The 568203-nt window shown below is 40.7% G+C and overlaps 12 protein-coding genes, 3 long non-coding RNA genes and 1 other non-coding gene across 43 annotated transcripts; 5 read left to right on the forward strand and 11 right to left on the reverse strand.

Moving 5' to 3' along the window:
* Window positions 1-4424: 4424 nt before the first annotated feature.
* Window positions 4425-12305, reverse strand: KPNA2 (karyopherin subunit alpha 2). Of its 3 annotated transcripts, none has more exons than XM_013178877.3 (11): window positions 11910-12305; window positions 9827-9946; window positions 9592-9729; window positions 9064-9152; window positions 7964-8232; window positions 6715-6809; window positions 6356-6619; window positions 5535-5768; window positions 5268-5450; window positions 5016-5165; window positions 4425-4911 (listed from the first exon to the last, which is right to left on the reverse strand). In XM_013178877.3, the coding sequence occupies exons 2-11, from the start codon at window positions 9899-9901 to the stop codon at window positions 4819-4821; spliced, it is 1590 nt and encodes a 529-aa protein (XP_013034331.2). In that variant the 5' UTR covers window positions 9902-9946; window positions 11910-12305; the 3' UTR covers window positions 4425-4818. The 3 variants fall into 3 exon arrangements, with proteins under 3 accessions (XP_013034331.2, XP_013034330.2, XP_047920552.2); XM_013178876.3 differs by lacking the exon at window positions 11910-12305 and adding an exon at window positions 11822-11850; XM_048064595.2 differs by lacking the exon at window positions 11910-12305 and adding an exon at window positions 10518-10632.
* Window positions 12306-12519: 214 nt separating this feature from the next.
* On the forward strand, window positions 12520-12592 carry TRNAR-CCG (transfer RNA arginine (anticodon CCG)). The gene has a single exon. It is a non-coding gene; the product is annotated as a tRNA-Arg (tRNA).
* Window positions 12593-13288: 696 nt separating this feature from the next.
* On the forward strand, window positions 13289-24375 carry C19H17orf58 (chromosome 19 C17orf58 homolog). Its single transcript, XM_013178878.3, has 5 exons — window positions 13289-15093; window positions 16997-17623; window positions 17743-17823; window positions 19339-19530; window positions 20015-24375. The coding sequence occupies exons 1-5, from the start codon at window positions 15030-15032 to the stop codon at window positions 20200-20202; spliced, it is 1152 nt and encodes a 383-aa protein (XP_013034332.2). The 5' UTR covers window positions 13289-15029; the 3' UTR covers window positions 20203-24375.
* BPTF (bromodomain PHD finger transcription factor) lies at window positions 23868-81362 on the reverse strand. 11 transcript variants are annotated; one of them, XM_048064570.2, is made up of 32 exons: window positions 79908-81362; window positions 67392-68214; window positions 60486-60709; window positions 59086-59286; window positions 58383-58496; window positions 55593-55763; window positions 55282-55457; window positions 53717-54072; window positions 53309-53440; window positions 52583-52712; window positions 51715-51850; window positions 50378-50593; window positions 47665-50086; window positions 46572-46696; window positions 46187-46315; window positions 45747-45897; window positions 44853-44976; window positions 43276-43528; window positions 42679-42840; window positions 41575-41723; window positions 41029-41152; window positions 40291-40514; window positions 38684-38906; window positions 37568-38451; window positions 36713-36795; window positions 34842-35067; window positions 34065-34420; window positions 30595-30768; window positions 29537-29729; window positions 28544-28628; window positions 26835-27021; window positions 23868-24793 (listed from the first exon to the last, which is right to left on the reverse strand). In XM_048064570.2, the coding sequence occupies exons 1-32, from the start codon at window positions 80887-80889 to the stop codon at window positions 24757-24759; spliced, it is 9972 nt and encodes a 3323-aa protein (XP_047920527.2). In that variant the 5' UTR covers window positions 80890-81362; the 3' UTR covers window positions 23868-24756. The 11 variants fall into 11 exon arrangements, with proteins under 11 accessions (XP_047920527.2, XP_047920525.2, XP_013034325.3 ...); XM_048064568.2 differs by having other exon boundaries at window positions 41044-41152; window positions 58383-58571; XM_013178871.3 differs by having other exon boundaries at window positions 58383-58571; window positions 79908-81361.
* A 3510-nt stretch (window positions 81363-84872) lies between these two features.
* Window positions 84873-97557, reverse strand: NOL11 (nucleolar protein 11). The gene is made up of 18 exons (XM_048064592.2): window positions 97327-97557; window positions 95983-96096; window positions 95076-95132; window positions 94537-94682; window positions 94214-94271; window positions 93610-93748; window positions 93023-93220; window positions 92191-92267; window positions 91350-91473; window positions 90594-90697; window positions 90243-90320; window positions 88989-89173; window positions 88600-88725; window positions 87570-87791; window positions 87004-87082; window positions 85841-85933; window positions 85448-85555; window positions 84873-85147 (listed from the first exon to the last, which is right to left on the reverse strand). The coding sequence occupies exons 1-18, from the start codon at window positions 97540-97542 to the stop codon at window positions 85034-85036; spliced, it is 2238 nt and encodes a 745-aa protein (XP_047920549.2). The 5' UTR covers window positions 97543-97557; the 3' UTR covers window positions 84873-85033.
* Window positions 97558-103931: 6374 nt separating this feature from the next.
* On the reverse strand, window positions 103932-191404 carry PITPNC1 (phosphatidylinositol transfer protein cytoplasmic 1). Its single transcript, XM_013179098.3, has 11 exons — window positions 191182-191404; window positions 190341-190397; window positions 147911-148059; window positions 142056-142144; window positions 141666-141673; window positions 130709-130780; window positions 120469-120564; window positions 111818-111973; window positions 111017-111080; window positions 107490-107608; window positions 103932-104123 (listed from the first exon to the last, which is right to left on the reverse strand). Exons 1-11 carry the CDS (start codon window positions 191233-191235, stop codon window positions 104118-104120), a joined length of 870 nt encoding a protein of 289 aa, XP_013034552.3. The 5' UTR covers window positions 191236-191404; the 3' UTR covers window positions 103932-104117.
* Window positions 191405-191511: 107 nt separating this feature from the next.
* On the forward strand, window positions 191512-200139 carry PSMD12 (proteasome 26S subunit, non-ATPase 12). 2 transcript variants are annotated; one of them, XM_048064596.2, is made up of 11 exons: window positions 191513-191689; window positions 193806-193865; window positions 194082-194210; window positions 194789-194896; window positions 195803-195907; window positions 196323-196472; window positions 196629-196763; window positions 197318-197430; window positions 197808-197982; window positions 198508-198585; window positions 199713-200139. In XM_048064596.2, exons 1-11 carry the CDS (start codon window positions 191582-191584, stop codon window positions 199920-199922), a joined length of 1371 nt encoding a protein of 456 aa, XP_047920553.1. In that variant the 5' UTR covers window positions 191513-191581; the 3' UTR covers window positions 199923-200139. The 2 variants fall into 2 exon arrangements, with proteins under 2 accessions (XP_047920554.1, XP_047920553.1); XM_048064597.2 differs by lacking the exon at window positions 199713-200139 and having other exon boundaries at window positions 191512-191689; window positions 198453-198578.
* Window positions 200140-200972: 833 nt separating this feature from the next.
* LOC106034797 (basic proline-rich protein-like) lies at window positions 200973-208059 on the reverse strand. Its single transcript, XM_066980357.1, has 4 exons — window positions 208029-208059; window positions 204635-205543; window positions 203603-203795; window positions 200973-203104 (listed from the first exon to the last, which is right to left on the reverse strand). Exons 1-4 carry the CDS (start codon window positions 208057-208059, stop codon window positions 202951-202953), a joined length of 1287 nt encoding a protein of 428 aa, XP_066836458.1. The 3' UTR covers window positions 200973-202950.
* HELZ (helicase with zinc finger) lies at window positions 204913-288576 on the forward strand. 4 transcript variants are annotated; one of them, XM_048064579.2, is made up of 31 exons: window positions 204913-205040; window positions 221494-221721; window positions 223521-223557; window positions 226851-226975; window positions 229827-229883; window positions 230523-230571; window positions 231000-231075; window positions 234076-234274; window positions 235353-235460; window positions 235777-236074; window positions 237857-238124; window positions 241918-242251; window positions 246845-246975; window positions 249414-249593; window positions 250125-250229; window positions 257070-257248; window positions 258818-258936; window positions 260778-260923; window positions 262254-262401; window positions 264923-265106; window positions 266102-266330; window positions 270611-270815; window positions 274745-274796; window positions 275599-275792; window positions 278150-278360; window positions 278845-278921; window positions 279401-279968; window positions 280338-280578; window positions 281721-282234; window positions 284524-284776; window positions 287000-288576. In XM_048064579.2, exons 2-31 carry the CDS (start codon window positions 221512-221514, stop codon window positions 287329-287331), a joined length of 5829 nt encoding a protein of 1942 aa, XP_047920536.2. In that variant the 5' UTR covers window positions 204913-205040; window positions 221494-221511; the 3' UTR covers window positions 287332-288576. The 4 variants fall into 4 exon arrangements, with proteins under 4 accessions (XP_047920536.2, XP_047920539.2, XP_047920538.2 ...); XM_048064582.2 differs by having other exon boundaries at window positions 278243-278360; XM_048064581.2 differs by having other exon boundaries at window positions 250128-250229.
* A 7107-nt stretch (window positions 288577-295683) lies between these two features.
* Window positions 295684-306729, reverse strand: CACNG1 (calcium voltage-gated channel auxiliary subunit gamma 1). Its single transcript, XM_013178897.3, has 4 exons — window positions 306315-306729; window positions 299569-299643; window positions 297423-297560; window positions 295684-296667 (listed from the first exon to the last, which is right to left on the reverse strand). The coding sequence occupies exons 1-4, from the start codon at window positions 306553-306555 to the stop codon at window positions 296441-296443; spliced, it is 681 nt and encodes a 226-aa protein (XP_013034351.1). The 5' UTR covers window positions 306556-306729; the 3' UTR covers window positions 295684-296440.
* A 4598-nt stretch (window positions 306730-311327) lies between these two features.
* Window positions 311328-352654, reverse strand: CACNG4 (calcium voltage-gated channel auxiliary subunit gamma 4). The gene is made up of 4 exons (XM_048064602.2): window positions 352202-352654; window positions 321271-321354; window positions 316606-316746; window positions 311328-315354 (listed from the first exon to the last, which is right to left on the reverse strand). The coding sequence occupies exons 1-4, from the start codon at window positions 352422-352424 to the stop codon at window positions 314816-314818; spliced, it is 987 nt and encodes a 328-aa protein (XP_047920559.1). The 5' UTR covers window positions 352425-352654; the 3' UTR covers window positions 311328-314815.
* On the forward strand, window positions 333443-339504 carry LOC106034737 (uncharacterized). 2 transcript variants are annotated; one of them, XR_001206277.3, is made up of 4 exons: window positions 333443-333519; window positions 335414-335750; window positions 336048-336197; window positions 337360-339504. It is a non-coding gene; the product is annotated as an uncharacterized lncRNA (long non-coding RNA). The 2 variants fall into 2 exon arrangements; XR_010825838.1 differs by having other exon boundaries at window positions 335414-336197.
* A 4845-nt stretch (window positions 352655-357499) lies between the features above and the next one.
* LOC125182862 (uncharacterized) lies at window positions 357500-365743 on the reverse strand. Its single transcript, XR_007163520.2, has 5 exons — window positions 365168-365743; window positions 362873-364781; window positions 362380-362495; window positions 359183-359234; window positions 357500-357678 (listed from the first exon to the last, which is right to left on the reverse strand). It is a non-coding gene; the product is annotated as an uncharacterized lncRNA (long non-coding RNA).
* A 1380-nt stretch (window positions 365744-367123) lies between these two features.
* LOC106034736 (uncharacterized) lies at window positions 367124-371312 on the reverse strand. The gene is made up of 4 exons (XR_010825837.1): window positions 370974-371312; window positions 367804-368000; window positions 367594-367709; window positions 367124-367480 (listed from the first exon to the last, which is right to left on the reverse strand). It is a non-coding gene; the product is annotated as an uncharacterized lncRNA (long non-coding RNA).
* Window positions 371313-382865: 11553 nt separating this feature from the next.
* CACNG5 (calcium voltage-gated channel auxiliary subunit gamma 5) lies at window positions 382866-401587 on the reverse strand. 7 transcript variants are annotated; one of them, XM_066980343.1, is made up of 8 exons: window positions 399751-399874; window positions 394219-394510; window positions 390352-390507; window positions 388219-388479; window positions 387257-387343; window positions 386938-387078; window positions 386358-386503; window positions 382866-386016 (listed from the first exon to the last, which is right to left on the reverse strand). In XM_066980343.1, exons 4-8 carry the CDS (start codon window positions 388424-388426, stop codon window positions 385759-385761), a joined length of 840 nt encoding a protein of 279 aa, XP_066836444.1. In that variant the 5' UTR covers window positions 388427-388479; window positions 390352-390507; window positions 394219-394510; window positions 399751-399874; the 3' UTR covers window positions 382866-385758. The 7 variants fall into 7 exon arrangements, with proteins under 7 accessions (XP_066836444.1, XP_066836443.1, XP_066836442.1 ...); XM_066980342.1 differs by lacking the exons at window positions 390352-390507; window positions 399751-399874 and adding an exon at window positions 400991-401587; XM_066980341.1 differs by lacking the exon at window positions 390352-390507.
* A 9207-nt stretch (window positions 401588-410794) lies between these two features.
* PRKCA (protein kinase C alpha) lies at window positions 410795-561243 on the reverse strand. 5 transcript variants are annotated; one of them, XM_066980336.1, is made up of 18 exons: window positions 560962-561243; window positions 558145-558176; window positions 502863-502945; window positions 467241-467352; window positions 466390-466518; window positions 455252-455408; window positions 455023-455157; window positions 454215-454311; window positions 440314-440337; window positions 435106-435249; window positions 434446-434619; window positions 431542-431633; window positions 429906-429968; window positions 429259-429397; window positions 423147-423227; window positions 421543-421650; window positions 418924-419064; window positions 410795-414294 (listed from the first exon to the last, which is right to left on the reverse strand). In XM_066980336.1, the coding sequence occupies exons 1-18, from the start codon at window positions 561132-561134 to the stop codon at window positions 414130-414132; spliced, it is 2049 nt and encodes a 682-aa protein (XP_066836437.1). In that variant the 5' UTR covers window positions 561135-561243; the 3' UTR covers window positions 410795-414129. The 5 variants fall into 5 exon arrangements, with proteins under 5 accessions (XP_066836437.1, XP_066836438.1, XP_066836441.1 ...); XM_066980337.1 differs by lacking the exon at window positions 440314-440337 and having other exon boundaries at window positions 560962-561240; XM_066980340.1 differs by lacking the exons at window positions 558145-558176; window positions 560962-561243 and adding an exon at window positions 518900-518906.
* Window positions 561244-568203: the final 6960 nt, after the last annotated feature.

Raw genomic sequence — 568203 nt, forward strand, 5'->3', positions numbered from 1 at the left:
CAAGATTTTCTGATAACTTTGTACATCCATTCTTCCACATGCCCACAGAGCACAGCTACATACTCCTGGTATTATAACAATTCTACCACCATGAACCCGTACACAATCCAATCTGTTACAGATAACAAATTAAGCAGCTTTCTACTACTTATATAAATAAGAAAACACACGTTCGAAAGCTGATTCCATAATTGTCGTTTAGTATTGCAATGCAAATTGAGAAAGATATGAAATAAAGTAGAACACTTTCCTAGTATACTGACTCTTTCACTGCGCTCAGGGGTGTAATCCAACCTCTTCCCCAGTGAAATCAGTGCCCTTGATTTTGCTTTAGTATGTCAGTCAATTGAAACTCCCTTCCTGGCGTATGATTTATACATCATTTCTGGATTTGGCCCATTGTTTTGTTTAAATGATAAGCACAACATTTTAATGTGGTCACGTTCTGCTTAGTAAGAATTAACAGGATTTTTCTCCACCCTGCTTTAATTTTTCTCTCCTTTCCTCATCACTTTAAATCCCAACTTTACTTTCCTCCCACTAATGACACTCCCTAGGGTAGTGGGTGAACTGCAACCTGGAAACAGGCCATGGCTCTTCCACGAAATATTCTGGCTTCAGCGGAAGAGTGTCCATTTCCTGGAGCCAGTCTGAGACAGACAGTGCTCTGCAGTCAGAAACAGGACTGGAATCCAGTGACCCTTATTCCACATGAAGTGCTGTGAAACTGAAGACACATCAGTTCTTTCTTAGCCGTCTATATGTTGAGTTCCTGCCTGACTTGTATCAGTGCCATGTTATGGATCAGAAAGAAGGAAGTGTTTTCCAAACACAATGAACAACGTTACACACTTCCAGGTTGAATATTCTTAAGTCTGCAATAGGGTTAGGTACACCCTTCCCAACCTTAGGATGGCTCTCCTGAATTCCCTCTTAGACTTCTCTAACACGTTTCCTAACATTATTAACATTATATATCTAACATTATTTCCTCTGAAGGTGAGTTGAGCTTAATTATTTTGCTCAGGCCAAAGAGTTAATGCATTTCCTATTAGGTTTTAAGTGAGAGTGTCAATGTTTTCCTCCCTAGGCCATATATGACCAGTCACAATTAATCTTCATTAATTACTTCTGTTTTGAATAACAGTACTTTTTCCACAAATTGCACACATTCCCAAGATTTAATCCTATTCTCAAACATTATTTCATTACCTTATCACAGATGAGATTCAATACTCCTGGGATAATGCTATATTCAGCAAAAGGCTAATTATAACCAGAGGTCCCATGGGTTGGCTAGAGGAATGGACATGAGGATTCCCAGGCTCCAGGTTAATTCTACCTGCTACTTTCTGGATGTCTGTGGATAACTTTCTTGTATCACAGTTTGCTCTGCTGCAAAATAGAAGAGACCTGTGAAATATCATTGATTAGTGAATTCCTTTTCCCACAAATCTACAGCTGTTCCTTTTTGCTGATATACCATCACGTATTTCTGTACAATTTAAATTATTTTGTATGGAGCAGCAGGAAGCAGCTTCACTTAAGAGAATATTTTACAGTTTAAATCACACGAAAACAAGAATAGATTTCTGCTAATTTAAACACTTCTGGCTTTTCCACGCATTAAACCCTTCTTCCTGTATTGGAAAGTGAACGGATACCCTACTGAAAATCAGGACCACAAAGCCTCTGCTCTTCCTTCAGAGCCTCACATCTTAGGAAACAGCAAGTGAAAGCAATCCCACAAGCAGAATTTCCTAGCATCAGAATTTCAGAGGTGGTTGTGTTTTCTGGGATCTTGGACTGAAATCCTGCCACCAGTCCACAGGTAAAATAGCACTAGCAACAACTGCATTCAAGGCCAGTTGATGTCAGCAGGGGTCTGTTACTGTTGCTTTCAGCACAGCAGAGCAGACAGACTGGCACATAGGCCACCAGTCATTTATTCCAGCCCTTACCCTGAATTAGGCATTTACCAAATAAATAATGCTGGCTCTTAAATCTGGCTAGGTAACATACACGTACAAATAAGCACCTCTCGCCTTTTGCTCCTACCATTTTTTAAAGCTAGAAACACAGCCTAATGGGTGACTAGGAGCCTAACCTCAGAAATAGTTTGCATTTTCTTAGAATAAGGGAGTGACTCACCCCAGTCACTTACTCATAATCACTGTAGTTTGTTGCTTGTGGAAACACATACTGCCAAGAGCAGGACTTATTGGTGGATAGGCTGAATACACTTTTCGTGGATAAAAACAAAGTCTTGGTCCCCAGAAAGTTAATTATTAAGCCACTGAGCTGTCAGGCATCTAGAGAAGAATTTGCAGTGTTCTATTATTAACTTAGTATATTAGATAATTCTGAAACCGGTATATCAGGAAAGAAAAGTAGAGATAACACTATTCAACAAGCATTCTGCATTCTCATCTCCTTTTCTACATAAAGAGAAGTCAATTTGACTTCATATATGCTAAAATGCAATTAAAGTAAGTTGTGTGTTTTAAAGTAACAGTACCTGATATAACACTTTTAAAAGATTATGCCTTACATTAAATATTTAGTCTGGTTAAATACTCAGGAATTAGCACATAGTTGTTTCCTGTAAGTACAAGAGGTTGCCTGAGGGATTTTATCTCAGTATTTTCTTAAAAGGAAAATCAAGTGTGTCATACCTGAGTGCCCCACGCTGGATGAAACTTCACAACAACCTCTTAAAAGCAAAGAAGAAACTGCAGTGCTGTCTGTAGCACCCTCTACCGGAAGATGCATTATTTTACAGAATTGGATATCTAAAACTACTCCAGAATCCTGAATTACATTTCACAATCCACAAACATAATTATGTGGTATCAATGGCTTTATACTGACTTCGCATAACTGTTTTCCTATAGATTAATTTCTTCAACTCTTTACAGACTATTTCGTACCTTACGTTTTCATGTTGAAGTTGGAGGTTTGACAACAAAGCAAAGGACACAACAAGGCTTCACTGCTGAGGTAATAAGAGCCCTTTCTGCTTGTTGTTTTTTGTTGTTTTCCCAGAACATTAAAGGCTTCAGCACTGCAAGGTCAATGGTTCCTTCCACTTTTTATGGCTTCCACCACTGTGATAACAGCGGAACAACATCCCAAGTGTGTTGCGGCATCTATGATGCTAGACATGTGTTCTGCCCTCAGTCCAGCATTGTGCTGCTTCACTATTGCCCTCCCTACAGCTTCCTGTAGTCTGTCACTAGTGCAGACGATGGGTAGGACTAGGAACAAGCCGTAGGCATTTTAACTTGCACCTATTTATTGAGCATCACCCCCCTATCTCAGAACAGGCAAAGAGATTAACAATACCGAGACATCAACTTCTTAAGCAAAAGATACAATCGAATTACAAAACATACTGGTCTTAAAAATTCCTACAATAAAGCTTCTTACCTGCTCTAGCATTGTTTGTGTTTAAAGAAAAGCAGCTAACAGTGCATTCAAAAGTATGAAGTCAGCATTAGTCAGTTCAGGATACTGTGATTTCTGCAAGACATCTTTTGTGATGAGAGAATTGCTAGGCCCTGTTGACATACCAGTGACAGCAGTGTGTAGATATGGCCACCTTCTAAGCTGCATTGAGGAACTAGCATGGCTTACAGAGTTCTGATCCACTATTGTCACAGAAGTGATTGCTCTACAAGAAATAGTGCTAACCATAAAAATAGATACAAATGTTACAAGAAGTAGCCAGTTTCCTGTACATTATCATCAAAGAGTATATAAGATGTAAGTGGCTTTATCAACACCTACAAGAATTACCCACATAGTAAGTTAAAACAATTTAAAAATGTGAAAGACTTGTACTGCAGGCTTGGCTCCCTTATTTCTGTACTGTAAGAAGTGTCTAGTTCAATAATTATCCACTTTCTTCTTTGGGTATAACACCATATTTATGAGAACAGAGGTGGAAAAGACTTGTAGAAGCAAGCTTATGTACAATGTCAGTCTCCAGGGAGGGGGTTACCACTTTTGAACATGTATAATAGTAATGGAAGTGAGACTGGTATCTCCCACTCCAAGTAAGTCATTGCTAAAGAAGTGTTTGGTAACAGTACGAGAGTAAGGGTAAACTAGGTATAGAAATGGCTGTCCTTTTAAGAAAGGATAACAACCTTAACATATTTCTTCAAAATATAGGAGGTAGTTTTAACTCAGTTATAAACAAGGTAGAACTAATCGGATTTCTGTAAAATATCTGGAGAGAAGCAGCAATTCATTTGTTCTGCAGTAATAGAAGGCTACTGTACACAGAATTTAGAGCTTGAAATAACCAAGCTGTTTAAAAACATTTAGAATCAAGTCTCACAGCATTCTTAGCATTATATATTGATTAATGATATTTACCATATCAACTTCCTTTCAAGAGAGCAATTGACACAGCTCAATTTGATGTATTGATACCACTTTATTGAACTTTAGACAAATTCTCTTTAAAAGCCTACTCAGTGTTTTGAACGTAGTAGTTTAAGGAGGTTACACAGAGCAAAGATACACAGAGCAACGGCTCATGCTGTGAGAGAAACTTATATTGCCTACCTGCATTCTTATGCAAGACAGGGACAGTAAGAGACAGAAATGAGAACAGAACGTGTATTTACAAGCATCTCAAAGAATGAGGTTTACAGTTAAAAATTCACATATGTACAGTTTCAAACTGTTCAAGTATGGTTCAGTTGGACAAAGTGCTACAGGTCACAAAAAACAGAGGGGCTATTAAGACATAGAAATGGCAGACACTTGTATACCAAATAACTTGTACATTGTTAGTATATGCAGTGTCTAGAAGTTGAAAGTATTTGGAGTATTGCCCTGAATTTGGAAAGTGTAACTAGCAGCAGTAGATTCTGGTACAACATTTTGGTCTTCCTCCTCCTAGAAGAAAAAGAAAAAAAAATGAAAGAGCAGTAGCATTTCAATCTAGTAAGGTGGTGCCAGAATACAAAATCAGAGTGAAGAGTTGTCCTGCAGCCACTTACTTCTGCTGAGAAATATTTCTCAATGAGGGTAGATGAGGCTTTGTACACTTGTTCATTTTCATGTGACTGAAGAGCCTCAATTTTGTCTAGACCTCCACACTCCTCAATCATGAGGCAAAGTTTTTCAGTCTCATTAATCTTCTCAGCAGCCTGCAAGGGATAAGCATAACCTCAGGAAAGATGTATGGCACTAGATACTGGAGAACCATTGCAGCAACCCAGACAATGATCAAATATACCACATCTACATACCAGGAAGATATTAGAAATAGCATCCAGAATTACTAGTACAGTCTTGCTGTCTTTAGCAGAGAGAAGATTCAGAAGAGGTTCAACAACACCAGCCTGAACGAGATAGACGACCTGGTCAATTGTTCCACCACTTGTATAGTTAGTCACAGCCCACACAGCTTCTTTTTGAGATTTGAAATCCCCCTACGAAGGTAAAAGCAAAATATTTGAACACAGACAGTAACAGTAACAGTGAAAGTGCTAACAGAAGATGTGTTTTTTGTTTACCTTCCTCAGAATACCAATGAGATAAGGCACAAGACCATGATCTACAACTCGCTGAATCTGGTCCTGACGTCCTGCAGTGATGTTTGACATTGTCCATGCTGCTTCTTTCTGAATGTTGTTTTTATGATGAGAAAGGAGACTTGGAAAGACAGATAGTGCTCCTGAATCAATAACAATCTGGGTCTGCTCATCAGTACCAGTAACAATATTTCCTATGGCTCTTAAAGAAGGAGTCTGAAATAGATGTGAAAATAGTACTTCAGAAAAACTGAGTTATCTAAGCTGTGCTTCAACAAATACAGCCATAATTGATGTCCCTCTGCTCTAGCCTTCCAGTCAACAGCAGGATATGCTATCATAACTATTACATATGCAGACATTAAGCATCCTTAGACCACACCCCTTCAAAACCAATGCTCAAACAACTGCAAAAAGGAAGCTATTTTCTAAGCTCTGCCAAAGTACAATAATTTTGTTTCACTGTAGTTACTGTGCAGAGGTCACTTCTAAACGCTATTCCTGGAACTTGAACTTCCAACTACAGTATAGAGTTAAACCCAAGCTTTAAAGTGGGTAGATGATTGTGTTGGGCTGGGTGCTAAATATATTGTTTTAAAGAAGCTTGATAGCCATTGACAGTACTCTATGCCTCATTTAGGACAGTCTTCAGTCAAGACAGAAGCTCAAGGCTCATCTACACAAAACCTGGAACAAGCAGATTACTGTCTCATAAAAACCTTTCACTTACATGGACACTATTTTAACTAGTTTTTCCCATGCGTTCAGTCAAGCAATGGCAGTTCGCATGCCTGATAGCTTACCACTATTGGCAGTTCACTACATCCCAGAAGTTTTACAAGTTGTGGCACCAATCCAGTTTTCACAACAACTTCTATCCTGTCATTGGAGCCATCTGTTAGATAGGAGATCGCCCAGCACGTGTCTGCTAAAACTTCACGATCATCATGGTGCAAGAGTCGAACAAGAGTTGGAAGAATCTGCTCAATAGCTTCTATGGGTGGTGCAGGATTCTTATTACGACACAAGTTTGAGAGGGTCCAGGTAACATTGCGTAAATATCCAGACTGCAAGAGTTGAAATAAGCCATCAATAACTGTTTAAGCTACTTGAGCCCTTTTACTTATTAGCAACTGTAACTTCAGTCATACTATGAACTTACAGCCAGAGAAGAGAGATCAGGAACAGCCAGTAGAGTCAGCAGTGGTCCAATTGCACCAAATTTAATAACCAAATCCCTATACATAGAACCATCCCCTAAGAAAAGCAAGAAAAATAACCAGTTAAGGGATAGAATAGAGGTATGTGTGCATACAAAATCAATTCTTGTTATATTGTGAATGCTACCTCTGCCTAATGGCTAGATAGAAAGTAGTAACAAGAGTTGAAAAGGATTACTACCATGGGTAAGTCCTATGCCAAGGATGTGTTTCTCTAATCAAACCAGTGAGGTTCCATATTTGATTTCTGAAGGAAAGAGTTTAAGAAAAGCTCTACAGAAAACATTAGCTTATAACTAAGCAGGGACTTGCACGTCTGTGAAGACATATTTAAGTCCTACCAGAAAAACACAGCTTTTCCTATAACAAGGAACCCCAGATCTATCATAATTATTGGCTGATGGGGTTCTATATTATAATACTGAAGGATTTTCAAAAATTATTTGAATTATTCTATTGCTCTCCCTAAAGGATACCTTAAAACCAAGTTTAAAAAAAAAGAGAAACCACCCTCTAAATAGAAGCTATAAGAAACTCTAATCCAAGAAGCATTTTATTGAGCTGACTTTCTCTGCATGAAAATTCACTATTCTCTGCAAGTCACAGCTGTTGCAAATCATAATATTACAGCTAATAAGGAAACCAATGAAAATAATGTAGTTATAATATTGTTTTGAAGAACAGAATCTAACACTGGCAGATCAAGCAATCCTGACAGATGCACAAGAGCTTTCAGTATACTTAGCTACTAAAATGCTCATATCCATGTTTCAAAGCAAGTAGTTGTGGGTGTGATGACCAATGTGCCATGAGCCTTCTGCTTCCTTCCCCTCCTCCCCTCTTCTAGTAAAGAGACAGAGTAGAGCTCACTGAGTCAAAAACCTCTAGTGAAATGTGAAATAAGGGACAGTCCTATGCTGTAACATGCTTATATAGCTATTTGAAAAAGGAATTGAAATACAGAAGCAATACATTTAATAGAACACACAGGTTGCCAGGTTATACATGAGATTAAACCAAGTCCGAAGGTAAAGACTTGTCCATAGCATGTTCTACATGGCAGAGCACATCTGTACTCACAAAGCATTAGAGTTCCAACAAGCTCAGCATGCTACACATGATGTCATTTGTAGTAGGAGGACATTACTACTAAGGGATTAGGTTTGAAAGTTGCGTATTACATTGACATACCTGCAATATTTCCTAATGCCCACACAGCTTGCTCACTGATGTGAGTATGAGGAGAGGCCAGTAGTGATATAAAGGCTGGAATAGCTCCACCATCTACTACTGCCTTTGTTTGTTCTGATGTGCCCGAAGCAATGTTGGTAAGTGCCCAGGCAGATTCAAACTGAATAGGACTACAGTCTGCTCTACCCAAGAAGGAGACAAACTTCGGAATTAAACCAGCCTGAATTATGTTGTCTATGGGGGGCTGCTTCTCTCTTGAAAGGAGTTTCCTAAGGAGGAACAAAGAGGAAGCATTATTTTTGCCTGCAGAGATCTAAACAACAGATTCCATTAAGTCATTCTAAAGAAATTCATGTTTAAAAGAAGAAAAAAATGGATTACGGTCTTCAGAGTGGGCAAATAAACAACACAAGAGAAAATTCAGCCAACCTAGACATCATGAACACTAGATTCCTAAACCTGTAACGTTGTTTTGGCATGTTTTCACTTTATGAGTGGTTCTTTTCTGACCCCAGAAGTGAAGTAGACCCTGCAAGAATTATAACACAAATGAGTTGCTAGATATTTCTCAACAGACAGAAGGGTAGTGCTGGAGTGCTGCTTCTGGCAGTCAGAGTAAAAGCTTGCAAAATTTTAGCAATTTAAATTTTATATCTGAAAGGTGAAAGGAAGTTAAGCATATTTTGAATTCTGGTCCTACTATTGAGCACATTATTCTAAGGTAGATTGTTGCATTCAAATATTGTGGTTAAATGTTAACATAGTTTAAAGATATCTTATTCTGATATAAGGGGTTTACTGCTACTACTCCTAGAACTCTGAAACTATCTATTGTTTATTTTGCTACCACCAAATCACTAGAACTACTATTTAGGGAAGTGTTCAAGCACACTAAACAATCAAAAGCCACATGGCTTCCATAAAATTCTGACTAAATTAAACACAGCTAAACATTCCATATAAAGCCAACTCAGCTGTTTATTGAACTACTGTCTGATAAGAGCCATATTTGCTGCCGTAAGAAGACATTTACTCACAAGCCAAGCCTTTGACCTTGCCTAGGCTTACACAGCTGAATCAGTTACCTCTGAACTCCTTACCTGGCAGCTTGAGTAGCCTGTAGCTGAAGCTCCATGTTATTGCTATTAACTCCTTTGACAATTTCTTCAACAGACCAGTGTGCTGTAACCTGTACAAGAAAAGTCCCTTGAGTGCTTTGCTAGGAGATCATGCAGTTTCACGACCACAGAGGCCTTTACACAGTACTATGAGGAGGCCATAACTTACAACCATTTGCTTTAATAGAAGTTATACCCCTATGTGATATTCCAAAAACTTAGCCACAGCTTTATCTACAGTTATCTGAACAGATGAAAACATTGTTTCATACTGCTACACAGAGACAGTAGGTTTAAACACAACTGCCCAAACCCTCTTAAAAGGCAGCTTAGCAGCACAGAGAACACTTGCATGCTACTTGGAAAAGGACCTACAACGGAGTCTATTAAAGCTGATAATGCATACATAGCTGTGCTATGTCCCACATGAGAAAGGATTCAAACTGGTGCGGCTACCTTGATTGTACAATGCAAAACCTTTACGCACATTTGTTCTGGGGACCTATTTACCTGGTTGTTCCTGTTTTCCTGAAGGGGAGAAGTGGCATCATCTGGTAAAGTGCTAACATTTCTTCTTTTAAGCATTTGGTCATCTTTCTTAGCTTTCCTCAGCTCTACATTGACTTCAATACGCCGCCTCCTCATTTCCTGGAGAACATACATTCACCATAAGTTCTTGGCTTTTACAACTCTCGCTTAAAGATACAATGGCTAACTAAAATACTTACTACATAAGAATACTCACTGTAGTATCTTTTCCTTTGTTTTTGAACCTGTTCAAGCGAGCTGCTGCTGCATTGGCATTCTCATTAGTAGACATCTTGGTTATTAGTTAGATTTCAAGAAGCACAAAAAAAATACAAGCCTAAAAATAGAGTAAAAGGTAAACACCACAAGTTTACTCCACAAGAACGCAAGTTAAAATACTGGGATCAATGCTCAAGAGCAAGAGACAGTAGTTCATATTAGATACATTAGCCTCCTCCAACTTGTTTAAAGATACCAATAACATAACAAACTGTCTCTTTAAAGACTTAATTGTTACGGCAACTTCAAACATTAACAACAAACCAGTAAACACATCCTTCTAAAACCCCTTCAGACAGAAACATCAGAATCATTGTTTTTAAGGAGCAAGATGCGTATTCTTTCCCATAGACAGCGCCTGCATATTTTAAAGCGCTACTCCCACTGCGCCCCACAGCTATACTGCACGGGCATTCAGCCCACCCCCACCCCTTTAACAAGCAGAAGGCAGCGACACGGAACCCCAGAAAGCTCCAGAGGCAGAGAAATGCCGGCCGGCCCCACCGCCGCGAAGCCCCGTCCCGTGTGACAGCGCTGAACACGCCGTCCACGCTCCGCGCCCCTGCCGCACGCCACCACAGCCGGCTCCTCAGGGCCACAGGCTGCTCCCCCCCGCCCTGCCCCCGCACCTCAGCCGCAGGCCCCGCTGCCTCCTGCCTCTCGCAGCACGCTGCCACTGCGCCGGGCCGCGCCGGGCGGGATTTAAATTTCCCGCTGCCCCGCTCTGCCATTGGCCAGTTCGAGCCATAGCAACACCCTGATTGGCTAGTTTGAAATACTGCTCGTCTCGCGATGAGACGGGGCGAATCTCCGCCGTGCTCCCGGAAGAGCGGCCCAGACGTCACGTATTCAAAGAGCCTTTCACGCCTTGGTACTACAGCTCCCGGCATCCACCGCGCTACCCGCCGGGATAGTGCCCATAGGACTAACAGCTGCCAGGCCTCGACAGGCCGGCGAAGGCGGCGCATGGCATGCTGGGATTTGTAGTTTCCTAGGGACCAACTTCAGGGAACGAGATTGGGATGTACTGCGCCCTGGGTGGGCTGGGAGCAGGGAGTTACTCACGCTCAGGCCCCCCGCTCTGAGCATAGAATCATTCAGGTTGGAAAAGCCCTCCAAGATCATCTGGTCCAACCGTCCCCCTACCACCAACATCACCCACTAACCCATGTCCCTCAGCACCACATCCAACCTTTCCTCAAACACCCCCAGGGGCGATGACACCACCACCTCCCTGGGCAACCCATCCCAATTCCTGACTGCTCTTTCTGAGAAGAAATGTCTCCTCATTTCCAACCTGAACCTCCCCTGGCACAACTTGAGGCCATTCCCTCTAGTCCTGTCGCTAGTTATCTGCGAGAAGAGGCTGACCCCCATCTCCCCACACCTTCCTTTCAGGCACTTTGCATCAGTCACACATTTCCTCACACACAGACTAATTTTTTGGGTAGATCTGTGCGGTTCCAGGAGTTGGACTCGATGACCCCTTCCAACTTGACATATTCTCTGATTCTATGATTCTGTACCACTATCAGATCACTGATAGCTTTTCCCGAGATCCCGTGTGATCCCATGCTAGAAACGTGTATGGGAATCTAAAGAAAATGGAGAGGGAGACTGCAATTTAAAACAATTCAATAGCAATTAGGACAGACCAAAATTAAATCATACAAATAATAAGAAAGTAATCCTTGCACGCAGCAGTTAACAAGAATGTATCCAGAGGAGGATTTACCAGAGACATTTTACATGGCTTGTTTTAGCCTTACCATTAAGATCTTTGTAAAATAAAAACATCACAAAACATTTTAGCAAGAGTAATGAAGTTAAAAGAAGAAAAGCACATCAGTCGCAAACGCAGATACCGAACAGGACTAGAATTTTCCAGATGGAAAAAAATAGCAGCTTAAAAATTGAAATTGAACTAAAACACCTGGTATTCCAAAGGATCGAAGAAGTGCTGTGAAGAAAGTCTGCCGGGTCATAACTTGTTGGAGCGCGAGCAGTCCAGAGCCACATACCTTGGCCAAAGGAGCCTCGAAGACTGCAGGGCTGGGTGTTACAGATCAGGGAAAGGGCTGGGGAAAACAGCTGAGGCTGCGTGCTGGGGACCTACATGGGGCAAGCGTGCCTCGGGACGGCAGCAGGGTATCGCAGCTGGAAGGCCTCCTAGAAATACAGGAGAGCAGCAAACAGAAGGGCGGGCTGCTGAGGTGAGCTAACATGGCACTCCAGAACAGTAACAGGGCACGAGGACAGGCTTAGCTGGGGCTGAGCTAATCCCGTGAGGGGAAAAGTTGTGAGGCGAGGACCGGGGAACGGGCGGCGATGCCCGGGGCGCTCCCCTCAGGCAGCCCCGCTCGTGAGGGGGCGACGGCCGCGTCCTCGCGCCGAGCTGAGGGAGCCAACGGCCGCCGCGCGCGACGGGCCGCGAGCCCTTACCCGGGGGGAGGGGCCGGTGCGCGCGGTGGGCGGGGCCTCGGGGCCGGCGGGGAGCCCCGAGCCGTGGCGGGCGGGGCCCTGGGGGGCGGTGGGAGGAGCGGGAGGGCGGGGCCTTCTGGCAGCTGGGGGCGGAGCCAGCGGCAGCCGGGCGGGGCTCTTACAGCACGCCGCTCGCAGCTTTTGCTGGGTGACCCAGTGGCCTAATGGATAAGGCATCAGCCTCCGGAGCTGGGGATTGTGGGTTCGAGTCCCATCTGGGTCGTACCGCAGTCGTTTTGTAGCCCCGCGGTACGTTCCGTGCGGGGCTCTCCCGGCCTTCCCTGGCAGCTACGGACGCGGCGTGAAGCCCGTTATTATCAGATCCCCGGAGCCGAAAACACTTTTAACGGCACCGCCCTCTGCTGGGACCGGCGGGAGGGAGGGCTCCGAAAGGAGCCAGCAGCTCGGTGCGGCGATGGCCGCCCCCTTAGCAGCGCCCTGTCACGGGGGAACCCGCCCGCCCTGCCCGATGTCCCGTCCCGGAGCGCGGAGCCGTTCCCTTCCTTTCCATCCCCTCAGGTACACGCGGGGCCTGCGGCGGGAGAGAAGCGGCCCCAGCCCGGGGCCTCCCCGGCACGGAGGGGCGGCCGTGAGGCGCTGGGGGCGGGTTGGCCCCGGGTTGGTGGCGAAGCCTGGGGCTGGCGAGAGGCTCCTGGAGGTCCCGGCCGGGTGGTCCCGGCGCTGGGGGGGTCCGGGCCCGTCTCGGTCCGGTGAGGCGGGCTCTCTCTTGCTGCCGATTTATCTGCTCAAATCCCCGTTTCTGAAAGCTCGGATATGTCGGGTCCTTTGTGCGCTGGACTCTGATGCCATCTAAATCGTAATTTAGCCCCGTGTAGTGAAGGCGTGCGGTGGGAGGCAGGTGGAGGCGGGTGGGACGGCTGTCTGGAGAGGTAAAACCCAAACCCGTGTGCTGCTGCTGTGGTAGGCACGCAGGGGAAACAGCCCGTGGTGCGACTGCTGCCACTGCCACAAGAGCCAGCCCACAGTCTCTTTGACGAGGCTGTGGCTATTAATTATGCTGAAGTCCCAAATTTGTCCAAGAACACGGAGTCCTGCTTTGAAAGCTTTCTTCCCTTCCACTGCCGATATCATGTGTTAGCTTCTCGAACAGCGGAAATACTCAAAACACTCCTGCCCTTTTAAGCAAGATACTGCCCAGCTGAAGGTTCCAGAGAAACTCATTAACACAGGTGTAGTCGTACATTTGTACAGGGTGAATTACACTACCAGCTAATTTAAACAGAAAACCCCGCAGAGCGCAGAGGGCCTGCGGGACACTCGCGTGCAGCCATCCTAACCGTGAGGTAGGGGAGCAGACACGTCGTGCTCGTGGCTTCTCTCGCCTGCTGCGGGTCCACACGCAGGTAGGGCAGGGAATGAGGTGCACGAAGGACATAGATGTCACCTCTGCCCCCTCCTAAAGTGCAGCTCTGCTGTCAGGTACAATGCTGGTCGTTCCTTAAATTCTTATTTCCATAACAAATATTTTGGGATACTTTCAGAATTTAAATAACAGAAGAAAAGAGGATTTATAAATGCTGCAGTAGGAACATAACACACTGAATAACGTGTGTTAAAATTTGATTAGTTTCGCATACTGTTTTGGTTTATTTTCTGCATCTTCATATATAGCTGCTTGATGAAGCCCTGTACTTCTAAGAATTTTATTAAAATACTTAGTTGCGATAGTACAAAACAAACTGTTTAAACTAGGCAATAGCTGCACTATACGATACCGGCATTACTACTGGTTAGGTTTTATCAGGGGAGGAGGTTTCCAGAACTGGGATATAGTGTTTTTGTAGGGTTTCCAAGTTGTTTGTTGCACTTCTAGCGGCGTGACTAAGTCCACAAACTTTCACAACATCCAGTAGCAGCTAGTAAGGTAAACTGCTACAATGGAAATCTTGTCTAGTAACAAGGTCAGCTGTTTCAGCTGCGAACATAGGAATAAGCCTACTTAATTCAATAATCCAAATCAGGGTTGGCTTAGTGTGTACAAATTTACAGAGTTCTGCATTTATTAGCAAATACAGATTTAAAAAATAAAGCAGTGTCTGGGGTCAGTGGGACTTTCCCTTGGACTAGACAATAACCTGCATTTTTCACTGGGACAAGAAGCATTGAAAGGGGTTCTTAAACTAAAAGAGAATGGTATCAGCTACGTAATTGGAGCTGACTAGAGATACCTAACTACTTGTCATTGTGATGCATGTTCTTTGCAGATGCTGAATTGCAGAGGTGATATATATACTATTGCAGAGGTGATAAACGTGGTACATCATGCTTTAATGTAGCTTCCCATGTCTAGTAAAACTGTATTTATTCTGTGTGATTTTCTCTGAAAAACTCCATAGGAAGCAAGACTCTCCCTCCAAATAAAAATCTGTTGCTAAAAATGTTTATCCATACAGTATCACAGAAACACAGGTGGCTGCAGGCAGCATAGGCTCGTGTGTAAGTGGGAAGGGGGTGTCCATGCACCCCCTGAGGCAGGGGTGGTGGGAGGCCAGCAGGGAGGCAGCAGCTTGGTCTTGCTCCAGTGGGTTGTCCACTGAGTGGTTCCTGTTTCCCCTAAGGCTGCCCCTCATTAGCATGAATCGGGGGAAGGGCATAAAAGACTCCAGTTCATTTTGAGTCTGGAAAAACTTTACTTCAGAATGACAACCAAAGTGTTCTGGCTCCTCTGCTTTGTCATTAGATCATCTTCCAGCTCGGTGGCCGGTAAGTTTGTTAACGTTCAAAGCGGTGCTGGGGCGTATTTGCCTTTGCTATTAGGGGAGGTGAAGCACATTACTACAAATTCTTGCCCGAGCAGTCCTCTTAAACTGTAATCTTTTCAGCAAGCTGTAGCAGTAATCACGTAAGGGCTCAAGAAGGAAACATTTCAACATGTTTGTGGGTTGGGAATGTAAATTGCAATATTTGATTTGTCAGCATGTGAAAGAACTAAGAGCACCTGCCAAAAGCAGGCAGCTAGCTTGCGCCATGGATCCTGCTAGCCATCACTCAGCAACTGAAGTTTGACTTGCTTCTGCATCTGGGATTTCTTTATTTGCATGTGGCCGTTCCCTTTTAGTCTCCTTCCCAGCACCTGTTAACTACGTATTTCCAATTTATTTCATCTTGCTCTACCCTGTCTTGTGTGCATGCAGCAAGCTGTCCAAACCAGATTTTCTTTAGTTACAGAAGATATACCTCTGTTCCGTAAGGAAGGAGAAGTCCAGGACCTAATTATGGTGCAGTTGTGTTTCTTAGATTGCAAGAGCTAGACAGGAATATGCTGGTGTAGGGGAACGAGCCTCAAGGTCCCGAACAAACTGAGTAGAGAAAAATGGATGGTTTCTTGTTACAATCCATGACTGAGAAGAAATGATAAGCTGGTAGAAAAGTGTATGTATAAAACCAAGTCCAAAACACCTGTTCAGAGTTCACAGCTTCATATTGAAACATCTCCAAAATACCCTTGCCTATTGCTTTCTTTAACTTGGACTTCTTCCACCCCTTTCTTCATGGGCATTCTTTTGACTTTACATGCGGCCAGCCCTAGTATCAGGGAATCTTTCCCATGACAGCAGCTGGTGAGAGCAGAGGGGGAGAAATGGCAAGGTCAGCAGATGAGACGCAGTTATGGCAGATAAACCAGGATGTTGTTCATCTGTGTGTGTCAAATATCTCTTTTCACATAAGGAGTCAGGATCAGCCTCCTACACAATGCTAACCACAGACAGAGAACACCCAGACAGCGGCTGTGTGTGGGTGAACTGTTTTAAAACTGTGCTGGCTAGCTGAAGGCATACAAGGGAGGGCTAAAGCAAAGGGAGAATGAACTGCAAGAGACAATTTCTCTGTTCCCAGACAAAATGGGAAGTTATTTTGCTTTGTGAGGTCCAAGTGATCAAGGTGAAGGCATAAACTTAGGCCTAGGTAACTCTCTGACTTGCACAAACAGTGCCATTAAGCCTTCCCATTTTTCACTAGAGTCCCAGACGCTTCCTGTCTTTTTCAACCCTTGTTCTCTCAACTTAAGAAAAGGCTTGAAATAATTGTCACTCAGCAGCAATAGCCTAGCTACCAGACAGTGTCTTCGTGGACTCCCATACAACTCTGTAGTGCAGAAGTCAGAGATCCAAAACTGCGGATAAAGATCTTTTCAGTAGCGTTCAAAGCTGAAAGCCGCTGAAAAGTCCAGATGACATTGTCAATACGGCATCCCAGGGATGGGAAAACCAAATAGTTCTGTTGTCATGGTCTTTTAAATAAGCATCCCAAATGGCAATGTGAACCTTGTTTCCACAGATGCTCCCTGGAGATTGAGGCTTTTGAGAAAAGGGTTTGTTTATAAGTCATGTTTTTAATTTACAACAATAATAAAGTAAAAATGCAAATCTCCTGTTTTGCTCACACAGCTGCATTCTCTGTACTGGACCTTCCATGTTTGAGTACAGAGGAATGAAGAGCTCTATTTTATTTCATCTATTGGACTGTTCATCTGTTATATTGTCATATTGTTGAAGTCCTCAGTTATGGAGCAGAGCCTCAAATCTGCCAGGTACTTCCCATTCAGACATACGTGAAATGAAAAAAATAAAATTCTGATTTGCTCTCTTATTTTTCTTGTATGTAGGATCCCTGCCCTATGCCGAGAAACCCAGTGAGACTCGCAGCAAAGATGCGTATAATTCAGCAGACTCTGCACCTGGCCAAGTCAAACTGCCAGCCTGGGGCACCACCAGTGCTAGAGAGAATCACACCGAACACTGGCTTTTGTCTCCCACCAACCTGCAGCACCCAAAACCTCCCGAAGTCATCTCCCGCTCATCGGACAAAAAGAAACAAACCAGGCCTTCTCTAGAAAACAGCACGGGGCTAAGGAAACACCTCTTGCAGTATGGAGGGGCCCTGCCTCTGGAGAGCGCGACTGAGGGGCCGTCTCCTGCCTCCTTTGACTTCAGCCACGCAAACAGAATGCCCGCGGACAGACGGCTGGCTGAGGCTGCTAACAGTGTGTCGGCTCACTTCCACCACGCAGCGTCTTCCTATCAGAAGATCACAGCCTTAGCAGAGGCTCATCCTTTCCTACACTCTGGAACAATAGAGTCAGATGATGCTAACACGCTGGATCATTTCAACCGACCAGGAAAGATAAATCCCTATAAAAGTGCTGATCCCTGGAAAAAGATCGTCAAACCCTCCTGGGTGACTAACCGCCAGTCATCCAGCCTGCCATACCATTTCAGCATGCTGAAAAAAGGTAAGAGAGCAAACTACTCTGGCAAGCATTGTGAGCTTTCCAAAGGTTGGGTGGCATAATTTGAGTAACACATCCCCAGAGGGCATACTGCTATCCCTCAGCCTATGTGCCTGTTCCAGATGCTGATAAGGAGAAGGCATGTCTGACCGAGTGCAGGAAAGAGAGAGATGAAGTGGAGGCCTACTGCACGAGTGAATTCGGTAAGCTATCCTCCATGAACCACACAGACAACGCTGAGGCCGTCTTTGTTCAAGTATTACTGACACTTGACTTCTGCTTTTAAGATACTGTTTCACTAAGTTTATTAAGTACTAAGTACATTAAAGGGACCCATTACAGCTATTTATAATTGTACTATGACAAACAATTCTAAGTCTTATATTACTCTTTCCCTACCGTGGGCTCTTTTTCCCGTTTCCTCCCTTACCACTCCAGGGAAGAACACAGTGTTCTTCCTGTTGATCAACAGAACCGAAGACCACCAGCTTTAGATACTCTAAGGTTAAACGGTGTAGCTGTTACTTACCTCTTACTATTTAGAGTGAGTTCCTGATTTCTGGGAATAAAGATGCAAATGAAAATAAAATGGCAACCCAGACAGCAGTCTGTCTGTATGGAGGATTCTTCGTGAAGTTCCTCAGTGTCTTTAGTCCAAGTTGATGTAGCTAAAGGTGGTAGAAAATAACCTGGGAATTTTGTACTGAATGTTTATGAGCAAGCACTTTCGGACTGAAATTCTTCCTTACACTTCAGAAGTTGTGAAATAGATACCAACTTTTTCTCACAGTATTTTAAGAGATAAGCAAAATACATGCCTACTGGTAACAGATGTTTCCATTTGCAGAATATAAACACGTTATGAGACATCTGTTTTCTCTAAATGGAGAAGTCAGGAAGTGCTTCTACAAATGATATATTCTTTATTTTTTTACAACTCTCATGCATTCCTGTCAAATGTAGGTCTTACAGTGACACGACCTTTGTACATTTCAGTGTTTAACAAATACTGGTCTCTTTCTGCTCTTAAATTGAAAAAATCAGGTACGAAAAAAGTAGTGTGAGCAACAGCTCAGGCAAAGTTCCATTGCAGTGACACAGAGAGTGCTTCTCCCTTCTCTACATTTACAACTGCAGACTAAAGATAAATGGCTGAATCAGAGTTCTCAGCGAGACAGGTGGAATACCAATTATAAAAGTCCTATTTGCCTAACTTAATACATTCGTTGTTTTCCAATTCCACTTGTCAAAAACAGAAAATGGGTGAACAGCATGAAGCGATTATCTGATAGTACAACATGACCTACTTGGTGCCTGTGCTGCATGATAAGATGAGGGCCTTTTCTTTCACATCTGAAGTGTTTTATTAGCAGATTAGCTTTGGACCTCGCTATGATGTTTTACATTTGAACATTTTGTCAGGTAAGTATGTCCACTTTTTAAATAGCAGGGTAGAGAACAGTACTAGAAACATCGTTTCCTTTTGAAATATTTTATAAATTTCACTCAGAAGCATCTCAGAGCTGTAAAGGATAGAAAGGTTAGTAACTCATTAAATGTGATGATTTGAACTGTTGCTTTCAAACCTGCCCACTACTGGGTCAAAGAATTGCTGCTGATACTTCACAGTATTTTAAATGAAAGCCTTCACGTTTACTTTGAGTTGCCACTGAGATATGTAATCTGATGCTATTTTCTTCTTCCCCTCCTTAAAACAGCAGTGAATGGAATTGTTTATAACATGGAGAGACTGGGGAGTGGAGTCCACTTGATTACGTTTTTGGTAAACAGCGATGGATTATACAAGATGAATCGTCTGTATATTACTCCTGATGGCTTCTTCTTCCGAATTCACGTTCTAGTTGTGGATTCTTTAAACTGCAGTAAACCGTGTCCAGACTTTAAACTTGGTAAACAATCCCAGCTAAATCCATTCCCCTCTTTTTCCTGCATGCAGTGTAATTTTAGCCTGCCCTAGTTTAGTAAGCTTAATCCAGGTTGGAATATTTTGAAAAAAAATGTTTACTCTTAAACTGGAGGGTTCTTTCCCCTCCTCAGCTTTTCTAATTTTTTAAGAAACCCAAGTATGTGTAGAAGTCAGGTAGCAGTACAGTCCTTTAGAAGGAAAAAAAAAAAACCAGGAGTGAAAGCTCATGTCTTTGTAAATAGTTTAGTTTTCCTTCTAAATGCCAGTTTATCAAATACTAGTTAGTACTTGATTCTACTTGCAATGCAACACAATAAATCATCATTTACATGCAAGCACAACCCCCAAGTCCCAGGATATATTTCTGTAGGGTTTAACTTCACATCCATTCATAAATGTATTGTCCTTAGAGTGGGTGTAAAATAAAACCATGCTTTCTTCATAACACAGGAATCTTTATTTTGTAGGCAGTAGATACATTGTGATGGGTCAGATCTACCACAAGAGACGGCAGATCCCTGCAAACCTACTGCAGTTCCTGCGAGGGCGCCTGAGGCCTGGGGATGGACTGCTTGGAAGCAGCAGCAGCTACGTGAAGAGATTCAACAGGAAGAGGAACCGCAAAGTGCAAGGGGCTCACGCTAAATGTAGATAAGGCCATAGTAACTGCTACAGGCAGCAGTAGAATTCATCTACAAGAATAAGCGTGATGACTGAGCAACAGTAGGAGGTAATTCTACTTATGCCTGAAATTGGTTGTGAATAGGATGCTTGCTTTTGTGCTTTGGCAAACACTAGCTGAATGTTTTGAGTAGGTACCTACATATTGTGAAATACAGCACAAAAGTCAGTTCACAATAACCGGTCATGAATTTGCTGTAGCTGTTTCCAGAGCTACAGGCTATCGCCTCCTCTGCTATAACGTACACCTAATAATTTGTAGTAATTGTAAAGTAAAATTCTGAAGGCTTGTTCAAGGTACACAAGTAGCTGCACTTTGAAGCCCTTCACCTTGAACAAGTACTAGATAATACCATAGCATTACCTACAGAGGCTGTCAATGGTATTTTCACACAACTCTGCTTTATCTGATTCAAAAGATACCAACAAAACCAAGTATCTTGCATATCATTTTTGTTTCCTCAACTACCATTATTCTTCAGTGTTAGGTTTTCATATAAAGCTTATGAACTAGCTATTAATTATTTAAGTATATGAATACACTAACTGAAAGCAAATCAAATAATTGCACACCAGTGCCCAATTAAGCTTACAAACAATGTCACAAGTTCGTGCCAAGGAATGCAAAATAAGCATGCAATTGCATGCACATTTTGTATGCCTGGTTACACTGTCAGTTCTTTAAAAGTTCAATCCTAGAACTGTGAACTGGATGTCATCTTCCCATGAGAATTATCCAGTTTGTACTTGCACATCAGTAAAGTTATTGTGAATCAAAAATACAACCTTTTAGTACCCTTAATGTGGTGGAAATACAAGAACTTAATTATATGAAAACTCTGCAAAGACGATCTTAATGTTTACTACTCCCAAGAGCCAGTATTCACAAATTCTGGGTCTTCTAAGTGTTCACAGGGGGTCTGGATTCACTGTTTCCTGGGTTCCAAAAGATCCAAAAAAATATGTAATGAGTATTAAAAGAAGGCAGCTCCTTGTTTGAAGCATCGCCTAGTGATTTTAAGATAGGGTTCAAATGTGTCTAGTTCACGCAGTGGTGCAGAAAAGTAACTGCCCATTAGTACTGCTATTAAGACAAAATGTTCTTCTAAAAGCAGTAGCTCTGAATACTTGCAGAGATATCCCTATAAGTAAGATCTAGCTTTTGAGCCAGTAGAATCTTAATAGCAATGAGAACTTAAAACTGTTTATATGTATATAAAAAAGGGAATATGTATATATGTAATGTGTATGTGGGGAACTTGCCATCTCAATTAAATATGTATACAGTGATATATATGATATAATCTGGAACAGGAACATCCTATAAACATTTTCTGTTTTGAAGCAAAGGTAATTCTAACACAATTTTACATTGTAAAAAGCTGCAGCTTTGTTTAGTGTCACTGAAGGCTACGGAGCAGAGGATGGGGGATAAGTCACACCGTACAAAGTACTTCTTGGTCTGGAATAGGAGACAAAATACCCACTGCAAGCATCATACATTTTAGGACCCAAAAGACTTGCACAGAAATTTACTAATAGCTTGTGTCCATCTAAAAAAAATATATTGTCTCACTTCTGTTATGGGAATGAAGAACTAACATGGAACATAGCATATATAGATGGAATTTTCCTGAGGGACTTTGAGGGGGCTTTTGATTTGGCAAAATGACCATTCCTGGCAACAAATGCAAGCACTGGAGTTGACTGGATAGGGCAGGGGAAGGAAGGAAAAAGGGTTACATGTGCATCTTAAGTTTCTTTATTTCTATGTTCAACTGCAGTTCAGGGACTAATGAGCAAGTCCCAGAGTCACCCATTTGCCCAGAATAGCAATTAAGCACCCGTCCTCACCCCCAAGACATTATTGTAATCTAAAATAGGCAAAGTGTGGGTACAAAAACAACACCTATGACCGTATCTCATTTTGATTGTCTCAGAGACAAGTAACAGTATATTGTGCTAATGACATCCAAATCCCAAGTAAAATGCCAGCAAGTGACACAATATCTCTGCCACTATCAGATACAAGCACTGCTCTACAACTAGTTTCAAAGTAAATCTAGATCATAGGCAATGTTTTGAGGAAAAAAAAAATCAAGCTAGGATAGCTCACCGTATCAAAATTGTTAGAATACATTATTATTTTAAAACATAATATTTATAAAAACATGAAAAAGATGACGACTGAACAGATCACAGGTCTTACGAACTTACCATGCTTTTAGGAAGGTGGGTATTAATTACTTTTATAGAACTGTTATTTTCCAGAAACACCATTTAACTATAAAAGTTCACCACTAATCAAGAAAAATGCCTCAACATACTCAATGACAATTGAAAACACTATACCTCTCAGCAAAATTAAGTCATATGTATGGATTATTTCCCTAAGCAAACTGATTGACTAGCAATTATAATCTGGAAAAGCCAAGACCTATATACCATTGCATCATCATATGTTTCATTAGAAACACCACCAAATCAATGTCAAACACATTACTTTATTTGTCTAGGATGATGTGTCCTATTAGGTACAAAAAAGTACTCTTCAATTTGCCACAATTTCTTAAAAACATAGCAGTCTATTGCCTACAGGTAAGAAAGTTTTAAATGTCATATATGTGTTTATATATGAATAAATAGTACAGAAATATTGTGAAGTTTTGAAGAGATGCAGGATATGTTAAAATGCTGTTTTAAGTTGAGATTTTTTTTCCTTTCTGCATTAAAAACACAATGCATACAATATGCAGCATTTTTTTGTTTTTTAAAACGTCAAGGACAGCATAACCTAAACGCAACTATTCTTTTTTAACTTTAAGAAGCATAATGGATAATTGTTTTCACATTGAACTATTATTTTTAATTTTCACATATAGGTTAATTGACAACATTTGTATGTACAAAAAAACGTGTTTTGTTAGATAAAGTTATCCCAGAAGTACCTGTACACCTGAGCCTGTAAGTATAAGAAAGTGTGGTCAGTAGCAACATCTTTAAGAAAAGTAACAGAAAAGGTTCTTGCATAGCAAGGTGTGAGGTTAAACCCAAAAGGAGCTTATCCATAGATCAGGTAAATCCCAGATCACTGTAGAACAGAAGTTAACTGTGAGTTAGTGCAAAAGCTAGTCAAATGGTTGAAGAGCTGCATATAAATCATGGCTGATAACTGTAGACAGGTAATACGAGATTCATTTTTGCAATACCAAAGTCATGGAAAGAAAAACATCTGCAAATCGTATCCTCTTTTGACTTCAACTTATACCCCCTACTAGCACTCCTCATACAGGAAACAATGAAGCCATCCAGAATGCCTTTCAAGGGTATAATTACACTCGGTACTTTACATTCTTAGGGTTCTTGGCAAAATATCAATTCAGCAGTGGGCAGTGACATTTCACAAAATACTTCCTACCATGTTATCAGTATTACAGTAATTTTGGCACCACTGTAGAAATTTTATAAAGGGATAACAGCTGCTTAAGAGTGAAAAGTTATAAATGCTACCTTTGGAGCAAAATAAAGTCAGATCTCCCTGGCCACTTCCCCCCCAATTACTTGAAATACCTATACTTGTTAACAGATCCCCAAAGTGTTACAAACATATTAGCGCACACTCAAAGACACCTACATGTGTGGGGAGAACAATTATCTCCATTTATTTTGTTTCATATACATCCATATTTTGAATTTTAATACAAAAGAAAAAAATTAGAATCTGACAAATGTTTACAAACAAGATACCTTCAAATAGATTTTACTCATTTCAGTCTGGTGCAGAGTAAATGACAAATTGTACTGTTATATTCAAGGCAACAGAGTCTGTAGTCCATGACCACTTAGCCCAACCTTTATGCAAGCTTAATTGTTTTTTTTGTTATTTTTTTTTGATCTACCATGAATGATAAACTCATTGTTGATTCCCAGTTCTGTGTGTGTGCACATGTGTACATAGCAGCTCCTTTCATAGAAAGAAAAGACATCTAGAGGTCTTCTTGTACTTTTACCTACAGGAATCATGTTAAGATACAGAATGGATTACATGTAACCGGGGCTGGATTTTATAAGAAAAAATAATTAGCTGACAAATGAGGGCAGCAATAAAAAAGCGTCTTTTTTGCAACAATAAATAAATACAGTCAAAGTTTTCTGTGTGGACTTTAAACCAGCTTCTTCACTGAAGAACAGACGTGGCATTTCCATGGAGTTAAACTTGACCCCATTTACTGTATCTTTTTTTTTCTTGCTCTCTTTCTCTCTCTCCTTCAACAAAACAAAAGGTTTTCCTGCTTCTGCCACAATAGTACAACAATTTGATCTTGACAAGAAAGTGGTGCTGCTGATTTTTATTTCTTTGTCCTTTGGACAAAATAAGCCAAGAATATAATTTGACTGTTGTGACCAATAAAAACGCAGTTTACATCAAGTCTTGTCAGGATAACCTGACTAAAAACATCTGGCTTCTTAATTAAAAATTTTCAGACAACCAGATTCTTGCTCGTGTGTTAGGTTAACACGCTGAACTCTAAGAAGCTGTAGACTGCAGTTTGTTGTTATGGGACCTGCAGAATACAGAAGAAAGCGAAGAATTAAGCACCCTTCATTTTGGAAGAACACAGTTGCTGCAAGGTGTTGCCAAGGGTAAATCACTAGGAGGGAATTACCACCATGTTGCTTCCATATTTTTTCTAACCCTTCAGAAAAAAACATTTAAAATATTTCTGAATTCTATGTGCATTTTCACCTACTGTATACCACTACCATATATCTTACTACTTGTAAAATGCAGTGTGTCGCTGGAATATTCCAAAATGCCTGAAGTTAGTTTTACTCTTATTTACATAACAGTAGTCTATCAAAAGGAAAGCAAAAAGACAGTAAGTGTGAATATTTATAATAAGGTGTATTTAGCTTAAATTTATTCAAGAAATCTTTGGATTAACTTAATAGAAAAAACTGAACCAGGCATATTAAGATCACATTTTTGCTAATCAGAGTTCAGCAAAACTCTTTGACGTTCACATTTTTATTAGTGACTGAAAATAAAACAATAAAATACATGTTTTCAAAGATTAATTTTTCATTTCTATCAATACAGTATTCCAGCAACGGGACAATTTTTTTCTGTTGATACATTTGTGTTTACCAGCAGGACTGCTGGTAACAAAAAATAAAAAACAACATTTACTTGTTAGACAAATGATCTGGATTTTAGGGCAGTTTAATGTCATTGAATTGTACAATAAAAGAAAGTGACCCCAACATCCAGTTCTGATTCCAGTTAAAAAGTTCAGACTAAAGATATCACAATCTGCAAGAAAAGAAAGGACATGGATGGTATAAATGAAAAACGGTAACAAAAAAGATGCAGCAATGAAATTAAGAGCAAGCAGTGGATGCTGGATAATCAGCTAATGCAAGATGAAAGAAACAATAGTCGAGAACTACCTGGTAAAAACATTACTATAATATTAAATGGGAGAGGAAAATGCTGGACTAATCACTTTTGTCTCACCCTTTCTTATCAATCCTACCCTCGCTAGATCAGAGCGCTTCCACAACGAGTATAAATTGAATCTTTCAACTTAGTTAATTAGAAATCTTCATGTTAATCCTGTATTAACATATTAGACTGGCAGTCTGTTACAGTTTTGACTGTTACAGTCAGATGGACAAAGTTAACTACCATGCACATACAGATTTCTGAGTAATGCTGAAAAGCATTCAACATTTGTAACTCAGTTACAGTTGGCTTACGCTGGAGTTCAAAAGTGATATAGGAGAAATCTGTACAGTCCACTAGTGTTTTGACTAAGCCAGTTTTAGGAACAGCTGTACTAAATACCACATTATAATTTGACTAGCGCAGTACAGCTCCCATGTACATGCTACTAGACAGAATTGGCAAGCAATAGAAAAATCCGCCAAAGAGTAGCCTATTCATTTTCAGGAATGTCTATATTAGGAAAATATCCTACACATCAGTCTACAGAAAAGCATTCAAAAAGAAAGTCTGATCTTAAATAGCCAAATCTGAATTGTATTTAGCTTTCCATATCTCACTTTAAAGACTATTTATTCCCTCTGTTTCAAATATGGTAACATAATGGTACATATGGTAAAATGAGAGGAGATATTAAAAAACAAAAGCTATTTTAAATTATTTCACTGGATTAAAAGCCTCACAAGATTGTCTCTTCTTAGCATCTGAAAAGGACTTAGAGCAGAGTAGAACGTAATCAAAACTCATTACAGCACAGTATATGCCCTGCTGAGAAATGGTTCTCATTTTAAGTTTTCTGCAGCAATGACTTAGTGTCATTCAATTTTTCTACACTGTACTTTATTTGTGTCTAACAGCTTATTTTGAACAAACATTATCTCAAGTTACCGCATCAAAACGATATTTAAGCCTTAATTTTGACTGAGAATAACAGTTGGCTATTATAGAAGAATTTTTTCTTCTTTCAAAAGAAAAGTAGTTGTCCAGGCAAGTGCATGGAGAGGCAAATCCCTGTGTGAATGTAGAGGTAAGCTTATAAAGGTATTAAGGAAGTTTTAGGGGACAAGAGAACATCTATGATTAGGAACACTTTAGCTTACCTGCTTGCCTTAAATCCTTTTAGTTTCTGTACAAAGAATGACTCAAGAACTTCTGCACATTGGTAAAAAGGGGAGTCACTTGGATTGTAGTAACGACAGTTATCAAAAATTTTGGTCATATCTGCCACAAACTCTGTGACCTTTTTGTAGTAACGTTTCAGTATTCTTTCTTCCATGGTGGCAAGGTCTTTAAAGAAACCAAAGATTATTAAAATGAGACATTTTCACCTTCAAGAGAAGTTTACATTACCAGAAAACAAAGCCTATATAGGTTAGTTGTATTTCCAGGAGTTCTAGTTCTGACATAGTAACACCAGTAAATCTTCAGAATAAGCACTTATGCGTGAATACGTCATGTGCAGCTAAATTAAAATCCACATATCAAAGTGACCTTGGAGAACCTGGGCTCTTTACAGGAAGCTATTTATTATTTCTGAAGAAATTAAGGAAAAAAAATCCAGATTGTCTGACTCTTGTACTTTATTTTCCTTACAGCCTTCACTGAGAGACATTTGTACATGCAATAGCTACCTATCTAATTGTTCTGATCATTTTTTATTCGAATTCATGACTTGCTTTGAATCAATTATCAATTTTCACAGGAATATGCACATTACCACATGGGACAAATGAAACAGATTTCAAGTGCAGGATCATGCAAAATGCTAGTACTTTCACTCTTACCAACTAGACGCATTAACGTGACAGGAATAGCAAAGTGAGCAGTAATTATTCTATTTTAATGGAAATGTCAATTAAAAAGAGGAAGAGGAATGAGAGCTGAATTATAAATATAGCTGTCCAAACGTATAGTTGCACTTGTAGCTGGAAAAACCATAACTTGCCTTTGGAAAATGCCCTTAAAATGCTTACTTTCAAATGTCAGTTATGTCAGAACACATGAAAACAGGTGGACTAGATTACCTAGTGTATTTTATGTGTGCATATTTACTTGTAATACTTAGAAGTGTACTTTCCTGCCAGATAAATGTGAAAGGGCTAAAAGCACTTTTGTTTACTTCATTCAGCCATCATATGCTTAATTGTATTACAATTTCAGCTTTCCTTATAAAACTTTAACCCATCAATTATGTAATTCAAGTTGGTTAGCAGTTTCATAATAGCACGGCCTAAAACTCTGAAACAGAAAATGACAGTTACTAAGCAAAATATTTTCAGTCAATTTACTACAGCTCTGCCAGGATACCAAATTTAACTTCCCTATTTCTGTGGTTAGTCAGGAGTAGGTGAGAAAACTCAAATGATGCACCAGCTCTCATCTAAAAAAATGAAAAGTTACTGGTTCTGTAACTGGAAGGAAAGGAACAGCTAGTAACATCATTTCTTGCATGAGACAGATTTTCCTATGAGGTTTCACATTCAAGCGTCCATCTGGCTAACTGGTGGGCTAACTGATGAGGTCTGATGAGACCAGAATAAAAGCCCTAAGGCTACAACATCTCTTCCACTTCTTCCACATATGCAACATTTAAACCAATTTTTGTTCATATAGCTTTAAATTACAAATAATAAAAAATTTAGTATGTCAATGGGACATCACACTCTCTCAGTTCGCCTGACTGAAAAGAACTGTATCCTGCAAAACATATCTTCAAGATCCCCACATGGAAACTGCCAGTGGGTAATGAACTTGATATTCAGAATCCCAAGTCTACTCACTCATCACGGTATTATTCAGAAACACTTACCCATTGGTTCTTTAATAACACCATAATAATCTGGTGCATCATTGGGATCTACTGGTTCTAAGAATGGCCATGCCATCTTGTGAGCCTGTCAGGAAAACAAGATGGAATTACAAAAAGATTAAGTTAAATTAGTACCATTTAGCAGCTAAGCATTTTCATTAAACTTTTATCTGTCGGGGTCTACAGTTGAATTTAAGGAAGAAATGCAGCATTGCATGAAAAGGTATACAGCCTTCCAGACAAGAACCAGCTAATGTTTTAAAGCTCAGTGTGGGAGACTGAGAGGTTGGTCTTCACAACAGGAAATAATGTGAAATTCAGAGGTGACAGAATACTGTACAGAACAGGCTGCCTACAGAAGTATGTTACGAATCTACTGACAGAGCTTAGCACTTCACACCTAGAAACAGGCCATGATTTACACTTTCAAGTACTCTAGAATTAGTTTGTTTTCATACATGTCTGTAAAATATAGGACAATGCAAAATATTACTCAAGATTTTAAAGCATTTTAATAAAAGAATTGTGTAGTAATATAAATTCTTTATAGTAATAGCTGAAAAGACGTATTTGGTAGTGGTGGATAAGCCAAAATATAATGTAACAGACTCATACAGGTCTTATCAATTAGTATGCCATCACTTACATGCTGATAACTAATTTGAGAACAGAAGTTGGCACCTTCTGTATCTGCTAGTGGCAGCTAGGCTACCACTCTGCCTTTTCATATTCTAAACCTATTTCCTTTGAAAGCCTTCCACCGTAGAGATTGCTCACTGACTCAGAAGCAGTGATACCCTAATTACAAATATTCTTCAGCAGAGTAATGCCAAGTCAAGTTTCCGGCTGACACAGCATTGCTCGAAAAATAAAGGCCTTGCTGTTTCCTTTAAAAAAAATCCAACAGGAAGAGAAATCAAAACATACTCTGAGATTCACTAGCTATGTCTTACACAGTAAAGCATTCCACTTCGCTGCTATTTTTACTCTCACCTGTAAAGAACGTAACACTCTTCTTAAACCTTCATAATCTTTATCGGTTAGCGGACTGAGCACAGTCATGGCATCTTCTGTGGACTGACATTGTGGGCACACATATTCATCAATGAGATCTGCCTCACTTTGTAAAATGCCAACACAGCGCCCATGATACCAGTTCTGACATCGGTCACAGCCAATGTAAAATCTGCAAGATCCAAAAAAAAAAGTTAGTGACTTGATTTACTTAATTTAAAGGGTACACTTAAAAACATAAACCTGCAATCTCTTGCACACAAGCAGATACTTGGCACGATCAAACAGAACAGCATAACACGTGACATTTTATATTGACAAACTCTAATTACGCTATTCAAACTGCTTTTGTATTTACAAACAGGCTAAGCTATAGACCATTTCAAAATTAGTTACTAAATTTTATACTAGGCACTTTCAAGCATTCAAGGTTTCAAAAACCACTCGTCTGCTTTAGAGGTGAAAGGAACAGTGTAATGCCAGAAGCCTCACCCAACCAGTATTCCAAAACAATTCAAGGTACATATTGTGCAAACTGGACTACAACTAGGGCTCCTGTTTCACTCTGTACAAACATTTTTCATAGGGAAGCATCAGTCGTGTAGTTGAATACTGAAGGGGGAATTTATGACCCAAAACCTTACAAAAAAAGAGATACCAACCATATATCCCCACACAAAAATTATGCTTTCTATCCAGATCAGACTATAGCACAAAAAAATCCACTGTATACTATGTTTGTCTTTTAATCTAATTCTCCCTTAAAAAAAAAAGAAAAATAAATAAATCAATCCCAATTTAAAGCACATTGCGTTTTTAAGAGAAACATTTTGACCACCTTGAAAACGTCACTTTTCCTACATATTTACCGCATAAAAACATTTTGGAAAGGAAGACAATTACTGCAAAGGAATTTCTATTATGAATGAATACAATATATGCAGAATAACTTCTTTTTGCTTTGTAAGGAACAGGTAACCAAAGTCAGAGCAGTTTGCTACCTAAACATTAAATAAGAGGTTCTTATCAGAACTCACTGTGACTCATCATAAGGTGTTCTGCAGATACAGTACAATTCCTCACTGCTGCCCTCTTGTGCCCGTTTACAATCATTACAGATGTACACATCCATTTTCTTAGCCTCCTTTTCTGTGATGCCAACACATTCTCCATGATACCAGTTAGTACAAAGATCACAGCCAATATAGAACCTAAAAGTATTCACAATGAAAATGACAATGTAATTGTCATTTCAAATGGCATGGCACTTTTCCCTGCATTTCTCTCTGTTGCACTTTCTTGCTGGCCTACTTTGTCTCATTTTCCCTGCTTCCTACATTCTATCCTTACAAGCTAACATCTCATGCTGCAGCTATACTGTCAATAAGGTCACTTGGGTCAATTTTAAACTGTCAGTTCATTAAAATTCACAGCAATATGTAACCAGACTTTGACAAAGCTGGGCTAAAAACGTGTCTCCAATGTGCGTGTGAAAAACTGTAAAAGGCACAAAAAGACAAGGCCAAAGAAAAGGATTTACATTTTCAAAACTGTAGCTCAAAAGCCACTTAAACATTTCTTTAACATTTGAAAATGTAGGTCTCAGTTAATTTAAAAAACAAAAGCAAAGCGCAAACACCAACTAGGAGTTACAAGTATACTACAAAGAACATGCATACCAGCCATGTGTAGGATACATATTGGTATAACATGATACGAAAGAAAATTGTGTCAGGACATGGTTGTCATAATCGTAATTGGGGGAGGGGAGTGGGGGGGATGGCTGAAAAAGAGATATTCAGCTACTCAGAACTGCAGCAAATTGGTATGTTGACCGTTCTTCAGAGAATGACGTCTACTCTCAGACAGCTACGTGACGGAACCAGATATGGTATGACACAAAGTGAAGGGAACCAGGTACAGAATCATGTGAATGGGACCTTGCACAGAATGATGTGACAAAACTGTAAAATATTATGCAAGGATGTTTGACATTTTGTGTATGGATACCTCAAAACATACCTGTGACTCATGACAATCAACCGGATGGGCAAAGTTACACATTCATCCTCTCTGCCTAAGCAAAAGCAAGCTGACTCAAACTCCACCTTCGTAAATTTGAAAGACCATCAAGCTCCTGCAATATGTTGATTTATCAGTTACTGTGCCCCTAGCCTGTCAGTCTATAAACACCAACCACCAGACAGCATGCAACAGTAACAGGACAGCAGCTAGAAACTGTTCCACAAAGCAAGCACCTCTGATTTCTTGGATGTCTGCCCCGGACACTCCAAAACTGTCCCTGCTCTTACTTTTCAGTCAGACAAATCCTAAAAACTGAACAAACCAACCTTCCATAAAGGACAGCTAGATACAGCTCCTTCTAATTACTCAACAACAACTCAGTCTAGGTCCTTTTCCCAAAAGGGACCAGGCCTAGTTGCTCCTGTCTAGAGACAGATGCTAAACCTTGCCACTAGAACACTGAGCAGGCTTCACATTAACGAATTGGTTGGAATATAAATAGGAATCTTCAAAGCATACCCTTATTGACCATCCTCAGAAACAATACGAGCAAAACTCTACAACCCTGGTATGGAACGAGTGAGAGCTAAATATAAGAATTATAATAAAATAAACAACATGCAGAATGACCTTTGTGGATTTACTACATCCTAATGAACAGATAGGGCATCTGTAACATACTACAAATTATCTTTTCAAGCTGCACATCTGTCTTCTTTAAGGTAGAAAGTAGACACCAGCACAAAGAGGAGTATCTGATGCCTACAAGCGTGTGTAGGCACCTACACACATATAAAAATGTTTACCAGGATATTGTTTTAAAATTTGCCTAATCATTTTCCAAATAGGAAAATGATAATTTAGTTTAACAAAACAGTCACCATTTGTAAGAACGTAACATTTGGAATTTACGAGATGAGCAGCAGAACTGAATCATATTGCTAAGGATACTGCTGAGTTATTAACATTTCCTTGTCTTGAAATTTTATTCCCTGCATTTAAGCATAATTCTTAAGCCACCAAAATTCACTCTGACCACATTTTTCATTGGCCTACTCAAAAGCCCACTGAGGTCAAATGACAATCCAATTTTTTTGCTCATAAGATGAGGTGAACGAATTCTATTTTTCTGACAATTCTATTGCTTACTAACAACAAAGTGCTAATACAGACCTGCGCTCAGCATCACAACAAAATGAGAACGCGTATCCTCCTAGGTTTTCTGTCATTTAGTAAACTTAACACAACACTTCAAGTGAGATAGGTGAGATTCACATCCCTTAGAAATCAAGGATTATGAACCAGGGTACCAGAAGTCTGCCACTTACAGAGTGACAGCAGCACAGATAGTCTGCAATTTCTCACACTGATATAATACTGTAATGGTCAGAGTTATTGAACACCACCGAAGGTAGAGAAAAAAAGGCCTCAACTTTATTTAAAAATAACAGTAATTAAAAAAACCAGGCAAAACAGAAGGAACTTCAGGAGATCCTCTAGTCCTCACCCTAAATTTGGGATGAAGAACCATTCCCGGAGTGAAAACACTACTCCACCCCTACAGTTCATTTGTGTTAGCAGGATTTAAACCACCACCAAAGGGTATCAACTAATATCTTTTGGTATTGTCACTCGTTGAGCAGATGGAACTGAAGTCAAATTTATTTCACATAAATCTGTACACAGCTATCAGACGTTACCATTACTAACTAACAATGTTAGTCACTTCTAGCTTAAGCAGGAACGCATAACACTATCCCACTGCAATCCACTCAATCTTCTACAACTACTTACTAAGTTTCTTTGCAAACTTTGCAAGTAGCAATTCCTCTTTCAGAGGAATATTCTTCCTCGCGCGTGGCCAGAATCAAACCACAGAGAACCGCAGTTTTCACTTTGTCAAATGCTCGCGTGTTCAATTTTTGACCAAACCTGGGACACATGCAGTAACACATGAAAACCATTTCTACCTGCAACACTGTCCAAAGTGAAGCACAGTCCAGTAACTTGGAAACCCCTTTACTGGGGTAAATTTACCAAAAAATTTACCAAAAAACCACAACCCACCACTTATTGGAAGACGGTACCAAAGCTATTTCTAATGAACATCAGACACCTGTTCATAGGAAATTGCTCAAACCAAATTGTCACTTGCTTCCGAGGCAGAGGCAAACGGCAAAAGAAAGAATAACAGAGCGGAGGAAAAGAAAATAAAAAAAGAGTATGTGCATGTCAGACAGAAAGGTCATACAATGGAAACATGCAAACAAGTAAAAATATAAATCACGTACGTTAATAGTATAAATCAAGTATGTTAATAGTTTTGTAACTGCTAGCGGAAAAGAGAAACTTTATACCTTAGTGATCACTGCAATAACACCTGATACTCTATCTCCAGTTCTAGAACTAACTCACACTACCAGCTAAATACTAATCTAAATCTAACAATCCACAGTAAAAGCCCAAGGCGTTCACTACTCACTTAGACTCATCGTAAGGCGTTTTACAGATGCAGTAAAGCTTTGTGTCCTTCTTTGTTTCCTTTGAGGTAGTAGAAATCATTTTCTTTTTCTTGGACTTGGAAGCTGACGAGTCTCTCTCCTCATCTCGCTTTCTCTTCTGGGAGGATACTGGCATTGGGACTGTGGTGGAGGAGGAGGAGGTGACGCTGGCTGCATGTTGCTGCGGTGGTGGTGGCAGTGGTGGCGGTGGTGGTGGTGGGGTGGCAGCGGCTGCAGCTGCAGCTGCCGCTGCTGCGGCTGCTGCCGCTGCGGCAGCAGCTGCCTGGGCTTTTTCTTTTTCTTTCTTAATTTTAGTCAAGTCTCTCTTTAGCTCCTCCTGAAGTACATTAAATGGATAAATAGAGAGGGTGGCACTTCATATGATTATTCCAGGACAGAATTTAAAATCTAGACATAAATCCCCGTGAATAATCAAAAGAAAATAATATAAACCATTTAAATATACACGTTTTTAAAATATACACAACCTACAATTCATACAACATTAACAGGTGACACTCTTGGCTTACTATGACCCATTGGCTGCAATATATCAGAATCTGTTTCAGGAAACAAGTTAATTTCATCACAGATGAGAAACAAAAAGCATGAAACAGACATCTACCACCTCTGCAGAGATCCACGCGTACAAAACCAGAACTTCCTCCTATGTTTCCTTAAAAGCACACTGAGAAAACATGAAGTTAACACGTGTCCCCGCCTTAAAATCAAATTAGTTTGAGAACAACTGTCCTTACCTGCACTTCAATTTGTAGTTCTTTGTCCAGAAGTGCTCTCTTTTTCAATATTTCAGCTTTCAGCTGTTCTTTATGCTTGAAAAGTAGAGCTGACAACTTGGAAGCATTCTGTTTACTACGCTTCTGTTCCACACTCTCTTCTCGCTTTCGTTTCTTAGCTGCCTGCTTTTCTTCTTTATCTATCTTATCCAGAATATATTTCATCACTTGGTTGCATACAATCATTCTGGTGATGAAGGAAAGAAAAAGTACGTTATGCTGAGCTGCCTATTAATTTCCAGTTGAGAATGCAGAATAATATTTTGTCTAGTCTCTGCAAGTTGCAGGCTAAATTATTACATTTCTTAAAACATAAATGGTAAGTTTAATAACACGTTATTCCCACTCATTCTTATTTACTAGATCACCCCTCTGAGAGATCAAGTCAACAGTTTGATTAAAGAGGGCTGGTCCCAGTTTCATTTAACTGATTTGAGTCCTAATCATTCCGCCCCTTACCCTGTAAAACCCCAAACAAGGCTTAGATTTCAGAATGATCAGAGATATTTTCACTGAGTTCATTTTCCACAAACACATTTGAAAGAGCTTTTATTTATTTATATATATTAAATTCTGATGTAGGATAAAAGCAAGTTGGAAACTTATAACCTGTTTGAAAACATAAATTTTTACCCTCTACTGAGCACCAAATATTACAAAGTTTTTGTGTTTTGGCATAAGGATTGACAAATATTTTTCAGCTTATAGAACTGAATATAAAACAGTTCCAAATTTCCTCACTGCTGACGACTCACGGTTCCTTCTTGATGTTTGTTGTACACCCAACTACAAATCTCATTTCCTGCTCGCTTGTTCTGTACATTTCACTTTTGCTTTATATTTCAAGCATATGAAAGTGTTTTGATTTCCCTTTCTGTTCTATTTTAAACTTTCTAGAAAACTAGAAAAAAAAAGTAAGATACCCAAAGTAAATTTCTGGAAGAGAAAAACTCAGTGAGAAGGAAAGACAACTGTATAATGGACCAAGCTGGTTAGCACTTTTTTTTTTTAAAGACTGACAGAAATCCAAGTCAAAATATCAACTTGGCTATCTGACACCATTAAATGAAAAGTATATGACAACACTTTTTTATTTTTTTATGAAATTGTGAAGCAAGTAGCACTTAGTGGTACTGTTGTAATCAACTAAAAGTTTGTACTCTGATTTGATGATCAAAATTATATAAAAATGCTACTTTTTTCTTACTAGCTGACAACACATACTTGCAGTTATCCAACTGAAACAACTACACGAGTAAGGCGATGTCAAAATAACCTTAAGACTATTGGCATACACTTCAATTTTGTGTTTTAACAGCTTCAGGTGTGAAATCTCTTAGCTTATTGATTAGTACTACCTTCTAACTCTTCAATTCCTTCTGCAGAGTGGGATGTGGGATGTACAAAATTAAAATAATACAAAGTAACGCCAAAGGACAAAAATGGAAATAAACCACTACAATAAAGGACAGACAAAAAACAGGATTTTCTGCAACAGAATGGTTCATTCTCCATTCCATGATCTTTAAGGATAGTTTTTACCTTGAATTTAAAAATTGCAGTCAGCTTCAGACACAAGCATGCAACACAACTTTAAAAACACATAATTAAAGTGAAATTGAGAATATAGAGGATTAAATTATTCCAAGTTAAGAACATCATTTTGAGTTACAGCTCTCACCAACTACTATCAAGTGTTACTTTAACCAACTTTTAAATAGCAAAGTCTCTTCAAGAAAGTTTTTACAAATCAGTGTCTTATTATACACCATTAAACGATGTTCTAAATGAAAAACTTCCACATCTAAAGTTGCACCATGATCAATATTCACCTCTGATTTTCTTCTCTCTCAGCTGGAGTCAGGGTCTTCTTTTGTTTCAAGTGTTCTATGACAGCATTCTGTTTCATAACCACCTGTAGAATGATAAAAGAATCCAAAATAAAAAATGAAAACTTTGGCCAGTGTTTCACAATACTACTGGGAGAACCAGGACATTTCCTAAGATAAAGGAAAAAACTGAAGTATTATTTATTTCAGTAAGTGACAACATGAAATGAATTTTATCAGGGCAGTACTTGTTTAAAGCAATTATTTGAAATTTTAAAGTTTTAAAAATGAAATTAAAAATTAATGCCACCTCCACCCCACAGAGTAGGATACTTTCCTTATGCAGAGTTTAAACCTAGGGACTAAATGTAATTTGACAATATTTCTTCAGTGACTGTTTTTTTTTTTTTTAAGGTAAGAATCTATTATATACATATATATACACACACATATATGTTGTTTTTTGTTTGTTTTTAAAGCCCCGCAGCCATCCAACAGCATTACATTTCAGATACCTCTTTGAAACCTCAGTTCCCTAGAAGTACTGTACTTGTGTTCTGGACATCAGCTCTCCTGTCTATAACCTATCTTTCCTGAACTGAGAATAAAGACATATTGTCCCAGCAGCTAGTGTTAAGTTGAATCAAGGTGCCAGAAGACTGCAAATATCATACAATTGACTTGATGTGCTGAATTAACTTAGAATATTTAATTAAATTGCCAAAACCAATCGTGCACTAACTTTGAAAGAACCAAATTAACTGCCTATCAAATGTATTAACATCGGTAACAAGAACAGGCATTTAAAATGAGATTTCTTTCATTAATTAAGTTTTAATTTCCTTCTGTTAACTTTACCTGTTTCTGGATAATGTCACTTTGATTAGAAGCCTGAAGGGTGTGCTCACGTTTAATTTCTATCTGTTGCTGCTTTTTCTTCTGTTGCTGCTCTCTGAGCTGCTGAACTCTCTGCAGCTGCTCCTGAACACTAGCTGCTTGTACTGTTACCACATTCTGAATCTGGTGAGCCTGTACTGGGCTAGTTTGTTGAATCTGAATAGGTAACTGAAGCTTGATCTGCTGGGGCACACTGCCTTGTTGGGCTTGTATCTGAGCCACAACATGTGACTGAAGCTGAGAGAGAACTTGGACTTGTTGCTGAAGCTGAGGCACTGTAATAACTTTTGTTGGAGGCTGCTGAAGTTGCAGCTGAGGACGAGTTGGGGATTGCACAGGAACCTGATTTAAACTTTGAGTAGTTGGAAGGGTTGAGACCGAAGTCTGAACCTGAGGTTGTGATTGCTGCAGCTGAGCTTGAATTTGTATGGGAGCATGGGGCTGCATCTGAATCTGTTGTTGGGTTGTAGTCTGCACCTGAGCTGGTTGCTGAGGCTGGCCTTGGGACTGGCCTTGTGGAAGGATTGCAGTCTGCGGCTGACTCGGGACTTGCGCTGGAGATTGCCCTTGAGCCTGGGTCTGTGCTGGCGACTGAACTGGAGATTTAGACGATTGTGCTTCAGGCGTGACTGGAGAGTCAACAGATGCTGGAGTTTGAGATTCAGGCTGGGTCTGAGTTTCAGGCTGAAGCGGTGGCTGTGGTGCCTGCGGCTGGGCTGGGGTCACAGTCTGAGCGCTCTGATTCTGCGCTTGAGGCTGGGCTTGCTGCTGACTCTGAGGCTGTGGCTGAACTGGCGGCAGCACTGATGTTGGCTGTGTCTGTGGAGCTTGTTTCTGTTCTGTAGCTGTTCAGGATTAAAACAAATATTTCGCTCACTTCAAATGACAAGTCTATGAGCCTTACTAAGGTGAACACTTTAAAAGTACTGTATATTTCTATGCAGAAAGAGCAAAATATTTCTTGGCTTTTAATATTTCTAACAAATTTACTTTTATAAGATACCTTCTCCAACTGCACAAAAACTCCGGTGTAACCTAAATGGAAGGTTTTTTTCTGCTGAACAGAACAATGCTTACCTGAGGTTGAAGTGGAAACTGTTGTTGTGGTTGTGCTAGCTGTAGTAGCAGCTGCTGGTAGTGGGGTGAAAAGGAATCTCTGAATTGTACCATTTGGCATAGCTGCTTGCATAAGCTGTTGTCCTGGACCAGGTATTACAGTCACACCCTGAGGGATTAATTGTAATTGACCAGTAGTTTGACCTTGTCCCTGAATTACCACAGTTAATCCTTGACTGCCACCCTGAAAAAAAAGTTAATATTGATGTATTAGTGGTACAATTCTTAGAAAGACCTTCCTCAAAATCAGAAGAATTAGGGTTTTAGATCTCAGAGGTCAATACTTTTACAAAAAAAATTACTGCATAACATTTTCCTAAAATCCAAAAGAAGCATCTGAGATCATGAAATAGTAAAATATTCTTCCAACAGTTCTATCAACAGATTACTGGGCTGGGGTTAGTAACAAATATTTTTACCCAAATATTAACAAGAGTCCTAGCCAGAAAGCAGCTAAAATGGAAAATCTTTGTTCCTAGAATTTAAAAGCAAGGCAGAGCATGGATAATTTTAGACATTAATCGCTTCCTCAAGAATCCCAACGATTTTATGTAAAAATTCTCTGCAGTGCAAAGGTTTTCTCAGTGCCTATCAGATCCTGCCCAACCGTGAGCTTCCATGACTGACTGTTCAGTTTGTAATGTGTTGTAAATTTCTGTTGCTTAAGCTGACACTCTGGATACCAACTTTCCAGATATTACTAGCGTATACAGAAATAGCTAGGCTTTCATAAAGATCAGATAAAATTTAATCATTACAATGATTTTAAGAAGATATGAATGGTCCACCTCAGGACAGTGCTCTCAGTTGAAATAGATAAGGCAGGGTATCACCACAACACCTAGGTGCTTATTTACACATTTTGTGATCCCATAGAACAGAATGAGGTCCCTACAGAAATTCTTCCGAGTCTTGCAGAATGAAAATGAACTCTCTGACTCTTGTACGTAGAAAAATCTAAACTGACCACAAGCAGCCCGTACACTACAAAGACATACATTCTAGAAATATTTTTTAAGAATAGTTATTATGGTAATTCACAGAAGCCTATATTTACCCTGTGCATGATTCTAAATTTTTTTTTTTGCCTAAATTTATTTTTCTGCTTCATGATTTGAGCAGAAGCTCTAAGAATTTCCTCCTCCAGTTCCAGAGACTTTTTCTTCTGAGACTCTTTCTTCTGAGACTGAGGACAACACAAATCAAAACCAAATCTTCATACGACATCAAAAGACAAGGAACAAACAATATGTTCTGAATGTTTAAAAAATAGGCCATAAAAAGAATAATTACATCCCTTACTGCTGTTAAGGGAAAGATATTTTTCTATACTGCTAATTTTTCCTAATGCTAGTTATACTACTAAGGAATACAATATGAAGAGATGCACTATGTATGCTTCTTTCAGTCTGTAATTATGCTATCAGTTATCCTAAATGAAGGCTGAAGCATAACCAAGAATGTAAAATTATGAGCAGATACACTACGCTGCTGAAATCAAGAGATCTGAGAAAATGTATTGAAAGCATTAGCACATTTTCATGCCCAGAGGATCTAAAATATTTTACCTGTCCTTGTGTTAGTTGTGTGAGTTGGGCCATAGTAAGTTTCACTTGTCCCTGCTGAGGTCGAGGGGGCTGTGATGTGGTTTGTGGCTGTATTTGCTGAGGTGGTGTTCCAGGACTTGTTACTGTCTTCTGTCCAGAACTGGAAGAAGCTGTGCTGGTACTAGAAACTGCTGTTGAGACAGGCTGACCTCTGATTATCTGAGTCACCACCTGCTGTGTCTGACCTGTAAGAGAGCAATTTGTGATAAAAAAAAGTGTTTCCAATATTTCAACCATTAGCACTGCAAACCTCTGAACCACAACTTCTTGCAATAGTGTATTATCAAACAAGTGAAACAAGCATTCCAGTTTGCACATAAATTTCCATTAGAAACCATTTCTGTGACTGAAAAAAGTCTACAAAATGTTTCCATTTTCATTCAAGTAATGTACTTACGAGGAACTTCAAACACAGCTTTCTTTTTTAAAAAATTAAAAGGTTCTCTCAATACAAAGTTGTTCTAAACTTTTTTCTTCCAAACAAATGGACTTAATTTTAACCTGTACATTTCCCAATATTGACGGTTAAAACTTACAAAGCCTGCAACCAACATATTTAAAAGCCAAAAAAAAGCACTTGCTAGAAGTCAAGCATTGAAATGAAATATTTTTGCATTGTGACATATGATGCAGAAAGTATTTATAAAGAAACAAACCATGGATTTTGCACTGGAAATTTAAATATCAAAATGAACCTACTGGCTGGAAGAATACCTTGTTGCACCACTAGAGGTGTTCGAATGATGGTCTTTCCAAGTGTTGACTGCTGAAGTGGTGTTCGTATTACTGTCATACCAGGACGGAGTGGTGTCCCTTGCATTACCTATATACATCAAAATGGAGCGCATACGTAAACTTATAGGGATGTATCCCCCCCGGTTCTTTTAAGTAGTTTTTTTTTCCTTCTTCTCATTTCTTATTATGTTAAAAGAAGATGCAAGTAGATCCAGTATTTTTTTCACTTATGCCCACACTGCATAGGCTTACCAAGTTCTAACATATTAATTTTTCAAATCAGAGAGAACTGAGGTACCTCCTGGGAATAAAGAATCCATTAACGTTATTTCTGATTATTTCTATTTATTTTTCTTCACAAAAAATAATATATATACATGTTGAAATAATAATAATGTATGTTGAAAAGTGACTATAAATAACTATTATATATTAGTTATAACATCTGCCACTAACTTAAAATATACACATCCTAAATTTTTGCATTAAATAATCAGAAAAACATCTTACTTGTGAAGTGCTTGTTGTTCCTAAAGTCCCTGTGGTATTTGGCCTAATTGTTACAGTCGCTGTCCTTGGCTGGAATGAAGTGAATGTTTGACTTGCACCTGTTGTTGATGGAATGATGCCCAATACCTTTTGCTGAACTTGAACAACACCTAAATAAAGTAAAATTGAGAATTCATTAGTAACATAATTGCCAGCAAAAGTAGTAAATACAACTCCAGGGTGGCATTTAGAAACCAGTCTCCAGGTTTCTAGAACACCTTTGAGTCTTTTAACACTTCCTGGGAGAAGCTTTGACACATTGTAAACAGAAGCAGCACTATACTTTCAGCTACATTTGGAGTTAGGCAACAGGTATTTTAGAAAAGATTAAGGAAAGAGTGAATCTTCATAAAGATCAGTTTGATGGTAACTGCAAACAAGTCCTTGCATGACATGGTGCCACAAAGTTAGTATTATACAACCATTAAGCAAAAGTTACAGTCTGATTCATTTAAAAAGGAGGAGACCAGTTTAAGCTTTTCACCTACAAGCTCATGGTGCCAAAGAAAATTGGTATTGCTTTTCCTGTCACCTAAGAAACTTCAATACAAAACTGGTAGCCTTCATGACTTCCTCAGACACTAAGGAGAATGGAGACAGAGAATCAAGCTTTTCTATTTAATATACATTCATAAAATCTCAAAATATGAAGCTCTCTTCCCAAGTCAAGAAGGAAAATGCTGATCTTAATTTGGAACCAAACTCTTGCTCACCAATGAAGAGCAGATGCAGGTATTAATAACTAAGAACAGCAGCAGTTTTTTTTTTTAGAAAGTTATTTTGTTGGTAATATAACATAGATAATGAAAAAAGCATGCTTCATTCCACATTGTTAAAAATAGAGCTTCTAATTTTGTACTATGAAATGTAGAATAATTTACAGGCAAAATACTTGCATTTTTCCCCTAGACACACAAATACGCAGTACAGGGGAAACAAGCTCTAAAAACTCTTATATAATTTTTTCCCCCTTCAAGACACAGTTTACTTCACTGGGAAAATAGTGTCAATGGAGAACTAAACAGCAAGCTGGAATACATTTCAATTCAGTTCCCTTTCCCCTACCTCCTTGAGTTGATGGCACATTGACGGCAACAATCTTGCTGTTTGCAGGGAGTGGCAGCTTAGTTATCACTTTCCCTGCCATCGTTACTGGACTGCCTGAGATCTGGAAGGTCTGCCCTGTGCTGGCAATGGTTGTGGCTGAAGTGGCAGCTGTGCTAGTGGCTATTGAGGTACACAGAACAGTCAATTTTAGAGCAGAAAAATTAGTCAAGAATATGACTATTTTCAAGTATGAAACAGCAAACTTCAGGATTATTTTTACAATATTTTCAAATGCGTCATTCTTGCTTTCGTAAAGGCTTTTTTGGAAACAGTACGTTACAGCACAGAATGCTTTAATCATCAGTGATTACTGGTAAAACAGCTGTCAGTAATGAGACAGGTCAGAAATACAACTACCTAGCAAGTCTGAACAAAGAAAAATTAGACAGGTATTATTTCAGAAGTGTCCTGCTGATATAGCAGAAGAGTTAAGAGCAAAGATGACACAAAATGCAGTAATGCTAGATTCTGGAGATGTAGGTGTTCGATGTAGGTAGGATGTGTGCTGGAATTCATCCTAGTTACACGTTCTTTCCATGATGAACAGCTACTTACCTGTTGAAGACTGGCCTTGTTTAACCCAAGTAGCAAAAGTCTGATGGAAATTCTTGTTCTGTTGGAATGTTACTGTAGCTGGAGAACCCACTTTTGTAGTAAGTACTACTTTCGTTCCAGTGGGAACTGGGCCCGTTAAAGGGCCTACCACAACCTTCTGTGGAGTTGAGACAGTAGTTGCGGTACTGCTGGCAGTAGTGACTGTGGGGACCACGCCTGCTACAGGTATCTGCTTCTGCTGTTCCAGACGTTTCTACAGAATTTAGAAAAAAATTAAATGAAGAATTTTCAGGTTTTGTAAAAATAAGTGCTGTCTTGTCAGTACTGAAAAATAAAGGACCCTAGTAGGATTTTAGTTCAAGTTTAAAGGAGTGAAGAGTAAGCTGCCTGAATATCCCAGAGCACTACAAGCACAGGCTCCTTGACCTGCACAACTACAACTCTGCTTACAGTACGCAACCAGAAATTTTCCTTTATAGCATCTTTAAAAGCCTCAGTTTATGTTAATTTCAATACACATTTTAAAGAGAACATATTAATTAGCCTCAGATTAACCAAAAAGATTAAAAAAACTAATTCAAAAGTATTTATTTATACTTGGCTTCGACAGTGTGCATACAGCCTCTATGTACTTTAGTAAGCGATACACCATCAGAGCTCATTACTGGCACTTTGAAGTTCAGAGCTGCCCATACTAAGATCCTGCCACAGTTGGAGAAAAAAAGACTATCATTCTACTTCACCAAATGAAACATCAAGATTATAATTTTAAAAATTATTCTAACTGTAAATTCAGTTTGTAGCCTGCTTAAAAAAACAGGTTTTAAATCCTTCACCTCATCCAGCAACATACTGTGCTGTGACCGTCAAAAAGGTACTTTGAATTTAGAGAGCCACATTACAGAGAGGCAGTATCAGTCAAATCTATTACAATGCCAACTATTTAATTCCACTAAGATAGGGAAGATCATCATCTCTATATTAAATTTTGGTGATTAGTTATCAGTACATTGAGGTTGTTACTGTGAGTCGGAAAAAAAATTCACTAGTGATGTATTTGGTTAGGGAAGATGTAATGAAAACATGCAGGATGGAAAAAACACTACTCTAGTTACACACACATGTAAATGTACATATACATATGTGTAACTAAATTTTATAACAATTTCTTTGTGGGCTTCATTCGGCCAACTTTGGGTAAGATAAAAATCAAAAGATTCAATGCGATTAGAGCATGGAAATAAATTCAGCTGTATTCCCAAGTCAGCTATGTACCAAGACAGCTTTCTATTAAACCACAAAACACAGTTGATCTTACCTGGAGACTAGTGTTTCTCAGTTTTCTTTTAAAATTGGAAAAAAAATAATTATTTTTTTAAAGTGTTCTGTGTTAGGCAGAAAAAAATGGGAATCCAATTATTAAACAAATGTTTGCCTTAATGTTGTTTCAAAATAATGAATGCATACAGGGGGAGCAGCACTGTTTGATGACTAAGAGAAGCTGGCTTCCCAGAACTTTGAGTTTGTAACACTGAAAAATGGTGCAAGACAGGTGGGACTACCAATAGCTCCCCCACCTGCTGGGCAGCCAATCGTTGCTGTTTTAGTTGAGCCTCCAATTGGGCCTTGAATTCGCCTGCCTTCTTCTGTTCACTAACCTTAGCCTGTAGTTCAACTGCCTGTGCCTTTTCCTTCTCCACCCTGCCAAAGACACACAACCAAAGAGAAGAGTTAAACCATCACATAAAATCCATCCATCAACCTAGGTTCATTTAAGAACAACTGTCACGTCTGAAGATCACTGAGAACTGGTCACGGTTTTAAAGGTATTTTGAAATAAGCTACTGAAAGTGCATGCAACATTCCTGAAATACTCTGATGCAAAACTACTACAGCACCTTACATGAAGCTATTATCCGAAACTGGACTTCATAATTACATCTGAGACTGAAAATATGATCTATGTAACACCATTAATTTAAAACAATTCTTCTCAAGGGACTCAAAATTGTTCCAACACTAAGTATGAAATATTGAAAATACTTTTTTTGACTTGAGTATCCTCAGACTGAATTTACCTCTACTTAAAATACTTGTATACAACAGTTTTATTTGTATTATAGAAGTATTTAAACACAATATTTGAAGTCATGCAAAAAGTAGCCTAAAACCTTTCTTTCCATGCTTTGTAGTAATAGCCTTTTAGCAATACAACACTGATTACCTCATAAGAACGGAATAATTAATAAAAAATAGTTCTAACAAATCTAATATATCTGCATAAATTCAGTTTTGGTATTAGCATATAATTGTTTTACAACTTTAAGCTTCAGTATAACAAAAGGCACAGAAAAAACGCAATACTGATAGCTACAACAAGGTGATCTAGTTTGTGCTCTCTAGTGGGAACTTTTATTTAACATACACACAAAAATAAGAACTGTTTTTTTTAAAAGTTTGAGTTGGTTTACCTTTCAGCAAATGCCCTGATCTCCCATAATTCCAATTCCTCTTCTGCCACCCAACTTTCAATTATGACAGGGCCTGTTTGCTTGGGTGTTTCTGGCCTTTTTGGCCTTAGAGCACTTGATCGCAGCCCCTTCCTCTGGGGTGTTGGAGTTTCTTTAGAGAACAGTCAAAACACACACATTAAGCTCAATCATAAAACAAAACTGAAGTGTAAACCAAGATTTAGCATCTTTCTCCATCTCATTTTAGAAACAGAAATGCCTTCCAGCTTCAGAGAGATCAAGTCAGTTTGTTACATGCATCATTTGCTTTACATAGGAGAATGAATAGTTCATGTCAAGCTATATTTGCTCCTATGATTGTCTGAATTAACATAAAGGTCCAGTTACCTTAATTTCTGTAGGAGCTTATGGGGAGGGGAAAAATGTATAAACAAAGGTACCTTTTGGAGCTTCTGGCACACCAATGGGACAAATAATTTTTCTTATACAGTACTCTGACCGGATTCCATATGGGCCAACGTCTCTTCGCTTGATTATTTCTGTTGTTGTAATTTCTGTTTCAGATGTTTCTACAACAGATTAGTCCTAACACGTTAATAACAGAAAACAAATAAAAGCTGAATCTCCTATCAATCCAATACACTCAAGGTAAAGAAAGAACAACTACAGTGCAAACTGTTGGCTATTAAAATCTCTATCTATATATCTATCAAGCGCCGTAGCTAACATCAAACCTTTACAGAAAGGCTTGGAATGAAAGTAATAATCAAAATTAACAGCAAGAGCTGTTACATTAGGAAACACAGAAATTTAAAGAAATGATACCTGTACGTGTAGTTCCTCCCCCAGGTGGAGCTTTTGCAGCCATATCATCCCATTTGAGACATGCCCACAGTAACCGCAACATAAGGCTCACTCCAGCCAATGATTTTACTGTTTGAAGTCGGTATCTAACAACAGAGCATTAATTATATTTTAAAATAAAAATGTATTTAATAAACCTAACGAAACCAATGAGACAGGTTTTCCATTCTACTTTTACTGAACAATATATACCAGTTTTTAAAATAATAGCAAAATTTACAACAGCTCCACTCCAGCCAACCATACAAGAGGTTTTGATTTTGTAACTCAAGAAGTGCTCTTTGAAAATTCTAAGAAGGAAGTTCAGAATTAAAAAGTAGGTAAAGGGTTTGAACAACAGCAAAAAAAACCCCATATGTATGGTTATTCAACCCTGGATGTAAAACTCGTGTCATTTCACAAACCCCAAATTTATTATGGACAAGGGCATCAATACCCAAGCTTATTCATATCAATCCAGAGTCCGAACAAAAAAATACAATGAATGTGAACCCCATTTAATTATGGCTATTTGAAGACTCAGTGGAAACAGTATTCTTTAAAATACTCCACCAGCTTGATGGCCACAGGTAAGACAACGCTCCATTTCCACTCACTACTGTGAGAGTTTATGAACTGGAAACTTTCTGCCGTTTTCTTCTCATAGCTTCAAAGAGCACAATCAAATAACTGTTTGATACTAGAAGAGTATTACAGTGACAATGTTTTATAGTCTGCTATGTGGCTTGGATATTTGACATTTTCTAGAACAAAATGTGAAGCAAAACTGAAAAATGGAGTGCCACAGAATATCTCATGGTTCTGGTACACAAATTAACTTAACTGGCCCTTAGATTTCTGTATTACTTTACCTACACTATCAACAAACTCAACTTGTCCTTGTAAAAATCTTTCCAACAGAAGTTTCTAGTGCCAAAACCAGATCAGGTTTCTCTATTAGATTCGGTAGTGCTGGCTTTCCTAAACTGTAATTTAACTATGTTTATTTTTGTGGAACAGGGCTGCTCAATAACTTCTTTCAAAGCCAAAAATTTGAACGTAACTAAGTACATACCTCCAAGTGATCCCAAAAGTTGGTCTTGGGGATGGATATGGCCAGATATCCAAGGCAGGTTTTGCATTATAATTGAAATAGGGAACTTCTCTGATCCCTCCTCTTCTGGCCAGCTTTTTTAAGTCATCATTAGGTAAAACAAATATGCTTTTTTTACTGCTTTTGGTTACAAATTTTCTGTAAGATGGCAAGGCAGTTCCAGAACGAGTTTTTTTGGGTCTTGCAAATTTCATTAACTTCACTTTGTCTTTTGTAGAATACTCTTTGCTGACAGTCATGGAAGTCACCAATGTGCCTTCTGGGGTGGTCAGTGAATCAGTTACTGTTGTTGTAATCACTGTTTTACTATGCTCTTGTACAGAAATGACATCAACATTACTGTCTGTAGCTGGAGTGGTAAGCTTAGTTACAGTGGTAGTGGTAGTTACAGTGGATATGGCACAATTTTCTGTTGATGATACTACTGTTGTTTTCTCATCGTTAGATGCTAGGGTCTCCGCAACTTTAAAGACAGTCTTGGATTCTGTAGAAACAGTTGATGTGGTAGTCACTTCAGTAATAACAGTTTTTGTTTTATTCTCTCCATTAACATTTTCCACTTTGTATGTCTGTAGACCATTCTGATCAGCGAAGTCACTACTCAAACTAGATTCCTCACATGACGTTACAGGCGATGGAGCAACTTTCTTCTCCTCACTAAGTTCAGTTTCCATAGATTCTGTTTCACTACTCAGGTTATTTTCTTTACAGAAAGTATTTGTTGGTGTGGAAGCAGCACCAATGAAGGCAGCTCTTTGAGGAGAAAGCTGTTTTTCTTCAGTTTTCTGCACATACTTCAGAACTTCATCTGATGGCTGAAGACTCTCTCCAGCTTCAAACTCACGTGAATTCTGCGGAGATGACTTCAGGTCCATGATATTTTTGTTAATTGTGTCCTCTGTCGTGATATCACCATTCATGAATGGTTTTATCGAAGATTCCCTAAAAGGCAATGCTTTTATTTCATGCTCTTGAATTGATTTATTAATATTATTAATTTTTGGTTCGGTATCATCTCCTGCCGTAGCTTCACAGGTATCTTTAACTAAACATTCATCATTTGGTAATACTTTAACGTCATTGTCTTTTCCATTCATTTGGAGTGCAGATTTATCTTTTTCTAAGTCCATCTCAGTTACATCATCTTTATTATTCTTTTTGTCAGTAACAAAATTTAGATTTGTTTGATCAAGGTATTTGTTTATGGTACTTGCCTCCACTTTCAGTTCCTGACATTTCTTTTGACCATTAGCCTCTGTTAGTTTAGAGCTCAGTAGTTCCTCATCAACTTCTGTCCTATCCACATGTTCCCGAGTTTGACCTTCAAGGTTTCTTTCAGAATTCAGTTCTGTCTTAAGTGATTCTAAATCTTTACTCGCCAATTTTTGTTGAAATCTAATCTTATTTTCAGATTTACTTTCAGTCTTTCTTGGAGTAACATCTTCCCCCATTTCACCTTCTTGTAAGGATGTTGGTTCATAATGGCTTTTTATCATACAATTGTTTTCTGGATCTTTGCTCTGTTCAGAATTCCCTTCTGAGTCTGTTTTTTCCAAAATGGCCAGAGCATCTTTTCTACAGCTGCTTTCAGTTATCACTGGCTCTGAGTTTTCACATTCACTCTGAGATACTCTGGCAATAGGTAGTTTTTGTTTCAAAGGTCTTTCATTTGTTTCTAAAACATCCCATTTGACTTTACCATCTGCATTTGTTTGTTTCAAGCCATCCACAAAGGAAGTCTCACACTCTCTAAGAGCCTCTTGTCCTTGACATTTATCAGCAGTCACAGGTTTGGAGTTGTTCTCTTTGCTATCATTCTGAACAGAGCTTTCACCTTCAGAGGACTGAGGTGAGTCTTCATCCAGTAGCTGCCCTTCTCTTTTTGATAGCCTATTTGTTGAAGGCAAAGAAGGCTCATCTAGCTCACCAGTTTTTGTACAAGAGATGCTGCTGACTGGCAAGCAGTCCTGTCTTGTATCTTCAGTTTGGATTTTATCAGAAAGATAGGTTTGATTTTGGGAAGACGTGTCAAATTGGCTTCCTTCTTTTACTTTTCTCATTTGTAGTTCATCTATTTTTTTCTGAGGGCTTATAGATTGAATGCCTCCATTTTTAGCATTAGCCTCCAGTTTCATCCTTTCTAGACGTTGTTTTTCTTCCAGTGTAAACTGTTTTATTCGCCTCTCAAGTAGTCCATCTAATTTTGATGATTTTACTTTCCTTTTGTAGCAAGTCCTTAAATGAAATCCTTCGCTGACATTGATTATATCAAGCTTACAATGACTATCCTCGTCTCTCATTGGGGATTCAATTTTCACATCATCTATATCCATAGGTTCTTCCTTGATGACTTTATCATTTTCACCATCAATTTCTTTTTCCACTGTGAAGAATAATTCTGAATCAGTAAACTCCCCTAACAACGAGTAGCAAAAACATGTTCTTACATTAAGTACTAAGAAATAAATGCACCTTTTAGCACATTAATACATTTCATGAAAAGGGAACGAACACTTTAGACATTTCTACAAGGGATAATTATCACTTAACTGAGACATTTTAAATGTCCGGACAAAATCTGTTACATGCTTTTTCAATAGTTATGAGGTAATATGCTTTTACGCATACAGTGTTGCGATGAATAACTAGTTTTGTAATAATTTATGTATATCACCTTTGTCTTTTGCATGATCTGAGTTTTCAGAATTTGTATCTATTTCTACTTTTTCTTCACGTGACTTTTCTTCTTTCACTTTCTCCAAGGTTTCTGAAGCAGCTGCTTTGTCCTTTGCTTGCAGATCATGAGAATCCTTCGTTCTATCTTTCTCTGCTTTTACCCTTATTGAACCTTTTCGTTTATCCAAGTTGCATTTTTCATCTTCATTTTTTGCTATTAACAGGTTAATTAAATGGTTTCAGTTATTCAGAAAAAAAATCATCTGCTACATTTTAATGTATTTTGGTTTACCCACTTATATCATTTGCACATTACTGAAACTCAGAAATACAGTGCAGTATATAATTCTAATGTTACAGATTAAGCTTACTGCAATACTGAATAAAAGATATCTAAAAGCCCACCAGGGATAAAATACTTTATTTCCACTATTGTTTCAAGAGTTCATGTTCAGCTTTTCTGAAACAAGTTTTCCGGGAAATTAAATATCACTTTCTGAAAAAACAGCCTATTAAAAGCATTCATTCACACACTGAAAATTCACAAGTAGTTTTTAATAATTTTGATTTCTACAGATAAACCAAGAGTGAATACTAGTACTCAAGTGACTTTATGCTTAACACTGCAGTGTCCATTGATAGCAACTGAGAAAAAATAAATCTAATTTAACAATCACACAGATAACATGAAAAGCAGCAGCATCCATTTTGTGTTTGACCCATTTAGAAACAATGTGGGAAGTTTTACTTCAACATGTGACAAAATAAGTAATTTTGATATGTAATATAATGAGGACCACCATTTTCTGAAATTTAAAAGGAAACTCAAGAATTACAAGACTTAAGCAGTTCAGGATTCATTCCAGAAGTTAACTGTGCAACATACTTATTTATCTCAAGGTTTTATTTTAAAAGACATCAGGTGTTTTGAACTTGCTAGAAAAATTCATTTTTTCCCCCTTATAATACTGTTATGTACAGATGAAATTGGTTAATAGTTTTCTACATTGACAGAATAAGAGATGAATATGTGCACCAATGTTTTAGATATTTTTTGCTTGTGATGATATATTTATCTAATTTACATAAATCTAAAGGTGTACAATATTATACACAACTTCGTAACTGAAACAATTTAATGTAGCTAAAAAATTGTCTCTGACAACTGAAGCAACTATACTGACAATAATGAGAAGAGATCCATGAAAACTTCTCTGGAACACTACTTGGAACAAAGTCTACACAAGAAACATTACATATACACAATTAACTGCAAAAGCAACAAAAGGTAGTATGTTAGTAATTAAAAAGATTCTAAGTGATGCAGACACTTACTTGGTAGCAACTTTCTGTAATTTGCATTGGTATTTCCAGGCAGCTTGGGCATAAACCTATGGACATGTGTTTTACTGATCCAGCTCCAACCACCATATCCTGTTACTCTATACTCCTCTCCTTTTTGTTTCCAAACCTGTTAAATATTTTTAAAACATTAGTTTTAATGGTGCTATTTGCTGTTAATGTATACATTAATTTAAAAACCTCATGTGTCTTTGGTTCTTTAACCTTCTAATTTACGTACTTTCTCAAGTAAACTGAATTTGCGAAATAATATGCTATCTACATTTCAATATGTATCTGCTGATAATTAAATCAATTCTATCACAGAAACAGCTAAACCATATTTTCTTCATTTAACAGTAAGCAGATATTTACCTAAAAGCTGAAGGATTATGTAAGTTTTTGAACCAACCTGTATGTTTATTACCGGAAATAAATTTAGAGCAAAGAACCACTACAACAGAAGTATTCAGTATCTACTGTAGGAGAATATAAATGGATTTCTATTTATATAACCTTCTGAAGTAAAGGTAGCTGGTTTGGGGGGCAGGGTGGCAAGGAAAATGCTGGAAACAGACACATAGACAAGATTCCAATATCCAACTAAAACTCTTCCATTAGGAAGGACTGCATTTTGCAAATAATCATCTGCCAAATTAGGAAGGGTAGCTAAGAGAGTAATGAATCTCAAATTTTGCTCAGGCCAAGACTCTGTGCTTGAATATGTGGGCATAGGTTCCTACTCCAATTACAGGGAGTAATGTAGTAATTGACATTTATGTAAATCCAAGAAAATGGAAGAAAAATAAGAAATTGACCATTTCTGTACTTTGCGTGATCTTCATGCAAAATAAAACCTTACCTGATGTTTAACAGGGAATGTGTATTTCACCCATGTAGCTTGCTGCATTGTTTCTTCTTCTTCTTGTTTTCTCTCTTTTTTTTTCACTTTTTCCTTTTCTTCTCTTTCTATTGCTGTCATTCTGCGTAATCTAATAAACACAGTTTAAGTACTTTTATATATATTTAAGCACAGGATCTTGTAAACAAATGTAAGAAGTCTAACAACAGTAAATACTCCTCCTTGAATAATTTTAAATACCTGAAGTAAAGAGGAAAGTCTAGTATCACCTTGTATGTACTACTTGCAATATGAACACTACTTTTTTTTGGCTATTTCAATAAGGCAAACAGCTGCCTGCAACCGTTTCTACATCAGACATTTCATTTCTTCTTCTACGGAGCAATGAAAAACAAAAGACAGACTCTACTGAACTCAGCGTGTTGAAAGTTGCTTTTCTAGTCTTCCACAGTGCTATCACTTGGAGACTATAGCTCGGAAAGAAAAAATACTTGCTTTGTAGGAGCAGCGACGCTATGGAAATCTTTACATACATTTTCAGTTTTTCTGCTTGAGAAAAAACACTTTGTTTTTCAGTGAATACGACAAACTGAAATTCAACGTAATTCTTACAGGTATAGAAAAACTAGTAACTGTAAAACTGTAAAGTTCTCACATTCAAAAAGATATATGTATAAAGCATATACATATATCTCATATATAAAAAAAAATATTTTCATTTTTTACCTAGTGTGCCCCAAGGATTCCCGCCAGATTGGCAGCATGACAACTGGTTTAATTGCGCATTCCAATATAGCCAGAGCTAGTGCAAATTCTCTAGGTTTGCTGCACATCTGAACAGCCTTAATCCAGTTAGACCTAAATTGGAAAAAAGATAAAAACCTGAAATATATACATGTACTAATATAGCATGCTATGTTAATGAGATTTAATGGGATAAAATCTCCTATATTCTAATACTTCACTCAAATGTGCAATTCTTTTAGTCATTCATCACAACACACAAACGCATTATATTTCAATCTACTGAAGCATGGTGCTTGGAAACCACCAATTTCAAAAAGCAAAAACCACTGCTCATTAAGGCTGTTAGCAAAAATACAAGAGAATATATTTTTTCATTTATTAATTTACCTGTGGGAAGCCCAGTTAGGGTGAAGGAATGATGCCGGGATATTGTTTTCTAGCTGGATAATAGTTAGCCTCAAAGTGGATATGGTAAGAACTTTGGACCCATGTACAGACCCATTCCATTTGAACTCTCCAGCTGGAGTCAGACAGAATTTATGCGAGAGATGTCGTCTCTTGTCATGGTCCTCCCTGTGCTGGTGCTTGTTCAATGCAAATGAATTCGTGGCATACTGATTATGATAAACACGATACTTCCCCTCTTGCCCTAATTTGAAATAGTTGTTGATATTTCCTTTCATCACAATTTCCTTCTTTGCGTTCATTCGGGAGACTTCACCTTGAGAGTTGACCACCAGAACCTTGTTAAAGAAAGAAACATTTGGAACCTTTTAAAATCATTCTATTTGATTATTCATGGTATAAGGTCTCAACTGCCTATATGTAAGTTCATAAAAATATCTTGCATTAGTTTGTAGAAGCAAATAATTTTTAACCAATATATTAAATATAAGTACTTCATCACAGATTGCATATAGAGCTATGAAGATCAACTTCAACAATTGAAAAAAAAAAAAAAGCCGCCCACGCTCTTCAGGAAGTCAAACAGCAACCTGTTTGGCTGCCCTGAACTCTGTCTATTGAGGGAGATGGCTTTGGGAAAATAGCCTCACTAAACTGAAGTAAGCTTTCTGTGAAACACCTCCTGGGTAAATCACGGAATTCCTACGCGTAGCTAAGCCAACAAATATTTCTGAATTTGAAAACGTGGCATGGATAACAACACTGCTCTAGCTACTCATAAAGGAGTTCCAAATCAGAGATGTTTGTGATCAAATAGGCTCACAAACACAATTTTAAGTGTTAACTTACAATGATAACCAGCTGACAAAAATAAAATTAATACACCAAACAATATGACAACAAATAAGTGCAGCTAACTCTTAACATTTAAGCATTCCTTTTCTGGAGAAGCTGAGCTATCTCATAGCACAAACTTAAAGCCACACCAAAAGATCTATACCAAGTAAGAGTCATCTGTGAGCTTTCACTTCAGCCTGCATCAATCGGTGCTACAATTTTGCAATGATTGCTTTTAAATTAACATAATCTGCCAGTACAGACTTGTGGTGAACTGGAAACTTGGCTATTACCCACGTTTTGAAACAATAATCAAATATAAAACACTAGAAAGTTACAGTTTTGGCACATCAGATCTGAAAGACCTGAAGACAAAAGTGGGAGAAAACATATGTAACTTACTACTGGCTATACAGTAAACAATTCTGTAACTTATGACCAGTATGTTAAAGGAAAGTATGCACACTGAGTCACTGGCATATCACTGTATACATTCAGAGTGCAAGAACAAAGGAAAAGGGGGAAAAAAGCTTCTGATACAACATTTTCAGCATTTGCTAATTTATTATTATAACTTTTTTAAAATGACCTTTACAGTCTGCCAAAATCACTTTAAAAGAGTTTAAACACAGTTGTTTTTCTTTAAAAAAGATTATTGGTTTTCTATAACACTTTTACTACTACTTTGAATTTTCTCTAAGTATACAAACCTCTCTGCCTTCTTTATATAACTTATTTGCTTCATGTGCTGCAGCAGCAACCTGTTGGCTTTTCATCTGGCTCAACTTGCTATCTGGATTTCGTAATCTTGTGAGCATTCGTGTCGAACCTGGCGTGCCTTTTCCTGTGCCTGGAGAATCACTTCTTTCACCATTAGACTTATCTCCTGCGCAGGAAAAAAAAGCTTTTAAAACGAACTTAAAAACTGAAAGTTTTCTGTTGACGTATGGAAATTATAAAGTAAAAAGATACATAACATGAAAATTATAGAACAAGCATATATTTTTTTTTTCCTCTTTACCTATGTCGTCTGAAGTCTGGGATCCCCCCTCTGCATTTTCAGCATCATCAGGCGTCTTAATGGAGTCATTCTGCACAGAGCTGAGCTCACTACTGTTGCTGTTTTCAACATCTGACTGTAGAGCTGCAGCAGACGCATTGCTGTTGCTGGGGATCATCTGACCAGTTTCTTCTACAAAAGAACAACTTCATTTTTAGTTTTCCTTTAAAATGTATAGATGCAAATTTCATTTTATATTTTGGATGAAACATTTAAAGTCAGATGAACATCTTTTGCTAGACTGGAGAGAAATACCCACAAAATATAAATTCCCTCCAGAGCACTGAATCCATAAAGAGATATTTTATCTTTTTGTTCTGTTTCAAGCAGTTTCAACTTTTACAGCTCTGAAGAACTGAAATCCGTATTTGGATGAATGGATTTGAAATACAAAGTGTATTTTTTTCCTCCTATAGATGCACACACTGCAAGCCCTCTACTGAGACTTTGTTTTGCTTTTAAGATGCAAATTTCATGAAATTTGGTCTTCCTGCAGCTTCTTTGATTCTCTCTTGATTGTATCATGCATCAGCTGTTCCTCCAACCATGACCTTTTCACTTCCCCTTCCATTTTCCACTGTCTTTGATCATCTCAGCACATTAATGCTGAGGAATTCTGATTTCCTTTCCATTGGCAGCACTCTATATCTAAACTCTTCTACAAACTTAAGATATCAGCTTTTCTTACAACCTGACAGGCCTAGATAGTGCTTCAAGCTCAGTAAGACAAATGCATTCTCAAGTCCTCAGTTGTCCTTGTTACTGTCTTTCTGGACAGCTGCGGATGTTACTGCCACCTCACCTGTCAACACAGCACACTGCCCGAGCACAATCTTTCAACCAAAGCATCAGTGAATTGCAACTATCTAGAAATACCACTCTCTTCCCTGTAAGAAGGCACCACCCTTTCCAATAGCAATATCTTCTGAATTTCGTGCAACGACACTGCTTAGATGTTTAAAAAAAACACACAAGATTTTTCTGTTTTTAGAACTCTTTCAAAACATCAAGGGATTCTGTTATCATTAGAAGAAAACAGACCAAAGCCTTCCCTCTATGAAATATTCACTCCTAGGAGAAAGATCATAAGATCCGAGAATCATTCCCAGATTCTCAGAAGATCCCTAACCTGAAAACAACTTGATTTCTGGCTTTGCCAAGTGGGTGACTGGCATTATTCGGTCTATCTCCCTTTTTAGTAAGAGAAAAATGGAACCATTTGGTGCCTGCTGTTTGGAGGAGAAAGGAAGCATCCAAACTAGACTCAAAATTAAAAGATTAATACCCACATTACATTTAACAAGGATTGCGATAGACATTTTTGTTTAGGTTTGCAGTTTAATCTTATTTTCCTCTTTTTGGGGCCAGCTATTTTACTAATACCAGTTCAGTATCTCTCCCTTCCTCTGAGATAAGGGTGTCAAATTGAACCCTTCGTAACAGGAACACAAGCGTCACTACAAATGTAGTAATTTAGACCTGAGGAACAATCCCCTTCACATGAGACACATGCATGCTTTCCTACAGACGAAGCCCACTAATTTAAAATTAGCTTAGCAGCTTTGGAAGGAGAAAAGTAACAGCAAAAGTGTAACAACAAATACCTTTGCATAAAGTGATTTTTTTAAAAGGAAGTATGAACCCATACATGTGTCTGGAACAGAGTTATAGGATGCAAATGTTCTCCACTAAACCTCTATCAATTATTTAAACTTCAAAATGGAATAAAAATATGAGTACAGGCAAAAGTATTTGATCAAATATCTAAAGTATATGCTTTTAGTCCATGCAGTAGCACATTTTCTGTATTTAAAAAGCATACTAAAAAGCTTCCAGATTATGGTTTCATATGAACTTTCATTTTCATCGGTTGAGATGCATTCGTATTTACAAGTTCAAGAAGTGAAATCTGTACCTGAACAGAAAACTACTTCTGTAGGAGAGAAAACATTTACTACCACTTTTTCAAACATCACACACCGGCTACATTACAGATTTGATTGTTTTTATATTTGTAACAACTGAAAATATGAGGATAAAGCCCTGCTCATTTTCATGGTAATCAGCTGTTTAGAATAACTTTTGGTTACATAGTAAAGTTTGTAATAGAGTATTATTCTAAAATAGTACTGTGATAATTTACATTACACCAAATCAAGTCCCATTCATTCCTAAAGATTTTTTTCTTTAAATACAGTATATTATCACTTTACAATCACTGACATGGCAGAAGAAAACACGGTAAAATACAAGAGCCTCTATGCATACAATTCTGAAATGTGTTTAAAATTCCCAGCAAGCTTCACAATTTTATCTTGAGATCTCAGTGCAATGGTTTACTTATGTGAGTGAAAATACTTTGTTAGTAATTTATACAGTAAATGAGAGGTTAAAATAAGAGTCAGCAGCAAATTAGAATTTGAAATAAACTTTGATAGGATGCCAACAACCATTATGGATCACTGTGCAAAAACAAAATATAGAGAAAAAAGAAAATAAAAAGCTTAGCCATAGTCATCTTTGGAAGGCATGGAAACAAATGCTGATGTCATGGAGGACCACAAATTTCCAGCACTAGTTGCAAGAAAATTAACTTTGAAATGTTAATGACAACGTAGCAGTAAAGGATGGCACTGCAAGCAAACAGCATGAGTGATATTCGCTGTGAATGGTTTTAGTGAACAAACCAGATAGGAAAAACTGAACAGATTACCCAAATTACAGAGGCATTGGTAACAGTGCCTTCTGTACCTGAGAGTTCCTGAGGGAGCTCTGATGCCACCTTCTTCTCTGCCATGTTGTTGCTATCAGGGGTTTCTGACTGACACCCCATTGCGTTCTTCCCTTCAGAGCAACTAGTCTCTCCTGCAGAAGGATTTGTGTTGTTGTCGTCAGTGCTTGATGTCACAGAGTTACTTTTATCCCCAACGACTGTTGCCTCTATAGTAAAACGCACAACAAAACTTTAGGGATATTCTTTATTATGTCTAAGGATGTCATTTGGGGTCACCCATAGAAAGTAACTTCAGTAAATTTGTCCGTTTGATACTGCTGAGCTTTTTTTTTTTTCCTCTCCCCCCTGTATGGTAAAGTCTTGTCTAACACTCAAATTACTTAATTCTGATGAGGAAAGCAATGTTAAAAAGTTTTGTGTAATACTGCTTACTATAGACTTGTTGATCACACCCTGTCAACATCAACTGTACCTCAAGCCGAGGTATTGACAAGCTAGCTGTATTTAACTTGAAAAGAAGGAAAACTGGTGAAATTACTTAACAAAAAAAAAAACAATTATAATATACAACCACAAAGAAATTAACTAATATTTCTTATTGCTTAAAAATAACTTCAAGAATCAGATAAAAATATGTTAACTTTAAGAAATGTGAGGATCTTAACTGGAGAATCACTCTACTTAAATGAAGTTGTAAAAGCATAGTGATAGTTCCTTTACCTTCGGTTTTCACTTTTTCCACATCTTGCTCAGTGGGTGTTTCCTCGGTTTTATCCTGATCTCCAGATTCTTCCTTGCCTTTGTCTGTATCTGTCTGGTCATTCTCACCATCACTTTTGGCTTTCTCTGCCTCATCAGCTGGTGTGTTTCTATCTTCCCCTATCTCTCCTCTTCTTGCTCTGATAACCTCCAAAATTTCATCTACAATAAAATGCATGTCATCAATATACAACAAACCACCACCTACAATGCCAAGGAGGAAAAAATAACATGGCATAAATACCGCTTCATTTAATTTAAAAGACAAAAAGGTAACATCCAACTTATCACTTCTTCCTCCTTAAAAGCAACAATTCCAAAGGTCTTATAATCGATTTCTCAAATTATACATCTACATAATGATGACAAACCCATTTCTAAATCAGAATATCAAACCTTCACGCCTTCCCCAGAACCAAAGTTCAAACCTTTCCAAGTTTATATAGCTATTTATTGTTCCAAGGTACATTGATTAGCTTCTGGCAGGGAAAGATGTGTGTTCCTCCACACTTGACATAATATTGGAGCAAATATTTGAGCTTCAATATTTTTGCCATTCCAACTCCTATTCAGTTGTTAAATGTCTATGAGGATGTACGTACATGTGTATAAGACAGCATATCAACAAACATTTGACAGTTAACAGCCCTACTCCAACACTTGGAATGATCACAATCTGACACACCCTAAGCAAATCAAAACTCTGAATCATTCAGGACATCCTGGAGCAAACGATGTGGACACAGGCCTACAAGAAGTCATCACTACATATCCATGCTGGTACACCAGCATGATGCTTCTTCGCAGCTCCATACTCACTATCCAACTGTGGATAGTGGGAACAGTCCTGAGCTACAAGCACTGACCTGGCTCCGAGCATTTGTGTTACGTTCATGAAGTGGGATGTAAAAGCATTTCCTGCCACACATCCATTCATTTAGTCATATGTTTTTCCCAAACAAATCCAGCTAACAAGATACTTAATGTTTTGCTAAAAAACACTTCACTCAAGGTCAAGTCACTCACTATAAAATGAGTTTTAAGTCAAAATCCATGCTAAATCAGGATAAAGGAAATGCAGTTTGATACAAACAGGCTATCAGAAATAAACAATTAAACTGTTAAACAGGACAGCGAACATCAAAAAACAGTTATTCTGGCAAACTGACGTAAAAATCTTTTTTCTGTAAGTCCAGAAGTGTACCTAACTTTTTTTTTTTTAAACACAAGAACTTTAATAACACACTGAAAATAACTGGTAGTGTCACTTTAGCCCAATACGCACCTTACAATAAAATAAATAGAAGCTAGCATTAGATTCAAAGTGCAACATTTATTCCTGTTAGACTGAATATGCTTACCATTTGCTGCAGAAAGGAACGACTTGTTGCTGCCCCTTGCTTTATTAGTAAGGTCCTCTGTAACATCCATGTGCCGATGAATTTCTTCACGCATTTCTTCCAGAGTTTTGCATAGGTCAGCTTCCCAGTAATCTTTGTCTAGGCATTCAATTAACTCTGCCAGCTGTATCTTTGTGCTATAGTACCAGATTTTCTTATCTTTCTCACTTTCTGAATCTTCCTCTCTATAAGAGTATTTTTAAAATATTAATTTTTAAGTATCTGGATAAATGACAAAAATGATTATCACCCTACTTTTTGTAGAGAAATATTAATGCCAACACCTGAACGTGAATAAACAAACAGAAACAAAGCACATGAGTACACTCATATATACCCCCTTAAGTACCCAAATAATTTCTCGCTTCCCTTCCCTTTTTCATCAGAAGTTCTCATGACAACTTGCTCAGGAAAGCTTTTGAAGAGTCTCCTGAAAACTGGTTTGTCGAATCTGGCAACAAGGTTCGTTCTCATTATATTTAATACTACTGTAACCAGTAATCTACTAAGTTTCGAATAATCTGCAATGAAAGAGTACATGTCTCCAGAATCCAGAAAAGGTAGAGTTTCTGGCTGCAAATTCAGGAACTTCAGGAACTTCATATTCATAAAATATTTTATATTAGCATCTCTACAGCATTCGCCTGTGAAAGCATCACAAAGCACATAAAATAAACGTAATATGATCCTCTGAGGTGATGAAGGAATTCCCACATTTATTATCTGGGGTACTTCATGACAGCATAAAGAAAATTACTAGAGGAACACAGTGTCAAGAGCATCTTGACCAGGCCACTGGACCCAAGTGAGCTCCATACGTATCTTGCCTAGCAGGCTCCCCCAGAGTGCTGGAGAGCTTAAGGAGGACACTGCACGTGGTTCTGTGGGAGGCTGCTTCATTCCAGCCCGCCTCATCAGCTCCCGGTCAGCAGCCCAGGCTGCCCGTGGGCAGGACCACTCACTTCTGCAACACAGCCCTAGCACTCCCCATACTGCGAAGGATATATGAGGCAACACTGTGATTTATAAGCTTGGCCTTCATCACATGTAAAAGAGGAGCTAAGCTATTGCTACACTTGCCCTACCTATTATTAGCCCGTGGCTCACTAATAATCCTAAACCAAGTTGTCAATGGGGATGGAAAGCTGATTGTAGCTTAAAAGATCTAACTTAGTAATTTTTCTTCTGTATTCTTCTCTACTGGCTGCCTCCACATGGCTTACACATTAAAGATGGGAAAAATGGGCCTCAGAGAGTCAGAAATCTGAACATTCATAAGGCAACTTGTCATCTACCAGAGGATTTGCCACATCATATTTACGAAACTGTAATATGTGCAGAATGCAATTAGAATATCACTAAAATAAGATGGCCATGAACTTGATCATAACGACAATACAACTCAAAATTAAAATACTGATTTGCCACAACCATTGTTACAAAACAGACTAGTTTTGTCTTGCTCATGTAACTTGGTATATTGCAAAGAAATGCTATGATTTCTCTCATAATGGCCTTTGCTCATGAAAAGCAACTAATTTTTCTACCTTAGTCATTTACTCATCTAGGCTACTGTTAACTTTTAGTTTTAACAGGTTAGCATGGTAAATTTGAAGAGTTTCTGAGAAAACAACCCATCTCAGAAAGACTGCCCACATACCACACATCAGAAAGTCAGCTCAACACTGACAATCATTTGAGCCTACGAATATTCTGCAGTTTCACATTAAAGAAAAATTGACTTTTGAACTGTTTCCTCTAAGCCAAGAAAGTTATTTCCTAACACTAACAGGAATGGAAGCACTTTTATTATAGTTAGTGGACAAAAGCCACAGAAAGAGAAGAGAAAAACATGCTCAAAAACTAAGATGGAAGGAGAGAGGGGAACGCACACAGCTTACAGAGCAATAAGAAAGAAAAAGGTGAAACAAAACCCTCAACAGAAAAGAGAACCGAAACAAAACAAGCCAAATAAAAATGAAGGGGAAAGTCACACCTTCTGAATTGTGTTGCTATCTTCCCTGGCAAATGCCTGACGAAAGTGGCGAGAGCAAGGTGTTGGCAGAGCAAGGGTAAGGTTGCAGCTTATGAACATGACTGCTGAGCAGTGCTGTTGATAAACTTATATTTTAATTACTTAACTCACCAAAAGGCACCTTTACCTTCCCATTTTGAACCCCTACCTTGTCACGCAATTATTAGCTGTATTCATATGCCATTTATACCTCTTCTACAACCTAGTCGTGTAATAATTTGAACACTTCATACAAATAGTCCCATATCCCTTCGGGAAATGAGGCTGCGCTAGCACCCACTGAGCACTCCTGGCACTTCTCTGAGGAGCGAGGCACCGCCAGCTTGGTGCTGCTTCGCCTCCAGGGGACTCGGCTCAGTCCCATACATTGTGAGGGAGGGAGTAAAAAGAATCACATGAGTATTTCCTACCTTTTCAGTCTCCTTCACTGCCTGAAGCTATTCACTAGCAGGCCTTACAGGCAACTTTTAACACTGATAAAAATGAGAACATGGAAGATACTAGAAAATTGTAATTGTAATTTGTACGGTAGATACACCCCTTCCTGAATCCCATACCGATACAATTAAAAATTGCAGAATTAAGAAAATTGTTTAAACTAAGCTTCTATTAAAATGAAGATTTCTTTTTTATTTTTATTTTTTTAAGTGGAGAAAATAGAGGAAGACCCACTAAGAACAGGAATAGCGCAACAGATCTAGCAGAAAAAAAATCTGAAACTGTTTTTGATGGTTGAGGCAGGTACAAACAGCACAGGAATAGCAATTTTGTGTTTTGTTGCTGCTATCAAAATGAGGGCCAAACACCCTGTCATCACCTCCCTTCACAGACATTTGGCAAACAATGCATCTCAATATTTCCAATTTGTTACGTCCACAGTTTTCTGAACTTACAAATCTTCCATTTGTTTATAAGGAGACAAAAAAGAGAAAATTACCACATTTACCAGTAAAATAATAAGTTGTTCTCTACCAACAAAATATTAAGATACTGTTACTTAAAATGCAAATTGGAAAGCAGTAAAGTAACTTTATATCTGAAAGTAATTTGATTGTCTTGATTTTCTTGATTTATTCCTTATTCTTCCTTCAGAAACATCATCCTAAATTTGTAAACACTGAAAAAAAACACTCAGGAATTTTCTCTCGCTTTTTCATCCTGCTGAGATTTGCTCCAGGGTATGTATGGGAAGAGAACCTCCTCACAATGCCCACTTTTCTCTATTTGTAAAACAGAAGAGGAGGAAACGGGGAAACAAAACCACAATGATGGGCTTAAACAAGTGATGAACATGGAAGTTAGAGGCTCATTGAACAACAATAACAACGTAGGAAACTCTTTAAATATGAGAAAAACGTTGGTGTGATGGTAACATAACTATCAAAAAGGGAAGTGGAACAGGGAAGTAACATGCCCGAAAAAACTTCTCTGGAGGAAAAAAAAAAAAGGATTTCAGTTCTCTACCCACAGGCAAGACTTCAAATCATTGTTTATACAAATTGGTTTTAGATCTATTAGTTTCCTTTGATATATTTGATCACATGGCATTAATTCAATTTCTCTATTCTTTTTAATAATGTCATGGATCTCAGGTTTTAACATTTGGCAGTTATTCTACGAATTATCCTTCAGTTAGTCAAGACGTAAGGTGTGGTTTGAACTTTTTTAATACACATATATGCAAAATGGTTGCTTTTGCAATACAGCCTGGCTACTGATCTGAAGGATATTAAAAACTGACAGTACAGAGTTTAATATCTATGTGAATTAAAGTTGCATTTCCCTGGAACTTAGTTATATAGTAAATGCTTTTGTTCCATTATGAATTGGCTTTAGCGTGAAGTTAAAAGGCACATTAGGAGTAACTTCAATTATGTTTATGCTCTGTGAAAAGTGTAGTGGTTGATCCTGTACATCCCACATTGTACTCTTAAAGAGTGCCACTGCTGCAGGTGTACCAGAATGTCTGTGTATGTGTTTCTTATTCTCATTCCATCAGGATGATTTGGAAAATTTTTAATCCAAACCACATACTTCTGAAAATCTGTTTTGGAAGCACGTGCAGGTACATTTACACTAGCAGAAGGCATGGTATCTAATTGCAACAGGAAGGATAGATAACGTCAACTCAAATAACCTGCGTGAGAATATAAAAGAAAAAATAATTAATGGATGAACTGCATATACTCTAGTCTTTGTAAGCAAAAATATTTTTCTATTTATGTTTTGAAACATTTTATCACTAACAAAAAATCAGTAAAATAAAAAAGCCAATAAAATTTTCCTTTTGCTGTGTTGCTTTATTCTTATCTATTTTGATTTTTAATGGAATAGTGATGTGTTTTCTCATTAAATAAACCCCCACTAGGGCATAAAACTTCCATTAATAACACCTGATTTACCATTTCCGAAACAAATCACTTGCCCACTAAACTCTCAACAGGAATGCAAAATTATTTTTAAAAAAGTTCAATACATGCAACCTTTGAGGATGCCTCTGCTATTGCAATATAAGTTATTACCAACGGTAAGCATAAATTGAAACAACTTTCACATGCATAGATTTACAAAAATACAGAACCACCTGAATGATTTATTTCAGTTTAAAGTATCTTGAATATATCAAAACCTTCCAAACATCAAATACTCCACTCCATTGGGGAAAAAAACATTGTTTCACAAGTTTAGTTGAAGATAATTACAAACCTACCTACATACTGGGGTTAGGGGGAAGCCTGCCTATTTATCTTAAAATCACCTCCAGAGTAAGTGATTCTGGGTTTTTTGTTGTTCATGTTGTTAGTTCCCAGATCTGTAATGGTGAGAAGAATAAAATCATTCTGCCAGTGCAGTAGAGCATTAAGGCAAGCTTATTGTTAGAGCAACTTTTTCCTTCAGAGTTTGAGATGAAAGATATGAAAGCCATGCACAGAGGAGCATATCTATAAGCTGTTCAACTAGAGCAAAAAAGAGTATCAACTGCATGGTGGTTCACAACCAGGCTTTTTTCCCTTTCTTTAAAAAAAAGAAAATTGATTCTCAAAGACCTGAGGAGTTTGTCCTTCATGTATAATTCTCCTATTTTCTTTTCCTCTTCTGTGGTAACCAGAAGAGACCCCTTTTTCCTTGTCCTTTGGAAGTGAGAAAGACTTTCATTACACTTGCAACAATCTCATTCAGATTTTATGCTGAAAATAATTAGTTTTTACTAGATTTTCAACTCACAAAGATTGTTCTTGGGTTAGAAGATTCAACAAACAGGACACCAGTGAGCAACATTTCATCAAGACAAGAGAATCGTCCAAATAAATTCCAGTGTAATATATGCAACTGTCTGCTCCGTGGAACAAAAGCAGACTAATAGCACACTGTTACAGATCAGTTACTTTACTGCTTCCAGACTCACTTTGACTCATGAAAACCATCTAGGAATGTTCCACAAATACAATGCTAGGTCCAGAGGCAGTACAGCTACATTCATTAGTTTAGTTACAATCCTATACAAGTTCACCGACGATACCAGCAACTTCAGATGCACCATCACATCCCCCTGATCCATCTGAACGACAGCACACAGTACTAAAAAGTGGCAAGAGTATAAAAAATTCCCTGCATCTTTTAAAAGACTACCTGACAACACTACAACATTTATGACCTCGAGAAACTTTAAAAAAACATTTTTTTTTAAAGAAGTGAAATAAGAACTTATAGAAAAAAAAAGTAATAATTAATGCTTAGAGCATCAGCTAACAATATATCAGAGAAAGGACATTATTTTTAAAGGACAAAAATTAGTACTTGGAAGTGTATGGTTTGAAAGATGTCATCTCATATACAGCCCTTATGATCCCTTTCAAAGACACTGGCTAATAACTTAACATCCTATGTAGTTTGTTTAGTATGAAATTCTGTTAAGGTATCCAGCCCTACCTTATTTTCTCTATAGTACTGAAAATTGTATTTCAAGAAATCCAGAAAAACCTCTATTTTTCCTAAACTAACAATACCATTAATTTCATTTCGTTTCTCCTCCATTATCAAAATGATTATGTTACAATAGTCTTTTATAAGAAAACCGCGTCTTGAGCTATTTTCCTGTCAAAAAAAAAAAAAGAATTTGTATAGTCTTAAATTTAACTTTTCAGGTACGTAATAGGGCACAATGCCCATACTAATGAGAGTTTGATAATTTTTGGTGTTTATTACATTAGTATCTCAAAATCAACCACTAACAGGAAATTGTTTTAAATGGTAGAAGACATCTTGAAGGCAGGCACATCCTGCCATTTCAACTTTGTTTACATCTACAGAAGAATTTACACACAGTATTTTCTGCATTTCTGGTTAATAGATCTGGTTAATACCTTTTCTCAAGTGACTCTGAGAGTCTTAGCTTCAAAGGCAGACCATCAAAACAGTGCAAGTATCCAAAAGCCAAATACTATATGAGCAGGTGACAGTCTTCTAGACACCGTGCATTCACAAAGACAGTTAAACGACGTTTCAGTAACTTTTACAGAAAACCGGAGAGTTCTTGTTAAAATTTGCTTTCTTTTCCTCACATTCATGTGTTTTAGACACATTAAAATTAAGCCATGGTCCTTGTTTTTTTCCCCTTTTTTCCTCTTTAAAGTTACGAGAATATTTAGTTTGTAGAAAATAACGGAATAATTATTTGGTCTTTAGAGTTCTATTTACTAAGAAGTAAGTAATGGTCTTATCTAAAGGAAGAATAATTTTAAGACAACAGCAACTTACAGGACAGCCATTTGTAAATGTACATTCAATACCATACTATTCTTCAGAAAACACTAAATAATTACTTTACTTACATAATGATTCTTCTGTTCAGGAACCAATATTTCCGTCTATGCCTGTCATATCCAATTGGTTCATGTCGAATGTATGGTTTATTTTTTTGGATTTCAGCAACACAGTCAGTTACTCCAGGCACCTTATGTGCTACGCAGACTTCACACTGCCATTCATCTTCCGGTACCTCTTCAAGCGGTGGTTTCACACACTCTAAATGGTACACAGCTGAACAAGTTTCACAGCAAAGCAAATCCCCAAGTTTGTGACAAACCCTACAATGATCATCATATTGAATAACACCTTCTGACATTAACTCTTCACGTGCAATGTTTGTTGTAAGAAACTGATCCACTAAGAACTGCAGAACTTTGATTTTATTCTCTACTGGTCCATAAGGATAGTCCTCTGTCTCTTGATAAGGAAGAACATGATGATATTCCTTGTCACTCTCACAATATACCCGCAGAACCTCTGGCCACGTCATTCCATCTATGAAATACAAAGTGGAATTAACGCTATCTTTGAGGTCAGCAGGTCCAAAGGTAGTATTTGAAGTGTCTTCTTCACGTAAAACTGCTTTTAAAAGCACTATATGCATCTCTGCCATAAGTGTGCACTGCTCTTGACTTACCAGAGCAGCACAGAAGTCCTCAAAACGAAAAGGAGAGAGGCGTAAAACAGTGCCAAAGTTCCTTAGTACCTCATAGATGGCAATAACATTCATTATATGCTCACTAGGCACCATTAAGTCCTCTGAGGATTTTGGAAACTCCAAAGGTGGGATATCTTTTTCTTCCAATATTGGAGAACGAGGGCGATGCACTCTTTGTCTTCTCCTACCTGGAATTAAAAACAACAATAAGAATTTTGCCATTCACAAATCAACATGTTTAAATATCTATCATCAGTGACTGTGTCAAACTTTCTAAACAATTGCAAATTAAGTATTCACGCCTTCACAGCCAGTGATAATCACCTAACAATCCCGTAATTTACAAGTATAAAAAAAAACACAAGATACATATCTGAAGTTTTGTTTTAAAAAGTACTTCTATTTCCCATACAACATATACCTATTAAATCTTTAAAATGACATCTAGAATTTCACTTATTCAAATTAGTTAAAAAGACACTTCCCTCAGCCAAAGTATCACACTAGGAATTTTCTCATTTTCATCCAGCATGACTAGTTCATCATTCCTTCTTGGAATTCTAACTTTCATCTTGAAGAATCAAGCTTCAGACAACAGGTATTCTGTATAAAAATTATGCTAGCTATTTTCCTATTCAGCAGTAGTATGCAAGAAAGATTATGTCAAGCAGATGTCTTAGGACATCAATTCAGTTCAACTGAAACACAAAAGAGAACCTAAATCACTATCCACTGCTTTCTAACTAGAATATTCCTCCTCAATATCAATAAGCCAGAAACAACTCAGATGTGACACTAATGAAATGGCTTCAGAAATCCCAAGTTTTTCAAAAAAACACCAAAGACCCTCAATAAAACAATAGAGAGATCCACTAACTGAAAGAAAAGGCAGTAGGCATAATTAATTCAGTTTGTCAGATGAGATGCTACACTTTCCCATCTTTACTTCCACTATCCTAGATGCCAAGCACAAGGAAAAATTCAGACAATCTCAAATTAATTAAACCATCATCTTGGTTTAAAACCAAGAACTAAGATGAAAAACATTTTAGGTCCTCTGATAAACATACCATGAATCTAGTCAACAGGTAAATTTCATATTTGTCAATTCTACACAGAGAAGTGATCTACATTTGATTCACAGCATTTCACGTAGCATTTGATTCACAGAGAAATATCCAAAGGGAAAATGAAGCTGTCCATAGCAGGAATTTCACATGCACACTTCGATAAAAAGTGACATATGTTATATGCTGTACAATCTGAGACTGAAGAGTGATACAACCATTATTTTGGAATTTCAAAATTACTGCTAATTTCTTGATCAAAGTCTGCGAACAACAGATCTCCCCAAAACTAGCTCAAAGAAATTAATGGAGAATTCAGTTCCGGTCATCTTAGATGTTACCATTAATAGGTAATGGTTCACCTTGGCATTTGTTCAACCTGCCCTACTCCCTCCTACGCTTCTCCCATAAATATAGGAAATAACTCTAATGGGGTGGAGAGGAAAAGATGCTCTGCTAATGCATACATACACCCAAATAAAGATCTTGCTGAACTTGAAAATATTATTAAAACTTTACTGCACTGAAAAAAAAAAAAAGGAAAGATAAATTTAAGAAATATCTCGATGTAAAAAATAATTTGCCAAATGATTCAAAAAAAAAATCAATAATTGAACAAGTATAGCAAGACAGACCAGGTACAGCTTTCCCCCTCAGACTTTAAAGATGGGAATGAATCTTATGCAACAAACTAGGCACTCTGAAACAATATAGAAGATGAACTGCCAGATGTTTCCATTACAGAAGTAATGGGTCAACATCTTTGCATATAAAAATAAATGTCCAAGTTCAGTTGAGTTCTGTGGAAAATGAAAGAATGCTTGTATGACTGTGTTCCAGTATGCGGCTGCACAAATCAGTGGAAAAAGTTTAATCATGGCAAACACACGAAAACACAGGAGTTTCACAGCCAGCCATAAAGCAAGCTTCTTACAGCAAGAAATATCTACATTAAGCCTGACTTCTGTATCATCATGATGCTTAGCTGTATATGTACAAAACAAAGTTGGTTTAATTAAAACAGAACACACGCGCGCACATACAAAGATAAAATTACTTTAGGGTCCCAAACTTCCTTCAATATTGTGTGATAGTACAGGGCCAGTCCTAGCAGGTGGTCTTGCAAGACATCACAGATATTCCAAAAATTACTTATGGTCTTCCCAATGTCCAAATGTCACAAAAAGCTGGCAGAGCTATAAACTAGGATTCTTTCCAGGGTTTGCAGTTTTAGCAGAAAAATATTTTGTCTCTCACACGGTAAAGTCATAAAAGAATCAGCCCTTGAATAAAGGAAGCAAAGAACGATGACTGGCTTAAATGAATCAGAAGCAACGAAACAAAAAACAACAGTTTCAGGCAAAGATAAACTAGAATGAACGAACATTGCTGAAAGCAGCAAAGACTACTTATTTCCTCTCGTTCCTAGAGATTTTTCTACTCCATGAACAACATTACAATTCCTTCTTACAGATTGTTTTCATCCTTCAGTGAAAAAACAGACTAACCATATACTGTCTTTCTGACGTCTCTTTCACAAGAGGTAAAAACTGGTATATTCATGTTACATCAAACAACAGGAGAAGCAAAAAATCAAACCTTAAAACACTGCATTGCTAATATTTTCTGAAAACATTAAAAAAAGTTCTCTTAACACTTCCTTTTGAAAAGGAGGTGTATTGATCCAATTACAGCTATAGAACAAAAACGTTATCAGGACACAAAGTACATCAGTAAACACCATAACAAAGTATTGTACTTTGGTTCAAGAACAATGTAATCAGCTGACTGTATTATTCACACCACTCTTCACCTTCTATTTAAATCACCTTACATATTTTCATGTTTGTTTTGGCACAAAGCACAGAAGTTTCAAAAATAATTATAGTATCTAATAGGTTAGACAATAAGGAAAAATATTGCATTATAAAATGTATGCTTCATTTGAGAAGTTGATGTTATGCCCCATGGTATACAGCATGGTTATTATATCCTATCACTCAACACTCCCAATCCATACCATAAATCACAGACCATATCTCAACAGCTCAAACTAATTTCTCTTTTCAGACACTGAGCTGCTTTGAACAACTCTGGACTGCATATAATCTGGTTTTCAGAGCTAAACAAGGAAAGTATTCAAAGATGCAAAATATTTTAGAAAGAAATAGTACCCAGACATATTTCTCTTGAATGGTTTTGGCTGCATGGTATTTCAGATCTTTTTGTGCTTCCCTCCCTCCCCAATTTCACTTTCAATTCATTATTGATACTTGCTGTATCTAGTTTAAACAGAACTTGGAGTCAAGTAGAGAATCACAACATGTCATCTGGAAATTAGGAAATTCCAAACAGTTTGCGCTTAAATATCTTATTGTTTGATGCGTAAACTGTAATCTCAAGAAACCACCCCCGACACCTTTTACAACAAACAAAGCCTAATCTCCAGTTGAAAACGGTAAGATGTCCTTTGGCAAGGGGCTCATAAATCTTAATGCACTTTAAATGGCTGTTGAACTTCAATTAAACATGTAGGCCAACTAAATATACTAATAGCAAGTGCTACCGTCTGTTTTGTATTGAAATTGTCTAATTTTACAGGTTGAGTGTATTCCCTTATTCTCTTGCTACTAGCATAAGCAACTGAAGAGGGGAGAAAAAATTACAACTTTTGGCAGTTTGGAATTAAGAACTGCAGTTTGGGACTCCAATTAAGGACTTCAGGCTTGTTTGTACTTCTGATAACAATTACTTCAGTGCTCTTTCTCTGTAGGCTGCTGATAATCCATACAGTTCACACTACTCAAATGAAGTATCAGCCTCTGTGAAGGTTTCTGAAGCTCACAGTTCACATTTAGCAAACTGTTCTTCACAGACACTAAAGAAAAATTCCCCAAATTTTGAGAGAGTTTTTTTACTACAATAAACTCATTCAACTTTTCTAGCTCTTTTCTAAGATGGTATGATAATGCAAAATGTGCCTAAAAATAAGTCATTTTCAAACATAAAATATTCTCTGAAAAAGCCATCCACTACCTGAATTTGACAGTCATTATCAGACAAAAAAAATGCTTTGGTCTCTTCAAATATGGTACGGTCAGAATAAATAAATAAATAAATAAATAAATAAATAAGAGTCTGGGATTTGACAATTTTTGTAATCGTCAATTGTCATGGATTTTTGCCTTCCATATGGAAGCATGAACACTTTCTGTAAGAAAAGATGTTAAGTGAAATTTAATTAAATTGATTAAAAACTAATTAGTTTAATGACTTCAATTTAAGTATTTGAGACAGGTGCAAACTTGTATAGGCTATACAATGGAAGATTACATACTATTAAACATGCATTTTGATTCGGGATACTACATATGTGCATCACATTAATATATTTTAAATAGTATATGAAAGTAAAACAGCATAATGCAAATTCAGTGCAATGATTACACTGAGCAGTCAAAAAATAGAGCTGACTTTTCTTAAGTGTGTATTACCATATCACCTACTGCCATTAATATTTCTCAGTTCAGCTTGGTATAGTTTGAATAGATTTGGATAAATAACTTATTATTTGCCTGAAAGATTTACCAGCTTTAGAATTCCCTTCTCATAGCTTTAAGTTTTTTTGTTTGTTTTACGTAGAAAATGTAATATATACTACTTCGTCTGAAATAAGAAAAATCAAGAGGATTCCAGAGCAGGTGTACAAGCATCAAGTTGCTTCTCCTTTAAACACCACCACCACCTGACTAGACATTACACTGCATCTAGGTATATCTGACCTTAATTAAAGAAAGTCAATCTACTCACACTGAAGTTTCCCAAAGTAGACTCAAGTTTTTTTAATGTAAACTCTATACTTCTAAATTAGTTTCTACATATTAACCAGATCCCTGAATCAAATTCCACCCTTGTGTTTGAGCCAGAACAAAGTAAGAAAACGTCCACTTCGACTCCATTCAAATTCCATAGCTTAATTGGAAAGATGAATTTATCTGCCAATAGCCTCCTGCTGCCGTGACTGTACTATTTATAGCACCCAGACCATTTTGAGTGTCTCAGAATTATACTTTTTATCTAGCATATACTTCTCTTAAATCACATTCCTTCACTAGTTGTCTCCAAAAGTGATGAAGTAGCCTGCAATACTTGCCTCTCCCTATTTTGAATTCTCTAGTTGAAGAGCTGCCTGTAATTAAGATTAAAGAGTAAACAATTTTATTCATATGGCATATTTAATTATAGATATTGATAATTACAGTCTACACTTCCCATAATCTATTAAAATAATTTATATTACAAATATTCAAGCAAAACACACTAATGATATTTGAAATACAATGAAGTCACTGAACTGGGGAAGTAACAGGCTGAGCACCCAAAATCAGGATTTAAAATTCAAAATTATTTCAAAAATTATTTCAAATTTATTTCAAAAAATAAGGACTTTTTTTTTAAAAAAAACTCTTGCTGTAGTTTATTATTATTTCAGTCTATTCAACTTGTTTGGTTTAAATGCTGACTTGTTTTGAAATTTAGAAATCAGTAGGAGTTGAAAAGGACTTAAAAATCATCTCCGTTCTCATTCACAGACTGAAAGTTGTATCTACTCATTAACTCTTTACCAAAGGAGGATACGGAACTTAAAAAAAATACTCTCACTGTCTTTAACAAGTCTTCTATTTTATGTCGCCAGTTTTAAAACAGGATTTGAATGAACTATTTGCATCCATGTCCAGAATATTGAAAGCTTATACTGACTAAATATGATTTTGATGCTTTGTACCTTAGTTGTATGCTGACTGCCATACACACATAGCCTAACAAAAATCACAACAATCCGATTTTGCCGTGTCTCACTTATATATCCTTTCACTCCAGATGTACACTGGTAGTAAACACAGCTTTTCAGCCCCAACATATTTCAAGTAATGGACAGGGGAATGGAGGTTCTATACAGGAAATATTCTGCCAGAGCCACTGTCTTGTTTAAACAGGGAGAGTGGTAGCTGCACTAGTGTGACCTTAAAAATAAACACTGGCTCCAGCACTTCTTGCCCAGAAAGCTCACATCTAGTGTCATTTCTTTTCTCTTAAAATTCTCCCCTCCTCACGATTTCTCAGCACTTCAAAACCAAGACTCCTGCTTAGAGCTTGTGTTCATGGTTGCAATGGAGAGGATAAACTTGGTAGAGTAAAAAGGAAAGAAAAGGCAGGCTGCAGAGTTTCAAATACTTCGCTTATCTGTCACAGAAAGGGGGAAAAAAAGAACAAGAGAAAAAAAACTCAAAGGCACACTCCACAAAATTAATGCCAGCAAGTAGAAAGGTTTTCAATTTGTTCCCAGTAAGAAGAAAAAATAAATTCTGGCTTCAAGTTCCACGATTTAAGTCAAACTGTGCTACTACTATATAAAAGTCCTCCATGAGTAAAATAGAACTGGGTTAGTTTTGTGTCTCAGTGCCTGAGTCACTACAGAAACCTCCCAACATAAAGACCAACACATTGGCAATTATATGATGTCCTGGAAGCATGAGTAGTCTACTTCCTCCTAGAAACTTTGGCTTTTGACCATTCTCCTAAACCCAACGTCTTATTTATGTTAGGTTTTAATAAACCTACAAGAATTGGACATTTCCTACCCTGTACACTACTCTGCACCATTCGAGCTTCAAATGAGAATGTGCAGCAACACACAAGGACTTGCCAGACATCACTGAAAACATTTGACAAAAATGCTAAGAAAACTTTTTTTTTCCTCCCTCCCCGCGTGGCAGAATGCAAAAACTGAGTATAGCTAAAGGTTTGTCACAGCAATATCCAAACCGGTCCCTTAATTAAAAGTCGACCTCTTGGGAAAGCTTTTGCTCAGCTGACACCAGAGAGGAAAAAAACAGTATGATGAAAAGGAATTAGTTTAAGATGAGAACAATTTATGAAAAGCACTACCAGAAACAGAAGAACCAAAATTTTCTTAGGATAGGTCAAAATTTTCAAAACACTTTTCAAAACTCCTTTAGAAAATGCCTACAGGACAATCAGCATGTTTCTAATATTCATAAGTTAACCAGTTCCAGATTTTTTTTCTGAAAAAAATAAGATGCATATGTAACTCTATTTTAAAGTGCAGCTCCAATTTGAATTTTGCTCCCCAACAATCATACCTGAGTTATTTATTTTGCCAGGAAAAAGGAAAAATCCAAACAGCTTAAACTTAACAATCTAAGCCAGCATTAAAAATGAGACATACCAAGCACCATAAAAGCTTAGCAAGTTGAATCACAAAGGAGAAAATAACCAGTTACTAGACTAGATCCCGAGAGCACTCATGTCACAGAAATTCTCAACATGTGCTCCTGAGTTAAGGATGACTACTGCCTTGTTTTGTACAGAACTAGGTCTTTTTATTCTTTAAAAACCTAGTTGGATGCTTCTTTGATTATTTTTTCATTTTGTACACATCAGTATACTTCTAAATCAAACAGGAGCTCTCTACTGATTGTACATTAAAGTGGACTTTTTCTACTGATTGTACATTGGAAATGTCATTTTTCAACATTAATCATCAGTGCCATCTCAGTAGGAACCAAGAATATACAACCTCTATATCCTAAAGCACCATTTTAGCATTTGGATAACTAGTGCAAGACATGTAGCAAATGAAATTCCACACTGCCATTCTCAGAAGTACTCAGTCACAGTTCTTTTGTGCCTAGAATCCAGGCAAATAATAATAATATATTTTTTAAAAGTACTATTGTACCCATTTTCAGGAACATTTTGACAGACAATTTCTTAGCTGGGACACACTCTGGATATGCTATAACCAATTTCAGAAGTTAGTAGCCCCAAGAGCTCCTCCCCGAATCCACTAAAATCCAGTTACTCAGTGTGTGATAGTTTTACACAACACAAAGGTCAGTTAGGAAATTTTACTGCAGACCTACAAAGGAGTTTGTACCACAGATTCACCTGCAGTGCATCAAGTTATTTTACTTTTTTAACCTTTAAAAATGTACATACTTTGATAATGTGCGGTATTTGCTGCACAGAATTGCTTACAAAAACGTTGACAAATACTCTCTTCAGATAAAATGCAAATTTGCATGTCTATACAACAGAATGAGCCACCAGCTTGGCCTTTTAAACTACTTTTTTTGCCAGGACTTGAACTTGTCTTCCACATTTTTCATGATTAGCTGGATGAACTACCGATAGATTACCAATGAAAGTTTAGGTTCTTAAACTGTAAAGTAAGAGCATGCCAGATTTAGGAACCCGATAAGATGTTTGGGAGGCTGGCAAATCTTCTCCGACAATAAACAAAAGAGGCTGCATATCTTACTACTGTATCTCAACGTCTCCACTTAACTCTTCAGGAGACTGAAGGTATAAAGATATTTAAAATATAAAATTACTACAGACACACCAAATACTGCACCTAGTTTCCACTTAAATTCTTTCATCCTCGAGATCAAAGCACTCTTGTGAAGTAACTGGTTAACAACAGTGATGGTCAATCACTGTAATGCTCAGGGACAGTAACATCCATCCAAAAAAAAAAAAAAGCGTATCTGAAACGACAAATCCTTTCACTCAACTCTACTGTTAAACCCTTCTTTCAAAATCCTTCAACGTGTGAAAAATGCAACTGAGACAAGCTTAAATGAGAAGTTACAGCAAACAGGTAACTGCAAAAATGTTCAGTGACAAGGTATATGGGATACCTATCCTAAAAGTGCATCTACCTTCTGGGGATACAAAGGGATAACCGAGAAAGAACATGCCATGCAAAATCCTTCTACCAAAGGTCTGTCCAGCAGAAGGGAAAGCAATCAAACATTATACCCATTCACACAAACTTCAGCTACACCACTATCAAGCTTTACATCGAAGGCATTTTATCCTTTTGAAGATTTTGTTTCTCTAAATGCTTGAATAATACTAGAGTAATAGTTATTCAAGTTTGAGATGTATCATAAGCATCAAAGCGGGAGCACAAGAATCCACCCTTACTTGGCCAGAGACATTGCACTGTGCTCTTTTAATCCATTGTTAAGAAGGTAAGTTTGAAAAAAAAAAGTAAGTATTCCAATACTTAAATTGGATGTGATTTAAATGAAAAATCTTGGTTGGTAGGACAGTTTGGTACTGCAATTTTTCAATACCCTGCTTTAAAAAAAATGAACTCCTCAGCCCCCAAAACTGCATCCTGATGGTTGCAGTAATTCAGGCTGCAAGTGATCTACAGGAGATAAGTAGAGAACAATCGCTCGTCGCCTCTTCTGGCAGAAAAAAAAACAAACTAGTGTGCACAGCACGATTCTGTTGGGGCAGTTTAAAACAAAGGAGATGGTCCTTCAAGCTTCACCATTAACTACAGGAACTTTGGTGCTGTATGTTACAATTTATCTCCTTTGAAGACAAATATATGAAAGGAAAAAAAATATATATGAAAACCAATTCTGGCTTTGAATGCACCTGGGTCAAAGAGCACTGGAGCCTGGGAAGGTACTCTGGAGGTGTATTGCTGTGTGCTTGCCCTACTTGTAATGCTTTTCTCTGCGCTGGCCACTGTCAGATAAAAAGATACATAGGTTATGTGGATCTTTTTCTTGCCTATTAAACTTGTTCTAATGTCAAGTGTCTCTTCTTGGATTATGGTAAGACCAAGATTTCAGTCAGTGCCAAAATCACAATGTAGGCATTTGTTCAGCAGAAACAAGACAGACTGAGCTTAGCAAGTGAGAAGTTTGCACCTTCCTCCTTGCAAAAGTGAGGAGAAAGAGAGAGGTCTTTAGGCCATCACTGATCTAATGAGAACTGCCAGCAAATGCCAAAACAACAACATTGATATTTTAACTATCAACACTCAGTTTAAAAAAAGCACATAAGGATGAAAATGCTTACACTTACACTTATTCCTAAAGTTAACTGTAGTCACCTCGATGAAGTAAAAAATAACCACATAAATTATCAAAATGGTTTCTGATATACTTAAATACCATATAAAACCTGTCTATGCTTGCACAACAATGAACACAGAGCTATCTTATTTGCCAAAACTCTTAAGTACATTTCAAAAAATTGAATACACCCATACTTCGCAGAACTCATTTTAAACCTGGATGTTCGTGTCAAAAATACTTTCCTGACCTAGCCAATTAAAATCATAAAATATTCTTTCCCTGACAAAAGCATTCTCAAAAAAGTTACCAAGTAACCAAAAAAGTAAATGAAAGTTACCAGAACAGAAAATAAGGAGCAAAAAGTCAAGAAAGCAGAGCTTTTTCTTCTGTAAAGCTACACCTCAAACTTAAGTAACAAATATTAAAAAAATATATAAATTACTTGTTAGACTTGTCCTACAACCAAATTAAACTAATATTAACCCCTAATTTCTAAATTAAATACACAATTACTAAATTTTAAAAAATTAATCTAAATTCCTGTGTATAGGTATACAGACTGAAAAACAACTGCATTCACACAGTTTTTTAAAGAACTGTTATAAAGTCACATAATGGGCTGATACCACTAACTCACTAAAATAAAACCAAATGACACATTTAGTAGTCAGTATTTCCCCCTTTAAAAAAAAATTGGCTGCTAGCTACGCTTTTTTTTTTTAAGATGCAATGCATTTACACAAACAACCTGTTCCTGCCCCCTTCCAAATTGGCCGAATACTTGTACAACAGCAGTGCTTGTTATCCTGTAGTCCAATTCAGAAACACTCCTAGGCTAAGCCTAAATTTAACTACACTCCTGGTTCAGAGACTTTAAAAAAATCCTAAGCTTGAACTCCATCCTGGAATGAATTCAAATGAACCCAACGTGCTTAAGTTTAGATAAAGAATTTTTGAAACTTGAAAACCACATAGCTAGCGCACTAATTATGGACAAACAGAAGTATAGGCCTTAAAAAAAATGAGCCCAAATTTCCTACTAGAGGTTAAAAAAAAATTAAGTATAATCCCAATGATGTTTAAAAAGCTTTAACCCAAACGTGAGTTTTAAAGGCTGCCACGTCTTGAAATAAATGAAGAATGTAATGCCAAGACTTTTGACTCAACCTCCAGCTTTTAATCTTTGTGTTTAAGAATGCCTTATTAACTAAAACTAGGTTTACACCCCTGCAATGAGGCCCTGTGCACTTTTCCCCAAACTATAACAATGCAATCTCCATTTTGAACAATGCACCTCATTTCCCTCCTTGGTAAGCTAGTTTTGTCTTAAAGCCAGTAAACGCTGATTCCAGTTACACCTCTGATTGCAAAAGCCTGCAAATTATCAGTGCTTATGGTTTTTTTTAGGCCACTTCAAGTTGCATGTGCTTCCTTTCAGCAGCAAGTTATATTCACAAGCACAAGCCATCCTTTCCTGCAAAATTTTGAAACGACCTCTTTGCAAGGCATGCATCCCGTTTCCCTTGTTTTTAAGTATTAAGTGAATGCTCCATACACTTTTGATACTGTTTGCAACACGTTCTGGTGTACCAGGCATTTCTGCAGTGAGCAGAATCACCATGCATATTTGCAAAGCATCCCCTTGTTACAGCATGTACTGCCCTCCCTCCTTCCCTCCCACCCTCCCTCCCCTCGCTGCATGTGTTTGTAAGCACCTTCTAATGTTCCCTGCATCCGTGGGGTTGCGAGTGGTTAATTTGCATGCCCCTCTCTCCCTGTGAGTGCTTCAGGCATCCCTCCCGTACAGGCATGGGAGGAAGAATACACGCGGATTGTATTTGCAAACCTAGAGGGAGCGTGTGGGGTGCCCTCGACTTGTTTCCGTTTATCCCCCTGCCTCTCTACCTGGGGTGCTGCTGTAGGTGCTGTGGCTCCTGAAGCTGCTCTCAGTGCAATAACTGGCATCGTCTTCGTCCTCCATCTCTTCAGGGTAGTCAGAGTCGTCGTCGTCCTCCTCCTCCATGATCTCTTCCTCCTCCTCCTCGTCGGAGTCCTGGTTATCCTCGGGGTCTCCCTCCTCTTCCTCCTCGGACACCATGCTCTCCTCCTCCTCTTCGCTCTCATGATCGTCGTACACCACTTTGCTGATGCTCCTCCTGGACGAGGCAGCCCTGCCTTGGCTGTTGCAGCTGCCTCCTCCGCCTCCTCCCCCTGCTCCTCCAGCCCCAGCCCTGCCCCTACCCTTACCGCTGCTGCCTCCCCCACCAGGGGTGCTGCCGCCGCCGCCGCCTCCCTTCCTCTTGCTGCCCCCCCTGGGGGAGACGCCGGCGGAGGAAGAGGCCTGGGCAGCCCCGGCCCCCTTCTGCTTGGGCCCCGCCGTCTCCGCCTGGGCCGAGGCCGCCCACCTGCCGCGGCTGCTGCCCCGCTGCCGGGACCTCAGCCCCCCGATGGGGCCCGCGGGGGCGGGCGGAGCCGGGGAGCTCGCCTGAGCGCCGGCCGCCGCCGGCTGCTGCTGCTGCTTGGGCGGCCTGCCTCGCCGGCCCCGCATCTCTGGGCGCTGGCCGAGGGGGGAAGGGAGGGGGAAGCAAGGCTCGGGAGGGCGCTCCGAGTCCGGACGGGCGGCTACGGGGAAGCTCCCCCCCCTGCGAGGGCTCCGGGCCGGGGAGGGGGGCCGCCGAGCTGGGAGGGCCGAGGGCTCAATCCGAATTGCCGGCGTCCCGCTCCGGATCGCCGCCGGCCGCCATCTTGTTTCTTCGTCTCTGCCTCGGCTCGCTCCGCTCTGACTGGGGGAAGCGGCGGCGGCAGCAGGCCCCGAGCGCCTCACGTGACCGGCCGCGCCCGCCGCCCGCCGCCAGGGGGCGCCGCCGCCGCCGCCCGCGAGAGCCATGTTGGGGCCGGCGAGCTCGGGCGGCTCCGTGGCCCCGGCCGCCCCTGGCCGTTCGAGAGCACCCTCAGCACCCTCTCCGCCGCCTTCCCCTCACGGCGGGACGGAGCACCCCGCTTCCCCGGCCGCCCCACACCGCCACCTGGCACGAGCTCCCCTCGGCCCCGCCGTCCGCCGCCCCCTCCCGTCAGCCCCGCTCCCCTCAGTTCCACCGCCCGGCTCCCCTCAGCCCGGCTCCCCTCAGCCCCGCCGCCCGGCTGAAGCCGCCTCGTTCCCCCCCTCAGCCCCCTCCGCACCGTAGCCCCCCTCGGACTCCCGTCGCCCCACACCTGCACCACGCCGCCCGTCAGCGGTCCTCTCTCCCCGAGCTCGACCCGCGCCCTCAGCGGAGGCGCCCCCTCGGCTCCGCGTCCCCCCGGCTTCAGCCGACGGCGCATCCCTCAGGGGGCGGCTGCCCGCGCAGGTAGGTGGGCAGCGGGGCTCTCTCCCCGCCGCTCCGGCCCGAGCCGGGGCTCTGCCCCTTCCCGCAGCGCCCGCTGAAAGCGGAGCCACCGGGGCTCCCCTCAGGACCGGCTTCCCTCGCCTGCACCGCCCTGAAGGGACGGCCAACTTCTCCCCCAGCCCTAACACCCCTGACGGCTGCCACGTTCAGGTCCTGTGCTTTAAATCTTCTGCCTTCATGAAGAAAGTGTAGAGCTTAGCGATATGGTTTAGTGGAGGACTTGTTAGTGTTAGGTCAGAGGTTGGACTAGATGATCTTGGAGGTCTCTTCCAATCTAGATGATTCTGTGAAATTAAAACCCTATTGCAGCTCACCGCGATCGCTAAAAACTGAAATAGACAGGGAAGATCACACAGGGCCCCGCCCTTTGCTTAATCTACTTTCTCTGAAAAAGTGTCCGTGGTTCACTGGAACACTACGAGACAGAGATGGGCTTCGTCTATTTTGTATTCCCCCATTTTCCAATTTGTCAGAGCCCCCAGAGGGTTACAAGTCTACACAAACCACTTGCCCTATTGGGTTTCTAATACCAGCACTTGAATTTGATGGTATGTTTCCTGAGCAAAAGCAGTATAAAATGAAAGCCAGCCTATGGCACACAAACATCTTACATTTCTTACTACCAGCCTTTTTTTCGCACACAAATCTCCACAAGTTTAGTATCCCAGAAACTCCAAACTCTTGTCTTTAGCAAATAAACACGTTCACACTCCCATTTTCTCTCAGCACTTTGCTTACATTTCTGTGTGATGCACAACCCAATACTGGTCATGCCATAAGCATGCCAGTTATATATCCAATATGTAATTTTATTTGTGTTCTATAGTAATTTTTGAAGTGCTTTTTGTTCATTAACTTGTTGCTCAGGCTGAGAACCTCATTAAACCCACAAACCTGCTGCAGCATCAGGCATGCAACACTGTCACAAGGGCACCAGGCAGCAGGGTTTAACCCAATTTGCACTTTTCTATCCAGCTTTTTATCTTCATCTCTTTTGTATTCAGTTACACTGTTACATTCAGTAGTGCAGCTGCACAGGCTGAGCCATGTCTTACACACAGTACCATCCAGGCACAGCAAAAGCAGTAGACAACATTGCCTAACCCCATTTACACATTTGTACCCAATTTATAGTCTGAATCTTTCAAATTTATACTTCGATTGCTTCTGTTGAGCTAATTTTAAGCTCTTACAAGGTTGCAAAATATTGTGGCAACTCTTTAAATCTATGAATACAGAGATATAGGTTGTGTATATTTCACTATTTCTGTGATCTTGAAAAAACCCCACCTCTGAGTTCTGCCACCTATACACTGCAAATCAAGCAAGACTACGTTGCGTATCTACTACACTAATACTCAGAGCCTGTAGCATTATGAGTCTTAACATCTATAAAATACTGAGGGTTTTGCATACCTGTGGTAGATCTAAGGCGTTAAGAATCATTTGCTTTCAAATACTGTAAGACAGAATGCCCTCCCTCTTAAGTGCCTTGCATTTATCAGTTGTGATCTGGAAGTGTTTTACTAAATAGAACACAAAGAATGGTAATTCTATAGCTAGAAAAATGGATGCATGGAGAGGTACGTTAACTTCCAGAATTAGGACTATATATTAGTCCATTCTAGTGTATAGCTTACAGAGAAATCAACCCTAACCCCTTAAGTTACCTGCCTACATGTGTCTACTCACAAGACAAAACATCTGCAAAAAAAAGTTCCCTTTTTTGAGTCTGCTGATATAGTTAAGTGAGCATATTTGTAAGTGAATTGAATACAGCAGGAAGAGGAATTTTAGGTAGGAGGCTCTACACTGCCTCTATACTTGAGACAGATGGAAAGACTTCTTTCAAAAGGCATTTTGGAGAAGATAATAGCCTAGTTGTGTTCCAAACTGTTGTCTGGATGGGTTCCTTTCTCCAAGAGTAATGGAAAGAACTTAACTTACAGCTGGATGACATTAATAACCAAGTCAGCATAGGCTCTCATTTAAATTATTGAGCTGCTTTTGTCCAGTCTCTCCCTCTAAATTATCTCATAACTTGTGATCGGTACTGAAGTTAAATATTCTTTTCTAGAGCCAGTTACACATGCATTTATAAGACACCAAGGTTTTGCTAAGTAATGATAAGACTAGAGCTCAGCTGTAGACTAAGTAAAATCAGCATGAGGAAGCAGGGGCTTATGCAGTTTGCTGATGTTAATTCAATATACAACCAACTACCATTTTATTTAGTATAATGAAAATACGAAGTTTATCGATATGCTGAGAGTTACACTGATATCTATCTGCTATTCTGGACATGTATGTATTTACGTACCTGTCCTCTCTCTGGGGGCTTCTGCTCTCATCTATTTTATATTAAACCTCAAGAAATCTACCATTACACTTATCTGCTCCATTTTGTTTAGATAAACGTTCAGTCCCACAGGTAGCTTATAACGAATCAATTTTAAGTGAATGGTGATTCAGAAGATCAATTCAGTATCTGTCTACACCTGTAATACTCTCCCCAAACATTAGATGCATAAAACTTAAAGCACTTTTCTTTTTAGATAGTCAAAATATAAGCTTGAACCTATGATACATTTTGGAATACTAAAATTCAAGCTGAATAGAGCAAGTAGTATAAATGAGGTTAACTCAAGCTGTTTACTCTATCAAGTATTTAGAGAAAACAGATACCGATGTAGGTAAGAATATTCTAGTTTAGTATGGTGGTAAGTTTTATTGTTCAGGAAACTCAAAGCAACTACTACCAGTCCCAAGAAGCACCACTTTCTATGGTACTTCAGCTGCCCTGTGTAGTGCTTTTTCAATTTTAAATGCATTATGTACTGACGTCCCGTAATAGTTTATACAACCAGAAAGTCTTAACTTTCAAAGTCTTAAGGCTTTTAACTATGTGCAGTTGTTCCAAAGATGCACAGCCAAAGTTCAGTAAATAATGGGTCTAGCACTTCCCCTATTACAGTCTTCAGCTAGTGGCGGAATACAAGAAACGATGAAAATGCAAAGCAAGTGCTATTGTTCATTCTCAGGCAAGTTTAACCTTGCAAAGATTGGAAATCATTGCTTAAATAAAAATACTTCCCAACATTCTGCTCCAAATCAAACTGGCCATCTCCCCTCTGTGCACAGCGTTGTACACTTGAGTCAGCACTATCAGAGAAGAAACATAAAAAGCTATTTTCTGCTAGGTTAGTGCTCTGCTCCGATCTATCAGGTGAGATGCCATTCATGTTCTGAGATGTGGTGGCAGAAGCACAGCTTTTATCTGTAAAATGGATAAAGACAGTTCAGACTGACTCAAAAGTCCACAGCATGGAGTTTTACCTATAAGTGTTTTTTTTTATGCTTCTCTTCCCTTCCCTCACAGCTCCATATAAGTATCCTCCAATGTCTTTGCCAAGAATCAGATGGCATTTAGGATGTTCTTGTAGTCACATATCATAACTACATATGAAAACATAAGAAAGTCTCATCCAGTCAAAAAAGAGCTTTTAATACACAACTCCCCACATAGCTAGAGTAACCGTGTTTTCCCTACATAGAAAACTTCTCACATCCCCAATATGGAGTGCTAATACATCCTTGTCACAAAAGGAATCAATATAAAATAAATGTTGAGAATTCATTTCATATTCAAATAAGTTCCAGCACTTCAATAGAATATGCCTGAGAGTCTTTCTGGCGTTTAATTCTCTGTAGTTCTCGCAAAGTTCCTTCAATTTTATTAAGTTCGGAGTAGAATCGTACCTAAAAAGAAAAAACAGACATTTACAATAAAATTGGTCTTAATGCTTCTCATATGTAGTTATACTGTGCATCTATCTGCTGTTTTACATAGTTTCAGATATTCAACCCAAGTAAATATAGCAGCTTTTGAGATCAAAATGAGGAAGATCGGTAACTCAGGAATAAGCATACAGCAGAGAATAAACTTTTTGATTTATTATGTATTTGTTGTTCCGCTCCCACCCTGCCCAGCATAAACTTAACAGCCTTATTTTGAAACCACACTAAAATGAAATCATTATCCTAGAAGATGCAACTTACTTGGGCTCTCACAAACTTATGCAGGCTTGAAAGCAATCCTTTTGCTTCTGGTAGCATCACCATAACTGTGAAGTGAGCATCAAGTAACAGGCACATCCAATCCATAATCTGTAGACAAGCAAGACGAGCAGAGTGACACAGGTTTTGCTTTACAAACTGAACTTCAAATTATTAACTTCTTATACAAAAGGCACCATTTCAGACTTGAAGGCAGTATATTTATTTTCAGATAGAGAAATGCATCTCACATCTGACTCCATACAGGCTGTACTAACAGACAATACCTTACAGAATGAACGGAGGTCTCAGCTGATTTTAGATAGCCACAGCTACTCAGTCCGTTACACACTACAGAAACTGAAGGAGGTACAAATCTTAGAAGTAGTTTCTCACCTGATTTATAGTTGGGGAGAGCATTCCAGGAAGAGTGGTATTAATTTTTTCACTGCATTTCACATACAGGTAGCGTAAATACCTGAGGAACAGCTAGAAGAAGAAAAGTCAGAATGGTTTTCAAAAACAAACATACAAGACCTAGGAGTTTTTATGCTGCACACAGCAGTATTCTTTTAAGGCTGTTCTTTTAACACCCCCCACGCCCATCCAAAACGCCTCTAACCCAAGCATTAAAAATCAATTTTATGGATCTTTTCAACCATCTATATGCTTGGGAGTTTGAAAACTCAGCAATACTCAGTATAAAGTGACATTCAGTTGTAATCATTGTTCCAGCATTTGTGCAAGTGTAATTTAATTCAGATGCAGAATTTTCTATGAGTTTTGCTCAAAATTACCAACATTAACAATTTTAATCCCAGTTTCACTTTCAGCAGCCAACAAATTGTTAATGGTCAGAATCAGCTCAACATCATCTTGTGCTGAGCACAAGGCAAAATGATTTCGTTTTATCTCCCAAAAAAGAATCAAGGAGATTGGTCAGTGTTAATTACGATACATATTGTTCTGATGAATGGTGTTTTTTGCTTGTTTGTTTTCTACTTACTGTAAAATAACATCTCCAGTAAGGTACTATGGTACATACAGTTCTTGAAATTATACCTTCAGGTTTGGGGAATGGGGCAGGTTTGTTTTGGTTTGGTTTTAACTGAGAAGACCTGAGATTGAACATTCCATTTGCATTACATTTGTCATTTCATATTATGTACAGTTTCTTATTTTCTAAACTTATGCCTCTGATAGAACTGACTAAACTAACTTCTCATTATTTTAAAAGCATCCACATCCAGAAAAGTTACTATATTTTCCTGATACTAATCAAAATATTTTCGAGTAGGCTTGGTCAGAAATCGGGTTTTTCTTACATTTTTAAAATTAAGACTATAAAAATAGTAAAAGTTCTTTTTTTCCATGTGTATATGGAAAAAAAATAAATCTTATTAGTCACCATATTTTCATCCTCACATACTAGTTTATATGATTCAGATGCCAGTAAGAGCAGCAAGTTTCTGATACATAATTAAAAAAATAAGAACTCTTCCCTTTTGTTCCCACCAAACAATAAGGGTATTTAAACTTCTTAGTTTTAACATACTTACAACAGCTTGCTGAGCTGAAAGGTCTTTCAGATGAGGCAAGAGAAACGTTTCACTGTACGCTGAATGGAGAACAGCATTTCTATGCAGTATTATTGAGAAAATATAATTGCAGGAAAAAAAAAATACTATTTTCTGCAAACTGAAATCAACTCTAGTTAAAGTATTTCTTTGCGTTATGAGATCCTATTATAGCTGTTTATACCTCCTGTGTTTCTATCATGAAATAAATATAACATGAAACTTCAAAATACAGTCAGCATGAACGCAGTTCTGTTTACTGCAAGTAAGTGACTAGTATGTTTCAATAGGGAAACATCAAAACCATTGTCTTAAAGTTTTAGGCTATACTTTTATATTAAAGTAAATTTAAATTGGTATACTTTCTAGAAGTTTATATTATATTCTAAGTTTTTGGTTTTTTTTTTTAACCACATACAAACATTCCTTACAAGAGTTGCTTAGAAATTTTTGGCAGTAACAGAAGATAACTATTTTAAGCAACGTTAAACAGACATTTACATCATGTATACTGCACTGACTTTCTATCATTTAAATGCAGAGGATACAATAATGCTGCCTTTCGTGGTCCAACAGGGCAGAATTCACCATCATTTGTCGTATGCGTTTCCTTTAAGACTGTATTATCACAACTGTCTTCTTCCAGCTCAGTATTGAAACCATTTTCTACAACTTCAGTCTTAAGTTCTTTATTCTTGGGTTCAATATCAATGTAACAGATTACAGATTCTAGATTCACATCGGTTCTTTCAAGATAGTCGTCGCTAATGCTGTAGAAGAGAAATTCCACACACATTTAATACTTTTATTATTAGCTTTAAAAACAGTGATGCCATCAGCCCCACAATAACACACATTAACTCTGAAGTTTACTAGAAAAGAACAAATACCAAAATATAAGAGTCTTGCAGAATGGATAAAGGCAGTAAGAGAATAGCTAGTATTTTGTTATTATTAACCTTTAACAATACGTGTTCTGTTCATGTATTCCAACAATATAAGTTATTAAGAAACATTTGACATTTCTAAGACATGCGATGAACAAGATCTGATGTTTTGAATAAGAAAATTTCCTTTTTGCTGTGAAAGCCCAGAGGAACAGTTTAGACTGTCTTTTCTTTTGGTTACAGTGCCTAAAGATTAATTTATCTTTGTTGTGGATCAATTCATCCTTGTTGTGATAGGAGAACCTTTTTTTGTGGACATTATGGTGAACTTGAAAGAGTTAAACTTTTTATGGACTTCTTAACCAGAGCTCACAATTAAGTATGTTAAGCAGCGAAAGCACAGCTGTAACAATGTGTGTAAAAGGATGTGCCATTTAAGCCAGCAATGTTACCAAAAGGCATGTTCATTTAATTACCGCTTACATAGTTTTTAGAATTAATGCGTGCAACAGGCATCTTGTAAAAAGCTTGTCAGTCTGCAAGACTTCATACACTGTACTTAGAATTACTAATTTTGCGCATAGTATTGCTCATCTATAAATTAAAGCTTTTTTTTTTTTCCCTTAAATACAGGTCCTGGTTTGGTGAAGAATTAAAAAAAAAAAGGAGCGAAGGAGTGATTTCAACTTACCTTAAGAATACTTTCAAGCAAGCATAAGTGATTTCTTCAGGAATATCTGGGAACCGTTGCAAGCAGATTTGTAAGAGATGTACATCTTTTTTCTCCAAAGCAACAGCCATCAAGTCTGGACACAAACTGTAAAAATATGAAAAGAATAGGCTGCACAGTTCACACCCACTGAAAGCTACATTAACAACTAAGGTAGAACTATTAACCTTGTTTTACACTAAAAAGAACATCTGGGAAGCGTCAGCCTCTTCAGAAAACAAGCAATAGACTTGCAAATAAACAGTGTATAAGCACCTGATAATTCAAGGAGTGCTTTATAAAGAACCAAATGTCTACTTTTTAAAGATTTTGCCTTACAATTGAATTAAAAAAATAATCAGAATTGTCACCTGTAAGACAGCTCTCGTTTCTGGACCATCTGTAACAGGAAGTTTCGAGGGTAGAACACTGGATCTGTTTTACACCTGTTTATAAGAGCAGTTATTACACATCCAATGGTGGCTTGGAAATCTGGAATCTGTGCTTTCAACAACAATTGTCTTAATTCATCTTCAATTACAGCTGCAGAAGTATCCTGAAAATAAGAAATACCATGCAATTCCAGTGTGCAAGGCACAGGTTTGAGAACTGTTACTAATTACACCAAGTAGAAAGACACTGGAATTCAAGCATAAAAGAGGAAAAAAGCCTCCCCACTCTTCATTTTGATAGTCTATTTCAATCATGAGCACCAAAAGTGATTACTCGCTCTGAAGTTAGGTAAGTAGTATCTTTCAATAATAGCTCTTTTTTTTGTCTGCTATTATTTCAGTAATATTACCAAGATGCCCAGCCAAAGCTGAGCTTTAGGTATGTTCACACAGTAAGGGACATAGATTGAAGTAACAAAACAACTGCAGTGAGATTTAGAAAGGAAGTAGGCCAGAATATGCAGCTACCATACCTTGCGTATTAACCAGTGAAGGGCAGGGTGGTTGGAACTAGATGATCTTTAGAGATCCCTTCCAACTCAAAGGATTTTATGATTTAAGGCTCAGCAGCATCGTGGGACTCAACTTCAATACTAATACATCAAATGGTACGTTGAACCAAGTTTGATAACATGTATTAAAGTATGTTCTCCTACTTGTTTTGGATACAAGTTAGAATGTTGTCTTCTGAACGCATTAAAACGTTCCATTATTTTATGCAATACTCTAGAGACAAATACTCTACAATTTCATTGACGGATTGTTGCTAGATTTATAGTGGAATTCCTAGCATTGTGACTTTCTAGGTCCAAAATATCTTCAGAGTTAAAAATACAAAAATTAATCTAAAAAAGAGGTTAGGTGGAGTTCAGGTAAAACATCCTCTCACTTTATTTACTGCAAGAGCATATTCATTCAGGTTTCACAACTCAGACAGCTATTATGAGCCTTGTACTGCACTGTTCTATAACATACTCCCACAACAAGATTTTAATTTCATCATGCCCAAATAGTATTCTTGCACAATAATAATGCAATCCTCCAACACAACTGTTTAAGGCATCTTCTTCAGCTTGATATGCAGGAGGATATGGATAAAGATAATAGCATAAGAGACACCTGGAACGTTCTCAGTGTGCCTGAAAACTAATTAAGGATATTTGGTATACTTACTTTTATATTTAGTAAGATCTGTCCAACTTTGAAGGCATCTGGCTGTGCTTTAGCAACACTGTTCCTTCTTGATCTTAACTATAATAAAGAAAAACAAGTTTTTATTCAGCTCCAAAAAGACAGTACATATTCAAGGATTTCAATCGAGATAACCAGGAACATCATGTGTCAACTTACTGCAGAGATTAAATTTAGTAACTAGCCAGTTCAGTTCCAGAAAGTGTTAGAAACAGTAAATGACAAATACAGAGTTAAATTCCCTTGTGCAATATTACCAAAAAGTAAGAGTAGTAATGTTGGGAAGAAACTAATACAAGCCAAAAACCTCACATACTCCTTGTATTAACTTACAGTCATTTTGGATTCAGATTTTAGAGCTGCAGACTGTTGTGGCTGAAAGGAAACCACACGCTCTTCATCTTCAAGGGTATTCCAGTTTACAAATGAAGAAATATCTGTGAACACAAAAATGGAACTACATGAAGTTAACACTTAAAGCACATTTATTAAAATATAAATATATTAACTTCTAATATTAGCAGGCATTTTCTTAAGTGTAATACAAGTAGTTTTCTGCCAAGCAAACATCCTGTTTTATCTCAGCAGTGAGTAATTTTATGAGACTTGTTACATACTGTTTTCCCATATACCTTTTGGTAGGAGAAGAAATGTTATTACACAATTTATTGTGAACATTACTTGCATCATTTTCAGTGCAATACTAAGTTAAGCGTACTTCTGTAGTTTCTTTAACTTAAAGTTTACAAATTTATGTTTGTCATTGTCCTATTCGGTCACAAGTGCTTTAAAAACACAATTTATAAAGAAAGAGACACTCTTTATTCTGTTTTCAGTGCTCATAGCTGGCATATCAGTATTTTCAATAATTCCAGTATTTGAATTACGCTTAGTTTAAGTGAAGCCACAATAAATTCAAACATCTGTATTCTTCAATATTCTCAATGACAGAATTTAAACAGGTGGGAACAGGATACACTGTTAAGATTTAACTGATTTTATAGCAGTGTATTAAAATAACAATTTTCAGACAGGTTCTGAAGTTTTCCTATTAAAAGATCTTCTCACTGTAATTACAAAAATTCTTACCAGAAGCTTGACTGTCCTTGAGCTTTCCCACAGCAGCTGCCAGGGATGAAGTTTCACACTTGTATATAACTACTGTTAGCACTTTTCCATGAGTAAAAAAAAATTTTTCCCCATAACACCACAACTACAAAATATTAAACACAGTTAATGAGGAGAGGAGTAAAGAGGCACATTTCTGCACAAGCTGATGTTTAACTTCTCATTGCAAAATTCAACTGAAAAGTCAGTGATCAGATGATTTTAGCAGTTATTTTTGGTAGTTTTAACATTTTTTAGCACATTTATTAACAACTGCTTCTAAACACAGAAGTTGAGTATTTTCCAGGGATGCCTTACAGTGACTGCTCCAAGGCACTGAGTCCACTTGATATACATTTTTTAAATGCTCTCTTTTGTGCAATTTTGACAAAATGACAACAACAGTCAGCTGTTCTATTTTACTAGTGCATTTATTAATTGTTAGTTTACTTATTATCAATTGACACCTGAACATTCTGAAACACTGTTTAGGAAGGCCCTAGAATTATTCAGACAGTCATTTTCAAATTGTCTGAACACAACAGATACTGACTAGGTATTTTATTCTCACCAAACAATCAAGGCCAGCAGAAGTGAGAAGGTACTGAATTACCAGAGATATTGCCAAAGGCCACCACTCTCCTGTTTAGAGATTATGACAAAAATAGCTGATCAGCTGGGCAATACTAATTTTGTTTCAGAAGTTGCCATTTACTGCTCTTCCAGACAGAACTGCAACTCTGAAGCCCACTTGTCTTAGTTACTATTATGCCAAATGCATCAAATTAAAGCTTTAGGACAACAAATAGAAGATTGAACTCACTTGTCCACTGGTTCCCAGGGGCAGTTCCTTTGAAGTTTGTAACGTCTGAAATTTTGTATTCCATATTGTTAGGCACTCTAGGAAAAATCAGAGATGTTAGAAACCCAAAAGCAACACAAATGCTACATTTGCTTTTGCTGCTTTCTGTTATTTACACTTCAGAAAATAGAAATAACTTTCAAAAATAGCTCAGCTTAGTAAGCATTCAACCTTAGGAAATGTGTCACTCCAGTTAGCTCTCTTAACAAAAAGATTTGAAGACTACTTAGTTTTCCATTGAGGAGCTTCAAACAAGAAGCTGTAATGAGAATGATACCAGTCAGTGTAGCTTCCAGTCACAAAATGCTATGTTCAGTGGCCTGACTTTCAGTGATCCCACACTTCAGAAGTTTAGCCATGAAACTGAAGTATTGTTTCACTTATTTTAGATACTAATTTCTTATGGGACATCAGTTTTATTTCCCCCTGCATACATCACGTAAAAAGCCTCCTTTTTCTTCCCCTCACTGCTTATTCTCAGTTGTTTCGCTAACAGTAAAATACTTTTGTGAAAGCAAATACTGAAACAGCAAGTTTAATCTCACAAACCACCATCGCATTTACTGAAGGTAAACATTATCTTTCGGCTAGTGCTCTCAATTGCTCAACTATAAATTAGTTTTAAGAGTAAACTATTTCATTTAAAATGCAGTATTTATAGCATTCACTAAAGAATCGAGACCACCACTATTTCCTGCTCTGCCTGGTTAAAAACAAACAAACACACAAACACCCATTGCTTTGTTTAAGAATGTCTTAGAACTTAAGACATCCGTATGTTTTTTCTAGTTACCTTTGGATTCTTCACCAGATGCTGCTAGACTTCCTAATACTGCAACATGGTCTTTATCAATAACAACCAAAGAAGTTCCTTTTACAACACTTCCAGATATTGAAAGGTTTAGCAGTAGCGACTTGGACAGAATTTGCTCTTCCCCTTCACCATTTTGCTGCAGAGGTATCAGAACCTTATATACAGAGTCATTGGAATCTGTCAAAGAAAAGAAATGACATTTTTACGTCTGTCACTAAGGAAAAGCAATTTGATATGGTATGGCTAGAAGACACCCAAAGAGAACAAAATCCAACAAGCACCAGAAGAAATACATATTTAAAGGACATGTTATGATGCAAAGCAAAAAAATAATAGCACAGCTATCAGGAAATCTTTAAGGTACAAGCCATAACATTTAAGAACATAAGTCTATTCAACCATTAAAATTCCATGAAAGTTTAATTACTTGTTCTATCACTTGCTGGTTTAGAACATTTAATAGAGAAGAGCAAGAATATGAAACAGTAATTCACAGACATCAGAACTTTGTCTTTCCATGTAATTTCTTGTTTTATCATCACATCCCATTAGAAAATATAACTTACACAAACACAGAAGTGTGATAATTTGCTTTCTTATATATGCCGTGAAACTCAGTGGACTAGAAGATTCCTGTTGTTCAAGCTTATATTTGTGCAGACTGTTCATCTTAAGTTTCTGTACATAGACAAAAAAATCCCCATCCTAAAACCAAAAGAAAGTTTTTAATTTATAGAAGGAAGAAAAAGACCAGTTCAGATATTAGTACTGATTATACTTTGAGTCTTATACGCAATTAGGAATTCGTGTTTGCTATGGAACATACAGCCTAATTTAGAAGTGTTTACTGACTCAGGTACATACAGCAAATTCTGATTTGATGCAACAAATGAATTCACAGGAACAAACATCTGAATAAAGAGTGAAGTAAAAAGTCACATGATTGTATATAGTGTTTAAACTTAATTGATTTTTGAAGTTCTAAGAGACAGGCTCCCCGGCCCTGGAAACAACACGACTTCAACTTAACTGTTGTATCAGAGATGATACACAATGATTGGATAATGATTTCCATTACAGCTCTTAAAATCCAGTGAAACAAGTAATGTTTTTTAGAAAGAGAACATAGATTTGCTGCTACAAAAGTTTAAAAAAATAAGAACGACTCACCTTCTCAGTAATGAAAATTAAGACAGGTTGTTGACCTTCCAGGAAAGCTTCACTCCACCTAAGAAATGAAAGCTGTATGAACTCTTCTAAATTCTGGGACTACACCTACGTCATATCATATTACTTAGGCAGCCTCATATTTTTATATCTCTATTTTAAAAAATTAAAGGTTGTAAAACAAACGCATTAAAAAGGAAAATCAACAAACCAACCCCAGTATCTTGATCTTCAGATTACTTCTCTTCCTGTCACATAAAAAGGGTACAACTTTCAACATCATCAATTCTTCTGATCAAGAAGATTCCTGAGTTTGTATCACTTACTTTATAACTTCATCTGAAATAATGTTTTCAATTTCTTGTTGTGGGGCTTCCAAAAGAACATCTAAAGTTCGAACACCACCTCCTTTGAATAATACCAATGGATCCCCATGGGGCAGTGAATGAATTCTGTACACATCAGCTGAAAGCTGTATAGAAAAAAGGAAAAACTTCAGTTCTATGTTCTTCAGTACAGTACCTTGAAAGCCAAGTGTTGAGCATGGGATTTTTTTTAAGAGTTCCTTCGATAGAAGAGTAATGTAAGGATGGTGAACCTGCAAGATCCCCAGTAATGCCAATTTTGTGAAACGCTATTAATAATGCAGATCACTACCAACAGAGTCATGAAAATATCCTAATGAACAGCACATTTCTGAATGGTATCAGAAAAAGCATAATTAAGGGTAAGGAGTTCGAACAACCATTTATACACCTTTAATCCCAATGTGATTACACTTTAATCACAGTGATTTTACCAGTACTATGAAAGTAAGCAAGATTCAGGATGTTAACATAAAAGTGAGTATCTGTAAGAAACTTACCGTTGCTTTAAATACTTTGTCCAAATTAACATCTTCATCCTTCCATATCCTTAAAACCTTAAAGAGAAGCAACATCTTTTAAGCACAATAAAGCAGTCATATATAGACTTTTCATCATACAAAATAACAGCAATTGCATGTTACTGAAACACAAGAGGAAAGTATACAGTTAAGTATTCACAGTAGCCTTAGTAAAAACAGACTTAGAAAGTTTGCATGGGAAGATGCTGACACAAACAACAGGAATACAAATACAGCTTGAGATCTTGAACTTGAAACAAAAGGATAGGAAAGAATGAGGCTAAGAAAAAGATACAACAGAATTCTAAATGAAAGTAGATCAAAGTGTTGGAGACAGATTGAAGTACAGATGACCTGATCTGGAGGAGGATGTTTTAGGGAGAACAATAAAAGGTCAGGAAGAGCATTTCACTAACAACAACAACAAAAGACAAATGTTCAGCATGTGCTGAGTAAACGCTACCAGAAGTACGCAAACAGGAAATGTTTAACTGTAAGACAAGGATGCAGGTCTGAACTTTTTCAACACAATGATCATGCAGTTCTAAACAGTTCATGCAACATGTAACTTATTCTTAGAGAACATATGCCTGAGGCATTCTTCATTGGCAATGCTTCAGTATCTAAAAGGCCACTGCATAACTGGTGCTCAGTCATGTCACCAAGCAGACTATGCAGACTTAGCATTGCACATCCTCATCCACTCAGAGAGCAGAGATGGCCTGAACTAGGATAGCATCAGACCATCACTACCAGCTTTGAGATCTTGCAATAGGGTGCAGAGAGTTCCATGCATTTCCAGTTAGCAGAACACCGACTTCTTCCCTACCTACATTCACTCAGAAGTCTCACTACATTTTTTTTTCCTTTAAGAAAAGAATCTCACCTTGTCATCATGAACAGCTATATATTCATGAGTTTCAAAGTTGCATACGACTGGACTTGTGATAATCTGCCCATGTTTAACTGACCAACAACCTAACGGCTTCTGATCTGAAACCTAGAAAAAAATCAGGACAAAGACACGCAATTAAAGTAGAACATGGTACACGCTCGGGATTTCTCTCATGACAGCAAGAAAACACAACCTAGCCACACTGGATATGAATGAGAACATTAAAATACGGAAACTGGTATGCTAACAGGACTCAGAACTTCTGCCTGAGCATTTCTAACTTCAGTACTAGAAATTTCAAGGTAACATCAAAGAGCTCTATATTAATTAAAAACTTCTTTTCATGTGAGAAATAACTTTGACCTGTAACAGTTATATGGGCTTCTGCCATGAAGCATAGGTAGGATACATGGCATGAGTATTACTTTTAGCCATGCATGTAAGTTGCTTTTACTCACCAATATAATTAGGCACAGGAAAGTACTTCTTCTATTCCTGTTTCAATATGTTGAGATCAAGAATGATGACTGTTACTGTCTAAGCTCACGTTATGTATGAGTTAGATTTTGCTGCTCTGAGGGTGCTCAACTCTCTCTTCTCAGGCTAGGGCTATGTTGGACATATTTACCAATACATTTATATTTTCATATGCGTTCTAGGCAGTGGCACTAAATATCTGAAAAGAGACTACATCATGAGTTTGCTAAGATACAACCCCTAGCGCCATGACCACGACAGCCAAACAAGAAGATACAAATAAATGTTTTTATGAAGTTTCATGCTACAGTCCAATGAAATAGATGCATGCACTAAAAAAAAAAAAAAGAAAAGCCAGTGTAACAACACTTTTTCAGTTTATGCACTCTAAATCTTTGATTCTGCCCCCAGCAGGCCGGCAGCTGACACCCGGACACAACACATGTCACCCTGCACATCGGGAGGCGTGACATCCGCTGCTGCTTCGGGATGCGAGCATTGGGAACGGAGAGAGAGAAAATGAGCAAAAGAGCCCGCCAAACAACCGCCCAGGGCCAGCGCAGCACCGGTGCGCGGAGCAGGCCCTGGGGGAGCGCAGGTGAGCGGGGCCGGGCCGGAGCCGAGGCGAGGCCCCCTCTGGGCCCACGACCACACACGCCGAGCCCACGGGGCCCCCACACTCCCGGCTCCAGCCGCGGGAGGGCAGCGGGCGGCTGGGCCGGCCGGGCACGGGCAGCGCGGGCGGGTCAGGGCTCCCCGGGGCACCCCTGAGGTGCTGCGCGGAGCCCCCGGCCCAGGCCTGAGCGGCGGCAGCCTCCGCAAAGCAAGCAGCCGGGGCTGTGCCGTGCCGGGCGTTACCTTAAAGAGCGTGGCCGTCCTGCCGCGGTCCGTGAGCAGGACGTGGTCGGGGCCGGGGCCCGGCTCCAGCGCCAGGACGCCGCCGCCCTGCCCGACGCCGCCGCTGGGCCCCAGGCCGCAGAGCGTGAAGGCCTCGCACAACGCCGCCATCTTAGCGCGCCGCCGGCTCTCGCGGGACTCCCCGCGGCTGGGGGGCGGTGGGGGCACACGGCGCATGCGCGGTGTGGCACGGCCCCACGGGGCGGGGGGAAATGGCCGAAGGCGGTCGGAAAGGTCCGGGCGGGGAGCGGAGTCCGGCGGCGGCGGGGCACGCGGGGGTTTGTCGTTTTTTTAAGCCGAAATCCGCAAAAATGGGGGGCTGCGGGTCCTGCTTCCTCCGCTGCGAGGTCTGGGGAGGCGCTGCCAGGGGACATTGCCAGAGAGCACAAAAGCACAGCGCGTTCTGCACGTTTTCAGTGTTACAAGCCTAAAGAACCGTTCGTTTTTCAGAGCACCGTTACAAAGCTGAGCAATAAACCACATTTAGGGGCTTATTTATTCGGGTGTTTCCAGTGTATTTCGTGCGCGTATTAATCAGATTATTTCCACAGACTTGTAGGGTTGTATGAGTGCCTAATTGCGCAGAAAAATGCATCATTTTATGCAGATTAGTAAAGGACATCAGATAACAGGCGTTGGTAGTCTGCATCTACACAATAAAGTGCTGCTGGCTTTAAGATCAGGTTACTGAAATGCATTTCTGCCCAATGAAATGTCTCATTACACAGGAATTTTGTAAAGAATTAGCAGTAGAATTTGTTCCCTCTGCAAGAGTACAAACAATCAGAGTACACTGATCTTAATAGCAGAAGGATCGGGTCCAGATTTTTATCCACTTTGTAATGTGTGTGCATGCATTAGCATTTTGTATCTGTGTAAATTTTGGAGAAGTCTTAGTAATACAAGCTCCAAATATAAAAACAAAAAAGCCAACAAAAAGCACCCAAACCCATGAGCAACAAAAAACACATCAGGCCCAATTATTAGAAATGTTATCATCCTAGTTGTCTGCTGTCAGAGGACACGTGGTGAGCATTGCAGTTTTGGGACCCTTGCTGCAGGCACAGCTCTCTGCCAGAGAATCCAGGTCTAACTTGGTCACTGGAAGGACAGTCACAAATGCGCTTGGGTGGTGAAGGCTCAGTGAGAGCCTTGGATGTCTGCAAGGTACAGCCCCAGCACACTCATCCCAACACGATCTTAATACACCAAAGCCACCAAGAAGTCATTACCACAGCACTGTGTGGTTTCTAGCTCGTTTGTGCGGTTACCAACGCCATTAAGTGTTGGATTGCGCCTGGATGTCCCCGTCCCATCCCACCACATAGGCACTGCCTCACCCTGTACATCACAGCTGTTTCTCATGCCAGGTGCATTGCATTGGTTGCTTTTTGGCAGGACTTTACATCCTGCACTGTCTCCTGATGTCACTATAGCTTTCATGTGTCAGCATTTCTTTAGCTGGTCATGGGAATCTGCTCTGGTGACTCCTTCAGCCCGTTCTGGACGTGGTACCGATCACCTCTGCAGCCAGAGCTGCAAAACGCCCTGCATCTGGCAACGTCACATCACCCACTGCTGCGTGCTTTTAGCTGGCTGTGATTCGTCTTGCAAAGCAGCTATAGCAACCCGATAGTTTACAGGGTAAATCCTGACATTTCTACCTGAAGTATTTTCAATATGTATGTTTGTTTCTTATTTCCAGTCCTACGCTGTTGTGAAGCATTTCTATACCGAGTAAGCAACTAGCAATTTTCTGGGGCACAGAAAGCTTTATGCGTATGGAGTAAGCCCTTGCTTAAAAACTTAAAGAATCATTGTACACATGAAATTTCCGTTGGCTGAAATGAAATGACTTGAGGTATGAAGGATTCTTGTCTTTTGAGAGGTTTCCAGTGTTCTCTTTTCCAGTATTTACTACATCACTGCGCTGTAAAACTCTGCATGGAGAATTAGAAATGGCTCCCTACTGAAAAAATTCCTTATCAACCAAATGGTCATTTACAAATGAATGGGCTAACATGAGACCGAGGGGGCAGCTACCCTGATAAAATCTTTAAAAGCTGAGGAGCAACAAGACCTAGCATGTTAAGTGGTTTAAATTTCCCTTACAATGCCAATTCTTTGTGCTACTTAATTTTGAGGAACTGACTTGCAGAGCTGGTGGTAGAAATGTTAATGGCCATGTGCCTTGCCAGAGAAGACCGAGTAGAAGAAAACAGCCACACTTGTAAAGAATACTTGTTGGTAGTTTATTTACAACAAAATGCAAGGGAAAATACAATATTAAAAATAATAAATAACTAGCAAAAATCAAAAATTAACTGAAATGGATGAAAAATATGACAATCAAATTCTCCTGCTTAGCTTTGCATTGTTTAACATGCAGAGCAGTTCAAAACTTGGTCCTTCTTTGATGGTAGTAATGGATTGCCTAATGTAGCCATCAGAGCTCTAAATAAAAGAAATGAATTACTGGACATTCAGAGTCATGTGGAATTATCACAGAAATGAAATAAAACAATGAAATCTGTTTAAGTGACACCACAAAACTACAGGAGATTGTAATTCAATGACCATGCTGTTCATTTAAAGCAAAACATTGTTAGACGTATTTAGCAATTTTAACTTACACATATAAAACCAAGTCCAAACAATGGAAACAAAAAAGCTCCTATTGACAAGATCATGAGTTCTCTCTTACTGCACTAACTCATAAAAAGCATACACATTTGGCTTATTTCAAATGATAACACATTGTTTGGAAGTTATAGTGCAGCAAGCTTCAAAGCAGTTTTAACACAATGTAGCGGTCTTGTTACAAAATAAAGAACAAATATTTCCATTTCAAAATCTCTACAGCAGCAGTTAATGCAAATTGGCTACTAGATGTCACACAATCACCTTCCAGAATAATAGTAATAATAATAAAAAAGTCAAAGAATAAGGTCAAATACTTTCTTTCCACAGGATTTATCCAGTCATTTACAAAATCAGCAATTACATTCATAAGAAATCCCATAAAGTGTGTCTTTCAGGAATGTGCTGCTTCTCAAAGTCTTTCCAGGCACCTCCTTTTTAAATTTATGAAGAGGTCTGCCCTTCTAAAGATTGCAATTGCCAGTTATTTTGTTACAATTGTTCTACAAGAAATATATAAAAATATGAGCAAAGCTGGGAAAAGGTTTTAATAGAAGCCCAAACAAAGTAATCACATTTGTCTACTCTGAACTGTATTCTCCTTGGTGAAAAATTCCTTGTGAAATCCTAACAGGATTATATTGTGTAATTCTTCTGTCACTGTGGCAGAGAATAGGAATACGCAGCTGCTGTGCCCATTCACCTTTGCTGGGTACCACCATACCCTCTACAGATGTATTCACTAATTACATCATTTATTTTTGCAAAAGAAGTGATGAATACCTGCAAAATACCTGCATTCTGACAAAATCAGTAATGAAAACAACCTCTTAGCCTCAAGATGTTACCCAGGTATTCCGACGTTCCTTTCCATTTCACGTTGTGTGATTTTGTGTTTGCTGGGAATATTCCAGAAGTTATCCTGCATAAAATTAAAAATCAAAACAAACCAACCAAAAAAAAACAACCCACAAGAACAGAAATGTTATTTAAACTTCATATGGACAAATTGGTTAATTACTGACTGGTGGGGAAAACAAAGTAGAACATGGCGGAGGTTACTAACATAGATGATGAAAAGCATGGCATATTTCTTATCCAAACCAATGAAGAAATCTAGATTTTTTTTTTATTTGCCTTCATTAGTAAGCAACATGGAGGCAATGTGGATAAGCGTGAACCTTATTTTGGCCAGCAGTGAATTCAGGCTGTTTGGTCAATAAATCTGGTACTTCTCAAGACCAGCACTGCCTGGTGGAAGGACTATGGCAGCAGCACATGCCGATGGAGACACAGCATTAATGAGTCTGGCATTTTTTCCATGACACGATCAGTGTCTTTCTCCTACATATCTGTCACACAGCTATAAGATGTATCCTGTTCAGGAGTGTTAATAATTTTCATACATGCTTTACCTCCCAAACCTACATGGTATGATAATCACCCTATCCACACGGGATTTGAAATGAATCAGTTAAACATGAGTAAAGGTATAACTGCTTTGGTCTAGTAATCTGTAACAAACCCAGATGCCAAAACCTCTACAGAAACAGTAACATGTAAGCACAAGGAAATTATGACTAACTAGAGCTGGGCAATTTTTTCGTTGACAAAAAACAAATTAATTGAAAAACAGACTTCCATCAGTGAAGCAGACCTAAACTATTTCTACATAGTTAAATTCAGGAAATAAAAAACAACCAACAACAGTTTATCTTTTAAAAGATTTCCCTTCTCTACCAATGTCTCAATCTTGCTACTAAATAAATAATAAGGATTAGACCAGTTATAATCATTATTACATAATTTGCACACTCTTAAAGCTGAAATTATAAACTAATGCAAGAAAGTTTTGTTTGCAGCATCACAGCGGCTTTTTTTTTTTTCAAACAAAAAATCATCACCTGTCAGTTTACTAGCTACACAGAATTACAAACTCTGGGAAGAAATGCAAAGCAAAACATGGACAGTAAGTGGGAGGAAGCATGAAGTCAGACCATAGCTAACCTACAAAGAGCTTCTGGATTTTGCTAGCTACAGGGTTTTAACTATCAATCAAATATACACTTGTTCTCAGTGCAGGTTGACAGTGGAATTACCTCTCCTGCTACTAAAACAACACTATAAATACCACACATTCAACATAACTTCTACTGGATCTACAGCCATTGAGAAGTTCAGTGCATTTAAGCCAGTCCAATCATTACATTGTGCTGAGAAGATGGCACAAACGTCCTGTACAGGTAAAAGGCCATCCCCAAACTGATTGTTCAATATTCCATGATAGTTCAGCTCTGGAGGACTCTCTTCTTTTTATCCATGTACCATGTCACCAGTGGTACAAAGTATCACCCACTTTGATCGTATCATTCATGTAACAGCTATCATTCACTGGGAATTGAACAGCAGCTTATTTAATGTCTACTACAGCTACCCATCCTGATAGATGCTGACAATATTGATTAAATAGCTATTTGTATGAAAGAGAACAAAGTACCCCAAATGGGGGTCAGAGGGAAAGTTTCTCACTGAGTTTACATTTTGAAAAGTAAAGAAGGAAGGAAGAGAACACTTTTGCAATTCATTTTTCTCTTCCCCCCTCAATCTACACTTCCCTTCCGGGAAGCATCCATTCTACGTTTTAATTCCTGAGATTGAAGAGTGATTTCACGTGCAGACCAGGAGGAGCACTTCTGTTTCCTTATTGTCACCCTACATGTGACAGAGCAGCCCCACGATTCATTCGCTTTTCCAAGTGACTGATTTTATTCACTCCTTCTCTAGAGGCGGTGGTAAAGCCTGAAACTAGCTTTCTGTTAGTAGAGATTGTGCTCTTTAGGAATGGTGAGAGCCAGGAAAGAAAAAGTAGTCTCATATTTTCTTTCCTTTACATTCAAGGTCTTACAGGGTAACTACCACTCTTCTTTCAGTGAGGACAAGACAAAATTCATTGGTTTTCCCTCTCAACTGGCTCAATTTAGCTGCTTTTTTTTTTTTTCAATCTTGTATATGGAACATCATTGGAACACCAATATGAACTTAAGAGATCACAAAAAGAAAGCTATTAAAATACATTATCTACAAGAAATAGGTGGTTTCTTTTACAAATTCTGTGCAAGATAGAAATAGTTCAATGGCCTCAAAGTCAGTATAATTAATTACAATTGGGGCTTCAATACAATGATATTTTAGGTTTGAAAAGTTTCATGTTTGTTAGCTAGGCCCCAAATCCTGAGTCATATTAAGCAAAATATGAATCTGAGTGATTGCTGTTGGTGTTCAAGTACAATGAGTTGCAGGTCAAAGGTTTATGAACATACATGAAAAGCCTGAGAGTAGGATGGATTTTAAAATCAGTTATAAAAGAAGACGATTGGAGCTTTTTTATCCAGTTAACCCTGCATTCTGCTTGGCACAAATTTGCCTCAGAAGTCCTTGGCAGCTTTACTGAATATCTATTCCTAATTATAAATGCTATGACCTAGATGTGGATTTCCAAGTAGAGATACTGCTAGAGAAAGATTTATTTTCTTTTATAGGGTTCTCCTCAGACTATTTCATTGTAGGTCAGTAAGACGCACCATATGGCTTGGAACACTGCTTTAGGAATATATAAATTACATTCTCTTGCATGCACTTCTCTGAAGGTTTTAAGGATCAAGCCTGAGGAAAGAAGCAATCTTTCCACAACAGTGAGATTATCCGAAGCAAAAAAAAAAAAAAACAAAAAACAAAACAAAACGAACAAAAAGAAATCCAAGAAACACCAACCAACCACCATGACCTTTCTAGAAACTGTATTATGTTACTCTTGCTGTGGTAGACATGGCTTATCAGGAGGAATCACGCTGGGTTAATTTAAAGTTTTTTTTTCTCTGGATCTGGAAGAGTGAGGGTTTCTGGAGCAGACTTTTTTCGAGGCCGGTCTTTGGGAACTGTTAGGAATTCGGGAGCATCTGTGGAGAGAGGAGTTGATGGAGCACTAGATGGAGCACTGCGGGTTGAAGAAGGCATGGAAATGTTAGAGATAGCTATTGCAGGTGGAAAAATCCCAATTTTCTTGTTGGTAGCTTCCTGAGTTGCTCGTTCAAACTCTCGGACTTCATCCATTGTCATGTCTTCAATAAGAAGAAAAGAAAGATAAATGACATGTTAGAATAATTTCAAATGATGATTTCATTAACTCAGTTAAACTACTTCCATCCAAATTTCAAATCAGAGAGTGACTGCTTATCATGCATATCATTAAATGATTCTCCATATGAATTCTATCTTATTTTAATGCATTGACTGGAGTACAATAAAAGGCCAATGTAAAGAAAATGAAGTACATTAAGCACATACTAATGGTTCTTCTATCTGGGTCTGGGTCTGAACTGGATAATGAGTGCTACCTCAGTAACTGCTGGAAAAATCAAGCTATTTCACAGGCAATTAAAGAATATATTTAGATACATAGTCAGCAAGTAGAATTTTTCAGAACTTCAAAGAAAACAAAACTGACATTACTTTCATTAAGATTATGAGCACAAACTGATAAATGACTGTCACTGGTTTGTTTCCCTACTGCAATTATCAAGGGATGAAAACTTCTCTCTCCCCATACGGAGCTTCCAGTGACTTCTAGTAACCATTGCTTGCACAGAACTATTATGCTTTTCTACTAAGAATGCCTAAAGCATTCCCTCAGACTTGATAGTCATGACACACTTTCCAACATCCCTGGAAAACAGAGGCAAAATGAGATGAGACGTCAAAGCCACTTTGCTATGGAAAATCAGGTCCACAGGATGTTTCAGAAGTCGTGAAAGGCTTCTCATGCAGGTGACAAATGTGTCACAGTGCTGTAGAAACCCACAAGAGGGCAGAGCAATCCCAGCATAATGTTTTCTAAACTGAGCTGTCCAAAACTTTTTTTGATAAAATCCTAAATGAATGACATCTGCTGCAAATGGGTAACATGAGAAAAAACATAATCTGCATGGCATTCTGAAACCTGCTGCTTCATGCCTATATTGCCTGCAAGACGTCCACTAAACCAACTGAAATAAATTGTATGGTTTTCACTGAACACCACAGTAAATCTGTGTGTTTGAAGGAATCACAGAATGAAACTCAAAATATTCAAACTACCCCAAGTAGAACAGAGCAAAATCCAATATCTGAAAAATACTAATTGAAAGAGGTGACTACTACCAAAGACAAAACAAAAATCAACAACCCCATCTTCCCCACCTCAAACCAACGCATGAGAAGACGCCCTGTAAAATCTCTTCTGAGTTCTCTCTGGGTAATTATTTTATAAATCATAATAAATCTTTGGAAGATGTGATTAAAACCCTGTGGGAGTGTGGTAAAATATGGATAATTTATGCTTCACATTCAAATAATAAAGAACCAAGTTCTGCAGATGATAAAGACATTACAGCTATCATTCTCTACTCTTTCTCATCCATTGTTGTCAGTTTTTGTGACATCTTTGTAAATCTTGTGGTATATGGCATTCCTTTTCAAGACTAAAATTTAGCAATTTCATTCAAGTATCATTAATAGATTCTCCGAGTTCTCAGAACTCAAAAAGGAACCCAAGCAAACAAACAAACAAAAAAACCAACCCAGAAGTATAAACACTGGCATTTTAATCAACACAAAATTCTGGCATATATGAGTGTCTGAGACATGGGACTGGCAATAGTGCTTACCATATGAACGGCAAAATGATATATTTTCAGTACATCTATACTTTTTAATATTAGCCAGCTGCACGCATCTGTAGCCTTGGCTGCAGATGTTAGGTAGAAGAAGCTTTATGTTATATTACAACATCATGTTAAATAAACAAAACCAAAGAAGTTGCCAGCTGCCTTCTCTCCTCACTGCAGATTACATTCCAGGGGCCTTTTCAGCCTACAGAGCTGTGCCAGTTATTAGGAGGGAGGACCAAGTTCTTTTCAAATCTGAGATAAGTGGTGGAAATAAACAGGTGGTCTGTTAAATAAACAGGAGGAACTGCACCTACTTGTGTTGGAGGTAGATTTGAACCCGATTTGCTGATTTACACTTTCTTTTGCTCTGTAACAGCGCGTGTAGTCTCTGAATTCAAACTGTTTGAAAACACCCCCAACATCAAAGGGAGACCATGAATTTATCTCAGCTATTTTTGATTGAGGACCTCCATATAAAATAAAATAAAGCTTGTCTTAAATGAGTCAGAGTGAAATGGGACAGGATGATTTCTCAGCTTACTGGCCATTTACGTGAAAATTGATTGAAGTCTTACTACAAGGTGTCCTCCAAGACTGTAAATTTTAAATTCAGACATGAAATACTCATTATCTCTTCAGCTGAATTTTGCTTTTTAGCTTACATTCACCTTAAATTCACTTCTGTTCTGATATACTCTCAAGTAAAACAAGTCCTTGCCCTGAGCTTATAAGGCTCAGACTGTGAAATATGTCCGTGCTCTTTCTTTTTTTCATAAATGACAAATTCTGTCCTGACCTCAATGGTAATTTTGCCACATGGGAACTCAGGATGGCAAACTTCATACAAAGCCAAATCCTGAAGTGTAGAGCCAAAGTCAAAACTGATTCTCAATTCACTGAACAGGTAAGGAGTAACCTTGATGCCAAGGAACTGCAGCAAAACAAACACATGAATTGTCCTGTTTATCCTGTAGATAACATCTCATACTGGTGGGAATTTTTACTAAGGACAAAGGACTTAGAACTTCAGGCCTTGCCCCACACCTGTTCCTTGAGTAAAACCATCACTGCTCTGTTCACAGAAACAAAGGAACAATAACATTTTTAGAAGCAAATACCATTGCATCTTTTCTATTTGCAGATACTAATAATTTCCAATGTTAGGCATCCACTTGAGGTGCCTAAGTTAGGAACCTGAATTCTTACGGTTTCCAGAATCTGAATCAGAGCACCTACACATCAATGTGCCCTTTTCCACAGATTGCTGGTATATACTTCTGAAAGTACTTCTTCTCACCTTGTTGGTAGCTAATCAATGATGACATTAAAATTAGTTTGAAACAAGTGAGTAAGTCATTAGCTTTCTTTCCTGATGAAGCAAAGAATTTTATTAGTCCCACAGAAATTTTCCACTCTCCATGTTCCTGGCTTTTTGACTGAAAAAGTCTAAACTCTTGCATTTTTTAAAAACTATTCAAATAATAGAAAGTAGAACTGACATTTAACTACTACTTTATGCATCCAACTGAAATTAGGGAATTTTGTTTTCCCCAAAGACAGGGACTTGTATGTGAGCCCAACCCCACCCTTTCTTACATTAGTGGCAGTTTACAGTGTAAAAGAAAGGATTGCACTTCATGGAGAAAGATTCTGTTCCTGTTGAGGCAAAATTGCTCAAAAATTCCACTGACTGATCAGCAAGATCAGTTGGTTGCTCTTCTCTGATCTGTGCAGGTATACTACCTGAGGATGGGCAATATGTTTTAAAAATTGACATACTCTTGCTTTGGCATGGCTCTCTATTTCATCCACAGTAGATGAATGTTGGTTGCAAACTTTAATGTTGGTTTTTTCATGCATATTTTTCTCGTATTCTCGAACATCATCCATAGTCATATCTGTAAAAAGTTCAAAATTGTTGGCATTTTCCATTGATTCAATGCAAACTTAATTTTTTAAGAAGGTTCTAGGAATATATAGTCTTTCAGCAGAAGCCAAAAAGGATTTAAAAAAAGCATGGAGCAACTAGCTTTATGAAATTTGACTCATAAAGGTAGTTATATCAGCCAAGGAAGGTGTAAGAAGGTTAAGTCAAAGGGAGTCAGAGAACAGGAAGGAGTGGAAATTGTTTGGGAGAATCTGTGTAACAAGGTAGGCAAAAAAGTGTTGAAGTGCAGGCCTTGGCAAAAGCCAAGATCTTCTAAAAAGATTTTAGAAGATCCCTTAGAATAAAGGACAGATACAGAAATATTGTAAAGATTTACTTACCTTTGCAGGAACTTTCTAAAAGATTTTATATTATCTTTGCATAGTATGTCTTAAAACCAGCAAACAGTCTTACTGTTAAAACACACATCAGCTCACATGATCAGCACAAGCTAACACTTAATTACACCAGAAAGTGGATTAATAGTGAATATGTTAATAGCTTTGTAGCCTCAAGCCATTTAATGCATTATAAAAATTACACATACTTTACAAATAAGGCTAATTCTACTGGTAGGATCATTTATCATTGTCTAGGCATGCCTGATGTTGTCCAACTTGCAAGTAGTATGTTAAATGCTTGCTATGTAACTCAAAGCAATCGTTAAGGATTTAAAGAAGTTTTTGTCGTAAATCATACTTCTAGTAAAAACATTCAGAATCCAATTAGCTGACTTGTGACCTTACTCTTCTGAGTATTTTACTTGTGAGTAAGGTGTAGGTGAACATGATGGCTGTCAGAATATTGGTCCATTCTTTGCAGTTATTTCATAATTTCGGAGCTTCATGAAAATAGACATCAACCTTTTATACATACAATTTAAATACCACTTTACTAGTACAGTACACTTGGAAATGCGTACCATTTTTGGTAATGTACACCAGGGTTCTGTTCTTGAGGCTATTGTTTTTGTTAAGTTTATTATGTGCCATTTGGATTTGTGCAATTTATATCACAGCACTTCTTGTTATGTGATACGTGGGTCTTGATGCATTTTATGAGACAGCTCTTAAGGAGAGATACAACTTTAGCTGTTATATTAGTAGCATGCTGTAATACTTCATCAGTGAAAATGAAGTGCAATCTAAAATTTTGACCAATATAAAACAAGGAATACCACTAATATACTCTTTCAACCTGTTTTGTTTGTTTTTTGTTTGTTTTTTTTTTCTGTTGTCTGGAATGAAAGACGAGCTGATAAGCCATGTAGATAACATGCTAAGATGCATTTTGCCAAGCAAAGAACATGCTCTTTATTAGTAACTAACATTCTGAAAGTAGACTTTTCTTAATAAAGCTAAATACAGTTTAGTAAACAAGACACATTCATACTTACAGTAACATTAAGAGTAATCAATCAGTAATATCAGTAACACAGTATGCTTGATAACTGATTTTAATACACTGGTTACCTGATTCAGTTTAGCTGACTTGCATCATCTCAGTCTTTCTCAAACTTTAATTTGAAAAGGTAATAATTTACGGCAAACAGACTCTTTAAAAAGATAATGAAATACTCGGTTTGTAGTCAGCAGGTCTTACCACCTGTTATTCTCAGAACACTGCAGAGCTATAAAGGCAGCAGAGAGCACAGAGAGTTACCTAAATTAACTTTCTGCACTTTCTTTTCTTTTTCTTTTGTAAGCCTTGCTATATATTTAGTCTTTATTCATATCTGTTTTAGAAAGCCTAGATTTTTTAGGCTTTGTAATTCACCTGACAAGTAAGTACTAAAATTACAATATATTATTTAATGAGAAGACACATCATGACAGTAAAAATCCACAGATAATTGTGTACTGAGTTATTTCATTTGTGGAAAGAGTGTTTTTCACAGGGTATATTAAGAGTTAAGAATCTGTGGCTAAATGATTTTGGGCCAAAACTATTCCATGTGTTTAATTTCATGATTACTCAGTTGTCATTTTTATCAAAAGCTCTGCTAAAGTGCAGATCACTCTTGGCTTCCCAGTACTGTTTCTTTGACTTGTCTTTAAGAGGTATTTTTTGGGCAAATTTCTGGGCTCAATTATTGTGTGAAGTCAGGCTTCTTTATTTAAAGTCATCAGTTTAAATTTCTTTGTTTTGATTATTGCATACATAAAGTCAGAACAGTAAGTATTAAAATCAGTCATGGTTCTAATGTTATAGAAACTATTACATTTTGTAAGAAAAGTCAACACAACTGCATCTGTTCTGAAAAATAACTGAGTCAATTTAAATCAACTGTCAAAAAGTCAATTTAGAAAACATCTTAAGTGATCTACCCTGGGAAATAATCTCTAATTTTTTTTCTGTTTTGGGGAATAAACAGCAGAAGTATAGTCTAGTCAGATAAAAAGAACTATTCTCAAAAGTCTTTATCCTTATGAATGCACACACACAGGTGACTTCATTTTGTACAGGAAAATAGTAGATCACTATATTGCAGGTAAGAAATTAAAAAAATATATCTAAACTTAAAAAAAAGCTCTTGGAAGTCTTCCTTACTGGACATAAAATTATTGTATTAGTTTATGGCTACACAATACAAGTAATATATATATTAGTAGATTTCAGTATTTTATAATCATTACAGCACAAGCTTTTTCATGCACTATTCAATTTATAAGATATTCTCAAAGATATTTATATTCCCAAATAACTATTATATGCTAGATGGATATTTTATCTTCTACAAGTATCTATGATTATGGTTACATCTTACTGAAAATATACGTACAAAGGACAAACCCTGTGAACTTATGCCCAATACTACAGCTGGTGCATGGATTCAGTACAGTTTTTGCATGCAGCTGCTGTTCAATCAGACCCAGAGGGTTTTATATTTATATTCATTTTTCAGAAAGGACATTAGAGTTCTATCTTTTTGTTATTGCAATCCATATTATCACTTTAAAACCTTCATAAACAGCTGAAAATGTGTTGGATCAGAGGCCCTAGGAGTTTGCAGTATGGAAATTATTAATAAGAAGCTTTAATAAAACCTGCATGCAGCTCTCCATATACATGACTCTTGGCAGAGACAAGAGCTTCTATCTGCCTACAGTGCAGGATGACTGGATGTATACTCTGAGATGCATGGGATATAGAGGCATCCCTGTATGATGCCTACCAGCTGCCAAAAATACAGTCTATCCTTGCTAGCAAAGAACCTGCCATAAATGAAGTCCGTATGTTCCACAGAAACTGAACGTAGTTCTGCCTCTTTCATGAACAACTTATGCTAGGATCTGATGGTCTATGAAAGCAAATTGAAAATTGTTGTTAATTGCGACATGCTTTTCATCTCAATGAGCTCAATTTGGAGAACACTTACCATACCACTCATCAACCCAGGCAAAAGCCTGCCGGTGACCGATCAATAGTATATCTCTGACCACCTGTGAAACAAGGAAAAGGTTAAATATCTTTGCAGCAACAAAACATTTTAGAAAAGTGACAGTGTTGACTTTCAACAAGATTTAATGTGAAAAATATTCTGTCAGTTTTATCTCTAAAAAGGCATACCCTAGAGAATCAGACATCCTGGCTCTGAAGGTCTTGTAGTCCAACCTCCCACTCACAACAGAACGACTGCCAACGCTGGATGGATCACATCAGCGTGGCTTTGACTAGCATGAGAAGCCATTTGGGAATATGTGCTGAATCTCATAATCTTTGGGAAAACAGACTGGAACTCTTTTCCTTTTCCTTATTAATTCTTTGGAAGAGTAGAAAGTCAACACTCTAAAAAGTATTATCATTTGGCTGTTGTGCCATTCAGTAATTCATTTTTTACTAGACTGACTGGAAAGCTCTCCCATTATCTGTTTGTAACAAACACTGTACTGTCTACTTGTACATTACTCATTTATACTCACAAATCCTTTAGCTCATATATTTATCACAGCACTGAAAATATTACTGATATTTTTTTCTTAGCCTTAGACCCAAGTAACTCCAGGCTTTGTCAAGTTTACACCCAGAGATGGACTCTTTGGATTTGCTCCAGACCTCTCAGACCTTGAGAGAGATTCAGCTAAGCCTCCTACCTCCAACATAGAGTTACATTCCTGTGCAGGATAGTACTCAAGTTCTGCTTACGTGAAGGATAAGAAACAGCTCTTGTTTCACTGACCTTATGTACAAATTGTTCTACTCTGGTTTGAAGTCCCCAGACTTCAAATTTCACAGTCACAAGTTTGTAGGAACACATAATTGGCTGATGGGTCTCTCTCCAGCCTTCTTTTAATTGGCCTCTCCCAGTCTTCTGTGACTTGAAATATTTAGGATCCTGCAAAACAAAGCAAATGTACTCAGAAATCCTGGAGAATTCCTGTTTGTTTGTCTGCTAAAGTAAATGTTTTGGTAAGATATAAAATATGAAAACACTCTAATAAACATTATGAAAAAGTAAAATGAAATGGGCTTAAGTGAGCGCCAGGCTATAATAAAGTCCAATCCTGTCTTTATGCAACAGCCAGTGAATTGGTGGCATTCTTGGAAGCTACTTTGAAGCTCATTTGATCTAGGACATTTTCTACTATAGGAAAATATGTGATTGCAAGTCATTCCAATGCAATGCACTCCAAGTGTTACTTATGGCCTTTGGAAGCAATGAAGCAATGTTGTTTCTTTAGGACTTGTTTTTACACTCCTCCAGTGTGACTTACAGGTGCTTTCTACCCATGCCTGTCTTCATGAGATCATGTTCAGTTTAAGCTTTGATGCATCAACACTGATGTGACCCTGGCTGATATTTTGCAATTTTAAGTGAACTTGTATATCTAGATTACCAGCTAAATATGAAACTCCAGTTTGGCTATTTCTATTTACAACTGAGTTATGGTGTTTTTGGGCAAAACAATGAAGCACTGATTTCAACACTGGCTTTCTTTAACTAACTGCAAAATCCACTAGTGTTCACCTGTGTTGCCTTGCCCAAAGCTGAGAACTGGGAAGCCCTTTTAAATTCATCCTTTATTAAAAAAGCTGTTAAACATTTATCTAAGTATATGCTTTAATTACGTGCTCAGTGGAAGATGATCAGAAAAAAAAAACTAACAAATCAGTAAGACTACTGTGATTTTAATTTTCTTCTTTCCATTGTGATCTTACATACCATTCAGCACTATTCCTTTTTTCTAGTATGTGCAGTTATCTCCTGACTTGGCTTCTGTTTTTTTTCCATAAACTGAAGCTCTGTCATTAAAGTTTATTTACAAAGTTCTAATGAGGTGACAGGCTTCCTTCTCTGTGAAAGTCATTGCTTTTATTGCTGACACGTTCTTTTCTAAATAGAAACTTTAAACTTGCAGTATAATAAGGTTTCAATGTTAAATCACCATAAAAAAACAATTCAGCATCATCATATATCATAGCAACATACCGCTGTATATCACAACTCATAGTCACATGCTGTTGCCATTCTTCTCACTCAATAAAGCTTGACCTCAGGTTGATCTAGATATTTTCTGGTTGAAAGAGCTGTTTTATAGCTGATTACTGCCTGAAGCAAGCAATATAATAATAATAAAAATGAAATAAAAAGGGAAGAACTAAGATGCAAAATTCTAGAAGATGGTTCCATGAGTAAAGAAATAGATTACAGAAAGTATCATTTTAAATATTCCTGCAAAATACTGCAATATAAAATAAGTAAGTATTTCTAAAAAGGAAAATCAAAAAGAAATAGTAATTTTATGTAAGAATGGTCTGCTGCTTCTTACACACACAGACAGTACTGGTGGGATGAAGCCATTGTCTTGATTAAGCACTCTGGATACACCCTTTAATAATACTGAGTGTTATGCAGGGATACTTTTATGTCAGTTCAGTGATAATCAGATCCATAATGGAATAACTTCAATACAGTCCAAAGAGATTAATGTAATGAATTTGAGTTGATACCAAATGTTCAAAATCCTTAAATAAAAATTAAGTAATGAACAGCTACCCTGCAGGACTGCTCAGTCATAAATAAGACTTCTGTCTTGTTCAAACTGCAACAACCCTTGGTTTTAGTTTGTTTGCTTATTTATTTATTAATTTAATGAAGTTAACCCAGCAGACAAGTGGATTCATAATGGCAATCCTTTTTAAACTGGTGGCCCCCGAACAACCCATTTACTGCAATGCAGTTCACCCATGACATCACTCCTAGTTCCAAACGCTTTTAAGAGTGCCCAGAGATGGCACTTTCACTTCCCTTAATCACGTCCATTTTTCTTGAAGGACATGCTGTGTAGTCACAAATTGGCTGGACAGCTTCAAGCAGAGCCAGGCAATGATGGACAGTATAGGCAACTTGTATCTAATAGCTTTAATGGGACTGCCTGCCTTTCTGAAAACATTAACATATTGGTACCACAAAATTGTAAACTGATGAATGGAAGCCAGGAGAAAGAAAGGAATCAGAGAAACATTTCCAGAGTGCTGTATGAAAGTTCAGTATGTTAAAGACTTTACTGTGTGCTTGCTCAGGTGAGTTAAAACCCAGTTCACTGGGAGCTGTATGTGAAGACTGTGTATAAGCTGAGAAGTGCAACGTGAGATACACAGCCACATTAAGCAAAGTGAACGTGAGAATTTAATCTCTTCGTCATCAATTCAAAGGGCATAAATGTTTTACAGAGGTGAGTTGCCACAAGTAAAATTAATATCACTGGCTGTTTTACCAAGATGCTAAAAAAAATTAGGTACTTTAAAAAGTCTCAGATTATTTTAGAAGGACACTAATTCTTGCTCAGGAGTTGCTTGTGCTATGGTTCAAGTATTTAGAGGAAGAATTTCCATACGTTTCCTTATATTTAAACCTTTCTTTGGCCTCTTCTGTTGGTCACAGCCACAGGGAGCATCCCAAGCCAGAAAGACCTTTGGTGTGACCAGGACTGCTAATGTTACGCTCTTCAGCATCTGATCCCACTGAAATCAATGAGAACATTGACGTGAATGCCACAACCCAGAAGGATTTTATATGCCTAACTCATTGCTTTGAAATCTCAGATTAAGATTCACAGCATGGAAACCTTTCTGCAATTAGGCACATCAGGTTCTTCTAAAAAAAATGAAGCAGTGATGATAATTTTTTATTAAATGCAAGTAGAAAAAAGTATCAGTACACAGCACTGCTCCTCCTCCTGGCTTTCATGTTGCAGCTGATTAGATTAGTCAGGTAGGACAAATTAGATTCCTGTATCATGCCCCCATCTCTCCAAGTCCCGCGAGGAAGCACTGAGCACTCCCCATACCAGATCATGGATTTTCCTTTCTTTGCCTGTGAAAGGTACAGCAATTTGCCTAACACATACCAGAGGCATCAGGCTGGAGTGAAGGAGCATATTCTCTAGGCCATGAATCATGACAAACAGAGCTTGAAAAACTTCTATCAGTGACTGGAAAACAGGCAAGCTGATCCTACATCTGAAACCATATTCATGTTATTATTTAGGTCACCTATTTTATGTGTACCTTATTTTTGCCACCCATGCCTTCCTTTCTATAGAACCCATCATCCAAAGAACACTGCCTCTGTTCGGTATTTTCCTCTTAATTTGTCTACTGGCAAAATCCTCAATCTGTTTTAAATGTAATGGCATAGCAAAAATCTTTTTGTTTAAATAACCTTCCTGTGCTTTTATCAGACCCAATTTATTAGGAAAGCCCATCTGGCAAATCCTTTTGCTAAAGAGGAGTAAAACCTACTCTGTATTTGTAACACATTATTGCCAGGTGCAGAGTGATTTAAAAATAGCACTTCTGCTAACATAGCAGAAGCATCATTACCTGTGAGCTGGGCTTATTTGAGAATAAAACACAAAACTACAGTGAAATAAAGTAAAAGCCACAGTGGGATGGGTATGCTTCCAAACATGGCACTCTCCCCGTGTTTCTGACTTAGGCCACGTCTGTCAGTTCCCAACTCAGCACACTTACAGTCGGAGATCCCATTATTTTGTATTTATTTACTTAGCATTTACTTAGCATTTATTTACTTAGTGTACCTCACGGACTGCAGACATCGTTGTCATCAGATGTGGAACTGTAACCCCTGTTCCAGGAGGCAAGCACTGACGTGAAAATACAGCACTGGCTTGTTCTAAGGCTTTTTCAGATTTAATTCTGAAATGTTATTTTTTACTTGAAGTGAAATAATTAAACACTGTTGTTGCTTATAGGAATATAACTTCCAAATCTTAATGTGTATACTTTCCCTTAACTATGCCATGGTATCAGGCATGATTTGAAGATCCCATACTATTCTGCTGCTAATAGGACCCCCCTCCCTTTGTCTGTATGGTGGAAGCCTGCATGAGACACCTTGCTCATCTCATCACTGGTCTGTCTCAAAAATGACTTGCTGGTTGTATGGTCATTTTAGCACTGAAAAGATCCTCAAGCTGTGTATGGTCTCCACAGGTGAAAGTGCATTGCACTTACGCCACACATCCTATTCTCTTACTGGATGCTGTCCAAATGCCCCCAGAAAAAGATTCTTCCTGCCTTCCTTCTAATGCATAGGTTCATTTTTTTCAGACTCCTATTGCAATATATTCCACCAGTATGCTTTTGAAGCTGTCTTTTTTTCTTCTTCTTCCCTGTTTAAGCTGAAAACCAATTTGTTTGATCTTGAATTTCAGAACCAATCCTTCATGGTTTTAATACAGGGGATCTGGCATTTCACCGTCAACTCTAGTTGCTAGGTTTTGGATTTTAGCTTACTTAGCCTAGTGCTCTGGAAAGATTTGTTGATATTAAGACGCTACTATAGAGATTTATTTGGAGTAATTTTTTACATACTTTTTTTTTCTCTTTTTGAATTTCCATAAAAATGTGTTTTCTGGAAGAGCCAGCTAAATACTTAAAGAATTATAAACACTGGGACAGTTCTGAGGTGTTAAAATATGATAATCCAGTCAGCCTTTATGTGAGCTCACAGCTGACTTTAGTAAGTAAAAGGGTATTTTCATTTGTTTTTATGTCCTGTACTGAACTATGGTACTGAAAGCTACATGCACTCACTGTGGGAGCTGAGGCAGCTGTATTATTTCAACCATCATAGTTTTCTGGATAAGTCATGTGATGGATTCAGAATGTGACAGATTCAACCTGGACAGTAGAAAGCTGGACCTACTACGGTGCAGCTGTGATAAAGTCAAAAAAAGGCAGCAGTTGAAGACGAAAACTGCACCAGCTGCACAAAATCTTTCTATTTGGAGGTAACTTAAAAAGTTTATTCCATGTGTCCAACTCAACTGCTTTGTTATAAACAGGAAATGAAACACTGCTAATTCTGAGAACTTGAATATAGTGGCAAAGAACATTTTGCTCAGTATCTCATATCTACAGTAAATGTTTCATTTCAGTGAATGATTCACTTGAGGCCCTCACCCTTCAGCACAGCTCAGTTTTGTTCTCTTCCATAATTCAGATAAATATACATGCCTATATGGGGAATATGTGATGGCTGGCTATACTTATTCGTTGATGGTAAAGTCACACAGAAATACGACAGATCCTCTTACCTGTAGGATTGTACTTTATTTATAAAGATATAATTCTGTTTTCAATGTAACATGTACATTCAGATTTGGAAACATGTGACTCGTTATAGAAAAACAGGCACACCTATTAGCTTGGATCTAGATTTAAGCTTTCTCTCTTTAGAACCCTATTTTTAAACATCCTAAAACATTAAGGTTTTAGTTCCGTGTTTATAAAAAAGCTACATTTACGGTGTATGAGTACTGGTAAGGACTCTGGTGGTCACTCAACAATGAGATTTATAGATGGTCATTAGGTTAAAATTAACAAGCATTATCTGCTTTGGGACATCCAGAATTCCTGCAGTTATACCTCCTGCAGTCTTCTAAAAATGCTTCCATAGAGGACAGAGCTGGACTCTGTGCGTGTCTGTAATAGCTTACAAAACTGTCTTCTGAATCACTATCCACCTTGTGATTTAAGTCCTTTGTGCATGCAGACAGATAAACCCTCCATTCTTCAGGGTGTTCAAATCACATGATTCTGGTCAAGAGATCACTCAGTATTATTGGCAGAGGTTCCTTTAAAATGTTATTTAATGCAACAACAACCCTTCTTAAGCCTCCAGCTAACTATATTTTGACTTTTCAATGTCTGATGCTTTGGGTCCCTTGGATATCTCATGAAGCCTTCAGTGGTAACTCCAATATTATTGCTTCTATTAATGATATCTGTGTAATATATACATGATATCTGTGTAATATATACACAACCATATCATTTGATTATATAAATAAAACACTAAAATGGCTGTGGTTAATTGTGTTATAATCAGTGAATAATTTGATGCACAAGTGCAAAGAAAGGTTGCAGTCAAAATGTAGAAAGGAATGAAAAATTTAAGATTTTGACACAAACAGCTTACCAAGGACAAGTGAACACTCTAAAGCTAAAAATAACCGAAATCACAAATACTAGCTTAATTGCAACTATGTAATTAGTACCGTCTGATCATATCAGAAAACCACCTCTATATGCAGGCTTATAAGCATTAACAAAACCCAAGCAGGTTAAGTAGTATACAAAAGGTTTGAATTATTTAAGCTACTTCTCTAAAATACAGTAATACAGTTAAACAATGAAAATTGCCATTAAAAGCAAGTATATTTTCAATTGAAGAGGGATGCATTTTAATCAGGATATAAAAGAAATTTAAAGATTATTTCTAGAAGTATGCTGACCCTGATACAGAACTTGTTTAATTTTAAGCATGTGAAAGAGCCATTGAAATAAAGAGATTACTAACATGCCTGAATTTAAATCATTCTCATTGCTCTTTCTGGATCAGAGTCAGAACACTTATCCAGTCGGATCTATTTCTTAATCCTGAGGATTGTACTTCACTTTTAATCTTTAAACTTAGTATCAATTCAGATTAAGTGATGTAAAACCGGCCAGATTATTGTTATTAGTGTAATTAAAATACCTTTTAGTTATCTCTGAAACTGTTATTTGGAAAACACAGACCATTTCTCATTTATATAGAGTTACTTTTTTAATACTGTTCTGATTGAAAGCAGACAGAAATTACATTTACAAACATTAAAAATATTTTTATAGTTCCTAAATTATGTAAGAGACCTCAGCAGAAATGGGAACTTGGCTTCATGTTCATCATATGGTAGCATAAAATGCAGAGTTTGTAAACTTTGGAATTCACTGAATTCAGCTATTATTAATTCAATTATCAATTACAGTATGTGCACAGTTAAATGCTAAGGTGTTCTCATTTTGTATGATTTCTGAAACAGAATTTGGAAGCCAACATATAAATCATCCATCGGTACAGAAAAAACAACAGATGCTGGTCTATTTTTGTTGTTTAAAACCATAAAAAAGATTCCATTTTGCTTGGAATAAGGTCTCTAGATTTCTCTTTGAAATACAATACAGATTTGTGTTCTTTTCTCACCTAAGATGAAGCCGGTTTTCTATATCATGAGATTAATCATATGAAAATTATGTTTAATAGTTGGCTACAAAAAATAGAAAGCTTAAAAACTAGATGTTACCTTCATGTTTACAATTTGTGGAAGTGCACATACCAAAATGAAAAATCTTACATGATTTCTTCAAAACATGGTCAAATACTGATGTGTTCAATAGCAGCAATCATTCCTAAATGGAACCGGATGACCATGAAGTTCAGATAAGGTGATGGGACCAATAAGCTGCTTCATGAGGTGTTACATAATTTTTGGTATGTAACAGACTGGTTTTATTACCCAAGGAAACTAATAAAATTACTTTTCATTCTACCGTAGACCCGATTTTATTTTATGACCAGGACATAAAATTTCAAATAGGATCTATAAATAGAAGACAACAAGTACCTGACTTTTTAAGTCTGAAAAGCATGTCTCCTATGGTATAAAAATATATTCATTGGCAAGTCTTCATTTTCTATCCTAAAAATGACTGTGTAGTCTCACTTTGTATAGTCAAACAGCTGCCATACTCATTGCCAGCTATGAATATATACTTGGCTCCAGAGGCAAATCATATCTCCAAAATGAAATGCAAGCATACATCTGATCACTTCTCTCTAGTTACTCATTCTGAACCATCGCTTTTTAAGTCTGATGTCAAAACATTAAGACCACATCTTCATTTGCATGGTTGTTACTGATTTCAGAATAGTTAATTGCATTGACCCAAAAGGAACAGTCAAACAATCAAATATACATGGGAGCAATTTTCAGGGGAATTTTAGGACAGTGAATGTGTCTGCTTGCCATTGATGCTTTTTAGCAGATTTATTATATTATGTAGTACGCTTCAGTCCCTCTTGGTCTCACGTCATGATTGCCCCTGAGCAACTGTGCATCAGCCCTATTCTCACTGCAGCATATTTGTCCTTTGCCTCAGGCTTAGACACTTCACATGACTTCTTTCTTGGGGTGGGATGCGGATAAAGAAACCAGTAACTGCTCAGATCTGCAAACAATTAAATGAACTTCCTGATTCAAAGAAAAATCTTTTCTAATTTGAATGAAAAGGTCTGGTATAGGACACAAACTGATAAGGATATAAAAGCATTTCAAAAAGTTGAAGTAATCTGTAAAAGAAAGTGCCAGGCAATCTAGATAGAGAGGCTGCTATCAGCTTCCCATTTAATCAAAAGCTTTTAAAATTCTAGTGACCACCATAATTTCATATCAAAGTAAAATTGTTTTGATTCCTATCAAGGCTTTACTGCAGCCTCTTACATTCCCTTCATCATTTCACAATCAAGTTGTCTCTTACCTCTGATTCTTTGTAATAGCGCTCAGGAATTTCATCACTGGCAATATCAATAAAGCAGACTTCTCGTTCCAGATCTTTAGCTTCATTGTCAAAAATCTGCAAGAGTTAAAGAAACATAACACTAACAGGACAATGTACTTACAAACCACACCTGGAATGAGGGCTACAAGCCATTTTTAATAACTCGTGCAATGGAACGTATTCAGACTTCCACTTGCACTGCTTCTGCTGTAGGATACCAACATGCCTGTGGGACACAGTCACATCTCTAGCCTACGGCAGGTGCCAAAGTGTATGCAAGCAGGCAAAGGGAAGAAAATGGATGCTATCAAGATCATACGTAAGTAATGTGTTCCTGTTAATCCTTTAGGACCTGGCTTTAAACAGCAAGTCTCTTGTTCGATGCAAGGCAAATGATGGGTATATATTGAAAATACTCGCTCTGCAGCATAGTATACTTCTGTGACTCTATGCATAATTTAATCATTTAGGTATCTGAGTGACCCACGGGACTTAGGCTTTGTCTGCAATAAATTTTCACGCATGATTTTGGAACTTGGAAATAAAAGGTTATCATGAATTGGTGCCATAAAATTCAGGGAAGTTGTGCATGCACTGTCAGGATCAGTAACAAGCTAATAACATGTGTTGGTGGTTTTTTTTTCTTTTTTTTTTCCTTTGGGGCACAATGTTCTACAGCTAACATTTCTAGGAAGCATAAATATTGTTCGTTTGTTTTTTAAATACATGTAGTGAACACTGTTCATTTCATTTCATCCTACAGAAACAGTTAAATATACAAAATGCCAACAGCTATTCAATAACCAGAATGCTACTTCGGTATTTCTGAAAGAAATGTAGCCTCCCATATAAAGCATTCAAACTGAGCAATGGAGTGCAGTGCACTAGCATACCAGCTGGTAAGAAGAACATTGCTCAGGAAAACATAATTCAAATAAATTAAAAGCTAAAGTTTGACTACAACTCTAATTTATCTTGGAGTTAAATTGACTTCACCTTTCTCTACTGGAATATAAAAGGCAACAATGAATGCTTACTGGACTGGGTATAAAATGTTAACATCTGAAACTGCAGAAGAACAGAATGAAGGGAAACTCAGGACTGTTTCTATGTGTATGCTTACTTTGTTTCCCCAATCCTTGTTTTGCAAAAAAAATTATGTTGATTACTTGAAAAAAAAATGAGCTCCTCTCCCTGTAACGTTCTTTCTTAATAATGGGATTTTTTTTTTATAACTTTAACATCTTACGTTTATAAGTTGGGTTTTGATAAGCTTCTTTGCTTTCTCTTCCCCCTACTCTCCCTTCCAAGAAAATCCAGGTATACAGTGCAGCACCTTGACAAAATCAGTTGAACTATTTCTGGAACAAGATGCATTTCACTATATACTCTGAGCTTTAAGTAAAATAATGGAAATTTCTCTTAAATGGGCATTACCAGGTCAACTTAAGCCCTGAATCAGCACCTGGTTTAAATATAAGCCTAATACCGTTAAGCAGATGCATAACTTTGCATGTTTGCAAGGATCGTAATTTGGACTGTTTCCCAATAACTCACCTGAAGATGTGCCCTGCTCCATCACAGGCTTGATCTACATACTGCACCTCTAAGTAATATAGTTTTGCAGTCTTTTTCTCTCTTTAAAATGCTTTGCTAGAAGTGCAGATGGCAGATGCCATTGCCAATCTGTCGAAACCAGGATGAATTTTTCAGCTATTTCAGCTATGCCTTATTTGCTACTTAGGCACTCTCTGACCATTTCCTCCATTCCAAAAGTTTGCTGAATGACATTCTCACTTCTCTTTGCTAGCAGAAGTTTTTGTCTAATCACTTATACTTCTCCCCTTCTTAGATTGTCCTCATAAGATTTGCAGACAGAGGTTTAATCTTCTCATGCTATCAGCACTAGAAAGTAAGAAGTCATTAGAGAACAAGACTGATTTCTTTCTTAGCTCTAATTCTCTTATTGCCTCTCCTAGCCGCATAATCTGGGATTCTCTTAAAACCTGTAGGGAGGATGGGTTTATTGTGTTTGTGATCACAGAGACTAGAGAAATTTAAAAGTTTTAAGGGAAGAGATTAAAGGCCATGGAAAGAAGCATAAGGCTCCCAATCTGTGCAACTGTATTTGCAAATGTGCAGAAAATGAATGGTGAGAACAATCTGTGTCCTTAAGATGATGAAGAAAGGCAGAATGTTAAATATTATATTGGAAAGAATTGGACATGCTTTGCATTTGGAAGCCAGATAATTAGCGGAGATTGAAATACACAATCAAATGAAAAACAGGGTAACATTCAGGCTGAAGTGTCTTTTATGGCTGGTTTTCTTTTTTATCTTTTTTTTCTTTTTTTTTTTGGTGACAGCTTCTTTAAAACAGACAAACATTTACACACCTCCACTTTCTAAGAGTAATGAAAACTCATGAAGAACATTATTTAGAATAATTCATCTATAGAATGACAAAAAGTGGAAGAGAGGCTTTAATTGGGTCATTTTTACAATTGTCAAGTTGTTCCTTTTGGGGAAAAATGTCAAAAAAGCGCCTTGGCATATGATCCTAAGAAAGATTGCTCAGGAGGCTGCAACAAAACAAGTGCTGGTACATTTAAATTTCTCTCCTTTGTTTCCTTCATGGCCTGTAATGACATGTCCTAGCACATACTTTGCTGGTGACTTCTCTTTTCCCTGTAGCCGAAGCCAGAACATTAAGATAGGGTATGGGATTATGGTAAGAAAATAAAGAAATATTCCACCCCTCCCAAGCTCCTTTCCCATTTTTCTTCTTTTTCTTTTATCTTCAGGCTAAATTGCTGGCTTCATTCTCATTCAGACGTAGTTAATCCTGAAGTTAACTCTTATGGACAATCCCCAGAGCTAACCTGGTGTGGCTATAAATAGTAAAAAGCCAGACACAGCCGAATCCATTGATTACATTCACTCTGGCCAGCTCCTCACTCATCTGCACTGCTACAACTCCCAGGGTCAACTGTGTGCTTGTTTGCCTTGGCTTTGTGCCACAATATATGATTCTCTCTTGTGATGGTTTGTTTACTGTCACTGAGAGGAGAGAAGGGAACTGCATCTTTTTTCTTTTTTTTTTTAATAGCAAGGATTACTACATAGGATTACTTTACTATACAAGGAGTTTGTGGTCAGAAGATGGTAATAACGCCGGTAATTTGCATTTTAAACACCAGTACAAACAAGACAGGAAACTTCCTGTGGAAACAGTTAAATAACAGGTCGACTCTGAAGTAAAGGCAAGTTGTCAGAGGTGAAAGTGCTGAAGCAGCCTGTATAGAAAATTCAGTATTCTAAGGCAGTAAGCTTGAAAATGGCTGTGTCTTTCTCTGGAAGCAATTTTTCCATCCCCTCTTCGGCTTTGGGTGAAAGATCTCTGTGTTATTCTTACTTGTTATGTTAGATCCAGATAGTCAGCCACTCGTCAGCAGAGAAATGAAATGGGTAATAGCTAAAAGATTCTCTTCTAAAACAGCAGAACACTTCTAAATGAATTACAGGCAGGTAATATGGGAGCAAACACGATTATCAGCCCGTGTGCTAAGTCATCAGACACCCATGCCTGTCTACACCCAAACTTAAGGCAAAATGACTACACTGTTCAATATACAGCATGTAAATGTAATTTATTGAAATGACAATTTCTATTATAAATCAGATTTCCTCTTCTGTTAAATCCTTCTTTGAATCAATATCTCTGCCTGAAAGCATTACTCCTCCCTCTCTGCCTCCCCATCTCCGCTGCCCTGCTAACAATGCCAACAGCCAGCCCAACAACCTTAAATCTCTTGCCAATATTTGGACATTAAAAGGTAACAGCTTAGTGGGATAGGCAGGCTATGACATGAATAGCATGACAAAAATATCTTTATACATTAGAATTTGAAATTATATTAGATTTATATCTGATTTTTTGACTACTACATTGATTCACTCAGTGTCATCTAGCTCTAAAAAAAAAAAGGAAAAAAATCAGTATGTGTCTAGGAGAATCCCCAAGCTTAGATGCATATATGCAACAACATATGCTCATTTTTTCATGCAAATATTGATATTTCACTGGAACTTTCAAGTTTTCTTTGTATTTTTGCCCATCCCTGAAATGTAGTCAAACTATGCAACTTGCAGTTATTGAGAAATTTGTAAGATGACAAGTGCTTTCTATGCCTAGAAAACATATATATACATCATTAATTGGATGGTTTAAATCTAGTTTTCATAGTTAATGAATAGGCAGAAGTATAACTGCAGTAAGGACTGCAAGAATAAGCTATTTTTTTCTCTTAAAAACAGGAAAATCTGGCACAAAGCCTACTCTCCAACTTGAAATTCTAATCTCCTTAAATTGCCATCATCGGAACTGCCGGCTAGTCTCCAATTTATTACAACAGCATCCTTTAGCAAGTATTGTCGCCTGGTCCACTTTAACTCTCATTTTTCTTAAGCAAAATTTGGTCCAAACTAAAAAAAAAACACCTACTCTGAACTTGTTCTATGGAGTTTTATTCAGTGTGTAACTTCTCTGTAAGTCATCTTTGAAGCCCAGTACCCCTAAAATCCAATAATTTGCTTTTGAGATTTACTTTGGCAAGGATTACAGGAACTGACCAATTTCAACCTCATCACTGGCTAAAACTATTGATGTGGGCACACATAATTGGGAGCAATTCTTCTATGGAAAAAGATTGAATCCCTCCCTGACAGCAGTAAATTTAGCTCACGGAATGACAATGTCACTGTCTGCCACAGCGAGGAACTCACAAAGGCAGTTACATATTTATAAGCAGCCATGCTCCCTGCTCCTATTTGTCTCCATGTCACGACTCCTCTATGATTCCATTTCTCATAAAATATCCATCTCTTATAAAATATCTCATTTAGATCTGTATTTTCTGAACAGAGAAATGTAGTTTTACATAATTACACCAAAGTAGCTATACCCAAAGACCATAAAACACTGTCAATAATATTTACTGGCATTAGCTTTTTAAAGTCACATCTATTTCAAGTGCTGGATTTACTGAATAACTTCGGTAGTTCACAAAAATCAGGCACCTGTTTGCATTCTTTGACAGTAGGGGCCTTAGGTTGTGTTTCATTTTCACTGCAAATTATACAGGAGATACACAAATACTCAATACCATCACACAGAAAAAGTTTAGGAACAAATAAAATTATCCCCCCAAATGAGCCTAGCTTCGATTTTGATTTGTTTTGCAGTGATGCCTAAAAGGTCCCTGAGGATATTTGAAGAGTGATGACCTGTAGTTCAGCGGAAATCAGTGTTTCATGGCAGATTCCTTAAATAGTGAATTTACTGAAGTTTGTTATCACCTAGTTGCATGACAATAAAACAGGAAACAAAAATGGAAAAAAAATACCCTAAAAAGAGCAAAACTAGATACAGCTTTTCTTCTTAGTTAAAGAACTGTAGTTAAAATTTAAAAAAATATATATTTTTTTTACTTTAGCCAAATGTTTTACAACCAGCACTTTAAAAATACATCTTAAAGATAAAGCATGATGAATGCCCAGTACCGTACACTGGGTCACTTCCAGGACTGTAGACTCTGAACTCATTGATGTCAGTGAGGGCGCTGCAATTTACAGGGGCTGCATATCATACGTCAGCTATTAGCTAGCTGGTTGTAGCATGTTCAAGCTATTAATGTGTCAGACGATACTGATGTTAATTTACGACTATCTGGAATACAGAACTCTCTCTTGTTTTCATTTGACAAATGGTCATTTCGAGACATGCATTTTCAACGCTTATTTTTGAAAGGCAAGAAACAAATTGATAATTTATTTTTCTTTTCATCAACACAGAATTATCACTGCAGCTGATGACTTTATCAGCATTACTGAGAAATATACTTACCAAAACTTGGCCCATTAATACCCATACTTTGTCATCTTGAAATATAACTGCCTCAAAATCTTCACTCCACAAGTTCATTACTCTTAAGAATGTAATTCTTGCTAACACAGATCATGTCCCTTTTTAACAAAAGGACTATGCTATTTTAAGATCTTGCATGTTATTCTTCAATAATGAGCCAGCCATTGAGTTTTTCAGAGCAAAATGTCATGCTACAAAATGCAAGGTACTGTAAGTTTTACCATCATTTATAACTATTGGATCATTTTTACAAGCTGTACTTTTTTGCTTTCCCCCGACACTATCAGATGGTAAAATTCATTGCCCAAGTATCAGCAGAAATAATTGCATTACTAAAAAAAATGCAAACAAACAATCGAGCATAATGAACCTTCTGCAACAAACAGGAAAACTGAAATGTCTCTGATTCAGTGACTTGCTTGAACAATATCTGCCTTCACTTTACAATCCATGAAAACCACAGACTAATCATTTAGTCACTAATGAGCAGTAACTCATACAACTCCTGCCCGTGATTTCTGACCATTTCATTAATTAGATAACCCTAACAATTCTCTGCTGTTGAATTTACGGTTTTAATATTCAACACGGAGACTTCACATATCCGTATTCAAATACCCTAACTTCTCCTGTGGGCAGAAAAGTGTGCACAGAGTGATTAACGCACACTGGTACAGCTCGTCCCTGTTCACTGAGGCTGTCGTAGGCACTTGCACTCCCCTCTCCCCGGCACTCCCCACTGCCACCTTGACTTAGGTAAGCAGCTGAAGCAGCCTGTGTTGCGTTTAAGGGGAAGATGCAACAGTGAAGCAATGTTCTCAGGTACTCTACAGATGCTACCTACAGTGTCACTTATATTTCACAAAACATTCTAATTTTTAAGAAATTCCATTATTTAATCTAGAATAATAGTACAATAAAAATAAACTCTCTCTTTAAACTAAGATGTTTACTTTTGAAAGACCCCTAAGAGGAAACACTGAACAGCCTAATTCATTGGTCTAGTTTCTAACACTACTAATGAAGTAGTGTTACACTACACTGCTATCCTGCTACCTGTAAAGCGAGGTGGCAGTAATGTACTAACGTGTTCATAAAACACTGCCTATTTATTTATTTATTTATTTATTTTAAGGAGGGACTTGCCATGCAAACACCTAAATGTGATACTGCAAAATCAGATTTGCTCTGGCACTAGAAATCACATGTGGATGGATTTATGGAACTGCACTACTGCCATCAACATGAAGTTCATTAGTATTTTATCTAAATACAAGGTTTTATTGTCCATTGCTCTTTTTGGCAATGTTCATACTTGTGCAAATCAAGTGCAATCTTTAACAGATCATAATAACAATGCTTTAAGCACATTTAAAATAACTTAAAATTATGGCAAAGTCTAAGACAGAAAAATTAAGTTCCAAAGCAGGAATCATTCTCTTTCACTAGTTTCTTCTATCAACATAGTTGGGAAGAAAAATCGGGAGGACTTTTGCATCAAGATGTATTGCAGTAATTAGGTAGAATCTTACCAGACAATGCAACATATTAAGTAGAATAATAATAATACACTAGCCTCCTAAATGACAACAGGAAACTGAGAACATTTATATGGCTTTCTTCTACTAATCAATGTAATTAGCTTTGGTATCCTTATATCTAATTATTGCTTTCTACAATCAATATGTGCTTTATTAGATAGCATGGAAATGACAAATAGATCAGAGTTCAGAAAACTTTACGATCTCAAAATCTGGAAATAGTTTACTGAAAATCTGACATGCATTATTACCCTCATTACTGTAATATTAAAGTTCATTCACTATATTTTGCATTACAACTGCAAATTTTACAGAAGTATTTTTTGGATAAATTCTTTTTCAGCCAAAGACAATAGCTGCAATGAAGAAAAATACAGCATATCTACGGAGATCTATAGAAATAGATGCTGTTTCCCTGTTGTTTTCTGCCTTTGAAAACACAGTGACACTTAATCTAAACTTGTCTGTTAAGAAGGAAAAATACACTTTGCATTTTCTTAAGCGAGTCCCAGTTCTGACGTGTTCAGTTTAACACAAGTCTCCCCATGGGCTCCAGCGGGCTCTCAGGTCTCTCCACATTTATTAACCTTCCTGCATCTCAGTGCTGTACCAGCCACATCTGTGTCATCAGATAAATATCACTGGATCAACAGAAAAATACATAGATATTCCATTGGTTTACCCTGTTTGCACTAACACATAACTCTCAGAATTACAATTCTTCTAATTCAGCTTCTTTTTCTCCTCCTCACTTCAAATAAGGGTCAATTAAATATGTTAATCTTGGCAAATATTTGCCTGGACTATGACTCAGGTGCTTTATATAAAGGTCATAAAACATAACTCCACTGGTCCTCCAGTTAAAATTACATTTTGAAGACCTGGATTCAAGAAGCGTTGATATTCTGATTCACATAATCTGAGTGTCCTACCTCTGTGTTACTTTCATCTCAAATTCTCTGGTTGGGACTATTCAGGGCTTGATTCATAGTATTTTAGCTACAAAGCTGACAAACAGAAAAAAATAAAATAAAATTTACTGGTTAAATAGCTTCAGTTCTTCCTGTCAGGCATCAGTACAGAACGTGTCTTCTCACTGCCGATATTATAACGCACCAGAAGACTAATCTACACCCTTCTGAAACCAAAGGTGTGGGCTTGCTTTGAATTAAAGTGCTGCCAAAAAGTAGAAGTGAACATCAAAAAGTGCATAAATTACATAATGCAGAGCTCAGTTGGTAATATAATACACTATTTTTTCCCCTCTCACTGATCTAAATCTGTCTTAGTCTTGCAGTGACTGAAAGTTGTTGGTGTCTGGTGGCTAATACTCGATCTCTGTCACGTTACCATTGGGAAAGTGTCTGTATGCCAAGAACATTATTCAACTAGAAGTCAAGCTAGGTTCAGACTAGATATTAGAAAAAAAAAATCTTTACCGTGAGGGTGGTCAAACACCAGAACAGGCCTCCCAGCAAGGTGGCTGATGTCCCATGCCTGCCAGTGGGCATTTAGAGATTCCCTTGATAATGTTGTAACTTTGGGTTAGTTCTGGAGCGGTCAGGCAGTTGGACTCGATCGTCTTTGTAGGTTCCTGCTAACTGAACTATTCTATTCTATTCTAAAATTATACCTTGTTCTTTTACATGTAATTATTCTGCCATAAGCAGTGCAACAGCCGTCAGCCTCATCAACACAGGCCCAAGGCAGTAAGGGACATGTACCTCCCGTCTTAACCTTCATAAGGTTGCTACAGGGACATCTCTGGGAACTAAGACTGCGTCTCAGATCCCTTTAAAATCTGCTTTACTGCCTTATTCTTTCTCATGGAAGAGTTTAAACACTCCTTCGTTAGGTCTCTGTATTACAGATCAATTTTCCAGACGTTTTAACCTGCATTTCACACCTATAAGGAACTTCCTCCCGTAAGTCTGCAACAAATGGCAATTTAAAGCATGCCACAATCAAACATACAGAAACAGATTTGTGTATTCATCCAAGGGAGGTATCTTCACGTGCCTGGCTTTATCTAACATAATTCCTTTCTTGCAGTTTGACTCTGCTTTGCTCCCTGTGAGGGCAACAAGGTGTGAGTGACCTCCTACCTTCTCCTCCTGATCAGCATTTCCACCCAGCAGCTGCTGGCTACTCACTCCCCCCCTTCCTCCACGGAGGATTTCACATGGTTAATTACCTGTTTCATCTCTAAGCTCTCACTCTGGGAACTTTGTAATTTTTGGTAAGTGATTGCCAACAGCATCACCTCAACAGCCCAGCTGTTGCTCCCTTGAAGTTGTTTACAGAGATCTCATCTCTGACCATTGTTTAGTTTCCTGCTTGCTCTAGCAAACAGCTCCTTTGATTTCAACCCCCTTTACTCAGAGAGAATCATGCAAAACAAATAAAGTAGAATACAATTAAAAACAAAATAAAACAAAACAAAAAAAAGTCTTTACTTCATTCTCCATAAACGTTCATCAGTACTAAATTCACATACATAAACTGTGTTGTGTTTAGAGAAGGAAGAGGTAGAATGTGAGATGCAGAAAGGAAGTTGGGTACATGAATCTTTCATCTCCTCGTACTTTAGGTAACTACTTTCCAAGCTGACAAGCTGCTTGTGAATAGGATGTCCAGGCAGGTGCGAAAATACAAACCTGATAAGGCCTTTTTGTCAGACTGAAGGATTCAGAGATAGATTGTGATTAATTAAAATAATTAAATTAACTTTTGCAAAAGTCATCGTACTTACGCTGTCATTGCTTCCTTTGTTGTCCTCATATTTTGTCTCTATATGAATGGAGAATTTAGGCAAAAACGAGCACTGCAATAAAAGAAAAATATGTTTGATGTGATAAAAAATATGCCTGCATCATCAGCTGACATATTCAGTACATCCTGTTTGGTATTGGCTATCTTATTTTTTTATTTTATTTTTTTTCAGATTACTTCCAGAAAAAGTGTCAAATTTTATACAACATAAAAGTAAAGGGATTTATGATTCTAGAAGGCTACAGAGGTTATATCTGAAAGTTGAATACTAAAATGAAGGTATAAAAAAATTCCTATGAGTACTCTGGAACAACTAGATACAACAACTTTCATGCACACTATACATAGGAATACAAATGTCCTGAATGTCTTGTTGTGAGTGCAATACCCGACCATCTCAAGAGCAACTAGATACTCACCATCACAGATTAGTCTATCTGCCATAAAAAAATAATCCAAGGACTTTTCAGTAGCTGCAGCAGGTTCTAACCAAATAGTTACAATATTTTGACATGAAAGGTTTCTTTTTCTTTCTTTTTTTTTTTTTTTAGTGGTAAAGGAATTTGAGCATAATTTCCTGTTAATTAAATGAAGATGGATTATGAGTTGCCATGGAAAGACTTTTATACTAGACCCAAATTCGTCTTTGGATAATAATGCGAGAAAATTAGGAATGCACAAATGTTTTTTCTGTCAAAATAGTATTTCTGTATTTTATATTGGATTTTTTTTTTCCTGTGGATTACTTAATTTTTTTGGGTTATCAAGACTAGGGTTTATAATACTAGGCAACATAATTCCAGTGGAGGAAATATTTCAAATATCTTTAGCATTTCACAGTTCTTTCAATTCAACATTTCAGATAGGCAGATAGAGTTGGTATCTAAAAAACTCCAGAGGATGTTGGTTGAACAACGTCTTTACTGTTAGTCAAGTCTTTTCTTGCATTAACTGCCAGTGAAATCGAAGTGCCACTTCCTTGTATGATGCATCAGTAATATCCTATGGCAAAGCCTCTTTGCAAAGACTGACTACTTCACGCCTCGTACATACAGATTATACAACGAGGACATTACGATGCCTCAGTGTTCACACTGCTCTTAGTCCAAGTTAGGACTTGATAAAATTTGCAGAATTCTTTTAAGGGATGGACAGATGACTAAGAAAGGAGGTAATTTAGAAGGCAATTTACAGTGCAACCAAATTGAAATGAGAAGCCACCTCCTTTGAGACTAGAGAAAATATGTTCCCGATTCCATGGATCTCATCTAAAAAGCCCTTGTTCAATCTCATTTGATCACAGGATATCCAGTATTCATGAGCACATCTACAGTTAATCCTAGGTGCAAAAAAGCATGAGAGTTTTACCAGAACAGGCTTCTGGTGCCATGGACTACATGGACAACAGATTCCTTTGGGGGAGGAAGGAAGGCTCCTGGTCAAATTGTCTCCCCATTAACATAATGAAATATTCCCATGTAACATGTTGCTGCTGCAGATGCACAGACCACACAGGCTTCTCTTCAGATCATATAAATCTGAAAATCAATCCCATCTGAACTGTGACTGGCTCTCAGCTATGCAACTTGTTCATTGAGTAAATACATGGGGTGCCAAAAATAAAATATAAAAAAAATTAACAACTACAAGATGGGGCAAGTTCAATGACAGATCTGTTAGTTCCTTATTACTCATATTTAGTGGGCAATTAAACATTTCCCGTATATACATCTCAAAGTGCCAGTGGAAAATATACCATATTTATAAGCACTTGGACAAAAGACTCCAGATATTCTCCAAATTGAAGTTTCACCATGTATCTCAGTATTTTGCTCCTATTCTGGCAGACAGCTAAATGCCTCAGAAAACAGCAGGACTCACATGGAAATAAATAAGTAATAATAATAATAATAATAATAATAATAATAATCGAGTTTTGTCATAAGGAAGGGGGGGGATGAAGATCCTTCAATTATATTAATGTTGTTTGGAAGCAGAGATGAATAAAAGGGATTGATTAGAAAAATTCTATAATAAAATGCTCTAGAGTAAGAAAAAGTTATAAATGTGATGCTACAGGAGATATGGAGTGACCCAGCATACACAGAGATACCAACGTCATCTAAACCACCATTCATTGCCACTCAGAGGGTTCATATTCAAAAAGTATAAAGCAACATTCAAGCTGTTTTCTGTGTTTGCAGGAGAACATGGAAGGTTGAAAAGGTAAATTACGACTGGAGGTGGATTATAAAACGCGGATCTTTGAAAAAAGAAGATATATAATATATAACCTAACCACAGACATCTACTGCACAGCTTTTAGAGCATTTGGAAAATAACTCCATCAGTGCTTGGATGATAAAAACATGGGCTATGAATTTCAAAAACTCCGCATACGTCAGCCTTGTATTTTACAAAGATCTCTAACTACTGGGATCACAGTCCAGGCAATACAGAGCTCCTGCTGACAATAACCTGAAGCTCTGCATATGGGCATCCCGTGGGAAAGCATCCTTGAGGAAATGAGAGGAGCCTGCCAGTGAATACAGTTTGATTTTATCTGCAGTTACCTGTTACTGTTACTGAATGCAATAAGTGGTACTGCACTACTACAGACTCAATACCTAGGTCAGAATAACAGCTTTTAGGAACATTTTCACCAAAAATAGTAGAGACGTATGCCATAATGTTACAAAGTACTAACAGTTTACTAGCATAGCATCTGCATATCTCAAAGTTGCTGCTGTAGGCCATGTTTTAGTTACACGTCAGTGTCTGTCAAGTATCTGCCCTCTTGATTTGAGGAATAAAGTATAATTTTCTTTGTGAAATAAGCAAAATCAACACACCCAAAACAAAATCCAGTCACTGATAAAATGGAAGCAGTGGATGCACTAGTGGAAGGGCCATCAAGACTATAATGCTTAAGCAGATTGTGTATCTAGGTTGGAGCTTTGGGAGTGTGCAAACTTTTAGGTAATACAGTCTGAGTCTAGTAGTTTGTCCAAAACCTCGGTGGCTATGGAAATTGCTCCGAGTATGCCCCCCTTAGTGGCTGTGGGTTGCAGAGTTTTCTCAGCTCTCGTTCAAGAAGCAGCAGGGTCCACCACAAGACCTGGTGCTGCATTTATGGCCCCATTGTCAGATTTGAAAACTCTACAGCATCTTTCACGTTTACGGCTCATCAAAGCTAACATCCTTGCTGAGGGAATTCCTCATCCCTGGTCCTGACTGAAGTATCTTTGCTTATGATCTAACTCTAGAAATTCAGTTGTTGAACAGAGTACATTTTTCAACACTCACACACATTGTTCTTTATAGAAATAGTTGCTTTTGCTCTTAAGTCACACAGTTTCAGGCACAGTGATGGATGAAACGCAAAACGTGAAAAACCTTTGTGCTGTTGATCCAAAGCATGGGAAATTTTGAGTAAAGCCAAGTGACAGATTTCTCTTTTACCTTGCAATCTAAAAACCAAACCAACCAAACAAAAAGAACCCTACTATTTTCAACCACTGTCTACAGTTTACCAGCACTGAGTCAGATCACAATACTTTGAAATGCAGCCATTTTATATATTGAACTTAAGGCTGTATTAGGCTGCCTGTAGCAGTTCAGCAAGCCACTGCTTGAATCTAGTTGTTGTTTCCTGTAACCCTGAATCTAAACTGTCGAAAAAGATCTTCTAGTCTGGTATTTCAAAAGAAAAACGTGAAGAAAACACTAAGGATCCTCAGAGTACCACAGAAAAATTAAGTGCCATTCACCTCAAGCCACCTCATTAGAAAGCAGAAAGCCATTTTTTTGCACAAAGCTATCAAAAGTCAACCTTCCTGTTTGTTAGTAGAAAGGTGAGGACTATAACAATCTAATTTGAGATTGTAGATGGTAACTTGAATTTACCTCCAAATGAAAGCTAAAATTCAACAAAAAGTACTGGATTGCAAATATAGCTCTTGAAAAGTGAACTGACTGGCAACCACTGCTTCAGCAGCTGTGGGGGGTCTCACTGGCTTTCAAGAACACTTAGCAGGGTCCAAATTTCTGAGCATTTCACAGAATGTGTCTCATGATTCATCAGCTGCACTCTGACTAATTGGCAGAGGGCTCTGGCAGAACCAGAAAACTGTTTATGCATCATTCAAAAGACTTTATTACTCATGCAAAAAGTACTTTTTTTTTCTACTTGAGTGGCTGCATATTTACTTAGCCAGGGATTAAAAGTGTTATGCAACAGTCAGAATCAAACTTGGGAGCGAGTGGTAGGTAATAAACCTGTTAGTAGGTTTTTTTTCAGAGCACCACTCCCTTTCTGCTGCGCCTCCCCGGGGCGTGTGTTCTTCCAGCACAAACCTGGCAGCGATCGATACGCTGAGCATGCACTGGAACGCACACGACACCGTTTCTAATTTTCCATTTCATTATCTCTACAGCTTGCAAGGTGCCTCTTTGGAAAAAACAAACAGCGGCAAATTGAAACTTTAATTTAAAATTAGGCTTGAATTCTAGAGAGTAGTCCTAGTGCCTTCAAGGTCCCAGGGTCTTCAATAAGGTTGCTTTGAGTAACACTTTCAAAGGAGGCGTCTTGTATTGTCACCTCCAGATGTTTTTAGATGTGTTATAAACTCCTTGAAAAATATTACAATCCAGTACACCTGTGACACTCAGAAAACAAATAAGAAAAATATCTTGGGTGCTTTTTTCCTCTTCGTGTGTGTGGGTGTGTGTGTCTGTTTGTTTTAAACTTTCTGCATTTGGCATCCTTGTTGGAAGCACCAGGAGAGGATTAAAGCTCAGGAGAGTAAGCAGTGAAACAACCCTGAGTCTGTACTTGTAATTACCACACACAAGCAGGGGTATTTCCAGATTAAAATAAAGTCAAATGAAAGCAGCATACGGCAAACACATACTGCAATTGGATTTTCAATTCACTACAGATAGCCTCTTGAAAAATGAAAGGCCTATTTTTAGGTGGCGATTGATTAGCGTTGCCATAGCAATAAGAAACTCTTACAAGAACAGGGTGCAACCTAAGTGTGCCAAAACACTTGCCAAAGCCTTAAAGAGACAGTCAAACACATATGGTGTTTTGCAAGCAGTTCAGGCAGAAGACTGTAAAAATAACCCTCGCATAGTAACTACATCCGAGGTGGCTGAAGGAATTCCTGTGGTTGCCAGCGAATACACTGGACAACAGGGAACTCAGAAAGGTTTCTTTGTCCTCTCTAACCTGCTTTGTGTGAGAGCTATTTCACTATTTCACCATTTTTGCTGGTTTCATTTTCCATTCGGTTTCTGTTCCTAGAACTGAGCTGCAAGGTACCTCAGCACTGCATTTCACTTCTCCTGCTCCTGGTGAATATTAACCCACAATCCTTGGAAGATATTTTTATACTGTAAAAATTAATGCTTTTTTTTTTTTTTTTTAAAGCTGCAGAAGTATATCCCTCTAAATCTTAACATAAAAGCCTGGGGAAGCAGACATCGCAATGTTAAGGGTTCTCTCTGATCTCCCACCACTTTTCAGGCTGTTTTTTTATGGTCACATTTACATTAGGCTGGACCACACAACAGCGCCTTACGGTGCCATCTCCTTGGAGCAGTCTGAAGCACACAGTAAGTGAAGAGCTAAAGAACACAGTGACTGCTACAATGAGGTGGGACTGGCCAAGCAGAAGTAATTAGTATTTTTTAAATACGAGATCTTTTAGATACCACATCCTTTGAATTCAAAAATTTTGTGTGCTGTTTTGGAAGTCAGTTGGTAACAGCATTTCTTCGTTGAAGATCAAAAACTAGGAAAGCTGAACAGAGTCTCTGCTGCTTAACAGCTGGAGGGGAAGCGGGGACTGACGGGGAGTGGAGGGTGCCCCGCAGGAATGCCCAGCGCTGCAAGGGCCAAGGCAGGAAAGCAGGCAGTCATGCACACAACAACCTCAGAGGAACAGGAGGCCTTCATAAATGAGAAGCATGGACGGAAGGGGAGCAATGGTGTCACATGGAGGTTGCCAGTGCCTCTAGCATCTCCTTCATACATGGCCACAGTAACCTGTTTCCTGAGAACGAATGGAAGTGAGAAACAGTGTGTGCAAGTGAAAACGGCAGTCCCCTGAACCAGAGAGGGGTTTGGATTGCTTTATAATAAGCCAGTGGTGGAAAAAAGGAATTGTTCCAGGCAGTTTGATTTATTCTGTGAAGAAATGGATGATTTAATGGGCTTAAACTATTAAATAAGAATACAAGATTGTTGCTTTCTAAAAATATATTATTTAATTATTGTAATACTGCAGAGTTCCTTCCCTTTGCTAGAATCTCTCAAGCAACCAAATCTGTGTTTTACTAGAATAATGTCACCGGTTAGCCTGTAGTCTCAGTTTTCGAGGGGATGGTGGGTTAGGTAAGGGAGAAAGGAGAAGGAATCGTGGTAATAGCTTTGCATTAGGCTCCAATCCTGTAATCCAGACCCTGCTGCATTTTTGATGCACATCCTTCATACACTCAGCTGGAGAAAAGTTTGTGCACTGGAGACAAGCCTGATGTGCTGCATCCAGATTTCAAGCAGTGGTAATCAGATAAAGAGAACACAGGAAAAAAAAAAACAAAAAACACCAACAACCAACCAACCCTTCAAATTCTTTGCAGTGTTTATCTGAGGCGTTTTTTTTTCTTTCCCCCAAGTCATTTGATTATAAAAATAACAATTACAAAAACATTCCTTCCAGATAATTTACTTCATGGATAAACTGGCAGCTAAGTGAAGCACATAACATGCCTGTTCTCAAAAGTAATCAGAAAACAGCAGGTCAATAATGGAGCATTTAGCAACTATCACTCTGGGGCCGTGACACATAGCAGTCAAAATGATTATATTTGCCTCAGTCATTTGCTGTAGGAGAATTAATGTCACTTTGATATATCATCAAAGGAATCATTGTCTCCTGTTTTCTGTTCCATAACTGTTTTTCATAAATATTCTGAATTTATGTCCTATTCGTAACTCGATTTGAACCATAGGCAGGTTGAAAGAACTCTCTTCCTGCAGAGAGTAAAACATGCCATCTTTAGTCTCCATCTTGTTTTGTATATTCACAATTCTGAAACTAATAGTTGTCATGGATTATGCATAACCTTAATAGGATAAAATTATCCAGCTGTTTTTAAATTTCAGCCCAGAATTGAAATATTGCTAACAACACTGGAACTGTTTAGATCAGGCAGCAAAACTATTTGAAGTTATCCAAAGCAAACACTCAAACTGCATCGTCTTAAATTCTGTTGGTATTTTCCCTTTCTCTGTTCTCCTTCCTCTCTTTGTTCAGAATCTCAACTGTCACTTGAAGAGGTCAAATGGATACGTGCTGCTTATTGTCTAACAACAGACAATTGTTATTAACAATAATAATTATTAACAATATAAATTAACAGTAACAATAGATGTAGGTACTGAAACTTAGTTCTATGCAATCCCTTTTCATTTAGTTTGCAACAGAGACAGGTTTGCTTTCTAGTTAATTATTTCTAATCTAGCTGGACAACCTCAGAAAGAAATGAGTCTCCTGAGAGTTCAGTCATTCTTGTCCACACATCTAAAAATAGCATAAATATTTTGCACATTTGTAAAAGATACATATTTGCAAATGCAATAATTGGCACGTAAGGGTTTGTTGAGAGCAGCAAGGCATCTTTTCTCCATCCTCCAAGTGGAAAAGCTTCCAGTCGGAAACTAGCAAAGGAATTCTTTCTAAAAGCCAGCAGCTAGGAGCACCCAATCCCCCAAAGCATGTATAGCTTGACAGTAGGCACCCACCAGGGCCCAAATTTCCTGATTGCTCATTGGGCAGAGCCTTAGAGGTTACTTCTGTAGCTCTTCCTTTCAGCTGTATCTCAAATACAGCGTCACAAATTTATGAACTTAGCATCAACCTAATTACAACATTAAATTAACTTGTAAGTAAAAATTAAACATTTGTTTTAGCAAGCTTTCTAATCAGGTTTCTAATTACAAGATCAAAACCAAAGTGACTCCCCTTCTAAGTTTAAGAGTCAGATTCATAATTAGACTTTCTCATTTAAAGTCCCAGCCACTAAAACAAGACTTTGAACATTAAAGCAGTATTTTATTCTCTAAATGGTACCCCCACCTCTGGATGACTTCTTTTGGCTTCAGCTTTGAAAGGAATTGTTCTCCTACTTCCTCCTCCTTTTCAACATCAGCAGGAAGCCAGCAACGATTAGCTCAAGGTTTGATGCAGCATTTTGTGGGACATTACCCGTGTCTCACCTTCCTGATAGGAAGTCTTTTGTATTGCAGTTTTAATGAGATCGTCCTCCGCAAACAGCACAGTATTCATTTTTAAATGCTCTCCTTGCATTAGAATATTTCACATACTACACACCAGAAAGCATCACTTGTACAATCATTCTGTTAAGTTCATTATCTTAAGTGTGTCATTTGCTTTACACATTATTAACACAGCTGTAGACCAAGCAGTCATATCCTGCTGTTTGCTGTCAAATTTAGGGGCTTGATGTGTAGCGGATACCATTCTTTAAAGCAGATGTAATAGCTGGACCCAGATTTTAGACAACAAACATCACAACACTCTAATTTCCATTTGTTTTCATGCATCCAATCACTCCTGGCTTTTCACACTACCATTCCAGAGAAAAGTATTCCAGAAATTATTCTCAATGCCTGCTGAACTTTTTTTCTTAAAACGTCATGCAATTTCAGGCCCTTGACAAGGCCAAATTTATGAAATCTGTACTATTTCACAGGCAAAACAGATTTGTGAAACTAGCCTATATTGAACCACCCTTGAAGTCTAGTGCATGTGTTTGCATCCAATTTCTCAACAGCCTTCATATTTTACAACTGAAAGCCCTTAAGCCTTTCAGCAAGCTTCAGTCTGTCATTCACATCCTCTTCTAAATCACTAATGCACGTTGAAATAACACTACTGAGCCTTTAAGATCCTTGCTCTTTATTTAGAGTGGAACTTCAGACATCAGGAAAGGTATGATTTTTCCTTTCCAGCAGTATCGAGTACTTGACTTGATAAGATTGTTTTATTTATCCAATTGTTGGCCGACCTTCAGAATCAGTTTTCCTTGAAATGAGGCTCAACTTAATTCTTTGGATGTCCCGCAGACCCTCTAGAGAGGATTTACTATTTTAGGAAAAGGGTTTCCGAACTATCTTGCATATTCTGGGGAATATCTCAGCTGGCTTACGCTTTCTTTCAGAATTCTCTAATAAATATAGATCAAAATTTAGATAAATATTCCAGACAAGCATTGGAATTATTCCCAATGGTATATTTAACATGTTTGTTCTAGATTCAGCGGTTTGAGGCAAAGACACTATCTCTATTTTCCCTTGAATACTATTTCATAGTCTACCAGCTCCATTAAAATATACTTTAAGGAAACTGCATTTCGGTCAGAAATCTAATCTCATCCCAGTATTTCCAGTTCTGTTTCGTAGTACCCCAACTCCCATAGGCAGTTACAATGTCACTAAGAGACTGTTTTGCCTACATTCTGCATTTGTAGACCAATTTTTCTTTACAAGTCTACTTAATCCTGCTCTTGAACATCTCTTTAGGTGCATCCCTTCTACACACTTTTACTGGAATGTGTTCCAGACGTTGTTTCATCGGTTTAGGTAAAGATCACCTCCCGATTCAAATTCTTTGAGAATCACTCTTTGGTTTCGATAATGTATTGCATTTCAACTTCAGACAGAAATTTTTAACTGCTACCACTCCCACTTGTCTCTTTAAGTTAAAGAAAAAAATTCGCATTCAAAAATTGTCTCTATCACCTAAAGAAAAAAAAAAGTACAACAGAGTAACAGTCATCAGTGTGACATAGTACAACATCTTCCAGTCTAAAATTAAACTTGCTACCATAGGTTTAAACTCGTAATTACTATAAGCTCGGATAGGCCTTACTGAAGACATCTGACAAAAATAGTTGAGAATCTGTCCCCTAACTACTACGGTCTGTGATTGCATGTGGGTTTTTTTTTCTGATTATCAAATTAATTTTACACATGAAACAAGGCAGAATATGTAATAAGTATCTGCAGTACATATTGAAAGCCAAAGTTCAGTACTTTGGGTTTTCAAACTTGTCATCACATTTTTAACTCTAAGCCTTCAGCTTTTGGATCTGAACCTTCAAATCCCTTTGTTTTGTCTCTTTCGCATTTATCACACAAAATCTTTCTCCTGTCCTTATTCTTTACTGGTTTTAAAAAACTGCACAAACATTTTGAACACTGCAGAGCTAACAAAAACAATGGATTACGTTTTATCTGTAACCAGAAACTCAATCTAAATCAAGGCAGAAGTCCTTTCGCCTGGAATTTCCTTACCATCTCCGCCTCATCTTCTAAAGGCTGCTGAAAATTTACTGTATATTATTGAGGCCAGTACATTTAAAACAATTTTTCTCATGATTTATGTGCTATATTTTGCCTTAGCTCTGCTACAGGGAATCGCTGATTTTTCTGGGCACCAGGCCCAGATTATGTTTAATTTTGTCTACGGATCATACAGTTTCCCAGATACTATACCAGAGATGAACATTTTATAAGTTAATAAAACAATAAATAAAATAAAGCATGTTCTCATGTCTCCAAGTAGTAACTGGAACCTTAAAAGCCTTCCTCTGTTTTATAGAAGCTTTTCTATATTACGGTTAGTGACTAAAAATATATCAAATTATTCTCAAATGATAAAAAGTAAGGTAAATAATTTATAGGAAACAGTTCAGATTTAACCTTTGATTTCTTAAACAAATAGCTAAAATAAGTTCCACTATCAAAGGCATTATGTATTAGTTGTATTACTGAGGATTTAGTTTGGCTTCCAGTACTATAGTTCTTATAATCATATTGTATTTTTAGAATAAAAAGAAAAACTTACTGTGTATTCTGATTTCCAATTGTTTCCAATCGTCCATTTGTAAAAAAAAAGAATGGTGAGGGAAAAGAAAAAAAAAAGAAATGTCAGTAAAACAACGACGCAAGATTCTTACAGTAAACATACATTAATCAACAGAAGAACTTCTGTCAGATAATCTGCTGAATTTTATTTGATTAATGTCTATGGAACAATAGAGGGTACAAGTCCGCACAGAATCTAAGTATCTGATGTTTTCTTTGCAAGAAAGAAATCACACAGATAGAAGATTCCAGTTTTTAACTAGCCATAGTCTATAATCTTTGTATCCGTCACTCAATATGTAACTTAGAGCTTCTGAAGGTAAGCTGAACTACCCAAAAAGTACATGTTATTAATCATGTTATTCCTTACCTGTGATTGTATAAGGATAATAATTCCATGCCTTCTCTGTAACATAAAATATTTTGGGAACAACTGCTCTAGCCCAGCTGGGTAGTTTGCTGAAAATAAAAAGAAAATAAGATTAGAATATGTTGTAACGTACGCGTACTGTAGAAAAGAAGACACTTCCAAACATGCTTATAATCTGTGTTTCACAGGGCACAGTAATACCTAGACTTCACATTTTCATCAGATATTCATTCTTTCTCTACGAGCCTGGATTTCTCCACGAGCCTACATGACACTACGACAGTTTGCTCCCCTCTCAGAACAAGCAATATGGTGCCAGCATAATGACCCCTGATCAGATCTAACTTGAGGTACCAATGCAGGTTTCAAGAATTTTCCTGCAGCCTTTGGTCACGGAGGACTCAGCAGGTTAGACCTTGCGAGGTGTGTCCGTGTCACAGTACCCTTAGCCACAGGGAGGCACTCTTTAATAAGAGTGACTAATGGTGCCGGTCCATTTCCATCTTGACTCCATTATTTGTTCTTACAGACTGTTTCTTCTTCCTCCACAGTCTTTGCTGGCACACAAACCCTTATGTTCAACTCACCTCGTGTACACTTTTTCCCCACGCTGCCAACACCAAGTCTCAACTATGAAGCTTTTATGTTAAAATTAACAAATCACTCAGAACACCTCTGTGACGCTGGCAGGTGGTATCAGTCCCGTTTTGCTGATGGGGAACGCAAACCACAAGAGTGAAGAGAATTAATGGAACTGATGTCATAACTCAGAGCTCAATCTGTCAAGAGATCTTATCAATGCAGTGGTACTACAGCAGCAGGATAAGAAATGAAAGACATGGAGATGGATGCAGCACATAGAAAGATCATTAAAGGGTAATTAAATAATACTCTGGAAATTCAGGACCATTTTATTTACCACGCATCTTGGGTGTCTCATTTCCAGAACTCTGGTCACTTAGGGTACCCAGTAACTGATGAACAAACATGCACTTTAAGGAGAAGGAAAGTTCAAGCAAATACACCGTCGAAACCTTTCCTAATGACATCAATTACGATCACTTAACCTGTCAGTAACAAAGATCCAGCACTAGCCACTCAAAGAAAGGCAGACCACTGGAGACCGCAAATCTCATTTTACTTCAGGGACTCAATTAAAATTGCGTTAGTCTGGCGACGTGTCGAGAGATCACCCAGGCTAACACTGAACCTTTACTGAACTAAAGCAGACGCTTTCAAACCTCAGTTTTCCATCTGTAAATATTTCAAACAGTTATGCTCAGATGACCGTGCGTGCTGAAAGTAAAATAACTTTCCATGTTAGCAAACTTCTGGGGAAAATACAGAGTTCGGATCATTAAGGTTTATTTAACCATGATCTAGCTACGCATAAATATTGTATTTGTCCAGAGGCGATATGCAGACGTTAGCACATTATCTAAAGATTCAAAGTCAAGTGCATTGACTTTTGCTCTTTGATGACATTGCTCAAAACCACATTTTCTTTCTTCTCTACAGTCTTTTCAGCAGCATTTTAAATACTGCATAATAGGCTTCATTGTACCAGGTCTTTTGGTTATTTTGTCAGTCTTTTGTCAGTATTTTTTTATGACCATCACTCTGCTAACTCCCTTACCCCTGCTAAACTTCACTTTAATTCCTAAATAATAAATTCAGACTTTCAACTTTCTGGAAACAATGCTCCAGCAGGAATGCAGAGGCAGTAAACAATTCTGAATAGAACTAAGGCAGACACTGACACTAGACAATTTTATTAGTAAGGTCTTTGTTAATATACAGCCACTCATTTTGTACTTCTAATTTTTTTACTTTATTTTGGTGGCACAGGTATCCATAGATCACATTCTCATTGTTTATTTCTTCCTTCCCCAGATGAAGTGCAGTCTTTCAGCACATAGAAAGTCCTTCTTAAAGGCATTCCAGACAAACACATTGTAAGAATTAAAATATTAGCAGGCACGAAAAGATAAATGAAAATAATGCATAAATCTTTCCAAGAAACCATCACTGAAATATAAAAGTACAGATTTCCTCATTGGAAATCAAAAAAACACTAGGAGCATTATGGCTACAGAAGCTTTTGGCTGTGAAATTGTGGTGCTTTTAACTCTGAAACTGCAGCTTGCTGCTTGTCTTGAACAATAATTGAGGCATAAATACCACAAATATTGCTAAACCTATGTAGGCACGGAAGATAGTATCTCATTTATTGTTCATGAGCATGTTGCAAAGCACAGAGGACAACAACTATGATCGTGTGAAGCTGCCCAAACCCCTGTGTTGCTGGTCTCTTCGGAGGGATACTCCTTCACAACTTAGGGCAGACTGGTGTGAGAAGGTGTCCTGTGCTGAATGGCTGTAAAAATAAATCAGACCACCTGAAAAATACGGAGGCAAAACTTTAAAGACTAATTGCTTGCAAATCATTTAAGATGTGCAGCAGTATAAGAATGGGATATTTGAGCCAAGATCAGCTGTGCAAGCAGAAAAGGATGCCCGTTCCTGCCAATTCAAAGCTGAAACCACCAAGCCAATATGCAGTTTGTGCATCTTTTCATCCCTGAATTTAACCATGACGTGAAAAGTAATTTAATTTACACTAATGACTGGAAAAGAAAAGTAGGGAATAAAGGAAATCAAAGATTATTAACACCAGAAGGAAAGACGGAGGGAAAATTGTACATTCTGATACCTAATATCTATGCTACTTTTCTCAGTGGGGCTGGGGTAGATTTGGCAAAGCGTTGCAGAACTGCCGGTTCTCCAGTTCTGCATTCTCTGAGTCCTCCTTGCCTTATTGACCTTGATAGTGTTCTGGGGTTCTTTCATGAAAGCATCATGCAGTGTTCAATATCTCTTGTGGGAAAGGCTGTTATCCAGTCCGATGAAGTAGCAGGAAAGCTACAACAACTCATATTTTCCATTGGACTTGTTTCCCAGAAAGCACTTTTGGTTGGACTTCTGTAGCACAAGGGCAACTGCAGCAGGAAGGGCAGGTAACACCTTATCTTTGAATGCATTGTGTTATTGTGTTAGCCTTGTAAAAACAAAGATTTTTTTTTTTTTTTAGCTAGGGATCCCCAAAACGGCTATTTAAATAGCGTAGTTCCATGCTGTAACCATGATGGATACTGCTTCAAGAAGCAGCAGTGTGGCTATTTGTAGCTGTACACGTAGCTCTCATCTACAGAGGCATTATAGCAATGGTAATACAGTGAAATAAGTGCTTGACAGAAGCTCCTATACAGTGGTACAGGAAGCGGTTTAACTCAAATACCATAAACTCACGCTTAACAAAGGCTCTTGTAAGGTAGTCCCTTATGAAGGGACTGAGTTTGGAGTCAAGCAATGAGGTGTTACAAGGTCTTATATGTAAATCATCACCAACTGGATCAATCCTAGTCCCTCCAAAATCAAGGGCCATTCTACCAGTCTGAAAACAATTAAAGCATCCCTCTAAACACAGAGGAAACCCACTGGATTTCCTCATTAAAAAAAAATAAAACCGAAACCACAACCGTTGTAAATTCAGACTTAAGTTTCTGCTAAACCACAGGGTCATAGAAGCATATAGAGGTTTCTATTTTACTAATACAGACCTGAAATAAATGGAAAAATCAAGACTTTCCAAAACAAGTTTTAATTTTAAACTCTTTTACAGTTATCTGATGGGGGGGGGGGAGGGGAGTGAGCTTTATGAAGCTTGTTTATATGTAGTTGCATAGAAGTTATTAGAAGTTATTACTTTTGATTGTTCATTTAATAACACATTTTTAAAATCATAAATAGACTATGCTTAGATCTCATACAAGTGTGCAGTAAGGAGAAAACACAGACTGTCCTTGAAAGATATGCATAATGACGACACATAATTGCATTTGCTATCTTGGGACACAGAGAGTCTCAAAGAGGGTGCGCGAGGGACAGAGTTGCCTATCTCTACATTCAGCTACTGAACAGGACTGGTGCAGGAGGAAGAGGTGCCTAACTGTCATTAAACCTGACTTCAAACATCCATAGTAGCTTTAGGTGAATTTCCCAAGTTTCTGAAGGCACATGAATCGTCTTTGTCTATGTTCAGACCCATCTTTGGGTCTGAGATCCTTTGGTCCATTGCCTGCCCTACCAGAAGCAGTACGCTTCCCAGGTACGTCTTCTTCTGACTTACTCTAAAGTGATGATTCTGAGCATGATCTTCAGTGCCTAATGCCTTACTTCTTCATAATAGGAAGGAAAGAAATATCCAGAAACATAAACAAAATTTCTGGGAGCTCTACGACAAGAACAAATTTATTGATTTTTACTGTCTTATACATAGCCTGTGAGAAAAAAAGAATTACAATCACAGTAATATTGAATGCTGGCAAAATATATTATCAGACTGTATGTGTGTAAGAGCGCAATGTTACTGGTGATTCAATTTAGCCAGAGTTAAGGTTAGATATGTCAGGATTGCAATGGAGGAGTAACTTGCAATGTAGAAGCAAGAGCTATAGTGTTCCTGTGCCCACAATGAAAGGCTGCAGAGCATAAAAAGCGTAATAAAAATGAGGCAGGCCAAGGGGAATAAAAGAACATCAGAAAAGCAGCAATATTCAATTAGATCAGCAGTAATAAAAGTGGCAACAGATTGAGCAATATATTTCACAGGATGCAGACATATATATTTAAATAAATATAAATATAAAAAAATCTCAGTCCTTTGAGTGTGGAGACATTGATCCTCAGCAGTATAATTTCACCATAGGAAGAGACACATATTTCACTTTAAGAAATGATGGAACTTCTGTGGAAACAAAAGCAATTTTTTTTTCCCCATCATGTCTTCAGGCCTGTCATTTTAGTACAGAAGTTCATCATTGTGCAAGACTAATGCTAATTCATAATGTCAAATCACTTTGCTGTGGCAAATCTTTTGTCACCAAAAATGGGGTTCTGGCTTTGCAAAAATATTATAAAGTGAGAAACTGACTATATCAAGACCCAAAAGGTTAATTGCTACCCTAAGACATTACGTTAATTATCAGCTAAAAAGAGCTGTTTAGAGTTTCCTTAATTTTAATGCACCTCTTCTATGTTCAACCTACATGCAGCAGATGATGAGCTAGGAATTCTGTAAAAAAAAACATTTTTTTTCCTTTTGAAAGAAAGTAAGTCTTCTTTAAAAAGAAAAATCCTAGTACTTTAGAGCGTTTCATGTTAATGCCTTCAAAGGCTCTCACGATGTGCCATAAAAATTAATGTATTACTTTTTGAATGCTTAAAACCATTCTGATTTTAGTGTCAAGATAAAAATAGAATCCCCATATGATTAAGGGATGCAAGCCTGACTAACCGTTTAAGTCTTAAATGGGATGTAGGTATGGCAATGATTCAGGTTAAGTGAAATTTAATGAAATCAACATTAGTAGTGTTTACTCTGGAAATTAGAGAGTATTATGCTCACTTAAAGTCAAGTAGCAAATATGTAATAAAGTAAGAGGGGAAGCCAGATCCATGGTCGCGTAAAACCCTTAAACCATTTTAGTTTTTTGTTTGTTTGGGGTTGGTAATTTTGGAAAACAGAATGACAGTTAAGCGGAAGAAAACTGAAGTTCTGATTTTCAGTATATACCAAACTTCAAGTTAGAATTCTTTCTCTTTGAAAAGGTACTCTAGAAGAAAGAACGTCTGATCTCAATTTCAAACCATGGGTCTGTCCTGAATCTGCTAGAAGTGGCACTTGTTCATGAGAACCTGTTCTGCTTGAAACAGAAAGGCTACGGCCTGAAAGGGATATTCATCACAAATTTTTATTACTGCCCATGCTAAGAGAAGCAGTTCTATGCACTTGCCTGTTGAGATAGACCCGTTTTTCTGTTAGCTGGCCATTGCCATGATTTGGATCTTCATAGGGCTCATTCTGCACCACTTCCACACCTTCGCCTCGGTCACTCTGCTCATGGCTGTGCTTGCTTATCATGTACAACTGTCCAATTCTGTACTGCAAAGCAAAATCAAGAACAATGTGTTAGTTTTATCTAATACATGAGTATTCATAAATCAATGTCATACAATGATATATCAGTATGTGCAAATAAAAGGTACTTCAAGGGATGAAAAGCAGTTTTTTGAAGCCTCATTCAGACTGATGAGCCAGGGTCCTCCCATTATCTAATCAAGTCCAGGGTACCACTTGTAGAAAAAATAAGAAAAGCCATGTGTATACAAATGTAAGGAATCAAGACAGAACTTTATTTTTAGACTATATTTTAAGTAGTTAAGAATAAATAAGCAATCTACTGCTTCCACAGGCTGACATTCAAGGGGGTTTTAACTGGCAGGTGAACTCTATGGGACCCAGACTTCTCCTGTCTACCAATATGATGCCAAACACTGAAGTCACACCAACAGATTCAAGATAACTTGCTGATACAGATACAGGGGTGTCAGCTCTTCAGAAAAACAAACAAACAAACAAACAAAAACCAACTTGTAGACTCTAAGTACTTAGAAAAAGAAGTTTTAGAAGAGTGATTTGGCAGTATTATTAACATAAGTTTGAGCACATAAATGATCTTTTTTATATAGATTTTCCAAGTTACTTCAGAAGCCAAAACCCAGGAGCTGCAATTACAGAGAAATAAAATGTTGCAATGTCAATTAACTTTTTTTTTTCCCCAGTATGTCTGCATCTACACTAGGGCTTTTGTCTCCAGAGCAATGTAACAAAAAATAATCTCTAAATCTTCATTAGCAAAGTTTTTAGAGTAAAATTGTACTTTCCCATACATTTTCTGTTTTCATATTTTACTCTTATTGAAGTTCCTTCCACATTCTTCAACATAACATGGTTCTTACAACAAACCGTCTTTGGACCTAACCAGTTTTCTCCATTTGGATCCATCTCTCTCACAAAGTAATTTATTTAGGCATATGCATGCCAATCACTTCAATTACATCAATCACTTTAAACACGAAGGATAGCCTGTGAATTTAGAGAATGGCTCAGCTGCTACACAAAGTTGCCATGTACTAGCTCAGCATAGACAAACAAAAATGCAGTGACGGTCTGACCTCAGAAAATGATGAGATTCTTATGATTATCACGTATTATAAACAGCAATTCTACCATGTACTTTACGCTAAAACCCCAAGTGAAAAGAGATAAAAAAAAAAGAGATGAACAAAACAGCCAAACCATGAGACCTTATTAACAGCTATCAACAAGGTGGCCTTGCTAAACAAATCAATAAGGAGTAGGGATGGGATTTCCTACATAGCACTCGATGGGCGGAGTGGCATAGAGTTCCTGCTCCTTCCTGGCCAGCCACACACTACAACAGTGAAGCAAATGATTTACATCAACCAAGTGCCTTTCAGCTGATAATTCTGAGGCACTAAAAATGCCTCAAGTTTATAGAAAGTTCTTTAAGGATAAAAGGGTGCCGTAGGGTAGGAGTGATACACCTTGGATCTCTAGGCTAATTCGGTAATTTCAGTGGATTTCTTTTTCATTACTTTTCCTCAAAAACCTCCTCTCACTGAAGAACACAACCCACTCTTAAAACTTGTTAGAACTAGTAAAGATGAAAAAACAGCAAAGAAGAAAAATAAAGATACCGTTGTCATAAAACTGGTGAGTGTCATACCAGTCAAGCCAATTACTTGTGAAATTGTGACCCTTGCAACGTTTGAAAATCAGTAAATCTCAGCATTACTGCTGGCTATGCAACAGAAATTTCAGTTATGCATATAATGTTTCTTCCTCTCCTTTCTCCTCATAATTGGAGAGAATTGATGACTTTTTGTTATTTGAATGATTGTTCTTTCTCTTTATATCCTACATAACTCTGGAAAACCTACTCTAGATAAATCACTGTATAGAAACATTCCTAAGACATCCACTAAAACAGCAGGCAGAATAATGCTATTTAAACAATTTGATCTCCTGCCTATAACTTCAGCTTCTTCATCTCTGGTATCTCTTTCAAACAAGATGTACCCATTCAATAGATGAGCCCTAAAATATTTTTTCTTGCTTATCTAGTTATCTTCCTCAGTCTCTACTGAATCCCTTGCTTCTCTATCTCATCATATTTTAAACATTTTGTTCTAAGCTTCAAGGCTCTGAAGAGCTGTCACCCTCAAACACACACTTGAACCAGTTTCATGAAAATCTGCCTTCTCCACTTAACTAATAATAAATGAACGCACTGGTACACAGCCAAGGCAAAGTTTGTAGACATAGCAAATACATTTTATTTGACCAGCTAGTACTGTTGGAAAAGGGTGAACTTTCAGGCACTTGAAGCTGTTCTTCAGTTCCAAAATCAAAGCAACACACTTCAAAGCTGAATAAAAGCTGAGGAAAAAATGCCCTGCTTTTAATTAGATATGTATCAATTGGACCACCTGAGAGTAAAGATACTGCCTGAGGAGTGATAAGGATGTCAGAAAAGAGGAGAGGTGATAAGGTGCTTATCTTCTAATGGAAAGAAAGAGATCAGTAATTTATAGCCTGTGGAACATGAAAAGGTTAGCTGAGGAAAGGGGGAGAGCAATTAAAATTTGCCATAAAGCCAACATCACTATTGAGATCTCTATTGAGATATTTTTTTCCCTTTCCACTTTTAGTCCCCATGGACATATGGACATCTCACAGGAAACTCTGGAAAGCACTTCACAATTGCATGCATCACTGCGTGCTTCAATTTTCTACTTCCATGCAGTCCTTTGCAATTTTACTCTCAGTTTTAATGGTCAAATACAGCTATCTCACATGGGGTTGTACTAAGGCATTTACTTGCTCCAGAGTCATGAATCAGATACCCACCTATAACAACATGTCTTGCTAGTAGAGAGATTGTTGTTCTTTCATGGGCCCATACTACGGTAAACTGCAAGCAAAATATCAAATCACAACGCCTGTAAATCACTCTGAGCATGTGGTTAAGAATGGCTAAGCTACATACCTGCTGCACTGTTCAGAAGATAATCAGCAGTATCACGTAGAAATTACCTTACAGATGCTGCACAGTCAGTGCTTATAGAAAAGTTCTACTTGATGAGACTCAGAATTGCATACGTTCCAGTTATCCCTCAGATCTCACAGGATGTATCAAAGGCAGCTCAGCTTGGCACTTGGGATATGCTGAAGAGAACTGAAGGCACCGTAACTGGTGCTGGACAGCTCTTTGGCAGCAATCTTACAGCTACTCGCCTCTCCCCAGGGGATAACTTTGGATTTGACACCAGTCAAGTGAAAATATCTTCCTTTCAGTACTATTGAAATAACTGTGCAGTCCTGCCAGTAGCAAGTAGCTGCATTCTGCGAAAGAAGCACACTTTCACATTCACTTTAAGCTAACTTAGCTCTTCTGTGTGCCATTTATTTTTTATCTGGTTTGTAACATTTTAATATAATTCTAGAGCAAGATCAAAAAAGATTAGACCTAGTACTAATTCTAGTATTTTACCAAGCCAAAGAGTATGCAAGTATAATTTCATATAAAATCTCCTGTTAAAAAGCGTATATTTATATTTACATGAATAAAAACCAAAGCAAAGACGTGTATTTTAGAACTTGCTAAAGTTTAAAGGCCTGAAAATGCCTTCACAGCTTTTTCTATGTTCCTATCAATATTGTGGAGAAATAAACACTTAAGAAACATTTTATAGCAGTAATCAAGAGTCACCATCCCTGCAAGGATAAACTGATACGCCACTATTATTTATGTTGCCCCAGTCACTATGTGAATTTCGATGTGCCTAGCTGCAAAAGAGTCTTCCAGGGCCACATACAGTGTCAGGGAAGTCAGTACAACTTCATGCGGTGGCACCTGATCTGTATTTGGCTTGGGAGAAAAGCTCTTCATCTGAGAGCCCTTCAGTTTAATAGAGGAAAATTTCTTCAGTGTCAGAGGTAGGGCTTCAACAAACAAATGCACTGAAGGGGGAGTTGGAGTTTTCTAAGGATATTGCTATGTAGCATTTGTACTATACTCGGTGTTTAACTCCTAACGAGGTAGACGTTCGCTAACCAGTGACTTCTCTTTTTCTTCAGCTGGCAGATGGTGTTTGCCTACTGGGAGTTTAATCATACGAGAAACAAGGCTTATGTCAACAACAGCGTAATGATGGTCAATGGGATTTTGTTTAAACTTACAAGTTAGACCAGAATCACTTTTGTGGTGTGCATGAGAAAGAAGAAATAAGAGGTCCACTCTACACATCTTTCATTTGTAGAACTTCCATTGTTTTCAGCAGAAGATGAATGAGAAATCCCTGTACAAACATGGCCATTTTTTCCTTTCTTTTTCCACAGCACAGCCATTAGTTTTGTTAGGCTGTCTTGTTAGCAGCCGAACAAGAAGAACAAATTAGGCTATAAATGAAACTTGCTCTCAGCGTTTATTATGATGTGTTTTAGCTCTATGACAGGTCTTGTGTGAAATCAAGTAAATTCTTCAAAGCTCAAGCTAGTCTCCCTTAATGTATTTGGGAGAATACTTTCACCATTTCTAATTTAATGGGGCTCCTCCCCTGTAGGTTTGCCAAGGAAAACTGACTGACCATTACTCAGGTTTTGATCTAATGCTAGTCTTTCAACAGAGTCTTTGATATAGCCTTTCAAATGTCATGTGGAAGACAGAAAGTAACATTCTCTCAAAGGATAAATTACTACAAAGCTACTCATAATCTGATTTTTTATACTATTCCTTGAAGTTCTTAACTGAATGCTCACAGAAAACGTAGCAGATGTAACACTGGCTTCATCTTATATGGCAATTATCATATTCAAAAGAATCGTTGAACTCTTTCATCTGCACTTTTCTATAACTAGACTAAAGCATCAGGGATGGTGCTGCCAATTCAATTTATGCGACTTATTGTTCCAAGCCAGGAGGAAGATCCCTCCCTGTAGTTAAAAACCAGAGCCCAGGAGATACAGAGTGTCTTTTATACTTATTAAAGGTAATGATTGTTCAGAGCACTGTATTTTGACAATGGAAAGTATTTCTCAGTGATTCATGCTAAAACACACCAGTGGCTTCCTGGCCTGTCCTCTGAAAACTACAAAGGTAAAACAGAAAAAAGTGAGAACAGCAGTAACAGCTAAACTGAAAGAGACGTGTTCGTGCACACGTATGCTCCTTTCAGAGGCAGCTGTCAATGGCAGAATCATGCCTCCATTGATAGCAACAGGCGTTTTGTCATTCAACTTAATTCAGCAAAGATTTACATCTTGCAAGAAAATATAACGAACCACTTTCATCCTCAGTTGTACCTATCTGGGTACACTGAATCTAAGGGCAGTGATGATGGTAAAAAAGTAGGAATTTGCTTAAGGAATTCTGATTTAGGGAATGCTGTCTCACTCACAGGAAACAATGGTTAAAACTGACTGATATGCCTGGGATTTCCTCTCATGTCACAGTCTCTGCAGGACTGTGTGCTCCTCAGTGAATGCATTGCAAGACTTCATTTAAGGATGATTTTTTTGCTAAAAAGAATAACAGAAATATTACTCAGTATAATCATTTCCATGTTTAGGATTATTTAAAACAAGTACTGATTATTCCTCAAAGTACCACCATGAGATAAGCATGGTGATCCCCAGAGAAGTTCCTTTTGCAAACGTGCACAACCTGTCACTCCATACCATCTCTTAACAGCAACTTTCTTAACAGAGATAACTTACGTCTGGAATAATTTGCGTGAATATGTATTTGCTTGAGTACGTATCTTTGTTTAGGTTCCTGTTGTGTGCTTTGGTTTGGTTTTAGAAAGTCTTGTTTTTAGGTCTCAGTGAAGATCTAAGCCCCACGCTGCCAGATTTTCTGCCTCAGAAAATGAAAGAATGATCATATATGAAGAGTTTACAGTTAGATATTGGAAATAGGCAAGGGAAGCATTATCCTCATTTGATAAGAGGAATAGATACAGAGATTAAATTAATACCTCAACCTTAAATAAAAAAAAATGTCTGTGATAGAAGAGGGAATTTTGCCTCAATCTAGTGATCCCCAGCTCAGTGCTTTTACCACAAGACACACCTGTAAATTTTTTCAATTCTAAAAAGTAATTACTTAAGTAAAAGTGGTTTGTCTTATCTCACTCACTGACTGTAAATCCTTCACATTATTGTTATTAGACATCATTCTGTCTGCCTTCTGAAACGGGAAATACCTAATGCATCCTCAGGTTAACGCAGAGCCCTCACATGTGGGCAATTATAACAGCGGCTGATCGAGCACCCAGATTGTGCCTTCCCATCCCTGCACTTGTGTAGATGATGATTCAGAGCTATTAAGAATAATTTAAGAAAATCTTTTCCATGACACAAGCTCCAGGTTCTGACAAGGTGATTTGTCTTCCTTGTTATTAACATTCCTAGATTAGTTTTAACTAGCAGAGACGAATGCACGATGTGTTAGTATTTGATATTTCACGCACTGGAGGATCTGCATCAGCTCCTACTGGGCCTACTTTTTGTGTTACTTTTCCTTTCAAACTGCCAGTCTCCCTGCTAGACTTCTGGCTTTCAGGCTAATACTTTGCAGGGTGAAGAAGCGAACACCTTGCCTTATAGCATACATTAACTGCCACCTCAAGGTTGTGCTGAAGGACATTGCTAGGGAAGGAAATCACTGCAGCTGGACAGCTTTCTGCCACTGCCATCACCGCTCTCTTTGCCCAGACAGCAACAAGCAGGAAGAAGATGGACTGTCACTGTCAACAGGAACTTTTAAGTCTCTCTCAAGTAGTACAACTTACCAGTGTGAAAGTAGCAGCTTGTATTTCTAAAATAGTGGTTTTCCTGCTAGAATAACTACGTTGTAGGCTAGGGTCATGTGAAAAGAGTCCTGCTGGTTTTGACTCCTGGGAAACTCTGCAAGGAAAGCAGGAATAGTAAACAGAGAGCGCAGAAGGGGGTTGTTTTGATAGCTCTGTGTAATGCCTTGCAGAGATACCCTGGCTGCTGCTGAATTGGTATTAAATCTCATTTAGCCTTCCTGAAAAGCTCTGTATGTTGCTCCATGTGGAGTCTACACTAATACATTATTTGACCTCTTGTATCTAAGCTACGGTGTTTGGAGCAAACCAGGCACCTTTGTGGTGTGTTCACTTTGCCATGTAGAAATACCCTAAGTGCCAAGAAGTTTTTATGAGCTGTTGTTTTAAAATGGCTGTCCTGAGGCACAAATACAAGAAAGTAGTTTCAGAAGCAACAGCAGCTTTCTAAAATATTAGCTCCAAAAGCAAATCTATGTTGCCTATGCAAGAGAGGGATCTTCTGAAAGAACAGAAGAATTAACTTGTTACAAGAAGGAGTAAGAGCAAAAAGCTACCTGAGTGACTTGATCTAGTTACAGACTGAGTGAGCTGCCGCAGTTAAGCAAGGGCCGTACTCCCAAGTGTGCTGTGATTGAACCCATCAGAGGTGTACCCTGCCTTGAGGAACAGTTACAGCAGCATCTGAACCAAACGTGGCAATACAGAAAAACAAAACAAAACAGCAATGAGAAAAAACATGCATTTAAGAAAAAGAAGCCACGAGAGACAAAGGCAATGCTCATTAACTATCAGCAGGAGAAATCACATTTCAAAGGGTTATTTTATATATTTATGGGATTGATGCATTCCTGCTCAGGACAGAAACCTGCGTAAAGCTTCCGACACCAATTGACAAGTACAGAATGTATTTCTGGCAAAATGCTGTCCCTATTACAGGACGTCCACTGCTTCACCACTGTAGAAAGGAGGGAACTGACCTTGCCTGTCTAATAATTTGCCTGTTTCATAGTGTAAATTAGAGCTATGAGTGGAAAACACAGAATGAGTTGTCAGGAAGGCCACGGCACTGGGCTGAACTAGGATACAAAAAATGGTTTAAAGTAAAATTTTCGCTTTAAAAAATGCAGCCAGATGACCAAGCTTTGTAGAAAGGTTTAGCAGTAAGGCTGTAATAACCACTCTAAATGCCTCAGTCGTGAGATTTGAATGTAAATATGATGCAGTGTACAGTTTGAGAGCCTTGAACCAAAGTTATTTAGTGGTGTATATGTTACTTACACTAGTAATATATAAAGAATCAGACTAGTTAAAGTTTAATGTTGAGCTTGAAATTTTTCTTTCAATTAATTCCTGCATGCATCAGTGATTCATGATGCACTACACATCTGCTGACTTGCATCAGCAGCGTTTTTTAGCATTGCCCACATTCATGGGAACATGTTTTTGTAGCCTCACAAATAAACAATTGCAGCAGGAACAGTTGACTTTTGCATGCTATGAAGTGCAGTTCTTATTGCTTTCATGTTTGCTTTCCCTTTCTCAAGGAAGAAATTACATTTTTAAACTACCTTATCTGTTAAAATTCCTGTGAATGGAAGTTCAGCAGCAACTAACAAATAGGATGTTCAGTAAACAGTACCCTTTCCCCAGTATTTTCAACTAAAGGCATGGTCTCTTCTAAATTTGAAGCATCCTGGCACATAAATGGCTTATATCCTAAATGAATGATACTGCCATTAATAGGACCAGGTTCACATCTGTGATTAATACATGTACAACTCTGCTCATTTCAATTTCCACTGAAATGAAAATTAAGTTGCAAATTTTCAGCTTACACGCAAATATGTTTTGCTAAATATAGCTCATGTCCTGTTCAAATGCTAGTAATTTTGCATTTCTACACCAGCTGTGCTATTGAAAAAAAAGCAGCTGTTTATCCTGAATGTACAAGCTCATACGTTTTTTAAGAATCAGTTTTTATTAACAATATTCTGCAGCGAGTCAGCTGTTTAAATTTTTCAACTGTTTACACTATGTGCTTTTTACATAATTAGCAATAATACTTCATTATTTAGGTTTATAAGTATAAATATATTTCCTACAAAGGTTGCATATAATTTTTTGAGACTGTCCAAAATATCCTCTGCTCACAAAAACAGAAAGAGAAGCTGAAAGGGACTTACTGTGTAGCTTGACCACTTACAATCAATCTGTCAGTAATGCATACTGAAACACTCTTCACATCTGTTGTTCTCTATGAGTACCTGCTTCTGATTAAGCCACAAATATGTCGTGTTTTTAATTGCAGCTTATTCCTTTTCAGGCAAAATTCACTTTGGCTTAGAGCACACAACTGGTTTGATAACTATCAAATACTATTGATGTATTTTCTAAGTCAATACAAAAGCGTGCTTTATTTCATCATAATTCATTCATGAGATTGTAGTTAATCTGAAGACTGAAGCTCAAAGAGCTGTTCATTAAACTTCTTTAAATTTTAACTCAGAATACAGTAAAATGAAGTAAAACTTGCAACATAGTTTTGGAGAGTTTACGACATTTCTTTTAGTAACCAAAGCCCACTTCCTGATATTCCAGGAAAATACTATTCCCATTTTGGATATTCCACGAAACGTCAGAATGGAAGGGCACGGACTTCCTCCCTGATCCCGTCACTGATTCCTTTCCAGCAGCATGCACTAGCCCTGCGTACAGGGTGACACAGCAAGCTGGTTTTCTTGCAGTGAGAAGTCACATTCTCCAAGGATTAGTGGCAGTGAGCAAGCAGCTTGCTTTATTAAACCAGACAGCAAGAACTCTATGTGCTATTTCATTGAAATAAGAAAGACTTTGGGGAAAAAAAGGAGAAGAAAATAAACTTATGTGCCATGCATATTAAATGCATTTTTGTTGGCTAGAGAAAGGAAGTGCTGCAGAGGACAACAGCAGCTAGACAATGCAATGCACCGGGAAGCTTGAGCCACAAAGCTGAGTTTGGACACAAAGAGCAACTCCTCCAAACTGCAGGATTTATTTATGTATTTATTTAAATTCAGCCCAGTTTAAGAAGGGAGTATTCAGAGTTGCACAAGTACTTTGACCCTTTGAAAATTTGATAGTGTACAGAACCAGGCTTGGGAGCTAGGTTTATCTTTAACTACGAATGGACCAAACACGTGTGCATCTATTCATATTTGTTAGAAATCATTTTTCTCTTTTTGCATGGCTAATGGTACTTGATTAATGTTTAAGTAGAACTTATTTCCCCTCAGGTTACTTTTCTCTAATTACTCTTCAGTAATTACTAATTTTTGTGACTTACAAAATCCGTCTCATGCTGAAAATATCAACTTTCAACTACAGAGAATTTGATGCTTTCATGAAAAAAATCCATGTAAACTTTGAGTTTAGAAGCACTGAAGAAACTACAAAGGATTCCATAAGCTTTGTCACAATCAGAGGGGAATAATTCTGCAGTTATGTTTTTTTGGCAAGCAAGTTCGTGATGATGCATTCTAGCCAATGGAATTCTGCTTATAAATATGGACAAGGGAAAACTTTCTTAGGACACCCAACACAAATGAAAAAAACCTCAGTATCAGAATATAGGACTTAGCACTTACAGGCTAAAGAATCGGATAGATTCAACCTGCCTTCTAAAATCTTATTCAGAAGAAAATGAAGCAGACAATTTTTGTTTGCACCTTTCAATGAAACAGAAGTATGTTCAAATGAAACGTTCTGGACTATCACAAATGCTTCACCTTACTTTCTGATCTTCTGAAACGAAACTGAGATCAATTTGATTTTTAAAATGCACCTCTTTCATGCCTGCATCCTGAAGATAAAAAAAAATAACAATTGATAGAATTGTGTCTTCAAATAGCTGAGTGTTCTGTACAGGTCACTCCTGCATCTCTGAACTTAACCTATAGATCAGGGTGATGAGGATATTGAAATTATCTAAAATCATCTGAGGAAAGGAAGTACATAAAAGCAAGACTTGAATTATATAAGAAGGAAATGAAGACATACTTTCCTCTCCATTCCCAGATTTATAAAATACAATGAAATCTCAAAGTTAATACCAAAAGCAGGCAAAATTTTGCCACTTCAGTTCATTATGACAAACATTTGCAAGCCAAATACCTGCTCTATAAATCTGCAAGTGACAGAAAGCTTTTGTTGAAATAAGTTGCCACCGTGGCAACTTACTACTCCTGCACTGATTTCTTTTGTACACTTATGATGCCAATTACATAGTAAGTAAATTTTGTGTAGAAACCTGTTTGCTTGCTTTTGACTCACAGAATAATCCAACTCACAGCTGCATAACTCTCAGGCAGGCAACCTGAAGCTTGCAGCAGGAGGCAATACAACTGTTTGTGATGCCTGGGGAGGGCACGTGCTGGAGAAGTGAGGATGCTCGGGACAACGTGCCTGCCATCTATCATCTTTGTCTAGGCTAATGACAGAACACAGCATTTGAAACTTTCCCCCCCTGAAGCTGCAAGTGCTTTTACAATATATGGATCAGTAAAATTGCCTCTTTCTAGCACAACAGATATCAGAAGCTCTTTTATATAAGCACAAACAAAATTTCCAGGAAGGACCAGATTCCTGACTAACTGACAGACCCCAAAGCTGCCAGATCAGACATTCTTTCAATACTACATAAAGGGAGGAGGAAGGCAAAGGACGACTGCCAATGGGCTCTATAGATGTAATTCAACTTTATCATAATACAGAAATGTGGAGCTATATTATGGCCTCCAGATGTTTGTAACAGATGGTGTCACAACATTCAGCATTCCAGCAGTGCTCATCGCTTTTTGCTGTCCAGTGTCAGACCCCAAATGAGTCCTGTAGGGAAAGTCAAGAACATTACAAACACAACCAGCACCTCCTCTGGAAAAGAACTTGCAAAGACTACAGTGCGAGGTACAGAAAATTACCACAAAGTAGCAGATGTTAACTGGTACAGAAGAATTACACAGGTTCACCCTACTTATGAAGATTAGAGAAATAAGATCTTGTAAAAGATCTTGTATCTGTATAGCACATGAATTTTAAATATCCTGCTCCAAAATGTGAAATACAGTTTTTGTTTTTTTTTCACAAGTGCTTTTAAACATCATCTGCAAAATGCCCATGAAAACTTTAACTGATAACAAAATAATGCATACTGTCATCCATAATGTATTATAAATAACACACGATTATTTTAACTTATGAATCTAGTAAAATGAAGGACTGCAAACCAACTTATTTAATTAAGAACTCAAACACTTATAAGGGTGAAATATCATCCCCCCAAACATTGTATGGCCAAAACATGTAATTATAAGGATACACAGAAAGATAAATACCTTTTTCTACGGAATTTAGCAGAATTAAAGTGATAATGCTTGGGATTAAATGGGATATAATTTCTGGAGCTATACAGCACATAAATACATCTATATTCCACAGAGATACCTGCTTTCCTATTATACAGGAGCTGTGAATTGTAGCTGGCAATTTATCAGTGAAGACATGCAATGTGTCAGAGAATCCACTGCTAAAATGGAGCCACAGAAAGATACCAGAGAACTAAAATACTGTTCTAGGACAGGTATTGCTGCCCTGCCCCGCTGGATATCAGCACCAGCTGTAACGATCACCGGGGACAGCAGAAGACTGAGTAACTCCTGCTTCTGTGCCAGGCTGCACACTCTTCTAAGTGGCTTGTGTAGCCCAAGTAACAGATAAGGCAGTTCCTCGGTACGTGTAACTGGGAATATCTTTCTTTCCGTCACAAAAAAAGAGGTCTTTGGTATTCAGACTTCTGCTACAGAGAAGTTTCCATAACACCACTTCAGCTGGAACAGATCCTGCTGGACTCAACGGGAAGACTCTCCCGTTGACTCCAGCAGCTTTGGACGTAAGCGAACAAGCAGCTTTCTGCACTTCTACTCCAAGTTAACCACTTCCTCATTAGTTAGAGCCAGCTGCGTCATTTGGAACGGGTCCTTTGGGTATAACAGTTCGGGCGTACAGTAGCACCAGGGAATAAAGCTGAAAACCATAACAACGAAATGTATAAATAGATAAGATCTCTTTATAGCGAACCTGGTTTTCTTGCTACAGTCCTTCAGACCGCAGCACTGCTCAGCAATAGTCATGTGATGGCAGCTTATGCAAGCACTCTGGGCTGTGATCCGCTATCAAAGCCACATGGTTAAAATGGAAAACACACAGCTCAAAGACTTCACAGGCACACACTTTAGAAAACACTGGTTTTGCACAAAAGTCAGAAGATTAATCTGGAGTGTTTCGCTGTAGACCTTAATCATTAACAAAGCAAACAAACAAAGTACAAAGAAAAAAAACCAACAAAAAAACAACAACAGCAGGCTTAGTCTAAAAATACAATTTAAAAGATATCATTGCTTCCTCTCCTGCTACCCAAACAACAAACTCTCAACAAGTCATTGGTTCAAACTCGCAGGGAGGAAGTGGTTGCTGTAGCAATGGCAACCCAACGAAAGCTCTTTGTCTGATGCGTTTGGGTTTTTAATAGCATGCAGAAAGAGCTGGCAGCAAGAACACAAACTTGTTGCATGCCGACACAGCTCGACCTTTCACTAATTTGCAGTCTGCTTCTTCAACAAGCTTAGTACTTTTCATAAAAATAAAGAATTCAGAAGTGTATAGGTTTTGTTTATTTTTTTATTTTATTTTTTTTTTTAAATGTATGCTATGTGGCTGTAAATTATTTCTTAGGAAACACAAAAAAGTAATTGATGAAAAGGAGGGGAGAAAACGTGAATGAGTCTCACTAAAAATTAGTCCAAGCTCAAACTGATCTCACAGAACAGTAATGAAATTTTAGTCTAACATACATAAATGCATGTGGTTCGGTTAAACACCCATAACACAGCACGTAGCAGTACGGCTGTAAAGTCCAAACATTGCTCTTCTAGTGTTTTAGATTCTGTTTCTGGTATTTCTACGTGCATGCGACTGTGAAAAATTACTATGAAAGAATTTTTTATTCTAAAAACTTCATGAACTACCAGTTTTGTTAATCAAATAACACTAACCTTTGATGTGAATACTCAGTGCTTTATTTTATGGCTCACAAGCTGGGCAAAAGTACGTTGAAGAATTTCCTGCCTAGCAGACCTACGCGGTCTAGTGCACTGGTTCTCAGATTTGTTTTAATTTTCTACGTTTGAAAACTCTTGAGGTGGGGAGGGAGAGAGGGGTTGTCAACAATACCTTCTAGGTGTTCCCAAAATGGGGAATACTCTAGAACGAGGTATTTGAAGTGGGCTTGTGGTCTGCAGTTCGCCTAGGAAGGTTTTAGCCGGGTGGCCCAGAGCGGAGACACAGGGGGAGCCCATGGCAGACTGCTGCGGCAGGATCCGCGCTGCTGCTTCCCAGCCGCTCGTTCATCTGTGGGATATCCTGTTCTTCCCTCCCTCACAGTCACTGCGTAGAATGAATGGAATGAATACTTGGAAGGCATGGTGATGGTTAATTATCCAACTCTGAAGCCTCAATTCTCTATTCTGCTCCCCCCCTCGTGCTCAGTGTGGACTGCACAATTCTCCTGAGAAGCAGATAACCATCTGGGCAGGCAGCAGACTTGGAATTCCTCGCTGCCACGGCTGAACTGCTACCCAGCACCTCGGAAAGACAAATTAAAGCTACACGGTGTCACAGCAGGGTGGGCTTATTCTTCGGCTGCATCTTCCTTGATCCTCAGGATCTGCTCTACCCGCTCCCCATCTCGGCTTATCAAAGCCCGTCCCCTGCCACTGCAGCCAGGCTGACAGTACCGTGAATCCTGCCTTCCGTGCAGGCTGCACACAATTAGTTAAAAATGAATTAATGCAGAGAATCCTACTCGCTGATTGAAAGGATAGGAACAAGACATTTGCTGGCTTAACTGGCCACAACTGTCACTGAGAGCCAGCTCTCAGCTTGGCTCTGTGGGAAGCTCAGCAGTGTGACTTCTGTCGGAGCCAAACGGCTGTCTTGCTGTGAGCACAAACGCTGACAAGTAGGGCAATACGTGAAAGGAAGTCTGGCATTTCCAGTGGGACGCATGCATGCATACAAGTTAGGGGTTTCTATACTGAAGGCACACACTCGGTGAGTGTGCGAAGGCTGCCACGTGCCCTTTCTCTTACTGTGATTCTGCACAGTTCCCTGACATAATCTGCATGTCAAACAGCTCACACCAGATAAGCATCTGTGACATATAAACAAAGATTTTCTTTACTATACAAAGAAAAAACAGAACACAACACTCCAGGTATTACAATAAAACAGAATAGGTACTGCAGGGTTCTTGAAAATAATCCTTAATGCCAAAGAAGGTGAGTGTGTTGGGGGGGAGGGAATCAAACCAAACTTGGACTGCAGCTTATTTGAATTGCAAAATCAGTAGATACCATTTTAAAATATTTAAGATGTTTAAAGTGAAGCCTGGAACTAAACTGGGCACAGAAGAACTGAGCGTTGTAAAACAAAGTTCATTTAAGGAAAGGAAAGATGCAAGGCTGCGTTTAGGGCTGCCAGATGACAATACAGTGTCTTCATGTCATTTTCCCATGACACTCAGTGATGTTAAAGCTACAGTCTGGGAAGCATGACTGATTTATTGCTTTATTTTCTTATTCTTTCAATAATTTCTAACACACAAACACACAATGAACATCAGCATGGAATACAAAACCTTAGATCTGACAACCAAATAAGCCTTCCAAAAAGAGCAAAGTAATCCAATTTAACTCAGAGGATTTTTTACAACCTTTTTTTTTTTTTTTAATAAAACTTTTACAATTCAGAGGATTCTCGTTGCCTAGTTCTTTCCAAGCTACTGAGAACAAATACAATGTTTTTTTGTATAGTACCTGAATTATAACAGGTGGAAGAGAGGAACTGAAGTGAGAGTTTCAGCTCTGGATTTTCCTTTGCTAGTTTTTCCTGTATTGCCTGCCTGCCAATTCTGCCTTAAACACCTGGGAATCCCACAGACACCAAATATAAGCATTACCCGGTTCCCTGCTATTGGTACAAATCCAGCAGACCCAGTATCATATCGGACGTATCACACCTTCCTCAAATTCTTTTTTATCTCCAAAACACGTCAGGGAGAAAAAGGAAGATTATACAGCATTATAGATCTGATGGCCTCTTGGTGGCCTCCTAAACATAATTTCGAAAGCTTTCGGAGCTGTACTGACAAGAGGCCTGGGTTCAGAATCAGATAACTGCAGCTGGCTCCCTGAAGGTCACTGAGCTTTCTGCGCCAGACAGATCAACGCACCAAGCCTTCCGTACGCTGCCTTAATTTGGTAAGACTGTTTTCTTAAGAAGCCCTTATGTTTTATTCTGTAAGCCATCACTTATGCTACAGAAAGAGAGACAACATATATAAAATTTCCTCTTCTGTGGCTGGAAGACCTAGCTTCAAATTAGAGGCTTGCTATTTATGCTGTCATTCTAGTGCGTTATGCTTCCACGTACAACTGTATGTGGAAGCTGTGACAACCCCAACTATTTCACAAAAGATTTCCCTGCCACAAAGTGAGCCACAACGACCAAAGATCAGGTTTCCTAATATATATATTCTATATTATATATATATATATACACACATAAACCTGTGGAAATTAAAGGATAATACAGCATTTCATTACACCAGGAAGATAAAACTAACGTTGGTTTTCCACTTACTACTAAAAGAGATCATGCAGGGCTGAAATACTGTACTGTTCTTTGCCATTCCATTTCTAGATTATTTTATTTCCCTTTTTATCTATTGGTGAGATTTACGTCACAAAATTATCAACCTATACAAAATGGATCCTTTTAACTTCGCAGCTAAGGTGTTTGTGAAGGCAGCATGATTTGAAACACTTTTCCACGTTCCAGTGCGTTCGCCACGTGACGAACTGGAATGTGCCACTATGGCATTACCAGTTCGTCTTCACGAAGACATGTTCAGGGCAGCAACAGAGCACAATATGCGCTTTCACAAGTGTAGCAATGCAAGCAATCCCAATGGAAAACTTGCAGAGACATGCCTGCCTCTCCACTCATCCATAGATCAGATGTTTCATTAAAGCCATCTGACTGACTTTTCTCCTCCCAATGACATCAGAAAGAAAAAGTGCCATTAAGTGAATTCTCACATGCCTGTCTTGATTTATGCGAACACTAGATATTGATCTCAAAATAGCTTTCTACATGCCATGATTACCCTGTGTATATTCCTAAAACTGTAATTGTGCCTGCAAGAAGATAAAAAAAATGAACAAAAATGTTATATTTCATCCTTCCAGAAATTCACTAAAATATAGATGAAATTCCTCTGAAATTGATAGCTCTCACCATCAGCATAAAGATCTGTTTGATTAACTATTAAGCAAGAATCTCTAAGAAGAGGAACAATCTTAAATTTTCTTGAAATGGAAGGTTAAATGTGTTTTTAGAAAGTTACATGAAGAGGATGCTAAAGGAAAAGATTTAAGGGCTAATATTTCATTTATGAAAGAACTTGAAAGTAATAATAAAAAAAATGATCCAGACATTTACTGCAGTGCATGGGCTGATTTGTTTGAATGTCTCTGTGCTACCATGGCTAGAGCGTTTCCAACAACCAAGCTAATGTTTGCTGGTAACTAAATGCAGTATTGCACTCAGAAGCGTACCTATACACTCAGTTCCTTCTTAACTTGACTTTTGTTTAGTTATTATTTTTTGGAACCAAAGATAAGGCAGCTTATAACTGAAGCTAAAGAGCCACGCTGAGCTCCTAGTGATCGGTATTGCACTGGAATATGGTCACTGTCTTGCTGAATCTGGCCTAAAATATCATTAGCAACTGGCAGTTTCCACTTAAAACTGCTCCAGCAGTAACTCCGAAGAAGCTGCGTTAGTGACTGTGTTGTGTATTGGCGAGCTGCACTGTTTATATTGCTAGCAATGATGTTGATACTGTAGCAGGTCATTGCCAGTTAAGTAAAACACAAGTTTATGTTACCATCAACTATTTACTTTATCGTTGACATTGGCAGTATATCGGGTAAATAAGTAGCAGTATTTTTCTGTTATTAGATCGTATTTTAAATTTACGCCATCAGTAATGGTAATATGAAAGCGAACCACTTACATTGAGCAGATACCTGGTTAAAGTATAAGCAGAGGAAGTAGCAGATAACCGATCATTAAGCTTGCTGACAACTTCCATTCGAAGAGATTGTTCTCCTGGTGGTAACAACTGCGAAATTTTAGTTGCATGGATGTTTTACTGCATCTGCTTTAGGCTCAGAAAACCACAACCAAAACAACTCAAGAATGCTTCCATTGCTTGTATGGATAATGGTAACTATTAAATTAAAAAATAAAAATAAATAAAACAAGAAAATATCAATGTATTAAAAGTAGATGATGTATTTTTTCCCCTCTGGAAAGCCCTTGTGCCTACAGTAGTCTAGGAAGGGGATGGGGAAGCTGAATCTTATGCTGTTTGTGTGAAAATCTATTAATATTTAGCCCCTTTAAGTTTAAGCCTTTGCAAATACAGCTTCATATACTCAACAAAAGCTTTTCACAGCTTTCCAGGTGAATTATCAAAATACTATGTTCTTACTGCACAATCACAAGCCTCTCAGAGATCCTACTATATCTAGGATATGTTTTCCTTGTACGTTATCATGTTTTTTTCTATTGCTTATTCTCTTCTATCATATGTTATCATGTACGTTTTAAATGATTATTTTATCCATTACCCTCCATTATCTCAAGAGCAGAAGTCTGCACAGTGCATCCAGCTCAAGGTTCCAACACTGATAATACAAAGGCTCACATGAGGCCACATGGAGCTTGCTTTCTCAGAATGGTTTAAAAACAACCAAAATAATTACAAAAAAAAAAAAAATCTATGCTTAAGGAAATCTTATCAAGATTGTAAAGCCACACACTCAATAGTTAGAAAAAAAATGATGGATAACGTTGAATATTAATGCACTTGTGTTCATAAGCACTGTGGCACAGTTAAATTATCGGGTTCCGCTTTTTCTCCCTATTCAAGGTAGTTGTGTACTGATGTAGATGACTGTACATAGGGCTTCTGCTCCATTTGCTGATGAGCTTAGAAACACTTGGAAAGGAAAACTGTGCCAGCTCAAGGTCATACGACTTGCAGAATCCACATCAGTGCATATCCTCTGGGCATCAACAGTACTACAGGACTCAGTTGTGATGAATGGGGATGAGAAATTGCAGAGATCAAGAAATACAGGTAAAACAAGGCAAATTGCTTAAACTCAAATTCCTGACTGCTTGTTCCTCATAATCTAGGTAGCACTTTTGACACAAGAGGTCTGATTCAAAGAAGTGCTAAAGCATTTAACTAAAATACTAATGCTAAAGTAACTAAAGTCAGTGAGAGCTGTGATTTGAACAGGCTATGTAATTCCACTTTGAAAAATCAAGTTCCATTAAAAATCAAAATCAGTGAATATTTCTGACTCTAATGTCTCAATAAAGATGTTCATCGTCTGTAAAACTGGAAAAATTTGAAAAGAATAATGAAAATAAATTGATTAACGTTTTGTAAAACATTCAGACACTTTTCTGATCACTCAAAGCCATGATAGATAGTGGTTCCAACTTCAGATATGGGTAGTAAGTTACTGGAAAAAAGACAAATAATTATATTATAAAAAATGGTGTTCATTTGAGCACCACCCAGCCTTTCCAAGAACCAGTTTTATGAAGAACACATTCAGAAAGCAAGCAAACTAAAATTCTGCACGCAATATTAATTTAGGCACAACTTAATTTTAAGTGCTTGCCCTTGGATCCTGATTTTTAAACCAGGGTATATTGATAAAAAAAAATAAAAAAAATATAATTTAATTTTTGTTTTGGAATCTGTGAAAAAGGACAGAAGCTGGTTGAAAGTGAAGTGGGTATGAACTTGGAGTGGCAGCTTGCTGATGTGCTTTTTCTGATTGTGTTGCCTTTTTTGTGTGTGTGTGGTTAAATAATAGCTTTCAGTTTTCAACTCTTATCTTTTGGATGTGTTACATTCATGTTACAGAAAATAAGTATCAGTATTTTGACCCTCTGATACTTTTCCCCCTGAAACAGATTAATACAGAGTAGGGTAAGCAACTGCAAAACTTCATTTTCTAAATGGGAGAAGCAGCAAAATTAATTTTGAAAGCCACTTCTTTCAAGGCTGAAAGCCTTTGTACAAAACTTCATCCTGGAGTGATATTTTCAGCTGTAATATAGGGGTTTGTAATGGAAATGCTGACAGGCCCATAATTATGGCAGCACTAGCGGGCACCACTATAATAGTATATCAGATAGGCATACTAGTTAAATTCAATACAAGGTATCAAAAGATGTTAGTGTCTGTCCTCATTAAAGCAGCACTTAAAATTCCTTTTAACCTCCACGACTCAAACTACTAATTTGATGTTCAGAAGGACATATACACTGGTGCTAATACTTGCAACGAATATATCCCCTTAGTACTTCAAATTGAATTGGTGGATCATCCTAAATGTTCAAGATAATAGAAACTGCTAAAAATAAATGATAAGAATAATGAACATTTTATTTTACAGGACAAACTGAAGCCATATAAAGTAATATAAAAATGACACATTAGTTCCTGTGTTCTGTAATGTTTTAAAGCTTCTTTTTATAACCAAATATGCAATTATATATCTGTGACATGGTTACATCTTGAACACTGAGGGGAGAAAAGTTTTCTCACCTGTATGCACTGTATTGTTTGGTAGTTATTGCTAGATATTAGTATGAAATTCCCGATACCTACAAATTCCATGAATGCAGAGAAAAGAAGATAAAGACTGAAGATCCAGGAGAGTAGCTGGTGCAATAATATGTTTATCGCCTATATGGATTTTAATTTTGTTAATCCCACCAAAATCAATCAATAAATTGGTAGTATAACACACAGTAAATTCTATTTCCCTAATGTAGCAATTCAGAAATTTCATCTGTGTCCTATAATAATGTTCTGTTTTTCAATAGATGCAGAAATACTAGCAAGAGGTTCCTTTGAATTATGCCCGGCCATGTACTCTACTACTTCATGATTCCCACAGCCTCATACCTATTTCTGTCCCTGCAATAAAGTGCTGAAAAACAATAGAGTGAATTTACCTTTCCTACATCTAGCCAGAAGAATCAATTTTTTGAGCAATGTTCTTCTGAAACAAGCCCTTTTTTCAAGCATAAAAATTTCAATACAACATATATATTAAAAGCGTGTGTTACAGACTGTACAAATCTAGGTAGACGGCTCTTATCAGGTAAAGGAAAGAACAAACGTCACATTCCACAGAAGCTTGCCTCGCTGGAAATGGGATTGATGGTGTTTTTGATGACAAGGTAGAGAAAGAAAACATCTCACTGAACAGAAAGTACTTTCCCATGGAAAGCTGGAATTGTACTATTTTGAGTAATGCCCTATTTAAACACAGGGACACCCTCACTCTGTCACTCACACAAATGTGATTTGCATGTTTTGATGGCTTGCAAATCTGTCTCAGACTACAGTAACATCTTACAGAAGATGATTCAGAAGATTGTTATATTTGCATATTTTTCCATTACTGACACTGAAGGCTTCCAAGGGCTATCGGTTCCAAGACTACAGCCTGTACAGAGAGCCTGATCAGCAAAAGGAAAAGGTCCCAACATCTATTGTTGTCATTCTTATTTGAATGCAGAGCATAACTGAGTCTGCCAGAACGTGCACTTGTGGCCATGGAATTTTTTAATTTTCTTATAAGGAAAATATTTTTTCTCCTGAAGAGGATAGGCTTTAAGATTTTATATCAACAGAAGATAATGAAATGGTTTATGCTCTGAACATGGGTCCACCTGAAGAATTCTTTCATGACTACCAACTCACTTGCTGAAGAAGACAAAGCAGTAAAGTAATAAGTGACAGAAAGGAAAAATATGATAGTGCTTACCAAGCTATGCTGACCTCTCACAGAAATCTACTGACTGGAGAAAAATTCAGTTGGTCTTGTGCCATTTTATCCATATGTGTATCTTTTTTTTTTTCAGATTATCTATTCCACAATTTCATTAAAAGTCCCTAAGAAACACTTTGAATTTTCTAGCATAACTTGGCCCTCTAACAGACCAGATTTAAAGAACACAACCACGGTAATCACATGCAAAAATGACTTGTAGTACTTTGTGGGAGAGTAAGACGAAGAGCACTCACTTGAATCACGAAACCAGGTGTGCTTTTTTTCTGGCATTGTGCTATACAAATGGTAATAGGGAGTTCTTCAGCATTCCAGGAACAGAACATAAATATATAACCTGAAAGTACATCTTCCTAATGAAATCTCATGCTCTGTTCAAATGCTGTTCAACTATAATGCTGCTATCAGCATTTGATTATGCACTTTTATTTGCCTTGCCCCTGCTTCCTTCTGAGCAGTATATCCAACCAAGACACCTCCCATGTAAGTGTGAAAAATGGAAATGTGTCAGACAACGGACTGCAGTGGCATATTTGTATTTGTCTTGCAGTGGCATATTTGTTTTTTTTTTCAACATATTGACATCACTATAGTAAGTAGTCCACAGAAAAAATACTTCCTTTATGTTTGATCTTCCCTTAGGTTTGATTTGGTTTCTAGCTTGTCTTCTTATTACAACATGACCCATCTTAATTATCATTTTTAACACAGCTGGCAAGAACTTGGTTCATTGATCATATTGCAAACTGATTTAATATATTATTACAAACAGAAAACACTGCTATTAAGGTAAATCTTCAATTCAAAATTAATAAGCCTCCGGACATAACCTCATTTCCCACTTACAGATAAATTACTAGGTTGCCTTCAACTGTACTTCAAGTCAATGGGTTTGTACAGCGCGTGGTTCAGTACAGAATTTGTCCACACACAGATCTTCATTCAATCAGTTTTCTCTTAGGAACATATTTTTGCATTCTTAAGAGAAGGAAAACTCCCACCGACTTCTCTGTGAATAGAAGGAGGCCTGAGAAGGGCACTATTCTTGCTTATCAGCATACTATAGGAATGCTGTCAATTAATTACACCATATCAACTGCTTGGCTGTAGATAGCGTACATGGTGTGCTTTTCACTTACTGATTTACAGTCAGTGGGAGGAGGTTATAGCAACAGAATAGGAACAAATCAAAGTTAAACGTGGACACAAATTTCTCTGTTTTAACGACTGCCAATTCTGTGTGCATTGGGCATGAACTAGGACTGTGGGGATGAAACAACAGCAGAACAATGTTTGCTACTGGCAATGACAAAGCCTGGATAAACAAAAGAATCATGCCTCGTAACACAGTATCCTATTAAGTTTAAATGATATGCATCCTGGAAGAGCTAGTATCTAAAATAAAGCAAATGTTGTTAATTCATTTCAGAGATAAAACTGACAGAAGAGTGCTCAACTCCAAATGGAAACTAAGGAACATGACATACTGCCAACCAGCACTTGGCAAAACAACTTATATTATAAAATGGAAATACTGTTGCACGCCACTAATAAACATTGCTTGCCAAAATAATATTAATAAAAACTCTGTGATTCTAATTGTTATCATTGATATATCTCGGATTCTCTTTACGAATCAGCCCCCAAATAGAAAGTGATTTCACTGAATAAATAAAAAAAATCATGAATCTTCTACAAAGGTTGTGTGCTTGTATGCAGTAAAGCAGGTAGCCATGCACACACATATATATATATATATATATTTTCGGCACGCTAATGGGAACTCTGTCTCTTTGCACTAACAATTAATTCAATACATTGTGTTGACATTAAATTCAGATTATACATTCACTAAGTAGGACAGGAGCTGTATTAATTTGCTTTTCCTTTGCTTTCATTATTTCAACATACTGAACAGAAAACCGTTAGACAGTATGGGGGTGATTTAGGCTACGGAAGCAAAGAAATTAAAACTTGGTGAACAGCACAGCGTGGATGAATAAATATTGAGGGAAAAGTTCACTCTTCAGCAAAGAAAAGTCATGTTGTTATCAGTTCTCTGAATAGGTCAACAGGTATGTAGACAAAGGGGACCTAGCTGATATGAGCTCATTTGATTTCAAAGGCCTGTTTTTCCAAGGTCACTCCCCAGATGTTCTAAAGAAACTGATTTGCCACAAGATAAGAAAGGTCCTTATTCGGATAAATTATTGCTTAAAATATACAATACAGAAGTAAAATAGACAAATAGTTTTGAATCACTGGAGAGACGACACCAGTGAGGTCCCAGAGGGATTTGTGCTAGGTTTTAAAGTGCTCAACATGCTCATTAGCAATGGTAGCATACTCATCCACAACTTACCCAAAAATCCCCAACGAACAATATATAAAAAGAACAAGCAATAACTTGAACCCAACAGCCATGGAAAGCTACATTTTTGTAATTAACCTCCTACAACAAGGATTTAAAAGATGGAGTGGGAGGCATATTATAGAGAGTACAAAGTGGAAAAAAAGGAGAGAACACAGAGCAGAGAGGATACAGAGTTACTGTGATCACTTGCAGCCCCTAAGCATGGAGAGAAAGTCCTGATGAGATGAAAAGCTGAGTAACACTATCTCCTTCACCCTAAGGGCAATGGACACCTGGAACATCCACTTAAAGTCCAAATGCACCACTAGGTCACCCCCACTGCATGACTGATGGAAGAATTCAGGGAGGAAAATGTAGGCTACACCATGGTGTTCTACAGACAGGAACCAATCGATCCCCTGTTCACCACCAGTCAGTTCATATCACGCAGCCGTAATTATTGTTTCTACTTCAGAAAACATATAAATATACTACTAGGAACACAACACTTAGGTGAAATTAGAGAAACATCTCTAAAGACCTACAGAGATGAAACAACACCTACTCGTTTTACCAATGCATGGTTTCTTGGGAATACAGGGAATACAGATAAAAAGCCTTCAGTCTTGGGCTAGTTAGTTCTCATTCTTCTAAAATGCAATATGCACTACAGTGCCGTGCTACCTTAAGGTAATAACTGGCTTTTAAAGTTGTTCAGAATCTGCCTGAAAAGGATCCCACACTCAGTACGGTAGGATGGCTTTACGGCACACCCAAGTCTTAACATTTTCATGACAGCAACTCCCTAACGTCAACTTCCTCAGCAGCTTTATTAGACAGATCAACTTAAGCATTGATTTTCAGCAAGAAGTGATACACAAAAGAGTTTATATAACTGTTGGGTTTACCAAAAAACACTAAAGATTTAACAGGAACAAAACCAACAACTTGAATTCATCAGTCTTGAGCCTTTCATGATGTCACTCTAAATGTGAAGGATTATTTGACGTTTGAAGGCTAAGAAAACACTCTTTAACTTCTATCAATATGCAGGTATGGGAAATTGTCAAAAATGTTCACTGATGCTTTATATCTTTTAAGCTTTGATAATGTTTTTCTTTCCCAGTTTTCTAGAATATCATCAGTAGATACAGTGCACTAATTTCCTCTGGAAAGGACCACTGGGACCAACTTTTCAGCTAACCTTACATGTCAACTTGCAAAGTTTACTCTGCCTTCAAAATTGTATATGTGTAAACCTGACATACGCTAATAACTTGCACACATCAATCAGCTGCGTAATGAACTGCTATGTAGACAAAATGGAGTGAAAGTCCTTTTCCTTTGAAACCTTTGAATTAAAGCTATCAGAAATGCAAAAGAAAAATAAGGGTTTGCAAAAATAAAAAAGCCAAAAATGTACCCCAAGTGCTCTGTAATTAGCTTTATGGCAGTGATAACATGACAAAATATTTAAAGAATGGTAAAGCTTTCATTAATCGGCAAGTCTATTTCTTTTCCTACGTAGCTTTCTTATACTTCCAGTAAAAAGAAAAAAGGAAAATGGTTTTAACTGTCACCTGATGGAGCACATGAATTCTGTCTATTGCTATACAATCTACCTACCGTGTTTAATTACTACTTAAATTCCTTCCTCTGAAAAATGTTATCTCTGTATTTCCTTGTTCTCTTCCCTTTCACTGCATTTTCTTTTAGCTGACAGAATAGGTTAAAATCCTGTTTTGAACCAAGAGATAAGAAGCCAGGGAGTGTTTGCACTGTGCTGCCTAACTTGGAGTTAAGAAGCAACATGCCAGAGAAATGAATACTCCGGGGAAAAAAATGTATCGGGAACCACCTACCAACACTAACATAAAACTTCACACTAGAATTTCACGCAGAGAATTGTGACTGGTAAGAAGAAATATTAAAAGATAACTGTCTAAGAAAAGCACAGAATAACCAGGTATGAACTCGACAAAATGAAACCTGGTAGACACAATGGCAAACTTTTCATATGCATCAAGACAAAATTCTGATCTGCAACCTATGAAGACTTTGCTAAAACAGCATTCTGACTCAAGACTTTTTCTCTAGTACCCACATGGACTACAGTGATTAGAAATGCTAGTTATTTATTTCCCAGGTCAACAGCCTAAATCAGACAAGATTCAAGCAAGGATTCTGTGACTTTCAGACTCCATGCCTGCACCAAAAGAAGGCAGAGGTTCTACATCTACACAAAGACCAGGCTAAGGGGCAGCTGAACAGGGATAACTCATCAGGACAGGTCAAATCCCAAGCTTGATGGTGAACATCCACGTGGATGTATTGATCTAGGACACAAATGATACCAGACAGGATCTACTATTTTATAATAATTGCCTTCATTACAGCATTTTTATTGATGTCATTTGACCAAAAATGTTTTGCAAATTCAATTCTTAACTCGCTGTTCTTGTCAAAGGTTTGGATTAGCTACATACAATGCTGAATTCCTTACCATTAAATATGCATGAATACGTCAAAGACTAATGCTTCAGTGCATACTCACTGTTACATGGAAGTTTGTTAGTGGCCCTAGGGAATGTCCACTTTTCTGTACCAGCGAAGTCAATCAGCTGCTACCTATAAGGTTAAGCCTCAAAAGCTGAAGTAGCTGTCTTAATTTGCAAGCCTAACTTCCCAATTTGTTACACGTAGAAAAGACCTGCAGACAAAGATGTTAAGTGTAACGACCTGTGGAAAGGAATGCAGTAGCTAGAAGCTTGTAAGAGGGCTTAAGGACCTCCTTGTAAAGCCTTGAGATGTAAACTTCAGCCTTGTGTATACAGGAAGTGATACTAGTTTAAATAATATTACCATTTCAAGCCAATGTAAACCAGCTTAAAATCAAAGTATGACAAATCATACCACTTTCTGAACCTTTCTTTTTTTTTTTTTTTTTGGCTTTGCTTTACTCATTGGGCAAAATGCAAAAGGAAAACTGAGGAAAAACCTTGAACTGAGTTCATGAGAAAAGCTATATATGCATACAACATCTCTTGATAATGAAAATCCATTTTTTATCCTATAGCTATATTCAAAATCGGAGGACTAAGCTTTTGCTGGATACAAAATTTAAGAGTAAAGATGGAAGTCTGACCACTACTTCTAAAAAGAGCCACAAAAGACCTCAACAGGAGGCTGCTGTGCAGAACTCATATGAGAATCTCTGCTCTGTGCTTTACTGTTGACGGTTACACGAGTCAGTTGCCTTTTGTATGGTTTTAATAAAATGTATTTTTGAAATGCCTTTCATAATAACCATCCTATCCTGACTAAAGTGTTCTTACTTGGTTAGTTAATAGTCTAAAGCATATGACTCTTTGCAGCAAGTAGAGAGTGTGAAACAACACTGCCATTTTGAATTATTTTTCACATTTTGGATTATTTCTGACAGAAAAATCTACAATTATTTTTGTTTTCGTGCCTGAATAGTTTTAGGAGAAAACAGGATGATGCCCATATGTTTCTATTCTTTTACTCTGAAGAATTCCCAAGGCCCAAATTACTGATCTGACTTAGGCTGACTTTCAAACCACTTTCTCCCCACGGAACCCTGCCACATGCAACATGGGTAAGGCTCTCAATGACAACTCCCAAGTTTTCCAACAGCTGCTGTCCTTGTACAGACAAACGGTTGATAAAGAAAACATCATTATATAGTTTTAAAGCAACATGTGAGATTAATTATGTGATTCCTACTAAGTTATACAGCTCGAGCGCTCCATATTGTGATGATAACTAAGAACTCTTAAATCAAAATTAATTTACTACTTCAATTCCAAAGTATGCAGATGAAAAGTTCTAGAGTAGAGAGAAACATTCACACAAGTTACTCATGCACTTTATGCTGTAGTGAAATTAAAGTTTCTACACTTAATTTGATAAAAGTACTCCAATAGTTGTAGCCGCAAAATACAGCTATATGGAATGACAAATAATTTTTCTTCCAAGTTTGGTCAGGACAGCATGAAACAAGTACGACACTTTTGAACCTTATTGGTTTCTCCAGTTTCTGCTGCTGTGACAGATGAGAAGGAATCTAGGGCTGACAACAAGAACTAGATCATCAAAGCTGACCGAACATAGTATAAATCATTAGAATACCCTCAAATGCTCTTATCAGCAAAGAATTTTAAAATATTACAGCAAAAGTTGGCTAATTCTCTTCCCCATGATTGAAATATAAATTGTACTATTTATTATGTAAATATTGTAAAATAAGGGCTGAACTATGGCCTTTGCATATATATTCAACTTCGATGCATTCCAGGTGGATTAGCATACAGGTGGACCATGAAGAAATGTATTCTGGGCTATGCTGTCTCTAATGTCAATGAGATTCAAGCCAGAACTTGACCAAGTTGAGTCATCAGGGTAAAACAAAAGAACAACAAAAGAACTACAGGTTAGGAAAACCAAATGACAGGAGGAAATGGAGAGAGATGCCAGTGTACAGAAAGAAAAATCTAGCAAGAAAAGGCAATTCTGAAAGATTGTGAAATATATTTAGTGACCAAAACCATAACAATGCATAGTATACAAATTTAAAAAAACATCTTTCCTCTGCAGACAGATCTGTATACGCAGTTACACTTTTTGTGGTATGAAATGATAGGAAAAAGGATTTGTTAAGGGACTTAACCCAGTGCAGATGCAAAATTGCATAGGAATCTTCCTGAGCAGACTTGTTCTGATCAGGTTCTATTTTAACCCAGCAAACATTGAGTTGCTAAAAAGCGTTTAGATTCCTGTCAAACATTTTTATAAGCACTGCTCGAGAACTTAAAGAAGTGCTGGAATAATGCACGAAGGCCCTCTTATGCCTCGCCTCAGCTCTCATGTTTGGTATTTGTTATTTTAGGATATCAGTTTTTTGTGAGGTAAGGCATTAATTTTCTGTTCCATTTGTAACATCCTTTCAGTTCTTCGAGTTTTTAGGTAAGACATGTATTACACATTTTACTGATTTTATGGGAGTTGATAAAATTTAATACGAAGATATTCTTGCTATTCTTACAGCTTTTGACAGTGAGAGAGATGGTTTGAATAGTTTTGCCTTTGCAGGATGTGTGCTGCCAGCACCAGGAAGGTGGGTGTAAGCTTACAGCAATCTAAGCCGCATTATATTAAGGTAGGGCAGACCTCAAAACAGAGGTACAATTCCTTATGGTGGACAAGAGGGAAAAGAAGAGATGGGATGAGGTCGGAAGGCTAATATGAGGAAATCATATGGAAACAGCAGCCACTGCTCCTCAAACGTTCTTCAGGAATTCAAGGTTTATTCAGGCTGTGGTCCCCAGAAGAAGGATGAGCTATAGACACCCCCTAAATGAGAGCATCTGCTTTTCTTCCCCATAAGAATATTTGTTTTCTGGAGTCTGCAGTGGAGGAGACTCATTGATTACCACTGGCATTCCTCAGACTGCCACAGAACAAGTCACTAATGTTATTTACTCTAGTTATGACCACTAAAGACAAATTGACATGCCTGAAACAAATCTTTGCGAAAAGGCAGGATTAGAGGTATGCACATTTAACTGGCATTATGCTTGCTGCACGATTAAATAAAAACATAACCACCTGTTACACTTATTTCTGTGGGAGTATCTATTTTCAATTATAGCATTTACTATCCGCCCTCAAGTATGGCAAGTAACACCATGGTAACATAAACACAGTCGTGGCTGCTTGAGAAAGTTAAATTATAAATAGCAATGTATAGCCCATGCAGTCCTGGAAATAAACTAACTAATCCATAGGCATTTGTTACTATGACATAACATTTCCACTAAAATGTTGTTTGCCTCATCTCAAACCCACTCGAGATAGATTTAGAAGTTTGGCATCACTTGACTGAGTGAGTTCATGTTCATACAACAAAAGAGCAGAGATAGTGGAGAAAATAAGTAATAGCAAAACAGTGGAAAAAAATGAATAAAAAAAAATTAATAGTGGGCTGTATTCTGCTTCCACTGAAGTTAATAGAAAGAACTTTCTATCCAAATGTGTAACAGAGTCCCTTTAATATAGGAAAACATGTTTTTATACTGAATCACTCCTGGAAAAAAAATAAAAAAGCCAAAAACCCATGGGCTTGGCTGAGCAGCAATCAGTTTACAAATGCAAACAAACTCAGCAACCCTCTCAGATCCTCGAGAGATTTCTGACCTCAGCGCTCTCTTTAGCTTCAGCCTGGGTGCAAGGATCCGTGATAACCGACGGAGTGCTGAGATTCGGGCCCCGGCTCGGTACCCCGAGGGGTGCTGAATTACCGACTGCTGGAGCCTGGAGCCCGCCGTGCAGCTCCTGGTGCCCGGGCCGGCCGGCTGCTGTTGTGCGCGGCGCCTCGCTGCCAGCTGGCCGGCCGCCCGCCGCGTTGGCCGGGCTGCCTTACTCGGGAGCGTGACCAAGGACTCAGCACTGGGATAAAGAAAGGAGAATTGGAGATGCTAAGAAGTTAGGGCTGAAAGTTGAGGGAGAAGAGGTTCCTGCTAAGTTTCGTGGCGTGAGGACAGCAGCCATTTTATTCTGCGTAGGCCCCAAGACATTGTCATAGGTTATACACAAATCCGAGGCCTTAATCTGGCTGTGTGAAAACGTCTTTCAGGTTAGGCAAGAATCCTAAAGATTTAGAGATGTCAGCTTGATTTCTGGTTGAGAACCACAGATTTGAGACATCTACAAGCTTTCTTTTGATTTACAGCCACTGGTTAAAGTCTACTTTCAACGAGACTGGTATAAAGCTGGAATAGATCAACTGCAGTCAGGGGAATTATTTCAGATTTACACCATGCAACTAAAACTGAACTTAAATTCTCAGCATTTCTATTCTAGAAATGTGCTGTGTTTTCTCACGCATGTTTGGTGAAATCTTGGCCTGTCTGACATCAGGGAGGGATCTCGCAGTGGTATCACTGAGGGCAGAATTCAGCTCAATGGCTTTCCTTTCACACAGAGTGAAGCAAAACAAAAGCTCATCCAGTGACGAAAGTAAGTTTTATATCAAGTCTATATGATAAAAGAAGCAGCCTGGTTACTTAAGACTAATCTTGTATACATTTCTTACATTTCTGTATGTCCTTCATTTGGCTTATGTCAAGTCACTGTACAATTAATTTATTAAATAATTTATTGCTCCAAGGTCAGCTAACTTGCAATTTCAAAGAAAACCTGAAAAAACTCAGATAAATAGCTGCATAAATTTGTCAAGCATCTTTGAGAAAATCAGATTATTGCTGCTAGGACTAGTACCTTCAGATGGTCTACCAAGTGAGACTACTTAAAAGAACCTTCTACGTACAACCAGGAAAAACACCAGCTTGGCTTGTCTAATAACTTCAAGCTTAATAGTAGAATTATTACTGCCTTTTTCTTTCTGACAAATACAAATGTTTGATCCACAGCACACGTTGATAGCCTTTCAAGTAACATGGTGACACTACCACAAAAGGTTATTTTTATATTTTTAAGTAACTTTTATATAAAACGAGAGCAAAAAGCTGAAAACATATTCCACAATTAGTTGTTTTTCTGACATCAGTGAATGACTGTTAATCAAGCAATTGAGCAACAGTATGTGTTATACTGGAGTGTCATTATCACATAATTATTTTGTCATGCATTGTAATAACATTTTTACTGAAAAAAAAGTTAAACAGTGTCATTAATCGGGCAGCACATTAAACCTAATATGACATTTAGTGTGATGAAATGGAAAATAAAGCATACTCAGCATGCTCACAGAAAACAATTCCCACAGAGTCTAAGTATTCCTTAATCACTTAGGCAAGACTAATCTTAGAACAGACACGTAGATGCTCCTAAATAGCAACCATGAATTTTCTGGTGAGCATACGAACAATTTTTTCATAAACCCAATCTACAAACATTTATGCATGTGACTCAGGACATGACTATTTTTGCTCTAAATTAAGTATTTGCACAAGTATATGCAAAAGCTAAGAATGTGCACTGTAAAGCCAGCATTAGAACCATACAAATACAATACGAATAGAATCCAAAACTGCTTCAGCATTTTCTGACCACAGACAGGAAAAGATGGGAGATAGAGAAATTTTTCCAAGAAAAGCCATTAAAATGTCATTCCTACAATTCAGCACTCTGCATTATACATTACAAAAACAAAAATAGTATTTTAATACATATCCAAGGATTCAAAATTGGCTGATCACTTATAACCAAAATTGGGAATAGAAGATGAACTGAGAAGGAGATAAACAAGACTAAGGCTAGACTAAAAGCATTATATATAAAAGCAAGTTAAGTTCCAGTCTAGTTTCTCCCACCTACAGACTATAAATCCATCAGCTAAGCCAACATGAAATCTAAATTACCTCTACTTCACTGCTTTTCAGACCTAGTCAGCAATCCTCGGGAGCACCTTTCTCCTTATTTTCTAGACATATGCAGACTTTGCACAGTATGTCTATGCAAAGTTGGTAAGACTTCACTTCACCGTGAGGGTTTTCATAGCAAATTTGTGTGAAATGCCACTTTGCTTCATTTTGGGATCAAGGCATCAAGTGTTACAAAATAAATTGCTGGTCATGACAGATGCTCTATGAACCAAAGAAGAAAAGGATGAAATATATGAAAAATTGTTTTAAAAAATGTAAATAATAAAGAAGTTTTCTGTAAGCAAGGATACATAGAATTATTCGTCACCCACAGTTATTGAGTATATTTCGAGATCGATCATATATTATCTCCCTCCATCCTTACAGTATTTAATGGTTGATTGTACGTTAGACATTCAGGATGGAAAGCCTGCATACATTTCAGCATCCACACTGAGTCGGTTCTGTGAGGACAGCCTGGGGAACATACTTGTCAGTCTACTAGGCACAAAGCAGAATACTGTGAATGAATCATCCTTATATGCTATGGGTTTTTCGTTACCTGACTAGGCAGTCTTTCGTTCAAAGGAACATGATCTCTAGCAGATTTAAACCATATAAATGCCTATCAGATCAAACTGAATACTCATGAAGGAAAATAGAATTTTTCACCTTTCCTGCTAATTACAGAGATCTTTCTCTTCCTATAATCTAGAGGGCTTTATACATTTTAAGGGCTATAAATCTCCTAACATTTTTAACATGTGCAGTCAGTCAAAAAGCACGTGAAGATTGGTATAAATATGATTTCTAAACTTACATTTACACAGATGAGGAAGTTAAACACGCTGGACTAAGGGAAGATGTATTTGACATACCAGAGTTATCAAACTTCAAGATGCTAATACAAGTATCTATGTTCATTATTAGGTACACAAACAAAAGTGGCCTCAAAAGTGCTAATCCTTTAAAGTTTGCAGCAACTCTTACAAGAACTCCATGCCCTCAGCAACGGGAAGTTCATCCCAGAAAACAAAGAATAATTAAAAAAAACAGAAAGCACTGAGTTTTAAAAGTCAGTATTGATGTTCTGTGCCTTTCTCTCCCTGTTCCTTAGTTTCCAAATCTACATTATGGTTCAAAGACAAAGACACTTCATGGAAGTTCTTGATAACATCATAGTGCTTTAGCTAGAAAAAGCCCTAAAACACTATCGAGCTGCATTTTCTTTTAAGAGAATTGCAAAACTTGGCCCTATATTTTGCCAACAAAGCCACCAAATCAAACATGCAGCATTATTTGATATATATATATATATGTATATATATATATGTATATATATATACACACACACACACCCTGTGGAGAAAACAAGTGTTGACAAGGAGAGACAGAGAGAGCAACAGAGATGAAGAGAGATGTATGTCAGAGTTTGGAGTTCCTTGAGGAATATCTGATCCTTTCCACTGAAGGAGTTTGTAATGATTTACACTGAAACTTTAAGAACAAAGGTTTTCTTGTTTCTTTTCACAGAGTTGTACTGCAATGTGCAAACGTGAGTGAAGGAGAAAACTTGTTATTTTCAGTCTCCTATTTTGCAGCAGAGCTCAGTGCAGATTTGACACCTGCCCTGCCCTGCCCTGCTCTGAAGGTGACTACAGCTGGAAGAGGAAGGCCAAGCAAAAGCAAGGTACTTGTTTTTTCCCACGTCAAAACACAATTCTCACTTTCAACTGTTCATTCTTGCAACTTGACTGTGTCAAAAGAAAATGAAACAGCTGGTCTTGTTTGGTACTAGAAGCTCGCTACTGATGCTTTCTTCTTCCCGTATCATCTGTTATGCTGTTGGGATGATCCCCCCCAACCCCTACGTTTTTGGGTCAGTTTAAGGTCACATGAAGGCCTGACGATGTGAGGAGCCGTGGCTGCCCAAAGCAGATCTGTTTGCTGCAGAGAGCCTTACACAAGGTTTCCTTTTGAAGAGTGAGAGATGTTCACAGTGGGGTTGAGAGCTTTTCTAGATCAATAATTAACCCTAGTCCTCAGACAAATGTACTGGTGCACCCCCACTATTAATCGTGAAGAGAAGGTAAAAAATCTGGTGTTCTTGTAAGGCACATCCAGAACGAATGATTAACTAGAGTAGAAAGTCCTTTGCTTCTCATAGCACTTCGATTATCTTTTAAAGGAACCAGCGTAAGACTATAGATGTATTCTAGCTGTTTATAATTTAAATTAGAATGAAATTGCACAATAAGCCTTCGTTTTTGCTGGACAACATTGGCTCAATATTGCCAGATTAACCTTTTAGGCAGAAGCCATGGTCACGTCATGGTCCAACTATTTGATTTGCAAGTAATTAAAAGTGAACCATGTTTGAAAAGCTGCTTCACCTCATGCTTGTTCGTAGTTCTCTTCCTTACAACCAACATACTGCTTTTTCAGATGTTCCACACATTTGCATATTCCTGAAAATACGTTCTTTGGTTATAGCAGGAAAAAAAATTAAAAAATGCATGATTGACCAATATTTAATCTGTCTGTATTAACTGCAGGATGAGTATACGTAGTTTGTCCTGCAGTAGATAACTAGTTTGAGAAAATGTTTTACACTTTATACTGTACTTAGGGTTTTTCTATTATACATACATATAGTTACATCTAAATATCATAGCACCTGCAACTCTCAGGGCATAAAAATACTTTCTCAAATGCTTTCATTGAGCTTTAAATCTCTGAATAAAGCATGCTCTAACAAGCACCATTTGTGCACAGAACAGTAGACTATGAAATCTCTCAAAGAAGAAACGTACACAAGATTGAGAGAATACAAATAGTGTTTACACACATGTTGCTGAAATACTTTTATGTAAATAATCCACACTGGGAAAATTCATAATGTTTGAAATTTTGAAACGAGCTAAAACATTGGATATGTTTGTTAAAGGAGTAATCACAACACCTCTAAGGCCAGAATTTGTTAATGTTGAAAGGCTTTTTGTTGTAAATCATGATGTACATTTAAGAACCCTTTGCAGGTCTCTGCTTGTTTGTATTTATGACAATACAGCTGTTCCTGCATAGCTCATTCAGGCAGTGCTCCCCCACAGATCAGCCTTAGCTTTTATTTAAAGCATAGAATGGGAGCAATTCCACCAGCTTCAGCAGAGATAATCTTGGTTGAGATAAAGAACAAAGGAAAGGAGAACCTTTCTGGGTGTTTTTGTTTGTTTGTTTTGATCTTAGTTTAGATACTAGTCATACATACATAGCGCTGAACTAACAGAAACATTGATAGTCATCCCCATTTTCAAGCAAAAAACCTTATGACTACCGTTTATTTTATATTCAGCTTTAAAATACATGCAAGCTAGCTTTGCATCTTTATTAGCATTTTACAGCAGTAGCAACTCCATTTTCAACAGCATCCAGCAAAAATGTCTTTCCACCTACTCCTCTAAAGAATATCACTTTCCACACACATCATCAACTCAACTGTACTTCATCTCTTCTAAAATAAAAGTTCAGTAAGATGCTAACCTCTCAGATTTGTTCTACATTTTCACATAAAAGTAGCTCTAAAGCACAAAAAAAACCCCCACATATAATCCTTCCCGTGAAGAAAAGTACGATGGAATTACGACTTGCAATGAGACATGAGACTGAGAATTTTTTGGCATCTCAGCTCTTTTCAATTGCTTGGCGCTCTCTTCACTTGCTTAAGAATGTGTTTTCAACAGATGATATTTTAGAAAAACACAATGTAGCCTATTATAAGATTCTCTCGTATGATGGAACTATTTGTAAGAATGAACTAATAAATAAAAATGTAAGAAGAAAAATAATCAACAGGCAGGCTCATTTATTAATTGCAGCTGGGCTGAAGATTGCAACATATCCTAAGCAATTAGTGCAATAGATTTTACTTGCTTTATGTATGATGAAAATACATAATACATACTTGCTTTATGTATTTATGAAAATGAATATCTTTTTGTAATTTATGAGGTCTCAGTTTTAACAAAAAGGACTGAATTTGCACACATGCCTCCCAGAAATACCACAAATGAGGTACAGTGTGACTTCTAATTGGCAATCTTATTGGTTTATTCAAGCAACAGCTATATTCTGACCTAATTTGCAAAGTTCTTCCAGCAGTTGTTATTATTTTGCTTAGAAGTTAACATGACATTTCCTTTCTCAAATTATTTCAAGGCTAATTGGGCAGCTTGTAACAATATATATATGTAACAGCCCTAAAGAACTGTCAATAAAAAATGCAGTTTAATGAGTATACCTCAGCCTTGAATAAGTACTATAGTGTGGTGCCACAGCATCTCAGCAAGCGCTCTTGAAGCAACCTGTCCTTGATGCTCATGGATGAGGAACAAAATAAAATCATAGACTCTAAGATGCACTGCTGCCTCCTGTATCCTAGCATAAAATACACAGGAAGAGTTAAGTCAGCGATCAACATTTCTTAGGAAATATTTTATTATCAAGAAAGCACTTGACATCCAAGCTGAAAGGTAAACAAACAAGGCTTCCATTAATATTTGAGCATCTTATCTAATAGGGGAATCGATGAAAGAACGCCCCAAGAAGTCTCTGCAGTAGCTAAGGAAAACCAGCTGTACAGAAATTCCTGTCTACATCATCTGATGATTTTCGCAGAAATGGCACAGGAAACCACTCCAGTTTTGGTGACAACATAACGCTACCAACTAAAGAAGGAATACCTTCTATTTATGGATAACCAGTAAGTCAGTGCTAAAAAAGAACGCTGTTTAAAGAAGTGCTTTTAAACACATGTGTAAGGTGCACAGGCCAAAAGCCAGAATTTTCAAACAGAAGAAAAAACAGAGTTGTAAAGCCCAAGTAAGGAAGGCAGCACAAGGAGGGAAGCCAAGCAGCTGCGTAAGTAACAACTGCATTTTTTACATACCTGTTGAAACCTACAACCTCAAGAATACTTAGGTGCTTGACTCCGCTACAAGCTAGGTACCTAGGTGCCACTGCAGATCAGGGCCTAACTTGCCAATCCTGTGAGAAAAAGCATAACCTCTATTTCCACCAAATCTCACTTAACTTCAGAGTGACTTAGTACCTTGCAGAAGGCAGTTTGGGCCTCTCAGAACCAAAATGGCTTCTGAAGGGCAAGCACTGCCCCTAGATGCTCTCCTGAGGACTGCATAACGCTTCACCTGCACAGTCCCAAAAATATATATTATTGGCAATCAGTATGAAACTAGAGGTCAAATAAGGTAACACCTTCAGAGACTGTAGGAGACGTCACAAAAATGCACCACTGGGAGAAATACAGTGCAGGACAGTTTTAGTACATAAATAATACCAAAAAAAGTCTGACAATTTTAAAGTTTTGTCACTGTTTGTTTTACAATTAATAATGAAATTCATGCTAAATACCAGACACGTCCTAGGTTCCTCAAAGTCATCTCAGCTGCAGCTCTTAGATTAGATGGATGATTCAACATAAAAGAACCTACAAGATACATGAGCATCTTTGCTAATTCTGTAAACGTTTTCAAGAATGAGAGGCTTCCAACACCTTCTGCCTCACTGCACATCAGCCATTCCTGTGTAGGGAGATTTTTCAACTTTTCTCTATCTAGAAATCTTGTTTAACAAGAATTTTTCAAAATAAATTAGATCTGTTCACTTCTGATGACATAATTAAATGCTATTAACTAAGTGTGGTAGCCTGAGGGCATCGGGAACCGGCTTGGATAAAGTATTGTCTATGCTACAGTAACACCAAACCCAAGTAAAACTATGTATTGAACAAACACCATCCAGCATTGCATTGTGTTTTATAACTTGGTTGGACAAACGCTGGAATTCAGAATGTTGCCTATTTACCTACACGTAAGTGGTGCTTTTGGGTCCTGCTCCCAGGAGAAGCACAAGCAGGCTGGTCACAATTTGGGGTTTAAATTCTCAGTTTTAAGGAGCTGTTAATTCACCCCATCTGAAGACAGGGACAGTCAGAGGGTCCAAACAACCGCCGTGCAGCACTAGCGAGGAGCCCTCCGCGCACACCGAGAGGAGGAAAACCACACCACGCAGCGACGCCCTTGCTCGTGGGCATTTAAACAAAACCCAGGAGCTAGTTTGCAAAATAAATGCATTTGGTTATAAATACGGGGTCGGGGGGCTGTGCCTGTGCTAACCACCGCCACCCGCTCCAACCACCGCGGCTTTCCCGCGCCCGCGCGAAGCAGCGCGAGGGGCGTGGCCAGGACCGAGGGGGCGGGGCCATCGCAGAGGGGGCGGGGCCAGGGCGCCCCCTGGCGGCGGCGCGCTCGGGGGGCTCCGGGAGCGCGGCGCTGCCCCGCCAAGCGCCTGCCCTCGGGGGCCGCTGCCCGGCACCGTGTCGGCGACAGGCGACAGAGCACGGCCGGGCCTTCCGCCGCCCGTCGCGCCCGCGGGCCCCGCTGTCTGTGGGCACAAGCGAGTAGGCGGCACGGGCATCGCGGGGGGGTGCTGCTGTCCTAAGGCAGCAAGCTGGCAGGTCACACGCCTAACCCCTAACGCGGGCGTTAGGATGGGGACAAAAAGCGGTTTGACTTTCAGTTGTTTCTTTACACGACAAAAAAAAGTTTGACTAGGAAATTACCGCTAGCTAGCCTACCTGTGCCAGAGTTTCAGGCCAGTCCCATCTGCGAGGATATTTTAAGCAAAGGTGAAGATATTTTTAGAATCTGGGTTTTGGACAAACGCTTTACGAGGCACGGGATTTCAGCACGAAGCGTTCCCTTGCCAATATGCTTAAGGTTCTTCTTAAAGGTCTGGCTGCAAGATCTTTCAAACACCTGGGCGCCACAAAGCTTTCGATACGCTTCACTTACCTTCGTTCCTGCGGGATTCCTTTATTTTGCAATAACAACACGCCTCTCCCGCCAATCCTACGACCAAGTTTGTTACGCGAAGGAAAACCACTCGGTAAAACAGACGCGACCTCAACTCGCCTTGGAAGAGCAAAGCCCGGGTGGGTGAGAGCCTGGCCGCCAGCAGCGGCGGAGCTTACCTCCTCAACTGTCAGAGGCATGCAGATCCGGTACTCCTTCATGAGCATATTCCTGCTGCCTCGGTGCGCACCGGCAAACTGGGAGAAAAGTGGTTATTTCTGCACGGTGATCACGCCAAAAAAAAAAATAATAATAAAAAAAAAAAATAATCAAGCCTCTTTTCTCTGGGCGCGCTTGGCAGTGTGTCCGCAGGAGAGTAAGGCGACCATCCAGGAGGGCTGACCGGGCGAGAAGCAAAAGCGGCAGAAGCAAAACCGACAGGAGCGCTCCTCTCTCGCAGCCCTTCCTCCTTCAGGCTGCGATCATGTGAATTTCCCACACGCACGCAGGGCTGTGTACAAAGAACCCCAACCCCGGGCGCCGCCGCGCACTCAGAGCCATCCGTCGGAAGCGTGCGAGAGCGGCAGCCCCTGGCGGCTCCGCCAACACACGCCCGGGGCTCCGAAAAGCCCGGAGGAGCCCCGAAAGGCGGCGGGGAGGCTGCGGTGCCAGACAAAGGCTCTTTATAACGCTTCCGAAGGCGGCTCCCCGCTGCTCACCGCTGGGCCGAGGGAAGGGGAGGGATGCTGGAGGGGGGAGGCGGTGCGGTGCGAGCCGATCCGATGCGACCCGGCGGCGAGGAGCGGCTGGGGCTGGGGCTGGGGCTGGAGCCGGGGCTGGAGCCGGGGGCACGGAGCGGCTGCAGCGGCGGCCCCGGCGGGGCTGACATCACGGCGCGGCAGGAAGGAGGGCGGGGGGACCGGGGGGAGTAAGGAGGGGGGGGGACCGGGGGAGAACAGGGGAGGACCGGGGGAGAACAGGGGAGGACCGGGGAGAACCGGAGAGAAGCGGGGGGGGCTGTCCGGGGAGAATCGGGGGGGTCTGGGGAGAACCGGCGGGGGGGAGCGGGGAGAACTGGGGGGGACCGAGGAGAAGCGGGGGGGGGGGACCGAGGAGAACCGGGGGGGAACCAGGGGGGTTCCGGGCAGCAGCCGCCTCTCGGGAGGCTTTAAACAACGCGGAGGGGCCGGGCTGGACCCCGCGGGGGTCTCCCGGCGGTGCCCCCCCGGGGTACGGCAGCGGTGCCCCCTTTGGGGCGCTCCGTGGCACGGCGCAGAGCCGCAGCCCCCCCCCCGGCCGCCTCCCCGTTACGAGGGGACCGCCGGCTGCAGGGCACGGCGAGAGGCGAGCGCAGGATGTGGAGGCCTCACCCATTTCCCCTCTGGTCAGCGCCTCGCTCTCGGGCGGCGGATTTTGCAACGCAAATAAAAGTGGGTTTCGTGTCGGCTGCTTGCTTTCAAACGCCACGCACGGAGTTCGGCGAAAACCCACCTCCTTCCTCGCTGAGTAACAACGCCAGGACCATCGGGGGGCCTTTCTTTCCCTTCCCAAATTAGTTACGTCTTTTTTGGTTTTGACGTGCTTGCTTTTCATTGTATTTCTTTCAGAGAAATGTAAGAATTATAAAATTTCAACCTGATATGCACGCAAACCAAATTCGGAAACTAGCTGAGAAACCTGAACTCTTACATAACCGTGTGTAAATCATGAAACATTTGTATCGCTGTTTCTCCTATAAGCAAACGGCTATAGAGCACGCACTGCAGAGCAGCGCTGTGACTGCAATATTAAAACATAAAGCGCTGTATAGATAACGGTAGAAGACACCAGCATTTAGAACTCATTTATTTGCAAAGACAGAAGTGATGAAATACCATATTTGGGACAGTTAAACATGAATTTGGGTCTACAATGAAATGTGTTTCATAACAAGAAAGAGCAAAACCCCTCATTGGTTCCAAATGTACATTTCAAAGCGATGTACACAATTTTTAGCCCAGAGAGGACACAGTGCCATCTCCTGGAGCTAACAATATCGCTTTTCCGTTCCATCCCATTAACGGCACAATATTTCACACACCCTGACTTTCTGGTGAAGTACAAACACCTACACAAAGAAAGAGAAAATCTGGGAGCTCTGCTAATAGCCCGGATTTTCAACTGAGGTATGAACAATGCAGTTAATGAGTCTTCTATTTCAAATCTGACAACAGCCATTTATATATATCTAACCTGTAGCTGTAATTCATAGTGTTGGCAGTAATATTCATGAAACTTCTATGAAAAATAGCCAAAACAAGGCAGTAACTGCAATATTACCTACAAATGAGAGAGATCCAAATTCAGATCCAAAACAATTACTGCAATTTTAAGTGATTTGTTACTGGCTACATTAATTGGGAAAAAAAGTCACCTGGATTTCTGCTGAAAAACACTGTAAAAATTTGAACTGCTTTGCATACGACCTAGATGCTACTCGATTGCTAAATAAAATGGAAATGAAAATTACTTTCCATACCCACTGCAAAACATTCTTAAATCACCCCAGACTTACTGCCACAAACACAGCTCGTTCTTGTGCTGTCTGCACATACACATAGGGAAAAAAACTGACCCTAGCAATAACCTTTACAACTCCGAAATATGACTGCTGTCCCGGGCCTGTGTAAAAAGCATGCTCATCGAATGCTTTCTAGGGGACGTGCTGAGAGAGGAAACTTCTAGCTCTAGCTAGCCAGGAAGCTTTTGCTATGCATGCTTGCCTGAATTTTGGTTATTTTCTGTGAATCGTCAGAAATTATCGCTCTTACCTCTGCAGCATGCTTTCTGTGATCAGTTGGAAAAATCACCCATCTTTCATTTCTGACCTAGGGGGAAAAAAACAATGCAAGCATATTAATGCATGCTGAACACTAATTCCAGGTGGACTTGTGTCACTAAAATGTCAATTCCTAATAAGAGTCTGTAAAAGTCAAACTAGTTCTTCATGTATTTTACTAAGACCTTTTAATTTAAAATATATATATATATTTGAGCCATTCAGGAAGTCTACACTGGATGAAAAGCTGCATCCTCACCTTCCATCACACCCATGCAGTTACGAGAAGATAACAGCCATGGTATGCATTACTTCTATTCATCTTTTACTCACTCTCTGAACCAGAACTACTGCGTCTGGATGTTCAATGAGATTAGCATCTGCCTTTTAACTTCCCTGAAAGCCATTGCTCCCTATCCATCAACTACAAAATCATACTCATGTTACAAAGAACTGAAAGAATGACATTTTACAATTCTAAATGAACGGCCAAAGCTCTGTAAAAATTCTAAATGGTTTGATTTAGTAAATAACAAAGTCTGTGATACATGCACATATTTTCGATACTTAGGTCAAGTAATAACTAAAAATGATTAAGGACAATGGATAAAATGTTTGAATTCTAACAGAAAGTGATGCAAAGTCCACAGCCTGTGCTGTAGCTTCATTTTCCCCTTGCTAATTGGAAAGCATGTATCAAGTTCTCTCACAAAACATGGTATCCTGGCTCTGAATTTCTCAACTGAGTTACCCTGACCTTACACCAGTACAGCTGATATAGTAACCAAGCCTTAATTCTTTAGATAAAAGGTTCAAGCTGTTATCCTCGATACCTCTTTGCCACATGAAGGTTTTGTTACAGCACGCAACACCGACTGCGATTTCATGACAACTTATGCTTTTTTCTGGGAGCTTTAAGCAATGCTCGGAGACACAGTGCTTTCACTGACGAGCATTTCCCTTGCAGTAATTTATTAACAACCGCTTAGAAGTTTGCGGAGACGCCGACAGCGACAACACCCCACTCAACCCCCGAGCCCCACCTGGGGCACTGAGGCGCCGGGGGGCCTCACGCCAGGGGGCCTGCGGCGGCCGGGGCTGTCCGCGGCGCTGCCTGCGCGGCGCAGCACGGGGAGCGGGGGCCTTCCGCCGGGCTGCCCCGGCCGTGCCTGCGCGCGGCGCCCGCCCGCTTCCGGTGAGTGTTGGCGGGGGCCGCGCAGCGGGGCCGGGGCCATGGCGGAGGGCGGCGCGGAGCGGGCCGACGGCCGCATCGTCAAAATGGAGGTGGATTACAGCGCGACGGTGGACCAGCGGCTGCCCGAGTGCGAGCGGCTGGCGCAGGTGCGCGAGGGGAGCGGGAGGAAGGCGGCCGGTGAAGATGGGCTGAGTCATGGCGCGGGGCGGGCTAGGCCGCGCTCGGGCTGCGGCCCGGCGGGGCCACGGGGACAGGGACAGGGACGGGGACGGGGACGGGGACAGGGGCAGGGGCAGAGGCAGGGACAGAAACAGGGACGGGCAGGGGCAGGCAGGGCAGGGGGTGCAGCCGCAGCAGCCGCCTCTCGCCCCCCGGCCCTGTGCTGAGGGGTCCGGCGATCCTTGGGGCAGGGGAGAATCCGAGGACCCTAAAGTCTGGGAGACATCAGGGTTGGCAGAGAGCTCCCAGGTCGTGTGGACCAAGCATCCCCCTACCACCAATGTCACCCGCTGAGCCGTGTCCCCAAGCACCACGTCCAGGCTTTCCTTGAACACCCCCCGGGATGGTGACGCCACCACCTCCCTGGGCAACCCAATGCCTGACCGCTCTTCTGAGAAGAAACGTCTCCTAATTCCAACCTCAGCCTCCCCTGGCACAACCTGAGGCTGTTTCCTCTAGTCTTGCCGCTGGTTATCTGCGAGAAGCAGGCACCACTTCAGCACTTGGCTGTCAACGTGCAGCAGGGGGAGATGAGGGCAGATGTCTGGCTGAAGCCTCATCAGTGAGGCAAAGGGGTGGCGCTGGGATGGGGCTGGTCCGCCGCAGGCTTTTCCCCGCTGCCACTTTCCGCCTGCAGCGTGGCGTGGCAGGCGCATGGCAGCTGCTTGCTCATCCTGCTGTGCGCCAGCGATGTCTTGGTGTAATTGGGCCAGTGTCAGGTTGGGCAGGCAGCTCTTCGCACCCACGTCACTCAGTTACGTCCGTGCCCCAAAAGACTGGAGTGGGGGGCCAGAGCCATGGCAGGGTGCTGAGGGACAGCCCGCTGAGCGCACATGGATGCGCACACAGCCACAGTGTGTTGCTGATGGGGTCTCAGAGGGAATCGTGCATGTGGTCTATTCTATCTTGAGGTTTCTTTGCGGCCCTGCTAGGTAGGCTAGAGATTTACATGTCTCAAACCTCAGAACAGTCAGGTGGGACTTGCTGTTGTGTCCTGTTCCAGTAGGGTGGCATCGGATTCTTTACACGCTGCCAATGCTCTGCGAGATCCATGTGTGTTGTCAGAGACATGTTGGAGTGTAAAGTGTTGTAGGATTTTAAAGGCAGTAGCCTGAAGATAGGTAAACTGCATCTTATGCTGTCTGACAGAATTGCATGGAGAGTAGGCCCAGCTGTTTTATCCCACCAGCAGAGCTGTGCATAACTATGGGCACCATGGCTGCGTTTCACTGCCACAGAATTCTGTGGCAGTCTGACCACATTCCTGACAAACCACTGTAGAGTTTGAAAGAATTTCAGTAGCATTAGGTACGCTTTAGAAGCAAATTTTCCCTTTCTCTCTTTTGTCATTAATCTCCTAGTTTCTAAACATTTTGCTGTCCCAAAGTTGCCATGGGCTGTTATAAATATTCCCATATAAACATTTTTTCGTGAGATACTTGCTAGAAATTACAGCTTAGGACTAAGAGAACTTTATGGTAGCTAATTCTCTCTGAAAAAGGCCAATATAGTTCTCAAAAGCAGGACTATGGTAATTCCATGCCTGGACTGTAAGGCGTGTAGTCCATGTTTTCTGTAATACGCTGTTACTAAGTAATGAATATGGATTACAGTAACAGGGTTTTTTTTTGCAAAGGTATCTGCTTGCATATCTGTTCTCACCTAGAGCTTTGTTTTGGTTAGGAAAGAAATCAGTCTTACATCTAGCTTAGTGGGCATGAGCTAACCAAACCTGTCTGCAACTTGCTAGGTTTCTTCCTCTAGACAGACAACTTCTAGCTTGTGTTAGGCAAAACCGGTACCTTTCTGGTTTCTAATCTCTGCATTTAGCCACGTATTTAATGTTAGGGCTGTGCATGTGTCTTTTTTTTTTCATTTTTTTTTAAACAAACAAAAAAAACCACAAAATACATAAAAATCAGTGCACAAGCTAGTCTGTGGTTTTTTTACTTATATAAGAATTGGAGCTACTCGCAATTTAAGCTGACCTGTATTCTTCAGTCGTGGTGATAATTCTTTTACTCTTTTATTCTGTTGTATTAGGAGGGGAGACTGCAAGAAGTAATCGAAAACCTGCTCTCGTTGGAGAAACAAACACGAACGGTAAGTAGCATGTGGCGTGCAGCATGTCTGCTGGGTTGGCCTACGGCCCTTGTCCCACTGCATTAAAGTCGTGAAGGGGGTTGGGGTGTCAGTCTTTCTCTTTTGTTGTTCTTACCAGTGAGGCTAGATGTGATAGATTTTTATTCTTTGTATCATGGAAGTGCAAGTGATAGAGGCTGTTCATCCCATCACTAACGTGCTGTTTGTTTGTTACAGGCATCTGACATGGTTTCCACATCACGGATCTTAGTGGCTATAGTGAAAATGTGTTATGAAGCTAAAGACTGGGATGCTCTTAATGAAAATATTATTCTTCTGTCAAAGAGAAGAAGTCAGTTAAAACAGGTGAATAAAATTGTATTCGGAGCTACGTTATATATATCTGATTCCTCCTTGCGTGCAGAGACTTTTCTGACTTTCCAGCACCTGCCTGAATACACTGTAATTAGCTTCTGCTGACATATTTTTCTAGACATATGAATACCAATAATGAAACTCATGTCTGGAATTAATCTGTCTTCACTTTGTACCTGAGCTCCATGTGGTCCATCTTGCCATTCTTGACAACACAGCTGTGGCTTTTTTGCATGACAGTGCTTTCAGACAGTAGCTCATCTTTACAGTCTTAGTCTAAGTCATAGACATATTCTTAATTTTTCATGTTCACATGTGGTATACATTAATAGTTACTGTGATTTATTGTGATGAAATAAGGGGTATATTTTACATGCTTTTGAAACTGTCATACTCTGGAATTCAGTTCTGTCTGAGAAATCAGCTATCAAGATAGCTGGAAGCACTTGCATTTGAGAAGTTACAAAGTGTATTGTGCTTTGTGTTTATTTAGTACTTATCTTTGAGTGTTATTATTTGAATGCCTTTGAGAAACCTAAAAATATTCTTCCTGTCTGTTACTGTACTAGGCAGTTGCTAAAATGGTCCAGCAGTGCTGCACTTACGTTGAAGACATCACAGACTTACCAGTCAAACTGCGCTTAATTGACACGTTGCGTATGGTTACAGAAGGAAAAGTAAGATTTTGTTTTAAGACTGAATGTCTAAAAGGTAGAATAAAAATGCTCACCTTCTTTACAAGCATAGCTTCTTAACATTATTTTTAATCTTGTTCAAATACGAGCAAAAGTATATTTTTAACGTGGGAATGAAAATAGTGCATTTTCTTTCCCAGAAAGACTGCAGATATTTTCCAGATTTCGTATTTAAATGACTTGCCGAAACAATGCTTGTATTTCTACGAAGTAGATATTTGGATCTATTATTAATACAAAGTGCCATTTATTTTTCACTTTTTAAAGTGTTATATATTCAAATTTGTTAGAGAAATGGGCAGTTTAAATTAATTTCTTTGGCATTTAGCAAAGTGTTACATACAGTTACAGTAACTCAAGGTGATATCAAAGCAGTATACCAAGTTAATTATTTTCTGAAATAATACTTTTGTTTAAAAAAAAAAATCTGGATTAAAGCACATTTGAATTAGTGTTCCATTATTTGCCTGTTCAAAGTTAGTCTAAATTGTTAGTGATCAAATATTCTTGTCTTATAGATGGTTAGGAGTGCATGAAATAATGCAAATTATTGCATTAATACTCAGTACGTATTAACCATTACTGTCTTCACGTCATACCTCTTTCAATATATTTTGCCAGACATATTATTTAATTTGCATTGCAGATCCTTTTATGTTTATGTAAAGAATGGTGGAGATATTTAGACATTTTTTATATTAATTTGGTACAAATACTTCCAGTGTGTAACCCATCCGTTATACTTCATCTGTATTTTGTGGACAGTATCAATATAGTAATGTCCACACGTGAAATTAATTACTTGTATGCAAACATCAACTATATGTCTTAGAGTTTACGCTCTTCTTTAGAAAATTCCAATATTTAAATTGCTAATTCTGATTTCAGATATATGTGGAAATTGAACGTGCTCGTCTGACAAAGACACTTGCAACAATAAAGGAGCAGAACGGTGAAGTGAAAGAGGCTGCCTCTATTCTGCAAGAATTGCAGGTAACTTGCTGTGCAACTCAAAATTGCATTGGTTATAAAAATTAATACTGACAGATCATAGATTATTGTTTAGAAATATAATCAGGTACATCTGCAGAAATGTCTGGAATGAGATTAACTGTTACGAGTGAAAGTGTAATTCCGTTTTAACTGCTTTTGTTAGTCTAGTGGTTAAATTGCATGGACTATTTCCCATTTGGAAGACAAATTTAAATTCGCTAAGTATTGCAGTGAGTTTAGTGTTAGTGAATTTTTCTCATGTGAGTAGGGGCTATAATTCAAAATTGAGTAAGCTTTTCTCCATTTTCACTTGCTGTGGAATAGCTGTTTTTTTGTGTGTGTGTGTGAATCATATGCTTCTCTATTGTACGCGATTTGACTTTGAGAGTACTAAACAGTTAAACTTTAATTTTAGGTGGAAACCTATGGCTCAATGGAAAAGAAAGAACGTGTAGAATTTATCTTGGAGCAGATGAGGCTCTGTCTAGCTGTAAAAGACTATATCAGGACTCAAATTATCAGCAAAAAAATTAATACTAAATTTTTTCAAGAGGAAAACACGGAAGTAAGTTGTTGGAGGATTTGTTTTCCCCTGTTTTAATCTAACATGCTTCTCTTCAGGTCCAAGTATATTTGAATCTTCTGTTTTCTGGAATCCATTTGGATTTCATTTACATGATTCATAGAGCTGTTTTAATTTTACTGTTTGATACTGTTTCAGAAACTAAAATTAAAATACTACAACCTAATGATCCAGCTGGATCAACATGAAGGCTCCTACCTCTCCATCTGTAAGCACTACAGAGCCATTTATGATACTCCATGTATTCAAGCTGAGAGTGAAAAGTGGCAGCAGGTAAAAAAAAAACAAAACAAAACAAAACCACTACATACAAAATGTCTGTATTTTCCTGTGACAAATATGCATTTCATTACCAGATGAATTTACAACAGATTAAATAGCTCTTAAGTCTGTTGTTGTTTTTAATGGCTATCTTAGCAAATTGCGTAGTTGAAAACGAGTATAATGAAGTTGGTTTCTAAAGAATATTTATAACTAACATTTTTACTATATTGTCTTTGAAATCTGGAGATTATCTGTTTTGTTTTGCGGAAGTGCAGAAATTAAAAACAGCTTTGCAAGTAGTCTAAGTGATACCGTTGTGTATGCAATATAAATGTTTGGTATTAAATTATTTTTAAGGTATTTATTTGAAATGTTCAAATTTCAGTTAACCTGTATCAATTTAAATCTATCACTATGAAGGAAGGTTCATTTCTACAAGATTACATCAATTTAACTTTTAATATGCTTAGCTTAACCCTTTTACATGTTAAATTCTAAGCTCTGGGAGTAGTTTTCAACCCTTCTGTTTAATTAAAAAAACCTCACTGTTTTCTACTGAACAGGCACTGAAGAGCGTTGTTCTTTATGTTATTCTTTCACCTTATGACAATGAGCAATCTGATTTGGTGCACAGAATTAGTAGTGACAAAAAGCTAGAAGAAATCCCAAAGTATAAGTAAGTGCCCTTTCTAATATACAATTCTTAGGCAAAAAGCATTTCTTACAGTAGCTGTGCAAGTGAAATCTGTTTATGCTGAGTCTACTGTAAACACTTCAGAATTTAATGCTGTATGAAAAATACTGCAAATTTTTCATGATTATGCAAGTTATAAGTTAAAATAAATGTTTCTGTAAGAGAAAAATCATTACTAGAAACACTGTCTGACATTAGCTGCCCCCTGATAGTGTGAAGTATGAGATCGTACTTGTGAAAAACAATGAATGTTAATGGTAATAAAATGAAAACATTTAAAGATAATTCGCTCATCTACTTAAGCATGAAATAAGCCTTATTGGTAAAGGATTATAAATCAACTTTACTAAACCATTTAGAGACCTCCTCAAACTATTTACCACCATGGAATTGATGCGATGGACTGCCCTAGTTGAAGAATATGGGAAGGAATTGAGAGAAGGATCCCTTGACAGTCCTGCAACAGATGTTTTTGGCTGTACAGAGGAAGGTGAAAAGAGATGGAAAGATTTAAAGAATAGAGTTGTGGAGCATGTAAGTATGGCAGATTCTTTAAGAATTAGCTATGTATGCTATGCCTGAACTAAAATTACTTTTTGCTTGACATACTTTGTTTACAAAGGTATTTTCTTCTAATGTAGGAAAGCAGCAGATAAGTTGCATTTTCATTATGTTACATTTTTCAATGTTTTATTTGTTCATACCTGCATATTATAGATAGGTACTTGGCACAACGGCCAGAAAAAAAGAGCACATTGTGCTGAAATTGTGAGATTTAGCATTCAAATGTCAGTAGAGCAAAAACTTAAGTCTTGTTTTGTATCAAGTTAATAATTGGTTGATTTCATTACTTAGTAATTTGTCACACAGAGACTATTACAAGCACCTATACCTATTACAAGCACCTGTTGGTCCACAGCTCATTTACATACTTTATGCTGGACTGCCATTAGAGCACTACAGCTCCTAATCTGCTTTTAACATTGACTTTTATATTTTTGCAGCCTGCTTCAATTATTTTTTGCACATAACCCTCTACTCTGAACACTTTTATTCCAGAATATTAGAATAATGGCTAAATATTATACCAGAATTACAATGAAGAGAATGGCACAGCTCCTTGATCTGTCCGTTGATGTAAGTGTTGCCTTGCTTATACTCCTTTCATAAAGGGAATAGAAATGTGTGTGTGTTTGCCTGTGGCAAAAGTATAAGTATTCAGCAGAGTAACATTCTCTTTTAATTTCAATTTTTGGTTTCTCTTTTTAGCTTAAAAAGCTTTGAAAGTAGTGCCATAGAGCACCGTTGCATTGTTTTACAGACAATGCAGAAAGACCATTGTAGAAATACTCTGCTTGGAACAAAATTCTCAGGATTTATACTCATGCGTTTATGAATGTTCATGGATATAGTATCTGTTGCTACTTGTGCATATATCTGCCTTTGTATCATCTTTCCAGCTCTCCTGGCATCATCCTTAGTTTTATTCCCCTGTTTGTGCTACCAGTGCATTTCAGCTTTTACCAGGAAGAACACAGTGTGCTGTAGTGATTTACACAGAGCGTTAAATGAACTTTAGTTATGAGAGAAGCAGTGGAAAAGCCTGTTGGGAATAGCAGTATGTTAGCCCAAATATTTATTAATTTGTCCCTACTACTCAATGCAACACCCTGAGTGTATTTTCATGCCTTTATGGGAGTTGAAAAACAGTTATTCAATCCAGACAGAACTGAATGTCATGATGCATGTGCCCATATGGCAAAAGCTGATGCTCAAAATTCATTTATGCTCAAGGTCATATTTAAATGTTGGAGCTTCTTATCTTATATTTCAGTGGGAAAAAGCTCTTGTCAATGAGTGATTAAATTTGATTGAAGATACAAGGTTTCTCACCTGTAATTCACAGGGATTTTCCTGTCTTACTTGTCAGAAGGGTTGGTCTGATAACTGCGTTGCCAAGTAATCCAAAGTGTAAAAGTCTGTTGGTGTAGTACATTAAACTTTTAATTTCATGAAAGGTAATCAGATATAGATCAAATGAGGGAAAAAAAAGTTTGGGAATAGATGGTGCTAGTAGCTTGCTGTGCCCATGTGTAATATTAAAGTATTGTGTTGTTCTTTTAAATACATTATTACTACAGATGGATTTCTTTTAAGTATAATGACAACCTTGTTCCTTGTGCTTTAATGCTGTTTGGGAGGAATTCTGATGCTTTGAAGATGAAAATGCTATTTTCTTGACTTAGTGCTGTTTGTCTTTGCAGGAATCGGAGGAGTTTCTGTCTAACCTAGTAGTTAATAAGACCATCTTTGCTAAAGTAGACAGGCTTGCAGGAATTATCAATTTTCAGAGGCCTAAGGATCCAAACAATATACTGAATGACTGGTCTCACAAGCTGAACTCACTAATGGCCCTAGTTAACAAAACCACGCATCTCATTGCCAAAGAGGAGATGATACATAACTTGCAGTAAGGTGCCTCAATAATCTCAGTGCTTTTACAGAAGGCATTAAATCTTCATAATAGAGACTATTATTACAGTGTGTATATGTTTTTTTTCTCCATGTCAAACCTTCCTGGACTAAAATTTAGAACATAATTTCTGTTGACAGTTAAGTTCCCTTGATTGTTCAGTTGGTTTTTTTGCTACATTGGTGAAAGAACATAATAAAACTGTATTGCCTGTATAATAGCAGTCTTGTGATTTATTCTTTTCCATTTATACCTGTATCTGTCTAATGCATGATTCTGTGGTTATTTTCATTTTTGAGACTGTGATTGAGAACACATACTGTAAATAAAACAAAAGCCTAGGGTTTAACGGTAGCATGCACTGAGGTAACTGATGTTAATATTACAACGTTATGTCAGAGGTCAAAATGAAGGCCTGCCAGCTTCTTTAAAAATGCATTGGATATGTTTGATCATGACAATATGGGATTAAACCATTGCATTCATCTGAACTTTGTAATTCATCTCTCCTCAATGTACCCTCAACACCCCCTTAGTGCTGTTTGCTTCTTAAGACTCTCATTTTGTGGATCAAAGGCAAAAATGAATTAGTTTGATAACCTTACCGTAGAAATTGTATGTGTTTAAGGAGTCTGTGTTGAAGAAATATTATCCTTGGATAATTATGTAGTAAGATTAAAGTTGAGATCATTTGTTCATTAGAGGACACTGGAGGAATTCCAGGGGAATTTTCATGCTGGAGAATCAAAACTCGCTACTCTTCAGTTTAACAATCAGACATTAATGACTGCCTAGAAACAGATTACTTTATTGTTTAATAAGCTGAAGCATTGCTGTTGCTATCTAACCTAAGGTCTACCACTGACTTGTTTGTGGCAGAGGGTAAACCACGTAACTTCTGATAGTTTCCCATGGTTGGTGCTTCTGAGGGAGTTAAAGAAAAATATAAAGATCTCGTATGCTGGGACAATAAAAACGTTGCATCTCTTACTGCAATCAGTCTGGAACTTCTATTGAGAAAGACCTCCTGTTGTTTTCTTTTCCAGAGGTGAAAGATGCCTGCTGGCATGTTAGGCTGCAGGGTCAGTGAGGCAATTCTGTGCTGAATGTACTATGTGTTTATTAATTGTACATGTTAATTGTAATGATGTTTCCTGTATTCTGAAGTTAGACATCACAAGTGAAACTGATTGAAAAATGAGTTTTCTGTATTGGAATTCAAGAAGTGCCATTTCCCAGAAACAGGAGCGAACTCTATCATAGAATGGAAATCGGTTTTCTGAATTTCCTGGGAAAGCAAAAGTCCGAGGAGAAAGGGGAAAAAAAAAAGCAGCAGCGTAAGTTTGAAATAATTAAAATAGTTTTGTTTTGAAAATGTAGAAACTAAACTATAGCTATGATTCCAAGTGTGCAGCTCATGGGAGAGCCAGAACTCTAGGGCTTTTTGGCTAGCAGCTTCCCATTAGCCCTGAAGCAAGTGGGGGTTTCTAAGTTTCCAACTCTTCCAGAATTTGTGCCACACCTTTCAGAGCTCTGCTCAGATCTTCGCTTCATGGCAGGGAGCCTAGTAGCCCTAAGTGGCCCCAGGTTTTCAAACTCATGCTTTTTGGCAAAGAGCCTAGATTCTCCAAGGTCCTTGGCATGGCTCCTAGCTTCACAGAACAGGGAGAAGTCCTGTGCGCAGTCATGATTTACAGAATTCTGACTTAAGGGTAGGGAGACTAGATGTATTAGTACCTTCTGTACAGGGCTTCCTTGCAGTCCTCTGGAGGTTGAGCTCTAAATTTCCATCAAGAAGCTGTAGTTTTCAGATCTGAAGATATTTCAGAATCTTAAAATGTGTAAAAATAGAATTGAACTTGGTTTTGTTGCATTTGTTGGATTTTTTTTAAATCCTAGTGTTATAATTAGTCCCTAGAAATATCACTTGCTGCACTTCTGAGGATTTGAGTCCTGTCAAGTCTCATGATGCTCAGCAGAGATTCATTGTTTCTGTCCTTCTCAGTGCCTCCCCCTTGTGACTGTGGCATTTCTGATATTTCCAACTGCTACTGTTGCTTTTCTTCTGCTCCCAGACTCATGTGATCCACCGTTCCTGGTCTTCTTGGGCAGAAGAACGTGCTGCAACCAGTACAAAAACTCACATTCCTCAGCAGAAGCCCAGTACTCTCCTCTTGTCATGAAATGCCATTAGTGAGCATTGCACAGGGGGATTCCAGGAACTTAGGACAGTTCTGGAAACATGAGTAGTCAGCACATAACGTCTGTTTCTGTGTCTAGCCTGCACTGAGGGAAGACCTGGTTTCTCAACTCAGCCTGTAGAGTTGTAATGGTGTGTTTGATTGCAGAGGTTGCAAGTCAAAATGGCAACTTCCCCATAATACCCACTAAGGAGAGAAATCTACAATAGCAGTTAATATTATAAGCTTATTTCCTTAAGTTATCCTTTAATATTGGCATTATTCTCTAATATTGTATTGAAACGTCAATAAAAGCCACATGAAGTCTCTTTCCTCCCATGTATTGTGTGACTGCTTGCTAGTGGCATACTCTGCCTCCTGTGCTGTTATAACAGAAGTGGCTCTGAAACCAAAGTTTAGTTATATTATGGTCCTGTGGATACAAGATCTCATCCATCAGGCTAGTTGCTCTATGATTTGTACCTTGAGCAAAATTTCCAAGGTTAGTGAATGCTTGGAGCCCTAAATTTGTTTTGGATCAACAGTCCTCATCTTTCTATCTTGTAAAAAGACTAGGGAAGAGCTTAGAGGGGGTACCATGTGGAAACAATGCAGGTACCACACGGAAACAATGCAGTTACTCCAATCTTGCAGGCTCTGTGGTAGTACTTGAACAAAATAGTGCTTGGCAGCCAACCCCACCTCAGAGCTTTTGGCTCTCTCTGTAGCCTCTGGCATGTCCACTTAGGGTTTCTGCAATTAACCAGTCCACAAAACAGAGTAAAACCTACTTTTTATGGGGGCTAAGAGGTTTAAGTAACAAGATCCTAACAAGCAGTGGGTGTAGGGTCACAGTCTCCACGCTGTTTTATACGCGGCACTTTTTCTGAGTTTGGGGATTCCCCTGCTGCCATCATCTTTTCCCAGCTCCTTTATGGGCTGTTGTGGCAGTGCTGAGTTGCCATTGTTTTTCCAGCAGTCTTTGCCTTTCAGTGCTTTCAATCTGAGAAGTTCAATACAACAGAGATAGCAAAAAGCAGGAAAAATGATGTCCATCACTGAACAAATCTTTCCCCCTGCAACTCAGTCACTAGCTACGCTTTTTTTTTTCTAATACTGTATAAAGAGACGCTTTCTGAAAAGGGATTCAGAAGTTAATCATAGCTTATGTGAAAAATAAACCCAGCATCCTTCTGTGTCACCCCAAACTGAACTCCAGAAGGTATATGGAAGTTTTTATATAAGTCATTCTATTTTCCACTTTTTTTTTTTAAGGAAACCTTCGTTGCGTTTTCTAACAGAAAAAAAAAATCTATAATTCAAAAGTACACTAGCAACTTGAACACAACCAACCTCCAAAATAAAAGCACTAATTCCACTTCAACAGCCTAGTCAAAGTTATGTGGTTTCACCTTTATCTGTTTCACCATAACTACCCTCTTCCTCGCTGCAGGGCACTGCCTGGCCTGCACAGCACCCACGGAAAAAATGTTTAACTCACTGCATGCCATCTAGGCTCGCTGGGGCCGGTGTCTGAGGCAGGCAGCTGCTGCAGACCAGCAGAGATGGCTCAGGGCAGGTTCCGCAGGAGAGGTTTTGTCCTCCTGAAATGGCGTCTGCTGGGTCGAGGCTGGGACCAACAATGCTCCCCTCCGGCACAGCCTTCAGTAGGGCACTGAAACAGTCAACGATATCTGTAAAGTCGAATTGAAAAGTGGATTGATTTAAGTCTGGAGCTGCAAATGCAAAGGATTTCTTCTTCAAATTTATTTCCTCCTGTATTTACATTTTTGCAAGGAGCTCTCTCTTTATAAATGTATTGCTGATGAATATTGAAAATACTCTTGGGCGCAAGTATCTTCTTGCAGTGGCAATGCATCAGAGGCTCGGCTGGTGGTTATTCTTCAAAGAGCTAGGAGGCGTTAAATGTAAATTTAAATATAAATGTATTTAGGAAAATCCAATACCAAAATGATCTGAATCTTCTAATTATTTTAATTAAAGTAGAAGGAAGAGCTTTTTAAAAAACACCGGGTTGCTGTTTTTTTTGATGACCTTTCTGAACACGCTGAAGAAAGCTGCTTTCCCCCACCTCTTCACCATTTGTCCTAACTCCTGATGGCCAAGGCAATGCGAGGGGCACCCATCTGCGGCCTCCAGGCCAGGAACGCCCTGAAAAACCCAGTTTGCAACCCAGCGTAGGTATGAAGAACTGATTGCCAAACGTTTTGAAAACCCAGCTACCAGGGAAGATTACTCTGTGAAAATAAAACTGTTACGCAAAGCAGTTTTGGGGATTCACACGCAGCCAGCGACGCGCTGCCACCGGTCCTTCAGCAAAACCAGACGGAGGTTTCCAACCACGACGCTATGTGCGGGGCGCTCGGGCACCGAACTGTGGCCTGTGCAAGTTTAAGAGCCAAAATTAAAATTAAATTATAATAATTTAAAGCCGAAACCCGGGGAGTGCCCCGCTGTTCTCCCCCCCGGGGACGTGGTGTCGCAGCTGACCGGCAGGCCCCGGTACCCTTACCTGAGGGCCGGGACCCGCCGGGCCTGGCAGCTGCTGCGTGTGGAGGCAGCGAGGCAGGACTCCGGGGAGGGGGCAAAAAAATAAAAGGAAGGGGACGCAAAAATAAAAGGAAAGGGGGGATAAAAACAAAATACGGCGCTCGCCCGGCTTCCAGCTCGGCGGTGCCCCCTCGCTCCAGCGGCCGGCTGAGGGGAGAGCCGTGGGCGGCGGCCCCAGGCCTCGCTGCGGGCGGCGGAGGCCCCGGCGCTAATCCCGGTCCCGGTGGCGGCCCTAATCCCGGCCCCAATCCCGGTCCTAGTCCCGGTCCCAGTCCCGGCCCGGCCCCGCCGCCGGGGGAGGGCTTTCCCACAATGCTTTGTGGGGCCGTTGACAAGTGGATCCAAGATGGCGTAGAAAGTAATGACAGGTAAGTCCGGACTTCCCCAGCCGCCCCCCGCGGGGGCCGGGACCGGCGGGGCCGGGCCTCGAGGTGCCGCCGGGAGCCCCCGGGAGCTGCGTGAGGGGAGATCCCCCCCCCGCCGCCCCTCTGCCGGGCCGGGGCGCCGAGCGGGGGCTGCGGGCGGGCCGGGGGCTGAGCGGTGCCGGCTGGCGAGGGCCCTGCGGCTGCGGAGGGGCCTGCGGCGGCCGCTCGGGGGCTGTAGCCGGCGGGGCCCGGCCGGAGCCCCCCCGGGGGTGCCGCGCTCGGCCGGGGGCCCTCAGCCGGCGGCGGGCGCGGCCCTGAGGCCGGCCAGCCCCGAGGGCCGGGGGGGGGGGGGGGGGGGGGGGGAGCTCGCAGGGAGCGGGCTCCGGGGGGGGCTCCGGCAGGATGGGAGGGCTGCGGAGGGGTGGGGGGCCCGGCGGCGGTTGGAGCGAGGGGGTGGGGAGGGAACGGCGAGGGGAGGCCGGGAAACGAGGTGAAAAATAAATAAACTTTTTTTTTTATTTATTTTTTTTTTTCTTAAAGGCTTACGTAGGGTTTGCTGAAGGATGGAGGAGTAAATTGTGAGGATTTTAGCAGCTGGTTTAAAACGAGCCCTCAGAGCGGTGGAGGCTTGGCTTATGAGCTTGTGGGTCTGTTTTCTTCGGGGAGGCTTTGTCAGGGCCGTGTGGCTCCAAGCTGGGAGGGCCACGGGGATCCTGAGGCTGCCTTTGGTACAATGCAACTGTTGTGAAACTGAAAACAGGAAAGTTTGTACCACAGGTTGAAATACCGTCCTTTTTTTTTTTTTTTTTGGAGGGGGGCAGATCCCCAAGTAGGACTGCATGTAACGTTACCCCTCGTGAGGCATTTGATGGGTCGTGTCCTTTTATTAATTTCCAAGTGATTGAAGTTGTTTGGCTGCAATGCAGTGATAGTCGAGCTGTTGTTTGATTATAGTAAAGTGATTAAACATATCTTTGATGGAAATGAAGAAATAACTGCAGGGAGACAGTTGCAAGGTTGTTTTCCAATTAATGACAAAGTGAGTAAGAGTTAACAAGGTAGTAGGATGCTTGTTTTATCACAGGCGCGATGAGCTTGAGTTGGGGTTATAAAATCACATATTTCATTTTCCATTTAAAAAATTAAATGATTCCGTTGTAAGACCAAAAATATCCTGAAAATGCAAATCCTTATTGACAGATTCAATGTATCATGGCTAGTCTTGTTGGGATGGCTTGATTTGTTGGGGTCTTCTGATGCTAGTCTTCCTAATAAATATTGTAATCGAAACAAAGGAAAGGATAAAATATTCCCCCTTTAAATTTTTTTCTCAAGTACACATTCTTTTGTAAAATTGAAAATATAACCAAATTAAACGAGATGATATTTGGCAAGTTTGTGGCATTTTCCAAGACATCAGTAGAACAGAGAAGGTTTACAAAAATGTGTTTTAAATTCAATTGTTTCAATATTTTTAAGTTCGATTTATTTTTTTGATGGCAAAGCGTGGTTGATTGGGACAGCCCGGGGATGTGGGGCCGCTTGCTGGTGCACCGTGGCGAGGAGCTGGTTTGGCACGTGCAGTTGGATCTTAGATGCGGGCAGAGCATTGGAGTGACCGTCACCATCCCTGCCTCTCCTCGGGGTGCAGACCGAGGGATTCGGGCTTGGTAGGCTTGGCTCTTACGGCATGGAAGTTGTGAGTGGCGGAGGCTACGTTCAGCTTTCTTTGTTGGGCTTTAATTAGCAGAGCAGTTTTTCTTTATTGGTAAGTGAAGGGACGTTTTGTGTGTTACTACTGATAAAACTGAATTCTCTTTGTAATACATTATGAAAGCACAAATTACATTTTTCTTGAGCTGAAATCAAAGTTCTCTTATCACTCCTCACCTATGTGAATTTCTTACTTACGCTACAGAGCGTGTATTTCCTCTCCTTTAATTTCTGTGGACACTGTGCCTTTGGATGTTTGGAGTTTGTGAGTTTGGATGTACCTTTATGTGAAAGAGAGAAAGAGGCATGTAAAACGATGGCTCAAGGACTTGGAAGTTTGGAATAGCAGAGTGTTATTTTTTTTTGGTTGTTTTTGTCTCTCCCCAGCAGACTAGAAATTGAAGGGAGATTTGGAAGCTGCATGTTAATCTGTATTTTGGCCTGGTTCTGCTGCTTGATGCCTTGTAGAGGATCCTTTTGCTCTGGGGAATCTCACTGGTTTCAGAGAAGGTGCTCCTGGGCTTTGGGATCTGTATTTGTAGATCTGGTTGCAGGGTAAGGGCTGCAGCTCAGGGACAGCTTGTGCTCAGGGGTTAGACTCATGGAGGAATACTCATCTCCAAGAAAAATGTAAGTAGCAGTGGCCAGAAGGGTTGAAGAGCTAATATTTCAAATTGACAAGGTACAGGCCTAGTGCTTGAGGGATCTGGACAGTGTGACGCAAATCACTTCACCTGTTTATGCCTCCTTTTGAAAGAATTTAAAATAGGAATAGTGAATCTTACCGACTTGTAGAGTTGACGCCTGAGGATGAAAGAGGCCATATAAGAGCCAGGCAATATTATTACTAATGTTTTCCAACTCTGTTAATTTAATAGTCTGATGAAATATTTTCTCCAATGCATGCAATTATATTTGTTACTAAAATTGGCTTGGAATTATAGCTGGATATTCTTTCTGACATTCAGTGTTTTCTTTTTAATTGTTGTTTGGTACCATTTTTGTTTGCTGCTGCACTTCGTTCTGGGTGTTCTCGTTCTGGCAATGCAGCAGCAGTTACTGGAGCAATTCAGATTACTAGTCGAAAGCCCTTGAATCTTTCACCTCACTGGTATTCCCTCTTGAGGTCAGTGGTACCTAGTAGCGGGAGTGAAATCTCAATTAGAAAAGTGTTTTATGATAATTTAAATCCTGTCCCCTGCGTGCAGCCTGAATAACTTGGGACAGCCGTGGGAGCTGGCTTGGAGAACGAGGAGGGATGGTGTCGTTCTGCCATACCGGAGGGGTGCAGGAGCTGGACAGCCGGCATTCCCTCGGCCTTGGGGACCAGTAGGCCAAGGATTTTAGCAGGTGTAAATCCTGGCCTTCCATTTGGCTGCCCTTGTGTCTGGGGAAGGGGATCCTCAGTGCTCCTCTGTGCCCAAGGTTGCTAGTAGCCAATTGTAGGGGAGAAAATGGCAAATTCGGTGTTCACAGTCCTCCTTTCTGCTCACCTATTGTTGTTTTGAATTATTTCTCACTTCTGTTGATGTAGTCCTAAGGCAAGACCCCCTTATCACTACGTGGCATTTATATTTTTGTCCCTTTAAATGAATGTATTATGGATCAGATTATCAGAACAAACAAGGCCTTCCTTTTTTTGTTCTTGTTTGTCTTGCTGTTTCTTCTGTGGCCTTTGGCAGTAATCATCACTTCTCTTTATGTATATCAATGACATATTTAAAATATCATACTTTATATGTTTAGTTTTGTAATTCCTTTGTAGACTACTGCAATTGTCTTTTCTTTTTTTTTTTTTTGTCCCACAAGGAAGGAAAGAGAGAATACCGAAAAAGTAAACACTTGTTTTCTTCTAGTGTTTGGGGGGTGGTGGTGGAAAATAACTAAACTTTATAGATAGTGAAATTAGGAGTCTGCAAGGTCAGGCTGCTCTACAGAAACAGGCCTGCTTCTGGTGATTGTATTATGGTGGTATTGATATGTAGCTCAAGTTCCGTATTCCAAAACAGTCTCGCTCGCTGAGCTTTCATCTCCTCTTCACACAAATGTTTACAACATGAGGTTTCAACCAGCGGCAATCACTCATGTGAAACTCGGAAAAGTGAATATTACTGTAGGAAAAGGAGTCCTTAGAAATGTAAGCAGGCAGATTTTAACTACCCATGGGTGCGATTTTTTTGTTGTTCTTGCATTTCCGTTGCACTGATTTTTAGAGTTCAAAGATGCTTAAAGTGGCTGTAACATAATATCCAAATATTTCTCTACATTTTTATAAGCAAGCTCATGGTCATCAATCTGATATCTAACTGGTTATTTACCCAGTCTTTTCTCAGAATCCTCCAAAATAGTAAACAGCAGATTCATGATAGGAAAGCCAGGTTAAAAAAAAAAAAAAGTTTCAGTCTTATTTCTTCGTAAATGTAATCTTACTACACTGAGAGGTTCAATTTCGTGACTGAAACATTTGAGTGGTTGCTATTGCCCCATCGGTGTCCTGAAGGAGCACCAAACTGTCACATTTTCTAAGCTGCGTGGAATCTTCGTCGGATGTTGGGAGGCTCCTTCCAGTCTATCCACGCAGTCCCCAGCATTTCCAAGAAGCGGTAGGTACGCAGTGCTGCTGAGTCGGTAGGAAGAGTTTTTGTAAGTGATTTTATGTAAAGAGATGTTGACGAGTTGTTACTGTAAACTGCTGGGTGTTTGTTTCTGTTAGTCTCAGGAAGTACCACTTGTGCTAAGAATGGCATGGCTGAAGTGGATGGGTTTTAGTCTTTGGGTTATATGTGGTCTGGGGAAATACATTTCATCATCTGTTCTGCTTGTAAGCAGTAGGAAGGCTAACGATTCGCAGAGTGCTGATGACGAAACGCTGGAAGCAAAGGAATTGTAGAATGATGTTACATAAAGAATTCTAAGTGTTGGAGGGGCAGGAATGTGAGCAGTGCTTGGGTTGGCCTAGGCTGGGCCTGTTAGGGTAAGTGTTATTTAGAAACAGCCCTTCAGTCTGTGAATTGCACTTTTTTTCCCATAATTATATATTGCAAAAATACTGTATTCATCAAAACACTAAAAATTACACTGCCTAAATGTGCTTAGAAAGATTTTTCAGAGCCCATCAGACCCCACAGCAAAAGGGAAATAAGTAAAAACAAGAGTTGTTTTTGAGAATCTGTTGTTAGCAATGCGGCACAAGTGTTTAATTTGCTGGAAAATATTTAGTGGTTCAGCAAAATAAGAAAGTAGCAAATCTTTGTGGACATAATAAATGGAGAATGCCACAAATGAAAAGCATGGTGGTTTTGGCAGCATATAAAATAATGCTTCTTCCTTATATATATCTTCTCGCTTAAGATAATCTATATATTTTTTTAAATGATAATTTCATTATGTCCTGGGATAATGTGTGTGTGTGGGGGGGAAACGGGCAGTGTACTTCTGGTCCCAAGCATCCCATCTTGGAGCCAGAATTTGCTGGGCTTTTCTCATCCTCTCTGCAGGGAGGTTGTGGAGGGAAAGGTTTTTGTACCGTACTTCTGCATCTGCACTAGTGCAGTGTTATAGCTGGGTGCTGTGGGTATATCATACAAATTACAGTTCTGATTATAGTTGTTGGGGCTAATGGTTTTGAGGTAACTGTACTTTGGCCATACTTAAGACACTCACACATTGGGAATGGTGCAGGGCACTTGTTTTGATGTTTGAACTGACTGATATTACTGTATGGCTCTATTTTTGTGTATATTTGTTTGGCTAGGCTAGACACTGTTTTGTGTTTTTGTTTTTTTCCCCTTCCCAAAGCTTTGTCAGAATTATTCTATTAACCACAGTAGGATCGTTACTCACTGCTGCTGCTGTCTGTTCTTCGAGTGGAGTTTAAAATACGTGGCTGAATCTCTAATGCTCGCTTCAGAAGGAGTGAGTAGGTTGAACACCATTGGGGAGCTTGTGTCGGTTTGGATACCAGTTACGGGGTTTGCTGTGCAAGGAGAAGTTGGGAATCCATGTCCTATTCTCAGGAGAGTTCTAAAATTGAATGTCTTTGTAGTATCATGTTCCTGCATTTTAGGAGAGGAAACAGGGAAGTTATAAAAGCATTATCTGGATGCAGGAGGGTAATGTCATTAAAATATGGAGTTAGAAGACCATTTCCCAAACCAGGCTTAGCTATATTATGCCTTATTATTTGAAGCACGGTCGTGTAGAGATGGATTTCAAAGGTTATTTACAATGAAGATAGTGATTTTTAACGGTGAAGGTTAGTAACTGCTCTGTACTCCCCAAATAGCACAACAGAAGTGTCACACACAGTTACACAATGGGTACGGCTTGGGGAAAGACGTTTGGAGTATCTGTGGGTGGCATCCTTGTGCTATTAAATCTGGTATGGTGCGACCCTTTTGTGTGAAGCATTGTATAAACGTGTATCAGAAAGCTCAGTCCCAGGATTATTCAGTCCTGCAATAATGTGAGTTCATTGTAATGCCGCGAGGAGCACTTAAGTGTACTGAAAGGAAACTTCCATGTTCTGTGTCACAACCTTCTGGCATATTTCTGTGTTCAGTTTGTGCACCGTGCATTGTTAACTGATATTCAGCGTGAAGATTTTTGCATTCTTTTGCCTCTTGAATGGATTGAAAGAGTTTTGCTTCTCAAACAGAAAATGAACTTAGTGTTGTAATTTTTTTTTTTAATTCATCCAACCGTACAATATAAACCTGTAGCAGCTGCATTCACACCAACAAACTAAGCTGTGATTTTCAGGTAGATTTCTTAGGCACGGATGTGGTGCTTTGCAGTACTGGGACGTGTTGAGACTGGAGAAAGTCCTTGTTTGAAAATTTAAGTTTGACACTTGAGAAAAGACTCTTTCGGCATCACTACAAAATCGTTATTAAGCACAGAAGACTTGGATTGAGCCACTGAGCTTTGGAGCTATTTCTCTGCCGGGGAAAAACCAGAAAGCTTGTATGGGGTTTTCCAGAAAGGGAAGGATTTACTGCAGTAAATCATTTCCTAATTTTAAAAATACTTTTATTGCTGAAATCCAAATATAGGTTTATTAGTGAAAGTTGAAACTTGAACACAGGACCAAGTTAGGAACTGCTAATTCTAATTCTGCTTCCGTCTCTAAGACTGAATTTGTGAGCTTTGGCAAATGAAGTGTGTAAGACTGTGCTGAGTGAGTGGCAAGTTCAGTGAGCATCCTGGAAAAACTTCTGTGACATACATTGTTGCCTTTAAGCTTCTGAAGTACATTCATAAATATGGTATGTGTTGCATGTTGAAATGATGCTTGGGAATCTTCTTTGACTCCCCCTTGCATTCATTGGTGGTAGAGTTTTGTACTCACTTGGCATTTTGAAAATTAATTGACGTGTTTAGTCATATGTGCACAGATGTAGCTATATGTCATACAGCAGGCATATTTCAAAAAGTACTTTTGGCAGTCTTATGACTCAGTGGAGAAGAGTATTGGTAACTGCATGACTGTAAATCCTTCAGATCAATGGCATTCACTTTTTTGGTCAAAATTATTAAACGTTGCATTGTGAAATGTACAGACACTTAGGAACAAGGCCTCGTTTTGTTCAAGTGTTTAAGAAGAAAGAGGTTCTGCCACAAGCAGGTTGTAGTTTGAAAAGCTGCGGATTGTGATCTTTTAAACAGCTTTTAGAATATGAATGCTGTATTCTCCTGCAAAATGTGTTTGAGTTTGGGAGTTGTAGGTTGGTCCCGCTCCATGGAGAGTTAGCTGGCTCTGCTGTACTGATTTTTTCCCTTTGTTTTTCTCTGGTAAATTTCATTAAGAGAAGCAAAGATTAAATTACTTTTCAAATGCATTTTTTTATAGTAAGTAATTGGTGATGTTGTTATGGGGATAAAATGGTAACCACGAGACAATATTTCAATTAAAATGCCCTCATCTTGGATAAGTGTGAGAAACTATAACCTGAAAAAGCAGTAAGAACATATATGGAAAAAAATAATATATGGAATACAAACTGCTGCTGTTAACCGGTTATTATGAAAGATTGTTTACGTGAGGATTTTCTATGAAGGAGCCAAAAGAACTTTAGGTGGGGCAGAAGCACCGCCTATTACAGGTTACCTGATGTACTATTACATGCTCACTCATTTCAGTTGGTTGTTACTTGCCAAATTCTAGTTATTTGCGTTGCGATTTCCCATGGTAGGTGTCTATCTCTAGCTAAGTTTCTGGACGTTGTGAAGGGCTCTGCCAAGGTAACTGAGTCTTTTCGAAAATTTAGGCAAAAGTAAAATATTCTTCGGTTCACAGTAAAAAACAAAATCCCAACTCCTCTTCCCCCTCCAAAAAAACACAAAAAAACTTATGTCTATAGCTCTGCTTTGCAGAAAGATGAGTTGTGCTGTGGTAAGACGTTTCTGCCAAGGATATACTGCTTACCAACCCTGCGAAAATCTGCTCAGCATTGGTTAAATTAGTTATTTGTGCAAATCTAAAAGATCATCCTTGCAGTGAATATACATCAGCCTGAGCTAAGCGGGATTTCCGTACAATTTGAAGGCTAGGGTTTTGCATTCCCCCAGATCGCTCCCCGGTACGATTTTGGACACAAATGAGAGCACAGAGAACTCCCCATCTGTATTCCCCGTAGCCAGTTCCTCTTTCCTGCCGCTCTATCTTCATGCAGCACCAGAGGAGGCAGTGACTTGATTTAGACAGCGCAAATTGTAGGTATCTGCAGGATATGTAGAATAAATGTGAAGACGGGCATGGCTGAACAAGGAGATTGAGGTTGGAAAACACTGGTGTTAGAAAGAGAGAAATGGAGGGGAGGCTCCTTTGCATGGACACGTATGAATTACTTTATCATGCCAATACAGCTGTTGGGTAGAACAAAGTTTTGTTGTTTGCATAGATTGGGAAGTTTTTAATAAATGGAGTAGGAAATAGGGAGGGAAAAAAAGAGACGGCTCACATTTAAGCTATATCTTTGCTATATTTCATTTTCGGTTTTTATAACGAATGGCACCATGTTGTGATGCAGAGAAATGCTGAATGCTGCAGAGATTCCCCTAAGTCGCTGCAGACACCAGGTGTTTGGTCATGAAGGGCTCTACAGTCTGTGGCAGACGTAATGGGGAAAGAGCACTTCTAGTTGTCTTAATCTGAATGTAAGAAATTCACAGAAACTTTTGGCTTTAATATTTTTGAATATCTCAATTACTTGTAAAAATGGGAATGATGTCAGAAGGGTAGAGATGTTTTAACGCTCGTACTTGGTCGCAGTATTTGTGAGCATTATTGAAAAGCTGATGAGAACATGAAAATGCAGTTCTGAGAACCAGGTTTGAGTAGCATGGAGTAAATCAGGCCTTAGGCCGTGTGCCGAAGTATTTAACTACACGTTCATTAAGCAGCAGCCTCTGCTCTGCCTGCTCGTGGAGCCACTGGAAGATGTAGTGTGTGAGTAGTGTCTTTCAGGGCTGTAGCGTAACGCAGACACATGGGAGGGCCGACGCGAGCTTGTGCAGAGAATTTTGTTATTACACAACTTTTGAGTATTGAAGTATTTGTAACGTAATTTTAATGTATGCGATATTTTCTGGGTTGGCTGTGTGTAAATAGGACTCTTGTCTCTGTCAGTTAGGGATGGCTTTCAGACAAGATAAAGACATGCCGGGTAGGTGATGATGTGCTTTGACTTGCCGTGTCTTTTGCTTAGTTCCGTCAAGATAGGTAATGCTTTTAGACAACGGTGTTTAAAAAATAAACAAAAAATGCAGGAGGTGAGGCTATTCAGGATCTTCACGTGGCGGATAGGGTGGTTATAAATGCAGAGGCCAGGAGTTATTTTCAGATATTGAGCCAAAGATAGCCAGGTTGTCCGCGTGTAGATGCTGCTTCCATTCGCCTATGTATAGTTTGTCCTTTTTGCTGCTACTTCTGAAGTGAAAACAGATTAGTAGAGATAATAAGGTGTTAATAATCACTTAATGAAATGTCTGTTCTGAAATGGTAACTGGCATGCTATAAAATCTAACTTGTTACCATCTGTGATGTATGTAAAGTGATTTAAAGAGCACAGAGGGTTCAGATGCAGAACTCATTTGCTCTTAATCTCAGTTGCTGCTATATTTGTGGTGCTGTTGTTACGTGAATGGTAAACCACCCACAGACGCTTGTTCCTTTTCCAATAACTGTGGAGGTGTTTGTTCTGTGCATTAAGTTTAGAGGATCATGCTCAAGGCTCCAGTTATATGGCCAGAGATCCCTTGTCCTCCTAACTTACAGTCCTGTCTTAGTGGATTTGTTTTGGATGTGTTTTAAGGGGAAGGACAAACTAAGTAATTAATAGTAGGGGGCATCACGAACATCTTAATCATCTTAATTTTTTTTTTCCTACCTGATCTCAAGCATACCATGTTCTTTAAAGGCAAAGTAGCAGGAGTTCTTGCTGCTGTTACGCTATATAATAAAACCTTGAAAGAAGCTTTCCTTGTTCTCCATGCTCCATTTCAGATTTAGCATCATTTTTGGCATGTAAAGTAGGGTCATTTTGCCTGGAGTTGTACAACATTAACCAGAGTAATTCAGTTTCTTTAGAAAACTGATTAGATAGTCCTCTCTCAAGGGTGGAGACATTGTATTTGTTCTGTAAGGTGTGCAGTACATTTCTGAGCGCTGTGTAGAACTAATATTGCTGGCTTCAGCCGTAACTGCAAGAAATGGGTGCATAACAGCTCTGCAATTATGTTTTTTTTTTTTTAAAGGCAAAAGCACCTTTTCTATTATTCTTTTCTGCATGAAAGAGGCATCGTCCTTTCTCTGTGTTCCGTTAAGTCTTTCTTATTGACGTAGTGCACCATCATTCCCTACTCATTTTGTTAAATGATTTCTGAGTGTGGGATTATTTATGCTGTCTATGCCATGACATTAGGGAAGTGCATTTTTTCTGTGTGTGTCTGTAAGTGGCTTCTGTGCTTTATTTCTTCTTGTAGGCTTGAATAAAATGTTTTTTGTCTTAAGGCAAAGTAAGTTTATTCTATATTTTTATGTAAGGAGAGTAAATACATAACTTTATTTTACCTTTCTGAAGGCAGTTGAGTGGTATTTCAGTATACTACAAAAACAATTACATAATGTTGTGTAGAGGTACGGGCATGTCTTAAGCAGGGATCACTAGAGATGCCAGAGCAGCTATATAATGTGGTTTAGCAGTAGATAGGTTTAGTATTCCCTGCTTTATTATGTGGACTGACGCACGCAGTATGTTTGCTGAGTCTCAATAGATCAACTTCAGTGACCCATCTTTATTTAACTATAGAGTTGTCACAATCACAGGTAAGGTAGCCAGCATTTTTGCTGTGCAGTATACTTAATGTATTTTAGTTAATCCAGATTATACAATGAACCCAGATCTTTCCGTGCCTGTGTAAATTTAAGCATGTAGTCAGTCTTTTCCTGATAATTTTGCGGGAGAGGAGAAGACTTCAGTCACAGGCTTGTGTCCTTACCAGCTATATGACTTCTCAAATATTACTTCTTTGGATTACGGAAATAATTTGCACATTTTTGAGGCATTCGTATGTGAATTGCTTTCATCTCAATTCTACCTGAAACAAATTTCAAAAAGTTGTGCAAAGTTTACTGCTTGTCTAAAATATTTGGAAACTCTGCTTTAGTGAAAGCTGGAAACTAATGGGTGGGTTCTTCAGCTAAACTAATGAATGCAGTTTTAGGGTTTTATAATTACAAGCAAGAAAAATAGGACTTTTCTTTTACTAGCGAACAATATTTTGGAACAGCACTCTGTCGGGGTAAATGGCAGCGCATGGCAAGAATTGTTGGGGTAACTGATCTCTTTATATCAATAAGAAACCGAATAGTAAATTTTCCTTTCTCTCAGTGGACCTAATATCCTGGGTCTCCTGTTACATATTTTTCCTGAAGCTTGCAGCTTCTTTGAGACCCTTTGGACTTCTGTGAAATCCACGTTGGCCTTGAAGTTCAAAAGTTATTGGGAAAGGGCAGAGCAACTAGCCTCCAAAATAAATCTAGCAGACCTCTAGCTTCTTGAAAGCAGTTGCTGGGATACAGTGATAAAACAGCTGGCTCTTCTTTACGAATTACCTGAATGTATTATGCGTTCAAAACTTCCATCCAGTTTATGGGAAGGGCTGACAAATGACACGCTAGGAAGCAGCGTGGTCACCGTATGCATTTCCTGAGCTGAATTCCCACTCCGCTTTCTCGGAGCCTGTGTCAGCCTGACTGCAGCAGGCGATGGAGCAGGATGCCCTCCTTCTCTCCTGCACTGGGGTGCCAACAGGATTCCTTTGGCAGGGAATATCGGGGTGCTCGTTTCTCCCAGCAGAACTCTTTGAAGGTTTGGTGTTGCAATGGGAGGCAGGTGGAGAGGCTCTTGCCCCTCTGTGTTCCCCACGGCCGCGGGGCCCGTTCAGTGCGCAAGTCCCAGGATGCGGCGCTGGAAGCGGAATTCGGCTCCCTGTGAGCTCCCACCCCTCGCTCGGTGGGACTGCAAGTTGAACATCATCGCTTTAGCATAAATCTTTACAAGAGATGTTAATGTCTGGTTAAAATATGCAAATATTTACTGACTTGTCTACTGTTTGTCAGCTTGGCATGCGAGACCTTGGATCTGATCCTTCTGTCTTGGCAGACATTGGGAATTTTGCCAATAACATTAATAGGAACAGCATTGTGCCCTCTAATCTGTTTGTTTATGAAGTACAGCAGGAGTTATCTGGCTAGATGCTTTACAGTGAATTGAAAAAGCATCTGTTTGAATTTTTTTTTAGGAACTGGCACTCACTTTAACTTACCATTATCTTCGTGTACGGATCCTTTGGTTCCATCAGTTAACTGTGGGGTAAAAGTGCAGAGTCACGAGTTAAAATGCTCTGAAATACTAAAATCTTAATTCGTGATTTTCTCTTCTCCTACACTGATTTTTAGTTTGCTCTTGGACTAATCAGGCTGTGGAGTAATTCTTGAAAAGCATCCTGTGCCCCAAGCAGGCGCAGGGTTTGCTTAGCACTGACTGGCCGTGTGGATCACGCTGTTCACAGCTCATCCTCTGAGCCGGCCCTTCAGCCTTCCCAGGCCCCCTCTGCGTATTTGGAGGGGAAATGTGCAGTTTTACTTGGGGATTAGCGTTTAGTTACTCTGTCTGTATTTGTTTTCAAAATCTCATTGGAAAGAAGGAGAAATAGTTATTATGAATATTGCCCCCAAAAATCATTAGTAGGGGAAAAAATCCCTCTCAAATCTCAGCAAAAACAAAACAAACACCAGGGGTTGAGTTGTACCTGTTGGAATCAACCAGGTCTTCTAAATGATAGGGACAACAGATCCTTTGTGGAAGTTAAGCTGGACAGGACTTGGCCTTCAAAGAAACGTAGATCAGTCAGTTTCCTCCTGCTGAAGGAGTTTTTGGAAGGCACAAGGTATGAAGCCAGGGTTCGATCTCTGGATTAGCTCATGGGGAAGCATTGTGTCACCTCCCATATGGCTCTAGTCAACACGAGGCTGACAGGTGGAATTCGCAGGTGCTATGCTTAATGTTACTTAAATATCTTATTAAATGCCTAAATCAGGAGCCTTCCTTTAGGCAGTGGGACTGCTGTGAGATGATTCAAAACTGAGAAATGCTTTGAATCGATTGCTGATGATAATGGCGCTGTTGATAACACATTGTGGCTGTAATTCTAAGGTAGGTCCACCTGTCTGAGACGTGTAGCTTCAGATAGTGGGAATATGTATGCCTGTTTGCTGCTTCCACAAAATTCGGAAGACGCATTAAAATTTGCTATTAGAATAAATTATTACTCTAATTTGAATTGCAACTCTTTTGGCATGCAGTTCTCCAGCTGCTTTGAGAAAATGAATAATCCTGACATTTATTCTGCTACATGCTTAGTATTTTAATCTCAGTTTTACAGGCGGAAAAACTGAAGTGCATAAGTAATTAGCTCAGTTTTGCGAAGAGTTGGGAATACAGCACAGACCTTGTAACACTTCTGCTTTCAAATCTAATCTGCAATCATTTCTGCTCTTGGAGCGAGTGTAGAAATTCCAGTTTTACATTTGAAATTTTAAAACAAGAAACACTTGTAGAATTCCAAATGATTTTTCCTTAATAAGTGTCTCCTTTCCTTGGATGTTAAAATGTTAAATGTTCTGAAATAATTTTAAGCATGGGTAGATCAGGTACTATAACGGACTAGATTTTAAAATGGCATGTTTTTAATTCACATTCACACGATTTAAGTCTCAGTAACTATATTAGACACAGCTCAGGGGACACAAGCCAGGAGGATGGGTTTTCAGAGAGTCAGCGGGAAGAGGCGAGCGCCCCCAAGGAAAAGTTCAGAGCAGCCGGACTGGATCTGAAGTAGACGGTGCAAATACCCAATAAACGTGCGTGTTTGTGTCTGTATGGATATTTATGGAATCGAAATGAAATCTGAGAGCATGAATTTATCATTTCCGCTACGTTGTCTGCATACCATTTTTTTGTTATGATTAATTTTTTTTAAACAAGTTATGCTGCAGTGACTCCCTGCCTGTTATGTCCCATGCTCTGTGACTTCAGTGTCCCTGAAGTTTCCCTGAAGTTACTCTGAAATACTGATGGTGTGACTCAGTTTAGCGCGGTTATCCAAACAGCCTGGTCCCGACTGCTCTGAACTCCACTTAAGCAGCAACCTGTGGATCATGTTAAGGTCGGTTACGTCCCTTAAAGTGCCCTCTAAGTCTACAAATTGACCAAAGAGGTCGTGTGGCCTCTGCAGTACAGTAGGCTACTGCTGGGGGTGTAAAACCTGGTTTCTCCTTGAACTACTTCAATATTTGGTGAAACAGCCAGCATGGGACAACTGATAAATATCATGTTTTCCTTTTCTTAACATGGTGCCATGCTGGGGAAGAAGGGCTGGGTAGCACAGTGTCCAAACGCCTGTTGGTTATGCTGGCCAGGTCCGTTAGGGTAGGATGTGTGTATAAATACTTCTGCTCGAATAAACACACAGAAGCTCTGCGGAGACTTCTGGTCAAAGGAATTTTGGTTCGATGTCAGCCGGGAAGTGAGGAAATCAAAAATACAGCAGAGTTCATGAAATCCTCTCTTTTCAGTCCCCTAGGAGGAAAACAAAGCATGTGAGAAAAACGTCAATTAACTGTTGTGTTACTGGGAAGCAAACCCTAGATCTGTAAAATTCCGTGGCATCAAATTTTACTAAAATTTTTAGTCATATGTAGAAAGGATCCTTTCATAAACAGTGTAACAATACCTAACATTTGCATAATTAAAAATATGTGCTCGTTTAAGTGATCCAACTAAATGCTTTTAATGTTAATATAATTACTTCATAAATGACTTTTCTCCCATGCACAGAAATGCAAAACCTACTTCATGCTTGTGTTCCTTCACCTTTGGGAAGATTTTTATAAATTTCTCATCAATGTAAATGTTATAAAAGAGAACATGGTTTAAGTCAAAATAGTCTGCAGAGATCAGTGTTCCTTTGCATGTTTGTGTTGCGATGCTGAAAATCAAGTTTTAGGAATGGTGTCAAGCACATAGAACACTGCCATAGAATAAATTAAACTTTTTGTGTATGTTTCTACTGTATATTGGCTTAGTTATGTATCAATGAGAAAAGTGGGATAACGAAGAGTTTTTCTTGTATGGAACTTGTGTTTATTTGACTATCAGATTGACTTCTTAAAGTTACTTGATCTTAGATTGCTTAAAAATATACAAGTATGAAGTAAAAAGGAAGTCTTTAGCAACGGACTTTTGAAGGGAGAGTTATTTTAGTTATTTTCAGTGACTGTAACAGTTGATGGATCATCATGAAGATTGATAGTATGCTGCTTCTTAGCAGACCACGTGGAAACTCTTGAATTTTCCTCTTTCAGATACCAGAACACATTTTTGTCAAGTCAGCTCTGAAGTCAAGTGTCCCTAGAGACAACAACATTTATTTAAACATATCAATGAAGGGATAAAGTAGACGGGGATCATAGAAAGGTTTTGCTTTTCTGCTGGTGGTTCAGGCTGTGGATAACCACTTGTCGCAGTTTATTGGTGGATGCTCTTGTCTGTCTTCCGTACAAATTTGTATCACAATTGCTTCACTCCCTCCTCATCCTCCCCAATATTAACTTTAAAATTATTCAAGAAATTCTGTTGGCAAGGGGCGCGAAGGTGGTGGCGTGGCAGGGGTGTCCACGTTTGCTCAGACACGAAAACGAAGCCCCCGACGGACGTTTGCTGTTGACCTCCTGTCTGTGCTCATCCATCCTGTGCCTCGGCTCGTCCTCGGTGTGGGAGAGCGATGCTGTGGGAGCGGAGGTGGCTGCCAGAGCAGGACTGCGGGCGCAGGGAAGGGGTGGATGAGGTGTTTCCAAAATAGCGGTCCTGTTCGTGGTGAAGACCCACCAGCAAAGCGCGTAAAGCTGTAAAACCACTGCTTCCTTTCCTATAGTCAGTCACGGGCTTAACTGTGGTCTTGAATTAGACTCAGAACTGAGAGCCAGGAGGGGTGGAAGTATGAACACGGAGAAGAGAGTGGGAAGAGGTCAGGTAGAGGGGGATAGGGAGCGGAGGTGGCATACACCGGCGGGGATGTGCCGCAGCACCTTGAGGTGGGATCGGAAGTTGGTTGGCGACTTGTCCCTGCCATCATGCAGCTAACCAACATTTTGTCATCCCCTCTGCCCCCACTCTAGGATTTCTGTCCCTGAGTCATGGCAGACAGAAGACCAGAGAAGTCATGTGAACAAGCATGTGAATCCCTTAAGCAGCAGGATTATGAAGTGGCAGTGAAGCATTGCACAGAGGCACTCCTTTCCCTCAGCCAGTACCCCCCAGCTCACCTCCCGGAGGCATGCCAGGCAGAAATCGACCGCATCAAAATCGAGACTCTTCTGTATAGAATTGCTTCCTTTTTACAACTTGTGAGTGTGACTCTTTCATAGTATCTAGCGAACTGGAAAGAACAATCGAGTATCTTGTGCCATCAAGACTTAAGTAAAATTCAGCATTTGCCTGTAGTTGGCATGTTCGTTTGCCACAGAATTCTTCTTGCTAAAACATGTTTGAGGATTCTGTCGTGTAGTTTTCTCCGATCTGTTTATTTTTCAAGATTGGGACCTCTAAATAGTTTGGGTCTGAATCACAGTTCCCTAAAAGAAGGGGGGAAAAAAAATTATATATATAAAAACACAACAAAAACCCAACACCCCTAAATGTATTCCAGGAAGGAAAAATAACTGGTTTTAGAGTATTACTTTATGTTCATATAATTATGCTGAATTACATACCAAATTACCTTATCTTTAAAGAGCACTAAATTCAGGTTACAACTCTAGATGCTCAAAAAAACATTAAGAAACACCAGAATTCAGGCAACCAGTTCATACTCAATTCAGCTGCCTTTGCATAGCCTAACAGCAGTCTTTTAATATTTGATCACATACTAGCTTTCCATTGCTAGGCTAGAGCATGTCTGGTGAAAGACGTAACTTTTAGTCTCTGGCAGGTTTTTAATAGAAATGTGAGAACTGTGAGCTTTGTAAAGATTTGTAAATTCAAGGCAAGAAGCATATCCCTGAATTGCAGGTGATCCCGTTAACCAAAAATATGACCTTCCTTGAACGCTCCAGAGTGCTACAGTTTCTTAAAGGAAAGGACCATAGAGTGATTAATATGATTTAACCTACATTTTTCCTTATCCTTCTGTTTTGAGAATGTTATTACAGATTTACAGGGGCTTTCTCTACCCTGAATCTTCACGTACTATGGGTATGAACAATTCCATCCCATCCCATATGGTGAAGTGTGGCCAAGTTGTAAGACCTTGCTGGGCAGCTTTAAATTAAGTCATGCCCATCTGATTAAGAAGCTTTTTAAAACTTTCTTTAAATAGATAGCTGAATTTGACTATTCTGTGTGCAAAACAAGAATCGGAAAACTTCTTAAATTAAAATGTGACTTAGAGTATAGCTCCTCAGGGGGAAGAGATTCAGTAATAACTAAGGTGTTTTGTTAAATTGGAAGCTGTGTTACTACAGATTGACTTCTCAAAATTATTTACATAGGGTAATATACAGTTAGAGGCTTAACAGTATTAAATGCATTCCTGACCTGGATGCCTCTGAAAATGAAATGAGGCACCTCTCTGAATGTTCAACATAGTGAAATTTGTTGCAGTAAGCTGTTAGGGGCTTTGGAAAATTCTTGTAATCAAAACCTTTTCATTAAAGACTTGGATTACATAGATACTTAAAGATTTTTATTTTTTTCTTTAAAAATCTTAATTTTCCTTCTTTTTTTTTCACTAAAAGAAGTATTGTTTTAAATCACCACTGATAAGACAGTAAAATAAAGTACACCTTACAAATTCCAACAGTGTATTAGTGCAAGTTTAAAAAACAGTGTCTAGAAAGAAAATTTTTATATTTTTTCCTAGGTGTTGTGAGCCACCTACAAAATACATACATAAGCATATACCTTTGCACATTCATGTACCTCTTTTAGAATGTCCATTTGCTGAGAATTTGAGGAAAAGGTCAGTTTTCTAAGAATTCATTATATTATATTTGACATGTGACTGATGTTCTTTACATGTTCTACCCTGGAAAAAATCGAGGTAATGGGTTCTTAAAAGTTTTAAGAAACTTCTAGTTGAAGCATGTAGTTGTTTATGCTAACTGGAATAATGCTATTTTTAAACTTTTCGTGTTTTACCTTTCAGAAAAAGTATGGGCAAGCAGATGAAGACTGTAGGCATGGTATGCTTCTTTCTTTCTTTTATTCCTTAGTGTTATAAATTGCAGTCAGTTGTCTGAATTTTAAAATCTGGTGCCCAGATTTGTTAGTTTGCTAACAATGGATGTTCTGCTAGTTTAAAATTATGTATCTGTTTTATAATACTTTTTTCTACTTTATTTTTTTAAGGAGATCTCACAATTTTGTAACTCATGTTCAAGTACCAGAAGTAAAATACAGCTGCCTTTGGCATAAGGGTACTGTTTGGCTAATATCTATTTTAGTGTACAGATATAGGACAGGTTGATAGTGTTTGGATTTTTATGGTGGGAAAGGCAGCTGCTTGTTCTATCTTCCTTCCTAGGGGCATTGGTTGATATTTAGGTTTGTATTTTAGGTTCTGATTTGGGGGGGAGGAGGAGAAGGAATGATGTGCTTACATTCATCCCTATTTGTTAAAGGTTCCAAATGTGTGGCAATGGCACGCTTTAAGTTGTGTCTTCCATTTATGATGCCTTGTTTAATTGGGGTTAACCTTGCTAATATTTTGTAACTGATTTATAGTGAAAGTGACTCAATACTTAGTGAGGACTCTGCTGAGTTTGGTAAACATTGGATCAGAATTTGGAAGATCAGATTTGGAAGGAAAAGCAGGGCAGATCCCACCTTTCAGTTTTTATTTCCTTAAGTATTGACAAATTTTAAAGGAAATTTCCCGAAGCCACAATTCTGTTGCATGGACGGTGTGATTACTCTTGTGACATTCCTGCACTAGCAATGAAAACCTTTACACTGTGGTGGTTTTTTGTTTTTAAGTGCATTCTTCTTCACTGATGCTCAAGTCATAGGCTGGGGAGTTTGTGGGGTTCTGCAGACTGCTTGTGAGGGTTCACAAAGCATAACTAGGAAAAGTAAATGTAATTTCAGTAGGTGTAGTTTTCCCCCTTAGAAAACGTTTAAACAAATTTTAAAGGGCTGAACATCGCTTAATCAATGCCATTCTTAAAATAGGTTTGTTGTCTTTAAGGCTGCTTCTTGTTCTAACTCTTGAAACGTGCCAAGGGTGCAATATCCTGACAAACCTCACAGTTGTCTTTTATGGTGGCAAATAAAAGTCACAGAGAGACGTATGGCAAGATGAATGGTGGTTAAAGGAGGTAGGAAGTGGGATTCTGTTTAATGAATAGTGTTCTCATTGATGAGATCTGATGGGTTTGTCATAAGGGTAGCTGACATTCATCCGTGGAGCCTTTTTCTTCTCTTGGCATGTGTGTCAGAAGTCAGTATCTCAAAGGAACAGTAGCATTAACTGTATTTTTTCTTTCTCTCGCTGGATGCACATAGAAGTGAGAAGAATAGGAACACCAATCTCTACTTTTTTTAATTTGAAAAAAGTAGAGAAATTGGCTTTCAAATGTATATAAGCAACAAAGAATTGTTACCAGTGTGATGTTAATTTCCTTAATTCATCCCAGCATGTCCTGCACTTATTTTTGCCAGACCTAAAACTGAAGACATTTGTCAACTTCACACCATATTATTTCCTTATAAAAAGTGTGCTTGTGTATATATGTACTGATTAAATAAAAATTAACAATTTGTTTGGGGTTTTCTGTGTTGTGCTGTTATTGATTGTAGCCCAGTATTAGACGGTTCAGAGTATCTGTATCATTTATGATCCTGAAAGTTCTTGGGTTTAGTTTTCTTTGAAATATCCTTGGGAAGAAAGAACCTTAATATGGACTAACTGTATTTCCTTGATGCTCACAATTTTTTTTAAAGAGAATGTTTTTATTTAAGCTGCTGTTCCATCTTCTTACAAGCCTTGATGTGTTGCATTCCTGTGACTATTTTATTTTAACCTTGAACGATAAATATATTTTGGAATAAATTGAGAAATACATGTTCCTTAGTGCTTGCACTGTTGTAAGGAGTCATGATAACTTAGAATCTGTTAAATTATTCCACAAATCTCTAACAAAATAAATTAGTTCATGTGCTGTGACTTTTTATATGCAACTGCATGTTTTAGCTTGGTAATACTGGGTGGTTAATGCTACAAAATATCATAATTGGACATCTAGTCTTTGAGGTTAAAATAGCAAACTGCCTGACATGCTAAAGCTATTTCTGGTGCTGCTGCTTCTGATTTGGGAAGTAAGCTCTATTTTTGGAACTGTGGTCAGTATCATCAGAGTGGTGAATTCAGAGTAATCTTTGTGGCGCTTTGTAAACAGCATTTAGTTACCATTTCGTTTTGAAGGGATGTCTGGTTGTTTTTATGTAAATGCTTTTGTGTTTGTTCTGTTGTTTCATGAGATTTTTTTGTTAATGACACGAATGTCTGTTGAGTGAGGAGTTTTGATTTATTCTAAAATGTAATCCTGAAGTTGTGGTGATTGTAAGATTCCTGTTAGTACTAATAGAAGCTGCTTGCATCGAAGGTCTGCATGAGTAGCAGTGTAAACACAGATGTTGATGTTGCCTGCAATAACACTAATACATATTTTAATTCCGTAATTTTAAACAACTGTCCCAGACTCCTTTTCAACTCACGTGCATAGCTTTACTAGCCTTTTAGTCGCTCAGAAAGGCACTGCTTTTTCTGGACAGTTAATATACATGATTAAGTGTTATGCCTCCTTGTCTGAAGCCCAACTGTATCATGAAATAAATCCTTTCACTATTGGAAGTGTCAATGAAAGTGTCTGTTTGGCTAGCTATCTGATCCAGTGCTAGAAAACATTAGGAAAGTTTTCTGTTACATGGAGCTTGTAAACTTCTGGACTCAGACAATCGTTCCTATATCCTGCACTTTACTGCATAAGTGAATAAAAGCCCTTTTAAAGTAACAGGAATTGACCACGAGGAGGTTAGCTATATTTGGAAACTACAGAGCATGCTTTTTGTGAGCATGAATGGATCTTCCTGAGCATGTTTGTGTTACTGAAAGGTTGTTGATTGCTGTTTGGTTTTTTTGTACCCTTTCTGTGAAGAGGAGGTCCTTTGTGTCTGCGTCAGATATTTGAATTTATCCTTCCCGTATTTAATTTTTGTCTATTTTAGCATGTAAACCTTTCAACCTTTTTTTTTGAGCTCATGTACAACGTTTCTTAGATGGTGTGAGACAAGTTCCAAGTTAATACTAGGCATGAGCTAGTAATACTTCCTTTCCATTCAAGCTGTGTCTTTCACAGAAGCCACGGACTTAACTCAAGTTTCAGACATTATTTTCATGTTAAAGGTGAAGGAAAACTGTAGGCTTTATTCAAGTGCATGCTGTGATGAAGCTAATACTTGCTGATTTGTGTTGCAGTGCTGGGAGAGGGGCTGGCCAAGGGAGATGGATCTTTCCGTGCAGTGCTCTGCTGCATGCATCTTAAAGGGAAGCTGCAAATTGTGTCTAATGTTCTTTCCAAATCACTGATGGGTGAATCACTGGTAAGTGTGTTTGCTGTAAGCTATGTAACTTAGAAAGCAGTTTTCTATTTCCTTTTTTGTTTTGGATGTATTTAATAGCAAACTTCTGAACATGAGTTTGACGGACAGGTTGCAACAAATGTTTTTTATTGAAAAGACAAAGATAAGTCTATGGGCATGCATATTTAATAAGGATACCGTTGTTGCATTGCCAGTGTTTTGGTTTGGTACAAATTTTGTAAAGTTTTTTTTGGTTGTTGGCTCTGAATCATGAAGAAATGCAAAATAATTTATGTATTTGGGCAATGTAATAAAGTAATGTAAACTTCAAACTTTTTTTTGTTTGGATTGCACCTGACACCATTTTGTGTGCACTTAATAAGTTTAGTCTTTGAAGCAGAAAGAATATTGATAGGACTATTAAATACGTAGCTCACAATAAGTTGTAAGAAAAATAAAAGCTTATCAGGGATAAAAACAAACAAAGAAAACAAGAAAGTCTTGCATTTCAAGACAAGATGAAGGTTGGAGTTTAAAGCTTCTATTTTACCCTTGAACTGTCAAAGTTTTTAAAGGTGTTCTTAACCCCATACATGTAATTAACAGTTTTGACTCCTATGTGACTACTCACTTGGGGAAAAGTAAGCACATATGTAAGTCTCCAAAGGACGATATCATATTAGTTTCTGTAATCTAGGTTAAATAATAAGCAGTTCTTCACCATGAACTGCTGGTGGTGCTAAATCCAGAAAAATGGTCATAGCACAGCCAAGAGCAGCTCCTGTCAGACTGAGGAATGTGGAAGTGACATCAGAAATTGTACGAGAGCCCATTACCTTGAAATGGGATGTTGGGAAGTAAAAGCAGGGAGAATGAGTTTGCTTTAGAGGTGTATCGATGCATAAGTGTTGCCTTGTAATTACACATTGCTAAGTGATTAAAGATCATGTTCAGTATTATTTAAATGTAACTTGTAATTTTTTCTGTATGTTATAGGAGTTGCGTTGCTACTTTATTAGTTATACAGGGTCAATTTCCTGACAAGATACTTATGAATTATCTTTTTTTCCTGAAAAAAGTATGGATTGAGCCAAAAGATACACGTACACACTGAATGATTGTGCAGTTCAGTAATTAGACATTCACCTAGGGAGGGACCTGAAATGAGCTGAAGTTATGTCTTGGTGCTTAAGTTAATCAGTGGGGTGATTCTGAGGGAGCCTTCTGTTTGTCTGTCCAGAATACATCCTGAATTTTCTTCTTCTCTTTCTCCATCCCCTGCCGTTAGTTATTTTTATGTAAATAAAAGATTTTCCTCTGCCTGGCTGCCGTTTTCTAATGGGAAAAAAGTTTCATTGAAAAATTGCTGGCAAGATCAAAGGAAACTTGCTTTCAGGAAAAAAAAAAAAAAGTAAAATAGCCAAAAGCTCCTTATCGTAGGAAACGAACGGTGTTGTACAGGCTTGTTTTGAGCTATTGTTGTGTAAAGAAAGGTATCTTCGTATGTAATTCCAGAGTTTTTTCCCAAAGCAGAACTTAAGAAGTTTTTACAACCTTCAGGTCATTAGACGCTGTTTTCAGTGGGAATATTAAAATCAGAAACTAACTTACTTCTGTCAGTGTGTGAGAGGAGAAATGAAATGAAGTTTTGGAATGAATTTACTGAAGAGCTGGAATCCATCCAGTTTCCTCCCCAGTGACTTAAGAGAATGATTCTTGGTAACTTTTTTTATGCATTAATACATTTAAGCTCAGCACGTTCAGTTTGCAACCTTTCTGCTGAAGAAGTGAAAAATCTCTGTGGAAAAAAAACCTGGGTGTGTGAATTTTTGAGTGTATAAATTTTCAGTAATTTCTGCTGCTCAGTAGCACCACAATCAAAACGTGGAAAAATATAGCACATGCAGTGTGACTTGATTAAAGTCCTGCAAGAGTTTTTGAAATAAAAATACAGATCTAGGTTCCTTTTTTCAAAGTTTTGCCTTATGTGAGTGTGAAATTGTTGCACACTAGCTATCTACTTCAGCTAAATTGAATTTTGAAAGAACTTAATTCAGATGTAGCTTGGGTCTGCAGTTATTTTTCATTACATGGCTTATCTTTGCTTTTTAGTAAAAGCTCTGAAAACGACGTATTCTACATCAGAGCAGAAAGAGTTATGAAACAGTAGAAATCAGTAATCTGTGAAATACATCCTTAAGAAGAAATGAATCCATTGCTGCAACAGCAGTGACAGTTCATTTTATCGATTCCTTCAGAGATGAAGTGTTTCAGTAACCGCAGCACATGGCTGATGTATAGTGCTTTTTGTCAGTAGCTTATAAAGTGCTGTGTAAAGGCAGGCAGTATTACTATCAACGTTTTGCAGATGGGAAACCAAGGCATGGAGATTTGAAGTGACTTGCCTAAGGTCACCCAGCAGGCTGGCAGCTAAGAGCATAGATCTAGAGCATAGAGTCCCTGTCCATCAGGCTATCGTGCCTCCAGGGCCACCTCACATGTAGAGTATTGCTCTGGAGGATAGCATTTAATAAGTATTGTGGCTATTAATACTTGTTTTGGGTGGCAGACAAACTTGTAAGAGTTTTTTTTTCCAAGTTGTTCCACATATGCTTGTCCTATATTGATATTCGCTGCAAATCTGGCGCTGTGTTTGGCCCGGGTAAAATTTACCTTTTCACTGTAATGTTTGCTCAGTGTTATGTAGTAGTACGTCATTTAAAATTGTGTACTGTAAGTCAAATTCATGTTTCCTTGTTGCCCTTCTCCTTGGTGGTGGTGGTAGAAATGAACTTTCTTGCTGTTGTTTAATGTACGTGAAAGTTTGAGGTTGATAAATTAATATTCTTTCTTGTTCCCCTTCTCCCCCTAGAACGGGATGGTAACTAAAGATCTGACACGACTGAAAACACTTCTTGCAGAAACAGAGGTAATAATGAGCACTTTACTGGAAAATAATGAGTAGTAGCAGATGCAGCTGAAAAGTTTGTTTTGATGTGTCCTGGGAGATGGGGGCTCACTGTGAACATACTGGTTCAGATCTGTAGTTTCCACTGGTGTCTTGGTCTTTATCACCTATCTTTTCAGCAGCCTTTCATCCCAGTTTTGCATGATATATGAGAAAATAGTGAAACGTGCTGATAGGCTGAAGTAGCGTGTAGAAAGAGTTCAAAGCATTTAAATTATATTATTTAGTTATTGTCTTTTTCTCATTGATTTGGGTTTTACTTTTAATGTAAATTGAAAGATGAAAGACATCTCAGTACCGCTTAAACTTCTGACCTTTTAAATTTTGATTGCAGTCCATGTTAAAATGATCACAGAGTGGAACCCTCTAAAATTTTCTTTTAAAGATGAGTGGACTCAGTGTTCCTGTCAGAATCTTTTTATCAATGGTAGCAATTTAGTAGTTAGGAAATATTTTTGTAACTAGAAGTGATGTCAGACTTCTGAATGTTTTTTTATTGATTGTTCTGAAACACATTTTTAAAAGCAAAGAAGCCAAAGTAGTTCTTATTGATGAAATTGTTTTGTGTTTCTTTACAATTGTTTTTTTTAATAATTGTAGGCAGCTGGTAAAGTACCATCAGGATATCATGTAGAAGATTTAGAAGAAGGTATGTAAATCATTTCTATAGCTACTTCATTTTGTGGTGAGAAGACTTGAAGATTCTGCTGAATGTTTAGCACTAGATAGCAGTCAAAAAGGAGAAAACAGGCCTGACTTGATGAACTCTGGGGTCTGAGGTTGAATTTGTTGTCATTGGTTGAATTTGAAGGCAAAAGTTTCCATTTATTGGTCAAAGCATTGTAACAGAGCTTGCTCCATTCTGCAAGTTGTTTAAAACTTGCCTTCATACCCTTTAAAACTTTGTTCTAAATGAATTTGTTAGGGAGTAGAAATTATTATTTTTTTTTGGATGATTTTTTTGCTTGTGAATACAATTTGGTTGATGTTTAAAGACATGGTTCCCTGGACAGTTACCATCAGACTCGTAAATACTTGGCCATTAGACAATTAACCTGACTTTTGACTACCCCGCAGGGTCCCGGGATGGCTGGCAGTTCCGCCCTCCACCCAGAGGAGTCACAAGCAGTGAAGAATATACACTATGTAAAAGGTAAACTGAATGCTTTATACCAACATTCTCTAAGGCATCATAACACTTCCTCTTTTATTAAGCTGCTAACAGAATGATTAGGAAGTTAAGAACGTGAAGGTACTTGTTAGAACAGGAGTTGATTAATTCACAGGTTTTTGGATGGGTCAGTAGATGCAGAGGCACCTCGTTTTTTCTGTAAAATGAAATCACTAGCTCTGTTGTCATAAGAGTAGTTTGAGCAACATTTTTCTAGTGACAGGGCAGCATCTGTCTTTTTCCCCTCCCTTTTCTAATTTGTATAATTTCAGAGATGTGACAAGTTCACTTCTGCAGACAGCACTGTTAGCGGGCTGAAGCACAGTGAAGTGTACTTTGACAGCAGATAGGGTGCGTGCCTTTGGATAAGTGGGCTTTGCTGTTAGATGAGGTTTATCTTCAGATAAAATAATGTTTGCAGTTTCCCTCTGGATCTCATTATGTCCATTTTGCCTAAATTCATATACACAGAGGTGAATTGCCTTGCTGAAAGTCCAAGTGCTTGTGCTTATATTGAAGTTTCTTCTCCTTGTCTCTTTCAGTCCACTAGTCAAATTTTCCCGTGGTTTATATTGATAACACAGTATTACATATGTAGTTAGAATTAATAAATATGGTGAAAAACAATTATTGTGCACTTCATTCTGCCATATCTGTAACTTATACATTATTATCAACATAGGTAGAAATCGGACTTGCTTTTTAGTTGATACAACTGAATCTGCTGAAATTGGCTGTGATTTTCTAGAGCTGCTAAATTCTGCCAACTGTTGACTCTTAGCAGATCTTATGCATAAATGACATTTAAAAAAAAATAATAATTAATGATGACTGTCTGAGCAGCATCCATACCATGTTTCTAACCTCTGCTCTGAAAGATTTTTCCACGAAAGCTGTAGTTAGCTTTACTGGTTACCTTCTTATGCACGCTATTAACGTTTACAGTGAGAAGGATGTGCTTTTACTCAGCAAATCCATATGAACAGTGGCATTCCAACCATGGATAAAATATTTTAGCTTCCTTGTAAGGGGGTGGTTACAAGTACTGAATATGGATTTTTGAAGTTGTGGTTTATTTTTCCCCTGTGTGCCATAAAGCAGTAGGAGTACATCATATTTATTCTGGATAATGAAGTTACGGAATTGCAGCTGTACTAGCTAAGAAACTAAGCATTTAGGGGAAAACAAATTGTCTATTAACACTGAAAATTTGGAAAACTTGCATAATGATGACAATTTTTTAAGGTAATATGCTTTCTTATTAAATAATGAAAAGGAAAACACTTTAAAGTCTGCTGGATAGCTAATAAGAACAGGTCAACAATTTATTTTATGCTTGTGCTCCATTTACTTTGGGGCATGAAAATCATAATTGTACTTCAGCATTTTAATACATCAGTGCAGTGCTGAATTTGAAAATGTGCAATTCAACGTTGAAACTGACTACCAAGAAAAATATTTTAATTTAAAAGATATTAAGCAACATAGCTTGAGAACACCTCTAGTAATAACATAGTATATATCATGCTTATTTTATTTGCCATTTGGGCACTTAAACCTTTAAATAGTTATACCATTCCTTTAAGAAATGTGTATGCTAAATCAAATTACAATCAGTGATGCGAGTGTGTCCTGGATATCCAAGTACTTTTGCTGCAAGGTTTTCATGTCATAGTCAGGTATTACTTGTTTTTGTCAGATAGGTCAAAGTCACGTTCTAATTCACATTATATTTTACATTACATAATATGTTTACTGCGGAAAGGTTATTCAGTCACTGATGTTCAGCTAGTTCTTTGATGTGGGGTGCTCACTTCTGTATTCATTTAGTCTTGGAGTCTTGGTGCATCCTTTTTCTTTCGCAGTAACTCATCAGTGTAGGACGAGGTTCTTAATATAAATATATACGTTGGTATCTATGTGAAATTCAAATACAGTTATGTTTACAGACTTCCTATCAAATCAATATCTTGACAGAGATCAGCATTCCTGACTTTATTTATGATAAATGTGATGCTTACATTAACACACGAACCAAAACCCCACTGGCCTGGTCTGTATCTCCAATGCTTTCTGAGTACCTTTACATAAAACAAAGCAAAAACACAGAAGAAAACAAACAAAAAACATTTTATATTTTGTTTTGCAATGTTTTTTAAGGGCTTCACTTTTGAAGAATGATGAAAGTGCAGATGCTGCCTTGTGTTTTTTAAATTTCATACAACATTTAATTGTAAAAAGTAGTTCATAAGTTATACAGACATTTAAGTAATAGTTGGCCCACATTTGCAATAAATTCTGAGAACTAGAATGCTTAAATTGCGCATAGACATTAGGAATATTGTTAATTTTGATGCAACAGCATGTGTTATTACATGAAAAATGGACTTCTTTAACAAATCCATAACCTCTGTAAGGAGTAGATCCTTTTAGACTCATGCACTCTTTACCAAGAGGATTAAACCTTTTCCTTGAGAGATCATTTCTGTGTAGGTGTATTTAATAGAAAAGACCACGTGATGTCACTGTTGCTCTGGGAAAAACTGCTGAATGAGCACTTAACAGCTAATAGCATTAACTATTGGAGGCAATTATGCTATATCTTCCCTTATTACACCATTTTATTCATGTTAATACAGTGCCTAACAATTTCAGGGATGGTCCGTGATCTCATCATGTTAATTGCTGTACAAACACTTGATTCTTCTTCTTTGAAGCTGGAAATTTCGTGAGAAGACTTGTGTTTCAAAGAAATTTGATATACTTTACTTAGAAGTAAGAGAGGCTGCCGCCTCTCTTACAAAAGGCTGTGTACATTTATATATTTCCAAATTAGTTCCCATGGACTAGAACTGCCTTTAGTTCAGAGAGCGACTTTAAGAATGTCCTTCTGGCTTTAAAAGTAAAATTTTGATAAATTTCATTTTTTAATTGGAGACCAAAACATTCAAGGCATAATCGTTTTTCCTATTTTATATGTAGATTTTTAGAGCAAGGGATCTGCAGGTACGGTGCACAGTGTACTTCAGCACATTCCCAGGAAGAGCTAACAGAATGGCAAAAACGATATGCTTCCCGCTTGATCAGATTAAAACAGCAGAAGGAAAACAAACAGTGTTCGGGCAGTTATATGGAAACCTTGATTGAGAAATGGATGAATTCGTTATCTCCTGAGAAAGTGGTAAGAAAATATACTACTTCCCTATGTGCTCATATTTAAAACTAACAGATGAGCCTGTTTTTGGCCCTTACTATCAGAGCTGGTCGAATTACTCATTACCAAGAAATTGTCAAACCAATTTGCTCCCCTTAGCATCCTGCCCTTTGTCTTCTTGCAAAGATACCAGAGACTTGGTCTGATTTCTGCAAATGTACTCATTCTTTTCAGGAATTCAAGGAAGAGTTTGTGAATTACAGCTTGTGGGTTAATCAGCGTTCATTTTGCATATGTATTATTCCCAGTGCAGGATGAGTCAGCCAAGTCTCATGGTATTGTTTCTGTTCTTTGACTGGATAGCAAAACTTTTTAAACTGGAGAACAATAAATGGTGAAGCTTTCATGACTTACTGGACAATACTGTTTGTGCATGGCTCCTTTTTCGTTGCCTGTAGCTGCAGGCACTTTTGTGAAGAACAGCAAATCCCCAATGTTCAAAAAAGTTTGAATCCTGAAGAGCGAGGGGTATGGATATGATCAAACTCAGCAGCTGTTGGGAATTCCAAAGAATGTTTTTGCAACATTCGACCAGCTCTACTTACCACTGACCCTAAGGAGTTTTCGGTCCATCTATTGTTGATTAAAGTCTGGGAAGAGTGGACTTTCTGCAAAATGGATTAATGAGTAGAAAGCTTCATTATAGTTTCCTGGTGTCTCTAGAATTCTCATTGATGTCATTGAGATCTGGGGTCTTCTGGAAATACAGTCATTGGGCCTCATTGTATCAGATCCTTCTTTCCAAATTAAATCATGTTCTACTTTAAACATCTACAACTAAGTTGGATTTTGAAAATTAAGTCCTGTGGTTAATTGCCCATAAATGGTTGTACTCTTTCCTTACATGGTATGATCTAGTGGATTTGTCTTGCTTATCTCTGAAGTAGCACGTTTTATTTAATTCGTACACAGGACTTGCATCAATCCTGCACAGTCTGGGAGGCCATTCTTTTCACTTTTTGTTCAAAAATACCTTTTCCTAAATGCTTTTATTTTGGTATTGTCTGTTGAAATTTAATATGATCTTCTTTTTCTTTTAATCTAGCTTAGTGAAAGTATAGAAGGAGTGAGAGTAGAACATAATCCTGAGCTATCAGTAACTGTTACCACCAAAAAGTCTCATCAGACGTGGACATTTGCTCTCACTTGTAAGGTAGGATAACTTATCTTTTAACATTGAGTCGATAATAAAAATTAGAATGTGGTCCATAGGCTTTTGTGATTAAAATTTCAATTGCATAATACTTCTTTTGAAAACAAAGCAATTCCCTAGCACCATTCCTTCTCCAGCAGCCCTGGTGATTATGTATTGAGTGCCCTGATTTCTGGAAAGCAGGCAGTTCTTGTACCTGTTTTATCAAGTTGAGAATTCTTATAAGCTCTTATTGTCTGATTGCAAATGAACGTATTCCTGAAATAATTTTGGTTTTCCAACATGCTTCATTTCAACCCTTGCATTTTTTTTATAGCCTGCAAGAATGCTGTATCGAGTGGCATTGCTTTATGATGCCCATCGTCCACATTTCAGTATCGTTGCAATATCTGCTGGAGACAGCACTACCCAGGTATCACAAGAAGTTCCAGAAAACTGTCAGGAATGGATAGGAGGAAAGATGGTCCAGAATGGAATAGATCATTATATATACAAAGTCAGTATAGCCTTTAACACAGAAATCTTTGGAACTTTTCGCCAAACTGTTGTGTTTGATTTTGGATTAGAACCAGTCCTCATGCAACGAGTAATGATTGATGCTGCTTCAACTGAAGGTAATGTATGAAAAAAATTTTTTTCAATAATAGAAACTTTTAATACAATCTCTTTTTTCATGTTGCTGGGCAGATCAGCATCTGTATTAACAGCTGTTGAACATCTATTACTATATGCTTTGTTCATCCTCACAGTTAGGAATATTAGGCAGTGGACAGAAGCTTCAGAATGTGCAAATTGGCTTGGGCTCAGGGGAGTTAGCTGCCTTATGACTGTTACACCATGTATCAGGATTAATCTTGTCAAAATGCTAGGAATTTCTAGTTCAGTATGTGTCTGAAGGGCAGCACAGGAAGTTAAAGTATGTTTATGTTTTTATATGCATTCTTGGATTGATGAAAATGTTAAGCATGTAGAAGGTCAGTAGAAAGATGAAGCATTTCTGTGGTAATTCATTGTTAATTAAAGACTATCTGAGAGGTGTCTTTTTTTTTTTTTTCTTGTGATGTCTGACTGGAGTTGTCAAAGGCAAGAGGCAAAGTTTAGGCTTGTAAATCAACTTGCTGTAACACCAATTTTGAAAATGCAAAGAAAATGTAACTTCTTTGTGTGTATTCAGGTTAAAAAAAACCAACACGTTACTTTGTAAGTATTGTATTGTTTATGAAATTGAGCTGTGCCTCTCATGAAGTAACTTCTTTGTCAACTCCTGAAATAACTGTTATCAGAAAGATGTCAACGAATTGAAAGATGGTGAAGAAGTACAGAAAAGAAGGAAGCAATTTGACATACGGCAAAAGATTAAGGGAGCTAAACATAAGTCACTATGTCACTTGGCAACAGGCAAGAAAGTGGGATAGAGTATGGTAATTTTCTATGAAGATTTCAGAAAGAAAAACACCAAAGGAACAGAATTCTAGCACTAGGATGTAAGCAGGAAGAAGGAAAAAGTGAAAGGAGGAAAAAGATAAAGCAACAGATTTTTATTCCAGGCATTTATTTACATATAAGAGGTTAATGTTTCCAACACTAATTAAAAGAAACTGAATAGCAAATGCCAAACTCATGAACTGACGTGACATGGTATAACGTTGGTGTCACAGTGTTTTTGTTGTGTTAGTGGATGTATTTTGGGTGGCTGTAGACAATGTTTGGTCTTCTGTTTCTTGTTTAACCTACAAGGTCCCTGAAATGAGTGTGTACTGAAAAAATAATTTCCTAACTTAAGTTTTCTAACCTAATATCATGTTAGGTTATATTTCCAAAGTTGTTCCTAGCAAACTAATTTTACACATATAATACAACTATCTGCAGAATGCACATGTGGTACTATCGATTTTTTATTTTTGAAGGCTTTCAAAACGCTGCAAATGCAAAGATTTCTTGCTGCCTATTTCATTGACTTGTTTTTGTTACCTTCTAAATTTCATATTACATTTTGTAAAGTTCTTCATTACCTTATATTTTTGAAAAGAGATGATGTTGCAGTTAGGGTTTACAAGCACATTGTGATGGCAAATCCTTCAAAGTTGCTTGCAACTTTCTATTAAATAAAAGTGCTTTCCTTGTTTATCTGTATGCTTTCTATTTACTAGCTATAGAATATTTTATTTTCTGGTTATTTATTTTCTCTATTTTGTTTGAGAGCCTGCTTGTTCTCTGTGTACACCTGAAAAGTAGGGGTCGTAAGTTTAGCAATGAATTTACTAAAACTGTTGTAGGCAAAGGAGAGACTTATACACAGTTCATTCTCTCTAATGGGATTATTTTTAGTAGTGTGTGTTTTTAAAACAGAGAGAGCTTGAACTGACTTCCTTTCCCTGTTACGTCTCTATATCCAGATCTTGAATACTTGATGCATGCACGGCAACAGCTACTAACCACAGCTAAGCGTTGGGATTCTACTTCTAAGACTATTGTAGAATTTGAGCCTAATGAAACTACTGAATTGGAGAAGAGCCTTCTTACCAGATACCAAATCCCTCTCTCTGCTGACCAGCTATTTACACAATCTGTCCTGGACAAATCATTGACCAAGACCAACTATCAGTCACGGTTGCATGACCTCCTTTATATTGAGGAAATAGCACAGTATAAGGAAGTTAGCAAGTAAGTAATACATTTACAAAATTATATCTTAGATATTTGTTACTGTCCTATTGAAATGATGATGATAATGACGATTTTTTTGATTAAACTTACATGGTAAGTTAAAATATTAAGTTTTCTTGTTTCTTAGAGATAAAGTTGAATATGAGTGTGAAAGTAGAAACTTTAGATGAAGGAGACTAGCAGTTAATGAATATAATTTAATGATGCTCACTTAAAGCAAGTTTACATATCAGTCTGCTTACAGCTGTAGTCACTGAACAGCTGTTGCACAATGTTTTGCTGGTACCTGTACAATAATTTTTGCTTGTAGGTTTTTTTGGCTCTCTATGAAAAAGAAATGCATCAATTTTTTTATTCCTTGGTAAAATCATTTATAGCAAAATAATATATAAAATCTTTGTGTGCAAGTCATTCAGGGAGGTTTCTTTCTTTTTTCCTTTTTAAAATTCTTTTTAGGAAAAAAAGGTTGAATTGTGTTTGGCTCAAACTCTGGTCTTACGGTGAGGTGGCAGCTAACGTTTTATTCTCTAAACAAGCTGAAAGCTAGCTTATGAATAAAAGTTCCTAGTAAAAGGCATATAGTATACGTTTCTTGTTTGTGTAATACAGCCATTAGCAGTTGTATTTCTAATGTTAAGGCAGAAAAATGGTTCCATTTCTTTTTTGTATCTCAAATGAAGCGCAGTACATTTGAACTCTTCTTCTTTGTATCTTTCATCTCTGCTGTGTTCTGCTTTTGAGCTGGAATCTAACATAGAGAGGAATAATGCTTGAAGATTCCTCAGCATGCAGAAATGTTCTCCATCATACATATTTATAATCACTTTTCTAAGGCTTTTTAAAACAAAAGTGGGTTTAAAGTAAACATTATGAAACATGATACAAAAGTAGACAGTATTTTTACTGAGCGAATTTTCACATAAAGTATTACGCTTCTGTTCCTCGTAGGAAAGCACACAGCAGCATGCCTGTAGAAATGAAAGAATGAGGAGTGCATTCTGTGTAATGCTTCCCTTTTGGTGCACTGATAAGTTTTTGCTGCTCTTTTTCAATTGGTAGATTAGTAAAAGCAAGTTTTAATAATGTTCTTGAAATCTTCTGTTTTGATACTGCTGATGACAGAAATATTCTTTTGATCTTGTAGCTGACCCACTTTATTACAGCAAGGCTCGAACTAACACACTTTTCTGATCTTCTGTGGCTGAGATCACACACATGCTATTCTCTCGTGAAGTGCCAGGGTTACAAGCCTAGAAGAGGGCCCAGAAATACAAATGCAAGTGGGTTGTAATACCTCTGAAGTGGTGTCATGAGTCAAAATGTTGATGAGCTGCTACTCTCTAATGGGTTTGTGTATGCATCTCATAAAAACAGTGGAGCTGTCAACACGGTCTCTTCTGGCAGGACTGGAATAACATGAGTGTCTGCAGTTCACATTGGAGTGGATTGTTGTGTTTTAACAGTGCTGCTAATGACTTCTTGGTTTCTGGGATAACGTTGTTTCAGACTTCGGGTCATCACCTGTGTGGACATTAGTGAGTGTGTGATAATATGTAGCAATATAGAGCTCCTTCCACGCTTTCTGCTACCAGACTTGCAGAACAGATTTATCTTAAAGGCTGTACAGTCTTAAAATACTGGCTTTAATGGAAAATAAATTTGTTTTTATCATTACTATGTCTTATAGTTTATCAATGCATAGGTAAATGTCATACTGCACACCTTGTCTGAATTCTGCGGATATAAATGTAAAATGAAATATGTTCGATTTACTGTTAAGAAAATGTTATATGGGGCTTTGTTCAAAATGGCTTTACTTGCCATTTAGGAATTTATTGTCTGCATTGCCACTGGATGGATTCATGATATATCAAATATTTCTTAGATTTAATTTTGCAGTGCTTGGAGGAAACAAATTTCTCCCAATAAAAATAAAATCTCCTCAGTATAAAGGCTATTGGTTTTGTATAAACCTCACTGAAAACTTTTTTTTTAATGAGCCTTCAGAGCAAAGATGAGGAATGGATGGAAGAAGCAAATGTTGACTTTAAAATAAAATCCTTAGACGATTTTGTAGTTTAACAGCTTGCCAGAAGGTGTCAGCTTACTCACTGGAAATTGTTTGATAATCTGTAAACTTTTTATCTCCTTTAGCACAATAGAATCAGTTTAGTCATTTATAAAGACAATAATTTGTCTCAGCATGGCAGTACTACTCCAGCAGGTTTCTACAAATCAGAATTTGAGAATGAGCTGGTACATTTTTAGCAGCCTGGGGATTCAGTTTTAGGAAGTTTTTACGAGTTTTTATAAAATAAATTCACAACGGCACATGATTGTATCTTAGTAACAATGCAGAGCTCTTGTTTATTCTGTGAAATCTAATCTATACAGTATGGTAACAATTATCTGAATGTGATTTGAGCTGTTTTAGGTGTTGCTCATTTGCTGATAAGTGCTTCAGAATATTCTAGCACATTAATACACAGAAGTTTTTTTGTTTGTTTTTAGCACATGTAGAAATCGGAAGGATTACACTTAATTCTCACATGTTCCCATAAGCGCATGCTTTTGAGTGGCTGCTCTAACTGTAGCTCATGGAGCAACCTTCGCAGTTACTGTTGAACAGAAGGAATTCATGTTCAGTAGGATGACATCTGTTGCTTTTTCAGGGTGGAGGAATGTGAAATGTGCATCTGACTTAATTGCTTGTATTATGTAAAGAAGCAACTATTTCCACAAGGGGGCAAACTTGCAGTTGTTTTTTCTTCTGGAAGACTTATGATTTGGCAAATATGGCAAAATATATTCAATGTTTAAATTCCAAGAGAGATGAAATGTTGGATTTCATTGTTACGGGCTTATGGTCCCTGATAGTACAGGTCTTAAACTATAACCATGCGTTCATTAGTTTAAAATATGAGTTTTAAGATGAACAGATCAAATAAAACAGGGTGAGTATCATAAGAAAACTATTTTTTTCCAAGAAATTTTGTTTGCGAAAACCTTTGTTTTCTACTTATTTCTGTAACTTTTCAGGAAAAAGTTGCTGATGATAGAACGTTAACAGGAGTGACAGATTTCTTTTCTTTTTTATTTTTAAAATCAGGTTGAAAAAATATTTTTAAAAACAAGCTAGACACTCTAGAAGGAGATTACTGTGTATTGGTGAGAGGTCAATAAAATGTGCTACTGTGTCACTTTCACGTGTTACGTATGTGACTTTTTGAAAGTAGTAACTGTTAGGAATGATTTTTTTTAAATCTCTGGTTATAGGAGGAATTTGCTATTAAGAGGAATTCTTTGGATAGATGGTTTATGTGGCTGAGCCTGCAATGCCATTCCTTCATTTTAAATAAAAATGTCTCATTTTTATGCCCACATTGTGATTTTAAGGAAGCGTTTTAATCAATCCATCTCAATTGTAGATATAATACTATTTCCCTTTGTCAAGATGTAGATAACCTTTTCTGGTGTGCAGCCTGGAAGAGATACATGGAATAAACAGGAATCTTATTCTGTTCTTATTCTGCTGTCTGTCCCTGAATACCTAATATCAGGGAATATAACATAACCTTACAAACTATTTAAATACAAAGCTTTACTTCTTTGGGACATGCATAGCATTTTTTTAAAGCTTTGTTGATGTTGATTCTTTTAACTTTGGCTATCCTTGTTTGTTTAACAGTTATATGCTCAGAGTCTAAGGCGGTGAATCTTTGGTCTGAATTCATGAAATCTCCAGATCTGAGAGCGTTTTTCTGCACTGACCAGATGCTTTCTTATTTAGGTTCAACATAAAAGTGCAATTGCAGATTGTAGCAAGCTTCATGCTCACTGGGGTTTCTGGAGGTGCAAAATATGCCCAAAATGGACAACTTTTTGGACGCTTTAAGCTCACTGAAACGCTTTCAGAAGACACTTTGGCTGGACGGCTGGTGATGACCAAAGTCAATGCTGTTTATTTATTGCCTGTCACTAAAGAGAAATCAGCACAGACCCAAGGAACCAAAGAGAAGGTTTATGAAGCAGCTATTGAAGAGAAAACAAAAGATTATATCTTCTTGAGGGTATCCAGGGAATGCTGTGAAGAACTTAATCTTCGGGCAGATTGTGAAATGCAGGTAAGGCTGAGTGGAAGCTGTTTTGGCATGTTTGAGTTGTCTTTCTCAGCTCCACCCAAAGTAATTCCTAGAAGATATGGAAAGGAATTTTTTTATGCCTCATCATACAGAGAAAGAGCACAGATGAAAATTTCATCTGTGAAATGTGAATTTTATTTATAAATATATGCATCTATATTGTCACCAGAGTCCTCAGGAACCTTTTCTTAATGAAGTCAAAGGAAGTTTTCTATTGCTATGATTTTTTTCTCCAATGAAAATCTCTGCTGCTCTTGATGTAGCCAACTAGAACTCTCCCTGTGGTAACTTGGGTCTTGGGCTCTTGATTTTGTATCTTCTCGTTATTGTGGATTCCACTACACCTGTTCCTAGACTTGAGGTGAGATCTTTTTAGTAAGATCTATTGAGGCTAGGGATGGGCCTTGTGCTGCCTTCTGAGACCATATCAGAACAAAAGGAATATTGTCCTCCAATGGCAAAGTTTTTAATTTACAGTATTTCCTTGATGAAGATGACGAGGGTTGTATAAATGGAGGCATGAGGAAGGTGAACAAATACTTTAATGATATATATTCTTTGTTTCACAGTGGTAATACTTGCCTCCATGGCTCTCTCTCCCTTGGCACTTAAATATCTGTCTTGGAGGCATTTGGTTACAAAATGAAGAGTTGTAACACTTGCTGGAGATAACTGTGTGGCAGTAAGGTCAGGATTTTGTGTACTTTATAGGTGACATGAAATAGGTGGGGATAAAATCTGCTTTTAAATAACAATGTAGTTAGTGCATGAGGTGTAAGTGGAAGTACATGTAAGGGAAGGTGAAGCTTTAGTTAAGTTAAATACTTGCAGTCTTCCCACCCGTTCCCTGTGTGTCTGCTATAGAACTTGTGATCAGCTTTGTTAATAAATGGAAATGACCTCAAATTAAGGTCACTGGAATTGCTAGAATTGAATGTATTTTCACCAAATAATTCTCTCCTCCCATTCATTTTGTTTTGGAGAAACATGCAAGAATAATAATGTCTTAATTTAATGTGGCTAATTGGCCTGGGAAGACTTATGTTCTTCTGGGCTCTTGTTTTTGTGTTTGTTTTCTTAAAACAATAATTAAACCTACTAATTGATTCTATCAAAAACTCCACTGGAATGCAAAATGAGCTGGGGCTTGAGTAACTGGCTTGTTTTCCTTGTAAAGCTTAGCCTGAGGCAGCAAATCTATTCTCCATTAAAAATGGGGTCCTAAGTTTGTTTGTGAAATCATGCAGTACTTTATACATACATCAGTGAACTGGTGGTCAAATCCTTAAACAGTTACCTATATTTTAATGAATCACAATCGTAAAGAAAGTTTTTCTGATAAAGTACTGCCTAAAGATGAGGAAAGGGATCCTCAGGTTAGAACAGAGTGCATTACAATTTGGATGTGTAGGGTTTGTGTTCAAGATGGAAATCTTGCCATTGTCTCCAGTGCTTTTAGGAATACCTATGAGATTCTTAAGAGCAATTTGGTCAACGTTTATTTTTGTACGTTTTGGGTAAATTAGTGGTCTTACTTTCCTTTCCTCTTCTAACAATTCATCTTAGAAACTTCCTGCTAATTGACTTGCCTGTTGTCCTGTCTTACCTGTAATAAACACGTAATTCTGGCTCTGATCAAGTGCACTGTTCCTGAAGGTGGGATGGAATGAACTGGTGCTTTAAACCCCCTTGGCTGCTGCTCTTTTTGGTGACCAAACTAACATGAGATTGTTTTATTTTTGGAGTGGATACACTGTTCTGTGTCGTCTTCTGTGAAACTGGCAATGGATTAACTTCCTTTCCCACTGTTTTCTTATTCTGGAATGTTTATTAAAGCAGGTTACATGCCTCTCCTACACAGATGGCCTCATTCAGTACTCTGCAACAGCAAATATAACTATGTGATTCAATCCAAACTGCATTAAAAACAAAACATATCACAAGCTGTTGTGGAGAATGCTGGTAGATAATATGAGGCATTTAATGCCAGCCACCTTACTCGGACTCCCAGAAAAGGCCATTAAAATGTTGCTCAGATGAGCATTATAGTTTGTCTGCATTTAAATTATTGCTCTAATACAGGGTGGTCTTTTGTTCGCCTTGGGTCTGTCTGAGCACAGACGTTTTTCCTCTTGCTTGGAAGCTTTTCCTAACATCTGCAGGATACTGTCAGGCAGACGGATCGGCCCTGGGTAGGCACGGACAGGACGCAGCATGGAAGGAAGCTCGAGGTCACCCTCAGGCATGAGCTGTCACTGTCGTTCTTGGCAGGTGCTAAACCGTGCTGCTTTTAAAGGCCTGGGTCTTTCCTGAGGCACTGGTAGGCATGGGCTGGAACAGAGAGGGAAAAATTTCCTGAGCATTCATGTATACTATTTAAAGAAAAAGTTTTCCTAGCAGTTACAGTAGTTTTAGTGGGCTCCATGCTTAGTTGTATGGATCCATTGCTGCCCTTTTCTTTAGTTATGGTTATATGTGTTGCTGTAAAACGTGATAGTCAAAATGAATATTTAATGTCTTTATACCTGTGAGAGATGGGAAGTTAATGGCTACAATCTGTACTGATGCAAGCAGATGTTTATTTACAGCAAAGCTAGCGTTGATTTTACATGCTGCATAATGGTATGAACAGTACGGTTAAATATACTAGAAAAAGGAAATAGCAAGAGCTGTGTTTTGCAAATCCTTTAGAAAGAGATGATCTTAGAGTAATGAAGATTACTCGTGCACAAGAGGCTTTTTACAGGTCTGATGCCTGTGGCTAGAAGTGACTTTTTGGGCAGGTAATGGGGCATCGGGTCCAGCCAGTACTCACACGGAGCGTGGAAAGTACTGGAAGGTTAAATGGCTCCGCCAAGGGAGGAGCTCATAAGAGAAGGTAATGTGGCTTGGAATGAGGCATGTTGTGTTAGTGCAGAGAAGTTCTTGTCCGTATATGAAGAAAACTTATTTTAGTTGGCTAGGACTTTGAATTAAAGCCTTCACAGAAGCTGTTAGAAAAGACCATTTACAAATATATTATGTGTTTGTTGACCTTTCTGACTGGTAGCAATAATCATCATGAGAGTCAAGTGTGATTAAGAAACAACGGCCTCTAATAAGGAGGTAGAGAAAATGGGTGCGAGAGCAGGTTTTTGCCTTGGTCACCTGGCATGAGTTTGTGTGACCGGGGGTCCCGGGGGGCTGCGGCTGGGCCCCTCACGCCCCTGGGCCTCTGCTCCTCGGCTTCCTCGCCTGTTGGGCCGGTGGTGTGTGAGCAGCTGCTGCCCGGTGGCCGTGAAGGCATCAGAAAGGTGACCGGGGACGTTTCAGATATTACCGGTGTGTTTTCTAGGGCACCAAGGGGTGCTTTTCCCAGACAGGTTGAAATAATTCGACGGGCTGTTTGTCAGCCTGGTCACAGAGCAATGTAGATCTCAGAAAGGTACTTATTTGCTATTACTTAATTACAAAATGCTCATTAGAGTAGCAGCATGGTAATTACATAAGGGTCTAGTGATCAATAACAATGCTTTCAAAAAAAAACTCTAAAAATTTATGTCAGTTACATGAAGTTCCTCAGCAGCCTTGGATGCTTTTCGGACATTTTTTTGGTGCAAATTTTTGTCAAATTATTGATACAGGCTTCTCTGTTAGTTAACATTGAGTCTTTGGCTCAATGCTCTGGTAAGATCACTTGGTTTTTGGAGAGATTCAAAATTGCAAATTTAAGTATGTGTAAGTTATAATCCGTATGGATTGTTTTTATGAATTCTTTCCCTCAGAAACTACTTTTATCCAGTCATAAGATTTAGAATCTTTCTTTACTGTTTTAGTGTATATATATGTATAAACTAAATTCACTGTCCATTGTTCAGTTCTCAATTTAACCTGGGATGTTAACATGCTCTACGTTCTGATTCTAGCTTTGTACCCGAATTTTATTGGCATTTTCTTTTTAGTTACTAGCATTAAAACACAAGTAATTGAGAGGACAAACAAAAAAATGTATTGATAAACAATTACATTTTAGAAATGACCTTTTGGAGAGTTATAACAACTCAACATAAGTGACAAATTGTATTATACCAGAACATTTGACTGGAATTAAATGATGTTTGGATTTTATCTCTGCTGGTCACACATCTTATTTATATCATCTGTTCATCTGTAAAAGTTTCCGGTCCGTTGCTGTTTTCAGGTTGTTCTTACAATAAGTGATGGAAGCTTGCATATTTAAAAACAGTGTTTTAGGAAAATAATATTTTCAAGGAGTATTTTTTATATTCCAAAAATAATTCCAAGGACATTTTCCCCCCTTTTTTTTTTTTCCCCTCTCAGAACCTGCAGTGGAATCTAATCTTAAAATCAAACAACAAAATGATGTTACAGAAGATGCTGTATTTTTCTTTGTTTCAAAACAAAACAGGGCAAGTTAATTTTATTGGAAATCTTTTGATTGGTATTTGTTGTTATCTTCTGAGAATCAGTAAGTTGCAGGAAGATAAAAATTTATGATATGCAGCCAAGTCTAAAGAGTGTTATCTAAATAAATCATTCTTGTTCATCTATTAATTCATTCATTTTGTACTGTAGGTTGAACTTCAGTTTCAGTTAAATCGCTTACCCCTCTGTGAAATGCATTATGCCTTGGACAGGATTAAGGACAACAGTATTTTGTTTCCAGATGTCAGCATGACTCCCACCATACCCTGGAGTCCCAACAGGTACAAGAATACAAACACTTTAATATCAAAGATCGTATGGTAATGCAGTATTGAATTTCTCATAACAGATGGCTGAAATCTGCCCTAGAACAGGAAATATGTCTTTCTCTTCATTAATGGTGAGGATGGTTCAGAGAAGGGAGAGAAACAGTTCTAAATAAAACAAGAAAACCGATCCTCCGAGGACTAGAATCTGTTGATTGTTTTTTTTTTTTTTTTTCCTGGAGGTTGAAATGTGATTTTAATAGGCATTGCAGTTGTATTGTAGCTGTAGAAAACAAAACTCCTATGATTATTTACTGTTCTGTTCTTCATTGAAAATATGCACTTTATAGAAATGTAAATACCAGTTACAAGGATTGTGCTGTGCAGGATCTTAAGCATGCAGATTTTCATTTGCATGAGCGACCGTTAGTACTCTTTGAGTTTGATGCAATGACCCAAATTTGTACATACCACTGAAGGGATGGCAAGAAAAGAAAAAAGAAAAAGGGAGGGGGGAAGGGTATGGGAATAAGGCTTAGAAGAACCAACGTTGCACTTGCAAGCAGTCCTGAGATTCTTTGTACATAGGTTTTATAGTTTCCTTTATGAAATATAAACCCGTACATTATATAAATACTTCTGAGAAAACTTAGAATGATGCAGTAATGCAGTGAAAATAGTTTGTCTCGAAGAGCAAACATAGGGAAGAGCAACATGAGGCTTTGTGGCTCAGGGAGTATGGTCAATATTCCTGGTGCATGGGGAAGGATAAAAAAGGCATGAAGTTTCTGTACTTAGATGGACACCAGGGAAGTGAGAGGTATGTGGAACTGATAGCCTGTACAGCACGCGGGTAGTTGTGTTGTGTCTTGAAGGTGAGAATTAAACTGTGTGATTGCAGCACAGTGCAAAATGGGAGATAGCTCAAGAATGAAAAAGAAGGTGATCTGGCCAGAAACCTGAGACAGCTAGATAACGTAAGACAAAAATTACTGGAAAAAGTTCAGTTCCTCTTTGGAAGTGTAGGAGGAAAAGAAATGATGAAAGGGTGGGTGCAGTGTTCTGGGTGAGGATGATTGCTGCACGTATCAAAGCTTTGACAGTAAAGGCAGAAAGAAGGGTTTTGCACAGAGTTATACTACAGAGCTAATGGAGGACAATGACAATCTGTTCACTGACTTAATTAAGTTTTGGGTGAATCTTGCAAGGAAGTAGTACTTAGGAATAATTTGAAAGTAAGCAGTGATCTCAATAAAAATGAGGTAAGTCAAGTAAGCTAGAACTTTCTTTTCTGTTTTATGCCAGGATATTCATATTTACAGAAACTTGCATGGCAGTTGTAATTGATGTCAATTATTTGTATAATGGCTTTATATTTTAATATACATATAAATTATGTATGTAATAGTTGTGTTTAAGTCAGGGTAATGAACGTGTTTTTCTCCATGCGGTGGCTTGGTTTGCCCTACCTTGGAATTCAGTAGCTCTGACCGATTCAGAACTGTATTTCCCTATGTTTTTCTTATATTTTTGTTTTACATCCCTATTACTTTTCAGTTTTTCTTAGATCCTCCTGCAAGCTTGTTGTTCATAGCTGTCTTAGAGTTGACTGAAGGTCCTAAGCATTCTCTTTATTTTACTCCCTGTTGGTAATGGAAGCTTTCCTGATCTGCAAGAATCATAGTGCTTGTACCAAAGCAGATCACATTACTGAAGTATGGCCATATGTGCAGCAGTGACAGGTGTTTTTTACTATGCATGTCTACTTTTAAATCTGTCACTGGGAATATTAAAAACTGTGTCTACAAATCTTTAACCTCTTACACTCATTGGAATTTTCTGAAATCATCCTTCTGTTAATGCTGGTATCACTAGCTGGTTGCAGCAAAAATCCTTTTTTTAGACTGCTTTCCCATTAGAGGTATGTCTTAATGATCAGAAGAAATGTTTGTAATTAATTGGTAGCCACTATTTTTGTTTGTTTTTGAATTGCATCCTAGTTCATATTTACCAAGCTCTGAGTTTGTATAAATGTTGACTTTAAAAACGTTGACTGTATAAATACTGATGGGAATAAATGTAACTAATGTTACATTTTCTGTAGTAATAGTAGGAAAAACTTTCCTTTGTTATCAAGTGATTGTGCAGCATGTACTTTCTTCTAAAATGTGCACTATGCAAGGTAATTATTGTTAGATGAGATAGTGTAAATTGAGACATAGTTGGATTTCTTTTGAAAAAACTGATTTATTGCAAGTAGTATTAAGGTTTTGTGATAAAAGAATTTGATTATTTTGCTAGATTCGTTCTAATATGACTCAGAATGACAGAATCAATACATTAGCATATAGACTCTTCCTTGAAAGCCCTTGAGATCTTAACTCATTTCATTTCTCATTGACTGTGAGTATTCATAGCTTCTGATTTCAAACTCTTGTCTCCTTTTTGAACAGACAATGGGATGAGCAGTTGGACCCTCGACTAAATGCTAAGCAGAAAGAGGCTGTTCTGGCTATCACTACTCCACTTTCAATACAACTGCCTCCTGTTCTTATCATCGGTCCCTATGGGACAGGAAAAACATTCACTCTGGCTCAGGCAGTCAAGCACATACTCCAGCAACAGGATACTAGGTGAGATGGGGCACTAAACATAGAGCAATTCTTGATTAGCAAAGAAAATGACATTTTTTACTTAAATACAAGTGAAAGGTAGAAGTATAGAATTTTCACCCAGCTTAAAAACAAACAAAACCCCAGCCATCCGTCATTGTTTTGAATGATAATGTAATTTTGTAGTCTTAGCCTGTATTTTCAATTCAGAACAAAACTAGTTAAAAGTGATGATATCTAGAATGACTGTGATTCGCTTGACATGGAAAGTTGTACAGTATGCTAGACAATAAAAGCTGTTTCTTATTTTAAATCAAGTCTAGATTAATAATTGTGAAATAATTATTGAAAAACTGTTTGAACTTTAAATCTTTTCCTAACTAAAGGATTTGAGTTAAAGGGCTGAATCATGCAAACTAGAGTAGGTCAGTGACTAGTTTCATTAAGAGAAATGTGCAGGAAGATGGCCACTGTTTCCTTTTTTTTGTATTCTACTGCTTTGAATTGTTTTCTGTTTCTTCATTGCTTTTTTGTTTGCACCATTTATTCCAGCAGGATTCTCATTTGCACCCATTCTAATAGTGCTGCTGATCTCTACATAAAGGATTATTTACATCCATATGTAGAAGCAGGCAATCCCCAGGCAAGACCTCTCAGGTATTTTTTTAAGGCTTATTATGTATCTATAAAATACTATTCTTAAGAAAAGGTGTCTATAATAAATGGTTAAAGAGCTTTTAAAACATAAAAGCATATTGGCATTACCAGCAGTGCTTTTAAAAACATAGACTAAAAGGAATGTGAAACATTATCAACATTATTTTGGGTCATTTGTTAAATATAAATAAAGACATCCTTTTTTAAGCTTTTATTATTCTATTGATAAATGTGTCTTTCCTAACGAGCAAACTTTTGATATGCTCCTCTAAAAGCTATTATGATAAAAATAAAAGGAAGTTTAAATGTATTTTAAATTCTAGAAGATTTTTACTCATGCTTACTACTTGGAAGCTTGAGCTTCCCACCTGGCTTTTTGAAGAAAAAAATCTGTTGACATAGGAGCTACATATTTAGAGAATCATGTGAAAGTAGTTTGGCCTCTTCTGATCAGTGAGTTTGAAGTAATTGTATGATTTAATAAATGTATTTGCCATGGTTATTTTTGGGGGGCTTAGTTAAGAAAGGAAATGAAGAAGAGGTGGAAACTTAAAGTGCAGTAAGGGTAAAACATGCATAGAAGTATTTAGGGAGTATTTATTTATGGGCAGAAACCCACTCTTGGGAATATTTGCACAGATATCACAGTATATAAGACTGCTAACTTGGTATATATTTTTTAAAATTATGAGCATCATTTTCTCAATGTCAGTGCGTGACTATTATATTACTAAGAAAATGACTCTGTTTACTTGCTAGCAACTAAAAGCCATTCTGGACTTAAATTTTATGTAATGTCAGTAAAGCCACTGAAGTTATGTGAAAGGCCTAGATTTATGACAGGTGTAAATTCTCTTAGGTTTTCTGGCTTCAGTCGCCATGTGACAGACACTGAGGATCTGGCCAAAAAGAAAAGGCAGCTGACTTCTGAAAAGTTACCTTTAATTTGGTGTATTTTAACCCAAATTGTCTTAAGGGGCTTTGTAAAGCACTTTGTGATGAAAAGCATTATGGTGTCTTAATTTTGTAGTGGGGAAAAAATGTGTGTAATTTACACTTTCAGGATTATTGAACTGTGATTTAACAGAACAAGATGTTAAAGTTAAATACAGTTTTATGGTGGTTGCCAAGCTTTTGCTACCTTCTTTCATGTGCTATATTCAACTATATAGTCTGGTCTCAGATGCGCTTATGAAAAACGTATGTAAAAGAAAAGCAATTTTTTCCCCACTAAGGTTAAATATATACATATATGCACACATTTGCCAAGAGTATTTCAGTGCATAATGCAAAAGCCACTGCAAGTTTTAAATATAACTGTCATAGTGTTTGTTATGAATCCTGCAGAAAGTGCTCCTATAGATTGTATGACGTTGTTCAACTAGTCATGATACCTTCATGGAAAGTTCTAGTTTTTGTAAATGGAGGTATCTCTGGAGTTGTATATATATTTATATGTCCACTGGTGTGTGTGTTTGTAAATTATTTTAAAAATATTATGGGTACTTGGGAAGCATATGTTGTTTGAAAACTGACTGCATGTCAACCTGATCTGGCAGGAGATAAAGGGTCAGTTTGTTTGAATTGAAAGCTAGAATTATGTCAGATTCCTTGCAGAAAATCACTTGTGGATCTGTTACCTTTATTATTGACTGTTGTCAAGATATATTTTCAAATTAAAATCATTACTGTTAGTTTAAACAGGGTGCCCTAAGCCTGTTTTTTTTTGCCCTAAGTGCTGTTTTTTTAAGGGAAACATAAAATGGAGCAGGAGCAGTAAAGTATCAAAGCAGGATGTGCTACTTGCAGTGTTTGTGTTTCCAAAGGGCTGAACAGTTTGCTTTAGGGTTTTTTATTTACTCTACAAGGGATGAGCTGGCTAAATAGTATCTTTGCTAAAAATGTTGCCACAGGTTAGTCCGGAGCACCATATTTATGTTCTTTTTAAAGAAGGAAAAGCTTAGATATTTAATATTGACTGGGTACTGAGAACTACGTAAATATTTCTGTGGTAAGACGCACACTAAATAAATCACCCTGTCAATGATGTGACATAAATATTTGAAGCTTGGAGTCTGGGGGGGGGGTTGTTTAAAAATCATGTTGTAAATTCGTACTTTTTTTTTCCTAACAAAATAATTATCTCTGCCATTCAGAAAACATAAAGGCAAAATGAATACTGAGAATTTGTGTCGAGTTTAGGCTCTACACCCAAATAGAGTACTAATGAAGCCTGGAGACCAAATTCTTATAGTCCTAATACCCATAAACAAATTTGTACCTTGTGGAAAAAAAAATGACACTGGTTATGATTAGATAATGCAGCTGTCTAAGGGACACTCTCCAAAACCTGCCTTTTACTTAAGACACTTGACATTGAAACATTTTTTTTATACTTACGTAGATTAACGCAGAAGTGTTTCTGAAAGGGAAAGGACAAAAAAAAAGCACTAACCTACAGTTAGGAGGAAAGAGCCTGCAATTAAGTGCTTCTGTTCAGTGCTACAACTCTTGATTTTAAGTGTGCAGAAGCAGGCACCTTAGAGGGTGAGTCAGAGCGGTAGAGGTAGTAATTGGCTTCTAATTTGTACACCCTTTTATTCTGTGGATGTGTTTGTCTCTCTCCATCAACTGTTAATCTTCGGGAGGTAGGCTCCTAAGGTAGGCACCGTAGTTAGATACTTCTGGTTACTCCTAAAAACTCCAGTGAAGACCTAGGAAGCAGAGAGCAGCAGTTTCTCTGTGTGGTTCTGGGCACACAGTGATTGAGGTATCTACTGTTTATTACTATTTATTATATATAAACTATAATTATTTATTACTATTATTTTACTTATATATTTCAAATTTAGTTGTATGCCATATACTGTTAAAAGGAAGGAGCTTGATATTGCTTTTGTCTGTATTTTATTGTCTTTATTCTTAACCATGTTACTGCTGATTATCAGCTTGGCAATATAGAATAGAATAGAAGCCAGTTCTGTTTAAGATATCTTAGCTGAAACCTCTCCAGTTCACTAGCAAGTTTTTTAAAATATCTTGGTCATAATGTACTTGTGTCAGTACTGCATGTAGCCTGGAACCAAGTAGCTTTAGTATGTGGCTGCTAGCTTCAGAAGATGTTAAGGGATCATTGCCTTTTCCCCAAATTATCCATAGTAAAGTTTCCACACTGAAAATAGAATTAATTTATCTTATCAAATGCTATATTTGTAAAATAAGTGCCTCTTTAAGCAATTACTTTTTTTCTTGAAGCTCTAGATTTTATCCTATCCCATCCTCAAAGAAGGATAGATTTTTTTAAAAAAAAGTTATTTTTTCAGGTTGTAAGACAGGTTCTTCACTTGTGTTCTGCATCCCAAGGAATGTACTTGTACATCACAATGAGCCTCTCTGTGGAGGGGAATCAAAAGAAATGAAAGAGGAAATCAGATGCTTTTAAATTTTCTTTAGGGTTCTTGGGACTACTTGAATTTTTTTCTTTTTTTAACTTTCAATAGAGGCGTGAAATGAGACAGCTAGATCTTTTTCCTCTAAGCTTCTGTTTTTCTTTTGCTTGAGGGTTTTCAGGTGAGAAAGATTCGTACAAAGTCTGAGGAGCTGGGATTGGAGCTTGTCCAAGAAGAGTTCTTTAGAGCACAGCACAGCCTGAAGGGAGAATCCCGGCCTTTTTATCAAGAACTAGGAAGAGATTGTATTTTCCAGTTCAGAACAGGAAAAAAGAAGTTTTGGAGAACATAAATGTAGTCCCCATTCACTCTCTTCTCCAAGGAGAGAAGTAGGAGTCACTTCTGTAGGACAGGAGTGCAGATGAAACTTTGTTCTACCTCCATCTGAGGTTCTGACTCTAGACTCCCCTTTATTAAGTTTTTAGAAGTATATTAAAAGGGATTCTGGAGCAGTGCCAGCCTGAAACGTGATCAAACAAGGAAATACTGAGTCTTAATTACTGATAGAAATTTGCTACTTTTGCAAATAGTCTGTTGTACAAATAGTTAGTTTGATGGAAATTTATCAATAGAAGCAAAATGCAGAAGCGTAGGAAAAACTTAAGTTGGCTAACATTTAACAAAAATAGTTGGGCCAACTTCTGTTTTGGCATAATTGATGAAGAGTTGATGGAGACACATACGTGTTCTTTTTGTTTGTTTGTTTTAGATCATTGGCTAGAAATTGAAAACTTTTGTTGTAAATGTCCAGATTTAGAAATAAAGGGGGTATGAAATGCAGATTCTGTGTATGTTAATCCAGCGTTAGTAAGTACAGTGGATATATTCAGTGCTTTTGTTTGCAAGAGATTAAGTCCTTGATCTTATGACTTCTCTCTTTCAATGTGGTTCTCTATGTATTTGCCAGTGATTTCACTGCCTGTGGCTTGAATAAACCTAGCCTTCGGGGTTTTCATTTCTCCACAATTAAAATCTTGAGGTGAGGCACCTGATGTGAGAAAATACAGTCACATGTGAGTTACAGCTTGGCTTTGTTTTTGTAACTGCAGTTGTTGTACCTATAGCTGCATGTTAATAGATGTGTTGCAGGTGCTATATGGATAATTTGATTAGTACATGCCTGACTCTGCTGGCATTCAGGCCAAAGCAAAGTGCAAGTATTAAGATTAGAAGGTTGGACACTTGCTTGGTTAGAAAGTAAGGGTATATTGCAGGGTGAAATCTTTTGCATTGTATTGAACTGGTTTTAAAAAGAAGATATAATGGGTTTCTCTAGCTTTAAGAAAAAAAACTAATCATGAAATTACAGGAGATGTTATTAGCACAAAGTGCACCTGAGAAGTCCCATGTTCAGTGTGGCTTACTTATATCACGACATTCTCCCAGTAGTCACATCTGTCAGGTGCTTTTATGCCAGTGGTGCATAATAGCTCTGGGATACCTTTTTGATCTCACATCAAAATAAAATAAATTAATGGGTAAGCAACAATGCAGTTTGAAATGCTGTCACCCAATCTGTGAGTCACACGTAGTTGAATTTGTGTAATGAAAGACAGTGCATGGTATAATAATGTCTAATAACCATAATATTTTGCATTTCAATAGCACCTTTCATCCAAGAATCTCAAAGTGCTTTACAAACATAAACTCACAATAAACTCATTAATCCTCACAGTACTCCTGTGAGATGGTAGGTAAGTATAATCCTCAGTTAAGATTGAGAAACTGAATCATGTAAAAGTTGACTGAATGGCTGGGATAAATAGAACAGGGTTATTTTGCTCCTGCTACCTTGTTCTAGCAATTAGGCTCTGACCATATGTTTTTACATTGATGTAATACCAGTTTATCAAATAAAGCTTATCAGTCTGGCTGATAAGAAATAAATACGTTGATCCCATTAGAAGGTTCTTGGTCCTGGAATGACAGAGGAGTGTATCAATTGCTCCTGCACTGAACCCAGGCTTAACTGATGCCATTTGATCACCAAGTGTCAGTTTTGGTTGGTTGTGTTGCCGTTCAGATTACTGCAGTGCATTTGCACCTCTTTACATTTCATTTTATGTGTACTGTCCAAAATGGACACTGTTACCTGTATTTTCACAAAACAAGTTTATTATAACGCTAATAATTGTTTCACTTCTGTTATATGGAACTGAGCTGTAGTTTTCAAACTTGAGTAGATGTATGGTATCCAAAGTCCAGCCATTGCAATCATGTTTTGCACTTAGGTGCATAATTTCACTTTTCCCAATACTTTATTAATGATTCGGGATTTGTAATATGGGTGCAGGAGAAATCTAATCAGAAGGAAATGAATAATGAATAGATAAACAGCATTGAATCCCATATTCAGAATTTAAATTATTTGAAACTGTTTCATCTTAATTTGCTTTGGAAATAAGTTAAAATAACTTTAATTCTAAATAAGAATGTACCATGGTTTCCTGTAACTTAAAGATTCCACTTGAGAGTTGCAGTTCTTACTTGATACAGATTATATTTTTGAGGAACACCACGTAGAGAAGGCTTTTGACATCTTCATCCAGATCCTCAGGTGGTGACCCCTGTGGAGTTAGTTGCTTGTGCTCTATCTTCTGGGGCGTAGTCTTTGTGTCTTCCCTGTTACTCTTCTATTTAGCTAGACTGGCTGTAACTTTTCATCATTTAAGAATAATTCATCGTTGATCTCATGATCTGGTGATTAAAATGATTTTAAAAGTCAAGGAAAGATGTTTGATGTCCAGTGCTCTGCTGACAATGTCCTGATATTTTAGACCAAGAAAGCTTTTCTCCTTGGCACCGTTTTCTCATTCTTTTATAAAGCATATCAGAATTAAGGCCCTTTGTGATAAAACAATGAATTTAGATCCTGTTTGTTTCTTAGAACTTTGAAGACGTATGGTATACGTGAAAGGGAGTGGATGATTTTATTAATGCCTTTTCAGAAAAGAAGGCATTAATATGCCTTAATGGTCCTATGGATGTAATTGATGAAACGTGCAGACCACTGCATCTCTGTCACGTCCAAGACTATTGGCTATTATTATATTTTAGTTAAGGAAATATTTTTTTTTAAATGAATTTACTCACAGATAAAAATGATACTAGTATGAAGGTCACAGTACTCAAATATATGAAGAATTTAGAGATTTCTATATGTGAATTAATCCCTGATAGCTATTCGTATATGTAGTATTGCACTGCAGCAAAAAAAAAAAAAAAATGGGAAGAGAATCGAAGATATTTTAGCATGTAATTTTGCATAGTAGTGACGTTTTGCTTCCCAAAGACTCTTATTTACCAGAAAACAGAATACTAGCATTTGAAATAATTAGGCTGTCACTGTGTTCCAACTGTACAGAAAATAAGCCCCCTTTTTATTTTCTAGGGTATATTTCAGAAATCGCTGGGTAAAGACTGTCCACCCAGTTGTGCATCAGTACTGTTTGATTTCAAGCACACATTCCACCTTTCAGATGCCACAGAAAGAAGATATTCTTAAGCAACGAGTAGTAGTTGTTACGTTAAATACATCACAGTATCTGTGTCAACTGGATCTTGAACCAGGTATGATAATTTCTAAATAAGTATCTATAAGGTGCTTTGGGAAGCATCCTTGTTTTTCCAGTGTCAGTAGCAACTGTTCTTTCTGTTCCTTACCCAATTTTTTAAACTGTTCAGAAATAAAGTAAAAAAATTGCCATCTTAAAATGTTTTTCTCTTTCTTTTTTAATGAATAAATGTCTATTACAAAGCTATAAAATTGCTGGCATTCAAATGCTCCTTTTTCTTATTACTAAAGAAGCAGTATTATGTATGATCTGGTGTTTCTGAGATCCAAGAGGGAAAATTCTATTTGAGATTCTGACTTTGAATAGTGTGCTCATTAAGTTCTTTACTCAGTGGAGCATGTAAGCATAAATACACACGCAGAGCTTTTTTCTTGTTTTATGGATTGTTTAGCTTTGCAAACAATTCCCACACATACAAACTCATGCTATGTTAACATGATACATGCCAGTTGTTTTCTAAACTGAAATATCGTAGACTGATTTACTGGGACAGAGGCTGCTTTGGATTTATTGTTTACTTTATCTCCAAATGAAATCCATCTGGTTTTTGGAGAATGTGGAATTTCTTTACAAAAGCTATTAAAGTTAGCTTTTTACGGTTACATTTAGTCATTTATTGCGACACAGGAAACTGATATAGAATTTAGGGTACATATTTTCAGGTCTTTAAATGGGAGTAACTGCTTTGACAATAAGCTGTGTACAGTCATGTCATGGTAATGTGTGTGCAGCTGTATGAAACTCATGTTTTCCAAAGAAAATTGCTTCATTTTTATGTATGCAATCTTACTTAGGTGGTACGCTAAATCTTCTAAAACAATGTTTTAAACCTTAGTATATAAGAGTATACAAAAATATTTATCTCCTGTATCTATCCAGAATTTACCTTTCATAAAATCTAAGCTTCCTGTGGCCCAGATTTTTTCATGTGCATGTTAACCAGTGCATAGATTCAACTCCCCACCTTTTGGTCCAACATTATCATAAGATTGAATTCAAATTTTTCTTAACTTGGGTTCCTTTCTCCTCCCACCCTCTACATTCTGTAAAGCCCATTCTCAGTAAAATGTTTAGGTATGTGTGCAATTTCAATGAGAATTTTAGTATGTATAAAGTAATTTAATAATGCTAATGTACATGAGGAAAATCATGTTTATGGTCTTTGTCCAAACTTCTTCAAGACTCATGCTAATGAAAAGTTTTTCAGATATGAGAAACCTTCTGAGGGATGTTTGTCAAGAGATGTTTTCTCTTTGCATAAAGAGAGCTCAGATAAAACACTTGTGTTAATTTTGGGTATATTGGGAGAAAGAGGCAGATCTGTGGACTACTGCTAATGTCACTGACAATCAGTTGTTGACCACCATTGGCCATCTGATGGGTCTGAAAATTGTGTAGTTCTCAGTAATTACTAGAAATTCATTTGTGTAAGCCATACTGATTTTTTTTTCTGGTTTTTGTTGCTATCAGAATGTAGAACTCTTAGTCCAATTTCTTGTATTATTATCACTGTTTATTTTATCATATCTCAAGTTTCATTTATTTGCTGATATCTGTTTTACAGGTTTTTTTACACACATTCTGTTAGATGAAGCTGCACAGGCTATGGAGTGTGAAACTATTATGCCTCTAGCATTAGCTAATAAAAACACAAGAATCGTCTTGGCTGGAGACCATATGCAGGTAAGAGTTACAGATTTTCTTTAATATAAAGTGTATGTGTGTGTATGTGTGTGTATGTATATATATATATATATAGTGTGTGTGTGTGTATAATATATATATATATATATGGACATTTATCTGCTCCAAATGACCGTGGTATGTGAATATCTCTAAAGTAGACTTAGAGTATTTCTGTAAAGTGAGAATATAATGTTACTTCCATTTTACAAGATCAGAATTAAGGCACAAAGGCAGTGAAATGAATTGTGCAAGGCTATATAGGAAATCTGTGATAGAACAGACTTGGACCCAGTCAACCACTGAACTATATGCAAGTAAAACTTAATTATGAAGGGGGAGGTGCATAAAATGTACCAGCCATATAAGAGACAGGGAAGTCAAGAAAAATTCAAGGGTTGTTATTTGCATAAGATACGGTGATATTTATACAGTCAGTGTAGGAATTTCTTTATGACTAGGAGTCCATGTTGATTTTTGAAAGAACTGAAGAATATGGGCAGTGTATTGTGGTTTAGACAACTTTTTTTTTTTTTTTTTTTTAATATTGGAAACATCATAATCTGTTAAGGACTTGAACTAGTAAAAAGTGGCAAGCTGAAGCTGACCAGTGCCTTTATTTATTGTGATGTGCGTAGGAATTGTTTGGTTTAAAGAGTTTACAAGAGTTTAAAATACTCATTATGCATGCCATTTTGCAGTGTGCAGGCCTGGGAAAGAATGCCTAGAAAAGTCATCCTTACTTGTTTTGTTGATTTAGGCCAGGTCTGTTTGTTTTTATATATTTGCCTTTAATTCTCTTGACAGTTCTCAATGGCAATGAAGTGGATGTTTGCATTGCTATAAGTAATTAACTTAGAGTAGATTTCCCACCTACCACTATCACCTCTATCATACATACGGTTCTTCAGGTCCTGCCAGTGATGTCTGTCTTTTCCTTTCCTGTTTTGATTCTTTTGCTGCCATTACATTGAGTTTGCACATCCTGCTGCTGGATCATTTAAAGTAATGATAATAGTAATCCCAAGGACTCACATAGCACTTTTTAAATACATATCTCAATAGTGCTTTTTAAGAAGTTGGAATCCTTACTGCTTTAGGCTAGAGCTCACGAGTCCCAGCTGGATGGCTAGAGTTAACTCTGGCCTGTGTGTCTCAGCCTATGAATGTAAAGAGCAGTTTTATAGGACAAGTTCGCATGGAAGTTATTCTGTGAGGCGTTTAAATTTCTAAAGCTGACATCTGAGAATTTAAAAAAAAAAAAAAAAAAAGTAAAGCTCAAACTCAGATTCTGAATAATATGCGTTCAGAAAAACAATGGATTGGCTTAATTTCCAAGTTTTTGAATTTTGATTAAAAGTTGTTTTTTGATCATCCTTGTTTTGGATTTTCCTGCTGTAATAGATGGTGTTTTTGTTGTAAAACAAGCCCAGTAGTAGTTCAGTGGATTAGTAACTGGGCCACCTTAGTTTATGAACTGTTCTGTGGATGGTAGGGGTTTTTTTGGTCATACAGATCTCTGCTTTGAGTTATTCATCTTTGCAAGCCACAAAGAAAAAAAACCTTAGATACAAGGGTTCTTCTCTCCTTTTACCTAGTTATTGAATGCCTTATTGTTCCTGTAAGAGCATGCTGGTCTTTTGTCACTTTTACAGTAGGAATAGGCATTTCTATGGAGCAGTTACAAGATGCTTAGCCATGGCATATGTCTTCTAACTATGAATGTACAGTTATAGTAAGGTTTTATTTTTGTTTTGATGCAAAATACTTGTCTCGGGCGTCTGAAATTCTAAGTCCATGTATTTAGTTACATTTTCTTTGTATGTGTGTGTCTGTTACAGCTCAGTCCTTTTGTCTACAGTGAATTTGCCAGGGAAAGAAACCTGCATGTTTCATTGCTTGATCGGCTCTATGAGCACTACCCTGCAGAATTTCCATGCAGGATCTTGCTGTGTGAGAACTATCGCTCCCATGAAGCTATCATCAAGTAGGTGTGAACTTTTTCACTGTATCATGCTTTGACTGGTGTGAGTGAACAAAACTTTCCCTCTGTGCCGTGCACAGCTGAATGAAGCATTACAAATTTCTGTAATGAAATCTTAGTTGTTTCAAAGTTAGAGTAATTCCTTGTTACTAGGTTGAAATTCAGACAGCAGAGATTCGTTTAGATACCTTGTGTTACAGAGTCCCTCATTCAGGGAGGGATGCTTTGGCTGCAAGGCAAAGAAGAGCTAACTTTTCCTTTTTAACCATTATACTGTATTTGGTAGAGTCTTTGAACTGTCAGAATTTTAGAATTACTTGGGTGGATTACCTTGGAACAGTAAGCTATGTACACTATAAGGAACATACAGATACACAACTATGAACAGAAAAAAATAGGTCAAAATTTGGGTATGTTTTTTTCTTATTGTCTTTTGCTTGTTACTTCTTTCAGGACACATTAATCAGTGGCTTTGCATTTTTATGCTACGATAAACTAATGGCTGCTAGTGTAATGAGCTCATCCATGAGCTGTGCTAGAAAGAATAAGTGCAATCATGGGGAAAAATGCTGAAGTTTAAATCCTGAATCAAATATGTACTGAGGGATATTGTGTTGGTATCCAGTCATACTAATTAGGTTATCATTGTGTTCAAAGCAAAGGCAGAAATATTTAAGTGCACTGGGGATTCAAAAATGGTAATACAAAATATTTTGTTACACAGCTTGATCTCTCTTCATTTTATTTCTTATACATTCTAGACTTCCTCTAAGTTTCTAGAAATTTTAAGTTATAAATGAGAGGGAATCCGAAAGGGAAAGGATTGTTTCAGCTTTTTGTTAGAGATAATTTCCATGAACTTGACTCAGAAACTTCAACACTTGAGGTTCAGACAGTGTGTTCCTGATTGTGCTCCATACACATAAAATCTTTAGTAAATATACCTTCTAAGTTCAGCAAGTCTTAATAGATGTAAGGAGGCTCATTGTCCAGCCCACCCATGGAAGACCAGACCCTGGCAACAAGTGCCCCTTATGCGATGTTTTGTCACCAGAAATTGAGTGTGAAACATTAGCGAGAATGTTAGTAACTTTGTCAAGCTTCAGATTAGAAGAAAATACTGCCTTTAGAAAAGCGTATTTTTAATGCCTTCTGTTCTGTCTGTAGTATGGGTATACCAGTTCAGAGAATTTGCTTGGAGATGCTAAATAGTAATCAGTGGTTTTCCTTATGAAGTATTTTGTGATTGCGTATTTTACCAGTGAAATTTGCGTATTTTAGCAGTGAGCTCATATGTAGACTCCACATTTTATTCTGTTTTGCCTTGCTACAGTTACACATCTGAACTTTTCTATGAAGGCAAATTGATGGCAAGTGGAAAGCAGCCAGCACACAAAGATTTCTACCCTTTAACTTTCTTCACAGCACGTGGAGAAGATGTGCAGGAAAAAAATAGTACAGCTTTTTACAATAATGCAGAGGTAACTCTTCTTTGGTTTAATTCATGATTGTTTTCTTAAAGCCCCCTTACCCCAAAATTTCTTGGTTTACGCTCAGTGTGGGTGGAAGGCATAAATTGTTGTCTAATGGGAGAGAGAAACATGAAATTTGCTAAACATGGAGTAGTGAACGTTGCAATTGTAGTAAACATTTCCACTAATTTATCTTCTTTTTCTCTTTGCAAATTGCAAGCTGCTTACAGTTCTCTTAGGCTCATTCTTCAGGATGTCTTTCCTGATAATTTTTGTGACAGTCTGATGGATGTATCTTAGCAACTGAGAGTAACTGCAATTTGAAGTAAAACTTAAATTTCTTCTACTGTTGTAGAAATGTTCCCACTCAGATAAGAGTTCTCTGCAGTAACATTTCATATTTGCTTGAATATGTTTAGGATTGGTGTCTAATTGATCATGTGCAGATGAGATTTTTTTTTTGTGAGAATTTATTCTCAAAATGTTTATTTCACACTTACAGGTATTCTTCAAAAACTATTTTTTATCATTCCTTCCTCTGAGGTTAAAAAATAAAAAAAAAGACACATAGGTGCATTTCAGCCTCCAATGACTCCTGGACACATCACTGAAGGCATCTGACTGCTTTCATCAGTGTACTTGTACTGCTTTGCCATTTAAAAAAAAAAAAAAAGTTGGAAAAAATGCTTTAAATATCTTCAGTGGCCCAGTAACTGTCTGAAAATTGTGAGTCATTAATAGCTACAGGCAGAAAAGAAGGACAACAGCTGCTTAATCACCAATATAAACTGAAATTCAGATGATGAGGGAGATTTTTTCTGTCTGGCCTTTAATCGAAACTTGTATCGGGGCATTTTGTAGTTCATTGGTGCATATATTAACTATCAGTCAGGAAAATAAACTTTTCTTTTTGGTATTAACTCTAAAATGTATCTCTATGGTGTTAATTCAAACCAAAGCTATACTCTGTCTCAAAAGCTTACTGAAATATTGGCAGAAGATCCTTTTATTTGTGCTATGCTTTTTACAGGTCTTGAAGTTTATTCTAATATACTTTGTTAGCAGAATTAGCTTTTAAATATGAGAATTTATATTGTGCAAAGCTATATTCAGGACTTGCTCAAAACCTGCCAGATGTTTTCACTGTATTCTGAAAACCTGAAATATAACAATAAACTATTTGTTATTTTTTTAGGATTAATAAGTCTTTTCACTTTATTCATTTCCTCATGATTTTTTTTAAAGAATTCTAAATCTTTCAGTAATCTGTCCCAGTTTAGATTTGCTTTTTAAAAATACATACTTAAATGAGAATGTCATATAGTCAGATGTTAGATTGTAAGAAGTCAGCATGAAACAACAGGTTTTCATTAGTTAAGGAATAGTATGCTTTATGAATATCATTTGTCTATACCCATTATGATTTATATGGTTTTTCATATTCCAGAAATATCTGTGAAAGCCCCTAGAATTCACACTTATCAAGTTGAAGAAGAAAAAATATAAAAGCTAAGAGCAATAAATTTAGTTTTAACACTCCATTCTCACAGATAAAGATAACTGATTGGATAGAGAAGAGAAGAAATTTAAGAATACGTAAAGCTCTTGTAGGAAAGACTGCTTAGCTACTATTAGGAGAGTGAGCTTGCATTTGTGATGCTGAAGGAAAACTGCGTTCGTCAGTTATCGTACCTTAAGTAGGTAAATAAATACTGAATGGCACTGAATGTTTATTGAATGATAAATTGACATTTATTGAATGACATTGAATGTAAATATCTTAATAATAATAATAATAATAATAAATCCTCCAAAATTAAAAAAAAAAATCTTCCAAAGTTAAACCAACCAACCAAACAGAAGTCACTATGCCTGGCACATTTTGGCAGGAGGTTACTTTGAGCCTGTCTCCTCATAGGAGGCGTTTTTTCAAATTTTATTGTTCGTTAGTCTTTTCAGGTAGCACACTTAATTCTGTCTCATTGAGATGAAGTAGCAGTTGATGAATAATCTGAAACTCCTGATTGTATCCTTTGGAATGGGAAGTGAATGTGCCCCGGTTATACATGGTCTTTTTTCTTGAATTTTCAAACTGAAATATGACATACGTAAAATCCAGAGTAAAAATTAAATAATCCCCATCTAGACAGTATATTTACTTATAGAAATTAGGTAAATATGTTCAGAAAGGTTCTACAGCACTTGACATTTTAGTAAGATCATAAGTATGAAAATTAAGGTTATTAATATCATTTCCCAGTTTGTACTTTAAAGCTGACATTTTTGTGGGCAAAATTTTAGTTCAAGGTTAAAAAAGGTAGTGCATAGTAAATACTTTAAATGCATTGTTTTAATACATAACATTTTAAAGTATCAGTATAGAACACAATAGTATTATTGCTTGTTCAGTAAGGCTGTGTGATGCTGTGTGATTTAAATGTCTTAGGGCTTTAAAATTCAAATTCTCTTTCCATATCAAAGAATGATCTTCATTCAAGCATTCTTTTAAGGATTCTGACTTTCTTTTAAGGTGTTTGAAGTAGTAGAGCGTGTTGAGGAATTAAGAAGAAAATGGCCTGTTGCCTGGGGCAAATTGGATGATGGCAGTATAGGTGTCGTAACACCTTATGCTGATCAAGTGTTCAGAATTCGTGCTGAACTTCGGAAAAAAAGGCTGTCTGATGTCAGTGTAGAGAGAGTGCTAAACGTTCAGGGTAAGTAATACTTATATGTCTCAAAGATATGCTAAGGAAGTTTAAAATCTGACTGTTAAAGTTAAATAAGATGTACTAAAATCTTAAAGGGATCTGAACAAAGGGAGACCTGTGATACAGCCCATGAAACTGATTTGAGTCAGAATGAAGAGAGTCATGAGTCAGAATGAAACTGGCAAGTTTGCTGATTAGCTGTTATTCCAACATAGAATAGCAAAATAATAAAGTCATGGATATATATATACTCAAAAATAAGTTCAAGAGTATTTTAAGAATAAATTGATTTATTGAAAACTGTGAAAACTGATGTATTTTCCTTGTAAGGAGGAGAACAGAGTTCCAGATTAAAATGTAGCAAGACTTTACCCTCAATGTTTTACTGATTTTCTGTTTATAGAATAGAATGTAAAAAGGGGTCCACAAACTTAGGGGTTTGTCCCTGGGATCACTTTGATAACATAAGAATTTTGTGTAGGCATAGCCTGTTGCTAGGTTGCACTTTTAGTCAGTAATAAACAAAGGAAGATAAGTAACTGAGTGACGGTGAGTGGTGTGATCTGGTTTTTTTTTTCATGATAGTTACATACGTCATATATAAGCCATATATTTGAGAGAATTGCTCAATATGAAACAAGATATGTCCAGAGCAATTTTTTCCTTTAAGATAGAATAAATTAATGCAAGATTTGTTGTTGGCTGAATGGAAACACTGTAAAGATGATTAGAATTTCAGAAAGTTCTGGAGTGATTAGTATCGAGATGAAAAATAATTTTTTTATAGAGGAAATATTCTTGTAATAGAAAATGCTATTTATAGTGCATCTTTTAAAAAATTTAAATCTTATTCTTGCATAAAGCTCTTCATGTGAAGGGTAGCTATCAATTCTTCAGAATATATAGGTGTGAAATCTGGCTGGCAAGTGCAGTGGTCTGATTGTGTTACTAACAGAAATAGCTAAAATTATCTCAGACACTTATTTTTTGTTTCATTTTAGGAAAACAGTTTAGAGTGTTGTTTCTCAGCACAGTACGAACGCGGCATACGTGCAAACATAAGCAAACACCAATTAAAAGGAAAGAGCAGTTACTGGAGGATTCAACAGAAGACTTGGATTATGGTTTTCTGTCTAATTACAAACTTCTCAACACTGCCATTACAAGAGCACAATCCTTGGTAGCTGTGGTGGGAGATCCTATTGCTTTATGTTCTATCGGGAGATGCAGGTACTTTATAAATGTTCTTTACTTAATCAGAACTACGAATGCTAGAAAATATTTGTATGACTGATGGATTTAAAAAACAATGGATGTTCTTTTAGCTGCCATATAAGACGTGATATATTTAAATCCTTAAAATAACCATATAATAAATTTGAAGTTCCCCACATTTATATCCACAGAGATGCCACAAAGATGGCAAAGCATTAATTGTATACCCACCTCTTGCAAAGGCTTGATTGAGCCTGCAGCATGATTTCAGCTTGTCCAAAGTACGCTGCTGAAGCTTAAGCTCAGACTGAGCAGGCAACTGTAACCTCGTGTAGAGTGAGCAGTGTCAGCCTGTGCTGCAGTAACTCCTGAGATGCCATCTACCAAGTATCTTCTGGAGCTGAAGTATACAGCTGTGCAAGGGCTGCTCTGATTAGTACATCTAGAGGCAAGGGAAGAGATTTTTTTTTTTCTTTTTTAAACAACGCTAGTGAAGAAGATGGCTACAGATGAGAGGCAGAGCATTTTAATATCTTCTAAGGGTGGACAAATCTGTCTTCTACTTACTTTGTTCTGTTTTTACCTTCTCATCCAGGATCAGTATTATCATGGGTAACAACCTATGGAGAAAGAGTGGTCTACCAGCTGGTCATTGTCTTTTATGTATTTACAGTTCTAATCTGTACTTGGCATTAACAATTGAAGATGCTTCACTTTTAATTTTTTTTTTCAGTATACTTGTAACAAATAAAAGTAATATAATTTCAAGTTCAAAAAAGTTCTGATGTAATTTAGGATTTTTAAGTTGAACATTATGACAGTCATGAAGGTAGAAGAATGAGAAAAAGTGTTTGTGTTTTTATGTGTCTTTGTGACACTAGGAAAAAACTGAACAAGATTTGAGTGAATTTACTTTTTATAGACCTAAATGAAGAAATGTGCAAAATGCTAAGAGATGTAAGCAGCGATGTTAAGGATACCAAGTTCTTGTTCTTCAAACGTTTCTTTTTCAGTGGAAGACCTGATATGCTAAGATGATCAGAGATAAGCCCTGAGGCTTTTTTCTGGAAGAAAGGAAGCAGTGCACTGACTGCATTAGTATAATAAAACTAAAAATATGTATTAGTCAGTTGTTACATATACATTGTATTCTATTTTATTGAGCAGTATTCTTCTACTGTATTGAACATGGATGTGGTTTTCAAAGATTAGAACTGAAAAGCCCAAGTGAAACCTAAACCTTTGTTTACTGCATTTAAGAAATATAACCTGAATTTAACTACTTATCTGCTGGGGGCATGTGAAAAGTAACTGAAAAGTAACAGTTGTAGTTTTATTTTGGTTTTCCCTTTCAGACGTGATGTAGTTTAACTGATCAGGAAGATCTCTGTGTTCCTGAGCACTTAACCCACAAATGACAAGTGTCTGTTAGTCTGCTTGGTGCAGGCTCCAGTTCACTGACCTGCACTGCAGAGATGCATGATTCCTCTCTGGAGGTTGCTGTGATGTGCTGACTGAGATTGCTGTTATTACTTCTTCCTAAATTGCCCTTAGTTGATAAATTTTACTTCCTTTTCCCACAGTCAAAATGCACAATGTTACCTAAGTCAGGTGGCTAGTTAATCCATAGTTAACACCTAGGACCGGTATTGGTTCTGTAACTACCTAAGTACAGCTTTTGTGGGGGAATAGGAATTTCCTTTAAACTTTCTAAATCCCAGGGGAGATGATGATCTCTTGGATTTTCACACAGGTCTGGCTGCTGAGGTTTAAGTTAGATAGCGAAAAGGAACCCAGCTTTCAAATACAGGAGCTCGGCAGTTTCTCTGCATATGACCCTTTCAAAATATCTCTGTGCAAAAGCCTGTTAAAATACAAGAATAGTAAAATGGAACATACGAGTATAACAGGTTACCTGTTACCTAAGTGACAGTGTTGGCAGTTAGGGATTGTGTTTGCCATTCTAAGACCAGCAGCTGTTTATATATGTATACGCTGTTCAGAATTATAGAACAAAAAAGATAATTAAGAAACAAGAAGGACTGGAGCTTTATTAGGATGTATCTCAAGCTTTGCTTTCAATACACCATTGTCTTGTATCAATGAATAATTGAACATTCAGTCTTTGAAAATAGTGCTGGAGGGGCTCAGGCACACTGCGGGAAAGATGGTTCTTTTTTCGTACAACGGGAGTATAGAAGTCTGAAAGAAGTGACATTTCGTTAGGAAAAACAGACCTCAAAAAAGTTTAGAGAGTACTTGAATTTTATAAATATTCTAATACCTGTCAAAATGAGTCAAGACTCTGTAAGGATAGTTGTAGAGAGCTTTGTGAAGTATGCCCAGGGTAATCATTACATTTCTGTGTGTTACAATCAGACAAGACAGGGCTGTTTTGGCAGACACTCCCTTTAAACTCAAGAGCACACTGGAAGACGGAGACAGCAGTATTTTATTCTCTGTTCTTACACCCCAGTACAAGTGTTCCATGTGTAGAGAGACTGCTTGGAGCATTTTAAGCAAAAATGTATGGGTCTCAGTGGATTTGTGGTACTTGGCAGTGGGTTTGGTGACTGAATTGATTAATCAGAGGGAGTTCCATCATTAAAGCATCCCAGTGAATTATTTCATTTTGGTTTTTAATCTTCGCTCAAAATGTTGCAAGATATATTTGCCTTAAAGTGAAATTAAGAAAAGGAGCCATCTTGCACCTAAATTAGAATATTCTTTCAAGAAAGGCATCTATCCTTTTCCACAAAAGGCAGCTACTCAGCAAAGCATGACACAGCTATTATAATTAGTATGCAGCAGTCTCTCATTTTATAGGTTCAGGGAGACAACATTGAAGTAAGCTTGCTTATTGGCCAGACCTTATTATTAAAGGATGAACTACAATGAGGAACAAAATATTTAACTTAAACCAAACCGAGATCAAACTAAAACAAACAACATAACCCCCTTCATCTAGGTAGGATGATGTGGTACCTATAAAAATGAGCCTTCCCGTTCTCTGTATGGCTCTGTGAAGATATCCTGGGACAAACGCTGTTGTTACTATCTTAGTTTCTGTAGAAATTGTGTGTGTAATTGAAATACATTACATGCTCTTTTATTTGACATCTCATAATGTACAAAACAGTATTGGGTTGTTAGCAATTATTTACAATCATTATATAATAGAGCAATTAAATATAATTATACATATTGTAAATATTTATCTACTATTGTTGTTTTTCCTCAGTCCTTTAATTTTAATCTGTGTTGGGACATTAAGGAGGGGAGTTAGTCAAATGCAACGCACCTCTTAGATCATTGTCTTTTTAGTCCTTTTTTAAAACTCTTTCATTACTCTTGATTTATTTTTTTTCCAAGAGAATACTTCCATCATTTTTTTCTTTTAAGTCATATCTTCCGACCTCATTTAAATATCTTTTAAGTAACTTCTCCCAAAAAGTTCCTGGGGGGGCGCAATGCAAGTCTAAACTTTGTGTGTAGATCCCCATACAGATGTTAAAAATGAAAGGAATTTATAAACAATAAAAAGACATGTCATGAGAAAGCAGAAGAGAGGTAGGATTCTTTTTTTATTACATGATTTAAATAAGCCCTTCACCCCCTGAAAAAAGTTGGGTATAGAATTACCACAGAGAAACTCATGTGTCATCTGGCTCCAAATTTCTTCCATACGTTACAGAAAGATCTGACATGCAATAAAAAACATGGTTTTATTTGTCTTCCACAAGAGGACCTCAAAGGCCCTCTAGATACTTTGGACACATTAATCTTTATGCGAGTCTGAAGAGCTTCACAAGAGTAGTTTTGAGGAGGGTATGTAGCAACTTGGTATTTGTGACACTGGAACTGAATGATCTGCCTACATTCATAGAATCTTCTGGAAACCTTTACCATGCCAGTGACTCCTTGAGGTTTAATAAATTCTGTAAATCAGATGCTTTCCAGAATTTGCAGCATTGCATTTACTAATGTTTAGTCTTTCAGGGAGAAATTCCAAGTTAAGATCTGTCCCTGATGTTAATATTAAATGTGGTATAGATCCAGTGCTGCAATCTGATCTGCGCAGACAGACCCGTATGTCCATTAAGTGTCTAGGGAGCTTTGCATTATGCTCTGGGGTTCAGATGAATGGATCAAGTTGCAGGATTGGTGGCTTGGTGTGTACAAGGAGCATACAGGAAAGATAAAAATTGACTTGGTTATATACAATCCATTTTAATTTTAATGGCAGCCATTGAGTCTTACTCCTTTTTTATTGTTTCTAAAAATTGTTTCCATAGGAAATTTTGGGAAAGGTTTATTGCCCTATGTCATGAGAATGAAAGTCTCCACGGTATCACATTTGAACAGATCAAAGCTCAGTTGGAAGCTTTGGAGTTAAAGAAAACCTATGTGTTGAACCCACTGGCTCCTGAGTTTATTCCTCGAGCTCTTCGACACCAACATTCAGCAAATACCACCAAGCAGCAGCAGTCGCCACCAAAGGTAAAGTTTCAGCGATAACGAACTTTGTCAGGAAGTGGAAGTGAATGTAGAAATGCATATTGGGAAATGATGTGAAAGGTTTATGGGGCAAGCTGTTATTTTAAAATGGCATCAATGCAATCAGATATAAATGCAAATTCTGCAGGGATGCTCAGCATTTTCAAGTGAGGGCTCTTGACTTTATTTGGCAATAACTTGAGTTGGTAAAGCCTTGTTCCCTTACTAATATATGTGCCTTGCGTCGCTTCGGCATATTCATTGACTGTGTTTCAAAGACTCTGATGAACTTCAGTCATCAGTCTTAGCCTCAGTGGTTAGAGAAGCCAAATGAAACCTCAGAACCAGCAACAATCCCTATCCCAAGTAGCTTCTGTTGATGGTACCCCCAGGAAACAGCAGGTTGGTGTAAACAGTGGCAGGGAGTAGAAGGAAACAACAAAATAAGAACTGCAAAAGATTTGATCTAAAAATCACATATAAAATTCATGGGCTTATGTAAGATAACTGTTTGATTTCATTAGAAATATGTAGTAATACAGTATAATGCCTAGATTATCTCACTGACAATGTCCTTCAGAAGGCCAGATCTTACCAGCGTCACGAGGACAGATAAGTGCAGTTACCGCTCAGTGATAATTTTCTCATCTCTTTTCATAAAAGTAGGTGAGGAAGTGATGAAAATAAGAGTCCTTGCTTCCTTAAGACGATAAAGAATAACACTGAATTTTTAGAGCTGTTTTATGGTATCTTAGTAATTAATTCTTTTAAATAGTTCTTTGTAGTTTATTTCAAAATTGTTTGAGTTATAATTAATTAAATTGCGTTTAGAGATGCAGGTAAAATGCAGGTTGTCAACTTCTGTGATGAATTCTGTTGCACATGAAAGAAGAAATGTAAATATTTTCCATAGCTTTGCATTTTTGTTGCAGGCTATATAACTGAAATGACATTTTTACCACTTAAAAAGTAAACAACCAGACCAAACAAACAACCCCCCCCAACATTAACAATACAAAATAGGAAGCCTTCCCTTTGGCGGTCTGTCCAAAAAGAGATTTTGTAAGTGATAACATTTGATTTCTTCATCCAGATGCATTACTCTCAGAAACAAACACCAGATTTCTAAAGCATCTAGCAATGTGTCAAAACACTACACTTACAGAAAACCATAAATTAAAAAATTGTCTATAAACAGTCGTTGTTACTGTCTCACTTCTCTTGAAGGCTTTTTTAAAATATCACTGTATTGATACTTCTAATTTATGGAATAAAAATGTATTTGAAAATGCAGATATAATTACATTTAAAAAGGAAAAAAAAAGTGGGAGTCCTGAGAATAGACTGGTTTTTTTTCTTCCAGTTTGTTAGTAAACTATACACATATGCAATAGAAATCAGAAGGCACACTTTGAAACTGCCAGCACTGTATTTTCAGTTTTAACTGAAGTGTTTTAACCATCTGTGTAACTATAATGAAATCTCTTCCTTCTAAATACAACTGACAGCTAGCATGTGCAGAAGCAGACAAAGTCTGCAGGTAATACTCAAATGTATACAGAAAGTGGCTGTGATAAGTGAAACATTTCCCTTTGCTGAAGTTTTAAAAGCAGATGGGTAGCTTAGCTTGCTTTGGGCCTCCCAAGTACAGTATTTAATATAAAAAGTTAAAAGGCTAAAATCCTAGTGCTGAAAAATCCTAGTATTTTATACTGAAAAATGAGAACAGTGTATCAGACACTGTTTTGTGCTGAGTTTATGGACATTTGTGCAGTTCAGATCTTGTTTTATACAGGCAGTGAAATGTAGTTTTGTAAAAATGGCACATTCATATTCAGCAGAACTGCTCGTTTTATTTTTTAAGGATTTAAAAATAAAAAGATTTATTTAAGGTTATTAAAAACTTCTGTTTAAAGAAGAAAACAAGTTTCAGTCCTGTCACTGAGAGCCAGGCAGCTAGAATGGAGCTGGCAGCTCTGGGCGGTGTGCTGCACAGCCCCAGCGCCTGGGACAGCATCTGCCTTTGGCCACGTTTGTGTGGCTTGGCCAGGGATGGTGGAAGTGCAGAAAGAACAGCAGAATTGGACAGGCACAGCCTTTAATAAAAGGTGATGATGTGGAAACCAAGTTTTCAGAACTTGGAGCTTCCTGCAGGGTAGTCAGCATACAGAAAATGAGGCTCTGAATTTCACAGCTCAGCCTGCTCCCGCTCACTGCCTATGTTCCAGCTTTTCGGCCTGGATTTGGACACTTAATCGGGATGCATCGTCAGTGAGGACCACAGGTCTGGTTAAGTCTTTGGAGAATACTCCCGTCTCCTGTCTGTTGACTAAGGGGGGATCCTTGGGAGTGGCAAGGCTGTTAACTGCCTGGAGTTAGGTACCTAAACCTCAGTGTGATTTACTTCCAGGTGCATTTAACAGTTAAGGATAACAGTTAAGTTTTTAACTAATTATCATAAAGTCATTAAGGCATCAGAACTATTAAAAGAAAAAAGGGGAAAAGACAAAGCCAGCACCTCCCTTCCGCAACACAAAAATGGTCCCAGTTCATTTGCATTTGAAAATCTGATACGGTTGCATGCTGAGGCTCCTGTTTAACAGGACAGCAATTCTTTTGAATTTGTTATTCACTGTTTTGCTTTTAAAAATATATAAAGCACCTATAAATTACAAGTATGGTAGGTAGAACAGAGATTTGGTATGCTTCTGTGCATCTAGCTTGATGCTAACTGACAACATAACAGATAGAGAAATGCTTTGTATTAATCATGAGTGATTGTTAAGGAATGTAGCTTCTCCAAGTTTTGTTTCAATTTGCCTATTCAGTAAAGAGAACAAGATTCAGATTTAAGTACTGTAATGTAATGAAAAGTAATTATTAATTTATTTTTCAATAATTCACTTATACAAGGGAGGGAGAGGGGGGATTCAGAGACCAGTTCTTTAATCTAGTTTATGCATGAATCAACATTGTCAAGCAACCTGTCTTGGTATCCTGACTAATTTGCTCAGACTGCTGGAAAACTGCCTAAAATTATCTCCTGGGCAAGAAAAGTTCTGCAGCATCAAAGGGTTTTTACATTTATTTTAAATTTGTGAAATTATTTAGGCCCAAATTAAGTAAGATATTCCTCTTCTGCAAAATATTTAAGAACATACTGACATTAGACTATGTGCTCACAGTTTATGAATATTAACTACTTAGTTGATGCTGTAAACTCATGAACTCAGGAGGGGTAACTCGGTTCGGTTAACCTCATTTTCTAATGTATAATTCACCAGGGGAAAACAGATTAATTCTCTGGAGTGCTCTGGTTCTATATTGCAATTTTGGGGTGCAATAACTAAGGGGAAAAGATGAATCTACTTCTGAAGATAAAGTGTAGGGAGGTGTTTTCTAAGGAGCTTGGGTGAGCAACTGCATGAAACTGGTGGCAGCTGCCTAGTTCCAAGTGTCCAAGGTTCTTGAGCTGGAACCTGGAGAAGAAAATAGACATTTGCATTGAGAGCTGCCACTGGACAGGATTGCTGAGGGTTATGTTAGCACTGGGTGCTGTTCCTGAAAGAAGTGAAACAGCAGGAGATAAAATAGTGAGAAAGAAAACCCAAAGAAGCTCATGGTAACTCTCCTTGCATCTGAAGACAGGCCTTGGGAGCGAGCATCCCCAGAGGCACTGGTAATGACTCACTGGTTAATTGAATTATTGGCATTTAGTATTCAAGTTTGAGAATTCATAGTCAGATGATGGAACTGTACAATTGAATGTATAAGAATAAAATGTTCAGCTAATTTCTTTAAAACTATCTTGTATTTGATTCAGTTATGAAATTCACTTGAAATAATAAACAAAGCTTTGTTTTATGCAAAGTCTGCAAAGCATTTATGCAAAGTCTGCAAAGCATTACTATTATTATTTTTCCCCTTTAAAGGGCAAGGTCCATCTTCATAACCAGAACGACCATTTCCCACCTGATGGAATTGGTAAGTATCTGCTGCTACTGAAGGAACTCCTCTGAGCTCACACTGATTTGGCTTCAGTCAAGTTTATAGTAATTTGACATGAATAGAGTATCTGGTCTACTCTATTTGAAAGCCATTTACCTCTTGTGTGCTCTTGGGAAACAGACTATAAGACCGTTAAGTGAACATTAGGTATTTCCAAGGCTGTTCCTTCACAGGTATTGTGTGCGCTGACTTTATAGCTTTATCACAGTATAGACATTGGACTGTTTAAAAAATAGCTTTTTGACATACCTGATGTAAAATGCTGTACCGGCGTATTTGCATTGTAAGAGTTAGGACATTCTATTGCATGCGGTGTTATACGATATATTTTGAACTTATCTGGATATATGACAGTACAATATATTACTGAGCACGCTTTTTTGCAAGATAGCATGCAACAGCTTAAGAATTTTGTTATTAATTTAAAACAGCATTAATCTAAATCTTGTCTTCCCTGCTAGAGAAAGGAGGATGATAGTTTGATGCAGTGTTTAACAGCTTCTCTTACTGTCAGCATGTTTAATTGGTTTGGGACATTCTTTAATGCAGTTACCAGCGACCTGTTTTCTATATCTCAACTCATACTTTCTGCCTCTTCAAATTTCTGAAATTGTTTACAGGGTTTGATATATGATTAATGCTTTTTCTCAGTATATCAGACCTATCCTGTTAATGTTGCCAGTATGCTTTATAAAGATAGATGCTATTAGGATGAAAAAAAGAAAGTAATAGACTTCATATTCTCTTTTTTCTTTTTTCTTTTTTTTTTTTTTTTCAGTTCAGCCCAATCCTTCTGTCCTAATAGGAAATCCTATCCGAGCATATACTCCTCCCCCTCCTCCTCTGGGACCTCACCCCAACCTGGGGAAATCTCCAAGTCCTGTTCAAAGGATAGATCCACACACTGGGACAAGTATTCTATATGTACCTGCTGTCTATGGAGGAAACATGGTCATGTCTGTGCCTTTGCCTGTAAGAATTCATTTCTTTTATTCCCTCACCATTTATTGTATATAAAAGAAATCAAACTATTGAATATTTTGTTGACTGTTCCAGTACTTCACTTCAAGTATGTGTCCTTAGCTGTTTCTGTGAGTGACTCTACCAAGGACCGCCAGAAAAGGAGGACTTAAAAATGTTGTTTCCACAAATAACTCCAGGCAGCCTAAAAGCAATTTCATGTTAATGCCATTTAATGTATTTTTTCAGCTCTAGGCATAGAGACACCAGTGGGATCTCTCATCTGACTTCAGATACCTGCGTGTGAATTAATTGCCTAGTCCATTTCTTAATCATTGTAGAGACGTAGGCGATTCAGACAGAGCTTGTTTTTCTTTATTGGCTTTATGCAGTTTAAATCACCAGCTTTGGATGTCTGCAGTGCAAGGTGTCTGAAGTGTAGTGATAAGAAAAATAAGCATGCTGGGATGTTTTCCCCTTCCAGAACTTCATAGTGAACCTGTTTCGTTTCCAATCCCTTTCTTTATGGCATTTGAGAACACAGTGAAGATCCCTAATCAGGTCTCTTGAGCTACATTTCATATGGAATTTTGCATTATGTATAAAACTAACCCAGCAAAGCTCATGTGAATTAAAGAAGCACTCTGATTTAATTCTAACCTTTACAGTCACATTCCAGGTAGAAAATAGGAAGGAAAGAACAAAAGCTTCAGAAGTGATGTTGTGGAGTAATGTGGGCATTGTCTGTATGAAGGACATGGAACCTGCCATGCATATGTGCTTAATGCCATTCCTAAGCATTTGCATACACCTTATTAGTGTTTTTTTTAAATTACTTGAGTCCTCTACTGAAATACAGGTTATGGCCCCCATACAGGGGACTTGCTGTAGGAACTCTAGTTCTAGTAGCTTGTAAGTTTTGGATCAACTGGAAGCTATAGATTGATTTTCTTCTCTAGGTCAAGTAATTTTCCTTTTTCCTAGCTTACTAGAAATCTATATTTGATGGATAAAATTAAATGGAATGAGAAGGCCAGCAGCTGTATTGTTGTCATGCTTGCTTACATTATATTAGTATCAAGCCAAGATAACTTGAAATTTTTGTTTTATTGTTCCAAGCTTAATATATCTTTATTTATTTCCAACCAGAAGAAATGTATTAGGAATAAGTATTGTGAGCTCACCTTCCCTGAGGATGGACTTTTAAATAGTTAAGTTGGAAAACTGAGGTACTAATGAGACAGCTGCTTTTGAAAAGAAATTTATTGGAGATGATTTGAGATTGCACAGATGCAACAGCAGCCTAAAGCTAAAGTTCAAAGTGCATATTTTGATGGCAAATAGAAATTTTAAAAAAAGAATTGCATGGAAGTTTTTACACTTCAAAATAAGTAGGGACCGAAGTAAAATGTGTTTAGTTCACAGAAGATAAAATGATCTCTTTGCATTGTTTAAGTCAGTTTCCATACCAGTGTAAAACATGAGGAGTTTGTCTGCTGTCATCAGTAAAGGATGCTTTGTCAGCCTGAGTGTTGGTGATTCCTTTCCTAGCACTCTCCTCTTATTCATATATTTGCCTTCTTTTAATAAATTCCCTACACGGCAAGATCGAACTAAGTTGATCCAGAGCTGTCTTCCTTTGCATTCCTTATAGAAGTGAATTTAAAATGTTGTAAAGATTCCTGACTTCTTTTACATGCTTTCAGGAGGTGGATTTTACTTCAAATAAATAGGAAGACAATCTGCAATGCATGTATCACATGTAGAATAGACACTCTGGAGTGGCCCTGTCATTCTTAACATGCGGATAGTCGGTTCTGCCAGTAGTTCAGCTAACTTCACTAAGTGTCTTGTGGGTGCAGAGGTATAGTATGCCCACTCATTCTGTGTTACAAGTTTACAAAACTGGGTGATAAAAGGACCATGAGAAATTCCTCAGGCTAGGGGGGTTCACTTCTGTTTTCACCCTAACATGTAGCCTAGTCTCTCTTCAACTACTAGGAAAAAGGGCTTTATTTTTTATAACTTCACCCACTTCTATTTATTAAGAAACGGATATAAAATTTATTAAAATATAATTTGTCCATCAATCTTTGCACACCTAATCTTGGCACCACTGAAACCGGAATGGATTTCAGTACAAGAACACTTGCCAAAAATAGTCTGCCAAAATCTTTGCTCTTTGCTCCTTGCTGCTAGGCCTACGTTCTTGCTATCCCTTTCAACACTACCTGTAGCTGTGTGCTAGTGTGCCAGGTCATCTGATGCACGGGAAGCTGGTTCTTACTGATGTCATTATCAATGTGCCTGTTACATTACTTCCTTTATTGTACCTTACCAGGTTGCATCTTTTCTTTTTAATTATGTAGGTACCATGGACGGGGTATCAGGGTAGGTTTGCAGTTGACCCTCGAATCATTACTCATCAAGCAGCTATGGCATATAATATGAACCTGTTACAGGCACATGGGCGTGGGTCTCCTATACCTTATGGCCTGGGACATCATTCACCAGTTAGCATAGGACAACAGCAGCAGCTTCAGCATCCAGACAAGGAGCAACATGAACAAAGTCGAAATGGTGAGTTGTTGGAATTCCATTGTAAATTGGTTTCATTTTGAGTAAGTTTGTAGCTTAAGTAGGGTATCGTGGAAAAGGATTTTTTTCTTTATTTTTCTCTTTTAAACAGAATTGAAGGATATACAGAGTCGAGAGAATAGCCTGTGTTTTGCCAGTACAAATAGAATACCTCAGATATTGTGGTATTCAGAGGAGGAAGTAATCAGAACAGGGGGGAAGGAAGGGATATATAGTAGTTCTGCTTCTGTTCTGCAGTCCAGTGATAACTTCAAGTAACATCGGCAATAGTTAAGGTGGAAGAACTACTTATTGATGATTAATGAACAAAGTGCAGAGATGAGAGGAAAAGAATTGTTAGGGTAAACTGTATTAAATTTCTATGGTACTAGTTACTCTAAATTTTCCCGTGTCTGGAAAAAAACAACAAACAAAAAATATCATTATTCCATTATAACTAGTTAATAAATTTCTTAAATGTTTTTAGGTAAAAGTGAAACCACTGCTGGACCTGAAATCAGTAAAATTCGAACACCTGAGAAGAAACCTGTAGAATCGAAGCAGGTTGGTTTGCACTGTTCTTTTAATATCCCTTCTTCTCTAGGTACTGTTCTGTTTTTTTGTTTGTTTTGTTTGTTTTTTGAGATGAGGTGCTGTCCATCTCTTTTAGACCTCTTCATGTGCTTTTTTTCTTTTTTATTTGCTAATTTTATTATTTGCTAAGTAGAATAGTGACAGTAGAATTACTTACATCCCTTCGAGAGGGGAAAAGAATTCAAATTCATGTAGTGACTATTAAGGATTTAAAATGAATTGACTCTTGAATATATGTCCAGTATATAGTGAAGAATATATTTGTTCTTAAAGAAAATAGTAGTTCTGTGGTATATTATGATGGGGGGCAGCGGAGGAATGGCACACATTTTGTAGAAGCTTTATAGACTTTATTTAATGTTAAATGAATTAATTAATTTATTAAATGAATTAATTAATTTATTAATTCCTGAAATTCTGTAGGTAAATTTTCCGTTCTCCTTTTCTAGGTTGACTTAGACACAAATTCTCAGAATAGAAGCCCGGAGTCACGTTCCAGTGTTGCTTACCCTAATGCTAAATTTCATCGCAAAGATAATCTTAACCCCAGGCAGCTGAATCTACATCTCACCCCACCCCACTCACAGTATGCAGTTCCCAATCGCCACTTCCAGCACCTGTCACAGATACCAAGGCAGCCATATCCTCTGCAACAGCAGCAGAACCTTTTAAGTCAACAACAAAATCATTTGCCTGAACAACAAAACCAAATGCCACCCCAGCAAAGCCAGGTAGTTCAGCAGCATAATCATTTGAATCAACAGCCTCCACAACCTTCGCAGCTTTCCCCTGCTTACCAGGCAGGCCCCAGCCAATCTTTTTTTAATAACCCAATTCCCCACCGACCACATTCTCCTGCTGTAGATGCTGTGATTTCAGAACAACACCCCCCACCTATGTTACAAGAAGTCAGTAATCCTTTGAGGCCTATTGCACAGCACAACCCTGTTCTGCCAACCCACTTGAACAACTTCATTGAAGAGAATCCATCAGGAATGCCCTTAGGGGACACTTTAGGTAGGTGACTTTTTCTTTATTTAAATTCAGTGTTCAGTTATAACTACATTGAAGTGAAAATGAAGGAGGTATTTACCTTTCCAGGCATATTGCTCTGAATTGGGTCATTGTTGGGTTAGTTTCCATAAGTAATGTCATTGAGCATAATTTGCTGCTTAAGGCATGTTTGAATATTCAGCACTTTATTAGAAAAATTCATGTTTATATGATTTTCCGTATAATTTAAATAACCAGGTTATACACTGCAATGCAGTTAGTAGATAATAGGCCCTGGAATATACTGTATAAAAAGTATTTTTTTTTTCTGACATAAAGATTTTTTTTTAAAAGGGACATTAGATAAATTTTTTTTTAAAACTATTTTTATAGATCGTATGCATGGAAATGTAGCTTTGGAAACAATAAGGCAGCAGCAACAAGCCAGGTTACAGCAATGGAATGAACATAATGCCTATCTCAGTCAAGGCACTATTCCATATCAACACCATCACCATCCTCATCTACCACATCTTCCTCAGCAACCAATTGGATTGCATCAACAGCAGCAAGTTAGGGCAAACTGGAAACTTGCCAGTAATACAGAAGATGAAACAGAGGCAACATATTCAAGGTATTTGTTTACTGAGTCATCAGAGCTTGTATAAAATTGAGCAGTGGGCACCTATCTGTAACACTGTGATCCAAGTACAAGGCGCTAAAAGGTATTGCATTTTGCTGCTGTTATTATGAAGGTTAAAATAGTTGGCAGGCTGACTTACAGCTATGCTTTTACTATGTGTTATGCTTTATTCTGTTTATTGGGTAGTAAAGCTGTAGTGAAAAAATACATTTATGGAGTATCTCAGTGCTGTATTTATGGAATAAGTAATGGAAAGAGAGTAACAACCTTGTGCATATAAAGGTGGTATCTGAGTGTAGTTAAGGCCTATTAAGCAGTAAATTCTTCAAAGTGAATTAGGCATAAAAGGCAGATTTCTGTGCTTGAAAAAACCAACCCCCTGCCCACAATGCTGCTCCCCAGTCAAATCCAAACTTTTCTTCCTTTTTAAAAAGCTTTTTATTTTAAAAGCAGATTGTAAAATATGCATATTCTTGAGATGGAGCATTAGGGGCCAAGAAAGAAAGCTGTTGAACATAAACAGAAAAATAGTTCCTGTGGCCATCAGCTTTAATCATGTATATTGTGAAGGCCAGATTTTAAAATTGCCTCTGTTTACTGTCATCTCCCACTATGCTTTATTTTCCATCTGGTTTGTTATAGCCATGGTAAAGCCTCTAAATGCTCTCTTATCTGACTCCGTAAAGTGCTGAATTGTATACTCCCTTCCTTTTGAAGAAGTTTGGAAATGTATTGTACACGTGAGGGGAATCCCTGATTGTTCTGGTTTTTAGCTTTTAAGGGGTTAAAATTTGATTTAACTGTGGGAAGTGTTTTCTATAATAAAGCAGGAAACCCTTACTTTGGTTGTCTCTTAAGAGATAACAAAAACTTGATTCTTCTGACTGAAAAGGAAATCTCAAGAGTTATTAAAACTTTGAAATGATTCAGGTAGGTATTTCATCCAGTTAATCCTCTTGTGCCTAATTTCTGATTGCTCACAGTCGCATCTTTTGAAGTTAGGGTCAGCAGGCTCAAAGATGAGTATATTTAAATCCAGTGGTTTGTGCTTTGAGTTTTCTCAACCGCAAAAAGAGTGGGATTTTAGAAAAACATTTTTTCTTTTTCTTGATACATTTATTCTGTCAATACAGATTCCAGGATTTGCTCAGAGAACTGTCACACCGTGATCAAAGTGAAAGTCGGGACTTAGCTGAAATGCCACCCCCTCAGTCAAGACTGTTGCAATACAGACAAATTCAGCCCAGAAGCCCACCAGCACTCCCTTCTCCTTCCTGCAACTCTAATCACAGTGGTCACTTTCCTAACTTCACTGAAAACAACAGAGACATTGAAATACCCAGTAACCCAGCATTTCAGCAACATTTACCCCAAATATACAATCCCCCTTTCTCAATGCCATCTGAACATATAACCCCATCTCCCTTGAAATACCTGCAACCTGATGGATCGTGGACTTATGCTAACCTACAGCAGAATCACCTAATGGGGCAGGGCTTTCATTATGGTATACCTCCATTGCCCCATAGGGCCCAGCAAAACCCTTTTATACAAATACAGAATCATCAGCATGCAGTTGGTCAGGAGCCATTTCATCCACTCACATCTCGAGCAGTATCTGCTTCTTCGCTCCACAGCTTAGAAGAGGTAGGCATTTTTGTCTGCTTATGCAATTGTCATGTCATTTTAATATGAAATTATATTTTGAAGTGGTCATGAATGCAAAATACCTCACATATGAAAAGCTCACACTGGGGATTTCTTTGAGATAGAATTTTCCTGCAAGTCTTCTGTGTTCACCCTGTGTGTATTTGTGGTTCTCATCGCTACAGGACTAACATTTTCTCTACCAAATAGGAGGTCTTGGCTTTTTGAATATTATTCAGAGTTTTTTGCAATCATTGCTCAGTTATCTGCAGGTTGTTTGTCTGGAGTGCAAATTAACCACACCTCAGGTGGAGACTCATGAGATGACTCTCTGGAAGGTCAGCTCAAATCAGCCAGCCAGTTGGCTCAGTGTTGAACTGTGAATGTGTTTGGGTTAGTTTTCTTACTAACCTGAGACCAGAAGAGGTACGGTTGTTTTAACGTGGTATGAAACCTGATATAGTAAATCCCACCTGGCCTGAGCTAATGCTGTGTAAAGCCATTCTGTGTATTTTGGGGGCTCAGTGTTGCGTACCAGTGCAGAGATACCCAGCTGTGTAGCATGAATCTGGGCATAGCACAAACCCTGCCACCCACGAGATGGCTCTGTCTCTGTCAATCTTTTTTGTTCTGGACTCTAGGGGAGGTAGTGTAATGGGATGTAGACTATGTGAGCACATATAGCCATGACAGGTCATGTTTTGAACAGGGGTTTTTAATCCCTGTTGGAATCTGGAGTGCTGAGGGAGTGTATGATATGCAGATATGGAATATGCTGGAGCTGGCTGTGTTACAGGACTGGAAGAATTAATATTCTCAGATAATCTTGCACGGACTGCATGTGATGAAATATTTGCACATAAAATTAAGTGGCATGTCCTGTGATACATTTATGTCAAAGTTTTTAGAGTAGCCATGATATGTGTTCATTACTATCCCACATGATACATGTTTCATTGCCTTTTGACTTCTGAAAGTAGAAAAGATCTTAGAGTTTATGTGCCTGAGCAAAATAACTAAAATTGAATGCCAGTGCATTTTTACAAATTTTTGTATTCTGCAGATCTAGAGAGGTTAATGGAATCCTCAGGCCCAGCTAGAGCTGTAGTAAGACTTGCTTTTATAGGCATTTAGAAATTCTTTGTTTCAGTCCATTAAGCCATACCACCTTGTATAAAATCTAATACTTTATGACAACATTTAATGCCATCAGTACAGCGGGATGTAAGAACAATGGCTCTTCAGCAGTAATAAACTAATAAATATTCCTACAGAGTTTGTGACGGCTCCTGCTATCTGAAGACAAATAGAGTGAGTCTTTATGTAATTAGTGCAAATTCATTTTAGTTCTCATTACTTCTTCCTTTCAAAATGTGTGACAGAAATGCAAAATGCAGTAAAAACGTTACAAGACAGACTTGCTTGTAAAGTTTCCAGGAGGGCTCATTCAGCTAGCAGATAGGACGGAATTACATAAAGAAATCAAAATGCAGTTTTAGGTGTATTTGTAACAGAGATCCCTCATATGAGGCAGGTTTCAGGAGAGATGTCATGACCTTTGGTATCCTTACCAAACTGTTTTTTATTAAATAAACTAATACAATGGACTTGCTTTGAATCCTGAAAAGTCTTTAAATCTTGAAGCCAACAGGTTAATGGAATTTCTACCATTTTCATTTACATGATCTACAGGATCTTGGAAGCAAGTAATTTCTATGGTTTCAGATAAAATTCTTTGCATTATTCCTCCTGAAGACACACTTCTCCAGAGCGTTCATTCTGTGTGTATATATGCAAAATTCAGTAACACAAATGTATTGTGATTGGCCAAATCCTGGTATCATTAATTTGCCCTCTGGAAACTGAAAGCCATTTTTTCCTCTGTACATTGTAATTGATCATTTTCTCTTGCTCTTATATGTTTCTGTACTTCCTTTATATCATTTGTAAATGCTGGGTATCCTTCTCTCTATATGATTCATTTCCCATGTAGGAGTGTAAGATATAAAGGTTGATTAAAAATTAAGGAATCTTAGTTGAAGCTCTTTATGCATCCTTTATAATCCCGTGTCTGTTTCGTATGGTTAAAATACGTTATCAGTGACTGCAGTATACAACGTATAATTTGAAATGTATTAGTGTTTTTTTCTAAATGCAAAGGATACTTTTTTTTGTAAGACGTGGCATGGAAAAAAATGGATGGAGAAATAGCATTTGCTACATGCAGTTGAATAAAAGGAGCAAAAGGTCTTTTTTTTGTTTTGTTTTTTGTTTTTTGTGTGTTTGCAGTATGAACCAAGAGGACCAGGCAGGCCGTTGTACCAAAGAAGAATTTCCTCTAGTTCAGTCCAGGCTTGTTCTGAAGAATTAAGCACTCCTCAAGAGAGTCTTGGTCAGTGTAAAGAGCTTCAGGACCACAGTAACCAGTCATCTTTCAACTACTCATCACCTGAGTTGTGGGTAAACTCTTCCTCATCTGCCCCGTACCCAAACATTCCATGCAATGGAGCCAACAGAGCAGTTCCACCCCGGGAGTTGTTAGGTAGGTGCAGACTTGATCTTTGCTTCTCTCTCTGCTCCCGTAAATAGACTATTTAGGCTGGAATGAGCAAGTCTAAATGAAAGGATATATATTTTTTTTTCTCTTTGTTTTCACAGAATGTTTTCTGACATCTCTTCAAGTCTTGAAACTAATTTGACAAAGATTTTTGAAGTATTTATTCTTTTAGTAGTTAAAGGCTTGCTAAGAGTAATCCTATTTTCATTTTCTGTCTTGTTCATATTCTGGTACATTGCTGATGTCTGAAAAAGAATACGGTTGAGTATTTCATCCACTAAATGCAGTACTGTTTCTTAGTCTTGCTACAAAAGTTCTAGTTAACCCACATATTCTCTTACAGTGGTTTCAAGTGCAACTAAGATTTTGCTAAAAGGATCTGAGGTAACTGGTGAGATGTATTTGCACGTTATTTGTCTCCAGAATCAATAACATTTTTTGTTGATGTTACAGTCTGGTGGGAAACAATAGAAACTGTATTAGTGAGCTCCGTACTTCGTGGCAAATTTTAGTACTTCATTATTACCGTGATGAAGTCTAAACTTTTACCATGGAAGGCATGGCTTCCCTGTTGGTAGTTGCAGTGCAGATCGACTTAGTGGAGAGAAATAAAATAAACTTCTCAGTGATAAAAAAGGCTTTGCAATTAGAGACACGGCTTACTGGCTATGATGATGTTATTTGAAGTTCACATGTGTTTTATAGTGTTAAAGGTTAATGACAAGTAACTTCAGTGTTTCTGGTTACTGTTTTTTAATCCATGAAATAAAAATCCACAAGAATGAGAAGCTGTGAACTGGTCCTGTGCTGGTATTCATTGCCTGGGAGTGAGCAATCATGACACCAGACAGTTCAAGGGCTTTTATTCCCTGTACATCAGAAATGGCTGTGGCACAAGTGTTCAGTTACATCATGTTGGATTTATGGAGAGTGCAAGGAGAGCTGCTGTGAATTGCTCTGTGTTGTTATAAGCAGGCACTTTTCAAAATTGCAATTTGAGAGCTTGATTTGCAGTGTTCTTTCTCTTGATAGGAAGAAAGTGATTTAAGTTCTTATTCAATATGTTTATCTTCATATTTTTTTCTTGTGCTAGACACTTCTACCACACTTAGTTTTCGCCTCTAGCCATGCTTGTCATTAGTTGTCTTCTCTCGAGTGCTATAGTTATTTTGGGGAAGTTATTTTGCTTGTTCTTTTTTTTTTTTTTTTGAATCATAGCATCCTTAGTAAAAATGTTTTGCTAATGTTCTTTCCACATCATTTTTCCAAGGTATTTTTGTGTACTTTACCAGAAACAAGTGTGTGTGCAACCCTTCCAGTGAGAAACTGAACTGTATAATCATGTTTTTCTACTTATGTAATCATTTGATCATACATTCCTGTATGTGCACTTCAAAAATAACATTATGGATTTGAAGATGGAAATAATTACGGAATATATCTGTTGTTCAACTCCCGGGCTATTTTAGCTATAATGTATACCTGCGTTTCAGTGTAGTTTCTGTAGCTATGTAAGACAGCAGAATTCCCCAGACAAAATTAAGATACTTCATTAGGATTCAGGAAATTCACTCGAAAGCAGTTTTATACCTATGGTTTTAAGTAAATATTTTTTCCCTGATAGTTACAGAAGTTGTTAAATGTAGAGCAAGAACATATCAATTAGAACCGCATTCAGACAAAAATATCAATAATTAGTTGGGTAGCATTCAGAAATCTGTGTTGCTGCTTGAGAATGAATTATATATGGTGCTGTAAATTTTAATTTTCACCTGTTATGCTCTAAGGCAAGAAGAATGAAATACTCTTTGTACTGTCTCAGTGGGTAGTGTTTAAATTAGGGTATATCCCATTCTGAAGCAGCTTACCTTCAGTGTATCTGCAGAGTCTGCCTGTGCAGAATTGCAGGTTCAGTGTTACTACCTCTGTAGGTATACGCACATGGAGAATATGTTTAATAATGTCAGTCTTCTCGGCATTGCTGACGAGGGTAATACAAGACCCAGTAGCTGGAAATGAAGCCAGATAACTTAGAAGAAATTTCTCTGGACAAAGAGTGACTAAACACAGAAAGCTGGGGGTGCAGAGGGGGCTGTTACCAGCAGAGATGGTTTCAGTATTGCTCAGTGCTTCCTCTGAGGTTCCTGTACATGGGTTTCCTAACTCAGAGTTGTTCACTTAGACAAAATCTGCTTTCTCCTTTTGCAGCTCCACCGAAGACGGTCAAGCCCCCAGAGGAACATCTGAAGGCTGAAAACATACAGCTCTCAAATTCCTTCAACTACAACGTGCTGCAACATCTTGGCCAGTTCCCACCTCTCATGCCCAACAAGCAGATCGTCGAATCCAACAGTAACAGCCAGCAGAACGCTGGTGGGAGCAAGCCTGTCATGTCCTACGCAAGTGCTCTGCGGGCTCCGCCAAAGCCCAAACCTCCTCCTGAGCAGACAAAAAAGAATAGCGACCCTTTGTCTTTGTTTCAGGAACTTAGCCTAGGTAGTTCATCAGGTAGCAATGGCTTTTACTCCTATTTTAAATAATCAGATTATTTTTTTTAGAGAGAATTTAATTTTTATTTGTGTCAGTAGATCTAAGATAGTTGGGGCTTCACCTGTAGCTGCAAATATTCCCTTTGTTTATATTAGTAAATATATCCTCACCTAATTGCTTTGCTGCTAGACTTGCAACTAATTTTTTTAATTATATTCCATTATTTTGCATTTTTTGATGTGGGTCGTTTTTTTGGAAGCTTTCTGTAGGAAAACACACATTATTTTTTAATTTGTGTAATGTTAATGATGTGTTGCATTAAACTAGCAGCTGAGAGGTTACCTGTACAACTTCAAAAAAAAATAAAAAAAGAGGGAAAAAAAGAAAAAGAAAAAAAAAAAAGAAAAAAGTTTGTCTAAATTGTATTTAAAAAGATTGTAAGTAGCATTTACATTTATTCAATAACATTAGCATACTATGCTGGGTTTCTGTACCAGAAATGGCCAGTTAATGTAAAAATGTATGTTATTTCTGCTTAAATTCATTTAATTTTTTTTTTTAATAAAGATGCAGCATCTTCTAAATACTTTCAGTTTTATCAGCTTTTTTGTGAAGGGATGCTGCATTCTCAGACTTTTCTAGTTTTAGATTCTGTATGATGTGGTATTGTATTTTCCATTCACTGTAGGGTAAAGTAAAGGCATTCTTTGCAGACACCTATGCCATTGTTTGGAAGCATTCAGATAAAAAGTATTGGTATACTTAAAAAGAAAAAAAAAACAACAAAAACAAAAACAAACAAAAAACAGAAGAAAAAAACAAAACACAAAAAAAGAAATGACATCAAAAAAAAAAACAAAAACAAAAAACCCAAAAAAAACTCTACATTTTATTTTTGGACAAGCTAGTAATATAAGCTTGTTTGAAAAGTTAATTTGATAGGTTTTTTAAATGAATCATGAAGCTGAAGATAAATTTTTAGGTATGTTGGTGCTTAGTAGATTTAATAACTATTTTAAAAAAAAAATTGCGTGAATTTAGTAAAATACTTTTTTGTTTGTTTAATTTTTTTTTCCACTATGCATGTGTAAATGTTTGTAATCTGGCTTTTTCTTCCCCCCCCTTCTCCAGTGGTATAAAGAATTGTGCCGCTTTAATTTTTTTTTCCGGTAAAACTTTTGGTACATTATTTGATGTTTACATTAAAATGTGACATTATACAAGGAAATTCAGATATTTTGCTAACTGTTTTGTTTGAGGAACATCATTAAAGAAGAGATTTAATGTTTGTCAAAGCTGTATCCAAATTAATCTAAATCTTTTGGGGATGAGAACGGTATCCAGGTTGTTTATCTATGAGTTCTGCTAAGTTCTCCACAAACCTGGCCCCTTAGGAGTACAAATTTAAGCAACAACAGCAACAACAAAAACCAACCAAATTATGGGATATTTAAAATTTAAAGAAACAAGTGTGAATGAAAGCGCAGAAGATGATCTTTGTTCGTAAAGATTTCTGGTCTTGCACACTGTTCATACTTTTGCAGCTGGGGAGATAAAGGCGTGTTTGCATAGTTTCTCCAGATAAGTAGTCCTCCTTTTACACTTGAATAGATAACTTTAAATCTGGGTAATACTTAATTTTTACAAGGACTGAGCTGGGTTTATTTGCAGTATTCCTCCACTTATTACATACAAAAATAAAAATTTATAGGCTGTGGGGGGTGATTTCAGATTTTACAGCTGTCCGTGGGACACCTTGCAAATTAGCAGTGTCTTCTGCTGTACTCAATCAGATTTTTGCTCTGGTTACAATCATTATTTTTTTTTTTTGCATTTGACTTCGTGTTCTAAGTCAAGGGTCTTTACATAATGGGGCTGATTTAAACTCAGTACACTGCAGAGGTTTGCATATATATATATTTTTTATTATAAACCTTTGGTTCATGATTCAGAAATGTATCTGATTTTTTTTTTTTCTGTAAAGGAAAAGTACGCATAATTTGTTAATTTATTTCCTAATGTCTATACCAAACAGAAGATGCTGGGGGAGGGGAAAGCCCCTGCCAAGTTATGGTTAGCACTTCAGCACGTGGCATCAAATAAAGAAGACCCAAAATGAGTAGAGGCCAAATTCTACAGCCTTGGGGTTTTTGCCGAGCTGAAGACTTCAGGAATAGGTCCATGGGAAATTCCCTTGTGAGGGCCGGGCATGTGCTCTGTATACGTTAGCCTCAGACGTTTTTATTTCGTGGAGCTTTGCTGGTTCTCCACTGAGCACCTGGCACTGCTCTGAGAGAAGAAAAATCTGTGTGCCTGAATGTTATAGTCTGTGAGGAGCTCTTGGTAAGATGTGCAAGACTATGACAAAAGACTAGGTAGGGTTCAAATGCACTTCACTTCGCCGAGTTGGCATTGTAATTTCAGGGGTTTCAAAATCACTCATTTATATGGAGCAGTCTTTTGATTCTGTTCACCATATTTGAATATTAAACTAATAAACATCACTTGTTAATTTACTGCTATCTGTGAATTAGTTAAGGGGGAGATGGCTGCATCTCACCACATTCTATTCTGTTTCACACTGGCATTTTATCTATACTAAAAATACTGTAAAGACACTTTCTCTTACACTTTCAATTCTATAACCTCATGAAAGTCACCCCAGGTTTTGGTTATGGATTTTCCTAAGTGCTCTCACCCAGGAGTTTGGGGAGGGTATGGTGGAGATCTTCTAACGATCAGCTTTGGATATATATAGAATGAATCCATAGTATTTCTTGAAGTTAATATTCTTCTGGAGAAAAAAAAATGCACGTTTTTTGAAATGTTTTGTCTAGCCCTTATGTCATGTATATAACCCTTTCGTTTTTAAAGTAAATTGCTCGGTTTTTATTGGAGTCATAGTTACTTACAAAAACAAAAAACCCACTGTATATTGTAAACTGTTTTAGGGTTTAATCAAACTTATGAAAAATCAAATTAAGCCCATTAAGGTGGCTCCAGTGGGCATGGACTCAGGCTGCACTTTAAATATGGAGCTGTTGCAATTACAGTAAAAATTTAAAAATATGAGTGTAGTTTCTCGGTTCGTGTACAATATCTCAACTTAAAGGAAATGAGGCTTGGACATTTACACTGAGTACTTGGCTTCTTGACTTTTTTTTATAACTGAAATGTCATACTTAAAAGTACAATGCATGCCAAATCTCATGCTCCTTGTCCAGGAATAAACATCCACTGTTTTCTGTGGAAAATGTAAATGACTTTGTCCAGACCTAAATTTAGAAAGCTTGTATTTACTAGCAAAAGGCTCTGGTTTTATTCAGTTTAATTTCATTTCTTCATGAGGAAAATCTGAATGCCTCATGGGAGGTTGTCAGTGTGATTCTAGGAACTAATAAAAAATTCTGTTTTTTTAAAAAGTTGAACTTTTTTTTTAATTTTAAATACAGTTTCTGCCATTTAAAAAGCTACTTAATGAATGGAATTGGTAGATTTTCCCCATGTGCATTTGAAGACTGATATTATAAAATAACTTTCAACTTGGTCTTGCTAAGTCAGAAAAAGGAACTGGAAGAGATCCTGCTCACTTCCATCAGGGCAGAGGTCACTTGGAGCTGGATTCTGAAGCAATGTTTATACTTCTTGAAGGTATAGGACTTCTGTTTGGTGTCTTGGGTAAATTTCATTATGGCATCAGATATGGATGTGCTAGTCCACGGCTTGTCTTTTTTCTTGCCTGCAGTTGTCACCATGTTTCTGAAAAGAGCTTTGCTGCTGCTGAAGTCTCAGATAGAGCTTTCTTGGTATGTTCCTGTCTCCCTTCATTAGTTCGCTGGCTCCCATATGTTCTTCTGTTGTGTGCCAGTCCCGCTGCTCTGCGGGACGCTCAGGTGCCGTCAATCTACCCGGAGATGTGTTCTCAGGCATATCCACAGTATCAAGCTCCTCATAGCCAAAGTATGTCACAGGGACACGTCCCCTCTCCATTCTATCTAGCATAAATCTTTGCAGTGTTTAGCAGCTACTCACCATCCTTAAGTGTTTCCACAATACAACTAATAAATATCTCTTATGCATAAAAGCTGGCTAGTTAGAACCAAAGCCCTTTCATCCATATTTTCTCCTTGAAGTTGACGTCTAGTATATTTTGTACCATTATATTTAATTGTATGGACTATGGCACTACTGACCCATAACAGTATGTGACTATTTCCACTGACCTTACAACTCCCTTGAGTAATATTCCCTACTTTGATTAATTAATATTTTGTTCCCAGATTTGTCAAGTTCAGCTGTTTTTCTGCAGAGAATATGCACTATAAGCAGTTCTTTTGCTGTGTGAATAATACCTCTACTGTAAGTAGCACTGAGAGCAGTGTTTGACCAGACAGAATTTTTTTTAGAGTGAAGCATATCAGAATCTGCACATTTCCAAAGCAATAAGCTCATAATGCTTTCTGCTCTACCCGTATCATCATTCAACTCACTTCATTTGTTTTGTTTAAGTTTCTAGTTTTCCTAGAAAAACTGTGGACAATTAACTTGTCAAGTTGGCTGGTGATGATCTATGGTGCCTATAAAAAAAAAATTGTACATCATATTCCTTAACATGAAATATGGGCCATTTCTGCTGGGATAGCAATATTTGCTCAAGCATCTTTTTATTTGGTTGTGTCAGGAACCAAGGACTGAGTCACTCAGTTCTTTTCCGTCATTCAGGAAAAGTAAAAGGATTCACAGCAATTGTGGTAGGAATGTCAGCTGGGTGCAGGGTTTGTGGCAACTGTAGTTGATATATGTGGAAAAGTTTTTACTTCGATAGAGGTCAATGTATGCTTCTGGTAAATTTAAAAAAAAAAAAAAGAAAAAAGAAAAAATCTATAATCTGAATTAGCCAGAACTAGGCAAAAGATGTTGTTAGTCCATTTCCCATAAGACTTGCTGTCTCCTGATGGGTTTCTTTGGAGCCAGAACATATATCAAATGTAAAAAACTGAGAAGAATATTGTCCTATGTGTTGGTCAAAACCAAGCTGTGATGCTCTTTTCTTGCCCCTTGGTGATAATGGAAATGAGAAATAATTAGAACAGATGCATTGAAAGCAGATCCTGTTGCTGTGTGTGTAGTTCAGGGGACAGAGCAGCTCAATATTCCAACATTTGTTATAAAAGCAATGCAACATTCACCATGGGAAACTAACATCTCTTTTAGATGAAGTTTGAAATGAGGTTTGGGTTTAGTCTATAAACAGTTTCTGCACGTTGGTTAGGATTGTGGCATGCATACGTCTGACTGCATACTGGATTGAGCCCAAGGGCTTGGTGCTAATCTCCAGGTCCTTCCCTGGATCTGGCAGGGTGCAGCACTGCGAGCAGGCCCCTGCTTATGGCGATGACTTCTTGTGTCGGGTATGTTCCTCAAGAGCTATCAAGCCCAGGAGAAGGTGCCCTTCTGCAGCAGGGCCGAGGCTGCAGAGCTCATTGCAGGGCTGGGGGCAGATCTTGGGGACCTTCTGGAAATAATTTCCACAACTGTTGTGAGAGTAAGGAGAGAAAAGAAGCGATGACCCCAGGGAAGCTGCAAACACTGTATACGCTGGTGCTTTTCAGGCACGGACTGCAGAAGGGTTTTGCACCAAGGCCTCCGTCTGTCCCTTGCCCTGTGGGCCGGGAGCCTGGGGAAGGCTCCGCCGGCCTGCGCTAGGCCGCTCGCCTGATCCGCGCTGTTCTGAGAGCGCAGCTGGCTGCTTGCTAAACAGGCGCTTTCCTTCGTCAGGGGTGTTAGTCTGGCACCTTTTCTGCATGTTATTCACGCAACACAGTGCTTAAAAGAAGCAGATTCTGAGCCTTGCGCCTAAAGCAAACGTTGCCCTTACACAAACAAAAATCTTCCTGACTTCCATCGCGCTCTGTTGTTTAGCATTTGGGCTCTGTGATGGGCAGATCTGAGAAGCCAAAATCTCTGCTGTGTCACGTGAGGAGCAGGGGGCAGTCAGTGATATTGGTTTTATGAGTGGCAAATGGCCGGTTCCCAAGTGACCCATGACCATGGCAGGGCCACTGCGCAGGCTTTGGTGGTGGCTGGTGCTAGTCACTGGGTTTGTGAGGTGTTTTTCTCTCTCTGGCGTGCTGGCTGCTGCCACCCTTGGCCGTGGAGTGCCATCACAGGTCCCTTGCCAAGTGCAGCTAGATTCCCATCCCCTTTCCACTGGGATAACTCCCTGCAGCAAGGATGTTTCTTTTGTGGTTTCCTGCTACATTCGCGAAGCTCTGTTGGCCGTTCCCTGCTATTTGAAAATGCAGACTTGTTACAGCTCCTCCTCCACCCAAATTTTTTATTCTTTTTCTCTGTATGAAGGCCAATTACTTTTATTAACTCTCTTGAAACACATTATCAGTTCCGTGGCAGAGAGATTTGGATATGGCAGAACAAACCTGCTGTAAGAGCAGTGCCTTCCCTGCTGTGAATACCAATGACCAATTTAATGGACGAGTCCCTCAGCCACATTTCTTAATATCTGGAAAAGGAAAATGAAGTCATCCACATGCTCCTCAGTCTTGCAGGAACCATACTGAAATAATGAATGATCAAAAACCCTCTTAACTTACAGCAGACAGAAAATAAAGCTTAGTGAGTTTAAGAGCTTCAGGAAGGCATCTAGCTCAGCTGCCAGCATTGCTGTCTGTGGGTGTAAGCTCTCGCTGCTGGGAGCTGTGTATTTTCTCTGACCCAGGGGTAGAGTGAGCACTGAGGGGCTGTCAAACCTCTGAATCCAGACCAAGCCCCAGCACTCAGTGGGAAACTTTCCATTGCCCTCACTGGGGCTTGGATGAGGTGTTTCAGCCCTGGAATGAAGGGACACACATGGGGAAGGTGAGACCTTGCAGGATCTGTTTATCTGAAATATGTGAGTTCTTGCTGATGACTATCAAACGTAACTGGTCACATCTTTAGGGGGAGTATGCAGCTCCTTGCAACGTATTGGCCCATCAGGATAAGAAACCATCCAGAAATTACTTTGTCACTGAAGTGGCATTGCAAGAAGCAGCTGGTGCATGGGAAAAGGCGGGGGCGAAGGGTGTCCATGGGGCATGGGACATGCTGCCAGTCCATGTGGGGTGATGAAGCTCGACCCATATCACCAGACCTCAATTATTTCAACCCATTGCATCTAAGTTAAGGTTGTTTTGCTGGTGATGGCTGAGCTGGGGATGCCTTTGTGTCTGCCAACTGCTTTGCTTACATTAATCTGACGTTGTGTATTTGGATATCCCAACCTGGGTCAGCCAGCACGGGAGGCGATCCAACTTGCTTTTCTGTTGTGGTAGCATGTAAAGGATCTCCCTAGAAACTGGTCTCTGTCTTCCTGTACAATGAAAGTACAATTTAGGCATGTCAGCTTTCTACCAAAAATAGGATTTCAAAACCGTTTAGCATTTCACTGTGGTGCAGTGACAACTTGAAGACTTGCACTTGTCTGTCTTTATGAGACAGAGGCAGAATTCCCCAGCTTGCACCCAGATATGAGCACCAACGAGTGCTTTAGCCCGAAACTTTATAATATGCATGCTATTTGTAGTGCGTCTTAACTTCAAAGAGCTTGAAAAATACTCACGCAACTTCACAAATGGCTTGTATTCTTGCTGACACTTCCTTGATGCGAAAACAGACATGCCTGCGTCTGGCTGGCTGCAGTGGGGCCAGGGGCTCACAGCAGGGCCAGCCCCTCACACCAGCTCCAGATTGCTGTGCAATTTCTCAAAATGCTGGCATGCAACATGATTTCAGATCTATATAAAACGACCACAAATTTTCTGTTCTGATTTCTGCCTTTTTTTTTCCTTCAGAATTGAGGACAGTTAATTGCAGAGGGAAAGAACGCCTCGGTTTCCTTTTCTCCTGCTTTTAAAATTATCTGGTGAAAAAAACAAATACTTTTTCCTACCTGAGGGGGAAAAAAAGGGGAAAATGCTGAACAATTTCTAAAAACTGAACTGCAAACAACCAAAAGCTACAGATGCATGCCTCTCGGGGCTGGGCTGGAGGGGCCAGGTGGGTGCACTGGTCTCTGCAGCACAGCCAGCATCGCTTGCCCACGATGCCTCAGGCAGGCACTTCATGTGTGCGTAAACAGCATTGCACTTCTGCTGTATTTTTGGGGCTGACTCTCCTGGTTCCTTTCCTTCTTGTCTGCTACCTTGAAGGATTTTTCTTTATATATATTTTTATAGACCTATGCAGCGAGCAAGGCACAGTACTCTTAATAAGCCTATTCACGAGGAAGAAATGAGAGCTACGTACAGTAAATACCATTGAGAATTACACTGTAATACTGGACCCAGCAGAAATTGATGGGCCAGGTGATTCATCCATCAAAATTATTTTCCAGAAAATCATGCTACCAGAAGATTGTGCTTTTTATTAAAGGAAAATATCATTCTTAATTTTCAGTATGTCTTGGCTTTGCCGTCAAAGTTCAACAGAAATTACTTTTTTTTTTTTTTTTTTTGGTGCTTAGTTCAACAGAATGGAGCTGCAGGGTATAAATCAGTAGGTTAAATGTTTATCCCAATGCTAGGCAAAGTCTTTTTTAAATTTTTATTTTAACAGTTTAATAGAACAGCATAAGGTTCTCCGATGTATTTAAGTGGTGAGCTAACCCTTCTCAGGAGGCAGAGGAGTATGGCACAGATGGGAGATGGACTCCCACGGAGCTGAAATTTCTCACGGAGTGTCTGAACAAGTGAGGAGTAAAGGCTTGATATCCCTTAAGCTCTTCAACTCTAACTACACTGCACACCCCAAGAATGCTGTCTCCTCTGCAGCACGAGTTGTCTCACGTGCACTTTTTCGCCCAGTTGCATTGGCACAAGGCATCCACAAATTGCAAATCGCCCCTCAGCCTCCAGCAGGGTGGAGGTGTAAGAGAGTGGGGTGCCATTCACCCACACTGGTGCTCTGAATGCTCTCTCTTCCTTCCTTAAAAAAAAAAAGCGAAACAACAAAAAAACAACAAAGCAAGAGTTAAAATTGAAGATGCCTTGTTTCAATAATGACTTAATTAATGGAGTGCACATAGTATAGTGAGATCGAGACATTTTAAAAAATATAAATTTTTTCAAAACACTCTCTGGCTTTTCCCACAGTTGGGGAACATCAGTGCTCTGGTTCTGCATCCATGCAGGTCTCCCAGGGGTTCTGGGGGAAGCGAGGCAGCGCGATCAGGAGGAGGACAATTCCGAAGATGAAGAGCAGGACGAAGGAGGCGCAGGCACAAGCAAAGGACCAGGAGTAACTGTACTCAATCCAGACTGTCTCCTTGCTGTCAATCATCCTTTTCACAGATTGTCTCATGACTTCAACGGAGATGATGATGCAGAGACCTGAAGGAAGATGAGAGCAGTGGGTTGAATAACCAGCTGTCAATTTTTCATCCTTAACCACCTCATCTGCCTTTTAGCATACAGGAATTGCAGTGAGATTCACAGGTGAGTCATTGACTCGAATGTTTGAAGGAACCAACGCCAGCAAGTGCTCAGATCTCTGCTACAGCCTAGGCTACGTAAGTCAGCCGGTGACTTGTTGAGTGTTACATTTTAGGAAGGCTTGGATGGGAAACTCGAAGTGATGGAGGAATAATTGCATTCCTTAGGGAGCTTTTCCAAAAGTAGAATAAAGGTTTTATTGAGGTGACAATTTGCACCTCTGTCTTTCAGTCATTGTGGCATGTCAAGGATGTGATAGTTCATGTAAAAACGTGATCTTTGTATTTTTGGGAGACAGCTGCACATCTTGGGCCTGGATCAGCTGTTTCTTTGGTTTGAACCTTAATGTGTTATTGTGCTTAGACTAAATGAGATGGAATAGTCACTGCAGCCAGCACTGAATGTGTTAGAAATGCCCATTTTAAAAGTAGTTGGAGAAAATACAGACAGGCTGCTGGGTAAAACCGATCAGGACATTTCCAAAACTCTTCAACCGGAGTACCACATGGGGTCTTGTAGTCTCACTGTAACTAGGAAGACAATGCCACTTTCTGGGCATTTTCAGAAGTGTTTCCATCTGCCCAGGGTGTATCTAAGTTTCTTTATATTGTACTATGAACTGAGTGCAATTAAGTGAGCAGCGACCCTTGTACCTGCGAAGGTGTAGAACATGGATGCTGGCTTCAGCAGGTAGTCCCTCTTCTTCTGGAAGGATAAGAGGACACAGATTGTTCCGATGATGGCAAAGCCAACACTGAAGATGGCAATGGCTGCAGCTGAAATGCTGTATTCTGCCAAAGCAAAAGAAACACACAACAAAATGTGAATGTCTGCAGATTTTAAGCATGCTCCCACCAACTGTTGTGACTTTGCAGTAGGTCACTCAGAGAAAAATGTGTCCTGATGCTGCAGAGATGGGGCTCTGATGAATCCAGTATTTCCCTAAAATAAAAGCAGGGGGAAGTATTGGCCAAGTATCTTTGGAATACAAAGGATATAAAAACAGAAGAGGGGAAAATCATTTTATTAACACTTACTGAAAGACCAAATGGCACCTGTGTTAGCCTGAAGAAGCTCTGGACTGGAGCCATTTTAGCTCTGCTGCATAGATGTTATTGCTGAAGGCTTCTGGGCTCCACGCTCTCATTTCTTCCATCACTCCACACTCTGCTCTCAGAGTAAATAAGCAGCTCTGTGCTATTTTTGTGCTAGGTCTGTACTGCAGGGCCTCAACAAGGCCCCTGTGCATGGTGCTGATGCTGTACCAGTGCAGGACGTTCGTGTGCTCCACAGGGCTCAAAATTTGAGCAGGCAACTAAGGCAGGAGGCCAGAGGTAAACTGTTTGCACAGCCTCTTTTTTTTTTTTTTTTTTTTAAATCTTTTCTTTAAGACAAAGAATTCCAGCTCTATGGAAACTCAGCTTCTTCAGGGCATAGGATTAAACCCTCCATAAAATATCCTGCTTTTTTGCTAAACCAGCTAAGATACACAGTAGACACTTCACCCAGCCGAGGCACAGTTCAGTGCCTGGACGGAAGGGAAGAATCACTAATTAAATAATCCAGGCCTTCATTTACATATTGCATTCGTTTTCAGATCAGTTTAAGATTTAGCACATGTAGCCATGCATGAATATCACAGTATCTGATGATATTTGCCTTTCAGGCCATTAAAAAAAATGTGTCTTCCAGGCAAAATCATGAAGAATCTTTTTGCCTGTTACTAATTAGCTCCCATCAAAATGGAGCTATTTCTGTGAAAGGGAAAGCATATCACTCTTTGTTCTCTTTGCTTTTCATACCACTATTTTACTATAATTTCTCTGATGTTTCTCTTTTTGGTTTTCTTTACTATGTGCTAGAACTGCCCGAAACAGTTAGCTTCAATGTAAAATCATTTGCTGTAGCTTAAGCTTTTTCTTTTACTCTAAAGAAAAAAAGTTCTTCCTGATGTTTTTTTCTGAATAACAAAGAAGGCATCAGATATATTTTTAAGATCAGATGGCTGGATCTAATAGTATATCAATAAACAAGAGCAGGTAGCTCAAGTATATGCTCTTCTATTAATGCAAAATTCCCAGTCTTCCCTGTCTTAGGCAATTGCTTTTTCAGAAAAGCCATATGCAGGCTTTTCTACCATTATCATTTCTACTGGAAACAAAGTAGATTGGTTAATATGTGTAATGTAATCACCAGCTCCTTTACTCCACACTAAAATATGTTGTGTGGCAAAGTGGAAAGGAATTTCTTCTTAATGAGAGGGCAAGAAAGAGAGCAGTGCATGCTAGATGAATGCTAAAAATATTTGGCTTTATCAGGGACTTACTAGAAATGTGAAATTTGTCTGTGGTAGGCTGTTTTCAAAATCCATGCTGTGTAAACACCGACTATATGTCTTTATAGGATCTCTGTTCCTCCCTTCCATTGATCACTCTGGATTTAAACATGACTTTTATATAAAATCAATATCAAGCATAAAACTCCTAATGGTCTTCACAGAGCCTCTCTACTTTTCAGGGTCAAGACTTTGCTTGGGGTAAGGTTTATTTATTTAGATTTTATTAACCTCTTCTTCCTTCCATGGTAAAGTCTTGGAATGTCACAGATAATGCTGATGTGATGTTAGTTTTATGTCGGCAAGACATTTTGCAGTGTTTGTGATGGTATCTGCTAGAAATTCCTCTACTGCTTTCAGTGGAGCCAGGATTGAACCCCCATTTTGGGGACCCCATTACCTTGCATCTTGTGTGCACCTCAGTTTGTGCAATGGCAGGAAAAAGTTTTCAGGATGATTCTTACCTTTCTGGGTGGTTACTTCAAATATCTCTGAGCTCTGTCCTGGAGTAAAGTGCTTGAAGTAGGAGCAGGTTTGTTCTGAAAGAGAAAAGGAAATTTAATTTTGTGCTCTTGGAAACCTCTGATAAAATGCAGTTAAATGGATTTTGCTGTTTACTAATATATCAAAATCGCAGTGTTTTTAGGGTAGGGACTAATGGGACCTCATTTCTGCTGCAGACATCCAGCAAATGCTTTTTTTAAGAGCAAGAATAGCAGCGGGAGACTGATCTCAAGGATTTGGGCCTTGATCTATCAGAACACTTGGGGAGGTGCTTAAATGGCCCTGACAGTTGTGCTTCCCCAGGTGTCCTCTTGGGAACATTTCCCACAAAAGAATGATGCGGAGCCAAACTGCCAGTTTGACACCTTCCTCTAATACCTCCACTTTGCTTGACATGTTGTGTCAGTCATTCTGCTTCAGCTGAACCCCAACCCGCCAAGGCTGAGCGGAGGGGATGGTGACACGGAGAAATCTGAGCTGGCTCTGTTTTATTCAGGAGCAGACGAGTGGCACGTGCCTGCCAGGCAACCCACTCTGGCACGGGCACAGCCTCTGCTGCCTCTTGTAAGCTGCTCCCTCCAAGAGCTCTGCACACTGATTGCTCTTCTATTTAAAGCATGAATTAGATAATTTTTCTCATTCTTTCTTTGGCCATCACTCATCCCAGCCTTTCCGTGGCTGTGTTTCCTGGTGATGAGACCTGCCGTGCCTGCAGCAGAGCTGGCATCTCCGCTGGCCTCCCCTTGTCCCTGCCCTCCTGCTTCAGAGCGGTGCTGGCCATAGGAGGGTCAGCCTGGGCTCCAAACAGGGCGGGTGAAGTGTCCCCATCCACCTTCTCCCTCCCTCTCCTTCCCTTCTCCAGCCTGTAGGCCCTGCATGGCAGTGACTGGCAGGGAGATATGCCCCGGTCAGCAGCCGGGGGAAGTTTGCTGCATGGGGGGGTCACCACACTATGGGGGTCCCAGAGGTGAGGATGCTGCGTTGTAGCAGAGCACATGGTGTTTTACTGTAAAGGCGTTTTTTTGGCTGTCAGAGCATAAAGACAAAAGTTATCTGAAGCTGCAGACAAAAGGAAAGGTAAGGCCATATGAGTCAAGGGGAAAGAGGGTCTCACAAAACGTGGCGTCACCAAAGTTCGCTCCCATCAGAGCAGTCTGCTAAGTTAATTTGATGATAGTGGACTTAGTGGGAACTTACTGGATTTCCCTCATCTGGACTTTATGTGAGCATGCTGCCAGGTACACAGGGTATTTATAGAGGAGTTAGAAGGTGAACGAGGACTGAGGCAGTGGGATAGGGGCATATTGGGTGGAGGCAAGCTGGAAGCTGAGTCTCCCAACAGCTACAAGGTGGTTTCATACTCAGCCTAGTGAGATTCAACAAGAGAGCAGATGTTCTTGCTGTGCCTACGTACATGGAATTTTGGGGTGGATGCAAACAGGCAGGAGAAATACTATTTCAGTTAGATGGATACAAGTAGAAGAACAAACAGTTATAATCTAGTCAAGAAAACCTTGAGGCTCGAAGTTAGAAGAATGAAGCTTCCCCTGGTTTTTGCTTTCTTCACCTGCTTTCTCAAGAGAGACACAGGGCAGGAACAAAATGCTCAGCATAAAGAACTCAGGCTGTTTTGAAAGACATGGCATGGCAGGGCAGCTGAGGGCTGGGCGTATCAAGTTCCATTGGCTGGGGTGCCTTGGAGATACTCAAAAGCCATCTGGACGAGGTCCTGGCCAGCTTGGTTCAGGTGATCCTGCTTGAGTTGGGGTTGGGCCAGATGACCTCCAAAGGTCCCTTCTGACATCTGGGCTCCTGTCTCAGCCATGCTGCGAAATGCATTTCTGCATGGACAGAGCCAGCTCTGCTTTCAGCATCCCAGTGGGATGGGGAAGGGTCTGGCCACCGCTTATTGACTCGAAGCTTTGGCAGCAGCAGGGTGAGGATGAAGGGTGCCCTGGCTATTTATAACCTCTTTAATTGAGAACTTGGAGGGGTGCGGGGCTGGGAGAACAGTTGCTCACAAGGAATTTGGCTGGAGCTGGGCAATCACGGAGTCACGCTGGGCGGCGCCAGCTCTGATCGCGCTATTCTGCCGAGCTGGGCTGCAGAGGGCCTGCTCAGCACTGCCCAGCACCGTTCCTGCACCCTCTGGTTTGACTCCCACGAGGCAGGGGGATCATGCCAAGGTTGCACGAAATACCCACCCTGTGTGTGCAAGGGGCCACCGTTAACACCAGCATCTCCTGTCTGTTAAATAACGGAGCTAGTGCTAACTTCCAGGAGGTGCTGGGAGGAGGTCTGCGAGGACTCTGTGATCCTGCCCGACGTCCCCACCGTGCTGCCCCAGCACAGGCTGCAGCTGTGGGATGGTCCTGAGCAAGGCCCTGGGTGCAGGGTGCGCTGCGGGCCTCTGCCTGGAGGGCACAGAGAGCATCTGTTGTTTATTTACAGCATTAATTTCTCATGGCAAGAAGATACCAGAGTACTGTATGTTACCTGGTGGGTTCTTTTTTTTTCCTTTTTTCTTTTTTTCTGTCATGTAAATGGCAGATTTCAGAGTTACTGATTCAAGAAAGATTTACTTTCTCTTTCCCAGGAGACAGGGCAATTCTAAAGCAGTGATTTTGGGCCCATTAGTGAAAGATTCCTCTGAGATGCTGCTGTCTACTTAATTTTAAAAGCTGACTTTTATTTCATCTGCAGCTTCTCCTTGCTGGAGAGTAGGTTAATGTTCAGCTCTGGCATCTCCTGACCTGTTCTTTATTAATTCTGCAAATGACTGGAGGAAATGTAGTTGAATTCAGAGCTCAATATCTAAAATTGCAAATTTTGAGGCTCAGACCAGAGGCTCTATGGAGGCTGCGTGCCTCTGCCAGTGCCTGAGTGGTGCTTGTGGCTGAGCGTCCAGGCTGGTGACCTCGGTTTGGGGATCCTTTCCTTCCTGTGCTAAAAGGGATGGAGGAGGGATGAAACCGGGACGCTTCATCTTGGATCGACTGCTTTGGCTTTTAATTAACTCTCTGAAAAGGCTGATGTCAAAGGAAGCCCCAAGCATGCTGATTATCCAAAGCCTGAGGTGAAGCCATCAATGACGGTGTGATGGGGGACACAGCGTGTGTGGCCGTGCCAGGTGAACCAGTACAGCCCAGTCCGCCCTCCAGGCCGCAAAGGCTCAGCGGAGGGGGGACACATGGAAATCTCTTTGAGAGAGAGACACTGTCGGCAGGAGAAGGAGCTGCCCCTGTGTCTTGTGGCTGACAGCACAGCTCTGCAAAGGTGTGATCAATGCGGCTATCACATAAGTGGGTTAGCTCTAGGGAAGGTGCTTTTGGAAAATGCATTTTGATGTGGGAAAATATAGCCAGATTGCTTTTGGTGAAGTGATATATTGTTTTCAGTTTAAAGACACTTCTGGTGCTCTGCTGAGCTGGGAATATCTATATCAACAAGGTTCCCTATTATTCAAGGCACTTCAATCCCTCTCTGGTGCCATCATGAATTAGAGAAAAGCCCATTTGTGTCACAGCACATTTACATAATGGATAGGATTTAAAATAGGTTTTATAATGGATGAAAATTTTGTGGCGATCTTTGTTTCTCTCCACCCCAATCGCATTCTCTCTGCCACGGGGTCACCTCCGTGTGCTGATGGGACCAACGCAGGAGCTCGGCAGTCATTAAGGCTGCGGCGAACTGCAGGGACACGACGTGTGGTGTATCACACGCTGTCCTCCCCATTCCAGGCCACCTGCCCTTACAGCCCTCCTGGCCCCTTCCCTTCAGATCCATCACTCCTGGATGACCACTGTACAGGGGGAAACGGGACAATTCATCGCTCCCTTATTCATGCAGGGCCTGCCTCTCCTGCTGCTCACCACCACGGGGCTGGACGGCACCTACTGCAGCCACGAGATGCAGCAGAAATGCAACAGCACTGAACTGCTGCTGAGCCTCGGGGGAAGGACATGCTGAGAGGCCATGAGACATTTGGGGCCTGCAGGGTTTCCAGGTGGGAGCTGCCACCCATCAGCGTCAGAGTGATGGGCTGAGAAGGGGCCGGAGCCCACCTTGCTCCTGAATCTGAGATCGACACGAGCATTGTTGTGGCATGCCGGATGGCGAGAAAATCCGGGATGAGTGATGCTTTTAATCTGCGGTTTCCACTTGCGGTAAGCCTGGGGGCAGGTCCTGCTGCTGTGCTTGGAGGAGGTGTCAAGGTGGGGGATGAGCAGCAGAGGGGGAGGCCTTGGGCTCTGAGCTGGCCAACAAGCCTGGGGAAGGGCTTTGAAAGACAGAGTTTGGGGATGGTTTAACTTCATACCAGTCTTACAAAGAGAGTTCCTTGTATGGACGCTGGCAACAAGACAGCCCTGCTGATAGTCAGTTTTGTCTAGTACTTTTCCTCTCTGTCTCCATCTCCCTGGACCCCTGTTCCCACACTTACAAGGTCCTCTTTAACCTGCCTGCAGCACACTTGGCTATAGAACATCCCCGTTGCTGCACAGGAGCACACGTTTTAGGACAACACTTACACTGGAGCTCCTGGCAGTGGATGTGAGCCATGTCCCACTCAGTGGTGAAGTGCCCCAGTGGGCCACTGACCATAGTATTTGTCTGAATTTTCCCAGTTTTAATGGCCATCCCCCTGGTCCTTTTATTTCTTACAGCAGGACGCTGAACCCTTTCCAATTTGTCAGCATCCTCGCAAGAGCGCTGTAAAATTCAAAAGCTCTGCCTAAATCACAGATCTGCTTTGTGGACTGCAAGCCAATGCATCCTGCACATTTTGCACTGTGCTGAGCTCAAAACCTAATAAATAATGCTAATCGTGCCATCCATTTCCTTCTCAGGGAGTGACTGGTAAATGGTTATTAACGCAGTGATAAATTCTGATGTTTCTTTTCCAGTCCTGGCAGTGATGTCTGACTACATCTCATGATTTTCAGGAAAACAAATGTCCGCATCTCCTTTGCTCCCTGGTGGTTCATTCATGTTTTCTTGACCACTGCAGGTTTCACAGCCACGCAGTCTCCCTGCTGACATCTCTTCCCAGAAGTGTGAAATCAATCCAACGTGTACCATGAGGGCACGGCGGCGTTTAGCAGCCCTGACCCACGGGGACCGCGCTCTCCCCACCTCCCCACACTGGGTTTTCCACCTGAGCAAAGTGGGGATTAAAACGATTTTATAACAGAGGTGAGAATGCAATGCCCTTTCAAGCCTCAGATGCTGCTTATGACACAGGACATCACCTAAATTCCAAAATATCTTTAAAAACTGAGAAAACACACCAGCCCTTCTGGTGTGGGCTCAGCCTCTTCATGAGCAGAGGTTTGTTTGTGGTGCCCGGCAGAAAGGCAGTGCTGGGACGCGACCCATGCCAGTGAGAGCACATGCTGATGTCTGTCAAAGCCAGTAGCTGCTTTTGTGCTGCCCTGGCTGCAAAGCTGCTTTTTGGAGACAGCTGGATATTTATGAGCTTTATATTTACCCTGCAGTTGTGCACTTTGGGTGTTTATCAACCAATTTCTATGATTTTCCTTTTGTGGGAGTTCTGCTCCCCGTGCGAGGAAAGGCAGAAGATGTTTCCAGGCGCCTAAGTACCTACGCGAGAGACATCAAGCACACGGATGACACACTCCCAAATTTGGTTAGAGGCAGCTCTGAATGCAGCAGCTGAGCTCCTCTCTCCAGAATACATAATTTGGCCAAATAGGTAAAGAATCGCGGTAACATTCAGCAAGCACAGGCAGCAAGGTTTTTCACAGAAAATTCTCAAGCATGTGCTAACATATATATTTTATTTCCAGCAGCAAGGCTAGCGTGAAGGCAATCCTGTTATTTCTGTTCTGGAAAGAGTCCAGTTCCCTATTAGCCTTCTAAAACAGCAGCGCGGCTCGGTCACGGATGGGGTGTGTTGGTGCACGCGGCGCGAGCGGTGCTGACTTTGCGATCCGCGCACGTAGCGAGCTGCTTTTACCAGGGGAATGCGATCGGCTTCCCGGAAAGCAGCCGAGCCGCTCCCCATCGGCTGCTCTGGGAGATCACAGAGAAAGAAAGTTGTGGGGCCAGGCTGCCCCCCCTGTGGGTCCGGAGTGCAGCAAGCCGATGAGGGATTGAAGCTCAGTTCATAACTTTTTGGAAGTTGGCAATGCATCCAGCAGCTCCCTGTTCCTCCCTGCCCTGAGAAATGATTGTTATTGAAATAGCTCGGGGCAACCTATTTCTGGCTGTGATCAGGCTTCGAGGATGTAGGAATCGGGAAATCCTAAGGACCCAGCTACATCTATTAGAGTTACTCCTGTAAATCCTCTTTCTGCTAAAGCTCTTGCCCGCTGCCATCAGCATGCCTGGGTGCTGTGATACCCACCGCTGATGTCAGTGAAATTTCCTCCATCCTGATTCCACTCTGATTTCCACTGTGCCTGATCCTTTTCCCCTTCTACCCTCCCCTGTCATTGCACACAAGCTGATGACTCAAAGACGGCCGCAGACGTACGTGCAAGGCAGCACCGTGCAGAGGTACAACGAGAAGGAGGGAAGCAAGGTGCACCCGCAGCCCAGCACAAGAACACAGCAGCGTGCAGCCCGCTGCTGGACTGCGAGCCGTGGGGACACGGGACGTATTTGGTTTCCGCCCCATCCTGCAGCCTCCTAAGCAAAGCCTGGCGGGACATCCCATGCATGGGTGGGGGGCTGTACGTACCTCCTGGCAGACTTATGGGCCCGCAGCCCTTCTCTTTGGGACCTTGCTGCTGCACATAAATCTGTTTTTTGCAGAGTCGCCATAGCCCAAAATGAGCCGCTTCGCAGGTGGTGTTGTAATTCTCCACTTTGGGGCTCAGCACGGCCCAGTGGTCAGTCACTACGGCCGTGAAGAGCAGCGAGATGCCCACCAGCAGCACGCAGAAGGTCAGCCGCACCTTCAGGGATTTGCTGTCGTCCATCCCGCCTCAGGCCAGGGCTCCTGGGACCACCACTCCCGGGCCGTGCCGCCGGGGCAGGGGCCGCTCTGCTCGCCCGCAGCAGCCCCGCGAGGGTTCCCAAAGTGCTGGCACGTCTGAGCCTTCGCAAATGTCAGCCCCAGCTGCTGGGCTGTGTCAGCCGCCCCAGCCAGGAGGCTATTAATGCACGTAACGAGGAAAGCTCAGCTTTCCGTCCCGTCCCGCGTTTGTTTTGGATTCCCACGACCAGGCGGGTGCTCCTCCAGAGTCGCTACCGCTGCCGCTAAAAGGCTCTAATCTGCTGACTTGCAGCATGCCCAGAAATAGGCATTGATAGGATGATTAACTTTTCAGCTAGGTTCTAAAACATCTGTGTTTATAATAGCGTTGGGACTGAGTTCAGTCTGATCCTAAATAGCTTAATAACAGAGCCAAAGCCCACAAACCGCCTGCGCGCGCCTGCAGACTGTGGCCATTCCTGCACGGAGAGGTTCAGAGCTGGGCGTCTGCCTGGAGCTGAGCCACTGGCACAAGGGCAGAGCATAAAGAACGCGGCAAAATAAGCTAACTTATTCATTGTATTGTTTATTTTTAATCACATTTAAATTTGAATTAACCTAAGGTATTTTGAGTGGTCTGGAGGAGTGTGTTTTGGTTCCCTTCAGAAGGAGTTAAAGGTTTTAGACCCTGCTCTTGTTATATTTAAGGTTCAACTTATGAAATATTATAATATATATATATATTATAATGTATATTATTACACGTATATAATATATTAGATATTATCCCCATGGCAGGGGGGTTGGAACTAGGTGATATTTAAAGGTCCCTTGCAACCCAAACCGTTGTATGATTCTCTGATTCTATATTGCAAGAACATATTTCATCAATTTAAGTGAAACATTTTTCATTTGAGAACATTGAAACAAAATGATTCAGCATTCCTTCCTCCTTATTCTTTCGCTGGGAACTGTTGACATAATTGATTTGATTTCACATTTCTTCTGCATCTCCCAGGACTGCGCTGTCCCCAGGGCTCCCCCTTCCCTGTAGGGTTTGCCTTGCCCTGACCACAGCACTCAACTCCCGACTGCAAATTGAAAAAACCCTTTCCGACAGCAACCCTCTGCTGTACCCGTGCAGGGTAGGCTGCAACAGAAATAAAACACTGCAAATTTTCACAGAGGTGAAGCTAGCAACTTTTGCTATTTTTGCAGTTGGTTCATTTTTGTTGTTGTTTTCTTTTTGTTCCTTTTGCATATTTTGTTCTAATACCAAATCTTTCAAGTGCTTGCTTTCCTACCATCCAGGTTTGCCTCAATATGTAAAGCAACTCCAGTGGCCGTCCTGCGCATCCTTGCCTGTTTTTAGGAGAGACTCCTGTTCCCTGGGACCCAGATGTGCCTGGAGCCAATCTCTCTCCTTCGCTTTGATATTCCAGGTGATTATAAAACTAATTTGATGATAAAGTCAATGCAGAGGCTATTGTGGAGGTGACATTACAATTGCAACGTCAAACTGATGAGAGTGACAGTACCTGAATGTCAAAACAATGGTTAAAAAATGTCAGTGGAAATCTGCAAATATCATGTTATCGTGTCAAGATAATGTCAAAGCTGCTCGAGTGCTGTTTTATGAACACCCCAATTTGAGGTCAAAATACAGGTGCAGAGGCGCGAGCTCAAATTAACGAGGACAATCCAAAGCTATGAGTGAAGGGTGAAAGGTGAGTGTGGTGAAAGGGGAGAAAATAAAAAAATGTGTTAAAAAACATTGGTCCAAAGTAGCTGTAATTGAAATATGATTTAAAAGGGTTCACCTCCCTCTGGTTGACGAGCAGCAGGGCTGGCTGGCACCCTTGGGAAGCGGGTGACAGGAGGACGCGTCTGACCCCAGTATGGGCAACTGGTCCTGCTGGGAGCTGAGCACTGTGGGAAGGAGGGAGGGTGTGTGGGGCAAAGCTGGAGAGGATGGGGATGTTTTGGCATCCCAGACACTGAAGGGGCTGCCAGGACACCAGCCCCTGGAGCAGGAGGCCACGAGCATCCCTCCAGCTTGGTGTGGCTCATGGGGAGCAAGGAAGGATGCTTCGGGGCAACACCTGCTGAGGGTGGTGCTGCGTAGCATGGGCCATTTGTGCCGATTCCCAAAGCTGGTTTTATACTGGAAGTAACAGACTGATTTGGGGAAGTGGCAGAGCAGGGCTGGAGCACTGAACAGTGCCACCAAAAGGAGGGGGCCAAAGGATTACTGCAATTAATTACAATTACAAGGTGCTGAGGGCCCTTCTCCGTTACCTGACTCCCACTTAGCCCCTGGCACTTATGTTTTCCTCAGCAAGCAGCTCTCTGCAGGGCGTAACAACGATGGCAATTTTCCCTGGGGTTATTTCCTTTGGGATCAGCTGAATGTCACCGCTGATGTGCAAACGGCTGGTGGGGCCCTGTGCTGTGCAACGCCTTGCATTAGCTGCAGCAGCCAGAGGAAGGCTGGTTCTGGTCCAAAAGTGGACGCTCCAGAAGTGGTTATACACGTTGAGTACACTACCCACTTGCTGAAGGAATTGTGTTTCAAGTGGTTGATGGCACTGTGCTTTCTGAGGCATAAAAATATTATGATGTCACACAGAGAGAAATATTAGAGGCTTGCATTTCTATTTCCTTAACCACAGCCAAGAGGTCACATGAAACTGGAAAAGCCTAAAGGGAACAGACTTTAAAATAGAAAAGGAATGCATAAAAAAATGTTATGCCATTTCTTTTGAAGTAGTCTCTTGTTAAATTTCACTAGGTGTCAGTCCATCCTGGGAGCCGCATCCTGACTCCACTTCCTTGGTGCTGCCAACTCCACTGGTCCTCCACAAGCTGAATATGCGAAAGTGTTTGCAAATGTGGGCACAAAGCAAGGTTGCTGAGGAAGCAAGTGCTAATGATCATGCTTTAGATTAATTACAACCTACAAGGACTGCAGGGGTGGGAACTCATTAATTTTTTTTGTTGGTGAAGGTTTTTGTGTCTCTTCTAGTGTTGGCAAGGATCACACTTTCTGCTGTCATTCAGGTACCCTGACCTGGAAAAGTTCCTCAGGGTTTGCTTTTTATTTTAATTTTATTTATTTATTTATTTATTTGAATTTCCTAAATATACCCAGGAAACAACTGAAATGAAAGTGAGTGTGAGCAAGCCTGGAAGAGCTTCAGTGCAAGAGACAGACACCCCATATCACTGCAGCTAAGGAGAAATGTCCCCAGCCCAGAAGGGTGACCTGCTGCCACCCATCCCTGGGAGAGAAACCCAGGGATGTCTTTTGGGGGGTTGTGCATCCACAGGCTCTGTTCTCCCCATGCTCATGGGGGATTTCTGCCAAAAAATGTCTGGCAAAACTGATTTCCAGAGGAGCAGAAGGCTACAGGAGGCCCCCAGGGCTGTCTGCACACCCAGAAGACGGCGGTACAGCATCCTCGAGGAGCGGCTCCTGCAGTCCCCCTGCCTCAGCTGGTGAGTATTCACATTCAGAAATCTGTATCACATGAAAAACGAACAGAGTATTAATGAGGACCTGTTGGGAAGCAGGGAGGGTTGTAATTAGTGGCACTTTAGCAGCAGCAAGTGAGAGAGGCATGGTTGGTTGAGTTTCTCCACTGGAGAAAATGCTAAATGAGGTGTCCCAAGACCAGCCACTGCATTGTTTTATCCCTGGCAGAGGCGTTGGCTTGGCTCCATTCCCCAACATCTGCACATTTCTGTATTTCTTCCAGGCCAGCCTCACTTCTTCCCACAACCAGCCTAACCAAAACCTGCAGCCCCCTTGCAGAGCAAGAAGACCCTTACCAGGTGAGAATGACCCAGGGTGGAGCAGATTGGGCATGTTCTCAGCTCAGACACATTTTCAGCAAATCTGGGGCTGAGATCCTTTCTTCACAGAAGGAAAGAGGAAAATCTGTGTGTGTTTTGGTTTGCCATACAAAAAAGCAGCCCCCTGCCCATCTGCCAGGTGTCTCAGCAGCACGGGTCCCACTGAGCGCGGGGCTGGCCGTGGCCTCCCTGCGGGCTCGGTCTCTTTTGGTAGTGATCGCCTTTTTGGTCGGTAGCTCTGGCGAAGCCGTAAGATGAGCTGCCCCGCAGACAGGTGCCGAGCACTTTTAGGTCTGTTTTATTTTCAGCACCTCCCATGTTTTCTCGGTCCTCAGGAAATGCCACATCCTCCTCGCTGGCCTCTTTTTTTCCAGTTTCCGGAGCCACAAGGACTCCGCCTTTGCTTCCCCCTCAAACAGCATCACTCTTCGTTAAATCCCACGTATTTCTGAGCTTACAGTGGCTCCAGGTCTGGGTGTGGAGGCATCTGGGCAGGCTGTGCTGCAGGCCACACGTGTGGGCAGGCGGACACAGGCACGCACGCTGCCTTCTTCTTTAGTCTGGAGGTGTAGGAAATGGGAAGGGAAAGTTAAAAGAAGTATTTGAAGGAGACACCTTGCAGGCACCTAAACCAGAGTGTGTTTCATCTGGGCCATGCTTAAGCTGAAAACCAGAAGTTTTGTTTTGAGTTTCCTACCCAAATGCCTGGAAATGATGTGGTAGCTTATCCTGGAGATTCCTTGGTCTGTGGAACCACGAGAGTATTGTTTTGTCTCATATTCTCCCAGTAACACTAACCAGCTGCAATCAGAACAGATAGAAATGTTAAAAAATAAACACAGATAGCTCAGCTCGGAGGATCTGGAAGTTAAAAATCTAGATACCTTTCTCCACACAAACCCAAATACATTTAAAATGGTTTATTTAAAAAGTAAGGATTAAGTACATTATACACGGTTGTGATTACACCAGCAGAACTGAAGCACAGTGGCAATAACACTTTAGAACTGCAGACAGAAATGTAACCTCAAGGGACGTGATATATTAGCCCTTGTGGATATGTGATCCATACAGAAAGGAAAGGAAATATAAAAATAGTTTATTGTTAGTTGAATGGGCATATGAAATGATTCTTGTCTTACTCCTATTCTGTGTAAGAAACCAGGAAGAGAGGGCTGACTGTATACCTGAAACTTTTTTTTCTTAGAAAATGGAATCTGATCCAATAGCATTTCTTCTTAGGTCTGCTGTTACAGCGTGTTATAGGCTATTACCAAAAGACCGATATTGTTAATGATATGATGATGATATCTGCGGGCCTTATGGAGAAACTGGGGCTAGTTTGTGTTAGATGCTGTCCAGGGATGAACAAAGAGACGTGGAGGAATAGCAGAAATTTTTTGTAAACTGTCACTGTGTGATTTCAAGAACAATCCCATTCCTTTCAGATACGTCACTACTCTTCACGTCAGGAAAACTGCAGATTTTTCAGCTTTGTCAGGACCAAAGTTTTCTACAGGAAAAGTGAGTTTTGGAGTTTTTTTTTTTTTTTTTTTACTCTAGTTGTTAGATGAAACAACAGCGTGCTGCAGTTTGACATAGACTGTGACTTTCGGGACATGAAATCGCAGCCCCCATCCTCCCCAGGGCCAGAAGTCCTGCTCCCCGTTACCCCCGGCGCCCTTGCTCCCTGCCCGGGCCGTGTGTCCAGCACCACCCCGGGAGCACTTCCCTGCTCCAAGTGGTTTTAAACACATTCACTGGCAAATGGTGATTCAAAGAACAAAGTCAAGGCGCAAAGCAAACCTCGCACCATCCGCTTTCGCTTCAATGGACATGAGTTTAGAAAAAACAGCCTATATCTAGCTCCTGGTTTTCAAGGGAATGGTTTTATTCTTAATTACAGTAAACACGGATGAGGACTTATTTCTAACTATTAGTTTATTAACACAGTGGGAAACAAATAGTTCTGGGAAATTGCACTTGAAAAATACATTGACTATAATTAGATGTAAATTAATTAGCACTTAGTATGACACACTAATGAGACAGAAGGTTTTTTCATTGCAAACTTCTACTTCTATCATAGCTAATCAAAGTATTTTAATATTACGAAGTCTCCAAAAGTAGGAAATAATTTATTGTTTGAAAGCATAAAGATTCTTGTAAAAAAAACCTTTCATCAAGAACTTTAATAATTTTAGAATTCTTTTACGTTGTCCTAGCCGAAAAGTAGGTAAAAAACAGTTTTCTCATCTGCCTCTGTTTGAATTTTTTTTAAAAAGCTTGTGTAATATCTTTCTTCATAGTGTGTTGATACAGAAAGTAGCACATTTTCTACTTTTAAATAGTTCCCATTGCTCCATTCGCATTAGCTCTCAGAGTTCAGAGGTCTGAAAAAAGATCCCAGCAGAGTTTTAACCTGAATGGAAAATCTTACCAAGCAAGGATGAAGGCTCCAGCCCCCCTCCGCTGGATGGTTTGCCAAAGTAATGCTGCCACTCTGCCAGGCTGAGGGCAAAACTGAGCAAAACAGCTACTAGGGGAAGACTTTCACTTAAAATTGAGAATTGTGTCTTGGTTCTTGCAAGGAGAGAGGGCTAAGCAGGGGTTACTTGGGAGGGAGAGGCTCATCTTTTGGGGATGTTAAGGCAGCTCCTCCAGGGTTTCGCTGGAGGACTTGGTTCCACCGGCTGAAAGCCTCACATCCAAACCACCACCGCATTGTGACGCTGCTGCCACTGCAGGGTGAATTAAGACTAAAGAGGTTTTAATGGTTTGCCTGATATCTCCCAGCATCAGCTTTCCAAATCATGCTTTTTCCTTGTCACCACGTTTCTAGTCTTCTGGTAGCAAAGTTTTTCAGGACAAAAAAATGACAGGTATATTCAAAGGAACCTACAGGAGCTAGATGCTCCTCTCTCATTGCCCTAATTCATCGAAGGGGAATCGGGCACCTCATTCTCATATGGCTTGGTCGAGTGGTCACTAAAATTAATGAGTACTGTCAAATTATATTACCTTAAGTCAGGCCCTTGAGCTTTGAGAATCCAAGCCTAAATGTAAAAATGAAAGCAGAAATTTAAAAGAAAAAAAAGATTTCAGACCCTTTTAGAAACATACAGAAGCAAAGGGTGCAAATCAGTCTCCCCCTTAGGTGATGCATAGAGTTTCCTGTGGGCTCTCTGCACGTAAGTAGATTCATCATTACAAAATAAATTAAATTAGGCTGAACCATCATTTCCATCTAAAAGCAACTATACCTTGCACCATGCGGCACTTATTCATAATAAAAAGAGTTTAATAAATATCTCATAAACGGTGATTATTTTTGTTCTACTTTAAAAAATACAAAGTCGTCATCCATTCTGTTAACGCTCGGTTCCCGTTGCTGCAGGAAGTTTTGCTAGTCCAAACGCATTAGCTTCTCATCTTCTTACACACATTGCTCAGGTATCTTAGTTTCCAGTAGCGTTAGTGTTGCACTTGTGAAGCAGTAAGGAAATCGGGGATGCAGTCGCAGGGAACCGGCGCTGCGCCCGCATGGGCCGCCCTGGCTCAGCTCTGCTCCTCGCCCTGGCTGTAAGCAGTCTATAGGGGCCTGCTCCTGACAGACAGCACTCAGCACCTCGCCGGATCAGGCACTAGGGCTAGTCGGAATGAGAATTCAAGTTTTCTAAATGTTAGGCAAGAAATGATGTTTGCAAATATGCTCAAGTCCCACCTACTGTAATCCTTCCCTTGCTAGGCGTTTCGTGCTGCGCCCACCCTCGCTTCCCCACCCGCACTGCCCTGAGGGACGCCCTCCACACCCAGATAGGAGACCCTTACTGCCCCGTCAGGGAGTCCGTAACGCTCAGCACACGGATGCTTTACAGTTTCAGTAGCACAGATCAGTTTTAGTGTCGCCTTCAAAAATATTCTTCTTTTTTTTTTTTTTTTTTTTTTGGAAAGAGGCAAAGCTTACGCAGTGTCAAACGGAAGTGGATCACTTGAGGAGTAGTTCGTATTCATCCTTGGGCTTGGTTATAAATTATAGTTGCAAGTTTGTAGTAAGGGATCTCAATTTAGAAAAAAAAATTGTACAGCAATTCTTCTGTAATCCTTTAAACACACCGGTGGCAAGTCCTTCGCAGTTTCTTCAAGACTGTACACACTACAAAAGTGCAGGGACATGAGCTACCTTCATCTCGTGACACCAAGAACTGAAAGAAACAAACTCCAAATAGCTTCAAAAAAAGCTACAAGCGTGTAACATCTTTATGTTGGTCCAGAGGTTCCCCACTTGCTGCCTCAACACATGCCACAATTAAAGAGGTGAGAGGGTATTTTCACATCGCTGCTTCTCTTTCATGACAGATCTATTCTGTTTTGATAATTCTTCAGAAAGCACAAGGAGTGAAGGTACTTCAAACAGGTGTCGTTCTCCTGTTGACCATATTGACGTGGAGTCCTTCCTTAAATTCCTTCTGAAGGAAGTTGTGAACCTGCAGAAAACTGGCTTCTTGGTCTGCATTGTAGCTGGCAGCCGTGGTAACCTTCAAGGGCTCTCTGGAAAGAGTGTACATGGAAATTTCATTCATGGGAATGGTGCTTGCTATCTTCATGCCAACCGGAGAAATGTCCCTAGATGGAGAAGGCTCTGTAGATCGAGAACTGGATCTGGACCTCCGCCTCCTGTACCTGTAACTTGGCATCCTGGCGTAAGGAGAACTGGAAGAAGTCTTAAGGAATTCCCTCTTGGTCTTAAACCTCAGCTCTTTGTTCTTCTCAATATAAATGTTCACAGCCAGAACACCTATGGTTTCAGCCACGATAAAAGACAAGGCTCCAAAATAAAAAGACCAACCATAGTTGTAATGGTTCTTTTTGTCCTCATCTCGCTTGTCACTTGGGTCACCTGCATTGCTTGATATGTAGACAATGATCCCTATGATGTTACTTAGTCCTAGAGAGAGAAAAACAGAAGTCAGTTGTTACGTGGTTGGGCAGTTAAAATACAAGCCATGTTACTTTCTGGACCTGAATGGTTCTAAGATTATGCCCAGGAAATTGTATTACATTTATTTACTCTTTTATTTATCTAATTATTTCATTTATTATTGAAAACAAAACAAAACAAAACAAAAACAAAAAACAGACCCACATCATGTGGGTCTAAATATTCTAAAAGATTCAGCAGGATTTGTCCCCATTTCTTCATTGGCGTGGTGGAAAGGAAGCAGCATATGGGAGCTCTCTAATATTGTTAGTTGGGCTTCTAACATTCAGAATAGTAATAAAAATACATTTTGAGCTCAGGGCTATGGCTGTTCACCTCGATCAAGATAAGTTCTCTTCCACCTTGTTGAATTTTCATCTGAATGTAGCATGCTTAATCTGAGCTTCAGGGAAGGCTATTAACAATGTGCCCGAGTCTCTCAGATGTTTCTAGTGTGAAAAACATGCTCACCTAGCACAGGTGATTTTTTTATCTGTCATCATATAAGAGGAAAAAAAAGGTCCTGGCTGTAAGAGTTGCCTGATTCAGGTTTTTATTTAGTTATCTAATGTTCAATAACTTTTACGTAGTGTACAAACTGCAAGCTATTGGCTTTAGCTTCCTGGAATTTCTTTTTCAAGAAAACTAAAAGCTTCTCTAGAATTTGCTCATTGTAGAGCTTTGAAAACATTTCTTTCTTAAGAAATGTGCCTAGCATGATGTTGGTCATGCTCTTGTTCCAGGAAAGGGATACTGGGAGAGACCTGCCCATGAGCTTTTCCATGGGAAGCATCCGTCCTTGAAGCCTTGCGCCCAGCCTGAAAGCTCGATCTGACTCATTTTCCTTGGGCTTGCCTTCATCAGGAGTGAGCAACACAAACGGGATTTCCTGATTTTTATATCAGCAGATCAGCAGCGTAAAGCTGCAGGATCACGCGATGCCCACCTGCAATGAGAACGCCCTGAAAGAATTTAGGCTTTGGGAAGGAAATTCAGGGAGTGGAAGAAGAGCCATGGATGTGAGGCAGTGTCCTTCCATCTCTCCTCCCAGCTGGGCTCGGAGCACTGGTTGCCCCTTGGTGTTTTTGGGTTCCTGCCCCTGGCCAGGCCATGCTGGGCATCTTGCTGGGCTGGTGGCTTCTCCACCAAGTTGCACTTTTGCATTTTCAGTTCCCAAAAGGCAGCACTTCTTAAGGACTCAATTTAAGGAGAACATACCTGCTGCAACAAAGAGAATCCCAGCGCTGAGGATAATGTTGTTTTTGCTGTTGTAAATCCTCCCTGCTCCGACACAGAGCCCTCCCAGCAGCAGCAATATTGTGCTCAGGATGGGGAACACACTGGAGGCACGGACGATGCCTGAAGAGGAGATAGGAAGCAAAACATGACAGACAGTAATCATTTCAGATGCCTCCTCAGGTGCTAGTGCAGAGATGACCAAGTCTCCAAACCCCTGGCTTTTGCTGCAGCTACCACAGATGCTGCATTTCTGGGTAGGTTTTTGGGAGCCGAGGTGGGTGGCCAATGTTGCGGGGGTACTCTCAGTTGAACACCTTTAATCTTTTTTGCTTCTAGGAGAAAGTCCAGTGTTATTGTCATACCGTGATGCCACCAGAACATTGCTGGTAAGTGACAGCAAGTGCCAGCATCATGCAGGGAGCGGCACTGAAAAATTCATGGCCTGGCTGCGAACCCTGCAACGTCTGGGGACGGCCTCGGCAGAGGATCTGCTGCTTGGTACACCCGTAAGGTGAGCACAGCTAACAGCCCCTCTTTTCCTGCTGAGTATTTAGGACTTCAAAACCTTTCAGATTTCTATGGAAGAGATTTTAACAAGTGTATGCCGGGTGTTTGTGTTTAGTTCCCTGACAGCTAAGTGAAGTCGTTTAAAATTCTGTGTGCTTCAGTCCATTCATCAGCATGGGCTATAAAATCCCTGCACAAAAACCTAAACCACCACTTTGGGCCAGCTTTCAGAGTCAGGTCATTTCTAGACTAGGCAACAATGGAAAGGGAAGCAGTAGGGAGGGAACAAAAGGACTGAGGAAAGATGAACAGGTGCTAGAAGAGAGGAGAATGTGCTCTATAAACCAAGGGGGAAAACCTGGTAGGAGCTCCTGAAAGGGGTTATGCTGTTACACGGAGAAGAGCTGGGTTATCTTGTTGTGTGGAGAGGATGTTTTTGAAGAAGTGATCAGGTACAGGACAGTGCTGTGGGCAGCAGGGTTGCCCCAAAGCCGGGAGTGAGATGTGGGGGAACGGCAGCAGGAGCGGTGCAAGGGAGGGATGCTCGGGGCTGGGGGGCAGAGGCTGGTGTCAGGGAGGGGTGCAAACCTCACGGCACACTGGGAGGATGTGGGGACCCCCAGGGCTGGGTGCACGGTGAGGAGCAAACTGCCAAAAAAAGGCCATCTGGAGCATCAGCGGTGCGGCCTCTCCTGGGTGCCATCTTCCTGGGTGCCATGCACCGCGAGCGGCGCTGCTTCCCGGGGAGGAACGGCCAGATGCTACAGCTGATGCTTTCTCATCTTACTTTTGATGGCCGTGGCGTTCCCAATTTAGTGAATTGCTTTCTAACGATTCCCCTGGTGACCAGTGGCAAAACTCCCGCTGACTGCAAGAGGGACAGGGCTGGGCATTTAATAACAGCATTGCTTTTGTGTGCGCTGCAAAGCCCCCAGGAGCCCGAGCGACAGGCCCAGGGCTCATTAGGATGGTGCAAAGATAAAGCAAAAAGACAGCCCCTGCCCGGGAAGCTTGTGCCTGTATCGATCTGCAACAGCGAGAAAAGTACATCTCCTACCAAACCTGGCAACGGCGCTGCACACGTCCTTTACCGAGGGGGCATGTTCTGACCGCAGCTAAACCCAGCTCCGTCAGATGCGTTATTACTCAGGGAGTGTTTTGCAATAATTGGCACATCCAAGTAACGAGGATGTGAGGTCACTGATCAAATCCTGCTGAGGGCCGAGAGCCCATTCTGCTGCCCTGGGCGTACCCCTGCGTGCGGTCGGAGGTAACGGTGCTCTGACTTTTGGTCGGTTTTCAGAGGCAATTATTAGAAAAAGATTTGATGTCAGACTTTGTTTATGCTCCCTGACATGAAGGCACCCCAAATCACTGTCTATCGGTGTCCTGAAAAAAGGCTGCATAGGCTTAAAATCTGCTGTGGCCACTCCTTCTGGTATTTTCTGATATTTTATCTTCAGGCTCTTTATACTGATTTTAGTTAACTTAAAGGGCTTTCCTAAAATGCTTCAGTGATATTGTCAGAAGGGACTTCCCAGACATGCCAAATATACTGGGTGGGTTGTATTACATCTAGCAAAATGCTCCAGAGATAATTTTTCTGTATTAGGTAATTAATGTGAAGAGAAACAAAACATACAGCGTTCTCTTGGGTACAATGGGGACTTTTAGCTCTGAAATTTAAAAGGAGGCCCATAGGTACCATGTGGAATTTACATATTTCTCCCAATACTGGTAATAAAATGACAGCACATCAGAAAACATTAAGGGAATCTGGTTTTTGCTCTCTCCCCTGCTTTTTTTTCCCCCTTGTTTACCGTCCTGTCTGTTTGCATCGGCTGCCGTGTGGGGCTCTGCGCTGTGACACCCCTGGGGAAGCGCCGCAGCGGGCTCTGCCGCTCAGCCTGCAGGGCTGCGGGCGCTGGCCTTCCTCCCGCTTTCCTTCTCCTCCGAAAGCAGGAGGTAGGCGACCCAGGGCGCTGAGCAGGAGGAGTTAAAGCTTCTTTGCACGTGTTTGTAGTCACCGTGGCTCCCGTTCCTTTGGTTTTGCAGGGAGCAGCCTGAAAAGAGCAAAATCCAGACTCCTGCTCCTACCCACGCCCTGGACCGAAGCCTCCTGGAATCAGGCATTTTTTCACTGATTTCAGTAGGGTTTTGAACTGGGGCTCAGTTCTGCTAACTCCATCTCTTTACACTTATCTGGAGTCTAGGTTAGCTCAGTATCTGTGGAGCAGGCTGAGAGCCCGCATGCTGCCCTTTGAGTAGCACAAGATGCACACAGGGTTGGTGACTTCATCTGAGCCACACTTTTCCCTTTCACCTCTCTCAGGTGAATGGTAAGTGTTGCCCCCACCATGACACTGCCAAAGACTGATGCCAAGGAATGGCTAAAAATCCTGGTGGCTGATACAGGGACAGCAGGTTGCAAAGGTGTGCAGAGGGCAAAAATGGGAAGGAGGGCATTGTGTCTCCTGTAAACGGGACGTGAATACCTCTGTGTCTCATTAGACAATGATTTTGTCCATATTACACATACATATGAGCTCATTTATTCTTGATTTAGGTACATAACCTTTCAGCAATCTCTAAATCAACTGTATTCATTTTAATTGAAGCAGGAGTTTGCTTTCCAGAAGTGAAAGCAGGGGAATCCTATTTGTGCAGAATATAGAGGGTGAGCTCCCCTCTGAGGGTGGAGTGCCTCGATCCTGATTTTGCAGAAGACATAAAGGGTTGGGCCAACTGGTTTTTAAGGCTTGCACATAGCCACTTTTGAAAACAGCTTTTAGGATCATCAGTCACAAGTACACTTACAAACAATTTACTCATCTCTTGTCTCACTGAGCAGCTGTAGACTGTTTTTCCCAGTTCTATCTTTTCTCTAAATAAAGAAGGCATAATACACTTTTATCAAGATGCTACTTAATTCATCTTTCCTTTGCAGTCCTTTTACTAATGATGTTTCTTTCCTAAAGCTGACTTGGCATCAATTTCACATTAGTTGCAAGGCTTTACATGAAGGATAAATGCAGCCGTGCTCATATTCTGCTAGTCTGCCATCGCCCAAGCACTGAAATCATGTCACCCAAGCACTATGGCTGATCTAAATTGACAAGAGTAAAGATGAAAAAAGATTCAGGTTTTCTGGTAAGCAGACTCTTTCAGAGAGATTTTTTTTTTCTTCTTGTCTTAGCAACCTGAAGTTGTTTCCCAGAAGTGAGCAGAAGGACAGAGTGGTTCTCTAAGTGGTGTTTCAGGTAATTAATAGCAGTGTAATTGAGGAGCATTTTGCTTTGCTGGATGTCTCAGCCAGCAGCCTCATTCATTGCTCCCTGAAGCCTTCCCAACACCTTGTGAACTGCAGTTTCTTTCTCTTGTAAAAGGCATTGCTTTCAGCTCTGCTGGTCAGCTCTTTTGTACGAAAGAAACAACTAGGCAAGGCATCCAAGGGGAAGGGGAAATCTAACTCAAATTTTGCAGGATTCATGAAGTTTCACACTCAGGTTCCAAGACGTTGCATATCAACTGAGCGAGTGGTCGCTGGGGGAAAGACAGAACAATTGCCCTTATTTCAAGCACCAGATTGGTGGATGAAATGACTTATGTGAGGGCTTTCACACTGGCACAAAGCACCAACGGCCAGCTGCCCATGCAGAGAAACCACAGCCTACATTCATATTGAGATTTTGCTGTTATCTGAAGAAATTTCAGCTTCCTTCCTAAAATGCAGTAATTTCACTGCATGGAGAGGTAGCTCAGAGCAGCTGCAAAGGACGAGGCTTGCATAAGGGCTAGATTTAAGCAATAGGAAAAGCTTCCCCATGGGCAGGAACCCACTCCTCAAACCAATTTTAGTACAGTAACCAGCTAAACGCTCCCTCTGTAAAATATCCTCTCTAATCTGGGAATGACAGCTGTGGTTTTCATTTTGAATATTTCCATATAATTTTAAGAGACTGGGCACCACAACTGTCTGAGTTCCCATGGATGAAGGAAACCCTTAAAATGAAGGACCCTGAGGTAGGGCCAGGCCCTTGCAATAAATAAGACCCTGACTGGGCTCTACAGAAGAAACACCCAGGCAAGTCTGTTGATCTGTTAGTTCTGTGTACCACGCATTACTTTTCAACTTACGGAGAAGGTACTCTGAGCTGTCATGGTCATAGTCATTGTCTTCAGGGAAGTGGTTGATTCGGAAGCAATGTCCTTTGTAGATTCCTAAATGAAAACAAAGCAAACATAACACATATGCAAGAGAACCAGGTAGATGGGCTTCTGCCAGCTCTGCTTTATTTCCCTTTCCTATTCCTGTGGAGAATAATTTATGTATGCAACTGATTCGACACTGATCTTTTATGCCATCAAGAAACCATCTCTTGGGGCATAAATTTTGGGCAGGTTGGCCTGAAGCCTAACTGCAGGAAGGGAGAGCCAGGATTCCTATGTTCTTTTTCTGAGGTCTGCCACTAATATAATTCTCTTGATGTTTTTTAATCTCTCTGTGCTTTACTTTCTTAGTGCCCTGCTTATTCTGCAAGGATACCAAGTTTGTAAAGCTGCTTTTTGTTCCTGGTGTGACTGTCACTCCAGGTCCCTGCTCCAGGGCTGGGGCTCCACGGCGAGGCTGTATGGTCCTGGTCCCCAGTGAGGTGCTGCTGTCCCTTATCAGAGCTGCTGGGTGTTGAACTGTCTGACGCCTCTTCAATTACTCTCTAGGCTTGGAAAACAAGTCCGTAAATCTCTTTCTGCCGTAATTTAAACCCGTTTGTCCCCCTCAAGGTTGGTTCATTTCCTAATGGCCTATTTGCTTAGTTAACTGGGCGCCTGTGCAGCAAGTCAGGCCGTGAGCACTCCTGAGACCTGATGGGGCAACGCCGGAATCGGATGGATGAACCCCCCACTTGGCTGAACAAGATGAAGTTCAGCACTTTGTCCATCTGCATAAAGGTTTGCATCCGTGTTTTTTATTACTTTCTGTCACGACCGTACCTCGCTGCAGCCGGTCTCAGCTGCAAGCTGAGTCTACTGCTGCAGTGAGCTGCATGGGGAGGTCTCCCCAGAGAGCTTCCTGCAGGAGAGAAGCCCTGAGGTGTGATTCTGCCTTGGTGCTTTCATTATTCATTAACCAGCGCTTTCGTGCTCAGGAGCATACATCACCCAGGATGAGTTATCCTCTGCACAGGAGTTTCGGTGCTTACAGCTCTAGCTGGCAGAAGGATTTAAAAACCATCAGTTAATACTGCTTTAACAGAAGCACAGCTGCAGTCTGTAGGATATAACTGTGGATTTATTTCACTACCTATTACCAATGATTACAAAGATCTCAAAAGAATTACTAATCCGCAGGATTTCAATTGCACCCTGTGAGTGTCAACTGCAGGTTTGCTACTACAGCGCATTTAATTCTTCCAGCAAATGATGTAGCTACTCTAATTTAGGGAATGGCTCAGGCTTTCCCCGCACAGCTTTTCAAAGGCTGTGAACAACACGTAAGTGGCTCACGTTGGGTGTGGAAGTGACACGCTGGTGCTGCCCGCGAGGCGGCTGAGAGCCTGCCAGCCGGGCGCTGCTCCTGCCGCTTGCCTCCCGTGCGTCCCACTGCCATCGGCTGGTTTCTGCTCCTTGTGGCTCTCCAGCAAGGCAATCCGAAATTCAGATTTTTAAAGATCCCACTGCTTATTTTTATGGAAGCTCACACAATGAAATTAAATTCCTCCCAGCGTAATAGGGCCCCTGAGACTGGATGGTCATTTCTTTGAGCCTCTTCACTATGGTGGGCTAATTTAGAGGAAATACATTCAGAGTATGATTTTTTTCTCTCCTATTCAACAAATAAGTTAAATCATCTTCTCACCCTAATTTCCTACAGAAACAGGCTTTTCAAGGACTCCCTGCTTTTGTGGATATAGACGGGTTTGTCTTTCTGTCTGTATGTACTTCTTCAATAACTTTTAATTTAATTAATTTTTCCAGAGCTGATAGAAAAGCAGAGGTTTCACAGGTAACAGAGCTCCCACAGCTTCCATGTGAGCAGGTGGGAGCTCTCTCCAACTGCTGCTGCTTGTTGTCAGACACCAGAGCTCGGGCAGGGATGACAGCCCATATAAATGTCCTGCTTCCAGAAACTCAATTAAGAGACAAGAAGTCTGCAAGACTGAAACGTTCCCCAAGCATCTCGTGTCAGAGTACTGACGGATTGATGGGGGGGCTGGCCTCTGTAAAATGGCCTTATGTTATTAAACTTCTGAATGAAATGGGCCCCTTAGCAGAGCTTCTCTTACAACAAGGCCACAAAGCCATCCCTCCTGCTGCAGGGCTGAAACGTGCCAGCAGGACAGGATGGGTTGTGTTAGCGTCTGGGCTTCTCCCGTGTTGTGGCTGGAGACCTTCATTTCCTGCTCCTTTATACCCACGGTCCTTCACATAGAAGAATATCACCAAGTCTAGGAGACGTGGAAAAAGATAATCAGCCCCAAAGAGAAAATTGTAATGGTACTAGAGAGTTCCTTCCCACTTCCAGTTTTTAGGGATTTAATGATTGGTCGTTCTGGCCAACATTTTCATAGAAAGCACAAATGGCTGTGAAATTTGGACATGTATCAAAGCCTGGGAATCCAAAATATTCTTCCCAATAATTTTGCTGTTGTTAAGATCATGGATCAGGGTTCTCTTTAGCGCCTACAGTATTTAATAACTAACAGCAGCCACAGACTGGATAATTTTTTTCCATAAACTTAATAGGTGTCATATCTCAGTGACAGCTTATTAAATTCTTGGTGAGGATTGAAGTTGCTATCAAGAACTCTGCTAATCTACAGTGTATTGAGGGGTCTTTAAATCCCCAAAGTACCAGCAACAAAACTTTGCTAGGAAATGTAACAGTACCTTTTTTTTGTAACAGTGGACTTTGAAACTCAGATTTGGGAAAAATTAAAAGTAGCTGGGCTGGAAGCTATTGATGTGGTGGTCAGCTTTAAAAGTACAGTTTTACTTGTACGTAAATACAGAAGTAGCACCCCCCCCCCTCCCTGAGTATTGGTGGAATACCCAGCTCCATGCCCTAGCATGTAAAACAGTGCAAAAGAAAAAAGGAAATGCTCGTATTAAATTCACTAACAACCACTCTACAGCATCTACACAAGGTCAGAACTCCTTGAAGCTCTTCTCAAAGACTTCATGGAGGATGCCTCGAAAAAATACATAGACAAATGTGGCCACTGGTTCCCACTCAGTAAAGGCACCCACGGGCTATTTTCCACACCAGGATGTGACGTGGAAGGGTGATTTTTTCTTTGCCTGGGAATGGGGATACAGTCCCTTAAATCCTTTGGAGGAGAAGATGGAATATTTAACTTGTACTTCTGTATCCACTAGAGAGAGATAAATAAACTGCAATCACTGCCTAACAGGTACTAAAATATTGAGAAGCACTTCTGGATACCTCTTGAGAGTAAGATATAACGTCCCACCGAGATGCTGTAAGTATTATGCCTTTCTTTGAATGATTACTGATATGTTTAAATGATGCTTTTAGAAATACAAATATTATAATGCATTTTTCTCCTCATAATAATAACTTCATTCTGCATTCAGAGCCAGGATTTCAGGATCTGGGTTAATGATAAGGAAGAGGCAAATTTTCTGAAGTGTTGCTGATGCTGTAAGATCTTTTTTTCCCACTGGTTGCAGCATACTTAGTTGGCATTTAAAAACTGCAAATTGTTTCTGACTCGGCTTTGCTCTGTGTTGAAGGGCTTCTTCTACAAAGGTTAACACTTCTCAACCTCACTAAGTGTTCAGATACCTATAATCAGAATGTGACGTACTCAGATAATATGATAAGGGGGGGAACTGTAGTGCCTAATCAAGATTAAGCTTTGTTTTGGGGTTTGGGATCTCAAGTACACAGAGTTTTCAACAGTAAATCAAAGCAGTGATCCCAAATTATGGTGACATGCCGCCTTCTCCTTGCTCTTTCCCAAATAATCCTTCAATAAAGCTGCCTGTACTGTTGCAGAAGTGTTCGATGGGGTTATATGTTTTGATCACTGTGAGCAATGTTTAATGCTGTAGGATGCAAGCTTGACTAAACTTCTTTTCCTAATGTCGGATGCATTACATGATCTCATCATTGCTGGTCATACTATCGGCCATTTCTTTCAAACAGCCATTTCCCGTGGTTAGTATTTGTCAGTGACAACATTCCCCGATGCCCTGGAAGTGTTTGCACAAATCAGCACTGGAAGATAGAGTGCTTAAATGTCTGAAGATATTTGTCAAGGCTGTACTTTTATTCCCCGCCCCCCCCCCCCCATCCTGAAAACTGTACCCAGCGAGGTCTTTCCAAAACATAGCGTTCTGTTGTCATTTAAAATAGGTTTCCACCAAGCAAGATGCTAGCAGCTTTGCAGCAGAGGACCTTGTCTGCGGGGTACTTCTGTCAATAGCAATTTCCGTCTCCCGGCTCTGAGCACGAGCTTTCGGGAGGCGATATCTGATAGCGGTGGGAGACACATGAGGATAGATGGGTCTAGCTGCTGCCTCCTCCATCAACAGCTTCTGTAGAGCTGTTGCTTCATTAACCATTTCATCTACCAGCCATCTCGGCCGCCTTTGGTGGTAAGACTGTGCAGGGTAACAGCAGTTTGGGGATTTCTTTGAGAAGCCTTTCTGGTTTTCTCACAGGACACCAGGCATTTGCTGCCTCCCTGGGTCAAACTCTCTCCTGTCAACGTGCCACATTCCTGTAGGTCTTGAGCAGCTACAGATACCGAGAGCACACCCGTGCACACTATTAATAGAGTTAGGCAGACTTTTCTCCTTAGGGAGGGTCTGGTGATGGAATGAGTGCTATGAATGTCAGGGCAGGAGTGCTTGTGTGGCTGCACTGATTACCTGCAGGCAGGTAGGCGCACCAGGCGCCCGGCCAGCCCCAAACCACACTGAGCAGCTGATTTCTTTCCCGCAAATGGGGGTCTTCTGGGATGGCTTGAAGATATGTAAGGAAATGGTTTTCAAGATCATTTGCCAGCATGTGTTCCCAGTTACAACAGATACAAGCTTCAAGGAGCTGGCTGTGTATTAAACATAAGGCGATTAGCAGGGAACCACTGGAAATTTGGGCCACTGGCTCTGCCTGTTGCATTTATTCTGTGATTAAACACTGTGCTTCGGTTCTAGAGCGGACCATTAGCCTGATTTACTGCAACACTGCAATATCTGAGTGTTTTGATGACAAATTCTCAGAACTTATCAGCACAGAGCAGTCTGACCAACAGCACCACAGCCCGTACCTCTGTTTTACAGGCAGAGCGGGGCTTTTGTAACTGAAGTTGCTTGAAGGCAGTGTCCACCTGAGCAAAGCCACACGGGACTGGGTTTCCTTAATGGCATGGCTTTGCGCTTCCCTTGACAGAAGTGGAGAACCTCTATTTATAGTGAGCGAGAGCGTGTCAGGGCCGGACGCTGCCAGGAGAGAACAGAAGCAGTTCTGTGGTCGTTTCCTTAGGAAGACTTCTCTGCTGACAAGTTCTGAAATCTTTTGCAGTGTGATTTGAGCAATAGTGAGCAAAGGAGAGCAGACATGCCAAAAACGTTCCTCTCCGCAAAATTTGCAGTACAGCATCTATCAGTGCTCTGTGTTCATTTCTTTGATTTTCTACCAGCACAACCCCTCTGCCTCACTGGGCTGACACACAATGGCAAATGTTGCTGCTGAATTAACCTTTTTTTCTCTTCATTTCTAGTCATAAGATAACCTCTGTAAAGAGGAATGGGTGGTGCACCTCCTTGTACTTTCAAAACCTGCCCTGTGGTCAAACAGGGGCAATTTTGGGCCTCTCCACACAGCCCACAGGGAATAGAATTAGATTTTTTCTTCCTGTAAATCGACACTTTCTATGTTAATTTGTCCAGAGTTTGATGATTTGTCTCCCACTGTTTGCTGACAATCTCACAGGTCTGTCCTTAAGTTACTCGAGCAAGCAGGGCTCCTGTGAGCCTCTGCCAGAGGATGCTTAATGCTGTTATTGCAGAAGAAATCATGAAGTATTGATGCAGGTCGTGTGCAAAACACACCCCGCGTGAATTTGCTACCCCACATTGCTGCTGTACCGCTGCCTTCATCACCAAGAGGATGGAGCCAGCAGAGCTAGAAGCCTTGGGAGGTTAAATACCCATTTATTGGGTGTCTGCCTTTGGCTGTTGCGAGATCCTGGGGAAGCTGGAAACTTGGAAGTATAGCTTGTTTTTGAGACAGATGCTGGCTGACACCTCCTGAGTCCTGACAGTCAGGGAGATTTTTGTCCATTTGACAGTTTGTATTTTTGTTTCCTCCCAAAGGTGAATTTGATGAGGAGCACTGCTGGTACCTGGGGTTATTGTCATATTTTGCCAGGGTAGGGCTTGTTTTCAGAAAAATGCTGGGGACCTAAAAAGATGGATAATTCACTTATTTCTCATTGTGGGGAGCTGAACTGCTAACTTTTAAGGAGCAGGGATGAAGGGCCAGATTCTGGTGTCAGTGCTGTGGACGCAGAGCTGTGTCTCACCTACTAATGGTGATATCTGAATCGGGTCTTCTCCCTTTCTTTGCTCCTACTTTACTTTCTGGGCAAAAAGAAAATGATTTAAAAATGTTGAAATGTATGAAATTTGCCCCACTTTCTTCCTCAAGAGCTGTCAGCTCTAACAAACCCTTTGGGTTCTGCTTTTGATCTATTTTCAATTGTCTGGTGGGCAAAGTAAAACTCCTCCTCGAGTCTCTTATTTTTCTATCTTCTGCTATGACATGAATTTCCCCCTTTTGCAGTCCCCCCTGGTGCTGCCTGCAGATGCTCCACTGCTCACTGCTTTTCATCCCTCCCCTCAATGCCACGTGAATGGCTACCAGTTGCTTTACCATTAGCCTCACTCCACTTTTCTTACCTCCCTATAGTAATTAATGCTCCACTCTGCATTTATCATACACTCTCTATGAGAAAAAAGACTGCCTTATGCCACCAGTATTTACTCCAGGACATTATCATCTCCTCTCACCAGCCTGTCTGCACTGTCACATCCTGTTGCCTCTTCTTGGTGCTCTACAATTCCCAGCTAAAGCCCTCTCTGTTGGAAACGGAGGCAGCTCACAGCTTCTCCTCTCGCTGTACCCCTGCAGAACGAAGGATGTGCTGCTCTATTTCTTGCATTGCTTTTTTCTGCAACAGTCTCACAATGCAGTAGAGTTCATGCTCCACATTTCTGAAGAGCCATCCCTGCTGACTTGGGTGCCGATTTCAAAGCCCTAAATAGCAACCGGCGAGGTTCCTGCTTGGGCACGATGGCCTTTGTGTCGTGACCCACCCTGTTCTTTTCTAACACCCTTGAGTTTCCCATGGCCCACATGTGGCATCTTAACCGATGTCCTCCAGACATTGGTGATGCTCACCACTGCCCAAAGAAGTTAGGCATATAGGAGACTACATCTCACTTGTGTGGTGAAGACATCTGCTGTTGCGTGGTCACTTCTAGTTGCCCATTGAGCAAATTCATTCATTCTGCAATCCAGGACATAATGCACCAAATACCATGTGTACAATCTAGTAAAGCATCCCCAGATCCTGGAGTACCTACACCAGAAGGCATCCAGGCAAGTGCCTACAGAGGCTCGGATGGTTTTAATTCACGTGGGTATACACAGCCTCAGCAGCCGACCTTCTGTTTTCAGCTGGGTAAATATCAAAGATGTTGTGGATTTGTATGTCTGTATACAACATGAACAGATGCAGAAATGACGCTTTGCCAAGGACTTCTTTAAAATTCTACGACTGCCTTTTGTTCCATTATGAGATTTTATTTGAGACCTTGAGTGATGTTAGGAAATCTGTGGCAGCGAAACTCATTTCCCGAAGATTCACCTCACCTGCACATCTGGGAGCTAATAAAACACATCACAGTGTCTGGCTGCTGTCCTTTGAATTCTCTTCAGTCATTACAAAACTGCTGCCAAAAGTACTAAGTGTCCTTGTACTGCCACAGTGAATACCAATAGTATTGGGGAAATGTAGGACAGCAGCAAAGTAGATAAGATTTGATTGTATGTTACACGTTGTTTTGTGCTACTTCATTTCCATTTTCTTCGAGTGTTCCTCTCATAAGCCAGCATTTTGGCCACAGAAGTCATGACTGAAGTTATTCAGCAATGCTCCTGTTCCTTTCCCAGCTGCCTTTCCTTAGCCAAGCTGCAGATGAAATAGTGTAATGGATTATTCCACCCCAGAAACTCCCGTACAATGCTGACAGCCTTCTTACTACTATTTGCAGTTTTTTTCCTTATTAACTATATCCTTTTGTGCTGCTTCTTCGACAGCAAATTGGGGGAAGCTTTAGGGGGTTCTGTAGCTTATTTTAGTCTTTTTTTGTTGTTGCTCCTTTTTATGGACCTTACTGAGGGAAGGAATCTGTTTTCTAGGAAGAATCACTGACATGCTTTCAGCCCTGATGTTCAGGTTGCATTTTGTATCTGCATAGGAATATAAGGGCAATTCCGTATCCTGGGTATAACATGATTTTTTTTGAGCAACGTTGGTTACGGTGTTTGAGGAACTTTTTAGAATCAGAGCTGTTAGCCCTGCCACAGCGAGTGTTCCCATGCCTGGCTCGGTCCCAAGAGACTGTCAATGTTTCTAGCTGTCATGGGGCTGTTAACTCACTTTTCTATGTCTGCTTTTCTATATACCACAACGCCCCACACTTTCTGTGTTCTGCCTTCACACCTCGTCTCGTCCCGCATCTCATGTGGCAGTCCTTTAGCCCGGCAGCCCAGAAATTTGTCTCACTGCTTATTTCCATACTTTGCTCCACTGCTACTTTGCCAAAGCTGCTTCTGGGTGGCTCATATAATAGTTCTTTTAAAACGATTTGGAGCTTGGCTAGAAACCCCCATTAGAGTTTTGTAGCTGGCTTTTCTACCTTGGCTAAAATTGGTCTAACACGTCAGGGGTTGGCGTCGGCTTCGCAGGTGATCATCTTCACCCAGCAAGTCCATCTCCAAGGAGTTTCCTTCTCTTTATTACATTCTGATCCCAAATGCCTTAATTTAAAGAGGTACTTATCAATAGTGCTTTTGGCACAATGCATCAGAGACTTGTTATTCACAGCTGTAACTACACGGTGGCCATCATAGCTCCAACACCTTAGACAGCAGCAGGAAATCAGCTGTGCTGGCCTATGTGCTAGCTACGATTCAGATGCATCTAGATTTGGACCCAAACCTACTTTTCTCCCCAGTGCTCTTGACCCTGGCATACACTCACTGGTACTAAGGCTGCTCATTCAGGCAGTTTGCTGCCAGTCTATCAATCATTACAAGAGGGCTGAAATGCCAAATTTTACTGGATGCAATTCTGAGAACAGATAGTCATTCTGTCTGATGAAGCGTTCAGATGCTGCAAAATGACAAATCGTGTTTATTTTCACATTGTCAAACTGTGCTTATTTCCTGTGTTGGCACAATTGGAATCAAGTTTCCCTTAAGGGATAGTTTGGTTTTCATCCATCTGGTTTCCCTTACTTCAGTATGCCATCAGTTCTCCCTCATTAACATGGTGATCAACCAGGGCTTGATGGTCTCACCTCTTACAATCACAGCATGTCTATAAAGCCTGTATCATGGCTCATCACTACCTGGGGGAGGAATTTAAGGAAATGGACATTCACCAAAGTCCCTGCTGAATTTATAATTTGAGACATAGTCAAGGTCACATCTGGGGAATAAATACTGTTCTTGAACTAGATGAAACACGCCCAGCATGTGTGATGTTTTGTCCCCTGTATCTTCTGCAACCTCAACTTTCAGACATGTAGAGCCTTGAGTGATTGTCTTCTCATTCTTAATTCATATTTTTAGATCCTCTTAAGCCTTTTTTCAGGTTCCTTCATTTTGCAACAGACAGCGTTTTCAGTTGTCATACAGAGGTCTAAAATTTAAGAAACAGCTCTCCAGAATGAGGACCCCAGTAATCCTTGGAGGGGGTGTTTTGGGTAAGGATGCACCTGACAACTTCTGTAATGGGAAAACTCTCCAGATCTAGTCATTAGGAAAATGGTTCATATTATTCATTCTTCTTGTGCTATCTCCTAATATAGCAGAAGCTTACAAGGCATCACATAATTACTTCTCTGCTTACAATCAGCAATTGTCTACTCTAACAGCAGTGAATGTCTCTAACTTTGTGTCTGGAACTGAACTCTTCTGGCTCTTCTTCGCTCAGCTCTGTGGGAGCAGGTTGGTCACACACCACAAAGGTTTTTCATGGAAAAAAATTAGAAGATTACATTGGAAAGTAGTGATAAAGAAGCTCATTAGTTTAATGTTGGGAATATGCAGAATATTTGGACACTCCTGGAATCAGGTAATCTTCCCCTGTCTCTTCAGTCCATGGAGAGTCATCATAAGATGATGGCATTTAGAAAAACATTTGGATATTGAAGAAGCAATAGGGGTATTTCACTACATAAATCACTTTAGATGAAGGCAATGTTTGCAATATGCCCGTCTTCATAATGCTGCGACCTTGAGTTGGATGTGCATTCATTTTGGAGCATGTCTTCCTCGTTTCTATGCCAGCTTGTTGAGTTATACATAGAAGCAAAACCTCTAGAGATTGATCATGCACAATCAGTGATGCGGGACTGAAACAAGGCAGATGATGACAACGGGGAATCTAAAGGTTAGGAGAAAGGGGTGTAACTGCCAGGTCCTGCTGATGGCTGGCTTTGGGAAACTCAAGGCAAAGGTTTCAAAACCATCTGCATGAGGTATTAGTGGAAAAGGCCTGTAAGCAGCAGGAGAGTGGAGGGTGCAGCTGTGGCTGGGCCACTTCACATATGGGACAGGGCAGGCTTGTCCCTCAGGGGGACCTTGCGAGGGTGGGAAAACGATGAGCAGCTCTGTGAGAATAAAGACCTGGGGCAGGAGAAAGTGAGCTGAAAAAGGAGGAGGAGAAGGAGCGCTTTGGGGCAGAGTGGGCAGAAAGGGGGGTGCTTTGCAGGGGAGGAGGAAAGGAAGTGGGGGAGATAGAGCTGAGGAGATGAGGAGGGTGGTGGGTGGCTGGAGACGAGGAGAGGGCCTAGGAGGAGAGTGGGAGCTTGGCAGATTGGTGGTGCCTGCAGAGACAGGGACCATATGGTGACCTGGGTCCTCTCTGAGCGCCGCTCTGCCTGCACTCACCTCCCTGCATGGCTCCATGCGGGCACCGCCGAGGTTGGGGCTCGTAGTGCTGCCAAAGGGGCGGGCAGGCGCAAAGCCAGGGCCTGATGAAAATTAAGAGCCTGAAACATAATTCCCGGGATTGTTTTAAATACTTACAGTTAACAAATGACCCAATAAATAAAAATGGAGACGGCTACCAAGTAGGTCTGTTTAAATGAACACAAGCAGAACAGATTTGATTTGGATTCTGCGCCTGAAACTTTCTATTTCCTAATGCAAGTGAAACAGTGACAAATAAAAATGAGACTGCAAAAGCAGCATGACCTCTTAAAGCTTTAATTATTCATTAGAACTGTTTTCTCTTCTGCTGAGACTGAGCAACACATTTAAGTGGGTTTCTCTCAGGTTTGTGGAAGATGTAACTTCCTTGTTACACTGGCTAATAAATACCACTAAGCACAATGGCCCGACAACATTTGTAGAAACAGCATTTGGGAAAATGTGTTTAATGAATCAGAAGTGCCTTAATCTAGTCAGTCTTGAAAAGCAAAGCATATCATGCAAAATTACAATGCACTAAAGCACAGATGCATGAATATTTTATTGTTGAGAATTCTGAGTTTCCATTCTTCCCTCTTTCAGTACTTCAGACTGCATTTTACTATGCGACATCTCTACCTGTATTGGGGAAGGATAATGGTGGGAGTAGCTCTGGGCAAGCCAATCTGGGATCTCAGACTGGATTTTAAACAATGTATTGCAAAGTCCCAGCCCCTATCAGCATCAGGCACGTCTCCCATTGTAATTGGAAATGCTTACAGCTGTTTGTGTCCTAGGATGGCAGGGAAGTGACTGGGAAGGTTCACAGCTGAGAGGAGAAAAATGGAGTTTTCCTTTTGCTGGGAAGAATTATCAACAGGCAGGTGCCCCGCATGCCTGGCCACTAGGCTGCTGTGCTACCGGCTCCACCACAACCCTCCTTCTCCCTCCAGCACCTCAAAGGTACGGAACATCCACCAGAAACCACTAGGTAGGGCTGATTGTTAATTAGACTTGAATTTCTAAGCATTGCACCTGTGAGAATTAGAGCCTGCCCTTTTACTACAGCATCTCAGGGACTGTGTTTCCTCCTGAGATTTGAAAGCAGGAGCAGACCAGCTTCTCACCACCTTGGCGAGCTCTCCCAAGAGGTACGTAGCAGCTCTGGCTGCCTGGGAACTGAGCCACGCTCAGGGAGGGATTTACAGCTCCTCTCCCCTTCAGACACCCGTCTGGCGTGACGCAGGGCTGAGCTGCACAGCAGCCATACAGGCACTCGGGGTCCCCATGATAAGCCCCCCAGCAGCTCGTGTCCCCTTCCCTGCAGTTGTCCTGGCAGAGAGGCGCAGGCAACCGAAGGGCAGTTTTCCAACGCCCGCATCTCTTATCGGGGCCTCATTCTGGTTCTTACTCAATCTTTACAGCTCAGTGATACGTTGCCAATGTATTTTTGCCAAGGAGACAAAAATATGTCTCCTCTTCCCATTCCTGCAGCCTGTGAGAAATCTCAGTTGTGTGCAAAGAGATGTAGATGTGTGTATAAATGTGTATTGGGGGGGGGGGGGGGATAAAGTTTCAGGTAATTTATTTTCCCATTGAAAGTTTGCCTTGTAGCCATGGAAGAACTGTTATCCCCATGCATAAATTTGGGTAAAAAACCCTTACTTTGAGCTGAGCAGAAATGGCAGCAGGTGCAATGGAACTGGGAGACTGAAGCTTCGTCTTCCCATCAGCAAGCCTTTAACTGCTCCATGTCCCAGGTTCTCCTTTCTAGTATGTAGGCATGATGGTTTATAAGTAATTCGGGGATTTCTGGGCCAAAGAGTTCTGTAGTATCAAAGTTGTCTAATAGTGGACAAAGAAGAGAGGCATAATCCTTTCAAGGTGGGACTCTTTCTCTTCAAAAAGTGCTTGAATATCCCCCGGAGGCCAGAGATATCCCAGGCATTTAACATGTTAACGTAAATTAGATTTTAATTAATCGGGACTTCCCCACACAGCCGTGGTTTGGGATTCTGGCTTTGCTCTCTGGATGGCTTGGTCACTTTAAAAGCACTTGGCACGGAGAGGGGTGATAGGAGGCTTTTTCCTAAGCTCCACAACAACTTTGTAAACTACGTGCTCCAGAAAGGTTTCTTTTTCCTCTTTCTCCTCCCTTTTCCCCCAAACCTTGCGTGACTTCAAGGCATCAAATGTTAATGAAAGTTTGCCAGGCTTCAAGGTCTGTGAAATGGAAGTTAAAAATTCTGCACCATAGGATGGCTCTAAAAATACTTGGCGTGTCGAAATATCAGCTCCAGCAGCTCTCCTGCACGCAGCGCTGCCGACGCATCAGGTCTTTCTCTCCTAAGCTCTCAGAGACTCGTCCCGGTGATTATAGATCACTAATGAGCCACGGAGTGGATTTGCCAGGCTGTGGGCCTGCAAAGCCTCCTGGAGGGCGAGGATCTGGAGGTGTCATTTAACTCTAAAGCCAGCGAGCCCCTGGGGACACATGCCATCCAGGCGATTCCCAAAGTGATGACCATCCCCTAGAATGGGCCCCAAACCCCGGCCTTGCGGGTTTGTAGGGTCAGATGCCATCTCGATCTGGGTCTGGCTCCTGAGCGCAGCTCTTTGCTGTCGATTATTGTGCAGGGCACCTGGGTTTGTAAGCTGGGCATCTACCTTTTAGGCATAGCAACACCTACATCTCTCTGAGGATCTGCTCTGAAGCCCTGTGGAGCAGAGGAGCCAGGCTGCCTGGAGATGTGAACGCTCTGCCGCGCACAGCTCCGTGTGCCTCGGGCGATTTGAGCTTAGGCGTCCTGTGACCCGGAGAATTTCTTGCTCTGCAGGTGTAACTCCCCTGGCTTCCGAGGGGCCCAGTAGAGATACCACTGTCCCCGTGCAGTTTAAAGGTGTTTTTATTTTATTTTATTTTATTTTATTTTATTTTATTTTATTTTATTTTATTTTATTTTATTTTATTTTATTTTATTTTATTTTATTTTATTTTATTTTATTTTATTTTATTTTATTTTATTTTTCCTTTTTCCCTAGCAGTGCTCTTGCGGGTGGAAACCTGGGAGCTGCTTTCCCCTGGCGCAGCCTCCTTTCCAGCAAGGCGCTTTCTCCCCGCGAAGCAAACGATGCTCCGGAGCGCAACGATCTGGATCGTGACTTCAAGCGTGATCCTGACTGCGCGGCGGTGCCTGAACCGTTCCCATCACGGGAGAAGCCACAGGGGGCTGTGACTCAGCCGCGCCTGAGTCACGCGTCCCCATCCCGCCGTGCTCCCGGGGGACCGTGCTTCGCCTCCACCCGTGCCTCCGTCGGCAATGAACCATGGCTCAGGCCTCGGCGAGGTGGACGGGCCCCAGACCGTGGCCGTTCCTTGCAGGTCTGTGCAGGGGTTGGGGACAGGGACAGCAAGAGCATGTCCCTGGGTTGTGGAACCGCACCCACAGGGGGATTTGGCGCAGGAGTGTGCACAAGTTTGGCACGGGCAGGCTGCCTGGTCACACGCTAGCCCCGTGTAAGCGCAATCTGAGCCAGGCGCAGGCTGCTGTTTCCCAGCAAGTCACTAGAAATAATTTATGTACATGTGAGTTAAAATTCTGCTTAAAAATCACTCCCTGCCTTCAAAGGTAAAACCTGCAATACTTGCAGTTGATGATAGTGAGTTTCATTTTCCTAGGTTCTTGCCAGCTGCTAAGGTAAGCTTAGATCCTCCTTCAGCATTTCCTCGCCGTAAGGATCTTTCCTCAAGCAAATCTCTCTGTGCCTGGGGCTGGCAGCGGCTGCATGTGTGAGTGCTGTGAAGAACCTGCCCCTTGGATCAGCCCAGGTAAAGTCCTGTCCCAAACCCTGAGACATGTGGCATTTCTTAAGTAAAAGTAATAAACCTTCTTCTCTGCAGGATTTTGAAATAAATTTGTAAATACTGAATTAATTCCATCTGTCAGTATGAAGTGAGGTTTTGGAAAGCTAAAAGGTGCAGGTTTGTGCGCATTAACTGTGTGAGCTAAAGCACAAAAGGAAAATGCTTTTTCATCCTTATGAGGTTCTGTAAATTGTATTCTATTCTTAGGAGAGTAAACATAATGTTTAAAAAAAATAATATAGTAATTTAAACCTTGCAGGAAAAGTTGCAGGAGCAATGGGAACCTCTCAAATGATAAATGTATGAATTTATTCCACTGCCACTGTGGGGTTTTAAATTAGTTTTGTTTTTCTTTTATTTCTTCTGGTTGACAAGCTGTGTGGTGTTGCTATCCAGTTATAATATTTCTAGATAAGAAAATCTTGAAGGTCAAAAATTCTGTTCTTAGTTATTCTTGTATAAGGTAATGTTCTTGTGTTGGTGACAATGCGGAGTGATCTCATGTCGCCATGGGTACCTGAATCATGCAGAAATCTGTCTAACAGCAGAGTTCTTCATGCCTATGCCCTCCCCTTATTTTGTTGTAAACAAAAAAATTAGGTATCTATAAGAAAAGCTTCTTGTCTGACACAAATGGACTGGAAGAAATGCTTGTCTTAAAGAAAACACATCGTGACAGTGGTCCAATGGACTGCACCCAAGCATAATTCTGGGCGATGAATTAATTTGTGCTCTGCTGCAACCAGAGAGATTTTTGCCACTAATGCTCCAAAGTGCAACCTGAGTTCAGTGCATTATTAGTGTGAGCTGTAACGGCTGTGCATAGACATCGAAACCGCCAAATTTCAAATAGGCAGCTCTGTCCCCATGGCAGCTTCGACAGGGGGGATGTGCAGCAATCTTGGATGCAGATGTAAAAGGACCAGCGGCAGGAAACTGGAAAACTGTTGAAATCCAGATTATGGGGGAGAAGTGAGAGCAGCATCTGCCCACAGCTGATCCTAGAAGGGTCATGGCAGGGAAGCACAGAAGCACAGTGAAATTAATGTTGGGGGGGAGGGGGGTGGGGAGGGAAGGGGGAAAAAAAAAAAGACAGCCTTAATTATGCCTTTCCATTTTTCTGCAGGTTCAGTTCAGTGCTCCGATACCTGCTGCATGTGTCTTTCCTTGATAGCTTTGTAACATCTAAAGGAAAGAAAAGAAGATGAAGAGGAAGCAAAGTGTATGTGTCTTGATCGTGACAGGGCTACAGCTCTCTGGATTTTAGCTCTTCCATGTGCTGTAGCAGGGAAGATTTTGGTCTCCATTAAATCACGTTTTGAGTCAATGGATCATGTACATGAAAGACCTGGAGCAACAGCTTCTAGAGGATGACAACAGGGTTGTGGATCAAGACTTGTACCTTTCTTTATTGATGGAAGAGAGTCAAGTCTAAATTTGTGACTTTTTCCTGAAAGTCTTCATGCAATCTTATTTTAAAGGGAAAAGAAAAAAAAAAAACATACAAGAAAGCAGACTCTCCAGGAAGAAGGATCAAGCAGTGCAGGCTGTGCATTTTTCTTGATAGCAGGAAATCCTTTTTACTAAAACGTTTCTGACTCCAGTGGTGTGTATCAGCCAGGTAAACCAGAGCCCTCAGCTGGAAGGTTTGGGCCTGCAGTTTCTGGGAGCAAGTCTATGTGGTGGAAAGCAGATAAACCAGCTTGCGCACACTGCCTCGCTGTGAGTTAGGACTGTCCTTGCATTTCGCTGTTGTACAATCAATTTGCAGAATAAAATCCTTTCTTTTACAGAGTCAGGGGGCTTAATTCAACCCTGGCATAAATGGGCAGCTAACAATGGGCCTAGCTCAGCTTGGATGTTGCTCTAGTTAATTAAAAAAGAGTAGCATCGGGGGCTGAACTTGGCATGGAGTGTTTAAGTGACTGGCTTCAGAGGCAGGGAAGAAAAAGCCTTGCTTAGCTCTCTGCAGCCCGCTCTTCAAATGCAAATTAACCTGTCAACATCTGCATGTAGCCACCCAGGACAGCTGCAGAAAGGAGCTCCCAGCACCCAGGAGAAGGGCTGGAAATGTTTAGTTCCAAACAGCTATTTTCTAAAATAATTTCTAGTAAATAAGAATACATTTGAAGTGGTAAACGGAGCATCTGCTACATGCAACGAATGGAGGACAGCATGTGAAAAGAAACATATGTCAAGTATGCACTTCAGATGCATTGACTGCTTGCCTCCAAAACAGAGAGAGCTTAACCATATTTGCAGCAAACACGGAGTAAAAATTACTGCTGCAACCAAAAGAAGAGCCTCAATAACTGCAGAATTTTCCCTTGCTAGAGGAGAGAATCTCACTGTAGTGCAGCCGCTGCCAGGCGTCTTTTCGCGAGAGACACAGCGGGAATGCCAAACCCAGGCGGCTTTTGTTTGGAGCAAACAGCATCCCTTTACCCGTACGTTTAGAAACCCGGCAAACCAAGCCAGGGCTGGAGCCCAATCACACCAGATTTGGCTCGCAGAAGATAAGAAAACAGCCCTGTGCTTTTCTGAAGCCTCTTATATGGCAGAGGAGACTGACATCCTTGCTCCGACTGATTCAGCAGCGTCTTCAGCAGGAGGCGAGCTCCGTGTCGTGGGCAGGGGCGTGCTCGTGGTGCAGCCTGTGTCTGTGTCTGCAACACACAGCGACCCAGGGCAACGGCATTTCAGTAGCTCCTCAAGCCCCATATCCTCAGGCAAAATCTTCACTGTCTTCACTGAGGCTCTTGCTTACAAAATAAATACAGGGAAAGGCCCCGCTAGCAGGCAAGAGAAGGAAAGGCTGGATTTCAGCTCGAAAAGGTGCAACTTTTTTTTAGGAAGCAGCATGCAGGGAAATCTCACTCTTTCTTTCAGCGTAACAGGCCGTAGAAAGCCCTGCCCAGCTGGCTGACACTTCCTTTTAGTGAGGGGAATCTCCCCACCATGCCAGGGGCGTGCTACTGCTTTCGGCCCTGGGCTCTGGGGGCTGCAATCTCCTAGCTCCACTCAGGAGAGATGGAAACCGGAGGGGAAACAAACCATGAGCAGCTTCTGCAGAAACCACGTTGCTACGATGATGTGGTATAATTAAACAGGAGTCAGAAACCCCACCTTCATAAAAACCCACACGAAGGAGCTTGTGCCAACACTTCTACTCATCTGCAGGTTTTTAGCCTGAATCAGAGCTGAGCAAATAATGAAGATATTTGACAGTATGGGTCTTCATCCTAATCACCTCAGCATACCGTGGCATCGTACAAATGAACACGAACCAAGGGATGGGCAGTGGAAATGGAAGAGAAACACCTCTGGAAAATCTAGAAACCCAACAGACACAACTGCTGCTCCCAGGGAGAAACTCAGGATGTAGACAGTGCTTCTTACCCATCAGCAGCACCATCACCTCTTTGCTGGGTTTTGCTTCGATATTTTCAACCTCTCCACCTCCAACCCTGGGAGCTGCAATTATAGAAATGAAAACCCTCTGCTGTAGCTGTGGTGAACGGCCACGGCCCAGCAGCGGAGCCGGGCTCTTAATCCCCTTGGCCTGGGGAGCGGCACAGTGCGCTGCCGAGTGCGTGTCCACCATGGCAACAGTGGAGGAGCTCCAAGAATTCGATTTCCACCGTGCCCCTGGGCCTTGCCTTGACATCTTCATTGTTCCGCGGTGAAATAAATAAATAACGCTCCAAGGGTAGCATAAAGGCAGCGCGAAATATGGAGAGCTATAGAACGGGGTTACCTAATGGTTAATTTAGGAAGGAACGTAGCATTAAAAACGTATGAGGGTGACTACATATTGATGCCGTATAAATATTTAAAGGGATGCCTCTCGTAAGGGCAGTGTTCCAAGCTACACCTAAAATAATGTGTGCAAAGGAAAATTAAAAGAATATTTCACCATTTGGACTTGTTTATCTGCCTCTGAAAGGCTTTTTCAGTCCAGCTACTAAACATTAGTATGGGAAAGGACATCAGACAAAACTCATTTTTGGTGTAATTCTCCCAAAGTCAGCAGAGTTAAACTGAAGACGATTTTCCTGGCCTTTTAAATAGAGTGTAATTTTCTCCATGGTTAGTTATTAAACGCTATATAGAGAGATTGCTGCTGCTGTTGGAAAGGCTTTCTGGAGAGGTCACCCTGTCCCATGTGGATAACACCGGTGGCAAACCAGGAGGTTTGCAGTTGTTAAGACAGAAGAGTCCCTAGGGACTCTGACCACAACACACACCGCTGCCCGTCCCAAAGCTAAGGACATACGTCTGCTGGGAGCTGAGCTATTCCAGCTGGGCATCCACACCACCATTGCAGGAATACTACCCATAGAAATTGCTTTAAATATTGGAGGGAGCATTGCAAAGGATAGACAAGTGGACGTTAGGGCCACTCCATCAGAGAGGAAATATTCTCTAAGCATATTTTGTGAGGCTCTCCTGCTGTATGTTGCCATTTGGGGGCTGGTTGGGTTTGTATCCCTTTCACCAGCTGCCCTATGCACTGGTCAAGAAAGGCATTCCCCATGCCTATTTTGGACTCCAATTCCCGTCACCTTGTCTGCATGTGGATCAATGTGAAGGGCGCAAGACTGCCCACCCAAGCATGTCCTCAAGACATGACAGACATTATCAGGATGGTAAGTCCTAGACCAGAAAGTTCTTATTTCTGACCAAGGAACCAAATTACACAGATGAGCAGGAGCCAAGCCCCCTACAAGGTGACATAGGCAGCTCCCCATCTAGTACACGCATTTCCAGAGTTGCTCTTTGAAGGCACCTCGTTTTAGTTCTCGCCTACACAGGTTGCACAGCCGACTGCCTGGAAGAAATCAGAAGCTCAAGCACTGAATTTTGTCTGGGTCTTGCATCATCAAGATAAATCTCAGCTAAACACGGGCCAAATCCAGAGAATTATTTAACCATTTTACAAAAAGCCTAACTAGAAAGACTCTTGGGATGATAACAGGGGACCTCATAATTTATGTATGTCATAACTTCCCACTGGTAAAATTAAAATGCAAAATAGTATCTCTAAACAAAATGGTTAAGCTCTGTCCCTTGGGATAGTTAAAAATTAAATGGGCAAAGCATATAGCTTTAGCATATAGCTTATAGAGGAGCTATTCTTACACTTGTAGCTCTTTGGGCTAGATTGTAGGTATTTTCTCTCTGTCTCACGGCTACAATGCTGAGCTCCAAGAAAGGATTTGTCTGTGTAGTACAGTGAGGCTCAGCAATAATTACCCATTGTGCTATGTGATGAGCCATCCTTTTGGTTCTTCAGTAACCCGTGCACCTGGACTTTAACTAAAACCAAATAATATGCACAGAAAACATTTTTATGTAAGAGGAGGTGAACATCACTAAAAATCAGAGAGCCTTTGTATGGCATGCCAAACTGCTGAAGCGAAAAAATGTCTTCAGTGAAAGGGCTCAGATGTGAGCATGTTTCAGTGCACAGCTCCAGGAAAAAACTCTGATAATAAATGTGAGCTTGTTATCGTTGCTTTTCAGTGGGAAGTAAAGCCGGAAGCAGGGTCGTGCTGGCTAATTGAAGCTTACATTTACATTCAAGCACTGCATTTTAATTATAAACTGGTGACACAAGTGTCACTTAGTTCTTATCCTGTTTTAAGTGTGCATATGTATAAGAAATATTTTCAGTTATTAATTTATTCTTGTGATCATGTTCATTATCCTACATTATGTCTATCAGGCACGTGTCTAATGACATGTTTGATGCACGCTAATTCTTATGCCTCTTTTAATACAGGCCTTACATACACATTTTAGGCTGAACACGGTGCCAGTTGGCCACCGAAATAGGTGCATATTAATGCTATAAAATCAGCATTAGTAGCTGCAGACCCATATTCTGGCCAGCTGCAACCACTTGCTCAGCCCTCCCGGGGCACAGCAGCCCTGCCAGAACCAGGGATAACCTGCGGGAGCGGCTGCAGCCAGCGCCGCAGCCTGGAGATGCCGGTGGCGTGGTCCTGGCTGCCCGGGTCTGGCCCTGATCCCAAACCACACGCCCATGGCGCAGATCCTGTGTCGGAGCCTCCTCCCAGCCTGCAAAGTGGAGCAAGTATTGGCTTTGCGCAGCCAGAGCCCTGGTACGACTCCGAATGCAGGTGGAAAATGTCTGGCCTGTTTTTCCTTCTCTGTGGGGTTTTGCTGCTGTGGCCAGACTGTCTTCAGCTCGAACACTGCCATTTATATACAGAAATTAAAATAAAGTAAGGAAAAGGTCGTTGGGAATTGGCTACCAAGAGGCAAAAAGTAAGTCATTAAAAATCAGACCAGGACTCCAAGTAAAAACAAGGGGAATATTCCTAGAAGGCAAGTTATGAATGTAAACCTCTTTCAAAGCTACTGGATGGAATGGGATAGCTACTCTTTTTTTCTCCTGATTTTCTACCAAACTATAAAGAGGATTCTATTTTAATAAGCACTACCATAACGGGACATTGCAAATGAGATGTTTGAATGGCTATAATTAGAAGCAATGCTGTGAAAGCAGCACCTTGCATTACCCCTGAATACTACATGCTTTATTTCAGGTCTTGCATCTTTAAGGATCCCAAAGCACCTCCCAAGCTGTCTGCACTTGCCAGCGCTAAAGGCAAGGACGAGAGTACAGCAAAATGTGCACAGCAAAGGAGAAACACACACCAACCTCCAAAGCAAACCTTCAATCTACCGAGGAAAACCGCAGGATGTTTAATCTCATCATTAGCAGACAGCGGCACAGCCTTGGATAAATATTTTTGGAACCCCCTAAGTAACTTAAAAACCGAAATCCTATTGACTCCCAATGCAACGTAAGCTTCAAAGACAAACCTTTGCTGGAAATACGATGAGAGTTCATAAGCCGCACTCTGAAAAGATTCCCCATCATCTCAAAGGATCTTTTGTTGACAGACAAAACCGTGTTTTCACAGCGGGCAGAGCTGGGGGGATGCGGAGCAGCTCTGAGCCAAACGCGGGGCAGGCAGCTCCGAAGGCTGAGCCAGCGGGCTCAGCCCCTTGCCAGGTTCACTGGCTTGGGCTCAGCCCATGCACACGTGGAGGGGCTTTGGGATCGGGATTTTTTTCTTTTTTTTCAAAAAAAAAAAAAAAGCAAAAAAGCAGCATGGCAGTTCTTAGAAAAAAATTATCTAGTGCGCTGATAATAGCCATCGCTGATGGCTCAGTGAGCCATAAGGTAGGTATATGCAATAAGTCGTACTTTAGCTTTGATTATATTTAGGCAATGTACCTCTGGCAAGATCCTATTTCAAGTCACAATTATGACATGTCATGGTTCCTTTTTAATGCCTTGCAGCAACAATAGATAAGCTATGCCTCTAGGAAGCAAGTAAGACACAATAACAATCCCAACATTATTGAATGCTATACTTTTGGACAGGAGATAATTTTCAGTCATACATATTCTACACCAAATGGCATTATTTAAAACACATAAATGGGAGCAAACTGATCTGAAACCTCTGGCACAGAACTGGCAGAAGCTTAAAACAGTTATTAGCTAATCAGAAAAAAACCCCAACACCCTGGCAGCTAAATGCGAGTGGCAATTCCTCACTGACCTGGGTACCCCTCAAGTCGGACAGGGATGCTTGTCGCCTCCGAATATCTTTGAAATATTTGGCAGTAATGAGCTAATGGGACTGGCTGAGTGAGACGCATTCAAAGGGCAGAACTGAGTGGCACAATTCCAAAACAGCAATTAAAAGGGGGAATGCTTGGAAAAGAACAATAAGAGAGGTTAATTCATATCAGTGTCTGGCAATCCGTGCAGGAAATCCTGTCGTTCTGTAACGTGCTTCGCCTTTGCCCACCTCTCCGTATTAAGACAGCGTGCCTGTAACGTGGTGCTCCTTCACACGCCACAGCTGACAAAAAGGGGCTCAGCTCTGCTGAAGAAGAACTGACCACGCTGCTGCTAAGTTCTCCAAGCAGGAGCCTCGTAAACACATGGGAAATGAAGTCAGACAGGGAGAGAAGTGATAACTCCAATCTCTTCCTTTTTGACAAGTATACGACCATACATTTTTTTTTTTTCATTGGCAGGAGGGCACAGAGATGCTTGAGAGTTAAGGAAATTAAAAATCCTGGATTTCTACCTGGGGCAGTATCTACCAATTTTCTATAGGCAGACTCTCGCACTGTTGTTGAAAAGCTAATTTAGAAGGTGCCTTTTTAACAGAAGGAAAGTTGAAACATTTCAGCAAGGAGGGGGGAAAAGAGAAAGAGAACAAAGATGTTCAGACTGCTGGATGCCACGGGAAGGAAGAGGAAGAGGGGCTGGACTATCTGCCAGGCTAAATCAAGAACTGCTTCAATGATTTCGCTGCATTTGACCCACAGCTTGCAACAACTGGCAAAAATGCCCCCAGATTTAAAGGAAAATCTAGCTAAAGTGTGCCTGGGCCAGGCTATCCATCCTGCAGGCAGCTTGCCCTGAGGCCTGCTATTTTGAGAGGATAGAGGGGCCACATATCATTAATATTATAGTAAATCCCAATATAGGGAGAGTCACAGACTCAAATTTTGCTTTGGTCCCCGGCACCTCTGTGTGCCTCTCCACACAGCAAACCAGCAAACCACCACTCTGAAAGAAAGAACACAAGCCAAAGGCCAGGAAAGAGCCACCTTCCACTCTAGAATATTTAAGGTAAAATAAGCTGATGTACCTTTGGAGTGAAGACAAATAAATAAAGGCAATAACGATCTGGGAGCAGAAGAGGGAGGACAAACTACATTGTAATTTAGCTGATCAAAATATGCCGAAGAAGTGACACACTTTAGTGCAAGGCAGAAAACAGAGAGAAGCCCTGCATGGCATTAGAGCTGTCTACAGCAAACAACCTTTTGTTCTGAAGTCATAAATGTGTAGCAGAGTCTCAGACATATGGGCAGTTGTGCATTTATCCTGTTTATTTTACTACTCCTGTGCATCCTGCCTTGCCATCTGTTGGTAAGAATTTGGATGCTGAACTGTAAGTCTGCGACATAATAAATACCAGTAAACAGAAATCCAAAATGAAGATAAGCACAAAGTAATGTTTTGAAGCAGGACCAGTTTTTCAGGGTGACAAAAACGTTAGAAAGTATGATTTATTGCCTGAGATGATTCTTGGCTCAGAAAAGATGGAGCAGCAGGAAAAGGTCCAATTGAAGGGACAGATCTACGATCCCTCCTCTTATATTGGCTTGCTATTGGCATAATTCCATCAGCTTCCTAGAAAGCAGTTTAAATTGACGTAGGTGGAAAACCAGACTTAATCCTGTCCCTCAAGGAAGACATGCTTAAACAAAATGTTACATGTATAAAACATAAGTTGCAAGCAAAACGCTTCAAAACCAGTTAAACTAGAGCTCACACGCCTTTTCTGAGCTGGGCAGCCCTACTGCCACGTCCCAGTTTCTCCACATCATCCTTCCCCTTTTATTATCTGTATGGGAGGAAAGCGGATGGGAAGAAGGCAGTCATCCTTCCCTGTCAGGGACAGAAAGCTAAAGCAACTGGCCCCAAATCACGCAGGAAATGCAGCAGAGCCCAGCCTCCTCCTCCCTCTCCATTTCCATTTCTGGGATGCAGAAGTCACTGCTCAGCTCCTTCACACACAAACCACACAGCCACCAACTCAATATCTGGGTGCGCAGAGGTATTAATAACAGACTTCAAATTACACCGAGTACATAAGTGCTGTGACTGCGTCAAAAGAATTAAAAAAAGGAGATGAACACGCTAGCCTCTCCTCCTGATATTTTTCCTCTTTTCCCTCTGTTTTTGTAAAGCTATACAGAGCTACCAGACATGCACTCCTTCTCCCTTAGCTTTTTAAGGACGTTCACGTGTTTTGCACCTGGCAAGACCGTGACCAAAGCTATAGCTTCGACAGCATGATCTGAGCAGAAGCATTGCAGGCTGACACGACAAATGTGACAGCATCCACTGGAGAAATAATTCCTGCATTGGAATTTTACAGGAGCAAAACCACATTGCCACATTTGCCTCTTTTACCAGTTGACACTAGAGAGGGCCAGCAGAGCTGCCAGGCAGCAGGGCAAGCCCTGAAGGGGTGCAATGGCCACGAGCTCCTGCCACTATCTAAAATAAGTAATAAAAGCCCACGGCAGAGGGGGTCTGCAAAAGGTAATGGCAGCTGGAAGAAGCCCAAAGATTACATTACATTACATTGCAAAGGTCACTGAGAACCCCAAAATGACTTACTATGGCTCTGACAGATGCTACCACAAATGCCATCTGCCAACCAGATGCAACACACAGTATGATTACACACAGAGTAAAAAAAAAGTAGCTACAGCGCACCACAGCCACAGGTATCCAATGCGCATAGCCCAGCGCATCCGTGACTCTTTGCACATGACATTTCTGAAACTTAGGTAAAGTGACTATTATCCACATTACATCTCGCACAGATGAGAAAGCTTTACAGCTGGATTACAAATACGCTTTCATGGGTTTACAGCCTTCAGGGACTATCACTAATGCACAGAAAGTCTTTGGCTTCCAAAGACTTTTAGCACTGGGCTAGCTGGCACGCTGAAAGCCACAGAAAAAAACCCAAACCCTTCTGTAGCCTGATAGCTCCCTACTGGCTATATAGTAGATCAAGTTCAAGAAAGCAAATTAATTCATTAAAGCGACATATATTCAGTCAATTAGCTTCAGCTCTCTGTTTCATACAGTGTCTCAGGAAGAATGGATGTTTTGTTACATCAATACAGTCATCTGAGATCCTCTGTTACAAATGTTCAAAGAGGTGTAATTAGGAGATGTGTTTTATTTTTCTGAAGAAGAGAATAGCTAATCCCTTAATCCGTCTTCTGATGACAGTTCCTCCAGCAGAAAATTTCTCAGTATTTTAAAATATGTTTTACTACGGACAATATTTTAAAGAGATTGAGCTCTGTTTCCCTAAAGATTGCTCCAAACTCCGAAGCTCTCTCCAGCAAATGGAACACAACAGAAAGAAATTAACCTAAAAAGGCTGTCAAGAATCACTCAATCACTTTCTGACAAAACCCCACTGCTTCAAACACTGTTGAAAAGATGTCGGTGGAGCTCTAAGAATTGCATTTAAAAACAATCAGTGCAGCACGAGCACTTTCTCAGCAGCATGTGTTTTACCAAGGAAACAGAGATGGTATGAGCAGAGAAAGAATGAAAACATGGGCTGAAGCTCAGAAGAGTCCTTCTCTAGCGTGTTTAAATTTGTTTTGAAAGATTTTTGGAAAGTAGTTCACCTTTCGGGACCTATGAAGCACAAGCAATACATACATATATATATATATATATAACACACAGTACATATATATATATGTGTGTGTGTGTATATATATTCCAAGAAACAGGCTCTGGCATGCACAGAACGAGTTTCCATGGCAGAGACACCCATTTGTGTATTCTCCACGTGCAGCCACTATGTTTCATAGTGTGAACACAGGCTCATACGCCTGCGAAGACTGAGAAGCCCAACCATCTTTGTGCCTGTGGATATAATCTCAAGGGTCTTGACTGATATTAAAGTGATACAAAACTTGCTCATGGACATGTACAACTTTGGAAATAGCATTTGAAGATAAAGCCTGCATTGTATTTAGTTTATTATAAACAGTGGTGATGCTACGACTTCCTCGCTTTGCTTTGAGAATACTAAAGAATATTCATTCTTTTTGGATGAACCATGAATTTGCAGTACTGATGGATGGCAGGCTTCCTTTATTTGCTTGCCTCAAACATTTGTATAAGCATTTTTATTTTGTTTTCAAGAGTATCCATGGAAGCAGAGCATGCGCGTGCCACAGTCCGTGTTTGTGCACCTTCATCCAAGGCAGAAGACTTGCACATAATTGTGCAAATGTGCGTTTGTGCAAGTTTTCAAGTTATAAAAGATTCACCGAATCCTTTCTCCTGATTATAGATGTTTCAGCTACCCTGACCAGAAGGACAAATGGTTCCATGTGAATTAAATGTCCAATTTCACCACTTAAAAATAAACGGCAAACAGGGAATACTGAATGCAGTAGACACAATGGGTTCAAAGCAATTCATATTCTGAAGTGTTTAATAAAATACTCTTTGAATAAATTTAAATTACAAGTACATTACTTGATTTCATATCTAGATGTCACGGGGCCTGCAGAGCTCTCTGTTTGAGCAGTCCTATTAACTTCAGCATGATTGTTCATGAAGATAAGCAGTTTCAGTGGATAAAGTGGTGCTTTAAAATCTTTTTTTTTTTTTCCTTCTAAGTAAATACTTTAATAGCAGATCCTCCTTATGAGTAAGACTGTGTGAGGCTTACATAGTAGTGCTGGACATTTACTGTAGGAATAAGGGCTGCTGGAAAATTATAGTGGTTTAATCCTTCAGGTTAGCTTGACCACAACAGGATTACTCATAAAACACAGCATCACCCTCCGCTGCATTTGCAAGACTCTGTTCTTCACCTCCTGGACAGTGAGCCACGTGAAATGGGGCTGATTTGCTCTTATTATTATTTGTGGGCTGGGGTGCAGACTTTGGCTGTGGCCAGGATGGATGCATGAGGACTTCACCAGAAACTTCACTCCAGTGAGAATTTGTCTTTAGCCGTCAAAACTGCAGTTAATGTAGGTCCGGTGTGGCCCCAGAAAACCCAAACCCAACTTTGCCAGAGAACCCCTTGACCATTTTACTGAGCTCCACTGCAAAGACTCGCTTGAATAGCATCTAATTCTGCTGCACGCACATTCATACCAAGAATTACTTTAAACAGTTTCCTACCTAAATAATTACCTTAGCTGTAAGTTTTAAATCCATGCAGAAATACTGCTATTGTTTAAAATCCACTCAATGAGCCTCCTACCTCCACCTTTGACAAACACACTAAAGGAACAAAATTGGGATTGTATAGGCGAGAGTCTGACTAATGTATCATTAATGCTGCTTCTTGAGTGACTAAGCTCCATAGTAGTGCCGGCTACGAGTGCTGAAACATGATTTTGTCCCCACGACAACCGCAGCTCCAAACAAAGCCAATATGCTGGATCCCCAAACTCCATCACTCCAGTCATCGTTACGATGCCAATTTGCGGCAAAGTGTTATCCCAAAGAAGAGAAACAGAAAAATGCCGAGGAACGCCTAATAATTTGGTTGGAAGGCTATTCTTTTCCTTTCTGTTTCCGCAATTCTGTCTAAAATCTTGGAATTCAGGATACCGAACGGGTGACTGTTCAAACACACAGAACACGGATGGGTTCAAGGATATAGTTTAGAAATATTTTAATGGAAATTTTCAACTGACCTGAAATTTACTCTGTGTAATGCTTTATTCATGTCAACAGCAATTTAAGAGGCTGTTCAAGATATTTCCAGCCTTTGCACATTTGTGTCTTAAATATGTCTTTTTGAGGTAAGAGTGAAATGGTGCCTAAGACCACTACAATAAATTAAGTTGGCTTTTATAATTATTATTCCAAAACAAGACTAAACAAAAGAGTTCTAAAAATAAGTGTGAAGCCAGACCATTTAATCACATATAAAAATCTATAAGTGAAATTATTTTCTTGCCGTGTCTCCTCAGAGTTGTAACTATTTCTTCACTTTTACTAAAAGACCCATCCACTCAGGACGAGTGGCATTCTGAAACAACCCAGGGGATGGTGCTTTAAATTTGCTTCTAGAAATGGTTAAATTCTTTTGTGAAACAGATGAACCTTTCCGTGTTGAAATCAAGGTCCCACGGCATGGTTTAGAACACTAATATTTTCATGTATCTATCTGTATATTTTATCTTACAAAGACAGGCCATATGAAAATGTAGCCGAGAACGTAGCCTCTGTTTCTCTTATCTGTGAGCAGACGATGGTTTTCTCAAATTACTCATTCTGAGCACATATTTGACAACTTTGTAATTTGATTAAGAGCACTTGAATTTTGCGAAGAAAAGCTCAATTGACGTTGAGGGGGTCACATGAAACACTTTCTTGTCGCCTGAATTGATGAGGGTTTAAGGTCTCCCTGCACACCACTGCTAGGCGCAACCTTTCCACAAACACCCCCGCGGATTGAACGTGCTCGGGAAGGCAAAGGCAGTGCCCCAGAGCTCAGACAGCATCACAGGGCACCGCTTGCAATGCTGCCCATTCCTCAAGACTCCACTGACTTCTCGTTTTATAAAGTTCTCACTTAAGCCCAGTGGAAATCCACACGAAAACTCCGCTGCTTTCAGCCAAAGCTGCACTTGGTTTCTATGAATGAGGTTCCTAGAGGACCATACAGAAAGCCTGCTGGCGGTAACCTCCGGGATTTCTCCTGGAGACAGCAGGCCTGGTCCAGCAGAGCATGCCCGGCACCTCCCGCAAGACGCAAACCAACTTATTTTCCGTGAAATGCAGAGCCTGGGGACACTAGAACAAGCTCAGCGAAGATCACAAGATTTGGTTCAAGTGAAGGATGCTCAGCATCTCTCAGGATAACTCAGAGGCTCTCAGAGGCAAACCCACATTTTCCAGGTGTCACAAAAGCCCACGCCGAGAGTTACATTTCCTTTAGGCGTCACAAAGCCAAGCATTATCATCACCAGAATAACTTTACATTTTGGTAATTCTTTCTCTCTTCTTTGTCTAAAACCACTTTTGTGTCCTGCAGCTATTCTATATATGCATATTATTACTAGGTAGCAAATGTAGTATTTTAAGAGAAAACTGCTTCTTACACTGCAGCCTTGAAAGCTTAGGAAAAGGAGAAGATGAGAAGAGATGCGACAATTGGGTGCTCCTGTGATGCCACGGCCTTTTCTGAGAAAAAAGCCCTCAGAATATATCTGCTAGTCCCTCAGCTCCAGCTGGACTCCTCTGGGCTGAGCCATCTGTCAGTTAGAATAACGCAGGGAACCAGGTCCGTAAAGTTCATGTGTGCTAAGTTGTGCTGATTGAATTAGGTGCGCTGCAGCCGCTGTGCCAGGCGCATTATTGTACCAAGGCAGGCTCCGGTGTACCCCCGCCCCACAAGCCCCAAAGCAGCTCAGGGAAAGCCAACAGCTTTTCCTCCCCGTGCTCCCTGTTACCAGCACCGCTGGATGAACCCAGCAGTGAGGGGGCTCAGCACCCTGGGCCCCATACCCAGTGCCACGGGGACCTGCCCACGTCCCACGCTCACAGCTCCACGCTCGGCGGGCAGATGTTGCTTCCCATCTGGGCTTTCCTATCAGCCCTGCCAATTCTCTGAACACCCATGTGCTTCTTTGTGCCGGTAGCTACCCGCCACACCTCCTCTACCAGCCCGTTTTCAGAGAGCCACATGTTTGGCCTCTGTGGGGAGCGGGGCATCGTTGCCCCCACCTCAGTCTTTTGGCTAACGTTTTGTTCAGTGCTGACCCTTGGGCCGGGTTAAGTGACCCCGAGCCCACGCTGAAGCACTCGGACAGCAGCAACACCTTCAGACAGGTTCCTGGTATCTCTGAGGGTGGACAGGGAGGAACTTGGGTTCCCGCTGTCCTGCCCAAGAGCAGCGGCTGAGCCCCCAAACCCCTGAAACCAAAGCCCTGGGGGCTCACCAGCCTCGAAGCCTGCAGGGCTCAGAACCCCAAAACGCCCCAAATCTTCAGGACCCCCCCCGAGCCCCGCAGCCCCCGGGGTCCCTCAGCCGGGAGCTGTTGCTTGGGGGGGCGCAGACAGCCGCGGAGCGGGGCCGCCCCCCCGGGGCCAAGCTCCCCGGGGCCGAGCTCCGCATCCCGCCGCCCGGTTCCCATGGCAATCTCGGAGATGCCGGTTGCCACGGCAACGCCATCCTCCTCCTCCTCCTCCTCCTCCTCCTCGGCCGTGTCCGAGGCAGCGGCTCCCGCTCCGGCTCCGGCTGGGCTCTGCCCGAAGACCCCGGGCACGGAGCCGGTCCCCACCCCGCCAAGTCGCTCCCCCCCCCGGCCGGCCCCGGTACCTTCGAGGCAGCAAATCCTCCAGAGCCCCGAGTGCGTGAGGTCTCCCCTCGCCTTCCTCGGCGGTCCCTGCGCTTCGTCCGCCGTGCTGTTGGTGCCGTTGCAGATGTGCGCGCTGGAGTAGAGCCAGTAGTCGGTGCCGATGGCGATGGCCATGAGGCTGAAGGCGGCGAAGGCGCCCACCGTGGTCAGCAGCATCTGGACGCCACGGTCACACCACCCCATGGTGCTTCATAGTCCCCGGGGGGGGGGCCGCACGACACCGCCCGGCAGCGGCACCAGCACCGGCACCGGCACCGGCACCGCTACCACCGGGAGCAGCAGCAGCCGCCGCCCGCGGGAGGCAGCCGAGTCACGGGGCGGGGGGCGGAGGCGGCGGGGGGAGCCTCCTGCCTGCCTCTGCCTGCCTGCCTGCCTGCCTGCCTGCCCGCCCGCCGCCCCCCGCCCCGCCACGGGGCCGGGCTCCGCCGCCAGCCGCCCCCCGCCCCGCCCCGGGGGTGGGCAGCGACCGCCCGCCCCCCCCCCGGCTCGGGGCTGGGGGTGCCTGGGGGGTGCCCGGAGGTCGGGGGGCGCGCAGCCCTGGGGACCGCGGAGGGTTGGGGCTAAAGGTGCTGCAGCCCCCCCCCCCCCCGCCTCCAAGGCACCCCCCTGGTCCGGGGGGGCTCAGCCTCGCCGTCCCCCCGCAGCCTCGCTCCGCTGGCAGTTACGCAAGGAGGTTGGAGGCAAGTGGGTGGCTTGCTGGTTTTCTCCTCTTTGGGAGGGGATGGAGAGAAACCAGCACCTGGGAATGTTTTCTTTTGGAAAACCAAGGGGAGAAATATCTAAACATTTATTTATTTATTTATTTATTAAAACCACGTTATCCTGCCTTCCAACCCTGACTCCCATCACCGCGAGCTGACAAGTCAGTCCTGCCTCCACCTCATCCAAGTGACAAGCCAGATGAATGGGAAGCCTTCCTGATCAGCTAATGCGTTTGTGTGGAGGGAACGTGGCAGCACACCAGTTTTATGTATATGAATTAGGGAGTGGGAGGACAAGAGCTACAAACCCCGAGAAATACAGCGCTCTTCCCGAGCAGTGCGTGGATGGCTGCAGGTGCTTGTGTGACTCCACCGCTCAGCATACCAACGCAGAGACGCTTTTCAGCTGCTCGTCCTTTTCACAAAAACTGGGAAAGCAAAAAGCAAATACAAATTAAAAGCCGGTCTTTACTTCACAGAGACTCGGCAAGTTGCTCAGACACAAAGCCCATAAACACAGAAATGCTCCAAAGTTAGATGCTAGGTTTAAGCATATAAATTATGCTTTACTTTTCAATTGCAGCTTATAGGTCCAATGGTGCCTTTGCAAAACAACCCTCTAAATTAATGTCTCCATTAGGGATGGAAGAATGAAAGCAGGTAGACTCGAAAGCAGGTAGACTCAAATGCAGAGCAAAGCCTCATTCAGAAAAAACGAATCGAGCATTTAAATTTAATGAGGTTCAACAAACTTCTCATTTAAAATATATGTTTGTACCTGTGTGCTTTGGGGGGTTTGGACAGAGAGGGAAAATGAGATACTGAAACAGCAGGAGAGAAGCTATTTCCATAGCTTTTAAACCTATTGAGCCTTAGTTAATATTATTTATTTGCATTATGGTATTGCTTATGGCCGGCTCTCCCCGGCAAGGAGCAGCGGAAGGGCTGGGTGAGCTGTAGCCGGGGCAGCGTGCCTGCTTGGTGCAGAAATAGCCTCCCGCGCTCCCAGTCCAGATGTGCAAACAGAGGCAGGATGAAGTGGGGTTGGTCTGGTGGCTTCTCAGCTGCCTCTGCCAACAGAAAGGGGGCATACAACTTGGGGGTTTTCCATGGGCTGGGAGCCACCAGCCCCGCGGCACCCATCTTGTGAAGTCCTATGGGTTGTGTGAAATAATAGTACATTAGCAGAAATCATTAAAAAAATCTCGTTCCTCTCCCCCTCCCCCAGCACTTTTCCAAAGAAAACTGCTGTTTCCGTTTCTATCACCCTGCAAGAACTCTCAGACTCCTAAAGGGTTACAGAGAAGCATCCAAGACAGGCAATCATTTTCTGCCCAAGCTATCTTCTTTAGTTTAAAAATGTTCTCTATTCTTTTGAAATGCATGAAGTAGATTGTGGGAGAGCTAATATTATATTCCACTACTGAAAGCTGGTGGAGTATTTTACATTGATGTCTGGCTCTAGTGATTTTCTAAGGATTTTGAATTCATTAAATCCAACCATTGAATAATCTCCATTTGTGGCGGAAGGAAGGCAAAAGTGCTTATGCTCCTCAATAGCAAAAAAGCATGTAGTCTTTTCTTAAATGTGAAAGCTATCTGACCCACTATATGTAGTAAAGGTTGCCCGTCATGAAACCTTTGATTTGCAGACTTTGCTTGTGATACAGCCTTATAATACTGCTGTTGAATTTAGCAGTAAAACAGCCTTGGCAGGGTGTTTTGCACTGCAGCAGCATCCTCCATCCTCAATCAGAATTAAGATCCAATTGTTCTAAGCTCAGAACAGACACAGAAACTCACGGCAAGGAGAAGAGAAAGCCTCATGTCTTCTTTCTGTAATTTCACCCTCCTCCCCCCAGACTTTGCAGTGCAAGGTCGTGTGTCCAAACCCAGAAATATATACATATACACATATTTACCCAAGAGAAAAGAACTGTTTTCATTCCTTGATGTTGATGCTCAAAGCTTAAATGAAATCCCGTGACTGATCATTTTATTTCTGAACTGAAAAACAGTTATTTTGGTGGTGAAACTTTGGGTTTAACTGAATTCAGTGAGAGCTGTCACTAACAAAGTCCTGCCCCAGGGACACCACTTCTATCAGAAGAATATCAAAAACTGCACGATGTTTCCATTTAGGATTACTGCTTCTGCTGCTAATTGCCAAACATTGACTTTAATACACTAGGTATTTTTTTTTAAAAATCGATTGTCTAGAAAAATAACACTAGAATTTTACTACAAGAAACCTTTGGAAGCTGCTGAAGAAAAACTCCGGGGAGTTCTTTCTCAGAATGAAAATAATCACTTCAATTAAACAGAGCTTTTGATGTAGATACAGCCTAACCACCATCAAAGCCTGGAACAGTTATTTCATTCTCCCTTGCCCTTTGTCAGCTTTTAGCTCTGTGCATGTGAGAATGACTCTTAGCATCTAGGAATGTCCTAAAGCTATGAGCGCATCACTGTAATTGAATATTGTCACCTCCTACAGGTCTTCATATCTCTCCTGTCTAACCTGATACTGATATTAGGAAATAAATCATTCTTAATCATTTCTTTTAGATTATGCTGCATATGAAGAACAGGAGAAATGTTTTATACATTTTGTTCTGTGTCAGATGGTCTTTTAAACACAGGATAGAGGTGGGATTTTCTTCAACACACAAGGTTGGCAGCAAAGTGAAAAGTGAAAGATCTCCAGCCCCAGCAAAGAACCTTGCAGGACTGTGGGATATGGCAGAAGGCACCGTTTACATCTGAGGTGTATTTAAGAAGGAGAAATATTAAAGTTGTTCATGGAGCTATATTTTCATATACTTTGCTTCAGACATTGCAGGTTACTGTGACACCTACAGAATTACATTTGGGACACCTTTGCAGATCGGGGTCAAAATGACTCGCCAAGTTCATAGAGATAGTCTGTGACAAAGCTAAAGCTGAATTCAACTTCTGAGGCTTGGTACAGTACCTGACCCACTGACCCATCTTTTCCTTGTATTACTGTTCATTACATACTGCGAGGATGTAGTGTCTTTCGTCTGGGGACCCTGCTCTTTTTGGAGGGTCTGCTTCTTCCAGCATAGAAAGGCTGACAGGAGTCACCGTCACATTTCATGGAGATGACCCTAGAAAAAGGTGAACTTGAATTTTGTTTGTGGAGTTAAGGCTGACTTTCTTCTTTAGTCCTATAAAAGATCATCTGAGATCAGCATCAGTAATTTCAGGTTGTCTTCCAGAAGTAAAGGAACGGTCTTAAAGGAAAAATATTGTCACTCCCTGGCCTCTTGAGGGGCAACAGCTTGGCTGTGATCCTATTATTCCTTTTAATATATTAAATATTCTTTGGCTTAGTCATGGGAAGCGAAGCAACACAACTGCTTTCTAATAAATAAAATGTGCTCAGAAGCAACTCTGAAGCTTTCCAGATAACTGCATTTTGAGTTTGCCAGGAAGCCAGATGCTGCTATTGGAAAAGTAGCTGCCATGGTTTGTCATCCGAGCCTAGAAATTGATATCCAAGAATGATATGATGAGACAGACTCGATGACAGCACTGCTCTTTCTATAAATAATTTGAAGAAAACATTTTTTCATTTCAAAAAATGAAAAGTCTCTTTTGCTAGAGACTTGCACAGCAAACCAGAAAATTAAAAAGGATAAGCATGCTGTGTCTGAATGGGGCCATCGGAAGAACACAACATACACAATTTATGTAAAAATATATAGCAGCTCTCACTCATTTTACACTGCATAGGCTGTATTTTTCCCATAATACCAATAGTTATGAAACTCATTATCTTTTTGACAATGGAGAAATGGAATATTAGTCTTTTACTTGCTTGATCATGTCAAATGTCAAAGCAATTTATGAATGCTTGTCCTTCAAATACTCATCCCTCCTGCTAAGATTAAATATCAATAGTGCTCACATTCAGCTACAGAATGAACTAATATTGCACACATCTCTCAGATCTAAAGTTCACTGTGTCCGTTACCTGTCACGCGATTTCACCTCTCAAGTCCTACCTCTTGTCCACATACCAATGGCTGGAAAATTCATTGTGGTGTTAAATGCCGCATTACAGATTACCTGGAGTGCGAGTTAAAACTATGAGCAGGGGTTACTCAGCGGATGTTTAGAAAAGAGTTACAAGGGGAGTGGGAAAAAGAACAATAGGGTTTTTGCCTTCATTTTGCAATATGCTTCAAAGGACTTAGAGACAGCATGCTAATGAGATGTTACTGGAAATTTCTAGCACAACAGGTCTGCTTGAAGCGCAGTGAAAAAAACTCATTATCTTTTTGATGATGGAGAAATGCATGTGCTGACCGAGGGTTTATCCAGGCAAGGTACTGTTGGGATGAACCGTGCTCATCCTTGGGGCAGTGTCCAGAGCAAAACACAAGTGAGCAGTCATGTCTCCTTGGGAACAGAGTGGGGAGTACAGTACAATGTGGGAAGGAAGAAAAAAAGCCTGTGAGGTTTTCTCATTCCACCCGTTATCAGTCAGTTCTAAGGAATAATTATATACCTGCACATACCCCAGCAACAGGCTATTTATACTATACAAAAACACACACTGTTACTCCACACAAATGTACGTGACTTCAGACAGACTAAAAGATGAAATAGGAAGTCAGATGGCACCGTGATTGATTGCACTTCTGAGGTCTCGAAGCCTGTGCATACACATCCTGCTGCTCACTGCCGGCATTCCTGAGCACCAGTTCCTAATCATTCCACAAACAAAGAAACATTAGGCTCTTAAATATCCTTTTATATAAATATATATATAATAATAATTAAAAAACCCTCTTTCCAACAAATACTCCTTCTCCCAGCCCTAAAGGGGAAGGTGCTGTAGCAGAGCACACCGCAGGCTGATGGGCATAGCGATGCTCGCTCAAGTCCCATCAAGTGTAAAATGAGGCAATCTGTCGGGGAGCTCGGCGTCTCCAAAACAATGCATCACCCGCACGCCCAGAGGATGGAGGAGAATCCCTCCTGACCACTGAAAGGGAAATTGCCTGCTGCACTTAGATTGCGTTTTAACCTGAAAAGAAGGTCTCCAATGGAAACGGGTTAGGAGGCGGATTAAGTGAAACAGGTTTTTAGGATAAGCCTTAAATACTTAAATCAATCATAGCATTCTACAATGAATTTGTCCGCTAAACTGCCTGAAGTAAATTCCTGAGATCTGTCTAAATAATTTTGAGCTGATAATACAGCATTCAAGTCGCAATTCTGTTGCCCAGTGGAAGGATTTTCTTATTAGAATTTCAGCCGATTATTCACCAGAGAAATGGTCTTTTGGGAGCACACCCCAGTTGCTCACTTGGAAACATTTTATAAGCTCTATCTGCTAAGAAAGGGAACTGGAATGTGGAATTAAAGCTAGCCATTATTTCTGAGAGGTTAACGATCAAACAAGCCTCCAAAAGTACAAGGTTTATCTGATCTTCCCTTTGCTCTGACCCTTTTATTTCTACAAAAGGGACCAGGAAATCATTTAAGATCAACTTGCTGCCAGAGCTAGAACTGCAGTCTCTGCAGCTGTGCACAAGTTACCAAAAAAATGGTCCTGATCAGACGTGCCTAACACATGTGTCCAAGGAGCTCTTTTGCCATCTGAATCTCTGCCCAGGAAATGATATTGAACCAGATAAAGCTGTACTGAGAGACTCCTAACTCCACTGGCCTGAGATTATCTAAATCGAGAGGCTTTAAACCACTCTGTCAAGGATCTCTCTTTGCATTACTGTTTTCTGCACTCGATGCAATCGGTGCTTTGATAGAGACACCAGCCTGCGAGGGGAAGATGGCAGGTGAGGCACAGGGAACCCAGGGGAAGCTTTGCCATTGTCTCAGCAAGGAAAGCAGAACTTGAAAACCACTCCTAATTCATCAGCTCTTTGAGATGTGCTGAAGGCATGGCCTCTTCCAGCACTTCTGCTTTCATTCTAAGTCCCGACTATTCCAGCTAATCTCAATATTAGCTGGAACTGTATGAAGCTGAACTGAAAGCATGCTGACACTGCCACCTTGCCCTCCTGGGCAGACTCCAGCAGTCACATCTGAAGCATCAGAGGTGAAGGTTGTCCATGAACCTTCTCATTGCCTCAACATGGAGGAAACCTGAATGGACTTGAAGCAGCTGAACAGCACCAAAATTCACATATGCTGATAGGAAAAAAAAAAAAAAAGACCTAGAGAAGCTGAAACATGTTGTCATACCCGTGGTTGTAAAACAGACACATCATGAAGACCTTCCAGCACCAAGGGAAGCCTGCAGGAGAGAGTAAAGATGCAGGGGGTCAGAAGATGGGCACACAATCAACCCAAATGTGCTTGACAATTCCTGCTAGACTAAAAACGATCTCCACCAGCCAGCTCCTGGAAACTGCAATTCCGGTGTCTTTATACACGTATAGTTTCTACAGTTGATAGCTCCCTCCAACCTCAAGTAGGTGAAGCATCCTAAAAAGTTCTGCTGCCTGCTACGAAGAAGCTGCCCTGCTCCACTCCAGAGCTGCCTGTAAACAACGCCGCCTGTAAACAGCAGCGTTAACTCTGAGCTTATTAATAGGCTATTTGTTAGAATGCATCTTCTTTTATATATATAATCTGACCATGAGTAAAAGATGCTTCAGATAGTTGATTTGCTGCCTCCTAGTGTTTAAGGCACTACTTAATGGTGCCTTGGTAGGAAATAGCAAAGCTGAAAAACTAGGAGGAGCCTGGCACGAATTCCTGGATCCCCAGTGATGTGGAACACGCATCTCTTCCCTGTTTAGCGACCAGGTACATGGACCGGCAGAAATCCTTCTCTGCTGACTACTGTGTGATAGCAGCAATGAGGAGAGGAAAAGCAGTAGCAATAACAACAAAGCACTGACATTGTGTTTTAAATGAGCTGTAAATATGGCCAGCAGAACGCCATAAAACCTTGCCGCACACATTTCAGCAGAACTGTAATTTGTACTGTGAATTTTTAAAGTTACAGTGGTGTCTCAGTGAAGTATTTTATTTGGGCTGAGTAAATGGCAAATGTTGTATCTCTTGATTTTAGGTCTCTTCGCACCTCAAACACTGCCGTATCCCATAGTGATAGGATTGTGGGATTTTTTGGACAAGGAGCTCTATAACAAGCATTCAGCAATAAACTGTAAATACAGAAAATTTTGGCTACTCTAACAAGCTGATGCCACCAGTTTGGGAAGTGCTGAAGTGACTAGGGGACATCACAGGAGCTGGGGACAGCAGAGACCAGTCCCTATAGTGGAACAAACAAAACCACACGCTTCCTGCCCCTGAGCAGCAAAGGCAGGAGGACAACACCAGGCAGAACCTGCAAACGCTCTCAGCACCCATGGGTGCTGTGCTCGCCCAGCGCTGCCCTCGAGGGCTTGCGCAGAGCGCTCAGGAAGCAGGAGGCTCTGCCCAAGGGAGCGCGAGTCTCTGCGGCTGGAAAGTAAAACTGCTTGTGGAGAACGACGACAAATTGCAGCAGCCTGAGTTGTGAAAAGCCTTGACAAAATATTTAACGTGGGGAAAAAAAAAGGGAACACTTGCCAATTGCTAGAGCCTTCCTAATTCAGATTATTAGATGGTTACTGGCACTGCTATTAAAGAGACACTGTTTTCTGAGTGATCTGCTCAAGGAAGGGCTGGAATACACCTACGGGTTTTCAGTGCGCCTTCAGCTCTGCTAATAGAGAGAAAAAATTTCCTCTCATATGAGACTCAATTATTCAATTTGATTAACAAATAAGTAATGTGCTATTTATTTTGTGATGTATCCAGTAAATATGTGCCTAGGAAATTCAATAGATAAATCTCTAGATACTCTTTTCGGTTAATCACATTATATTTATTTATTTATTTTTAATATCTGTCTATGAGAACATTGTTCAAGAATGAGACCGAGGTTTAAAAAAAAAGTCAAAAAACAAAATAAAAACCCACCAAACCTAAAAAAACAAAAGGAATTAGCTTTCCACTGAGCTCCACACAACCATGGTGCCGTGTGACTAATGCTACTATAATTTACTTAATAGAATGAGAAAATAACAATAGCTTTTCTGGTTGGAAATGTAAATAACCTCTTTTTCATAGCAGAGACCCATTACAAGGTCAACATCTACTGTCAGACTTCGCAATTAGGCTCATTAAAACTGTCATGTTAAATTGTATTTTTTTCTTGAAAGAAGGACAACACTTTCAACAAGATTTTTTTTTTTCCTTTGGCAGAAGGGGCCTGCTTTGCTTGAAATTTAAACCTATTCTTAGAGGGAACCCTAAATCCAAACCTCTGCTTCTGCCCTGTCCATTTTTTGCATTATTTGGGTGACTGATTATATCAAATGTTTTTGCCTTTTTTACTGGATTTTTTTAAAAACATCTTTCACAGGAAATAATTCCAACAAGACCGGTGTTAAAAAAAAATGGCTTATAGGTAGCAAGGAAAAAACCCACAGCATCTTGACTGAACAGGCTGGCAGATGTTGACTTTTTACCCATAACTGTTATGCCAGTAATGCTTCTGTAAAAAGGTGCGTTCCCATCTTACAAGTGTTAGAATGGAGAATAAATAGGAATGGCAAATATTGCATGCCAAAGATTACATGCAAACGATCAGAAATTCAAATCCCCTCTCAGAGGGGACATTGCAGGGGTAATGAGAAGATGCAGAAGCTTTTCAATCTCCAAAATCAGTCCCTCATGCAACATTGTAGAGGCAGACGAACCAAACGGGGCAGCATGGGCGGAAAGGATTATTTAATGAGTATTGGCTGATGAGACACCCACAGACACCCCAGACCACAGCCTTGCAAAAGAAAGTGCCAGAAGCCATTCCAATTTGCAATAAACTGATTATGTGTTGGGGATTTTCTTGTTGCTGAGACAAACCATACAGCTTTATTTATGGTTCTTTGCACATCTGCAGCCTGGTAGATGCAGGAGAGGGCGCGTGGGTTTCCCATGCAGTGCCGTGGGAATTGGAGAGCACGAGGCAGTGCCGGGCTTCTGGCTGCCCCCCCAGCCCCTCTGGAACAGAGGGTATTAAATGGAGTAAAAACCATAGAGCCCTCGTGTTTTGGTAACAGGCAAGCGAGCAGCCCAACGCCATCCTCCCAAGGCACTGCTCTAAGGGCTGCTGAAAGCCCTGGGGACAGAGGGCTGGGGATGCACAAGCTCTGTGCCACCCTGCACGAGCATCCCAGAGCCACTCGGTGCAGTGGGTGCCATAGGGGATGTTGTGGGGACCACAGGGGCTCTCTCTGGCTTCTGATGGGCAGGAGGTGAAGGACAGGAAGATTTGGTTACTAAAAGTTTGAGCGTAACCACCTCAGTTACTGCACAGAACTCTGCCTTGCTGACGGTAACAGCCAGGTCTGGCTGCAAACACCCTCACATACTCACTCTCCTACCTTCACGGCTTTCAGGAGGCTCGCAGGCTGTACACACCAGCTTTTCTTACTTCAGTAGCATGGCCAGTGCTCATCCCAGAGTGCCAAGCCAGGACTGGAGAAGGAAGAGTAGCATGCTCCACGGGAGGAAAGAAAAGTGAAGTAGATTTTACTCAGTTGCTAAAAGCTTGGAGTAAATTGCAGTGTTGTAATTGCAGCAGTTGAGATAGCCAGAAAACTACATTTAATATTCCATTTTTCTGCTTCCCCACCCCCAAGGCATTTTTTCCTCAGTGGGGGAGAGCACTAACAATGACTTCAATAACAGAATAAAATTTAAAGCCCAGATCTTTCCAATTCTGCTCATTCCTTTAAGCTATTCCAGTCCCCTTTATGTTTTTCCTGCATACACACATCTGTCTTCTTCAAAGCCTTAACCATCTCTGACACACCTGACCTTTCCATCCAAGCACAATGGCTAGATGCAAAGAGAAAAAAAAAACCCTTTACTTACTGCAAGTAACTCTTTGTTTTGCCAGTCCCACGCCTGAAAATTTTGCTGCTGCAGGAAGTAAAGCGGTGAGCAACCTTTCCTTCTCCTTTGAAAAATGGAACTGTCATCTCTTAGAGGGAAATAACAGCTTATCTTTATTTTGTCAAACAGACATGACTTAGTTATTAGAGTCTTCTAAGAAAATGCTACAAGAAGAATTAGGACAGTGTTGTTGCAGAAATGCCAAGAGTTCAGAAATTAATTTGACAAGATCTGGGAGATCTCTGATATCTAATTAAACTTTCTGTGACAGCTGTGTTATGTAAATACTGAAGTCATATTAAAAATAAAGAATCAGGTAAAACTATTTTCCCTATTCAATTAGTAGATGGTGCAGCCGTTCAACAGCCACTGCTCTGATTAGGCCCATTCGCTTCCTACCAGCAAGTACAGTTTCATCTACATGCACACAGAGTTCATCCACTTAAATCAAGAGATCCAATAAATTTAATATATTTGGGTAATATTACTACATATTTGGCTGGAGTTTATACAAGCACCTCTCTCCTCCACTTAGTGAATGAGACCACACACTGCCATATGGTAGGGCACACGCAGCTCTGTTTTTGAAGTTCTTAGAATAATTTCTGTAGGAAAACCTTATTACATAGACGAAGAATTTAGGCCAAGAGGAATTATTGCTAATAGATTCTGACCTCAACAGCCTGTAACGCAGGCTGGCTTTGCACTCAGAAATGTTTGCATCAACCCTATATCTCATAGCTGTGCTAAAACATATCCATTTATCATTTAAAGAATCCACTACATCCATTAGTAAATTGTTCTAATGGTTAATTATCAGCAGTATAAAAAGGATATGATTATCCCCAGCTTGAGCCTCCAGGGGCTTCACCAGTGCGTGGATTACAGTGCTGCAATTCACATTCAAAACCATCAACTTAATGGAAATGCAAGAAACACTTCTGAAACCAAAGAGGTTGACTCCAATTAGCCAGCATCTGAACATCAGAGCAAGACAGCCCGGGCTTACAGGGTAAACAGGATTCAAGCATAAAATATGGCCCAAGTCCATCCCCACTCACCTCTCATTCTGCCATGGGCTTGGTCTTTTTGGCCAAGGAAAGTCCATGCATCTCCAGGGCCAGGTGCTAGCCGAAGTGGGGCTGCAGAGCAAGTTGCTAAGTAAGTTTATCAACACCAGTTAATCCTGGAAGCCACGACTCCGGCACATGAGCACAACCACAAGGTGTGTGTTGTGTAGCTAGAGAACGGGATTAATAACCCCAGCTTCGGTGCTTCCATCGGAGCTGCAAATGGGAACAGGAACCCTGAGTCCGCTTGTTGCTGCTGGACTCATCTTCAGCAAATGCAGATGTGCTAAACAAAGAACAATACTCAAAAGCTGCACTGCACATATGAAGTGTTTGACACTACAATAAAAGATATAATTGGTTCTGTTATTTGTGGCAATTTCTAACTGATTATTGGTGGTCTTAGTACTGGGGCTGGCTGGAGGAAAGAAGAGAATTTGCCATGAAAGTGTCTGAAAAACTCCAATAATTTTATTTGCTCTTCCTCCTACCCCAGATTTTCTGATGCAAAGACATGAAAATTAGTTGAATTTCAAGTTCAGTTTGTTCTTTGATAGATGAATATTCATTTTTCAACCAGCATTTTCTCCCCCTCAGAACCCCCAGCTCTTTCCCCCACCATCTTTTCCCATTTATTCTCCATTTAAGAATAATTTTCAGCTTGCTTGGCAGAAAACACATCTGAGGGCTGCAGGTCCTTTGGGGCCAGCAGTCACCTCTGCTCAGGCAGCCAGAGGGGACACGCACTGCTCCAGCTGTGGCCCCAGGAGGAGCGACAGCACCACCTCCATCAGCAAAGTCCATGAGCTTCTCCCTACCTGTTAAGCAGAAATAAAGGTAGAGTTTTTTTCTTAAAATTTTTTTTTAGTTTGCAAGTTTTTTTTTTTTTTTTAAAAACAAAGGTTTTTCCAAATTACTAAAAAAAAAAAAAAGTAAAACCCAACCTCCCTACCACAGTGTTTTATTCTGGAGGCAGAGGACATCAAATCCCATCAGCAGTTTTCACTGTTCTTGCGAAGCACAGCTCAGCAACGTTACACCTCCCTCAAAACAGCTCTGTTCCTTGGTAGCCCCCAAACCCACAGCGACTAATGAATAAGACAACAATGGGTTGTTGTTTTACTTCCCATTCCCAACACTCATCCTGCATTAGGCTCCGTCATTTCACAGCTCCCCTGATGTAACACGATGTGGCAGAACATACCCTGATCCAGAAGTGAATCCTGATGCAAGGCAGAGCAGATGCCTTGGACTGAAGCTGCTCCTTCCTTGCATTTACTACCTTTGATCCACGTTTTCTGCTCGTGACAGGCTGCTAAATAAATACAAGTGACAAGGCTTAGTAGGAGTTTGTTTTTCTGCAGCTTGCTTTCTTTTTGTTCAGCTCTCCAAGCGAAGCATCTTGGTGACAAATACACAAACTCCATTACCAATTAATGATTTTAGCCCTCTGTCCTCTACTCCCCAGTGCCAGTTCTACACATTAGCCTGAGTAACATTCAAAGATAATTGTGTTTTGTTTATTTGTTTTGGGGAGTAATGGTAATCAGACAGGCAAGTCCCAGTCCTTACCAAAGCTGTAATTCTGTTTTCAAACGTTGCCTGCAACGAAGAGAGCTAGAAAAGCACACACTGTAGATGCTTGAGGTAAAAACGTTACTTTCCTTCTCTCAGTCTTAGTATTTTCCCCTTGCAAGAAGAGGGTATTTTTCTTAGCAAACAGGGCACTTTTAGGGGCAGGATTTCTGCAGACTCTTTATTCATTTTGTCACTTCTTAAAGCCCACCCTTATTACATACTGCAGTTAACAGAAGTGAGAAGTCGTTCTTTGTACTATGTCAGCCCCAGAACACAATACAAATGGTCAGAATAACACATTTGTACACAGAGATCCCTTTCTAAGTTTGAAGAAATGTTTTGTGACTATTTGCAGAAGTAGTTACTGACTCTGGGTACCTAAACATCCAACACGGCTGAAGCAGCATGACTTTCAAAGATTGGATACTTGGGACCTTTGCAAGCAGGAATATCAGAAGTGAGATGCTCTTCGGAACTGAGGTAAATCAATGCATGAAAACACTGCAAGCCCTCTGTGGAAGGCCAACGTTTGATTAACACTGAGTGCAGACAGAGGCAATACAGCCTGAGCACTTCAGCACTGCTGCAGAGCACAGTGAGCAAGGGGCGAGCTTCAAACAGCCTCAGCTTGCTGCCTTCGGAGATGCAAAGCCTTGCTGAACAGCCGTGACCGTGCTGCACGTTAACCGAGGAGCCGTGAGACACAGTTGGCAAAACATATTAGCCTCTTCCGCTCTGATAATTAGTTCAGTGAAAAATTATTGCATTATCTGTTTGGTTTCACTGGAGACCAATTGCAGTCTTAAAAAAAAAAGAAAAAAAAAGGAAAAGCTCACATTAGGTGCTTTTAATAAGACAAATTCTATCGTCTTTCCAAACAAGATTTAAAACTCACTTACCACGTGAGTAATTAGCACAAGTCAGGTTGGAGGCCAAAAACATTATTTAGTAATAGAATTAATTTTGCTTAGAAAGAAACTGTATTCTGTGGATTTTAATGAGAAGTGTCAAGGCAAATGCATTTAAAACACTGCAACTGCACTGTTAACATGGCTCTGGGACGTGGTTCAGATTTTAGCGAATACGTTCCCAGCCTCGTGGTCAACATTAAAGATTTTGCCCCAGCTAAAAGCAGGGAGGTGTAATCCTAGCAGGGCCATATTGCACAGCAGGTGTTCATCTCGCAGATGGGTTGAAATCAATTATCAGCATTGACTGCTGCACCACTGGGCAAGAAGTCTGAGATCCTCCAAATTACCCTCAGATTGTCCATGTTTGCATCCTAAAGTGGTGCTGGAGACAGTTTTCCAAGTACAGAAAGCCCTTCCCCTAGAAAAACAACCTGTCTTTTTTCCAGGAACATGACACCAAGCTGTATTTTCTCATGTGCTGCATTTTTTTTTCCAGTGATACAGGCAAATATACTTATCAGTACAAGGGATTCAGGAAAAAAAAAAAAAGACTACATTCAGCCACCTCCAGCAAAACTAGCAGAATGCACTCGACAAAACTTGTGCTCCGTAATGAAATTCCTATGTAGGCATTCAGTGCTTAAGAACTAGGACAAACTATGCTGTAAGGAGCAGAATATGTAAACGTGGCAAAGAGCTTCATTTTATATGCTGGCTTCAGAGGGGTTACTTCCAGTTGACAGCAGTGTAAACGAGACCAGAATAGCACCCATGCCCACCAGCAGAAACACAAAACTGGCTTTGTATAAAAAAAGATAGAAACATCCCCCCCAAAGGTCCATACATAAGGTATTATCAGTAAGGAGGTGGAGTGTTTGCATCTCTGCCATGAATCCATTCAGATCCTCTTGAGTGGTAGTTTGAGACAACAGCTCTGGAGCCAAATTGCCAGCTTGCAAGCACCCTATGGACTCGCCAGCTCAGCCCTGTGGTAATTCTGCAAGCGCAGCATTGCGCGTGCCATGCATCTGCAGCACAAACAGCACGGTGGGAATTTTCATCAAAATCAGCCAGCAGTGACAAATGGGGAAAAAAAAAAAAAAAAAGAGAGAAAATAGAAGCAAGAAGTATGGCATCTCACCGCTGTCTGAGTGGTGCTTCTGGGAAGACAACAGGATGGTTGCTGGCCTCTGGGGTAGGTTTCCAAGCCCTCTCAGGGACCCTTCGGCTCTGGGGCATCTCCCACAAACGTGTCTCCTTGAGGCACAAGTTCTCATTGCAAACCAGCAGCGGAGTTGGGAGTTAGAGAAGGTGCCCAGCTCCCCCTGACAGGGCTCCCAGGCCCACTTACCAGCCAGCTGTGCCGGTGGCTAGCCCATCCTGTGAGTGTTGGCCAGGGCACCCCTCGCCAGAGCAAACCCACGGGCAGGGCTGCAGCAAAGGGCTTGCCATAGCAATGCTGGCCTGGCCTGGTGCAAGCAGCTTTCCTCCAAGTTCACAGCAGCACAGCCAAAACACAGATTTCTCACAGCAAGGTCTGAAAAAAGCCTAAGCACAAGACAGCCCAACAGTCCTGAAAGAAGTCAGCGATCTGAGGAAAATGGGTTTGTAGGTGATGCAGAGCTCTCACAGATCCACACTGGAGCTGCTGAGCCTCTTCACGTCTGCAAAACCTACTTTCTGCCCAGGTCACAAAGGAGGCTGTGTTTCCTAGAAGGCAGCTTTGAGGGTTTTGCGACTCCTGGAAAGCCATGCCACAAGCAGCTGGGGCAGGACCTTTGCTAGTAAAACCAGCAGACTTAGCTCTCCACAGCGCATTCGGTCTCCTTTCAGGCACTTGCCCTCGTTTCTGAGCTGACCACCACATCAAGCAGCCATCCCCAATGGTGATGCTGAGCTCCACAGGCTGCTTTTGTACTCTGGTTTTTCTCATCCTGACCCCTCAGACATGTTCTCTAAAAGTAATCTCATCGCAGGGGCCTTATACTGATAATGTTAAGCCAGCAGCAGCTGGGCCAGGCAACACACGGCAGGATGTATGGGTTGCTGCATCCTCCCCTGCACCCCTGGGCACATCCAGACCAAGCCCCAGCTCCCTGCCAACCCTGGGGAAATCCCAAAGATCTGCCCGAGCCAGGGTGGCAAAAATCTCAGGCTTTGGACCAAGAATAGTTATGTCCATGAAAGCATTTCACCATCTTAAACGAGTCAGTCTATTTTTTCTAGCAGCCATCCTGCTTAATAAGGGTCTTGAAAATTTGACCAAAAGCAAGCACATCGCCTGAAAATCAGTCCTGTGTCAAGAGCTTACGGACCAGTGAGAGCCCTGTTCCTGGCAGCTGTAGTGAGTTCAGCCAGAAAATCCTTTAGCTAATGACTGGGGCACACTGAAACCCAACTAGAATATTTGACTGGGGAGAAGATTAGACATTTCCATTGTCATCTTTAGTAAAACAGAGACCTGTTAAGGATTATGTGGCTGTTATGGCAAACTTCAATTGAAATGGGATGCTACTTGTCTCATTAATATTTCAGATGTGTTCAAATGCACTATGGCAAAAAATATATTACTCAGAAGCAAATTCAGGTAGGAAGAAAAAAACAAGTTTCATTAAATAATGAACACTTACTGTACTAAACCATCCTGAGACTCAGCCCAATAGTGTCAAAGAAAAAGTCCTGGTGTTCTACTTATAAGGCAAAATTACCTATTCATTTAGGAAAAGTAATCATGCTCAGTTAGACACACCAGACAAGCATATGAAAAGAAAAATTGCTTTGAAGCTGCTCCTCATAGCAAGCCTAGACAGCTTGAGAAGAAAACTCTGCCACCGAGTATTTCTTTTTTAAATAAAAGTGTACATTAGAAAGTCTATTAAATAAGCGTTGTGAATTGGCAATCTTTTTGTTACGTAACACTTCTGAATCTTTAAGAGAACATTAGTGCAATATAGCTGATTTTGCCAGTTGAAAACACTTCCCAGCTGAAGGTATTCCTTGTGAGCCGGGTGTTAGCAGGGGAGAGCAGGACACGCTCCCACAGCTGTCCCGCTTGCTTGGAGCACAACCTGCCAGTTTTAGGAAGGCACAGGGCTGGAAAGTTAGCTTTCACCTTTAAAGCTTTGAACTACTAGTAATTAGTCTAACCTGGGAGGGAAGCTTTGTTACTTACCTTTATCTGATCATAATAAGTGTTGAAGAAATAAGGATTTAGGCCAAAAGCTCCCACACGGATCTCAGAGGATCCAGCTCTGCACCAGGCTCAGGACTTTTATCCTTCGTTTGGACAAAGCCATAGGTAAACAAATAAAGGAAAAAAGAATCCTGGTGTGGAGAGAAAGCACAGCCAATCTTGCCATGGTCACCTGGCAGCACAGGAAGGCCTGCTGTGGGAGGCAGCAGCCAGAGCCAGGCCCTTCCCCGGGCTGGATCCAGCCCCAGAGAACGGCCTGCCGCCGAGCTCTTCACAGAGCAGAGCGGGAGCTGCAGCTCCCTCCCCACGTAAAAACCTGAGGAGACTTTTCTGAAGCTAGGGAAACAGTTTCCTGGGACGCCAGGGTTTTATCATCCCCTCTAGCTAAAGCTGTCTGGAGCACAGGGCTTTGGAGAGGTCCTGCAGCGGGCAGCATCCAGCTGCAGCCGGGGATTAGGTGAAACCCCAAAGCCCCAGCGGTAACTGAGCCCTGCTGCAGTGGAAGATGGATGGAGGAATTTGCAGCACGGTTCATCCACGCAGGAGTTTACCACCTGATTACAGCATTCCCTGGCTGAGAGGTGGAGGAACTCATTAATGTTTTTAATCAAGGTATCCCTCACTAGGGTCATAATTGTTTACTACAGCCCACCTCCTCCACCCTGCTCCTGTTCAGGGGGTAACATCTCTCATTTCTATCCACATATGCTCTATAGTCAAGAGACAGATAAGATTGGGTTTTTGAGCTCTTTCTCCATGCGTAGTGAGTGAATTTGCTGAACCTGCCTCATCAGGTAGCATTTTATTCCCTTCTTACAAAAGTATAAGCCCTTATTTTTTTCCCCTCCTCTCCCAGAAAACCTTCTCCCAGAGCTCTTCTGTTCCCTTGGTCACAGCCTGGCTACACTGATATCAGGAGAGCTTTTCTTGTGAAGGCAGGAACGTAGAAATATGCTTTTTAAAGTTAGCAGAAAGCAGCTTTTGCTTCACACCAGCAAACCCTCTTACCTCCCTTTAGGCTCACTGGGATAATCCAAGGCAAAGAGGCTCCCACCTGCCCCAACAAGCGGGGATCTCACAGCAGCTGAGATCACCAGACACAGTTCAGTGGTCAGTTTGACCTTTTTTTTTTCTAAGCAAGAAATTCACCTGTGGAGGCCCAAAGAGCAAACCCAGCGGGTTCTCCAGCAGCACAGGGCACCACAGGAGACCTCAGCTGAAGCCCACAGAAGCTCCTGAGAAAAGCAGGCTTCAAAACATTTTTCTTTTTTAAAAAAATAAAAAAAATAAAAAAGCATCAGTGCTAGAACAGAGAAGAGGAACCTTACCTGAGCCATTGCCTCCACCCTCCCAGCAGGGCAGCCTGCTGCAGCTTTGCCTGGCCAGAGCAGAAACCCCCTCACAGGTGCCTCATTTGTCACTGCAGACCTTTTATAGCCCCACCACTTGCCCCGCTCTCTCAAGATAAGCCCAAACTCGAGGGATTTCACCCCTAAACTCGAGGGATTTTGTCTAGCTGTGGGGCTATGTGTGGACACACCGCTGTGATGCTGTGCACTGAAAAATCAAAAGCTTGTAAAGTTTTGGGTAATACCACAGCTACTTGTGCCAGGCACTCAAAGCAAACTCGTCTGCCACCTTCTGTTCCTGAAGGGATATTACGGTCATGGAAGAATTTTTTCCAATTTTCCTTTGTGCCTGTGGGCAGCTCTGGTAGGTAGGGAGCGATGCGAGGATTTCTCCAACCAGAGGCTGGTTTCTGGCTCCCTACACCTGGCCAGGGGCACAGCCACACTAATTGGACACGATAAGCAGGAGAGGCACTTGCATTTCAGTGATAATTGGGAAACAGAAGGGGACAGATACACGATGAGTGCCAGGGCCATGGCTTCCAGCATGCCTGCCCAGGCATCTCCCCCAGGTACGTCTGATAGTGACGGGAATTTCCTCCCAGACAAAGCCTGGCGTGGGTTTGCATTACAGCAATGCAAACTGACGGCTGCACATGGCCGTATGGCTAAAAACTGGGTTGCCTATAGCCATATCGATGAATCACAGCGCTTGCTTCGTGATGGACTTGCTTAATCAGGCAGGAATAGGTCCGTCTGCTGCCGAGCAGCCGTGCAGGAGCGCTGCTGCACTGCCCTCGGGGGGAGTGGGGACGGGCACAAACCCGGGAGGCTTCTGCTGCATCCCCAGGCTCAGTGACTGAACGGCTAATTGAGAAAAATAATCAGGAACAATGACTGCTCCACAATGGCAGCAAATTGGGTTGGTGCTCTAAATGCTCCTCGATTGCTCTGTACAGATGCTAATTGGAATAGTTCCTTTCTGCAGCGCAGTCAGCACAAATCTCAGAACCCGAGCTAGCTTCTCTTTTTTGGCAAGCCATCTGTCATGCTAATACACCCCGCTGCTGAGAGCTGATGCCTGGCTTTTTCCTCCAGCACCGTTAGGAAGAGCGGGTGCTGCACCTCTCCTGGCCTTGGTGCTGGGTCCCAGTGGGCTGTGGGTGCTGTGCAGCACCCCACAGCCTTTCCACAGCTGCGTGCTGCCCGGCCCTGCCTGCCGTGATTCCTGCCACAGCACCCAGGTGCCCTCCTGCAGCAGCGGCCTGCAGACCTCAGAATTGCTTTGAGAAGGAATTGCAAATAAGCCCCTTGGCCAATGCTTCTCTTTCCCAGGGATTGATTTATCCTGGTACCTATGATTGCGTCTCAAGATGCATCTAATGATTCATTCCCTTTAATAATACAAGCAGATATTGAAGAGGTCTTCAGCTTCCTGAGATGGGCTCTTTTAATGAGAACAATATTCTCATTTGTTTTCTTTTCAAAATAATAACTGGGAAACTCAGGGGGATTCTTGGTCTCAGCACATCCTTAGTTTATGAGGAATTTTTTGAGCTCTCTGCCCCTGCCATGCTCAGCAAGCTGCTGATGGACATGGGAGGATGTGCTCATCCAGCCCTCATACATGCCAGCAGATTTTCTGTCCCATCTCCTCGTCGCCAGTGTTGTCACATCACTTGGCCAGGTCATTTCCCTTGTTCTCCCTGTCCCAGGCTGTCCACATGTAAGCTGGGACAGCCCATCTTCCCTTCCCAGTGTTGCAGCCCAGCTGATGCAAGGCAGCTTTTATTAGGGCAGCATTTACTAAGGGGTTAATTCTGTCCACACCGAGCCATTCAATTCTTATCAACAAAAATCCATGCGTTATGTGTAGCTGTGTCCCCGAGGTAGTTGCAGAGGCCCTGCAAATCAAAGTTCAGCTGCCAGAAATCACACCAAAGAGGTGTTTATTGATTTATCCCTTTTGCCAGAATAAAAGCTGCTCCATTATATGAAAAAGCTTGAGTCGCGGAGCTATGGACCTGCAGAAGGGCAGGATAGTCCCCCAGGCAGGCTCTTCTTCCTTTGGGGCATTTGTTCCCATTCGGCTCACTTATATCTAACAACGTGAACACTGAGTATCCTCAATGCCTAAGCAAAGGCAGGAGTATGGTACCTTTTTCTTGATAAAAGCATAAAAGCAGCATGCCTACAGAATGGGAAATAGGGTACAGTGAGTCTTCGGGAATCGTATTTGACAGCGTCTGGTGACTGGAGCCTGGCACCTGCAGTCAGCATCTCATCAAGGGGCTCCTGCCGGATTGTGTGCTCAGAGTCACTGGCAAAACACAAATACAGAGCAAAAACGGTTATTCAGCTCCAAAATGCCATCCATGGTACGTGGGGTAGGAGGCGTGGGAAGATTTGCTGGAGTTGTTGAGGCCGCAGAGGAGGTGGGTTGTCAGGCTCACAGGGATGCTTTTACCTGGGTATTTGCTGCTGTATTTTTACCTTTGTTTTTCAGAAAGTTCCCAATTCCTTGTCTGCCCCATCCAGCACAAGACTCCATGATCTTCCCATTCCCCCTGCTGCTTTAGTTGGCTCCTTTGCTTCTGCATTCTCCGTTTCCTTTTTCCAAGCCCATGTTCTTGTTTAACATTGCCTGTTCGAAGGTGCTGCATTTTCTCCATCATGGTACTACTCAAGTAGGTCTTCAAAGGTCCTTCTTTCTGCCCTAAGGACCTTTCATATTCTATTCCCATTCAACAACATTTTCTCTGTCTGCTAACAATTCATAAAACTTTCAGGTTTTTTTTTTGTTGTTGTTCCCTTTCTTCCTAAGAAGCGGTTTGTGTAATGTCTGCAGTGCTGACTGCGGGTGTTTGTGTGTATGTAACTTTGCATGACCTGTCATTCTGTCTCCATACCTTTTGAACCTTCAAGACATTTCATCTCGATGTAGAATGCAAGCTGGAACAATATCCAAGCACTACAAAGTCACTGAAAAGTAGGGAGCTGGATAAAAGAAGCAGAGGATGCTAATGCCCCTCCTGGGGGAAGGATTGCTGTGGGAATGCATCTCCACAAGCCATCATCAACTCCGCGCACAGGCCCTGGATCCATCAGAAACCAGGCTTGCTTTGTTGCTCCACTGCTTGTGAAAATATTAGTTTCCCTATTAACTTTTTTCACATCCTTCCACTGGCCCCAGGTTTTCTGCTGATTCAGCAGCGTGTGCTGGTTTAACTCAGAGCAGGAGCATCTGTGGGAAATAGCACCGTGATGGTGCCCAGCAAGGCACCAAAGCAGGTGCACTACCAGGACGCTGATGGTATCATTTACCTCCACTCTGGGCACTGCTTGCTCCCACAGCAACACTTTTTGCCACTGACTTCACCCTTTTTTGCCCAATTTAATTGCTCCAGCTGCACATTTGTACTACTGCCACAGCAGGTTTCCCTTGTTTTGACTGTGTTATGTTAGTACCTTTCTGTTCTTAAATAACACTATATATGTATATGTATAGAGAGAGAGAGCTGAGTCTACCCCAGTCTTTTTTTTTTTTTTTAAAGTATTTCTGCTCTGACAAAATCCCGGTAGCCTGTGGAATGACACCTGAACAACGACTCGAGCTCTGCTTTTAGGATCTGAAGAAACTACTTTCTGCGGGACGAACATAGTTTATAGAGGGGAGTGCCACTTTTGCCTCTCCAAAAGGAGTTTCATCTGCTTTTTGGGTGGCTCATGTTCCCACAACCAACCTTTTCCATGCTCAGACAGCGGGCACAGCAGAGCCCAGGGGTCCCCCAAACCGGAGCATCCCATGCTTGCTGTGCACCGCGCTGCCGGAGCTGCTCGGGTGCCTCCTGGCTCTCTTCCCTCCTTATTCACTAGCACAGGTCACTTCTCCGATTTGAAATAGCGTGTCATACCTGCCGAGAGCAGGGCTCGGTGCAGCTGGGGAGCCCTTACAGCATCCCTGGAGGGAGCTGCTGTGCGGCAGGGCCAGCAGAGGGAGCTGCGCTCCCGGCGCTCCTCTGCCCGCTGCCGGCCTGCGGGGCTCGGGGGGGGCTCCGCTGCAAAACCTTCCAGCAGCCTGGTGAGGAGCAGGGCAAGGGGCAACCTGCTCCACAGGCTCTTTCTGCAATATTTTTAACTTAAAAAAAAAAAAAAGAGAGATCCAGGTGTTGGTAAAATTCACAGCGAACTTTACAACCTCCCATCTCTTTCAGGAAGGAAGAATAGATGGGTATTTTCCTGTGACTGTTATTTAATTATTGATCCCCGCCTTGCCTAAATGCAAGTAGTGGAGCTGCCAAAAGTGGCATTCACCACCCTGCCAGGTGCCGTTCCCCTCTCAGCCCGGCAGTGACAGCACCTCTCAGCTGGGCACTTGGCATCCAGGCCCCCTGACACAGTTTGCAGAGGAAAAGCAAATGTTATCAATGCTCTGTGCTGAAAAGCATCCCAACCCGGGCAGGGAGCAAAGGGATGGTGCTGAGCCCCTGCTTTGCCTGTGGATCCCAGCTGCCGGGAGCCCATAGGTGCAGGGGCAGGCAGGAGACCCCATGCCCCGAATCCGAAGCAGCTGGTTTAAGCCCAGCTTGCGCTGTAGCTCCCTGCACTGACCCGCTCAGGGCAAAAAATCCTTTTGGATGTTCAGAGGAGGGGGGAGCCCTCAAATGCAAGTGGCAAGAGCCTCGTGATGCCGCCTGCTACCACCCAGCCCTGCCTGAGACCAGCCCTGCACACGGTTCAGCACGCGCTGTCCATCGCCATCTCTGCTACGGGGCTGCTCTGGGGGCTGCGCTCACCCAGCTGCGGATGTAAGCGCATGCAAAGTGCAGAATCAGTCTCCTCAGGGTGGGTACGAGAGAATCGTCCTGGCTACTCCTAAATATTTCAGTCTGTGGGCTTCCCTCAGCCTTGTCAGCGAAGCTCCCTCGCAGACTGGATGCCGCGCAGAGGCGGGCCGTGGGGAGCTCTCTGCATCCATTTGCATCATGAATATTTGATGCCACGAGTGCTGCAGCTGGGATGCCGCAGAAACCACGGCTCTTCCCATGCCTTCTGCCAAACCTTCCGGTTGGATTTTGTCCCATTTCACCTCCTCTGGCCCAGCAGTGTTTTCGTCTACTGGACTGAAGGGTCCTCTCGTGTCTGATGTCTTCTGTGCTGCGATCCAGCTTCCCTCCAACGTTTTAAATAGCTGGTGCTTTGTCTCCATTTCATTGTAAATCATGAAAAATGTTAACTCCCTCACCGAGGGAGTAAGAAACAGAGACCGAGCTTCCTAAGAGTTTCTCATTCCCCCCAATCCACTGGAATTACCTTTGCATCTTTCCCATGGGCTCCCCCGTTGATGGAAGTTGGAGTTGAATTGATGGCCTCACCTTCGAACGTCCCAGTCTGAAGGTCTCACAGCCTTGACCAGGAAAATACAAAGGTCCACATCATTTATGTGCCAGTCTTTTAATTGAATTGCCTAAACAGGCCCCAGCCATTCCAAGTTTTAATTATAACTCCGAGCAAAATTATACCTAATTTATTTTCAAGCATCTTTCCTGACATCTTAAAACAAACAAAAAAGCAAAGACCTTCAAACAAATGGGATGGGCTTGTATATCTATTTGCACAAAACTTTAAGTTGTATTTCATATGCCTAAGGCTCGGGCAGGGGCTTTGCTGAGCCCCCTCACACAGCCTTTTTCTGGGGCTTCAGGGCATCACCATCCCATGGTCCTTCTCTAACAAAGGCCACATAGAGCTAACCCCCTTAGTTTTTTGTGCACTTTATAAATAAAGCACCAGAAAAATAAGAAGGTATAGTAAAAGCACAATTCTTTGTAGCTAATTTTTACCTTATGTCTCTGTTTCAGGCTCCTCATTTTCCTGGGGGTGCAGGTCCCCAGGATGGCCCTTACAGCAGTTTCTATAAGCAGCTTCAATTTCTTTTGCACAGGAAACATGGGGAGAAAGCATCTTGCTCAGTGCTAATCACCACACAGGGCAAGCAAAACGTGAAACCTCTAGAAAAATATTATTATTTGTATGCATACTACAGGAAGCACGTTTCATCCAAAGTTCCCAATGTACCAGTGTGTCTATGAGGAATATTTTTTCTTTTTATAAATAGGCAAACAGAGAACCCAGACACGGTTTGCTGCAGAGGGTTTTTTTTCCTCTTAAACCTGCAACAGCCCCATGCATGCCGTGGGTCCCTGCATGTGGCTGTCACCTCCTGGTGCAGTCTCCCATGGGAAACAGGTCAGATTTGCCCCCACATATTTTCCTGGACCAAATTAAAGTGTGGATGTTGCTCCTGAGCACTCCCTCATTACACGCCAGGAGAGGGACTAATGCCTTTGTTGCTGTACTTCAATGCTCCATCTTCTCCCCTCATACAAAGTGATTCCTGGCTTGCTTTCAATATGACAATTATTAACAAATGCTTGGAAAAATGCAAACATTTAAGAATTGTTGGGGGGAGGGGGAAGAAAAAGCCTCCAGGAGTGTGGAGGTGGCAGTGTTATAATCTCAGGCTGTCATGGGTTTAACGTTATTAAACAACTCCTTAAAATAGCAGCCGTAAGTTTTCCTGTGCAGAGCTCAATCCGGAGGGGCCATGGCATGCTGGTGCTGTCGGAGGCTCTGGGCACAGGAGCTGGCCACAAAACCCCAAAGAGAAGCTTTTGTAAGGTGCTCTGGGGCCCCATGTCCATGGCAGATGGGACAAGGAGCTTGTCTGGCTGGCAATGAAGCTTCGTGCCACGGTGGCCCAGGAATCAGCCCTCACCCAGTTCCACCAGGCTCATCCCTGCTGACATGAACAGAGTTTCTGCTGCATTTTTAATTGTGGCAATGTATTTACATGAATAAAATACAGCTCAGTTGGGGATATGACCTACTTTTATACGGAATGATAAAACAACTGAAGGTTTTATTTTTACTGCATTTATTTCAACTGTTCTCTGTCAGACAGATGCTGAAGCAGATCAATAGGAAATCCACAACCGTCAGGCTGCTTTCCTCTGGAAGTGATCACGTTTTGACTGAGATGACTGCGAGCTGCTCCATTTCCATGACGGAGCCTGTAACCTTTGGATCAGTAGAGCAGTTTTGACAGCATATAATTTATACGGGGATAAATTATTTGATGTGGGTGGGGAGAAGGGGTTTTCATGTACATGCTCTGCACTGCTAGTAAGACCCTCTCTGCTTACCTAAATTATGAATAATAATTCTAAATAATATATATTTATACTGTCATCGACAAGCACAGGTCACTCTGAAATTCATTTAGCACTGCAGGAACTGGGGATGCTCTGTCAAAAAAAAAGACCCTGTAATTCCTGCAAAAACAGAACACGCCATTTGCTTTTAAGGGTAAATAGAAGACTGCACTCAGGTATTTGTCCAGCACTGAGGCAAAGCAGTTTTAAAAGCCATGTTATTTTAATGTCCCTGGGGGCCTGTGGGTGGCTCCTGGGGAGGACGAGGTCACCGGTCCCTGCTCTGCCCTCTGTCACTGGCCTCCAAACCCACATAATTCCTGCTTTTGTTCCTTTACCACCTGTCCTGAGTGGGACAAACAGAGTCCCCATCTCACAGGGAAGGGTCACAGTCTGCTCACACACCTTTCCTCCTGCAAGAGCTGGCACAATGGGAGCATGACTGACACCCTGTGCTGGGATGGCAGCATGCTGAGACTGCAGACACGGCTGCTCCTTGCTCATACACGACACAGATAGCTCCCCCTTGCTCTGGAAACAAACCATTTCTCCCCCAGAGGTAAGACCACCCAGCTCATCTCCAGATAAGCAGAATGACATTTGGGTACTTAATCAAATTAACTCTCGTTAATTAAACAACACCTTTCTGCTTTCTTCACAGACTTTCCCCCTCAAGTTGCAGTGGGAAGCTGGCACATGTGAGGATGCCAGGCGGACACGAGGACCTCGAGGTTGTATTTTTGTGAATGAACACCCCATTGAAGACATTATCACTGCAGTAAAAGAAGAAATGAGCAGGCATTTCCCTCTACCACCCTCTCTGCGCCTTCCGTTTCCTCTCCCGCAACGGCCCACCACCAGGTGCTTGCCAACACACACGTGCTCAGCAGAGCACTTTGCTTTTGCTTGGCTCTGGCCACAATCCGCATCCCGTGGGACGTCAGCGTGTGCCTGAGCACTTTGTTGGTTCAGCAGAGCGCTGAACGCAGCCTCACCTGAGTACTGCGTGCAGTTTTGGGCACCACAGTATAAGAACATAAAACTACTAGGAAGTGTCCAAAGCAGGGCTACAAAGATGGTGAAGGGTCTAGAGTAGAAGACACATGAGGAGTAGCTGAGGTCACTTGGTTTGTTTGTCCCAGAGAAGAGGCCTCTGAGGGGAGGCCTCATGGCGGCCTGCAGCCCCCTCACGAGGGGAGCGGAGGGGCAGGCGCTGAGCTCTGCTCTCTGGGGACAGCGACAGGACCCGAGGGAACGGCACGGAGCTGGGACAGGGGAGGGTCAGGCTGGGTGTTAGGGAAAGGGTCTGCACCCAGAGGGTGGTCAGGCACTGGGACAGGCTCACCCGGGAAGCGGCCAAAGCACCGAGCCTGTCAGAGTTCAAGAAACGTTTGCACAACACTCTCAGACACATGGTCTGATTTTTGGGTGGTCCTGTGTGGAGCTAGGCTTTGGACTCGTTGATCCATGTAGGTCCCTTCCAGTTCAGGATATTCTGTGATTCGTCTACATGCAGACTTACAGGTGCTCGATGGTCACTGGGACTAGTTAGGGCAATGTGGACTTTGCTCCAGAACGAGCAATTTAAACAGAAACCAAGCAGGCCTGGCTTGGGCAAACAGGCTGGCTTGCACAGCCCTGCGAGCAGCATGAGCTACAGCAACCTGAGCTTATGCAGCTGCAGGAGTCACCCAGCACCTCCTCTGCACCCTCACACGTGGTTTTCCTCTCAGAAAAGTGAATGCACTCTGCCCTAACATTAAAGATTAAAAGCAGCTGCACCTCATCACAGCCAGAAGATTTATCGGGAGCCGATGTCAAAAATGATCGCTTATTGGGGAATAAACTAGAATGCTGGCACTGTGTATTTTCAAGGCATATAAATCACAACTTGCGTGGGAATAATCCACCTTTCAGTGGAAATGGAGAGAGGGGTGAGGTTTAGGGATTTCTGAGATGATTCAAATAAAAATGCTGGACAGAGCCTGCAGAGCACTGTGGTACAGATTGCCCAGGGCTTGAAAGCATCCTGGTAGAGCCAAGATATTTATCAAGTACAGCCCTCGGGACTGGAGTCTGGCAACACAGCCAAGTGGGGCTAATCTTTTGGTTGAAATACTGCTGCAAATAATCTGCAGATAATAATAAATTCATTTTTCCCCCTACAAAGTGAATTGGCCAGAGGCTCAGGGATGAAGTGGTGTGAAAACAAGAGAAAGGGAGGAGGCTGGCACACGACCAGAGGTGCTCTGACCTGCACCAGCGATGGGCACCAGGTCAGGGATGTTGACAGCGTCGCAACCTCTTCATGTTTGCTCTGGGTTCACCTTCATGGCACAATCCAGCACAGCGGGCCGCCTAAAGGTTCTTTCACGTGCCACCCAAAAAGAGCTGGGGACATGGCTATCAGAGGACCCTGCACCACGCCGCCCCAAATCAATGTGGTCTGCAGGTCTGGCACACATCTGCAGCCCCGGGGGAGGACTGGGTGATGGGCAGTCCCATGCCATAAGGAACAACCTCTCCAGTCCTTTAAAATTGTTGCATCATGGTTTAAAATCAAAGGCACACAGGGTGATCACTGCAGCCATCGCCTGCCCTTTATAACCGCTGCCCACTGAGATCCTCATGATCCAAAATGCCAGGCATATAAAACCTTACACAAAAAGAAAGCAAAGAGGCAGATCTTCCCTTTCTATAAGGTACTGTATCCATGGGAACAGGATGCAGTTTGATAGCCACAAAATAGTGACAGACAGGAGACCTGCAGTGCAGGGGCAGAGGTCAGCAGAGCACCCTGACCACAGCGGGGCACAGGTGGCACCTGCTAGGCACCCAGGGTGCTGGGGATACCCTCCTCTGCACCCCACACGTCACAACTTCATCATATACGGGAGAGCTGTGGTGCAGACAGAAAAGTTAAAGAGCTGCTGTGGTCCTCAGAGAAAGGAGAGAGAGTGGAACAAAGGCGGCCTGGGCAGCAAGCGATGCTGCAGAGGGGTACAGAAGAGCCCAGCAGGAGGCCCTGGAACTGCAAAAGTGGGGAGGAAAACGCTGCTGCTTCTAGTTAAGGATGATGTCAGGCTTCTATCTCATTTTATTTTTTTATTCTGAAATAAATACATCTCGTAAGAAAAGAAGAAGGGAAAAAAAATACTCTCAATTACTTCTTCCCTTAGTGGAGGGCTATTGACCTGGGTGGCTGTTTGCCTGCTCACACAGCGCTCCCACCACGCACGCACCGGTTCTGCATCATTAACAAGCTAACAGCAGGGAGGAACAAGGCTATTTAATTTCTTAGCATACCTTGAATAGCCCATGGGGCTAACTCATGTTTGGGAAAATGAATACACAATGCTGACAAATAGCATTTATAAGGCAGAACAAGGGCTCACAAGCAGGGCTCTCTGCACTGGAAACCACCAACCTGCACACAGCATTCCCACTCCTCACCCTGCACAGTGACACTTGGCTGAAACCCACCTAAACACAGGTCTCTTTGGGGCTGGTCAGTGTGGATGCAAGGGCTCAGGTCCCCAGCCCTGCTTCTGTGGAGACAGCAGCAAGGTTTGACTGGAGTTCACTCTCCCTGGGCCTGCTACAGCAGCAGCTTCATGCATCAGAGCAGGGCTCGGTTGCTCCAAAACTTGCCCAAACCTCCCCACCCCACAGCAACAGCTTCACAAGCTTCCAGCCCAGCAGCATGCCCAGTCTGCACCCCTGCAGGTTTGGGGTTCCTTCCTTACCTTTACCTCCCCAGTGGCTCTCCATGTCCACTAGCAGTGCAGGTGCAAGAGAACAGCACTGGAGGGCATTTCAGCCACATTTTTATATATCTACATAGATACTTCTTCCACTGCGCGGAAAGGAGCTCTGGAGCTATAAGCTGCTAGAGCAGCAAATGAAGCAGAGCGTGCCCCAGCACAGCCTCGTTATTCCCAGCTGCTTAATTATTGCTCACAACTGGTCTCTAATGATCCTCTTGTATCCTCACCTCACAATTCAATGAGGTTTTTTAGGCCTCTCCTAACTAACAGCAGCCTGAGCTGCTCACTGCAGGGCCCTATTCCCCCCAGGGTGCGGGGACACCTCTGTGACAAGGGGCAGGACGCAGAGCCTGTGTGCTGGGAGAGGGGAGCTTCCATTGCCCAGGAGATACCAGCCAGAAGATGCCTCCTGGGATGTCCTCGCTGGCGTTACACAGAGGGGCTGTGACTGAAAACAAACCCAAACATGTAATCCTGGGATTCTCTGATTCCAGGAAGAAGCTGCAGAGTTCAGCAGGGGCAGGGAGCACAGCAAGCTGGGTGTGGATCAGGCAGCACTGGAGTTTTTTTTAACGTTTAATCCCAGTAATTTGCTCTAACATTATGGTTCAAGCACCCACGGCCATGTGCACAAAGGGTCTGATACCAGTGTCGGTCATGCAAAACATGAGATTTTTTTCTTCAAAGGGTGCAAATGGTTCTCTATGAAGCATCACAAGAGCAATTACCTTCCTGCATCCCCGTGAGCAGTTTGGCTCATCCTGCTGGGGTACAGAAGTGGAGGTGTGAGTTTAAGCACTCCAGTCCTGTAGGTGTTAAACTTCTAATTTAAATGCTAGCTTATCCCCAACCTTTGCTTTTCATTTACTGCAATCCAAGAGACGGACACAGGACAGTGCGAGGCTGGCACAGAAATTAGGGTGGGAGAGAAACCAAAGCAAGTGACGTTATTTGGGGATGTGGCATAACAGAGATTAACGTGGGGTGAGGACTGGGAGAGGTGGTCGAATGATGAGTAGGCGTCCCCCCTGGGTACTAAGGTTATTTTTTGGCACTTATTGCCCTGGAGCACATCAGCCACAGGGTGATGCTCTGAGGACATCACAGCATGGCCAGGCTCTGTGGCTCTCTTGCCCCACAGCCTCAGCCATGCCGTGCTGGTGTCCCCTGTGATGGCATTGACCAGCACGTGGGCAGTGACACCCCCCCACAGCCTGGGCTTCCCCAAGGACCACACTTCCCTGTCCAAACACAGCATTTACTGAGCCAACAACCACTTATTTTGACAGATTTCTGACCACAGTCCCGTGCTTATGAAGGGCTCCTGCTCACCAGGTAAATGTGCGAACTTCCAGGTTCACAAATGGAGGCAGATGATGACAACCTCCCCGGCGAATTAAAATAATTACTTTTCTAATTCACTCCTAGGCTCTGCTAAACCCTCTGGGGCCTTGAGGAACGCGTGAAGTTCTTCCATGCCTTCTGTTTGTGTAGGCAGATGCTTAAAGTGAGTAATTCTGTATTTAATCACTACAAAGGAAAGCTCCACAGTGGGACAGGGATGTCCCAGGATGCCGGGCAGGATTAACTGCACTGAGCATCCCTGCATGGGGAGGGAGCCGGCTGGGACAGCCCACGTGCCCCTGGGCAGCAGCAATGTAATTCTGCATCTATGCAGTCCCAAAGGTCTCCCTTCCAAGAAGATGAGCTGAGAATATATAAGGGGCCCACCAAGAGGAAAATGCAAAGGCAGCAACCTTTGAGGCACCATCAAGCAGTAACACCAAGTCCAGCAAACTAGACTGAAACTGTCCTTCCTACAGGGACTGCAAAGCCACTGGATCAGCTGTCACAAGGCCAAAGGTGTTCAAGGTCACATTTTGGGACCAACTCGCCACTTTAGCCAAGTTTGCCTGGATGGATGGGCCCTGGGGCCGCAAAGGAGCTGCAGGTTTCATACAAAAAGCAGCTGCAAGGGGCAGTGTCCAGACAAGGCTGCAGTGGGGGCTGCTCCAGAGGCGTGGGGATACGTTGTGCTTCCACGCTTGGCCCTTCCTGGCAGCTAACCCCTCACAGCACGGTCATGGCGTGGTTTTAGTATGAGAACATGGGCACTTGGGGGAAGTACAAAGAGCAGGGGTAAGCGTAACTGTGTTCACAGAAAGCTGCCCTGGTTTTATACCTTAGAAAATCAGGAGTAAAAGATGCTAGATGACTTTACTTGCTTATCTGAGGGCAGTGGAGAGGACATTGTCTTGTTCGAGGGCTGGCTGGATATACTCTTACAGCGAGGTCCCCAGGACGGGCGTCAGCATCAGTGCAGATAGCAGCTCCTGCTCAAGACTTGGATCCGACTTTGGAGCAGTTCATGAATAACAACTAATAATAAAGCAATGCAAACATTCATTAAACATTATGCTACAAATGAGGTCAAAACTGCGTATATTCTATTTGTTTTAATTACAGTAAGACAAAACCAGCTCAAATATACCAAGAATCCCCAGAGGGCTTTGTTTTGCACAACGGAAATATTCAGAAAGGCTCAAAATAACAAAACCAGAACTCAAGGTTGGAGGAAGCTCCTTCTGCGAGGCAATGAGCTTGCAGCTGGCACAGAGCACGAGAGGGAGCGCCATGCTGTCATCCCCTGCCCTGTCCGATGGATGCTCTCAGCCTGGCAGCGGTCAGTGTTCTAGGACCAAAGTGCATCATATGACAGCTTAAAACTTAAACCTCAAAATAAGTTTCATACGCACACACATACACACAAAAAAAGCAGCTAAAATTGCATTTTTCTGCAAAAATAAAACATAGACCAACTACTCTGCTATTGTGGACTAGTGCCATTAATTTCAGCTGTGTCACTTCACACCAGTTTGGAGTCTTGCCTTTCACTGAAATAACTTGCAGGGCCTTGCTCAGATGGCTGTGATTTTCCTAAATCCTGTGCCTAATGTTTCCTATGGGAAGGTTTTAGGTAGTTTTCCACTCAATCCTGCACTGAAATCCTCCCAGTCACTCTTCAGACCTCATCAATGGAATGGTGGAGGAGACCTGGATGCCTGAGCCACCCCAGCAGCACGGGCACCCATGGCTGCAGTGTCTCCAGTTCCACATGGGATGGGGAAGTGACACTTTGCAAATGGCCACCAAGAAAACCCAACCTCCTTGCGTCTGAGCCTGCTGAGGTATAGTCGAGAAAGATGGCTATTTCCCATTGCAGCCTGGTTAAAAGTGATATCCAACGAGAGGTATCAACCAGTAAACATCGAATCAAGACAAAATTCTTATTTTTCTAATGATGACTATGTCTTGGAAATTTACATAGATCTTTTAGGCCTGCTGGTGCTGAGGCCAGTGAATCTACAATTAAATGATAGCCAAATGCACAAACTTTTGCAGCTTACCTAAACCAAAAAAATACACCTTTTTTTTTTCCTAGTTCTACTTTATATTCTTTTTTTCTGCTCTGGAGTCCAGCCCTGGATTTGTCCCTCAGGCAGAACTGCTGTTTGCTCAGCGGGAAGAGCTGGAAGAAGAGGGCTTCGGAGACATTTCAGTTATGTAGGGAAGAATAAATAATAAAAAAACAGGGACCAACAAAGAAAAGAAAATATCCCAATTCCCAAGGTTACATTATTGGTTATATAACCAATCTCTATGGTTATATTTACGCTCCTATAAATAGAGAATTGCCCTGAAAGAGAGGCCTAAAAATGATGAGTGGAGTCAGGACAGTGACCATCGGCTGGTGGGCCCGGGGAGGCACGGGGGAGGTGACACTCAGCACGGGGACGAGGACATCTGGTCGTAGTCAGGGCACTTGAGCAGAGCTGGGTAGCTGCTGTTCATCTGCAGGGACGCCTCGCTGGAGATGTCCGACGGGCTGCGTCCCCGTGCCCACGCGTCCGGGTGCAAGAACTGCCCCGAGTAGTCGGAGCAGTTGCTCAGGCGGGGCCGGTAGAAGCCAGGGTGAGGCCGGTAAATGTCCTCGGCGGTGTATCGCTTCATGAACAGGTACACGGACATCACCCCAGCGCTCTGGAGGGGAGAGAAGAAAAATAAATGGCTCTCTTTGCCCTGCTGATGGCTCACAAGTGATCATGAGGGAAGTTGTTTCCCTGCAGTACACATGGAGGCCCAAGCCCCTCTCTGGCTCCTCTGTCTTCATGCTCTGCATCAAATCATGATCAGTTGTCCCCTCGCTGCTGCAGGCATGTGCCCCATTATATGTACCTCCCACCATACTGTATATTACCCCCATAATCTACCCTTAACACCTCTCCCAGTCCTCTTTCTGCTCCCAGCCTGTGCCCACACTCACACACAATGGCTGAGAACAGACAATGCTCATTACAGGGATGTCCCGAAGCCGCCGGTACCTCTGTGAGAAGGAAGGAGATGGCAGAGAACGCGAACGACCAGCCGTATTTGTAATTGAAGAACGTTTCCGAGTCCTTGGTCCTGTTGAGCATCTCATCATTAATGCTGGATATGTAAAGGACCAGCCCCACCACCAGGGACAGACCTGGGGAGAAAGCGAGGAGAAAGGCAGTGAGAAACGCGTCGGGGATTGAAGCTGGTGAAGCAGCAGCTGTCTTTAGGAGCAGAGTGGTGGGTGAAAATGTAAAACTGTGGAAGGGTGCTTGAAATAACCGGGAAAGGAGGCTGCTTTCCCGCAGAGCTCACCCAGGGCACTTCTCCCATGTCAGTCAGAGCGTCACGTGCTCGAGCTTGTCCTCCCGCGCTCCCTGTGCACACCCAGGAGCTGGCTTCAGAGCTCGGCTGTCACAGCTATTTGTTCAACACTTGCATAATCCCATAAATAAAACACCCTCTTGGCTCGTGCAGAAACATCCCAGCTGAGGAGTTTGAAGTTTCTGTGACCACGTCGCCACGAGCCAGAGAGCATCCTTCATACCCAACGATTTTCTGAGGAGCACCTAGCTCATCAGTACTCACCCGACAGGATGAAGAATATCCCCGACACGAAGGCAAGGATGGTCCTGTGCGGGCGGACGTGACCGATGTTGCTCAGGATGAAGCCGATGAACATGAAGAAGAGGCTGACCAGAGGGAAGGGGGTGGCAGAGCGGATCATCTCTGGTGGGAGAGGAGCAGAGGACAGGTCAGGGCCCCGGGGTCCTGCCTCGCTGCCAGGTGGATGTGGGTGCGTGGGTGGGTGGATGGAGCGTGTTCAGCAATGGAACAAAGGGCTTTACTGGGAGGTAACAGCCCTTTGATGTCTTACGGGACACAAAGACCCCACAGAATCACTTACTCAGGACATTGACTGTGGATTCGGATGTCAGCTGGATGTTCATGGGCATGACGTATTCTATAGTGAAGCACCGGCCACGCTCCTCACCTGCAGCAAACAGAGACCGAGTCAGGCCTGCAGTCTGCGTATCTGCTTGTTTTCAGGGGGGGAGGGAGTGCCTTTAAGATTAATTTCAGTGCATGCAAGAACATAATCTCGCTGTTTAGTGCTGCTTCCTTCTTGGATGTTCGTGTGGCACACTGAACAGCATGGTGAGTAAAATCCTTCCTCTCACACTGCCCTGTCCAGTGAGCTCGGGATGAATTTGTTCATCTGAGAGCTCCAAACCTCACTGTGGTTTCTGGGATTTCCTTGGATCTTATAGGGGATCTGCTTGGGGAGAGGAAGGATTCCCTTGTGCCTAAAAATGTGAACTCTGAGGCCAAAGGGTTTGGAGTCAGCCCAGGGGAGCCCTCAGAGCGCCTCCCTCCTCCCAGCTTCCCAAAGCAGCGGCTGCAACCCCACGACATTTTGGCTCTGTCAGCCTGAAACTCCCATTCACTGTGTTTTGTCTACCTCCATCCCCTCAGCCAAACTGTTTCATCAAAACCAGCATGAGCGGAGGAGACGTTTCAGCTGACCTGAATCCCAATGTCGCAGGGACAAAGAGGAGGTTTGAGCAGCTGCCCAGGCTCTGGGATGGACGGAGGGAGCGAGGGGTTGCGGGGCTGCTGCCTCGTGGGCAGCAGGGTCCTGCACTGCAGCAACAAATCATCCCAATGCCTGCATGCAATGAACAACAAATTTATCCATCCGGCTGCTCCAGCCAGCCATGGGGTGACCGCAGCACTTGCAGGGGCTGCGCCTGACTTTGGAAGTAAAACGGGCACAAACCTCTCCAAAGCCAGCTTCCCCCAGCCCTTCCCCACAACAAGCAGCAAACGCTGCCCTAGCAGGGCACATTTTGGGGCAGGAGGCCATACCTGCCAGGAAGCAGACCCTCCAGAGCCCCGCGTGCAGCGACAGCTTGATTTCGGCCGTCTGGTTCTGGGGCTGGACGATGCCCTCCTCCAGGTAGAGCCAGTAGTCGGTGCTGACGGAGATGCCCAGGAGGCCGAGGCCGCAGACGGCAAACACGCTGCTGAGCAGGGTCAGCGCCTTCCTGCCGCACGCGCTCATCCCCAAAAGCATGGAGGGGGGAACGCCGTGGGGAGAGGGGCTGGGGTCGCTGGCGTCCGCCGCTTCTGTGGGAGAACAGAAGTGTCAAAAGCTTTGTCCTCTGCCCTTGACGTAGGTGGAGCTGAAATAAGCCATCGAACAAATCACAGGGGGCTCTGATGGATGGGGGATGAGTGAACTGCATCCCACCTGAGGCTGCCCCCTGCCCATGTGGCCTGGTGGGTTTGTGGAGCAGGGGGCTGGCTGCGAGCAGCCACCAGCAGTGGTTGGGTCATGGTAGGTGGCTGCTCAGCCGCAGCCCCCCTGCTCCTCACCCTGGGTTTAGCCAAACCCGGCATCTGAGAGCTCCTGCAACAGGGGCAGCGTGAGCCAGAGCGCCTTGGCACGGGAGCTGCTGGGGCTCGAGGGCACTGCGTTAACACATCAGCAAGAAAACTGCCCGACTGACACACTCCTGTACAGCTCCGGTCACCACCGTGTCCCCACAATATTGCCATTTTTCCTCTTCTAGGGTAAAAGGCCACAAGTGCTGGTGTCAGCTGGGCACAGGCTGAACAGGCGCAAGTGGAGCTGGTGCTTCAGGGGGAGATGGGGCCAAGGAGCTGCAGCCGGGCTCTGGGCAAGCACGAAGGAAGCAGAAAACCTTCCCTCACTCCCTACTTTGCTCATGGGTGTAATATTCCTTTTTTCTTTCATTTTCACTAATTTGTGGAAGTTAGCAGTTCTCACAGTGCCTTGCAGGCTGATAAAGCATCACCAGAAATTGGACTTCGGATGCGGCAGAGAAGTACAATTAATAACGGGGGATGCAAGGGAAAAAGACATCCTAATGAAAGACTAGAGGAATAAGAGCAAGAAGGAAAGGATGCGTGAGAGAGATGGCGTTCTGGGGAGGGGAACAAGGCAGATAGTGCTGTTGATTGCTTTTATAAAGATGACATGAATCACAGGTAAATGTGGGTTGTGTTTATTTTCTAAGGCACATCGTGTTGTTGTTCAGCACTGCAGACAATAAGGAAAAAAAAGTCTGGCTGGACAACAAAGCCACCAAACCTAACACAGCAGCGACAAGGCACATCGTCCTTAGGCAGATTCTTTTAAAAATGGCCCAGGCCTTGTTCCCGCTGCGGGAAGTTTTGTGGGACAAGCGGGAGGTGGCTGAGGACAGACCTGGAGCCGAGCACAGATTTCACCCACTGCACCTGATGACGTGGCAGGGAAGGCAGAGCCCTCCTGAGCAAACACAGCACTTGAACAGCCATTCCCAAATAATGATGGCTAAGTAGCAGAGCTGGGGCACGCTGTGTCGTGCATCTCCCCAGGTGCCAGGTTTTGAGCCCACGCAGGAATAACTCGATGCTGTCTGCATGCACGCCCTGTGCTTGGTGCCACAGCAGGTGCTGGGGATGAAGCTGTTTTGGGGATGAGGCTGGCTTGGAAGGGAGGTCCTACTGCTGTCGCTGTGGCAAAAGGGATGGGAGCCAGAGGGCAGGAGCCGAGATGGCAGCGCTTGCTGTGCTGACACACCTGGGTAGGTGAGCAGACTGCATTTTTCTTGCACCTCTGCTGTAAAGGTATTAATACTTACAGTGATTCGAAGAGATGCCAAAAATCCTCATAGCTTGCACTTTCACACTTGAAAGCCTCTGAAGATGCTGCTCTGCCACAGGTCCCTCCCAGAAGCAGACGGTGCTCTGACAGCTATTTCGGAGCAGCAGCAAGCCAGGCTCGTTTGGGGAGCTCAGCTCTTGCAGCGCACACCCTTGGGTAGCCCCCATACACATGCACCCCTGCAGCTGGTCCTACACACACCCCTGCCTGCACCTCCACCTTGCTGGGCAGGGGCAGGGAGGGAAAAGCAGGGAGCGCTGCTGGGAGGCGCGCAAAGTCTTGGGAGAGCTCGAGAGGGAAGGAGAGAGGCTTTTATTATCACATACCGCACCGAGGACAAAGCAGACAAGTACATCTCGGTAGGAAGCAGATGTACTTGCACCCTCAAGCGCTGCAGCCGCTCTGACAGTCCTCTCCCATCTGAAATCAAGGATTTGGCTCTTCCTACGTTCACACCGAGCTGCTTCCCAGAAGGTACCGACCTACGGGAAGGGGAGTGCTGTCACTTACAGACAGCCCAAGCAAATGCTCCGGCTCCTGCTCCTGCAAACTCTCCACCTTTGCCTTTGCTAAAGAGGCTCATTTTTAATGTTGTTATTTAACATTTTCTTCAGCCCAGGAAATCCAGGACGTGTCCCCAGCAGTGACTGTGGGTATTTGTGTTCTGTCCCCAGGCTGGGCATGGCAGCAGATGGGCAAAGCCCTCAGGCAGCTGCTGGTAGAGGTGCAGTGGGGGGGACATGGGGTCCTTTTCAGTCCTATTTACCTTCAGCTCCGTGTCCCTGCCACAATGTCTCTTGCAAGCCAGGCACATGCTGCTGGCTGCATGAGGTGCACGGAGGAGAAGCCCAGAGCTTTTTTTTGTTCTTTTTTTTTTTTTTTTCTTTCTTTCTTTTTCCTGAGGAATAAGTAGGCAGCAGCTAAAGAAGAAATAGAAGTTTTGGGACAAGAGAAGCACATCCTGCAAAGGTAGCACTGCACCTCGATAGTCCAGCAGCAACGAGGGTACCCTCGCTGTCAAGGGAATGGGCTGGCATAAAGCTGCAGAAGTTAGGACACCACTGTAGTGCTTTACTGAATGGGAATGTGTCCTTTCCCAGCCCTGCACAGGTCCAAAAATATGACCATGCAAAGCGCAGATCCTCTGGCTCAACTGTTCTCCTCCCTAACTTGCGACCATATTTTCTAGTTGCCGCATCAAAATGAACAGTGTTTACTACAGGATGCCTCATCCCTCTTGGCATTTCGGTGCCAAAATGGTAAAAGGAGCTGGAATCTATTCTTGGCTCATGTATCATCAACAAAGGTCCTTACTGCACTTTTTTGTTGTTGTTAATAAGGTACCAAAAATAAAAGTAGGGAGTATGTGAAAGTCCAAATAAAACCGTTCAGAGGGAAATAGATATATACGTGACTCCTTTGCTGTCTACCAACACCAGGGATTAGGAAATAGACCGGTTTGGCATCATTTATATTGGTCATTGGGGTGACGCTAGCAGCAGGAAGAGGGCTCAGGCAGCAGAATCACGCCTCTCAATTGCCTCATTTCTTTTCACTCTCACACTTCAATTTCCATGTAATCACGGGTTCATTAGAGAGCAATACTTGTTACTGCCGAGCTGGAAAATAAAATCAAGGCTGATGAAGAGGGGGCCGGGAAGGCAGGGATGGTGCCCCCAGCACAACGTTTCCCCCCGTCCAGCGCTGCTGGAATTAGCTGGGCCCCAAGAGAAAGATTTTTCAAGGACACAAAGAGAAGCTGGCATGGTTTTCAGCAGGGATTTAGTTCCTGGTAACCTTTACAAACTGTGCAATGCTCCATACAGACGAAAAGGTGATGCTGTTCGGCTTCCAACAGTATCTGTATTTTAAATTTAAATGAATATCACCACCAAGATTTCCAAGAAGTAGGACCTTAGAACAGTTCCTGCTCCTTCAGCCACACTGTGCCTGCTTGTAGTAGCCCAGGAAATGTTAAAGGCAGCCTGCAGTGTAGCCTGCAGGCCTCATAATGAATTTATTTTTGTCTTGGAGCCATAGCTTCTGATGTGAAGTGCACATGCCCCTTGCTGGGACTGAGCCCTGCAGAAACCAAAGTGAATGTTGGCTTTGCAGCCACCAAGGTCCAGCAGTGACCTGGAGTCCTGCTCCATGGTCGTAAGTAGAAGACATTGTCCTCCTCCTGATTTCTGAGCCCAGCCCTCACTGATGCAACTCAGAGCAACAGGCCGCTGCCCTGGACTATATGGAGGGGCTGAGAAAAGTAAATGTCACCACTGAGCTGCCCGGGCTGGAGGAGCCGTATCAATACCTCTCTGCTGGCAAGTTGAGTGTAGCACAGCGCTCCCTCCTTGCCTGGGCGAGGGGAGAAAGAGCAGGGCTGAGCCAGGCCAAGCAGGCAGCTATTGATTTCCAGGAGGCTAGAGCACCATTTCTAACTCCCTGACATTTGCGGCGCGGGGAAGCACAGCCCAGGTTATCGGAGGGAAGGCTCGGTTTGTAGCGGGGTGCTGGGATCCAGCACGAGCCTGTTCCTCCAACAGCCCCGCTGCAAGCCAGAGGCAGAGGCAGCTCAGAGGTTAAGCCATGGATCTGGAGCAGTGGGAGAGGAGAACACAAAGGAGGAGGAATGAAACCTAGAGAAAGGGGGATAGGAAACCCACTGAGTGCGTGAGAGATGTACAAAGAGCGCCAGGGAACGGCACAAGAGGAGAGCGAGCTGCGGCGGAGCTGAACTGAAAGGAGCAGCGCCCACCAAGCTGTGACGAGAAAACTGGGCTGGCTAAAAATAAAGGGCCTTCAAGTAGCACGATCTGCTCCTCAGGATGCAGCACAGGCCACGGTGGGGGCAAGAACAAATAGGTCAAGGAGAGGGGCTCGCTCCAACCCCACTGCTCACAGCTGTGAACATGGGGGCAGCCAGGCACGGGTGGTCACCAGCCCCCAGGCTGCTCAGCACCACGCTGCTCCCTCTGGGCGAATGCCCCAAAGCCTCACCTGGTCATTTGTAACCCTAACGCAGCAGGAAGGTGCTGGTGCAACCACGTAGTAGTGTCCGCTGAGCTCGCAGGGCACGTGGCCCCCTGCCAGTGCTCTGCTCGAGCCCGGCCACAGCACAGATCTCAGGACACGTATTATATAGGAGGGCATAAATATATAAGGCAGCTTTACAGAGCTGCATTAGTGTCACAAAGAAATGTGTCGGCTCGGTTTCTGAGAAAGAAATCGCATATTGGAAAAAATAAGTACAGAAATAAATCTTTTAGATGTGGAGGAGGTTTAGCCCGATATTAAGAAATGAAGCAGTCCAGCTCATGGCAGTGTGAACAAACGCTAGTAACTGCTCCATCCAGCAGCCATAAACTTCAAAAGAATCAATACCGGACTTGAAAGCTTCCCTTGGCTGCAAACAGCGGCGCTGCGCTGCCAGCCCGGCACGGTGCATAGCCATTACAGCGGGGTAGAAACACAAGCATTGACTCAATTAAGCACGCTGGGCTCACAGGCTCTTAAGAGAGTTGTTTCTTTGTTAAAAAAAAAAAAAAAAAAAAAAAGGGAAGGCTGGTTATGAGTTAAAGTCTAGCTTAAGCCACACCAATGATAATCCTATCAATTTTTTGCTTGTCATCAGACACAAGGAACACCTGAAAAACAATTAGGATTAAAATGTGCGACTGCCACACACTGTTAATGGTCACCAGTGACAAATTTTATGATGGGGTTGCTTAGGATTTGTCTTTTAACTGCCCTTTCTGCATGGACCAGATTTGCAGCTGAGTCCACCTTCAGCTTGAGAACCAAAGACAAGGGGATAAAACGATATTCCCAAGGTCACAGGAGCAGCAGCTGAGATTTACCTCCCAGCCCCAGACCTTTAACCAGATGCTTTCCCGAAACGGCCGCCTCCGCCGTGCCCGCGCCGCCACGCTCGCTGAAGCACTGGCTGTGTTCCAGCTCATTCACACTAATGGCTTTGGATGATGCCAGCGACTTCCAACAAATAAAACCATCGACTGAACGGCCCCCCCCCGGCCCCAGCTCCCACGCCGCCAGCACAGCCCGTCTGCACACACTCATTCACTCGGTCTTACAGGACCCACAAATATCCCCCCAAACCTCCCACCGAGCATCTCCTCCCTGCTAGCAGCAGCACCCGCGTGCCTTGTTTCTCCTCGGCATTTTACAGCACTTACCTCTTAATGCCAGCTGAAGCAACGTTGTCACAAGTGGAAAATCAGCGATGTTTGCTTCTGAGCTCAGCAGCTCAGGTGCTGGCAGAGCAGGAGGGGAGCTCGCAGCGAGGAGGGGGCCCCGGCTGGTGCTTTGGCTGCGGGGTGCTCAGGAGCAGCTGGACACAGTGAGGCTTTGGTGAAGGTCTGGGGCCACGGGAGAGGCTCTCTCTGCCCCGGACTGACTCACATAAGGGTGGCACAAGGCTGCGACACGGGGACAGGCAGATGGCAGGCAGGTCTCGCAGCTCCGACCCTGTGGTTTTGGAGGAAAGCAGCACATGAAATGCGTTTCTCAGGAGGGAAATAGGAGGTGAAGCATGGAGCTTGGAATATTGCCCATGCACCCAACTCCTGTTCTTGAGGAACAAGCTATGTATATATACACATTCAAAGTTTCCATCAGTAGCAATAGCCGACACCTTTCCTTACTGGACCCTTCCCAACACTCTTTCACCCCCTGCATATGAGAGCTGGCACCCGATATTCACCCACTGCGCTGTGTCAGTACTCCCTGTCAGGGACACGACCCAAGCCACTGGCTTCAATCCTCTACAAAGAGCTATAAAGGAAGAATAAAAGGGGGGATATTTAGCGCTGCAAAGCAGATCAGCTGGGGACTTTGCTATAAGATGAGCAGAAATCTCATTGCAGTGTCATGTGGAGCTGTGCTTGCCCATTAACTTCTGCATGCCGTAAATCACAGGTTGCAATTGATGCAACCTGATGATCCCGTGACCCTGTTCTGGCGTCAGCTTAGTGCTTCCCTCAGCTCACCTTGGCTGGCACGGACGGAGCCTGAGGAAAGGCAGCAGCACAGATAAATGATGGCAACATGATCTCCATTTGTACGTGGCCGCTGGGGCAGAGCAGCTGGCTCAGCTGCGGACATCCAGCTCACTGCGGGACTGGGGTGAAATATTGGATCTCTAACAGTTGGTTTGTGTTCACTTCCACTTGTCATTTAGGATGGTATGAAGTCCTGTAACAGTCTTGTGTATTAAAAAGAGGTGAAGAAATCTCTTCCTTGCATATGACAGCTTTTCAATGTCTCTGTGTCCTTCCAGCAGCAAGGCTGCTGAAGAGCTCGGGCACCTCTTCCATAAGATATTCATGTTTTAAACTGAGGTGGGTATGGACAGAGAGCATGTACCACTGTAAGGTTTTTCCCTCTGCCCTTCAGACACCATGAGTTATGAACATGACTGCAGGAAGCTTCCCTGGGCTGGGAGCTTTTACTGCTGCAGGACATCTGAGGACAAGCCCCAGGTACAAGCCCAGGTTCCACCTGCCGCTGAGCGGAGTGGGGCCAGCACCCCTGTTTCCTTCTTCTCCCCTTAATGGCAGTGCGTGACAGCTTGAGCTAAATTAAGCAGCGCTGGGAGGAAAAAATAGCATCAGGAGCAAATTGAAACTCTTCCGCCTCCCCCGTGCCTGTGCTGGGAGAGGCGATCCCGGTACCTGCACAGGCAGCTGCGGGAGCTCCCCAACGCGCAGCTCTCCTCCGCAGCGCCCACGGCTGCACGGCTCCTGTGGATATTTTCCATATGATAAGTGAGACAAAGCAAGGAATCCCCCGAGCACCATTTTCACCTCTGAGCGAGGAAGGCTGCAGGCAGTGGTGTGATGCACAGGCTGTGTGTGTGCTGGCCGCAGAGACCTGCCTGTCCCAGCTTTGCCACAAAGCCTCCAAGTACTGAAACACCCCATGAAGAAAGAGAAGGGCTGCAATATCCACACCGCAGGTGAGCATCTTAAGAGCTGAAAGGCCGTTAGCAGCTGTCACTAAACCCAGTTACCAAATGTTGAGGACTTCAGGACCCAGTTTCTGAGACACTGGGAGTGTTGTGTGGGTGCACAAGTCCTCATGTTCAGCCACAGAGCTGCTGTAGAAGTTTGGTCCCGTCTTCACACAGGGAAGGTCTTTGCCTTGCGTGGCTTGTTGGGTTTAATAGTGAGGTTATGTGGTAATGAAGAACATAATAATCACTTACACCACATCTGGGGGTGTTAAACTTTCTAATGCCCTGATTTTAGCAAAGATTCATTGCCAGTGCCAGGCTGTAACTGCACACCCCAGCGGAGAGGCTAGAGAAAACCACGCAGGACACAGCAGCCTGCACCCAGGCGGCGGCGGTGGGGCTGGAGGAGCACGGCTGGGGGGGCCCAGCCCAGCCTGGGGATGACATCTGCGGGAGCAGCTGGGCGAGAGGCTCAGTGTCACCCCTCCACGGCCAGCACCTATAGCAGGTGAAACTTGGTCTGAGTGCATGGTCTTCACCTGCGCCCTGCTCCTGTCCACATGCTCCCTCCGTAACATCGCCACTTGTTCCTGCAGCACCCCTCCTCCACCTCTGCATGATCTGATGTTTCTGCTCCGTTTGGTCTGGAGGGTGTTTTGCAGTTTACTGCAGGACAGTTGGCACACATGACAGTGACCTGGAGAAGTCGCTTTCTTCTTCAGCCATCCTCATTTCAGCTGGAAAAAGGGCAATTTTGTGTGGCTTTGCTTCCTGCCTATAGCCCACCGCTTCCGTACTGCAGGAGGGAATGTTGCTTCCAAGCAACACCTCCAGCGTCAGGACGATTTAGTGCAACTTTCCAAATCACCCAGTTTCCTAGGTCAGGTTTGCTGCCTTGCTTCTTCCAGGGTCTCCCAACGTAGCTGGGAGAGAGGACGATTTTCTATCAAACATCAGGTCAGTGCTGCTCCGAACATCCCTCCGAGAGCCACCACCACTGAGCTGCCACAGCAGCAGGAACCAGGGATAAGAGCAGGGCCAAGGATGGCACGAAACGAAAGCAAAGATGCTGCTCAGGTTGGGCATTTTGGCCATGCTGAGGGCAAAGCTTTTGCATGGGACACAGCACCCGTTGAGTGGCTTTGTCCTGGGAACAGGAACACTGGAAAACTCTTCTGATCTGCATGTGTCTAAGCAATGGGTGGTGATTTTGCATTTTTCCCTCTTTACTAATTCTCCACTAGGTGAAGCTTCGTCTCCTCCTAATCCACGGCACACCAGTGGGAACATCTCACCTAGTCCTGATGTTACACTGCCAGCCTGTTGCTGATTTGGGGTTGTGCCCTCTGCATTCAATAGCCGAACCCGCTCAGAGGCCTCCCCCCCTTCTCCACCCAACTTCCTGACTGCCACCGGGCAGGAGGCCTCTACCTGCTGTGCTCCCAGCTCTGCCATCCCCGAGCCCCGCTGGCTGTTCCCCGCGGACGGGGACGTCCCCCAGAAGCCCTGGCCCTGCACAGAGTGGGAAAATGGATCACCCGTGACTTGTCCTGGGTCAGCGCTTGCCATCTGCCATGCTGCTCAAATAACGCCCCCTTGGTGCGGCCCTGAGCACCGCTCCAGCAAGGTTTTCCACTGGTGAGCCGTGATAAATCTGCTTTATAATAAAGGAAAAGCAGCAAGTTCCCATCTCCCAGAGGGGCCGGCCACAAACCTCACTCACCTGTAACAGCACATTTTCTGAGCCTGACAATGCGTTAGCTTGGCTCTTGGACAAATCCCATGTTCCCAGTAAATATTTTACTGTAAATGTCAGAATTTTGTGGCTGAGCAGCAGTAAAAATTGATGTGACTTTATTCCAAATCACATTCCCAGAACACACCTAGAACCCAAACCTCCTTTAATTGCAGCAAGATTAAGACTCACAGGTAACTTTTGAAACCAGGACCTAGACTCCATCACCTAATTGTTTAAAAAATGCCACCCCGAAACCAGGGCTTTAAATCTTTCCAGCTGGCTTCTGAAAAAGCTCCCGGTGCTTTCTGTAGCTGTACACTTGCGCAGATCACAGCTTGCTGATACTGTTAAAGCCTCTGTGGGCTTGTGAATTATTTCCTTTTCTTATCTTCTATTCCCTTCCCTCTCCATAACAGAAGCTGAAGCTGCAAATGTTGCAGGACAGATGCTGCCAGATGGGGATTCAGTCAGCTCACTGAATATATTCAGCAGCTACAGAAATACAAGAACAGGAGAAGCAAGCACACAGAACCATCCCTGTCCCTGGATGCCACAGGGAACCGCCGCACGTCGAGGAAGAGAGGAAGGTAAGACGGCAGCGAGACGGGCTGCTGGGAGCCACCCCCAGCCCTTTGGCTTTTTCTGTGGCTCATGAAGGTTTTGAAACTGCCCCTAAAAGGCAGCAGCACGTGAAATTGGTGGGCAGATGAGATGGAGACAGGGGGACGGTCTCCTATCAAAGCTGCCTGCTGGGGTCATGCCACCGGCACCTGCTGTTACTGCGCAAAACTCAGCTGAAGTACTGCTTCCCAGTGCCCTTGCTGGAGCCGTGCTGCTTCAAGTGACCGCAACGCCCTCGCTGCCCTTCCCGAGGCTTGCCTGCACCATGCAGGCCACCTACCAGCCCGGTGCCCTCCGTCCCAAGGAGGTTGGGGTGTGTGAGGGACAGCGATGGGGACAAGTCAGACCCTTTGGGCTTGGGACACCACCAGGGAGCCTCCTGCTGCTTCGCGCCTGGAAGCCACAGCCCTAAAAGTGCCACAAATCGGGGGCTGATGAAGTTTCACCAAATGCCAAGCAATTAATCAACAGCCAAGCTGCGTGTCAGAAACCCTCTCTGCTCACTGCTCTGGTGGCTGAAATATCACTTTTCATGTGTCACCACCTTTCGCAGGATATGAATAAGTGGTGTGAGGAGAAGGGAAGGCTGGCTCCACATCCCCATTCGCTTGTTCATATGGCAACCCATGATCCAGCATTTTTTTTCCCCTCTACTTTACTTCACTTAACAACCAGGTCAGATTTATGTCACGTAGCCTCACGTGAATTCACACTGCCCTCTCCAAGGGGGTTGCTGCACTGGAAACCACTGGCAGCCCGTGACTTCCAGTGGATTTTATATTCCCTGTGAAAAATACACTTCTTTCCCCCAGATCAATGTCCAAAAGTCTCAGGTGAAGCCCGGAGCTGCTCATGGCACCCCCGTGTCCCTGCTCAGCCTGGAAGAGGAACAGCCCTGGATGAAAAGCCTGGGTTTATGGGTTCGTGGTGTGCCAAGTCCACCGTGGGGCTTTCAGACGGGGCTCGTGTGCCACCCAAAGGTCCCATTGCTGCTGGGCCAGAGCCAGGCAGGAGGACACGCGAGACTGTGGACACCTTGTGGGTGCCAGGACCCCCGGCACAGCCCCGCAGCAGGGTCTGAGCCCCTGGGGAGAACCAGAGGGACGGCTCCCCTTCCGAAGGGGATGGGGAAAATAACGGTACCGATCCCCTACAACCTGCCGCCCCGCACCCGAGCGCCACCCCCAGCCCCCCCAGCCTTCTGCTCGGCATTAAACTTTTTGGCTTTTCCACCCAACGCGGGGAGCCCCACGGAGGGCGCAGGGCTGTGCGCCCCAGTGCCCACCGGGGGCGGCGTGGGAAGGGTCCCCCCCCGTGTCCCCATGCCCCCTGTGTCCCCATCCCTCCCTTGTCCCCCCATTCCCCCCTCCCGGTGCCCCCATCCCCGGCACTCACCGGCCCCGGGGCTGCTCCGTGCCGTGCCGTGCCGGGAGAGCCCGGGGAGAGGAGGGGAGGGCATCACATGGCGCCGGCGGGGCCAGCCCACCTCCCTCCTTCCCTCCCTCCGTGCCCCCTTTCCCTCCCCTCCTCCCTCCCTCCGTCTCTTCCTCCAGCCATCCCTCCTTCCTTCCCCTCCCTCCTTCTCCATTCCCCCTCCCTCCTTCCCCCGAGCCACCTTCCCTCCATCCCTTCTTCCCGCTTTCCATCCTTCTTCCCACCTCCCTCCCTCCCCTCTATCCCTCCTTCCCCATCCCTCCATCCCCTTTCACCCTTTCTTTTTACTTCCCCCTTCCCTGTATTATTTTTTCCCTCACTCCCTTTTTTTCTATCCCCTCTCCCCCTCATCCTTTGCTTCCCCTCCAGCCCTTCTCCCTCCTCCCCATCTGTCCCCAGTCCCTCAGCTGGCTCCAGCCCACCATCGGGGACCCAGCATTGCCCCTGCCCCTCTGTGCACCCCCGGACCCCCTCGGCTGTGCCTGGGCTGAGACCAGCAGTACAGGGTGGGCTGCGCTGCCTGGGACACACTCGTCTGGGAGCTGGGGAAGGGAAATCTGGCTGCGGCCACCGGTGTCACACAAAGGCACATCCGAGGACATGGCAGACAACAGGGAAGATCGGTGGGCAGAAAGCCAGCACGCTGGAGAAAGCCAACTTGGCAGGACTCAGGCCGGGGCAGGGAGAAAGCCAGGGCTAAAGGAGAGAAGGACAATGGGGCAGATGCCGCGGGCCCTGGAAACCATCGCCAGACCGAGTGATTCAGCCAGAACACAGAAAATTAACGGCAAAGCCAAGGATAAGGACGCGGCTCTGTCAGGGTATCCAGCGATGGGACACTTCCTCGGACCCAGTGGGGAGGACAAGAAGAGGGTCACAGGCCATGCAGGTGCCCCTTGCCATGTAGGTGACCGCTGCTGGGTGGGCTGCCACCACAGCACAGGAGGCTCAGGGCCAAGTGACAAATTTGGCCCCAGAGCCCCCCCTGCACAGGGCTTTGGGGGGCTCCTCCAGCCCGTCCCGGCTGTGGCAGCAGCGCAGGGCGGCAGCTCCATGGGGTGGCCCCAAGGGAAGGCACCACTGAGGTCTCCCAGCAGGAAAATAACAAAAGCAATTCATTAATGCCAAGTCTAATAAATGCAGTCTCTAATAAATACTTGGTCACAGCTTCTGCACGGCTTTGCCCATACATTGCTCTTACCTCAACCACACTTCCCTAGTTCCCAGCACTCTTGCTGCAGCGTGTCACATCTCTGCCCGACACGTCCTCAGCTAGCGAAGCATGAATATCCTGATGGAATAATTCAGAATAAAGTGAGATATGAGATGTGGAGGAGGTGTTGGCTAGATAGCTGGTTTGAAGTCAATGGAGCCGTGTGCTCTGGCTTGTTGAGCTCTGTTTTGATTTACAGCAATAACAAAAGCTGATGCAGGTGTGTAAGTTTTGATTTTTTCCAGCCATGTGGTGAAGCCTAATATGACAAATGCCTCTCAGACACCTTTCATTCGCATTTGAGGAGAACTGAAGGCAGCAAATCCACTGGGGATGGCCAGGAAGGACAGAGCGGGCGCTCGGTCAGCAGCACGGGTCCTGTGCTGGAACAAGGGGGCCGAAGAGGTGATGCCCTCCTGGGGAGGCCCCCACACAGCCCCCCAGGAGGAGGCTTCCTGGGATGGAGCTAATCGGCAGGGAATTACCACAGAAGTCACACAGCTGCAAGAGGCAGGTTAGACCTGGATGTTCATCATGTTCTGTCAGGGACATTATTTTAATGCAGTAATTGGCTGAAATTCATCATTCTTCTTTTCTTTTCTCTCTCTCTTTTTTTTTTTTTTATATATATATAAAGCGATATAAACAAAACAATGCAACACAAAAGAAAGAAGCAAACAAAACCAAACCCATTTTTCTCCAGAAAGGCAATCTGCTATATTAGTTTCCTGGGCACTGGGCAGGGTTATTTGAATACAATACAAATAGAGGCTGCAGTGCATGCAGCCAGTGACATAATTAACCATTACAGTGTAAGAGGTCCCCAGCAGCCATGCATATAATCAATTAGAAATACACATTTTGGGCCTCAGTCTCTTTTTTCCCCCCCCTCTGCTTCAATGCAAACGTATTTAGGCTAAAGCACTCAGATGGATTTTCCACTGCTGCTCATCCTGCGCAGCACACGCCGCACTCACACCACGAGCGGTTCCCACCAGGGCACCAGGACCAGGCTGTGAGAGGGCACCCAAACACCTTGCGCAGCTCCAGAAGCACAGCTGAGATCTCCTGCCTCACCAGCAGCCCTCTTTAATTCCTTCCCTCTAAGAGCTGTCGCCCAGCTGACTGCAAAAAGCAGCAGAAAGCCCTTCTGTTTTTTTTACAGAGCGCACGGCGTGGCAGTCCCAGGCAGGGCGATTGGCACCTTGTGTCCTCTCAGCATCCTCCAAACCTCAGGGCAGGACTTTGCCAAATCCTGCAGCAACAGGATTGTCTTTTTATTTATTTATTTATTTATTATTATTATTTGCTTTTAATCTCTCAGCACTGGTGAGACAGTGCCACCTCAGCATTTCTGGAACAGGTTCTCTTTAACCTCTCCACTGTTTACTATTTCTCGCTTTAATCCTCTCCCTGCCCCCATGCTCCCCTCCATGACAGGGAGGACCATGCCCTGCAGCCCCGGGGGCTGGAGGCTTTGTGGTTGGGGTGTGCAGGTGAGGGGATGCAGCACAGCTGTGCTGCTTTTACAGGGCTGAGGCAGGAGCAGCTTTGCCAGGCTGCTGGAGCCACCTTCCCTGGCATGTCCAAAATCAGCCTGGAAACACACAGCTCCATGGACACCAGAGCTGGCAGCGTTTGGGACAGGCCCGAGGTCCCAGTTGTTGGTGAGCCAGGGCCCAGCTGGCAACACAGTGGCCAAATGAGCACGGCTGGCTTTGACCCTTCGTTTAGTGCAATGCACAGAGACACCTGCTGTGGTCAGAAACAAGCAGTTCCTCAGGGGCTGTTGGTGTCCCTGTCCTTACACCGGGAGAGAAAGCTCTAGATGGATGTGATGTTACTTGTGGTGACTGCCCCTGACCGCACAGCAGATCACGCTGCCTTGGGAGCATCAGTCTCACAGAGGTCCCATCTCCTCTCGGCTCCAAGTGCTTAAGTCCTGCAGGTTCCTCTGAAGACCTCCCTCCCAGCCCTTTCCTTTCTGGCAGGGGTAGCTTTGAAGGACTCAGAACCCTGTCCAACAAAACACCTGTCCTGGCAGCCTGACCGGCAGAAAATGGGCCACAAAGTGTTGGGAAGCCTCAGGTTTCCCTCCACTCCCACTCCCTCCGATTTACTCTACGCTGAATTATTCAGCCCACGTGCTGCCTCACATCTGCTGTGGTGACGGGCATCAGCTACCGACCACTGGGCCTTGTGCAGCAGGGTTTAAGCAGCATTTTGGGTGCGGGAAGGAAAAGTCTGCGCCAGCCAAAAATTCCGGCGTTTGCTTGAGGAAAGAGGAAGGCAAGCAGGTAGGTGTAATGAACTGGGAAAGCGATGCTGAAGCTGCTGTTTCTGTGTGGGAGGTGACCGGCACTCCCTGCCAGCTGCCTCGGCGCCTGCTATTTCTGCCGCGCTGTAGGCCGCATGGCGGGGCGAGGCCTGTGGAGATGGTGGGGGAGGTGAATGGCAGCCCTGGCTCCTCAGGGAACCCGCTGCAGCTTGAGAAGATTGGGAAACGCTCAAAATGGAGGCTTCTAAGATATTCTTCTTCCATGAGCTTTGGCAACATTTGCAGCCTGGGTTTTGGTCCCGGTTGCAGCTGCGGCAGCAATGGCTCCTGTGGAAGCAGGATGCGGCCTTGGGACCTGTGCTACGAGGCAGCGCCTGCTGTTGTGATCGCTGCTCCTTACCCTAGCCTCATTTTTAAATCTTTCCAACACTGAAAATAGGGAACAAGGGAAATTCATGGCACCGAAGGACAGCAGCTCCTCCCCAGTCTCTGGGGAGGGTTTTCACATGCCGCTCACGCCGTCGCTAAATTAAAGGCATCAGTATTTGTGCGCTGCTGGAGCTGGGGCTCAGCTCGCTGCTTCCCTTGCACATCCCTTGGGCTCAGCCAGCAGCCCCCTTGTAGCAGTTCGGGAGGAAGTGCAAGAAGAGGTGCAACGTTATTTTTAGCTCTGCACCCACACGCTGTGTGAAAGCTTAAAAAAACGAAGTGTGGAGCCTTTCAGAGACAGCCCCCCTGAGGGGCTCTGACTCACGGAACAACAAAGGCACACGTGTGAACGGAAGTTACACACTTTATTAAAATAAAACACCCTCTGTAATCATATGGGACTAATTCAAGCTAATAAAAGCCGAGGAGGTGCCAATTCGGAGTTTTGTCCCAGCAGCTTGGCCACTTGCATCTTTTAGCCGGCACGGTGGCCCCGGGCCAGCAGGCAGGGCACTGGAACTTGTTACCAATCTTTTAATGATGTTAGGGTCAGTCAGGCACAAGAACACTAAATTACTTATCCCAAAAGGACCAGGCACTAAGCCAAGGAGTTTTGGGATGCTGTCATTGCTGGCCCAAGCTCTTTCCCACTTTCTGCCCTTGCAGTCACTGCTGGTAGCTTTTATAACAATTTCCAGTGGATTTTTTTTTGTTGTTTTTGAAATCACACCTACTCAGTGTCTCAGACACAGTTACACTTGTGTGAGGAGTAAATGAATCCTATTAAAAGAAGAACATCTCTGCCACTGGAAATGCTGAAGCTTTAATGAGGTTGAATATAACTTGCAGTGTTTTATATGGGTTAGGAAGCCTACCTGTTACAGGCACTGAGTTGCATGAAGTGCTCTGGGTAGAAGAGTGTGATAAGCGGGGGTGGATCAAGCCCCCAGAGCTGAACAACAAATCGCAAAGCTGTGGTCCCACATACGCAGCCTGAGAAACAAGGGGTTTGTGTGGGGGCTGCCAGCTAGCTGGGCTTCCTGGAGGCACGTGCAAGCGAAAAATGGAGAATAAACACAGCTTTACTGACAAGGCTGATCCCTGCAAACAGGCCTGGCTGTGCAATGCCAGCAGCTCAGATGCTGCTACAAAACCTGAGTGTCCTGAGCCCCCTGAGCATCCCCTGGGTACAGCCCGGTAACACACACATACATGAGAAGAGGGCTGGGTGGGAAAAAGCCTCCAGGAACAGGGACAAAACCATCAGTCGTGTAGAAACAAGTTGCACAAATACCCTAAATGACATGAACCCCCCTACCAGCCAGCAGAGAGCCACACGTCCATTTCCTCGGGGGAGCAGATGGATTTCTTCTGGCCCATCAGAGCTCCTGTGCTGCTGGGCCCCTCAGAGCGAAGGGAAATTCATCCCGAGCGTGTGAATCACTGCCTCTGCAGCACCAGTGGCAGAAAAAACGGATGGTGATTTTTGACAGCCTTGTCAGGTGAGAATAAGATATCAAACACTTCTCAGCAACCTTTCCATGATTTTTTTTCCCCCCTTATTCAGATACTGTACTTTAAATTGGTTTTGGAATTTTTTCCACCCCTCCCCAGGTCATGCAACAGTTTCTCAGGGCAGGATGCAGGGCGCTGATGCAGGGACCAGTAACGGGCACGTGTAGTGGCAGCTGGGGGCCGACACCACCACCCTGGCAGCAAATGCAGCAAATCCCTTTGGAAGGAGACAGCATTGATTCATTGCCCATGAGATCTGCCTCCTTTTGTCCTCTCCTTCGGGAAACACAGGACAAACGCACACATACAAAAACCCTTGCAGGTAGCTCTGTGGCTGCAGCCTTGCCACTGCCTGCTCCTGGTCAGATCCCTCCCCATTTCTCTGGGTGTAGCAGGATGGTGGGAAGGTGACACCTGCCTGATGTATTTTGGGAAAAGAGCCCTTCGAGGTCAGCCCATCCTTACCTGGCAAGAGCAGCCCTCATCTGGGTCCCTCCTTGATTTGTCTTTGCTTTACCACAGCTCCATGGGGCTCACTCATTTTTCACTTTTTTTTTTTCTCAGCCCAGCAGCGAGGGTTGCCTTTGACAAACTGGGTGGGATTACAATTACCTTGCAGTAATTAATGCAACCAGCATTTTAGCTACCCTAGCAGTTCTCAGGAGAGGTGGTTAGATTTGCTGCTCACGTACCAGCACTGTAAAAATATTTGGAGATTGCTAAACCAAATACCCCAATCTCTAAAGAGAAGCCAGGCGGGGGAGAGGGAGAGGGAGGACGTGCCTTCAGCCAGCCACAGGTAATTGCTGTGATTTACAGAGCATGGTGTGCTAGGAGCACTCCTGGTAGAGAGCACATTAGCTCTGTGTAGAAGTCAAATAAAACCAGCCAGGTTGAGCTTTGCACCTACTGCACCCACTCCTCAGGTGCCACCACTGGTAGCAGCTGCAGGCTGCAGTTTTCCACCTGTGCCTGCCTTCCCCAGGGACGAGCCTGGTGGGTGGAAATCCCACCAGCCCCTGTCTGAACAACCAAGGGCTTGGGACGGATCCGGGCACAGCAACACGGAGCCCTGAGGACCTCTTTCTGCTTGTGCTGGGCATCTGAACCAGCTCAGGGCAGCGCTGCCCTCCACCAGCTCCCTCTGGTGCTCTGCAAAAAGCTCCCAAGGCGGGAGCACAGAGGGCTGCATGGGCTGCAGGAGAAGCTGTACATGCCAGAGGAACGCTGAGCAGCGTGCAGCAGCCTGGAAATGCTGTCTCTATGAAAAAAAAAATGGATTTCAACCATTCCTTTGGGCAAACTCAGCCAGACTTTTCTGCAAATTAAACTAACCCAATTACTGAATTAGCAGGAGATGCAATACATTTGAGAGCAAGCAGAAAAAGAATTTGTCTGTCAAGGTGTCACGGCATTTGTACATCGCTTTCAAAATCTGAAAACAAAATGAGATCAGCCTCGGCAGGGGGAGTGCCCGGGCTCAGGGTGAGTATGGCTGGTGGGGCCGGGAGCCCACGGACCCCGCACATGGCAATCTTATTCCAGGAACTGTTCCTCCACAACTAATTCCCTTTTTTATAACTCTTACTTGTAACAGATTTGCTGACCTTACACACACACCCTTTTCCTAGTTGAGCCTCTTTTTCTCTCGATTTATTACCAGGAATTTAAAAAAGGTCCGTCCTAAAATTCTGTGCATGAACACTTCAAGTCACTGCCGATCAAAGTCTGGACCCGCGCAAGCTCTGTGGCCGATCACACCACAACTGCTGAAGCCTCTGCGGAGTGAGTTTTGAAATGAAATCCCAAAAAGCCAGAGCAAACTCTCACAAAGTAATGTAAGTATTTTTATTCATACACACTTGCTTTGAAACTACAATTAATATTTAACAAAAGCATTTCATGCAAACAAAGATTGAAGATATTGAGAATTAAGAAAAAAAAAAAAGATGCTGTAATTTATACATCAGTCTTGCCCACTATATTTCCAATGATTTTTTGTTTTTTTTAAAATTAATGGTGCCTCCAAATTTTCTAGTAGCATCTTGCAGATAAATGATGAGAAAATAAATAATGTTCTCCTCTTTATAAATACAAAATGTGGGTCTTAAAATAACAATCAGAAATATGAATGAGTTCAAGGTAGTAGTATTTCTTTTTTAAAAAAAGGTAACATTAAAATAACATGCAATCATTTTAAACATTTCAGGTGTACTCTGTATTGTCGTGCAAAATCGTACATGTGTTGGGATTGCCTGAAGTGTTTTTAAAAGAGGCAACAAGCTTCAGTTTGTTGACATTATTTTTCTTACATTCATTTTAATAGTTCAAGAGAGAACAAATGAAAGGCTTTGTGGGCAACCAGCCCCGGCTGAAGTTTGTGTTATCGCTGCGAGAACATTTTTGTGTGCCCCAAGTCAGCAAGGCGGCCAAGTGTGCAAGCTCTGCTGCCTTCCCCGGGACTGGAGGCCGTGCTGCCGTAAGGAAGCACAACAGCACGGGCTTTGCTGAGCGGGGCCGGGGCTGCCCAGCACCAGTCTCTGCTCCAGGAAAGCCCCGAAGCACAGACTGGGCTCCAGGCCCCTGGGGGTGCCGCCTTGCTCCAGGACAGGAGCGCTCTGACCTCCGCAAAGACTGCGCCGTGGTGCCACCGCTGTCAGCAGCATTGCCCGCGCTGCTCAAATAGGAGGGCAATAAATGCAACCATGCCAATTCAACTAATTCATGGGAAAAGGCTTATGAACCTCAGAAACCTAATCGTCCTATGAAAACGTTCCTGCCACGTACACAATTACAAAAACCATAACGTCAGCTGTAGACTTCGCAGTACGCCCTGCAGTAAGGGCTGACCATGCGGCCAGATCTGCTGCCGCGGGCTGGAAGCATCCACGGCCGGGTGGCCAGACACACTGCCAGTGAGCCCAGGGGGCTTCCTGCCAAAACCGGGTGGAGACCCAACACGGAGACCCCAATGGAAGCAGGTCAGGGCCAGCTGTCAGCGCTGCTGCTACTCTTCCTGTACTGTTTAGAATTATTAATTGGCTGCTGATCACTTTTTGGTCAACGGACACGAATGGAAGAAAGAAACAGAGCTATGGTGGTGATTTGCTTTTAAAATTGAACCACAGTGTCACATGTAAGCAAAAGAAGAGGGTGAGGATATATGACAGGAATACATTAAAACATCAATGGAATAAAACTGTCATGGACGGACCAGCTGCGTAACAAAAAAGCACTCCTCCTTCAACAGGAGTCAGTATAAACATTACTACAAAACAGCTGTGCTGACTTTATTTACCCATAGGGAACCACACCCTACAAGGTCAGTTCTGCTAAGACTTCCATTTACATGGAATTTTTACATTGCACGTAGAAATCTCAGGAATGGAAAAGAGGGAAGTGCAGCTGACCCACACCAGCAGCACGCGCATCCTCACGCTGCACCCAGACCCCCATTAGCAAAAGCTGTACTCCAGATTCTGTAAGAAACATATCAGATCTGTTTTTATTTTTCTTCAAATGGTTTCAGTAGAATTACTAAAGTTATATAAAAAAGTAGAAATACCGTGGTATAACCAGTGATACCATGCGAGTCAAATAAGCTGATATAATAGTAAAAGTTATAATAATACTTACACAACTCTTTCCAGGTTAAAAGTGTATTAGAAACATTAACTAAGAAGCCCTCACGCCTCCCTGCGAGGTAAGTAAGTATTATTATCCCCATTTTACAGATGAGGTAACTGAGGCAGAGAGGTCACCAACTCGCCAAGGCCACCGCGGGCATCAAGGGCAGCCCTGGGAGGCTGAGGCTTGTGCTCCTGGCACCCCTCTCCATCCAGGTTCTCTGAGGAACTGAAGGGCTTTAGTGCATGGTTATTTGTTATAAGGCTGCTGAATTACCAATCGCCACTGGCATGGTCACTGGCTGATATGAAATCACACCTTTATGGAGTCAGTTCTTATTTATCTCTTCAACTCAACTACTTCAGGTCCCGTCTAAGTGTGCGGAGCTGAGGAACAAAGTGCTTTAACTTCTCTACTTTTTTACTACCTTGCAGTTCAGTGTCTGCCTACCACACAGCACACAGGTAACACATTGCCTATAGCTGACACCCACGCTTGCAGACAGAACCTATGTACAATAAGTTATGCTAATGACTAAAAGAACTCAAAATCACATTAAAGGTTTCCAGAAGTTTTGTGGCAGGTCAGAAAGCCCACTGTAAACTCAATACTGCAAATGTGCTTTCTACTCACATGAAAGCTTGATTATTGTATTATTATTATTATTATTTCCACCAAGGTGTTTTGTTTAATAAGGACTTTTCCCCTCTGCTAATCGCATGCATCTCCTGTGGCATTTAACTGGGATTGCATCCAGATGCACCAAATGAGAACAAAAATAATGCAAGTGGTACTGGTCAGTCCTGGCCCTGGACACAGCAACTTTTCTGCTAGAAAGCAACCTCCTCTCTTGCCTGACCTTTTTAACTTTACAAGAGCCCAGCATTATCTTCGCCCCAAAAGACAGGACAGATTTCAAAGGCCAGCGGCATTTATGTATGATGAACATCTCTTAAACTAACAGCTGATTTCTAGAAGAACTTTCTTCAGTTTATAAAAGGAAATTCAATTGTAGTTCTGTGAAGAATGATCAGAAGTTAAATTGCATTTCTCCTCTAAACTGGATTAAGGCAGAGTATGTTGTTACAGGAGTGTGCTCTCTGCTTCCCATGTCTCTGCAATCCTTGCTAAGAGCACTGAGGCTGTCCTGGAGACCTGCAGTCATTCCCCAGCGAATGAAGACACCCAAGATTTTGCCCAGATGATGAAATAATTTATCTAGAAGCATGTGAAGTCTTGCTTAATCACTGAAAACTGGAAATTTTACATGGCCTAAAGGCCCTACCTGTGCCCTCCGTGGGAAACGGCCTCGCTCCAGTGAAAGGGAAAGAAAAAAAAGACTGATTCCCCAACTTGTCCCTGCCTCAGCTGCCCTGTGACTCGGCCTGTGGGACAGGAAGAAGATCACAAAGTGAGCGGGGGAGTTTCTACCATCACGGAATCACACATCGCCTGTACAAAAAGCAGCACAGCAAATAGTTTAAAACAAAACAAAACAAAAACAAAACCAGCAGTACAGAAGGGCTTGGAGGTTGTCTTGAATTTGAGAAACTGGAGCAGTGAGTCCAGAGAGATTGTAGCTTTGTGAATCCCAAACAATCCAAAACAATTCAAGCTCTACACAAACCTAAACTTCTAGCACTCTGGATTGGGGTGGCTGCAGAGCCATGCCCCTTGAGGGGTGTTTGGGGGTCAGGGCGCTCGAGCACGTGTGGGACAGACCCAGCTCCCACGGCCCCCACCCAACCTCTCTGCAAGGTGGTGTTCAATTTTACTTCTAGAAATCTTCGTAATACCCTGGGTGCTCGGATTGCTGTTGCTATTGAGTACAAGGGAAAGCAAGGCAGTCCTAATGCCTCTGCTGATAAATGTTCTTTAAGAAGCCAGACTTTGTGGAAAACATTACATAAATAACACCTGCATTAAAAAAGACAGGAACGTGCTTGCCGGATATGTAATGTTTTACTTGACATACATTTCTGGGTAACAAACACGCCAGCTGGTGCACTTTGAGTTCTTGCTAAAGGGCTGGTCCAAGTGTTCACGTGCAAGCGCGCATCAAAGAGCAGCGAGGAGTTCCACAAGAATTCAATCCCATTTGACCCGCTTGATTCTTGCAGCATCAAGAAGTTCACAGTACCGTTCAGGAAAGACTACAGACACCCGCAGAGGAGATGTGAGATGCCGCAAGCCCAGGAACTTGAGGTAAGGACATAAAAGAGGAATTCCTGCTTCTGCAGTGGAAAAAATTGCGGAACAAATGCAAGTGCCTAAGAAACTCATAATGAGAAGCAGCCACAAAACGAGCAGCTCTGTTCAGGTGTTGGACCAGCTCCTTACTGCCATGGTACAGGCAGTGCCACGTCACTGCTGTGATAGCAGCAACTGCCTGGCTGGATGCCCCTCCACAACTCAAGCAGAACCACTTAGTAACATCTACCCGTTTTCTCTTTCTGGCCTGGGCTAGCTTCATCCTTGCGCTGCTTTTCTTGCTCCAGTATCTTGTGCTCTGCTATTTCTCCCTGTATTTTCCTTTTCAGAAGTCCCCTTTTCACTTCACTTTCTTAAAACGTGCATAAAGCCCGCTCTCAGCAGATTTACTCACTTGAGGGCCTCTTCTTTACTCAAAATCTGAGCCTCAAAAATCTGTTGAATCTATCTATTATCTTCTACAGCATGACACCCAGATATTCCTAAATTATGGCAGGCTAGTAATATTTAGAAAAACACAGTCATGAATGCTGTACTAGTCCACATGCCTTATGGTGAAAATCATACCACAATCTTTAGGTATATAATATATAAACAAGAAAATCAACTCCCAGACTTGGCTAACATATTTGACACAGAACGGATTAAAAAATTTACTCCTAAAATGTATTAAAATCATTGAGTTCTGTTTATTTAGGCATCAATCTGGGAAACGGTTAGGTGGTGAATGCCCCTCGTTAGCAGCGTGCTTTCCCGTGCCTTAGAACCGTCCCGTCCGGCCGCTAAGGGCTGACCCCTCTCACCGGGGAGATGCTCCGTGCTCAGAGCTGTGACTGCAAAAGCACTACGGCTGGGCAAAAGCCAAACATCTGGAGTGTTCCAAATCCCGCGTCCTAGGCACCAAAATCTGGCTTTGGAAGGCATCACGGGTGCAGAAGCATGACACAGTTGCCTTTCCCAGCCAACCGCACTTTGCTCAAAAATTGTCCAGTGCGCCACTGGGGTCGCTCCCATGAGTCGGGACCTTCCACGCGGCTATGGATCTGCAGGACTGGATCTTTCTGACAGAATCTTTGGCACAGGTTCGATGTTTTATTGTAATAAAAGATGATTAGAAAGTAGATCCCTCCCCCCCCCCCCCCCCAGTTACATATTCTAGTATAAATTTAAGTCTCTTATGGCAAATATCTTACTTTTTGAGTATGTTTACATGCTGGAAAAACTGTAATCAGTCTGCATGCAGCAACAGAGACATCATGCTTCTGGCATCGTCATGCACATCTGACAGACAAAGAGTGCCTATGGCTGCTACCATGAACAAGGCAGAAGGGAAGAGAAAGGAAAATGCACTGACTACTATTTTACATGCTGCAACAAAACCAAAATAAGCACAGAAATATTTACTGATCTTTGAATTAATATCTTCTGGTAAGTTGTAAGAGGAAATATCAAATTTTTTATCTAAGTGATAGGAGAGGAGAAGATTGCATTAATTACAGTGTTCATCATTGCAAATAAAGTCTATTTCCTTCCCTGTAAGTAATAAGCAGATGTGAAATGAAAGCCTAATTGAACCTTGTATAAAACCTGCAGGTAGCAATTATTGTTTAAAAGTAGATCTACATTTAAAAAAACAGATGATACCCTAAGTCATTAACAATATCCAAAAACTAAAAAAAAATCCAAACCCCAAAACAAAACCAAAACAACAGCAATAAAACATTTAGCTAAACCTAAATGATGCCGTTCAGAACAAGAACTTTCACAAATAAAGCACAATTTGTTTTATAAAATTTTTATAATACTCTTTATGCTTGATATGATTATGTCAGTAATATAGATCTGCTTATTGTTAACCCTTATTATTAAGAGTTATTACTAAAGATGTAAAATTCATTGCATGAAGCATACGTAAAATGTATTAAATTCCATTCTATCGACAAAACAAGTTTTAGGTGCTTCATTCTGACTTGATTATTCTACAGCCCCAAGTTGTCTGAGTTAAAATTGATTATTTTAGGAGTAAATTTCACTTGATTTTCATGAGTTATTCTGGAGAAATCAGGAAGTCACCTGGGGCTGCATTTTTTGTTAATTTAGTATACACAATGTTTTGTTTGATTTACTGCCCTACACTGCAGACTACAAACACGTACATGTAAATAAGATTTAAGGAGTTACAGTTCTGTTTTACATTCCAGGTTAACAAATTTCTTAGTAAAATATTGGTATTAGTAGAACCGGTTAACAGTAAACTTCAGGAGTTGTGTAAATTAAATTAACTGAACACACAATGGCACCCTGGATCACAGAATAATCTCATGGAGATTAAAATTCACAAAAATATTATTAAAATTATTACTATTATTATTAAAGACAAAATTTCACCCTTGAGTTTATCACATGCTACTTAGCAAAGATCCTAGAGATCTGGCCACTGCTGAAGCGTGTTTAAACGGGGTGTTGCTTACAGGACTGGGTCACGAAGCCTCGGAGTCTACTCTGATTTTATCCCCCCCCTCTCCCAAATTTGTTTCTGTGAAGTTTTTGAAGCAACTGCTTTCCACAATGCTTTGCAATGCCTCTCCTCCCCAGTGCATTTCAGTCCCGTGTGCCGCTGTTCTCCCCAAAGTCACCATAAGACCCGGGGAGGAGTGGTCCCTCGGGGCCGCGGGCTCCCATCACATGGCATCCCCGCGGAAGGGCTCAGTGCTCGAGGTGTTTTCTCAGACCCGGGGTCTCAGATTATTTCTAACAATAGCACAGTGGAAAAGGGAGAAAAAGGACAGGGGGAAATTGCAAAATGTTATGTACCAAAAACGGGTAACTTTAGACGAGTCAGCGGTGACTTCTAGGAGAATAAATGGGCACTGTATACTAATTTATCTCCCATTAAGACAATGTCTCTGTTGCAAAGCCAAAATCCTGAATAAGTGGCCTTTCCCCCCATCATACACTTTCTAACCCTACAATTTTCAGGCCCAAATGGAATCAACAAGGCAAAACCCTAAAAACTGTAGGGTTAAGGACTGTTCCTCACTGCGGGATTGCTTTCTGTTCTGCTGTTTCATGCTGCGTTTTGTAGAAGGGGGTGTACGAACTGGGGGTTGACATAGGAGAACCCTTCAAAATCTGTTTGGTCTATGTTAGCAATGACCAACTGATCCGGCGGGGTTAACACTGGCTGTCCTCGTGTGAAGAACTTATCGAAGTTTTCAGCACCTTTGCCACACTGCAAGAAAAAAAAAAAGAGAAAAGAAGACTGAAAAAAATCAACAGTACATTGGCAGTCCCAGCTGTTTGCAGATTTCTCAGGATGACTGCAAGACTTTCCCTCACTTCTTACAACTACTTAAAATTTTCTGTTCAGATATTTTAACAAAAAACATCTCAGGCAAACAGAGAGGTTTTAATAGATGATTTCTGATGAAAAGCAGAGTTAGAAAAGTTCCCATCCATCAGCATGAGGTGACAAGTTAAAGAGGCGTAAATATTCAGAGCCAGTGGGATAAAAAAGGAAAAACAAAATATTTTTATGGACATGTATTGGCAAGAGATACTTTATCTGTCAAGTCTTTTGCTTCTCCATAAAACTTTTACAATGCAAAATTAAATTTTTGTGTTAGTCTTTGTTTCTTTCACGATCTGCAGAAAGCTTAATGAAATTCATTTACATACTTCAATTCTTCCTTGTATAGCACATAAACTCCTGTGAATCCATAAACCTGAACAGAGCTACACTGGCATAACATTAACATAAGAGAGCAAAGAGACAGGTTTTACCAAAGGAAATATTATGTACGCTGAAAATACGAGCTAAAGTTGAATATAAAGCTTGGAAAATTATCAACAGATTTACATAGGCATATAGATATATTTGCATGTATGTGTGTTTGTATGTATAATCTTTATTATTGTTGAAATTATACCACATTATAATGCAATTGTCTATTCCCAGATCTAGCTCTTGCTCAGATGCAGAAGATATTTATTCCAAATCACACTTCAGTCCCACTTGGAATGAAGCAGACATGAAATAAAGTCTTGGAGGGTAGTGAAAACCTGGGCGACCTCGCAGAAGACAGCATAAAAAACTGCAAGCACGACCAGACAGTCCTCTAAGTGTGGAGTGGAGACATGAAGATGAATGTGACTCTCTTAAGAAGAAGAACAAGCGCATAAAAGTAAAACGAACTACTTAGCTCTATCTGAAGAGTCACTGCACTCTTTAGTGTGTTAGATTTAGAGGTAGGAATTGGGACGAAATGCTCACCAATGCTCCCCACCATGAGACCCTGCGTATAGCACCTCTGTGCTGGATGCACACCGCAGAGATGCTCAGGTACAGCTGGTATTTATTTCATCCCTGCCTTCCGAATTTCACCCTGATTTAACCCCCAGGTCTCCTCACAGTGCAGTAATGTCAGGCAGCTCCATAAAACAAAATGGAAGCGATTCCTTTTTCTGAACTTCTCCCCAGGTGCTAAACCACCAAATTCCCAGCAAACTCCAGCTGCCTGCCCAAGAAGGGAACTAGGGCAGGGAGCGTACCCTGGGAACAGGTCCACATCACAAAATGTGCTATCACAGCTTGCTTTCTTTTTTCGTCTAAGAGAAGAGACACGTCGTCTCGTGAAGCCCAGCCGAGAAGCATGGTTATATATAGCTACACACGTAACACAATTCATTCAGAACAGAAAACAAAAGAAATCAGGTTTGCAAAAAGATAGTTTGGGGTGATGTAGGAAACAGCTGGAAGGCAGGAAAGCAGCAAGTAAAAGAGGATGAAGGTGGGAGCAGAACAAAATTAGCTTGGGTGCAAGAAAGACTGCATATCTGGGGAAAACCAGACATTGAGTATTGTGGAGAGGTCCAAAGGTAAATCTGTTTATCTCAAAACCATCTGCTATAACAGATTCTTAAACAAAGTCTGGATGTACTATACGTGCAGTGAACACTTCTTGTCATCCCTGACCCTTTTCCTCTATACCCGTCCCTGAAGGATGGCTGCACTATCAAATATTTGCGTTAGTGAATGTATATACATTGGGATTGGGAGGATAACATTGCATTATACCATTATCTTCAGATTTAGAGGGTAACTTTGAAAGGGCAGAAGATGACTTGTATGACAGACCAATATTAAACATTGATTTTTCTGAACTAATTTAACATGAATAAAACCTCTCATTTAGAGGAGAAACAAGCAGAAGGGAGGTCTGTTTAAGGGAATTCAAGGATGAGATGTGTGGCTCATGCCCTGTCTTGAAAACCATACAGCTTCCAATCTCCTTGCAAAGCACCTGGCACAAGGACTTGGACACGCCAGCCAGTCTGAGCTGCAAAGAACTGCTGCTGCCCCAGGCACAAGTTGTTTTATATTTCAGATGAAAAATGCATGCTCAGGTACTGCACCACAGTGCTGATAGAAGTAGGCTTGTTCCATCTCCGAAGAGCACAAGACACTTGAGCAGGTTAAAGGCTAATGGTGGTTTGCTTTTTTCACCTGAGGTTCTGTGCTCACTGAGTAACCTGGTGCCCACTGAAGGCAATGCCTTTTGGGACACGGAATGGACAGAGATAAACGTTGACAAGGGGAAAACACTCCATCATTCGGATGAAAGTCAGTGCATCTCCAAATTAACAGTCAAATTTATTTTGGGGCTGTACAGTCGATTCAGAGAAGCAACCGAATGGATATTTCCACAGGGAAGACTTCATTTTGCTTAGCAGATGTTTTACAGAGATGTGTGATGCTTCCACAAAATTATGCTCAATCTTTTTCTCTTTTTCCCCCAATAAATGGAAGCTATTTAAACCAGCTGCATATTGAAACTGAAGTTCTGACTCCATAGGTATCTCATTATTGCTTATATTAGTAGAGATGGAGAAATAACTCATGAAATGTAAACGTAATATGAACAAATTTAATCATTTATCAATCTGTTTGCATGTTCAATTATATATTTTTCTTCACATTAAAGAACACCACTGCTATCTTGAGTGTTAATGGGGTATTAAAGCAGAACTGAAAATCTGGGACTCCCAGAACTTTTACACTCACAAATATGAGAAAACATCCTTCCTGCCAAGTAGTCACTCTATGTCTATGGCCTCTGAAATGTCAGTTTTGAAGGGAAAATGTTATTTAAACCAACTGACTGCTGACCCCAAATCTGCAGCTCCATGCTGGAGTGAGAACCGTGCCTGTGTGTAAAAGCAGCAGGATTATTCCTGCAGCAAAGTGCTTCCCAGAAAAGATGCACCTAGAGTGTTTTTCTGAAGACAGAACAAAATGAAGCTTATAAATATGTCCATGTCTTGACACACATTAAGGTTTGTGTGTTTTTTGTTTTCTAGAATCAATATAAATAGAATCAGCAACCACAATAAATGAGTTATACATAGGGTATGTAAATATCAGATTTGGATTTTAAATTATTTTTGTCTGGGAAAGTTCAGCTCCATGTGAATGCCTGAATCTCCTTGGTGTCTTTCAACAGCAGCCTGTATAAACAAAACCGGTCATGATACCCACAGAGAAAGATAACAGCTGCTCTGAACAGGAGCCAGGATCTGCCACCAAGTGTGCTACGATGGAACCAGACCATATTTCAGCATTTAGTATCATCATGCTGGCATTACTTTTAACTTCAAGGAGAGTCTGAGCACTCAGTTCTCAAGCTAATTACACTTACAGATGTGAAGGTAGACTTGTTTTATGATCAACTGTAATTTTGACCTAAAAAGCACATAATGAAAATCTTACATAAAATGTTCTGTAGAGAAGTGCAGCTCCCTTCTGACAGCCAGCTCTGGGAACGGCTGGCCAGGGTTGGCAGTATCAGGTATGGATTTTTACGTACTTACACTCCTCCCTGCGTGCAAAATCTACATTATATGTAAAGGATGATTTCCCCTAGCACTAAACACTTCTTGCCATGCAACTCCCCTCCTGGCGAGGTGAAAAAGGGATTTGTATGCAATAAGGGAGAAATATATTCTGCCTCTGCTCATTAGTTTGTGATACCCCACTAGCACGTCTGTATTGACAAATAAATCAGCGCACAGAGCAATGATCCTATACCTGCAGTGCTAGAGACTGTTACACATCTCAGCTGAAGTGTAAACAGTGTTAGAGAAGAAAGATTTGATGTCAAGACATAACAATTTACAGCTGTTCCTGAAAGCTTATATTCTTGTGTGCAAATAATTTTTTTTGCCTGTCAATAAAGCGCAGGACATGCTGAAAGACTTTCTGTGTCAACAAATGCAGTTCTTCAAATTATGCTGTGCAAATGGTTCTTGCACTAAGGACACCTGTTTGGATTTCTAAAATATTCCTACAGATATACGTGTGTAAAACAGTAATAAACATGAAAAATAAATCAGGTACTATTCCTGCAGACTCAGCAGATCTGGGTTCTGCCACTCTAGGCTGGGGAATGCAAGTCCCTGGGGAACACAGCCCACTGAAAAGGGAATTCAGTAATTCAGACACTTTTAGTCACTGGATGCTGTTTGGATGCTGTTCACAGGAGACAGTCAGGAATGGCATTTACCACATGCCTCAAGCAGCTGATGCGAATATGCCAGTCTTACCCATTTTCAGCATCTCATGCAGTGCATGAATGCCCAATCAGGACTCCAACCACTGTGGGGCTTTTTCACAAGGAGCAAACAACAATGGGTTATGCCACAGGCTGCCAAAACATTAGCAGACTTCCAGATGGGTCTGCCACCATCAAAATGCCTTATTTTAGAAGATTTTCAGCACCATCAAGCCAGCACCACACTGACCCTGCAGGAAAGCACACCCGCAGACACGTGTGGCGAGGGACGTGTCTGGCACCTCACTCACCACTTTGGGCTTGAAAGGTGGCTGGATCTCTCTGTTTTCCAGTTTTTCCCAGTCAATTCTCCTGAAGAAAGCATGTTCCCTGATGTCTCTTTCACCTTCAAGGCCACAGCCGAGGCGCTTTGCAGGATGTTTAGTCATTAGCTACCAAGGAAGAAAACACCAAATGATTACCCTGAGTGCTGGAGTGGAAGCGAGACAGACGTTCCCCAGATTGCAATGTTCTTGCTCCTCTCCTGAAAATGCAAGTTGCTAATAAGATTGCTTTGAAAAGCTAAAATTTATTTTTTGAAGATGAGTTCCCTTGTTTCATCGCTGGAGACAGCATGCCAGCAGCCAAATTAAAGGCCGTGCTTGTGCACTGTTTCCCATTAGCAGAGGCGAGCACTGCAGGCCTGGGTGGGCACACGGTGCCCTGGGCACACCGCGGTCCCGTTGGCTCACAACACAACTCGCTCCTGCATTTTGCCTTTGGTCTTTCAGCTCAGTCTTATAAATCTCCAGAACAGCTTCTGCCCGACCTCAGCAATCAATTAAACTTAATAAATCCCAGTATACCGAAGCTGTATGAAGTACATGTTTCTGGGCCTGTTGAAGACATCTCATTATGGAGCCTACAGTTTCTTGGCACCCAGCTGACAACATCTCATCCGTGTTTCCTCCCTTGCATCCTTAATGACATCTTGGTCAATACTACACCCAGTTGCATAGATTAAGCAGACTTGGGAAACAAAACAAAACAAAACAAAAAACACAACACCAGCATTGCCAGCTTGGAAACAGTAACGTGCTCCCTAATTAACAAGCTCCTCCAAAAACTTGTTTTTCTGTTGCACATATCATACATTAGGCATTGAGCAAGGCAGCCTTCAGCTCTCAGTTCCTGTGTTATGAGGACTTTTTAAAGCTCTTCTACAAATCATATGTGATTAATACACTGCAGGCAGTGATACCTCAACACATCTTTTTAAAACCTCAGCTGTACCACTTTAGTCTCCCTCCAAATGTTCATTTGATCACATTCCAACTCTGAAACTAGCAGAGACCTGAAGCAGACTTCAGGAAGCCAGCTAGGCACTGGGCTAGGATCACATCACGTCATTCTTCAAGCAACTTCGCCACTTTTGTTAACTTTTCTAAACCCCTCACTTTAACAGTAGGCGATAAAAGAAAATGTGAATAATGTTTCTAGCAGTTGTAATTCAGTTCCAAAGTCACTGAGATCACCAGACCCAAGACGCTCTGAACCAGTGGAAAAGCTGTCAAGCAGAGAATTCAATTTGAGGAGCACAGCGGGCACGTTCGCCTTGCCTGACTGTGCACCGGCCTGGGATTGCTGAGCTGCTGCTGAGTACCAGCCACACAGCTGCTCTCCTACACTGACTTCTTAGCTCAGGTATAATGCTCACTGAAGTCTGGGATTAATTTGTTAGCTTAATGCAGACATTGAAGATGTTACATCACAGAGACTTGACCTTATACCTAGTGGCGCGATGCAATTTCGACTTTCTGAACTCCCTTTGCATAAGCAGCTAGTGGAATAGCAGCAAGCAGGAGAGCTGCAAACAGGATAATTGGATCAGGTTCAAACTGTGCTGGGTGAACGTATGATTTTCACAACAAGGCGTCAATCTCTGTGTACTTTCAAAAATATATCATTTAGTTTTTGTTAGCCAGAAGCAGCATGTCTACATTGATATAGGCTCCAAAATTAGAGTGGTCTTTTCTTTTACTTTGTTCTAAGCACATTTTCTTTTTCTTGATGATTTTTCCTTTCAGGATTAATATCCAAGTTATGTGCTTAAATTCTTCCAAAGGAAAGGAAAAAAGTAATTACCAAATTAACTGACACTAAGTGCAATGATGTAAGACATCAAAGTAAGGCTTTATAGGGAATGGTTTGGAAAAGCTGCAGAATGACAGTACTCTAGGGAATCACATCACTACGGAGTCAAGAGAAAGTCAAATGAATTCTTTTTTTTTACTGAGCTAATCCCTTCAAATCAAATTATTCTGTTACTTGAAGGGAAAAACAAACAAACAAACAAAAAACCACAACAACTTTGAATCTAAGATAAATCTTTGGCCACGCAGGCTACAACTGGGTCAGGATTTCCCCACAGTTGCCTTGTGCTTATGCTACAGATTTTCACATAGGCTCATCTTTATCTACACTGAAAAATGATTTTGATTAACTCTTTATTCTGCTGCTGTGATTAGGCTTACTGGGCTGAGGACCACAGCACATTTGCTGGAGTATCCGACATACATCCAAACTGGGAAATCTCCTCACCTTGCAAAACTGGGGTTCTGCTGCCAAGGGTTGAGAAGCAAGGCGGGAGGAGACGTTTCACACCATCTTCCTGTTTATAATTTCTGCTTTGAATTTGGCAGCTACTGACTCTGACATTTGTTCTTACCATAAAATAAGCAGGCACAGCAGGAGGAGCTGAATACTTACCAGTGACACCAAGCGATGAGCACTTTATGACAATATAACTTAACACAGCCTGACAGAAGTTGCACTTAAAATACTACAGTGCCATAGCAAAGCCAGACAAATTTAGTTATTCATAAAGACTGCCAAAAAGAAACTTAATGATAAAGAAACATCTATCTCACCCCCTTGCAGATGGAGACGGCTTCTTTGGACAGTGATTTTGGATAGGAAACATTATGCTCCATTATGGACTGGAAAAGTTCATCTTCATCTTCTCCATCAAATGGAGGCTGTTAAAAATAAGTCATATGTAAGTTAATTACCTATTTTTTTTCTTTAATTTTCCACATTTTATGAGATGGCATAGTAATACTATACAATACTGGGTCAGGTTAAAGGTGCATTCAGCCCTGCAACCTGCCTCCCAGTCAGGCAGAGATGCCCAAGACATCAGTGTAATCTGCGGTCCTTGCTCAGGAATACACACCAAGCTTGCAGCCATCTGTAGGCTGGGGATCTTCTGACCCAGAAACTTAGTGCTTAGCAGTCTCAGATAGAAATCAAAGAGAAAAGTTCATTTCTGCCTCCAACATGGCAGCAAGGTTCATGAAAGGTTTGCTGGATTATCTTCAATGAGTTTATCTTCACAATCATTTCTAGTTTTTAAAACTGCTGTGCACCGGGCAGCCAACAGTACTTTAAAGGGTAAAGTTTGGGGACGGTAACTTTCAATTACCTTGTGTTAAGGTACATCCATTCCTCACTTAATTCCAGCTAAACTCCAGTTTGTTTTACAAGACATATGTGTAGACTCTGCTTCTGTGAGGAGGAGGCTGCATTGCCAGACAGGGCTGCATTTTATTTTTAAATACAGGTGATGAGGGAAGTGCCTGTGGGTGAGTCCACCAGGATATGGACACTGTGTAAGTCTCAGCTAATAATAAATCTCATTACCTAAGTCTCAGCTAATAATAAATCTCATTGCCTCAAAAGCACTCAGCTGCCTAATATTTGCAGTGCACACTGTAAATGTTAACAACTGCAATTGCAACCCTTTAAAAACTTTTTAAAAATGTTGAGTGGAATTTAGTAGAGAAACTATTAAATGCATTTGGTTAAAATGTATGTTTTAAGCTTAGGAAATGCATACCTCTAGCTAACACTCACTGAAAGCCACCTGCACAAATCTTTTCCAACTCAAGATCAATCGAGTTCCTAAAGTCGGTAGTTATCTGCCATTTACTGTAGTACAGAGTTGCTTTTCTACTTCAATGACTCAGAGAGCAGCATCTCAGTAACTGTGCAGAATAAGGGGTCTGTAACTAAGCTCATTTCAAGCAGTGAGACCCATACTTTACCCCCAGGACACAGAATACAAAAGCTGTATTCGTGTGACTTAACTGCAATGCAGAGCATATGCACAGTCTTATTATGTCTCCCTGCGGTTTCAAGCTACTAAATTATATTTCTTCCATTTGACATGCATTTTCCTGCTAAAGCATCTCTCTCCCATTCAATTTTGAAGATGGCTATTTAAAACATCATTACAGTACAAAGGAACCGTATTCAAAGGCAGGGCTTTATTATGTGGGTGCAATATAAAGAGCTTAAAACCTAAACACGTTCTCAGTGGAGTCAGAGACAGTCAAGAGTACACAGAGATAATATGAGTATGAAAAGCCCCACGCTTGTCCCCTAGGGGTCTAGCCCTTTAGCAACTTTTGAAAGAGAGCAGCGTTGGACGGGCAGGAAGAGGTCATGGCAAGCACAGGAGGGTAACTCTTACCTGGCCAGCTAACATCTCATAGAGCAGCACTCCGTATGCCCACCAATCCACAGACTTCCCATAGGGCTGGTAAGCAATAATCTGTATAATCACACACACACACAAAACCAAAAATCCTATGTTATCCAACATCCAGTCTGGTGACATATTAGATAAACAGTGACATAGAGACAAACGTAGTTCTTTGTAAGGAGCCAGAAAGCCAACACTGTAATCCTCACTCCAGCTAATCACTGCTTCCAGCTGGAGTTGGACATTTTTGCAAATGCTATTCTAAACCCACCTGCATCGTTTGGTATTCTGGTATCTTGGGGAATTCAGCTCTTAGGAGATCTTGAGATGTGCATTTGAAGGCAAAGAAGGCAGTAGAGTAGCACGATGTAGGAGACAAGACAAACATTTTTTCCATCCATGTCAAAGCTTCATGTCATGAGACTCACTAATTTACAGGCTATTAATAGTTAAGACTTTCTTTTCAATATTTATGGTTTTGTTCCACTCTAAAATGAATAAAAATTTAAGAGCAAAACCCCAAAAGGCTCAGTTACGTTTTCCCAAGTTGCATGATTGAGATACTCTTAGTAGGAAACCAGATACCAGTTACACCAAAAAGAAAGCGGTTTCTGCTGTTCAGCCTAATGGAAACATCAAGTGTTTTGCGTCCTCTGGGTTCACATCTGACTCACCCAGAAGCACAAATTGAGTGCTGAAACAATGAGAGGCTGCGAGTGCAAACAGCACGCAGGTCCCCTTGTGCGTCAATTTCTATTATCAAGACCTGCTCAGAGATCAGCGTTCATTTATTTAAGAGATGCGTTTGGGCATCCTGTAGAGGAGTTCGGAGGTTCGGATACCCTCTCAGATCTGTTGTTAAATAACTGTGAAGCAATAGTGGGCATGGTGGAGGGATGCAGCACATCCCACCTGCGCTGGGGAAGAGAGCACTGGGGCTTACAATATGTTTTGATGTTTTTACTCTTTGTGAAATAATTGCTAAGACCAGTACAGACCACATATGCTAGATTTCTTAGTTGTCTGAAATAGAAGTTGAACTGGCAAGTTTTGTTGTTTTTCAGGGCTGCCTGGCTACGAAATAGAATTAGAGCCTCTATATGAATACACATTCTTTGCTGGGCTAACAGCAGCACATGAATTTAAAATTACTGCAGTGTTTCTAAGCAAAAAATTTCAAAATAAATCACACTTCAAAATGTATTACACAACCAGAGGTAGTGACAAGATTCTCAGCTTAAAGGTCCTACATAAAGGCTATCTTAATTAATTGTCTTTTAGCAGTAGCCACATACATTGGGCTTTTATATGATATATTTGGGACATTCATTTCGTGTTATGGTGGTGGACATACTTGGTTGCCCTTCCTGTCATTTCTATCACCAGCAAGTTCCCAGAGGTCCTGTGGAATCAATGTTGCTTCTACAAAGACTAAACACTTTCAGAACTTTATCCAGAAAAAATCTGACCTTTACACAAAGAAAACATTAAAACATTTCATCCTCAGCCCCTCTCCCACAACACCTCCTTGCCTGATGGAACAGCAAGCTGTGTTACCAAAACAGAAGGGGATATTTTTCAGAAGGTCATTAATCTGTAAGGGCATTTTGTACAATACACTGTATTTAAGTGGTTTTGGTAGGAACAGCATATTTAAATTAGCAAACGAGAAAAAGAGAGATCCATAGCACTGAGAAAGGAAATCCTAGGAGACAGGCATGGTCTCAGGCTGGCAGTCAGGTCTGTCCAGCATGCCCTGATCTTCTCCTCCTAGTGTCAAGGAGTTTGATGGGAGTACTGAGGAGAGGAAGTATTTCAAAAAGGTAACGCAATGTCATAAAATGAAAGATGTAACAAAGCATGGACCTAAGGATGCCGTTTATTTAACCAGCAAGAAGCAAGTCAAGATTGGGCTGTTCTCTAAACAGCATTCTCATCAGCAAATGCAATCTGCCCCAATTAAATTTGCCTTTGTGAGAGCGTATCAAGTAGAATCAAGAGAGACAGAATTAACATGAAAAAACCTCCTACAGTTAACCTAACATATGGTCAGAGTCATGAGAGCACTAAAATTTCTGTCCTATGTCATCAGCTGAAATATTCATTTGATGCTCCATGTCAACATCAAGAGAGAGAAGCGCATGACAAGTGGAGCAGTGGCCCTTCCAAGCTAGCATGCATCTCTCATGTGAAACCAATCACGTGGTGAAAGAGTGGGATTTTGGAAAAGAAATACATACATCAAGTTCCACTGGGACTAGAAAGGGCATGCTTCAGAGAAGTCCCACTGCAAATGCAATATAAACACCTTCCATTGTCCCTACTGCAATGTAGGAAAAGGTGGTACTTCGCTGTCACTGTCCGTTGATGTACCTAACACTATAAGGCGTTTTCCTTTAATCCTGATTAAACATGCCCATTTGAATCACCTGCTGAACCCCAGTAAGGATATGACACCAGTGAAACACAACAAACCAATGTGCCACGTTCATTCTCCAACCTGTGTGTCACGCACGGAAACCGACGCTTATACCCACACATAACATTGGGAGTTACTCAAAGCATTAATTGGAAAATGCAAAGGAGAGGGAAGGACGCTCATTTCAAGGAAGGAATTACATGTGGGAGGAAGCAGATGAGTTTTGAATATACAGTCAAACGCAGCGGTACGAAGTCAGCAAGTTCTAAACGGCTTATTTTCAGCAGCTCCCTCCTCCTCATCCCGCAATCACCGTGCATTACCTCCCGGCTGCTGCGCCCAGAGCCAGCACTGCCTGCCTGGCAGCAGCTACTGATGTCAGCCTATCTGCAGGTACAGGCTATGATATCTCTTGGAATAAATACAGGCACATTACTAAGGAGGGGCATATTAACACTTACCTCCTATCTCACTGCAGTGAGCAGAGAGACCCACAGAGCAGTGAGGGGGGCTGTGGGACCAGAAACGAAGACCTGTCCTCTCCTGCTATGGCCTCTGCTTTCTACTGGCCTGGCAGGAATGGAAAGTTGATAGGACTTTTCCTTCCCTTCCTTCTCCATCACTAATTTAAATGATTGCCTTTTTGCATTTCAGATGTCCTATTTCCCCTACCTATGATTATTTTAAGGGTGCTGCCTTTTCAGGTTCTGTGGATTTGAGAGCTCAGGAGGAATTTCTTGCATCAAGCCAAACTGGCTGAGCAACGTTGACTGCATTTTTTCCTTTCTTTTTTTGCCTCCAAGGAAGGCACAGTGAAGAGCAGGACACGGAGATTAATACCAGCAATTTGTAGGAATGTTTAGATCATTGCCACTTGCAGCTGGTAGCCAGTTGGGATGAAAAGATTATATCCCCGAGGCAAAAGAGAAAGTCTTTTGTGAACATGTCTTACGTCTACTGGAAAAGTTAAAGCTCAGTTATTAAAGAAATAAATATAACTAGCACAAGAAACAGTCAAACGCACGCTTTCCAAACCTTTGCAATACTTACTACCCTCCCCTAATCCTGGCAACTTCAGTTAGAACTTAAGGTCTGAGGCTATTTGACAGAGGAGAAGGGAAAAGGAATTTTTAATTTAAAGCCTGAAATTCAAAATCAGTCTTCTAGCTGCTGCCGGGGTGCTCATGGTAGGGTTCAGTACTGCACCGCAGGCAGCGGGTGGTGCTGCCAGGATCCCCACTAAGCCTCGACATCCATCTCCTTCTGTCTCTCTTGACTAGCCAAGGAAATACAAAGTATTAATCGATTTCAAGGCTATTATACTGCCCTGATCATAAATATTTATGTTTAAGTTCAGCACATCAATAAATACCAAAGAACCACTGTTTGCCTGACAGATGTGGTCAAACCCAGGATTCAGCCAGTTCAGCCTCTGCATGCTTCTCAAATTGCATATGATTAAAAAAAGGAATATTAATGTCAGTGTGTTACACACCAGAGTGTAATAACAAATGCTAACTTCCCCAAGCATACAAAAGGAAGGCAGTATTTTACAGTGAGTGCACGGAAGTGTGCAAATCCACCTTTCTGAATGCAGCACCCCCATTCCCCTGCAGTTCTGTCCCAAGGTCATCCGTGTGAAGCCAGCTGAGATGTCCTTGTGGCCCCATCCGACCCCTGCACCCCAGCCACGCTACCTCTGAACTGCCTGGCGATAGCTCACGGAGAGACAGCGGGGGCCCTTCGGACCCCACTACAGTCAAGCCATTTCCCTAACACTGACCAAAAGAGCTAGTTCTGTATTTTTGAGTGCCCCACACTCACAGGACAGCTCTACTCAAGACTTCTCAAACAGTTTATATAGATTTAGCCCTTTTATCTCCATGCAGCAGGGAACAGTACTCTGGAAACGCATCCTCATTATAATCTATTATACATCTTAGCCCATGGGAACGTGCTGAAATGCTCCTGGAAGCCAGACATCAACCTTACTTTGAAGTTTATCACAGGCCTAGTTAGCAACTTGTTAGTCACAATAACGTCTTCAGAAACTAAAGAAAATTGTCCGAAAAAAAAATACAAAATCTGTTTGTAAGATAATGGAAAGACTGATTTCCTCCCAGTGACTGAATGTTTTGGTAAAAGGTTTATTTCTTCGCATGGGATTTCCAAATAAATTAAAATAAATCATTCCAGCACTGACCTATATTGAGCATTTTGGCACTGATAATACGTTCTTTGGTATTAACTGGCACAAGCCCATTGCCACAGAAAGGAGAATTTTTGATTTGTCATATTGGCTTCATTTATGTTTTGACAGAAGAAAATGAAATACTGCTCTGGTTGTTCTGATATCATGTAGCAAGCAACAGCAATTTGTGGAAAAAAAAAAGTTTTTATAATACACAGTATTTCACTCTGAAAAGCGTGAATTAGCAACTAGAAAAAAATAAACTATTTTTCATTCCAATTTCATAAAGATGACAAAATTTACCTTAGACACTAATTTACTTGTCCGTTTATAAATCTCCTATATTCCAACAAACATTCAATTACAGCCAGAAATGTTCCAGCCAGCGCTGCCTCTTGCTCAGCACTTGGTGAAACACAGCGTCTCTTGGATCAGGATACAGCCTCTTGCCTTGAATTTGCAGCCAAACAAATCAAGACTCTTGAAAGCTCAGTACGCACAAACACCAGATTTTAATATTCATATATTTGAATAATTTCCAAATCACCACATGTGCTTGTTTTTCATGTCTTATACCTAGACTATTGAAATACAAATCATATCCAGACTAAAAAAATCTTAACTCTGAGCTCCCATTTCTCTATCTCAGTGCTTTAAAATAGAGCTGTTTCTCATCACCCAATTTGCATTTTAGACACACTGCAGTTAGGTTTGTGTTTGAATCGGATTTTCAGTGCTTTGGTGGCTTGAATGCAGGAAAGGTACTGGTAAGTCATGGAAAACCCAAGTCAAAGTACGGATTTATTACATCAATTTCATTCAAGTCCTGATCTTACAGCTTAGTTGAGGCTTTTGATGACCGGAATTTTCCCGAGATCAAAAGCTGTACCTCAGGACAACTGCACACCCCCAGTAAGACAGGGCCTGGAGCAGCCCCAAGCAGCTTTGTAGGGAGGTCAGTGAAAAACTTCAAGGCCTCATCAGTCCCTTCCCAAAAATCAATGAGACTCGTGTTTTCCTGAAAATGCTGAACAACCTTTAAAGATATGTATTTTGGCAGCTGTGTGAACCTACCGAGAAAAACATTAAAGAAACTATGTTTGCTCCCAATAAATTTTTTGCTGATCTCATCAGCAACCCCCCTGAACTTTCTCTGACTTCACACTGAAGCACAGTTTTGTATAACAACATTTTCATGCTACAAATTAAAAATCACAAGGGGGTGAGCTTGCTTATTTAGTCTTTGCTAGTACAAACAAAATTTGAAATACTGATCTCATACCAAATAAAGTTTTCCATCAACTAGATACATCTTAAAACAGCGAGGTCTTACCGATGTAACTGTATTAATTCACGAAGTTATTCAGTACACCTATAGAAATACAAATGGTACCATCCACAGAGCATCCAGAGCTCCGGCTATCAACATTTGGAGGTGTGACAATTCTCATTTGAGAGACTGTAAGATTCTTGAAATGGTAAATATTTACCTCTGGTGCAATGTAGTCTGGAGTGCCACAGAAGGTCCTCGTTGTTACTCCATCTAACATATGTTCTTTGCACATTCCAAAATCAGCAATTTTAATGTGTCCTTCTGAATCCAACATCACATTGTCTAACTTCAGATCTCTATGAAGAATCACAATGATTTAATGTTAATGCTTAGGATCAATTAAGGCCAACTTATCTACTTCTGCGGCCAGGTGAGGGGTATGTGCAGGTATCTGGGGGCAGAGGGATGGGGGATGCGCGTGCACGGCACTCTGCAGTCCCAAGGAAGCTGGGCATCTCCCTGCAGATATACGAGAACAGCCGTAAGCATCGAAACTCGACAATTAATGAAGAGAGAGCTGCGGATGATATGAGCACACTCACACTGACACTTATGAACCTTCATACAAGAAAGCACAAGATGTTACACATTTTTGAGAGTTTTCACTGGAATGAGGCAGAGCACAGAGAAATTCAGGTAAAGCAGAGGCTTTGGTTTACAGTGCTCCAGCAACAATACAACCAACAGAATGCTGCTGCGATTGCTTTTTGTAACGTTTTAAAAATGCACTGAAAAATTCAAGGAACTGATCATTTAAGGGTTTTAAAAATAGTTCAGAAATGACTTACAACAGATTATACTCACCTATAAATAATCCCTCTGTTATGGAGAAAGAATAATCCAACCGAGATCTCAGCTGCATAGAACCTGTATGAAAAAAGCCCAACAGATTTCATATTGCCTCATGATTTTCCCTCTCACAAAATACTTTGGAAATGCATCATGGTAAAAAAACAATAACTTAAGTATAAAAATATACATTATAGGTAGACATAAAAGATATATTACTTCAAATTTACTTTAACAGATAAAATTAATTTTGAGTATTTGATGATAACATAGTTTTGTTTTTTTTTTTAATTGGAAATTTCTCCCTAGACCAGAAAAATCTTTCTGCAGCTGAAGCACAGCATTTTTACTGCACTGATCAGTGTGCCTGCATAGGTCATTATCTCTAATCACATATCAATGCTGAATTCATGATGCAATTCAATTTACATTGCAATTCATATGGCACTAAATCATTTGCAGAAATAGTATTCCTTTATACAGGCTGTTAATGGATTAATTACATAAAGCTAATTAAAATGATTACCATATAAAATATAATTGCTGAAGGTAGTTAAAGGATATATAATATTGATGGATGTTTGAAGCCTGTTGCTGCACAAATTATAGGCAAGAAGATTATCCAAAGACAAGATTATTTTTTAGGCTAGCATAAGGAAAATGAACGTTTAGCTCTGAAACCAGAGCTATTTGTGGACGTGTGCGAACGAATATGCTCCACAGGCGTGAGCTGTCATAAAGCACCATTTCCAACGGGTGTTCGGCAAGTTACATTAGCTGGGGACCAAGGGTGTTCTGACACCATTGAGTTTTTATTTAGTGAGTTGTTGACACTCTGTTTTATATCTCAAACGCTTATATTTAGAAGGCCTCTCATTTAAACAAGCCCTGATTATTTAAATCAAAATGAGAAATTATTTTAGCCAAATTCTTAAACGGAGTCTGTCACACTTGATTTTAAAGTTTCACTGGTAAATGACTTATGAAACACTAATAAATGATGACGAGATGTTTTAAGCATGACTAAAATGGTACTGATGGTGTTCACATTTGAATATGTCGCAGATCATTATCAGTTACTCACTGATATGCCAGATGTACAATAATCTAAAAGGGACCATGTATATAAACAACTTCTAATCATTTATTAACTTCTCACAAATAAAACTTCTATAAAAAGTAGAATTACAGAACTTCTTATAAGCTATACATTGAATTTATCTTGTATAAACTACATCGTAATGTGAAGTGTATTTCTATAACGTTCCCTATAACATTAATTCAGATTGAAATGGTCTTGCTTTTTTTTTTATATATTTGCTTTGAAAAGCAACACAAGAATACTAAGCAATACTTTTAATTTCCTGTTACCTTGTTTAAATTGTCACTTCTAAAGCACACACTGCATGCCTTTGTTTTGCTGTATTGTTTAATAAAGGTATGACTACCTTTGGCCTGCGTGTGCAAACAACATCTTCAAAATAAACTTCTTCTTCTGGGTCTTAAAAAACGCAATCAAAAAAAGGACAGCCTAGATTTCAGACTAAACCTAGGAAGATGCTACTAGATAGTGTGACAAAGAAATCTAACCCTCTTACAGGGTAAAATTAAGATGATGACACGATTTAAATATATAAACATGAACACTCACACTGCTTGTGGCTCCTTAAATTTTCCTACTTGCTGAATGTGATACATGAGATCACCACCATTCACATATTCCATAACAAAATACAGGCGGTCCTAGGATAAAGTATTAAAGATGCACATAAATACTTTAGACATAATATTAGATATGCATTGATCGGCAAAAAAATCACTGATATGTTATTATAAAGCTTTTAAGATTATTGGGACTGGTTGTACATTCTGGCAGAATTGATAGATCAGGAAATGGAAATGGGATGTTTTGTAAAACCTGCAAGAGTAAATGACTGATGGTATCTGTCTAGTTTTGCCAATTTTAGTGATGCAATTTTATATATTAGTTGTCTACAATGTTCCCATAATTACTCACATATAGTTCTGTCTGCTAAAAATAAATGTCAAAAAGCATTAAAGATGGTTGAAAATTCTTACTTTCAGCCCATTTCTAATGCCTCCTAATAAGTTTTCCTTCTTAGGAAGTATATATTCTCCTTCTCATAACTAAAAGGAGGCAAGAAAAGAAGTTAAAGGGTTTACAAAAGTATCTTCTACCTTCACCAGTGATACCAAGTTCCTTTCTCACAAGACCCTATTTCATCTAAAGAAAGACTGCAATAAAGTATTTTGAAGGGTGCTTTTTCTTCAACAGTTAAGACTTTTAAAATCCATACCCAGGTATCTCAAGTGAAACATGACCACAACATATTTGAGTGCACTTACGTAGTATTTTCCCCACTTAGTGACCTTCAGACAGTAAGACTTGAAGCAATCTGTTCCCCATTTTCCAGAGGACTAAAATTGACCTCTTCCAAGTGCCTTCTGTACAAATACATTGTTCACACTCTACAAACATCTTTTATATAGGGTAGATGATTTAGGCCACCTAGCTTTGAAAATTCTGGCAGACAACATTATGGCAAGCTTGTTTTCTGCAGTTATAATGTGATCCAGATAGCACATAAGATGCATTAATAGTCTTCCTCCCAACTGCAGAAGAGATATTTTTGGCTTCCTCTGATTTATTTATTTTGGATGGAAGCATTATCCTGAAGTATTTATATGAAAGTTCCCAATAATATGATGGGAAAGAGACTCATTATTAAGATGCTCCAGTATAACTTCTACTCCCCCTCCTTCCTTCAGGACCACCAATTGGAAATAGGAAGTCTCAACTTGTCCAGAAACTAAGATTTTAGAACATTAACATACATTTAAAAGCTGTGATTTTCTAAGCTAGGTCCAACAGACGAGCCATGGGCAAAATGGTTAATTGGCCAGATCGGAACTATAAAATTTAGATTTTTATATGAATTGTCTTATTGTAAAATCCATGGCAACAGAAGCCTGCAAGGAAAAAGAGCAGCTAAAAACATTAACAACAATTAATCAGCTTTTTCTATGGCCAAACAGCATATGCTTTTTCTTCTCTTTCATATTCAATTTCTCATTTTTGTAGCTAATACTAATCCTCCATGGCAATTCACAGCACCAAGTGCAAAGTACTCTACACTTAGGGAAACATGAAGTAAATGAGGTAAAGGTGTTTACAATATTTGTCTAGACCTTTATGTGGCCACTTTGTTCTTGTATGTGATCATTCAGAAAAATTATACTGCAAATACTAAAAACCTCAACTTTTTTCCTCTGCTCCCCTTTACGAGAAAACACTAGGCATTTGTACATTTTACATTTAAAAAGAAGCTGTCCAAAAGAAAGATAAGATTAATCAAAGTGGTTTTTCAATTACTGATGACACTAAGCTTTTTGATTACTAATGAAACAATATAAAGATATACATAATTGCAGAGAGGTAGAAGTCTATTTCTTACTAGGAGCTCTTATCCTATTACAGCTATCTTCATTTTTTAAGTAGAGGCAGGAAGAATATTATAGAAAGCAAAAAATTACCAAGTGCAATAGTTCCCAGATTCGTGCTTTACTGTGCTTAATTATGTTTGCAAATCTGTTACATTCTGGCCATTTTCTGCTCAGAGATTTGTAGATACTAAACAGAGTTTGAAAATGCCCCTAACAACACAGACAATTGTACTATGAAATGGTGACAGGATGACATGATCTGTTTGTGGAATATTACAATGTTATTACTTCAAGCTAACTAGTTTTTTGTTTGTTGTTTTGATTAAAACTATCTGATGTAAAAGATACGGAATAGTCAAGTGGAAAAACAACAACATACGTATGTCCTTTTGTCACCCCATTAAGCTACAGCCCACTGCTGGGGCACTAATTCAGGGCTATCATCATTAAGACAGTTACAAGGCAAGACAAGAAGAGCCTTGACTTTGTATCAATAAAGGCAACTCCAAAAAGCCAGCGCCCACCGAGAGCCAACTGCCTGCCGTGCTGCTTTCAGACCAGCACGGTGCCGCTGGACTGTCAGAGCCATCCTGCAGCCTGTCTTTGGGAGATGTTTTGCAATGTGATGGGGAAATCTCCACTTTGCTTATTTATAGAAAAGGAAGAAAAAAGCCTGATGCTTTCTTCTGCGCCGGGGTACCAGCAAACTAAATTAAATCCATCAACATTGATTCATGAGTAATGCCCTTGTGATAAAATAAGTGCCATTAAGACTTTACAAGTACTATCCTCAGATCCTTAAATGTATTTAGGAACCTTTGAGAATCTGGGTTTAAGGGTCTGACTTAGCAAAGCACACATTATTAAATTTACAAATTTTCCCACTGGTCTGCTGGAACTACTATGTGGAGAAAAATCTCTAATCCTAGATTTTAGGTTAATACATAAGGGGTGTCTCTTTCTTCACTGTTTCCTATGTGCAGAACCTATGGAATATAGGTTGGATAATAATAGAAGTTATTGAACTGACATAATTCGCAATCACACGGTATGGAAAACATCACAGTTGCAAGAAAGAGAGCTCACGTACAACTGTTTGGAAACAAGAGTGAAGCTGTGTTAGGAACGGTGGTTTATCCTGCAAAGCCAGCACTCGTTTTTCAACCATTGTACACTCAACATCATCGTCCTGAATCACCACATCTTTTTTCAGTATTTTGATTGCATAGAGCTCCTCTGTCCCTTTCCTGTCTGCCAGCATCACCTGCACAAAAAGAAACAAGAGTGAAAATCTTCCTACCTACCAATGGGAGAAGGTGACTCATATGCCCAATGAATTGTATAGATGGCAATCCAGCTCTTGTGTACAGACTAACTCGATCAAAACTCCAAAAATATCATCATTAGTCACCTACTGCAACGGGCTGTACCAGTTGTTTTAGACAATGCCTGAGCCAAAACTCGCTGGTTTATCACAGGCATATTATATTGCCCAGGGGCCGATAAAATGCTAAATCCCTGGGGACCTCTTCAGTAAAGGGCACGTTATCATGCAAGTATCTGATAAAATGTCAGAAAAATAGCAGTCCTTTCTTTTGACTAACAGATTTCAAATACATACATATATATATATATATATATATATATATTATTCATGATTTTTCCCAATCTCCAGCCCTACCAATGCTGGTGACTTCCAGAACTGGCAGAGTGACCTAGGTAGTAAAGGCAAGTTATCAAGAATTCTTACCTTTCCAAAGCTCCCCTTTCCAAGAACCATAAGAAAGTTGAAATCTGTCAGCTTCACCCTGTCCAGATTGTTGGACGGCGCACTTGAATTCCTGTCTTCTGATGGAGTAATGACTTTGTTACCAGCTGGCCCAAGTTTGGCTTTCTGAAGAACATATACACACATATACACACAAAAATGGGAAAGTGAGAAGAGTAGCCTGTTTTCTTGGCAGAATTGGTTAATGTTAGACCGGAGATGACCTTATTTGAGACGGCATTCTTGAGAGAAAGGCTGCATAACAAAATTTGCACAGACACAAGTTCAAAGACTCATTCCAACAATACTTTTGAGTGAATTAAAGTGGAAAACTGTGTTCATGTATAACCAGATAAAAGCAGATAAACTTATCTGGTTATCAGAGCAAAACCAAAGCAAAAACAAAAGCCAAAGGAAAAAAAAAAAAGAGCTTATATTCATGCCAAAAGCAGGCTTAACTGGCATTTTTATTTCAAAATACAAAAAATGCTCTTCAAAAATTTCATGCTATAATCTACATAGGGTATTCTAGATATAAACAGTCTCTTCAACACATTCTCTTTTAAAACGTAATTCTTAAAGACACTCTGCATAGCAAAAGTTAGGAAATCTTTGACATGCATTAAGAAAAATAACCTGCATCAAAAAAAAGAAAGAAAAAAAGAATTAATGCAGATGAACATGGCCACTTTCAAACTAGCATTACAATCAACTTTGATTTTCAATCAAGTGTTGATCTGGAAAAGGGAGGAAGGGAAGCTGTGGGTGCCCCGTCCCTGGAGGTACCCAAGGCCAGGCTGGAGGGGGCTTTGGACAGCCTGGGCTGGTGGGAGGTGTCCCTGCCCATGGTAGGGGGGTGGAATGATGGCCTGTAAGGTCCTTCCAACCTGAACCAGTCTATGATTCTATTATATTCAAAGGTTCTGTCTTGGCAAGACAGTCTGGTTCGCAGAAGGTTGCAGCAGTCTCAGTATTTCACATGAGACACCGTATAGTTGCACAGGTAAGTTGCATTTCAAATCTTAAAGTTAACAAAAGAGAAAAAAGTAAGACTCACCAAAAGATAATGCAGGCTAGAACACAATATCCCTCTTTTTCTCAAATTTATCCCACATACAAGCAGAAGCAAAGCCAAGAATGTTTAATAATAGAATTACTTCAGGATATAAGTGCTTTCCTCCAAGAATCTAGTGAGTTGGCATGTAAATAATCTCTAACATGGTTAATTTATTTTGTGCCATTGACATATGCTTGACATTTAAGGATAACTACTTTTCTCACTATACCACAAAAGGACAGTAGTTGCATATTATCCAATTTACAGATAAAAAAAATAGATCTAGAAATCAGTGTATCCAGAGTCACACAATAAATCACTTTAAAAGCTTGGTCTGGCATATAACTTTTGCAGCTTCACTGGAAATTGGAAAATACAAACTTTCATCTCCCCAGACAAGTTTAGAAACCTAACATTGGAAGGGATGGCTTGATTCAGACTCCACCCTCTACTGCTGTGGGCAGGCATGTCAAATAAACCTCCCATAAACTAACCACACCTGCAAGAGCATATTAGGCTTTATAAATGCAGAAAATCTACTGGCCATATGGATATGGGTTTTGGCAGTTTACATCTTTTTTGTTTGTTTTGTTTTTTGTTTGTTTGTAATACAGCTTAAAACATGGAATTCCTTCCACCATCATTAATATTTGAGTGCATGAAAGCAGCACCTGGAGATGCCAGTCAGGATGGGGGACTGCACAAACATTTAGGAAGAGCAAATCCTGAGCATCAGCCCTAGGTCCCTGATTCTGCAAGGCATTGTCCCTCAGCAGGTGCTGCTGCTGGTGCAAATCCAGGGGCTTTAATGGAGCTTTTTGCCTTTCAAGGCCTTAAGACCTCTGCAAGACCCATGCAAGACTGAGCCTTAAGCAAATGAAGTAAAAAAAAAACAACAAACAAACAAACAACAATAAACAAAACAAAACAAAAACCAAAACCCTAATATCCTGTATTTTTACAAGTTGAAGAAATGGTTTAAATGAGCACCTTTGCTGGACATGTCTTTGTGACTCTCACATACGTGATCTCAAGATAAAAGTTCTTGCTCTTGTGATATGAGAAGCAATTTCAATATCCGCTTTGTCACCAAGCAAGAGAATCCAAATCAGGCACTGACTGGAAAATGCTAGTTTTATTTCTTGTACCTTAAACCCACTGTTTGGAAAATGTATCACTTGGAACGATAAAGGAATTTCTGTTCTGAGGCAGCTCGCTCTGTCCGTCCATCCCCAAGCACTGCTCCCCGGGGCTCGGTGTGACCTGTGCCTTCCCGGGGAGCTGCAGCTCCATGGACAGGAGGCTCCGTGTTCACCCTGATTGAACACACAGAGGATGAAACTGCCAAGAAGCGAGGGCAGCATCTTAAAATAATATTGGAGAACCAAGCCAAGGCCTCTCTGCACTCTTGCTAGGAAACGTTTAGATCCAATGAGCTGCTACAGACATGCTCCTTCACTTCTGGTCTTTTTCATAGTTTAATCAGATCTCTTAATTGGGTAATTTCTTTCTTCACACAGGAGCATTTTCAGGAGCAGACGGGGTTCCTCCAGCTCTGTGAGGCAGGCTTGGGTGCCCACCTACTGCAGGCCGAGGGTGGAGCAGGCAGGAGCTCACCAGAGCACAAGGCAGCTGCGGCCTGCGCTGTGGGAAGCTGGCGATCCCGCTGTTGTGCCACCATCCCCGGTTGCCTTGTTAGCCCCAGTGCTGCCTCGTTAGCCCCAAGAACTGCCCCTGCTCACGAGGCAGGAGGAGCTCGCCCACAGCCCGACGTGCTGCACTGTACAGACCTTCTCCTGAGCACGTGCCTTTGGTATCCTGCTGCAAATTTTGGCCCGCTTGAGGAACGAGCCATGTTAGAAAGATAATCCAAACCACAGCTGCACCCCAGAGCAAACAGAGAACCCTGCTGCAAACCGTACATGAGAAAACGTGGGAAAAATAGGCACCCATGAAATGCTCAAGAATGACCAGACTGACCCAAAGAAAGCACACGGACCCAAACGGAATGGCCTAAGGACCTGATCAAATTGCCGTCACCTTACCGAAGGTCCACCTCCCTTCAGATAGGCCACTGACCCTCCGTTCATGAGCATGAAAAAAAACCTGTTTTCACAGCTACCATGTGAATTCCTTTTAGTGCTTTCTGGATTACGGTCCTAGTGAAAACACACTGGGAGCTTCAAAGCTGATAAACAAGTAGTGAGAGAAAAATAGGAAACAATACTCATCCCAGACAAAACGTTTTACAGATGATCCATTGAGAGCTTCCCAAAATACCACCACAAAATGCTTCAGTTATGGCTTCGCCACAGGCATATCATTTCATCTTCCTCTTAGTACTATTTACAAAAAATTCCAGAGCTACTGGAACAAAAGTAGACCGTGGGCATGCAAATAAAATCAGATAAACACAGTCCAGTCATTACAGATTCTACCCATGCCACCAAGTTTTTTACTTTAACCTTGACTTCTTGCAGAACCTTACCCACAATATGGGGCAAGACAAAAGTACTTCAGAAACTCATCTAATGATTTCTGGTTATGACTAAAGGATTAGGAAAATTTCTTCAAATACCAAAATTGTTTTGCCTAAAAGTCTACAATAAATGTTGTGCCCTAATGTGAGCATTGGGTGGAGGTACTGGGAAACAATCATTTGCTTACAAGTTTAGTAAAGAATTGGGGAGAGCACCTGGAGAAGACCTCACCTGCCCCCACGCTGTGGCTATTCCTGAAGGGTTTCCACCATCTGCACGTGCCTTCATCACACCCTCTAGTTGAACATTTTGTTGGCTGTGCTGATTGGGATTGTTTAATGGTGCAATATACAATGGGATGACCATGTACGTACAAAGTTTCTTCACATACAACAATGCTAATCTCGTGGTACGAGCCACATGGGAAATAACTTGCTGAAAATATATTTCACTAGAAAAACACTTTTCCCCAGCTTTTTGCATACCTTAACATGTGGGGTCATTGTTTCGTCATATGAGAAACAATTTTTCTTTTTACTTCAGATGTGGAGCTACAAACCAAAACTGTTGTTAAAATACAGTCCCAGTGAGAAGCACAATGTATTTTAATTTGCATAAATGAAATGTAAAACCACACACCATTTCTTTCACCATTACCTCTGCATCCAGGGTTGCCCATGATGAATAACTTTACTATATATTAGAAGAGAAGAAAATCTGTTTGAGGCTTATGCTTTCTTAAGGCCAATTTAAGCACTGAAAATAGGACAGATATTGGATAGAAGTGTTTCCCAGAGCTCTGGGAAATGCTGTTTCAACAGTGCTAACCACAGAGGAATAAAGAGACCCAGGGCTCTGGGCTCTGTTTGATAGATAAACCGTGCGTAAGGAGAGCAATTTGTGGTGCAGAGCCTTAGAAACACACAGCTGAAGAGCAGGGCACCGGGACCTGAGCCACGCAGAGAGGAAGGCCCCAGATACAATACCGCAGACCTTGTTCCCTAAAGCTGACATTGTGAAATGCTGCCCAGATCTTTCTGGATTTTGCACAGATCCATCGTTTCCTCTTCAAACTCTGGTCTTGTAAACAGCCCAAGCAATGTATTTTTTTTTTCTCAGGTGTTTACACCCAGATTCTCGAATGGGAGCAGGTTTTCTTACAGTTGGATACGGCTCGAAAAAAAGGAATGATGTGGCAAACAGCTGGAATGGATGGAAGAGGTAGATGTGAAAGGAGGAAGAGCGAACTGGGATCACAACCTACTGGTTGCTGTCTTAGAGAGCAGCATATTTCATAAAAAGCAATTCTTACAAAGTTACTTAAATGCTCCATATTATTTTGGGACTTACTCATCCTTATAGCATTACGGGTATCACAATTCAAACTGTTTTATTGATTATATATATTAGGGGTTTTTACAATAGCAGGAATGCCTTTGCTTGCTTAAATTTGTCCACAAACTCCCCCAGCATCCTGTAAACTACTTTTATGTTTGATAAAAGCACAGCATTGTCACAACCAAGTCAGCTTGCAGCAAACAAACCAGGATAAAGGCACGTTAAAGATAAATTAGTTTGCACTGGGAGCAGAAGAGTTAATCTTAAAAGAAAACAAGACATGCACATCATCTTACTTCTTTGGCTTGGACGCACCTTATCTCGGCCAGTTCTTTTGCCCTGAAACCACAGGTGAGATGTTATCTATTCAGCCCAAATGCACTTCTTTAGGGAGTTTTATAGAAAGTTACAGTGTGTTACATTGGAGAGTCTCTTGGGATTCGGTACATGTTTTCTGGGTAAGACAGCTCAGGTTTTGTAGTAAAAAATGCTCTTCGTAAAGAAATTCTTATGTGTAAAAATTGTTTTTTAATTTATATGTATAGCTGTTCTCCAAAACCTACTGAGAAGTGTGAAGCACAGGAGTGGTTTAGGGGGTAGTAATCCATCACAGCGCTCAGCTTTCAGTCGCACTATGTTCTCATCGAGCCTTTTCAGTGCTGGCTTCCAAAACTGCCAAATCTTGCTGCCAGCCCCCGCCGCCCTCCCTGCGCAGCTGCAGAAGGGCAAGGCCGCATCGTTCCCCACGACGACACGTTCCGGCCGCCACAAGGCCCTGCAGCACGCAGGGCACCGAGGATGTATTTCGTGGTTGTCACGGCAACTCGCTCTGAGCAAGTTCCCGGATGCCCGGCGGGGAGATCTACTGGTAACGGGTTTTCAAGAGGAGAAAGCGGTAAACGAAAATAATATTTAACAACAAGTCCGAATTCATGTTGCTTGTGGGGAGGTGCGTACACATTGAGTACGTGCCACTTCTGTTTGGAAACAGCACGCTTACGGCCACGTTTCATCTGCTACTTGTTGGCTCCACTGACACCTACCGGGAAGAGAAATGGAGAGCCTTGCTGCCAGCAGCTGAGCCTCCTGGAGGCTGGCATCGCTGCTGCTCGCCACACACCAGCCTCGTCTCCCCTCCTCGACCGCAGAGCCCACCTAGCACACACTGCTCTGCCTCGTTCAGCTGTCAACAGCGAGTGAGCGATGCAGCATCAGAGAGCAGCATTCCCGTCAGTCTCCATCACAAAAAAATTACAGTTTTGACAGGCCAGCAGTCTAACGATTAACTGCCCAGGCTTGCTGCAGGCTTTATCTGGGGTCCCAGAGCTTTCTTGAGATCAGCTGAGCAGGAACATCCTCTTGTCATGATTCAATCTCTGTGTAAAACTCTGACAAAATCCCTGCCTCTCACCCTGCAGTAAGGCTTCCCCAGCTCCTCGCTAGACCCCAGCATGCTCCTCAGATAACAAGTTGTCTCAGGCTAGGCTGCCTCGTTCCCACTGTTTCCTATCCTGATTCTGAAATTAGCCCAAAGCCATCGCAGGGCCGTGGGTAACCTTCTGCACATCACTTCCAAATGCTGAGCAGCCACTGGTGAGAAGCAAGGGAAGGAGCAGCCAGACGGTCCCGTTCGGGTGTCACTGCGGCAGCCGATGCCCACTCACGCCCGCCACCGCCTGGACTCGGCACAAGGAGCATCGGAGCAGCTCCGATCTCGAGCAGATGCTCAGAGATGTCACTGGCAGAACTGCAAAGCTCACGCTTGGGATGTAGAAAGGAGAAACTGAAATAGTTGCTCAGAAACTCAGGGAAGGACAAAAAGCCCTCTTAGGGTTTCTAGTCATGAAAGCTCGGTGGGGATTTTGATCAGCCTAACAAGTTGAGCCATTAGCAAGCCTTTAATAATCTAAATAAAGCCAATAAATTTCAAGTCACAATCTGGAGGAAAAAAACCTCCTCCTCAGTGAAATGTGCTCCATCATTGTGGCAGCTTGTTTCTTATATTATTGCATTTCCAATTCCATGTAATTATAGATGTTGTGAAGGGCTATCAATTTCCTACTTTATACGACTTAATTGTCAGGATGGTGATAACTTGAAATGAGAAGAGTTCATTTCTAAGCCCCAGCAAGACCTAATACTTCACCAGACTGAGTTTTAAGCTCAATAGCATAACTTAATGCAAGCTTATAACTCACTAGCAGAGTTTTGTAGTCATGGAAACAACCCAGAAAAGAGAAAGTTACAGCCTGGGCTCGGGATGGTTTAGCAGCCCAGCAGCTCTAACCAGCGAGGGGACGGCGCGAGCATCAGTTATCTCCTGGTCCAGCCTGAGCTCTTGATCTTGCTGTTAGGTCAGGAAGGATGCAGGGAACTTCCCTCACCATTTTTCCTGTCGGCCTATGAAATGTGTGCTCAGCAACCTAGGGAGATGGTTTTGCACCACATTGCCTGAGAAACAGCACAGCAGACACAGTGTCTGGCTCTTGCACTTCTTTCTGTCGCTTAACAAATGCTTCTAAAGAGCGATTCGTCTTTGTTCCCGAGATAAACAAACTAAATTACAGAAATGTATTGCGCTAGTGGATGCATACACCCATACTTTTGTGCCCAGCAAGGAGCACACCGCTGCTGCCCAGAGGACACCAGCTTCAGGTGCTAAGAAATAAAAATGCTATATATAAAAAATGAAGTAAAATGAATTTTGCTGCAATGCTCCGGAACGATGGTATCAGAGCATAGACGAATGACCTGGGTTACAAATAACAGAAGAGAAAACACCGTGTCCCACAAAGGATGCTGCGTGATCACTAAAATCGAATTATTTTGCCTAATTCTCCATAGGCACTGCTCGTGGTAAGCAGTGCCTCTTCTAACGCCCTGCAGGTTCACAGGCCTGCACTGAGATGGTTTTACTCCGTGACTCAGAGGTTGCCAGCCCTGTGCGTGTCCCCCAGCACATAAATCATGGCAGAGGCAGGCAGAGGGCTGGGAATCACGGATATCACCCGCAGGCAGAGGTGACCTGAGCAGTACCAAGGAGGGCAGAGGCAGAACTCACGCCTACAGCTGCAAGCTCCTAAATATTTTGACTGGGGGAAAATGATCATAGGTGCCAGATAAAGAGACTTGTACAAAGGGCTGTATGAAAAACTTACAGTGAATTTTATCAAATAGCCATTTAATGTAACGGGTTTGGATCTTTACAAATACATATAGACGCAACAATTTGCATCTTTCCATGTCCTTCAGGACTTTTGCTACAGCCAGCTTTTTGCTCTGGCTGCTATTCTGTGTTCTTTACTGACCCCTTGTGGTTCCTACCTCAGAGCAGAAATTATTTTCCCGAGCTCAACATTACGGTCAAGGGAAGTTTACTCAATATATAAGCTACAAGAGAATCCTAAAGGACAATACAACAGCTTATTATTAAATACCATGCAGCATCTTGGCAGTGCTGCTGCTTTGGGGGGTTTATAACCACATGCCTTATTTAAATTATTTTCTTTTACTTTTTCAGTGGTGCTGTGTAGAAGTTAAAACTGTATAAAGTACTCGAGTAAGTGACTTCTAATCAGATTTGTCAGGGACAAGATAAAGGTAACCACATCCCCTAGAAAATGCAGACAACAGAGTCAAAAGACTATGGAAAAGGATGCATTTATCCTAAGAATAGGATGCATTTATCCTCAGAATACCAGTTTCAGGGGATATCGCCCTGTACAAGGGACTTCTGGCTGTGAGCAGCCAAATCTAGAGAGGGAAGAGTTTCCAGCTACCCACTTGGCACCGTCAACGTGTTTAATCTGTTTAATAATCCTGTGGCCACCTGAGTCTACTTTGTTTTCTGCCTTTATTGCCAAACACACCATCCGCTGCAACAGAACAGCGTCTAACTAGATGGAATGTAATTAAAGAGGCTGCCTAGGAATAAAATTCAAGAATTCTCTCTGAAATATCCTGTGATAGTGGCAATAAAAACACAAACAGCGAATATAATTATATTGCTGGCTTTCCAGTCAGTACTGGAGTAATGAATCCCTAAGTATAAAAAAAAAAAAAAAAAAGAGTTGCTCTTACATATGCTCCCTCATTTTAAAATTATGCAAATTACTGCTCATTTTCAATAATAAAAAAATAGGGTGTAGAATTTGCTTTAAGCATAAAACTTATTTCAATATGGACAAAAACTAAAGTTCCGTTCTAAAGCAATCTTCAAAGACTTCAGTTCTACCTGATCTGAGTGCAAATCCCTGCACAAAATCCTCAGGGACGAAAAGCTGCAGACAAGCAGTGATTTTAAAACCTGGGGATCCTGTAACCAGGTCGCACTATGTGATTAATTAACACAAACACACACACACAAAATCAAGGTGGTTTCTGCATGATGTTGTGAAAATAAATTAATCTAAATATATACTTTGCTGGGCGAACAAAAGCAGCATAAATGCATGATCCTTACTAGTATCTGATAAACAATTTATAAATAACTAAGCTGTTTGACCTTGCTCACAGCGTTCTCAAATTTTCTATGATCTTTTAAAATCATTTTTGTACATTTTATTTATTTCTAGCTCAGAAGTGTTATATTATCCTCAGGAACACAGCCTTCCTTCTTCATCTGCTCCTGCTGTTTCCTTTCAATTCCAGTCTTGTAAACTTGGGAACATAACCTCCGCAGCAGTCCCACATAAACTGATTATTGACAGAATTATTACCAAAGATATGCTAATGTCAGTGGCGATTAGTTTGCAGAATGCAGCATGCAGGGATGCTTCTGAGCTTAGGCTGGTAATGCTAAGTCCCTGGCAGCAGCAAGCTGAATGGGGATTTGGAACAATTCAGAGAGGAAAGACAGACAACAAACAAGAAAGCTAGCTTTTTTTTTTTTCTCATGAAGAAATGGAATTCCCGAGTCTTGTATCACAAGACTGCCAACTTTCTTTGCTGGGATTCATGTTTCTAATTCACAAGGACTGAGCGAGAATTTTGCCTATGAAGCAGCAGTGTGTGAAACTGTTCAGCTCTTTTTTTTTAGGTGCACTCCTAGGATGAAACCAAAAGTGGACCAAGAACTTTTGTCAGTTTAGATCAGTACACTTCAGGGCCTGGGTTTTACACTGGAGTGACACCACAGCGTTAGACATTACTGTATTTATCCCAGCTGCATTTTCTCAGGGTAGCTTTGGCTCTGTCAGTGCAGCTTAAATGGGCTTTGCAATACCCCGCTGCTGAGATTTTTCCATCGACTACTTTTTCTGTCACGCTTTCATGTTGATGGGTTCTCCCCTCAATTATTACAGCTAAATACACTACGATATACTGCATAAAAGTATAGAAAGTTATTTATTTAAATGCTACCTATAAATTGTTCAAACAAAATTGTTTAAAAATATATTTCAACAGAGAAGCTTGAAGCTTCCCTGCATTAAACAAGTTTCATCAATGAAACCAACACGTGATTTTATTTTCAAATAAGAGGAGGTGGAAAGGACCGAGGAAGGGTAACTCACCTTCTGAAAAGCTTTTCTGAGATAAAGATACCAGAGAAAGGATGAAGGTTAAGAGAACATAAGTTACTGATTGTATGACAAGTACGATGATTACTGCATTAGGAAATATTTGGCAATGATAAATAATCTCTTTTTTTTCTGGTTCAGTATTAAAATATTTGTTAAAATCATACTTTAGTAATACAAACAACGTTAAAAAAAAGATTTTAAAATTAAGTCTTTTAAACTCTGGGCTATAAAATCTAAACTGCTCTCGATCAACTTAAACTGTAAAAGTATTATCAGAAGATGGCAATGGCTTCAATAACTGCAGGTTCTTAGAACAGTTTACAGTACAGGAGTTTCACATTTTAATTTAAATTGTAACTGAACCCACGTATGAGACTGGAAGTATGATTTGTGTAACTTTTGCCCTAATAAAGCAAGAAAACCTGATGGAGAGATACTACATGCAAATGAAAAGTGCAGACGTGTATATTGTTAATGCTGATATGCGTCGCTTATGGCAGTATTTCAGTGAGATGGCAGTTAGTGAAAGAAGTAAAATTGGAAGTAGCAGGTGGACTAGCATTTCAGGTATCAGAGCATTTGTGCATATGGGTATTATCACTTACAACATAGTATATCCCAGCTTACATATAGTATGTAGCACATTATATCATGGTACATGCATGCTATTTACCATGTAAATTTATCTACTTAAATATCCAGTGAATGTGCGAATTATTTGATCCGTGGAAGTTATTTAAAGTTCCACAAGTGTATTTCAAATTACAGATGCACCATTTTCCATGAGAAGGTGCCATTCATTTAACCAAGTCCTTCAAAATGAAAGGCACACTGCAACTGCGGAGGTCTGCTGACCCATTTTTGTAAGTCAACTTCTCATCTGGGGACAACTTTGTGGCAAATTATGGAAGATGCATACTTTATTTTTTAAAATTACTGTTTTTCTTTAGAAGAGCTTGAATTAGAGATTAAAAGGAGTGCATCTTTAAAATACTGTGAGAATGAAATTGAATTTAACAAGCTTCAGACACTCATAGAGGCGGCTTTGGGAAGAGAAAGGTGCAGAACACCGAGGAGAAAACTACCTTGAAGAAGCAGGCATTGACATGACAGTCCTGGGAAATGCAGTCAAGGAGAAAAACTGCTCCATCAGTAAAGGGCTTGAGAAGCCAAGCGACATCAGTAGCACAAGTCAACAAATAAGGACACGGCAGCGAGAATACAGAGATGGGCGCACCTGCTGTGCGCAGAAACCTCACGAAAAAGAAACCATGGCATTAATCACCCTGGCAATAAGGAGCACAGTGCAGCAGAGCACAATGAAGTGCAGGTCTTTGTGTCAGCTGCTATTCGATGTTAACTGCAATCTTGTGCATCCATATGCTTCGTGCGTGAGACATTCCTAACGCCCTTAAACCACTGAAATGCATAAAGCTGAATGTACAGATGTGTGAAGTTCGGGCTCCTATCAACAAACACACACTGCGGACAGGGGCCAGCACAAAAATATTTTTTGAGTTTTTGCCTTGTTTTGAGATATGCATTTAAACTGTCTTTATATATGGGATAAAGAAATCCCCGTTACCAATGTAATTTTCTACATTCTTCATCTTAACACATATAGTGAGAAAAAACTCACAGAGAACTCACCACCTCATAGGAACCAGGACTGAAGAGGAATGTCCTCTGGTTAAGAACGTTCAAATTCTCTACTTTTAAATATGGTGAGTGGATGGGAAACCTCCGGTAACTGCATATGGGAATTCCCCATGCCAAATGGTAGTATGGAACAGATGGAGTCATCTAACAGCATTTCTATAATGCAGCAGCAAACTATTCTCTAATGATTAAATATGCACAATTTAAAAATAGGAACGAGTGCCACAGCCAAAAAAAGCAGCTTCTCTTTTTATATACATAAAGAGTGTGGATTGATGTGCCAGTGATATTTTGGCTGGTCATGATTTCAGTATACTTAGTGCCTGTTTCCTGGAAAGTAAATTTAATCTTTTCTTTTACAGTTTGAAGCATCAGCAATGTTATTTCTCTTTTCCTTGTCACCTTTGCTGAACTGCCTGAAGTTACTATTATTGCCTCAAAATGGGAACACATACAAGTTAGATATGGATATGGCAGAGATCATATCTTTTATTTATTTCAGAAAAACAAAGAGTAAAGTGACTGCAGCATGACAGCTCTGGGGCAAAAGCACAAGCATCCTTCAAAGGCTTAGAAGAAACGTCTTCTTCACAGCCCTTACAGAACTGTGCACAGAAACCAGAAGACAGAAGAATTTAACTCACAAATTAGCAAAATCTGAAGCTCCCCTATGGCCACCTTTTTTTTTTTTTTTGGAATGAAAATATCAGATTTAATTAGGAAGCTGCTTGGGTTCTGAGGAAGCTGCTGAAGTAGTCCCCGGAGCCTCCTGCCGAGGCGCTGGCCACACGGCTGCAGCACTCGTCCGCAGCCCACACCGCTCCGGCATGTCCCAGCTGCTGATGAAAGGAAAAAAAGAAAATGTCCTTTTGACCTAAAACTGTTGTGAACGTCAGAAAAAATGCCAGATTAATGCAGAAAGTACTGGCCCTCTCCTTTCTAATAACACAGCCAGAAGCTGCTTGAAAAAAATGAAACGGAAGGGAGTGGTAGAGATCTAAGAAAGGCAGCACTGCAGCGAAACAAACCGAAATGATTTACCCATGTTCAGAAAGGGAATGATAAATAAATGAGTTTCTTTAGCATTGACTATAACAACACTGAAACTCATCAGAGAGCTCTGAATGTGCCTTGAAACCTGCAGATATTTCCAAATACTGTTTAACCCCAGCTGTGCTGCATGGAGAGAGGCCTGACTCCGTAAATGAGCGCTTGCTCTGGGTGCAGCACATCCACACGCCGATCAGGATAGGCTACTTAATCAGGAATTCAAGCCTGCATTTACACTTGCTCGAGGATTAACACACAAGTTTGGTCAAACAGAGCTCTGCCCTGCGTACTGCGGGAGGTTAGTGGCACATCAGAGGCAGAAATATCTCAGCTCCTGCGTCACTGGAGAGGGGCTAGGTATTTATAACCAAGCCTGATGGCCAAGCACCACACTGTCCCTGTTCTCGTAATTAAAATGGTGAGACATTTAAAAAGACATTTTCTTTAGCTTGGTAATAATGGGTATGTTTAGAAGCACTGAGATGTCACCAAAATGTCACTGACTGTAGGCTTCCAGTTTTCAGATACAGTATCTACCCTCATCTGAACTCTTTCCTCTCTCCTTATGTCTCGATCTGCTTATTCTGCAAAAGAAAAGTACAGTTGTAGCCTGTATACAGCATTCCTCATCGATTCTGGCAGCACAAAGCAGCTAAAAAAAAAATCATGATGAGCCCTGAAAAGAGCCGGGACAGCACGGGGTGCCCAGCCCCACAAGTGGGGAACTGCACAGCCAGGCCAGCTCACCGCACCGAGCTGGCAGCAAAAAGCCCATCAGGAACTGGCCAGGAATAAAAGGAGCTGCTCCTGGGTGCTTCCTCTGCTACCTGGATCAAAGCGTAAAGCCAGCACGAGCCCTTTCCCTGGGTACTCTGCCTGACCTTTCTGCCACAGATGGTTTTACGGGCCTGGCCCACAGCATCGACCGGTGGATGAAAATGGTTCCTGCTTTTCCTCACACTGACCAGAAATTACTTTCCAGAAAAAGTACTTATTGGGATAGCTTTGTCTGATTACTACGGGGTGATTTCGTTGTCATTCACTGAATGAAATGGACTGGTACAAAACCAGCAGCCACGAAAAGCCAAGTCCCATGCTTACCCACAGCTCAGAAGCACTGGAGGTGACAGCAGTGAACAGCTCCTCATTTCCAGCACCGTGCACCAAGCACACCCAAAGACCACACGTGAGAGGCGACAGGCACTGGGGGGCAGCCTCAGCGGAGCAGCCACCCACTGCAGGCTGTCCCAGTGTGGGACTGGGAGAGGACAGGGATGTCCCCAGGGAAGTGCCTCCCAGGGTCCACGGGAGCGGCTCCGCGTGGACGCTGCAGCAGGGTCGATACTCTTGGGAATCAAGGGAATGCCGTGCTTTGCTGAAAACCCTCTCACAGCCACACTAATGGGAACAGATAGAGCAAAATAAAATGTCCAGCATCTTAACGGTAGGCAGGAGGAGGACCGCTATGCATCCTCCCTACGGATGCCTTAAAATGAAGGCTCTGCGAGCAGCAGCCTCCTACCTTCTAACAAATTGCTTGGGTCACTTTAATTACCAAACTCGGGTGGCTCACATCACTTAATGTACCATATACTTGGTAAATATATCCACACGTAAGGATTATAGCTACTCTGTTCTCTTTAATTAAAAAATGAACATTGCTATGAACCACAGCAGCTGTTTTATTTTTAATAACATTTTCCGTGATGGCGATGTGTAAAGAAGGGGACAGACAGAATAATTAACCAGCCTATTATTAAGCCAGGATGATTCTATTCTTCTTCTAAGGTGATATTTAAGTATCAAGAAGTGCTTTATTAGGCAGCAAATTACAGGAAACAGGGCTTCAGAAATCAGAAATAACTTCCTACAGGAGAAGTTCAGAATTTACACATTTATTTTCCTCAAATAAAAAAAGGAGCAATGTCAGAAATGGCAAAAATATTTTACTGCTCAAATTGTAATGAGGTATTAAAACTACAGTAAAGCTGCATTATTTCAATATCCTGCTTTTTTTTATTCTAGGATGAGCAAAATGCTGTACGAGGAAAATAAGGATACGACAAATAGTGCTACTGGAGAGCAAAGCCCTGGCAGTTCGGGTTCACGCAGCCACCTGGGACTGGTGCGAGTTGCCTTGGAAACCTCAGCCCGAACAATTACGGAGCAGCCACAATTATTCTGAATATGCCTGTTGAGAATCCAGTTTCGTTTTGAGATGGCCACCAATAATGCCATTGCGGGGAGAAAACTCACAAGCGAAGGTTAAAACCAAATGAAAAACAGTGACAGATTTTATCCTGCCTCCACTTCCTACAGGAGTGTATTTTTATCTCGAAATATTAATAATGATGTATCATCTGTAAATCACTGAAGACAGATTTGATCATACTGCTGAGTGAACACATAGTTGATTCATAACTTTTAGAGATAGGTGAGATCCAGAAATATGTAGATTTAATAAAACTGGATGTATAGAAAATAGTGCACCTATGCAGAGCATACCTCAACTTCCATGTACTGCACAACCTCATCTAGGAATACATAGACAGTATATAAAAAGAAAATCCTCATAGCAGTAACTAAAAATACTTAGTGAGGTCACTGCATGACTCCATTAACGAAACCCTCGTCGTCCTCACCTCCTCCTTCCCAAACTTGGCCCATTTGCTGGGCAGAATCCCAAACTACTGGGCACAGGTCGGGTGCTCGTTTTTCAGCTGCTTTAGATCTGGCAGAATGGGTCACACACAGACTTTTTCTAATAACAAAATACATTTTACTGTTCAAATTACAAATGCACGTGAATAGAACGTTTTGATTTTTTTTTTTGATTTTTTTTGGAGTATTATTATCAATCCTGCATAGCTGTTTTATGGTAGACTTGCACTGATAAATGACTTCTGTGTCAGGAGGTCCGGTAAGTAAAGCAGCATACTGATGAGATTTGGGTGACTTCAGTAAGAAGTCTGGGTTGTTAAAATGGAGCCAGAAGGCTGTGATAGGATAGTGTAAACAGCTGAAATCAATCTGAGCCCGAGGCCACATCTTAACCATCTTTGTGGAACTAAAGACACGGACAGACATTAAAAAAATTGTCATTGATTTAAATGGGACGTAGCTCCTAAGAGCTTGTGGAGGTTCTACTAAGCATATTGCTAAAGCTCAGACTTAAGGGCAAAGTCGGTTTTAAGATTGTTTTAAGACTTAATAATAATTTTGAAAAGAACCTGAAAATATTTTATCTTCCTTAATATAAGCTAATGAAATTCTCATCCTGAAGTTTCTCTATTCTTGTTCTTCTTTATTTCTTAGGTTTGTTAGCACTCTTTACTCTGAAGACTACCATTATTCATTTTAAATATTTTGTATTATTAATCCAATACTACTGTAGAAATAGTTGTAATTTTGTTCTCAAAATTAAACGAATGTCGCTTGGCTATCAATCACACTGTCACACTCTGAAAAGCAGAACCAAGAACCACGAATTGAGAGTTGGATTAGCAAGCGCTCTGAAATTATTCTTTTCTATAAACTGATAAACATGAAGATAGCTCGGTATGACCTCTCTTGGTCTATCCACATTTTTAACCTTCCTGCCAACACCCCCACCTGGTAACATGGCTGTCAAGAGACTTCCTGTAAGGGTTCAAAGCTGATTTCAGAACAGTGGAAATATTTATTTAGAAGATGCTGTTGACTCACAAATAACACTTCTCAGTGCTCTCTACTTGCTCCTTAGCATAGGGTACCTAAAATAAAATGACTTTGTAAGCCAAGATCTAAATGATAAGAAACATAATGTAAAAGATGATCAGAGCCAGCACTACTTATGTACCGTATCAGAATAGCTAATAAGTTAAATACCACCATTCAGACATCTGTGCTGTTACTTTTTATATGTCATGACAGTAATTTCCCCTTGAAACCAACTAAGAACATTACTGAGAAGGTGCTGCTTTCCTCTGTTCCTTCTCACAATGGTAGACTTCAAGCAGTTGAACCAAAATTCTTTTACTGTGTAATACTTTGTTATACTAGCCTTGGTCCAGTTATAATCACACATTTTGTCTGGCTACAAATATTCACATATAGCAGCACTAGGTTTCATAATGTTCGATATGCGAATCAGTACCAATATTGCAGAGACACTGTGTTCACTGAAAACCTATTCCCTTTCCCTAAGCAATTTGGACCACTAAGATGGTGTCAACCTTGCTACCTGCAGAACAGGCAGAGCCTCGAGTGCACAGTGTGGAAGCTGAACTAACTAGACTTTGAGACAGACTAATTATTTCTGAGACAGAGCTGACCCTATGTGAAGCTGCGGTTTCTCAGACCCAGTCCAGGAGCTTTACGCAATGCAGCCTCCCAGGATTTCTACACCACTTAGTCGCAGGACATAGATAAACCCTGACTACTCATTCTGCATTTACAGTAGGCTCTAGAAAAAAAAAAAAAAAACAAAAAACCCCTAAGAGATTATAAATTCAGTATACAAACATACCACATGTAATTACTGACATTTTAAAACAGACATTTTTTGTGACTTGTATTTTTGTGCTGTCTCTGTCCTGAGAAAAAAAATAGGTAATTTCCATAGCTCTACCACTAAAATACACGTCCACCCAATTCCAGACTCCGTATATTGCACAGAGACATGTAAGGGGTGAAAAGAATTACTTTTGAAGTTATTCTTTCTAGGGAGGATAAAAGGTAAATATGATCTTGAATAGAACATGACCTAGTGCAGTGAAATAAAATCACACTGGTCAGATCACAATTGTAAAGAAAGGAAAATGAAATGGAGATTAAAGTACTTCTCAAATGTAAAACAAAAATCATAGTTCATGCTGCAGACAAAAGTATGGTAGCTGATCCAAATGTGTTCAGAAGAAATTGAAGCACCTTTTCTTTTTCTTTCTTGAAAGTTGAACATATGCCGTTTTTCCTCACTTTCTTGGGTTAACCCATCTTTTATAATAACAATGTAGAATTCTGCCTGATGGTGAACATAAAAAATTGCCATTTCAGGTTGAAAGAAACAGCCTTAAGCGTTTGTTAAGCACAACAGGTACATTAACTACTTTTTGGATAAACTGCTAGACTAAAGTTGTAAATGTTCAACTAGAAAAAAGAAATCGGTATTTACTGGAATATTTGAATTCATTATTGCATATGCAACTGGAAAGAGTACTCGGATCAGCTGAATCCAGTACAACCATTGCCAAAACACCTCCATGCCCAAACCATTCTTGTTGCTAGGTTTAATGGACAGCAAGTATTTTGCCGTAATACCACTGCAGTTGTCAGAAGAGGCTGGCTAAGTCTGTTCATTAAGAAACGACTCCTTTGCAAGGCACGGTGAGACCACGCCTGTGACTACCAACCACTCCAACGTGCACTGCAGAGGGCAGGAGGACTGCCGAAAATACTGTTTTTCTTCAGTGGTTCTTTTCTGTACATAACCGGCAATACCACTCCTCCTGAAACTTCCATACCCACATGAGAGAGATCAGAACTTCAGGTGACAGCCTTCTACAGAGACTTTAAAGCTCCAGTTAGTCAGCAGTTGTAACTGTTTTCTCTTAAAAAAATGTTCAGTGTGAAACATTTTAGGTAATAAAATGCTGCTGTTTCTGAGACCTTTGTTTTTCAAATTATTAAAGATACTGGCAATAATCGCTTTTGCAGATTTTGGAGTAAGCATTAAAAGACACACTGAAATCATTACACATTCCTGACATGAAATATTTTACAATACCAATTTATAAGTGTCGTAACAGAGAAGAACTGTCAGATAAATGATGCTACTGTTGAATTATCCCCTTGCCCCAATCTTCAAGAAACCCAAAGGTACATACTGCTGACATAAGCAACAAAAATAATAACACTATATAACTTTGAACAGGTTTTTTTTTTTTTTTGGTAATAAGGTGAAAACTGTATGCAAAATACAGTTGCATATTTATGCTTAATCCTCACCTCAAACTTCTGTCGAAGCTCTGCATTTCCATCTTCATCAGCATCTGGAATTGGAACATTATAATATTCACCTTCTTCTTGATTCAGCAACTTGTACCTGTAAAATATTTGAGTAAAGAAAATATCGTTACATTTTTATTTATTCCTTTTAGATTTAAAATCTGATTTAGGTGTTTGTACCAATGTCGCTTGTATGTAAAGAACTGTTTGCCAAGTTCTAAAGCAAACAGAGAAACAGAGTATATTTCACCTAGCTTATATCTTTAATCACAAACTATCTGTCAAGGCACTGTAATGTACAAGGATTTCACTCCAATCATCCTGTAATATAGTGGAAAAATCAACCTTGAAGAACCTTTTCTCCAGTGCTTCTAAGGCCCTAAACAATTCTCTTCAATGAGACATACTTTTTGAGAAGGTTTGATAAGTTCTATGCATGGTTTGGTAGGTAAGAAGATGGCATTTTATAAAATCAGTTCCCATGTACTTTGAACTTGTGGAGCTATATATATAACTGATATGCTTTATAATGAATATATCATATTTGTGATAAAAATAAAACACATATCACAAGACCATGTACACAGAATTGAGTTTGCAGCAACTCCTGGCTCCAGCAGAAGCTTCATGAACATGACAAAAGAAAAGAATTCCTTTAATTATCCTTCTTTGTTATACATAGCCTATGTTTCCCGGTTTTGGACACATTTTCAGTGATCTCATAGCATGAGATACAGTGAAAAGCCACAAAAAATGTAATTATACTGAAGAAAAATACTATTTCAAAAGTCTCTCCAGAAACTCTTACCATCCGCTGGCTGGCATTTTCATAAGCTCTGACACCCCGAATGAAAGAGATCCCATAAAATCATTCCTGGTTGTTCGATCCCAGTCCCAGACCTCTACGGATAACCGTCGATCTTTGTCTGTAGGTTTTAATTTACTAAAAAGAAGCAGAGAAGAAGCATTTTCAATGCAAAACTCAAATAAATGATTCAATACTTAAAAGGTATTGTATTAAAAGGGGTTAAACTTACAACGTGAATGACTCATTCCAGTGTGGATTCAGAGTAGAACGAATGGTTTTTGTTTTTTGTTTACTTTCATTCTTGGGATCAGGGATAAGTTTCAGTTTAACATAAGGATCTGAAAGTCCATTTGGATCCATGGGAATTAGGTTTTTTGCTTCTCGCACTGTCAATATAAAACAGCCAGCTGATTTGCATGGGATTACAAATCACCATTAACAAAGTAGTAACAAAGTAGTAACCAGAGGAAAGAAACATGTTGAAAGATAAAACAAATATGATGCAAAACCCACTTGTCAGACTTGGCATGGAAGAAACTAGTTGTTGTAAAGTAAGGTTGCACTTGGTGATATTTATAAGGATGGTAGAGAGAAGTGACAGGAGATGAAAGGAATTCCCAAATGGCGTGCAGCTCCTGGGCACCTCTTTTCTGCAATGGAATGATTAAATGTCCAAATCCATCTTTCTAGAGTTTTAAGCCAGAAGCGTTTCTTTACGCTTTGATTTACTGATCAATCTTAGGTTATACAGCTACAGGACTATCAGCCAAATACTCTACAAGTGATTGTCGGATCCCAACAGATTTCAAAGGACAGGTTGTTTTATACGATCTATCACTGGAAGCTATCGATACCAGACTTCCCTCGGATTCATTGCTCATTAGTTGTCAGCTGGAATCACTGTGAGCATCGCCACGACAGCACACAAAGTAAAAACACAGAAAAGAGGAATTTAAATTTGGCTTCACGAAAATATTAACGTAGCTTCTATTTTCACAACGCCAAAATAAAGCACAAAAGGAGTTAAAGAATCTCACGTGGCTACTGATCCTGAGACAAGAATGGCCAACAACCCGCCTGGGGTGGCATTCCCCACCAGGCCGCATCCCTACGCGGAACAAGGAACTGAGGCAGTGGTGGCTTATGACCACATTTATTGGGGGTCTCGGTAACTTTTGGGGTTTAGTCTGGCTGGAGTTACAGCAACAGCTGTGGAGCTTTGTTAGGTAGCTCAGAAGTCACTGCAGAGGCGTGGAGTATTTCCATGGATAAGCAGACAGCACTTCCCTCCCTCCAGCAGGGGACCGGCCTAACGCCCGGTAACATTTACACGGCACATAAGGCTTTATTGTGTGTCAATGGCATTCAGCCATCAGCTTCTGCTGAACTTCAGAGAAGATTGAATTTCACTCGTGTTGGGAAAAAGTCCCACCCAAACCGGTCAGGCTGCAACGAACCGCAGCTAAGAGGGATCGAGTTATCGAGTTGGAGATGTGAAATTCAGAGCCTGTGACTGGGCATCTCAACATCTACTGGGGCAGCAGAGAGCAGGAAACAGCTTTCATCTAGGGATTCCTTTGTGAGATTCCTATTTTAAGATCAAAATTGTTCCTGGAAGGAAAATCTCAAGCAGCTTTGAGAGTGACATAGTTCCTAAGGTATGAAGAAAGGCCAGCAATTAAGAGTGAGTCACTAGAGAGATTATCCTGGATTGACAGTGCACACAGCTACTGCTTTCACAGTGTCAGCATCTGGAAGATTTTTTTAATTTCATCCACCTAACTGAAGAAAAGAAATCTAAAAGGAAAATTAGGAAAGATCAACCCTGAAGTCACCTAATACTACTTGATGGAGAACGTTTCTCACAAAAATTTGAACTTTTGCATCACTTAAGAACTCAATCGGAACTAATGCAAAAAAAAAAAAAAAGATATAGATGTATGATATATAAATATAAAAATCAGGATCTTCGGCAACAGATAGTTTCTATTGGCTCAAGGCACCCTTCTCCTTTCCCCCCAGTCTGAATGGCATTTTCACATTATAAGCACAAATTATAGAAATCTCCAGGATTTCCGGCAGTTATTTCCTAGCATGGAGTCTGAAAGGCATCCAAGCAACGCAGACATTTTATAGTGCATTGTTTACTCTCATTAGGTATAGAATAATGAAGGGGGCAGTTTTTGGACAACAGTCAAATGACGTATCAACCAGCTGAAGCACATCTTATCAAAATGCCCTTTGCCCTCCCTTTAAAAATAAAGGCATGGTTGTGTTGGACTGGCAACTGCCCGGCTGCTGCTGAAAGACAGAAAAAGAAGGACAATGAAGCAGAGGACAGATATTACTGTGCTTTACTTGAGGACAGTGAGAGGAGGGATTGTGAAGCGTTGACAACACCCTTGCTATAACAGAGTGGGTTCTGCTCCATCCCCTATACAACACCTCATCTATTTGCTGGTTGCATGCACCTAGCTCTGGGCTGACATTTTTCTTTTACACAGTGGTGAGAGTGGTAGTGCTCAGAATGACCGCGTTCTTCCAAATGACACGGCCGCTAAGTCATCTTTTAGTGCAAATATACTACTCACTATTTAATTTAGGGTGTGGAGGGAAAAGTCTTGGAGGAAAAAAAGGCTGCTGCCATGGAAAATGCATAATTTCAAACAACTTGAACAGTGCTGTTTCTTTAATGAGAGAGTTAGGTGTGGTAGAAAAAGTTGGAAGAGGAAATAACAAGTATAACTGGTACCTTTCTGGTAGGAATATCCAAAATACTTGTAGAAAGAAGCTCTTTCTAAAAGAACTACTTATTTGGAACATACTAGTTTGAGTGCATTTGTCAGGATAATTCTCATGCAGAACAGATATCCTGATGTAAATTAATTATTGAAATTAGATCATGTCTGGAAAGGAATTGCATTAACTTGAACCAACATTTGATAATGATTAAGTTATTTTTCTTAAGTTTGTGCTTTTAAAATGAGAGAAAGAAAATGCTTATTGGCTAAAATTTTAAAATCAAATGAAGTAACATTGACTAACTACATTTCCCAAATAATTGTACCAGAAAAAATATATCATATTTCAGAAGAACAGAACAGAAGAAAGCATCTTTCTTGCAGAGCATTTCATTTGCCATTCTTCACAATCCCTATACCAAGCTGAAAGGAGCTTGCACCAAGGAAAACGATAGCTTTTGATATAGAGAAAAGCCTCCACTCTCATAAGTCTACACTCTCATGAACTCTGTGTTTGCCTTTTGAAGGTTTCCCCACCCAAAATTAGGCTAGAAAAACATTTCTGTTTTCAATCCTTGAAAAAGATTCAAGGATTATTAAATATTATATATTAAAATTTAGCATAATAAAAGTGATCTTCAAATTATTCTGAGGAAATAACATCAAGATTAAATAACTTAAATATTTTCAATCCCCAAAGGGCTAAACATCACAAAGTGAGGGAAGGATGAAGTGGCAGACCTCCACACAAACTGCTGTCCTTCCCATCCTGTATTCTTGTTCGTTTGTACTGTGCAATGCCCTTACGACTGCCCTGCCAGGTTCGGCACATGAGCTATTACTTCAAAATCCACTTTTTGATTTTTGTTTCTATACTGCACCTTGCTGTAAGTGAGGAGAGGCATTGCCTACGTGTCCTACAGCTTCCCAGAAATATACACAGGGAAGTTTTTTTTTCCTTTACTAAATTTCCTTTAACAAAAAAGACTTGATTTTAGCATGGTGTCTTCAGTGTAATCTTTTGCGTTTAAATTCTGTGTGGGGAGGCTCAGTGTGAGCCCAAGCAGGCTATTCAGAAATTGGCTGTGTGGATGCACAGCCATTCTCCGAGGCTCAGCCATGGAGGGCTCCCTGCAGAAAGCCATCGCTGATCAGCCTTCGCACATGCTGCTGAGCCTCGAAAACACCACTGACAGCAGGAGGACCTGGCAGTATGTGTACGGATACTTTCTTTTTGCAGGAAACATAGAATAAGAAAAAAGCCCTCAAAACACACAAAAAAAGAGAACCTCAAAGATGAACTAGTACGGAAAGATGCAACATATACTAAATACAGGCTGCTAAAGTCATTATCTCACTCCTTATCTGGCCCATTTGTATTTTTGTCCGTATAATTAGTACCCTTAGACGTCTTTCTTCACTCCTTTTCTTGAGGAAACAGCATGATGATACTTGTGCCAAACAGTGTTTATAAAGAACTAATGTCTTAGTGGCCCACCTCTTTGAGAGCACCCTATTTTTACCAAGACAGGTCAGCTTTCTATTAGGGGGCTGACAAGAAGAGGTTTGCCCTCCCCATCATAGGCACTCTCTCTTGCGTGTGGTGGAAACAGAGTAAGTTAAATGAAAAAGAACTCCAAGAAAACAGATCAACTCACTAAGGCTGAATTCTGCTATCGCTGTAATGATAGCAAGCAATTTCTCATTGCTTTGTAATTATTAGTTAATTAAACTCAGCACTGTGATAGAGACGTCGTTCCAATTTCCAGTTGGTTCAAGTCAGGTGCAGTGCTGCATCACTTGAGGAACTTGGACAGAAACCTAGAATAGCACTTTACCAGCTTTATGACATAAATATTAAGTATGATAACTATGTCTGTATGCTGCAAAGTAGCTGGTATGAGTTAAATCTCGTAAGGTTTTGTCCAGATTAAACTCGTAATGGGGACCGAGAACACACAGACAATCAGGGAGCGAAGAGAAGCATGTACTGAAGTTCCTAACACATCTAAATTTGCCCATATTTCTTTTTAGAAACTAGAAATAGTTGTCACTGTGCCATAAGGAAAAAGTACCATTTTCCTCCTTATTCATAATTAAGAGACCACAAGTGTTTAGTCAGCAGAAAACATGGAATATTTGATGACTCTTCTATTCGATTACGTGTCACTGGTATTACGGTAGTATCCAGAAGCCGAGCCTAAAACCGGGACGCCCACCTTTCCAGGAATAGTATAAAGACAGAAGCAAACACAGAGCTGGTTCTTAGGTACTCATACTTTAAATAAATATCTAAATACGACAGAGTGGGCTGGCAGAGAACTGACACTTTATGTAAAGAGAAGAAATTCAGGCAGAACTTTGAGGAATTTAGGGTGCAGATGACAAAACTTGAACTTTTTTATAGAACATATGGGTCAAACATTGCAAATGATACGCAGTTATGGATTTATAACTTCTTGTGGTATCAGCAGATAAGTTTAGTTACAGGAATGAGAATATAAATGTTTCTGTCCCCAAAAGAAAGCAGAATTACTTGCAGCACGAGTTCACTCGTTTCCTTTTCAAGTGAGTCACAGTTACCTTTTTCCTGTATTTTCAAATATTGATAACAAAACAGTTTACTAATCACAGCAACCATTTCTTGCTGATCTTTTACTCCCTACAGGCAGCTTAGAGGAGCAGAAATTTCCCAACTGAACGCAAATATTCCATGAAGTAGGTGCTTTTAAAAGAGGCTTATTTAAGTCTCAAATGGACTTGCCTGGCAAGCTATCTAGCAAAGTGCGAGAAAAGGGAGAACACTGTTAGCTCAAAGTTTCTGTCTTCCCACAACAAAGCATTAGTAAATTATTTCATAATTCTCATTACCTCCAGAAAAAGCATCTGCTACATTCTCCAGTGATGTGTTCAGAGCACAGATGAATTAGGTGAGAGGCAGAGGACCCTGTACTCCCAGCCAAGGAACTTTCTCCCTTGCATCTTACCACATTCTCTTTTTAATCACAGTTTAAAAGATTTGCCTTTTATCAAAAATAGTTTTTCTTTCAAGCTGTGTACTTATACTCTCTGTATGCAAAATCCAAAGCTGTCTCCAGAACCGCTCAGCTTTTATTCAAGATTTTTTAATATGGTTTTATTGAAACTATCACTGAATGCTTGCTTTCTGGAGCTGGTTGTGACTCACATGTACAACTGGCTCCCCTAAAAATCCTGCTTTTCAGACAATTTCAAAATCCATACAGTGCTTGGTGACTACAAGGGCTTCTTGATATGTGACTTCTCTATTCCATAACTATTCCCCTGCCTAGCTAAATTTTCTTTTAATATCCCTCCTGAGACCAGTGCCTGCTCATTACACCCAATTTCCCGAATCCTGATAGATGGCAACATGATGAATGGAGGCTATGGGAACACCGCGCTTCACAGGTGATTTACACACAAGAAATGGACGAGTGATTAATTTCCTTCCTACAACAACATGAAAAATGAACTAGAGCTTCATGATGCTTTATTCCTCTGTCTTTTATTACGACAGTCTCTCCCACTAATAAAAAATGTACCATCAACTCTAATGCTACTTAATAAGTACTTGTGCCTGCAGTAGGTTCTCCAGTTTCAGTTTCAACTGCAAGTCTCACAGCAGCAACTGCATTTTATTTTTAAAATGATTGCCTATATAAAAAATATTTTCATAGAAAATACCTGGTACTGAGAAGGATAACTACTTAATAAATCATAAGCCTTAACACAAAAATTGACTCTTGCTGTATCAAACTGTCTGAAAAGGGGTTGAATTTATATTCCTATCTGTTTACATTCTTATACAAATCTGTAGCATTTTATATTTTTTTTTCTATGCAGGCAGATGGACATCTATGAAAAACTAATGCTTCTTTTAAATACTGTGCATTGCCTACTCTTTTATGGTAAAGAAAATTTATTGAATGAAATGGGAAGTATTCGTTTGCTACCCGGTCTGGCATTTCTAAAGGCACAGCCCTCTTTGTACCGAGCACAGCAACCCTGCAGATTCTGGGAAAGCCAGAAAAAAAATGATGATATTAGCAAGATAAAACATGCAATTCATATTTGAGATATTAAAAAGCCTCCTACATGCAAGTAATTATTTGGGATCGCTTTTATAGGTACTTCATACTAACAGCTGGTCATATTGCCAGAATATTCCTATATGTTCCCCTTTTAAAGTCAGTTGCACAATATTATGAAATTGATGATAACAAAGAAATATACTAGTACTGACCTAGGCAAACATAAATGAAATTATTAGAGTGTGTGTGGAGGGTTCTTTTAAGGAAGCAATTTATGAGTATCTCAAAATTTGCCAAATTTTTCCGTCCGTCGCTCTAGCTCCTTCGGGCAGAGGCTGCTCACCCAGCTCCCCACAGCATGCAGCGTGACAAAGCATTAATATGCGGTACCATAGGGTGGCTCAGCAGAAGGCATTCATAAATAATTTGAAAAATGTACAGCGGGGAGTAGAGAACTCCTGGGGAGGTTATTGTTGGAGAGCCTGCTCCGTGCTCCCAGCCCCTGCGGAAATCACGCCCAGGTTTCCTCCTCTTTTAAATAACAGAAGCATCACGGAGGAATAAAAACACGTTCACGGTATCCTTTCCATTAAGAAAAATACACTTAAAAACCCGAAAGCTCTGGGCTGTGTGTTTTAATACCGTTTATGTAAGAGGAGGGTGCATTGGATGACAAGGAGTCACCACCAGCCTGCCTCCAGCCGCGCGCCCGTGTCAGGAGGGCAGATCTTTGTTGGCAGCTGCTGTCAGATCCAGCTCCTGGCAGCTGACAGGTCGCAGTCTGGGATCCCAACAATGTGGCAGCTTTTTATATGTCACTGCACCAGATGGGGTTATTTTCTCACAAAGGTTATTGTTTGCTCACTAAAAAAATAATTCAAAAAATAAAATAAAAATAAGAACCGTGACTCAACCACCTACGAAAGCACTCAGAAGCCCCCCAAATTATACGATGGGTCGACAAGTAAATGTAAGAGTGACAAAACTTCCAACACACACCAGGAGGAAGACATTTCAGTGAAAAAAAAAAAATTAAGACTGGCAAAAACTGCTTTATTATGCTTAAAAGCAAAAACCCATCAGTCCAACCTATCAAAGGGTCACAAATTCAGCGATTTCCACAAAAAAACACCAATTCAATATTCTATGAGTTCCTTAGACAAGAGAATTACCGAGCTGATTTACTCCAAGTGCAATAAATTATCAGTATCCAATGCAACTATCAAGGTAGTAGATATAAAATAAACTATTTGTATTTAAAAACTGCAACACAAATGAGCACTGGAAATGGCACTGACTAGCACTGGGGAGATGGTGAGGTTTTGGCAGAGTATAACACTACAAAATTCCTACTAATTTAGGAAAAAGCATCGCAGTCTCTAGCACACACACAGAAAAGACTGTGGCTACCTCTAAGTACTGACGCTGAAGATCCAAAGTACGCATTGAAGTACCCAGGAATGAAATATATTTACGTATAGGACTGAATCATTCCCATGATTAGTTCAATTCAAAACGGGCCAAAATGCTTATATATTTTAGATGGTCTGACCGAGCCACTGGCCAGCTGCATCTGGCCTCTTTCTCAGTATTCACTGGGGAAATAAAAAACAATATTATTTACAAGATTTTATTGGGAAAACAATTAGTAACCAAGCATGTACCGTGGCCATTTTTTGGAAAGAAAAGCGACTACACCTACAAAACCCTCAAAGCTGTGAGGCAGAAGCAAACACAACCTGCCAAGCACTGAGCAGTGCCCCCCAAGTGAGCGGTTCCTGCCGTCATTCAGCGTGTGGCACCCCCAGTAAGGGGTTTCCTTCCCTTCTCTTAGTATGGGTTTAGTATATATATATATATGCATATTATTATTTATTAATTTTAAAATGCTTACTTTCAAGGAAACTCATTTTTATTTAAAGAAATTTTCAGAAGCCTTGGAAGTGCTGACAAGCCCCAACCATACGAACGTAACAGCACCATAGCCGTCTCATGCAGAACAAGGTTGTAATAAACATTTTTCTTGTAGTCCAGAAACCCACTTGAATGTTGGATGGAAATGTTTAATCTGTAAACACACAAATAGCAGCCTTTGCCAAGTGCACTCACATCAAAAAGAGCTGAGGAAGAGCATCTACAGAACATCTGTAACAACTTTACCATATCCGTATCTCAGAGAAGACCTTTTCAACTAAAATTCTGATGTAAAAATAAACCTACTTGTATAATTGTTCTACAGCACCTTGTTACCACAAAGACTTGTAGAACCCTTTTGTCCCTAAAAGGGCTATAAATCTGCTGAATCATCACAAAAGAAACATTATTTGTCTGATAATGTACATTGTCAGAAATTGTAGGTCATATTTAAGAACCTTGCTGCAAAATGGCCTAGAGCAATGCAAATATATTATTTTTTTTTTCACTTGGATGATTTTCAAATTAGTTCTCTCCTGGTACAATTACTTTCAGAACCCGCATCTCCCTCTCTGAAATGCTTCACTACTCAGTGAAAGCACCTTTCTCCTAATGACAGCATCTTGGACAAATTTACCCCTCCTACGCCGGCAGGAAGCTATTTGAAAAGTTAGCTACAATTAAGTATCACTTGGGATCTGTTCTAGTCCTTTCTAACTAAATTTCATCATACCTCTCCCTTTCAGTGCATTTTACAAGGTTTGACAGGAGAATCTGGAGGCATTCAGATGCAGAGATAACAAAAGCATGAACGAATGGTGACAGAAGGGAAGTTTGCTGCTTGTGTAAGATGTGAAAATCCAGCGTGGTGGCCTGATTTCCTTTATGCTGCCTACAAGGGCTATGGTAGCTTTTGTGATTCATTCCCCATGTAAGAAGTGCAGAGGTAGAAGGAACATCCTTCTGGTGCAGAAGATAATAGAAGGAAAGAAAAGAAAATAGTTCAGCTGGGAGGACCTGCAAATGTCATTGAGCCCAACTGCCTGACCACTTCGGGGCTAATCAAAAGTTAGGCTCTAGCCTTTCAACTGAGCAATGCTGAGGCAATATAACAACCCTCAGCATCCCCAGGTTGCTGACAACCCCATCAAAAAGCAAAAGCAGAAGTGGAGATGTCAGCGAAATGTCCTACTTTGTCCTGCTGTAACTTCACCCTCGAATTTGATTCCCTTTTGCAACACCAAGCAGATGCTGATAGCAGCACCTGGTTCCTGCTTCATTGTGTGGACACTCGATTCCGTTTTGTGCAGTACCAGTTTTAAAGCTGTATTACTGTTCGTGTAATATGCATGAAGATGTATTAAGATGTGTTGTTGTTTTCGTCATTAAAGCAGTGTTGGTCACCTGTGACGACACATGAACCCATCCCTCTCCTGAAGTAAAAGAGTTTTGATAACTTTATGTTTTATGACCATCTTATACTTGGTTTCGTACGTTATATCATCCTTTGTTTTTAATTACTACAGCATGATTCTGTAATTTCTTAAAGTTCTGAGCAACAAAAAAATACTACTTCCTTTAACAATTTAGATTTAAGAGACTTGCCTCTACCTAAGAAAAAATACAACTAAAATTTTCTGTTATTCCTTCCTGTATGTCAATTTTGTCTATCCTAATTCCCACCCTGTGTTTTCCCTTTGAGTAAATTATTGTAATCTGATTGGCAAAAAACATTTTTGCATATTTCTGTCCAACAGAAAGGAAAAATCAACACTAAAGTTCACTACCAGCTTTGCACTTCAGATATCAGATACTAATTATCAGTTGACCCCAGTTAAAACAGAAAGCACACACAGAGCAAACAAAACATGTGCTGTAAATACAAATTCCTAAGTGGATCCTGAGCGATAAACTCTGCTCTCTGATATGGCACAAGGAAGTTCTGCCGGAGCTAAACAACACGTTCATTCTGGGGGCACAAAATGGTCCTTCAACTTGAAAAATATATTTTCCATATTTTTTTCCTGCAACTTCAGACTTGGAATGAGTTGTGGGGGTGTGGATCCAAAGCTTACTGATAAATTCTGGAAGAAGCATTTCCAAGGAAACGAACTGCCATCCTCTCCTTCCTTCCTTTCTTTCTCTCCCTCCTCCCCATCTTGGGAACATTAACCTTACAGAATCTGATCTTTTAAAAATTATTATTATTTTATAATACACTGGGAGTAATATTCAGGATTGAATCCAAGTTCCTTTGTTTATTAAATACTCTGAAATGCAGGAAATAACTCCTTAGCTGATGGAAGTTCAGAGTATTTCTTGTGTTCTGAAGATGATGGCTAGCTTCCTGACCAGTTAGATATCCCTGTGCTGTTTCCTAGAAGGAAAATTGATATTATCATGTTTTTCTAATGAATATTCCTGAACTTTAAAGCTATTATTTTCTTTCATTTTCTGTTTATTTTTAACAAATGTGGATTCTTCAGAATGCCGGTAGCATTTCTTGATTCAAGAACGCAGTGAATGAAATCCTCTCACTTCTGAAGGGAAATACTCTGTCATGGGCTTCAGTTCCCAAAGAAGTTGACCAAAGCATATAAACCCACAGGGCATATTATACATTTAAAAAAACCTGCAACATTTCAAAGTGAGCTGTTTACCTGTTACTTCCAGTTTGTCAGCAGTGACTTCAGCTTTCAGATAAATCCTTCCTCTTTTCTCGGTGTGATCCATGCCGCAGAGGCTCGGGACATTTATTACGCATTGCTTATGCACGTTCATATCACAAGCTGTGGATATAAAAATGGTTCAGACAGCTATGAGAAACTAATAATATGATTGCACGGCAAACACTGAGCAAAGTGGAAGTTGAAGACTACCATGCCTAACTGTTGGCAAAATTTGCAGATCATAGCTGCACGCTTTTTGAGTGACCAACACAGCTAGTTCCCTTCTACATTTTGTAGAAGGTGAATGAAACATTGCATAAAATAATCTACTTTAGACACCTAAAAGTATTAACGAAGTGCAAGAAAAAAAAAGTGAACATGGAATAAGGACTTGCTGGGAATATGACTGAGAAAACAGAGCACTCCTGCCAGCAGCAGCAATGAAGGGAGTTAGGTTTAAATCGATTATTAGGTTTTCTAGCAAGAGACTTCCAAGACAAATGAAATGCAAGGAAAATATTGGACCTTGGCTACCAAGTGAACTGGAATGTCAGTCTTCAACAGTGCATTCATCTGTCCACTCCAAAGCCAGGTTTCCTCAAAAGCGACATGACAATGCACTTCAGTCATATCAAAGTCCATACAGCACACTCTCAGCAACGGAGGTGGTTTTCATTAGTATATTATTAGCATACTGAAATATCCGCTTGAAACACATCGGTGCTATAAAGAGCTCACATTTGAAGTGGCATTTTCAACAGAAAAGAAATAAGAAGTTGTTATTCAGTGTTTCCACGTACTTTTCAAAATACTCTTTCGTAACAAAGCAAAACTTAACTTACTGTCACATTTCATCCCTTGGTGTAGAAGCCCATAAAGAAGTGACCCACAGTGGTCACAGAAGGTTGGGCTCCCATACGTGTGGATCTTAAATTTGTGCTTGCTTCTGGGATCCTGAAAGAAAAACGAAAACAGATTCTTAAGTCTTAAGAAATAAGATTGGCACACCTTTATTACATTACTTCAAATACTTAAAACCTTCCAGCTCTGCAACCTATGCTACAAAAAATATATTCCAGCACATAGCTTGCTCATAACCATTGTAAAAGTACCTACATCAGTGCTGGTATATTGGCCACAGGTTTAGTGCTCAGTTCCTATTTTTCCCTTGCTTTGGTTTTGTCAGAAAGAGTATGTCAGCCTAGTGAACCCAGGCTTGTTCCGATGATTCAGCTACACTAAAACTTCCATTTAGTGACTGTACATAAACATAAAAAACAATGATGGCATCCATCCTGTGGCTGAACTGTCATATATCATCTGTTTATTTAAAATTTATCATCACCATTCTGAAAAAACAATACAAAATACAGAAGGGAAGTAACATGTAAAGGTAGCCTCTAGAAGTAACAAGTAAAAACGAGTGTAAAATCAGGATCTTGAAGGTGAGATCATCTTGAAATCCTGCAAATTTAACATCTGTATTCTTAAAAATGAAAGTGAACAAATTTGAACCTGGCAAGTATTAAGATTTTACAGAGATCGCTATTCCTGCCTGGTTTTCCAACAGAGAAATTTATGCTGAGGACATTTTGAGGCTACCAGCAGCTTGGAAATAGTTTCTAATTTAGGACCAGTGAAATGGAATACACCCAAATCCCTTAAAAACAAACACTGCGGATAGGTCCAATACATTCTGTTCCTCTAGGGGCAGAGGTCCCCTTCAGAGAACCACGAACATTGACATGAAAGGTGGAAATCCCAACTTCAGCACTCTCACCCGCCTTGGGCATGTACACAGGTACAGAACTTGAGGGGCACCCAGCTCACACAGCCTGTTCCCAACACCTGAAGATGAGCATTGCCAGAACAAACAACCCGACAGCCCTACACTTTCTGTGCACATCAGGTATTTTGATATCCTTCGTGACTGCCTCCAGCCTCAACAAACGGTTTAGCACAGGTTTGGGAAGCACAATTTCTCTCTGCATTTCAGTCAAACCCGTCACTGCACAATCTCCATCAGAAGCTGGGAAAAAGCTGCAATTCTTAATTGAACACGTTGGGGTTTTAAATCAATTTCCTTCAGATTTTTACAGCCTCATACACTGACAGAAGATGAGGATGGAGGAGCTATGCAATACCAGGTCTTGCAGGCATTCAAACATCCTTAACAAATAAAACTGCAAAATGAGGGCTCAAAAAGTTTTCTCCTGTTTACATTTTATATTGGTTTTAACATACCTCTGCATTAGATAAGAATTACAAATTGTCATCAAAAATAAACCAAGCTTTCAACTTGCATTTGCCAATAGAAGCTTTCAAGAAAAATCAAAACACGTTATACAAAAGGCTGACTCTCTTAAAAAATGTAGTATAAGCGCTTCCTCAAGGAATTTGGGAACTCCTGACAGTAATTTAAATGAAAATATGACCGTGAAAAGGCAGAATCTTGCCTTGAAAATGTAATAGTTTGCCATGCTATACTTCATGAAAGTTTTTTGTTTTGGTAGACATTTTTTGTTATATTTTTCTGTACTGATTCTAAGCTTTAGCATGAATCCATAAGCAGTAATTTTCACTGCACAGGTAGAAAATATGTATTACTCGGGATAACCAGTAAGGACTTTACAGCCAGAATTCCAACTGACATTGTATTTCAGTCGTTCTATTTATTATACAGCCTGAGATATGAAACGCAAACTGCTAACAACCATATTTATTTTGTAAACACAGTTAACCGAGATGGAATGACATTCAAAATGCTCCAGAGAACATCTGTTTCGTTATTTATTAAAGATATAGCCAATGGGTGTGGGGTCATGGGAACATTGCTTCAGTAAACGGATATCTGATGGCCTGACTCTGACTAGATATATGCCTACCAAACAATTCAAAATGCATTTTCAAAGCTAATTCTTCCTTAATTTTGTGTTTACAAACAAAACTTGTTGGGAACTTGTTGCCTTATAAATATACCCACTTAAACATTATTTTGGTAAGCACATCTGTTGCTAAGAAGGACAAAAACCACAGCTACTAAGAATGACATTGAATAAACAGATTTTTAAACTTGTGTTTAGCATGCGACATAAGTGGTATTTATGAGTATCATGTAATGATATAGGGGGAAAGAACTATGGGAAATTATTACAGTGAGTGTCTAATAGATACATTGAACCTGTGTATTATACTGAAATTATATAACAAGCACTACCAAATAATTCCATTCCAATCAACGGAAACACATGGTAATTAAGTTTAGCAGGGGTGTGTGGGGCTTAAAAATGTTGTGACATTTGAGGACAACCATACCGCACTCGGTAACAGCAAAGCATTTATATGAAACAATGAAATAACAACAGTCATGTAAATAAATCAAGTTGGGTCAAACCCTTTCACACCCAAAATCTGTGAAAATGCCCATTGCACGATGTTTAAAATGAACAATTCGATATGATTTAGATTTTTTTTAAGGGAAACAAGTATGTTCTATTGTAATTTATTATGCTGTACACACACACGAGGTCACTTCTTCCAGGCATAGTATAAAAATTCAGAGGACGAAGTAAAACAGCACCAAAACTATTGCTGGAATGGAAACTTCACATGGAGGAAATGCAACTCTTTCAATCTCTTTAATAGAAGTAAATAGAAGGACCTCTGAAAAATTTAAAGGGTAACAAATAAGAGATTAAACTCTTCATTGGTATTTAATCCTGTTTTTCTGTTTCATTCCCAGGCATTGTTTTACATTTGGTAAATTTAAGAATTCAAAACATCAGATTATTGTTTTGCAAGCAAATCTGAGAACAAATAGAGAAAGCTCAGAGATCTCTGCACACCCATCACAGATGATCAAACTGCTCATGTTATTCCCTGAACTGACATGGGCTTCTCATGCACTTGAGATCTATAGTTTACACTTTAATTATAATTATTTTGTAATAATTATTTTGCCGTTACTAATTACTTATATTATTAATTGAAATTAACACTTATTAATTGCTGATACAATTTAATATTTCCCAACGTTAAATACGCATTAAGTGATCTATGTGCATAATTGAGGAAATGACACCATTTTTTGCCAGTACTTTTCAGCTAGAGGTAAACTAGTGAGTTAGAGGAAAGCTCCTGGAGATTTTTTTCAAATATCCCCTTTTAATCAATGTAAACTTTCAATAATTCCTGAAGCATTGCTGGCAGTCATATTTCACAGTAAACACAGGGAGCCAAGCCAGGATATGACAGATGAACTGCCAAATAATGGCTGCTATTTGCAAGAGAATTGAACTTTGCACTAAACTTGGCATAGATTAATTGTGAAACTCCAAAGGGAAAACCCACTTCTGTTTCCAAAATCCATCAAAATTATGAAGGGGGAAAGCAGCAATTGGGAAAGCATTACCACTGTGCTTGTTAAGCAGTGATGAATGACACGCTATATTGAAAGTCCTGTAATTTTCATGCTGAAAAGTGCTTTTCTTTTCTCTGCTTTTACTAAGGCAAATTCAGATTTTTTAAGTAGAACTGTATACAATATATTAAAATTAAAAGGGAAAAGGAACTCTGGGCAACGAGTATCACAAACATTGAAATATCTGCCTGTGAAGTACCTTCAAAGGGGCAGAAAGCTAGGCAGGGCTCGCGAGTCGATGGCAGCACAACAAATGAGTTTTAGAGCCTGTCATGGCACGTGTGGGCACTGAGCCCCTATGAAGATTAATAGGGATTCAGCATGTACACCCCAAAGAGACGTGAAAAATCAACCCCCTATTCATTAATCTCAAAGCTGAGGCATGCTTACAGGGAGACCGACATCCACGGCAATGCGGTGTACACAGAGGTGCACTGCGTGGACCTACGGAAAGAAAAACTGAAAATTTGAGCAGAAACCGGTCATAAACCCATAGATATTCAGTAGTGACTTCCCCAGACGCCTTTGGCCCCGCCAAACCGGATCAGATTTGCTCCCAAGCCGGATTCCTCCCTCGCTCCAGCAGAGGGAAGCAGAACACGGCGGCATCTCCCCATGGGTGCTGAGCTGCACTGGGCCTCCTGCGGCTCTACTGCCACCATCGCTGCCTTTTGGCTTTGTTTAGCAAAAATGAATCAATTTCAGCACCAACTGAAAGCACCCCTTGTCCAGAAACCGTTCCGTCACTTTTCTGGATCAAAGATGGGAGTGGGAAATAATTGAAAGCGCATGGTTAACCAGCAGCAGACGTCAAACTGTGCTCCGACACATTACAAAACAGCTTATGATTATTATCCTTCTGAATTCTTTTTAAAAGCTCCCTTTTGATTAGTATTTTATTCCCATTGATGGCAACATTAAACCCACTATAATTTTGCAGGCATTAAATAATCACTTTGCTTTTAAGGATAAAACACAAAAAGCGCCTCATGCGAGGTTGCAGCCATGGGCATTTTGTACACAAAGCAGCATCACGTTATTACTTACCGAAGTCCTTTCAGAGTATGTGACTTCCAATATCAATAACCGTGTCCCCAGAATGATATCTCTAAGGCCAACTTTGATGTCGATTCTGTGATGCTTTACCCAAATTGTATTTAATTCAGCATCTTCTGGGTGACACAGCTAGAAATGGTGAGGTTTTTCAGAAGAAATTTAACCACCACCACAAACAGATCTGCCATTGCTGGAGCCTCTACTGTTCTAGTTATCAAGGCGGGGGGAAAACAAATGTTTCAGTCATTTATACCAAGACACACACATGAATTAGGCTTTAGGCAGGATTTAAGATTCTTTTTTTTAATCTCTGCGCTTAGTGGAAGTTTTTTTCCTCATCTGAACTGCTATTTTTGTGATCATTAAGAAGCAGATGATGGAAAAAACGAGTGTAAAAATATTTCTAAAGATGGTGAAAATTGCCTTTTCCTCTACAAAAATAACAGCAAGTTGCTCTGCGGCAGCACAGCAAGGGGTCCTAAGGTTGCATCAGGGCCTGCAACCCAAGGAACAACTTGGTGTCAATAAATGGAGGCGTACCCAGGTTTTGTTTCTGCCTCCACAACAGAACCACAGGTTTGCCCTTCATCCCCGCCTGGATGCTTACAAATGTCTGTATTTACAAAGTTAAAATGTATAAAAGAGAAGTAAGCTTAAAGTGTCCCAAAGTACTTCACGTAGACAATAAATAAATAAATAAAAATCCTGCGTGTCAGTGGCATAAACGGCGGTACTGCCCGCCTGCATTTCTGTCAAGCACAGGAGGGGAGACGCTGCAGCAGGGATGTGCAGGAGGTGCACACCTTGTGGTGAGAGACAGAAGAAGGGCAGCTCTGTTCTCACTGCAGTAATTGAAACCATTTCCTACTGGGACAGAAACATCAAATCCTACATCCTCATCCTCTGTCCCCACCAAAACGTCCTTAAAGCCAATTGTGAGCCACGCCGCTCCAGCAGGTTGACGAACCCACTGCAGTTTGTACCACGTATATTCACTTAAAAGAGCTTTCCGTTCCCCAAGTGAACACCAAGTTAATAAAACGTATCTGAGGAGAATCCAGCGCGTTGCCTCTGTGTGGAAACGAATCCCACGCTCATCCCACACCGTCCTCAGGCAAACTTCTGTTTTGTTAGGGAAAGCTTTCAGACTCCAGCCTTCCTGAGCACCTCACCGGCAGTGACTACAACATCCAAGCCTGCACCCACCCACCTCGACTGCCCGAGCAGCTCTCCTGTGCTCACTGTTTATTTTCCTGTTGAGACGACAAGAACATCAGGTGGGGATTTGCAAGGAAGCAGCTTCAACCTCGAGGAGCCAGGGAACCAAGGAGCCAGATGCTTCTGCTGGCAATAACATCCAGGGCTTAAAATACGGCTCCTAGGATTGTAGCCCAGAAGAGCAATGGCATCAAGTCGCTGCCTAGCTGGTCCCCAGCTCTGTGCCTGCCTGCACGAGGCCGTGTAATTGGCAAAGGGAAAGCAAAGGGAGCCGGAGACTCTCAGGAATGATTAAGTGGCATGACGAGGTCAGCGATTTAAAGATCACACCACTTACTACAAACTGTATAAATCTTTAAAGTTTATTTGGTATTTCCCTCTGAGAGCCACAGTGTAGAGAAGTGCTGTTGCCTTCCGGAAAGGACACAAGAAGAGAAGCTCAGCACGTCACGGCATGCCGGACTTCCATCACCTCGAGCCCCAGGTCGGCGTACAGCTGCCAGCAGCGAAGGAGGAGAGGGATGATGGTAGGAAACTACGCACCACCTTCCCTGATTAAATAACAGGGCACCCTGAAATAAGGACGTGCAGAACAGTTTGAGGAAAAAATCAAAACAGTACAAGAAATCTTCAAAAGCAAAATGCGAGAGTTTGTTCTGGTAAGCTCTGTTAATTTATGTATATATGAGCTCCTTTCAATAAGACGCATGAACTCAAATTAGTGTTTCACAGCCATCCACCTGCAGACAGCTCCCCTGCCGGCACAGAGCCGGCTCTTCCCAGGAATCCTGGCTGCAGGCAGAATGAGGAGCTTTGCTGGGTAGGCTGAGACACTAAAGGAGGCGTTAATCCCATTCACATCTCCAAGGTGGGCATCCACACACACCTTAACACAGGCAATAGGCAACAGCAGCATTCAAATCAACGGTAATAAAGGTGGCGGTGGGATAAGAAAACCAAGATAAAGCAAAAATACAAGTCACAAACAATACGTAAATTCAACTTTAAGACTGTACGACACGGATGCAGTGGAGAAGAGGAGGGACGGGCTCTTTCCATGACAGATTTCCAAACTAACAGGTAGGAGCGAGTCTCAAGTTCCGTAGAACTTGAGTCTTTTGTAAAAAAAATCACACCCCAGCTGACAATAGCAACAAAAAATCCCATTTCTCATCACTGTTACTAAAGACTACTTCTATGCTTTATTAATCTCAAAGTACACTAAGAAAAAAAATAAACAACTCGTATTTAGTTAATATTGACAATTATCAACCACTTCCTTCTCTATACTTGTACAGAAGAGAACTTCACCCCAGTTCAAAACTGATTGAACAGCAGATTTTTCAGGTCCCTCCTGGAATTCACACTAAATTATTATTTTTAATTAAAAGAAACAGGTGGCCATTGAATCGACTGATTTTGATTGCTGCCTTTTGTTCAAGTTCTTCTGGCATAGAATAGTTTTGATTGAGTTGGCAAATGGAGAAAGAAGATCTGTGTAACACTACTCACAGGGATTTATAATTTCCTAATTACTATCAATACAGTTAAATTCAAAAGGGACTTGGTGTTTACTGGCTTTTTTTTTATATTCTTTTTTAATGAAAAAACTGCAGTATAATTACAGAAAGCACGTAAACAAAAGATCCTGTCAGAAACTTATTCATGACTAGGAGGAAACGAAGCAAAATTTTGTTTCGGATACAACTCAACAAAATGTTCCAGCGTATCAATCACTGCAAAACAGACATGAATTAAAAACTCGAGTTACAAATGTAATAACCCCTTTTTTTAAAGCTTAGTTTTCTCTTGAGTTTTAAGAGGTTTTAAGCGAATGTTTTAGGATGGTCTAGAGATGCTAGGGATCTGGATTCAAAAAGAGTACTGGAAAGACAGAGGCACAGCTGTCCTGTGCCTTAAGAATATTTTATTTATTCGTTTTATCAATATATTTTTTTAGACAAATACCCTTTAAAACACAAGGTATTCTTTACACCTAGAATACTTTTTACAATACATAGTTCAACGTTGATCAGCTGGAGGAAGTAATTTAAACAAATTCCCATGCTGAAGTGGTGAACAGCAGAAACAACAGCGCAGTTCCTGTGCTTTCCAGTGGAGCTGAAATGCAGTCAGGTGCGGGGCATCGTTAACATGGCAGAGAACTTAACACAAAGAAGGAATGCTGTCCTTGTCATTTGGCTGGGGACATCAGGCCACACGCGAACCACCTTCATTTATTTGTGTATAATAACTTCTCTTTAGGTTTTTAAAATTTCACTACCTGCCACCTTGCTTATTCTAGACGTGATGTGATTTATTTTTTTCTCCCAATATCCTTAGTTGGAGCTCCTATTATCCTTCTTTCATTCACTTAAGCACAAAATGAAATGAGATAAAGGCTGAAAACTAACCTAACCTGAAATCCCCATGCCTCTCTGTAAAAGCAGTGACCCCGAGTGCAGAGGTATCAGGTCAAACAATTCAACATCTGTCATGGTTTGCACGTTATTCACACAGATAACCGATACACATTTCTCCAAGAAATAATCAGAATCAAGGTGCGGAAGAACAGGAATGACTCCAAACGTTTTTATTTTTTTTCCAGAAGCCATCACAGCCATAACTCCAGATCTTTTCTGGCATGTTAAGACTTAAAGATGTGGTTCTGTGACCTCAAACTTCACGACTGCAAAAATGAAAAGAAAAAAAAATTAATCCAGTATTTTATTTGTGAAGCCAAACCTGCCTTCAGCCAGTCCTGTCTTGTGTGGCTTGAATTAAGGTCTTCACAACTATTACGCCATGGACTTGAGATACGTGTCGGACCCTATATATAGGTACTGCCTCATCTATACCCTACAGCTCTCTCTCACCTTCGCTGCAGGGTAAGTGCCGAGACATGGATCGGGGGGGTTATTTTTGTCTTTCTGACAAACCTCGCTGCAATCCTGCGTCGCCGCTACAAGAGCAGAGTTTTTGGTATAACTACTGACAGTGCCTACAATCAGAAACAGCGATTTTTGAAAGGTCGGGGAAGATTTTGGTTCAAAATCAGTCCGATTTTCAAGACTCAGCAGCTTCCTCACACGAGAACTTGTGGGGTGATCTATTGCTCCTTATTTGACTTTTTTACATTTATTTCTTATTTTCTTAACAGACAGACATGAATTTAAAACACCTGAGCAAATTGCCTTCAAAGTCACTCACTGAATAATTCATTTTTGCCTGATATTTTATACATTTGTTAATCACTAAAAACAGGGCAGGAAGGAGGGTAAAATATGTGTAATTTAAGCACGGGGACTCGTTTCAGCTCCGTTTTTTCAGAAGCACAGAAACGAGTACCTATAAAGTAGGCAGACATTTCTTAAGATGGGCATTTCTTAACATTTTCTTCTCCAGAGACAAAAACCCCAGCAAAGGACTGTACATACAAATGCCATTACTGACTGAAGGGTTTGATCCAAGCCCGTGCTTATCTCAGAACCTGGACATGAAAAAGGCTGCACTCCGCAAACCACAGCCAGAATCACACCCTGGTAGATACGGAGGCACAGAGTCCTTGAATGGTCTTTGAAATTGTGTAACCACTGAAACACTATTTATTTATGCCTTGAACAGATGTTTTTCCATATGTCTAAATAACCCTTCTTCAGAAAAGTAATTCAGGCACGTTAAATTTTGCAGACCAAGGAATACGGAGACAGACTCATTAGCATTTAAAGAGCGTGGGGCATATTTCCTATAGCAAAGTCAGTATCTCCTCCTCTGAAAAAGTCACTAATCCTACTCTTCTGAGTAAAGAAAAAATATATAAAATAATAAATTATTATAATTGTAAAAATTATTGTACACCTGAATGTACAAGATGCTCTGTTTGTCCTCGAACCCTGCCCTTATGATGGTAGATCACAGCCAAGCTGTCTTACCCATAGCATTTTTCCACAGCAGTGGAAAATTATTAGCTGACTATAAATTCAGAAAACAATACCAAAACTTTAAGGAAAAGTTAGCAATCCTCTACAAACCCCTGAAAGACAGGCCTGCTTTCAGCACGGCCTCTTGATTCTCAGACATTTGGCAGCATAACTTGTGTTTTAAAACCCAAAGGCAGCGTTACTTTGGGGAGGAAAACGCTTCACCGTGACCACAGAAGAGAGCTCGGTTACATTAAAAATAAAAACTGACACCAAGCTGCCATCCCTTGGGCTGAATTGGACCCTTTTGAGGTTTGCTAATCAAACAGGTGGACGCAGCGACAAGCCGTGGTGGCGTTAGAAGAGCAGCGAGCTCCTGGGAGCAGCGCTCCGGGGCCACCAGCCCAGCCTTGCTCCTGGGGGGAACGAGCCTCCGCCACCTGGCAGCGTTAGGAGAAGTCCCTGCAGCATTCAGCACTGCACAGTAATATGATCTATAAATATTTAATCCCTTGCAATTAACCGTGCGCTGTTCAAAGCAGAAAAAATTATGGAGATAGAGAAACCTCCCCCAGCCATTCAGGAACACTGGAAGATAACTTTCTAGCTCGATCTCTCCACTATGCCCATCCTGAGGCCGCTCCATAGACACAATTGTCAATACCACATATTTTTCCTTCTCCTCCTTTAATAACAGTCTTTTTTTCCCCAAGGCTGCTGATGGCAAAGGAGCTTCCCAGATCACACTGAAGGCTTTTCGTTTGGAAGGAAGCCTGCACAGAAGCGCTTTGCTGGCAGAGCACTTCCAAAGGGAGGACGAGTTCCGAGTCCTGCTCCTGATTTCTCAGAAACCTCTGGTGGGCAAGAACATTCCTCAGCGGAGCCTCAGACCAGGAAGACTGCACAGCTCCAGCAAGCATTGCAGCATCTACCCCTATCAGACACTGGAAACCTCTCCAAATATTAAAATCTCCCTGTAACGGTGATGTTAGGTAAGGAAACAAACTGAGGACAAACTGCCGAACGTGTGGCATGTCCGGAACCAATCTCAGCAGCTTTGCCTGTTCTGTGTTTACAGAGCTTCACATACTTACAGGCAAGACTCTTCTGCATCCTTTCCTCTTTCCTTCTTTTTGGCACAAGACCTCCCAGCCAGCAGGAATTAATGGTGCCCTAAATGCTGGCACACATCATTTCTAAAGTTCATCATCCTGAGGGCTACTGGGTCAATTTAATACAGAAAACACATATCCAGGAATAACAGGCAAAAAAGCGAAGAGTGAGAAATAGATAAATAGCTTTTTTTCATTCTCTTAACAAATGAGAAAAACCTTTTCCATTTTGAAATGATTGGAAAATGAATGGAAAAGCTGCGCCTCTGTCCTGCTATTATGAATTTCAGTCCAAACACATGGTGGGAGTCCCCGCAACGATCGCAACTCTTAATTCATTTGCCAACATCACGCAAATCAGGCTGGACCCTTGTCTGCTCATCGCATCGCTCACCGCATAGACACGGCCTTTTGCTAGGAACTCTGCAGGCTGATACTGCTGGTGAGGAAATAAAGAATTTGGAAAGATCTTAAGTCACATTCATAAAAGTTCCTACAGTGCCTTGTTCAGTCTGGGAACACAAAAAAACGCATCTATGAAAATTGCCTGGCATGTGCCAGAGCAGAATAATTGCATTTTTCCTAATCTGCAAGTAATGTAATGTTTAAAAAGAAGAATAGAAGAAACTGTCCTTCCTCTATAATCCAGTATGTAGCTCAACATAGGCTTTTTCTAGCACTGCTGGCTAAGCCTTTGTAAGGCTGCATCAAAAACAATTATTGAAATTAATCCCAGGAACAAATGGAATTGCACAATATTAATCCTGCTGAAAGAAAAAAATCTGATATGATAAACATATAGCAGACTTACATAAGGAACAAGGAAGGGAAAAAAAAGATCTTTGAAAACCAGGTTTGCTAGCACTGGTCAAGCGTTAGGCCTGTGGGTACACATGAAAAATAAACTTTTCAGTAAAATGTATGCCCTTCCTTCTGTAGCACCCATCTTGGAGACAATCTAGACCTTTATAGCCTATCTAGGAGAACCTGAAGGAAATTAAAGTTTTAGGTTTTTTTTTTCTTTTTTTTTTTTAATTTAATTGAAGATATTAAATTTTGGGGAAAAAATTCCTTCCATAACAGACTACTCCAAGCGCAGAACACAGAAAAACATAAATGCTAAGTAAATATTTATAAACCAGGCAGCCAGAAATTACATTTTGTCTCCAGAAGTCACTTCAGCCCACAAAACCTCTCCTTACCATTAAAAGAAACAAACACAAGGAGGCATTAATACACTTCCTCCAGATGAACTTTTACATGTTAAGGGAAACTAACTGTTTCAGGTAACGCTGTTATAATGTGCATATTCCAAGTTATTAGATTGCGATATAATGCAATTAGCAGGAAGTTACTTGAAATTGTAATATAAATGCTTCTGGTACAGTTTACATTGAGAATTTCATACGCAGGAGGAATATGTCTCATATATTGCCCTTCATTGGCAGTTTCAGTTTTTGGAAAAGAAAAGAAATTAGTAGAAGAATTTCAGACACACTAAATGCTTTATCTATTCAAAAAAAAAATAAAGATGTACTGGATCAAGTAGACAAAGTATTCTCCTGCAGTGTCCAATGATTGTGTGCTCTGCACGACACAGCAGTAATAATGATGCAAAATGCCCTCTAGCCACACTGATGCAAGACAAACCAGACAGGCAGTAAACCCGTAAAGTTACGAAGCGGACACAACCTAGGAAGGGGGCTGAGCCTGCCGTGCCTTCTGCAGCCCCAACCAGAGTGACAGCGTGCCCAGCAAACTCAAGGAGGAACTGGGCGAATAAAAGCAATTCCTGGTACAAAAATAAAATATATTTTTTTTCAGTTATAATCCACATCTTAATCTCTTTCACATATCCTGGACAATACACATTTGGTCAAGATCACGCCTGAATGTGAATTTCCCTGTGCTTTTAGTTAGAGCACTCTACATCTCCCTTCCACGGCATTTATGGGCAGCTAGAAAGCCTGGCAGGAGTTGCAGTGGATAATGCAAAGCACTTGTTTGCTAGAGCAGCCCCAGCCTTTGCCAGTGCTTTTGTAATTTGACACATTTTTCAACCCACAGGTAGATGTTTTTGCATCTATCACCCTACAGATTAATTCCAGCGAAACAAATTGTTTGGGATATAACTTACAGAAGGAGAAACCTCAGCTCAGCCCCTGGACACACACCGTGACGTGACGAGCAGCTAGTCTAGCAGCGAGTAACACCGAAGTCTCGCTGCACTGCGGTGGTGAAGCTGCTAAGAACAAACTGTTTGACCAATTTCTGCAAATCAGTTGCTGGGAATTGAAAGGCAACTGCTTGGAGCTCTGCTGATTCAAAGTTATCTGATAATTTGTAACATCCTCCTGCTACAACAGAATTACAAGAAAGACAAACTCCAAAGGAGCTGAGGTTGGTAAAGAGGGAAGTTCTGCTTTATCCAACAGAGTGAGCAGCAGCTACCAGTACCGTGCATTTCATAATTTCCACTGTCATCAAGAGCAGCCATCCACCCTACCCACCATGCGTACATGGTGGCAAGGCAAAGACGTCTGACCTGCTTTAACGTGGGGTTATTCCGAGATGCAAACAACACAAAGTCAAACTCACCTTCCAAACTAGGGAGACTGCTCCTGCACCTAAGCCAACTGCTTTATGCCCATGCCCTCAGACAGGCATGCAGCGCTGCAACAGGCTTCAGCCGAAAATTAACCAACGTGCCCCCGGGTTACTACGAGCAAAGCAAAATAACACACAAACAGCAAACAAAAAACTGACAATGACTGACTGAATCTGGCACAGAAACCTAGAAAAATACATTATTTAAGAAAATATGATTTGAAAAATAGAAAAAGTATTAGTTCAGGTTCAAACAAAAATGAAGTTTCATAATAAGTGTCAGTTAGAAAAAGACTAGACTTGTAGTAAAACAAAACACACAGTTACAAGATAAACTGGAATAACGTGTTAAATATTTACAAAATCACATCATCTCCCCTAAAGTAAACATATATATTTTTTAAAGTGATTAAAACAAACGTGTGTATTAAACACATGCTTTTCTATGGAATTAATTCGCTATTCTGGTGAACACAGTTATTGTTAGTCCCAAATTCATTCAATTGCTTTAAATTCAATTCATTGCTTTATACCCTTGCCCACAGTTTCTGCCATTACCTATGTGCCTGGCTCATCAATCACAGTATTACAGATTGGCACCTCTCTACTTACATTTATCACTTTTCCATTTTCCTTCAGCACTTAGCATCATTAATTTATCAAGTCTCATTCCATTCAACTCCCACGGCTACTTTAAGCATGACAGAGCAAGGTCTTGTTTTATTATTTTTTATTTTTTTACATATTTCATGTCAGGCACAACAAATGAGGCTACTCTGCAACAGCAAGACAACATTGGAAAAAAAAGGCTTTTATCATAGCTTAATAAAAGTTTAAGTACACAAAGTATAAACACAGCTCTATGCTGCATTTATTCAGCATTTTTATTTTTAACGTAGAAGCAGCAAAACCAGCAAGCCCATTTTCCACATCAAGGGGAGGCGCATCCTCATCCCTACATTATGTAATCTATCTATTTGCAAAGCTTATATTAAAGCATTTAGAGATGTTTTATTGTCACAGTGATGATATTTATTAATTTTTCATCAAAAAGTCCTTTACAAACAGAGTAAATATTGAGCCTGCCAACCCCCTGGTATTCCAAATACATGGTCCTTCAGAAAACAGCCCAAGTCAGTTCAGCACAATTCAGTTAAGTTATTAGCTAACGCCAGACACAGCGAGAGCCTTTCTTACAGTCGTCTGGGCAGTTTCAAAGGTCGGAGCAAACCTGCTTTGTGACATGCCGTGTCAGATTCTCTGAACAGAGGCTATCCTGCCATACCCAGTTTTCTGAAGATTTTTCAAGTAACTGCTGTTCTAGACCCCCAAATCCCCAAAATGAATGCTAAAGTCTCCCACTTTTTTTTTTTTTTTTAACCATTACCAGATTTTTTTACGTGGGAAGCACAGAACTATTGCCCGGAGACTGCACATCACGCAGCTGGCGGGGCTGGCTGTCAACAAACAGCAAATACCCACAGTGAGGAGACAGAAACACAACGGGTTTGGTCAAACACAACATTTGCCTGTGCAAGCGAGGCTGTGCTGCCTATCTCACAGCCCTAATCCCGATGTCGTCAGCCAGATTTTCTCTTTTCTCATTTTTCCTTTTACGTTTCACGTAACGAAGAGCAGGTAAATGAAGTCTCACTCAACAAACCACTGCAAGGGCAGCAGATCTCAAATGTTCCCCCCAAAAAACTCAAGCAGCACGCGTGATCGAGGGATATAACTCAAACACAAAGTCCGGCAGCTGTGCACTTGTTTTTTCAGCGTACAGATGACGCTGTCACATCGCTGCCCTCCATCTCCAGGCCGGTGCTTCGAGTGTATCACACTCATCTGTGCTCATCATCGATGGGCAGGGACAGAGGCTAATCAAGTATAGATTTAAAATTGTATGAGTGACTTTATCCGATCACTGAGCCTATTCTTCTCCTGTCAGTACCAGCTACTCCGCCGATACTCACAGCGCTTAGGTAGGAGTTGGCTCTGGGGGCAGCGCAGCCTCTCTGTGCACCTCAACATTTATTTACACCTTCCCTGAGCTCTGCTGGAGTGCAGTGGGTTTCAGACCCCGCACTCACCAGCAGTACACTTGTTCTAGTACTTCACAAAATATGCAGCATTGCATTTTTTTTTTCCCTTTTGCAGTATCAGGACCCTACATGGCATCTTCGATAGCCTAAAATGGGAAGAGCTTAAAAAGCAGGTTGCCTACAGACTCGGAACATATTCAAAGCTTTGATTTTACAGAACAGAGAATGAGCAGTCTATTTTCTATAAAATTGCTAGTTCCCAAAAGTACAGAACCAAATACATGAAACAACCAACATACTGCACATCTAGCAAGACAGGCGCTCGTGCCCTACCTACATCCTTCACAGTGCGCAGCGCTGATTCCCCAGGAAAAGCTGCTTTCCCCCCCAGAAACAGCAGGTAAGAGCGGCACATCCTCAGGTCCCACCTGGATTAAAACACAAATTGCAGCTCCCAGCGCTGCTCAGCCCAAAGGGCTGCATGGGGCGAAGCCCAGCCCGGCTCGAGGGGCTGCTGAGGGGCTTGGAGACCCCAGGGGGTCACAAAGCTGGCTGCTGTGGGCCTACCTGAACCTCAGTTTGCTTTGCTTTGCTTTTCACTCAAGTCCTTCCCTGGAAAAAAAATGACATCTCTTTAATTTAACACAATTAAGTACGAGTTTATTTTCAGCTTGCCTTGACACTGCACTAAATAACTACGTGAAAAACAACAGGATAATGTTCTTGTGTCTGTCTAATCAAAGACTGTGAATCAGGGAGGTACTTTTTAATCAAAGCTCTCTCTGTTAAGCATAGAAGTGTTGAATACACAGGCTGAAATGATGTCTGAAATATGAATACAGAATGTTTCTTAACTAAGATTCCGTGTTTAAAAAAGCTCCTCCGCAGAGAATAACATATACAATTAGCTGTCTGTGTAAACCGCAGGCTGAAAAACAGACAAAAGTTACGGATGAAAAACACTACAAGAAAGTATTCATTATTCTAGCGTTAAAGAAAAAGAAACATTTCATGTTAAACCCTCACCTAAAGCTTTCTATAATGTTCCTTGATAAAACGCCTTGATTAACGCCTTTGCACAGGTTGGTTCCCTATCACACACCCGAGAAGGCTGATTCAGGTTGGAACAGCGATTAGTCCAAGCACACACAGCATGAAAAAAATTAAGTAAATTATTATTATTATTATTAATAATAATAAAAACGATAAAAAAAACAAACCAACCCATATGTCTAAAAACTATGCCTTAACCCTTGGAAAAAGAAACTTTTCTGCAAATAAATTCGGTGCCACATGAATACGAAATCAGTATGCTGACAATGAGATATTCCCATTGTTGGGGCCCTCTGAATCCTGAAGCACAGACATCTGCTTCCAGATCTCTGGGGTTTTGAATTATTTTTAAACTCTGAACAAAGAACACTTAGTACCACGTACTTCCAGTTTCACAGCTGGGTTATTTTAAGCAGGCAAAAAACTCATTGGAATATAACTTTCTTATTTTGAAATATTTTAGCTTGAAGTTATTAATCTGTCCCTTGAGAATTTGGAACATTTTAGAACACTTCTTTTAAATATTCAATATCTTTTAAAGCCACAATCTTCTCACATGGCCTTAAAATAAATGCCTGAAATATCACACTGCAATAATCCAAATGGAGCCCTTATTAAGGAAGGGGTTCAATTTCTTTTTGATCATAAATCTTTTTCTCCCTACCTTCAATCCCCTGTCCTCTGAAAAGGACAAACGCTACCCTTGTAAACATTTCCTGAGGAAACCATTTATTTTCACAGTGCTTTCTGAAGGCAAGGAGAGCTACTCACACACTTGCTCTGCAACATGGGAGGTTGGGAAGAATTTGAGCTTAGAACAGGAATTCTGTCCCCTTCCCGGTGTGATGCAGGACTCATTTGCTCTGTGTCTAATTACCAATTTGTAAAACACCTGTGCTGAGGGACCCTTATCTCGCAGGGCCATGGAGAGACTTGCAAGAGGTGCCGCAAGGATGCCCGGCCAGGGATCAGGATCCTGAGTTTACAACAGGTGGGGGAGCAGGCAGGAGAGAGAAGCGGCTGAATGAATTAACTGGTAGAGCAGGGAATTATTTAAGTCACAAAGACCAAGCTGCAGGGTGGACTGAATGTCCTGACAAGCCATATGCAGCTTCCTTACAAAATCAGGCTAGGAACTGGGAAATAAGCAGGTAGCAGTAAGAAGCTTGGAGCAAGCTCACCAAGACCTTTGCTAATATTAAATGCCTGCTTTTGCATTTGCTGCTGTTTCATTACGGACTTGCTGATTGTTTCTAGGTTCTTAATGAATTCAAATTCAATTTACTCACAGTAACATCTAGCTTTAGTAAGTTTTCATCTTACATACTGATAATGAAATTAAATTTTCCTCTTTACTGCAGGATGATGAATTTTGTAGCTAAATCTCAAACTTCAATTTGAAGTACTTACAGATACTCCATCAGCCTTCACTGAACCACCCAAACAGCCAGCAAAATTACTGTGTGCCTTCTCTGTTGTTCTGTATCACAAACAAATAAATGTTCTTCTTTTCTGCAGAATAATCCAATTGCTTTTAAAATACCATTAAATACCTTTTAAAGGAAATTGGGGAATACTATTGTACAGTCACAGCATCTCAGGATGTAATCGCAGAGGATTTTCTGGCTGCAGCAGGTTTATGCAAGGTCAGGACAGTGAAATATCCCAAAGGAAAACCCAGCAAAGCGAGGAAGCGCAGTTCACAAGGTGCCCTACATTGAACCATGCTGCTAACGGACTATCTTGCTTCAAGACAAACAATGTTTCAAGTCTGTTGGACAGTTGTTCACAATAAATTAATCTGCAGAATTAAAGTATGGTGTGTATGTAACTGTCTTTTCCTATTTCCTTCTTTTTACCTCCCTCTCTGCATAAGCTATCAGCAGAACCTCAACAAATTCATTCTGGCTGACAAGACCCGTAGCACACGGCTGTGCTCATCTGTCCCCACTCTTCAGAGGAAGGCTACAAAGGAACTCCAATGGTCACTAAAAACAATAAAAGAAAATAGCAGGGTAAAATTTGTGATCATCTGAAGGAAAGGTGGCCAATAGCTCAAAACCTCTGCCAGCTAGTTAACAAAGACACTTTGGCAACATCTTCTGCAGAGACAACTTCCAGCAAGAACTGAAACACCATCTGCATGTGTGGAGAAGGGAAAAAGGGTGATTTTACATTAAGGATGAGCTCCTGGTCAGGCCTTCGATGTGAGAGGAAAGTAAAGGCTCAAGAGAGAAATAAAAGGCTAAATTGCTGTGTTAGAAGCATAATTAATTAATCAAAGAGAGCAAACAAGCACTGCAGTGAACTTCAGGAAAATATGACTGATCGATATCCAGTTAAGTAAACAGAATCAAAAAGCAGAGCTCACCTTACAGCACATGACTGCCCATGCCAGCGGAGGCAGGATGTAACTTAGAAACCTACCAGCAGTGCATGGGCTCTGCTGATTTTCTTGTGCTATCCAGTCAGTGAGAGATGCCCCAAAATCTCTTAAATAGGGCTACAATTTAGGAAGCTACCAAAGCACAGATGTAATATACAATACACAGATGTAATATATCCTACTGAAATAGTTCAATGTTATTAGTTCTCATCAGAAAAGTTGCAGCAGAAGCTGTGGGTGCCCCATCCCTGGAGGGGGTTTGGACAGCCGGGACTGGGGGGGGGGGGTCCCTGCCCACAGCAGGGGGAGGCACTGGGGGGGCTGTAAGGGTCCTTCAAACCCAAAGCGTTTTGTCGTTCTGTGATTCATTCTCTGACAAGTCATCTTGAAGGGACTGTACAGCCTAATAATGTGCTTTGAAGAGCATTAAGGAGGCCAGTCTGTCCAATTCATCTTAATTGAATCAGAGACAGACAGTATATGCTTTCATTTAATTAGGCTGTAGATAAAGAACATCTCAACATATGGAACGCCAGTCAAGGTTAAGTCATTAGATAGCAGTGTAAACTTGAAAATACGTAAGGCCGAAAAACCACGCTGCATAATTCAGAAGGTTGGTGAAACATCCCTTTCCATCAAAGGATTGGTGTCATGAGGAAAAAGTAAGGAAACATTTCACAAAGAGTTAGCGAAATGTCTAGTAAATTTAGAAATGAGAGCATTTTGAGAAAAATGTAGCTATTGCAAAAGTAATGCTGCTTCTTTCTTTATAGAGACATAATACAATAAGGCATAGTACTCTACCACAAACTATAGTTACAATTAAATAGATTATTCTACCCATCCATTAAGAAGATCTAATTATGGAATATCATTAACAAGGCCCTAATTCAATTTTTTTTGATTATTACCTATTAGTTTTCTCCCTTTATTGACAGACATCACTTTTAAGTTTTTCTCTTTGAAGTTAGAATAACATTAACAGACTTTAACAATTTTTTTAAAACTAGATATAACTGCATGATTTTGTACAAGGGTTTGGACATCAGAGAAATCAAGTTGAAACACTTTTTCCTATCTAATTTTTTGAAATTCTATCAAATTTTTGTAACCTACGGTTTCCTGTCACTGGACTTATTTATGCCTCCACCTCTCTTTAATCAGAAAGAACAGAAGTTATATAAAAACTGCAAAGCTTATAAAAAATGATTGGAGTGACTGCGTAAGGCTTTTTTACAGTGAAGTGTTCGGTGCTCGTGCGCACATTTAGCTCAACACAACTTCAGCACAGGCATAGCTCAGCACCACAGCATCCTGGCGCATCCCCTGCCGGCAACGTTGCTCTGGGCTGTGGCTCTTCGAGTCTCCTACAACAGGACAGCAGGAGTACACCATTTCACATTCCCTTTCCCACTAAAACTATAATTTTTTTTATCCAATTTCACAGGTATCACTCAGCATTATTAGCACAGCAGCAGGGTGTGCTCATTCCACCACCACCAGGGCAGAACCTATTTCTACCTGCCAGAAGATGCACTGTGCACTCCTACACAATCAACGTTTTCCTAAGCACTCTCAATTTTATATATGCAACACAGTAGATTTGTGACGCTTTAGTTTTCATTACAGTTATAATCTTACTTACTCTTTATTTTTTGTGTTAAAGAAACAGCTTCAATATCAAGTTCATAAATCAAGCGCAGTTCATTAAGCACTGAAAAGACTCCCACTGACATAAATGCAAATTTTGTGTTAATGTTAGAAATGCCTAGAAACCCACTGTTTCTGTGACCTTTTTCTAAATTTGTCTTTACCATCAAGGTTTCTGAAGCAGTATTTTGCATCCAGTACATTTTACAAAACAACTGTTAGCCTGTTCAATTCAAAGAAGCTTTCGTTTGTTTATAGAATCTTCTCTTGAAATGTGGTTTCTTCAAAACCGGTATGCTGAGCCACACTACTTGCAGTACTGAGTTTTTTCTACTCAGATATCAGTGTAAATATAATGCTTTTCAAATATATAGGTGCTATAAATACTTAATGATATGTAGTGACAATGTTTATGCACAAATGGGCATGCAACTGCATGAACAAAAGCCAGCGCAAACAGCATGCGTCTTAGTGAAATATTTTAAACCGGGTATAATACACACATTCCCACATTTGGTGTTCGTGATTTATAAACTCCATTTCCAAAAAGCTCTGAGTGCCTACTTGCAGCTCCTGCTGACTTCAATGGTGAATGCAAATATTAAGGTGCATGTAGACTGCACGTTATCTGTGCATATATGTCAAATGTGTGTCCATGAGGAATTGCATATCCTTTTTAGGGTAGGGCAAATTTTACCAACAGGCCTTCATTCATAAAATATTGTCATGTTAAAGATTCCTTTTTCAGAAGAGAAAAAAATCTATGTATTAAGGAGGTACTTTATTTTAAAATGTGATCATTTTGAACCACAACTTCAGGAAATGTTTAATTTTTGGAAGCCTGTATTGATTAAGATGCATTGGTCGTTTACTGCAATGACTAATAACCCAAATTCTTGGAGCGTCTCCCAACAGTATTGGCAAAACAAGCAGTAATGAACCTGAGCGAATGGACTGTACTCTGACAGGAGCAGAGAGATTAAAAAAAAGTGCTGCGCAATGACAGCTAATGAGAAAAAAATAAAATGGCACTTCATTCGTTTTAGGACTACTTGAAAATAAACTTTTATTTTAGTGGCCATTTTTGGCCTATTGTGCCACTGAAGTGACTTAATTTAGGTATACAACGTACCTCCGACTTTATTTAGGTATACAATGTACCTCCCTGAGGTAGGCCTGAGGCCTTCCGGCATCTGTCTGGGCACAGCAGCGGTCTCCTCGTTTGACCTGAAGGCTTTATTGTTACAAAATACAAGGCACTGGGAAACACTTTGATTTGATTTCAGCTTGTAAGATCAGTAAACAGCTGCACCTTTTCACATAAGAGCAAAGGATTAGTTTGGAATGGTAGAATAGAACATTTTCTACCCCACTCGTTGCATAATGTGCTTCCAGAAGAAAAAAAAAAAAGTGTATTTCTATTTTGCTTAATTTTACCTCCGTGTGGCATGTTTCTAAATTAGGCACATTAAAAATAAAGCCATTTGTGGTTGACTGCAGTCTTTCATATTATTTATTGCAAATCCCCTTTATGCAGGGATATTGAACAAAGTCTGTTGATTGCACAGCTCTTTTGGTTTTCATGAATGGTCCCAATCATGCTCTTGGCACACGAGGACACAAGTGACAGATGTTAAAACTCTGAGGGACTGAACATATCTCCTAAAAGTTACAGGACTGCTTTAATTTCTCCTTTATTTTCCACAGCCCTTTTTTCTCTTTCCTGCTTCCTCTACTAAAGAGCTTGCCCTTGGAGGCCAGAACTGAGCCAGGGCCGTCAATTTGCCGTTGGCACCTGTTCCTTCACCCTCAGCACTTCCTTGAGTTCTAACCTTCCATATTGACAGCTTCCACCTTTCCTTGGTTAATTCTTATTTCCTTTTTTATATTAACTAGCACCCGCATATGTAGAAGTGCTCTATCTTAATGAAGAAGTAGTGAAAATTACACATTGCTGTTGACTTAATTTAATCTCAAGATTGAGAAATGAATTTCACTCTGCAGAACAAAGTCAACAGGACAAAATGAATAAACTTTGAGGACGACCATATAAAGCCTCTGCTTGTTAAAATTCTTATTTTAATTAAGCAAAGTAAAAAGCTTTTTAGTATGTTCATAAAGCAATGCTGTTAATGTGTGGTGAGGAATGGGATTTTAGGCTTCCAGATTTAACAATACAACATGACTCATTTATTTGTAAGTAGGTCAATCTGTAGGTACTAATATAGACCTTGAAAAATAAAAGTGGATTTGAACTAAGGAAGGATTTCATAAAGCTATTTATAAGAGATATCCAGGTCTTCTGCCTGTTGTGTGCAAGGACTGAGGGGCTCAAATTACCTTTAATTAATTTCAAATTGTTTTCTCAGGAAGAAAATCATTTGGGATAATTCTAGATTTCAAGCTATTCTAGAAAAAAATCTAGAAAACTACTGAACAAAAATCTGTGGCAGTGAAAGAATATTCTTCATAAAAATGACATGCACATACTAATGGCCTTCCTAGCACAGGTTTTATATACATTCTGATGCCTGACTGTCCCCAGCTCCTTCTAACCTCAGCTCTGCCAGAAGGCTGCTTTTTAGCCTTATTTCTGGACAAGGTAAATAAGAATTTTTATGAACTGCTACCTAAACAAATAGACTAAAAGTAATCATTCACCTATGCTCATTTGAGTTCCTGTTCAACAAAACTATCACGATTTACACAGTGCTCTTCATTTCAAGAAATCGAGACCGTGCAACTATATCGTCTCCCTGTTTTCCAAATCACTGTATTAGTATTGCACATTTCAAATGAGACAGTGCACATTTTATATACTTTACAAAGATCAGAAGAAAAAACTATAAAGAAAGGGGTGCCACACTTCCATAAAGTGATATGCTAACTTTTTAAAGTAAAATAGCAACAGTCTTTTGCTGTGTTATTTATGTATAATACTTGCTTTCAAAGCTCCAAAAGTCAGACTTCTAAACATTAATGCATTGCAAAGCACCTGTAGAACCATGCATTAGGAATATCTGAAGGGCAAAAGCAGGGCTAGAATATTTTCAAAAGGTTTCTTTCTTTCTGAATAAAGATTTTTAATTTCAAAAATAAAATTAAAGCAGATAAATATGCATCAATTTCTTTTTAACCAGATTTTTTTCTTTGAAATGAGAAAAACATTATAAAAATAGGTTTTGCTAAAAAGAGATCAGATTTCATTTTCAAGAAGTATCACAGTATTAATGTCAAGTTCTGATGCAATTGCGCTTATTCTATGTGTTTTTAGTTAGTGTCAGTGATAAGCGTAAGAGATGGAGAAAAGAGCTTTTAAATTCTTTTTTTTCTCTTCACATGGTCTTACCCAATCTCTGACAACACAGGGACACAGAAAAGAATAATACTGACCACATGGACTAGCAATAATTAACTTACAATTTGCATACTTCACAATTAGACACCCAAAAGAAATTATTGATAATAAAGCAGCTAGTAAGAAAGGAAGAAGGGTTATTTGCAAACTAAATATATATAACCCATCTCAGAATAACTTTTCCAATAAATAAAAAATAAAAGAGAAAACCCTAAGATTCAGAAAATGCGTTTTTAAGATGTTAGATAAAAACTTCTTTAAAAATTGTATCACTTCCAGTAAGCTCAGTCTTGAGTGTTATTTTTTTTTTTATAAACTCTTCTTAATTAATGTCCATGAAGTTAATCATTTGCTATTATTCTGCTAGTCTTTCAATACCAATAGGGTCCAACCTAAATAGCTACCAGAATAACCAGATTTCAAAAAACTCTTTTTTTTTTTTAAAGAGGAAACTAAAGTAGCCAAATCTATACATATGCTTTTTGTAACTATTCTTATAGAAGCTTTTATCTCCTTTCTGGTCCATTCTTTGCTGGTCTGATGCTCCTGTTGCCGTAGAAACAGACCTGAAGGTAGCTCTGTTACAGACTACAACGGTTTTCCCAACACAGAGAAATTTCTTTCATGCCTTAGTTCAGCAGGTACCCTCCTCGTGGGGACAAAAAGAAAAACAAATAAATCAATCTCAGACTCTTATATCTATTAAGTTCTCATTAGCAGAACTTATGATATGCTTTTGCTTTTACTTTATGAGCTCAGCTTACGATCGCTGGTATTTTAAGGATTAAGTTTCATTAATCACACGGGTCACACTCCTGTTTATCTGCAAGGGAATAGCTGAAATCAAATTATGAAAGGAATCATGACTGGCACAACGGTGCTTTAGTGGAAGCACCAGCATTTCGTTCTTCAGTGCAGATAATACGCTGTTGGTTTAAAATCTGTGTGCATAAACTTTCATCAGCACGTCACAAAAATCTGACCAATTATAAAAATGAATAATTATTTTCTGATAGTGATATCATGTAATACATGTTCCCTGGTATCACTGGCTATTTCAAGGCCATCTGATCTCTTCCAAAACCTAAAGAAAATCTGTGAACTACCTGGTCCATAGTGATGGACAAGTGATGGACAGCTAAGAGGAAGAGGAAACGAACAAATGACAAAAGCAAGCCCAAGCATAAAACGGAGTTTGTTTATGCAAAGCTGCCCAAAGTCTTTACCAGGACCAGACAGAAAAACAGAGCTCAGCAAACAGGAGGGTAGTGGCAGCTGTCTTGCTGGTAAGGGTCTGACCCAACCTCCCCTCACTCTCTTCCCTCTAGCCCGTGATCAAAGCACGATGATAAAAGTATCCTGCTCCTTCCTACAAAGCACAAGTGGTTCTTGTTCCCCCAGCCCCACAGGCAGCTTCTCGGAGTTGTGATTTAAATTAAGAGACAGAGCCTATACCAGTTTATCTCAGTGAGCGTTGGCAAATTTCTCCCAGCACCCCAAGGAAACAGCCACCAAAAATTTACAAAGATAGGTATGCTCCCTGGTGACACATCCCAGAATTATTTGTAGCATATGGGATCTACAGTGCTTTTCAAAATTAGCCCACTCATTTTATTCCAAATTAAGCTTTCATCTAATTTTGGTGCAAGAACTGCCACCTCAAAAACAGACAGTGCTAAAAGCGTTTGGCATTCTGCAAAATTTTCTCAGTGGTCTGTGCCTGCGTACGTTCCTCCCAGCTAATAAGTTCAGTATGCCATAATCAGACTTTTTTTTTTTAATAAACATGTGATTGTGGGGGTGGAACCTGACAGAAATGGCTATGTTACATTTTACACATGATATCTCACGTAACAAAACATTATCAGTAAGCCTGACGCTTTTTCCCTCCTCTACACCCTAATATCACATCATTAATATTTACATACAGCTTAAAGATTGACACAACTAACTTTTGGAAAGGGTTTCCTTGTAAGATGACATGGAAATAATTAAATTCTACTTAAATTGCAGAACTAAATACCCTCTGACAATTGGACAGGGAAAATAAGGGCTGTTGGAAAAACTTCACCTTCAGTTTTGGGGATTCAAAAAAGTTTTGATTGTAAATGAGCAGCCAGCAGATTGCTTAATCAGTTGTATTTACTGCCATTAAAACTGCAACCCTATCAACAAGATTTCTTTTTACTACTGGGAATAACTTTGCTGAGAGCTCTCCTTCTATAATATCACTGCCTAATAATTGTTCTCAAATGCTAACTTCTTATGAAAATCACTGATATTTTTAGATTCATCATTTATATAAATTTCCTATCTCTCAGCAGTACTTTCTCTTCAATTATTAACTCTTTCAAGGATCCTCTGTGTTATACAGTATACTGCACAGCAAAAATCAAGAAAAATGTAAACTCAATTTTTTTATGATGCAGTTCTTAGCAATTGAATTGATTTGGCTCGAGAAAAACCAAAAAGATATTCTTTATAAATCCAAAGCCTTCAAAGCTGTGAATTGTCCAATCTCAGGCTATAACAAAGAAAAGCTGAACTGCACCTGCCCCGTGTCTCAGGTGCCAGCCCTATGAACTGAACCACTGAAGATGCGATGGAAGATCCAAGTAAATGTGACTTCAGAGTTGCCATGAGGTGCAGGCAATCACCCATCTGGCATGTCCATAAAAAGGGGAAGGAGGGGATCTGCACAGCTCTTTTCAAGAGCTCCTTTGAGAAAGTCAGCCCAAGAACTACCTTGGTGGAGCACAAGGAAGTGGGGTTCAAGGAAGCACATGAACTAGCTGCAGGTGCCAGCAGAGCCCGTGCAGACTGTACACACAATGCACACATCATCTTTTTTTTTGGTTTTGGAGATTTCTTTTTTAAATTTCCCTCCCAGTCGTTAAAAGGATCCTTAACTTGCGTGATCCTGTTTGAACTGCAATTTCCTGCCAGTATACTCCAATATCTGCATTTCAAAATCAGCCATTATAGCTGATTAAAAATGATTCTTACATAATTAAAAATAAGAGTTTTGATAGGTAAATCTTCCCTGCAGTTAGTTTGTATGGTTTTGAGATCAAAAACACAAGTATATACCCCAGCAGCATGAAACTTTTATTTTGCCATATGCTACTTTGGATACTCTGCAGAGATTAAGAAGTCAGAGTAATCATGAGAAATGAAATGTTTGGTTTTATAATAAAAGTATTCTTGTACTGTAATTTTTTTTTAAAGTACTTACTGCATTGAGTGTGATCTTGTTTATTTTGGTAACTAGGACTAGCTTTTGGGGAAAAGGAAGTAGGAATACAGTAAAGAATATCATATTTTGACAAAAGCTATGTTTGCATTGTAATTGTTTTATAATATCTACTAATGTCTACCGTAGACAAAGTCATTCTGATTAATACACAGTAAGTTGATATCTCAACTTATACATGTAGGGATTTCTATATTTTCTTTCCTTAGGGTATACAATGAAAGATTAATAATTTTATCGCATCAGAGTCGTTTAAGAATCACATCAAAAAATTCATAAAAGTGTCTCCTTAAGAAAGAGTTTTTGATGTTCTAGCAGGCAGTAGACTTTGTTATTTGACAGATTTGCCTGCCTTTGTGTATCTTTTGTAATACAGTGAGCAGATTTTTATTGTAATTAAAAAGAAAATATTTCTAGTATAAGATCGCCTATTATCCAAAACTCAGATTAGCAAGAACAAAATTCTTGTTGGCTACAATATTTGTCAGTGATGCCTGTTTGTTGTTCAAGTCTCTCACAATGTTCAACATAGATGATTGTTGCATTCACTGCAAAAACAACCAAATGGTTAAAAGCAAATCAGAGGCAGCCTGCTGCCACATTTCATTATCCCTGGAAAAACGGCTGCAAAGCTTTCTGATTAAAATCCCTTTTTAACTACGTTCTACAGTAAGTCTTAATACTATGTTTTTAGTTACTGCCTTCACTTTTCATGACTATTTTTGTTTTTAATTTTTTTTTTTTTTTTAAATTCCCAGCAAAGACTGGTAAAACAACTTCATCTTTCACTCTGAAACTTGGAAATATTTCTTAAAAAAACTTGGAAATATTCTGAAACTGTCTTCCTAACATATAAACAGTCTGGATATATAAATAAAGCCAGCAAAACAAAAAAATGAGCAAAGAAAAAAAAAAAAGAATCACAAAAATCAGTGAAGATTTCAGCACCTGGCACTGAACAGAAAAGGAAAAGCAGTAAGATGACTACACAGCTCGGGACAGCTCACCTACATCCATTTACCCCTGCTTAACACAGCGGTGTGGCTCCTGAAGGATTTCTATCTCAACAGCAGCTCCTGAGCTGCATGGGGTAATAGTGCCCAGCCAAGGAGCACTGCTCCAAGCCTAACGCCAAGCCCAAGCCCACTGCTGTCCCGCTGAACCTCTGGACTCGTTCCCAAAGGACCATTTCCCACTGGTGTCCCCCCGCCCAGTATCTGAGGTTCAGCTTTTCTTCTAATTCCAAAACCACAGGGCTCATAACATGAAGAGCGTAACACAGCCTCACAGGACTCATCTTGCCTCTCCGCAGTGTCTGAGTGCCAAAATTAAACCTACAGCACCATTTGGAAAAGCACCATAAGCCCCCAAACAAGGTGCCTTCGCTTTTTTAGCGACCTGCTGCAGCATTTACCCCTCACTGCCCCCAAAGCCATCACTGATCAGCAGCCAAGGCCCCCTCCACAAGCTGCCTGCACGATCCCTTCTTAGACTCCAGCAGCCACGGAAAGCAGCCGAGCACCTTCAAAGACCTTTAGCATTTCCCTTCTTTCCTAAATTCCCCTCCGGAAGGGCTGCAGAAATCTACAAAAAGCACCGAAAATCGGCGTACTCACTTCTCAGCCATCCCTGCACTCCCCTCAGCACCTCTGTGTAAGACGCAGGCCGCGTGCGGCCCATGGGGAGGCCTGGCTCCTGCTGCTGCCTTCACCATCAGCTCACACTGATCCACCACCCCCATTTTATGACCTCACACCATTCTACGTGGAAAAAAATCTGAACTTTTAGTATCGTCCTCCCGAGTTCTTGTCAGCCCTCCTGTCAGCTGCGGATTGTGTAGCTATATGATACCGCAATATCCAAGCTACTCGTGAGCATATTCGGCTCCTGCAGTGTCCTGTGGAATCTCAGTTGTTCAAATTTAGAATGATTTATTTTTGCCAAATGTGCTTAAGATAATAAAACTCCCAAATAATTTCAATATCAAGAGGCTTATCCACTTTAACATCTTTCCCATCTATGTCACCTTCACCATCCAGGAGGTCAGCTACCCCGCCGCCTGAGATGAGATGGCTTTGCTGGTTCGTTTTGCGTAAGCATAATCTTATCGCTTCGTTCTCTCCCAGGTGCTTAAATATTAAGAACTCACTGCAATTCGGAGTAGGAAAGTCAGATTTAATCTCCCTCGACAGTAGAGTCACTTGCTCCCCCTCCCCCCCCCCTTTTTTTTTGAATTGAATTTCTTTTGAATTTCTATTTATTTATTTAGCTTATAATCCTTTGGATCCTATATTATTCCAAGTCTGAAAGGAGAATAGTGCTGATACAGAGACTGCAATGTCTGAGTTCTTGTGCAATCTATATTGTTTTATAGACTCATTGCTTTAAAAAGTGAATATATTCAGACAGTATTTTAAAGTACTGGTGTTTTATTGTAATTCTAACTCTGAAAACAGTCTGGTTACTACATTTCTTTAAGAAACAAAGAAAAGATTTAACAATTTTAAAGTGTCTTTTTTGAAAGAAATTCAACTAGTGGTCCCTTAAATTCATCTTAGTGAAGCTAGTTACCACCACAGTCAATTCTAGAGGTTGCTCATATATTTACAGTAGTTTACTCAAATTTAAAGCATTTCATCAACAATTCAGAATAGTTTTATGAACACTAAAAAAAAAATAAATCTGAATTGGAGATGATGCTTCAAGTAGAGTATAGCAGAAGCAGGCTTGAAGTACAGGAGCTGTTAAATAGTACTCAATAGCATTACCATAAAAGCTGGTCATGAGCAAAAGATGAATATTTTCTATTCAAACTACAGGGACATATTAGATAGCAATAAGGTAAGTTCCTGTATTGGTATTTTGCTAAGACATTAGAGACTTCCAATTTTTTTGATTGTCTGAATTCTTGTTGTTTCAACTGAAACAAAATATTGCTCCCCAGGCACCATCATTTCAGCACTTGCCACAGAGAAGACCACTTTATTCACCAATAATATTTTCCTTTTGGCACAAACCCAGCTCTTATAACCTCTCATTTCAGCTAACCTGAGTAAAACAGAAAGGAGGGGATTTTGGGCTTCCCTCTTTTTTGCATGCACCTTTATTAAGGCATTTAATTTGAAAGTAATAATAATGACTTCTTTTCTCTGTTACAGCTATAGAGTACTGCAGAAAAAATGTTACATGAGGAGACAATATTTGTACACCACTATTTTTAGCATATTAAAGGCTTTTATACAGCTGCATGGTCAAAGTTTACTGTTAAATACTTATCTGTATGGCATGTAAGAAAGGCTAGGAAATAAGAAAAGGGTTGTGCATAGCATAGTCTGAAAATCTTTCTTCATTTTCTGAATATCCAGAATTTAAAACTAAGCTTCACTGCAACTGTCCAGTACATTTGGAGAAATTCCTGACACTGCCAGCAGAGCCTCACCTTTCCTCAGGGCATTGCTGCAGCCAAGAAACTGCTACAAAGAGCTTTGACAAAAACTTAACTACATGACAGAAACCTCTTTGCATGTGATTCAAAGTAATCCAATTCTCTCTTTCAAAAATATAAAAATAAAATTAAAGATATGCTTAGCCCTCACCCTTGTATACACATTCAGCTTCCATGGAAGTCAGAACGCCACTTACAAAAACTAAGGGTTTCCCCCCTTTGGATCTTTGCAAACGACTAACAAACTTCACCGCTCAGCAACCCTCCACATCCCTCGGGGCCTGTAGTGTAAATGCCATACCATCCTGCCTCAAGACGAATCTATAAATAAATCCTTGCCATCATGTCCTAGATACCCAGACCTCCGCAGGATGTTTGGGAATACGCACCTTCAAGTACTGACTCCTGTGGCTGTAAAAGGCAATTTTGTTTGAGTGAGAAACATGTACCCGGAAATGTTTTTTTATTCTAACCCTGGCTAACTGGCTGCAAGGCACCTACCTGGCCGTTAGACTTTGGGGTCTCCTTGTCAAGTAAAATAAATATGACTGATAATTATTGCAATGAAACTTTTGTGAGGATTTCCTGCTTTATGTGAAAAGTGCAGTGAGTGCTAGCTTGTAACTTTTATTGAATCAGAACAATACTCCCTGAAAGGCTCAAGCACTGCATATTCCAAGCTGTTCATCAGCAGACCTGCACCGTCCCTCGGTTCTGACCTACTGGCTCCACACTGCTCTCGCTACGAACATCACACAGCGTTTCGTGAGATGAAAACGGCCGTCTCTCATAATAAACGCCTACCACTTGAGAAAGCTTACAGAAAATAATAATAAAAAAAAAAACAACACATTTCCAAGGAGATGTCTTATTGCAAAAAATCAGAAATTTCCTCACCTGAGCAAAACATAAGGAAGTTATATTTATGCAGGTGGATATGTTTATCTCTCTCTCTCTTTTTTTTTTTTTTTTTTTTTAATATGTTTGACTAGAGAGAGAGAGAGACAGAAAACTGCAACTTGTGTATAGCACTGCTCTGGAAATTTTCTTCCATTAACTGCAATATTGCATTCTCCTACAACTAATGGAAAGGCAAAGACACCGGAGAATTTGAATATGCAAATGAATGGTGCACTTGCACAAAACAATTTAGAAAAGGACTTTTAAAATATTTAAAAATCTGCTAAATATTATGATAAGCTCCACAGTATATTACTTTTCTGAACTAAGCTTGTACTGACTAGGATAGGAATAAGTTACTGAACTGTAAAAGGGCAGACATTATAGTCAAACATTTCAGTAAATTAAAGTATAACATTCTACAATTCTCTTTGTTTAATAGGACCCACTAATGTACCACAGTTTTAATAAAACATTTATTTTCTGTTTACTTTTAATCTTAAAAGAGTTTTTCAGATGTCACTTCTGTGTAAATATTCAAAATGATCATTTTCCATTCAAGAATCAAACTTTTCATTGCAGATACAGAAGAACTAGCCACAAGTGTCACCAATGAAGTTTTCAAACAACAATGCTTGTTTTTAAACATCTTATTTCATAACTGAGCATTAAAACAAAACTTGTTTTGTTTTGTTCTGCTTCGTTTTTAGGACCGACCAAAGCAAATCAGCAATGGTATGAGCCGTGTTGAGAGGAGGAGTAGCTGGACAGGCACAGCAGCGTGTTGCTGACCTGCCGGCCCCCTTTAGCACTAACATTTTGGCACTGATACTGGTGATGCTGCATTTCACCCAGCCCGACGGCTGCTAAGACTGCTGGGCTGAAGGCAGGAGTGTCAGCATTAATACTGTAGGCACTATTGTCTGCTTTGGCTTTTACTGATAACGCTGCCCTTCACTGGGTTTGGTACCGACAGCAGCTGATATGTAAAGGGCTCCTACCAAAGTCCAGGTGAGAGGTTCTGGAAAAGCAGGTATCGTAGCAGGCAGCACAGCGTCGGTGCTGGCGCTGCCCAGCACCTGATACAGAAGGTGTACACAGGGTTATAAACTTGGAGAATCACCCAAATGCCACCCCAATGAGCCAGCATGCTTGAACCACGCCTAAAGTCATCTGTAGCTCAGGGCAGTTCAAATCCACAACTTCCAAAGTCCAAAAGACTGCTTTAATTGCTACACCTTTCAGACAGAGCCAATTTCCACACCTCCCTACAACGTTTAAATAATTCAGGAGCTTTCAGAAAAGGACGGGTATGAAAAATAATCTTGGCTTCTTGTTCCTGCCTTCACGATTGTTTCTGCCGCACAGCCTTCTAAATGAAGTGCACCTGCCTAATAAAATGCACCAAGAGCCTGCCTGCTACAAACCCGATGAGCCGAAACCAGGCTGCAGACCGGCTCCCTGGCTGCACCAGGCAGGGAGGCTGCACGAACACCTGCAAGCCCTGCTTCATCTTCCACGCGAGGGCTCTGACCACTACAGTATTGTGCCAAAGCCTCTTCCTTTGACTCCTGTCAGAAAAATTGACCTCAGCTCAGTTAATGAATTCCCACAAAGGAGCTGTGCTCTACACTAAAGGGAAAGAGATGCTTAGTGTTCAGCTCAGAATAATCCTCAAAGCTCCCGAGGAGTGCACTGCAGCTACAGTGGCATTTCCTATTCCCTGGTCCTTTTCACCATGCCTAATAAACCTCAGCACCATCCACATTCTTTACAGGTAATCAGTAACTGCTCCGTGCTTGGAGCCAGACTTGCAGAGTCTTACACCCTGACTTGATCTTTGGATCTCCTTCACTGCTGGTGACTACACCCGTACGCTGCAAGGCCCTTGGCACAGATGCTTTGAATCTCGCTGCTGGAGCAAATGTACTTTTGGGGCATCACGAGGCTTAAACTGCAGTATGTAACCAGGGCTGCAGCAGGAGCAGAGGAAAGATGACGAAAATTTGAGATGAGGAGCTAAGAGCAGAAAGTGAACAGGAAGAAAAAGATGTCTGGAGATACAGATCAATAATGGAACATTTTGTGAGATATCAGAACGGAATACGGAAAGAGATGGAAAGGTGAAAAGAAAGGTTTCAGTTATAATTATATTTTTAATCTGATTAAGCTGATTTTAGCAATGGTATGTAGAATATTGTGAAGCTTATTCCATTTTAAGCTGTTGCCAAAATAGTAGTAATTGAAGCTAGGTGATCTCTGGAGAAAGACAATGTCTTAAAAACGTAGTTGCATTTGGAACTCCTAAACAAAGGTCCTATTGTAATCATTTCAACATATTCATGATTACAACTACTTAAATTTAGCATGCCTATTTTGTGACATCATATTCTAAAGTTTATGGCGCGTTTGTGGACCCGTCATTAAGATAGCAGTACCGTTAAACAAGCAGCATCTTTCATTTACACCAGAGAAACAGTTTTTAGTGCAGACCTGAAGTACTTCACTTCTTCTTGCTTACCTACCCGAACAATGTACGATTTGGGACTGGAGTCGTGTCACCTATCTTTACGAATCTAATCTTCCTTATGATACAGCAGAGAAACTGGACAGCAGAAACTGTCTCCCTCCACTGCCATCCTGACCCAATGCCCTGATGGGTTACGCTGCTGCGAAGTTGCTGCATCTATCTGCTTCTGAATTCAGTTCCCCAAACCCCAAGTTTTCAAGTAGGATTTTAGAGGGCTGTATCACAAAGTTACACCAGTCGGGAGCAGATCAATGAGAGGGTCAGGCCTCCCGGTAAGTGAGGACAGGGCAGGGGGAAAGATAGGAAGAGAAGAAATGGGTGTTGAGGACTGCAGTGTTTCTCCCAGCAACTTCAGTCTGCTGCCACACAGCTCTTAACTTAAGCGTTTCTTATGTGCCTAAATTTAGATTATGTGAAATGTGTTTAAAAAACAAGCTGTCTTAAAAATACTTTCCAGTTCCTGGACATTTCCCTGTACTTGAGCTTAAAAACAAGAAAAGTTTTTAACATCTCTAACTTTCCAGAACCTCTTGCAGCTTCTTCCCATATATTGTTCATTGATCTCATGTCTAGCATATTAAAACAATTCATGAGAAGCTCATTAAAACCTAGTAAGAAAAGTCTTCTGGTGTGTTTCATCAGACGAGATAATAGCCTACAATCTAGAGCATGAATATGTTATAAGAGACAAAACAGAGCCGTTTAGAGAAAGAACACTTGGAATGTATTGTTCCCATAAGCAGATGTTAAATTACTTCACCGTGAAGTGGAATTTACAAATCCCAAAGAAATGTTATTTTTATGTGAACAAACAATTAGTTTATTATTTCAGCAGGGTGACACAAAATTCTTGTACATATGCCTCTCCATGTTGGCAGATGTGTTGAACGTAAAAACTGGTTGTTGACTGAAAATGCTCCTTGTATATGCAAGTATTGACAGGGCAAGATAGAATGGGTATATCCTGACTGGTGTACTATCTCAGGCACGGGAATAATTCAACTTTCAAACAACCTATCTGAGATATGCCTGCTGGCTCAAGATTAGATTGGATCTAATCACTGGCACGTAGCTGGAGCTACAGATCCCTGTGTGCAGAGAGGACACGGACCAGAGTCAACTTTGAGGTTATACCTTGAGATATGATAGATACACAAACAAGCTCAGAAAAATGTGCAGCCTCTCCTGGGCACTGTTAGCATCAAATACACTCAACACAAACCAAACAAAAATAAAACACTGATTTAAGCTTGGGTAAGCACCTCAGGGTTGTCACATTCTGAGGAATATTGATCTCAGTCACACATTCATCTGTAGCTAATTTTCTTAACAAAAATAAATCTTTAAAGTCCATAGATCTTCAATATTCACTTCAGAACACTCTAAAAACAACTAGGATTATAAATATTTACCATAAAGAACTTATTGATATTGCTTGCAATGTGTTCTCACTGTTAGGTGCAGCAACATAAAACTATTCATAAGAGCAGCATATCAAATGCCAATGTACTTACATCAGTGTCAGGTCCCTTGTCAGCCCCAGGACATGAGAAAGTGACAAACTCATGGCATCTCTTATGAACCACAAAACAGCAAACTAGGAAGAAAAGGGAAAACAACAGTTAGACTTGCATAGGTTTTGTTTTCTTTTTTTTGAAACAAATGCAGTTACGCAGGAAATAAAATAAAACTTACAGCCAAGTATTTCACCTGTAAGTCAGTCAAAGAAAGTAGAGCCTAATGTTAAATATAGACACACAAAAAAGGCAGACATCAAGTAAACTATATAATTAGAGGAAATAAGTGGGCACTTTTAAAAATCTAAACACTCTACAATGATAATTTTCTAATATTTAACACAGCCCATAGCATTAAAGTTTGGTGTGGGATGAACGACGCTATGAAGCTGCATTTCCTGAATCCAAACCCACAGCTCTAACTGAAGGGCTGTCAATGTGCAAAGAGCAGGGACTGTAAATGAGGCACATTAAACTGGAAGGACACCCATCCTTGGCTGTGAGATCTGTTCACCTGCATGCCTTGATGAAGATGTCTAAGAAAATCCAATGTCTTTACTAGCTAATTACTTCTGTGACAAACCAAAGCTCTGAGTGAAGACTCTTGTGGAGAACAAAGTGTTCTCGTATCACAGAATGGCAGGAGGTAATGAGAAAAGAAAATTAGCTTCTGATTACAGTACGACTCCCATTTAGAATTTAAGAACGATCTAAAAACTTTTTCGTATAAGGAAAGCTTAATCTAATTATGTCCTGTGATGGAGGCTATAGGCTGTCACACAACAGAGGTCACACACGTGCCCCAAAACCACATAAACAGGATGATTTGCTTGAGAGAGCATACTTCAAAAACCAGGTATTTTAGCTTTTCACCCTTACAGAGGTTCTTTCTTAGTGTTAAGTTTAGTTCTGGTGTTTCACAATCAGACAGTCCACATTTGAGCGAAACAGAATAATCTAGATTTAAGATGGTGAACATCTCGAAGTAAACACTGTACTATCAGGCAAAGTTTTACAGTGACTCAGAAGATTATAACGAAAATTCCAAAGTAGTCTGTAGAGAAACTGTGTATTATACATTCCCTGAACATATTAGGCTGTGTTTCCAATAAATAAAAAACCACGGTTTTAAAGGAGAGTTTTTAAAAAAGTCAAATAGATTTCAATTGACTTGCAATAGCAAAATAGCACTGAATTTCCTCAGCTTCAGTGGAAACCAAGTTAAATTCTTGCACTTTTTCAAACTAGCTTATTTCGTGTGTAATCTTTAAGTTTTCTTTCCCATTTATAATGAATATCAAATTCTTTCACCCAATGGAGCGAGCTAGGAAAGATGTTATCATGAGCATCTTGGTGGCACTACAGCATCCAGCTCTCGATCCCACCACGATGCCATACTGGCCTCATCCACAGCCCTAAGTCAGCTGGCTGTAAAGAAGTCTGATCCCCCTCACATCCCTCTCCAGCTATTTCTCATCAGCAGCCCATGCAGCAATTGTTTCCAACCGTTCTATTTCTGACATGGCGTATGTTTATTCTGCGGACAAATGGTGTAAAATGGGCTTTGCTCCACTGATTCCAGTTCAGCTCTGCTGACTTCACAAGAGGCAGAGTTCTGGCCCAACACATGCTGCCCACTTGGTTGGCTAGTTTGTTAATCAATCTAAATCCCAATCAATCCTACAATTATCATTTTGATGGTTTGTTTCTACCAACTGAAAGATCACTAAGTGGCAATTACTATTAATATTACTTGCAGCTGAAACACGTTTCACTTCCAAATTGTATTTTTGGTTCCAAACTTTCCACTCTTGAAGACAACAGCCTGATTTCTGTTTGCAGGAGTAAATCACATGAAGAAAAATAATCCTGTTATATCCTCCAGAAAACAAAAAAGTTAAATAATTACTTCTGTGGGCAGTGATTGCATATTTGCAGAAATACAAGATAAACTATGCAAAAGATCGGAAAAATATCTCCGATGAGGTTGCAGAACTGAGCTGCATTGCTGATGTCTTTCTTATAAACCGAGATCCTAGGGTGGCTAGTCCAGCTCTGCCTTTATTCAGCTACAGTGTAGGTTAGAACAAGCCTGCGTGCTAGGGCATCTATTTGGGGTAACATTTATAAAATACTCTAATCGGACCCTACTTCTGGGTTGACAGCCTTCCCCAGCGTATGAAGGAATTCATTCAACTAGAGGCAATGCTGACTCTGCTTTTAATACTGATATGTAGTAAGTGTCACGACGTGTAGGAGAACCACTGCCATTCCTTGCTACCACCTCATTCTACGGCTACGACCCGTAGCCACTCACTTCCATGAAAACTATGCCAATCACCCTACAATGCAAACTCCAATTCAGCTGCCAAAATGAACGATACCCCGTTTGTCCTTCTGCAGTTCAAGCTACACTTCAAGCACACTTATTAATATGCAATGCTCGACTTCCTAAACCTTTCTACTCACCTACTAATTGACTGGGTTGTGCACCTCAACACTGATGGTCTCCATTCTTTCTCCTCCATTTCCCATTTGTACTCGCAGTGGGTTACCCATCTCCACATAGCTCGGTTACTTATTAAGCAATTCCAAAACATCACTCCTGTCTCACCTTTCACCTTTCGAGAACACTCAAGTGAAAACCAAATAATTTGATGTAAAGATAAACAGTGGGATAGGCTACTCTTGGTGAATCATAAACCTAATAGCTAAAGGATGAGAGTGAGCTAAAATCCCTTGTTAGCAGCAGTCATTTCCATACATAAAATTTGTCTAAATTTTCATTTTTAAAGTCATCCACTAGAGCATACTTCAGAATCTTTCGAGTTTTCTTAGTTTCAAAGCAACACATAACTAGAGAATTCATAATAAAAATTTACTTAGATAGATAAGTGAAAACAAAATATTACCTGCTTAAAATACCATGACATTTTTAGTAATAAAGATGAAAAGTAACCTTTCACTTGTTACTTGTTTTGAAAAGATGTTAATAGCTTCACATCACTTACTGCAGCTGTTAAGAAGTCACATTATGCTCATCACCTTCTCCTAATGAAAGTTATATTACACTACTTTGCAGAGACTGCCAGGAAATTTGTTGCTTTACATTTTAACAAGAGTATAAGCAGAAGAGAGCTGGCACACATCATGCATAGCTGCTGGAAAGCAACTCCGGGCTGGCAGCTAAGATTAAAAAGAAAATTACTAAAGTATTTTCATGTTTCGACAGCGCGATGTTGATCTGGGGTATGCATACCGTGGGTGTGAACTTCCATCCTTTCCAGCTTTGGACTTGCTGGAGAAAAATACTTCTCACAGCAGCCAGGGAAGGGCGGTGGGGAGCACGGAGAGAACAAACCCAGCCTTGTGCTATGGGATCACGCTCTCCGCTGGCCTCCTGGCACGCTGCTCCTCCTGGCTGCCCCATCCCCAGCACGGCTGCAGGGAGCAGGAGATGCCAAGTGGATGCCAGGAAAGAGGGCAGAGCGTGGCAAGGAGCACTCCATGCTTTCTCAAAGCACAACCAGAAGATGTACCACACGGTTTGGGGATTTATGCTACTTAATGGAGGTTAATTCATTCTGGCCAACTTTATTCTGTCAGTTCACAGAGCTGAGAAAAACGTCTTGTTATTAAATATATATATATATATATATATACACAGAGAGAGAGAGAGTCAGCAGTCACTTATAGTTACAATGCAGTGCTGTAAATTTCAAGCTATTTTCTAAATTATCTGACGTGCGAAGGTTATCAGTATCATACATTATGGGACTTATCCCCTAAAAAACACCGTTACTAGTAGCTTTCATATATGACACAGACTGATGAGACAGAAATGAAACAGTACCGCGGTAAGTAAAAGAAACAATCTTCTCTATTAGATGATCTATAAAGGAGAAAAGCTCTTGTTGAACCCTAGTCTCCTACGCAACGTGGAGACATGCATCTGAAGAGCTTTACGGCCACAAGCATTGCAGATAACTGGGGTAAAAAGTAGCAGGACAGAAGCTGCACATTTTACAATTTGAAATTGCTTACAAAAATCCAACAGATATTAAAAAAACAACAACTATACTCCCACTTTTGGGAAAACAAAAAACAAGAAAATGAACAAAAAAACAGGCTAGATGAGACTTCTCAATAGAAGTGAGTATCTCTATACTATACCCTAGATATATTCAATAAAACAAATTAAACTGCACAGAGAGAGCACATAAAAAATTATATACAAGTTTATTAAAAAAAACAACAAGCAGTTCCAAGAGAGTCTAACTGAACTGCCAGTTATTGCCTATAGAGAAATCAGTGAGCTTTTTCAAGTGATCTTTGAGTTATTTCTGTAGTGGTCAAGATAATTCTCCCAACTCTAATTATGATTTTTTTAAATCCTAAGGACCATAAAAATTTTACATTAACTTTACACCTAAGCACATAAACCTTAAAGCTTTGTCTCCACTGTTACACTAAGTTATTTGCCTGACATCACCAGCTCTACATATACTTGCCCACATAATTTGTTTCTAGGTTTTGAGTATTGATTCTTCCAAAGGAAATGGCAGAAGAAGTCAGACGGGCAGCAGTGGGGAAATTACTCTGCGCATACAATATTTGTTGTTGGGTTTTACTTTTATTGTCTAACAGAACAAGAATTGATTCCAAATTGGACTAAGGAGTTACAATAAAACCAAAATAAGCATGAAATCACTCTCTGCATTAGTCTCTGAGCGTACTAGAGAACTTTAAGGGCCTCTGTAGTAGCTTGGAGCACTGTATAATTTTTATGTTGCTATTTTACATGCTTTGCATTTTCAGTGAGGCCACAGAATTTCCCCAAGGGACCCATTTTATGAGCTGACTTTTTCTTGTGCTTCCTGCGCGACACAAAGCAATGAATGAATTTGTCACATGGCATGCATTAGTTCATTCTAAGAATGAATATCGCAATTACATTAAATGGAAATAGGGTACTACTTCAAAACAGACAAGTCATTTAAGGATTAACTACATTTATTATTATTTTTTTAATATCTACTGCTCTTTAAATAAATTTACTAGTAATGAAGTAAACTCATGAACAGAATATATCCAGAGCACAAAGTGTAACATTTAAAGAAGAATGATTTAGCAACTCTCCTCTTTCTCTTGTTCTGAACATGATATGGTTATGACTTGAAAAAAAAATCCATTATTTTGGTTGTATTTAATATAAATGAGGCTGCTTACTATATACCAAACACACAAGTCAGAAGTGCTTCCTCTGAATATTATTAACTTAGTGAATCCACAGGGGATTTTAAAAATTGCATTACCCTAACTTTTCCAACATGTGTAATTTATAACACATCAGCTAGTTTTTCTCCCAGCGTTTCACCCCGTCTACAAGAGAGGGCTATCTCAAGAGAGTAGCTGATAGCTGCAATCTTTTCACTTAGCATTTACAATGCCTTTCTCACTAAAACAGCCCACAGCCCAGCGAGATGCAGCCTGTTCCAGGATAACAAGGTTTGTAAGGAAAACAGCCCTCTCCCCAGTCACCATCGCCTGTCCCTAAGCTTTTTAAAACTCTTTTGTAGCTGCATCAGGTCACGGAGCACCTTACGGTGCCAACCTGCAGTGCTACACATTGCCTGCTTCATGGATCGTCTTTATTTGCATTGTCATTTCTGCAGTCCTCGAAGTAGCATCAGAAACCTACCTTGAAGTCCAAGTAAACAGCCTACATGAAATCAATATTGATAAATTAGGGCTGATTCTTCATTGTGAGCTCCAAGAGTCTGCTGGCCAATAATTGCTTGCATATCCTGAGGTTCATACGTCTGACCTACAGAATACTCCATTCATTCCCCACAATTTTTCAATTTTGTCATGTTCAATTGGGCTAATTAACTGGGGGCTCTACTAAATCTCTACTACAAAGGTTTACAAAATTTAAGAGAAAGTAATGGTTAACTGCAACACTATCTTATTTGCATGAAAGGATTATACAGATCGCCCGGACAGTCTTAACTCCTCAGGTCATTAACTCCTTTACACTAAGTACAAAACAGACGGACGTCGCCGGTAAGCTGGCTTTGCAAGATCTCCAGCAGTACGCAAATACAGCCTGCATGCCTGGGAGAGACTGCATACATATTTTCATTTACAGCAATGCCGGGGGATAAAGCAATGAATATTTTCCTGCAGCTACATATGGAACATTTTTTAAACAGTTGGGATATAGTAAAATATCTCACATAGCCTATTTCCCAGATCTGTCATTTCTACTTTCAATTACAAGGAAAAGAAAGTACCTTATATTGTTTTTTCCCCAAAAACTGTGCTGCAATGCTTGCAAAACAGAAGACTTTCAAAATATTAAAGTATTTTTCAAGTACAGAATACAAAGTATTCAACACTGTTTCAACCCAGTTATTAAACTATGTACTTTTTTAAAGACAGAGATCACCATTTCTATGAAAAGTCCTTGCTAAAATTTCATGAAGCTATTAATCTTGCTCCTTTGAGGTGTCCCATTTTATAAAAGAATAATAACCCAGGAGCCATCTATCAAAACCAGAACTGAAATAGCTATTTCAAGAACTCGCAATGACAAAAAAGATGACCCACAATACCAGACTTTTTATATCACTTCTGTAGGCTCGAATTCATTGTAGATTAAAAACCTGATCTCACCAGGCTGCAGAACAGCACCAGAGGCGCTGCAGGTGCCTGCTGTAGCCTGCTTTGAGCAGTGCACAGGCACAGCAGCAAGGCAGGGCACGGCGCTCGCAATTAAACAACTAGCACAACACAAAGACCACAAATGCTTCCTGTGAAGACTGAGCGTTAGTCCTTCGAGTTTTTCACTCGTTCAGCAACGAGCTGAACCTCAGAAAGGGGATGTCTTAAACAAAGCAGCTGTCTTCAGCTTGGGATATTACCAAGCGCAGAAACAAAGGGCTGAGAGGGCGAGTAGCAGGGAGCAGCACAGGCTGTCTGTATTTCAGGCCTGTCTGAACCGACAGGATGCGATGTGAAACCGATCTCCAGAATGCAGCTGTTGGGTTTTATTCTGTAATACAGCTGGAATCCTGGACGGCTCCTTGCAGGAAGCCAACGGAAAGCAAAGAGCTTTTGGAAATCCCCGCGAACCGCCTCTGCCAGTGCTGCTCGCATACAGCGATCGTGGTCCTACGTAAGTAAGCCCTCAGTAGAAGCGAGAGGCATCGCATGGGCATTCCTCCGACATGGGAATCGCTCCCATGCCCCAAGCTCTGCCACAAGCCTTCGTGCTCAGCCACAAGATGCTAAACCTGCTGAAGACAACCATCCGAGGGACGCAGGCGATTTCTTCACCCTTCACCTGACGCTCAGCCACCCCCACGGTCAATTTATCGCAGGCTGCGCCACGCTTCACGGTCATGTTTGAATCGGTTCCCAGCTGGAAGCGTGGAAATCGGAGGAAAGACAGAGGTCGTCCTCAAACAGCTGGAAGGTTTTACCATCAGAGCTTGAGAAATATTTTACTATGAGTTTTATAGCTTGTTTTTCTCGACACTTAACTTAACAGATTAATGATACCAAGCTACGGGTGGTTGTAAACCAAAACAGTTCCTTCCTTTAGCATGGCTCGTAATGGACACAAAAACAAGTGAAACGCCAGAGCTGGATGCCAAGAGCTGCACACGAAGTATTTCAGTGTATTTTGAATTTAGGTCTATGTTTTCAGTTGTGTTTGAGAAACCTTACAACACACTAACAAAATTAATGAACCTTACTTGCCAGTAAACACAATCCACATGCTAATTCCATTATTGCCAAAAGATTTTTTGTTGTTGCTTTTTTCTTTTTTTTTTTTTTTCTTCCAGGATGTGAACAAGTGAGGCCAAGATGACATGGAACAAGCTGTTTAAAATAAGAACAGAACCATATCCCAACTACTACACTAATAGAAATAGGATGCCTGTAATTCCTGCTTAGACACAATTGTGCTAAGAGAATTAATTTCCCATTACTAACAGAACAAGCATAATCATCCAATTTTACATTTACTTGCATATATAAAAGTTATTAAAAGGATTATAGCATCCTTTGACATTAAGTTTCACACGATCATGAATCCAGAGCAGTGCAATGGGGCTTCAGAAGTATTAAAGCAAAATACTCGTGCCTTGCCCATTTATTTTTAAAAGCAGAGCAGTTCATTCTAAAGGATGAAGATCTAATCCCACAAAGTAAATGTTATTATAGCATTTCGATGCTATTTAACGTTTATGTTTGACGTAGAATTACATAAATTCAGGTAAGAAAATAATCACGATCCTTGATCTACAGGAATACCAGCCCAGACAGGCTTCCTTCCCATCAGTGTGACTTCATTTGCTCTTTCCAGTTCCTTTCAGCTTGGGGAAGTTTAAATCAAAAAGATAATTATAAAACTTCTTAAATCTTGTCACAAAAAAAAATCTTATATTGTTTAATGTTAGTCATTATCTCCATAAGAGTTTAAATAAAGCACATTTGGATAGCAAGTTTAACTCCGACAATCAGCTCATTCCTGTTTGCACAGTTCATCAGTTCTGTGGCCTGTTCTGTGGTGTATTCTGTGCTAACATGACTGCATTAAAACTGAAAGATATTAATTTTGTGCCCAACAGACACAAAAAAAAATTGAAAATCATTATTTAGTCTCTTGCTGTCACCAAAACAAATCACTTGGATATAACAAAATTGGCAGTATTCATTGCATTACTGGATTTGCAGTGCAGAACTTAGTAGCTTTAGTTAGAAGATACATAGACATTCCCAATTTGATGCCGGATTGTAATCATTATTAAAATTCAGGTCTTATAATTTAGTCTATACTGGCTATAATTTGATAATTTCATTTGCCTTCATACAAAACAGCCTTCACAGTGGTGCACTAGAAAATGCAAAGGGTAGAAGCAGGGAATGAGACGTATGGTGGGAGAAGGTGTCACACTACAGCAGCTCATGACACCCTGTAAGAATGAAGCTTTCACCTCCTCTTCTCCAGGATTTTGGACCACCGCAGTTTCACGGTCCAAGTGCCAGCAGCCCCTTGCCATTCCTGCCCAAGGCCTTGCAAGCTCCACGCCAAGAGAACACAGACTTGCATGGTAATAATTATTCTCTGCCTTTCTCAACCTACCCAAAGCATGACTTGAACAGCACAAAAGTGGGAAGGTTCAATAAACATGGCTGAAATTTTCAAAGGATACAAATTAAAAAGAAGTTCTTCTCCTTCTGGACATGAGAGATACTAATGAAACCAACTGATAGTGGATTTGGACACTTTTCACAACGGGTTCAGGCTGGGGTTTTACAACTTAACCACATCCATCCTGCTTTGCACTGTACCGTATCATGAAACTGAAGCTATTTTGTTCATTTAAGATTCTTCCTGTTGCTGTTTCTCTCCACTTTTTTGATGTTATGCAACAGATGGCCAATATTTGTTGCAAGTCTTATCCAATTAAATACATCTTACAAAGGGTCATCTGCTAGAAGCTTCAATGTCACTTTCCTCCTCTCAGCAGTCACAGAAAACACCCCAAAGTAACAGCAACCTCCCAGGAAATCAACAACAACAAACTCTGCACTAGACCAATTACAGTCTGAAATCTATTGCCAAAGTAATTTAAACCACTTAAGACAACAAACTCATAGAGAAACCAATTAAAGAATTAAGAACATTCACCCCTAGCCAATGGGTGGAAGATTTTTTTCCCCAGCATGTTTGAAGGACACATTATTCACTTCCAAGAAGCAGATTCATTTCTTAGGTCTGGTAGTTATGAAAATTACATGGCTGAGTGACTGACACAAGCTACAGCAATTCTTTCCAAATAGCAAAAGTGGTATTTATAGGAAATGCCTGTGGGTTCCGAAGTAGGTAATACACACAACAAAACATGAAACCATGGAAACAGGACATTTAATTACGAATGAATTATTTACATTTGCAGTAGAACTTTCAAAGAAAAATATTTTTCAAAACAAAGAAGTAGGTGAGGATGGGAGATTTGCAGCAAGGAAACCAATATGGCAACAGTCAGAGGAATTTCTCATTGTACGGTCACTGTAACTCTTACAACTTGGGCATGACTTCAGGCAAATTAAACCAATGGTACCCCCTGGTCTACTAATTCACCACCACATATTCGTGTAAAGCCCTGACCAGTTCCCGCATCCTGGCTCCCCGTGCTTTGCCATCTCAAACATTTGCACACTCAAGGCAACACTGCACTGGGAGCCAGAGCTGGCGCAGCGATGATTTCTCCAGTCAGGGTTACACGACCACTTTCATTTGACATATGGCACATTACTGTCAAAACCAGCGGTCCTGTCTGCTCGCTTCTATGTATTGATATTTATGCAGCCAATTTTTTTTTGGCAACGTTGGATTTTAGCTGGATCTGTTCCCTGAGCTAGCTTGATGTACAGAATGTGAATGTTCCCGGAGCACATAAACGGATACAAGACCTCCGTAGCAGCCTAGACTTATGCTAGATTTATACGAGATAGAGCAGCCACGTGCTAACGACCTATGCGAATGTCAGAACTCAATCCATCCTGCACGACGAAGTCAATGAACGGAGATGCTCTCTTCAGGCTGTCTAGATGGTTGACAAAGATATCAAAACATTTTTCAAGCACAGAAAACACTCTGAGAATTCAATCTTTATCTCAGAATATTCCTCAAAATTAAGCCTAAGCTTGAGTTCTTAGAAAACAATAACAGTTATTCTTGTTGTTCTGTCATATATGTCATATGACATACTCTCGTTGTTATGTCTTGTTATTACATCATAGGTAGAACCTTGACTGCAAATACACTAGGAACAGTATTCAAGCATTTTCCACAGTATGGTCATGACATATTTGTGCAGTTTTTCTTGGCTCACTAAAGCAGCAATATAAACAGTATTTCTCAGTTTATGTCACACAGAATGAGTAGTTTTCTCATGATGTGGCAAGGTAAATACTATTTTCTGTGCCCTACATTTACTAAAAGCAATATATTAGTGTAAGTAATAAGCGAGGCATAAACGTCAGCGACATGCTAGCAGACATTCGTCTGAGAATATTGCTTACTGTAGGACAAGCATTTCAAGCAGCAGTGAGGGACTAGAATTGAGTAAGCCATCATTCAAGCCCAAGAAACCAAAAAGAAGCATTCTACCAGAGCTCTGAGATTGCAACTCCTTTCTACTGACTGTGAAACACAAAAAGAAAGGGTCAAGTCCAAAACTGATGTAAATTACTTTCTGTTACTACTGTCTTTTCTGATTATTTTTCTTCAATATTTTACTTCGTGACATATTAGCACTTTAAAAGAGATCATAAAGGCAACTGAAAAGCTAAATCAGCGCACCTCAAATCTGTGGTTTAGGAAAACAGCCAAAAGTCAAACTAATTTCAGCTTTAGTCAACAGTTTTTAAAATCACAGATTACTAATAGGCAAAATAAGAAAGCGTTCTATTTTTTTCATTTGTGCTAAAAAAAATATACACAAATATCTCTTGAAAAGAAAATGCTCAAACCACTTTCTTTTGACATTCTGACATAAATAACTATTTCCCCCACTAACTCAACTGTCCCTTCTCTTATATACAGTGCAACAAAGCAATCAAGCCTTTTTGTAAGATGTATTTAACATCATTATAAATTAGTCATTTATGAAGTCTCCACAATTCACTCATGGACACCTGGGATGCTGTATTATTGCAAGACCACTAAAAGTGCTGGTAGGTGAATTAATTTTAAAGAGAAGTTGTTGCTAAAAGCATGGTATAAATCACCCCACTAGATACTTGGGTCAGTTAAAATGGACCTATTTCATTTTTTTGCAGGAAGGAGAAAGTATGTGGCAAAAATTAGGTGTCATCAGACTCCCTGCTTAGCCCTAGTGCTCTTCTAGCACTTCGGTGAGCCGGGCAGAGGGAAAACACAAGGAAAACCAGCCCCTCGGCCTGGCACCCAGCCCCAGCACGACATCTGGGAGCAGTTAGTCACTAGATGCATAATGCACCAAACATGGAGCTGCGTCCTACCGGGCAGCACAGCTCGGCTCTAGGCTGCAGTCAGGTCCCACGTTTCTAAATGACGCTGCTTTGGGAGCAGAACTGCCCGCATCCACGCACGCAACGCACAGCCACGAACGCAAGAACATGCATCCAGTCCCAGCAAACGTCGTGCACAGACAGGACTGCCGAGAGATTCCCATGAGCCCACAGAGAGAAAAGGCACGGATGCCATAATTAAAGCACTTCAGGGGGACAAGGTTTCCTTGTTGTTCCACCAGGCCCATACGATGCTAATGGAAAACAGCAAAAACTCAGCGCAGATGACAAAACCTCCACGTCTGTTAAACAATCCAGAAAGTCACCTTGCTTACATAGTTTCCCCAGTGCTACCACGTATGTTTATGCATCTCTTACTTCCCAAGCCAGGGCATAAACCAGATACTCAGTGCTGCCTCTAAGTCCTAATGGATCAACTTGGCAACTTTTCTCCTGAGGTCTCAGTTTAGCAACAAAGATTATCCTACAGTAAGTTTGGAGCAAGGCTTAAAAAAAAGCCACTTTCTCCCTTGCAAGATTCAAATTCTAGACCTCATACTCAATAGCCTGAATAATGCACTTTTATATAATACAGCTCATTCATTACATCTCACCCACACTTCTTAAATGCTGTTTAATATTTCTGATCATGCACAGTCCATTATTGCAGCCAAAAATGTTTTTTATTTGCAATTACTTTATGCCTTTTAATGCTGCATGCTGCAAGGTGTTTAAATCCTTCACAAATTGAGTTAAAAAAAAATGCAGAAAAACTATGAAAGCAAGATACATATAAGACTGCATGTTCTCCTTGTAAACAATGTGAAACTGTTAGAGAAGTGGCTGGAAAATAACAAATTCCAAGTAGATTCCAACTGGCGCACACAGATTAATTCGACATGAATTATGTTGAAGTGGTGTAATGAGTTCCAGGCTACAAAGTTTGAAAAAGTGAATCCCACAAACAATAGGATCGTACATCAACACACTGCTTTATAAGAAACTTTCAGTATTACTTGATGACAACATGAATTTTTGGTGTGGCAGGAACTTTGCCTTAAAGCTGTTATGGTTAATATGCAAACGTGCCGTTTGTAAATTCAGTGCAGTGTTAAAATGAGACTAAACCAGGTCTTTGGCATGCAGACAGGAGAGAGGGAGCAAGGATGTGAAGAGGTCACAACACACTGCAGCCAGAGTCTTTCCATAGGAAGTTTCTTTGGGAAATTAGTTTCTTCACTGGTTAGGATAAAACCATCTCCCTGGACTTGGAGGGCAACCCTAGAACAGCTCCTTGCCTCTGCAGCAAGAGTTCTCCTCTGACACAGGCCAACCACCACCAACCCGTCCCACTCTGGACTAGAGGGAGGAAGGTCAGTCTGCAGCTTCACACCTACCTCCCCCAGGTGTAAATCAGCATCACTGCTTAACGAAATGCTTCTGCGGCTGCTCCTCCCTGGCCCTGGGCCAGACCCTTCTTTTTGACTTACTGCAGGATTCCCTCCTGGTCACATCAGGGGCTCCCCCGCTGAGGCAGCAAAGCCCCTTCCTGCACAAGCAGTGATGGATCTACGTGTGGGCTCAGCCAGGGAACCGCAGAAAGGTCCTGGCACAGCACCACGACCCTGGCACAGCACCGCGGCGCCCGCCCAGGAAGGCGCAGCATCTTCTCAACCCAGATCAGACAGAGGAAAATTCCACTTTCAGGTTCTGTCCCATTTCCCCAGCCATCTGCTACTCCATTATTTTAGCATTACGTAGCACGGAAGCCTAAGACTTTGCTTTGGAATATCAATTGTTAAATTCCAGGGAAAAAAAATACGGAGCCTGAGTTGCATTAAATGTGATTGGTGAGAACTTGCACGGCTGAGAAACCCATCGATCTATTTGCTCTGCGACTCACTGACTGGATAGAACTCATTAGAAACAGATTTATGAAAGTGACTCAGAATTTGGAACAAATTAAAGATGAGTAACAAAAAAAAAAGGAACTGAAAAAATGTGTTCTATTCATTTAGAAATGTGCAGTGCTGACAGCACGGACTGAACCAGCTGAGGATACAGCCCCGGTCTCCTGATTTCAAAGCCTTTATATTTGTTTCTTTCTACGTCCTCGCTGCTTTACAGTACAACTGCAGAATAGAGAGGTGGGGTTTCTGTTTTGTTTTTGTTGCTTGTTTGTTTTCAATGTTTTCTTCTTCCTTTTCTTGGGTGTACTTCTGCTAAGCTAAAGCTAATAGCAGTAATACTACTAGCAATAATAGCAATACCAAGTATTAATAGGATCAGGAGCTGAGTATCAATTTTCCTACTGCACAATGGAATCTCAGTCTTTTCAAAAATCTGTTTTACAGAATACAAAACTTCTTCAATAAGATACTGTTTCAATTGCTTTCAGCTTTTATAAAAATCCTACCAAAACTGAAAACTTTTCCTTTAAGCTACTGCTACACAGCGTAAACTGATATCTCATGCCCTCCTGTTCGTGGGGGAAAACAAGAGCTCCTATTAATGTCTTCGAAGTACACAAGGTTTTTCTTAGTTTGGCTTTTACATCCATTCACAGAGCCATTAACACAGTAAGTCTATTAACAAATGCAAGGGGTTTCACAAGTTCAATTGTGGTAATTAGTCATTATTTCAGCTTTAAATGACTCTCTGCTCTAAAGAAAGATTATGGCTTTTCTTGCTCTATTACCCAATTGGCATTTAAGTCAATCTGCTAAAAATGTATCTGCTTCAATGGAAGCTGAAAATAACCTATTAAAGGAATATGCAAATCTGAGCTTTTTCTCCCTTCTTAATACTTTAATCTAATAAGAACATATTATATTACTAAGAAATTCTGGTTGAATCCGTTATTCAGCTCTCCTTAGTTCTTTCATAATTCCACTTCTGCTGTCATGAGTAAGGCAAAAATATTAAGCTACTTTCATGGCAAGATGTTTATAACAACTTAAGTTATAACACAGGTTGCAGAAAACATTAATCCCAGCTCACATTCCTAGCATTTAGCACGTGGAAGAAAGTACTTCCACAGCACACGACCCACTCAACCCCTTATTTCAAAGCAGATGAGGACACGTCTGTAGAAAGATGCACCAAAAAGTCACTATTCCCAAGATCCCTGCAGCAATGATGGATTACGGCCTTCTGAAATAAGAGTGCTTGTTCCCTTCGAATGTGCAGACACAAAAAGGAGGCCGAACTCTCCTGCGCGAACAAACACGGCGCTGGGAATTCAGCAGATCGGGTACTGAAAGCCATCGATGCTTGGCATGAAAGGGCCACATCTACGCCTTTCAAAATACTGACATAGACCCAAAAAATGGCTCTTTACACTTCATAGCATTTATAAACTCCTCACTCATTCAATGCAAGCCAAAAATTAGAAATTTTAAATATTAATGTGATAGCTTAACTTTCTAAGAGTCTCTCCCTCGCATTAACTATCTGACAGTTTTGGAGCAAGACGCAGCCCGAGCCAGCAGAGCTTCCATTACACTGCTGGTGTTTCGGGACCACGGCACACGCTGTTCTGCCTTACAGTGATGCCTATTTCAGCTCATTTTCAGGAGCTTTTGTACAGTACAAGTCAGTCTCCTGTGCTTTACGCTGGCCTCTTCATTTCAGGACCTTGCATGTGAGGCTTTGTTAAATGGTTTTTAAAAACTACCTGTGGTAAAAGAAGAAAAGAAATGAAACCCCATACCATCCTTTTAATGTGGAAAATTATTTCTACTTCAGGATAGTTGTTTGATCCAGGAATTATTAAAACCCCAGCATACTCAAATGGCTTTCAGCCTTTTCAGAGCACGACTCGCCTCTCAGGCATACAGTGTCCATTTAAATTCCACTTCCAGTAACGCTGTACGTATTTATCATTCTGTTTGAGAGGAATCTACAATAAAATCTGTTTCGCTTTAAGAGAAAAAAGCATTTCTGTTCACACAAGGACTTACATTCAGGTTAACACCCTCCTGGCTTCCTCCAAATACCGTCAGCAGAGCTCTCCCTTCGAAGCTCAGGGACGCTACTGTCACAGCACAAACCCAGCTCTTCACTTGCTTTTGCTGGGTGAGGCATCACTTGGTTTTATGCCTCGTTTACAGCTGATTTTGATCCGTAAATAAGAAAAAGTCATTTTTTTCCTGACTGAAGCATTATGATTCACCAAGTTACAGTGGGAGGGGGAATTGCATTGGGTTTCCTGATTATCACAAGCTTATAAATGCACACCGGTGGATTTATCTCACCTACGTGTTTAGGCTCTCACGGAGTTCAGAGCTGTTTGAGCTCCTTGCTTGGAGGGAAGCAGGCACTACGTTGAAAAGAAGTGCTTTATCACGTCCTGATGTAAATGCCTGCATCACGTGGACAGGTGTCCCCTTAGAAAAGATGGGCTCTATTAGGAAAATGCGTTAGGATGAGACTAATCACACCTGAGGAGAGCCTGTTTCTCCACACAGGCTGTAAAAGGATTCACTGCACCTCTCAGTTTCAAATTTACAGCATTGGCATTTAGATACGAGTGGATTAAGCTCATCCTATATGTTGGATGAAGTAAAATAAGGTTTAAATTAATAGCATAACCTGTATATGCATTGTGCTCAGAGCCAGCCACTGCTGCCTGGCTGGAGCTGGCCTGTCTGAGCACGCTGCTTCAAATAATGAGAATTCCCTATGCTAGCACGACCGAACGAGAGCTAATGCACTGCCTCGTGCCTTTTGCTTCCCATTAGTAGGACACTTACTGAAGATTTCCTTCCTAGGGATTTCAGGTTAAAAACTGCTATATCTTTATTCTTGTCTCTAAGTGTTGCCTTCCTTCTACACAGTGAGCGGTTAGGCATTTAATCATGTCAACTTACATCTCACTGCATATACAGGAAATGTAGCAAAAAGCTCATTTAGGGCCAAGCAGCATGTGTGCAAGGACTGTCAGACCTAAGTCCCCTGTAAGTAGAGCACACTCACTTTCATCATTTTTGGTTCATTCCTTCCCTTTTTGGACCAAATTCTGGACATATTATGCAAACTGAAAGAGTAGATGCAAATTCCCTAGCGGCTATTAGTGTGTCTAGACTCATTCATTGACCTAGAAGATGTCTTAATTGCCTCTTTTCTATCTGATGGGAAAAATATGCTCTAATTTTTCCAGGCTGCAATCTTTTATAAGTTTTCTAACCGAAATTGAAACAACTGAATTTCATGGAAAAGCAGCTACATTCCATGTTCCTTGAGACCCAGGATGTGGAGCATTTATCACAGATTTAATTTGATCCACAGGAAACCTCTCTTCATTTAAATGTTTGGTTTCAGGATTTCAGATTTTTGTTGGCTCTTTGCTACTGGAAAAGGTAGTGGCTATATCTATGAATCTCACTAGTTTTTACAACATACTAATAAGCTAAATAGCATTATTTACAGGTATGTTTTTTAATCTGCATTTAACATTTTCACGGTCTTTATTTCAACAGTTTTTATGTTTTTTTGGAAAAGGATGTTTGATAATTTTCAGATGTGTCCAACTTTACAAATGTTATCTGCGACAAAACCAACTGCACTCTCACGCCCTGCCTGGACTAGAAATGACAACGTGAAAATAAAATGGAGCCAGAGACTGTGGTATAACTTCTGCTGGTATTGTTTTTCAAGGGGACAATTAACATATTTTCCTTCTGCATGGCTTGCCAAATGCCTAAACGTAGCCAGCCACCACATGGATTAACAATGTAGTTGTTAGATTAACTGGTACAGAATTTGAGTCTCAAGGTGAAAATCTGTGTTCACACACATCAGAGGTCTTCATTTGTAGCAAGGAACCTGACTCTCAAATGAAGCAACACATTCGGCAGATGCAACATTTTGTGATTTTAAGATTAAAAGAGCCTAAGAAGCTTTTGGACCACGCGTTGCATCAAATTTACACTGCTGCGTCAGTGAGCACTAAAAGCCAAAAAGTATTAGCAGATTTAAGTGAGGATGCATTTCACTGATTGCTTCCTGTTAATGAAATTTTGTTTTAATCATTTAAACTGTTAATGTATTGTTTGTATCAAGAACCTTATAAAAAATTATGGCATACACTGTATATCATGTGTCATTTACAAGATAGTTTTAGCTCTAGGGAATCTCCACAGTTTGAATAATAGGTTTTTATACAAAAGGGATCAGCAGTTTGTAATGTTAACTTCTTTTATTCCAATCCCCTCTCTGTGTAATGCCCAACAGAATCAGTAATTAAAGCTGCTTTTTAGAGGTCCCCCAGGTTTCCAAACCAAAGCAGAGCACAAGGACTTTACAACCACAGGGCCTGGGCAACACAGGCAAGAAGCACCCCGATCATCCAGGGTGGACAGACAGCTCACCTCGATTTAGGGTGGCTCACCTCGGTTTAGGGTGCAGCCATTCACAGCAGTTGGTGTTCTCCCTCTGTGCTTCCTCCGTGGGAGCACAGTGACTTTGCTGCCAGAATATTCGTCAGATCTTTGATCCACTGAAGACACTTTAGGATTTTATGATCCCGTTCTAGCACACATGCACACAGAATATGCAACAAAATATCCCAAATCCACATTATAACAGAAACTTGAAATAAGCCACACTACGTAGAACAGAATATTTGTTCCTTTGCTCCATACACATAACACATTTTTCCATCCTTTCAACTACTATTTTTATTCTGCTCAAAACAAGGCTGTCTTCAAGGACAACGCGTTCATTCAAAGTATGAACATCTCATTCACGGCCTTTGACAGCCTGAAAAAGAATTTTACTGCAGAACATACAGTTGGGTATTTTCCTCCACCAGACTCCCATCGTGAATAATACTCTTTCAGAGTAGTTTAAGTACTTTCCTGGAAAAGTATAATGACTACAATCCTTTGGCTCCTCATGCTTGTATTTTTCCCTTACCATGTTCTCAAGAATGTATTCATTTCTAAGGCAGAAAATCCTTTTTTTGGTGTGGCTGATCACAGCTCCTTTCACATCAGGGAATCCAGAGAAGGATTACACCAGAGGAGTCTCTCTCTTGGAGTGTATCTATACTGCTTGGGTAGTTTGCTAAGCTGCTGAACAGTGTCTGGCTTCCTAAACTAAATCCTAAAACTGTTAGGATAAACTCTGAACCAAACTTTGTGCTGTAACAATTAAATCCTAGAAATGAATCCAGGAAAATATAAATAGAAAAAGTCTGCATCTGAAACACAGGAAGGCTTCCCTGTGGTTTCCGAAGCAGTTGATGTGTACAGGTTTAATGTGCCAGCCCAGATCTTGTCACGCGAGAGGTCTCAGTAAGGAGCCTGCTGGCAGCTGCATCCCGCTGGGGTCTGACGGGGCACGGAGCTGGCGCCTGCTCCAGACGGGGACTGCGGGTGCTGCGGCTGGTATTTAGGTACCACACAGCAAAGATGTTCTCAAGGGATTCCGCTGAAACACATCAAGTGTCTCAGTACTGGTTTAAATAAGATTTTATTTTAAAATACTTAAAGCATTTGTACAGAACAACCATTGTGACAGCACACTTCATGAAAAAATACACGCAAAACAGACTTTTTTTTTTAATACGGTTATATGAATTGCTAATTTCGATTTGTCCCCTTTTTAACTTGACTCTGATTTCCAGTCGAGATTGTTAAATCAACATTTTGTATTACTGTAAGCACAGTACTGAACATTTTCTAGTAATAGACTTGTTCTAAACTTCGTTCTAGAGAGGCTATATTACAAATCTGAAACGACTGGAGTGGGAAGGAACTGAAGAATTCGATATTACTATTCCTTTCAAAGACTTTCTATTTTAAGAAATATTTTTGTTATTTGTGGTTGAATTACAAGTCCTTCACCATTATAAAGTATTCTGAATAACATTTTCTACCATAATTTTGACTGCCGGATAATGAAACCTTAATTAGGAATTCTGTATATTGAATTCTGTGCTCCACAGAAACTTCAAGTTTCAATTCTTAGGTGGAATTAGCTTCTTATTAGAAAAAGGGAGACACTAGCATAGAAATGAAAGGAAAATGATGAGTTTAATAAGAAAAGAAGGATCTGCAAAGAGATCAGAATAGCTGAAGGATTTTGGGGCTGGGATGTCTTTCAGCACTGGGGAGAAGAGGCTGAGATGACTCTTGCGATTTCTCCCCTTCAACAATACACAAACCACTTCAGTGATTCATACAGAACAGACCATCATTAATGGTCTTACTGAGGGAGATTAAGCATTTTCTTATACATTGCCACAAAGTCATCATTTTACGGTAGATGCTAATAAGGTATTTCTAAAATATAAGTGAATTTTGTTAGGTATGGGGATGAAACTACTTTCATTGCTCCGAACTGATGTTTCATAGCATTGCAGTAAGGAAAGACCCCACCGGCTTAACACTCACTTATTCCAGTGCAGAAGACTATGCATGCAGCTTTAATTTAATAACGGTTAAAGAACAAGCATTTGAAACAAGGACGTGAAGCAATGGCCACATTACGCTGAGCTGAGCAGACAGCTTCCAGCGGTGTGCCATTTTCATCAAGACTTCAGTCCCAGACGCGAAGCTGCTGTGACAGGTACGACCACGGAGGACAAATAAAAGCTTCTCGCACTGGAAGCCCCTTGTATGAAAAATGCCTTGAAGCAAATTGGAAGAACTAAATAAAATCAGCTTGTTTTCTTCAGCAATTCAGAATTTCAAACTTATACTAACGAGATACAAATGCCCTTTTCTATCATGCATATTATCACACTTTGCAGAAGTAACATTCAGGTGTTCTCAAATAGCAGAAGCACATTCTTGGATTAAAATCCTTCTTAAGTAGCCCCCCAGCAAACTTTGTCAGTTTTGTGTTTCTTGCGGACTACTTGGAAACAAATCACTTCAATTGCTACACATTTTTTCTCACTGTCACTACACACAAGCAAAATCGAAATGATGCAAGCTGACTGCATCGCTGCTTCTTCATCTTGAGGAACATGCTGATTTTGGTACTTTCATTTACTTCTGTGCTTTGCTCTCTGGCTGTATTGTGCTCTGCTTCCTCAGGCTATCAGTAATCCCATTATTGTTTCAAAAATAACAACAAAAAAAGAGGCATTTACTGTGGGTTTTGATGCAGTTATTGACAATAGGGTCCCAGGGGTGGTGATCATGTCTAACTTTTAAAATGAAATAATACTGGTGGAATGCAGCACACGGCAGTTCCAAGATGGATGCTATAATACCACATACTACCATAATAATTCTTACATTTTTTCTTTAATCATTTGATAATCTGTGTGCCGTCTTTCATCTTCATTTTTTTCTAAATATAGGTTGAGGCCTGCTGATACTGACTTTTAATACCTTTGGTGATCTGCTGGCTAACAGTACTGCATGGCTGTGTCATGGGGCAAGAAAAAGGCAAATTTATTTCTGACACTTGCAGAAATGCTTGAGTATGAATATGCAGTAGTTAAAATTGGAATCAAATTAATGCAAGTGTTTCTGAAAATGTAGAAGACCAAGTACAAATACTTAAATTCTTGCAGGAAGCTTTTTCTATCTTGGACTAAAAGCTTAAACACACGTTTTAGTATTAGATTATCCTAATTTAGGAAATATGTGGACATACGGTGAGATGCACCATTACATTGTAGTATCTGCGTGTTTCCCGAAGTACATTTAATTGAATGGTAACTTGCAAATGGTTTTTAAAAAAAATATTTGTTTCCTTACTGGAAATGCACATTTAAGAATTAAAGTATAATTCTAATGGCTTATTATTGAGTTGTAGAAGCTAACTTCAAGACTCTTAATGTTTCAGCTCAGCATTTCTAAGGACCCTTGTTTTCTTACTGTTTGTGCATTTACAGATTAATGTTTGAATCAAAGGCCCTCAGAAGTTGCTAGGTGACTGAACTGGAAAAGTCTAACCAAATAAGAAAAGCACTTCTTGAAGATGAACTGAAAAGGGAAGCAAACACTATTTGTTCACCTCATTGCTGCCTTAGCATGAATAAAGAGAGCTTCAGAATTAAACCAGAAGCATTTACTCAGAAAATAAATACCTTCTTTCTTCTTTTTTTTGGCATAGCCTTCGAACGACCTACTAAACAGCAAAGCATAGTATTATGAATTTGAGAACTTACACCTATGTAAGTTAGCTTATAAAAAGGAATTTCAAAATTACGCTGTTCTGAAAAACTCTCTTGCTGTTACTCTTCTACATATGACTTGAGTGCGAGTTCAAGCATACCATTTTTGGCACATATTTGCCTTTAAAATCCTGGCTAAACTGGGTTATTATGGAAATCGAGACAGACGCATTTGCAGAATATAGGTCTGAGAAACAAACCAGGGAGAAGTATCCGGAAAAATGTCATCCCTGGAAGGCCACCAGCAGCATTGCACACGAGCAGGGCAACCCCTGCCGTGTACCCACGCCAGCCTTAGTTAGCAGACTCATTAGAACACAGATGGACCAGAAGCATCAAGATAATTTCCAGGTCTTTCCGTGAGATGATGCACAAGCCACGTAATACACTGCTCTACCACGCCAGGGTACAGAACCCTGCAGGGGTAAAATAAAAATTGCAGCAACTTAGCTAGGAGTGCAGCTGTACATGCAGAACCAATGTTGCATGGTCCCTTACCTGTAAATTCCATCCATACAAGAAACACTTTTGGCCTGTTTCTAGGAAACTTTTGACCACAAATTTCTCACAAAAATATAAAAAATAGTCCAGGCAAAAAAATTTAGCTGTAGATAGACCTGAGACATGTTTATCTTGTTCTTAAAACATTAACATTTACAAAATGTTGTTAGATTAAAATGACATTTTTTATCCTTAAGATATTGTAATTTCAACCAAAGATGAGGTTCAAAAAACATGCTGACAATTTTTACTTACACTAAAACTTGAAACGCCATGAAATAATAAGAGTTTCCCCACAAGAATACGTTTCTAATGTTTGTGAAATTTAACCTTTTTTCCTGAATTGCCTTTGTTGTCATGCCATCCTTTGTTTCCAAGGTAGCAGGAGCAAACAGGAACGTGTACTGAGCCAGTCTTTGGTGTTTTGTATGGACTCACGTTATTCCTCTAACTTCAATCTGTTCTTTTGTGCAAAAATGCCAGAGCTGAGTTCATACAAAACCAGCACACAAGAGTCTCTTCAGATGGTAAGGGAGTTTATATCAGCCAGTCCTAGCTGATAGTTAAAACCAAAGTCAATGAATCAGAGAAATAAAACCGAAGTAGAAAGAGTCACAGAACCAATGGCTCAAAATTTATAGAGAATAACATTGTGGGAAGTTCCATATGGGAAAACACTCACATTCTTCAGCGTTCAGCTCCTTCAGTGGCGATGGCCCTATAAATGCAACTCACTGCACGAATCCCACCACTTCCGCCGATATCCCAAGACATTCGTCGTAACTGAATTCTCCTTACTGGCAGAATATGTGCTGATTCCTGCCAGCTTTGAACAACCAGCCCACTATCTCTACATATGACAAAGAAAACTGAGGCAAACATTCAAATCTGACAGCTTGTTGGAGAAGGGTAGAGGAAATCAATTAAAAGAGAGAGGCAAATATCTTCTCCTCCTCTTCTCCTATCATTCAGAAGATCCACACTGCACTGTACATTGCTGCAACAGCCACGTTGAGTCATCTGGCACTAAAAAGCAAGGCCAAAAGGTTACTGCAAACACCCCTCCTGACCCTGCCTCGATAGATGACTTTCAGCAAAAACAAAATGTTAATGCCGCACTAATTTGTGTGCCAACAGCACTGAGTTCTTTTGCAACTGGGACTTAGAAAATCTTCTGTAGAGAGGAAAGTAACTGGTTTGCAAGCATGGAGTAACTCAGTTTTACTCTGAGGTCCCTGTAGAAGTTTTAACTCATCCTGTAAAAAAAGCCTTCAAAAACTCTACAGCAAGCTAAGCAATGCGAAGACAGCACTAAGTACTTTATATTTTTGCATATAGACATTAGCCTTTCCACACGCTAAAAAAAAAAAGGCAAAATCAACACTCATTTAGCTTATCAGTTCTGAAACCAAAAAGAAAAGGCATGATCAGGAAGAGGAGGGAGGAGAAAAAACCGCTGACTTCTGCACACCACATTGATGAGGAAAACATTTCCCAATCCAGGCCTTCGTGCAGAACCATGGATGTGGTACATGGCACACTCTAGGAAGTGAGAGATACAACAGTATTTAATCCAAAGAGTCCTACATGGTACAATGTAATTTGATCAGTTTCTAGAAACCAAATTCTTCAGAAAAGGAAGCTTAAGAGCAGCTGAACGTCTTCTGCATTCCCGGGTCCAATTACAAAGCTGCCCTTCACTGCTTTTAAAACTCCTTTTCTCTGTTTGCCTAAATGAATTTCCTCTTTCCTGTGTCACGCCTCTTATATGGCACCATGTTCATCTTCCCTGCGACATCCCCTCTGTTGGGAAATAACTGCCTTTCCTCAGATTTCCATAGTGAACTGTCTCAGATACACTTCACTTTCAAAACAGAATTTCAGATGCTTCTCATCTCCTTTTTTTTCCCCTCTAATTAGTTATGTAACTGAATGTTTTTATTCATAAAGTTTTCCTGTAGTAATTTTTTTCCTCATTTAACTGTGAAAATAACTTGACATACAGCTTGAAAGACACCATGCAAAATCGAATTATCGTGTGTAATGAGTTATTGCCCTTGAATTTCATTAGATAGAAATGTTATTAAAGATAACTAAGTTTTCCATGCATGTTTAGTATTTACCTAATTTCATTGTAGATGTGGTTTTAAAGAATTATACAGACTGAAATGATAACCACAATACCACATTCAGTTTGTGTTGCCTCAGAAAACAGAATCAGTCAACACCAGACAAAGCTGATTCAGACGGAAGCAGAACGTTAATTTTGTGTCGCATTAATATGCGCAATCCCCAAAGCACTCGCTTTACTTAATATTAATTAGAAAACATTATGTAAGTCTGTTCAAAATATTCAAATCGAGTTTTGTTACATTTTTATTTAGAGCTAGAACATATGATCAGCTTAGCTTCACCAAACTACCTAATTAGCCATCTGCTTCTTGAAATTTTGTTAAATATGTATTATATAGTTTTAACAAAAGGGTATTTTATCATCTCATGTATTCTTCTCTAATCATACTGAAGTGCACGACCAATGAAGTCTTCTCTGTTATACAGAAACATACCCCAAAGAAAAGAGACTGCCCTGCTTGGATCCATCAAAGCCGAGGGACATGAACACAGCTATCGGGAAACCAGGTGAGAACACCTCAAACAACTTGCAGCAACTTTTTTGAAAGCCAGGAAGGAATATTAACCTGCTACAAAACAACAATAACACCACTGCAAAAACATACAAACAAAAAACACACAAAAAAACACCAAACACAAGCAGACAATCAAACGAAAAGAAAAAACACAACCCCCACACAAACCCAACCCATAGTCTTTTGCTCAATAAAAATGTCCATATGCCATGCTCTACTGCTCTCACTTAATCCTTCACTCCACGATGACACTCATCTGTTTATTTCTTCCAACTCTCCCCTCAATACATGAGGGCCTAGAGCACTCAGAACACCAAATTTTGCAAAACGTGTATTGCCAGAGGTTATGCATTAAAAATGACGAAGAGCAACAAGAGGTTACCTTGCCTCCTTCCCACAGGTTTTTAACGTAGTGTCGGACAGAGACCCTCTTACAGCTGTAGGCTCAAGACCTCACGCAGAACCAAGAAAGTCTTTCATGTGCTGGCACCACTTCCTCTGTCCATCCTGGGCTGACCAGAACCCAAAACACGTATAGCTGTTTAAGTATACAGCTGGTGGACAGAAAGGAATAACAAAGCGCTCTGGCTAAATTTCATCAAACAATTTAAGAATATAAGTAGCTTCTTCAACAGACACCTCCTTTTATTTTACAAGTAGCAATATTCTGAGGAGCAAAAGACTTACCTGAAAGCTGCACTTTCTCTTTCCTTTTTGCTGCTTTACTGATCTCTTTAACCAGCAAAGGACCGTGAGAGCTCAGCTAAACCAGCACAACAATCCTAATGCTATTAAGCAGGCAATCCAATTAAGCCATTTCCAAGTAGTGTTTGTCATTAAAGAGAGCTGTAAGTGAACAGCAAGCATGTCCATATCTGAAAATCAGTAATGTGAGTTGTCTAGAAACAATCCTGCCAAGGCTCGGAGCTCAATCTAATACGAACCAAGAGAATATAGTTTCAGGCCATTTGTATTTTTAATGTTGAGAAGCATTTGTACTCCAATCTAAATAACCTTTTTCTTGACTTATGCAAAACAGTTTGGTCACAAAATAGTAAAAAATGTTCTGACAAACAAGCACACAACTCGTCTTGCCAAAATCCTACTCGCATGGCAATGCCAAAGAACGTTACCCTCCAACGAGCCTCATTCCAAGTCCAACTCCAGTTACATTTCCAGTCCTTGCACAGAGCACCACAGTAGTTACTCTGGTCCTTAAGAACATTATCTCTCTCTGATAGTTTCAAAAACGAAACCAAAAGATGTAGGCTTTCTGAACTGCTAACCTTAAAGTGGACGGAACGCCTGTCTTTGCAGAGGACTGCAGAAGCCACACGCTTTGCATCTAGAGCTGCTAGCGCATAACAAAATGGAAAGGGAAGAACTGGAAGAAGAGGCATGCATGTGTGCAGAAAGTCACCTACTAAGCAATGGGATAACCATTTCTTCCCTGACAATCCTTTAAAGGTTGGCTTGAATGGACTAAAAAGCAATCTATCAGCAGCAAGTGTTAAGTATTCACAGATGGCTCATAGGATGGCTAATACATTCTTGCACATTTCATCTTCATGAAATTCAATTAAATATTAATATTAATTAATAAAGATTGATAACAATTACATCCCTATAAATATTTAATAAATGGATTGATAGGCCAGAATTTCCTGAACCGTGTTACACAAAATCGTACTGGACACAAGATTACTACTACCTTCCCCACACAGGGCCGGCAAACAATTGCTGCTCACCTACAACAACAAAAAAAGCTAGGAGTGGGAAAGACGATGACACTGCACTAAGAGTAACTGGAGTACTTTAGCTGAAAATCTGGCCATATAAGCATGTCATATCATGCACAATGGCAGTAAGAATGGCCATCAGCCATTTCACCGCACAGAATCATAGAACAGCTTGGGTTGGAAAGGACCTTAAAGATCTCCCAGTTCCAACCCCCTGCCATGGGCAGGGACAAAATGCTGTCTTGATTTTTAAGTCAGCTCAATACTTAAGGGTAATTTCTGCAGCTATACACGCATTTCTTTCCAAGAAAAATTTAGAGACTTAAAGAAAACAGGAGAGATGAACTTCATTCTCTTAAGGAAAGATTCTGGGTTATTTTTTATTTTAAAATAAATAAGCATAGTTATTTTTTAATATAAAGACAAAAAATACATACATCATCTTAAGTACCTCAAATCTAGAAAATAACAATTTAATTACTTATTTCTATTAATTTCAGCTGCAATGTATTGCTTCTGGTTTCTGTTCTCAAGAGAAGGAAGAAATGTGCATCTAGTTTCATGGAAAAAGTCATTTTGCAAATGCAATCTGTATTATTTCAGACATCAAAAATCCCAGCTGACATTACACAGTACGAAAGTCAGAGAAGAGTGGTAGCAATCCAGGTATTCAGAAAAGATACGAGAGGGGGGAGAACAAGTGAATTTATCAGAGTCTTGATGCGTTTCCAAGAAAGAAACACAAAGTTGATCTTGTGCTCACATCACATCTGAAAATTCTGCTGTTTCTCAGAAGCAAAGAAGATGACTGAGTATTGTTTTAGTCATAAGCCAGTATTTTCAGTGGATCCACCAAAGACAGTGTCTCAACTGAGCATTTTGGACCCAAATATTGAGCTGTGAGTCATCTGACTTACAAGGAGCTAGCTCCTTTGTCTTCTCTAACTCATGCACTGCATGAGAGAAATTGTAAAATCAAATGCAAGGACTGTTGCACCCTAGAATGGCAGAACTGAAATTCAGTGTATGAGCAAACAGCTAAAAGGGAATGCTTTTGTAACACACTACAAGAAATGCTGCATATAAAAGCACTTTTGAGAAATATGGCCGAGGCTGCAAAAGCAGCTTACAGAGTTTAGGCAGTCCGTACATACTCCCAGCCAAATGGCGGCCTGCTTCTCCGGCCAAGCTCAGCACACCAGCGATGGCATTTTAGGTTCAACTTCATGGAAAACACTGATAGTTACTGTAGAAAGAAACTCTACCAACACACTTCTTCATGGGTATAATATAGAAAGACTACAGATTTATGAAATCTGTTGCCTAAATTTTTCAGATAATGAAATTCTCAGGATAAACCAGAAGTTTATTTTTATACCAGTTCTGGCAATTTTTGTCAGTTTGCTTACATTACCTCCTAAAAATATTTTCTTCCATACGAAAAGCGTACATTTCTAGTTGGACCCCACTGATTAGTTTGCTAGAAACAAGCAACCAAAGGATAATAATGTTCTTCTCAACAGCCCAGTAAATCTCAGTCACTAGGCCAACATCAAAAAACCTCACCAACTCCTGATGTCCCCTGATACGAGCAAGACAACAAAAGCCCAGGGTGGCAGGGGCGACACATGGCCACATAGCTCAGAACAGTGTCACATCACTATTTAAGCTCAAAGAAAGTGACAGCTCAGAGGACACGCAAGACGCAGCTAACAGCCAGAAGAGTTTATAAGCAAACACACTACAACACTATTTAATCAAGCAGACCATTCCTGATTTCTACAAGAGCGCTACTGAAAAAAAAATCATTATTTAGCTCAGCAAAGAGCAATAAAATGGTAAAAATACTATCATTAAAAAAAAAAAAAAAGGAAAACATCAGGAAAAGTAAATAGAAAGAACACAAAAAAATCAAATTGACTTTATTGCCGGTTGCTTGATGATCTACCCAGAGCTGCAGAGGCGATAAAGATCCCAGCCACCCACCCGACCCTCCTCATGCAAACGATTTCCTCAGGACCAGGCCCTGGGTTTTTGCATAGCACCCGAGGCCATGAGCAGAGCACGGCCCTGAAGTACGTGAGCCTCCGCCACGTCACAGAGCAGCAGCACCGCACGGCTCACATCCTGGTGCCAGCACAGACGCCTGCGGTCAGCCCAGTTTGACTGAATGGGAAGCACTGGGACCAGAGCGGGTGGTGGCTGGCAGCCAAGCACATCAGGCAGCCTATGGTGCACACAAGCTGCAACTAGGGAAATTCCAAAAAAAAATTAGGAAAAAGACTTTCATGACAAGGGAGGTCAGCCTCTAGAACAAAAGGTCTGTGCTGGCCAGAGGAGGAGGAATCCCTGCCCCTGGGGATGTCCCAAACCCAAGGGCCATGCCCTGAGCAAGATGACCAAACTTCGAAGCTGGATCCAAGCCCGAGGACGGCCCTGCTTCGAGCAGGGGGCCACGAGAAAGGACTTGCAGAGGTCTCCTCCAGCTCCGCTCTTTCTGGGTGCCCTCTTTCTATCACAGTTTCATGGAAAAGTGAAAGCTGGGGGTGGGGGGGAACAGTTTACTCTCAAAATACTCCACAGCTTTAAAGTCAAGTGATTCAAAAGGTCAGATTATTAGTTGGGGAAAGGAAAGAAATGTCAAGTTCTACTTTCATTACCGCCCACTGTAACTGCGCAGTTGACTGATATTCACAAAGAATATGAAGACTCAGATAAAAGCTTCATCTTGAGCTGCTGCTGCCTGTACTACTTGCTTACCTATTAATTAGAGAAGATAGTAATAGCACAATAATACAGTTCGGTTGTATTCTTAGATCATTCACTGTCTCCCCCTTTTCCCTGTCTTTGAGAAAGGTACACATTACTAACCCATTTCTTGTAAAGCTCAGGGAAGCTGTGTTATCTCTGGAATTAGAACTGTTTGTTATTCCATTTCAAGCTGCAATACTGCATTTATTAAGCATTCAACTTTTTTTTTTTTAAATGCACTTACTATTAAACATATTACTGGCATTTATTACATTGCTGACGTACCACAGAACACCTAAAAACATCAGAAAATTGTTGCTTCGATAGCGCAGACAGATGATGCTGCTGCAGCTGGCTCCGGCTCCATGGGATGCCCCGAGCCTCGCGGGCACCCGCTGCACGTTGGCCTCAGCTCGGCCTTTTTAATTTCTGTTGCTAGTGAATACCAGGGTAACATGCCACCTGTAAGCCTCGGGATTAAGCTGCTATAAACCCATAAGCTGCTATAAACAGTCACACACTCAGCACATATAAGAACTGCCAAAACTTCACGGTAAAAATATCCCCGTAGCACGGTCGCTCCGGTTTGAGCAACCCAGAACGGCAATTTCTTTTGTGAGCGCTGACAAAACATGTCTGTGGAAGGCCACGGCAAAGATGCTGCAACATCAGCCATATGGCACCGGCCAGCTGAGGCATTTATTCTTGGACCACATCGATTTTTATGCATTAAAACAAATACTTGCCTAATATTCAGAAAAAATGTCAGCGCACGTTATTTCCTGTATTGCCGACACTTCAGCTAAGCAGGGCATGGCTTGAAGTAGTTTTCTAAGGCTGAAAGCACCATAATTGCACTGGGTGTTTTTTAACCATGTTTTACATTACCTTCACCACAACATTTACATTTAAGAGATGTTACAAGATGCAAATATATGCAGACATAATTCAGGCATAGCAAACTACAAAAACATTCATAAAACAGTAAAACTGCCTGGTGTACCCATAAGGGGATACAACATATTCTTGTCAAGAGAAGTAATTTAAAAACAAAGGAAAAAAACAGCAATTATTTTCTTTTAAAACAAATGCAAAAACTGCTTGCAATTAAACAATAATAACAAAAAAAGAGTGCACGAGAGTACTTTCTTGTACCTATGTCTTCAAAAAAAAGGTCTTAATTGTGCTATATAAAAACCGCATCAGGGCAAATTAATACATATGAATATTGTATATATTACTGTAATTATTTGTGGTGACTCTGCTAGGGAGGAGCCTGAGCGAAATACACCTTAGGATGTATTTAGGTGACTGCAGCTCACTTAACAATACCAAAGTTGCCTTTAAGCTACCACACTCAGGTAGCACAAATATTTTTTTCTGCAGGAGTGGGTAGCTCAGTGTAAGTTGCCACACGATGCATCTCCTGCAGTGCATAGAGGACTGTTGGCAATAATTACTCTCTCCAGTTCCTTGGAAGGACTGGACTTTTCCTGTGCAAATCCACTTGCTGGGTCACAGGCATCACGTCCAGTATCTTGCAGATTCGAGATCAGTACCAGCTATTCCGCAGCTCATCAGAGGCTGTGTAATCGGAATAAAACACACACCGGAGGTTCTGGAGGCAAAAAAGTAGCGAGCTAATTTAAAATGAGGCAGGACAGTGTCCCCTAAAGAGATTCTTCTTAAGAAAAAAAAAAAGTGATACAATGGAAGGCTGGGCATCATTTACAACACCCAATGCACCCTGCTATTACCTTGCCTTACTGAGAGGGGTTGGTGTCCTTAGGGCAGCCCCTTCCAGGCACTTGGGCTAGGCCTGAAGCTTTCACATGCAAATATTTTGAATTCTGTTACTTAAGATCTGTTCCAAACCACGAAGAACAGTTACTTTGGATACAATGCTTTCACTTCGTTTCAATGGCTTGAAAAAGCCAGCAGTATATTTTTCAAATTAAACAAGTATGGCGATAATCAAAAAACTGCCGAGTCCAAAGATACGTTCCTCTTCCTCAGAAAAGTCAAGCATCAGAAGAGAAATCTGCTCTGAGCTGTACATAACGCTGACTTTAAACAGGCAAGTCAAGTCTTAAACAATCAAATTCTCCAGTGAGTCAAGGAATAAATGACTGCCGAGTACTAAAAGCTTGTAAGTGCTGGTTTGGATGCGTTATCCTTGCTGACTGGTTGGTCAGTGGTTATTTCAAGCTCCAAAGGCCACACAACATGCACAGCTCGAAGCACGGGCCACATCGACTCTCCTGACCTCCCCAGCTCATGTCGCAGTGCTTGCCCATGGTACATTTTCTCACTTTAAAGCAAGTCTAGTTATTTTTCCTGGTTCATTTTTAAGCCGCTAACAAAATCATGAAAAAAAGTGAAGATCAATCAACACATCAGTATTCCATTGCACCGGCTTTGAAGTTTGAAGCACAAATGGTTCAAAACGTAGCAGCTCTTATTTTCTGTTTAACAAATAACGATTTCTCTCTGTGTCACTAATGGAGCTTGAAATTAAAATAGATTTTTAGCTGGGCTCCTGCTCACACACTGGTGCTGCCGGCAGCAGCAGCCCGGCCCGAGCTGCTCCCAAACTCACCCCGCGCACTCCCAGGAGACCCGCAAAGGGTCACAAAGTTTTAGGACCTAGGACCTTGCTCATTGGGCTTATAAATCGAAAATTAGGTCAAACTTGGACTCAAGCTATCTCAGCTACCGGAAGCAAAGGCTTAAAACTAATTAGAATTAAATCCTCGCGTAAGGTATTGTGCAGATGACCTAAGTGTGCTGTACACATTCAAACCCACCTGCGCAAGGAGAAAAGGAGCGTGTTTGTCACAACTCGAGCAACACTGCAGCTCTGCTACAAACATCAGCCAAGTCTGCTATTATTTTCAAGCAGCTTCAGGGCAGGTAGGTGAAAAGCATCAGCTTGCCTGGAGCTAACTGCACAAGGTGTACGACTTAAAACCAAAGCTGGGAAAACAGCCTGCACTGAGGCCGTTGAGTTGCCACCTCGCGAGACCTCGTCTCAGTGCAGACGACACGGGGCAGTTCCCTTCCCAACACCACATCAAGTGAGCACGTTAAAAACAGCACAAAGTTTGTTTCTGATGTACCCGGTGGGTGGGGGTGCATCACTATAAATGCAGAGTTCTTAAAAAAAATACATCCCTTGAAACAGGTAACGGAGGAAATATTTAAAGAAAACACAAAAATAAATAAGCTCTAGCAAACCGTTTAAATCCCATCTGTATTTTTAGCACAAAGAAGAGTCCTTAGACAACTGCTCTCCTCCCTCCCCCCACAGCTACCATTTAGGAACAAGAGCGCTTCCATCCCCATATCTAGGGAACGAGCTCTTTGGAATAAGAAAATGAAAGGACTGGAATAAATTCAGCAAGAAATCATCAAAGCAGAATAAAGGAGCAGGCTGTATCCTAATGAATATAAAGTGACTTCAAACATGGACTTTAAACACCTTCTGTGCATGGTTTTACAAGCTCAGGAGATGTATTTATGCCCAAAATTGTCCTTCTGCAACTTAAGGAAGGCATTTATTTTGCTTAGAAGACCTGAAGACATCAGTAAGGAGACTAATGTATGCAGCTTTCACCTGCCTACAAGGCTCTTAAATTCTCCAAATGAAAACCAGTGTAATTGCTCTAAAGCAGGTCTCTATAGCAAGACAGCAGTGAAAGGTTAAAAAGACCTAAGTGACAAAGGTTCATAAACACAGAACATACACAAGAACATTAAACACTCAAAAACCACATAGCTTGTCTGGCATTGCTGCTAGTGGCCTGATTTTAAGAATTTAATCCAGGACATGCCTCCTTTCTCAAAAAGAGGTTGATTAGGTTAATGCAAGGACAGCTACACAGCTGTGAAGAGTATATCCTTTGAAAGCATGTTACAAAATGAAACTGATTTCACATGGCCAACTATGTTACCAATAATATCTACCATTCTCCATCAAACTAAGCAGTTTATCATGGGATTACAAGAAGATTACTGAAATGCATCATATAAAAAACCCTACAAAACAGATTTTGACACAGCGACAGCATGTAAGGAGGAAAAAATACAAAATCTGGTAAAAAAAAGCTTAGAACCTTTCTACTCATACTTGGCTCTTTATATCATCATAGTTTTATATTTTCACCAACTTCTATACATTCTAATTAGGATTTTATTTTTTTAATTTTTATCTCATATTATCAGCATTCACTAGCTCAAGAAAAACTTATTAGCTGAATATAGCAAAATCCTACTTAATTGGGAACAGAGGATTGAGAAGAACCTCCAGGGTAATTGAATCCAGCTCCTTGCTGCTACTGGCAACCAGAACAAGATTCTTTCAGAAGGTCATCTCAAAAAAAAAAAAACTTGGTTTCTTGGTCTGCTAATCTCTTCGGAAAGCTATTCCAGGACAGCCTCCTTCTGCTAGGCAGAAAATCTGCAGTTTTCATCCTAAACCTATTAATGACAAACATACACTTATTTGTCCTCAGTTTAACACAGGATCACTGTCACAAATGATACGAGCACTTCTGAGATACAAAGGCCACTGAAGCATTTCATAAGAAGTGAAAAGGAAAATATGTACAGTATGATAGAGAGCGTTTTAGTGCTGAAATAACAGGCTGCATTTTAATGTACAACAGTAGTCTTCAGGTACTTCATGGAAAAAAAAAAAATATATATATATATATCTCTCTTCAGTATTTGTTGACTAATTCCAACAATTACAAAGTCGAACAACAACATCAGGAAACAGGCAGTACAGGGTAAAAGCAAGCTGTAGTACTGTAAGAAAGGTGTTTTGTTTCATTTTTTAAATTTCTGAAATTGTTGCTGAAAGGGAAGAAAAAGAGCATAAACTTTCATTTATAATAATAAGCTCTCCCTTTATTTTTTTTAAAGGATGGCAAAACCCACTGAAAAATCTAGAGCACATCGTCAGAGACTGAAGGTTTTGCAACAGCATCAAGGGGAGGCACAGTTCAGAACAGCCATAATTACAAAAAACCTTTATACTCATATGTAGAGAGCATTGCATAGACTGTTTTGTTGGAAAACTCCCCACTCAGTTAAGTCAACTACTACTTTGGCCACGCAGGTTCCTACAAAAACTATGAAATTACGCAGAACAGCCACATAATGGAAGTAGTCACAAACACAGGCACTTTCATCTCGTATTTAAATTCAAATTTTTTTAAATCCCCAAAATACCAGCACTCAGTTTCCCCTGTTTAAAACCGTGTGTTGAACACCGGTATGGACTTCCACTTATATTTAACAATGAAAACTACAAATAAAATAATTAAAGTTTTCTACTTTAACTGCGTTCTTCTTACATCATACATTTAAGGATATTAATAGAGGCCCTAAAAATACGCACCATACAGATCAGCCAGGAGAGATACCTAATACTCAACAAAATGCAGTCGAGGGGATGAGTACCACAGCTATTTTTAGCAAGAATAAGATTTTCTCATATAAAGTACTTAAGAGACTAACTAATTTTATGGGAAAATGAAAAAGCTGAAAACACAGAACACCAAAAATGTTGCAACTCATTGTCATCTGGGGATATACCTGATTTCCCTGGTGCATGGCTTTCAAGCAGGAGAACATTCTTTTTGGTATCCCTCATTTCAAAGTTTTCCTACGTTTTAATTGTGAAATCTATCACTTCTAGGGCGCCCAACAAAAGCAAAGAGAAGCAAAAATTACAGTAACAATTAAAAATAGGTGTGTATATATATATCAGCATAAATTTATCCATATTATCAAACTTTATACAAATATAAATAATGTGCATTTGTGAGACAAATAAATGCTATGTACTTATGTACCACAGGGTCAGAGACACTGGCTCATCACCAAAATCTAATACAAAGGAAATCTTCAGCTGTAAACCGTTTTAAGGCTTTGACGTTATTTAAAATTAAAACAAAGGATCAAGAACTAAACAGACGCATTTCAGATTAGGAACTACATTATTTGGGGGCAAATATAGAAGTTTCTTCTAATGTGACTTAAGCTTGATTAAATTATGATTTCAAATGAATATTATTTTATTCTAAGAGCTATAATTACACAATAACCTGAATATAAATGAGTTCTGTAAGCTTAAAAAATGATGAGAGCTGACAGCACTTAAACTCACCAATTGTCTTAAAAGTTAAATTGGTAAAACTGTTTCCTAGATTTGAAGACAGAATTAACAGCTTCAGCTGTGGAATATTCTACCTAAAAATAGAATATTAGCCAGTATAAATGGAGCATTCTGTAGCAAATTTCTGAGCCATTTTGCAGACAAACTGAGTTTCAACAATAATCTTATGGATTTAACTACCTTGCAACTAAATTCATGTAAACGAAGGTGACAAAAATAAATCACAGCACGAACAGACCATGGGAATTTTTCCACATACAAGACACTTATTAATTAGTAACACAAAGTGGTAATAATACAGAAATAAAAACTTATTTGCTCTATTCACGTCAGAACGTAATCACTGCATTTCTTTCAACTTCCTGAAATGATTCTTCCGAGATTGTCTTTTTTTGGCAAGTAAGCTCTTTTCACCCAACATCTTACATATGGTCACCACAAAGCAGGCCACAGCGTATAGCTTTTATTACCACCACTACTGAATTCAGAATAATAAATCTTTAATGCCATAGCACTCTTGGAGTAAGCTACTTGCAGGATAACTTACAAAAAGGAAAGAAAAAAAATTACATGAGAGCATTAAGTGCCAGTATTAAAACAACATATCACAGAGAATGCAGAGTCCAGTCAAAATTTGCAACAACCAACACCTCTGAGAGTGCTAACAGCAGTGAAACAAGGCGTCTTAAATCTTGTTTTTAATTTCTTCTACAATTTCATAAAAGGAACACCTAAGCCTGTAAAATAATCCACTGCTACTGCCAGGGAGGAAGAAGTCTGAGAGGACAGGGGCAGCTCACGCTCATCCAGCACGATCTGCACAGAAGCAAATGTGCCAAGTCCCAAGGAGAGATTATCTGGTACCAAGATGAGGCTGGCAGTATCAACAATCCTCAGTTAATTATTTCTAAAGAGTAATAATTAATGTCTGGGGGAGGTGGAGTGGTTGCTCCAGATCTTCCGAAGCAAGACATGCGAAGTCCTACCACTTCCAACAAGACGACACTTCCCTTGGCAGAGGTGTTCTGCAGGGAAAAGTGAGAAATTCCCCTCGCAAGCTAAAAATGGCATGGCTCTGAAATGCCAGTTCCCAAATGTTCTAAGTATTTTATTCAAATAGGAGAAACAAAATAGATTGCAGGTATAATAAGTATATACTTGTATATGCTTATAAGTAGCTTACCTACAAGTATATATGTAAATAAATAGCGATAGGACAAGGGGTAATGCTTTAAACTAAAAGAAGGTGGGTTTAGATTAGACGTAAAGAAGAAATTCTTCACACTGAGGGTGGTGAGGCCCTGGCCCAGGCAGAAGCTGTGGGTGCCCCATCCCTGGAGGTGCCCAGGGCCAGGCTGGGAGGCTTTGGGCAGCCTGGGCTGGGTCAGGGGGTGGGACGAGATGGGATTTGAGGTCCTTCCAACCCAAACCATTCCAGGATTCCAGGACTCTATGATAATGCTAATTTTTCAAATCGTTACCTGGGGACTGTTGTTAACAGAATAAAGGCAAGGAATAAACTGCCAAGCTGCGGGCCCCACAACAGAGGGGGTGCTCCCCTGCAGCTCCCCCGGCCTCACCCCTCCGCTGCCCATCAGGGAACGATCACGTTTCAGCAGCAGTGCCTGAAGGAATTCATAATATCGGGAGTTCATACCACGCTAATCTTCCATTACCATGAAGTATTTCAGACACATCCAGCACTTGCAGCAATGGGTCTGACTAACTGCACGGCACCGGGTTGCTCAGAGAAGCTCCTACCCTGCAGAGCAACGCAGCACGGGGCACACGAAACACATCCTGCTCCTGCACAGAGCGCCCTGCAAACGGTGCTGGACTTCTCCTACTCCGCATGTCATGGAAGTTACTCTTCCGTGTAAGGTATCTGGAAATAAGAGGCTGTAATGTAACACGCTGGGCAGGGGTTTCTAGGTCGTTTTCAACCCATGTAGCTAACTGGTGAAGCTCAGAGTGCAATTTGTTGGGAATAAGAAAAGAAAATGAATCTGATGAAGTCTTCCGGGAGAAGACGCAAGTGGCATGGAATTTCATCATAAATTGATTTCTGGTTATAATATTGAATAAACTTAACATTTAAAGAATCAAAAGAACTGCTTCAGGATACACTGCTAAAATATTTTTGCGTATGCTAAAATGACAGCTAGTGGCAAAGCAAAATAATAGAATCTGAGCATCCTGCCGTTTACTAATTACAGCTTTGATGCAAGTAGTCTTTAATGAAATATCACTAAGCACTCTTCACTTATTGCTAATAATAAAATATCAGCAACTGAAAAGAAAAAAAAACAGCCCACACCTAAGGCCTTGCTGAAGACTCAACGAGAACTAGAAGGAAATACTTCACTTCAAATAAGATCCAAGTTGTGAAAACGCGGTGAGACAAAAACTGAATTTTTTCAAATACTTGCAAAACACCATCCTGTGGAAGTTTTAGCTCCTTGGAACACATCCTTTCCTGCAGCTTGCCATTCAGTGTTCGAAAAACACGGGAGACCTTTAGCGAGGCGCGCAGGCAGCTGCCGCCCGCTGCCGGGAGCGGGATGCCCGGCAGCATCCAGCTCCCATTCATGTCCCTCGCCCTCTGCCAAGGCTCCTCCTGCTCCCTCTTCTCCTCTTCCTGTTTCTCATCGCCTTCTCCTACGTTTCCACATGCCTGTCCTGATGGCAGGAACTCAGGGCAGGTAAACCCTGCCAGGCGCAAATCCCTGCCAGGCTGGGAGAGGAGCAAAGAGAAGAGAAGAAAATCCCTTATACAAGTTCCACCCCAGGAGCTGCGCCAGGGGCAGGGCATTTCTGGCCCCACTGCCCCGCTCCAGCACAGCCCTGCCACACGCCTGCCCCCTCCAGTACACCCTGTGTGCTCTCCCTCCAGCTTGAGGGCCACCGAAGCAGCGTCAGACCCGAACAGAGGTCAAAGGAGCTGCTCTGGGTATGACGATGAAAAAGCCAATGCCAGGATGAAAGCAGCAATGTCAAGGTGAGCAAATTATTCCATGCGTGAGAAGGTTTGTAGCCACGTTGGACTCTGTATTTTTAATGCATCTTTCTCATTCCATCGGTTTCAAATAAGGAAACATCCCAAAGATGGTGATAGCATGCTGAATTTGTTGCTATCCACTACTATAAATAGTTTTTCCAGGCTTTTTAAGACACAGCTGTACCAAGTTTCTACCAGAAAGAAAATGAAAATCGTACAGACATTGATTTGCTGCATCATTGTCTGTTCCACAAAGGCTGTGGCAGTACCCATCACCATCCCATTTTTTCTGAAGACACATTGGTCACACATTGCAACCTTATTATCTGCAAAAGATGGAATGCCATCTGCAACGAGCTTTTAAAATGCTGCTTCTTTGAAAACAGAACCCAGCCCTGATAACAAGATTCTGAGAGCATGACTGGATAAAATTTGTCTTAACCATGGCCCAAAAACAGCGCCATGCTCTACAAGAAGGAGTCTAAATTTCGGAAATACAGTGCAAATAACAGCGACTAAACCATAAATTTACCTCTTCAGCCCTTGCATGTGGCCTTTCAGCTGCAATTTAACAATGCCGGCGTGGCAGACACTGCTGGGGTACAAAATGATGTGCAAAAACTCTTAGACCCGCACAGATTTCCTCAGTGAGATCCTGAAAGGGACTAGAAAAAAGGGAGCAGTGCACTGACTTCCCAACCTAAATACATAAAATCTTAACTAAGAAATCAGAATACAAGTTCACACCTGTCAAGCAAGTGATAAAATGACAATGTTGGAGCAGTGACAAGCTGGGGTCTGGCATGGGCAGGGTTGTTGCAGTTTACAGAAACTCATCACAGAACTGAATTAGTGCCAGCTAAACGGATGATCCCAGGGACAGATTACTCCAGAGCAAGCAGCCATGGAGAAAGGGATACATTATACATCTGTTCTCCTTTCAACAGCGCTTCACTCGCGCAGCATCCTGCAGAAGGAGGTTTAGAAGAGAATACGCTTCCCTGTCAGAAAGCTGGATGGAAGAGGGAGATAACTCCTTCAGGTAAGGCAACTAAATTATAACAATGATTCCTCAGTGAAAGGCAACGTGAAGTGACCCTGCTTCTAGACAGTGACCTCCTCGGGAATATTTGGCTTGGAAACAAGGCAGCAGCTCCCCCAAAACACACCACAGAATAAAGAGCAAGGGCGAAGGCAGGAGGGGCTGGAAGCAGGCAGCGCTGCTCCGAGCTGCCCTGCTCTGTCCCAGACTGCCTCAGCCCTTCAGTGCTCAAACTCTTCAGGACAAAGATCCTGGTAAAAACAAACACATCTTTGCACAAGGCGTCGTGCTTGCGCTCATAAACAAAGTGTCTGTTACACATTTATCTCACGTCCTTGATTCTGGCAGAACCTATCACCCGAGCACTGCTAAGTTTCACTGTTTTATGGGTGGAACAAATATTACTCTAACACTTAAACGAGACATAACGCAGCTGCATTTTCAGTGATATTCAAGAATCTTGAATGAAGACAGAAATGCAGAGTTACTAAGTAAAGACAACGTTTAGGAAACCAGAGATACTTTTAACTCATAGAGTGCCATAAGCACGTTACGATCTGCAAGTGCACATGCACAAAGAAATCTGAAGGGTATGCACACACAGGTTCTCGTTTATTAACGAGAACTAGAACTTCTGGATCTCTGATAATCTGCTGCCTTTTAAACATATCAGGAATCTGTAAGTTACAAGTTATGTTATCAGAAACCTCGGTATTTTCTCAAGAGAACGTATGCAGATTTTTTTTTTTAACCCTAAAGGAAAACACCATCTCCACAAACGATTCTTATCAGGGAAATAACCTGGAATTAGAAAAAAAAATCCAATGGTTTAGTGCACTCTGCTACAGAAGGCAGAGAGTTTCCCATCAACACAAAAGCCCTTTTGGACACAGCTGTTCTGAAGCCAAGGAAGCTTTGACATTTTAAGTTGTTCAATAGAAGCTCTGGGCTAACTGGTCTCACGAGACAACTTACCGAATAAGATATTCCGAGAGGTTTCCACATCCTAACTCAACTTCAAAGTACTTCACATTTTAAAACCAGCAGTGCCTAATTTTAGGACTATTACAGACGCTGCACATGTTCAACAATAACCAGCGTTCTACTTCTCCTAAGCCCAAGTCCAAAAGACGCATTAGCAGAAGATTTTTTTCTACTCTCAGCCTGTGAACTTTTGGAAGGATTCATTACCAAGAGTGATGAAAGAAACTGGCTTTTTATGCTGGATTAGCAAGGAATACAGCACTCATTATCTTTCAGCACCTTGCAAAGCACGGGTGCTGTAACTGCCACTGGAGGAGCGATGCTCCCAGCATCTATGCAGAGCACGAGGCTGCAGCAAAGGGAAGATGCTGGGGATGCTTGTAGCAGGGCCACAGGACAGGAGGCTTCAGAATTGGGACACGCTGTTACAAAACACTCGGGGCACCAGGTTTTAAGAGCACGCCTTGAGAACCGTCTTCACGGCAACATGGATTATGCCATTAGAACAAATTAACAAAATACCAAAGGTGAGGGTTAAGGAAATGTTAAAGGGTTGAATCGCAGTCCTACGGCTGTCCTTTTAATGCAGAAATTAAGACCATGTTCCTTCAAAAATAAGGAGGCAACATAGCGAGGCTGAGACTGAATGAAGAATTCCAAGCACCTAAAAACTGCAAGCTTTAACTCTCGGGAAGCCACAGATGCATTTCAGGCTCCTGCCTCCCGACTTGCACACAGGAAGATTTCAAACTGACAGAAACCCAAGCAAATCACAGAATTCACTGGGGTGATTGTCAGAGAACAAAACAGTTGGAGAGAAGCCACAGGAGCCCAACTCCAAGCAGGTCTGCTCAGGTTTCTGACGAGCTCACTCACATGGACCACGCTTTGCTGTCCAGCACAGCTGGTACTAAAGCCGCTCCCCACTCTAGCAAGGTTTTTCCCATCCTATTTCACAAAAGACTTAAACATATTTCCAACAGATGCGTTTTGTACTCCAGTAATTTAGTGATATTTCCTGATGACTGGTTAACACAAAAGCTGGAGCTGGTTGATCCAAAGGCTGCATCTGTTACCCTGCGTCTCACCATCGGGTCAGAATGAATTTCTGACTGCTGAAAGAGAGATCACGGAACAAATAAAAGTCTCTGTTTTTAAGCCTTAACCTAGGCATAAATAGTTTGCCTGCACAACAAGAACTAGAATGAAGTGATCTGTATTTCCAAAATAGCCTGAAATGGGGAAAAAAATAAATAAAAACATTTTCTTATCAATATTACAGATAGCACATACAAAAAAAATAAAAATACTTCCTGATCACTTTCTCAAGCAAGGTCATTCACTTTCCCATCACCTGTTCTACTTCCTCTTATTTTTATTAACTGCACACAGCAAGGTAACCTGAATGGAAGAACTCAGTCTCCCTGACACTCACCACCAACTACAGACCCAGCTTGGCCTAAGGAGCAAGTTCCTCCCTCCACAAAACACACCGGCCAAGCCTTCCTCACACACAACCCAAGAGCACTACGGGAAAGTTGTGTCTTAAGTGATGAGGACTTCCTTGCCAAGAACAAATTGCAAGTATATTGTATTCTGCTCCATCGACAACTATTTTTAAATGAGGGAAAATGCAAACAAATAGGCATCTTGGGATCGTTAGGTCTGGCAGATCTCTGTTTGCTGAGAAATAGAGTGTAGGGTTTTCCTAACAGGATTAACACGGTGTAGCGTGGTAGCAATTATACACCACCTACTTAGGCACGACACGGGGTAGCTGAAGCAGCCAAGTCCAGGACAAACCACCAGCTCTGCCTCTTCAAGTTGTGCTCAGCAGTGGCCCTGGGGCCTACGCATGCACTGAGCACAACAGAAACTGTGGAAAAGAGCAGGATGGGACCCGCTAGCTGGGACATGGCAGCAAGCCCGTCCCCAGAGGCCAGGCTTTGTGCTTTGATAGGCAGCTGAACTCTGAAGAACAGCACGCCCAGGTGATTTCACCCAGAGGTTTTAGGCATTATACGTGCGCAGGGGACAAAGCCATCCTATGAGTTACCTCTGAAGTAAGGGTTGTGTCTTCTCCTGGCTGGTTCTTCATTGCTGTTAGGGGAGAGGTGTGTATAACGAGAACTGCTGTGCCTGGTCAGCAAGTCGGCCGCTCTCTCCTGGTGGGGCATGTATTTTATCCAATGAATCTTTCAGATGGAGTTTACAGCTCTGCCCTTACAGGCAGGCATAACTAGCATAATGTAAATGATATTGATTATTTATGTGACATAATATTTTGAAGTAAAATTAAGAGACTATAATGCTAGTAAATTAAAATTTGAATACCAGGTCATGCAAATAATTTCCACTTCAGAAAAAAATATATGGAAATTATAGGATAACCTGTCCACATACCAGCATATGTGGGTTACTAAACATTCTGTAAAAAGGGAGTCTTGCTTTACTAAATATTAACACAGAATTCTGTGTAATACAAGGCTTTGGTTATTCAGAAGATCTCTGCACGGCAAATAAAAATAACTACTAAAGCCTATAGTGGTAACTGCAGATTAAGGTCAGATCCCAATAGGTGTTCCATATAGAACAACGGAATAGGTAGATGTTCTATTGACTGTGATACTGATCCACTCACATAAAGCAGCTTGGAAGATCCAGGCTTTAAAATATTAAGGGGAACATTTATTAGCTCAACATGAATGCGATCCTGCGCTGTTATAAAGAGTCCGACTGCAGGACTGATGTGAATTGTGCTTTGGAAGTTCTGGAAACACATCAGTTACGCTGCCCGCTGGCCAACCTCGTTTCCATTTTCTACACTTCACATTTGATGGTTCTAAAATTAAACCCTGCTGATTTTATCACCAATTTACTCTTCATTTTGCCATGTTAGATGTCAAATGATCCGTACGTCTGACACTGCCCTTTTAATTATTACAAAAAAAGCCTAAAGATGATACCATACACACGCACACACACCCTTCAAAGGCTCAGTGAAACACAGGCAACGAGAATTCAAAGGTCAATATTTGCATAAATTGTACAAAAGCCAAGAAAGAACAAGATTTATTAAAAATCAAATTCTCTATTAAGTTCTACAATTAGTATTCTTCTAATGTATTGATTTAAATCACAAAATAAGCTTCATGGAGAGTGTTTAGGACTTCATTGAAATTTACGGAGCATATTTATCAATGCTGTCTGCAGAAAGCTTGTTTATAAAAACCTACATAAACCCAATTAGACCTCCCCAATACGTTAATGATGTATGATGAAGTCTCTTATTCCCTTCATCCATCTTCAGTTACACATTTACTTAAATAATCAATACTCCAAAGTTATGACGCATCCATAAATTCATGGCCTCGCATCAATGAATTTGCTCACTAAATGTCTTCTAACATGAAGGCAGTAACATTAACCTGGCCACCCACATTTCATCATACAGCTGTCAGGATTCAAAAGCACTTAAGATGACAGTAGCAGTAAAAAGCCTTGGGACTTTCATGTCCCAGTATGCCCATTACAGCAACTGGGTACTTTAAATACCAGAGCTGTAGTTGCAGCATATGAGTGCAAATGTGCACAACACCACAGACCCAGAGAGAAGTTTAAGGCATGGAGAGCAAACAAAAATCAAAGACCTTCTAGAGAAACCAGGAAAGGGATGCAGTGGTGACAAAGATATGTCTTCCCAGTACAGAAATCTCCTTTATTGGGCATTTTACAGAGTTCTTATTATGTTTTCTACTCTATTACTGATAATAATAATAATAATAAAAGAAAAAAACTCTGTTTCATTATATCTGTCCCAGGTACTAAGGCAGCCTGCCATATTCTGTTCTGCAGATTTTCAGAAGTACTCTGATCTTAAGGTACCTTCTTGTCTTAGGGATACTTGTTATATAGTAGCCAAACCCGCAGAAATTATGTAAAACATTTGCTTCCACCAAATGCAAATACAAAATACGCAAGGTCATGAATAAAATATAACCCTTAAATGTTTGTAACAATGTACTTGTATACTAAAATGAAAATTACACCTGGCCTTGTAGCAGTACCACTAATACACAAACTACAATTCTGGTTTTGAAAAGAGTTCAGCCAAGCAAACCCGTGCTTGAGCTTAATTAAATGAACAGAACTTCATAGAGTCATCAAAACTGAACTGTTCCTCGTTACACAGCCCCAGGAAGCTGAAGCAGGACTTGAGTTTTGCAGAAATCTTAGCAATAAGCTTCACTGCCTTCTGCAAGTCGGCAAGGGCAGGCATCAGCTTTACAGCCTACAAGATGTGTCAGGCACCCGGTACCTAAGGCAGAACAAAACACTTGGAAGAAGTATTTGGAGAAACAATTGGCAGCAGCATACATAACAGCAGAGAGTAAAGTCATCTAATACGATAGCGTGCTGTGCAGTTGACATGATGACTATACGATCTTGTAGGAAACAACGCCGCTAAGAAAAACGTTTAAAACATACCCACTTGCATTTTAAAGCTCTCTTTAGAAACTGTGTTGTGGGACAATGCTCCTTTTAGAGGCAAATCAGGAATACTACTGCACAGGCAATTCAGAAACTAACATAGAGAACCTAAGTCAAATTCAGGGGCTTGTTCGGTTGATTTCTATTAATTTTATAAGAATCTGGAATAGGAGAAAATCAAGATACCCAGAAGCTGCCGCCAACTAGCAGGATGTCATCTTCAGACACACAGAAATCCTCTGTGGATCAAAGGGGGATACAGCACCCTTTAAACACTTCCAAACCAGAAATGCCTCAGGTACAATTCTACCTATGATCCACGTACAGCTTAACACATCAATAAGACAAAAAAAATCCCTAAGACAACAGCAACAAAAACCCACCACTACCTCTCGAAGCCACAGAACAGCTCTGAGTAATACGCTCAGTTCTCAGGGACATCCCCAGGGTTCTCCCAATGAGGTCCCTTCCTCCATCCCTGTCACCCAGAGATCCCATCACCTCCGGCTGGACGTTGGCTCCTAGCCGGGGACATCAGCCCCATGGGCAGCAGGACGGGGCAAAGAAAGAGGCAGGCACTGGACAGCCAGGGGTACCCGAAGACAGGACACCAAAAACCTTTGTGCACGGGGAATTTTGCAATGGACAGGGAAACGGTGAAACTGCAAAGCCATTTAACTCTGAAAGCAATTACAAGGGGGAGTGTTTTGCACTTGCCAGAAGTTAGTTTCAGCTTATCTGCAGAGGGAAGATAAGCACGCAGACCACGATTGTTTCCTAAGATTTAGCGTTAAATTGAGAAAATCTCAAGATCAAGCCACTGAAATACTAACATACACAACAGCTGACCACAAGATAAGGCTTCTTCCTGCACTCTTCACCAAAATGTAAAAGTTACCAATGCTTTAACATTAACAAGACCAATTCCTCAGGACAACAATGTTTTGAAGTGGATTCTGGCAGACGTGCTGGTGAGTAAAGGGCAAAATAGAAACCCGGCAGGCTGAAAGTTGAAAGAAGAAGCTTCCTCCAACTCATCCGAGTACATGAAAAATGTTTTGTTTAATCAAGAACTAAAATAACACATTTATCACACATTCTGGGGAAGCTAAGATGCTATTAATTTTAAATGAAAATGAGGAGTGAAATATTTGTGCTTTGGAAAGAGTGACCGAGAACCACTGAACACAGGAAAGTTCAAAGCTCTTCAAAATGAGAACGTCTACCCTCCATCCATACCCTGTAGCATGTACTTTTTCCATGTTTAATACTAAAATAACGAAGCACAGTATCTGATCCAATCTGAGCTACTATTTAATTTTTAACATACACCAAGTAGACACACTCATGTACATTATTAGTGCTTTTGAAACGCAAGCATAAGGCAGGCTAATTTCTAAACACCAGATTTATGTAGATTTATAACTTGACAACTGTTAATTAAATTGTTACCAATATTCACTATTCATTACTCTATCATTTTAAGGATCACTTGGAGGAAAATAATTTTCAGAAATATTATCTTTATAAAATTTTGCTGCAGAATAAAAATTGCAACTTCCAATGCAATCAGAAGCCTCATTTATCTACATGCAAACGTTTACAAGATATCCAATAATTAATAGTTTTATACAATTCTTTTTATTAAAACCAAAGAAAAGAGGAGTGATGGTTGCAATACTATTTTAAAATTACAATTCTGGTGTTTTGAAGATGGGTAATTTTCTTAACAAAAAGCAAGAAAAATGAAGAAAACAACCTGACAATTATTACATGAGGTAAATGAACAGGTGATACAAGCTGAGTTGACCATTGTCCCTTCACAGACACCCTTCTGACAGTGTCAACAGTCTATACATGTGACTGTAAACGATGAGAAAATATTCATGTAATTATAATTAAATCAAATAAAATCAAATTGTAACTCAAAAATCAAAGTAAATAAGACTGAAACCCATCGAGAGATACATGTGCATGCGTTAGGCTTGCAAGGTAACTGTAACAAATGGCATTCACGGAAGGCAATATTCACAAAAAGGTGCAACTGAGAGGTTAACAGCCGCTAACCGCCTCCCAAGCACTCTAGAGCCCTACACAACCTCATCACGCAGCACTCCGACCTGCAGCATCTACAAGAACTACAAACACGTAAAGGTGGTTCCTGCTACCCACTATACACAAGTCATTTCTCAGACTTTTATACCTTCTACTGCAGAGGTAAAAGCTAGGGAATAGAGCCTGAAGTATTAATTAAATAACTTATTATTTTCACCCTTCACCTCGAAGAGAAACGATCCCCCCCAGACACACACACAAAATAAAAATAAATAAATAAATAAATCTCAATGCATCTCAAGAGGGAAATCTGTTTTCTTCATCTTTCTGCAACTCTCTTTCCAACATTTCATTAAATTCCGCTCATGGCATAAGTCATTTACATTTGCAAAAATCTTGTATAAAATTAACACCATATGTGGCTGCGTAGCAGCAGTTGATGTGTAGTATTACACTCAAACACGAGGGAAAATAAAGAATATGCCAAACTTTATCTTCCCCAGGTCTCAAACTGGTTTATCTGTCAACTCTGAATGAGCTATCACTCCCACTTGTTTAATTAGAAGCTGAAGAGCTTCACAGAACTGCACCCAGGGCACTGGAACAGTCAGTTTCTTTTAACTGGAACACACTGCTGGGATATCGAACAAATTCAAGTAAACAAACCAAAACTTCACGTCACAAGTGTGGGAAGGGTGAAGATGTTTCTGCCCTTGAAATGTAATACAAGAGGAAAAAAAATTAAACAAAAAACTTTTGCTGCAAGATAAAATGTAATTATGTTCCAAGCACAAGCACAATATTAAGAAATTTTCTAGAAAGAAAAAAAAGTAGTACAATGGCATATTTCTCTACTTTACTGTCATGGTCTACATTGAATGAATTGTGTATTCAGTGAATTGTGTATCGTACACGCATTTTTATTTGACGCATAGATTTTTTTATTATTTGTGTGTGTGTGGCATGCGTGACCGCAGTAACAGGGAATCTTCCCTTTTCTGAGGAAGGCGCCTACAGACCTTTTTCTAGAGCAGCGATGCTCAGAGGCAACAGACCTGCATAGAAAACAACTGCCAGAAGCATAACGTATACATCTCCATTAACTAGCAATTAATACTCTGATGGGAACAGTTTTGTAGAGGGAAACACTGCTAGAGCACCCACACCACCCGTGTTCCAGGGGTGTTGCGGCGGATTAGCCGCAGTGTGACCCAGGAGGCCCTTTAGCACCTGGAGGACGTTAGACATGCTCCTACAACGCAGCTTTCTCTTTGGTTTCCCCAAAAAGTGCTCCAAGCCACCCAGTGCTATCAGCTGGGGCACAGTCCGCAGGGACGACAGGGATGCACCTTTCCAGCAGCTTTCCTGGCCCAAACCAGCGCTCCTCGTGTAACCACGCTTGTCGGGACTCAGGAGTTTTATCTGCATCTGTCTCTGCTGTTCTCAGTAAAAACTTGGAACACGAGTAATTTTTCCAAGATCTGTCAGAGTTCAACAGGAACAGAATCGCGACTTACACTCAGGCAATTAACAGGCCCATGTTTCCTCACAATATGGGACATATGTTGCAAGGGGAAGGAAAGGGACAGCTGAAGGAGGGGAAGAACAGATAAATAAAAGCTGACAAGACAAACGCATAACAAGCATCCTATCTCTGTGCCTGTAATCTGCATGTCAGATTAAGTGCAGATCATTAGAATTATTGTCCTTTGAGAAGGAGTCCACAGATTAGACGGAGGGAAGAAGGCCAATGGGCAGGACAAAGCTGGCCAGAGGAATGATGGAAACGATCTGTGTACAAACACAGTTTGTGCTCCCAGTTTGGTTGTTGTTTTTGGTTTTCTTTTGTTGTTTGTTTTGCTCTCGGGTTCCATTATTGAACAGATGCCTCCAAGTTAAATGCATGAAAATATATTAAAAAGTCAGCTGCTTTAAGTATATCTATATTAAGTCTCCCTCTCCAAAGAATTCATGCTGACCTTTAAGCTACGCAGAAAGCATCAGCAGCCACGGACTCGTAACAACTTCCATGGAATTCATTTCTCAGTCTCAGGCTTATAGAAACCTTAGATAATGTAAACTGTAGCACATGAGTAATTACTACAAAGAGCACACAGCAAAACACACACATTGTTCAAACCGCAGTCGGTAATACCCGCTCTTACCATAGAAATGATAATGATACCAGAGAAACAGCTCTGGCACAGAGAGGGGAACTTTGCAGCTTATCCACCCTTGGCAAAAACATTTCCAAGTAAGGAAGACAGAAAATATTTTTTATGGGAAGTAGCACAGCAATGTAACACATTTTTCTTTATTAACTTTTCTTTTGTTGTCGCAAAGAAAACCGAATGTAGTGAAATGAACAAGAAACTGTTGAGGGAACACAAATAGCAGGATGGGAAACTAAGAACTAAGCCCTGACCTATCCACAATAAAGAATTAATTATGCTGCTTCCCCTACAAGCCTGCTATAACAGAACTGAGAATTAATAAAAACTGTATATGTAAACCAGGTCACAGGTGTTCAGGTTTCATCGGTTTAAGTCTTCAGACCACAGATACAGCATTAAAAATGAGTTCTGGACACACGCCCCCACAAGATCTTTAATACAACATTTTGAATGAAAACAGATTTTAAAAGGAGGAGGCACCAGTGGGTTCTTTGGTCTTTTCAGTGTAGAAGAGAGGTCAAGAACCAGCAGATTTAAAAAAAAAAGGGGGGGGGGGGGGGGGGGGGGGGGGGGAAGGGGAATCAACCACTGATTTAATGCGCAAGTGCTACGATATTTGCAAGGACAGTAAAAAAAAGACTAAAATCCAACCTTTTCCGTCTCTATTGAAGTAGTTAGGATGGATGTGTAACTAGCCTAGCACCAGCTGCATGAGGAAACGCGCCTAGCATGATACAGGCTGTCCCAAAAAGCTTACCATAGCTACTTCAGTTAAAATCCAACATTCATTAAGAGATATTATGAAAATAAATTGAAAGAATGAAGATAGAACAGAATTGGAAAGAGCAATAGTTACACAGATTAGCTAAATATAATCAGCTGCTTTAACTGATTTCTCTAATTTCTATTTACATAAATTAGAAAATGCATGTGAACCTCTCCCTTGGCCAATTATTATCCTCAAGCCAAACGTACTTCAGAGCTGGACTAGAGCAAAACACTGCACTTCAGTAGATGCTGCAGAAATCACGTGAGAGAGGGAAATTGTGCAGTTAACGACTACAAATCTTGAATGTTTGGGAGAGGATTAACAGCAGGCCCTTGAGCAGGAGCAGGAGTTCATTACATTTGTATTACTGCAACTAAATATATTTTCAACTCAAGGAACTTGCTGGGCCTTCAGTTCCAAACTTAAACCAGTCTCAGAATATATGTGAATACATGTTTTTCCACATACTTTCTTCAAATCCTAGTGAATCATTATTAGCTGTGCTCTGCTCACTGGAAAAAAAAAAAAAAAGATACAAAAACAATACAAAAGCCAAACCAAAAAACCCACAAAATTTTCTTAGAAATCAAACCAAAAGGAACAAATATAGATTCTACTCAGGATGTAACAATGAGTATCGAAACAAAAACGAAGCCAAAATTTAACTTAAAAGCTTGCTTAATTTGAAGTCTGATTTCTTACAAGAGGAATGTTCGTACAGTGGCAGACTCAGAAAAACGTTTTAGATGATTCCATTTTTCACATTTCCCTTGCAGTGTTTCCAGGTGCATGTTAGAAGAAAGCTTTCAGTGCCCCTGACAGCTTGCTGTTCTGCTTGACAGCTGAAGAAATCCAAACAAAGCCATAACTCTCTTGAAGAGTCTTACCTTCATGTTTTCACTACCACAAAGACAATCAACAGAAAAACAAACCAGCAGAAAAACAAACCAGCAGAATACGAGCTCTTGTTTCAAAAGCACAGTATTTTAGAACAGTTTATGTTTGTATAAACAGACTGTAAAACACAAATTTCAACAACCGGCAACAACAGCAAAATGCATCCTACAAATAGGAGTAAGGAAGAAAAATATACCTAGGAGAAAGTTAATCTGCAACTTAGTTGTACACCCAAGTGGCAACTCTGAATGTCTATTTGCTGGTATATACAGTAGTTACATTAGAAAACTCACATTAAGAAAGAAAAACTACTTAGGACCTGGACTGTCTCTTGCTAAGCAATTGCACAGTAATAATGCAATTGTATCCTGAACCTCTGCTACATTAAGGGCATTAAAAGCCATACCAAAATTGAATTTGCTGTCCTTTGCTAATTTATGGGGATCCCGTAATAATAAAATTAAAAAAAAAAAAGTTTTGCAAAGCTTTTTAACATAATAAATGGAAATTTTTCTCTTTGACTCCACAGGACACATTTAAAGGTTCTTGCTTAATGCTGAAGCTGAACGCTACATCAGAAACACAGGCATGGAAATCAGAAAATATAAAAGGATTATATATAACTGAAAACATGTTCCAAGGCTCAAAGCAAGCCCAAATGAAAAAGTATTAATGGCTAAAAAATATCATTAAGGATTAAAATCTAAGTTTCAACTTTAAAAAAAAAAAAGTACAAAGATATTTTATTTTGAGGGTGTAGTTTCAAAATAACATTTGAACTGCATTTGACACTTTTTTTAAAGAAGATTTTAAAATATATAAAAGCATACCATGTTAGCTGCAATATTTAATAATGCATAAGCACTAAGTTAGGTGAAAGAATCATCAAATCATGAACTGCGGGCACAAATTGTTGTAAAATAACTGCAGTTTCTTACGAATATGGCACGGCCTCCCCTCGAGCACAGTGTGGGTACAAAAAGGATGTGGAGATGCTTGGATGCATCCAGAGGAGGACGGCGAAGCCAGCGGAGGGCTGGAAGGCACGTCCTGAGAGGAGAGGCCGAGGGCTCTCGGCTTGTCTGGGCCAGAGGCCAGGAGGCCGAGAGGAGGCCTCATTGCTCCCTGCAGTCCCCGTAGGTCCCTTCCAGCTGAACTACTCTATTCTAGAAGAGTCGAGTACCACTTAATTTCAGTGCATTATAATTACAGACCTCTCCTCTTCCCTTTGGTAACGAAGACCAGAGGAACGTAAAGCGACTTTGGAAATAACAAAACCACCCACCTCTGAAACCTGCCTGGTGTCAAGTTTCTGTCTAGCGGGAGATTTAACAACAAGTCTTGAAAACAGAGCTGAAACAGCTTCTTACAATGGAAACTCTGACAAACCAAGGACTTCAGCTATATCATGAACTGTCACTGTAATATTTTTTCCTTTCCCTCATGTCATACTGAAATTTCCATTATGTTCTTTCATTTGCCTTTCTTTTCTGTAAAGGCAGCAAACTAAAAAGCTAGGGTTTCTTGTTTGTTTGTTTGTTTTGTTTTGCAACCTGCCTTCTAGTTTCACACAGGTTTATTTAATTCTTCACATGCTCACTGACTTCAATCATTACATTTATCCTTTCAGCTTTAGCTGGTGACTTCCCAAATGAAGCTTCAGAAAGCCGAAGGGAAAGTTTGATTCAGCTGTTTATCATGGAATTTTTATTTTTTCAAGACTATCATCCCAAGAGCGTGAATGCTCTTTGATTACAATCAAATATAACGAATGAGAATTTCAGAAAAACAAACAAATGAAAGAACCCAAATCATCACTTCCTGAGCTTATTAGTTAAGACACTTAACTTATCAGTGCAACACCAATAAGTTACTACAAATTATCATAAAACTTGGAATTAAAACCAGCCATATTTCTTATAGATTTTGACTGTGCAAAAATACAGAGAAAAAACACTGGAGTGCAACATCCTCCATTAAAGAGAAACTGCAGAAGCTTACCCTCATAAGGACAGAAGTCAGGTTAGAACTTATTTAGTTTCCTGGAAAACATCACTTCTGAAGCACTAAAAATAATAATAATGCATTTAAAAAAAAAAGTAGGCAGATCTATTGCTTTCATTCTTGCTTATGTTTCCTCATTTGGGAAGATGAGACTGGATTAAAATTTTTAGCTAGCTTCACAAAGAGTAGTACTTATCAGACAAAACTATTCCTCCATTGCTACAGTTACAACAGTAGAAGGAATTCCAGCCACAGAGGACCAAATTCTGGAAATGAACTGCCACACTAAATCTGGCAGGGGACTGCATGCACCATGAGCCACTAGCTGCCTGATGAGAAGAGGGAAGAAAGTCAGCACTGTGCAAATTATAAAACATAAGAACGATAACTGTATAATTTCAACGCAACTCCAACTATTTTCTATATACCAATGGAAATCTCTAATGAACATCTAAATAATTCCTTAGCCAGAAACCACTCAGCCATCCTGAATGGGATTCAGGAGGAAATGCAACTCCATTATAACGGAGGACCACAGACTGACCCATATAGTGCTGCTCTGAAGTGGTGAGTAGCAAAAAAAAAAAATGGAGGATATTCACAGAATTTCATAGTAACATTTTGGAACAGAGACAAAATTGCGCGCAAGATTCGTGGTAAAACCGTGGTTGCATTCCTACCATGCCTTAACAGGGCACGCAACATTTTCACTGTATGTATTAGCCATGCCCCACAGTCGCTCTGCAAGTCTCTACTTGAAGAAAGAAAAATATATTGCAACATCTTTGAAAGGCACCTCATCTACATTCGGTTTCACAAAGGTTTAACTTCAGGAAGTACCAACTAACATCAATTTTCACAAAAATACCACAGAATCCATAATTTCATCAACTAATAAGTAAATACAACATTCAAGATAGTCAAATACACTCTAAAGCATTAGCAAATGACCACTAAAACATGTAATGAAGGAAACAAGCAAAAGGTGAGCTAATGCATACACAAGGTACACCTGCAGGTGAAGTGGGAGGGAAGAAGGTGAGGGAAGAGAAGGGACACCAAAAAGCCTCATCAGTAAGCATGTGACATAGAAAAGGAAGAACAATAGTTGGGTGTGGTTATTTTACAATTAAGCACTGAATAATGATAGGAATTTGGCAATAGCACAGAATATGTGAGATTACAGTAGTTCACGTTCTGGTTTGCATGCATATAGTTATCTTCCACTTTATCAGTTTTCAGTTTCTCAAGGTTAGTAGAATTTATTAAATAGGTGATTTTTTTTTTGGTGGCTTTGTAATTTTTTTGTAATTGAATATTACATTAACAGAGAAAAATGCTGCCTGTCCTAAAATGTAATTCAAACCAAAGGTCCTCCTAAACATACAACGTATGAAAATTAAAAACAGGGAGTTTGGGTTATGAAAGGAAGCCATATGACTAAAAAGTGAATCCATTTTCCAAGACGCCCACACAGACGAGAGCTTCTGATGTGAAAAAATGGTCTCTGCAAAAGCTAAATTGCACAGATTATTTTCATGAAAAGTTAGAAGCTGCACTATATGCAGATTATATGATATTTACTGTGAGGAGATTTAAGAAAGATAACATCTTTTTATTCGCATTATCACAATGACTTGATTGTTCACTGTATACAATATAAATACCAATAGTTATTTAATTGAATAATTGTCTTCCTTTAAAATTTACACAGGCAAAGATGCCTGCATAGATTTTCCAGGCTTGTTTCCTTCCTGCTGCAGGCAAGTTTTGGCTACCTTCAGAGTAAGATGCAACAAAGCGTACTAGCCAACAAAGCGTTTGTGGCTTACCTTGGCACTGAAATCCTTGTTTCCCAAATCCCCTGCATAGAAAAAGAAAAAAAAACACCTGTCTTAGTATGTTTAGTTAACATTTCCTTTCACTGATCTATAACAACGTAGAAATAGTTTCTTATTAAATTACTTTAGATTTTGCTAAAATAGCAACAGATTTAAAAATGTACACCACAGAACAGCCCACCCATTGCAAAGCAGACAACAATAGCTGTCACCGGCTACATAATTCCAGCTTCTGGCAACAATTATTTTTTATTATTATTATTATTTCACAAGCTATTTTGGATCTACAATTATTATTAACTGGGACTATCGCATAATATTTCAACTCACTTAACGCCAGATCTATACTTAACAGCAATATAAAATAACCCAAGCTCCAGAGAAGACCTAGGAAACAAACGCGACAGTTTCTAATCCCAATTTTAGCGATGCACACCAGTGCCTCAGCCTGTTGTACGGAACAGAGGCAGGTTAAAGAGGTTGCTTGTTTCAATCTAAGTGAGACAACGGACCCACTGGTTTCATACTGGTTATTCTTCCAGCTTACTTCCTTCATTTCTCTAACAACTGTGCACGCAGTCCTTCCCCAGTGAGTACAGCCACACACCCGTGTCCGAAACGCTCTCCAAAGTTCCAACACCTGCGCCAAATTGCCCCATTGTTGCTTGTGTTTATTTGTTTGCCTTTAAACATTCAACATTCTCTTTCCACAAAAATAAATGTTTGGAGTATCTGACCTATAAACATTTCTCTGCGTTTTCCCTCTTTGTAGGATGTTTTTCATCTGGAGAGCTGGAGCTGCTTATGCCAAGAGAGAAACCCACCAGAGGCAGGCACCGCAGGAGCCAGGCAGGAGGCTGCTCGCAGCTAACACGCAGTCTAATTAGGAACTTTGTAGAAGTGATTTTTAAGTATATCCGTTTTCCCACTTTTTTATTAATTTGTTTAGAGAAGGGACAAACTCTTTACTACGCTGTTACATCAGGTGGAAAGGGATGTTACACAGCTTCACATTTTTTCTAAATTCCTACTGGAAAGACACCCAGGTACTGTTATAGATAGGCCCAAACTAATAAACCCAGAAGAAATACAATGTTGCTTGCTTACTTGGCAGCCTGCAACTCTACCCTAATGTCACTCTGTTGCTGTTATCACTTGTCTTCACACAAGTAACATGCAAGGGTGCAAATGCAATTGTGGGACAACAGAACTAAGAACACGAAACAGGCTTTAGGTTGTTTGTCTTGTTTGTTTTTTTCTTTTTAGACGGTCTCTGTTGTAAAGGGCATTGCTACGGTATCTGCTCCAACAGTCCCGCCAGCCCTTTGGGTCCGAGCTGAGCGCCCCCAGGTCAGCAGGGAGCAGCACCCCGCTCCCTGGGCAGGAGCAACGTGTTTTAAGGGAAAGGTTTGGGAAACACGGCAGCACTTCAGAAACCAATCAGGCAGTTTAAGAAGACAGAGAGGCACGGAATTATTTTAGCAAATATTACATGGTCAAGTGTAATCTAAGAAAAAAGTCTCTCTGCACAGTTCATTGAAAGGCTGTTTTTACTATTCCTTATACCTTAAAGCATATGTTAATAGCCACGTGTCGTTCTGGAAATAGATGAAGCATTTTTCACGGTGCATGGCACTTATTCAAGACCTGTCTATCTTCAGCCGGGGAACCGAAACAAGTTTCAGAGCTGTCACATGCTCCTTTGATGAATGCTCGGAGCTTCCTAGCCTCGCTAGCAGGAAAGGGCTAGAGCGCAGCTCCTCTTGCCACCTGTCAGCGACAGGATATCCTTTCACTTTCAAACCCATCCTGTTGTCAGGTGCCTCTTCTCACCGCAGCCCTTGGCTTTGTTTTTTTATTGTGCCACTTGTCGCCGCGGACAAGAAGCCCGCTGCGTTCCCACACCTGCAGCGCAGCCTGCTCTGGATTCATTTTGAGGCACTTTCCCTAGGTGCCTAACTTTTCCAACGCTGAACTTCGCTTTTTTATTATTTTTTTTTTCCTCCAAACATGAGAAAACCACAAACCAAGGAAATCAAAGCAAAGAAGTCGTCCTGTTTCTTCCTTGTTTCTTCTACAGGCGCCCACTCCTTATTCTCCCCCCTTACTCCTCAAATCCATTGGAAGCGTTTCAGGAGCGGGCACAGCCTTCCCCTGGGCGTGCGGAGGGAAGGAAACTCCGGAGGGCAGGCACAGGGCTGTGCCCAGGCGCATGAGCACACGCGGGGCGCCCTCCCCGGCCGGCTGCAGCCCCCCCAGCCCCTCGGCGGGCTGCGGCCACCCCGGGGCGGCAGCGGGGGCCCCCCCCCGGGCACAGGGCCCGGCCGGGAGGTGCTGTGCCGGGCCGGGAGGTGCTGTGCCGGGCCGGCCGAGCGAGGTGGGTGGTTATAGGAAGAGTTTTCCTCCCTCCCTCCCCGCCCTCGCTCCGGCTGCAGGCTTTTTTTTTTTTTTTTTGGACTCGGGACGACCGCGGGGGGCGGCGGGGGCGGCACCGCGCGCCCCCCATGCCGGGGTGGGACGGGGGGCACGGAGCGGTGCCAAGGTGAAGGAAGGGAGCACGGCGGGGGGGCACCCCCAAACACCGGGACCGCCCCCCCCCCCCCCCCGGGGGGGCTCAGCTCCGCTCCCAGCACCCGGTGGTGGTGGTGGCGGGGGGGGCTCGGAGCCGGCCGGGAGGAGAACGGCGCTGCCCGGGGACGGCGGCACCGGGGGGCTCCGGAGGGGAGAGGAAGAGGAGGGAGGGAGGGAGGAAGGCGGCCGCCCCCAGCGGGAGTCCCGGAGCGCGGCGGGGAGGGGAGGGAGCCTCACCAGATGAAGTCGGTGCAGTGGCTGCAGAAGGTGGGCTGCTTGAAGAACCGCGCGATGAATTTGTGCTCCTTCACCTCGTGCACGTTCTTCTGCCTCAGGGCTCCCTTGCGAGCGAAGCGCCGAGCAGCGTCCGGGGCCGCGGCGGGCTCGGAGCCCGGGAACACGTCGGCCATAGCGCCTTCCTCCTCCTCCTCCTCCTCCTCCGCCGCCGCCGCCGCCGCCGCCGCCGTCCGCCCCGTCCGGCGGCCGCCGAGCCTCTGGCCCCGGCCCCGGCGGTGGGCGCTGCCTCCCGCTCCTGCCTGACGTCGGAGCGGGGCGTAGGGAGCGGGAGGAGGATCCCGGCCCCGGGCCCCGCCGCCTCCTGCTCCGCCCGCGGGGGCAGAGCGAGCCCGGGGCGGGGCGGCACCGGGATGGGGGGGGGGGGGGGGGGGGGGCGGCGGGGCGCCGGCACCTGCTGCGGGGCTGCCTGCCTGCAGACACATTGCACACACAGCGCACACTGCTCACCCATTGCACGACACCCCCCCCCAGACGCCGACACCCCTCCCCAGCACCGGCCCTTTCCCCTCCCGCAGCCCCCAGGGGCGCAGTGCCCCCAGGCCCCGTTACCCCCACCTCGCCCCGCAGGCAGCCCCCGTCTCCTGCTGCAGCCCCCCCGCGCCCAACTCTTCGCCTGCGTCTGCCCGCACAGCACGCGGCGCTCGGGAATCCTTGGTCCCTTTGCCTTGCACACCCAGCGCTCACACGTCCCTGGACGTGGAAATGTGACCTGCACCTGGCGTGCAGCCGGTGTTTCACACACCCAGGAAAACAGCGCATCAAGCATGGCCGCGTGGACCTGAAACTGCACCGTACACGCTAAACAAAGAGAACGAGCCCTAAACGTCCCTTCTTCTAATAAATACCATTCCCACGGCCACAAGTTTTCACTAGGGAGAAGGGATGCCCAGTAAAAGTTCCCCCACCCCACTGCACACCCATACGTCTGTGTAAGTGTGTGTCATATCTGTTATTTCCCAAGAACGAAAGAAGGCTAATTAACTCGAGTCTTGCTGATGGGAGAAGGTGTGCACGCAGGCATTCACCACAGAACAGAAATTACTCGTTACACGTTATCTGGCCCATTCCTAATTTTCAAACCCAGCTTTCTGGGTGCAGCCCGGATGAACTGGTGTGGCCGTGGCCCGTCTCCAAGTAACTGGCACAGGGATAGACCTGCTTTTTTTCTAAGCTTATGGAATCAGCCCATATGCCCTATAAGCTGTTGCCATATGCCCTTCCTTCATAGATTCCTATTTTGGAAGCAACTGTTTTCAAATTTGATCGGAAATGCAACACAAAAGAAAGATTTTTCATCTGGTTTCTACCTATCATGCACAGACGTTTCAAATCCCTTATTCCTCTTCAGAGGGAATGGATTTTTCGTCTTAATTAACTTATGCCAAAGCATGAGGAGCACTAAGAAACATTTTGTACTCTCATTAAGTGCTCTATCAAGAAATACGGAATGTATTTATTTCCTTTCCTTTAGTGCAGTGTTACAAACAGAGCTACCGAAACTGGAGAATCCGCCTGAATTAGACAACTCCCATTGCACCAGGTTTGGGGGAGTCTGTATATTTTGTAGTTCCTTACAATCTCACAAACCTGCTGAATCATTTTGGATTCCAGTTGCTTTTCCAGGAGTGACTCCGGTCAAGATTCATTCACTGAAACACTGGCGCGTGTCCCAGGCTCCTATTTCCAGCACCTGCTGATCGCCTCGTTAGGCCCCGGGGGAAAGCCAAACCCTGCCGGTCGTGACACTGCGAGATCACGCTGGGATCACTTTGCCTCTGTAAAGCAATCAGTTTATGTCAAACCCTACTAACTATTTGTACATTTTGAACAGGCACCTGAGGCAAGGGAAAAAGTCCCTTGTGTGTGCACAGCAGCCCTCAGGTAACTAGGTAAAGTGCTTCGACACTGTAACCTTCCCTTGATGTGTGTAAGGTGTAACTCTCCTGACTATTGCATTTTGGATGAACACCTCTTAAGCAGTGTTTTTATATATGGATATCTGTAAATATACGTATTCATCTTTAAACGTCAAGAAGTTTTCACTATGCCCAGGACACATTCAGAGTGACCTATAACAGGATGCCACGGCCCATTCTCCAGACACTTTCGGTACGTGCTGTCCTAACAGCAGCATCCTCTTGCTGGGAGGCTTTCAGTCGCCTCAACACCCATTTTTCCCTCTGAATTCAGGTCCTGTGGGTGATACAGGAACTCACGCTTCCTCTGCAGATTACTGGAGGAGAGATGCCTGCCAGCCCTTCCCGAGCGCGCACATTCCCAGCAGCAGCCCCTGCCTTGCCCTTCTGCTTAGGGTAGTGTTTGCAATTTGTTTCTGAGTCAGGCCATCTGGTCAAGGAGTCAGCGTTATCACTGTTTGTGTTCAGGCATATACGCAGTTATTTAATCGGAGTACCAGCTTTTCGAGCAAGCAGCTCTCAGAATTCCCGACTCCAAAGCGCGGTTTAGGGGGTCATCTGATAACAAGTTTACTCCTGTATGAATATTGGGTAACATCCTACAGAGTTCATCCCCGCTGGAAGTTCCCATTGGACAGGGTATGAATTCTCTGAAGAATTCAGATGACTGCTGAAACACACAGCTCCTCTAGTCCTGTCTATATCTGCATCAATGCCATCCCCGCTCTGTAAGGACAAGCACCTGTGTCCATTTTCAAAGTGGTTTCTTAGAGTATTTCTACTGCCTATGAACTGCTTTCTCTTTTTATTCATTTGCTGGATCAGTGTGCTATTGCCTCTGTGACTTTCTGATCAAAAAGCAGTAAAAAGATGTCTCCTCCCTAAACAAAAAGGGCAGGAATTGTTCTGTCCTGATTTATGGGCTCTGCACAGCATCAGATTAAATCAAAGACAAAGCCAAGAACACCTTCACCAGTGTCTTAGGCAGTTGTAGCTCTGTTTTATTATTTCCTGCTTGTGAGAAGTATTCAACAAACTGGAATCACTTCCTGCTGGAGACCTATGAGGAAGTTCACAACCTAATTTCTCCCTATATTTCAAAACAAATTACAACCACTTCCTTTTCTAGAGAGTTATCGGAACAAGTAGCTATTTTCTGAACCCCTTTTAGGAAGGGCTACTTGATCATTGCAAACATGTTGTCTAAAAATGATTTGCTTCATCCAGTCTCATCTTTCAAATGAATTTCCCCACAGTCAGCTTATGAGACATTTGTATTGGCAACTGTTGTGGGAGAACTATTTGCCATAAAGAGATCAATATCAATCACGAGTTTCCACTAAAATTCATGATTCAGTCAAATTTCAAAGTCAGGTTTTGCTGTTTCTTTTTCCGTACAACACGTTCTTTGTTTCTCCCTTTGAAATCTATAGAGTCTAGTTTTGAAGCTCCCTTTCTCAAGTCTGTTTGCCACGTTTTGTCCAATAGCTGTTAATTAGGAGATTATGTCCACTACATCTATAGGTTTTCCAGACCCTATTACACATTCCCCACCAAAATCATTATTCTTATTCAGTCGCTTTGGTAATGATGTACTCTAAGCTTTCCCAAAACTCAGGAAAAGGTAGGATGTGGTAACCTAAACACGTGTGAGCGTTAGTTTGCCTGTTACTGGGGTGGTGAGAAGGAGGTAGAAATATTTTGCTTCTTCCTATATCAGCACTGGTATCTGTGTCTTTCTGCATCTGGGCATGTAGTCTGTACACCTCCGTGTCTTTCTGTACTTAGACAGATTCTCTTTTCTGCCTTTTTCCCCTCAAAGTTCCTCATGCTATAGGTTTGGAAGTACTGGATCAGTAGACAGATTTTATTATTGAAGTATTCCATGTGACAACTTGTTCACACATGCTAGTACTAATGCAAAGGTTTGAGTATGCATTAAAACAGTCAGGAAGAAGATGAAGCATAGAAAGTCTTATGAGAAATGGAATTTCACAGAAAGCATACTTCTTAAAAATTCAGGACAAAAAATGGTATGTGATATAAGCGATCATTTGCCAGGGATGAAATTGCAATTCATCGACACCCCCTAATAAGCAAAGTCCTACTTTCCTTGCTACCTGTTAGACGGTGCCGTTATTTCAACTCGTGTTTCCTTGAAAGTGATGCAAAACCCTGTCATACAGATAGCTGGCAGCTGCCTGTGAATTATCCTCGCAGCAGCCCTCCATAGAATTGGAAATAAATGGCTGGTGATATATTTTATCCTCAATGTTCTGTATATCTTTTTTTTATATATCAATGTTCTCATCAGAATACTGAGTGACAACCTATTGTTTTCTTTTCTCATATCTCAGGTGTATTAGAAGCATGCTGAAATATCTCCTACTTATAGAGCTGAATCAGAGCTTGAGGCTGTTACATGCTGAAGTGTGATGGGGGTCCTTTGGGACGTTTCATGGGTTTTTGTCTTTCTAGATTGTATAAATAAAAATTTCTGCCTCAGCTGGAATATTTGCTATCATTGTTGTTTTGCAGATTTTGGCCTTCCCACCACTAGTCTCTCTGGAAAATTACGAATATCACTTCCAAAAAGTAATTCACATTCTTTTGAGTGCATCAGAACAATTCTCTTGTGTAGGGAAATTTTCAGTCTTCAACCGTACACGCACACAAAAAAGGCAGAAAGACTCAGACTTTGAAATACAAACAAAGCACTCAAACCATGTGGAAAAGAACAAACCTCTCTTGTACCAGCTAAACAAGAGCGCCTCTATTACTTTGTTTAGAGAACCATGGCATGCAGGTTCAAAGGAAACAAAGTAGGTGGTTCTTGCCATGGACAATCGGCCCCTGGAATCCCTTGCCCAGAAGAACCAGGCACAAGGACCAGCGGTGCTGCAAGCAGCTTACAGGGGGCTCGGGGGGAGCAAGTCTCTGGAAGGGACAGACGTTGGTGTTGCTAACCACAGGCCACAGCTGGCTCTGAAAACTCCCTAACCTGAAAGCGGTCAGAAACTGAAATTCTTAGGAGGAAGCATCGTATCTGCTTGCCTTGTTCTCGCTTCTTCTGCGGTGTGCACCTGTGGCCACCGTTGGAGACAAAATGCTTGGTTAGATGGGCCCTGCCTGCACCAGTAATACCATTTTCTGAGTTTCATTTTCATCTTAAATTAAATACATATATATTTTTACTTTATCCCTGCAGATGAAAAGTTATCCTCAAAATCCTGTATTTTCTCCGGTCATTTTGAACACAAGTGTAAACTGTACAGGTAGGGTTTAAACTTGCAGGGAGGTGTGTGCATATGCAATCCCTCACAGAGTAAAACGTGTCCATCAAAACGTTGGGGAAGCAGAGTCACTACACTTCCTGATAGTCTGTTGTTATCACCAGTGTGCTTTTCTGACACTGAATAGGACAACAAATAATTTATTTTATACTACCTGACAGCTGGAAAACGGCTGGTTTGGAATATCGATACATGTAGCATCAGACAGCCCATGCTACATCAGGACAAAGTTTCTTTATGCTTGTTATGGGCCATGTGATGTCATCTCACTGACACCAAAGTTAAATTTCCCACTATTTCAATGTGAACAGCACGGTGTGGTGTATTTTATTTATCATATTCATACAGATCTGCTATTAAAAGGGATGATAATTTTGTAAGAGCAAGCTCATTTCGCCAAGTGAAGATGAGGTGTGAGCAGATGTTGTATATACGCTGTACTTCGAGATATCATTTTTGACAGCTGAGTATCATTTATCACAAAGGGAACTATAACTTACGTACCACAGTTGGTTTATTCTAAAGAATAACCCGGAGAAGAAAACAATCCTATCAGCTGGAATACACAGGATATGCACTTCTTTGTGCATGCCGCCATTCTATTATGACCTGTTGACACAGAGGAAGCCAAATATCACTCCCAGTAGCATGATTTCCAATTGCACCACGTCCGTCTGTGCTCTACACAAGTGTTTACATTATGGGAACGCTAGTAATTGAAGTGACAAGAGTTTGTCTGGGCAAGCACAACTTTAAAATATTCCTTTAATTTAGAAGAACTGAGAAGAGAAAACACTGATGCAAAGCAGGCTGATGTTAATTTCAAAAGAAAAAAATAATCAAAAAACTTAATGACCACTAACTGAAAAATGAAGTGTGGGAAAATACTCTGCCTCGAAAATATAACACAAGGAAGGACTATGCTAGTATCTAACGTTCATTTGATTCCACTCCGGAATTTTCATTTTCAAAACAAAAAAGAAAACCCCAGAACGGAAACTGTCCTTAAAAGACAGTAGAGTTTATTTTGGTCTTTTAATCCTGTATTGTGGATTAAAGACTGAAAAGATTAGCAGACTAATACATATCATAACAAGGGAACGTCTCTTCAGGTTGCGTTAAGTAAATCTCACGCTACCACTCAGTTCCACAAGGCATGGTGACCTTAACAGCCTGCAATCACTGTTTGTGAGAATACAAAATGCTACAGATGCTCTTTCACCAGGAATTACGTTTTAAAATTGTTTTGTTCCAGAAAATATAATTTTAAAAATAAAACATCCACAGTGCTGCTAAGGAAAAAAAAAAGCATCATAGCACATGTGAGATACGAGCTGGACAGCCAGCTCGCTTTGAACAGGTTTGGAGCAGGGTTAAGCCAACTCGTCCAGTGGACTAATATTGCTTGACTGCACCCTGATATCCATGCAAAAACAAAGTGACCCTCTTGTTAATGAAGACAGGCTTAGGCGACATGAAGTGGGAAAATGAGGCTGTTTCTAGAAATATAAAGAAAAATGAAAATGTAGGTATTCTTGCTGCTGAGTTTGTGCGCTTTCTGAGTAAATTCAACCTGTATCATAAATATTATGCACTTCATAGGATGATCATGACCTGTTCTTTCTAAAAGATTTGTACATCTTCTCCTTTCAGAGCTCAGATTTACAAGAATGTCGCTGGTACTGGCTCTGGCCATGTCAGAACGACTGTAATTTTATTTCATTCTGATGCCAAAGTGCTGGCAACATCCTCGTCTCTCCATGTGCAATGAATAAAGAAAGAAAATTGACTTTTTTTTTTTAAACATAAAACTACCAACTAAATGCAAACCTACAATAAAAAGGTGTCTAGGTAATGACAAATTACAACACCAGAATCAAAATTTTCAGCTGTATACAAACATGTCAAGACTGTCAAAGAAGCTCAGCGGCCTTCTGGAAACCAAAAGAGGTAGCTACATTTTCCAAATAACC

This window comes from Anser cygnoides, chromosome 19 (assembly GCF_040182565.1).
Source record: "Anser cygnoides isolate HZ-2024a breed goose chromosome 19, Taihu_goose_T2T_genome, whole genome shotgun sequence".
Classification (NCBI taxonomy): domain Eukaryota; kingdom Metazoa; phylum Chordata; class Aves; order Anseriformes; family Anatidae; genus Anser; species Anser cygnoides.

Coding starts and splice junctions, on each gene's coding strand:
- KPNA2 (XM_013178877.3), bottom strand. CDS start 9,901: ATGTCTACTAATGAGAATGCCAATGCAGCAGCAGCTCGCTTGAACAGG. Junction 6,810..7,963: donor GGCATTAGGAAATATTGCAG/GTATGTCAATGT, acceptor TGCTTTTCTTAG/GGGATGGTTCTATGTATAGG. Junction 6,620..6,714: donor CTGATCTCTCTTCTCTGGCT/GTAAGTTCATAG, acceptor CAACTCTTGCAG/TCTGGATATTTACGCAATGT.
- C19H17orf58 (XM_013178878.3), top strand. CDS start 15,030: ATGACAACCAAAGTGTTCTGGCTCCTCTGCTTTGTCATTAGATCATCT. Junction 17,624..17,742: donor TTTCAGCATGCTGAAAAAAG/GTAAGAGAGCAA, acceptor TGCCTGTTCCAG/ATGCTGATAAGGAGAAGGCA. Junction 19,531..20,014: donor GTGTCCAGACTTTAAACTTG/GTAAACAATCCC, acceptor TTTATTTTGTAG/GCAGTAGATACATTGTGATG.
- BPTF (XM_013178871.3), bottom strand. CDS start 80,889: ATGGCTCTCGCGGGCGGCGGCGGCGGCGCCCCCTGGCGGCGGGCGGCG. Junction 41,153..41,574: donor GAACAACAAGCACTTCACAA/GTAAGATGTTTT, acceptor TGATGTATATAG/GTAATGCAAGGGACACCACT. Junction 29,730..30,594: donor ACACCTTATGATGAGTCACA/GTGAGTTCTGAT, acceptor TGGATCTTGCAG/ATTTTACATTGGCTGTGACC.
- NOL11 (XM_048064592.2), bottom strand. CDS start 97,542: ATGCGCCGTGTGCCCCCACCGCCCCCCAGCCGCGGGGAGTCCCGCGAG. Junction 93,749..94,213: donor TAATTTTCATTACTGAGAAG/GTGAGTCGTTCT, acceptor TTTTGGTTTTAG/GATGGGGATTTTTTTGTCTA. Junction 89,174..90,242: donor AGATCTTACTAAATATAAAA/GTAAGTATACCA, acceptor TCTTATTTTCAG/GATACTTCTGCAGCTGTAAT.
- PITPNC1 (XM_013179098.3), bottom strand. CDS start 191,235: ATGAAATCGCAGTCGGTGTTGCGTGCTGTAACAAAACCTTCATGTGGC. Junction 190,398..191,181: donor AACCTTCATGTGGCAAAGAG/GTATCGAGGATA, acceptor TTTTCCCCCTAG/GTCAGAAATGAAAGATGGGT. Junction 142,145..147,910: donor AAACGGGTCTATCTCAACAG/GCAAGTGCATAG, acceptor TTTTATTTTCAG/CAAACTACCCAGCTGGGCTA.
- PSMD12 (XM_048064596.2), top strand. CDS start 191,582: ATGGCGGAGGGCGGCGCGGAGCGGGCCGACGGCCGCATCGTCAAAATG. Junction 191,690..193,805: donor AGTGCGAGCGGCTGGCGCAG/GTGCGCGAGGGG, acceptor CTGTTGTATTAG/GAGGGGAGACTGCAAGAAGT. Junction 198,586..199,712: donor TCCTTGATCTGTCCGTTGAT/GTAAGTGTTGCC, acceptor TTGTCTTTGCAG/GAATCGGAGGAGTTTCTGTC.
- LOC106034797 (XM_066980357.1), bottom strand. CDS start 208,059: ATGCCGGCTGTCCAGCTCCTGCACCCCTCCG. Junction 205,544..208,028: donor CCAGCTCCTGCACCCCTCCG/GTATGGCAGAAC, acceptor TAAAAAAAAAAG/TTTATTTATTTTTCACCTCG. Junction 203,105..203,602: donor GCGAGCCTAGATGGCATGCA/GTGAGTTAAACA, acceptor TGAACTTCTCAG/ATTGAAAGCACTGAAAGGCA.
- HELZ (XM_048064579.2), top strand. CDS start 221,512: ATGGCAGACAGAAGACCAGAGAAGTCATGTGAACAAGCATGTGAATCC. Junction 258,937..260,777: donor TGGCTGGAGACCATATGCAG/GTAAGAGTTACA, acceptor TGTCTGTTACAG/CTCAGTCCTTTTGTCTACAG. Junction 266,331..270,610: donor TGTTCTATCGGGAGATGCAG/GTACTTTATAAA, acceptor TTGTTTCCATAG/GAAATTTTGGGAAAGGTTTA.
- CACNG1 (XM_013178897.3), bottom strand. CDS start 306,555: ATGGACGACAGCAAATCCCTGAAGGTGCGGCTGACCTTCTGCGTGCTG. Junction 299,644..306,314: donor GCCCATAAGTCTGCCAGGAG/GTACGTACAGCC, acceptor TTTCTCTTTCAG/AACAAACCTGCTCCTACTTC. Junction 296,668..297,422: donor CATGTTCTACACCTTCGCAG/GTACAAGGGTCG, acceptor ATCTTCCTTCAG/GTCTCTGCATCATCATCTCC.
- CACNG4 (XM_048064602.2), bottom strand. CDS start 352,424: ATGGGGTGGTGTGACCGTGGCGTCCAGATGCTGCTGACCACGGTGGGC. Junction 321,355..352,201: donor GAGGATTTGCTGCCTCGAAG/GTACCGGGGCCG, acceptor GTTTTCATTTAG/GAATCTACAAAGGACATTGC. Junction 315,355..316,605: donor GATTCTCTTTGTTGCAGCAG/GTATGTTCTCCT, acceptor TTCTCTCTCTAG/GACTAAGTAACATCATAGGG.
- CACNG5 (XM_066980342.1), bottom strand. CDS start 388,426: ATGCTTTTGGGGATGAGCGCGTGCGGCAGGAAGGCGCTGACCCTGCTC. Junction 387,344..388,218: donor GAGGGTCTGCTTCCTGGCAG/GTATGGCCTCCT, acceptor TGTTTGCTGCAG/GTGAGGAGCGTGGCCGGTGC. Junction 387,079..387,256: donor ATCCACAGTCAATGTCCTGA/GTAAGTGATTCT, acceptor CTCTCCCACCAG/AGATGATCCGCTCTGCCACC.
- PRKCA (XM_066980336.1), bottom strand. CDS start 561,134: ATGGCCGACGTGTTCCCGGGCTCCGAGCCCGCCGCGGCCCCGGACGCT. Junction 454,312..455,022: donor AAAATGCCAGCCAGCGGATG/GTAAGAGTTTCT, acceptor AATATTTTACAG/GTACAAGTTGCTGAATCAAG. Junction 431,634..434,445: donor ACTCTTGTTTCCAAACAGTT/GTACGTGAGCTC, acceptor ACTTTATCCTAG/GACCGCCTGTATTTTGTTAT.